We start from the raw sequence: 532413 nt of genomic DNA on the forward strand, positions 1-532413 counted from the left end.
TAATCCTTTGGGTATATACCCGGTAATGAGATTGCTGGGTTAAATGGTATTTCTGGATCTAGATCCGTGAGGAATCGCCACGCTGTCTTCCACAATGGTTGAACTAATTTACACTCCCACCAACAGTGTAAAAGTGTTCCTATTTCTCCACATCCTCTCCAGCATCTGTTGTTTCCTGACTTTTTAATGATCGCCATTCTAACTGGTGTGAGATGGTATCTCATTGTGGTTTTGATTTGCATTTCTCTAATGACCAGTGATGATGAGTTTTTTTTCATATGTTTGTTGGCCGCATAAATGTCTTCTTTTGAGAAGTGTCTGTTCATATCCTTCGCCTGCTTTTTGATAGGGTTGTTTTTTTTCTTGTAAATTTGCTTAAGTTCCTTGTAGGTTCTGGATATTAGCCCTTTGTCAGATGGGTAGATTGCAAAAATTTTCTCTCATTCTGTAGGTTGTCTGTTCACTCTGATGATAGTTTCTTTTGCTGTGCAGAAGCTCTTTAGTTTAATTAGATCCCATTTGTCAATTTTGGCTTTTGTTGCAATTGCTTTTGGTGTTTTAGTCATAAAGTCTTTGCCCATGCCTATGTCCTGAATGGTATTGCCTAGGTTTTCTTGTAGGGTTTTTATGGTTTTATGTCTTACATTTAAGTCTTTAATCCATCTTGAGTTAATTTTTATATAAGGTGTAAGGAAGGGGTCCAATTTCAGTTTTCTGCATATGGCTAACCAGTTTTTCCAACACCATTTATTAAATAGGGAATCGTTTCCCCATTTCTTCTTGTTGTCAGGTTTGTCAAAGATCAGATGGTTGTAGATGTGTGGTATTATTTCTGAGGCCTCTGTTCTGTTCCATTGGTCTATATATCTGTTTTGATGCCAGTACCATGCTGTTTTGTAGCCTTGTAGTATAGTTTGAAGTCAGGTAGCATGATGCCTCCAGCTTTGTTGTTTTTGCTTAGGATTGTCTTGGCTATACCAGCTCATTTTTGGTTTCATATGAAATTTAAAATAGTTTTTTTCTAATTCTGTGAAGAAAGTCAATGGTAGCTTGATGGGAATAGCACTGAATCTATAAATTACTTTGGGCGGTATGGCCATTTTCATCATATTGATTCTTCCTATCCATGAGCATGGAATGTTTTTTCATTTGTTTGTGTCCTCTTATTTCCTTGAGCAGTGGTTTGTAGTTCTCCTTGAAGAGGTCCTTCACATCCCTTGTAAGTTGTATTTTTAGGTATTTTATTCCCTTTGTAGCAATTGTGAATGGGAGTTCACTCATGATTTGGTTCTCTGTTTGTCTGTTATTGGTGTATAGGAATGCTTGTGATTTTTGCACATGGATTTTGTAACCGGAGACTTTACTGAAGTTGCTTATCAGCTTAAGGAGTTTTTGGGCTGAGATGATGGGATTTTCTAAATATACAATCATGTCATCTGCAAACAGAGACAATTTGACTTCCTCTCTTCCTATTCTAATACCTTTTATTTCTTTCTCTTGCCTGATTGCCCTGGCCAGAATTTCCAATAATATGTTGAATAGGAGTGGTGAGAGAAAGCATCCTTGTCTTGTGCCGGTTTTCAAAGGGAATGCTTCCGGCTTTTGCGCATTCAGTATGATATTGGCTGTGGGTTTGTCATAAATAGCTCTTACTATTTTGAGATACGGTCCATCAATACCTAGTTTATTGAGTGTTTTTAGCATGAAGGGGTGTTGAATTTTACGAAGGCCTTTTCTGCATATATTCAGATAATCATGTGGTTTTTGTCATTGGTTCAGTTTATGTGATGGATTACGTTTATTGATTTGCATATGTTGAACCAGTCTTGCATCCCAGGAATGAAGCCGTCTTGATTGTGGTGGATAAGCTTTAGAACATGCTGCTGGATTCGGTTTGCCAGTGTTTTTTTGAGGATTTTTGCATCTACGTTCATCAGGGATATTGGCTTGAAATTTTCTTTTTTTGTTGTGTCTCTGCCAGGTTTTGGTGTCAGGATGATGCTGGCTTCATAAAATGAGTTAGGGAGGAGTCCCTCTTTTTCTATTGCTTGAAATAGTTTTAGAAGAATTGGTACCAGCTCCTCTTTGTACCTGTGGTAGAATTTGGCTGTGAATCTGTCTGGTCCTGGGCTTTTTTTGGTTGGTAGGCTATTAATTACGCCTCAATTTCAGAACTTGTTATTGGTCTATTCAGGGATTTGACTTTTTCTTGGTTGAGTCTTGGGAGGGTGTATGTGTCCAGGAAATGTATCCATTACTTCTAGATTTTCTAGTTTATTTGCATAGAGGTGTTTATAGTATTCTCTGATGGTAGTTTGTATTTCTGTGGGATCAGTGGTGATATCCCCATTATCATTTTTTCTTGTGTCTATTTGATTCATCTCTCTTTTCTTCTTTATTAGCCTGGCTAGTGGTCCATCTGTTTTGTTAAAATTTTCAAAAAAACCAGCTCCTGGATTCATTGATTTTTTTGAAGCGTTTTTCATGTCTCTGTCTCCTTCAGTTCTGCTCTAATCTTAGTTATTTCTTGTCTTCTGCTAGCTTTTGAATTTGTTTGTTCTTGCTTCTCTAGTTCTTTTAATTGTGATGTTACGGTATCAATTTTAGATCTTTCCTGCTTTCTTCTGTGGGCATTTAGTGCTATAAATTTCCCTCTAAGCACTGCTTTAGCTGTGTCCCAGAGATTCTGGTACATTGTATCTTTGTTCTCATTGGTTTCAAAGAACTTATTTATTTTTGTCTTAATTTTGTTATTTACCCAATAATCATTCAGGAGCAGGTTGTTCAGTTTCCATGTAGTTGTATGGTTTTGAGTGAACTTCTCAATCCTGAGTTCTAATTTGATTGCACTGTGGTCTGAGAGACTGTTATGATTTCCATTCTTTTGCATTTGCTGAGGAGTGTTTTACTTCTAATTATGTGGTCAATTTTAGAATAAGTGCTATGCGGTGCAGAGAAGAATGTATATTCTGTTGATTTGGGGTGGAGAGTTCTGTAGATGTTTATTAGGTCTGCTTGGTCCAGAGCTGAGTTCAAGTCCTGAATATCCTTGTTAATTTTCTGTCTCGTTGATCTGTCTAATATTGACAGTGGGGTGTTAAAGTCTCCCACTATTATTGTTTGGGAGTCTAAGTCTCTTTGTAGGTCTCTAAGAACTTGCTTTATGAATCTGGGTTCTCCTATATTGGGTGCATATATATTTAGGATTGTTAGCTCTTCTTGTTGCATTGATCCCTTTACCATTATGTAATGCCCTTCTTTTTCTTTTTTGGTATTTGTTGGTTTAAAGTCTATTTTATGAGAGACTAGGATTGCAACCACTGCTTTTTTTTTTTTTGCTTTCCATTTGCTTGGTAAATCTTCCTCCATCCCTTTATTTTGAGCCTATGTGTGTCTTTGCACGTGAGATGGGTCTCCTGAATATAGCACACCGATGAGTCTTGACTCTTTATTCAATTTTCTAGTCTGTGTCTTTTAATTGGGGCATTTAGTCCATTTACATTTAAAGTTAATATTGTTATGTGTGAATTTGATCCTGTCATTATGATGCTAGCTGGTTATTTTGCATATTAGTTGATGCAGTTTCTTCATATTGTTGATGGTCTTTACATTTTGGTATGTTTTTGCAGTAGCTGGTACGAGTTTTTCCTTTCCATATTTAGTGTTTTCTTCAGGAACTCTTGTAAGGCAGGCCTGGTGGTGACAAAATCTCTCCGCATTTGCTTGTCTGTAAAGGATTTTATTTCTCCTTCTCTTATGAAGCTTAGTTTGGCTGGATATGAAATTCTGGGTTGAAAATTCTTTTCTTTAAAAATGTTGAATATGGGCCCCCACTCTCTTCTGGATTGTAGGGTTTCTGCAGAGAGATCCACTGTTAGTCTGATGGGCTTCCCTTTGTAGGTAACCTGACCTTTCTCTCTGGCTGCCCTTAACATTTTTTCCTTCATTTCAACCCTGGTGAATCTGAGGATTACGTGTCTTTTTTTTTTTTTTTTTTTTTTTTTAATATATGAGGAGTATCTTTGTGGTGTTCTCTGTATTTCCTGAATTTGAATGTTGACCTGTCTTGCTAGGTTGGGGAAGTTCTCCTGGATAATATCCTGAAGTGTGTTTTCCAGCTTGGTTCCATTCACCCTGTCACTTTCAGGTACACCAATCAAATGTAGGTTTGGTCTTTTCACATAGTCTCATATTTCTTGGGGGCTTTATTTGTTCCTTTTCATTCTTTTTTCTCTAATCTTGTCTTCATGCTTATTTCATTAAGTTCATCTTCAATGTCTGATATCCTTTCTTCTGCTTGATTGATTTGGCTATTGATACTTGTGTATGCTTCCGGAAGTTCTTGTGCTGTGTTTTTCAGCTCCATCAGGTCATTTAGGTTCTTTTCTAAACTGGTTATTCTAGTTAGCAGTTCCTGTAACCTTTTATCAAGGTTCTTAGTTTCCTTGCATTTAGTCAGAACATGCTCCTTTAGCTCAGAGGAGTTTGTTATTACCCACCTTCTGAAGCCTACTTCTGTCAATTCGTCAAACTCATTCCCCATCCAGCTTTGTTCCCTTGCTTGTGAGGAGTTTTGATCTTTTGGAGGAGAAGAGGCATTCTGGTTTTTGGAATTTTTCAGCCTTTTTGCTTCGGTTTTTCCTCATCTTCATGGCTTTATCTACCTTTGGCCTTTGATGTTGGTGACCTTTGGATGGAGTTTTTGCATGGGCGTCCTTTTTGTTGATGTTGATGCTATTGCTTTCTGTTTGTTAGCTTTCCTTCTAACAGGCCTCTCTTCTGCAGGTCTGCTGGAGTTTGCTGGAGGTCCACTCCAGATCCTGTTTGCCTGGGTATCACCAGTGGGGACTGCAGAACAGCAAAGATTGCTGCCTGCTTCTTCCTCTGGAAGCTTCGTCCCAGAGGGGCACCCGCCAGATGCCAGCTGGAGCTCTCCTGTATAAGGTGTCTGTCAACCCCTGCTGGGAGGTGTCTCCCCATCAGGAGGCACGGGGGTCAGGGATCCACTTGAGGAGGCAGTCTGTCCTTTAGCAGAGCTCAAGCGCTGTGCTGGGAGAACCACTGCTCTCTTCAGAGAGATTTCTCTGTGATTTCTTCACTTCAGAGCTGTGAATCTTCACTTCAGAGCTGGCAGGAAGGAACATTTAAGTCTGTTGAAGCTGTGCCCACAGTTGCCCCTTCTCCCAGGTGCTCTGTCCCAGGGAGATGGGAATTGTATCTATGAGCCCCTGACTGGGGCTGCTGCCTTTCTTTCAGAGATGCCCTGCCCAGAGAGGAGGAATCTAGAGAGGCAGTCTGCTACAGTGGCGTTGCCACACTGCAGTGGGTTCCACACCTAGTTTGAACTTCCCAGTGGCTTTGTTTACATTATGAGGAGAAAACAACCTACTCAAGCCTCCTTAATGGCGGACGCCCCTCCCCACACCAAGCTCGGCATCACAGGTCGACTTTAGACTGCTGTTCTGGCAGTGATAATTTCAAGACAGTGAATCTTAGCTTGCTGGACTCCATGGGGGGTGGGGTCCGCTTAGCACGATCACTTAGCTCCCTGTCTTCAGCCCCCTTTCCATGGGAGTGAACGGTTCTATCTCTCTGGCATTCCAGGCACTACTAGGTTACGAAAAAAAACTCCTGCAGCTAGCTCAGTGTCTGCCCAAATTGCCACCCATTTTTGTGCTTGAAACCCAGGGCCCTGGTGGTGTAGGCACCCGAGGGAATCTCCTGGTCTGTGGGTTGCGAAGACCATGGGAAAAGCATAGTATCTGGGCTGGATAGCACTGTCCCTCATGGCACAGTTCCTCACGACTTCCCTTGGCTAGGGGAGGGGGTTCCCTGACTCCTTGCGCTTCCCAGGTAAGGCGATGCCCCACCCTGCTTCTGCTTGCCATCTGTGGGCTGCACTCACTGTCTAACCAGGCCCAATGAGATGAAGTGGGTACCTCAGTTGGAAATGCAGAAGTCACCTGCCTTCTCAGTCTTGCTGGGAGTTGCAGATCAGAGCTGTTCCTGTTTGACCATCTTGCCAGCCCCACCCCCGTCCCCCAGCCATTTAGATTTAAACTCATTAAATGAAGCCAACCTAAAAATTGAGTTCTGCAGTCACACTTGCCACATTTTAAGTGCTCAGTGGCCACCTGGGACTAGTGACGATTGTATTGGACAGTGCAGGTACAGAAAATTTTCACCGATGCAGAATATTCTCTTAGACATGTTGGTCTAGTGGAGGTGGGGTGTGGAGAGTCCAGAAATAGTCATTAAGTGAACAAACAAATATGTAGCTGGGTGCGGTGGCTCATGCCTGTAATCCCAACATTTTGGAGGCCGAGGCAGGAAGATCCTTCGAGCCCAGGTCTTTGAGGCCAGCCTCAGCAATACAGTGAGACCACCACCATCTCTACAAAAAAATAAAAAAATTAGCTGGGCACCTGGTGTTTCAGGTCACACCTGGTGTTTCAGTACGATCTGTAGTCCCAGCTACTTGAGAGGCTGAAGTGGGAGGATTGCTTGAGCCCAGGAGGTCTAGGCTGCAGAAGGCTGTGGTCATGTTGCTTCACTGTAGCCTGGGTGACAGGGCACGACCCTGTCTCTAAAAAAACAGAAAAAATTACCCACCCCCCCAAAGTAGGTAAATAAGATAACTTCAAATGTGGTAGCCCTATGAAAAAAATGAAACAGGGAAATGTGCTGGAGTTGTCCTTTGGATAGGGTGGCCTGGGTGGGCCTGTCTGAGAAGGTGACGCAGGAGCCAAGACCCGAAAGGATCTGAATGAATAGCAAGTGCTGGGAGCACTGCAGAAATATAAGAAGGCAAGCATGGCCTGGAGTAGGGAGCAAGAGGGAGAGAAGCAAGAGATGGGCTTAGGAGCGAGGCGGATGCCCAATCCCATGGGCTCATGGGGAGGAGTGAGCATTCAACTGTAAGTGCGAGGAGGACATCGCGGGCTGCCGACAGGGAAGTGTTATGATCGGATTCATACGTGAAAATCTCACTCGGGTTCCAGGGTTGATCGCAAATAGGAGGGAGGCACGAGCAGAGACAGAGGGACCAGCAGGGAGCTCCTAAAGCTGTTCAGGTGGGAGAAGTCGAGGCCTTGGGATCACGGAGAAAGGGCAGTAGCTAACCCTAGAGGGAGGCAGTATTCATATTGTAGCTCAATTCTGCATCCAAAAATACAGGGGGCAATGATAGCATCCAGTATGTGGTGCCACTGATATGAGGACACAGAGAGCTAGTGTCTATAAAGTCGCCAGTATTTTCAGTATGATGGTACGTGGCATCATCTTGTCTAACCCATGTTTGTCTCTCAAAATATTTTCTAGCTCCTTGTCTTGCCTGTTCTAGTCTGGTTTCCACGCTGCCACTAGAATCACCTTCCTCAAAGGCCAATCTGATGTCAGTTCCCTTCAGGGCTCCTGCGGGAACCCAGATGAAACTCCGAGCTTGTTAATACAGCCTAGGAGGCTTCTCACGCTCCAGCCCATGTCTCTGTCCAGCATCACCTCTCCCACTCTCTGCCTGGCACTCTGCTCCAGCTATACCAATTGTCCCCTTGGCTCATGCAGTTCCCTTAGCTGGGAATACTTTCCCACCGCTACTTGGGTGGGCTCTCTCCAGCTGTCTGTCTTTCTAAGCTCAGCTTAGAAATTTTCGCTTCCAAGAAACTGCTTCTATGTTTCCAAGTGTAGGTCAAGTGCCCTTACATGAGATCCCATGGGACCCTGTACTTCTCTATCATGTTGAATTACAATTGCCTGTTTACCAGTCTCTTCCATTAAACTGAGGTCTTCACAACAGTAGGAACTATCTCTGTCCAGTTCATGATTGTGTGTATCTCAATGCCTAGACTATATCGAGTGCTTAAGATATATTTTGTTTAGGCCGAGTGTGGTGGCTCATGCCTATAATCCCAGCACTTTGGGAGACTGAGGCAGGTGGATCACAAGGTCAGGAGTTTGAGACCAGCCTGACCAAGATGGTGACACCCTGTCTCTACTAAAAATACAAAAATTAGCCAGGTGCGGTGGTGGGTGCCTGTAATCCCAGCTACTCGGGAGGCTGAGGCAGGAGAATCACTTGAACCTAGGAGGCAGAGGTTGCAGTTAGCCAAGATCGTGCTACTGTGCTCCTGCCTGGATGACAGAGTGAGACTGTCTCAAAAAAAAAAAAAAAAAAAAAAAAAAAAAAAAAAAAAAGAGCTATTTTGTTTAATGAGTGAGCAAATGAATTCATAAAAATCATCTATTTATAGCATTTGGTAGACCAGTCTCTTTTCCTACGCTCTTCTTTTGCACATTGTTATTATTATTTTTGTCAAACAACCATTATTTAGGCTTCCTAATCTGAGTGTGTTAGCTTAGGGTGCCATAAAGAAATACCACATACTTGGGGGCTTAAAAATCAGAAATGTATTTTCTCACAGTTCTGGAGGCTGGAAATCTGAGATTAGGGTGCCAGCATGGTCAGGTTCTGGAGCAGTCTCTTTTCCTGGCTTTCAGATGACCATCTTCTCAGTGTGTCCTCATAGGGCAGAGAGAAAGAGAGAGAGCTGGCTTTGGTGTCTTCCCTCAAAGGGCACTAATCCCATCATAAGGGCCCCACCCTCATGACCTCATTTAACCCTAATTACCTCCCACAAAGCCATTTCCAAATAGCATCACATCGAGAGTAAGAATTTCAACCCATGAATTTTAAGGGGACACAAGCATTCAATCTATTGCATACCCCATGCTTTAGAATTAAAAAAATATAAGGTGTAAATTCTTTTGTGTTGGGCTTTCATAGGGGCAATATATAACACCTTTCTTTCCCATTTAGGTTCTGAACTAACTGAGGAATAGATAAAGAAGGTAGACAGATGGAGATTTTAACAGACGCTTATGTGGCATTTACTGGGTGCCAGCTAACAACTTGCCCAAGGTCACACAGCTTATCAGTGGTGGAGCCAGGGTTTAAACTCAGCTCTAGAATCTATTCTTTTTATTCTGTTTCTTAAAGTGTAAGCTTTAAGCTAGATTGCAAGACATGGTAGGTATGTGTCCACCAGGCCAGTTAACTCTCCATCACCGACTTAGACTCTCCCAGGCAGTTGCAGAACCAGAGGTCTCCTCCACAGGGGCAGAATGCAGGCAGAGCTGAAAAGAGAAGATTAATGTGTGAACTTAGTCTCTCTCAAATTTACCAATCAGCTAAGTCACTTTTCCTCCCCTGGGGAGGAGTGGATGAGGGATGGGGAGTGAATGGCTGCAAATGTGCATCAGACTAAGGTCTCACCAGGGGAACAAGCATTCCCTCAAACCGGGTGGAAGCCATGCTGCAAATATCAGCTCTAGAATCTGTTCTTGTTACTCTGCTTCTCAAAGTGTAAGCTTTAAGCTAGATTGCAAGACATGGTTTAGGTGCATATCCACAGGGCCAGCTAACTCTCCATCAGGGACCTAGACTCTCCCAGGCAGTTGCAGAGCCAGAGGTCTCCTCCACAGTGGGAGATATTTAAAGCCTTTCCTGTCATCATTCGAAATGAGCAAACTTTGCTAGCAATGTAGTCAAGGGCTTGGGTGTTTGAAGTCTTTCCTTCTGTTCTTCCAGAATTAAGATCTGGGGCTCAGCTGTGAATTGCTGTCACTGAAGCTGTCCAGTCCTTGGACACACATGGGGACAGGCGGGCTGAGTAATGGGAATGTTCTTAGAAAGCCAGAGGACCTTTGCAGCATTGCCTAGCAGCTCAGTGACAGGTCCTGATGGCCGAGAGACTGATTTCCCATCCTTTCCTAAGGAAGCGGGGACTGGTGAGCAGAGCATGTGTGAGGCCTGTGAGGTTCTTGTGTGCATTGAAGGGTCTCTCGGTAGAGCCTGGTACCTGGGTGGATGGGAGAACAAACACCAGATGCAGGGTCAGGTGTCTTGATTTCTTGCCCCGCTCTCCCATTTGTTGTGAGCCATGGGATGCTGGGAAAGTCATTCAGCCTCCCTGTGCCTTCATTTGCTCATCTGTAAAATGGGAATAATATAACCTATCTCAAAGGACTGTGTGAGGATCATGATACTAAATGAGAAGATGCTTTGTAAGTATCAAAGCTGGATAATTTCAAGCTGTTATTACTCCGTCTTCCTTCTTTCCTGCATTGTTTTCGTTAGCAGACACACGTTGACTTTGCCCAGCTTCCTCTTTCTGGAATAGCACCCTGATCCTCCTTTGGGAGCTCCTGGGGCTCACCTCTTGGGGCCATGTGGATTGTTTGGGACTGACCCCATCCCAAAGTGCCAGGGCAAGCCCACTCTACAGGCCTGGCCAAGCAGAACACCCCTGGCTCCAGCGATTGGTTCAGGGATAGCCAGGGGCCCCAGCAGGGGCCAGCTGACCATTCCAAAACTTTTGCTGGAACTCCTGGGAGAGACTTTGCCTTCCTTGCCAGGATTGCAAACCTGTAAGAATGTAAGCTTGGGGGTTTTGGGGGCCATCTTTACCATCTTACAGGGAGAGCCTGCCACCATACAGAGGCAGAATGGAGAGCAGGAGGAAGACACAGTGTCCTGTGGGCATTGTTAGAGCCCGTGTTTCCAGTCGTGCCTGACTTATGTTCATTATGAGTGAGGTGGGCTAACATTTCATGTGTATTTCCCTTTCTGTGAGCTGCTGTTTATATCCTTAACTGACTTTTCTACTGGGTTGTTGGCATTATTCTCATAGATTTGCGGAAACTTTCTTTTCTTTTAGTAGTTATTTTTTGTTGAGGTCAAATTCACGTAACATAAAATTTACCATTTTAAAGTGTACAATTCAGTGGCATTTAGTCCATTCACAATGTTGTACAACTGTCACCTCTGTCTAGTTCCAAAATCTACCTTTTTTTCTTTCTTTTCCTTCCTTCCTTCCTCTTTTCTTTCTCTTTCTCTCTTTCTCTCTCTCTTTCTTTCTTTCTCTCTCTCTTTCTTTCTCTTTCTCCTTCCTTCCTTCCTTCCTTCCTTCCTTCCTTCCTTCCTTCCTTCCTCCCTTCCTTCCTTCCTCTTTCCCTCCCTCCCTCCCTTCCTTCTTTCCTTCCTTCCTTCCTCTCTCTCTCTCTTTTTCTTTCTTCCTTTTTTTCAGAGCCTTGCTCTGTTGCCCAGGCTGGAGTGCAGTGGTGCAATTGCAGTCGCAGCTCACTGCACCCTCCACCTCTTGGGCTCAAGTGATTCTCCCACCTCAACCTCCCAAGTAGCTGGGACCACAAGCATGGACCACCATGCCTGGCTAACTTTTGTTTATTTTTTGTAGAGAAGAGGTCTCTCTATGATGCCCAGACTGGTCTCGAACTCCTGAGCTCAAGTGATCCTCCTGCCTTTGCCCCACAAAGTACTGGGATTACAGGTGTCAGCCACTGCCCCCTGTCCCAAAACATTGTAATGATCACCAAAGAAAGTTGGTACTTCCTATTAAGCAGCTACTGCCTGTCCTCACTCTTTCTAGTTCCTGGCAACCACTCTTCTGTGACCATAGAGATGGAATTTTCTATGGATATACCTATTCTGGATATTTCATATAAATGGACTCATATAATCTGTGTATTTCTTTGACTTAGCATAATATTTTTAAGGTTCCTCCATACTGTAGCACGTATTGGTACTTCATTTCTCTTTATGGCTGAGTAATATTCCATCATATGGATATAACATGTTTTGTTTATCCATTTATTCAAACAACATTTGGGTTGTTTCTATTTTTTGGTTGTTGTGAACTGGGCTCCTATGAATATTCACATATGAGTATTTGTTTGAATTGATATTAGAAAAATTATTCTTTGGCCTATAATAGGTGTTGCAACTATTGTTTCTGAGCTTGCCATTGGTCTTTGACTTTGCTTTTGTCAAGCAGAATTTTGTAAGTATTGTTCTGTAGTTGAATTTGTCAGCTTTTCCAGCAAATGGGTTTTGTGACACAGTTAGAAAGGTCATCCTTACACTTGAGGTTATAAAACAACTGTACCATCAAAACCTCTGCTTATCCACGTATTTCCTTACCTATGAAACAGGTATTGAAAACAGCCCTACTTGCCATTCCGTCCCCTCCCAGGGTTATTGTGAGGACCACATACGACAAATGATATGAAAGAACCTTACAAAATATAAAGCAATATATACACATTAGGCATGTTGTCATCATCACTATTAATTCTATTAAAATCTGCCATCAACTATCTGAGTTCTGCTTGTTGCTTTCATTTTGCAGAGCAGGACTTGAAGGGCAGAATTATTCACTGAGCTGCCCAAGGATGTATTCGCTGGTAGCAACGTGGAGAACGTCACAAAATTAGTCATCTCGGCGAGGGGGAGGTGTTCATATTTGACCAGAAAAATAAAAGTACCTGAAACCAAAAACTACTCTGGCCACTTTTCCTTCAAATGAAGCTTTATTTCTTTCTACCAGGAAAAGAAACCGGTTCAGTGAATTTTGCATTGTTCAGCTGTTATTGTAATTTATGCCTCACTAGTGGTCACTTGTGACATGTTTACCTTATATTTTTAACCCCAAATTCCTTTTTTAAATGGAAAACTTTACGTTGAACTCTGTGTTGAAACAATGTAATTATAGGGAATGAAAAAATGGGTTATTACTTGATAGCAATTATTCCTATGCTGATTCCTCCGGGATAGAATCGTGCGCTGTTTAGGTCCTTGGGCTCTGCTATGAGTCAGACCTGGGTTTCAGTGCAATTAAGTTACTAGCTAGCTTTGTGATCTTGGGCAACTTGCTTCACTGCTCTTGGCCTCTGTTTACCCAACTTGAAAACAAGGATGATTTACAGCACTGGACTCATGGGGCTGTAGCAAAAAATCAGTGATAAAATCTACATAGAGTGCTTGGCCCTGTGCTTGTGTGCAGGGAGAACTTGGTAAATACTAGCTATCAGTATAATTTAGGAATATCTAAAAGAATTCAGGAGATGAGCCCCAAGGAAATGGAATAAACACTTCCAGGGGCTTTTCTGGTCCTTAGTGGGTGGCATAGATCAAATCACATGGTAGAGGCCCTCCCCTCACACCTACCACATTTATTTGGAGACAAATCTGGTTTCTGTTACTACCATGTGAAGGGTAAACATTGGGAATAGCAGTTGGTTCTCAGACAGCAAGGAAAAAGTGTACTCACAGAGGAGGAGTCACAGGAGGGCAGCGGGAGGGCTGGGGTGGGCTGTGGGGAGGACTGGAAGAGTGAGGACCTGGTGCTGGGGGCCTGCCCAGGTCACACCCACATCTTCTTGGGGATAGAAGATTCCAGATGATGTGAGTTCATTGTGTGTGGTGATGGATTTTTCAGGGGACACAGACCTTTTCCTCTTTTTTTTTCCTCTCTTCCTTTTCCCAATCTGGGTATCTGTGGAGCCCAAGCTCCAGTCCTAGGTCCAGCTTGGCTGGGCCCTGTATTAGTCCATTTTGCATTGCTGTAAAGGAATACCTAGGGCTGGGTAATTAAAGAAAAAAGTTTTATTTGGTTGGGTGTGGTGGCTCACTGTGCAATCCCAGTACTTCGGGAGGCTGAGGTGGGAGAATTGCTTGAGACCAGCCTGCCCAACATGGTGAGACCCCATCTTGAGAAAAAAAAAAGAGTTTTATTTGGCTTATGGTTTAGCAGGCTATACCAACACAACACCAGCATCTGCTTGGCTTCTGATGAGGCCTCAGGAAGCTTCCAATCATGGTGGAAGGTGCAGGCATATCACATGGTGAGTGAGGAAGCAAGGAAGAGGAGCGAGGTCCCAGACTCTTCATCAACTAGATCTCTCATGAACCCATTACCGTGGGGTGGACACCAACCCATTCCTGAGGGATCCATCCCCATGATCCAAACACTGCCCACCAGATCCCACCTCCAACGTTGAAGACCACATTTCCACAGCTCTAAAAAAGAAATTATGTCTGTGAGACTTCTGCTCTATGCCAGGCACTTTAAATCCATGATCGTGTTGGATCCTGTGCCATGGGTGGATCACTACCCTATGACAGATGAGGAAACCAAGACTCAGAGAAGGTGTATTCCTCCATGAGCCCCACACAGAGCTGGAGCACAGCAGAGCAAGAGGGTAAACCACCATCTGACTTACTCTAAAACCCAGCTTCTGCCAGGTGTCAGCTCAGAGCGCTATACCATCTTTGGCCTTGGTTTTGTATGGCTTTTTGTGACATTTCTGTGACATTTCCATGGCTCAGGACCTTACACATAGGTCTTCTAGAACTATTTGTGGATTTAAAATTTTTTTGTGTGTTTTTTTTGAGACGGAGTCTCGCTCTGTCACCCAGGCTGGAGTGCAGTGGCGCAATCTCGGCTCACTGCAAACTCCGCCTCCCAGGTTCACGCCATTCTCCTGCCTCAGCCTCCCGAATAGCTGGGACTACAGGCGCCTGCCACCACACCTGGCTAATTTTTGTATTTTTAGTAGAGACGGGGTTTCACTGTGTTAGTCAGGAAGGTCTCGATCTCCTGACCTTGTGATCCACCCTCCTCGGCCTCCCAAAGTGCTGGGATTACAGGTGTGAGCCACTGCGCCTGGCCGATTTAAAATTTTAATAATGGTGAAAATAGCTGACATTTACTGAGTTCCTGCCAGTGGGCAGACAAGCAGGTTGAGCCACTTGCTCAAGTTCTCATGAGCTCAAGGCTCGTGGCAGAGCCAGGAGAGAATCCACTCTGTCGTACTCCAAGGTGTATGGTTTTAACTCTCATTTTTCTTGAAGAATCTAGGCTTGCAGCAGGGATGTTAATCTCTGTGCCCATCTTTCTCAGGTAACATGGGGCTTTTGCGGGTTTGAACTAGTTAGAAGAGGACAGCAAAGGGCCTGAACATGTCCAGGGGAGGCATGAGGCAGTGGGGTGATGGCAAGGGCGGCGGGCCAGTGGCATCTATTTCTGAATTCGGTGACCTCCTGCCTCCGGGCACAAGGCTATAATAAGCCCCATGATTCACCAGTTGGACTTCTCCCTGTTGTTGCTCCAAGCAGGTCTTGTGCTTTGCCACCTGTGGGCCCCAGCTCACACCGGGTGCTCCAGGAGAACATCCTGCCCCGCCTCACTCCCCTTGCCATGCCTGCCTGGGGACACCCACTGCAGCTGCCGTGTCCTCTAGGAAGCCTTGATGGACTAACATGGATAACCTATTCATTTCTGAGTCCAAACAGAATCATTTATTATATACTCAGAAAAAGGCAAATGGAAGACTATACCTATTTTGAGAAATTTGGGAACATTTATCTCAAGGGACAGTCAAGGGCCAATACACATTAGTGACAATCTTAGCATATGAAATTCCAGTGATCAGCGACTCTTTAGTGCTTGATTCAATTTTTACAGAATGAATCTTATTCTACCTTAAGTCCACATGAAATGGGTTTGGTCTCCCTTGTAGAATGCAGGAGACTTTGAGCCTGGGTTGGAAGGCTGGTGACCTTGGGTAAGTCACTTCCCATATCTGAGCCTCTGCTCCTTTGTTTGTGAAAGAGTGGTGCTTATACCTATGTTGTTAGGTTGTTGGGGGATATAAAAGGGTAATAACAATTGCTACTGTTTATTGAGTGCTTACTATGTACCAGAGACTGTGCTAAGCTTAGCTTTGCATTCTTCTTTGATCTTTTCAAGAGCTCCTCTCATTCCTGATGTTCCTTACCCTGCAATATTTTTTTCCCATAGCACTTTACATTTTGTATGATATTATATAATATACTTACTGTGCTTATTTTTGGTCTTCCTCTCCTAGGGCCTCTTGCCTCGTACAACTCCAGGGGGCACCATTCACAATGCATTCTACTCCAGGGGTGCTTTTTACTAAGAATATTATCATGAATGGTGGAAACTCCTGGAGTTGTGTGATGTGGAGCCCCGGGAGCTTCAGAAGTTCAGGGATTTTTGTGTGTGCCAGTTCTGATCATTGCTGTATACCTGTACCCAGAACGGTGCTAGAGCTATAGTAAGCATTCAGTAAATATCTGTTGAAAGAATGAATAACAGAGCCTCCAAAGAGAGCTGATTTTACTGTCTAGGAAACTGAGGCTCAGTCTGACTTATGAATTTGCCCAGAGCCCCACAAGCCAATGACCCAGCTGTTCTGCCTCCAGTGTGCCTGCTCTGCATGGCTTTGCTAAGCTGCATGCCTTTAACTCCTTGCATTGTCTCTGCCACCAAGTAACTGCTCAACAAATATTGATGCTTTTCCCTACATGGGTCAGGCCCTCTGCTAGACTATCGCAGTAGAGTGACAAACCATCATATAGCTGTTGATTCCAGAAACTGAATTAAATTGCACAGTGCAAAAAAAGGGAGGATCTTAAGTTTTTGGAAGAAAAATCCCTAACCCAAGTGCTAATGTTTGGAGTTTGCAGAAGCCTCTCAAGACTTACCAACCCAATTATTTTTCCTGCTGCCTTCCCTTTTGTGAGCGTTTCTTTCCCTTTTTGCTTGCAGTGAGTTCTGCTCTCCTGTAGGCTACAATGTGTCAGTTGTTATAAAATCCGGGAGGCGGAGTCTAGTGACGTGAGCAGTGGGGGAGAGCTCAGCCAGCCCTGCAGGGCGAGCAGTCCAGCCTTGGGTTCACCGGAGCTTAAGCGTTGCAGCAGGAAAACTTCCATCTCGCTCTTCTGGCTTTGATCCTCACTGGACATCAGACCAGAGGCACCGAAGGGAGGGAGGATGCGAGATGACCGGCCCTTTGGCAACCTGACCATCGACTTAGCAGAGCCTTCAAAAGCAAGCCAGGGGCTGGCTGCACGACCAAAGAGGCGCCGCGCCTCTCGTGGATGTGCGTGTGTGAGTGATCCAGCGAGTGTGTGTGCATGTGAGGGTGTGTGTGTGTATGCCTGTGTGCACAGCACAACTGTGTGCGTGTCCTGGTGAGTGTGCCTGTGCACGCGTGAGTGTGTGTATGTGTGCATGTGTGTGTGAGTGCTCTTGGTTATTACTATTATTATTATTTTTGGAAGAAAAATCTTTGAAAATCTGGGGCAGGTTACTGTGCTCCTAGGGTGATTCTTCTTTTGCAAGAGGAGCTGACCAGAGCAAGCTACTAGAGCCATTTCTCGGCAAGTAAAGATATTTTTCCTCCCAGAAGGAGAAGGATTTTTCTCCCTGCTCTGCAGCCAAGTGAAAGAGATTAGTCCCTAAACCTGTGAAATCGACCAGAGCTGTGTGATTACCAGGGCTTGAGAGAGGACTCGAAAAGAAAAGGAGAAATAAATCAAACAGCCTGTCAGTTCCTTTGGCCACGTCGGAAGATGTCATCTCAAACTAAGTTCAAGAAAGACAAAGAGATCATTGCTGAATATGAAGCCCAAATAAAAGGTGAGATGCGGGCTGGGAGAGTTTTCCTTCTCCTCCCCTTTTGTTTTTCTCTTGTTCTGGTTCCCACCCCCCGCTGCCCCCCGTTTTCCTCTCTGCCATTATGAAATGTTATGCATCAATAATCTTTTTGTGAGGAGGAACAGTGGCAGCCGCACAAGTCCGGACTGGTTTCAACTGCAGATAGCGCTGGGGCTGGGAGTGTGGATTATGGAATGGGCAGCAGTCTCTGCATTGCAGGTGTGTGAGGAGGATCCTATGCCTGACTTTAGGAGTGTCGCCGATACTCCATCATCTTGGTGGTGACATGTCACTCTAAGGCCATTTTGATAGTCACTACCTCCACCCCTTCCCTGCCATGGTAAAAGCCCTTTAATATTGGGTATATTTTTTACCATCTGCTCTTTTTTCCTCCCCCTTTTTGGTTTCTGTTGGTGGTGGTTTTTGCCTCCGCCTCTTTCTCTGGGCTGGAATTCACATGCATGTGCACAGCGAGGCAGCATCCCTGGGCGGCACTTCTTTGTCGGTGTCTCTGGGCTGGCCTGGGTTGCCATGGATTAACTGTTATGGGGCATATTGATCCAGACTAATGCAGGCATTTAGGCATAAAGAGGGAGCTTGGTGCAGAAAATGTATTATCTCGCAGTGTGCAGTCCAATCACTCTGTGCCCTGGTGTTTAGGTTCATCAGCTTTCATTCAAAGCCAACACCTCAGCATGCCGTTTGGGCTGGTCGGCGCTGCCTGGCTTCCGGGGTTCCAGGAGAAGCCTGCCGGGAGGGCGAGATGACCTCTGGCTGCTGGTTGCAGCTTCTGTGCCACTGGGTGTATACTTCTTTCAGAAGCCACTCCCTAAATCCATGCTAGCCAGGCGAAATAGGAAAGAGAACACAATTGCATGGCTAAATGCAGGCTTGCTGCATCCTCATTCAGGCCAGACTGGGGCTTCTCCCACCCCTACACGTTCTAGGCTCAGCTTTGGCAAGGAAAATCTAAAAGCTCCATCCGGCATGCTCCTCCTTTCTCTGAGGATGTGCCCTGTGGGAAGCCTGGACTCGTGCCTCTTGGCGTCTGCTTTCTTTCTGGTCTCCTTGCTGCGACACAGGGTGTGATGTGGCCTCTCCTAGAAAGAGTAAAGACAAAATGCATCTTCAGTGGACCTTGAGGCCCATCTTTGAGGTTATGCATAGGCTGTTGAGCAAGTTGGGTATTTGGGGCTCAAGTGACCTGAGGTTGCCACACCTGCTTCTGGGCACTGCTGCAACTGAAGACCCATGACCCAGGGAGCTGGGTGGCCTCCTTAAAAGCAGTGGGAAGGCTGGGCACCACAGCTGCCATACACGCTTCAGATGCTTGGGAAACTTTGGGAGTGGAGCAGCCACGGCGGGCGGGATCTGTTTTTTTTCCAGTCTCACCAACAGACTTTTTGCCTTTTAGTCCTGGTCAAAAACCCAGTGTGCTCATCACCTCTGGGCAGATCCTAGGGCAAGAGGAGCAGAAAATCCTGCTCTTCCCTGGTCTCCTGTCTTTGGTTTTTCAGTTCAATGTGGAAAACAGTGACTTACGATGTCTCAGCCTTGCTGAAAATTTAGAAATAAGCCCTTTATTGGTCAGAGATGTGAATTCACCCAACTGCTCAATACAAAAGCCTAGTTTCAATCTTTGAACAGACTCTTTTCAGGGAGTTTATGTTTTATAAAATGAATTTGGCCAATTATTTTTATTTTATAAAAATTAAGGTTGCCATGAAAATGCCATGAGAGAGAAGGGGATGTTGAGTTTTGGACAGTTCAGGTTTTATAATCATTTTCTTGGTAGGAAATGTGCTTATCTCATTTTGGAAGGATTGCTACTACTGGGCCAGTGAACTTTTCTTCAGGGCCAGTTAGGCATTAATTGCCCTGGCTGATCCATTTGCTTTTTACCTTTCATCTTTTATTTTAACAACTAAGCAGCGAGTACCCTGAGTTTTATCAGAAATACACCAATTACCAGGCATTTCATCAGGAAATGTGTCCAAATGATCTTGTCTCTTCCAAATATTAAATTTCTTCGCATTCTGGCTAAAGGAGTTACATCTTATTCCTTTAGAATTGACACCCACAAGGTCAGGTCAGGATATGGCTGTACCTGAAACCCTCTGGAATCTTTTCTTTTAAAATTCTATGTGTTAATCACCATCATAATTATTGATGTGTGTCTAGGGCCCTGCATTTTATATGGCTAACTCCCACGCAATGCACAGTAGGGTTAGTGTGAGCTCAGTTTCAGAGACAAGGAAACTGAGGCCCAGTTAATGTTAAATGACTTGCCCAAGGTCACAAGGCCGATTTTCTCCCAGGCTTGTGTTCCCTGACACATTGTTTGCCCGAAGCTGCCCCTTGAAGGATTGATGTCAGCAGCAGATGGCAGTTTTGTGGGGGGACTGGCAGCCTCTTGATGGAGTTCCATTGTTTACCCTCTTACTTTCATCCCGTTGCCTTTGTTGCATGCCTCTGAAGAACATTTGACCAGTCACCAAAAACAGTGCCCGAGGCCAATTACCTTTCTCCCTGGGAATCATCTGGCCAGTGGGATGCAAAAAGTCCACCTAGTCAGACAGATTTTGTGCTTTGTGAATTTTGTGAAGGGAACTTTTGATTTTTAAAACCAGTGCTGAGTTCTTTGTTGACTTATTCCCTTTTATCTCTTTTTCAAGAATTTATAGACCTAACACAAAGAAATGTTTTAGAACAGTATTTTTTCTATTGTAAAATAGAAGGATTCATGCCTTCTCTTGCCTCATCAGATACTTGAAGCCCTTTGATTATGAAGCAGTAGTAAACCATATGCTTGCACATTTCTAGTGATGGGGAACTCACTACCTCCCAAGCCCACATAGTCTATCATCTTTGGACAGCTCTGGCTCTTGAAAGCATTTTTTCTTTTTTCTTTTGAGACAAAGTCTCGCTGTGTCGTCCAGGCTGGAGTGTAGTGATGTCATCTTGACTCACTGCAAGCTCCGCCTCTTGGGTTCAAGAGATTCTCCTCCCTCAGCCTCCCGAGTAGCTGGCATTACGGGCACGCACCACCACATGTGGCCAATTTTTGTATTTTTTGTAGAGATGGGGTTTCACCATGTTGGCCAGGCTGATCTCAAACTCCTAGCTTCAAGTGATCCACCTGCCTTGGCTTCCCAAAGTGCTAGGATCACAGGTGTGAGCTACCATGCCTGACCCTTGTAAGCATTTTTTCTTATGTTGCATTGAATATGTCTCTCATCTCCTTATTGGTTCTATAGTTCCTTAGCCTTTGGACTTCATAAAATAAGACAGATGTGTCTTCCCTTGGACTGCCCACTGGGTGTGTGGAGCCTGGGAATATAGCCCCTGACAATGATTATCCTCATATAATAGGATGGTTCGCTATCACTTACCATCTCCACTCTCCTTTGTCTCTCCTGCATCCTGGGTTGCAAACCTTAGTGCCATTCGGTGCTTGGCAGATAGAATAAATGGATAAAGTTGGCCACATGGAACAATTTGTGGCAGCTGGCCTACCACCTCAGTGCAGGCAGTAGAAGAGGGGGTGGTGATGATTATGACGGACTTCAGAGTACATGTTCTGTCTAAATGGGCAGTCACTACTTAGGTTCAACCAGTTATTGCTATTTAGGAATGTAGGCCCAGCCAGATTTTTCAATTTTTCAACAGATGCCAGAAATCTGGATGAGAGCTTTATGTTTTTAAAGAGGTTTTGCCAAAAGGACCTCCGAAAGATTATATTGTCAGTATCCTATTTCAAGAGTGGCACTGAGTTCTAAATGTGATTCTCTAGATGTGGCCAAAGACAGAAAACAACTATCACCTCCTTTCTGCTGTCTGCAATACTACTATTAATATAGCCCAAGGGTTGAATTAGCCTTTGGTGCTGCTTGCTCCCTCAGTGCACCATGTATTTTATGTCTGCTGTGTTTCTCCAATACACTAGCCTAGGAGCCTTGTCAGAGAGAAGAAAATGAAATGAATTTAACATGACTTGTTCTTGGTGACCCCATGCTGGTGCCAAATGGACATTACTTCCTGTCCTAGGTGCTCATAAGTGTCCTTAACAAATTTGTTTAAGAACCTTGCCAGGAGTGATATCATATTATCTAGTCTGGAACTGGCAAACCATAACATTTTTCCCCTTTTGCAAATCAGAACATTTGCCAGGCTCCAGCTTTTTGGCACCTATCCTTTTCTCTACAATTCCCTCAAAGATCACTGATAATATTTGGTGATCTTATTTGCAGGCTTTCTCAGTATCCTGGGGCTCTAATTCATCTTGCTGCCAGACATGATGATCAGTTCTGCATTTATTCGGAGTTCCTATTTCCATTGCAACCTGATAGAAAATTGAAATAGAAATGCAATGATTGACTTTGGTGCTTTTTTTTTTTTTTGTTACATATTCATCCATCTTCTTAGTAGCAAAAGTCTAGAGTTTTGAGGAAGAAGGGCAGGTACGGAGGATGACCACAGAGGGGCATGTATTTATTCATTCATTTCTGCATTAATTCAACAAAAGTTGATTATCTACATTGTACCTAGTCTTGTGCTGAGTGTTGTGAGAGACACAAAGTATATGATACATTCTTTGCTTTCTAAGAGTTTTCTTGGAATATGGTGATAAAAATGAGAGAAAGAAATAAAAAAATCCCAAACACAAAAACTTCGAGAGCCAGAACGAACTGAATCTTAGAGCGTATATCATACAGTGATTAGAAGACCACCTTAGGAATGGTCGCTGGTTTCAGCAGGATACAATGAAGAAAGCAGGCTGGGCTGGGCAAACAGGGGGGAGTAGTGGGGGCTGTGGCCAAGTGGGGAGTTCATCTAGAGAAGGCAGATGCTGCTCCAGCCTGCTCTTCCTAGGCAGGAATGTGAGCCCAGAAAGGTCAGTTCCTTCAGTGTTTCAAGAGAATCTGGATTTTTAAGCAAAATCTCTTGATTTTTAAATGGTGGCTTAAAAATTTAAAAACACTATGCTTCCTGAACAAACATGTTAGTAGAACAGTTTTAGCCTGTTGAGCCACCAGTTAGCAAAATCTGGTCTACAAGTTGAAGTCTGCACAAGGCCTTGTTGAGAGGCCTCAGCCAATTTTCCTATTTCATCTTCAGTCATTTTCTCTGTGATAGGCTTGTGCTCTTATAAACGCAAAAAACCAGTCACTTCTCTCTCTCTTTTTTTTTTTTTTTTAAGACAGAGTCTCTCTCTGTCACCCAGGCTGGAGTGCGGTGGCACGATCTCGGCTCCCTATAACCTCTGCCTCCCGAGTTCAAGCAGTTCTTGTTCCTCAGCCTCTCGAGTAGCTGAGATTACAGGCATGCGCCACTATGCCTGGCTAATTTTTGTATTTTTAGTAGAGACGGGGTTTCACCATGTTGGCCAGATTGGTCTTGAACTCCTGACCTCAAGTGATCCGCCTGCCTCGGCCTCCCAAAATGCTGGGATTACAGACGTGAGCCACCATGCCTGGCGACCATCCCTTTTCTCTAAATCCTCCATACCCTTCCCCTCCTCCAGATCTTTCCCATTTGTGCCTTTACTCTCCTTAACCCCTGCCTCCCACTCTTATTTGCCTCAAATACTTCTGATCGCCCTTCAATGTCTACTCAAATGATGCCTTCTTCCATGATGCCTTCCTAACTCTCCTAGGCAGAATTAGTGGTCCTCTCATATCTCCCCCTCTATTCCAAACCTTATAATCATTAATTGAAATTTTATGTTTAGGTCTTTGGCCATGAACTCTTGAGGGCAGAGAGGCTTATGGTCATCTTTGTTTCCCCAAAATGCTTGGCATGTGGTTGGTTGAAGGAGTGGCTGATAAGTTACTGAAATAAGTTTAGTCTGGGCTCAGTGGTTCACACCTGTAATCCCAGCACTTTGGGAGGCCAAGATGGGTGGATCACTTGAGCCCAGGAGTTTGAGACTAGCCTGGGCAACATGGCAAAATCCTGTCTCTACAAAAAATACAAAAATTAGCCAGGCGTGGTGATACATGCCTGTAATCCCAGCTACTCAGGAAGTTGAGGTGAGAGGATTGCTTGAGCCCAGGAGTTCAAGGCTGCAGTCAGCCATGGTCATACTACTGTACTCCGGCTTGGGTGACAGAATGAGGCTGTCTCAAAAAAAGAAAAAGTTTTAATCTTATAACTCATAGTTCAGTGTTTTTTTTTTTTTTTTTTTAGATGGAGTCTTGCTCTGTCTTCCAGCTGGAGTGCAGTGGTGTGATCTTGGCTCACTGCAACCTCCGCCTTCTGGGTTCAAGAAATTCTCCCGCCTCAGCCTCCTGAATAACTGGGACTACAGGCACTCGCCACCACGCCTAGCTAATTTTTGTATTTTCAGTAGAGACGGAGTTTCACCATGTTGCCCAGGCTGGTCTCGAACTCCTAACCTCAGGTGATCCACCTGCCTCGGCCTCCCAAAATGCTGGGATTTCAGGTGTGAGCCACTGTGCCTGGCCTCAGCTTTTTTCTTTGATATCCTTCTTAGTTGGCTTGGGCTGCTATAACAAAACACCATAGCCTGGGTGGCTTTTATTTACTTCTCAGAATTCTGGAGGCTGGGAAGTCCAAGATCAAGGTGTTGGCAAGTTCAGTTCCTGGTGAGGGCCTGCTTCCTGGCTTGTAGACAGCTGCCTTTTAGCCATATGCTCATCTGGCCTTTCCTTAGTGCATGCTTATGGAGAGAGAGAAGTCTCTCCCTTTTGCTCCTTCCTCTTTTTTTTTTTTTTTTTGAATTAGGGTGTCATTCTGTCACCCAAGCTGGAGTGCAGTGGTGTGATCTCAGCTCACTGTAACCTCCACCCCCTGGGCTCAAGTGATCCTCCCACCTCAGCCTCCGGAATAGCTGGGACTATAGGCACACACTACCATGCCTGGCTCTTTTTTTGTATTTTTGGTAGGGATGGGGTCTCACCATGTTACCCAGGCTTGTCTTGAACTCCTGAGCTCAAGCAATCCACCCGTCTTGGCCTCCCAAAGTGCATTATTACAGGAATGAGCCACTTTGCCTGGTTGGCTTTCTTTCTCTTCTTATAAGGGCACTAATACCATCAGGAGGGACCCATCTTCATGATCTTATGTAACCTTAATCACCTCCCCAAGGCTCCACCTGCAAATACCATCACATTGGGGGTTAGGGCTTCAACATATGCATTTTTGGGGGACATAAACATTCAACTCATAATAGCATCCGCATTTCCTATTCTATTGAAAGTAGAGGTTTCACTGGGAGAGGAAATATTCTTAGTGGTTTGCTTGATTTCCTTGCATTCCTTGGTAGAGGAGATTTTTTTAGTGGAGATTTGGTGAAGGCTGTTATGTTGACAGCCGTCTCAGTGGGGTGTGGTCTAGGGAGCACTTTCTTCCAGGCCCCTCCCAGTCTGGGGAAATTAATGGATCTGAGAGTTCATATTAGCCATTTCTGGAGTTTTTACTACTAGAGTTTGTATGTTGGAGATGACCTTTCCTTTCCAGAAACTCCTATTATTCATTCATTCAGTGACTTTGTAAGCCATGCTTCAGGCTATATAGCTTTATTTAGCAGTGGGAGGTAATTCGTTTTTTTTTTAGCTTCTATGTCTCAGTCATATATGGAGTATCTAATTTTGTGATCCCTGTAACTCTGTGAGGCAGTCATTATTATTTTCATTTTATAGATTAAAGTCTGAAGTTCAGAGAAATAAAACAAATTGCACTGGATTGCACAGTGAACAGTGGCAGAGCTAGGTTTAAATCAGCATCTTCCTCACTTTCCGGGGTGCACGAAAACAACATGCATGCCAAGGCAACAAGGGGTTCCTTCAGTGGGGGAAGTCTGGGGTGGGTCTTAACCTTTGACTTCCTTCTCTTCCTGACACTTCCACACTCCTGCTAATCCAGCTTCTCCTAGTTTGCACTTGATTCCACCACGTTGTGTCGGATCCCTTCAATCCCACCCCAGGAAGTCACCTTTGGGAAAGTGTCCACTGCAAAACTGCCCACACGGCTGTGATGCAGGCTGCCAGAGCTACCTCTCGTTAACCAGCCCACTCCACCACCAACCTGGAGATACGGAACCAGAAATTTTGGGTGTCTTCTAGTCCAACTCTATTTGTTTTTCAGATGTGGAAATTGATGATTGGAGAGGGGCTGTGGCTTTCAGATTACTTTTAGACTGTCTCTCCATGACGGTGGAAGGTTTATCTGCTTGGTTCATTGCTGTAGCGTAGTGCCCACCATCTAGTTGGTGATCAGTACATTTTACTGAGTTGAATTGTTCGGTGTGTGATGGTTGCCTGGGAAGGCAGAGTAGAGTATTACCTTGGAAAGAAAGATGAGGCAAGGGTGTCTAGCAGGGTAAGGATTGGTGAGGTCAGGAGGGGATGAGTTTAGGCTGCCTCCTGAAATTGAGTCCTTTCCTTCACAGCTATTAGGAAGGGGACGGGATTGACTTTTTAAAGGTGCTGAGCTTGAGAACTTCTGGCTTAATACAGGGTCCAGGAAGCTGTCTTGGGCTTGATTTCACTTGGAAAATATTCATTCCTGATGGCATGTTGGTGTTCATAAGACATCTTGGCTGGCCGGTAATGGCACTTTAACTCTATTCCCTCAGTTTGTTGAATCATTATGCTAGTTTATGTTTGGGATAATGTTTCCTAAGAGTATTCCATTAAATTGGATGTAAAGAGGTGTTGGGTGAAAAAAAAGTAATTGTGTGCTCTAATAGATTTTGGAAGTTCTAGAATAAACAGAGGGAAGTAGGCCTGCTTCCCCCAGGACTTCTGGGAATCTTGCTTGTGTTAAGTGTGAATTGCTGAGTAGGGGCCACAGAGTTTCCTCAAACTTACTTGATTGTGTAGATCTTTTTCATGGACCGGCTCACAAGACTCTGTTTTCTGAGTTACATTTTAGAATATGTCTGGCTGCACAATTTGTGGATTATCTGGGTGCTTTTTCTTTTTGCCTCTGGCTCAGTTCCCTAATGTTTTATACTTGTCTCAGAGAGTTTGAAGAGGGGAAGAAGTAAAACAAATGCACATCTAGTTGAGCTAAGTGATATCAATGTAGTGCTTTGAGTTCACCTAGAAAATGTGGATTTTGACATTTCCAATTACAGCGTGCTCAACCATTGATTTAAATGGTAATTTGGAAACAGTGCGGCCCTGATCATTATGCATTGCATGTGCCCATCTGTGCATGATGGTAATGGGGGTGCACGCTGCTGCAGCAGAGTGTTCCAGGTTCCTTGAATGGACCTGGCTCTGCCCCCTGGGATTGCATAGCCAATGCTAGGTGATAATGGCACAGATGAACACAGAGAAGCCCATGTCCCCTTGTGCCTCAGAGTGAACAAACCTCAGCTACAAACCCAGGCGCACAAGAAATATATTTTTTCTTTCTTTCTTGGTGACTCAGTCTCCATTTCATATCTCTATCTTTTTTTTTTTTTTTTTTGAGACAGAGTCTTGCTCTGTTGCCCAGGCTGGAATGCAGTGGTGCAACCTTGGCTCACTGCAACCTCTGCCTGTTGGGTTTAAGTGATTCTTCTGCCTCAGTCTCCCAAGTAGCTGGGATTACAGGTGCCAGCCAGCTAATTAAAGTAGTAATTAAATTACTACTTTAATTACCCAGTAAATTAAAGTAGCTGGGATTACAGGTGCTACGCCAAGCTAATTTTTGTATTTTTAGTAGAGACGGGGTATCACCATGTTGGCCAGGCTTATTTAGAACTCCTGACCTCAAGTGATCCTCCCACCTTGGCCTCCCAAAATGCTGGGATTATAGGTATGAGCCACTGCACCCGGCCTCACATCTTTATTCTGCTGGGGGTGACAGAAATAAGTATAAGTCAATTTGGGGTTTCCCTCCAGGGTTGTGCTCCAAGATCCAGGGGAACTTAGGCAGCACCAAGGCCCTTGTGGGGACATCTGTTGCAGCTTATCATCAATCTACTTTGGCAGCTACTGGGACATCCTCTTTCTTATTGAGTCTTTGGTGGTTGGTCTGTGTCAGCAATCCTTCTTTGTTCCGTCATGTGTCCCCCTCTCCTTGGTTCCTTCCATGCAATTTGCAGGCACCAGAGGCCATTCTGCTGCTCACATACCACACTGGGCCATGAGGGACCCTGGACATTTGCCTCAGGCCTGTCTTGGCCACAGTCAGCACTTGCTTCTCCCCTGGTGCCTCCCTAGGGCTCTGCCTGGGGAAGGGATCCGGCTTCTCTCCAAAACTAGATTCTGTGAATCTGTTTGGTGGTTGCCTCATCACCTCCCTCCCTGGGCTTGTTTGGGGTGAGTCGGGCAGGGTGCAGATTTTTTTTCTTATAGATCCCTGTACCTACATATACTTTGCTTTACTGCTTTACCCTCCACTTTGGTCTAGGAAATCTTTACCCATGTGCTCGTGTGTTGGGGTGGGGACCAAGGGTGGTATCCTGGCTTTGTCATCAGACATTCTGTCAAATCTGTTTTCCATAAATCTCAAAGTTCTTTCTCTCCTCCCTAAGGACTTTTGAAAACAAGCCAAGAATTGACTCTTTTTCTGTATTATCCCTGAGGCAATGAACACAGAATGCCCTCCCTGACTGAGGAGGGGCCAAGGGGGTCAAGAAAATTTGGAGAAAAGCGTTCAATATTTCAAAGTATTAACTACGGTGAATTTCCTTCCTTCTCCATCTCCTCCATCCTGGACTAGCCTGCCATTACCTCTTGCTGGGACCAGTGCAACCCACAGTTTCTCAGGGTCTCCTGACTCAGAGCTTCTCACCCACAGTTGGCATTTTGGGCTGGATCATTTGTGGTTGAAGGTGCTGTTCTGTATAACGTAGGATGTTTATCAGCATTCCTGACCTGTACCCACTAGATGCCAGTAGCATCCCTGCTCCCAGTTGTGACAATCAAAAATGTCTCCAGACATAGCCAAATGTCCTCTGGGGACAAAATCACTCCTAGTTGAGAACCACAGTTCTAAGCGGTCTCCCTGCTTCTTTTCTTGTCCCATAGTCTACTCTCCCCACAGCAGCCAGCAGTAATCTGTACACCATTTAAATCTGGCCGTGTCACTTCCCTGTTTAAAACCCTCCAGTAGCGTCTCATTGCATGAGACTAGAATCCAAGCCCCTCAACTGAACTTACAAAGCCACGCTCTGCTCACCTCTTTCCCTCCCCTGGTCACTCTCCCCTTGTTATTCTGTCCAGTCATGCTGGCCTATACTGGTTTCTGGACTTCTCCAAGCTTGTACTTGCTTTGGGCCTTTGCACTTAGATTTTCCCTCTTTCTAGAATGCTCTTGCCCTGGATTCCCACTTGGCTGGCTCCTTCTTGGTATTCTGCTTTGAGGTTGCATGCCACCTGCAGACTAACCCATCTTAAGTAGCCAAACCGCAACTCTCTATTGGATCAGCTGACCTGAATTCTTAGCAGAGCACTAAAAGCTATATGATGTTTTTCATGCTTTCTTTGTTTCTTCTCTTCACCAGGACTGAAACTCAATAAGAGCTTTGATTTCTCTTGTTCATTAATGTTTTTTGGCACCTAGAACACAATGTAGGATGTTTAGCAGCATTCCTGACCTGTACTCACTAGATGCCAGTAGCATCCCTGCTCCCAGTTGTGACAATCAAAAATGTCTCCAGACATAGCCAAATGTCCCCTGGGGGCAATGGGTGTTCTAGGTGCCAATGGGTGTTCTAGGTGCCAATGGTCACAATTTTTGTTGAATGAATGAATGATTATAGGTGTTCTTGTGATGGACTTTGCATACAAGAACACATAGATATTATGTTTTGGGGTGCATACTGAAGCAGATCCAGTCTTTCCCCAAACCCTGATTGAGAGGTAATGCAGGAAGATGAAAAATCCAGAGATGGGATAATTGTATCCATGCAGAGCCACCCAATGGATGACTTAGAAGGAAGTGAAGTGAACAGGTGGCTGATTGCAGGAATACTGCAGGGAATCTGGCATATATTCTATTAATTGAGTTCCTAGTATGTATCTGAGATGGGGACACAAAAATAGTTTCATAGTTTTATGAAACTTGAGTCTTATCAAAAATAAGAATGGGAACTATATTTCACCAATTTTTGTGTCCCCATCTCAGACACATAGTTTTATGAAAAGACAGTGGTAATCTCTTCTTTCACTGCTATAAAGAAATACCTGAGACTGGGTAATTTATAAAGAAAAGAGGTTTAATTGGCTCACAGTTCTGCAGGCTGTACAGGAAGCATGATGCTGACATCTACTTGGGTTCTGGGGAGACCTCAGGATACTTACAATCATGGCAGAAGGTGATGGGGAAGCAGGCACATCTTACATGGCAGGAGTAGGAAGAAAAGTTGGGGGGAAGTGCCACACACTTTTAAACAATCAGATCTCCTAAGAACTCACTCACCATTATGAGAGCAGCAGCAAAGGGATGGTGCTAAACCATTCATGAAGGATCCATCCCCCTGATCCAATCACCTCCCAGCAGCCCCCACCTCCAACACTGGGGATTACAATTTGACATGAGATTTGGGCGGGGACACAGAACCAAACTGTATCAGACAGTTATAAAAATAGTTTAATAAATTATGACACAGTGTAGTAAGTACTGGGACAGTGGTAGAACCAGGCACTGTGGAAACTTAGAATGAAGTTTCAACTTTACCAGGGAGAGGTGGAGAAATTCTTATAGAAGAAGGATCTTTTGAGCAGGATTTTGAAGCATGAATAGAAGCTCTCCAGGTGGTGAAAGGCATTACCTGAAGAGAAGACAGCATGTGCAAAGGTATGGGGGTCACAAAAGGGTCACGGTACTTGAGAAATGGTGAGGAGTTTGAGGTGGCTAAAATCCTGAGTAGGTGGGACGAAATGGTGGTGGGAGATGAGGCTGGAAAGGAGAAGAGCTTGAAGTTCCTATCTGATCATCAGATCCTGTAAGTCTTTGACCTTGAAGATGGTATGGATGAGAGTCTTATTTATTTGTTGTGGTAAAATACACAAACACGAAATTTACCATCTTACCCATTTTTAGTTGTGCAGCTCAGTGGTATTAAATGCATTCACATTAAATGCCACCCATCTTCATAACTTTTTTCATCTTGTGAAATGCAGCTCTGTACCCATTAAACAATAGCTCCTCGGCCGGGCGCGGTGGCTCACGCTTGTAATCCCAGCACTTTGGGAGGCTGAGGTGGGCGGATCACGGGGTCAGGAGATCGAGACCATCCTGGCTAACACGGTGAAACCCCGTCTCTACTAAAAATACAAAAAAATTGGCCGGGCACAGTGGCGGGTGCCTGTAGTCCCAGCTAGTCAGGAGGCTGAGGTAGGAGAATGGCATGAAACCGGCAGGTGGAGCTTGCAGTGAGCTGAGATCACACCACTGCACTCCAGCCTGGGTGACAGAGCGAGACTCCGTCTCAAAAAAAAAACAAAAAACAAAAAACAAAACAAACAAACAAAAAAACAAAGAAGAAAAAAATAGGTCTTCGTTTCCTTCTCGTTCCCAACCCCTGGCAGCCACCATGCTACTCTTTGTGTGAATTTGACTCCTCTAAGGAAAATATAAGAATCTAGAAGCCCTTACCTGAAATAACCACTATAAACATTCAATGTATTTCCTTCCAGACTTCACGTCTCCATCAATCACATTTGTTTTATATCTGTATATAATAAAAATGGGATCAGAGATCTTTAAGGCAGAGTTATAAAAATAAAGCTGATAGGAAAATAATCATAGGCCTATAGGCTGAGGGCTTGAAATAGAGTATGGCCTAAAAATAAACAGTTTGTCAAGTAAGAACATCAATATGCGTGACCTCCTACGTCCGTTTTGATGGTCCTTTAGGGAGGGGACACCACTCTCTTGTGGCGCCTGGCTTGTGTTGGCTACTTCTGTCTCAGGTCTTTGTGATTTGGGCAAAACTGGGGGTAACTGAGCTAACTCATCAAGAACTTCCCTCACTGCCACATTTGTCCCAGCCACTTTGAGCTAGAATTTCCCCCTTCCCATCCCTGACAGTCTTACTTCCCTGTTGGTCCTAGGCAGCAGTTTCTGTCTTTGGCAGCAAGTGCTAAAGGGAGAGGCTTGTTTAGGGCAAAGGATTCATCCTCAGCAGCTGGAGACCCTCCCTGCTGGTACCTGTTCCCCGGTCTACCTTTCCTTTCCTCGTTGTTGCTCTCTGCTGGATTTCCTGGCCATTGTGATACTTTTTGGATTCTGGATTGCTTGTCTGCTCCTGGCAGAGTAGCCTGCCATCCCCTTGCTTCTGATTGCTGGTGAGAGCATTTTCAAAATACAGTTAATGTAGATCAGTAAGTTTTCCAACCATTTGTCAAATAGAAAGGCCTGGATTTCTGTAGGCGGGTAGAGTTCTCGCTGAGAGATTCAAGCTTGGCAGGATGAGACAGTTCCTTAGAGGACCTTCTATAGCTTATAGTGCCTTAAGAGGGTCAGAGAAATGACATGAGAAGACTCTTACCAATGAAACATCTCAGCCACCTTCAGGGACATGAAAGAATGGATGTCATGTCTATGATTTAATTTGTACTAAAGAATGTGAACTGGCCAAGCAACATGGCTGTTCTCCAACTCAGGGTCTCGGTAGGACACTTCCAAGCAGAGTTGGCAGTCACAATGTCTTTACATTGATCAGTGGCCTCTCCAGACAGGATGTTTTGGGTCTCCCAAAGATCTATTACCTTGGGGAAACTGAGGCAGAAAAACAGTCACTCTGGCTTCCGACATCTTATAGTTGATTACTCCTTGACCTCTTGCTCTGATCATCTGGACCCTTGATCATTTGCCTGGTTGTGGTTGTTTGAATTTATTTGTCCCGTGACCCTCAGCTAATTTAGGGCTCCATCCTTGGCCTGATCCTCCAGGTTCAGGCCCCACCCTGAGCATCTCTGTCTTGCTGGATCTCGTACTTGGCATAATATCACCATTGAAACTGTGCTCCAAAAATGGCAGAGGCTCTACTGCAGTCTGCCAGAAACATAGAATTATGTTACTGGGAATTGTGTGAAAGAACTGCTGAGAATGTGGTGGGCCAGTTCACATAGATTTAGCTTAACAAATATTTATTGAGCTCCTACTATGTTCCCTGCCCACATAGACTTTATAATTCTGTGGGGAAGACAAATGATAATTTGTAATTACAAAAGTATTGAGTGTTACGGAAGGAGTGGTGCAGTGTGCATGGGGGAATCTATAGCAAATGGATCTAAAGGGCTGAAAATGCTGTGGGTGATTTTCTGATACTGATTTGTAAAGCTGAATTGTATTGGCTAAGCTTACCTCACTATCATTATTTCCTGAGCTCTTTAGGATCCAGACAGAACCATCTTTCCATTTAGAGAAGGGTCAGAAGTCATCAAAATATTTAAGCGGTCAGAAAGATCAGTGCTTCTGAGAGAAACGCACAACTCCAGGTGTAAAAGATAAAAGTGGTTCCAGAAAGGGGATTTTATAATAGCTCTATTCAGGATGGTAAATACCATCGTGGGATAAGTGCTTTTTAAGGTGAAATTAAAGCCAGGGATCAGCTGAAGAAATTTGAAACCCACATTCTCTGGATAGAATTAAGCTAAAATCACAGAGGTAGATGAGACAAGAAAGTGGAATGCAATGTGGAAGGAGGCAGCTGTGATGCCCTGGGTGGAGTCACCCAGACCTGGGTTCAGTCATGGCTCATGGTGAATCAGCTGAATGACCTTGGATGAAAGTCATTAACTTTTCTGAGTTCCAGTTTCCTCATGTGAAAAAGGGACATAATAACACTTCACTGTGTGTGTGGGTAATTAATTGAAATAACGTAAGTCAGAATTTCCAGCACAGTGCTTGGCACACAGTAGCATTAATTAAACACTAGAAGTGTCGGCCAAGCCAGTAAGTGGGGCACCAGCATTCAGAGTCCTGGACAGTGATTCTGAGCCAACAGGTGAAGCCATTGGTAAGTGCACCTGGTTGGGAAGGAGAGTAAGGTGGGGCAGTACTAAAAGACATCAGGAGACGTGGAGTTGCCAGCATGGGTAGCTGGGAAAAGAAAATACTAGTAAATTGTAGACAGGCATGATACTCTTTGCCTGTTATGTGTGTGTTTCTCCCAGTGTGGTTCCTGGACCACCTGCAGCAGAATCACCTTGGAAGAACTTGTAACAAATTCAAGGAACTTGAATTCTAGGAACCACCCCAGACCTACTGAATCCGAATCTCTGTTGGGGGGCGGTGGGTGGACCCTGGGAATCTGCATTTTACAAGTGCCCCAGATTTCATGAACTTAACATAATTGGCCCTGGTCTGTAGTAAACTCGCCAGTTTGGCTGTGTATCTTTTTTTTGAAAGCAAAAGAACATTTAATAATTAAGTAGACTATTGCTGAGTGAGGTGGGAAAAATAACACCCAAAGTGTGTGTGTGTGTGTGTATGTCTGTGTGTGTGTGTATTACAGTTTTAAAAATAAAAACCCTATGTCCTTATATATTTAGATAGGTATAAAAAGAGTCTTTGTTTTTTGACGATTGGTAATGAGGTTTACCCTTGGGGACGAGGGATGGAATAGGGTGGCAGTGTCAGGGGACAGGGGAAAGAAGACCTTTTAATCTTTATACTGTTCAATTTTGATTGGCTTCTGAAAAAAATGAGCATGTATTCCTTTTCTGATTTAAAATTCCACAAAGTTGACAATAAGTAAGGACTTTGTTGGCAAAATTCCTGCTAGAGAGGATGCTCAGACATCAGCTGAACTGTAAAAGAAAGAAAGTGACACCTGCAAGAGCTATTCAAATTATGCTGAACTTACTGTAGTGCTCATTATGTGGTGTAAGGATGATTGCTGAAATGAAATGTAATATTTTACTGAATTATTCCCCCACGTAGTAAGGAAGTTTTTCCATACTCTTTCAAAACTTTGAAATATGGGTAGAAGAGTGGAAAAGTTCAGTTTAACCTTTTAATTTACCGAGTTTCAGTCAGGAGCCATCGTGATGCTGTGGCCAGAGTCTGGGGTTTAGACTCATAAGACCCGATTTTCCATCTCTGGTCTGTCTTTTTAGCGAGTCACGTCTGCATTCTTCATTCTGCATCTTGCCTTCCTCATCTGTGAAATGAGGGCGTTATCAACCTTAAAGGGTGTTTGCTGTGAGGATCAAATGAGGTGGTGTGTGAGAAAGTAAACTCTCAAGTGCTGCAGAAATGTTCATTATTTCTATTTTTTGTCCCACTCCTACCCTGGGCATGCTGCTATTACAGTGGGGTTGTTTATGTGTCTGTTTCTCTGTGAGCTCATTGAGTGCAGAAGCCTTGTTTTATTCATTCCCGAATTCTTGTACTTAGGGCCTGCCACACAGGAGGCATTCAAAGCAACTTCTGGAATAGCTATCAAGGAGAGAAAAATACACACACAGTTCGGTGTAGGCCTATAAAAATATTAAGATAGTCTTCCAGAAAACATTATCTTCCATTTCTATTTAAAGGAATTAAAAAAAATTTATCCAAATTCACAACAGAAATAATATTGCTAGGAGAAAATAAAGAACTTCATTAAAGAAAATTTAATTGCCCAGTTTTCTAAAGAGACAGAACCGCATCCCTCCATCCTCATTACTGCCAAATGGGTGACGGCCATTTCCAAGGGGGGCAAGATGAATGACAAGGGATTGTGAGAAGGCAAATCCTGATACTCCAGGAGAAAAGTCTCCCAAGAAACAGGAATGCCCCCCCGGATCACCAGTTACACTATTGTTTGTCAGAGCTGTGGAAGAAGCCTTCTCTGAGCTCCTTGGACAAAAGCCCTTTTTGGCTTCCACCCCAGACCTTGGCCGATAAACCACAAAGTCCCTATTTCCCCTGGAAGTGGGAAAACTTCCAGTGGCTTGACAAAACTGGAAGGATTATCTGAGATTCAATTTGGGGGCTGTGGTACCTCCAAGACCCTGATAATTATCATCTGAATGGGCAGGAGGAAAATTGAAGCCAAATCTAGTAACAGAGCCCTGGGGTAGACTTGCAGTTAGAAGACAGGGGACCGATCTCAGCTTTGGCCCCTTTTCATGTCCTGCCTCAAATCTGCAATTTTTCTTTTCTTTTCTTTCTTTCTTTCTTTTTTTTTTTTTTTTTTTGAGATACGGTCTCACTCAGGCTGGAATGCAGTGGCGCCATCATAACTCACTGCAGCCTTGAACTGCTTAAGCAGTCCTGCCTCAGACTCCTGCGTAGCTGGGACTATAAGTGCATGCCACCATGCCTGGCTAATTTTAAAAAAAATTTTTGTAGAGACAACGTCTCGCTATTTTGCCCAGGCTATCTTAAACTCCTAGGCACAAGCGATCCTCCCGCCTTATCCTTCCAAAGTGCTGTGATTACAGGCATGAGCCACTGCGCCTGCCCAAATCCACACTTTCTTTTTCCCTCTCCCCACCAGTTCCCAAGCACAGACCAGCCAGATAGCACCATTAGATGTGTTCATAACTGTTTGAAGATGTGTTGATTCTGGCATGGGGGTACCATTGTCACCCTAGGTGAAGTCTCCAGTGGCATGCCAAAAGGTTCTCTCCTGTTCAGTGTTTTAATTACCTGGATGAGGATGTGAGCATGCCCATCCAGTTTGAGAATGTCAGGCAACCAAGGAAGGCAAGCTTAGTAATTGGGAACACAGTTGTTGGTATTGAACTGACCAGGGTTTGCAACCTTTTAGCCACTTTCTAGCCGTGTGACTTTGGGCAAGTGTTTTCATCTCTTCGAGCCTCACTGTCATCATCTGTAATAATAATAATCCAACCTCAAACAGTTATTGAGCCAGTTAAATGAGATAATGTGTGTAAAACCCTTAGCACAGTGCCTGGCACTCAGTCAACGTCACCTATTGTTATTAATAAATCACAACTGTAAGAGCTGCACTGCAGGCCCCGGAGTCTGGGTTTAAATTCTAGTGCCGCAAGTGAATGAGTTGCTTAACTTCTCTGAGGATCAGCTTCTTCCTCTGTAAAATAAAGACAATAATACTTACCTTGGGCGTTGCTGTAAATAAAGCATTCAGGCCAGAATAGACACATAGCAGATACTCAATAAACTGAGGTTACCATTCAGAGAAAGAGCAAATCCTGTGGCAGAGAGAACTAGGAAGCAGAGCGCTTAGCAGGAGGGGATGAGGGATTGACTCTAAAAATGCAAAGTTTAATAGTATCTTTAAGAGAAAAACTACCCACTCATTGAAAGAAGCTAAATTTTTTTGGATCTTGAGCCCTGAGATGAATTTCTCCTATAAATAGATAGAAATATGAATGGGGTAGGGACCAATTGGCATTTGGTTAGGATGCCAGACCTCAGGCCCTGACCCCATCCTATCCCTTGTCCAGTGGCTTTTGGCCCCTCCCCAAGAGATTCTAGCGAGATATGTGTGACAGAGGCCGCTGGCTAGGAAATGAAATCTTATCTCAAAGCTGTGGCTGAACACAGAATTCTGGTGAGCTGTTCTCCACGTGGAGAACGCCTTTGGCCTAGAGAGGTTGCCATGCAGGCCTCTGTCTGGGCCCATACCTGAATCTCAGCTCTATTGCTCCAGGGTAGAGGAAGCTGATCTGGAGTGGGTCAGCCTTGGGGGACAGCTGGAGTATCTGACCCCTTTCCTATAGGGACCAGCTAGACAACTGCTCCTGCTTCTCTCCCAGATGTGACCAGGCCTACCCAGCCACAGAAAGAAGAATGTCAAATGTCTGGACCCACCCAGACTGAAACTTTGAGCTTCTTAGAAGTACAATGTCTGGGAATTTTGGTCCGTGACTGTATCTTAGAACCTAGCTAGTCCATAATATCACCTTTCCTTCCAGTGGGTGGACTACTATGCCCTTAATAATAACCCTGATTTGGGGAGGAGTAAGTAGAGTTGACTTTTAGCTTGCTAGGTATCAACATCACCCTCCCTCTTCAACCTTGTTGATCTTTCTTCTGTTACCCCCAAGAACTTAACAGCCAAACCTATGATCGACTTAAGGTGTGGCTGTTAGCTGTCTCCTACTGCAGAAGAAATCAATGAAGTCCAGGCTGCATCCCCAGCACCCCTCCATAGGGTGCCTGCCATGCAACCAGGAGCTGGCTAGTGTAACCCCCAAGGATTTAGGAAGGCCTCTTTGGCTTCTCTCCTCTTCTCTGGATGTTTGAAGCAGTTCAGGACTCAATAGGAGAAAAATTCAACTTATTTTTTTTCTAGACCAACCCTGAGCACTAGGCAAGAAGTGGTCTGGCTATGCATTTGCTAGCATTGGCCAGTGGTGCATTTAGTTGAGATGCACAACAAAATTGGGCAACTTCATTTAAATATCTGCATTTCTGACTTTTTAAAAGCAAATTGGATCATCTGGCGGCACTGGGTGCCTATTCCCATGTGGTAACCAATCAGCCAGAGCTGACTGGCGGCTGCCTTTTTTAGACGAGGTGTGTGCTCTTGAGCCCCTACCCCTCCCTGTCCCAGAAGCTCTTGGGTCCCCACAGCACCCTTCTCTTACACCCACTGCTGCTGTCATTGGCCTAACCTGCCTGGTTTCTACATGTGTTTGAGTTTGTCACCTTTGGATTAGGCCAAGAAGTTATGCTTTATTTTCTGTCTCAAACTATGATAATCGGATTGGGTTGTACAATGAGAATTGCATGACAGCATAACAAACCATTCAATGTCTGTGATGGAAAACTGCCCCCAACTTACCATCATCCTTTCAAACTTCACCATGGAGACTCCCTGTCATTACTTCCAGTAAAACCTTTGTCATCTCCTTAAGGATGAGTTTGAAGTTCTACTCAAGGGCAGGATGCTCTCCCCTAACAAGAAGTGCTGCTATATTTGTCTCTGACTGCCCCCCAACCCCTGAGGGGAATGAGGGAGGGGCATTCAGGTGCTAGAGGCCACTGAAGACCCAGTGATGCCTTAGATGGTGTCCTTAGTCATTCCTATTGTAGCCACCATAATGCGTTTTTAGCAGTTAAAAACACCTCAATGAATTTGATCATTTTAACACCAAAGCACAATTCACAAGAAGCAATTCTGCCCAAACAGTGTGGCCCAAGGACTCTGCATTGGACTGGGAAGCCAGACAGATCTAGGACTGAATCCCAACATTGTCACTTACTAATTGCTTGACCTCGGGCAAGGCATCTCCCCTCTCTATGCCTCAGTTTCTTCCTCTTTCAAATGGGCACCACATTGGACTCTTGCAAGGATTAAATGACATAACCCATGCTTACCCAATGTCTGGAATGTGGGCGACACTCAATAAGTGCTCTCTGTTATTACTCGTACCCAGATTTTGAGGGGTTGATTCAATCCAAGAGTGAAATTTAGAACATTCATGGCAGAACGGATGACTTGCAGGCAAAATTAGACCCACTAGCATGTTTTGTTTGGCCTTTGCAGCATTTACAAAAATGAATTCATCATTTCCAACATTTAAAAAATCAAGAGAGTTAAAAAAAATCAGGGGAGTTCATATAAAAATCCAGACTCCTGGCAGTTCTTAGAAAATGGGAAGATCTAGGAACACTGGGCCCTCGTTCTCAGAGGCAAAAATTGGCTGTTCCCTTCCAATGGGACAGGGCTCGGACTTGTGTCAGTGCCCACCTGGCCCACTTCACTCATTTCTGTTGCCTGCTTGGCTCCTGTGGGCATGTGAGTTTTTTGATCTGGAGGAATGGATCAACCTTGAGCCAATCCTCCATAAATATCATTTCCTGCAGACGGGGTTTGGAGAAGGTGAAAAGCAGGTTGCATTTCCTGGCAGGTGCCCATGGTGCCATCTGTGTTATCGATGAAATGAAGAGCCATCAGCTCCAACAATTTGAGGGGCAGAGATGGGGTCATGGTCCTCTGAAAAGAATCTGAGAAATTAACAGATTTGTAGCTGTGAATGGATGGCCATCTCATCACCCCATGTAGGTGGGCTGAAATTTAATGAGGAAAAAGTGTAAAGTCTTGCCCTTATGTCTGAAAACCAGGCTGGCCAAGTACAGACTGGGGAGAGATGTGCTTAGCAGCAGCACTTGTGAAAAAGACTTAAGGTTCTCGTTGACAGTGAGTTTTGCTGTGAGTCACTGTGAGGCAGTTGCCAAAAAACCTAATCTGATTCTGGGCTGCGTTTATAGAAGTCTAGTGTCTGGAAGACCTTTCTAACAATTAGAGCTGTCTTGAAGGAACAGGCAGGCAGTCTCCTAAGCCTTGATCTCCCAGGCGTAGGAGGTGCTCGAGGCTGGATGATGAATCCCTGGAAGAGATTGTCAGAGTGGGGATTTAGGCATCAGAGGGAGATTTGTTTTAGGTGACTTAGAAGGTCTCTGCCAATCTGAGATTTTCTGCTTTCTGCAGCTCAGTAGAGGAAAATAATTTCCATAATAAAAGTAAAACTCTTTCTGATAGAGGAAAGCAGGACTCCCTGAAGAGGCTCAAAATGGAAATGTAAACTTCCAGTTCTTACCAAGTAATGTGGGCAAAAGATATCACTGCCTCTACCCCACCCCTGACCCCCTGCCTTATTTCTCAGAGATGGGGGGCGGAGGGGGGGTGCAGGGCAGGATCTGCTCTGAACATTACTGGTAATTTTTTTTTAAAGCTGAACTTTTATGCAGAGCTTGCCGACTGACAGCACATGGGCCAGATCCAGCCTCAGGTGTGTTTTATTTGGCCTGTACTGTGTCTTTTAAAAATGTGAGTTAGATGCCAACTTGTAAAAATGAGGAGATTTTGTATAAAATGTGGACTTCCCAGCAGCTTTTAGAAAAGTCAGAAGGTCTGGCAGCACTGGGCTTGTGTTCTGGGGATGAGCACCGATTGCCCTTCTGTGGCAGGTCTTGAGCTCTCCCTTGGTCATGGTCCTAAACTCCCTACCTGGCCTGTGTCACCTGTTTACCTGGCCTGCCTGGCCCCAATAGGTGTTGGAGTTTGCCATCCCTGGTGTCATGGCTTGTTTTAAAGGCCCTGCACTGTTGTGACCCTTAAGGTTCCATTGTGGACTCTGCTTGGTCATCCCCTAGCAGAAGGGCAGGCAGCTGGGAGTTTGCCAGGGGATGGGGTTGGGGTAGAGGGAGTGGGAGCAGAAATGCTTTTATAGCTGCTTTTAAAAAGTATCTGTGGCTCACACACAGTCAGCCTCCAATTCTTTCATCTCAATAAACACCCCCAGCTGTTCTATTGCATGGCTCCAAGGCCCCCAGTGGTTTTCCTTATAATGACCCAAGTCTTTAACCTGGTAACTTCCACACTGTGGGCCTGTTCTGGAGCTGTGCAGGACAGTGGCTTCCTCTTCCTCAGCAAAGCCTGCTAGATATTTGCAGACAGTAGTCTCCTCTCTCCTGGAAGCTGCTGACCATCCTTGCCCTGAGAAGATGGTGTTGGGTGCAGAGAGACCAGATGGATTTCCTGGAAGTGGTTGAGACAGAGCTGCTTTCAGGTGGGTCCCGAGCTGGGCAGTTTCTGCTTGGAAGCCCTGAGTGTCACATGAAGCACTGTCCCCTCCAAAGGCCCCTCACTCCAGGCTCAGAACCTCTCTGTCATCTGCTGGTGAGAGACAGATAACTGAATCTTTTTATGAAGTTTGGGGATTTGGTGGTAGAAACTGCAGGCACTTTACCCAGAAGCAGGAATCTTCAAGGACTGTTAGCTCTAATCTGTTGGCTGCTACGAGTTGAGGGGAGTGAGGCCTGCCTGTAGACCTCTTGATTGCCCTGCTCTGCAATAGAATTTGCTAGACTTCCACGCTGTTTGAGTCTGTCTCTCTGCTTTTTTGTTCTCAGGCTGAAATTGTCCATCCTGGACCTTCACAACCTATAGGACACCCTCCAACACCACTTCCCTGCACAGCCAGCCCCTCCCTGCGTGGTTCTGCAGGCTTCTCACTTAGGATATGCCCTGCTGTTCTGAGTTATTTCTAGTGTAGACACAGGGGCCATCCATGGTACAGCCATCTGGTGGCAGTTTCGTGTTTTCACTGTGGTTGCCTCAGTGTATTCTTTTATTGAGTCATCCTTTGAGTTTCCCCTTTACTTTTCCCTTATCACTCTTTTTAAGGACTCGCCCTTTCTTGGGGCCTTTCTCCCACAGATATGAAGGTATTTGTGAATTGTGGCAATTTCGGGAAGGTGGTATTTCTTGGGAATGGCAGGGTGCTCCACGATTACTCGACATTTGGAAGATGCTGGAGTCTGCATGGGGGGAGAAGATGGGCAGGCACCCTCTGACCTTTCTGAACAAGGTTAAGTGTGCAGAGTGGAGGAGGGGTGTGTGGTGTTCCCACACGTCCATCTCCCTTCACACTTTCCTCCCTCTATCCCCTTTTCCACACCAGTTGTAAATGACATGACATTTCAACATGAATGTCATGGCTGCTGCCTAGTTTGGGGTCCTGACCGGCTCAGCCTTCCCTGGGGGCTTCCAGAGGTCTGAGTCAGAAACAGCCAAGTCTCATGTCTAAATGAGTTGTTCTATTAACTTGGCTTGGGTAGCACTCGGTGACGAAACCTGACTGTTGCTGTAGGTATCATGTGGAAGGGCTGCGGGCGTGGTGTATGCATGTGTCTGTTGCAGGTATTAGTGGAGAGGAGGGTCAGGCTTTCTCTTCTGCAGGGGCATCTGTTCTCCTTCAGAGCCCCGTGGCTTGTGAAATGGCGTTGCACAAGGAAACGATCTATCTGGAGCCGATTTCACTCCTGTGTAGTGTGGGGAGCTAATCAAAACTTCGAGAGGAGAAGTGCCTGTCTTCCATCCAGAATCAAGATTAATTGATGTTCTTTAATGGAAACAAATCGAATCTCACAGCAACCCTTCCCATTAACCTTACAGTCATGCACTTTTCTATGGAGGCTGGAATGGTTCTTCAGAATCAGCAGGTTCTTGGAAACAGTTGACGCCTTGAAGCCGTTTGTGTCTGTCCTCATAATGGCTGGTGGGAAACGGGGAGAAAATGCCTTTAGAACATCTGATGAGTGGCTGGGATGAAGGGGTGATTCTTGTTTGCCTTGTGGCTTGCATGGCACATTCATGTTGCATTGTATTTGATCTTCCTAGCAACCCCGTGATGCAGGTGGAGTTGGACTGAGTATCTTTAATGTATCATGAGGAACTCCTCCTGACTTGGGAGCACCAGTCCCTCAAGATGTCTGCTGAGTAAAGGGCTCTGTGTTCAAATAAGTGTAGAAAACATTCTACTGCATCCCCTTCCTAAAGATTCATAGCTCACTTCTATGTATTAAAGACTCTGATAAGTCCTGTAGAAAAATCTATTTATTATTTCCTGAACTTATTAACCTAGGTACTCTTTTTCTTTACAGTGTAATTATTGGCATCTTTTAGACCTACTGACATGTCCTATAAAAACCAGATAATAAACATTTTAGGCTTTGTGGGCCATATGGTCTTTGTTGTAACCAATCAGCCCTCCCTTTGTAGTGCAAAAACATCCACAGACAATAGAGAAATAAGTGGATGTGGCTATGTTCCAATAACACTTTATTTCCAAACATAGGCTGTGGGCCAGATTTGACTCATGGGCTGTAGTTTGCTGACCTCTGTTCTGGAAAAGCATCCTGTGGTATATCTTTTTGGGAGATGGTTCTTTAAGTGTCCAGTGAGTCCCACACAAGGACTGCACTCTCAGCCCCTAGCACAGGTGGCATGGTGGCAATGTCTTGCGGAGTGTGGCTCAGAGGCTGAATATCTTGCTCAGGGTATGTGACTGCTAAGTGCTGTCACAGAGATGTCACCCAGGCTGTTGACTACAAAATTGATTTATTTTTCATTATTCTCTTCTCTTTTGGAGTACAAGAAGGGGAAGGGGCAAAATGCTCCTGGGAAGGGGGCAAAATGCTCTGAGTGTCTGCTATGTAGAATCACAGTGATATGCATGCTAGGTGCATGTGGGCATTTGTGTACAAGTTGGTATCAGTGCAACCATGATATTTGTGTTAGGAAACACAAATGTGGTTGATGGATAAGTTATCCAGTTAGAGGCCTTTGTTTCAAAGCGCTTAACAGAAGATGCTAAAAAGAAGATTCAAAGTGCAATTTGAATTGAGATCTGTGGTGATAAATCATTAATAGATTCAGCAATGTGCAAGAGTTTACTAAACACCTAACATCTTCCCTTGCTTTAATCAGAACTTTGAATTGTAAGCAACAGAAATCACCTAAAGCTGGTGGTAGTAGAAATACATGGATTTTGTTATAAAGATGCAGGGTGTCTTGTGGAATCCAGGTGGGGAAGTGCAGTTGGCCCCAGGCTGGCCTGGCACCAGGAAGGAGGGCCAGGGAGCCCTGGTTTGTTCTAGGAATCAGTAGTACACTTCCTCTCATTTTGTCTTCTCGCTGCACATCTGCTTCATCCTTCCTTCTCAGGAAGCCAGTCATTTCTGGTACTTCAACTACATGACAGGTACACAGCGGTTGCCCATTGCTCCCAACTGTGTGTTTCAGGTGGAGGTAAACACATGGAAAGACTATTGACTGTCTCTCTCACTCATATTCTCTCTCTCATTTGTCTGTGATGTCTCCTCCCTAACTCTGAAGGGATCAGCCTAGGCCATTCCTGAACCAGTCACTGTGGCCAGTGGGATGGGATTGACAAGCGATCTAGGTCAGCCAGACCCTACTCCTGTGGATGGGGCAGGCGGTTTCCAAAGGAGAGGGGCTACTGCAGTCCTGCCCTGGCCAGGCACTGAGCAGGCACAAAGTTAAGAATCCTTTGATCCCCTGACATTTATAAATGAGTTGGGAAATAAAACCAATACATAGTAGTAATGACAATGTCACATGTGCTAAGTTGTTTCATTAGACAGTGGAGAAGATACTAAATAAGGTGCTAGTTTGGCTGCATAGACGTTGAGCACCAAAAGATGGAGTCAGGAGAGGGTGTGTGGACTGACCTTGTCAGGAAGGGCTGGCTTTCTGCAGCACATAGACATTCTCTGAGGGTGAGTGGGAAGCAGAGTTCTGACTGGGAGATCAGTATGGACAGAGCCAGAATTGTAATGTAAATGCAATCTGGGTGGGAGCGTTAAACTGGGAGGCTCTTTACCAAGAGCAGGGAAATAACTTTATTTAAAAATTTTTTTCATATTAAAATTTCTTCCTTAAAAGATAGGGTCTCGCTCTGTTGCCCAGGCTGGAGTATGGTGGTGCCCTCATAGCTCACTGCAGCCTTGAGCTCCAAGGTTCAAGCATTCCTCCTGTCTCAGCCTCCTGAGTAGCTGAGACTACAGGCATGCACCACCACCAGGCCTGGCTAACTTTTAAAAATGTTTTTGTAGAGACAGGGTCTTGCTCTGCTGCCCAGGTTGGTCTCAAATACCTGGCCTCAAGTGATCCTCCTGCCTCAGCCTCCTGAAGGGCTGGAATGACAAGCATGAACATGCCTGGCCGGAGATAACTTTAGAAAGCAGTGGGAAATATGTTGAGGGAAAGCAGGAAGCTTTATTGAAGACCCAGTCCCCAGTGGTCTCTTAATTGTACCAGGAAGGGCTGGAAGCTGGAACTGCTGTTCCTGGGGGAAGGGGCAGTGCTGGGGAAAGACCCTCAGCTCTACACAGGCAAGAGGAAGTCCAGGCTGGCAGATGCATGTCCTGGCCATGGGGCTGGGATACTCAGGAATAAGACTCAGGCGCTGGGAACTAAGGCAGACGCTGTCACCAGCGGGGTGGGACAGAGGTGGGACCTGAGAGGATGGGAGGTGGGATCTGCCCTGGGCTGTGAGGCAGCAGCAGGACTAGCAATGGGGATGGAGTTGCTTTGCCTTTCCTCAAGGCATCCTCTTCCCTGTCCTCTCATTAAAACTTTCCTGTGTGTGTCCCATTTTGCTTGGGACCTCAAGGCCAGTGATGAGCTAATCATCTAGGGAGCCAGTGATCAATGTGGCTTTAGGTGCTACCCAATTTTAGTGACATTTGCATTGGGACAGATGCCTTAAATGCTTTGATCCAAAAGAATGACAGTGCCTGAGATTTTGGGACAAAGACACTAAGCCCAATGTCAAGGATCCCATCTGTGCCCCTTTGTGCAGAGTACTCTTGTTTGGGGATATAATGATCAAACAAGATGCCTGCTGTCTAGCAGCATGGGAGTTGAGCCCTGTGCCTGAAACTTTTGGAGCAGCAGCTGTTGGGCCATTGCATGATAATCTGGGCAGCATTTTTAGGGAGGAAAGAGCAGGCAGCAGAGGCACATCTGAGGACCCAGGAGCTGCAGAGGAGGCTTCATCTTGATGTTTGCAGCCTCTCCTGGAGGTGGGTGGACTACATGTAGGACTTCGAATGATCTGGATATGAATTCTTTTTTAAAAAATTGCTTTAATTGATGCATAATTACACATATTTATGGGGTACATGTGGTATTCTGTTACATGCATACAATATGGAGTGATCAAATCAGGATGTTTAGGATTCCTATCACATCAAACTTTTATAATTTCTTTGTGCTGGGAACATTTGAAATCTTCTCTCCTAGCTACTATGAAATAGCCAGTGTCTTATTTTGAGCCATAGTCACCCTATTGTGCTTTTGAATACTAGAACTTACTTCTTCTATCTAAATATATGTTTGTACCCATTAACCAACCTCTCTTCCTCCCCGCCCCACCCTACCCTTCCCAGCCTCTGGTAACGATCAATCTACCTTCTACCTCCATGAGATCAACATTTTTAGCTCCCACATATGAGTGAGAACGTGTAATATTTATCTTTTTGTGCCTGGCTTATTTCACTTAACATAATGACCTCCACTTCTATCCATGTTGCTGCAAATGACAGGATTTCATTTTTTTTTTTTTTTTTTTTGAGATGGAGTCTCACTCTGTTGCCCAGGCTGGAGTGCTGTGGCGCGATCTTGGCTCACTGCAAGCTCTACCACGCGGGTTCACACCATTCTCCTTCCTCAGCCTCACGAGTAGCCAGGACTACAGACGCCCACCACCATGCCCGGCTAATTTTTTTTTTGTTTTTAATAGAGACAGGGTTTCACCGTGTTAGCCAGGATGCTCTTGATCTCCTGACCTTGTGATCCGCCCGCCTCGGCCTCCCAAAGTGCTGGGATTACAGGCGTGAGCCACTGCCCCTGGCCAGGATTTCATTCTTTTTAAATGGTTGGATGGTATTCCATTCTGTAGATATGAATTCTTGATCTTCTGCTTCCTCATTGAGTGAAGTTACTCAAGCCCCCTCATCTGTAAATAGAGGTGATAACCTGTGTGCCTGTTCCTGCCACATATTATGGCTTAGTACGTACCTGATTACACTGAACCTCAAGAATCACAAAATACGTCCTAACTCTCACCTGATGCAGGAGTCCTCACAACCATGAGGCTTCTGATTGGAACTTCCTGTAGTAAGGGGCTGCCCATCTCAGAAATGAGACTATTTGCATTGTTGGAAAGGCTTGCTAGGAAAGTCTTTCTTGAGTGGAACTGCAAGATGCCACTCTCCTTTAGAACAGTACAGACTAAAATCTAAGCTGGCTGCCTCATGGTAACACTTTCATCATTTTAAGACAGCTTTTGGCCAGGCATGATGGTTCACACCTGTGATCCTAGCACTTTGGGAGGCCTAGGTGGGAGAACCACTTGAGGCCAGGAATTCGAGACCAGCCTGGGGAACATAGTGAGACCCTGTCTTTATTTAAATAAAATAAAATAAAAATAAAATAAAATAAGATAAAATAGGCTGGGTGTGGTGGCTCACGCCTGTAATCCCAGCATTTTGGGAGGCTGATGTGGGTGGATAACCTGAGGTCAGGAGTTTGAGACCAGCCTGGCCAACATGGTGAAACCCCATCTCTACTAAAAATACAAAAATTAGCCAGATATGGTGGTTCACACCTGTATTCCCAGCTACTAGGGAGGCTGAGGTGGGAGAATCACTTGAATCCCGGAGGTTGAGGTTGCAGTGAGCCAAGCAGAGATTACAACACTACACTCCAGCCTCGGCAACAGAGTGAGACGCCATCTCAAAAAAAAAAAAAATAAATAAATATAATAAAATAAATAATAAAAAGTAAAATTAAAAGATAAAAAATTCAATAAAATGAAATAAAATAAAGACAGCTTTTATGTACTCCTAAATCAGCGGTGGGAGATAGTTTCTACCTGATGTGCCAACTGTGCTGGATTGCAGTGACAGCTGGTGGGCTGTGTTGAGAAGTATTCTGAGGCTGTGTCAGGGTCAGCAGGAGAGTATTAGATCTGCCCTGGGCTTGGGGCTGGGCATGGTGTGTATGAACAGTGTATTTATTTTCTCTGCTAAGCACTCATGCTTAGATTCTGCCATCATGCTTTAGGTGACTTATTCCCTCACTCTCTGGTCTCTTTTTCTGGCCACACTTCAGCTTATCAACATTTAAAAAGCCATCTGGCTGCCATCTCTTCTCCCTAATTCATTTCTAGGGTAGATTTGACCAATCTGGCTGGCCCAGCTGTGGTCTCTCCTAGAGCATTGTTTCCTGCAATGTCTTCCCAAATAGAGGAGGACCATTTTTGGATCTGTAGTCTGCTAATAAACCTTACAAACTATTAACGGGTCTCTTAAGATCTGGAGCCCAAGCTAAGCACTGTCTTTCAGAAGTACTGTCAATGATTCGGAGGCTAGCAGGACTAATAATACATCCCTTGATCCTGTTAATGTGGCTTAAAGGTTGTGTTAGCTTTTTCCCTGTGTTTGTAAAGCCGAAGCTGTAGTGTACCCCCTGCTGCGGATGGCGAGGGCAGGAGAGCCAGATGCAGTGCGGGCAAGATCTCCTCCTGTACCCTCCCTGCCTCTGTGACTCTTGGTGGCTTGGGAGGCCTGGGGTTTGCAGGGCTGACATGTGGCCCCACCGAGGTCCAAAGGCCACAGGTCTCATTCTGACACAATGAAGTTGTCTGCCCTAAAGGTTCCTGGATCACTGTCAGTCTTGACACTAGAGCAACCTGAAAAAAATAAGGACAATGTAGACATTTTCTCGTAAACATAATGACACATAATTCAAGATCTGCTCTTTATTATACAAATTATGGTCTTCATTTCCTGTGTGTGGTGTGGTGTGGTGTGTGTGTATGTGTGTGTCAGAAATTATCCTTTCTTAAACAATTGAGGTAGTTCTTCTCCCTGCCCCAAGTACCCTTTGAAAACTTGGCCACCCTCTGCAGACCCCCTTCCTTTTGGGGGGAGGAGGGAGTCTTATCAGGCTGTGAAAGCTGGTCTAAAAACCACAGCCTTGTCCACGGTGAGGCCCATCAGAACTCGACATGCCCCCTTGGAAGGTCTTGAAGAAGCAATCTGGCATCTCAACGAGGCCCCTGTGGCACAGGATTGGGCCATTAGTAGTCAAAGTAGTTAAATTTCTCACAGCCCAATTTATTGGAAAGGTAGCAATGTTTTCATTTAGACCCTAGGGCTGGGGTATAATTTAAGGAGAGTGGATTTTGATTTAGGAACTCGGTTAACGAGTGCCAGCCTTGTTAATTTTTTTTTTTATTGTGTCGAAAAGCACATCACATAAAATTCACTATCTTACCATTTTAAATGCACAGTTCAGTGATGTTAAATACATTCATAATGTTGTGCAACCATCACCATCATCCATCTCCAGAACACTTTTCATCTTGTAGGACTGGAACTGCACCCAATGAACAGGAACTCCCTGTTCTTCCCCCATTCCCTGGCAATCACCAGTCTACTTTCTGTCTCTGTGATTTTGGCTCCTTTAGGCGTCTCATGTGAGCGGACTCATACAATATTTGTCCTCTGTGTCTGGTATACTTTAGTTAGCGTAATGCTTCGGGTTCATCCGTGTTGTGGTGTGTGTCAGAACTCCCTTCCTTTTTAAGGTGGAATGATATTCCATTGTATGCGCATAGGCCGCGTCATGTTCATCCACTCCTCTGGGGATGGACACTTGGGTGGCTTCCGTAGTTTGGCTCATGTGCTGTGGTCTTGTCAATTTTTAGCCATGGCTCGGGAAAGTGACTTAGCCCCTCAGTACCTCAGTTTCCTCGTCCATTACATCGGAGCCTGTCCTCTACGTGGGACTGAAGTAAGAATCATTGTTTGTGACAGTGCGTAACTGCAACGGTCCATCGAGTTGAAGTTATTTCTGAGAGCATTGGGCTAGCATTTCTCAGGGTATCTGCTCTGTGGCCATTCGGCTTTGCCAGTCTGAAGTGTAGGAGGAAGGTGGGAGAGGGTTCAGAGAAGCGATACGGAGATGACTGGGCTGTGGCTGCTCCACAGGGTGTTTCGGGTGGGGCAGTTCTTCACTGTGGGGACTGTCCCTTATATTGCAGGTGCTTAGTACCCTGACCCCTGCCCGTTAAATGCTGGTAGTACTCTCCAGTCATTGTGTTGACTTAAAACATATGCCCATATTTTTGTATTCCCCTTGTGGGGGATGGTCCTGCCTCCAGGTGAGAGGCAGGGCCTGAGTGTTTTAGAAGGGTCTGTGGAAGTAAGAAGATGAAGCATAGAAGAGGGAAAGCATAAGAGAATGACCTGGTGGGCTGATACATCTGCAGTGTGCATATTAACAGTTGGTGCTCAGGCCCTCTGAGTGTTTGTATTAGTCAGGGGCCTCTAGATAGAACCAACTGGAGAGTATATATACATATATATATATGTATACGTGTGTGTGTGTATGTATGTATATGCCTATCTGTGTGTCTATCTATCTGAGGGGATTTATTAGGGGGATTGGCTGACATCATAATGGAGGTTGGGAAGTCCCATACTAGGCCATCTACAAGCTGGAGATCCAGGGAATCCAGGAGCGTTGGCCAATCTAAGTCTGAAAGTCTCAGAACCAGAGAAGCCAATGGTGCAGCTTTCAGTCTGAGGCCAAAGGCCTGAAAACTGAGGGGAGGCCACTGGTTCAAGTCCTAGAGTCCAAAGGCTGGGGGACCTGGGTTCTGATGTCTAAGGGCAGGAGAAGGATGCCCCAGCTCCAGGAAAGAGAGAGAAGCAGTGTGCCTTTCCTCTGCTTTTGTGTTCTATTCAGGGCCTCAGCTGATTGGCTGGTGCCAACCCATATTAGTGATCTTCCTTATTCGGTCCACTGGTTCACATGCCAATGCCTTCCAGAAGCACCCTCACAGACAGACCTAGAAATAATGCTTTACCAGAGATCTGGGTGTCCCTGATTCCAGTCAAGTTGATACCTAAAATGAAGCATCAGCATTGAGCAGAGAGGAGCTTGGGTCACAGAAGGACCACAGCTCTGGGAGGGAGGCAGGGGTCTGTGTTCAAACGCCAAGCTTCCTCCTAACTAGTGAGGGAGCCTTGAGAAAATCTTCTCCCACCTCTGGGCCCCATCTGTAAAGTGAAGGCTTTGGAAAAGGTGGTCTTTTTCAACTCTGTGGCTCCAGGATTTGAAGGCCAAACAGCGTAGATTTCAGTGAGCCGAAAGTAAGGGCTGTTCACCTTTGGGATTGGGTGGAAAAAGGTAAAATCTAACAAGGAGGCTGGAGTGGGAAGAGCTGACCTGCTGAAATTGCTTCCTAGACCTTCTCATTCTCTTTCTTTTGATTGTTTGTTGAAATACAGTTCATTTTTGAATATGTAAAATAGACACACAGTATCATATTCAAAACATAAAAGATATTATAAGCAGAGTAAAAAGTAAATTTCCCCCTCCAGCACTTAGTTCTCCTTCCTCAAAGGCCACCTCACTTTATCCTCCCAGGAATACTGGACTCTCATTTTCTTTGAACCAGGACTCAGAAGATTGTTTGAAATGCAGCTTGGTTGTTGTGCCTTTAACTTTCTGGTCTGAAGGGTGAGAAATTTGATCCTCCTGTAGCGTGTGGTTAGTTTCCTACAATGAATTTTCGTTATTAGTCATAGTTTCTTTTTGCAACTCTTGGATAGAGATACAGCCTTTTTCATCACTCTTTTTATTCCTCTTACCTCCAAATTCCTGGTCCTTCATCTGAATCAAAGGATGCCATAAGCACAGATCAAAACTGAGATAGGACATCTGGATGCCTTCCAGCTTCTCCATCCGTGGATTTCAGAGGGGCTTATTTTACATAATTGTCTATTTCGATGATTTCTAAAATGGTTTCATAGCTTCATGTGTTCTTTTGTCTTGGAGTTTAACTTAGTGCTGCAAGTAACTGCTTTGCTCTTTATCTGGTGTTTAAAAGTTTTTGTTCAGTGACTGGGAAGCACTGTTGGATGTTAACAGTAAACTGAGGGAGGAACCCTGGACTCAGAGGCAGAAAGCCTGGGTTTGTGCAAAGCAGGCGTCTTTATTACTGTGTGACCTTCAGCAAGCTCCTTGGGCTTTCTGAATCTCTGCTTCCTCATCTGTAAATAAGGGTTATGCTACCTGCCCCATATGACTGTTTCTATTGTTAAATAAGGCAATGAATATGAGTATTCTTTTCAAACTGTTAAGGGTCTTGCAATTATAATTATTGTAATTCCTTCAGAAAATATTTATTAAGCTTCTGTTGTGTTCTGGTTACCAGTGATCTTGTGGGAAATGAGCTTATATTCTTGTGTGTGTGTGTGTGTGTGTGTGTGTGTGTTGGAGGTGGGTAGGGGCGATAGAAGACAGGGAGACTGTCAATAAAAGGGTTAAGTAACAAATAGGACCGATTCAGATAATGGTAACCATTACAAAGAAAATAAAACAGAGCAATGAAATAGAGAATGAGTGGAGGGGAATGGTTCCTGATAAGAAATCAGGAAACATCTGTAAGCTGACATTGAAATGTCATGTGAAAAGCAGGTAAAGAGAATCCAGGCCTGGGAAGCAGCAAGTGCAAAGGTCCTGGGGTGGGAACAACAAGCTTAGGGAATCGGAAAAGAGAAAGGGCAGAGGAAACTACAAGAAAGTGTGTGCATCAGGAATGAACTGAGAACGAGGCAGAGAATGTCACAAGAAGTGGGAGAGGTTGGCCAGATCCTGGTCATGGAGGGCCTTGTGGGCCCTGTAAAGAGTTCGTATTTTATTCTATGTGCAATTGGAGATTTTAACAGGGAGGTGATGGGACCAATTTTCTGGTTTAGAAATATCTCTCCTCCTAGAGTGTGGAGAACAGCTTATTAGGCAAGGGGAAGTGTGAAACCAGTTGGGGGCTATTGCAGTAGCCTAGGCAAGGGAAGATGCCTGCACACCAGAAACAGCACGGATGAAACCACTCTTAGGGTATGTGGTGTGAAGCTCAGGGAGCTGCTTTTGTATGAAAAGGGCAGTCTTCTGGTGTAAAGGAGGATGCCTTGTGTTTCCTCTTTGCTCTTCTGGTTTCTTGCTCTGAGGAGTATGGAGGGAGTTGAGGAAGTGGGCAGGGGCAAATGTTACATTTTTTTTTTTCAGATGATGCAGGTTTTGGACTGCAGATGCCTATGATGAATCAACAAGCATTTATTGACTGGAGAAAGGTTTTTATAGGCCTTTGGTTTCCACTTCAGACCAGTCTTTTCTGTGGACAAACTGGGCATCCTTCCAGAAGCCCAACAGGGAATAGACTCCATTATTTGTATCTCCAGTGTGCACAGGAGCAGCAGTGATCCCAGAGAGGGCCACCCGTATGGCTATGTAGGTTGTCCCCTACACAAGGGCACCAGGTTGAGAAGTGGGGCCCCAAATCCAGGTGAAGTTTTTCTCACCAAGCAATTTGCCCCGGCATGGAGCTGCATTAGCAGAGGGAAATGGGAGTCTTTTCCAATGGGCTCCAAGACACCATCTGGGCTGGCAGTAACCCTTCCTAGGCCCTGGAGACTTCTGCTTTGTGGCCTGGTTTCCTGGGAGGCTCTGTCTTCACCTACTTTATTCCAGTCCGTCAACATTTATTTTAGCAAATATTTATTGAGTAGCTACTGTATGCCAAGCAGTGGATTTACATTGATGAACAGGAAGACACACATCCTGCCCTCATGAACTTATAGTCTAGCAGAAGTCATTCCAGCTTGCTTTCTTTCTTTTTTTGAGACGGAGTCTCTCTCTGTCACCAGGCGGGAGTGCAGTGGCTCGATCTTGGCTCACTGCAACCTCCGACTCCTCGGTTCAAGTGATTCTCCTGCCTTAGCCTCCCGAGTAGCTGGGATTACAGGCACACGCCACCACACCCAGCTAATTTTGGTATTTTTAGTAGAGGTTTCACCATGTTGGCCAGGATGGTCTCGATCTCCTGACCTCGTGATCCGCCTCCCTCAGCCTCTCAAAGTGCTGGGATTACAGGCATGAGCCACTGTGCCTGGCCCCAGCTTGCTTTCTTCATGGCAACTGGAGAGAGATGTCTTTCTAGGGAAGCCTGAGCTGATCTCAGCCCCTGTTCTTTGAGACATTAGCTATTACCACCTGACTTGTGAGCACCTCTTGGGGTTGGGAAACAATGACCACCATCCACTATGCACACATATACCTTTGTCTAGAGTTTAGGGGAGCTGGGACCAGCGTGGTTTATGGACTGTTATTAGCTTAACTCCTTCATCCTCTACTTGGGAGCAGCATAAACTCACACGCAAAGTGACACTGAGGTTTCCATTGGAAAAGGGGAAAATTAATTATTGAGCCTTGAATCTTCATAAAAACGCTCCTTTAACTAGGTATACTTTTCTGTATTGCACTTCAACAAAAAGTTAAGAAAACACCACTTAAGTTTGTCAACCTGCCAGGGTCTGAGCTCAGAGAAATTAAGACAGGGCTGAGGCCGGGAGTGGTGGCTCACACCTATAATCTCAGCACTTGGGGAGGCTGAGGTGGGAAAATCACTTGAGGCCAGGAGTTTGAGACCAGCCAGGGCAACATAGTGAGACCTTATCTCTACAAAGAATAAAAAAATTAGCTGGGCATGTTGATGAGCACCTGTAGTCCCAGCTACGCAGGATGCTGATGTGAGAGGATGGCTTAAGCCCAGGAGGTTGAGGCTATGAGGCTGCAGTGAGTCGTGATTGTGCCACTGCACTCTAGCCTGGGTGACAGAGCAAGAATTTGTCTCAAAAAAAAAAAAAAAAAAAAAAGAAAGATGGGTCAGGCACTTCCATCAGGTCTTCCTGTTGTCTCTGTATCTTGATGGGATCCTCAGGTCCTTGGCCTATTTTTCAGCTTAACCGAGTAATCAGATTATTTTATCAGACTTTGAGGAATCCATAAGAAATTGCATTATAAACTGTGGTGTCCTTAGATACAACAAACACTTTGGTTAACACTGGGGGATACCCCTCTCTAGGGCCCTCTTTCTCCCCAGCTTCAAGGTGGTTGGGGAATAGAATTAGTCATAGCTTGCTTGGGAAGCTTGGAATGAGAGAAAGAAAGACAGAACTGGGTGGTTTTCAGATGTTTTTTTTCCAGGCTGCGGTGGAGCTGGGAGAATGAGAGATTCCATACATCTTGTGACCAGATGTGGTATCTTCAGCTGGGACTAGGCTGTATCAACAAAACAGAGTCAATTTTCAACCTTCCCTCTTTATTTACCTTTTTATTTTACTATTTACATTGTGTGTGTGTATCTTTAATTATAAAAATAATGCCCACTTCTCCCCTGTCAACATCTTTTTTTTTTTTTTTTTTTTTTTTTTTTGAGACGGAGTCTCGCTCTTTCACCCAGGCTGGAGTGCAGTGGCGCGATCTCGGCTCACTGCAGGCTCCGCCCCCCAGGGTTCACGCCATTCTCCTGCCTCAGCCTCCCGCGTAGCTGGGACTACAGGCGCCTGCCACCTCGCCCGGCTAATTTTTTGTATTTTTAGTAGAGACGGGGTTTCACCGTATTAGCCAGGATGGTCTCGATCTCCTGACCTCGTGATCCGCCCGCCTCGGCCTCCCAAAGTGCTGGGATTACAGGCGTGAGCCACTGCGCCCGGCCCCCTGTCAACATCTTACAAGAAAATGTTCAAATGTGTAGCAAAAATACCTAATTAAGAAAATGAGACCTACTGGAAGGGAACCACAAAGAAAGTGAAAGTTTCTGATAACCCTGTCTTCTGGAGAGAACATTGTCATTACTTGTTTGTTATATAATCCTCCAGATTTTTTTGTTTTTAGTACGTACTAATGTATACTATTATGATTGCTTTAACAATCAGATATTATTTATCTATTTTGCCTCTTTAAAAAAATTTAACAATTTATCCTGGACACCTTTGCATGTGAGAATTTGTTTATTATTATTTTTTTGAGACAGAGTCTTGCTCTGTGACCCAGGCTGGAGTGCAGTGGCTCCATCTCCGCTCACTGCAACCTCCACCTCTTGTGTTCAAGAGATTCTCCTGGCTCTGCTTCCCAAGTAGTTGGGACTATAGGCATGTGCCACCACCCCGGCTAATTTTTTTTTGTATTTTTAGAAGAGATGGGGTTTCACCATGTTGGCCAGGATGGTCTCCAGCTCCTGACCTCATGTGATCTGCCCGCCTCGGCCTCCCAAAGTGCTGGGATTATAGGTATGAGCCATTATGCCCAGCCCATCATGTGAGAATTTATTGATCTACATTATTCTATTATTAATTTTATTTTTAGAGACAGAGTCTCACTGTGTCACCTAGGCTGGAGTGCAGTGGTGCGATTATAGCTCACTGCAGCCTCAAATTCCTGGGCTCAAGCGATACTCCAGCCTTGGCCTTCCAAATGCTGGGATTATCGGCATGAGCCACCACACCTGGCTATTCTATTTTTAAAAGTTGTTCTACTGAAATGTGAATTATGTACCACAAAATTCATCCATTTTAAGTGTACAGTTCATTGACTTTGGTAAATATTCAGAATTGTGCAGCTAACACCATAGTCCAATTTTAGAACATCTCCATCACCCTAAAAGATTCCTTCTGCTCATTTGCAGTCACTCCCTGTTCTCATCCTTATCTCTAGGCAACCACAGTCTATTTTCTGCCTCTATAGATTTGCCTTTTATGGGCATTGCATATAAATGGAATCACACAACGTCTGTTTTTTGTGTGTGTGTGTGTGTCTAGCTTCTTTTAATGAGCATAATGTTTTTGAAGTTCATCTATGTTGTAACATAGATCCATACTTTGTTCCTTTTCATTGCTGACTAATATTCCATTTTAGGATACAGCACGTTTGGTTTATCGCACATTTGTCAGTTGGTAGACATTTGGATTGTTCCCAGTTTTTGGCTATTGTGAATAATGCTGCTGTGGACATTTATGTGCAAATCTCTGTGTGTACACAGGCTTCATTCTTTTTGAGTGCCTAGCTAGAGTATGGCTCTACCATTATGCATTTAGCCAAACTCCATTGGTGGCAATTTACTTGGTTTTCAATTTTTTGGGATGATATAAATAATGCTTTATCAGACATCTTTGTACATACATCTTTGTATATATGAGGGACTGTTTTTGAAGGATATATATTTAGAAGGGAAAGTTCTGCATCAATGGCTATAAACCTTTGAAATTTCAATAGCTAGTGTCAAAGTGGTCTTCTAAGAGAAATTGCCCTTAATTTATACCGCCACTGTTCTCACACACTTGTCGATATGGGCCGGAATTAATAGTCTAATCTCCTAAGTGAAAAGTCTCTCATAGTCATTTGAATGGGAATGTCTCTCATTATTAGAAAGGTTATTGACCATTTGTAAGTCTTTCTTAATTTTTTTTTTGAGGCGGAGTCTCACTCTGTCGCCCGGGCTGGAGTGCAGTGGCGCTATTTTGGCTCACTGCAAGCTCTGCCTCCCGGGTTCACGCCGTTCTCCTGCCTCAGCCTCCCGAGTAGCTGGGACTACAGGCACCCGCCACTGCCCCCGGCTAATTTTTTTTGTATTTTTAGTAGAGACAGGGTTTCACCGTGTTAGCCAGGATGGTCTCGATCTCCTGACCTCGTGATCCACCTGCCTTGGCCTCCCAAAGTGCTGGGATTACAGGCGTGAGCCACCGTGCCCGGCCTGTCTTTTTCTTAATTTTGTATTGGGTTATTGATCTTTTCCTATGGCTTTGAAATAACTATATTTTAGGAAATTGGCTCTTTGCTTATAAGATGTACTGTGAATTTTTTTTATTTGTCAGTTTATCTTTTATTCCCCCAAAACTGTGTTCATGGCTGTTGTGCTGTACAGATGTCTTACATTTTTAAGTAATTATAATGTGTTAGGAGAAAAACTCCTGTGAACATTTTACAGTATCACTTAGCTATTTATAATATCCCCAGAAGGAGGTGAGGAAGGTAAAATATTGGTGGGGAGAAACCTGAGGAATGTTTTATGTGCTCCATCTACCAAACATCTGGATGATTAGGAGACATTTTTTAACCTCTTATTTAGTTATTTTTGTGTCCTGTAAGCCCAGCCTCCATCCATTAGTGTGAAATCTGAGAACTGAATCTGGATTTTTTGGGGCCTTCTGGCCCCTTGCTGGTATAATACTGACAGACATTATTAATTGAGTGCATGCTGTAGGCCATTTGTTCCAGTTAATCCTTGCAATAACACTGGAGATAGGCAGTTATTTCCCCATGGAAAATGACACTGGAATTTGACAACAACTTGCTCAAAATCATACAGCAAATGCTGGAGATGGGATTCAAACTCATATTAGCCTGACACCCGAGCCCTGTGCTGAACTAGGACTTCCTTCATCCTCCCTTCCCGAAGCATTGGATGAGTTGGCCTAGCACTGATCAATAAGGGGATATTTCAACAGGGCTTTAGAAAAGGATAAGATCCCCAAGAAGGTACATGTATGGTGAGAAGGCCACTGACTTGAGCATGGCTGGCAAGGTCTGTGGGTCCTAGTCTTACCCGCTGTCCAAACTCTTTTCTTGTAGTGAGAGACAAGGCATGCGATTGCAACAGAGTCCAGGGAGTGAGAGCAGGAAAAGTGGATGGGTTCCTAAGACCTTTGTGGGTTTTCTGTTTGGTACGTGGCAGGAATTAGCTGACTCTTGGCAGTTGGATCTCGGTCTGGTGGAGAGACATCTGGGGCAGTGGGAGAAGAGAGGGGTTTCAGGCTCCAGCTCCAAAGTCAAAGTGGTTTCTAGATTCATATTGCTCTGCCTGTGATATTTTGACACCGGGAGATGCTGTAGGGGGGTTGGCTAGACTGACTAGGACTGGAGATATGGAAGGCCTAGAAAGGATATGGTCAAAACCCATAAACATCTCGGGGGTCTGGGAAAGGGTGGACATACTCTTGCTCATTCGCTGCTTCCTCAGGAAGGCTACAGTGCCCAGTGCAACTGTGGGAAGGGGCCACACAAAGATGAATCATTTGCGGGCCCTGCACTCAAAGGACTCACTGTCTGGATAGGGAGATGGGATCTGTTCAGACGTTGCTGGAAGTAAGATCGAAATGATAACACAAGAGGTGCAGGTAACAGAGCAGAAGGAGCTCAGACTCTGCAGTGAGACAGGCCTGGCCTTGAATTATGTTCCATAAGAGCAACAACAACAATATCCCTCATGTGTTGCATGGTGTGGTGGACGCAGAGTTCCCTCGTCAGGATTGAAGGACATATCCCCAGGTCCGGGAATTTACTGTGAGATGGTAGCTCTCAGCTGCCTGCCCTCTTGGAGAACTGCTTTGGCTGAAGAGAGCTGCCTCACCCAAGATCACATCCCCTTCCCAAAGGCCCACCTACCTCACCGCAACCTGGGACAACTACAAAGGGCCAACCTCAGCTTCAGTGCTTCCCTGTGGAGTCTGCTGAGGCCTTCACTGGTCTTGGGGTGTGGCCTGGTTTCTTGCTAGGCTCAATCCTTCTTCCTTCTCCCTCCTGCGAGTTTTGAAACTAATAGCACACCGTAACACACTTCCTGTATGGTAGTCTACATCTCTGAGTTTGCTTCCCAGGGGGCCCAATCTATAATACATAGATGATCATAGTAGACCTCTGAGTTGGGATTACTTGCTTCATTTTACAGCTAAAGCACTTGAGATTTAGGACTCAGTGGCTTGCCCAGAGTCAGCAGATAGCCCATCTCAGGTTCAACCCAAATCTACTTATTCCCAAAGCACTCTCTTTCTTTATTGCCACTGTCTAGGTGTGTGACTCTAAACAGTAGAAACCATGGGGTTATAAAACCGGCTTGCAGGAACAGAACTCAAAGTTCATTTGGTCACAGCTCCTGTTCTTTAATCTCTGGATCTGAGTTTCCTCCTTTGTAAAATAGGGACAATGGTACTTAAAGCAAAGTGTTATAAGGATGGGGTGCCCAACTCATCCTGATTTGCCTGGGACTTTCCTAATTTCCCCACTGAAAACCTTATATCCTAGGAATCCCCTCCATCCCTGAGTCTTGATGGTTGGTCACCCTATGTGAAGATCAACTGAAGTTGATCCAGTGAGTCATTCATTCAGCAAATCTTTATTGAGCATCTACTATGTGCCAGGTGCCGTTTTAGGGTCTAGGGATACTGCATGAACAAAGCAAAGTCCCTGCCTTCCTGGAGTTACCTCAGGAGCAGGAGGCAGACTGTCATGAAATAGACAAATGAGGACATACTATGATGTTGAGCACTGATAGGTGTGATGAAGGAGACTGAAGAGACTAGGGGGATGCGGTGTGCTGGGCTGGATGCTGGAGAGAATGTCCTGTTTTAGGGAGAGGGGACAAAGGAGGCCTCTGGGGTGAGGGGATCTTTGTGCTAAGACCTGAATGAAGGGTGAGTTGGCCATGCAGATCTCAGTGGAAGTGCTTTGCAGGTGGGAGAAACAGCATGTGCCATGGCCCTGGGCATTTTTAGCAGGTTTAAGAAAGATTCAGGAGGCTGCTGTGGCAGGAGCACCATCAGCCAAGGGAGAGAAATAGAAGATGAGGTCACAGAGGCATCAAGGGGCCATAATCATGCAGGACAGTGGCACAGTCAGGGGGATTTGTGACTGTTATGCTGAGAATAGATGATGAGTCTATTTGAGGATCAGAGAAGTTTCATACGGGAAGCCATATTGAAAACATGGGCTCGGGAATCAGACTCCCTGAGCTTCCGCACCCGTCAGCTGTGGAACCATGAATTATTTGCTTACTGTGTTTAAGCCTTGGCTTCCTCAGTAGTAACGCAGGGATAATACAGTACCTGTTTTATGGAGTAGGTTTGTTGTGAGGGTTAAATGCAAAAATGCACATAGAGGTTAGCACAGAGCCTGCTTTTTTTTTTTCAGCTTTTCTTTTTGTTGTGATAAAATTTGCTTCATTTTTAATATTTATTTACAATATACTGAAGATAAAATGTACAGTTTTCACCATTTTTAAGTGTACGTTCAGTGGGATTGAGTTCATTCACATTGTCTTGCAACCGTCACCACTATTCATCTCAGAACTTTTTCATCTTCCCCAAATGAAACTCTGCACCCATTAAATACTAGCTCCCCTTCTCCCCCCCAACCCCCTAGCAACTCCTATTCTACTTCTGTCTCTATGAATCTGACTACTCTAGGTACCCCGTATGAGTAGAATCGTACACTGTTTGACCTTTTGTGACTGGCTTATTTCACTTGCATAATGTCCTCGAGGTTCATCCACATTACAGAATGTGTCAGAATTTCCTTTCTTTTTAAGGCTGAATAATATCCTATTGTATGGATAGACCACATTTGTTTATCTATTTATCTATGATGGGCATTTGGGCTGCTTCCATCTCTTGGCTGTCTGTTGAATAATGCACCTGCATTCGGTAAGCGCTGGACTTACCTTTGCCATAGTTTTTGTCCTGGTTTGCTTGAGCACAGGGAAATGATAGGCACATAGGACCAGGAGGCAGGAGATGTAGGTTCTCGATTTGGGTGGGGCTGACTTGTTTATTGAGTCTCAGCTCTGTCCTCTGTGAAATGGTGATGCAAATGCTTACTTCAGGAGGCTTGTTTTAAAGACCAATTAGATATATTCTGTAAACGTGATAGTTGTACCATCCAACATGATAGCCACCAAGCCACATGTGGCTATTGAGTATTTGAAATGTGGTTAGTCCCATGTGAGACGTGCTGCAAGGGCAAAATCCACGACGGATTCTGAGAACTTAATACAAATAAAAAGAATAGAAAATATCTTGTTAATAATTTTTTATATTGATTACACGTTAAAGTAATACTATTTTGGATATATTGTATTAAAGAAAATATATCTTAACATTAATTTTACCCCTTTTTAATTTTTTAATGTAGCTACTAGGAAATTTAAAGTTACACTTGTGACTTTGTGTTTTGATTGGACAGCGCTGGTGTAGCGTTCACTGCGCATTTTCCAATCATAATCAGCAACTTTCTGGGTGCCACTCCCTGGGTCTGGGATCTGAAGGGAAATTCTCTCTCCCAGAGCTCCAGGCTGACAAGTGATTTACATCACCAAGGTGCTGTAGTCTAAATGGTGATCAATGTTTATGGCCCATGGAAGCTTAAACAAGCCAAGAGTAGAATAGGCCTGGGCATTGCTGCCAGTAACGTCCAGCCTTTAACGTGCAGTTCTTGGCTACCTCACAAAGGGCGGTTTTCAGCGTCACCACTCTGCTGGGATTTGTGATTTAGCTCCGTGCTCCCCAGTGACAATAGATTTCTTCATTTCAAAGCCTAACTCCTACGAAGGCTGGGGCTGGGGGTGGGGAGGGCCTGTGATCGCCCGACTTATGCCTTCTGTGTATCACTAATTGTATTACCACAGTTTCTTTAGGGAAAAATCATGCATTCACTTAGGACTTAAAAAAAAAAAAAGATCTTCGGGAGAGTTGGTACCTCGTTTGGATGTAGAATGTTTTCCCCCTCTGGGGCAGAGGAGAAAAGAATTTCTATTTTGTAGCTGGGAGAAAGCTGTTGTGTACACACCCTCCCTCTTCCATTTTATCTCCCAACGGATAAGATCTGCAGGGAGCTGAGACAGCCAGTGTTTGTCACAGAAACAGAGATCAGTTCAGAGCCCAAGGCCGTGGGGGCAAAGGCATGTCTAGCCCAGGCCCAGGAGTGAGCGGGGTGGTAGTCAGGGAGGCCTGGGGAGTGGCCTGGTGACCTCTCAACTCTCTCCGTGCTCTGTCAACACCACGGCTTCCTGGCTAAGGCTCTGTCCAGGGCTGTGTGTCCAGGCCTTGAGGCTGTCACTTCTGTGGCCTTTCTGGCAGGCCCTCTGCCTTCTCCAGCTTTTCTGAGGGTCACACAGCTCCCTACTCCCTTGGAATTTTGTCACAAGAAATATTCTAACTTGGGGTCTAAGTAGTTTCCAAGATGAGTTCCTGGTGTTTGATGGTTTCATTCATTCACTGCTGAGGTGTTGGTCCCTGAGTAATGGAAGCCACAGGGCTGGGGGTGGTGGTGGTGGAGACAAGTGCTTCCCAGGGTGTTAAACTGTAGCAGTGAGATCTACATCCTCCTCTCATGTTTTGGTGGGGTGTGGGGGAATGCCCCAGAGATGCTGGCTTAGCAGGCCAGAGACCAGGCCCCGTCAGTGAGTGAACCACTTAGGGCAGGGAAAATGGTTCCTGCCCTGCCTGCTCTACAAGGTTGTTATGAGGATTAAATGAAATCCTAGGTATGAAAGCCATTTGCACATTGTAAAGGGCTATGTGAACACAGTATTACCTTTGCTTTTTCTGTAGCACCTAGCTTTATTTCTTAATTAGTTCATTCCCAAATATTTTTGAACCTTTACCACGTTCCAGGCTCTGAGATGGGCACAGGGACATACAATATTGAATAAACACATTCCATCCCCTTATGGCTCATGGACCAATATAAGGGAAAGACAAAAAGCAGGCAATTACAATTTAGAGGGTAGCAGCTGCAGTAAGGGTGTGGGCAGAGGATGCAGGAGCACAGAAGAGTTCTCGATCTTGCCTTTGAGGGCTGTGGAGGGCTTCCTGGAGGAAGTGACATCTAGGCTAGGGTCTGAGGGATGGAAACAAACATGTGGTCGGTTCTCAGTTAATGTTTGATAAATGAACAAGATAGTTTTAAATTGCTGTGAACTGTCAGGATAACTGCCCCAGTGTTTAGTTATCAATTTACAGATAGGAAATTGATTCAGAGAGGTTAAGTGGTTTCCCAGGGTGCCTAGCACCTAAGTGGCAGAGTTGGCACTAGAATCCAAGTTCAAGGCTCAGGGTGATTCTCCTGAGCTTGGGAGAGGGGGTGATTGTTTTGGTTATAGTGACAAGCTGCAGCTGCAGGGACATAGCTGGTGGGGGCATGGGATATGGTGCCCTCCAGTTTGAAGAGGACAAAAATGTCTTTATGAGACTGGGTTCCTGAGAAACAGACTGGGAGTCAGAGACTTCTGTGCAATAAGTTCGCTGAGGATTGCTCTCAGGATTAGTGTCCATGGAGGAGGGCAGAGGAAAAGCTGAACTGGGCTGCTGTCACTTTGAAAGCCTCAGCTGATCCCACAAGGGTTGCTGAAGCTGGGGTGACCTTTGGAGTTGGCCCAACTTGGGGAGAAGTGGTTGAATTTTATGCCCTCCCATCAACCAGTCACTGCAGTTGGTTTTCCCACAAAAGAAAAGGAAGGAGGCTTACTTGAGCCTAGAGCATGTTCTGGAGAGGGGCTCTGCTGGGAGCTGTCAGCCACCCACACTGTGGGCAGCTGGGGGAATGGTCCTGCCCTCCTGGCATGGGGCATAGACGCCAGCAGGGACAACACTAGAAGCCTCGGCCGTGAGACACAGAATCCCAGGCCTGTGGGAGATTCAGGCCCAGCATCAGCTTGGGAGTTCCCACAGAGTGGACAGAGGGTTTCCAGGGGGTGAGTAGAGATGGGGCAGGAATCCAGGAGGGGGCTCGAGGGTGGGGCAGGCAGGCAGTTTCCATGTGGAGGTCTGTGCCTCGGCAGGGAAACCTCTGCTCCGGAAAAAAGTTCGCTTTAGAGTGCAGGTCTTTGCTGGAGCAGGGCAGGCCAGTGAACATCAGAGTGGTATCCTGTGCAGGAGCTGCCCCAGGAGGGTTTTCAGCTCCCTGGAGTTGGGGCTCAGAGAGTAATGAAGGCTTAGCTTCGTGGAAAGCTTGGTGTCTGGATAGGCTGTGTCTTGGGAGGGGGCTGAGCTTTCAGCTGGTCCAGCTATGGGGACAGAAGAGGCCAAGGCTGGCAGATAACATGGGCACTGATACCACTCTTCCTTCATCAAGGAAGAGTCTCCAGGGTCCCCAGTCCAACTGCCTCAAGGGCGAGCTAATTTGGCTGCTGCTCCCGCCATAGCTGTTTCCATGGATACATTTCAAGCCTCAGTCTGGTCATCTTCAAAAGCATCAAAGGCAGCAAACCCCATCCATGCATAATCTTTTGTTATAGCCCCACAAATAGCTTTTGTTATAACCCATTCCCCGCCTCCCTCCCCCCCATCCTCCAAACCAAAGAAACCGGCTTCACTGTGGCACAGTCCTCTAGCAAAAGAAGCATTCGACTTTTTTCTGGAAGTTGGAAGACCTGAGTTTGAAACCCATCCTTGCCATTTGTAAAATGCAAATAGTAACACCCAAGGCACGGAGTTGTTGTAAGGATTCAATGAGATACATGGATCTGGATCTGAAAATGCACAGCACATTGCCTGGCCTATGGTAGGTCTTCATGAAATGTTGGTGTCTTTCCTTTCTCTTTATCAGTTAGGCAATTTAAGAATTACATCCCTCCAGTAGCACTCAAGTCTCTGTAACGTGTCTCCTTGAGTGTTACATGCACTTGATACAGAATAAGCTCTCCTTGATGTCAGTGTACTCTCCCTGATGACAAATGCCAAGTCATTGGTGATTGGAGCCTCAGAGGGTGTCTCTTGACTGTTCTTTCTGCTGACTCCCTAGTTAGGAAGGAACCAGTTATAGGGTCCTGAAGGCAAGTGGGCTGGTCTTTTTCTCCCTTGTCAAGGCCAGGCCTTTGCTGGGAGCAGGCAGAGGCACACAGGGCGGGGACGTACCTTGCCTCTGGAGAGTCTGTTCCAGCAGATGGCTCTGCTGCAGTTCTGCTTAGGAGGTTAATGGACACCAGATGTCTCAGCAGGCAAGTTTTCATTTTCTCCTGGAACCACTTAATTTGGCTGAACATCTGCCTTGGCTTCCAGGCTTTTCTATCACCTGAGCTTCAACACTGGGTCAGTGGCCAGTGGATGTCGGAGGAGCTTACAGTCCCTTTTCCTCACCTGGGGTCTTGGGGGCTGGGGGTGCCAGCCTGATTTGTGGGTTAAAGGTGGTGGTTGAAAGGGCAGGCATGGGGCATGGTTGGCTTCCATCACTGTCCTTCATGTCTGGTCTGTTGTCACCAAGCCTTCCTATTGGAAAACCAATATTAAGCCAACAAAATGGTGTGTGCCTGAATGGGGAATATATCCATCTGGACCAGGATTGGCTGATTGTCAAGAGCAGAGGGAGGCCTCTGGAATTGGCTTGAGGGAGGTGCCAACATGCTGACCCTCCTCTGCTCCAGGGCCTCCCTCCGTGCGTTTCCAAACCACTGGCAGCTGATCATCTCTGGGTAGTTGTGACTTGAGTTTTGTTTGGAAAGTGCCATTCTGTTACTGGTACCGCTGGTTTTTAAATGACAGTGTGTGTCAGCCTGGCCTAAGGACCTTAGTAAGCTGTAGATTGCTGGGCCCCACCATGGGATTCAATATGTCTATGGTAGAGCCCGGGAATCTGCATTTGAAGCAAGCACCCCAGGTAATATTGATGTACGTGGTCTTTGGACTGTGCAGAACAATACTGCTTGGAACCCTGTCTTTTTGGGATCTGGAAATTTCTTCTGCTTTCTATCCCAGGGAGGCACACATGCATTCATGGTCTTCCTTCTTTGCCTGGGAAACTACTCATCCAGTAAGACCCAGTGGCTTCAGCTATGAGACCTTTTCAGCCCTCGCCTTTTTGGGGGCAGAATTACTTGCTTTCTCCTTATTGCTTCTATAACATTTTGCAGGTACTTTTATAGGATGGCACTACTCACATTTACTATGGTCTTTTGTGTGTTCCTTTTTGGCTGGGAGCTTGTCTTTTTCATCTTTCTATTTGTGCTGGAACATAGCAAAATAGCATGTCATAGGCACCAATAAATACATATTGAGTGAATGAAAGAATCCTTGTCCAACCCCCTAAATATTAATAACATATTCTTATAGTATATAGGATCTTTCTAAAGTTTATTCAAATGAAACAATTTTAGTTTTGATAATATAGCTTATTTATCTTAAAAAAATATATTGGTGACATATAAAGGACACATACTTTTTCATTTTACAGCTCATGGTACTAGTCCTCATGGGACACAGTTTACCTTCTTGGCTGTAGCTATGCTCCCCTCCAAGCACACAAGCGGTGCCTTGCATACAGCCACCATATTGTCAGCCTCTCCTTTAATCAACTTGCATTTAAATGCCATTTTCCTGGTTACTAGCCAACCTATAGCCTGATAATGTGACCTGCAATTCATAAGTCCTTTCTGAAGGCTTGAATTTTTCTTAAGCATTTATACTGGTTTTTCATTTCTTTTTTGTCATTGTTCCTTTATTTAAGAGCTCAATGGTGTCTGTCTCAATGGCACATATCCAGGGGACAGAGACCAAGTGTTTGTAAATCTTTTTGGATGGGGCTTGGCATGTCAAGAAAGAATGAATAATTGTAGAGTGCTCATATAGTTTATAAAGCACTTTCCCATCAGCCATTCTTTGAGTTAGAGAATACGATTGCTTCCCCTTTAGGGACTCAATAACTAGGAAGAGATACAGCCAAAAATTGAATGCAGTTCTTTAAATCCCATGCTCTCGAAAATGATCATTGCAGCACTATTTATAATAAAAAACAAACAAAAGCAGAACCTATATAATAATGTTACAACTCTTTGATGGAATATTATACAGCGATTAGAAAAGAGGCCTCTAGAGGTGATGGATCCACATGGAAAATATTGTCACAGCAGTCATATAAAGTGAACAAAGAAAAAAACAAAGGACCTTGGAAACCATTTGATTGGTGGTGGGAGGTAAAATGCCATGGCTTAAAAAAAAATCTCAATCAGCAGTGCTAGCACATTGGTGTGATTGAAACACAGGAACACAAAACCGAACCCTCCACCCCCACTTCTGCCAGTACACATTTGCATTTATGAATGCTTCTGAGGTGCTGATGAAGTGAGAACAACTTTCAGCTGGAGCAGAGAGGTAGCGCGTGTGAGTGAGTCGCAGGAGTGTGGTCTGATGCAGATGATTAAGCCCATTGCAAATGCAGAATTAAGTAACTCTGATAACGGAGCCCTTGAGCATCTTTCTTGGAGATTAAACCTTTCAGGCTTTTAGCAGCTGAGAGGTGCTGGGGATTGGAGATAGCTGGCTTAAAAAGGATGGGAAGGGGGGCAGATATTGGATGGGGACAGGAAGGAAAATGCACCACATTCAGGTCAGGATTCTGTTCTGAAATTGGCTGTTGCTGTGAGAAGTGCTGGAAAATGTCCCATTATCTGGAGAGAGAGGACAGTGTGTCTGCTTGCTGCCTGTCTTTTCTTGCTTGTCTTTCTACAGGCTGAGGTTTTAATTTTCTGTACTGGCTGATTCTTCCAGTTTGTGTATGAGTTTTCATTCTTGTTTGGTGCCTGGGCCTGTTTTACATGTGAATGCCCTTTCGAAGAAAGGACAGTCATAGCCCCGTTTGCTGGGGAGAGAAAGGATGAGGCCTCGGCCCTGCAACCTCTTCCTTGCACCTGTTGACCTATTCAACCCGTGCATACATAGTGTGCACCTTTCCTGTGCTAGACACAGTGCCAGGTGCTGGGAGTAGACAGACATGGTCTTTGCCTTCATGGAGCTTACGATTAAACAGTGGTTGCTCAGGACTGGATACATAATTTGCAGGGCCCTGTACAAATGAAAAGGTAAAGCCCCTTTTCAAAAATTAAGAGTTTCAAGACAGTGCTAGCAGAGCACCAAACCAAGCACTGGCTACTGAATGCTAGTAGGTAGATTGCTGGTAGGTAGAATGCTAGGTAGATTGTAAGCCCAGGAAGCTGGCCCCATGGTTTCTTCAGGGAACCTTGTATAAGGATAGGGAGTTATTCCTTCCTTATTACCCCAATCTTCCTCATCACTGCATGTGGGGATTGAACAGCCTCTGAAGAAGAAGGTGTCTTCCTTGACTCAGTGGGCCTATGTAGAGAAATAATAAAACACAGATAAAAGGCAAGACAAACATTAAGTAAATACTGGTTGCCCGAGACATGTAGCTAAGGCCATGTAGACATATAAAGAATGTTCAACTTTTTTGGAAACATCTGAACATAAATCAGATGTAATGACAGAAAGCCTTGTCATCCAATGTTCCGTGGAGCAAATACACTGTGACCAGTCTAATTATTACAGACTTGAAAGACAGTCTCTATAGAAAGGCTTGTGCCCTGTATGATAACACAATTTACCAGTTTCTTTTTTTTTTTTTTGAGACGGAGTCTCTCTCTGTCACCCAGGCTGGAGTGCAGTGGCGCAATCTCGGCCCACTGCAAGCTCCGCCTCCCGGGTTCACGCCATTCTCCTGCCTCAGCCTCTCCGAGTAGCTGGGACTACAGGCGCCCGCCACCACGCCCGGCTAATTTTTTGTATTTTTAGTAGAGACGGGGTTTCACCGTGGTCTCGATCTCCTGACCTCATGATCCGCCCGCCTCGGCCTCCCAAAGTGCTGGGATTACAAGCGTGAGCCACCGCGCCCGGCCACAATTTACCAGTTTCTATAAAGCAACAGACAACCTACCTGGAAGTCATAATAAAATGAAGAATAACTACAATAGAATAGTTTTTGTATTTCCCAAATATTCTCTGGAATATTATTTTTAAGAAAGAGATTCTAACTAACTTGGGTAATTTGACAAATAAGTTTTGGAAAGGCTCATATTCTATTCCCTCTTGGAGATACATAATTCATATTAAAGTCCCATGGCTGTGAGGGAAGCCCTTTAAACTTTTAACACAATGTTATCTGATTATGATGCCTCTTTTAGAAAGTAATAACTAATAACAATGTAGTTAGAGAACAGGGATTCTGAAGCATATGCTTTGGAAAATGCTGGTGATGTACTTCTAAACTTCTGAGATGCATGATCTGGGATCACAGGATCTGGATTTCAGAGCCACTCATAACTATGGACAGGTTACATGGTCTTCTGGAGTCTGTCACCCAATCTGTTAAATAAAAATACCCACATGACACAGTTGTGTGGTTTAAATGAGACAGTACAAAATGAGAAGGAACATTTTGCAAACTGTGAAGTTGTCAAGCATTTAGTGATTATTGAATTGATACTGAAATAGGAACTATTATCTCTGTTTGAAAGTGGGTAAACTGAGACCTGGAGCGATTAAGGAGGCTGGAGTTCCATAGCCATTTCGTGGCAGAGCCAATCTCCCAATTCACAGTTCTCAGCAGGATGACTTTAAAACCAACTTTGCTTGTAGATTTTAGTTTGGAAAACAGGCCACCTTTTTGACAGGCATGTCCTGTGGAACAGCTAGAGGGAGAGGCTGGCATCAAAATGCCAACTTTTCTTTCCTTTCTAGCATTGACGTCTGATGTTAGCAGAATGATGAATTCAGGGGTGACAGATTTCTAGAGGATTTGTGTCCTCTTTAGGCCAGTACACCCTGTCATCTATACGAATCCCTTTTCTACCCTGAAAACCATCACTGAGGCTGATTTAAAAGGGAAGGTGGCTTTTCTTGTCATGAGTGAAAAAGAACCTGGTATGTTCTCTGTTGTGCATCTTTGAATGGGGAGGACGAAAACTTTGGAGAGGTGTGTTTTAGAAAAGAATATGTTGTTTTTCTTCCTTCTTTAAAATGGAAATCATGCCAGAGTGGAAAATGTAGAAACGGGAATTAGAAGACCTGGGTTTTAATCCTGTTTCTGCACCTAACTGACTGCCTGACCTTTGGCTGTTCCCTTACTTTATCTGGGTGCAAGTTTGCTATCTTAAAATAAGAGTATTGGACTAGTTTGCAAAATTTAGGGTTTTTGTGTCTTTGCATTTTTCCATGTTTATGTCACCTTTATTATTTTCTGCATATTTTTCTTTAAACTGATCCATCTATTCTGTACAAATTGTTTCGGAGGGAAATGTTATAAACTTCTGCAAATAAAAAGTCACCACTGATGCTGTATATTGGAGGTAACTCTAAGACAAAAGATAGGCTAGTTCAGGGGGCACTTTTTTGTTATGTATATTTTGTCTCAGTTAAAAAATTAAAAACAAAGAAAAAGCAAAAATAAGAGCAAAGAAAACATAAAATGCAACTATTAAAATAAATATACTGTATTTACTCTTTTACAACTCAAAGCTTTCATCCATCAGTGGCAGTAGATGATCCAAAGACGACCTTCTGGCTCCAAAGGTTTTGGTACAGATGATGTTTCTAGTGCAAACTAGGACACCATACTGCCCTTGCCAGAGAGCCACACATCTTTCTTAATCACACCGTAGCCATGGAAACACCCCCTCCTCCAACTTTGGCTGTCCTTAATGGGTGGTCCCCAGGGCTTGTCTCTAGGAAAACCCTGCCCCGCCTGGCAGACGGACTTGTCAAATGCATGGTTGTTGGTTTCACCTGGATTAAACTGCTCTCTCCATCTGGAGGGTTCCTGGCTTTCATTTCCAAATCAAAATCCTACTCACTCTTTGGATCCCACCTCCTGCATAAAGCTTCCTGGGATTCCTCCTAAGCCACAATGATCTTTTCTAAATTTTCTCCCTAAATTTTCACTCTGTACAAGTATTTTCGATTGGGTTGTTTTCTTTTTTGTTGTTTATTTTGGAGACAGGGTCTTGCTCTGTCACCCAGGTTGGAGTGCAGTGGTGTGATCATGGCTCACTGTAGCCTCAAACTCTTGGGCCCAAGTGATCCTCCTGCCTCAGCCTCATGATTAGCAAGGACTGCAGGTGCACACCAGCACTCCTGGCTGACTTTTTTATTTTTTGTAGAGATGGGGTCTTGCTGTGTTGCTCAGGCTGGTCTTGAACTCCTGGGCTCAAGTGATCCTCCCACCTTGACCTTCCAAAGTGCTGGGATTATAGGTGTGAGCTAGTGTGCATGGCTTAGGTTGAGTTTTTTAGAAATAGAGCCTGAGACGGGGCCTTGGGTGCATGCTGTTTATTGGCGTGCCTTTCTGGAAATACCTGTAAGGAGGTGGCAACAGAAGGATGGGGAGGGGGAGGAGCTGAGGGAGGAAGTGGCTTCAGGTGAGCCTAGTCTGAGCCTCATCCATGGGAGCTCTGGTATTAATCACACCACAAGTTGTTCCTCACCCCTAGATGAGATGAACAGTCAGCTTTTTGTATCCTCATGTCATCAGTCACTGGCCTCAGGCTGGCAGGGAGGGAGTGGGGGTAAACCAGTGTTGTGCTGGACCTGGCCCTTACGAGCTTGTGGTGGTCACGTTTTTAGGAATGTTGTGAGCCACTATCTTGCTGTGTGACTTTGGGAGAAGGTTGTTTTACATCTCTGTTTTCTCACCCATGAAAATAGGGGATCAGATGACCTCTCAGGAGGCTTTCAGCCCTGCACAGCCTCAGACTATGTGATCCTCCCAGCTGTTGCCACCTAAGTTAGGAGCATGAGTACAGAAACCATGTCTCATTGTATTACCTGCAGAACCCAGCACGTGAAACTTTCCTCCTTAGTCTCCAGACTTAGAGACCCAATCGTAAAAATAGATAACATTTATTGAGCACCTACTGAATAGAATACATTTTAGATCTTAGCTCATCTAATCTGTATATCAACGTTATGACATAGGTTTTTTTTTTTTCTATTTTACAGATGAGAAAATCGAGGCTCAGAAATATGAAATTACTTGTCCAGTCACACAGCTAGTAAATGGCCCATTTGGGATTCCAGCCCCAGTTGGCTTGTGCTTTCATGCATTTTCCATATTACCCTATTGGAAAAGGATTTAGAATAGGCTCTTGCTACATCAGGGTCCCATTTGGGATCTAGAGATTGCTTGGTTTCATCTCCCCTTCCACCTATTCTCTGTCTTGCTCAGTCTCAGTTCTCTTTCTTCTGGGTGGAATGGGTTGTAAGCCCATTTGCAACTCAGGCCCCTTTGTAACTGTTGAATAGGCAAATGAAGGAGGAAGGCTCCGAGGATGGAAGCCAGCTGTGCACTTGGCTGATGGTCTGGGATGCACAGAGGTGGGATGGGGTGGGTGAGCAATGGGAGGCTGCTAATGAGTGTTTCCCAGTGATGCCTCCGAGGGTAGCTGCAGCCTCTGCCCTGCTGTTTGGGGTTGTTGGAGCCATCACAGCACAGCCAGGATTTGCCCTTAGGCTTAGTGACAGGTTGGATCACCTTCGCTCAGAAGGCCTGGCCACTCTTTGCGATGTCTGGTCTGTGGTGTGGGTGATGGCAGCTGATGTGGACTCCTCGCCACCTGGAAATGCATAAAGTGCAGCTTAGCCCCAGGCCATGGGGAGACGTTCTGTGCAGCCCCCAGAGCCTTTGTTTCTCATGATTTCATTCAACCCTGTCCCCAACCCCCACCCAGTGTCACAGGGATCTTAGTCCCACCTCCCCAGGGTCTGGCCCAGGACCCCCATCTCCCACCAGCACTTGGTGTTTGAAACCTCCTCACATAGCTGTGGTTTATTTAGGCCCCTGCCACCCACCTGGGCACCTCCTCTGCATGGCTCCCCATTTCACAGAAGGTGCTGATGCCTTTCTTGTGATTCTGCCAGCAGAGAAATTGAGGTCAGGGAGATCGGCCAAGCACACTTTTTGGTGGCTTTTAAGGAGGAACGATCAGTTAGTGATCACTGTGGGCAGAGGGCTAAGGGGATGGCTTCAAGGAGAGAAAAAAGAGCAATCGGGTGGTTCCTGAATTGTAGAAATGAACACAGTGAAAGTACCAGGCTGGGCTTGGGGGTCAGAACCTCCCTCAAGCCCCTGAACATCAGCTTCACCACTCAGGATTTCTCACTTCAGTGACTGGCTTCATCATTCCTCCAATTGCCCAGGCCAGAAATCTGGGAGTCATCCTTGACTTGTCTCCCTCACCCCACAGTCTAATTGGCTGGCAAATCTTGTTGTATCTATTTTCTGTCTCCTGAGTTGAGTCCTTTGCTGTGGCCACTGCCCACTACCAAGGGCCCACCGGCTCTTACCTGGACTGGTTCAGCCATCTCTTTCCAGGCCTTGGTCTTTCTGCTTCAGCTCTCCTCCCTCAGCTCCCTCATCCATTCCCCTCTGCAGTCAGAAGTGTCTTCTAGAGGTGTACATTTGGCCTTATCATGTCAGCTCCAGGTTAGAGCCTGGAGTTACTGTAATGATTACCTCCAGGGCGAAGTTCAGACTCATTAGCCTTCCAGGAAAAGCAGCTCTTCTTGCCCTGCTCCTGTTTGACTCTCTGTGATGGGTGTCCCAAAACTACCTTAGGTTTGAGGATTCACTTGAGGGACTCACAAAAATTAGAAAAGCTGTTATACTCATGGTTATGGTTCATTGCAGCAAAAGGAGACAGATTAAAATCATCCAAGGAAAAAGGTGCATAGGTTGGAGTCCAGGGAGACACCAGGCATAAATTTCCAGTTGTCCTCTCCCAGGGGAGTCACTTGGATAGCGCTGAACTCTCCCAGCAATGATGTGTGAAAAACATAGCAGGGAAACCCAACTGCCCCTTGGTGTCCAGGGTTTTTGTTAGGAGAAGGGAGTCAGTCACGGAGGTATGAGTCACCCATGTGACTGACCTTGGCTACTCAGTCTCTATGCAACCCCTGCACGCCTGGAATCAAACCGATATAGCATGGGCTAGGACTCCAGGTAAACAAAAACAGGCCTTTATCATGAATGACACTGTTAGCATAAACTATGTGGGGTGGCCCAAAGCCCCAGTAATACAAATATACTCTGTTCCATCAGGCACAATATTCCAAGGGCTCAGAGTTTATTTCCTGGGGACTGGTCAAGGGCCAGTTCTTTCTTTGGAAGGTGCAGAGTTTGAGGACCCCAAGCCAGTGGAGTTAACCCTTTATTGCATACCTCACATCCACGATTCTCTCCAGTATTAGGCCATTCTTGCATTGCTATAAAGGAATACCTGAGACTGGGTGATTTATAAAGGAAAGACATTTAATTGGCTCATGGTTCTGCAGGCTTTACAGGAAACAAGGTGCCAACATCTTCTGGGGAGGCCTCAGGAAACTTACAATCATGGTGGAACCTGAAAGGGGAGTAGGCATATCACATGGCAAAAACAGGAGTGAGAGAAAGTGAGGGGGGAGATGCTATACACTTTTAAATAACCAGAACTCACCAGAACTCACTATCATGAGGACAGTACCAAGGGGGATTGTGCTAAACCATTCACGAGAAATCCACCTCCATGATCCAATCACCTTTTACCAGGGCTCACCTCCAACACTGTGGATTATAGTTCAATGCAAGATTTGAACGGGGACACACATCCAAATGATATAATCTCCCATATTTCCCACATTCCAGCCATATTATTTAGCTTGCACTTTCATGACTCTGCCTTTGCACATATTGTTCCTTCTGCCTTGAATTCCCTTCTGCCTCATCTTCCCTAGTCTAACTGGAGAGCTCTCACTCATCCTGTCCTGTGTGGAGGCTTCCCTGATGCCCCAGGCAGGCTGAGTTTCCTCCTTCCTGTGTACACATGCACTGTCAATGCCTGCCATAATTTGTGGATTCTTCAGCATCCTGTGGATGGGTTCAGGTCTATTTTCCACACAATAGGAAACACTATTAGCTCCTTTAGCATGAGAAATGTGCAGTCCATTAAAATGTTTATTTTATGTTTTTCCAATGATAAAAGGAATACTTGCTCATGGTAGAGAAATTTGGGCAGCATATTCCTTTTCAGCTTTTTCTCTCCAATGTTTTCCGTGTGTGAATCATTATAATCCGGGAGACCATAGTGCCTGGGCCTGGGTTTGCCTCCACAGGGCTGCTAATGTTGTTCCAATCTCTCTGAAGTGGTGAATGAGGGCGACTCCACACCTATGCTCTCCCAGCCTCCAGAGACTTGTGGGAACTGAGGACAGAGTGTGGAGGAGGAGGAAGAGAAACTCCTTTTTTTCTTTTGTAGGAAGAAGAGGTGGGGTAGTGATGGAGTAAGGGAAGACTTCCCAAAGAAGTTGACATTTGGGCCAGAACTTGAAGGAACTTTAGGATTTTGCTCAGGGATGGGAGGGAAGAACTTTCCAGGCCAAGGTCATGGAACAAAGGGGTGACTGGCTGAGCTCAAGGCAGTGGGGCTCCCCCACCAAGGGTCCCCAGCCCTGGGATGTAACATATCACTTGACTTTCCTTTGATCCTACACAGGAGTTGTTTCCAGGGGGCCACCCTTACTGAGCTGCTGACCCCAAGTTCTGTTTTAGTCATGGGGCTTCTTTGTTTGTTTTGTCATTTGGCTCTGGATGTGTGTGAAATCCTAATTCAGGTCCCAAATAGCTGACTGACTAAAACCTAATGAAACAAAAAGATGGAGGAAATGTGCACTAAAACAGTTGTTGAGTAACCCCAGGTAGCTTCAGTGCATGCCAGCTTTAAGCCTATAAATACATTGATGGGCACCTCTTTCTCTTCTGAAACAGCAAGCCCTGAGGATTGGAGCCAGCCGGTGATATTCCATTATACTACATTTTCAGTTTTAGGGAATCTTTTGAGCAAAATGGGACCTTTTGGGGCCAACCTGTCATACTCAAGACCATGGCGAAACCTATCTGTTCATGCCAAGAGCTCAGCGTCCTACCTGAGTCCTGCTGAATTGCCTGTTCTCATCTCCTGCCTTCTAAATCACTCACTGGTGCTTCCTGTCATGGTAACTAGCACTTTCCACTCCTTATTCTGCAGCCTTTGACATCACCAGGGCTGAAAAGATCACTGGGCCTTCATGGGGTATTTTTCCAATGCGAATTGACTTTGTATGTGTTGGTGAAATTACCAGAATCTTCCACCGATTGTGTGAGGATGTTTCTAGACCCAGTTCTGTTCTTTTCTTGCCGTGTGTTAGTCTCTACTTTGTCACTTACTGGTCCTGGGATATTGGATGGGTTACTTGACCACTCTTGTGTGTTAATTTCACCTGTTAAGTGGGGATGATTATTTCTCAGTGTTCTGGCAGGATTAAATGTGAATATACATGAAAAGCACTTAGAATAGTACTTGGCACATAGTAAGCATTTAGAAATGGTTATAGTATTGTGACTGTACTCTTAGATCCATCTCCTGTTTTAAACTCTGGATTGTAGGAAAATAAGAGATTCAAGGAGAGCTGGGTTCATTTTATCAATTTACTCTGTGATGCTCGGTGTCAATTCTTCCTCTAAGGCCTTAATTTGGCCACAGTGAAAATGACAGGGGTGGATTCAATCAGGAATGACAGAGACATGAAGGACATGAAAGTTCTGGATTTTCTCACCCATTTCCTGCTGGTCCCAGACATGCTCTCAGACTATTCTGAATATAGCCCTCCTGGCAGCCATTGTAAATGGATTAGAAGGCACTGGAGCTGAAATCTGTTTTCTGTCCCTGGATTACAGGAAGTGTAGGGAATGTGGGGTGCATGGGAGATGATATAGTTTGGATGTGTGTTCCTGCCCAAATCTTGTATTGATCTAATAATCTATGATCTTAAAGGGATTGGAGGAGTCCAATTTTCAGGCTCCACAGATACTTCATCCCCTTCCCATACAGCTCTGCCCATTAAATATGACAGTAGATAAAAACTGACTTCCAGAAGGCACTCGGGACAAACGATTTGATGGAGAATGAGCAGGGGCTTGCCTTACCAGCTGAAACATTTCCGAAACCTCAGTTTGTCCAGTTCTCTCTGCATGATATTCAAGACAGTTTTACTGAAGGTCTGAACACATGTTATCTCTGGCTTTGGATTTGTTTTTAATTTGGTTTAGCCAAGGAGCAGAAAAGAGACAAAATTGACTGGAGCTCAAGGTTTGTAGGATAAAATCCTGAGTGGACAGGACCAAATTATGGTGGCTCCTTCTTGACTGTGATGATATGTCCTCCTCTGAATGGCGGAAATCTAGACAAGTGTTTTGTCTTCAGTGGAACCTACAAAAAAAGGACAAAGACCCTGTAGCAGTCACTGGTCTGATTCTTTTAGCTTCTGTTCTTTCTTTCTACCATCCTTCAATGAATCCAGTACTCTGCTTAGGAATACCACCCTTTCTCAAGTTTACTCAAATTCTTTCTTTAATAATGTAAGGAGAATTCCCAATGTGAAGAGAATGGGCAGGGGAGCAGGGAGCAGTAGTTCTTAGGCCAATTTTGCATCTTTCCCTATTTGCCTTTATTATCATGCACTAATTATTCACAGAGAGCCTTGCCCTTTGTGGGTTCGCATTAATTTAGATTGCTTTTGAAAAGCAATCAAGGAAGGAATGAAGTGATCACGTATCAAAGGGAAAAAGATATGGCATCAAAGAGAGGCAGTATGCTTTGCACAACTGGCCATGTCAGGTTGCTCTGAGCTTTCTCCAGCCCAAGAAATATCAGAAAGTCCATCTGAGCTCTCCTAGCCCTGGTGTGGCCCCATTCATCTTTCTTCATGTCCGTTCTCTCAGTGGATAAGAAGGTGGAGAAGGCATATGTGGCAGATGATTGCTGGGTAGAGACAGGACTCTTCCTCACTCAGCCTCAGTTGCCTCATCTAGAAAATGAAAAGGTGGATTAGATTATCTTTCATGCCCTTCTCTCTAGGTCTACAACTCTCTGCCAAAGTTGTTTTGAAGATCTATAATTGTGTAACATAACAAATGGACACACTAATTGCCTGCTCCTAATCCATAAGGTTCTCCTTGCTCAGTCTTCCCTTGGGTATTATTAGGAACAGAAAGGTGAACTAATATTTCTATATCTCTCTCCTGCTTCAATTATCCGTGCTATTAATTTTGGTCATGGATTTTTCAGTTGTCAGCCTTTTGTTTTATTTGGGTTCTTACGAAAAACTGTGTTATTGAAGTATAATGTACACATAGAAAAATGCACATTTGGTAAGGGTACAGCTAGATCCTTGCTTTTTATGATCACTGTCTTGTATTTTTTCTCCCCTCACCCCCTCATCCTACTTCCTTCTAATTTGGGATAGGCACAGAAAGGGTCTAGGACCAGAGTCCCATTCCAAATCTATTGTTCCCATAGGCTTCTGGCAGAGGGTTGTTTGCTAAATGAGTTTGGGGGATTTGTTGTGAACCTGGTTTCTGTTTCTGTAGTCACTGTCAAGGGTGAATATGAAGAATTGCAGGTGTTCTGAGGGCGTCTCTGATGGGTATAAGTCACGTCGTACACGGCCTTGTATGGGACATCCAGTGAGTGAGCGTTCGGTGAAATGAAATCGAGGCTGAGGGTAGGACCCTGGTGGATTGAAGAGGTTGGCAGGGAAAAAGGAGGCAGGGCAGGAGAGTGAGGCAGAGCACGCCCTGTCAGCAAGAAGCAACACTGATGAAGCTGTGGCAGGGTCCTGATTTATATAAGACAAGGGGGCTGGTGGTGTACACAGAGGGGGCAGCCAATAAGAGACAGTGGCTGACTTCTTAAGCTATTCTTCCCAGCGGAAGGGGCCCAGGGCTGGGAAGGGCTGCTGGATTTGTGATTAGGAGGTTGGCAAAGACTGTGCTTCCTTGAAGAGGTGAAAGGTGCTGTGTGGAGAGAGAAAGGATGTGGAGCACTCAGCACAGTATCTGCGCGTGGGCTGGTACAGTTCTCCCCTACTTGCCCTCAATCACTGGACAGCAGTGATGAAATACCACCCTGCCCCTTCCTCAGTTAGTCCACTGACTGTGCCCCCTCTCTGCAACTTTTCACCTTGGAGGCACATTGCCTTTTAGAAAGATCACCATTAAAACTTTTTGCTGAAGGACAAACTAACACAAGAACAGAAAACCAAACACTGCATGTTCTCACTCATAAGAGGGAGTTGAACAATGAGAACACATGGACACAGGGAGGGGAACATCACACACCAGGGCCTGTCGGGGGGTGGGGGCTGAGGGAGGGATAGCATTAGGAGAAATACCTAATGTAGACGACGGGTTGACAGGTGCAGCAACGCATCATGGCACGTGTATAACTATGTAACAAACCTGCACGTTCTGCACATGTATCCCAGAATTTAAAGTATAATAAAAAAAATTAAAAAAGAAAACCAAAAAACTTTTTGCTGAAGGAAAAGTAAGAACGTGGGGAGACTTCAGTGCCCACTGGCTATAGAAAGGGCTAATTAACCTTGCTTTGGTGCTGCCGAAATGACAAGCTGTTCCTCTGTAGAACAGCAGATGCCCCCGATGTTTATTCAAGAGCAGCTTATCGATTGGTGGACTCAAATTGGGTAGATTTCAATAACTGGAAATAAACATCCACCTTAGACCGCCTAAGGACACAGCATGATTATTCCTGGGGTCAGTCGTACATGGCAGGGTTTGGGGAGGGCAGGAGTTGACCTGCTCAAGCTGGTTCATTCCTTCATCTCACAGTTAGCTGAGGTTCTCTGAAGGTCAGGTTCCCTATCTACAAGATGGGCTAAGTAATACTTCCCTGGTGAGTTACATGAGGATTAAACAAGTTTCTGTTTCTCAGGTACTTATGGTAGTCCTTAGCATGTGGTAGGCATTTCATAAAAGGTGATATTGATAATACTACCAGCAAGCATTTATTGAGCGTCCCAGGTGCTGTTATAGAATGAATAATACAGAACCCCTATTCTTAAGGAGCCGACAATGTAACAATAAAGATTTATATTACTCAGGAAGTAGTCACAAGGCAGTGTGATAAATATTGTAATAGAGAGACACTCAGGGTACTGTGAGAACATAGAACGTCAGATTCTCTTTGGGAGAGAAGGACAAGGCTTCCCTGGAGGTTAAGTTAGATCTTGAAGGCAGAAGGGCAGAGAAAAGCCTTCCAGGCCCAGAAGACTCCAAGTTCAAAGGCGACAAGGTTTGAGACAATGTGGTGATCTTTAAGCTAGCGTAACTAGTGTGATGTAGCATGAGCAAAAAGGGCTTTAGCAAGTATTTTTAACAGTTTGTGGGTTTGAAGGGGTGACACAGTTGGAGAATGCTGAGTTGCTGGGTTTGGTTGGAAAGTGGAACTTTCCCAACACTTAGCAAGGTTATCCTTGCTAACCCTGTGTGCCTGCCCACTCCTGGCCTCTCCACTGAATCCTCCTGGGAGCATTTGGGGAACAATCAATCTTGGCATCCAAAGCTCATTACAGTCTGTTTCTAATCTTTCTTTCCTCTAATCTCTTACATCAAGACATCTCAATCAGGCGCAGTGGCTCATGCCTGTAATCACAGCACTTTGGGAAGCCGAAGTGGGAGGATCACTTATGCCCAGGAGTTTGAGACCAGCCTGAGCAACATAGTAAGACCTTGTCTCAAAAAAAAAAAAAAAAGTTAGTCAGTCATTAGTCCTACTTGAGTGACACACACCTATAGTCTCAGCTACTTAGGGAGCTGAAGAAGGAGGATTGATTGAGTCTGGGAGACTGAGGCTGCCATGTGCTATAATCTTGCCACTGCACTCCAGCCTGGGTGACAGAGTGAGACCTTGTCTCTAAAAAAAAAGAAAGAAGGAAAGAAAAAACGGCTTCTCAACATTTATCCAGTGCAGTGCCGCCCCCCCCCCCACAAAGGGGTGCCATTGATACGCTTCCCTTCCACAGTCAGCCCAGTTCACAGATGGCTCCTTCTTCCTCTGAAACCCCTCTTTGACCACTCCAGTCATGATCCTCCCTGCCCCTTCTTGGAGCTCAGGGTAGCTAGTGTGAGGGGCTGGAATCTGGCCTCGGCCAGGTAGGTAAGGGATAGAGAGGCTCAATGTGGAAAAGGCCTTGCATGGTGTCCAAGGGCATGCAGCCCGTCCATGGGAGGCTGGAATCCAGGCAGGCAAAGAGGTCAGTAGTGATTGTGAAACCACAGATGCCCCAGTCAGTGGATGGAATACTGCCAAGGGGACTGTGGGGCCTGTGACCCTTGGGAATCATGTGGGAAGACCGAAGACCCTAATCATGTGGGAAGACCCTAATTTTTTACAGTTTTAGAGATGGGGTTTCACCATGTTGGCCAGGCTGGTCTTGAACTAGTCTGGGGAGGGAGGATGGGAAGAACAAGGTATACTAGGGAGGCGACCAATACAACAGCCAGCCCAGGGCTTGGGAACAAGGTGGGATCCTGGCTGTTGCACTGAGGTTTACATTGTGGAAGCCACAGGGTGGGGTCCAAGCTGATTTATACCTTCTGAGCTGATTTGTACCTGGAAGGGGTGGTTCTGGAGCTGGGGGAGGGAGGCTCTTGGGAGGAGGGGTGCAAGGATAAGGAGCGAGGCTGGACTGGATAACCTCCCTCTTCTCATCTCTCCTGTAAAGTACCTAATTCGTTCTTTACCATTTGTTTGACTCTTAGCCTCCGAATGCCTTTTACATTGTGGCCATGTCCTCATGGAACTTCTGAGTGGCTCTGCCTAATTCCCATTCTAGGCTATAAATACCTTGAAGGCAGGATCTGTGTCTGCATTTCTAATAATAATAATGACATTAACAACACCCATTTACTAAGCATTTCCTTTGGATGCTAAGAGATTACATGGATAGTTGATTCCATCCTCCTGTTAAAACCCTGAGGTCTCCTTATCCCTGTTTTAAAGCCTTGAGGTCTACTTATCCCTGTTTGACAGATGAAGAAACTGAGGCTCAAAAGACCTTAACACCTGGTGTTGAAGGTCCCACAGCTAGTAGCTGTGGCAGTTCAGATTCAAATTAGTCTGAAGCAAAGTCTTTATGTCTAATCCCCTTGCTATGCTGTGAAACAAAATCATTCTAACTCATTGAAGCAGGTTTTGTTAAAGGTCATGACTGTGCCGGGCAGCACCATGCTCCTTCCTTGCCATGGCCTCTGGCTTCACCTTGCCCAATATTAATTAATTGATTGAAATGGGAGGAAGTCGAGGGTGTGGGCAATGCAGAGACACCTGGCTTGGTGCCCTTTGCTTCCTTAAGCCCCTTTTCAGAGGGGACTCCTGAGAGCAGATGGAAATGTCTGCAGGGAGTATTTTTTTCAAAGGGCCCCCAAAAGCATTCTGCCTAGCAACAAAGAGCCTTTCAGAATGCAGCTCCAAGAGGAGGCGAGGAGCTTGCAAGCTGAGAACCGGGAAGGGCTGGAGTCGCTGCTACATCTGGCTCCACAAAAGAGGCAAGCCGCAAAGGATTGAGTTTCATCTCAGGGTACAGCTGTGGGGGCTGAGGGGCCGGGGCTGGGGGTTAAGGCTAGGGAGACTGAGAAGGTCTTTAGGTGAACATTACAGTGTGTGTGTGTGTGTGTGTGTGTGTGTGTGTTAGCACATTTGTGTTTTAGTACTATATATAACACAACCATGTGGAAGGACATGTTCAACTAGTTTCCTAGGGAGCTATGTGTTCTTAATTAAGAATAGTTTTAATTATAAAAGCAATGCATGCTTGTTATAAAATTAAAATATTCTAGAGGTGTATAAAGTAAAAATTGAAAGCCTTTGCCATCTATCCCAAGGAAGCACTGTTAACATTGTGCTGTGTATTCTCCCAGACTCGTGTGTGTGTGTACAATGTTTTATACATACATAATTAAACATCTGTATAATAGATATGCAATTATAATGACTAGGTTTTCTTGAATGCTTACTATATGCCAGGCTCTCTGGTAAGTAAGTGGCAGGTATTCCATGTTTTCATGACCTCATTTAATTCTTGCAACCTTGTGAAGTTAGATATTGTATACATTTATAATCTGCTTTCAAGGGAGAGGGATGTGAGACTCAGTAAGGCGCAAAGAGGTAGAAGCAGGGTTTGACCCAGGCACTGTGGCTGCACTGTACACACTCTTCCCTGCCAGCACTGTGCCTGCTATTTAAAACAATGCGGCATCAGTTCAGCTGTTTTTGCAACTTGGCCATTTTCTTGGTCCCTTCCTGGGCATCCTCCTCGCTCAGATTCCCAGTCGATGGCTCTTCCCTCTGTTCAATGGGTCTGAGTGCCAAAGCGTCGGGGACTGATAGTCACTGGGTGAGTTTGGGTGATAGAAGAATGTTTCCCCAGAGATCCTGTGAACCTGTGAATGTTATTTCACACAACAAAAAGGACTTTGCAGATATAATTAAAATCTTTGGGCTGGGCATGGTGGCTCTCGCCTGTACTCCCAGCACTTTGGGAGACTGAGGTGGGAGGATCACTTGAGGCCAGGAGTTCAAGACCAGCCTGGGCAACACAGTGAGACCTGCATCTCTATAAAATTTTTTAAAAACATTAACCAGGCATGGTGGCACATGGCTGTAGTCCCAGCTACTTGGGAGGCTGAGGCAGGAGCATCACTTGAGCCCAAGAGTTCAAGGTTGCAGTGAGCTGTGATTGTGCCACTGTACTCCAGCCTGGGTGATAGAGCAAGATCCTGTCTCTATAAAACAAACAAATAAATAAAAATTTAAAAAATTTAAAAATAAATATTTGTATTAGTGTCCCAGGAGTGCTGTAACAGCATCAAAAACTGGGTGGCTTAACACCCACAAAAATGTATTGTCTCATGGTTTTGGAGGGTGGATGTCTGAAATCACTGTATCAGGAAGGCCTTGCTCTCCCTGTTGGCTCTGGGGGAGAATCCTTCCTGGTCTTTTCTGGCTTCTGGTGTGCCTTGGCTTGTAGATGCCTCGCTTTTTTTCCATGGCTATTTCCCCATTGTGTATCTTCCCGTCACCTTCTCTCTGTGCCTCTGTCCAAATTTCCCCTTTTTACAAGGATATCAGTCATATTGGATCAGGACATGCCCTAATGACCTCATCTTAACTCTATGACCTCTATAAGACCCTTTTCATTTTTTATTTTATTTAATTAATTTATGCCCCCAAATTAGTAGATGCTTTTTTTTTTTTTTTTTTTTTGAGACAGAGTCTTGCTCTGTCGTCCAGGCTGGAGTACAATGGCACGATCTTGGCTCACTGCAAGCTCTGCCTCCTGGGTTCAAGTGATTCTTGTGCCTCAGCCTCCCGAGTAGATGGGACTAGAGGCATGTGCCACTACATGCAGCTAATTTTTTCTATTTTTAGTAGAGACAGGATTTCACCATGTTGGTCAGGCTGGTCTTGAACTCCTGGCCTCAAGTAATCCACTCACCTTGGCTTCCCAAAATGTTGGGATTACAGGCGTGAGCCACCATCCCCAGCCCATGTAAGACCCTTTTTAAAATTAAGGTCACATTTCGAGTTATTGGGATGAGGACTCCAGTCCACCTCGTTGGAGAGTTAGAGTTCAACCTGTAACAATTTTAAAAGATGGAGATTATCCTGGATTATCTAGTGGGCCCTATCTAATCACGTGGGCCCTTAAAAAATGATAACTTTCTCGGCTGGAGCCAGAAGAGTGGGGGCACCAGAAGGGAAAATCAGAAGGTTATGACGCGTTGTACCCTCCCTGGCTCTGAGATGTTTGGGCCTAGGCACAGGGACCGGAGAGACCTGAGGAGCAGAGGGCACCCCCTGCTGGCAGCTAGCCAGGAAACCTCAGTCCTACAACTGCAAAGAATTTGATTCTGCCACAGCCACCATTCATGAAGAAGCAGATTTTTCCTAGAATCTTCCAATAAGAGCTCAGCCTGATAAGACTCTAAGCAAAAACCCCCCTGAGTCAATCTGGACTTCTGAGCCACAGAACGGTGAGATAATAAACTTATGTTGTGTTAAGTAGCTAAGTTTGTGGAAATTTGTTTCACCAGCAAGAGAAAACGATTACCATTACCTTCCCATCTGGCTGGCCCTTCAATGCCTTAAACCAAAGAAATGGCCTATGCTAGGAATTTCTTGGGGTCTCAAGTTTACCTTCTTGAGTCTTTGAATAATGTCACCCACCTGTGCAGCACGTGACACTTCCCACTGCATTTCACACATAATTTCATTCGATTCTCTCAGCAGACCTGAGAAGTATAGGTATATTATGCTTCTTATTTTACAAAGGAGGAAACTGAAATTTAAAGAAGTGATTTTGCTTGAGGCTTCACAGAACTGGGGTTGCAAGCCAGGTTTCCTGCTTCCAAATCACATGCGCTTTTTTGCCACTGCCCCCGGCTGCCTCCGTGTCTCCAGACATCTGTTGTCTGAACAGTTTCTGCTATCCAGTAGGCTGGGCTTTCTGGTAAGATTGTGAGCTTCCTGTTGCTGAGAAATGACTGAGTGAAGCTGGCGGATGGTGTACTTGGGATGCTGAGGAGAGACTCGCTGGCATTTGCAGGAGGTGCTGGCAGGTGCCTCCTGATGCCATGTTCAACTCAGGATCTACAGTGGAAACTGGGATCTGCTCTTGGGGCTGCATTCAGACAGGGTAAAGCTCTCTGGGAATTGCCCTGGCCAGGAGACAGATGCACGGAGGAGATGAGGTCTGAGTGAGGGTTTGAAGAACACGTAGGACTTAGAGAGGATGCTTGTGTTTGGGTTTCTTGTGTGATTGCAGGGTATGGCTTTTGCCCACGCCTTCCACTCCAGTTGCTTTGGTGAAACTTGCCTGTAGGAACTGGACCAGACTTGAAGTCAGCCTCTGGGCCTGCCCTCCCCACCCTGCTCCCCGAGTTCATCTTGGTGGTTGAGGGTACACGATGTGGTCGCCTGCTTCTGCAGCCAAAAGAAAAGTGATGGGAGAAGAGGGGGTAAGGGGAATACACAGGCTGAGAATAACTTCCTCCCAGCCTCACTTCCTGTGGCTTCCCGCTCACCCTGCTGTAACTCTTATTAACTCTCTGTGTCTTTCTGTGGGTGGGAACCAAACAGCCTGTCTTGAGGGCAGCTGTCTGCCTACTAAAAGTTCCCTAGCAATGGCCACTTGTCCTTCCTGAGCCTTGGGTGTTCCCTCCTCAATCTTGTTCCCTGCACTGCCAAGGTGACTTTGTGTCCTCCCCAGGCCACACCTCTCTTGGCAGCTGTGAAAGGTGGTAGAAGCCATTCTGTCCCTCCCTTTCTCTTGAATGTCTTGGAGTGCTGTTCAATTCAGGAGTTCCTTCTAACACATCATGTGTCCCTGCACTGTGCTGAGTGCAATGGGGATGGCCCAGAAGTGTTGGCCTTGCAGGCTGTAGCCTGGAAGGCAGTGTGGCTCTGTAGAGAAAGATAACTTGAGTATTGACCGGGCACCTGGCCCTGTGCTGGACCTCAGGGACACAGCACTGAACAGGACAGCCCAAAGTGGGCGTGCAAGCCTTGATTCTCCCACTTGGTAGCTGTGTGGCCCTGGGCTAGTTGCTTGACCTCCATGTCTTCACAGTCAGGTCTTACGAAGGCCAACATGGTGCTTTGGAAGTGTGTTGCAAACTAACACTCTGTGGAAATGACATTGTTAGGTATTATGCCCTCGGTTGATTCTCTCAGTCTCCTTGTGAGAGAGGCCCGGAAGAGCTGTTATACCCATTGTACAGATGAGAAAGCAAAGCCTTCAGGAGAGTGAAGAGCAGGAGCAGGAATGAGAACTAAATAGTCGACTTCTTGTTGTGACCTTACTCTATTTTATCATGTGGCTATAGCCACCAGGCATCCATTGGTGATGGCATCTGAAGACATTTTCAACATCAGCAGCATCAATAACTAACATTTGCCAGATGCTTACTAAGTGCCAAGAACTAAGTTAAACTCTTTGATGCTTATTATTACCTCTACTTTCCAGATGAAAAAAATGGAGACTCAGCAAGGATAAGTAACTTGCCCAAGGTTGCTTTTCTAGGAAGAGGCAGAGCCAGGCTTCAAACTCAGGTATGCCTGATTCCAGAGCCTAGACTGGTAGCCTTAGTGGTACCTGCGCATCTCATCGAGTTGTGCATCTCAACCTAACATACTTGAAACAACTAGAAATTACACAAGACAGTAAGAAGAAGATACGCTGGCAGGAGTCAGTCCTCCTCCCAACCCCCAGAGGAGTGATCCAGGCAGCTGGGACTGTGTGCATCAAGAAGAGATGGTGTCCTGAAGCCTTGGTGTATGGTGTCCTGAAGTTACTGGGTGGATGGATCTTGTTCGATGGGCAGGATTGGAAACTCAGAAGGACAGAGGCTGGTATGAACAGGGGACATGGGGGAGAAAGGGGTCAGGTAAGATGGGCAGGGCCTCAGAGGGCTGTCAGTACAACAAGGGAGGTGGAGTTGGTTTGGGCAACCATTGCAGCTGTGGCCTGAGGGTTAGCTGAGCTGCCCACGTCCTGGCCACAGAAGGAAATTAGTACCCAGAGACATCTCCGGGTCTGGGGTGGAACAAAGATCCTGCCCTATTTGTTTTTCTTTCTGGGGCCTTGAGGTTAGAAGAGGGGCACAGCTGCTTCTCCCTAGGGCCAGGGAGGAGGAGGAAGGAGAAGGGAGGGGTCCAGGCCATGGGAGGCATTGGGAGCATCCGTCATGCTGTCAGCCTGCTGCAGGAGCACTGGCCTGGGAGTCTACAGGCCCAGGTGCTGTGCTACTGTCTGGCTTTGTGAAGTTGGATGATTGATTCCTCTCTGGATCTCAGTTTTTTAAACTGTGACTGGAGAGATCTATCAGTAAAAACTGTTGGTTGCAAGTGTCAAAAACACAATTCAGACTGGCTGGAATCAGGCATTTATTGGCTCATGTGATTGGAAAATCCAGGGAGAGTTGTGATTATAGGAAGGCCTAGGTCCAGAGGTTCACACGGTATCAGGGGTCTGTCTTTTTCCATTTCTCAGTGCCAGTTTCCTCAGTGATGCCTTCTGTCACAGGTAGCCTCAGTCTTTGAGATCTCAAGGTGACTGCCAGCTGCCCCAGGCTTACCTTCATTTATTTTTATTTTTATTTTTTTTGAGACGGGGTCTGGCTCTGTTGCCCAGGCTGGAGTGCAGTGGCATGATCTCAGCTCACTGCAACCTCTGCCTCCCAGGCTCAAGCGATCCTCCCACCTCATCCTCCCTAGTAGCTGAGACTACAGGCGTGCGCCACCATGCCCTGCTTATTTTTGCATTTTTAGTAGAGACAGGTTTTCACCATGTTTCCCAGGCTGATCTCGAACTCCTGGGCTCAAGTAATCTGCCCATCTCGGCCTCCCAAAGTGCTAGGATTACAGGTGTGAGCCACCACGCCCAGCCCCAGGCTTACCTTCTTCAGGCCTATCAACCTGCAGAAGGAAAGCAGCTCCTAGTAGTTCCTGCAGAAGTCCTGGGGCAGATGCTTGCTGGTCCTGCTTGGTTGTGTGTCCATCTCAGGGTCTATCCCTATGACCAGGAGATGCCCTTCTCCTCTTGGCCAGACCGGGGTCCCATGGTCTTCCCTAGAGTAGGAGTTAAAGTTAATTCCACAGAAGCCACAAGGAGTAAGAATGGGAGGTGGTGATTTCCCCTAAAGAAACACTCGAGTGTTGATGCCAGAAAAGAGAGAGTAAATATTGGACAGACAAAAACCACAGATGCTGTCCTCGGCACCCAATGGCTGGTCTGACTGTCTTCAAATGAAGCCAGGGACCTGGGCCCCTGACAGTGGGGCTCCTCTGAACTGTATTAAGATCATGGAGACCTTTGAGTATACATGAAAGCCACGGACCTCCTTCCTAGGAAGGCACACGGGTCAGACTCTGTGGCATGGTCTCTGAGGGGCTGCACCATCTCTCCTGCCTCCTCCAGGTCCCCAGCCAGTTCCACCAGCCTCCTCGTTGCTCCTTGTACTCACCATGCTTCCTCCCTCCAAAGAGCCTTGAACTTGCTGCTCCCTGTGACCTAGTTAATGCCTCCTTTACGTATGGTCTAATTGTACCATAAACCTCTTCATCGCTATTTCAACTGAAGTTGTAAATTTCTTATAGGATTATTTGGTTAGTATCTGTCTCTCTCACCAGAATGGAGACTCTGTAACAGGAGGGACCTGGCTTTGCTTCCTTTTGTGTCCCCATCACCCCAGTAGAGTGTCTGGCACATAGCTGGTGCCCAGTAGTTGGTGAGTGAATGTGTGCCCTTGAACACATGATTTTCCCTGAAGTTTTAGTTGCATACACTTCCCTAGAGCCAGTCTCTGAACTTCAGGTTAAGAACCTCAGGATAAAAAAAATAGGAAAATCAAGGCATTAGCAGCAAGGCCATTAGCTCCCCGGCCAGCTCTCCTGATAATCTCGCTGCTATTGACTTATGTTTATGTCTTTTAAATGGAGTTGATACAGTTTGGATATTTGTCCCTGCCCAAATCTCATGTTGAAATGTGATCCCCACTGTTGGGGTAGGGCCTGGTGGGAGGAGTTTGGGTCGGGGTGGAGGAGGAATCCCTCATGAATGGCTTAGCCCATCTCCTTGGTGATGAGTGAGTGAGTTCTTGAGAGATACAGTTGTTGAAAAGTGTGTGGCTCCTCCCTGCCCCTCACTTGCTCCTGCTTTTGCAGTGTGATGCACCTGCTCCTACTTTGACTTCCACCATGATTGGAAGCCTCCTGAGGCTTCCCCAGAAGCAGGTGCCACCATGCTTCCTGTACAGCCTGCAGAATCATGTGCCAATTAAACCTCTTTTCTTATATATTACCCAACCTCAGGCATTTCTTTATAGCAGTGCAATAACGGACTAACACAAGAGTCCCATGGACGATTACTTGTGGGTAAAATCTGTGGTCAAATAAATCTGAGGAACACTGTCTAATCTGTGCTCCTTTTGGAGAGTCACACCATATACTAATAACAGTAATATGTATTTCTTATGATCATTAGTGTAACTGCCATTTATGAAGGGCTTCCTACATGGTAGGTACCCTATGAGGCCCTTCATATGCATTTTCATGCCATCTCATCATGGCCTTGTGTGACAGATGCCATCATCACCCTGTGTTACAGAAGAGAAATGAACATGTAGTGGCACGTGCCTGTAGTCCTAGCTACTCTGGAGGCTGAGGTGGGAGATTCGCTTGAACCCAGGAGGCAGAGTTTGCAGTGAGCCGTGACCACGCCATTGCACTCCAGCCTGGGTGACAGAGTGAGACTCCATATCAAAAAAAAAAAAAAGAAGAATCCCAAGCTACCTTCTAGGAAACAGAAGATTTGGTGCTCAACCGCTGCCAATCTGATATGTGTCTATGCACTCTAATCTCTCAAGAGGTGGGAAATCACCTTTGCTGATAACAGAGCCCTTTTTCTCTCTAAACATGTAGAAGCATCCCAAGGACCACACCTGGTTTGGGACATGCTGGTGAAGTGCTGATTTCCGTTGACTGGGTCTAGAACAGAAAGAATGTAGACCTGGCACAGGCTCAACTCCACAAATATTTCCTGTACCAGGCGTGGTGCTAGGAGTGCCAGGAACGCGGCACAAAGCTGCATCCTCATTGCCTGGGGGTACCCAGAGTCCCAGCTTTTCCCCATAGCAGACCAGCCTTGCCCTGAGCTGCCCCACCTTGAGGGCTCCCCGTGCTAGGTCCTCCTGGGACCATCCAGCTGTGTCTTCCCTCAGGGGAATAGGGCTGTGTGTCATGTTCATGATGAGTTTACAGCAAAATGCACATTCATTCTGTAAATGTTTATCCAGGACTTTCTGTGGCCCTGGCTTGTGCTAGGAATTGGGGATACAGAGGCAAACAAAATGCTGTCTCTTTTCCTAGGACACCCATCGTCTAGTAGGGGAGACAGAGCAGTGCAGAAGAAACCATAAGAAATCAAAGTATACGACAGATGAAGTGCCCTGTTAGAGATAGAAACCAGCCTGCTGTGGGAGTTCTGAGATATGGATGAGATCTTTCTTTCTTTTTTTAATTAACAGAATTATTTTGGCTTGGGATTTAAGCTCATGCTTAAATGATGTTGGAACATCTGGCTGACAGGCAAGCCATTGTCAGCCTCCTAGGTGTTTGGCTGACAGGGCCTGTGTTCCTAAGCATCCCGGGGAGTTTCGGGTGTAGGGGGACTGTGGGAATGAGGCCCAGCAGTGCCTGCATGCACTGAGTGCCATCACCCCCACTCCTGCACACAGTCCTCCCAGTCCATGGAAGGATGCCTTCCTGGTGTCTACCTTTGCCGAGCCGCTCCCATTTCTCACATGAGCCTCAGTCACTCGCATGAGCCTCAGGAACAAGCCTACACTTGCTTTCTGCTGCCCTCAGTTTCCTCCTCTGTTAGCTGCGAGTACTGATTCCTCCTCTGGAGGATCAAATGAGATGAAAAACATGGGGAGAGCTTTGCAAATGGGAGTCCCCCTGGAGGAGAAGTAGCAGATTCCAGCCCCCTCACTCCCGTCTGGGTGCGACTTCCCTCTGGTGAGAACGGGCAAGGTCAGGTGAGGCTGGAATTCTTTCATGGGTCCTGAAACCTTAGGTGAACTCCCGCCTGTGCGTCTTTGCTGGTACATTCAGTGAGATGATCAATATGAAGCCTTCAGTGCAGTACCTGCCACGAAGTCGGTGCTTACTAAGTAGTGGTGGTGGTGGTCTTTCTCCCTTCGTTCTGCCCACAGTCCCCTCCTCTCCTTCCCTACTCCCTCCACCTTGCTTCCTCCCTCCCTGTTTCCTTTCTTCCTTCCTCCCATCTTCACTTCCTCATTTACTCATTTGTTAAACACTTCCCCCCTTTAAAAATTATTTTAATTGTGATAAAAAACACATAGCAGAAAATGTACCATCTTAACCATTTTACAACGTACAGTTCAGTGGCATTAAATATATCACATTGCTGTGCAGCCATCACCACCGTCTGTCTCCAGAACTCTTTTCAACCTGAAAAACTGAAACTGTGCAAACTAAACAGTAACTCCTCATTCCCTCCTTCCCCTAGTCCCTGTCTATGAATCTGACTCCTCTGGGTACCTCATATAAGTGGATTCTTACAGGATTTGTCCTTTTGTGACTGGCTTATTTCACTTAGCATACTATCCCCAAGGTCCATCCATTCTCTTCCTTTTGAAGGCTGAGTTGTGCCCCACTGTGTGCCTAGACTGCATCTGGTTGACCCATCCATCCGTAGATGGACACATTGTGAATGGTGCTGCTGTGAACACTGTGTACCGATAAGTGCTTTTTGAGCATGACCACATGCCTGGCATTGTGCTGGGCTGCAGTGGGGAATGAACTTGGTTCCCATGCTCTGGGGGTAATGTTAAGAAGCAAACACCAGTAGATGTTTACTAAGAGACTGCAATATGTCCTGTGATGGGAAAGAGCAGTGTTTGGGGAGAGAATTATGGCAGGGGTGGAGGTGGGTGGCTGGGACAATGATCAGGTCTCAGGAAGTGGCCTGAAGAATGGGGAGGAGAGGTGGGCAGGGGTGGGGAGGGTCCAGGCAGAAGTAACAACATGTGTGAAGCCACTGGATTGTGACAGAGTTGGCCGGTTGGAGGGATTGGTGCTTAGATTGCCGCTTCAGTGTCTCCTTCTCCCGCAAGCATCCTACCAGCCTCCAGGCCCAGCTCTTCCCGTCACCTTCTCCTCTCTGCTCTTATTCTAGTTCATTCAAACTGCCTCTTTGCTCAGCTATTTCTCCCACTGACCAGTAAGCGGCTTGAGTGCAGGAACTGTTGTATTTTATGTTTGCACCTTCCTTTCATATCTTAGTAGGTGTCAGCAACTCTCAAACAGATACTCTCCTGAAGGAGGGCAGTGCTTTCACTGGCAATGCCCCAAGACCATCATCTGGGGCCTGCCAGAGTCAGGCACAGCCCTGGCATTAGAACTTTGGGCTGTAAGCCTGTCCTGTGTGCTTATGTGAGTGGTGCACAAAGCACTTGCAAACATCTGTGTGCAGTGCTGTTCCGTTCAGGCTGCTGAAGCTTTCCTGCCCTGTTGCCTCCGAAGCAGGGAGTGTGGGAAGCGCCCAGCTCAGAGCTGGGCCAGATGTGGCCAAACCTCCCAGCAGTGGAAGCAGCATCACTGCGCCAGGCCAGCTGACTCGGCTGGCCCTGGTGCACAGTGCTTAGGGGCTTGTGGCTGTGAGCCATGCCCCACCACCTCTCCTGTTTGCCTTGGTAGCTTCCCAGCTTCCTCTCACATGACTGTTTCTGTTTACTTCTCCCTCTGGCCTCCTTGCCTGCGGCGTCCCTGTGCCACCTAGAGTCTCATCTGCCACACTAGACACAGCCTCTGCAATGGCCCTGCACCAGGGCCTCCTTCCAGGGCATATCCTGTCTCTGTCTCACCCTTCTAGTCTGCACTTGCCCCTCTCACCCCCCAGCTCTCTCTATCACTGTGAGTGGAGGGTCTGTGCACTTTGTCATTTTGATCCTGTGACATTGTATCTGTGGCTCTTCCATCAAGTGCCCAGGAGAGGGCTAGCTCCTGGGGCCAGAAAGGGTTAGTCTTGAAGTCTTGGGTTGGACATTTCACCGTGACCAGCTCAGAGCTCAGCCGGAAACAGATGAGAGACAACATGTGAGGAGGCAGACAGGGGCTGGGGATCCAGGCTCTGAGCTCCTGAGAGGTTTGGGGGAAGGTATTGGTAATGGATTGGATTGTGTCTCCCAACAAAAGATTTTCAAGTCCTAACCCTGGTACAGGTGAATGTGACCTTATTTGGAAATAGCATCTTTACAGAGGTAATCAAGTTAAAATGAAGTCATTTGGGCAGGTACAGTGGTTCACTCCTGTAATCTCAGCACTTTAGGAGGCTGAGGGGGGTGGATCACTTGAGTCCAGGAGTTCAAGACCAGCCCGGGCAACATGGTAAGACCCTGTCTTCACAAAAAATACAAAAATTAGCCATTAGCTGGGCATGGTGGCATGTGCCTGTAGTCCCAGTTACTCAGGAGGCTGAAGTGGGAGGATTGCTTGAGCCCAGGAGGCAGAGGTTGCAGTGAGTGGAGATTGTACCACTGCATTCCAGCCTAGGCAACAGAGTGAGACCCTGTCTCCAAAAAAAAAAAAAAAAAAAAACACAAGAAAAGACAAGAAAAGAAAAAAGTCATTTGGATAGGCTCTGATCTACTCTAACGAATAAAAAGGGAGAATTGGGACATAGGGACAGACATACACAAGGAGAAGGCCATAGGAGCATGAATCCAGAGATGCAGCAGGAGATGAGAAATGCCACAGATTGCAGGCAGCCCCCAGAAGCCAGGACAGAGGCATAGAACAGATTCACCCTCACAGCCTTGGAAGGAACCATCCCCACCAACAAGCACCTTGACCTCTTCTGGCCTCCAGAACCGAGGCAATACATTTTGGCTGCTTAAGTCACTCAGTCCGAGATGCTATTGGGGCAGCCCCCGGAAATGAATGCAGTATTTGGATCCCATCAGAGCCTCTCACCTCTGAGTATGGGTCGGTGTACTTTAGCTATCTGGTTCCTTCACATCATATTTAGTTTGGACACACAGGGGCTATTTTGAAGCATCCAGGCAAAGATTTTAATAATAATAAACTTTTAATAAGACTTTCATAAGAATTTTAATAAGGTTCTGATGAGAAACTCTTAGATGTCCTTCCAAGTCATGTAGAACCATGCAAGGGATAATAAGACTCATAATCCCACTTACTTTTATAGGGCTTTCCAGTTCACAAAAAAAGTCCTTCTCATTTATTATCCCACTTGACCCTCAGGGCAATCCTGTGTGTTAGCACCGTGGGCATTCCTATTTTGGAGAGGAGAGAACTGAGGCACACAGATGTTCCAGAATTGTCTTAAGTGGCAGAGCAAGGATTTAAACACAGGCCTCTGACCCAGCCTCACTCTCTTCCCATGCGCTGGAGGCTGCCTCTGAACTTGGAGCAGGTTGGATGTTTCGAGGGCAGCTTGGCCTCTGCCTGGGGCCCAAGGAGTAACATGTTCTTTTAATTCTTTTCCAGTAGTGAGGGAGAGGGGATATCAGGTTTCCAGGACTTTTTTGGGTTCTCATGGGGCTCTGTGGAGACTGCTGGGGCCTCAGGGGTTCTTGAGTTTATCTTCCACAATATTCTGTTGTGGGACCCAGGCCCTGAAGGGTCAGGTCATCTATAGCAGCAGGGCACAGCTGGTGGAAGCTGACTGCCCAAGGCCAGGATCAGCACTCCTCAGATGTGTGCGGTGTCCTGCTGCTAAGGGACAGAGCAGGCCTGAATCCCATGGCCTTGCTCCACCAGCAGGCTGGAGCGTGAGGGCACTGTGTGGCCCAGGCCTCTTCATGGCTCCCCCAGTGCCAAGACAGTGCTCATTACACACCAGCAAGTGAAGGGCTTGGGGGAGAGGAGCAGTGCTGAGCTGTGGCGTCTGAGGCCTGAGGGCAGGCATCTGTGGTGTGTGACCCTGGGCATGTGCCCTCACCTCCTTGGGCCTCAGACCCACGCCTGTGAAGTAGCTCCATAAGAGCATCTGCCTCGCTGGGCGAAGGTGCAGAGGAAAGGATATGCTGGGAGCATTTTGCAATGGTTGATCTCAGCATCATTCACAATCAGAACCACCGGGAATATCCATGAGTCTTCAGGGACTGTATGCTAAAACCTTCTCCCCATTTGGAGCCATGAAGACCATTTGAGTGCGACTTCCTAAAAAGCAGCCCACCTCTGCTCAGGTCGCCTCTCTTCTGTTGTGTGAGAGTGTGAGTCACATTCTTTTGCTGTTGGAGAGTTTCTTTCCCCTGAAACCCTCTCACCCCCACCCCGCTGCTCCCCACACTACCACTCCGAGGCTGTCATGTGAGTGTTTTCCACGTAAAAAAACACAGAAAGTTCATTCAAGCCAAATACAAAGACAATATTACCAAGTCTCAAGTGTACGGAGTTCATTGCACTGACCTGATGTAGGGCTTCGGCAGGCTCAAAGACTTTCCAAGTGTCAAAGAGTTTTGGTTTGTAGATTTGAGAGGTGTGAGACTGGGGGCTGTTTCTTCTACAGACATTCACCCACACATCCCACACACCAGCACTGTCTAAACGGCAGTGATCAAATCTTCTATCATTTCTTCTGTGCTTCCTATGGGGCGGTGTCAGGTGCTTTACATAGATTATGTCCTCATTTTGTCCTCTTAACAAATGTCAACACAGGCCTGTCTGACTTTAAAGTCCAGGCTCTAAGCAGTTAGGTGTACTGTCTCCCAGTTTGAAGAAACTCCAGCCCAGCCCCCTTCATTTTACAGGAGAGGAAACTGAGGCTCAGGAAAGGGGACCATGACTTGCCTAGAAAGTGGGGCAGGAACCCAGGAACCCTGACTTCCAAGGTTTTTCCCCCTAACCCATCCTCCCCTTCAGAAAGCACTGATCTCCTTCCTTCTGTACCAGAGGGAACTCCAATTTAGTGATTCTCTAGCAAGCAGTAACATTCCAGGTCCCAGAGTAACCTGAGAAATGTGATATTGGTTAATTCGAAGCTATTGTCAACTTCACAAGGTGTTGGCCTAGTTGATGCCAAGTATGGCTACTTTGAGTTTCCCAAGTGTTGAAACTCATAAGTTTGGCACTGGAGGGAATTATTTACTCACTTATCGTGCACTTCAGCTTAGCAGAAATTCATAATTAGTAGTTAATAGTGTGGGAACTTCTCACTGTTCCTGGAACGTGCAACGACATGTAACTCCTCTACCTTTGTACATACTGTTCTCAAAGCCTAGCCTTGAATAGTCTTCCTCCCATGCCCACCTTTTCTTTGCTGCTTGAATTCCTACTCACCCATCAAGAGCAGTTTTCTTACTCATGTCCTACTACCCCTACCTCCAACCCTGGGCATAAACAGATACAATGTTTTTACAATCTGCCTCTCCCACCAGACTGTCAACTCCACAAGGGCAGGGGCTATGTCTCATATATAATGATTATAATCGTACTTACAAAGTGCTTCTTTGCAGTCAGGTTCTGTGCTAAGCACTTCCTATGCATTATTTTATTTCGTCCTCCCCAATATTATAAGATAGATACTATTACTCTCCTCATTTCCTAGATGAACAGATAGATCCACAGAGAGGCTCAGAAACTTGCCCAGGGTTACACAATAGCTGAACGAGCCAGGATTGAAATCAGTGCTACCATGTACAGTTGTGCTGGCCATGCACTGCACAAGGGTCCACAAGGGTGGAAGGACCAGTTGAGTATGAAATCTTGCTCTCACCTGGGTGCAGATCTGTGACTGTTGGGAGGAAGGGACATCTTTCTCTAACTCCTGGAGAGGCACCACAGGGTCTGGCTCCAGGGTTCATGCTCCTAACCACTGTAACATATCAGAATATAAATATGCATATTCATATTGCCACTCTGTGCCAGTCTGGCTGAGTAGGGGCCCAAAAAATGAACGAATGAGAGATTATGAATCAATAGGTTTTTCCTTCTTCTCCCTTCTCTCTTTCCTCATATCTGCAGGACCGGTTTGTTACTTAACAGCTTACTTGGTTTAAGAAACACATCTTTTAGTTGGCTTGCCTCCAAGCACGTACGAAGAGATGTCTGAAAACCCAGAAAGAGGTCTCCATTTGGAATGTCTTTTTTTCTAAGTAATTTCATTCTGCCACCTTTGGGCCTTTGAAAGTTGTTAAGCGGATGTTAAAAAGCACAGGTGAATGGAAACAAAGGATTCATTCTGAAACCAGCTGCAGGAACTGCACATCCTGCTCATGCGTGATGTGCTGGGCCTTGGTTTCAGTGAGGGAGGGCACACACACTAGATTCTCCTGCAGGGCCTCAGCTCCGGTCCTGAGAGGGGTGGGTTTGCTTCTGACCAATCAGGTGACTTCTGAGCACACCTGGAGCAGTTGCTAACAGCAGAGCCGATGGTTGGTCTCCTGCCACTGGCAAAAATGGGGCTTTAGGACGAAATGTCTGAGTTTGTCCAGATCCAAGCAAAGGACTGGAGAAGGCCTGGGGCCAGGCTGTCTTTGATGGGCTATTGGGCTAAGTCAAGACTGCATTTTAGACCTCACTTCTGACTTCGTTGCACTCCTGTTGACAAAGACATGCTGCCACTTGCTAGTTATACCCTTGGATGTGTCTCTTAACCTCTCCGGGTTTCCTTTTACTGCCCTACAGAAGTGGGGAGAGTGTCACCTACTGCATAGACTTGTGGTGGGGAGTCAAGGAGCTAATGTCTATGAAAAAAGCACTTTGTGAATTGGAAATGGCTGTACAAATGCTATAACTACCATTACTTGTCATTAGGTGGATTTACTTATTGTTCCCTGGAGGTATTTTCTGCTTCTGCATGCACCCTGGAGTGCGCTTGGAGGCAGTATTGAGGGAGGAGTAGGGTGGGAAAAAAACAGCGAGGCATGCTGAGGACTGAAAGATATCTAGGCTGGGCTCTTGTGTAGAAGTAGAGAAAATAATTTTTGCTTTCAATCTGAAGTGAGATGAGTTGATGGCCGTCAGCAGATGCTGCAGAGTAGAGTTTAGGAGCTGGATTCTCCTCCTTCCTGAAGTTGCATCCTGGACATCTGGGGATGTTTCTTAAAACCAGCACATCTCAAGGACAGAGCTGGCCAAAAGCTAGGGGCTTGGGAAAGGAATGCAGGTCCCAACTTCCTGCTCCCTGCTCTAGGCATTGACAGCAGGGAATTCAGCCCCCAGAACTTAGGAGCAAGGTCAGTGGATGGGCCATGGATGTGGGCATGTCAGCATGTGTGCAAAGTGAGGCACAGGCCTGGGGAGGGTCGCTGCAGGGGAACATAGGTAGAGAAGAGGAAGAGAAATGACTCCTGGGAAGCAGCAAATGTCAAATGTGTAAGTACAGAAGGGAACTAGCAATGGAGAATGAGAGAGAGAGAGTGAAGAGGCAGTGAGGGGAAACCAGCAGGATGAGTCAGGGCCTCTGTGTCTTGATCCAAATTGGAATTGTGCGGAGAGTGAGCAGTCAAGGCAAGGCTATAGTGAGGGCAGGTAGGATGGAGGCTGAAAAAGCCACTGCAGGACCACCCTCTGCCCTGGAGGATCAATCCTCCCCTTTTCTCCTGCCCAGGAGAATCGCTGTCACAGGTGAGCTTCTGCTGATGGTGGGAGAGCATCATGTCTCTCAAGGCTGCTGGTTTGCAGAAGGATTAAGAGCCGGAGGACTAGGGGTCTCCAGGAGGCTGAAGAACAGGGATAGTTGAGTCAGGTAGAAACAGAGGAATGAGAAGTTGTAGCTAGACAGAGGGGTCTTCTAGTTGAGGATTTCAGAGGTAGGGCAGTTCCTGGGAGTTGACAAGGTCAGGGTGGGGCCATATGAGTAAGTTCTAAGAAGGGATGGAATGGAAGACAGTTTGATTAGTGAGGATGAAGAAATGAAGTCAGGGTGATAACTGGTCATCAGCATGGATACTTCTGTGGCCCTGGATGACTGCAAGAGTGGAAATCATGAGGAAGGCTGTGTGCTGGCAGCCAAGTTTACATTTGCTGTGGCTTGGAGGTCTGTAAATAACGAGGTGTTAGTTAGAATAGAGACACCCCGAAGTACTATGCTTGAATAGGATAGAAGTTGATTTCTCTCTGGCTTAAGCTGTCATGGAGGCTCTGCTCCATGAGGTCATTCAGGGACCTGGTTCTTTCTACATTGTTGCTCTGCCATTTTCTAGGATGTTTCATTCATCTACATGTTGAGGCTGGGTCACCATCACATCCACTCACATTCCACTGGAAAACTCTTAGTCACATGGGCACCCTTAGTTGCAAGGGAAGCTGGGAAACTTTTTTCCTGGGGGCAGTGGTGAGCCCAGCTAAAATTCTATCTTTGTGAACAAAGAGGATAACCAAATTTGTGGGACCATCTAGCAATGTGGCCCAGATAGCTTTAAAGATGAAAAGTCATTCATTCAACAAACATTCATAGAACACTTCTGTGTTAGGTACTGGGGTTACAGAGGTGAAGGAAACGGGAATGATGCCTGCCTTCCTGGAGCTCAGACCTAGTGGGGAAGGTTTAACTGAAGGGTGTGGTCTTCCGAGGAGGAAGAAGGGTTATAGACTGAACACATGAGAGCAGGCAGATGGAGATTCTTCACAGGCAAAGGCTGTGATGGGAATGGTGGTGTCAGGGAAGGCTTGGGTTTGGGGAGTAGGGTAGAAGATTCATTAATTCACTACTCACTCACTCATTATTGTGTATTCAACAAGTGTTGATTGATGGTGATACAGTGATAAGTGAAAACAGCTACAGTGCCCCCTCTCATGGGGTTTTCTTCCTCATTAATCAGATAATCACATGTATAAGATGTATGATTACAACCTGAGATAAGGCTCTGAAGGAGCAGAATTCAGATCTGTGAAAGCATTTCACAAGGCATCTGACCTAGCTGAGGGTTCAAGGAAGGACAAATGGTGATAGGAAGCTGAATGGGTGTTAGCCAGGTTAAAGGAGCACTGCAGACCAAGGCAACTGTGCATGCAAAGGCTCTGGGGATGGAAAGACAAGAACGCAGGTGTGGCTGAGCAGGGTGGAGGTGGCAAGGAGGAGGAGCATTGGGAGGTAATCAGGACAAGCATGCAGGCCTTGTGGGTTCTGCTGAGGATTTTGGCATTTATCCTAAGAACTAAGAGAAGTCACAGATGGATTTTAAGCAGGAGGAGTGACGTGATCAGAACCCTGGAAAGTGCCAAGCCTGCGAGGCAGTATCTTTGCAGTAGAGCAGAAGAAACAGAAAGATCAGAAAGGAATCAGAAAGGCTGAGAGAACCGGGAGGAAGGAATGACACCTTGGTGGGGTTTGTGGCTCACAGGGATGATGAAGGAGGGGGGTTAGGAGCAGAGAAGAGGAACAGGGAAGGGACTCATGCACTTCAGGTTTCTCTCCAGACCTGGACATGAAGCTTGTGCTGGGGCCTTCCCTGGGAAGGGCCCCATGGCTGCCTGACTTGCTGGCCAACATGGTGGGCACCTCACTCCAGCATGGCTCTTTCCCAGACCCAGGTAGCATGACCCTCCCTTCCTGGCAGGAGAAGATGGCAGGAAGATAGGCCTCCACTGGGGAGACCCCTTTTTTCCTCTGAATGTGGTGCTGGAGACTGCCAGCAGACCCAGGCCCTGGGGCATCCTCCTGGCTCAAAGGCCTGACCTTCAACCCTAGCTAAGCCCAGCTTGCCTCTGCATCCCCCAAGGGGAACCACAGGGCAGGTGCTGGCTCCAAAATGTATGGGATCATGGGACTCCACTCACCTGGAGATCCAGAGACGGGGCAGGGAAACAGGCTGGGCTGGCACTGGGTTGGTAGCCACAGGAACCTTCCTACTGGCTTATTTACCAAGCATGACTTTACCTGTTTTCTTATCTGTAAAAGGAGGATTTCTCTGTGGATCAAAGGGAAGATCACCTAACCTCAAGGTGTGGTATGAACACTGTGGACGCCGACAATAGTAGAGGCTATCTGAAGTACTGAGTGGCCATGATATTTACCTGAAATACTTATATTATTTGGCAAGGAAGATGCAACCAGCAAGGAGATACTTAGCATGTGATATCAGATGCCTCTGAGCTGTTTTTCAGAATAACTGTGTGCATCTGTGAGTGTGTGTAAATTTTGTAAAATAGTCTGGGTGGGGCTGGGTGCGGTGGCTCACACCTATAATCCCAGCACTTTGGGAGGCTGAGGTGAGTGGATCACTTGAGGTCAGGAGTTCGAGACCAGCCTGGCCAACATGGTGAAACCCTGTCTCTCCTAAAAATACAAAAATTAGCGGGACATGGTGGTACATGCCTGTAGTCCCAGCTACTCTGGAGGCCGAGGCACAAGAATCGCTTTAACCCAGGAGGCGGAGTTGCAGTGAGCTGAGATCACACCATTGCACTCCTGCCTGGGGAGTGGAGTGAGACTCCATCTCAAAATAAATAAATAAATAAATAAATAAACAAACAAACAAACAAACAAATAAAGAAAATAGTCTGGGTGTCAGGAGATTTGGGGTCCAAGCTCAGCATCAGCAGTAGTTGCTGAGTGACATTGAGCCATTAGGTCCCCCGGTTTATTATGTGATTGACTGCAGTGTTTAAATGCATGAGGTCCTAAAAATGATCAGCCTTGTTTCATATCTGGCCATGCCACTTGCCAGCTGTGTGAGTTGTAATAACAGAAAGAATAGTAGTTGCGGCCGGGTGTGGTGGCTCACGCCTGTAATCCCAGCACTTTGGGAGGCCGAGGTGGGTGGATCACCTGAGGTTGGGAGTTCGAGACCAGCCTGACCAACATGGAGAAACCCCGTCTCTACTGAAAATACAAAATTAGCCAGGTGTGGTGGCACATGCCTGTAATCCCAGCTACTTGGGAGGCCGAGGCAGGATAATTGCTTGAACCTGGGAGGCGGAGGTTGCAGTGAGCCGAAATTGTGCCATTGCACTCCAGCCTGGGCAACAAGAGTGAAACTCTGTCTCAAAAAAAAAAAAAAAAAAAAAAGAATAGTAGTTGCTGGGAACATTAAAGGAGATGCTACATCTGAGGAGCTTCATACGGTGCCTGGAATAGTGGGTGCGCATTCAATGGAAACAATGGCTACTAAGTCCCAACTTCCTTATCTGCAAGGAGTTGAGCTGAGTCTACCCCAGTGGTGACGATGACAAGGGTTTCCACTGGGAGTGTCAGTGTTTCCTATAGGGATGTTTCCCACCAGTGGGATCCCAGTGTCTCTGACTCACCCCAGCCCTGACTGGTGCATAGGCCTTATTTCTACAACCTGTTGCAGCTAGGAGTATGGAGCAGAGATCCTTGCAGTGGTTCAGGTCAGGCCGATCCCAACATCTGGAAGCCCTTTGGGGTCTGCCACCTTTTTACTGTGTACCCCACCTCCCCTGCCCCCTCTGCTTTGACAGCGGCAGCCTTCTAGCTGGGCCTGAGCGGCCACATGGCTTAAATTTAGCCCCACTTCAGTGATGAGCCACAGGCCAAGACCTAGGGGAAGGCCAAGGGGCAGCCACATTCAAAACGCCTTCGGTCAATACCAAAAGCCGAGCAAATGTCAGGCCAGTGAAGGGACCCACACCCTGCTTGTTTTTGAGGGAAGACTGGAAAACAATCTTATTTCCTTCTCTTCTGCTTCCTTCGCTGGTTGAACCACCCTGGAGAAGGCCCCAGGCCCTGCCACCTTAGCTTGGAGCCGCAGGTTGGAAGTGATCTCTCCCACGAGAGTGGGCGCTGATGCCTGTGTTGGGTTTGGCCCAGAAAGACTGGCTCCTGTCATGTGGCTCCATCCCTCTTGATCTCAGCCAGGGCTGCTGCTATAGGCAGCCTGGACAGACTGAGGCCTGGGCCAGATGATGCTAACAGTAATTGTTCATGTTTATTGAACACTGACTGTGTCCCAGGAATTGTTCTACCTGTATCAGCCCACATAGTCTTCATAATCACCTAAGAAGCAGGTACAATGACCTCCCTCTTTTTATGGATGCAGAAAGTGAAGCACAGACAGGGTAAATAACTTTCTCAAAATCACACAGCTGATAAGTGGCAGAGCTGAGACTGAAATTCAGCCTGCCTCCAAATCCCGACCTTCATCCACTGCCAGACACTGCCTCTGCTGTACTGGCTTGCCCCTTTTGGAGTCATTTACACTATATCAGCTAAACCTCAAAACACCCTACAAGGTAAGTACTCCCATTATTGTTCCCATTTCACAGATGTGGAAGCTGAGACTCAGTGAGGTTAATCACTTGCCCAGGGTCCAGCCATGCTGCTGGGCTCTAGAGCTCATGTTCCTTAGCCTTGCCCACCCTTGGTGCTTCACCCATGGCCAGCTCACTGTGTGCGCCTCCACCTGCCAGGTCATCCTTTTCCCTGTGTTGGAGGTGTTGCCCTCACTGTGGTTTATCTTGTGGGGCTTAATCCCAGGGGCCTGCAAGTGGAACAGAAGGAGCAGGGATCACTCAGGATTCAAAATTGTTGGCAGCAAGTTCCACAGGCAGATGTTGCTCCCAGAGCCCCAAATATTAGGAGTGAAATCGGCCATGTACTCCTCAGGGAGGGGGATTCTTTGCAGTTATCTTGCGGGGAGGTGTGTAAAGGGGGCATCTTAATATCCCATTCCCTATTTTTGCTTCATCTTTGCATATACCGAGGTTATTTTTATTTACTGAATTGTGGCAAAATAGACATAACATAAAATTTGGCATTTTAACAATTTTTAAGTGTGTAGTTCAGTGGCATTAAGTACATTCAAATTCTCGTGCAACTGCCACCTACATCCATCTCCAGAACTTTTTTTTCTTCCCCAACTGAAACCCACTCCCCATTTCTCTCAGTCCCTGGCACCCAGCACTCCTGTCTCTGTTTCTATGAACTTGACAACTCTAGGTCTCTCATGTAAGTAGAGTCATACAGTATTTGTCTTTTGTGACTGACTTAGCATGTCTTCAAGTTCATTCATGTTGTGGCATATGACAGGATTTCCTGTCTCTGAAGGATGAAGACTATTCCACTATATGGATATAGCACACCGTGTTCATCCAGTCCATCTACCCATGGACACTTGGATTGCTTCTACCTTTCGGCTGTTGTCACTGATGCTACTACATTGAGGTTTTGACAAAGGTTTGCTTGAAAAAAAATTTGGCTGCTGAAAGATGTTTGAAAACCACTGGCCTGGTCTAAAGTTGGGGCAGATGGAGACCCAGTCAGCATGAGTGAGGTCCCTGTGCATGAGGAGCAAAGCTGAAACTGCAACCTTTGGATACGACATCTAGCACTTTTCTCCCTCCTATTGCTGGTACTGATATTTATCAAAGGAAAGGAGAATGCAGCTCTGTCCTGGGCAACTACCCTGTTTCCCAGAAACCTCCTGGAGCTGCAGAAAGGACTCAATTCAGCATTTATTGAGTGCCCAAGGGAGTCAGTCCAATGTGGAGATAGAGCAGGGTTTATATCCTATCTCTGCCTCTTCCAGCCCACGTGACCTTGGGCAAGTTGTTTCACTTCTCAGAGCTTAGAGGCAATGTGAAGATCCAATGAGATGACACGTGTCTTGTGCTTTTTGGTGCAGTGTCTGGCACACAGCACCCAGGAACCAGGAGCTGCTGCTGCATATGAACCACTGTTGGGGATAAAGCAATGAGCAAGAGAGGCTCTGGCCCATGGGAGTTCTTTTCAGTGCAGCATATCAGCAGTCATGTGATGCTGATTTGTCCCATTACTGGTGATACTGACATTTGTCAGTTGATTAAGGTGGTATCTGCCAGGTTTCTCCGTTGCAAAGTTAATTAACAAGTATTTTGTTCTCATTAATTAATTAGTATTTAATAAGCATTTTGTAGGCACTCCTTTGAGACTGCATAAATATTCAATTCCTCATCAAACATTCACCCTTTAGTTTTAGCATTATGTTTTGTCAAATGGTGATTTTTATAATTCCATCATTCCTTCTACCTTTATATTTGGAATTCTGCTGCAACATAGAGCTTTTACCTCTCCTTTATGTGTTTGTTTATTCTTTCATTTATTCATTTATATCAGCATGGACTCATTATTTTCTATTTTATTCAATGGTTTATATCCATTACAATCCTTATTTATTTTGGTGCTCAAGTTGTATTTTTCTAAATTTTAAAATGTGTGATAAACTTGGGGAACAGTACAGAGCCTAGTATTATTATTATAAAATAATATTAAGCACTTTGTGTAAGCCAGAAACTGTTCCAAGTCTCTATTAACCCTTTACATATATCAATTCTTCACATATGTAATATTTATTGCTGTGAAATAAATTATTCCAAAATGTACCAGTTTAAAACAACAAACACTTCTCATATGACATAGTTTCCATGGTCAAGAATCAGGAATGGCTTAGTTGGATGGTTCTGGCTCAGGGTTTCTCATGAGCTTACAGTCAAGATCTTGCTAGGGCTGCAGTCAGCTAAAGGCTTAACTGGGACTGGAGGATCAGCTTCCACAATGGCCGACTACATGGCTGTTGGCTGGAGGCCTGAGTTCCTCGCCACGTGGACCTCTCTATAGGGCTGCTTGAGCATCCTTAGCATGGCACCTGGCTTCCAGATTGAGTGCTCCCTCAGAGAAAGAATAAGGAGGAGTCCTTATGTCCAATGCCTTGTATTCTTCCAATGCCTTGTATGACCTAGGCTTGGAAGTCATACACCATCACCTCTGCCATATTCTATTCATTTGGAAGCACGTCACTAAATACGTCCCACACTTAGAGGGAGGTGAAGGATGCTCTTAGGTCTCTTTTAAAGAGAGAAGGTCAAATAATTTATGGTAGTATTATAAAACCACCACAACATATATTAACTCTTATTCACTCTTTAATCTGCACCATAACCCTGTGAGGTAGGTATTACTCTGAGCAATTAAATGACTTGCCCAAGGCCACAGGTAGCCAGTGGTAACACTGGGATTTGAACCCAGGCAGCCTGGCTCCAGAGCTTACATTCTCATCCACTACCTGATCTGACAGGGCCTTGAATAGTTTTTTGGAAAGCATCCTGAGGCAGTCTGGATGATGATGGGAGAGATGAGTGTCCATTCCTTCTCAGGTGGGCCTTACAGGCAGACTCCCTTCTTCCTTCTTCCACCTTCTGCTTTCCATATTGTCATTTTGCAGTGTATATCATCATTTTAAAAAGTAATGGGCAGGGTGACAGTACTGGCCTCTTCTGGCAAGCACTGGGGAAAGGCTGCATGTGGAGCACTTATAGTTGGGGGAGGCAAAGTGGGACAAGTGTGAGATGTGGTTCTTACTCTCAGGGGCATATTGTCGACTTGGAAGGCAAGAATATAAACACAACATTATTATGATTTTAACTTTTATTTTAGGTTCAGGGGTATATGTGCAGGTTTGTTATATGGGTAAACTGTGTGTCATGGGGTAAACACAAAATTGTTTAAGACCCAGGTTATGTGTCTTTAACTGTTGAGTGGTTATTTAGCCCAGGATCGTGTCTTTGTTGCTCTTATCTCTCACTGATGTGGTGGCAGGGGGCCTTGTCATGCTTACTGATTATTTGTTAAGTGAAAGACAAATAGATCCAATGATGGTGTCCTACAGTGGCCCAGGTGGTAGACATAAGAAGGAGGTGGGTGGTGAGGCCGGGCGAGCTGGCCGGGGGAGGTAAGTGATTTGAAGCATTGGTCCTAGAAGGCAGGTCCTGTCAGGACAGTCAGCAGATGTGAAAAGCGAGAGGACATATCATCAGGGATCTACACAGACTGACGAGCACCAAGAAATGGGCCGAGGCTGGGAATATACCAACAGGAGTCTGGTGGGCTGGTGGGTGGTGGGGAGGGTTCTTGGGATAGGCAGGTGTTAGTACCTCAGATCTAGGTGGGCAGGCAAAGAGAGTGATGGCCCGAGGACCCCAGTACAGAACATGAGTTGGAACCTGGAGCAGAGGCCCTTTGGCCTTTGGTGCCCTTTGACCTTGTTTGGGCCAGAACTGGTATCAGAGGAGCTCCATCTCTGGCATGTGAGCAGAGCAGAGACTAGGGTGAGTTGGGGAGACTCTTCCTTCTCCAGCTGCCGATGGGCTCTGTCAGAGAGGCTTGGAGAGTGGGAGGGCATTTCATTTGGGTCAGCCCATGGCTATGTTTCCTGCAGGCAGCTGAGGCCTTCCCATGCCTGAGTTGTGGGTCATGGTGCAGGTTAGAGTGAGAGCTTACCTGTTGTCAAAGGATTTGTAGTGTTGAATCCCACAGGAGAGACTCAGACCTACGCTGCAAATGGGATCTGAGGAACGGAACAACTGCGTTAGTCTGTCTGAGATTCTGTGCTTTCCCTGCTGTGCAAAGAGAGAGAATAGCTTCTTAAATTTCTCTGCAGAGGTGGTTTAAGTGAGTGATTTGAGCCCCAGCTTTGCCACTTTCTGCCTGTGGGACCTGCAGGTGATACGGGATAATTTCCCACCTGGAACATGGGGATAATGAATGAATACCCGGGGTATTTTTGAGAATCAGTTCAATCACACAATCGAACATGATTGTTCAAACAGCAAAGTGCTATGTGAACCTCAGGGAATATGACTGTGAAATAAACTCCACTGGTGACAGCTGAAAGGCCTTAATATTGACAGTGGACCTATATGTCTAGTCACATTAACAGGGGGCTGCATGTGAACGAGCAACCGCCCTTCTCTGGCTTTTGAGCAAAACCTTAAGGAGAACCTGGCTAATAAGACCTCCAATCTGGCCGGGCGCGGTGGCTCACGCTTGTAATCCCAGCACTTTGGGAGGCCGAGGCGGGCGGATCACGAGGTCAGGAGATCGAGACCACGGTGAAACCCCGTCTCTACTAAAAATACAAAAAAATTAGCCGGGCGTGGTGGCGGGCGCCTGTAGTCCCAGCTACTCGGAGAGGCTGAGGCAGGAGAATGGCGTGAACCCGGGAGGCGGAGCTTGCAGTGAGCCGAGATTGCACCACTGCACTCCAGCCTGGGTGACAGAGGGAGACTCCGTCTCAAAAAAAAAAAAAAGACCTCCAATCTGACTAGAATCCCTCCCTACCCCACCTCCTTGTAAAGGACCAGCTTCTGTAATAGTATCCTGCAGAACCCTCCCAGGTTTGAGTGGACAGAAGAGCCAGAGAGAATCCCTGATTTGGTCACATGGTCTTACCTCAGTAGGAAGCAGCTTTGCTCTTGTACAATTTGTTAGAGGCCCGAGCAGGCCCTTGGAGCACAGCCTTAGGGTTGTCATGACAGTACAGCAGGGGCAGTACTGCTTGATAATACCTGAAAGGGTTATTTTAGGTGGACTTTCAGAGACTACAAAAAGGATTAGGTGAAAATAACAACAGCTGTTATTCACTGAGTAGTAAAAGAGAAACTTCTGAGTCTGAGTCTCCCGTTGAAGAATCTTCCCTCGAGCTGAAAACTATTCCTCTAGGATTGCTTCCTGTGTCACATCATTAGTTGTGCCCCTGACTGTAGCAGTTTGTATTTTAACAGTGTGGCATCTACATATGTGTGGGATATAGATGTATAAGTTGTCCTCAACTGTTTAGCCTGGGTTTCATTTTCCTCTTAGGGTTCTCTTTAATTCCTGGTATCCCCCAGCATAATTTAGAGAAGGCCAGTGGTATAGTGGCCAAGAGTAGGGACTCTGGGGACAGACTCTATCATTACTCTGCCATTACCAACTGTGGGCCTTGGGCAAACTACCATTTCCTTTCCATAAAATAAGGACAACAGCATCCTGTTTTAAGGCTAAAAGTTGCTAATGTGTGTAAAGTGCTTAGACAGTACCTAGTGTATAGTGAACACTCAACAAATACGTGTTATTATTATTATCTTTAAGTTGCACTTATGGTATTTAATATGATTTGGCTCTGTGTCCCCACCCTAATCTCATGTGGAATTGTAATTCCCAGTGTTGGAAGGGGACCTGGTGGGAGGTGATTGGATCATGGGGGTGGAGTTCCCCCTTGCTGTTCCTGTGATAGTGAGTTCTCATGAGATCTGGGTTGTTTGGAAGTGTGTAGCACTTCCCCCTTTACTCTTTCTCTGCTGCCACCATGTGAAGACGTGCTTGCTTCCCCTTCGCCCTTCTCCCATGATGGTAAGTTTCTGGAGGCCTCCCAGTCACGCCTCCTGTATAGCCTGTGCAACTGCGAGTCAATTATAAATTTTCTTTATAAATTATCCAGTCTCAGGTTGTTCTTTATAGCAGTGTGAGAACAGACTAATACAGTATTCATTGCCCTCAAGAAACATACCCCACCACTAATAGAAACATCTTGAAAGGTTCAGATCAACCCATGGATCCATACTTGGAATATTAAAGAAAACTAGGGTGCTTAGGGGCACAGAGTAGGGTCTTAATAAATATTTTTACTTATTTGGGAATGAAGGGTACAGGGGATGCCCCTTTGAGGTCTAGGCCCTGCTCTGCTTGGCTGCGTCCTGTCTGTTGAAATGCATACCCAGGCTTTTCCTCACTGCTGTCACCCTCCCAGAACTAGTCCAAGTCCCTTGGGAAATATGTTACTAGATCTTGCTTCCCTGCCAGTGCAGTTCTTCCCTACTCCTGGGCCAAAGCCTCAATGCTTTAGTGACAAGACCAAATGATAGCTTCCCTGGAATACATTAAGGGAAAGCAAAGGGGTCTTAAAGTGCCCCTTGACAGGCAGAGTCCCAAACCAGGCTTATTACTTGAAACTTGGGGTGGAACTTGGGTTCCCTGACCTGGGAAAGGAGGTTAGAAAAAAAGCTTCTCTGGATTGATGTCTAAGGCTATGGCAAAGTAATATACCAACACATCCTTATAGACAGTATCTGGCTAAGCCACCCAGCAGCTCATTGGCAAGACCAGCAATGTCCCCAATATCACCATGGGATTTAAGCCTGGAGCTGCCACAGGGTCTGGTTCTGCACTGGGAACTCTGCTCGGCCAAGACAAGCCAATTGCAAAATGGCAGAGAGCAAGAGAGCGAGAGAGTGAGAGAGTGAGATTGAGAGAGAATGCAACAAACACAAAACAAACCTCCCATTCAACAGAGCAAGACCCTGTCTCAAAACAAACAAAACACACACAAAAAGCCTCCTAACACCCTCCCAAACTCACTTCTGATGATAAGAAATAAGCAGAAGCTAATAATGACTTCAAAGCCTGTATACTGAGGATCCTGCAGGGGCTGAAGAAAGGAATAGCATTGGCCGGGCGCGGTGGCTCACGCCTGTAATCCCAGCACTTTGGGAGGCCGAGGTGGGCGGATCACGAGATCAGGAGATGGAGACCATCCTGGCTAACACAGTGAAACCCTATCTCTACTAAAAATACAAAAAATTAGCCAGGCGTGGTGGCAGGTGCCTGTAGTCCCAGCTACTCGGGAGGCTGAGGCAGGAGAATGGTGTGAACCCGGGAGGTGGAGCTTGCAGTGAGCCAAGATCACACCACTGCACTCCAGCCTGGGCGACAGAGCCAGACTCTGCCTCAAAAAAAAAAAAAAAAAAAAAAAAAAGGAATAGCATCTATAAAAAAGAATAAGAAATAATAAAATAAAAAGCAGGCAGAAACCAAACAAGAACACCGGATATAAAAATAATCAATTAGAAATCAGGAAATATAGAATATAATTTTAGATTTATTACTAAAACCTCAATAGATGACATTGACTTGATACTGGACATAATTGAAGAATTAGTGAATTAAAAGCCAGTGCTGAGGAATTCATGAGAGACCCAACCCAGGGCAATGAATAAAAATTATGAAAGATTAGTTAAGAGACACAGAAAATAGATGGAAAGATTCCAGTATATGCCAAGCAGAGTTCCAGAAGAAGAGAATGGAGGGAATGAAGGAGGAGCAATATTTGCTAAGATATTGAATGCAGATTTTCCCATAATTGAAGAAAGACATGAGTTCTGGGATTGAAAAATCACCATGAGTGACAAAAATAAATCCACACCCAGACAGATTGTAGTGCAACTTCAAAATGCAAACCTCCAAAGACAGACTCTCAAAGGCTCCAGAGAAAAAAGACAAATTACCTACAAAGGGACAACGACTAGCCTGACAACATTCCCATCAGCAACAGCCAGCTGCCAAAAGGCCATTAGGAAGAATCCTGAAAATGCTGAGGGAGTCTAACTGTCAGCCAGAACTCCATGCTCAGCTAAACTAGCACTCGGGAGTGAGGATGCTATAAAGTCACTTTCAAATATACAAAAAGAAGACACTTTAATACACACCGAGGCCTGCTGAAAGAAATACTAAAGGATCAACTTCATCTAGAAGAAAAGTGAATATTGAGATCAAAAAACAAGATGCAAAAAAAAAACCAAAAAAAAAAACCACCTCTGAGCCTGGAGATTGATGAAATATGTTGGTTGCAAATTTATATAACCATTGATTATAAAGAGAACAAAGGAAAAAAGCAAAGCTAAACCTTTGTGCAAAAAAAAAAAAAAGTTCTAGAGAGGGCAATTTCTACTCCCTTTCATTGTTGCAATGTAGGAAGGAAGTTTGGTGTTTCTAGATCACTGGTTTTTTTCAAGATAATCCAGAAAGCCAGAGTTTTATGTGGAATGTCCTGACTTTTGAGAGCTTGCAACAAAAAATTTTAGCACCCTGAGCTCTGCAACACTTGATATGTTAAATAAAACTTCAGTTGGCCGCTCAGCCTGCAGTTGGTGATACTTCATGTTCCTTGGGCTCTCTGGTTTCTATCACATGAACAGGAAAGTCTTCACGGAGGAGTTGGTGCTTGTACTGGGAATTGAAGGAAGGATGGAATTTAAGTAACTGGAGAGGAGTGGGGTGGGGCCTTGAGACGAAGAGGTAGGAATGAAGCTGCAGTGTCTTGGGAAATGGTGAACTTGATGGGGGTGGGGCTGAGCAGGGGGAGGCGAGGTGGACCGGGGCTGAGATATTTGAGTCTCGTCCTGTATCCTCAGGCCCTCTCTCCTGTAAGAGCTGGAAGCCAGTCTATTTTGAGTTACGTTGTTTAGCGTCTTACCTCATTCCCCAGGGGCGGCGGTGGTGAAGAAATGAACACTGTTTGGTGATGAGGGTGAGAATGCCAATGAAAAAGGCAAGGAGGAGAAACCCAGGGACATCTGGGAGAGTGTGTGGTGTGATGGGATGCTTCCCAAGGAGCTACGTCATGTGTCAGCCAGGGCTTTAATTAGAAACAGTGATCTGGAAAGCGGGGCTGCAGTGGGGTAATTCACGTGGATTTCTCAAGAGCTTGGGTCTTAGCTCTTGAATTTTCTTAAATGGCAGTGCTTCAGTGCTCAAAGCTGGCTTGGTTTTGTTGAACTCAAACCAGATAAACAAGTGGAAGGGACGCGGGTGGGAGTGGTGGAGGGAAGCTGGATCGTGAGTCAGGAGCCCCGGACTGCTGCCCTGTTCTTGCTGTCAGCTCCTTCAGAGGCAGATCCCATCTTACAGGGGTTTCAATTCCAAAGTCAGCCTGTCGGGCCACAGTCCCTAAAATTGCCCTTAGAATATAATGCACATGATTTAGTGCATACAACACTATACGATAACATATGTATATGTATAATGTATACAATAATATGCCATAATTAGAGTACATATAGCAAGACGTATTATTTAAAAGATCTTTTTGTCCCTCTCTTTCCCTCCATGTGTATATTTTGATTATGTTTGTGTTAAATGTTCCTACGTTACCACTGCATTGCATGACTTTGAACATTAAATTAAAAAATCATCCCTTTGGGTCTTAAAATAAAATGACTAACCTAGATAAATACAGGCCCCCATCCAGCTCAAAATCATTGACTCTTTCTTTGGCATTGTAGTTGAGTGTCCTTATTGCAGGTGGCGGGGCAGAATGTGGGTAAGGACATGTTGAGTGGATTGGGTTTTCATAATTGTGTGACTCTGAGAAGGTATGCCTCAGGTTTTTTTCTTTATAAATCTGTAAAATGGAGATAATAGTATTTGCCTCTCAAGGATGCTGTGAGGATTAAATGATCCTTGTAAAATGCTAGGCAAATGCCTAGCACATAGTATTTGCTCAGTAAATGTTACCTATTTTTATTATTGTTATTATTTGTGAAGCACTGTCGTAAGTGCTCTTGGGAAATACAAAAGAAGGAGTCATTGCAATTAAAATGGATGTTGCAAAAACTGTACCATCAGTCCAATCAAGACTCACTCATACTGGGTGAGATAACAAGAGTTTATTGTAAGGATATAAAACGCAACATTACAGCTGTCGCAGGTGGGGTTCCGTGCTCCCTGGAAGGTGCTAAGATAGAAATTAGCATGTGGGGCATTTAATGGAGAGTTTGATTGGGATCCACGACTGTGGAAGCCAGGCAAAGGCAGCAGGACTGGGCAGAGGGAGAAGCTGAGCTCTGTTGTAGTCCTAATGAAGGCCTCAGCTGACTCCACGGGGCACTGTGGAACTTGGAGAGGCCCTTCAGAGTTGTCCCAAGTTATACAAGTTATACCCTCATGTTGATCAAATGTGGATGTGGGCTGCCTCTGGAAGGCAATCTTTATAGAAGGCTGACAGCCAAGGACAGTCTTCTAGTACCTGTCCCAGCAACTGAGGAATAAAGCCTTCCTTCCTGAAGGGGAATCTGGTGGCCCATCACAGAGACCACCACAATGTCCAGGGACTGAGAACAAAGTTCAGCCTGTCCTCCTGGTGATGGAACTGGAAGCTTGGGAATGGAAGCCACACTGCTTGTCTCTCAGGGGCTATGCCGGGTTTGTCTCTGCTTCTGTCTGCTCCACTCTCCAGCCTCTGTCTCTGCAGGCTGGCTTCCTCCCCCTGTTCACTTTGCACTTGGCCTAAGGTGGCCGTCAGCTGGGCCTGCATGGCTTTAGGGCTCATACCTATCACAACTGCCCTCAACTCTTGTGTCTTGGTTCAAATGTTAGAGAGACAGAGACAGAGAGAGCGAGAGAGAGAGAGAGAGAGAGATTGGCTGGCTGAGGCCAGCCTGTGAGTGGACACCCTTTCCCATCTCCACCTTGGATCACCATCCATTCCTGGTCCAGTCGCTGGAGGGAGAGGGCTGGATCATGTTATGCCAACATGGCTGGCTACCCATACTTCCCTTTTCTAGAGGTTGTGGCCAAGTCAGGCACATGTGGATGGGACATTTAACAAGGATTTATTGAGCACCTATGATGTGCCAGGCAATGTTCTAGGTACAGGGGATACAACAGTGAATCAAACAGACAATGATCCCTGCCCTCTTGGAGAGTACATTCTACTCAGGGAGGCCCAGCTGTGCAGAAATAAATAAGACACCATTAAGGCAGAGGTTGGGGATCTAGAACAGCATTTCCACAGGACACATGGATGATGTGGGGAGGAGCAGGAGAGGCTCTGCCCAGGAACCCGGTTCTATCCTTGTCTCCTCTCTCCCTTGCAGCTTCGACAGTTCCTTTCCAACTAGATTCCTGTTGCCTGCTTCTGCTTATCTCTGACCCTGTCCTGGGCTCTCTGGGCTTTCAAAGGCAGCAATACCTTTCCTTACTTTGGCTGTCCCTTGAGCTCCTAGACAATTCAACCCTACCATGTCTGACAGCCACTTCCCTCCAACCTGCTGACCCTGTTGCCGGGAACTTCAAGTCCTTGCAGACTTGAAATGTTGGGATGCCCCTTGGCTCTGCTGTTTCCGTCCAGCCAGTTATCCAGTTGTTTAGAGTGTGTTCCTCACATCTGTCTCTTCTTCTCTGACCAGTTCTGGCAGGTCTTCTTAATTGCTCCTCTTGGCTTCATTCTCTCCTTTCCAACCCGTCTCATTAGTCAGCCAGATTAATATTCCTGAAATGCATCCCTGATGTCACATCCTCTGACTCATCATTGTCTTCAGGACAAAGTTCAACCTCTTCTCTTGGCATCTCGGAACTTTCTTGATCTGGCTCCAGCCTGCCTCTCCAGCTGCCCTTCCACATTCTCCACATTGTTGATGGCTGCATGCCAAACATCCAGAATGAGCCTCCAGTAAGTTCTGGGCTCCCCACCTCCATGCCCTTGGGCTGCTTCCTTCCCCCATATGCTCTTCCCCCATTCTCCTCAGTCCTTGACTCATCTTTCTAGAAGCCTTGCCTGATGCGCTCAGCCAGATATGGCCCATCTTGCCTTCTTCTGGACCCCCTGGACTCCATTTGAATCTCTCTGCCACCCCACCACTAGCTGACTGTACTGCATGGCATTCTGTACCCTCCCCTCCCCAAGCCATCCCAGGTAAAGACATAATCTAAGTGAAAATAGAGTCTCATTCTTCTCAACCAGCCTCAAGACAATTTCCCTAGTGTCTGCTTCCAAAAGATTGCCACCTCTAAGCTCTGCTTATGTAGAAAGTCTGGAGTTGACCCAGTTTCTTCTAGACTGGAAAGTCTTTGAGGAAAGGACTGAGGTTCAGCCGTCATTCAGTCCTCCATAGCATGTGATCTGGGGCTTGCAAAATGTGGTCCGTTAGGGAGTTCTTGGCTGAATGAATGAATGGATAAATGAATGAATGCCACAACACACAGCCTCCGTTGAGACGTTCTTTTTCTCTTTTTTTTCCTTCATAGAGGTGGAGCATGCTTTTGTTTGCCTCTGATGGGCTGCTGTAGCCCAGGGCTGTAGATTTTAGTAGTAAACCTTCAATTCCTGTCTCAGTCCCTGTATGAGAAACAGCAGAGAACCTGCAGCTTTAGGTGGGTGGCAAATGTTCCTTACAGTGCGGCCCACTGTCTAGGGCTTCTCTTGCTGCCCTCAGAGGCTGTCCTGGGCCCTGCCCTTCTGAGTGTACACTGAAAGTGTTCTGTGGCCTTTGCCTTCCTTTCTCCATCTGTGCATGGAAAAAGTTTCTATGATCTCTTCTGGGTTTAACTTGGCCTTGAAAATAAACATGGAATTGCCGGGCGTGGTGGCTCACGCCTGTAATCCCAGCACTTTGGGAGGCTGAGGTGGGCGGATCACAAGGTCAGGAGATCGAGACCATCCTGGCTAACCTGGTGAAACCCCATCTCTACTAAAAATACAAAAAATTAGCCGGGCGCGGTGGCGGGTGCCTGTAGTCCCAGCTACTCGGGAGGCTGAGGCAGGAGAATGGCGTGAACCCGGGAGGCGGAGCTTGCAGTGAGCTGAGATCGCGCCACTGCACTCTGGCCTGGGCAAAAGAGCAAGACTCCGTCTCAAAAAAAACAAAGAAAATAAACATGGAAAAAGTACCTGGGATGAAGACTGGGTCTTCTCAGTGCTGGCCTCTCCAGGCTCCCTTTTCCTCTCCCACCTTCTTACTTCTGGGCTCCAGCCAGATGGTCACTTGCCTCCTCCAGCCTTTGCCCAGGGTGTCTTCTGCTGGGGACATTCTCTCTGACCCTCCTCTCCTCACCCCATGGCTCCTTCCCTGGCCCGTTCCTCTTCAGCCTTTAGATTTCAGCTGAGATGCCATTACTTTCGGGACCCCCTCCTGATCCCCTGGCGCCCCCTCATCTCATTAGGCTCACCTCCCTGTGCCCACCCTGTACCCTGCACTTGCCCTATCCCAGTGTTCATCTCACTGGATTACAGTTGCTTGTCAGTCCTCCTTCGTGGTCTGTCTACTCCATGAAGAAAGAGGCAGGTGTGTTCTTTGCCCACTACTGTTTCCCCAGCACCTGCACAGTATTGGACACATGGGTGGCACTCAACAAACCCATGGTGAATGAATGGATGGAGCCATGGCTGGCTGGATGAGTGCATGAATAGATGGGGGAAACAGGTGCTAGGTGGTTTGAGCCTGTTAGCTACTGCCATAGAATTGTGCAAGACAACCATATCACCTCAGTGACATCAGTAACAGGTATTTATTGCTCACGTGTCTGGAGTTATCTGGAGGTCAGCTAGGCAGTTCTGTTGAACTTGGCTGGGCTTACTTGCATGTCTGAGGTTGGCTGTTTGGCTAAGGTGACTAGGGCAATGCAGCGCCACTGCTTTTTCCCTTACCCTCCTGTAGTCCAGCCCAGGCATGTGCTGCTGGTGATGGCAGGAGTGCAAGAGCAAACAGAGACACTCAAGGCATCTCCAGCCCAAATGGAACTGGAGTAGCACATTCTACTGGGCAAAGCAAGTCACAGGGCAGCTCTGTTTCAAGGAGTAGGGAACTAGATTTTGCCCCTTTAGTGAGAAAGGAATTGTAGACATATAGCAACGATTGTGGGTACAAGGAGAGACTGAAGAAGTGGGGCTATTAATGCAACTAACCTGCCTCATGGGGCATCAAAAGTCCTGGGTCATAGCTTAGGATTAGGAAACTGAGGTGCGGTTAATGAACTCGGCCAGCTCCCAACTAACTGGGACCTAGGGGAAGACACATGTGCCAGATGGGCTCTCTAGCTTCAGGTTTCTTTCTTTCTTTCTTTTTTTTTTTTGTGATGGAGTCTTGCACTGTTGCCTGGGCTGGAGTGCAGTGGCGCGATCTCGGCTCACTGCAACCCCCGCCTCCCAGGTTCAAGCAATTCTCCTGCCTCAGCCTCCTGAGTAGCTGGGATTACAGGCGCCTGCCACCACGCTCGGCTAATTTTTTGTATTTTAGTAGAGACAGGGTTTCACTATTTTGGCCAGGCTCGTCTCAGACTCCTGACCTTGTGATCTGCCTGCCTTGGCCTCCCAAAGTGCTGGGATTACAGGCGTGAGCCACTGTGCCCAGTCTCCAGTTTCATTCCCTAGAAATAAGGGAATAATGTCGATGCTGTTCAACTCACATAATTCCAAGGAATCCATTCTTTCATCAGCCCACTCTCAGATTTGGGGAAGGATTATAAACTGTAAAGTGCTGTGTCATGGGAAGCACAATTGCTCTTCCAGAAGCACTTGGCCCCCAGAACTGGGGAAGAGCATGGGGTAGTGGAGAAAGGATGGACTGTGAGATGAGGAACCTGTCTGTAGGCCCTATGTCCCAGGCCGCACGTCCCAGGCCGCACGTCCCAGGCCGCATGTCCCAGGCCGCACGTCCCAGGCCCCACGTCCCAGGCCGCACGTCCCAGGCCGCACGTCCCAGGCCGCATGTCCCAGGCCCCACATCCCAGGCTTCTGATATCTCAGGTTCTCCATTGTAAATTGGAGGCCCCGTGGAGTCAAATAAATAATGGATGCAAATGGATTTCAAAAAACATCAAGCACTCTGTGGTTGTAAGGTATTATTAGAAATGGGGGTTTCAAATAATTGCCAAAGTATCTATTTGACAAGTCTGGCTTCACCCCATGGCACTTTCTCTGTCTCCTCAGATGAGATGGTTGGGAGTAAACTGTTCTGAAAAGATGCTTCCAGAGTCCAAGAAAATGACAAACAAGACTTCCTAGATGTTTGTTTCCTGCGTGACACCATGAGGCACTGCCCCCAAAATTGCTGGTGCTTGTAGCACACATTCCTCTGCTTGTTTTCTGCCCAGCACAGAGAAATGCTGGGGTTGGTGGTTTTTCTAGGGCGTTTTCTTCTTCCAGTCCTGCTCAATCAGCCCCTGAAATAAAAGCTGGTGTTTCTGGAGGAGAAGCAGTCATCTCCGCCCTCATCCCTTTATCCTCCTCCTCCTCCTGCTCCTCCTTCTCCTTCCCTGAAGTTGATGCCCTTGGTGATTAGCGTTGTCCTCCCTGAGATGCTGATGGAGGTTCTCTTGGACACTTAAGCTAAACTGGATCCATGGGTATTTCTCTCACTGGCTTTGGAGGAAGAAAACCAAAAAAACAGCCCCTCCCTGGCTCTGGAGACAATCTCAGGGGTGGGAGGTGAGGCTTAATGCCTTTCATTCCCAAACTTTGCAGAGGGGCTTCTGAAAGATGGGAGGGAGAGACCAGAGTGTGGTGACACCATCTGAAGGTCTGGGCCTCATCACAGCCCTGGTGGACCCTGGCCTGCCCATGTCATCTGTTTTAGTGGCTCTGGCACAGGCTGCATTCCTTTCTCCTGTAGGCTTCACCTCTCTCCAGAGGCCACCACTCTGGACAGCTGTGTGGAAACACCTGGGCCAGAATGCATCCAATTCCCGCAGAGCAAAAGGAAGCGCTTGGATGCTTCTTGCTGCGAGCACATTGTTATTTTTCTTTCCTCTCTCATGAATCATTCTGCCTGGAATCTTCCCTGGAAGGGCTCATCTGGCTAATGATTCTGTGCCCAGAATCAGGGATTTTGACGCACTGATGAGCGACAAGCTGAGGTGGCTGAGATTTAGGGGCAGGGAGCCTTCAGTCTGGGCTCACCTAGTCCGGAGCTCAGGTTGTGGCTACAGCACCTGACAGCTGAGTTCATTAACTCAACCTCCGTTTCCCAATCCTAGGCTCCTGTAGGTTTGTGGTCAGTGTTAAATGAGATCAGGTGTGTGAAACTGGCTCGCACAAATGGGTTTTGAATCTGAATGTAGTATGATCAACCCTTGAGCCTACTGACCCCTTACCCGACTTCTCTGGTGGCTGCCACGACCCCATATTCTTGTCCTCTACAGTAGAAGAAATCAAGGTGGGGACCTGGCAGGCTCTGACTTCCAGAAAGCATTCCTCCTGTTTTGTGTTTACTTTTGCAAAAGTAAGGAGTAAAAATGGGGGTGTGTCCTTGGGCAAGTTATTTAATCTCCCTGAACTTCAGCCTCCTCATCTTGACAGTGGGAATGGTATTGTCTGTGTTGTGGGGAAAGTTTTAGAAGTAACAGATGTAGAGTTGGGTATAGATTCAGTACTTGGTAAGTGCTAGCTGGATTAATTTCACATCCCACACATCTCTGGTCTTACCAAACTGCGGGTGTGTGTGGAGGGGGTCCATTTCTGCCACTCATAGCCCACATTGCATCACAGCAGGCTGCCACCACTGGACGTCAGGTCTCCAGAGGCATCTCACGTGTGCCATGAACAATTCTGCTCATGCTGTGGTTGACCTCTGCTTCCTGCCAAGCACCCAAGAGGGACGCATCATCCTCGCGCCCTGCAGGGTGTGCCTTGTGGGGTTCCCGCTCCTCTTCTAGCACCTGGTCCTAGTGCTCTCTGGCTGCATACCTTCAGATGCCCCTGTGTTCCCATCAGTCTGTGTTGCTCTAGAACCATCCCTGTGCTAAGCCAAGGTGTGGAAGAAGCCCTTCCCTTAACTCTGCCAAGCTTTGTCATAACATCTCATGATCTCCCATGAGACATCTGGATTGGGCCTTGAAGTATGAGTAGGAGTTCACCAGGTGAGGGGTAAATGTAAAGTTATATTTCACTTAGAGGCCACTTCTTCTCCCAGACTGACTTCGTTTTCGTTAATTTTTGAAATCAGTTATAGAAATTGATGCTGGGGTTACCTGTCTGCACCTCTGGTTTCACTTGGGGCTATAAAGTCCCTGCTATTATAGCAGCAGCTTCACATCACTGCCACTCTCATCACCAACTACAGGTGGAGCAGGACTCTAAACTGGACAGTCTAAGGGAAATGCTGTGTGTGAACTCTACTACAAGAACCTTTGCATTTGAGATGGGCCCTGTGGCACTCCACGCATGGGGCTCTTGTACAAGTTAGCAAACCAGGATTTGTCAGTCAACACGTGGAATGCCTGCTTGATGGAAGGAGCTCGATTGATAAGTCTTAGTTGAGTCTCCCTGTCCCTAACTGTAGTATGGCAATAGCTTTCTAACTAGTCTCTTCTACCGATTCACTTGCCTCTATGCTGCCACCAGGTTTTCTGTAACATTGACTGTGGGGTAAGGTCTAAGCCCCTGAACATAGCCTTCAAGGCTATTCACCATGTGGCTACAAGGAGCCCTTTCTGCCTGAGCTTCTTCCATGCCCTGCTAAACTTCTTAACTTTTAGCCTTGTTGAACCCCTCGCCAGTCCCTGAACAGGCCACATACTTCCAGACCGCAGGGCCTTTGCCCACGGTCACCATATTCCTCATGCCTTCTCTTCTCTCCCCTCACCTGGTGAACTCTTATCCAACCTTTGAGGCCAGGCATGTGTGCCCAGTGAAACCTCCCTGGCCCTTTTGGTTCCTACCATCTCCCCTACTTCCTGAGTTCCTTTCCTTCTTGATGTTCTTCTTTTATGTGTACCCGTTTTAGCTTATTGTAATGTTGTGATTTTTTGTATTTGTTAGTGTCTGCCGAATTCCTCAAGGGAAGCTCCTGAGTCTCTCCCAGGGTTGTACATTCTTTTCCTAGCACAGAGCCTGGCAGATGCTAATAAATGTTGTATGAATCTGTAAATGAATGATTGAGTATGGGAATAGGGAGTTCAATATGAACTAGGTTAGCCATGTCTTAGGAGGAAAGGGGATTTTGAGTATTTGAGTCAAACATAAAAACTTACATAAAACAGAGAGAAAGGAAAGAGGAAGAAAAAACCAGGCGCAGTGGCTCATGCCTATAATCCCAGCACTTTGGGAGGCCGAGGTAAGTGGATCACCTGAGGTCAGGAGTTCGAGAACAGCCTGGCCAACATGGCGAAACTCCGTCTCTACCAAAACTACAGAAATTAGCTGGGCATGATGGCATGCGCCTGTAATCCCAGCTACTTGGGAGGCTGAGGTAGGAGAATCACTTGAACCTGGGAGGTGGAGGTTGCAGTGAGCCAAGATCACGTCACTGTACTCCATCCTGGATGACGGAGTGAGACCTTGTCTGAAAATAAATAAATAAATAAATAAATAAACAAACAAACAACAGAGAGAAAGGAAAGTATCCCTGAGATTTTACTTGCTAGAGTAGAAGATAAAGTTATTAACTTAGAGAAAAGAGAGAGAAAGATTATATGGGCATGAATAACAATGAATTTTCAGATTTAAACATTTATAATGCACATGTAACCTTCATTGGATACTCAGGCACTGTGCCAAGCACTTTACATGCATAATCTCATTTAATGCTCTTAGCAAAACCATAGGGTAGTTACTCAATTTCCCCAAATGAGAGTTTACCACAATTGAGATAAATAGGAGTTAGATAGGTGTATTAATCTGTTTTCACGCTGCTGAAAAGACATACCTGAGACTGAGAAGAAAAAGATGTTTAATTGAACTTACAGTTCCACATGGCTGGGGAGGCCTCAGAATCATGGTGGGAGGTGAAAGGCACTTCTTACATGGTGGCGGCAAGAGAAAATGAGGAATAAGCAAAAAGCAGAAAACCCTGATAAACCCATCAGATCTCATGAGACTCACCTACCATTACGAGAACAGCATGGGAAAGATAGGCCCCCATGATTCAACTACCTCCTCCTGGGTCCCTCCCACAACATGTGGGAATTCTGAGAGATACAATCTAAGTTGAGATTTGGGTGGAGACACAGCCAAACCATATCAATAAGAGAGGGGCTGAGGTGGAGAGGAGAAGGGCATTCCAGGCAGAGGAATCTGCCTCAGTACAAAGGCCCTGAGGCAGAAAAGAACTTGGGTATGTTGAAGGGGAAGAGAGAAGGCCAGGGGACTGAAAGTTAGGGCACAAATAGCAAATGGGACAAGATGGAGCCATGGAGAGAGGTGGAGACCACACCACGTAGGTCTTACAGGCCACATTAAGGACTTGGTCTGTTATCCTAAAAGCACATTAAGGTTTTGTTCTTTATCCTAAAAGCAACCATGATCAATTGAAGAGGTTTAGGCTAGAGGTAGAGAGGGAGGAGAATAGGAACTTGCTAGTGGTAGCATGAATTTGATTTTTGCGTTCTAAAGAAAAATTGATCTGAAAATATTGGAAGGGGGGAAAGTGATGTGGGGGCTAGTTTAGGAGGAAGCTGTTGTGGTTGTTCAAATCAGAGAAAATGGGGATTTTTAACTAGGATGGTGGCAGTGGAGATGGAGAGGAATTTGTGAATTTAGAAGAAGTGTTGGGCTGGTAGAATGGATAGGACACAGTGATGGGGTGGGATGGAGCATGGGGGAAGGCAAGGTCAGGGTGATGGCCAGTTTCTAGCTTGAATAGCGGGAAAATCAAGGTGTTGTCTCCTCAGGGAATACTGGGGCAGTGGTGGAGTTTCATGGTGGGAATGGGGGTAACTCATGGGGACAGGGCTCCGTGGAAGCCTGCCATCATGTACCCTTCCTATGGGGGAGGGTGCTGTGGGCTCACACCTTATCATGATCATGGTTTTGACAGTGCACCCCAACCTTTCAAACACAGACAATGAAAGGAATCAGCATCGCTGGCATTTGTGCCTCTCTTATATTCCTTGTTGATATTTTTATGTATTCTATTATGGAGTACTTTCAGGATCCAAAAGGCTTGGTCCTGGAAACTGCAATGCAAAATTCAGTGGCATTTTATCCATTCATTTCCCTGATAAGCCAATCTACATTAGCCTCCTTCATTCAGAAGGGAGAACATAAGAGAGTCAAAGCGAAGGGAACAGGCAGTGCAGTGGAAGTTAGAATCTGTTAAGTTGTGTTCTTGCCAGAGCAGACTGCATTAGGCAACCCACTTTGGTGCTGGGGAGAAATGTCTGGAGGTTGAGGGAAGAGGAATGGGGAAGGCCTGAGGGCTGGAGTTCATCTCCCTGTGATCTGGACAGGTAGTGGGCACCTTGGCCCAGAGGTGATTCCTATGGGACTGTTGAGCATATAACCTGATTTTTGGCAAAAACAGGGAACAGAGGTGTGTTAGATTAAGATAGTGAGGCTAAGCATGGTGGCTCATGCCTGTAATCCCAGCAGTTTGGGAGACTGAGGCAGGAGGATCGCTTGAGCCCGGGAGTTCTCAACCAGCCTGGGCCACATAGTGAGACTGCATCTCTACCAAAAAATGAACAAAATTAGCCGGGTGTGGTGGTGCATGCCTATAGTCCCAGCTACTTGAAAGGCTGAAGTGGGATGATCACTTGAGCCTGGAAGGTCAAGGCTGCAGTGAGCCAAGATCACGCCACTACACTCCAGGCTGGGTGACAGAGAGAGACTCTGTCTTATAAAAAAAAAAAAAAAGGTAATTGCCCACCAACTTGGTTGACATGCAATAGGCTCTTAGTGCTGGAATGGACCTCGATCCAACTACCTTGCTTTCTGCAGAATTTAAGTCCCAGGGCTTGGCTCATAGTGGGACCACAAAGGCAATCCACTGACCGACTGACCTAGAGTAGTGAAGAGACTTGCCCCACGTCTCACAAAGAATTATTGCCTGAGCAGGGAACAGAAAGAACCCACTACATTATGCTGCCAAGTGACAAGCTAATAAACACGAGGTGTTTTTCCTCTTTGGTAATAGGACCCAAGACATGAAATATGAGCTTGGCAGAGAGTTTCACATTGCATTAAAAGGACAAATAGATTTATATAGGGGTAGTAAGTGCTTACTCTGAGCCCAAGTGTGAATGATTGGATTCCAGCCTGACTATTGAAATTTGCTATGACATTGGGAGATGTGTCTACAAAGGGAGCTATAAGCTTTTTCATGTTTGGTTGATCTTGTGTGAATATTACAGTTAGTGAATGTGTGAGCAAGGTTTTTTGCTAATTCTCAGGCAGTAGAGTCTTATAAAGTAATAATAATCATACCAAGAAAAAGAATCATGCCCATTTGTGTAACTTTTTACTGCTTACAGAACTCTTTCATATGTATGTATTAATATTACTTAACTTGAATTTACCACAATTCTTAGGTAGGTTCCATTAATCCCAGTTTACGAATGAGGAAACAGATGAGGTTAATGCCTTGAGGCAGGGCTGGAACTAACCCAGAACTCGTTTTTTCAAGTTGGAATTTGAGTATGAAATAGCCTTACTGGATCGAGGGTATGTGCATATTCCAACATTATCTGCTTTCAGATTGCAATCCATTATTAAGCCATTAGGCAATGATAATGATTTTGTATTTTTTTCTGAGGCTTTTCCTAAAAGTTTGCTGGACTCAGCATTTGAGAAGGTACTTTGCTGGAGCCCTTTTCTTATGTCTTGCCAGCCTCCATCTATCCTCAAAGGCAGAGAGGGTCTCCTGAAGAGTTTATTTGGAAACTTGACCAACTGACAACAGGAATTGATAGTGATGACCGAAAGGGGTTGCTTGATGTGCACCATAAAAATGAAACTCATTCAAACAACCAGACCCTGCTCGCTGACCTCCTGGAAAATCTAATCTCAGTCCCTGTTGTGGAATGGATTGAAATTTGCTTTGAAAATCTTTGCAGAGTCTTACAAGATTAAAAAGAAAAGAACACACACACACACACACACATACACCCCTCCACACACACACACACACACACACACACACACACACACCTGAAGTCAGATCCTTCTTGTTTCTTTCTCTCTTTTCCAAAAATCAATTGGCAAGAATTTGCAAAGTTGCCAGGATGAGGTCATGGGTAATAACTTACGTGGTTTTCAGAAACATAAATCACTCAGCTTGATGTAGTGGCTTTCTATCCCATGGCAAGCCTTAGTAAGCAGTAGCTGCAATGTGCATAAAGTATTTGGATGGCATGGTGGCCTTAGATATTCTTCTATGTGGCATTCTCATCAGAAGGTCAAGGGAATTCATCCTGCATCCTATTAATGTCAGGTGAATGCACACATGGCCAGAGGCGCCCTCTCAATGAAGATTAGCGGCTCTGTTGCTGGCTGGTCATTTCAGTGTGAGTTAATGGGGTCAAAGTGGAGACAGCTGTGGCAGAGTAGGGGCTGGCCTGCTCTGGGTTTGAATCCAGCAGGGCCAGCAGTAACTAAAGTGAGATTTGCTGGGAAGGTTTCCAGAGTCATAAGCTGGAGGTGATATGGTTATTGTTTAGTATTAACATGAAAAAATGAATCTGGATATATTTTGTCAGATCTTATGTGCTTCATATTGTTTTACACTGGGTCTCTAATCACATTTTTGCAACCTTCCTATGCCTGCCTAACCCCTGGGGAGAAATGGGATTGCCACAACTAGAGGACATCTCACTGTAGTATGATCCAATAATTACTTTCCCAGGGCCAATAGATATTGAGTGTTTTTTAAAAATTTACTGCCTCTCCCCTTATTAGAGGAGTAATGCCTATTATGTAGAGTATTTGGAAAATATAGAAAAACACAGTGATTACCTAGTAGAGGAATTGGCAACCTATGGTCCACAGGCCAACATAGCCCATTCCTGTTTTTGTAAATAAAGTTTTATTGGAACAGTTGTGTGCATTCATCTCTATATGTATTCTATGACTATTCTTGTTGGATAACAATAGGGTTGAGTTGTAATAGAGATGATATGGCCTGCAAATGCTAAAATATTTACTACGTGGCCCCTTATGGAAAAAGTCTGCTAAGCCTTGGCTTAGCACATAGGTGTTCAGTGGATATTTACTGATGAAATTAATTTATCTATAATCCTACCACCTCAAAATAACCATGATTAACATTTTGATGTATATTCTTCTATCTTTTCTCTGTGTATAGGTAGTTATAATTACATTTTAGGAGGAGTAAACCCTACATCCTATTTTTGTAACCTACTTTTGTCATTTAACAATATATTATGGGCATTTTCCAAGGCTATTTGTATGCAACATGAATCTTACACCAGATAGGAGTTTATTGCGTGAATGTGCCAAAATTATTTAACCACTCCTCTGCTGCGCCATAGTTATGCTGTATCCAAGTTTTCACTTCTATAGACAATGCTGTGATAAGTCTCCCTGCACATACATTTGTGTATATGTGTGTGTGCCTCTGAGCCTAGAAGGAGAATTATTCCATTTCATACTGCTAATTATTTTTTCACTGAAGCATGCCGTACCATTGCGCTACATTGGGATTTCCTTGAAGGCAAGTATGCTGTTGCATATGTATTTCTATCAGCTCCTGCTGCCCTCTAACACATAGTAGGTGATCATTAAATGCTTGTGGTGGTGGTGTATGATAGAATGCCCCTCTCCTTCTCTCTGCTGGTCTAGATCATGCAAGTCTTGCTTCATGAGGCCTCAGCTGACTCCTCTACAACACATTGTCCTTCTTCTGGTCATCTTATGTTCAATACCATTCCCCTTTTAGACTATACTCTATATTCTTCAGAGCTTTAGACTGTACTGTGTAATTCTTCAGAGCTTTCAGAATGGCGCAATGTACATTATATTAGTTTCCGATGGCTGCTGTAGCAAATTGCCACACACTTGCTGACTTAAAACAACACACATTTATTCTCTCACAGTTCTGGAAGAAGGAGTCTGCAATCAGCTTCGCCAGTACAAAATCAAGGTGTGGCCAGAGCCACACTCCCTTCAGCGGCTCTAGGGGAGAACCTGTCCCTTGTCTCTTTCAGTTTCTGGTGGCTACCAGCATTCCTTGGCTTGTGGTTGCATCGCTGCAATCTCTGCCTCCATGGTCACACTGCCTCCTCCTCTTCTGTGACAAATCTCCTTTGTTTTCTGTCTCTGTCCTGTAAGGACACTTGTAATTGCATTAGGGTCCACCCGGATGATCCAGGATAATCTCCTCATGATCCTTAATTTTAATCACATCTGCAAGGTCCTTTTTTGCCATTGAAGGTAACATTCACAGGTTCCAGGGATTAGGAGCTGGATATCTTTTGGGGGTCATTATTCAGCCCACCACATACAACATTTCATTTATTCATTTAAAAAGATTTGTGAGGAACCAACTTGGTGGCAGGCACTGGTGCTGTGCTAGCTGCCTTTTGTAACAACAGGGCAGAAAGGATTTGCAAATGAAGAACTATGGACAAAAGCTTTGAGCACTGGCCAAGCAGCTGGGAGACACAGGTGCTGGTACAGCTTTGGGGTGTGGCTCTCTGTTCCTCAGTTTCTCCTCTTGTGAATTAAGAGGTTGGGCCAATCACTGTTTCTTGAAGTTGAAGCATGAGCACTACTTATGGTACAGGTTGAGTATTCCTTATCTGAAATGCTTGGGACCAGGAGTGTTTCAAATTTTGGAGTGTACAGGTTGAGTATTCCTTATCTGAAATGCTTGGGACCAGAAGTGTTTCAAATTTTGAAGTTTTTGGATTTTGTAATATTTGCCTATTCATAATAAGAGATCTTGAAGATGGGTCCCAAATCTAAACATGAAATTCATTTGTTTCATATACACCTTTTACACATAGCCTGAAGGTAATTTCATACAATCTTTTAAATAAACTATGTGTTGTGTATCTAAGTTTTGACTGTGACCTGTCCTATGAGGTCAAGTGTGGGATTTTCCACTTGTGGCATCATGTGAGTGCTCAAAAAGTTTGGATTTTGGATTTCAGATTTTTGGATCAGGGATGTTCAATCTGTATATATAAGGATGATTGTAGGTGGTCCGCAGAGACAGAACTAAGTAACATAACTCATGACAACAGATAGTTATTTTCTTTTTAGTCCTCCTTCAACCCTTCTTGCCTTCAACCTTTTTGATTACCTCAATGAGAAAGTTGCTCTTAGGTGCTAGCATGTCTTCAACCCTTGCTGGAATACTTGCTAAACTCCTTTTATATTAAAAACTCAGGTCTCAGACTACAAGTCTAGGTAGAATTCAATAACATTATTTTGTGTTCATTGTGTTTATTTTTATAGTTACATTCCATTAGTGGCACATTTTTTGTAGGGGGGGTTCCATTTATGGTGGTACCATAAAGCATCCCAGGTAAAAAGTAAGATGATTTAAAGAAATATATTAGACAAATATACAGCAGGTAGTTTTTAGAAGGGGCACATTGTAAAGATGGCTGTGAAGTTTGGGAAAGATTTAGATGTTTCCAGCAGGCCCCCAGTTCTCTGACTTCTATTTTAGCTCTGGGAGGAAAGTATGATTAAAAACATAAAGAGAAACATCATCAGTCAGAGGACACAGCTGGAAATTCGGTATTAATGAATCCTGATCTTTTCTCATTTAAATGGATCTGATCCTTCAGGGACCATTGGGCAGCAAAACCGTGAATATTAATCTCGTGTTGAAATTGATCACACCCAGCCAGCTTTAACTCAGAGCCTCTGGTATGAGGAGGCGTGGCCTCCCTCTGGCTGTTCTTTGCATTTCACTGAACATCTGGAAGGTGTGGAGGCAGCTTCTGTCTGACTTCTTCATGGGAAGGAATGGCTATTATTTAGACAAAGCACAGATGCTATGGGGAAACCCTCTCTCCCTCCCATTCTGCTTTCTGCTGCCTCCTTCCTATTCAGGGGCACCGGTTTAGCACTCTGGGTAGGGGTGGTTAGGGGGCTGCAGAGCTGGATTTCTGCTTTCAGACCACTGTGGGAAGTGGGACTCCTTTCTTTAATTTCTTCAGCCATGCATGTATATCCAATGCTAATTCCCTAGTGTGTTGGGGACGTTATCATTTCCTCTTACATAGAAGAAAATTTTCCTGGTTGATAGCATCATCATTATTAAATAACTCTTATTTTTTTCAAAATACTAGCCAATATACTGTGCTTCCGTGTTGGAGGAGCTGGTGGTGGTGAGAATCAGTGTGGGAGATGCCAGTCATTTCACCCAGCACTGCCTTCCCAGCATATGTGTTGCCCTATCCCCTAGAAAGCTGCAAGCAGATAAAATTTGCTTCAGGGAAGCCTTCGGAGTTGATATGCTTTGATTCTCTGTTCTAAGCCTGGCCTTTACTACCCTGAATAATCGTGAGGTGGCGAAAGACAGCGTAAAAACCTGGCTCACTTGGTATAGTACATATGGCAGGCACTCATCTCTCTGGCAACGTGGTATAAGATTTGGGGCCAAAAGATTTCTTAATATTTACATGAAATTAGGCATGTCATTTCACCTCTCTGTGGCTCAGTCTCCTCCTCTGCAAAACGGGATAATAGTAGTAACTTCCTCCTAACGCTGTAGCATAGGTTCAAGGAGACAATTCGGGGAAGCACACAGCTCCAAAATGTCTGCTCTTACTTCCTCCATCCTGCAGATGGGAAAACCAAGGCCCAGAGAGGTTAACTGACTTGCTGAAGGTCACACAGCTAGCCAGCGTCAAGGTCAGGCTCTGAACTCAGCCAAGTCTGATCCCAGATCCAGCTCTTGGCACTGCAGCACCCAAAAGGCCTGTTGATCAGAGGCAGACTCCGCAGGAACCGTGGGGATCAGGGATAGACCCAGGAAGCGCCTGGCAGAGTCTCCGGTGGACTCTGGCGTCAGGCAGGCCCAGGTTCCAATCCTGTGATTCAGGCAGCCCCTTTCCCTTCTCTTGGGCCTCAATTTCCTCATCTGTACAAGGGCGTGACACCCACTGCCTCCTCTAACGTGGTATTATTTAATAATTGAGGATGGCCGCTGACCGGCCTGGCTTGATAAAGGTTAATAAAGAATGGCCTGATGTCGGTCGTTGGCCGAATACAGGAAGGGGAGAGGGAGAGAATACAGGGTGCCAGGAGCTTGCTCGCGTCTGCGAAGAAGGAATCCGAAGAGATGGCTTAGGAGCCCGCTCTCAGCCACCGGGCGGCTGCACGTGGCGCGCGGGGCGGGGCGGGGCGGGGCGGGGCGCTCGGGGTCCCAGCGACGGTTGCCGCGGCAACGGCGCGCGGCCGGCTGACTCCGGCCCCGCATCTGCTGCCCCCACCCCCGGCGCTGGGCACACGGATCCCGGGGGCCCTCAGGGCCGTCCCGGAAGCCGCCTCTCCGTGTACAGGAGGCAAGGAGAAGGGCGGCAATGGGGAGCCCGTGCCCGGGCCGCGCACGAGTCTTTTGTGCAGGGCATAGAGAGGGAGCGAAACGCGGGCCAGGCCTGCGGGGAGGGCTGGCGGGGAAGGGGAACCAGCACAGAGAGGCTGCAAGAAGGTGGCTGGTGACACAGCCCTCCTTGTGGGACTGTGGACGCGGGGCGTGAGTTGGCGCCTGGGAAACACTTAGCTTGGTGCCCAGCGTGCCCGGTGCTCACGGTCCATGACTACAGCAGCCCCCATGGCTCATTTCTTGCGTCCCTGCAGTGCCCCAGGCACCACGCACATACCACCCGTCACCCTTTTAACAATCCCGGGGGGGAAGGTATTATTCCCTATTTTACAGATGAGAAAACAGAGACCAGGCTGAAGCCACTTCCCCAAAGTGGAGAAAACCAGATTTGGAGCCTAGGCTGGCTGACCTCAGAGCTTGTGAGCTTGTGAGCGCATGCCCTTCCGCTGCGCCATGCCACCTGTGTATAGATGCTGTTTGCCGAGGGTCCACCAGGTGCCTGGCACACCATGTGCATTATTTCCAGTCTGATCCTGGCAACAACCCTGCAAGATAAGAATAGTTACTTGCCTTTTACAAATCCGAAGACAGCTCAGAGAAGATACTGAGTTGACTGCCCAAGGCTTCACAATGCGGATCCGGCAGAGACAAAAATCAACCCTGTGAGAGTGGCTCCAGAGTCCAGGCTCTGCTGGGTCTATCCACCGGGCCACATCATCTCTGCTAGGGCTGGAGTTGGAGGGCAAGGCACCCCACCAGGATGCTGGGTTTTGGGCTGGGAGCAAGGAGAGTGAGTCTCCATCATCATGTTTTCTTGAGGGGAGGGTTTGGAAGACTCCATTACACTGCTCTTGTTGGAGAGGTCGTGCACAAATTCGGAGTAATAAAACATGGTGCCATCCTTGCCTTTCAGGACCATACTTTCCATTTAAGGAGATGAGAAATGGCCACAGAAAGAAGTTATAATAAATGATAATCATAGCTTAACTTTATAAAGCCTCTGACGCAGTGCTGTCCAATGGAAGTTTCTGCAATGATGGAAATATTCTGCACTGTCCAGGATGGTTTAACACTTGAAATGTGGCAAGTGCAACAGAGGAATGAGTTTTTTATTTTAACTAAATGCAAATAGCCACATGTGGCTAGTGGCTACTGTGTTGGACAATACAGTGCTAATATATGGAAAGCACTATGCCAGAAACTTCCTTTGCATTAACACATATCATTCTCACAACAATATGAGGTAGAGATTATTATCATCCCCATTTGACAGAGGAAACCGAGTCTCAGGTTGCCCACCTGAGCATGTGGCAGGGCCAGGATTTGAACCACCAGGCAGGTGAACCCAGAGCCTGCTACATTGTGCTATGAAGCTGAGATTTCTCTCCTCAGAGGAGGGCCTGAGGTCAGGGTCAGGATGCACTGGGATGCATATAATGACAGCCAGGCTGGTGCTCTGTGTGGATGGCACAAAGATGACCATTGAGAGTGGAGACAGGACGTAGAACAGGACATGATCCTTGAAAGAGGAGGCAGCAGGACTGCCAGAGAAAGTACCCTGACCTGGGCATTGAGTGATGTTAGTTCCTGTCTGCCCTTTACTCTCGGTTTTAGCCCTGGCTTTGCCACTTTCTTGGTGGTCTTGGGCAAGCCATTTCCCCTCCCTGAATCTCAATTGCTTCATCCATAGAATAGGAGTGGCAATACTACCAACCTCATAGGATGTCATGATAATCAGATGTGATTGTGCATAGATGTGATGAGATGTTGTTGGCTGTAACATACCAGGTGGTTCATCTTTATCGGCTCCTAAAAATTTACACTGGGAAGGTACCAGCTGCCCCTGTGGAGCAGAGGGGGCAAGTGCTCCCTTGATCTTGGTTTTCAGGCTGTATGCAGACTGTAGGTGGTGCCTCTCCATCCCAGGAGGTGCCAGAACAGTTACTGTGTTTTCAGGACAGGGTCCAAAGATTAGAATTGGGTGGGGTCTGGGAAGCTACATTTAAAATTGCTCTTTGCTGTCATACTTTGGCCCCTCTTACTAACCCAGGAAAGCCATCTGCAGGCAAGGGGCAGAGGCCTCCAAGGGCAAGTTGCTGGCATTCCTAACAGGTCAGACCTGTTAACCAGAGGTGCAGGATTTGCATTGGCTTCATCTGCTTTTTCTCTCTTTTTGATGATAAAAAATTTCAAACATTCCAAAAGAAGAGAGAATAGTATAATAAGCCCCTTCCTGATATCTAGCACTAAACTAAACTTATTAGATTAACTCAAGGCCAGTCTTATTTTACTTAAAACCCTACCACTCTCCATCTCCAAACCTAAGGCTATTTTGGAGCAAATCCCAGCATGTCTGCTTGTAAATAGTTCCTACTTTGTCCTAAAGTTTTTATCGTAGTATAAACTGGTAAAATTTCATGAGAGGGCAGTTTAGCAATCTTGATATCCTTATGTGATTTTGCTTTAAGAACTTCTTATATAGATGATATTCCTGCACATGTGCAGAATGAAGCCTGTGTATGATTATTCATTCCAGCATTGTTGATGATAGTAAAAGATTATAAACAACCTAAATATTCAGCCAAAGAGACTGGCTAAAAAAAATTTACAGTGGAATTCTAGCGTGCTGTAAAAGAAATGAGGAAGTTCTTTATATAATGATTTGGACTGATCTCCATGATGTATTACTATTATTTTTTTTTTAGATAGAGTCTTGCTCTGTTGCCCAGGCTGGAGTGTAGTGGCACAATCTCAGCTCACTGCAACCTCTACCTCCCAGATTCAAGCAATTCTCCCGATTCAGCCTAAGAATTAGCTGGGATTACAGGTGTGTGCCACCATGCCCAGATAAGTTTTTGTATTTTTAGTAGAGACAGGGTATTGCTATGTTGGCCAGGCTGGTCTCAAACTCCTGACCTCAAGTGATCCGCCTGCTTCGGCCTCCCAAAGTGTTGGAATTACAGGCGTGAGCCACTGTGCCTGGCCTCCAGGATGTATTATTAAAAGAAAAAGATAAGGTACAGAGCACTGTGAATGATATGCTCTAACATGTATAAAAACAGAGGAAAAATATATTTAACATTCTATATATGTAAATTCTATATATAGATATTCTCTCATATATAGATATATATATCATATAATATAAATAATTAGCTATATAATATATCATATAATATAAATAATATGATATATATAACATATATAATATGTTTTATATATATGCCATTATTTCTGGAATGATGCACACGATCATGGTAGTTTGGTTGTTTTGCGAGAGGGGAACTAGGTGGTTGATAGACAGAGGTGGGAGTAAAACTTTATATACCCTTTCTACCTTTTCAGTTTTGTATGTAATATTGAAAAATCTCTATGTTTCCTATTTAAAAATGTAATTCCTTTTTTTAGTAGGCCTAAAACTGCTATAAAAATAAAGTCTATTGATTTCAAAAAGGGTATTTACCCAAATGAGTTGAAAACATGTCCACACAAAAACCTGCATACAGATGTTCATAACAGCTTTATTCATAATTAGCAACCAACGTGTCTTTCAATAGGGGAATGAATAAACAATCTGTTAACATTATTCCATAGCACAGAATATTATTTGGTGATAAAAAGGAGCTACAAAGCCACAAAAAGACATGGAAGAACCCTACATGCATATTGCTAGGTGAAAGAAGCCACTTTATGATTCCAGCTGTATAACATGCTGGGAAAGGCAAAACAATAGGGACAGTAAAAAGATCAGGGTTTGCCAAGGGTTGGGGTAAGTGAGGGGGAAGAATAAGGGGAGAAATAGGTGGAGCACGAGGATTTTTAGGGTGGCAAAACGATTCTGTATGATACTGTAATGGTGGACACATGACATTAGATGTTTGTCAAAACCCAGAGAATTTACAACACAAAGGGTGAGCCGTAATGTAAGTGACGGACTTTGGTGTATCAGTATTGGCTCTTCAATGGTAATAAATGCACTATGGAATGCAAGATGTTAATAATCGGAGAAACTGTGCAGGGGAGAGGGAATATATGGGAACTTTCTGTACTTTCTGGTCAATTTTTTGGTAAACCTAAAACGGCTCTAAAAATAGCCCATTAATTAAAAAAAAAGACTTTGACCTGAAGAATCTTCCTACTATTGCTGGTGAGGTTGTGGTCGTGAGGGGCAATGGGGAGTATGAGGAATCTTGCTCTCCGTACGGTGGGTCACACAGGCTGTTTGCCATAGGTGGCAGCCTGGGTGCATGCAAAGTGATCTTTAGTGAGACTGTTGCTTGGAGAGTGAGCAGGAGTGTTATGGGGATGGGTAGGCAGGCTGTGCATTCTTGGACTTTGAACGTTAGAGGAGTTTGGCTTTGATCGTATAAGCAATGGGGAACCATGGAGAATTTTATCAGGAGGGTGACACAGGGAGATTGGTGCTTTAGGAGACCTGGATTGAAGAATTAGTTCTTATGGCCGGGTGCAGTGGCTTATGCCTGTAATCCCAGCACTTTGGGAGGCTGAGGTGGGTGGATTACTTGAGGTCAGGTGTTCAAGACCATCCTGGCCAACATGGTGAAACCCCGTTTCTACTAAAAATACCAAAACATTAGCTGGGCGTGGTGGTGTGCACCTGTAGTCCCCAGCTACTTGGGAGGCTGAGGTGGGAGAATCACTTGAACTGGGAAGGCAGAGGTTGCAGTGGGCTGAGATTGCACCACTGCACTCCAGCCTGGGTGACAGAGTGAGACTCCGTCTCAAAAAAAAAAAAAAAAAAAAAGAATTAGATCTTCTCCTTCTCTGGGCCTCATGCCCCTGTCTATAAAACCAAGAGACTGCACCGCGCAGTGAGGTCATCTTCAGCTTTCAGGTGTTAAGTTCAAAGCCTGTCCCACTTTCCAACCCCTTTCCCTCCTTGCCACATCCCCCTTTTAATTTTTCTCCCACTCAGCGCTGTGTTATGGCTGGAATTGTCCCCCGGGGGGGAAATGTCTGCTGAATGAAGTCTGTGCCTTGGGAACAATTCTGTTTTATTTTATTTTATTTTCCTTTCTTTGAAATCTTCAAGGAGAAAACCCAAATCTGTGCCAGCTTGTAGGCTCCTAGCAGCAACTTGGATGGCAACTGGAAATAACGAGATGGGTAATCAAATGCCCTCAGGGTTCCAGATCAGGGCAGGCGGAGGATGCTCTGCCAGGGCCATTTCCTGCAAGAAGGACTTGATTCTGAGCCCGGCAAACTGCTGGAGGGTTCCATGCACAGCCCAGCCTGGGAGGCTCCAGCTGGTTGTGTGAACTGGGGGAGGTTGCTCTGCTCCTTCCAAATCGTCTGTTGTCATCACGATGTGATTTATGAGCTTTTCCTCTAAAATATGAGAATGTCGTCTCCTGATAATGCTCTGTAATGACGAAGGCTGTGGCTGCAGCTTTTCTAATAAATAATATCTTTTTAGATCACCATCTTGTTACAAAAAGAATGCAAGAGGTTGAATACAGAGGGATTAAAAGTGTCTTTTGTGTTTGTTTTGTTTTAATATGGAAAACAAGGATAATTCATGGAATGCAGACCAAGAAGTTCCTATAGGGGTCTCAGTCTAGCATCATGTCAAGGGCATTATGGTAAGCTTCTGAGGGACCTGGGTTTGATTGCTGGCTCTGCTCTGAACCAGCTGTTAGGAGCACAGGCTAGCGACTTCTTCCTGAGCTGCCACTTCCTTGTCTATGGGGAAAAAGTGGAGAAACACTAGTAGCACTCACTGCATAGTTATATTTTTATGACTGTGTGTTGATATGACAAGGTTTGGTCTTGTGGGAGTGAGGGCACCTCAATACAGTTCAGTTCAACAGGTAGACCATCTAAGAGGGGACCTGTGTACTTTGTTAGAGTTCAGAGAATGACGTGTGAGCTTGGATGAGTCCCTGATCTTGGTTTACATAAAGCCTTGGTTTCTTCATTATTATACATCCACGCTGAATGTATGTATGTGTGTGGGGTGAGTGGTGGTGTGTGTGGTATGTGTTGTGTGTTTTGTATGTATGTGTGGTGTGAATGTGTGTGCCATGTTTGTTTGTGTGTGTGTGTGTGTGTGTGTGTGTGTGTTAGCTGAGGCTTCCATAATCACAACACTTAATGTACTTGGTAAAAAGCGCTTGCTAAAGGGAAATAGTAGGCTGGGCGTGGTGGCTCATGGTTGTAATCCCAGCACTTTGGGAGACCGAGGTGGGCAGATCACCTGAGGTTGGGAGTTCGACACCATCCTGGCTAACATGGTAAAACCCTGTCTCTACTAAAAATACAAAAATTAGTCAGGTGTGGTGGCCGGTGCCTGTAATCCCAGCTACTTGGGAGGCTGAAGAAGGAGAATCCCTTGAACCTGGGAGATGGAGGTTGCAGTGAGTTGAGATGGCGCCACTGCACTCCAGCCTGGGCGACAGGGATAGTAATTTCATATACGGATATTGATATCCTGATGACCTATTATGTGCTGGGAGAATCTACCCTCAGAGCTTAAATTTCATTTGAGGAGATAAGGCGGAGATGGCATGCATACATGAAAGAATGAAAACTAACAAACAAAAAAACCCAAACAGCACTAGGCAATCTGAGATTTACTGTACGTGCCACGGGAGTTCAAAAGAGGGTCACCAGGCTGGCAGCCCAGGCCTTCCTGGGAGGAGCAGTGCTTTATGTGGGCTCTGAAGCAGTGGTTTTCAACTTTTTTTTTTTTGCTTACCTACCCTCTACATGAACTTTGGGAAGAAAAATATCTCTTCTGCTTCACACATTTTAAGTTGGCATCTAAAATATCTCATTCTTTAATTTGTGCTAAATAAAATAAAATATTTTATCCTAAGTTTGATTAGTTACAAAGGATATAATTTTGGCCATGTTTTAAATGTTCACATTTTAGAGTAACATTATACCATGCCACTCTCTTAAAACTGTATCAAAATGTTGTGGGGAGGGATGGGCGGGGTGGCTTACCTCTTTAGTCTCAGCTACTTAGAAGGCCAAGGCAGGAGGATTGCTTGAGCCCAAGAGTTGAAGACCAGCCTGGATAACACAGAGACCCCTGTCTCTACAAAAAATTTTAAAAAATGTATCAAATAGAATCTAACATAGCAATTTTTAATTTTGTCTTTTTATTGAAGCCTCACTTTCATGTAGTAGAATGCACAGATCTTAAGTGAGCAGCTCAATTAATTTTTGTCAGTGTCCCTACCACCCACACCAAGGTGTACAACATCTCCAGTATTCAGAAGGCATGCTTGTTCCCTCTCTCCGTCAATACCCGTCAAACGTGACCACTTTTCCGACCTCTATCACCATAAACTAGTTTTGCGCAACCTCATTTGTTCTGGCTTCTTTCAATAAACACAAGGTCTGTGGATTTCAAACATGTTGCTGTGGGGAGCAGTAGCATTCCTTTTTCATTATTGTATATTATTCCACTCAATGAACATCTCACATTCAAAAAATCCATTCTATTCTTACTAGACATTTTGGGTTATTTCTAATATTTGGCTATAAAGATACTATAAGTATTCTTGTATATATTTTTTGGTGATCATAAGTACTGATTTCTTTTGTGTATGTATCCATGAGTGAAATTGCCTGGTCATAGGATAAATACCATAATACATTGGTTTCTACAATCATCCATCAGAGTTACCTGAACAAGTCAAATGTTTTATACTGCTTCTTTCTTTACCTTCTTGAACTCCTAATTCCCTTTCACTTGCTTCATAAAATTTAATCTTAACATATTTTATGCTTGAAAGTTTTAAGATTATCATCTTTTTTAAAACTCTACTTATGTAAGCTGAAATGGACATTTTAATTTTTTCCTTTGAACTCTAAGGATCTTCCTTTTATATTGATTTATGTATCATTACAGCGATCAGTAATACACAATTTATCAAAATAACATTATTTTACACATTTGATAAATCATTAAACATAAAGCATAACTTTGTATGGGAAATGCTTCTCATAATGAGATGGGTGGGATGGTTGATGGCAGTGCTTATCAAAGTTTAAGGTGTACAAGGGCCACCTGGGAGATCTTGATAAAATGCAGATTCTGATTTGGATGGTATCGGCTGGGGCCTGAGACTTTATTCTGAACTTTTTTTTAGCTTTATTAAGGTATAATTGAAATGCCCCAAAAATGAGCACATTTAATTTATGCATCTTGATGAGTTTGGATGATTCTGTATTTCTTCTCCCTCCCCTCCCCTCCCCTCCCCTCCTCACCTGTTCTTGTCATTTCTTTTCTCTCCTCTCCTCTCCTCTCCTCTCCTCTCCTCTCCTCTCCTCTCCTCTTCTCTTCTATTACAGGAGTTCCCCGTAAGCATCATGGTATGGTCAAGGCTCACTGAAGCTTTGAACTCCTGGGCTAAAGCAATCCTCCCACCTCAGCCTCCCAAGTAGCTGGGACTAGAGGCATGTGCCACCACGCCCAGCTAATTATTTTTAAAATTTTTACTAGGCCGGGTGCGGTGGCTCACACCGGTAATCCCAGCACTTTGGGAGGCCAAGGCGGGTGGATCACAAGGTCAAGAGATCAAGACCATCCTGGCCAACATAGTGAAACCTTGTCTCTACTAAAAATACAAAAAACTAACTGGGTGTGGTGTGCACGCCTGTACTCCCAGCTACTCTAGAGACTGAGGCAGGAGGATCGCTTGAACCCGGGAGGCGGAGGTTGCAGTGAGTGGAGATCGGGCCGCTGCACTCCAGCCTGGTGACAGAGCGAGACTCCGTCTCAAAACACAAAACAAACAAAAAAATTTTACTAGGCATGAGGTTTTGTTATATTGCCTAGGCTTCTGTATTTCTAACAAGCCCATTGGCAGTGCTGATGCCGCTGGTCCATGGACCACATTTTAATTTTTTTGAGACAGAGTCTTGCTTTGTCATATAGGCTGGAGTGCAGTGGCACAATCATGGCTCACTGCAGCCTGGACCTCCTGGGCTCAAGCAATACTTCTGCCTCAGCCTCCTGAGTAGCTGGGAACACAAGCCCATGCCACCGCACCTGGCTAATTTAAAACATTTTTTTTTTTTGAGTTTTTGTAGAGACGAGGTCTCCCTATGTTTCCCAGGCTGGTCTTGAGCTCCTGGCCTCAAGTGATTCTCCTGCCTCAGCCTCTCAAAGTGCTGTGATGACAGGCGTGAGTCTCATGGACCACACTTTGAGTAGCAAGGGTTTATGATCCCTTGATTAAAGGAAGATTTCCAAATATCAACTTTTTAAAAACACTTTTTATTATTTGAAGAGAATATAACTTCGTACATTTATTTATGTATAAATTTATGAAGTACAAGTGTAATTTTGTTACATGCATAGATTGTGTGGTGGTGAAGCCAGGGCTTTTTGGGTACCCATGACACAAATAATGTCCATTACACCCATTAAGTAATTTCTCATTATCCACCTCCCTCCCACCCCCTCACCCTTCTGAGTCTCTGTTCTCTACCATTCCACACTCTACATCCATGTGCACACATTATTTAGGTCCCACTTATAACTGAGAACATGTGTAATGTGAACATTTTACATTATTTATTTATTTATTTAGTTAGTTAGTTTTTGAGACAGGGTCTTGCTCTGTCACCCAGGCTGGAATGCAGTGGCGTGCAACCTCTGCCTCCTGGGTTCAAGTGATTCTCCTGCCCCAGCCTCCCGAGTAGCTGGGACTACCGGCGCCCACCACCATGCCTGGCTAATTTTTTGTATTTTTAGCAGAGACGGGGTTTCACTGTGTTAGCCAGGATGGTCTCCACCTCCTGACCTCGTGATCCACCTGCCTCGGCCTCCGAAAGTGCTGGGATTAAAGGCATGAGCCACCATGCCTGGCCAACATGAACATTTTAAATGGTCTATTTTTCCTTTTGGCATCCAGATGTCTCGACATTTTGGGACACTGTATCGTGGATTCTGGATGAGTGAGCAGTTGCTCTTTTTCCTGTAAAGAGAGAACAGGACCATTGTGAAGAGGGGAGGTGGGAAAGGAGAGGGGCTGTGCATCTAGACTGAGGCACGTTGTCAGGCAGTGGGAATGGATGTGGAGGATCTCAGGTTGATTCCCTTCTACCTCAGCTTGCATACCCTGTGGGGTGTCTTTGTGTACCCCAGAGTAGTTCTGCCCCAGTTTGAAGTCCACTTCACTGAAGGATGCTGAAATGACGCTGGCCACCATTTCAGACGGGGCACACATTTAGGCAGGTGAGATCCGATATTCCAAGGTCTGGCTTGAATGGTTTGGAGAGCCCATTGGGGTAAAGTCCTGAGAAATGAAATTTGGGACTGCGTGGTGGATGGTCTTGAATTCCATGCTGAGGAGTTGGACTTAATACTCAGGCAGAGGGAGCTGTGGGGTATTTTTGAGCAGGTTGCTGGTGTGAGCAGAGTGCTTTGGAGGCTGATCTGTTGAGCAGCTCTTGGGATGGCCTGGAAAGAATCCATGCCTGGGGCCAGTGTGGGGGACAACCCTACAGGCTTAAAGACAAGAATGGATGTGGTTATTGGCGTTCAGCTGTGATTTTTAACTCCAGCTTCCAGCTTTTGAATTGTTGCCCTGGTTGCATAGACCTGGTTTGAGCAATCAGTATTTTCTGAAGTGTGATATCTGAGAGGTTCATACATGGAATTCAAGGTGATTTAAAGCAGGACACAGATGTGGCCTTAAATAACACTGAAACCCAAGAGGGAAAAACATGCCCTTCTCAGCCTTCTCTCAGTCCTGACTACACATGGAGAAAGTCACACTGCCGTTTTCTTTTGGTTGATAAAGAGCCAGCAGCTTAGGCTTAGAGCCTTTGGTAAACAATCGTCTCTAGATAGAATTTTACAATACTTTTGTTTTCACTGAATTATTTCCTATGTCCCAGGCTGCAAGGGGTCCTAGTGTTTCACTTTACTGTATTGATAGAAACCTTTGCATTTTAAGCAAGATCATCTCCGTAAGAAAGGTGAGTCAATTTACTAGATCATGTGGAAGAAATAAGAATGCTTGGGGCATGTGAATATGGCAGAAATCGTGGTGGTGACATGTAGTGAGTGATTCAAGTTTTGGAAACATTTGGTTAGATCAATGGCAAAAACGAGCAAGAGAGAAATCTTTGTGCCAATGCTCTGCCAAGCAAGGTCTGAGCTCTGGCTGGGCTCAGAGAGGCTCTGGGTGGTGTTAGGAGGGAGCTGCCTGAATTGCAGGGCCCAGGCCAGCAGCAGAGCGGGCCCCAGTGCTCCCATCCCCACCACCAGTCTCATGCTCCCACCCTTGTGTGCCCGCAGAGATCCGCACGCAGCTGGTGGAGCAGTTCAAATGTCTGGAGCAGCAATCAGAGTCACGACTACAGCTGCTTCAAGACCTCCAGGAGTTTTTCCGCCGGAAAGCTGAGATTGAGCTCGAGTACTCCCGCAGCCTGGAGAAGCTGGCTGAGCGCTTCTCCTCCAAAATCCGCAGCTCCCGGGAGCACCAGTTCAAGTAAGAAGTTGGATATGGGTGTGCAGAGATGGGAGGCAGCACTGGGGTGGGCGGACAGTTGGTGGCAAAGCAGAAAGAAGGCCAGCCAGCCTCGTTGGAGGCAGAGGGCGTGCCTTCAGGGCCCTGGGTCTGCAGGTTACTTACACCTCCAAGCCTCAGTCTTCCTCATGTGTAAAGGGAAGCTAGAAAGAGTTCCTCTGTAGAAGTTTCCTGAAGGGAATAAATGAACAACCCAAGAAGAGTGTTTGTCACAGACAATAGTTGCTCGATCAATTGTTGCTGTTATTATTATTATCCTACCAAGCACTGGCACTGAGCTAGCCTCTATTTGTGCCCTGATGAGACCCCTACCTCCCTTCAGGACATCCTGTCCCGATCCAGTTGTCCTTTATTTGGGTGTCAGCCAGCCTTCTTCTGAATTTTGTTAGCACAGTGAATTTCTTCTCCATGGAATTGATGCTCAAACATTCCTCTTCCTTGCTCCCCTGGAGGACCTCAGTGCCTCGGCTCTTTCTCTGCCTTATTTACTTATTTTCGATGCACAAACTGTCGTGTGTCCTGATTTCTCATACCCCAAGCTCTGAGATCATGGAGGTTCCATCTGCTTGGGCACTGACTTGGCAGGCCCTGAATCCTCCAGCTACAAAACCTTCTGTGCTTAGAACTCCCTGGCTTCAGCTCATTAAATACAGGCAGGCAGGAAGCAGCAAATCTCACTTGGACTGTGTCAACCATGCAGGGCTCCACTTGGCAGGTCCCCCCGCCAGCACTGTCTCTCCTTCAGCCATGCTTCCTGGACTCTCCCTTCTCCTTGGGTCCTCTCTCCAGCTGGTGGCCCTCAACACCAGGAGATCAGCGACTTGCTTCATCTCACCTGACCTGATTCTGATCTCCCTTCCCCTGGGTCCTGTCCTGTTTCTCTCTCTCTCTCTCTGTGGGTGTGTGTATATATACATACACACACACACATATATATATACACACACATACACACACACACACACATATATATATGTATATTTTTTTTTTGGAGACAGAGTCTCACTCTGTCACCTAGGTTGGAGTGCAGTGGCATGATCTCAGCTCACTGCAATCTCCACCTCCTGAGTTCAACAGATTCTCCTGCCTCAGCTTCCTGAGTAGCTGAGATTCCACGTGTACCACCACGCCCAACTAATCTTTGTATTTTTAGTAGAGATGGGGTTTCATCATGTTGGCCAGGCTGGTCTTGAACTCCTGACATCAAGTGATCCACCTGCTTCAGCCTCCCAAAGTGCTGGGATTATAGATGTGAGCCACCATACCTGGCCTCTCCATGTATATATGTATATTTTAATGGTGACAAAGCACACATAATATAAAATTTACCATTTTCATCATTTTTAAATGAACAGTTCAGTGACACTAAGCACATTCACGTTGTTGTGCAACCATCACCACCATCCAACTCCAGTGCTTTTTACATCTTCCTCCACTGAAATTCTATCCCCATTAAACACTAACTCCCCATTCCCTGCCACACCTTCCAGCTGCTGGCAACCACCATTCTACTTTATGTCTTTATGAATTTGACTGCTGTAGATATGTCATATAAGTGCAATTATACAATATTTGTCTCTTTGTGACTGGCTAGTTTCACTTAGCATAATGTCTCTAAGTTCGTCCCTGTGGTATGATGTGTCAGAATGTTCTTCCTTTTTAAGGCTGAATAATATGGTGCAGACAGACCACATTTTGCTTGTTTGGTCATCTGTTGGTGGACACTTGGGTTGCGTCCACCTTCCTGTCCACATTTTTTGCATTCCACTCTGGCCAGGGAGCTCTCTTCCTTTAAACTCCCCTAAACACCTCCTTGAGTCCGTGCCATAGCATTTGAACACTCACTTATGTGCCTTCTCTTGGCATTTGGGGATAAGAAATTGGTGCATTGTACGTTTGCAAATACCGTGCTTCTTTTTCTACCTGATGTTCTCTCTCTTTTTTTTTTTTTTGAGATGGAGTCTTGCTCTGCCACCCAGGCTGGAATGCAGTGGTGCGATCTCAGCTTACTACAAGCTCCACCTCCTGGGTTCAAGCAATTCTCCTGCCTCAGCCTCCCAAGTAGCTGGGACTACAGGTGCCCGCCACCATGCCCAGCTAATTTTTTGTATTTTTAGTAGAGACGGGGTTTCACCGTGTTAGCCAGGATGGTCTCCATCTCCTGACCTCATGATCCGCCTGCCTTGGCCTCCCAAAGTGCTGGTATTAAAGGCGCGAGCCACTGTGCCCAGCCACCCAGTCTCTTCTATTCAAACTTTTTCTGCAGTAGGAAGCCTCTATTAATAACATTCACCCAGGCACATTCTAGACCCTTTCACACATATAATCTCTTTTTTTTTGGATATATTTTTTGGAGAAAAATTGTGTTTTTTCAAACAACAAAGGTAAAATGCTCATTGTATACAATTTAGAAAGTACAGAAAAGAGAAAAACATCATTCATAGTCCCACCACTCACAACCACTGTGCACATTTTGGAATCATTTCTCCCTTGTCTTTTAAGAACAAAAACAAAGATAATGTATCGAACTGAGCACTTACTTTGGTACCAGGTGGGTATTACTACCCCATCCTAAAGATAAGGATGGTGAAGCTCTGAGAAAGCAGCTTGTCCAAACATGTCCGTGAACCCACAATTGGAAAGAGACAGAATTGAACCTTCATCTCTTGTTCTGCCTCCTTGGCCTGGGATAAGAAAGGGCCTAGGTGCAGCTTAAGAGTAGCCATGGCATCTGGACCCTCCCTGGAACCACAGGCACAGCAGACATAGGCTCAGAACCCCACAACTCTGGCTGAACGGCCACTGAAGCCACCAAGTCTCGGGCTCTCCCTAGCTGCAGACAGGGCCGTGTGGTAGGGCTGGAGCGTCTCTCCTGTCCGCTCCTTCCCCTTGATTAGGAATCAGCTCTCTTCCCATTCTCAGTGTGCACATAGGAAGAGGAGAAAGGCAGGGATTGCGGATATGGCGGGGGGCACCTATTCCCTTGTATCACCTATAATGAGCTCGGCCAGCCCCTCATGGGTTCATTAACTGAGGCTACCAGACAGAACGGGAGCCCCAGCTGGCAGCCGGGCCATGCAGGCTGCCTGACACACTATGAAAGTCTAATTAGGGTGCCGGCCCAGGCCAGTGCAGCTGGAGGGGGCCCTCTGCACGATGCTAATGTGATGGCAGACTTCTGGAAGTGGAGTCTCTAGGGGCAGGCTGGACTCACCCTTTGACCCCAGGGCACTGACTGGTCTCGGGCTGCCTATTCCTTGGATCCCAGCACACCGGGCCTGTGCTGCTGTCTGCTCCCTTCATCTGGGCTGTTCCGAGAAGCCTTGTCTCACTGTCGTAAAGATTCTTGGTTTAATAATGTCCGTCTACTTGCCAAGTAGCCCCTCAGTGCCTTAAGGGCAGAGCCCAGGACTTGTCATTTTATTCCCACTGCAGTGGGTCAGGTGCTTGGCAGAGCTGGGGTGCGTGTGCATGGGTGGGAGGGAGGAAGGAGGGAAGAAGACAGGAAGGAAGGAAGGGAGAGGATTGACTTGGTCTATCCAGTCCACTTTGGCTGAGAGATTTGCCTCAGAGATAGAACTGATTTGCCCAAGATTTTACAGCAAATTAGGAGCAGAACCGGGATGGGGACTCAGGTCTCTTGGCTCCAAGTCTATTGCTCCTCCTTGTGCTCCATGGGCCGTGTCTCCCTAAGGCCCCAGCCATTCCCTCCCTACCTGGGCAATTGAAAAATGTGCTGCTGCCCAGGAACACGCACTGTGCTGTGTTCAGGGCTAGACTCACCTGGGCTGAGTTCCATGTGACACGTGATCCAAAGAAAGGCCCACATGATGGCTCTGAAGGTTTCCCTGGGACAGGTTAACATTTAGAGAAAAATATCATCATATTTCTTTTCTACAACACATATTCCAATTCTAACAAACCTCTTTTAAAGCACTCTGACATCCTTGCTCTCTTATAAACCTGATGACAACCCAGGGAAGTAGAGAGGGAATCAATGGTTTTATGTCAAGCAAACTGAGCAACAGAAAAGCTGAGCTGCTTATTTTAACAAGGACGCAATGAGCTGTCGAGCATGAAAACCCAGGGTTCTTGACTTCCAACTCAGGCTTCTCTCTCCAAGAAGCCATGTGGGACTTCATTTGTTTGAAATGTGTGCATTGAAGACCTCATATTTTCCTGGACTGTGCTTAGTGCTGAAGACGCAAAGATAAATGAGGTGCGATTTCTGCTGCCAGATACTGAGAGACAAGAACATGGTTTGGGGAGGCCTGGTAGTTGGTGTGGCTGAGGAGGCCCCAATCCCATGGCTGTGCCCTTTGAGCCCTGCACCTGCGTGCCATCAGCCTGCAGCACTGAGATGTCACTTCCGTTGAAAAGCTTCCTTGATCCCCACCTGGTGCCTCCCTGTGTGTGCCCATCATATTCTGATGTACTTATTTGCTTATTCCACCAATATTTATTGAGCACCTACCATGTGCCAGACCCTGGGTTTACAGTGGTGAACAAGATAGACTTGGTTCCTGCTGTGGTGAAATTTACCATGAAGAATAAAACATTAAAAAGCAGCTAAAAGAAAGACCAGCTATAATCCAATGATTGCTATGATGGAAATAAATACACTATGGAGTATTCTGGTTATCTCTCCTGTATAACTGCAATGCCCACAAAGTTAATGTACCTTGTGATTTAGTGGATCAAAGATTTGGATAGGGCTCAGCTGGGTGATTTTTCTGCTGTATGTGGCGTTGATGGCTCAGTGATATTCAGCTAGCAGAGGGCCTGGTCTGGACGGTCCCAGAGAGCTTTACTCGCATGCCTGGTTCCTCCATGGGGATGGCTAGTAGGCTGGGCCCTGCTGGGCTGTCTCCCTCTCCATGTAGTGTCAGGGCCTCCTGCTTCAGCTGGGCATCAGACTTCTGACAGTAGCTCGGGGCTTCCAGAGAGCAGGACGGCAGCTGCAGTCCTCTTAACCGCTAGGCCTGGAGCTGGAATAGTGTCACTCCCCACCCAGATGCTATTTGCCCTAGCTCAGCTTCAGGAAAGGGGAAATAAAGCCCTCCTATTATTGGAGGAGTGTCAAAGGGTTGGCAGCCCACACCAAGTTAGGACCATGATCAGGAAGGTGTCTGGAGGAAGCGTGGTTTAAGCTGAGGCCTGAGAGATGAGAAGGAGCAGCGTGTGGCAGTGGAAGGGGACGGAAGCCAAGTGGCTGGAACTGGTGAGTGTGGGAGTGGGAAGAAGGGAGTTGCATGATGTGATTCATATGTTTAAAAGACCACCTGGGTTGGAGGGTGGAGCCGAGGAGCCCACTCATGGGCGTGCGGGGATAGCTCTCCAGGAAGGGGTAGTGATGGCCTGGGTGGGAACAGAGCAGATGAGAGAAGCCATCAGATGCCAGGAAACCTCTCAGAGAGGAATGGAGGAAAAGAGAGGAAACAAGGATGTCTCCTGTTTCTGCCTTGAGATGGGAAGGACTTGGGGAAGAGGGTGAGGCAAGAGCTACAGCCCTATATTGTTATCATCCGTTTACTTGTCTGTCCTCCTTTGGACAACCACTGGGCTGCAAGCTCCGAGATGGCAGAGAGGGTGACTCTTGACCCGGAGTCCCTAGCACCTCTCACAGGGCTGGCACCTGGTTGTTACTGAATGTCTTTGATTAATGAACTAATGAATGAAAGTCAGGTGGTAATTAGATTTGCATAGGGAGGACAGGGAAAGGGGGCGTGTTTGTCTTCTGGCTGCCTTAGGAGCTCAGTGAGGCCATCTGGGTGAAGTGTCACTTGCTCATGTGCCTGTCACGGGTCCTATATTGCTGAAAGGACAGAGTGTGGACTGTGCCATAGTCGCCCTGTTTGGGGAATGGGACCAGCAGCATTGGCATCACATGGGGACCTGCTAGAAATGCAAGATCTGGGGTCTTTCCTGAGACCTGCTGTATCAGAACTTCTGGGGGTGGGGCCTGGCAATCTGCATTTAACAAGCCCCCTGGGGGAATCTGTTGGCAATTCACTTTGAAGAGCCAGTCTGATGTTTTTCTGGGTAATAAATGGTTTTCAACTCACTTTTGGGCTGTGCTGGGCTTCCCTCCTCTTCACCAGCATCAAATCCATAATCCACTGCCCTTTCCAAGCTAGGCCTAACCTGAGCTTGGCTTTTCCTTTGGAAGGCCTGGAGCTGAGCCTTTCCTGAGCAGGACTCTGGTGTAGCGGGCAGCACATATGGGGCCCCCAAACCTGCCTCTCGGGGTAGGTGGATGGTCTTGTCCAAATGAATCTGGCGGCTCCACGGACACAGACATTTCCTGGGAACAAGACTTTTTCTTCCTCCAGGAAAATGTTCTCTAAAACACCAATACTTGGAGATGTTTGAATGGGAGAGAGAGAGAGGAAGAGGAGGAGGAGAAGGAGGATATGAAAGACTGATTTTTGTAATAATTAAGCCTGTTGACTTCTTTCTGAAAGCTATTCGACCACAGAATTCCCTCTCCCTATTTATGTATTTATTTACCTATTTACTTATTTTTGAGACAGAGTCTCGCCCTGTCGCCCAAGCTGGAATGTAGTGGTGCAATCACAGCTCATTGCAGTCTCAAACTCCTGGGCTCAAGTGATCCTCCTGCCTCAGCCTCTCAAGTAACTGGGACTACAGGTACATGCCACCACATCTGAAATTTAAAAAAAAAATTATTTTTTTTTTTGTAGAGGCAGGGATCTTGCTGTGTTGTCCAGGCTGGATTTAAACTTCTGGACTCAAGCAATCCTCTTGCCTTAGCCACCCAAAACACTGCGATTATAGGCAGAACCACCGCACCTGGCTCTCCCCATGGTATTTATTAGTATTTCACAAACTAGCACTTCTTGAGACCTAATTTGAAAATCTCTGTTCTAGACAAATGCTGGGGTTACCCTCTGTAGTAGTGACACTCCATGCAAGTAGTGCCCTGTGTTTGGGGTGACAGAGTCCCCTTCTAGCTTTCTCAGTTTTTGATACCCCTCACCTTCCAGGAGCTGTACCTGATAAAAATGCTCCATGCAGAGGGTTAAGTGCTGGTTGCTGCTAGTTTAACTGCTGTGAAAAAAAGCAGCAGGGAGTTCTATTTAAATATGATTTAAACATTTGGGAAAAGCCAGAATTTGGGAAGTGCTGGGAGGCACTTGGCTAGTTACGGAATAATATTCTATGCAGATATCCTGTGCAAAGGAGGTTTGGAGCATCTTTCAGCTTCACAGAGCAGTTGGGAGAGAGGATTCCTGTGAACAACTAACTTCATTTCCAAGAAAACACTTCTTAGTGGGGATAAAGCATCACAGGATTTTTTTCACAGATGTAGCATTTCTCTAAAGAGATGCTATAATTTAGACTTAGCCTTCCAGGCTATTCCTAAACAGAGAATCACTTTTGTAGCATATAAATTGAGCATATAAATGTGAAAAGGAGTCAGAATTAAAATGTTTGCTTAGAATGAGGTGGAGATGGAGAAAGCCCTCCAGTAGGGCTTGTGTCTCCATTCACAGCTATTACTATTACTGCAGTTGGTATCAAGCTAGTAATGGCTTTCCAGGGTCATACTTTCCAGACCTGCTGTTCTCTCAGCACCGTGTGCCAGCCGGATCTTTCCTGATTGTTTGGTGCCTGTGCTTGCAGGTTGTTTACTCTTCCAAGCACCCCACACATCCACATCACCATGGATCAAGTGCTGTACTGGATGTCTGATAGGCATCATCTCATTGCACCTTCATGGGAAATGTGGTCCACGAAGAAGGGGCTATCTTTTTTTTTCTAGGTGAAGATACTGAGTTTTCGAGAAATTAAGTGATTTTCCTAGAGGGACGTAGCTAGCACAGGTAAGTGGCAGAGCTAGGATTCCAATGTTTGTTTACCTGACTCCAAAATGCAAAACTGCATCTAGCTGCTGACTTTGTTCCCTCATCTTTCTGGGCTGGCTTTGAGCTTCTTGAGAATTACCCATCCATGTCAACCATATCCTCCTTGGATGAGCATCAGGGGTTTGCTATTATCCTCCTGGTCAACTCCTACACAGAGGCCAGCTTAGGGCTTGCCTTCTTGGTGAAGCCCCTGCTGTTGGTTGATCCCAAGTCTACAGTCAGCTGCTCCTCTCACCTCCCATGTGAGTTGTGTGGGGCTTGCATCAGATTATCAAGGAGTGATCCAGTTCCTATATCTGGTTCTCTCACTTCGGTCTGCCAGCTGCCTGAAGGCAAGGGACCATTTCTAGTCTCCCTCTCTCTGATATATAATTGATGCTTTATCAAAGTTTTTTCAATGAATGGCTGAATTAACCAAGATACTACCAAATGCTTTCTTTAAATATATTTAACAAATAGACTTATTTTGTGTGGCTGCGGAAGGAGATAAATGGTGTCTGAGGATAGCATTTTCAGAGAAGCAAACTTCAATTCAACCTTAAGGACGTTCCAGTAGCCACAGCTGTCCACCAGTGAAAGGGCTGCCTGGAGAGGTAGTGAGTTCCCAATGCACAGAGGTATACACACAAAGGCCGGGTATTTTAAGGGTGTCACTTCTGTAATATGGATGATCAAAATGAAAGGGGATTCTTGATAACACAGGAACCATAAATATTGAATTATCTTTTCAATTCTCTTTCAAGGTTTCTGGTAGCCTGGAGGAGAAAGTCTCAGTTTGGTACTAGTGTGTTGTTAATGTCCTTCAATCTCCTTTTTAGCAAATAGAGAACAGACCTCAAGATTGAATATACTGTTTGGTTTTTGTTGAATTTACTTTTTTGGTTACCTTCTATTTATAACAAACGATCCTGTTTTTTTTCAAAGCTGAAACTAGGGAAGTTCTTTGTAAATAAATTTAAGTTAAAAAAAGACATCAACAGGGAGATATTAAGTGTGGTGGTGTGCAGGAATGGCAAAAATCCTGAAGCCAGCATCGAATCACTCTAAGTCCCATTCCAGTTCCTCCTGCAAAGTGAGAGTCTTTCATCTTTACCTTCTTTATCCTCCACAATTTTTTTTTTTTTTTAAATCAGGGGAAGGGATTTTAACATAGGAGGCTCAGCCTGAAGAGTGGATTTTGCAGTGGCTCTAGCTCCTTTATCTCTTTCCAATTTTTCCATCTGGCTCTTTCCCAGGTCCCACACCAAATTCCCTGGAATCCTCAGAGACTCTAATCAGCAACTACCAAAGCATTAACTAGGACGTGCTTTCTTTACGCATATTGTTATACATATATACATTTCTATCATTTAATTTTTATACTAAAAATGAAAAACAGATGTACAAATTAGATTTTCACAAACAGTAATATGTACAGGTTTAGTTTTGACGCTATTCTATTAGGCAAATAGGATAATAATAACCTTCAAAGACTATATAGCACCTTACACTTTGCAAACTCCTTCCTCAGCCCTTAGCTGCTTAAATCCTCCCAAGAACCCTGGTGAGAGTTGAAGGAGTCAAGGAAGGTGTTGTCGTCCCCAACTGATAGGCAAGGGACCTGAAGGCAAGGCAGGGTGAGCCCTAACTTCAGACCCACAGCTGACCCGTGAAAGAACTGACCCAGTTTTGCATTTTGGAGTCAAGTAAACCCAGATTGGAATGCCAGTCTGCCACTTACCTGTGCTAGCCTTGTCCATCTGGCAAATGACTTAATTTCTTGAAAACTCAGTGTCTTCACCTAGAAAGATAAAGATAGCGCCTTCTTCGCAGACCACATTTCCCATGAAGGTGCAATGAGATGATGCCTATCAGACATCCAGCAGAGCACTTGGTTCACGGTGATGTGGATGTGTAGGGTGCTTAGAAGATTAAACGACCTGCACAGCACAGGCACCAAATAATCAGGAAGCCATGGATCAGGGTCTTTTCCTCTGCCTAGTGCTGCACATGCCACATGGTGCCACCCATTCTGTGGGCAGATAAACCAAGGCAAAGGGGCTTGCAAGGAAAGAGATGAGGTTGACCAGGCATTGCCTAGTGAGGCAGAATTTTTTGCTCTGTTACCAAGAATCCATCCAGAAAGTCAAAGGGGAGCTCAGAGGTGCTGCTGGACACCAGACACCAACGTGTACCCTCATGCTGCAATGTGAGGAATGGGATCCCAGAGGAAGCAGTGAGCCTGTGAGTCATTCTGCCCTGGGATGAAGGGGGAGTCACAGGGACATTTGCGCTGAGCATTGAAGTTCACATAAGAGTCTGCAGAAGGAGAAAGTAGTAATGGAGGAGAAAAACCAATAGTTTTAGTACACTTATCATAGCCTGTTTGTCTATGTACATCAGTCCTTAGATCTTCCCAACAACTTATTGAGGTGCTAGTGGTAATAATGGTAATGACAATAAAAATTACTATTATGTGCAGGGTTTGACACCAAGAGAATTGCATGGGTTGTGTCATTTAGTCCTCCAGGCACCACTATGAGGTAGTCGTCACTTGGTTTCACAGATAAGGAAAGAGAAGGTTTAACTATAATAACTTTCCAAGTTCACTTTGTTAGTGAGGGACAGAATTGGCATTTGAACCCCAGCCTCTTGACTCGATAGCACCCCAACTGATAAGCAAAGCCTGCTTTGGCCAGGGGACTCAATGGATGGAATTAGTCCCCTTCAGGATGACTCTGTCTCAGGGCTGCCAAATAGTGCCAGAGCCAGGCCCTGAACTATGCTCTCTGGCTCCCAGCGTGGCAGCCTCACACTCCTCGGGGGACTCCTGGTGGGTGGGGATAATAAAGTAAATATTTATAAAGTAATTTATAAAGAAAAGGGGTTTAATGGACTCACAGTTTCGCATGGCTGGGGAGGCCTCTGGAAACTTACAATCATGATGGGAAGCACCTCTTCACATGGCAGCAGGGGAAAGAAAGAGTGCCCAGTGAAGGGGGAACCCCCTTATAAAACCATCAGATCTTTTTTTTTTTTTTTTTTTTTTGAGACGGAGTCTTGCTCTGTCGCCCAGGCTGGAGTGCAGTGGCGCAGTCTCGGCTCACTGCAAGCTCCGCCTCCCGGGTTCACGCCATTCTCCTGCCTCAGCCTCTCCGAGTAGCTGGGACTACAGACGCCTGCCACCACGCCCGGCTAATTTTTTGTATTTTTAGTAGAGACGGGGTTTCACCGTGGTCTCGATCTCCTGACCTCGTGATCTGCCCGCCTCGGCCTCCCAAAGTGCTGGGATTACAAATTACAAGTGTGAGCCACTGTGCCCGGCCAAAACCATCAGATCTTGTGAGAACTCATTCACTATCATGAGAACAGCATGGGGGAAACCGCCCCCTATTATTCAATTATCTCCACTTGGTCCCACCCATGACACGTGGGGATTGTACTACAATTCAAGATGAGATTTGGGTGGGGACACAGCCAAACCGTATCAGGGTGGAACTGTCTCCCCTCAAAATTCCTATGCTGACGTCCTAAACTCCAGTACCTCAAAATGTGACCTTATTTGGAAACAGGGTCTTTATTAGAAGTAATCAGATAAAAATGAGGTCATTGGGAAGAGCCCTAATCCGACATGACTGGTGTGTATCTTTTTTTTTTTTTTTTTTTTGAGACAGAGTCTCGCTCTGTCACCCAGGCTGGAGTGCAGTGGTGCGATCTCTGCTCACTGCAAGCTCCGCCTCCCGGGTTCACGCCATTCTCCTGCCTCAGCCTCTCCGAGTAGCTGGGACTACAGGCGCCCGCCACCACGCCCGGCTAATTTTTTGTATTTTTAGTAGAGACGGGGTTTCACCGTGTTAGCCAGGATGGTCTTGATCTCCTGACCTCGTGATCCGCCCGCCTCGGCCTCCCAAAGTGCTGGGATTACAAGCGTGAGCCACCGCGCCCGGCCGACTGGTGTGTATCTTTACAAAAAAAGGAACTTTGGGCACAGAGACCAACACACAGGGAGAATGCCTTGGAAAGGTGAAGGCAGAGATTGGGGTGCTGTGTCTACACTAAGGACACCAAAGATCTCCAGCAACCCACCAGGAACCAGGAGAGAGGCCTGGGACAGATCCTCCTTCACAGCCCTTGGAAGGAACCAACCCTGCCGACACCTTGATCTCAGACTTCCAGCCTCCAGGACTGTGAGACAACACATACCTGTTGTCTGAGCCACTCTATGGTCCTGTGTGACAGCACCTAGAAAACTAGTACGCAGCCCCATGCACGTCTTGTCCTTCAGGGCCCTGGCTGTGCTACATGTTCAGTCTTGTCTGCCCCTCATCCAGTCCCTCTCTGCCCTCTGGCCACGCTCACTTTCTGTCAGTTCTAGATGATGCCTGTGCCCGTGAGGGCTTCACGCTTATTTCTGGGAATGCTCTTCTTTATCGCCGTGCTGTGTTAAAACCTACCCATCCTTCTAGTCTGAGCTCAGGGGGCACTTTTCACCTACTCACAAATATTTTCTGAGAGTGCCTGTGTGCCCAGGTTGGCCTGGGCACCAGAGAAACACTGGTGAGTAGGACAGACATAAGCTACAGAGGGGACAAAGACCAGAAGCAGAAAGGAAAAGAACACGACAAACATCAGGTGTGGAGTGCTGTAATGACAATGACTTAGTGTGACATAGGGTGTGTGGGTGGCCAGGGAGGCATCCAGGAGGAGAAATAGCTCAGCTCAGGTCTCAGTGATGAGAAGGACCCCAGGGTCCCCTGATGCTCCCTCCCCTCCGCCTTCCCCCGGTGGGGGCAGCCCCCTGTTAAAGACTCTCCAGGCTCCATGCATTTCTCCTTCAGAGCCCTTCTTCCCGCTGCCATTTTCTATTGATTTTTGTGATTATCTGATTGTTATCTGAGACCCCCACTAGATTGTAAGCTCCACGAAGCGGGAAGTGTGGCTCATTTTGCTTACCATTGCCTGGCACAGAACAGACACACGCTTACTATTGGCTGAATTAATGATTCATGCTACAAGCAAGTGCAATGGATCCCGAATCCTGCTTGGGGCAGCTTAGGTAGCAGGAGGTTAAATGCACCTTTCTGGCCACAGAACTGATTGAGGTAGCATTTCTCAGAGGCAAGCCCAGTGTGAGGCCTGAGAAGGTCCTGGAACAGGGCAGGAAGCCTAAGCAGGAGCTTGCCTTCCTCCCAGAGGGACCCTGGTCCCAGGGCAGCGGCTTTGGATTCATCTGGAACATGGGACTCTGCAAGCTTGGAAATGGGTTTTGTTTGCTAAGCGGAATTTTCCGGCCCTCAGCCGAGAAGCTGGAGAAACTGGCTCACTGCTAATTTCATTTTCCCAACTCACTGGCTTGGCAAGGCCTGGCTTCCCTAGCTGCAGTCTCCTGGAACCTCATATCCAGATCCCCTAGCCAAAGAAAGAAAGCTGTGACTCACCAGAAATGTTCATTGCTATTTTCTGGCCATAAAAAAAGAAAATATATACATACATATGCAAAATTTCTAACGTGATTTCTTAGTTCAGCAGCTTCTGCTTGCTGGGTCGACGCTTGCATGAAAGATTGGAGAAGAAGAAGGGTCGCTCTGAGTGCCTTGGCCGAGAGCACTGGCCCTCATTCATTCTGACGTCTTCCAAAAATGAGGCTGCAGAAGACAAAAGTGGCTGCTGGCACAGAGAGCTGGATCTCAGGTCAAAGGGGTTCCACTTTCAAAAGGGGCAAACAACCCCGGGAACAGGGAAGGCAGAGGCTCAAGTTTTCTGCAGCCTGGTGTCTGGCTCTGCGGTCCACGGCCTTCGTGCTTCCTCCCTCCTGCAGTCCCAGTGTGAGCCAGATGGGGACAGGATGGAGTGCGTGAGACCCTGCAGGCCCCTCCAGCCTCACTCTGCACCCTCTTCCTCCTCTGCCTTCCCTCCCACTCCAGCCAGGCTGTTCTTTACTTAGTTCCTTAAATGCACCAAGCTCTCCACTCTGAGGCGCCTTTGCCCATTCTGTTCCCTCTGCCTGGAGCCTTCTCCCACCAGCCCACCTGCCCAGCCCCTTTCACTAGCACCCTCCAACTCTTCCTTTGGAGCCCAGCTTAATGACCCCTTCCTTGGGGATACTTTAGTGACCCAAAAATCAGGCCAGCCCCCTTATTACAGGCACTCATGGCACAGGCTCCCCTCTGTTCCAGCACATTCTGCACTTCTAACTCTACCCACATTTGTGGGCTCGTGGTGGGTGTCTGTCTTTTCACCAGACTGTCTGCTCCATGAAGGCAGGAACTGTGTCTGTTGGGCTCAAGATTGTGTCCCTGGGGTCTGATCTATACGAAATATTCAACAAAAATGTATGGAGTGCATGAACTGCTGAAGAATGACTGCAGAGCTCTCTTCTGGCATTTAAGCCCAGAGTGACTCCATGGTGTGAGTGGCCAGGCTACAGGGGATAGGTGGCCTGCCCAGAGTCCACAGCTAGCAAGGCAGACACCGGTGAACACCCATGCCCACGTCAGGTGGCTTTCTGTTCTCTACTGCTGTGCTGAGTCCCACCTGTGGGCCTTCTTTCTTCTTTCAGACATGGTGAGAGCCTGCCTAGTACCATTGTGGCCAAGGCCACACATGCTAGCTTTCTACAGAGCAGCTCTTGACCCTGGCTGTGGCTGTGGACAGTTCACCCTAGCCTTTTAGACGACAAATGACCTGCCCCACAGGAGGGAGCCAGGGCTGGGAGAAGGTGGGGGTGCAGAACCAGCAGTTTCCCATGCTGGGATGGGCGTAGAGAATGGGCCGCTGATCGGACAGCAGGCCTAGGACAGCATCTCAGAGAAGGCCGGGCTGCACATTGTCCTATCTTGCCCTCTTTCAGGGAAGCAGGAGGGGAGGCGCCGCCATGGCTTGGCCCTGCCCCAGCCCTCCGGCCACAGCCTTGCCAGGCTTCCCGGGGATTGACCTCTTCTGCTATGTGGCCACGGCATTTGTAAAGCCTTCCTTGTTGTTCTGTGGTTTTAAATAGCATCCAACTCCTTGCTGGTGGCTTCCATGTTTGTCTCTCCAGCGCAGATAGCTCCCTCTGGATGCCCCACAGCCTTTTAGACTCGTCCTGTTCAACTCGAATTCATCGTCCTCCCTCCCACCCCACCCTTGACCTGCTCCTCTTCATCTCCACAGAGGCTCCTTCTACTCTCCTAGGTGCCCAAACCAAAAACTGGGGAGTCATCCTGGACATCTTTTGCTCTCTCCCAACTTCCAGCCCCAACTCCATCTCGTCAATCTCCTCGTCCAGTCAATTTCCTACCTAAGCCTTTCTTGAATCCCTCAGTTTCTTTCCCAGCCCCCTGCCTCTGCACAGCAGCCAGAGTGAGAGTTTGAAAGTTGCGGTTCTACCCTTCCACTCCCCTCCTCTAAAATCCCTTCAAGGGCTGCCTGCTGACCTCAGGACGGAGCTCAAACTCTAATGAGAGTTAAAGGCCCTTTTCCAAGTGGCCCCACCTCAGTCTCCATGTTCACCTGCTGTCCTCACTCTCCTACCCCAGAACACCATGCTTGGGCCCCCTCCCTACCTGTTTCTCCCTCTCCTGCTCCTCCCTGGGCCCTTGCTCATCACATTTCTCCCTTTTGAAGGCTCCTCCCTGTGAAACTCCAGTCCAGCCTTTAGTTCTCAGTCTAGAAAGCGTTTCCTACAGGAAGCCATCCATGACCACCTCACCACCAGATCTGGGGAAGGAGGCTCCCCTCTGTTCCATAGCCTCCTTCCCATGACTGCATTAATGAGGCTGCCTCATCACTTTCTGTTCCTTGTGAATCTCCTTACTCAAGTGGAAGACTTGCGGGGCAGGGTCTTGCAGCCTTGGTTGCTCCTGCACTCGCAGCACCCAGTCCTGCCCAGCACAGACACACAAACGCAAGGAGTGAACGAGGGCTGGAAGGAATCTTCGCAGCAACTGCTCACTTCAGCTTGAGTCTTCGGCTGCTTTCCGGTAACATCCTTCTCCTTGCCTTGGCTCACTCTGCCTCCTGCAATTCTGTCTTACACCGCACTGCCTCCTGGCTTGCAGCTTCTGATAAGGATAGCGCTGTCCTCTCTGCCCTTTCTCTCATCTCATCTCTCTGGCTAGATGACCTAGTTAATGGTCCCCAAACTGTCCCAGCAGTTCCCCATCAGTTCCAGATCACTTGTCTTTTTCTTTCCCTCTGAAACTCACCTTCTGGCTGTGGCTTCCATAATTTTGCACATTTAATTCCCTGGTGCTGTTCACTTCTTGCCTCCCAGGTTCAGCTAAGCCCCTGAAGTAATTTAAGTAACAGCTCAATTATCTCATCTCTCCTTTAATCTTTCCATTTCCATCACCACCTAGGAAGCAGTGAAAATGAGATAAGCAATGCATTTTCTGTCCAAACCTACTGCTCCCCTTGCAGTTCTTATCTCAGTTCATGTCATCAGCATCTACCCAGTCGCCTAAGATCTCAGCCTCGGAATCACCGTCTGCTTCTTCCTCCTCTCTCCGCTGTTTCCAGGAAGTTTCCAAGAGGATCTGCTCTCCTATTGAGAAATCTCTCAAGTCCATCCTTCTCTGGCCACAAGGCCACACCCAGGCCTCACCATCTCTCTTTTGAACCAAGATTACCTCTTGCCTGGTCCTCTTACCAAAAGCCCCATATCCCTGCTCATCCACCCACCCACCTACCCATCCATCCCTTCATCCTCCAATCTGCCTTCCATGATCACGCCAAAACACATGTTGGTTATATCCTACCTCTGCTGAAATAACTTCCGTGACTCCCCACTGCCCATAGCAGACATTCTTATTTATTTTAGAAACTGGGTCTTGCCTATTACTCAGGCTGGAGTGCAGTGGCATGATCATAGCTCACTGCAGCTTCCACCTCCCGGGCTCCAGTGATCCTCCCACCTCAGTCTCCCAAGTAACTAGGACTATGGGTGTGTGCCACTATGCCTGGCTAATTTTTAAATTTTTTGTAGAGATGGAGTCTTGCTATGTTGCCCAGGCTGGTCTTGAACTCCTAGACTCAAGTGATCCTCCTACCTTAGCTTCCCAAAGCCTTGGGACTCAGGCGTGAGCCACTGCACCTGGCCTAAAGCAGGCATTCTTAACGTGGCTGCACATTAGAATCTTCTAGAGAGTATAAAAATATGAGTACCACGCGCTACCCCCAGAGATTCTGATTTTGTCTTGAATGGGGCCTGGGTCTTGGTGTTTTTTTAAAAGCTCCCCAGGTGATTCTAGTGTACAGAACAGGTTGAGAACTATGTGGTCTAGAAGATAAGGGGTCCCACCCCCTTAGCCTGGCAGTGTCCCCCACAATTGGGTCTTTAGTCTGTATCCCCAGTCTCATGTCCTACAGTCCTTCATGAACACACTCAGAATTCCAGCTCTTCTGAGCTACTTCACTATATTTGTACCCACTGTTCCTTCTACCCACAATTCCATCCTCTCTCTGACGTCTGACCATTTGGAAAACTCCTACCCATCCTTCAAGACCCAGCACAAATGCAACCTTTTTTCATGGGTCTCTCTTCCATAGCATCTGCTACATGGCAGGCACGTTGCTGGGTGCTGGACGTGATGACAATAGAAATGATCCCTGCTCTCAAAGAGCTCACAGTAGGGTGAGGGGGAGGGATGGAAACTCCTTAAGGTAGAAGTTCTCTAACTTGAGTATGCATCCAAATCACCTTGAGGGCTTGTTAAAACACAGATTCTGTGCCCAGCCCTAGGGCTTCTGAGCACACGTGGTCTGGGGCTGCCCTGAGAACTTGTATTTTCGAATTCCTAAGTGATGCTGCTGCTGCTGGTTCAGGGGCCACACTGAGAACCACTGCCTTAGCATGTGGTCAAGGGAGTGTTCTCTAGGGAGGTATCATATAAGCTGAACCTACAGTAATAGAAACAGGCATTCATAAGAAGAGCAGGGACCGTGGTATTCCAGGCAGAGGGAAAAGCGTCAAGGCCCCAGTGGGAATAGAAGAGGCCACGTGCCTGGTACCCATAACGCACTACAGGAGAACGATGCCTTCTGCAGCTTCTCCAGCAGAAGTGATGCTCTGTGTATGTCTCTGTTATAGACTGGAACCACCTTCCTCTCTAATTCTTTTTTTCTGATGCAGCCACTCAGCAGTGAGCCCCTCCAAGGCAGAGTGTGCATCACGGCCACCTTTGGGTGCCCAGAACCCACCCAAGACCTGACACAGTAGATGCTGAGGGATTCTAGTTGGGGTCTAATTGTAGTGTCCTGGCTTTTTCTCTAGGCTATAAGCCAAGGAGAAATCTGTTTGTTTCACAGCAGTGTTGTAAATGCTTCATCATCCTCCCTTGTCCTTAGATAGTTCCCATCCTTTATCTAAATCTAATTTTCTTCTCTCAAATTTCTGCTGCCTAGATAGATTTTTAGCACATTTGGTGAGAAAAAGAAAAATTCCTTGACGTCAAGGTAGCTCTGCCCCACCTACCTTCCCAAGCCCCAGGAGATAGGGAGAGGTGGGGTGGTGGGGGTGGGGTGGGGACAGCAGTTCAGAGGTCCTTCTGCTTGGCTTTGGGGAGGTGGATGTGGTCATAGTGGGAGTCAGCAGAATTGCTGTATTAGTCCATTTTCACACTGCTGATAAAGACATACCCAAGAGTGGGAAGAAAAGTTTAATTAGACTCACAGTCCCACATGGCTGGGGAAGCCTCAGAATCATGGTGGGAGGTGAAAGGCACTTCTTATGTGGTGGTGGCAAGAGAAAATGAGGAGGAAGCAAAAGCAGAAACCCCTGATAAACCCATCAGATCTCATGAAACGTATTCACTGTTATGAGAATAGCACGGGAAAGACTGGCCCCCAAGACCATTCCCACAACATGTGGGAATTCTGGGAGATACAATTCAAGTTGAGATTTGGATGGGGACACAACCAAACTATATCAATTGCCTTCCTCAAAAAACGCTAATAGTGGAAGGCTGTGTTTTCTGAGAACAGAACCTTAGCCAGCTCTTGGAGGTGGTCCACACTCAGGACAGGGGTGGGACAAGGCAGGCCTGGGGGAACCCTGGAGCTGCCACCTCAGGTGGTGGAAGGGCCTCTCCCCTCACATCCTGCCTTTCCAACATCTCTCTCCACACTGGAAAGGAGTCAGGGAAATAATCTGGGTCAGAGGACAAGAGCTTTAGCGCAGGTGCCCTGCGTGGCAGGAAAGGGTTATTGGTTTGCTTTTGCTTTTGAATTGACCTTTCTCTTCCTTCCTCGATAACAGGGTGTATCCACTCTTTCCTGAGGCTCACAGAGGGGTCTTTGGCAAATACAGATGATTCTTAATTTAACCATGGGTTGACTTCTAATTTTGAGAATTTATAGTGTTGTGAAAGTGATACACGTTCAGTATAAACCATATTTCAAGTACACATAAAACCATTCTGTTTTTCATTTTCAGGATAGCATTCAACTAATTACATAAGATATTCAACAGTTTATTAGAAAATAGGCTTTGTGTGCAATGATTTTGCCCATCTGTAGGCTAATGTGTTCTGAGCACGTTTAAGGTAGGGTAGGCTAAACTGTGATGTTCCATAGTTTGGGCTTACTAAATGCATTTTCAACTTAGGATATCTTCAACTTGTGATGGGTTTATTGGGATGTAGCCCCATAGTAAGTTGAGGAACATCTGCAGAGCCAAGAGACAGGTTTTTTCTGGTCTCATTAGCATCCTGAGCTTTGGGAAACAATAGTATAAGGATCTGTGGTTCTCAGACTTGAGTGAGTATCCGAATCCCCTGGAGGGCTTGTTAAAGCCCAGATTGCGGGGCCCACTCCCAGAGTGTGTGACTCAGCAGGTCTGGAGTGGGACTGGAGAGTCTGCATTTCTAACCAGTCCCCAGGTCATGCTCTTGCTGCTGGTCTGGGAGCACACTTTGACAACCCCTGCTTTAGCATCACACCCAGCTAGAGAGTGCTAATAACCTATCAGTCATTGCAGGACAAAGGGTTATTTGTCTTGTAGGTACTTGCATTTTCCTTAACCCTTCACCCTGAACAGAGAATCTGAACCCTCCTAGCCCCTTTCTCAACAGCTACATGGAGGGGCAAAGGCATGTGTTTCTAAGAGGCCAAGAGACAGAAGCCAATCTATGGGGAAGAACAAAGAAGTTAAGAGCCCAAGAAAATTACAGGGGTTGAGGAAGGCAGAATGGGGGAGTGGAAGTATCTACTTTTTGTTCTTTCTATTGCATAGTTCCAGAAATCATACAAGTATAATATTTAAAACACAATTGGTTTAGTATTTCTTAGCCCCAGGGGAGGTAGCTTTTTCCCAGAAGGTAGAGGTACCTGGAGCAAGCACCACATTCAGTGGGAGAGTAGAACCGTATAGGCGTCAAAGACCTGGGTTCTGGCCCCAGTGCTGGTCTGTGACCTTAGAGGATCCACTCAGCTGTTGTAGCCTGTTTCCCCAGCTGTATAAGGTGTAACAACAAGACTGACCTTGAAGGGGCACCGTGGAGGTTAAAAGAGCTGAAGTGGGTGACAGCATAAGCCACTGTTGGATGACAGTTCCAGTGTAGCCAACCTGAGCTTTCTTGGTTTCCACAGGAAGGACCAGTACCTCCTCTCGCCTGTGAACTGTTGGTATCTGGTTCTGCATCAGACCCGGCGGGAGAGCCGAGACCATGCCACCCTCAATGACATCTTCATGAACAATGTCATCGTCCGCCTCTCCCAGATCAGTGAGGATGTCATCAGACTCTTCAAAAAGGTAGGCAAGTGGGCTGCTCTACGTGTCCCAGGTCTTTGCCCCAAGCTGGCCCATGGTAACACTATACCAGCCAGGGGGGGATGTGGTTTGGAGACAAGGGACCAGGAGGGACAGGTGCATTGAAGGATGCAAGTGGCTGAGGGCTGGACTTGGGACCCCAGCCCATTTGAACCCTGGATGTGCCTTTTAAAGAGTGTGTGGTCTTAGCCACTTTAGCAACCACTGCCACAAAAATAAAAACCTTTGCATGGCTAGGTAAGTAGTACATGTTCATTGTAGAAAATTTTAAAAAATGGAGATGAGCACACACACAAAAATTAAAACCACCTGAAATGGCATTGTTTGGAGATAATCACTTTGATATCCTAGGAATTTCTCTATGTATACAAACGCAAATACGTTTTCTGAGAGTGCTTAAATTTGTATATTTTCTAGTGTACATATGCATTTTTTCCAAATCAGATCATAATGCATGTATGATTTTACTACCCGCTTATGTCACTTAACAAATTACATAACACTCTATTACATTTTCCCACATCAATAAGTATATTTCTATAACATTTTGAATGATTACATAGTATTTCATTATAGAGATGTACTCTAATTTATTTAATCTCTTATTGTTGAGCACTTAGTTTATTTCTGTTATTTTACTCTTATAAATAACACTGCCGTGAGCTTCTTTGTCACATTCGCTGTTACTTTCTTAGGATCAGTTTCTGCAGTGGGAATTTTAGAGTCGAAAGTATGCTCATTTTTAATGCTTTTGACAATGTACCTTATTGCCTTCAGAAAGGTTTTACCCATATAAACATCTAGAAGCTGAGTGTGGAAGGAGCACTGAGGTCTCTGTATCCCACGTTCCTTGCACAGTTCCTGGCATGTACAAGGTGCTGTGCAAATGTTTGTAGAACTAAACTCACTTTTGTGAATTTCAGTTTCCTTGTCTGTAAAATGAGTAAGTTATTTAGCCTCTGTGAAACTCATCCTCTTTGTCTATCCTGCAGGGTTAAGATCAGCTACTTCCCAGGAGGGTGAGGGTTAAACAAATGGTGTGCGGGGAGAGTGGCATTATTGCAAAGTGGTTTGGGATGTGGCCTCTGGGTCCAGAATTCTTAAATTCTTGGGTTCATAATCCTGGTTCCATCATTTATTAGCTGTGTATCTTTGGGCTTGTTACTTCAATGCTCTGTGCCTCAGTTTCCTCATTTGTGAAATGGGGATGGAGATAAATACCCATGGGCAGATGGAAGGATTAACAGGCTTGTTGTTCCTGTGTACAGCGTGGAGAGCATCACCTGGCACTTAGTAAGTGCTCATGAAAGCTGACTATTATTATGCGAATTTAAGAGACTATTATTACCAAAAGAATCTAGCTCATCTCTTCTTGCCAGGTGCCAGTTTCAGGGGTTTGGTGATCTGAGATTGCTAGAAGCACAAAGAAGGGGACAAGTTGATTGAAAATATAATCATCTCTCCATGGTCTGTGTTTGGATTGTCCACTTTGAGGATTACTTCTATAGCAAAATTGTAATCGCAGGCTAATTTTCTCCTGCCACACAATATGCTTCTGGTCTCCTTCTGGGGTCGTGTTTATGAAATGTGGGCTAAGTTTCATATTGCATAAGCAAACATAATTAGGAAGGTAAATACAGTGCAAAGAAAAAAATTACACAGTGCTTTGCAAAGCCAGACTGAAGTGATCCAGACGTCTGCAAGTTTGGACTGTTGGTCCCATTCCCAGCCCCTGCCTGCTGCTGCTGTCACATCTTTTTTCCTTGGTGGGAGTGACTCACAGAGAAAGGGTCATCGAGGCCTTTAGGAAATGAAGGGTCTTTTTCCTGAGCTGAGCCCTGGGACAAGTGAGATAAATCTTTTCAGTTCTCATTTAGGCTGACAGCAGCCTGACTTGTGATGGAGGTTAACAGGGTGGAAAATAATGAAAAAAATGTCTACAGCTGAGCTCCTGGCTGCCTTGTTACCAGGCCTGTGCCTGTGGAACAAAGGAAACAACCCAGCCCACAGGGGCTTTGGAGAGAGGCGCGGACTGAGCCTGGCTGGCTGACTTTGCACAGCACGGCCCCTTTGTGTTGCATCAGTTATACCTAATTTCGGAACGGAGGCCGGCACTCTTTACATAATAATAGTTCCCGCAGGCCTCAAAGCAACTGTGGAGGCTACTGTCTGGTCAGACTGAGGATTTTCACTCACCTCATTTTACAGGTGAGGAAGTAAAGCGTTGGGAGGCTGCAAGGAGAACCCAGACTTGGTTGCTTTGGGCCTCTTGTCATTACTAGCAGGAGGCAGAGTGGCTGGGCTTTTGGAGTTTGTCTCAGAACTGCCTATCACTGCACCCTGGGCAAGTCTCTCTGAGTCTCAGTTTTGTCATCTGGGAAATGGAGATGGTAATAATGCCAACTTCACAGGGGGCCGCTTTAATATGTAGAGGTGAGCCAAGTGTCCAGCCCAGGCCTGGTATCCAGTAGGTGCTTGTTAAATGGTAGCTTGCCAGTGATCCCTAAGAATAGAAACCACTCCTCATGTCTGAGCTGGGGTCCTAGGGCTCTACCAAGCCACAGTCTGGCAGTGAGGCTGCGGGAGATGGGAGCGGCTTGTAGGCCAGGTGTCTGTCCTGTGCCTATCTTCTGGCCTGGGCCTGGGCAGCTGCCCTGCCTGCCAGCTTCTGACTGATGCGGGAGGTGGTTTGACTTAATAGCTTACCTTTTCATGATTCTCCATTTCCCCTTTTGCAGTGAAGTCTGTTCTTATGACTAGAGGCAGCACTTCAAATTCCAGAAGCCCATGCACGTGGCGCTTGCTTTAAGTGTGAGATGTGGATCAGCCATAGCAAAATTAAACTGAATGAGATCCAAGAGGCCATCTTTAGTGATCAGGACTCTTGTGGTGGCAGACAGCAGAAATGCAGCTTGCCCCGCTTTAAGAGAAAAAGGGACCTTACTAGTTATAAGCCTGGCTTCCGGCATGGGTGGGCTTCAGGGGAACAAAGAATGTTACTAGAACTCTGTCTTTCTGCAACTCTTTCTGCAATTCTGCTCCAGTTTTCTCTGTTTCCCTTTTTTTGGGGGGAGGCTAGGGGCTCTTTTATAGTCAGCCCCATTCGCTGGCCATGTGATAACCAGAGGGCCCCTGGCATCTCCAGGCTTACATCCTCTCTGCTTCAAGTCCCATTTCCCAGAATGGGATTTTTTGGTCTGTGATTGGTCCAGCACGGGTCACGTGAGCACACCGGGGGCTGCATCTGTGGCTGGGGCGCTGCGGGGCGCTGCAGGGCTCTGCCTCACCAGGCCGGGAAACATACCCATCCCTGAAGCCAGATGCACACTCAGTTCCACCTGACCCATGGGACTGAGAATGGGTGAGGGGTGGTTCCCCAGGAAAAGTAGGGGTGCCTTTACAAGAAGAAGGGAGAAATAAAACAGGAGATGGCCACTGGACTCTCTTTTCCAGCCCTTTTATCATCCTCTACAGCAGCTGTACGCCTCTGCTAGATGTCCCTCAATAAAGAATGCTCCTTACCTCTCACGATAGCTCATTCCATGTGGGGACATCCGTGATCAATAGAAAATTCTCCTGAATGCCGAAATGGAATCTTGTAGTGTTTTCACTCACAGGTCCTGATCATCCCTAGAGGGCCAAACAGATCAAACCCACATGGAAACCTGTCAGTTGCTTGAAGGCAGAAATCATGACCATCCACTGGTCCTTCCTGCCTGTAGGCAGATGTCCCAGGTTCCTTCCATCGTCCTCCTGGAATTTGGCTTTGTGTTTCTGTCCCCATATCAGTCGCCCTCCCTGGGTCATACTTCAGGTCTCCTCTGACCTACAGAAGTTACTATTCAGAACCAGTCGGAATACTCTAGGAAGGTCTGAGCAGCTCAGGGCAGAGCAGGGCTGTCCAGACACTTTATTTGTCATAATAAGACCCATGAAGGTGTTTACCTCTTTGATGATTGTTTTACCACATGATTGACACAGTGAACTCTCAGTCAGCAAAAAGTCCCAGGTATTTTTGTACCAATTGTTTTTTAATCCAGCCTTTGACTTCTGCTTTTGTGTTTCTTCATATTTACCCTTCTAAAACTTCATTTTGTTAGATTCTGGTCAAATGGGATCAGTGTTCTTATTTCAGTGATTTTTCAAGCAGCAGGAGGGTAACTGCCAAGAAGTCCTAATTCCTCCTCTGTGGGAAAAGGCTGTTGTGTAACTTCTCCATGTCTTCCTCCTCGGTGTCACCTTCTGTGTGTCAATTCTTTGGCCTCTTGTTTGATTCTTCTCTGTCTTCTTAGTGAGAGGTGGAAAGTGGGGCAAAGAGTTGAGAATAAATTCACAGTGGAAGTGCCCCTGGAGTTGGGTGTTAACAGATGAATAAGAGCCTGCTGAATGGGGAAAGGAGGTTGGGAGTTGAGGGTCTGGAGAAAGGTAAGAACCAGTGGGTAGAGTTTATTGTGATGGAGGTCGAAGGGAAAAACTCAGAACAGAGGCTGAAAAATGGCAGTGCACAACTGAGTTTGGCTCTGACGTATAATCTTCTTGGCCCTTACTATGTTAAGAAAGATTAAGTTGACATTTAAACATTTAAAGATTTCTCTAAAATCACGATTTTGTGTTTCTCTTGCAAAATCAGAAGCTCTGACTATATCAGCCCCACATGGACTCACACTTGGCATCAGCTAGCGGTGGCTGAGTGGCTGCCAGCCCCGTCAGCCTAGGCACGCTGTCTCTGCCACTCCACTGACCCTGCTGGCGTATTTTACCTTACTTGGCTCCTTGATTTTGCCTCTCTGGCCCTTTGTGCATTTGAGTATTTGGCCTTGTCTTTAAACATTACCTAACTGCGGTTCTTAAAATCTAGCGTGCATCAGGATCACCTGGAGGCTTTATTAAATGCAGACTTCTGGGCCCCAGTCCCACAGTTTCTGATTCAGTAGGTTTAAGGTGGGGCCTGAGAACCTGCATTTCTAGCATATTCCCAGGTGATACTGATGCTTCTGGTCTGGGGACCATACATAAAGAACGATTCCTAGTCCAACCTCCTCGTTTCACAGATGAGGAAACTGAGGTTCATGTTTGGCAAATGCAGAGTCTGGCTCCAAACTCAGGTTTTCACCTCCAGCTCTAGGACTAAAGCCACTACCCCATGTGCTGCACCAGGTGGGAGGGTCAGTCCACATCCCACTTGCTCTCCTGCTCCCCACTAACCGTTTCTGAAACTGGGTATTGAAGCCCATTCCATTTCCAGCCTCATTCTGTTTTCTTCAGCTTCCTTAACAATAGCCATCCATTATTCTATGCTCTGATGCCTGCGGAATTTAATTACTTGCCCCGGCCGTGATGTGAATTTGATGGTTGGAAGCTGTGGTGTTGGGAGGAAGCGCTAATGAGGAAAGCCTCTTTGCAGAGAAGCGAGGCCATGTGGGGGGCTTGTGTTTGAAAGCAGCCATTCACTGTGTGGCAACAAGGACTTGGTCTTGAGTGAGTTTTCTCGTTCCCGCCTCGAAGATGTCCATCGCATTTCATAAATAAATCAGGGCTTTTTGTGTTCAATAATTGCCTTGCTTCGTAACCGAGATCAAAAGCACCCAGTGGCCTTGGATTCAAAGCCAAGTTTATTTTTTATGTTTTGGTTGCATGAGAGAGTAGAGTGAGGGTTTGCATGCTGGAGGGTCCAGCTATGAGGCCTGCATGGGGAAGGAGGAGGGAGAGAGCAGAGTGGGCACCCTGCCAAGGGATGAGGTGCCTTCAGCCAATCTCCACCGTCTCCCAGGGAGATGAAGTCGTGAACGGTCACTCTGCCAGTAGAGCCTGCTAAGCCGGTCATCATCAGGCACTCCCAACTCATTTAATAAACATATATTAGCACTAGCATGACAGTAGGTAAACAATAATTATAGATAACAAACAGTGAGCAAATGCCTGCAGTGTGCCAGGCTCTGGGCTAAGCATTCTATACACATTTAACTCTTCAAACCTAAGATGAAGATGCTGCTATTATCCCATTTGACAGATGAGGAAACCGATGCCAAGAAAGGTGAGGTTAGGGTTTGAATCCAGATGTGTCCAATCCCAGAGCCCATACTCAGTGGTAAAGGCAGGTGCCAAAGAAGATAGAGCCAGGTGCAGTGGCTCACACCTGTGATCCCAGCACTTCAGGAGGTTGAGGGGGAGGATCGCTTGAGCTCAGGTGTTTGAGACCAGCCTGGAAAACAGGGACACTCTGTCTCTACAAAAAGTAAATTATCCAGGCATGGTGGCATTTGCCTGTGGTCCCAGCTACTTGGGAGGTTGAGGCAGGAGGATCATTTGAGCCCAGGAAGTTGAAGCTGCTGTGAGCTGTGATCACTGCATTGCACTGGGTGACAGAGTGAGACTATGTCTCAAAAAAATTAATTAAAAAAAAGTAAAGTAGTCAGATAAATGACTCAGACACAATGCCCTCCTCTCCCTCAAGGAGCTTCCAGTGCAGTCTGAAATCAGAGACAGGTGTGAAGCGGTAACTCCTTCAGATACAGCAGAGAGGGATGGTTATCACCACAGAAGTTGGTTCAGAGGGAGAACTTCTAACCTGGGATGGGGAGTTTTGGGGAAGGTTAGAGGTGGGGGAAGCAGCATTTGAAGTGAGCCTCAAATAATTAGGATCTATCACCAGGACTCCCTGGGAAGCCAGCTCTGAGACTGTATTTCCGTGCAGGGGTGTATCAGGGAGGATGCTTGGGATTCCCTCCTGCAGAAAAAAAGGGAGGAAAGTAGGAGTTAGCAAACAGAGAAGTCAGACTGTGGTGCAGTCTTAAGGATGCTGGGGAGCTGGGATGGCCCTTCAGAGTTTTCCTGAGCTACAGCAAGGAGGCTGAGCCTTTAAACCCTCCTGTTGGGTAGTCATTGGATGTGGGCTCCCTCTAAAAGAGGTTGTGGGCTTGAGCAGATGATGCCTGTGCAGCCAAGGCAGTTCCAAAGCGGCTGACACCTGAGGGTGTCCATTGGCAGCACTTTCCTGCAGCTGGGGGAATACGTTCCCCAGGCCCGAAGGGGATCTGAGTGGTGCATCACAGCGTCCACAACAGATGTGCAGAGATTTTGGGAAAGTGGGAGACAGAATCCACACCAAAGCAGAGGCCAGAGGGAGGAAAGTCTGGGTCCTGGATCACGAAGAGGTGGGTAGTCTAGTGCAGTGGCCAAGGCTGGGGCCGGACTCTGATTTCATCTCTGTTTCCCACTTTCCTGCTGTGTGAGCTCCACCTGATCCCTTAAACTCTCTCAGTTTTGTCATTTTCAAAGTGGAGCTAATAATAGCCTCCATCAAAAGGTTGTTGTAAGGACTAAAAAATGATATAAAATGTCTACCTGGTACACAATAAACAATCTATAGATAATATTATAGCAATTAGGCCAGGCATGGTGGCTCACATCTGTAACCCCAGAGCTTTGGGAGGCCGAGGTGGGAGGATTACTTGAGGCCAGGAGCTTGAGACCAGCTTGGGCAGCATAGCAATACCACATCTCTACAGAAAAATTAAAAATTAGCCAGGTGTGGTGGTTCATGCCTGTAGTCCAAGCTACTTGCAAGGCTGAGGCTGGAGGATTGCTTAAGCCTGGGAGTTTGGGGCTGCGGTGCACCAAGATTGTACCACTGTACTGGAGTACAGTGTACTACCTGGACAATAGAGAGAGACCCTGTCACATATATATATATATGTATATATACAAAATAATGTAAAAAATATATAATATATAATTAGCTATTATATATTAGCTATTATTAGGATGATTATTTGGACTTTGAGAAGAAATTTAATGAGAACGAGATTGGAGATGGGATGAAGGAAGATTTTTTCAGGGCATACAGGTTAAACAAAGGATCAGAAATAAGAAAATATGCTCAGGAACCACTCACTGATTAGTTCTAAATGATGGTGGTCTTGTCTCTTCTTTTATGACCTCTAATTTCTTTTTCTTGCCTTATTTTCTTGGCTAGGACCTTCATCCAGTGCCGTGTGGAGGGAAGTGACACCCTTGACTCTTAAAAGGCATGCTTCTGATTTTTCATCATTTAAGACAAAAACTCTTAGCAAATTAGGAATAAATAGGAACTCCGCCTGATAAAAGGTATTATCAAAGCCAACAGCAAGTCACACTTGCTGCTGAAGAGAGTTCAGCAAGATGGCTGCTTAAAGATTAATATACAAAAGTTAATAATGCTTCTGTGTGCCAGCCACATCCAATTAGAAAATGTCATTGAAATGCATACATTAGAAAACAAGAATAATTGAAAATTGATGCCATTGAGGCTACAAATTAGCCGCATCCCAGAAGTTTTGATAAGTGATGCTGTCATTGTCATTCACGTATAAATATTTCATAATTTTCATTATAATTTCTTTGACTACGAATTATTCAGAATTAGGTTTGGGTTTTTAAAAAAATAATTTCAAAGGTTTTTTTTTAAAGCCTTCTTATTTTTAGTTTCTAAATTTATTGCATCATAATAAGAAAATTAAGACAATAAAGATTTATTTTTGTTTTTTGTGTTTTGTTTTGTTTGTTTGTTTGAGATGGGTTTCACTCTGTTGCCCAGGCTGGAGTGCAGTAGTGTGATCATAGCTCACTGCAGCCTCGAACTCCTGGGCTCAAGAATTCCTCTTGCCTTAGCCTCCTGAGTAGCTGGGACTACAGGAGTATGCCACCACACCCTGCGATTTTTTTTTTTTTTTTTTTTTAGTTTTTGTACAGACAGGGTCTCACTTTTTTGCCCAGGCTGGTTTTGAACTCCTGGCCTCAAGCAATCCTCCCATCTCAGCCTCCCAAAGTGCTGGAATTATAGGCATAAGCCACTGCACCTCGCAAGGTTATACATTTTTTGGTATTTGTTGGAGGATTGGCCTTATCAGATATGAAGGCTTCCTCTGGAGTAATAGTCAGACATTACTAGAGCAGGGTTAGACAAACTGATTAATTAGACAGAAGAGAGCCCAGAAGCAGAGCCCTCCATAAATGGAAACTTGGTAAACGACAGTGGTGCATTACAGATCAGAGGGAAAAGGATGACTACTTAGTAAATGGGGCTGATTCAACTGTTTGTCCTTTTCTTATTATTTGTAGGAGCTGATTTTATACATACATATACATACACTTTCCTCATATGGAAAAATATAAGGCCTTTACCTTAGTTTACAGAAATATATTCTGGAAAGCTTAAGGTGCTAAAGGTAAAAAGCAACACTTCAAGACTTTTGAAAGACAATGTAGATTACATTTAATATTTAAAGCCTTGGTCTAGGAAAAGGCTGCTTAAAGAAAACATTAGAAAGCACAAACCATAAAAGAAAATATTGATTAGTTTCATTATATAAAAATAAAAAAATCTTCCATACAACAATAAATAAATAGAAAATATGGCCAAGACAAGGAGAAGATATTTGGCATACACAGAATCAATAAAAGGTTAATACCCAGAATATAAAATCAGCTCTTACAAATTAATAAGAAAAGGAAAAACAACCCAGTAGAAACATAGGTAAGCGATAAAAATTGATAAGCCACGGAAAGTGAAATTTAGGCCGGATATGGTCTGGGATTACAGGTGCGGCTAACACCTGTAATCTCAGCACTTCAGGAGGCTGAGGTGGGAGGATTGCTTGAGGCCAGGAGTTGAAGACAAGCCTGGGCAATATAGGGAGACCCCGACTCTACAGATAGTAATTTTTTACAAATTAGCCAGGTATGGTGGTGTGTGCTTGTGGTCTCAGCTACTCAGGAGGCTGAGGTGGGAAGATCTCCTGATCCCAGGAAGTTGAGGCTGCAGTCAGCTATGATTACACTACTGCACTCCAGCCTGGGCAACCGAGAAAGACCCTGCCTAAAAAAAAATTAAAAAGTGAAACTTGGCCGGGCACGGTGGCTCACACTTGTAATCCCAGCACTTTGGGAGGCCGAGGCGGGTGGATCACGAGGTCAGGAGATCGAGACCACAGTGAAACCCCGTCTCTACTAAAAATACAAAAAAATTAGCCGGGCGTGGTGGCGGGCGCCTGTAGTCCCAGCTACTCGGAGAGGCTGAGGCAGGAGAATGGCGTGAACCCGGGAGGCGGAGCTTGCAGTGAGCCGAGATTGCGCCACTGCACTCCAGCCTGGGCGACAGAGCGAGACTCCGTCTCAAAAAAAAAGCAAAAGTGAAACTTAAATGGTCAGTGATATAAGAAAAGATGCTCATAATTACTGATAATCAGGAAAAGGTAAAATAAAACAAAATGAGATACAATCTGACTCCCAGTTGGTAGGTAAAACAATCCTAAGTGCTGGCAAGAATGTGGAGCCTCAGGACCCTCATGCATTCCCAGGAAACATGTAAATAAGTCCAGCTCCTTGAGAGAACAATCAGGCAGTATCTAGTAACAGTGCAGGAAGGGGTACGGACCTTTTGACCCAACAATTTTACTCCTAAATATAACCCAAAGATATTCTAGCATATCTGCACACACACAAAACTGTATGAGAATGTTTGCTGCAGTGGTGTTTCTAATAGAGAAACAGAGAAATAACCTAAATGTCCATCATTAGGGAAATGGTTAAATAGGTTGTGGGTAGTTGCACCATGGAATCTTATACAATAGTGGAGAGGAGCTAGATCTACAAGTATCAATGTGAATAAAACTTAATGTTGGGTGAAAAAAGTAAGGTACAGTATGATATTTTTATAAAACTTGGAACACAGATGAATAGTTTATATGGTTCATATGGTTAGACACCTGGCTGAAATAAAGCTATGCAAATGTAGAATGTGTAAGAATACGCAGCAATCTTAGAGTTGTAATTGAGGAAAGAGGGAGGAAGGAAGGAGACCAAGAACATTTCTAGTGTATCTGTAACATTTTGCTTCCTAAAAATAATTTTGAAGCAAAGATAGCAAAATTTTGTTACCTAATTTGAGTGGTGTGTTCCTGGGTGTTTGTTATTGTTCTCTGTCCTTTTCTACATGTTTTAGATGTTGGAAAATTGAAATTAAAGGTAAAAATAAGGAAAGTCAGGTTGGAGACAGGTCAAGGAAGCCTTTGGGTGTCAGAGTGAGAAGCTGGGATTTATTTTCTAGACATTAGAAATCCATTGAAGGTTCTTGAATGGGGGAGTGAAATGATCAGAGACAAGTTGAAGGATGATTAATATGATACGGTATGTTTAATGGCTTTGAAAAGAGATTTTGGATGGACAGTGCATATTATTATACATATACACTTGTATACATATTAGTGGTGAAAGATAATGGGGCCTGGATCAGGGAGATTGATACAGCAATGGGAAGGAAGGAAGGAAAGGAAAGATGGATGAATGGATGAGTTGGTTGATGGGTATATGGATGAATGGATGAGTGGGTTGATGGGTATATGGATGGATGAATGAATGGATGGATGAGTGGATGAGTGGGTTGATGGGTAGATGGATGGATGAAAGAAAGGATGGATGAATGCATGGGTAGGTTGATGGATAGATGGGTGGATGGATAAATGGATGGGTGGGTGAGTATATGGGTGGATGGGCAAATGGGTGGAGAGGTGGATAGATGGGTGAATACATAGGTAGAGACATTTTTGAAATGCCAGTGCATTCCTCATTTACATCCTGTCCACAAATAATTCAAGTGAAACAGAAGATCAGGTTATAAAATGACAAGTAGGTTAAAGTGATGTCTCAAGTCAGTGATTCAGCAGTAATAAGTGATCAATAATGCTTTGAAACCAACAAATAAGCCTAACAACATCCATAGTCATCTTGAAGATAATGTAGAGAGGGAGAAAGCAGCTCAAAACTGAGCAGCTTCAGGTTTTCATAGATATTGGCTTTTCAGGAAGACATCCCTGTCACTTCCCATGACATGCACGCAGGCTCTCATCTTACCCTCAACCATAGCTCCTGATCTGTGAGTGACTCTTGGAGAGATATATATAGATATAGATATAGATATATATAGTATGTAAAACATCGACATCAGGGACACAATCAAGAAAGATTACTCCTGAGTATGTGAGTACGTTCTGGGCCCACAGAGATTCAGCCCAACTTTCCGCACCATCCCCATCTACCTCGGCTTGGAAGCCAGGGTGGGGCAGGATTGAGTAACAGATGACAGGAGACTCTGCAAAATGGCATGGGGCACTGTATGTTATCTGACATTTATGATGATCTAAAGCAGAGCCTTGTAAATATCAATATGCTTTCTATACTAAGGCAGAAGAGTATTCACGTTTTAGAATTATTTTTAGATGTTTAGGGAAAGAAGACCTTAAAGGTGCTTAGAGTGCTAACTTTCCCAGTGGAGGCAACTCTGCTGAGAATATCACATTCACTAGCTCTATGGCCTTGGGGAAATTACTCACCTTCCTGAGCCTCTGTGTTTTAATCTTCAAAATAGGTTCAACAATAGTGCCTCGCATAAAGGGCTGATCTTAGGCTTACATGAGGTATTGTCTCATAAAGCAGTTAGCATTGTGCCTGGCACATGCTAAGAGATCAAGAAACAATAACTACTATTGTTATTATCCACAATGGTATGTATTATAAGCACATAGTATTATTAGTAGTAATTATACTAAGAATTATTATTAATAAGTATTACCATTATTAATAATATTTAGTATTACCAGTAGAGATCCAGAAACTACTACCCTGACCATGTCAGGTCACTTTTCATAACCATTCCAAGGTATCTTTGGACTTCCTCAGGCTTGTTATGTAAAGCAGTTCTGAAAGTGAAGCTTTCAGCATAAACAGGGTCCCAAAGCAAGACTGGGAGTAATTGCAGGGAAAGGAAATGATGGCCACGGTGCTAGACTCACTGCCTCTGTGCATGCCTGGGCTCCCGGGTGTGCATGAGTGGGGCTCACCACTGCCAAGAACGTCCAAGTGGTTCCAGGGCCTTCCTGCTTCTTTACAGTCTGATATACTAGCCCTGGCAACAGTAGGAAGAGCTAAGGACTTGAATCTGCATTCTTGAAAAATGAGTAGATGACAACATTTGGAGTTCAGCAACAGGAGGCATAAATTAGTGTGGGAAGGGAAGGAGAATAGGGAGGAGTCCAGGAGCAGGGAAAGGAAGAAAATGGGAGGCAGGGGGAAGAGTAACAAGGATCAGGATAGAGGGTAGGCAGGAACCCAGCTAAGGAGAATGTTTGAAAGCAGAGGCTGGCACCGGGTTGGAGAGCCGATCTAGCCCGGTTATTGGCAACCAAAGTCCTGGCTAGGAATGGGAGTGAGCCGTTAGCTGTTGGAGCTGCTGTGTTCAGGGGTACGCGGACCTTCCAGCACAGGCTGGAGAAGCCTGATCCTCTGAGACATGCCTTTTAAGCCTTTGTTTTGGAAATAAAAACACAATCACTTTGGGAGATGGCCTGTGCTTACATACATCATGTATTTAAATAGGGAACATCTGTGGGTCTCAGGTTTTGTGATTTGATGAGAAAACAAGCCAGAGTGTGGAGAAGCAGTGGGTAGGATCTGTCGGCATTTAGGACTAAAAGAGACAAAGGATTTTGTTGTTGTTGTTGTTGTTGTTGAGTTGTATTTGTTTCCTGTTGTTGTTTTTGAATCCCAGAATTAGGAAAATCATGAAATGTCCCTAGGAGTAACCCAACATGAGAACATCTACTCAAGCAAAGAGTGAGAAAAGAGAGACAAGGGGCTGGCTGGCTGAAGTAGGGTTTGATGAGACAGGAGAAGAGAGGCCTAGCACGGATAACTGAGAGTTAACAAAGGCCACCTGTCTTACTCCTGCATTACAATTTTCTAAAAGATTGTTTAGGATGGTCTCATTGGGAGAAATGAAAGGGGATTTGTGTGTGTGTATGTGTGTGTGTGAGGTCTTGTTCTTAAAACTCAACATCTTAAGATGGTATTTTTTTCTTAGACATAGAGAGTGACATTAGCTCTGGAAGTGACCCATCTTTGAGTTACTTTGAGGGAGATAGACACACACCCTTTAAAAACAGAGCTTTTCAGGCCGGGCGTGGTGGCTCATGCCTATAATCCCAGCACTTTGGGAGGCCAAGGCGGGTGGATCACCTGAGCTCAGGAGTTCAAGACCAGCCTGGTCAACATGGTGAAAACCTGTCTCTACTAAAAATACAAAAATTAGCTGGGTGTGGTGGTGCATGCCGGTAATCCCAGCTACTTGGGAGGCTGAGGCAGGAGAATCCCTTGAACCCGAGAGATGGAGGTTGCAGTGAGCTGAGATTGCACCACTGCACTCCAGCCTGGGTGACAAAGCAAGACACCATCTCAAAACAACAACAAAAGAAATAGAGCTTTTTGAATGTAACTCGTAAAGTCTTAGGACCTACTGTGAGGTTTTTGAGAGTTTTCCCTAAAAAGCATGATGATCCCTGCACTGAAAACAAAATCGAATCATACAGGGCAAGATTTTCATGGCAAAGGAATTGATTTAATTCAGAGCTGTGTATGTCAAGAACTTTGTCAGCTGATTTCATCTTGACATGAATTAATGTTTGCTTGATTTTTTTTTTTTTTTTTTGCAAAGAAATAAGGGTCAGAGGTGACCATCCTTTACTCCTCTCTAGTTTCCTACTGCTCCTGCACAATGCTGAGCTCATCCACAGGCATTTACAGAGCTCCTTTTGTATGCAGGCCTTCGTAATTGGCAATTGTGGGAAACTCTAAAGCCAGGGATCTGGTCTTTAGGGAGCGTGTGCTCTAATTGTTGGGACATTAGTCCTTTTGCAGGAACTCTTTGAAAGCTGATGCTTGGTGGAGAGTTTTCAGAAGGCCGTCTTATTCAGTGGTCATTTTGGTGTCTACAGACTGACATAAGCATGGATTATGTTAGTATTCTTTCAACTAAGCCAAAAATGAAAATGTATGGGATCCTGTAAACTGATGAAGTCCAGAGGTGAATCTTGTTTAGGTACCACTAGATCTAGGGACTGAAAGGCTCTGGCTGTCTGCCATAGTGGGCCTGATGCTGCAGGCAGTGCAAGACTCGTGATGACCCCTTTAGCAACCCCAGAGGAGAGATGATCTGAGAGTGTGGTTATGAGAAAGCTCTCAGAGAAGATTCTTCATTGGCTTAGCCTGGAACATGTGTTTGTCTCTGATCTGATCACTGAAGGCAAGGAGCTGGAGCCTGTTCATACCCTGCCCCTGCCTGATGATCTTGTGTGGCCAGGCAAACAGGAGCCTGTTCCACCTATATCTCATCTTCTGTTAGTAGAAGGAGGAAGGGAGAAGCAAGACATGGCCATCATGGCTGGTTTATTCCTAGCAAAGCAGGTGGGCAAAAGAGGATGAGATCTGCTTGTAAGTTGGGGCAAGGCCTAGAGATGCAGATTTCGGCACAGGTGATAAGAAAGTGCATTGGACAGGTAGGTGGTGTCTGGAGGGCAGGGCCTCCTTTGTACTTTCCTTGTGGTCTGGACTCATCTCCATTACAGCATTGTGATGACTTTTTTTCACTGTGTGTCTGCATCTTGAACTAGGTCCTAAGGAAGCAGATTATAGTAAGTTGCTATGAGTGCCAACTTTGGAGTCAGACCAATCAAAAAGTTGTATCTTGGCTCTGCCACTTCCTAGCTGTGCAACCTTGGGGAAGTTGCTCAGCCCTTCTGAGCCTCCAGCCCCCCAACCCCACTTATCTGTCAAGTGGGAATAATTATAGCAGTTCCTGTAAATATTTAAATTAGATAATGCATGGGAGTGACTTTGGATAGTATTCAACAAATGGGGACAGGCGCCGTGGCTCATACCTGTAATCCCAGCACTTTGGGAGGCTTGAGAGCAGGGACCGTGTCTCATTCAGCTTTGTGTCGTCAGTGCCTAGTTTAGGTTTTTATATACTGGGTAGTCAATAAACACCCGTGTAAATGGAATCAAAGCTAGTGAAACATGGACCACAGAGGGATAAGAGGCCACCCTTTTCCTGAGAGACCCCACCAGTGTCTGGTCATAAACTAAAATACCTCTGTGGGCTGTGTGGGACATGGCTGGGTGGAGGGAGAAGCTGGGCACTGTGGTCACCTGGACCAGCAGTAGCACAAGCCCAGACCGAAGGGGCCACCATACTTGAAACAGGGGCTCGACATTGCTGGATCTTCTAAAATTACCAGAGATGCTGAAAATCAGGACTTGTGCAGGAAATTTCCTGAGTTTTCAACACTGGGAAAGCATCCAGATGTTCTGAAAGCACTGAATGGCCAAACAAAACACGTCTGCAGGCCAGAGAAGCTGCCACTTGGAAGCCTTGATCTAAGGCACGATTTCTCAATCAGGCAGGAGACGGGGAGTTTTATCCCCCAGGGAACATTTGGCAATGTCTGGAGGTAATTTTGGTCGTCACACTGGGGGTTGGGGGTAGGGAATGCTACTGGCATCTCACGGGTGGAGGCCAGGGATGCTCCTAAACATCCTCCCATACACAGGACAGAGAATGCCTGGCCCTAAGGGAGCTGAACTGGCTTTAGCTACAGGCAAAGAGGCAAAGGAACCAGGCAGGGCTGGGGTTCCCTGCACTCATGGTGGCTGGCCCTTGAGGTTGGTCAGCCTCATTTTACTGGCTTATTTGAGCGTGAAAGACAGGGCTGTGCTCCGTCAATCTGGAGAAGTCACAGCTGCCATGGCTGAGCCCTCCTTGGCCCCATGTCACCGTTTTCTACTGTCCACACACTCCCTGTGCATGAAGGAAGCATCCTGCCACCCTGATCCCTGCAGGCATGAAAGTAATGTGAAAAATGTGGGCAGTGAGAGGGAATACATTATCACTTAGGTTCCTAAGGGCTGGGTGTGGTGTCTGCTGGAGATCACAGGGTTTGGGCTTCCTGTTCCTGGTGAAAAGTTTGGTTTGAGTTCCTCATTCAGTAGTTTCTGGAACCATAGTTGAGAATATTTCCCTTCCCAACGAACCCTAGCCAAAAATAGAAAGAATGCCTTTGAGTCCTGTGCAACTGAGTATTTGCTGAGCATTTATTCTGTGGCCGGCCCAGGGCTTGATGCTGGGGAGTTGGTGAGCAGAGAGGCCTGGGCAGGTTCCCTCTGGCGGCTTACAGTCCAGGGGAAGAGATACAAGAACCCGATCTCCAGCTCCTCCCATTCATCCCACCCTCCATTCACTGGTATCTTCACCTTCTTGAAGCATAGCCCTGGTCATCTTAAATTTCTGCTCAACAACCCTCAGTGGCTCCCAGTCCTGCTCTGAAGGAAGCCTGTACTCTATCCGCCTCTGTGATCTGACCCAACCTCTGTCTCAGGCTTATCTCCTGCTCACCTGTTGCTGAGCTTCTTTCTTCATGAACCAGTCTTTTCACCATCCCCAGTCTCCATGCCTCCTGCCTAGAAGGCTGTCTCTAGCCATTTGTGCAAGCTAAGAAGGCCCTGGAAGTATCCCCTCAATCCTCTTCATCACTTTATCTCATATCACATCATCCTTTACTCTTGTATGGCCCTTTCCGCCTCCTGCCTTAGAATTGTGTTCCTGACTCTACCCCAGCAAACTGGGAGATTCTTAAGGGAACGGTTACTAAAAAAATTCGATTTTATATTCCCTTCTCTGGGCAACTTCCTAGCCTTGTCCATAATATACATATATGTATATTATGTATACATATGTAATATACATATATGTATATGTATATTATATGTATACGTAATACATATATACATATAAAAACATTATATGTATATGTGTAGATGTGTGTATATATGTATATATATGTAATGTACACATACATATAATATGTATTTCATATATGTATATGTATATGTGGGTGTATATGTGTGTATATTTATGTACACACATATATACATAAATATACACACATATACACCCACATATATACACACACACGTATATATGGGTTTTTTTTTTGAAACAGAGTCTCATTCTGTCACCCAGGCTGGAATACAGTGGCATGATCTCAGCTCACTGCAACCCCTACCTACCAGGCTTAAACAATCTTCCCACCTCAGCCTCCCTAGTAACGGACTACAGGTGTGTGCCACCACATTTGGCTAATTTTTTGTATGTTTTGTAGAGACAGGGTTTCACCATGTTGCCCAGGCTGGTCTCGAATCCTGGGCTCAGGTCATCTGCCTGCCTCAGTCTCTCAAAGTGCTGGGATTACAAGTGTGAGCCACCATGCCTGGCCAAGCAAACATATTTAATGAGCTTGTACTATGTGGCAGACTCTGTTGCATTGCAGAAATGCAGGAATAGGGGAATAAGATATTGCAGATTGGGTCCCCTAGGAAGCAGACCCTGGGATATCTGAATTTAGCTTCTAGGAGAATGATGAAGGAGTGTTCTCTGGATCAGCCACTTGGGAAGGCAGGTGAGGCAGCAGGGTGAGGTCGAGCTGTGATGCAGGCTGCCTTACTAGAAGTCCTAGCCAGCCTGGTGGGGAGCTTTTTTAAAACTTTTATTTTCAGCTCAGAGGTACATGTACAGGATGTACAGGTTTGTTACATAGGTAAACGTGTGTCATCAGAGTTTGTTATACCAATTATTTTATCATCTAGGTTTTTAGCCTAGTATGCATTAGTTATATTTCCTGATCCTCTCCCTCCTCCTACCATCCATCCTCCGATAGGCCCCAGTGTGTGTTGTTCCCTTCTATGTATCAATGTGTTCTCATTATTTAGCTCCCACTTATAAGTAAGAATATGTGGTATTTGGTTTTCTGTTACTGTGTTAGTTTGCTAAGGATAATGGCTTCCAGCTTCATCCATATCTGGAAAGGACATGATCTCATTCTTTTTTATGGCTGCATAGTGTTCCATGGTATATATGTACCATATTTTCTTTTTCTAATCTATCATTGATCAGTATTTGGGTTGATTCCAAGTCTTTGCTATTGTGAATAGCAAAGATGCAATGAACATACACATGCATGTGTCTTTATAATAGAACAATTTATATTCCTGTGGATATATACCCAGTAATGGGATTGCTGGGTCAAATGGTATTTCTCACTTTAGGTCTTTGAGGAATTGCTGCACTGTCTTCCACAATGGTTGAACTAATTTACACTCCCACCAACAGTGTAGAAGCAGGGAGTTCTGAAGATGGAATGACTCCTCAGAGCTGTCTGAGTTGAGACAGGAAGAGGCTGACCTCTCTGCCCCACAATGATCAGTCTTTGGGTAAGGGCCACACTGAGAAGGAGGTGTATACTGGTGTCATTTTGTCCTCTGAGGCCATCCCTGTAGGGTGCTCTCAGCTGATGGCTGTCTGCTTGAGCATTCATTGCCAGAGAGAAAGTCTCTTTGCCCTTATGGGGCTGACATTGAAGCAAGGGAAATAAATGATAAATGAATGAACAAATAAACAAGATCATTTACAAGTGCACAGAAGACATAACAAGGTGCTCATTTTGCAGTCAGGAAAGCTAAGATGCCAATAGGTTGAATGACTGAAAACCCTGCCTCCAAACCAGGTCTCTGTGGCCCCCAAAGTCATCCCCTCTGCTGCCCAACAGGCCTGTGCTAGTCGTGTAGAGTTAGCTTGGCTCAAAATTCAAGCTAAGGAACTGGGGCTTGATTCTGTAGACAATGAGGAGGCTTTGGAGGAATAGGATAAGTCCATTTCCAGGAAATTTCACTGGCACAGGCCTGCAGAATGGACTGTAAACTCAAAGAGACAAGAACTAAGGATTTTGGTAAGAGGTGCCTCTTAACGAAGTGATCTGGGTCTACAGTGATGATGTGCCTGCTACGGGAACTGGTAGTGGAAAATAGGACTGAATCCCTTAGGATGCTTTTGGCTGCAAGTAACAGAAAACCCCAGCTGAAAGTGACTTGATCAATAAAGCTACAGAAGTGGAAGTTCACTGGGTTTTCAGTCCAATCAATTGTCCAGAAGGTCATTAATCCTAAGTCTGCTTCCTCTTTTGGTTCTAAGATGCCTGCTGGTAGCAACTGGGCTACATGCATTTCTTTCTTTTTTCTTTTTTTTTTTTGCCAGCACTCAGTAGAAAAGCTAAAACTTTCTATTTGACCATAGAAGTCTTTCTCTTCCATCCAGTTAAGTCACATACTCACCTCCGGACTAATAACACATACCAGAATCCACCATCTTGAGTTGGGATGGCCTCCAGCTTCCCTTGAAGAACTCTCCTGGAGGAATGAATTCCTGGGCAAATTCATGGCTCTTAGGAAGTAGGAAGGGCAAGAATGGATACTGGGAGGTGGGGGAGGCCAGCTTGCCTGCTACTCAGAACAAATAATTGGGCAGTTTGCAGACAGGACCCAGTAACAGATTGGATTGAGAAAGAGGGATTAAACAAAGTATCAAATAGAACTCCTAGGTATCCAGTTGACAAGCCCAGGAAGATACTATCGCATTGACCAAAATTGAAGGGATGGGAGAACAGTTCACCTTTGGATAATTTGAGTTTGGGGGGATGAGGGGACGTCTAGACCATACTGTTTTGCAGCAGCTAAGGATACAGGTCTTTGAGCTTGGGCTGAAGGTCTCCTGGGCAGGACAGAGCCCAGGAGAGAGGCCTGGGAGATGATGACATGGCTTCTGGTCACCAAGAAGTGGGAGCTGAAGTCAGGAGCATGTGAGGGAGCCAGCTGCAGCAGGGACCAAGAAGGGAAGGCTGGAGAGAATTCTGAAGACAGGACTCTTCCCAGCAGAACTGCCTCTAGGATGGGGTCCCTGCCCATATGCACAGTGACAGCACACAAGGATGTTCACTGCATCAGTGTTTGAGATAATAAGATACTGGAGGCAATGTAAATATCCATCCTTAAGGAGCTGGCTAAATTAATTTTGATGTCTCTGGTATATGGAATCCCAAGCAGCTGTGCAAAAAAGAGGATATAAAAGTTACATGAGGGAAAAATCTCTCAGAGGTATCATTAAGTGAAAAGATGCAAAGGTGTGTATGATATGCTCCCATTTGTGTTAAGAGAGAACATATGATATGCAAATGTATGCTTGTTTATTCATAGATTATTTCTGGAAAGTATCGGAAGAAATTTTTTGTAGCAGTTGCCTCTGGACAAGGAGGAACCTTGGGAGACTTATTCTTTCCATTTTAGCTGCTGGCTGTTAGAATTTCTTTAACCATGTGCCTTTATTACCTATGTAAAAAGATCATAAAAATAAACACATAAGAAATAGGGTCTTGGGTATCAAAGGTGTTGGGGAGTTTGAGGACCAAGAGGAGGCCACTGGAGAGTGCCAGAGAATCTGGAGTCAGCAGTGATGGGGAAACATCAGGGGGAGGGGCCACAGGGGAAACTGAGGCACTGATTGTTCACTTGAGAGAATAATGAAGAATAGGAAATGGGGATAGCTAATTGGGTTCATAGAGCACCAGTACATAAATCACAGGACACTGTTGAAGGTCCCCAGTGAGCTCTGCACAGAAGGTTCTGCACACCCTCTCGAAGCTGGAGGGAGGTCTAAACAGGTCTCTGGAATTGCCTCCGAGGTTTCTGCTGTCTATTAAGGGGTCTGGTACAAGCAGAGACCATCTTCAGAGGGGTGATTCTTAGCAAGCCAGGCCCGGAAGCTGAGAGAAAGGGCTGTGGGGGATGAGGAGAAGGAGCGTGAGAAGGCATCATTCTGATACTAAGCCTTCATGAGCTACCACTGGGTTCAGAGGCTTCTCACCTCTGCAAGGGTGGGAGGAAGGCTGGTCTTTGCCCATTAGCAGCTGGTCCAGCTATGAGGCTGAAGGAGCTGGGAGGAAGAGCAGGAGGCTGCAGCTGCTCAAGGAGCCAAGATCATGGCTTCCATTTTTGATACAGAAACTCAACATGATGGTCTTGACAAACAGGGAGAATGTCTTGGTCCTTTTAGGTGTCTATAACAAAATACCACAGACTGGGTGACTTATAAACAGCAGAAATGTGTTTCTCACAGTTCTAGAGGCTGGGAAGTCTAAGAGCAAGACATTGACAGATTTGATGTCTGGTGAGAGCTTGCTTCCTGGTTCATAGAAGGCAACCTCTTGCTGTGTCTTCACATGGTGGAAGGGGCAAGGTAGCTCTCTTGGGTCTCTTTAAGGGCATTGTATTAGTCTGTTCTTACATTGCTGTAAAGGAATACCTGAGGCTGGGTAGTTTGTACAGAAAAGAGGTTTAATTGGCTCACAGTTCTGCAGGCTGTACAGGAAGCATAGCGCAGGCATCTGCTCCTGGTGAGATCTCAGGAAGCTTCCAATCATGTTAGAAGGTGAGGGTGGAGCAGGCATTTCACATGGCAGGAGTGGGAGCAACAGAGAGAGAGTCGGAGGTGCAGGTGCCACACACTTCAGAATACATCAAGGGGATGGCACTGAGCCGTTCGCCCCCATGATCCAAACATCTCCCACCAGGCTCTGCCTCCAATGCTGGGAATTCCATTTCAACATGAGATTTGGCAGGAACAGAGGTTCAAACCATATCAGGCACTAATCCCATTCCCGAGGGCTCCACCCTTATGACCTAATCACCTCCCAAAGATGTCACTTCCTAATACCATCACATTGGGGGTTCGGATTTCAAAATAGGAATTTTGAGGGAGACACAAACATTCAGATTATAGCAGAGAATATTTACCAAAATCATAATCACAATCATAAATAAAATAACAAAGAATTCTAGACTCTTCAAGCTGCATGGAACCTGAGATAATTTTCTCATTGTTTTCTGAATTGTGTCCTTAAATATCATGAAAGCCACTTCGTGGAAACAGGACTGTGGCCAATGAAACTACACACTACACTTCCTTCTTAGAAAGTCTTCATGCATGGAAGGGCATTAAAGGCACTGAGAAGTCCTGCATTAAGAAAACTTGTCTACCTTTGTTCAACTAGCTTTTTCCCAAATGTATGTAGTCTTAGAAGCCCCTGCTCCCCCTTTTTAGCATAGCGTCTAGCGGTGATCTTCAGACCATGCTTTGGAAAGTATTGTTTTGGTTTAAGCTTTTTATTTGATAGGTGAGGTAGCTAAGGCTCAAAGGGGGAAGTGATTCTCCAAGGCCACACAGCCAGTTGGTAAAACAGTGGAAATAAGAAGCTAGATCTTTTGCCTTTTGCCCCAGAGGCCTTTCTGCCAACCTGTACTGCTCCTGTCCCTCATTGGAAGAGACACCTTGACAGTGTGGACCTGCCACTGTGTCAGGATCCAGGCAGTGGTAAGATGAGATTAGGCAGACCCAGGGGACCAGCACTGGGGAGGGCTGAGCTGAGATTTGGAGTCAAACTAAGGTTAGGGCATCTGTTGTAACCAGTCCTTGAAAGCTAGGAAGGCTATGTCCAAGTGGGTGCCAGCTGCTGATTCTCAGTCAAGGAAGACAAGCCTTCAGGAAACATCTTCTGGAGCAGTGGTCCCCAACCTTTTTTGCACCAGGGACCAGTTTTGTAGAAGAATTTTTCCATGGACCAGGGTGGGGCGATGGTTTCGGGATGATTGAAGCACATTATATTTATTGTGTATTTCATTTCTATATTATTGCATTGTAATATATAATGAAATAATTATGCAACTCACTGTAATGTAGAATCAGTTTGAGCCCTGAGCCCTGAGCTTGTTTTCCTGCAACTACACGGTTTCATCTGGGGGTGATGGGAGACAGTGACAGATCATCCTGCGTTAGATTTTCATAAGGAGCGTGCAACCCAGATCCCCCACATGTGCAGTTCACACCAGGGTTTGAGGACCTATGAGAATCTAATGCCACCACTGATCTGACAGGAGCTCAGATGGTAATGCCCGCTCACCCACCGCTCACCTCCTGCTGTGTGGCCTGGTTCTTAATGGGCCATGGACTGATCTGTGGCCTGGAGGCTGGGGACTCATGTTCTGGAGGACCTGAGATGTTTCCTGGAGGACTTGAGAATTATCATTTACTCTTAAGAGGAATTGGGATGCCAAATCATTGTTTCTCAAAGTGTATTCTATGGAACCCCACTCTCTAGCCATTCATGAGGATTGTGCAAGGAGCTCAGACCCTTGTCATAGCAGCTTAGGACATAGAATTAAAGAAAAATTCTGTGGGGCTTCCCCACATCTTTAATATGCTACTGTCACTGTGAGTCACTGTGGTAGGGAAGTGATGTGTAGGGTTCTCCAACTCATATGACCAGGGAATCCCATCTGCAAGGAACCTCTCTCTGTGAGTTTGTTTCATGGACATAAGTTGAGGAATTTATGTTGTTGTAGATCAGTGAAATTTATGCTGATTTCTGTACCCCTTCCAACCCCACTCGAAACATTCCTGACCTTTCCCTTTTGAAAAGAGATTGGTAGATGTAGCCAGCAAACTTCTCCCCTGCTGACATTTGTTCTTCCATATTCCAGAGCAAGGAGATTGGCCTGCAGATGCATGAGGAGCTCCTGAAGGTGACCAACGAGCTCTACACAGTAAGTACTGCCCAGGCTCACTGCTGTTTTGGGATTGGGTCTCCTGTCTTCATCACCAGAGCTGGAGGGAAGCAAAACAGAGGTCTGGAATGACCCCAGGCCTTTTTTGCTGCGTTTTATGCTGAGTGACAGTGGGTCATCATGTCAGGATGTAATGACTCACAGCCCCAGCTTCTGATTCTGTACATGTGGGGCAGGGCCTGGGCTTGTCTAGTCTGTCAAAATTCACGAGAGATTCAAACGACCTGCAGCTGTGGGACGTGTTACCTGCAAGAAGAGGGCACAAAGTCAAGGCCAGGGGAGTGTGAGTGTGAAGGCTCCTGAAGGCAGGGATGTGAGTTTTGGAGTGAGGCAGCACAGGCTCCAGCGGAGGCCCCTCCTTACTGACTGTGGGACCATAGGCAGGTGGGCAGTTTGTCTGGGTCTCAGTCTCTGCATCTGCAAAATGGAGCACGGTTCCGAGGATCACGGGAGGTAATGGGGTGAGCCTGCATTGCCATCTCCAAGGCATAATTTTAGAACATCACAGTGTGGTCCACAGCTGACTTTGTTACCTGCTTGGAGTCAACATCTAACTGTGCTTGAGATGAGTTTTAGAATCCAAGAAGGTGAGCAAATGGGGACACAAACACGTGAGGCGATGATGCAGGAACTTTCGGACTGTCCTTTGGGGAGCCTACGGCTTCCTCAAGAGGAATGTGGGGATCCCATGGAGAGATATGGGGAGTGGGGTGGGTAGACCCAGCAGGTAGAGCTCCAGGCCCCTCAGTCCTACCCAATCAGAACAGAGGAGAATGGTTATGTTTTAAATAGATAGGTGTCCTATATAGCATTTCATGAAAAGTGTGTTTGTGTGTTGGGGAGAATCTGCTGCTAAAATTGTATTTGAAAATCCCTGGTATGAGGGGAAAGAACAGCAGTCTGTGAGATGCCCCTTCTGTTTGGTTTTATTATCTTTCTATGTTTATATCCTGTGTGGCCAGCAGGTGGTAAATTCCTCAGAAGCACTGAGAGCCTTTGTGGGAGGGTCTGGACCTCAAGTCAGAAAGCCTGCCTCAGATCCTAGCAAGCTACGGAACTCTAGGCAAGGCATTTTTTTCATGGGCCTCAGTCTCCCAATCAGTAAAACGGGGTTGCGAGTTCTTAGATAAAAGTTGAAACTTTTAATTCTGTGATTCCAAATTAAGGAGCAAAACTTGAGTTGTGGGTAGTTTTTAGTTGAGTCATTCTTAGCAGAAAGGAAGAAATGCTGCTTGAGAATGCATATTGCTTTGCATCAGCTGGTCACTGGGGGGCAGAGCAGCCTGCTGTGTTAAAGCACAGATTTTGAAGCCAGAGATCTGGGTTCAAATCCAGGTGTTAAGTAGAAATACTAGTACCTGCTTAGTGCACATCCTTGTGAGAATTCGAGGAGATCCTATATGCAATGGATGCTTAGAACAAAGAGAAAAAAAGAGCATTCTGTACCAGAAGTTCTGAGTGTCACTATCATCATCATCACCATCATTGGTTCCTCCTTGATGGGTGTGAAGTAGGCTGTTGTTGTACATACTCACGGTGGGGGGAAGGGTGGTGACAAATAATGCAAGCCTGGTAAACCGAATGGGATTGTCCTGCTCAGAATTCTGCAGCGAGTTTGGCTAGACCAGGTGCTCCCCAGTCTAGGTCCTTTTTATGTTCCTCAGGCTCCACTTTGAATGGGTCACTTTCCTCCACAGTGTCAAAACAACTTAGCCCCAATGTCCTGGGACCCCCCAGTCATCCCCACCTAGGTCTCTAACTTTTGCTGTGACCTCCAGCGGGGCTCCTCTTCTTGGTGCCCTCTATTTACACCAAATACCTTCCCCCTCTGCTGCTTTTCCCCTGCAATCCCTGCTGTCTGTACCTACCTGTTAGTGTCATGCTCATTTTTCAAACTCAGACCAAACCCCACCACCTTCAGAATGTTATTACCTCTCGGCTTCAAGTTCCTATGGCAGATGTACCAAAATCTCTTGTGTCTTTATTGTCTATATCCCGTCTCCCAACATATTGGAGTGTAAACTCCCTGGGAGTCAGGTCTTGGCTGAGAAACACTGCATGAAAGGCCCAAAGGCTCCATTTGAACCCAGCTGTGTGGCCTTGGGCAAGTCCCTTCACTTGTCAGTTTCACCTGTGACAAACAGGGATGGTCATCTTTCTGTGGTTTGTAGACTAGACAAGGCCAGGTGATGGTCAGAGATCAGGAGGACAGTGGCATCTCTCTGTGTCCTTCAAGGTCCCAGTGTCCAGCAAAGTGGCCTGAATCCAGCAGGTGCTCCATGCACACCTCCCTGTGCTGGCTGCAGGGCAGGATGGCTGGACAGAAATGCCGCTGGTATTGGAGACGCAGGCCAGGCATGGTGGCTGAGGCCCCAGCAGGACGAGCCGTGCCTTGCCATGTCCACAGCAGCCTGGTGAGGGTCACCAGAAGCTAGTGGAGGAGGAAGGGTCCTAGCTCTCTCCTTTGGAAGAGTGGGATCCTCATGGTGCCAGCACACCCCCTGTGAAGATCATTTGTTGACTACACACTGAGTCTTTAGTAGTTACTCAGAAACTCAGTTAAATTAAAGCATTTGGAGCCACGTGCTGTGGGCCCAGAGCTGCAGTAGGGCACAGTGGGGCATCATGAACATTCAGAGTCTGTCTCTGTCAGAGTCTTGTACATCCTTGGTACTTCCAGGGTGCTTGTTGAAGCAAAGGAGGGAGGAGGGAGGGATGAATACATGAAAGAAACTGGTCTTACTTCTAAGGAGTTTGGAATCTGGGCAGAGAGATAAGAGTAGTGTGTGAACCACCGGGGCTTGGCAGGGGGTGGAGGACTGGGGGAGGGATAGCATTAGGAGAAATACCTAATGTAAATGACGAGTTGATAGGTGCAGCAAACCAACATGGCACATGTATACCTATGTAACAAACCTGCACGTTGTGCATATGTACCCTAGAATTTAAAGTATAATAATAATAATAATAAAAAGAGTAGTGTGTGAACTGTTGATACAACACAAGTCAGAGCCTAGTATGTGCTGGACATGTGGGCTCGCAGGGGAGGTGCCTCTGGGCTTGGCTGTGTAACTTGCCTGTGAGCTCTGTGGGGCTGGACCTTGTTCCTCACAGTGTGCCCAGAGCCCCTGGCGAGCCATGCACACGCATAGGAGGAGATGGGTGTGTATTAGTTGAGGGAGATGCACGTGTGTGAGAGATGGGTTGAGAGGAGGAGGGAGGGAGAACAAGAAGGAAAAAGATTCAGAAAAGTGGGCTACTGTGTTCCAGGGTGAGCTTTGAGCTTGGTGCCTTTAGATGGGTAGGAATTAAAGAAGCAGAGGGAATGAGAGGAAGAGAGAGGGAGTTCTCAACAGGGAAGGCAATGCAGAATCACAGAAGTGCACACTGATCACAGACAGATCTGGGTTTGAATTCCTGCTGCACCACTTACCAGCTTGGCCAAGTCAATTAACCTCGTTGGCTCTCCTTCTCTTTGTTGCCAAACAGGGATGATCCTAACATCTGTAGCCACTTCATGAGTGCTTATGATGCATCTCACTCTGTATTAGGTATTTTATGTATATTATTTAATTAACACTCTTACATTTTTACAGATAAAGAAATGGAGGCACAGAGAAGTGACTTATTTAAAGCCTTTGTATCAGCTATCAGTTGCTGCGTAACAAACTACCTCGAAACTCTGTGACTTAGAACAACCACCATTTTCTGTGCTCGTGATTCTGTGGGTCAGAAATTTGGGCAGGGTTCAATTGGGGCCACTCATGTGGCTGCAATTTTCTGGTCAATTAATAAAAGAAAAAAGAGCCCAAAGTGAGCAAACCCCAGTGTGCAAGCACTTTTCAAGCTTCTGCTTGTGTCATATTTGCTAATATCCCATTGGCCAAAGCAAGTTACACAGCCAAGCCCGGAGTCCTGGGTTAGAAAAGCAAGGCCCCCTCCCCTTGCAGAGTCACAATGCAAAGGGCCATGCCTGCAGCCATGCCAGTCATGATCACAGTCCTCTTTGCAAACAGTTCACTCCAGCCACCCAGCTGCTGGCGGCACTATGTGCCCCAAATTCATGCTTCATTGCTAGGGATTTCTTTTGAGCACTTTCTAGTTACCATGCCTGGTTATACAAGTCTACCGTCCCCCTCCTCCCTCAGCCCTAGGGTCATTACCACAGTCACTGAGGAACAAATAATGCAGAGAAAGGATTTTCCAGTAAGCTCCACTTTTTTTCTTCTTAAAGTTCTGTAAGGGAGGTGGTGGTGGTCTGTTCAGGGGGTCCTACAGGGTGTAATGATAGTGGAGATAAATGCTAAAGGCCCCCCATCACTTGCTTTAGAGAAAAGGCTCGTCTCTATCTGAGGCTAGGAAGGATGCAGAGGAGACTGCAAGGCCAGGCATTTTGTTCATTCATGTATTCATTCACTCACTCAATAAGCCTAGTCCTTATCACCCAGTCCTTATCTGCTCAGTCTTTAGCACCTTGAGGCACCTCCTCCCTAAAGCATGCTAGCATGGGTGTTTATGCACATGCGTGCACACACACACACATATTATGCATACATGCATGTGCAGTTTGACATGCACCACACACTAGCACATATGCACATTCACATGCTTGCATGTAAATACACATATATGCAAGCATTCACACATATATATCCCACTCCACTTCTTTTCCCTCGAACTCCCATCAGCGCAACACAATATAGTTCTTGTTCATGTATTGGCCTGGGAGAAAAAAAGGGCAGAGGTAAAGAATGTGGACCAGTATGGCAATCCTTCTAGAAGAGGCAAATCAAAACAAAACAACTCACAAACTATAAGCCCCACTGTGTTTTCACTGTTCGGCTAAAAATGTGTTCAGATTTTCAATATATCTCTATATTATGAAATGCATGTGTGTCAGTAACTAGTGAACGTCCAGCGTCCCCCCACCTATCTCTTCCTCTGTGTTCAGCAGCTCTGCTCCAAACTGTGGGCTGGCCTTCCAAGCCCAGGGCTGCAGGAGAGGCCCAGTGACTATGTTATTTGCCATGTGGGGAGGGCCTGAGGAGTGTCCATTCATACCTGGCAGCAGCTGGTCACAGGTAGACCCTAACTGGAGCCATGAATCACTCTACCTTTTACATGTTCAAGCCTTGATTGATTGTGTATGGGCTCAGGGATATGACATCAACTCTGGGCCAACAGGCAGACCTTGGCAAAGGTGTCTCCCTCCTCATGACTGCCCTCAGAGATGGGGGTGGTGGAGACAGCTGAGACTGGGAGCCCAGGAGCCTGAGTTCTGGTCCCAGCTCCACCCTGGGCTCACTGTGTGTCTTTCTAGGATGACATTCAGGTACAGCCCCACAGCTTCATCCTATCTTTGGGCCCTCTGTCGTTTACTGAATATTTTTCTTTAAGTTGACCTCCCCTCCCTTTTTAAGCTCCCCCAGTGTTAGTTAATTAGTGGAAAGCAGCCCCGCATGCTGGAAGAGCACAGGTTTTAGAGTCAGGGGGGCCTAACTTGAAGGCCCTGCCACAGAAGCCCTCTGAGCCCAGTCCCTCCCTGGAACATGGGGCTGCTGCCAGTTCATTTGTCTGGTTTATTCTGGGGAGAGTGATTGTCATAGAGTATAGCCCAGTGCCTGGCAAACCTGAGTCCTGAGTCATTGTGTCTTTTATGAAAGAACAAGGCATAAATATTTTTCCTACATAGTTTGGAATCTTTCTTCTCCATTCCCCATCTCCACTGGGCCAGCCAGAGCCCTAAGAATGTTTTGCTGGAAAACGTGCAGCCACCTCCTCCTTCATTTCCCATCCTCCAGGCGTGCTCTCTGTGATGCTGGCTTCATACTTGAGCTGGATGACTTTCCTTTGAAAAAATTGTTTAATATTTAAATTTAGAAATAGAAGATACATACACTTGGTTAAAAAAAAAGACAGTAATTAAACAATAAAAGAAGGTACACAGGAAGAAGCATGTCTCCTGACTCTTTCTCCATCCCTGTATAACCTCAGTTACTAGGTTACTAGTGTCCAGTTAGCCATGTCTCCTTCCAGAGATCTTTTATCCATCAGTCAGCACACACGTTTGGGCATATCCCACACATTCCTGTTTTATGCAAGTGGTGACAACTGTACTTACTATTCTGCATCTTGCTTTGTGTTTGTAGGTATATTTTGGAGATTGTTTCATCTCAAGAATAACTAGAGCCTCCAATCATGTACAGTGCTTATTGAAGGCCAGGGGCTGGTCTAAATGCTTTACTTGTATTGATCCATTTCATCCTCATCATAACCCTTTGAGGTAGGTGGCATTATGACCACACCCATCTTAGGGATGAGAAATCTGAGGCACAGAGAGCCCAGGTGGCCAGCTCAGGGTTGCCCAGAGGGGAAACAGCAGAACCTGCTCCAGACTCCAAGTGCTTAAGCACTCCCCTACACTAGTGATATAAATACATTAAACTATTTATATGGCTATATAGAAACTACTTATCTGGGCTGGGCTTGGCTCACGCCTGTAATCCTATCACTTTGGGAGGCCAAGTCAGGCAGATTGCTTGAGCCTAGGAGTTCGAGACCAGCCTGGGCAACATGGCAAAACCCTGTCTCTACAAAAAAGTGAAGACTGCAGTGAGCTGTGATTGCACCACTGCACTCCAGCCTGGGGGACAGAGTAAGACCCCATCTTAAAAAAAATTTAAAATTTGAAGTTAAAAAATAGACTACGAACCTGCATTTATTGTGGAAGGAAATGATACTTCACATTAGCAGATGAAACACAGTTTGGTATAAATAGAAACGTTCTGTTAGTTAAGTGAAAATCAAGCAATGTTGTGCATTCAAGCTTGCGCCTGGCAGAGCGGCAGGCGAGAAGCTTTGAAGATGTGTGGGCACCGACTGGTTTTTCCTCCTGATGTAATCAGAAGGATCCTCAGAGAGCTGAAAGGGGTTAATAACAGTACATTAAACAATGCAAGAAGGTACACAGAGAGAAGCATATCTCCTGACTCTTCCTCCATCCCCATATCACCTCGGTTGCTTTGTTACTAGTGTCCAGTTTGGCAGTGTTTCCTTCCCATGACACCGAAAGTCACCTTGCTAACACAAGTGGAAACACTGACCCAGTGCCAGATAGTGGGGCTCTGGCACTCAGTTTCCCCTGTCTGTGGAATGAAGGTGTGGAGTTTGAGGAATGCTGAGGCTCCTGCCAGGCATTGATCTTCATGCCACTGTGCCCTGGAAGGGAGACCAGGGTCCTGGCTCAGACTCAGGGCAGGGCAGCTCTGTGGGGCTGTCACAGCCTGCCAGCCAGGGTGTGTGCACAGTGTCATCCAGGGATGGAACTGGTCCTAAGCAGAACGGAAGAGGTTTCTCTCTAGGTAACTTTCCCTTCTCTTTTTGCTGTCCTGCCCAGACACCCATTCACTAAGAATACATGTGTTGATCATCAGCATATCCAGACCATGAGATGTGGCTGCACACTATGACAGGTGTCTTAGTGGGGATACGACAGTGTGAGGGAACATGGAAGAGGGGGTGTTGAAATCTACTGAGCATCAGGAAGGTGCCAGAGAAGAGATGGTGTCTGATTGACAGTGGACAGTTCCTGGGTGCGGAGAGGGGCAGAAGGAGCAGCACTTAGAGCGGTGGGAAGCAGCACCCGGGATGTGGGAGGGAGCCTCTGCCCAGTCAGCACTGCTCCTGAGTCACTGCACTGAGCCTGGCCGGTTGGGATCAGGACTGATATGGGTAGTTGGGGAGGCTGAAAGGGAAGGAAGTCTGCCTTTTGGGATTCATTTAGTGGCAAGGGACTGGAATCCAATGCAAACTGGCTTAGATGAAAATGATACTCTCTTGAATCACATGAACATGTAGCTCAGGTCTAGCTGGATCCAGGGGCTCACACACTGATTTGTCTGTCTCACCAGTACGGCATGTACTCTGTGAGGCCAGAGACCCCATCTGTCTTCTATACTGTATTTTGACTGTACTGCATTCGGTATAGTACCTGACACATAAATAAATATTTGATAATTGAAGGTGTAGCTGTTCTCCCCACCAATATACTCACTAGATCAAAGGCAGTAGAACTATGCCTCCCCGATTTTACCCTTTTCCCTCCTTCCTTCTCTTCCTACCTTCCTTCCCCACTCTTTCCAATCCATCCATCCATCCATCCATCCATCCATCCATCCATCCATCCATCCATTTATCCACCTTTGGGAATCAGTCTCTCTCCCACTTCTGGTTTGTTTTCCTCTGTGTGGGCTTCATGATCTGGCAGGCTTCTCCCATGTGGTGACAAAAATGGTCCCTAGCACTGCAAATTCTCCTCCGATTAGCCTCTCCCCATCCTCCAGTGGAAAGAAAACACTCCCTTCCCAGTGTTTCCAGTGAAGCCCCAGGGTAGCATCTAATTGGCCTAGCTGAGCTTCCTGTGGCCAGATGAACATAAGTTTATGGATTGGCCAGGCTGGGGTCTCGTGCCCACCCCAGGATTGCGGGGTGATGTCAAGTTCCCATGAACCACATGTACTGAGAATAGTGGAGGGGAATTTGGGGGATTTCCTCAAAATAAAATTAGGGGGCTGTTCCCAAAGAAAGAAGACTGGATGAGTCTGGGCAGAGAAAAACAACAGATGTCCACCGAGGGGGAGTCCCTGGGGAAGAATGAGGAAGTGGTTCCATTGGCTGGTGCTCCTGATGTTCACACCTGACATGTCTGATGTTCCTCCACCTGTCAGCTGCTCCTCAGTCCTGTTTGCCTCCTGCTCCCCTGGGCTAATGCTCACTCTGCTCCCTTTGTCTGGGACACTCCACCCCCACCCCAAGCCCTGCTCACCCAGCTAACAGCTACTCTTCCTGCAATGTTCAGTTTAGATGTCACTTCCTCCAGGAAGCCTTCCTATAGTTCCTAGTACTCCCTTCATCATTGTACTTATCACACCATGTGATCATCACTTGTATAATTGCCTGTATCTCTACTACAGTGTGGATCCTATGAGGGCCGTGATCTGCATGTCTTCCACACTGTAGTATTGCCTAGCATAGTACCTGGCACATAATGAACTGCCCAATAAATATTTAATGATTGGTGGTACAGCGATCTCCCTACTTCCAAGTATGCTCAGCAGAACAAAGGCAATAGAACTGTACCTCCCTCATTTTACCCTCCCTCCCTGCCTTCTTCTCTTCCTTTCTCCCTTTCATCCACTCTCCCATCTATCTACCCGTCCCTGCATTTATCCACCCACCCACCCATCTGTTCATCTGTCCATCCATCCATCTTCCCATCCATTCAGCCATATTCATTGATCCACTGATCTTTTGATCTGTTGATCCAGTCAGCCCAGCCAAACAGTCATTCATTCATGCAAATATGTATTGATACTTGCTGGGTACCAGGCTCTGCTCTGGTACAGAGAATACTATCATGAACAAGATCCTGGCCTCAGGACTTTGCTTCTCTTTTCCTTCAAGGAGGTCTTAGTCATGCACTGGCCTAGGGTTTCACCCATACACAAATGCTGGAAGCAGAGAGCCACTGTGCCCAGGGACAGCCCTGTCTGCAGGGTGGAGGAAACACACAGGGACTGCATCATTGAGAAGCTGTTTTCTAACAACTGATCCTTATCCTGCTTCAGGTGTCCTTTATGGATGCTGTCGACTTCCAGATTCTGTTTGCCTTCTTTTGCATTTAAATGAGGGGCTGAAAGATGGTGCAGATAACACTTTGCTGTTTTCAGAATCTGAGGATCAGGGAAGAGGCAAAAGGCAATGTGTGAAAGCAAAAGGCAGTGTGATTATCAGAAGAGGCAATGCTTAGCGGTCAGCAGACCTGGCCTGCAGTCCCAGCTCTGCCTGGCTTTTCGTGTGACAGCACTCTTGCGATTTCTTTTCTTTTCTTTTCTTTTTTTTTTTTTGAGATGGAGTCTCGCTCTGTCGCCCAGGCTGGAGTGCAGTGGCACAATCTCGGCTCACTGCAACCTCTGCCTCCCAGGTTCAAGCTATTCTCCTGCCTTAGCCTCCTGAGTAGCTAGAAGTACAGGGGCCCACCACCACACCTGGCTAATTTTTGTATTTTTAGTAGAGACAGGGTTTCACTATGTTGGCCAGGCTGGTCTCAAACTCCTGACCTCGTGATCTGCCCGCCTTGGCCTTCCAAAGTGCTGGGATTACAGGCGTGAGCCACTGCGCCCAGCCCACTCTTGCTATTTTTGAGCCTCCATTTCCTTAAGTGGGGGGCTAGGACACAAGATTTATGGAGGACCTTTTATTCTGAGGACACATGCAACTGAACTTGGTCCAAGAACAGTGGTCTTAACTGACACATCCCTATGAGGTCCTTCCCTAGACTCCCTGAATAGGGTCTGGAGGGCTGGAAAGTGAATCCCTTACCTGGCATCAAGCGGATGGGTACCTCTGAGGGGCCCTTCAGACATCCCCAGTTCAGGAACTTGGCCTCAGCTGAGCTCCTGCATCCACCTCTGCCCCTTCCCAGCCCTGGGCACACTGCTGCTGGCAGTTGGTCACTTGATAATTTGCAGTTGACAGCACTTTCCCCATCTACCCCCTTCTGATCTTCACCAGGCGGGCACGGAGAGGACACACCTCTCCAAAGCCACCCAGCAAGTAGTGGGAGGGCTGAGTCTCAAAACCAAGTCTCCCAAATTCCAGTGGGCTGGAGGAGCCCTTCACCCCTGTTTTACCGTTGAGAAAGGGGTACAGGGAAAGCAAAACAACCATGTGTTCAGTAGGCCCAGGCTCTGGGGTCAGCCACCTTGGCTTTGAACCCTGACTCCACTTACCAGCTTTTCACCTAGAGAAACTTGCTGACCTATTCTGGGCCATGGTTTTCTCATCTGTAAAGCAGGGATCATAGGATGCATATCTCATAGGGTTTTTGTGAGAAATAAATGAGTTAATATAGGTAAAGTGCATAAAGCAAGGCCTGGCAGGTAGTAAGTGCTCAATAGATGCTAGCTGCTATCATTGTTGTTACTGTCATCACACTGCCTCCCAGGATTGGGGAAAGGACTCATTGAAATGCTCCTTTACTAGAAGGGCTCCTATAAAGAGGTTTGCAAACTTTGAAGTAATAGATAAGGTTAAATATTGTTTAATGCATCCTGGACTAGCAATATTGAGCTAACTGTTCTAGTCTATTGAGCTAAGGACCATTCATGCTGAAGCCCATGTATCAGGTAATTAAATAAAAGAAACATCTAGAGGATTCTGGGTACAAATAGAATCATTTTGGAGAAACCTCCAGGTGAACTCTTTGGTGGCAGCTGTCTGTCATAAGTCACCCTGGGCAGTGGAGTTCACTGTTATTCTTGGAATCAGGAATCGAGTAGATCACAGGGAGTTTGGCCCCAGGGTACTTGGGTTGTCTTCTCCAAGCGTGGGATTTTGGGAATGAAATTTAGAGGCTGTCCTGGGAAGTTTGGCCTGTCAGAGGGCAGGAAGAGTACTCTGTGGCTCAAGAAGTGTAGAAAATGATGTAAAGGGAGAGAAAATAAAAAAAGAAAACTAGGCAAAGGATATGTGGGAATTGAGAACACCCAGCTGGGCTGCTGACCTTGAGTGAGTGGATAGATGCATGGTGATTGGACAGGAAGATCTAGCTGTAAATAGAAAGGCTCTCTTTTCCCCTGAACCACCCAGCACAGATGACAGATTCGTGGCGAGGCAAGCAGACTCAGAAGCCAAAATAGAAAAAGGAGATGTAGCAGGAATCATTGAACGCAGACAGGGATGGGATCCAGACATGAAAAACACCAGCAATATGGTGGTGAGGCAAAGAACCCAGGGTTGTCTATGGATGTGGAGGGACATGTCAAGAAGGGGGAAGGTGGGGTCCTGGAGACAGCCACAGCAGGCATTCTTACACTTTAGCCACATCTATTTTATTTTATTTCTTCTTTGCATTCCACCCATTTTTGCTCATTTGTAATCTCCCTAAAACTCCTAGAAACCCCCTTCTTGCTGATTTCATCCTCTCTGTATGCCAGTTCCACCAAGACCATATCCAAATAACTCAATGGACTCATTTATTTTATTTTTATTTTAAGTTCCAGGATACATGTGCAGGACACACAGGTTTGTTACATAGGTAAACGTGTGCCATCATGGTTTGCTGCACCTATCGGCCCATCACCTAGGTATTAAGCCCCACAAGCATTAGCTATTTATCCTGATGCTCTCCCTCCTGCTGCCTCGGCTGAGAGGCCCCAGTGTCCTTTTAACCAAGGCATGAAGATCATCAAAATAGGCACTTGCTTTGATTATCTGCAAGTCTGCAGTCACCCCTTTTGGCCACTAGATGTCGAGAACACCTCAATATGGCACATTTTCTGGTCCTTTGAGTTATTTGGATGTGATCTTGGTGGAACTGGCATACAGAGAGGATGAAATCAGCAAGAAGGGGGTTTTTTGGAGTCTTAGGGAGATTGCAAATGAGCAAAAATGGATGGAATGCAGAGAAGCAATCTTTCCACCAAGAACCATGAAGAAAAGTTGACTGCATTTTAAATCCATGTATTGTTTTACAAGTTTGGGAGATTTTTAGGATGAAGGAAGAAGGGAGAAACATGGCATAAAAATATGTATTTTTTACATTAGTTAATGTTCTCCAGAGCTTGTAAGCATTTCCAGGTGAGCATGTTTAAGGTTCTTAAACCCTGAGCCCAAATCAGGGATAATAATGATGATGATGGTGGTGGTAGCATCTGATAGATACCTCCATGGCTCTTGCTATGTGGAAGGTATTGTTCTCAGCACTTTACAGAAATTAACTCATTTAGTGCTCACAACAAGCCTAGAAAGTAAATGCTATTATTATCTCTGTTTTACAGATGAGGAAGCAGAGGTCAGAGAGGTTGTGTGACTTGTCCAAGGTCACATAGCTGAGGAGTGGGAGCATCAGGATTCAGCCCAGACACTTGTCCATATTCTTACCTTCCATGATCTACAATATATGTTGCCACATTGACTCCTGGCCAGTGGCAAAGGGAACTTTCTGAACAACGAATCAATGCTGTGATTTAATGATAAAAGTCACAGAGCCTGGGTGCGGTGGCTCACACCTGTAATCTTAGTACTTTGGGAGGTCAAGGTGGGAGGATCACCTGAGGTCAGGAGATCAAGACCAGATTGACCAACATGGTGAAACCCCATCTCTACTAAAATATAAAAATTAGCCGGAGGCCGGGCACGGTGGCTCACGCCTGTAATCCTAGCACTTTGGGAGGCCGAGGCAGGCGGATCACAAGGTCAGGAGATCGAGACCATCCTGGCTAACATGGTGAAACTCCGTCCCTACTAAAAATACAAAAAATTAGCCGGGCGAGGTGGCGGGCGCCTGTAGTCCCAGCTACTCTGGAGGCTGAGGCAGGAGAATGGTGTGAACCCCGGGGGGTGAAGCCTGCAGTTAGCCGAGATCGCGCCGCTGCACTCCAGTCTGGGTGACAGCGAGACTCCGTCTCAAAAAAAAAAATTAGCCGGGCATTGTGGTGGGTGCCTGTAATCTCAGCTACTCAGGAGGCTGAGGCAGGAGAATCGCTTGAACCCAGGAGGAGGAGGTTGCAGTGAGCCGAGATCATGCTACTGCACTCCAGCCTGGGCAACAAGAGTGAAACTCCGTCTCAAAAAGAAAAAAAAAAGTCACAGAATTCCTCATTCTAATAAACTCACTTCACAACACTTCAAATGACAAGGAATAAGATTTTAGGGTTGGCCAGGAATTCATTCTGAGTTCTCCGACTTACAGGGCTTGGTTAGATAGGAGCACATTTCATTCCCGGGGGAAGCCTTTGCTCTGTTAGCTGTTATAGTAATCCAAGCCACAGAAGAGAATGAACAAGGCCCAGGAGCCATGGATTCCAGAAGTTTCTTTGTTTCTTAGCATAGAAAGATGATCATATACTTGGCATTGCAAAAAAAAAGTACGTTTCTAGTTGGGGACCGGTAAAAATGCTGTTGGTATGGAGCAGCCCAGCCAGTGTTCAGGCTACTAAAAGTATTTATGCCTGCTCAGAAAATGGTAATGAATTAAAAAAAATTCATTAAGGGCTGGGTGTGGTGGTTCACACCTGTAATACCAGCACTTTGGGAGGCTGAGGTGAGAGGATCACTTGAGCCCCGGAGTTCGAGACCAGCTTGGAAAACATGGCAAAACCCCATCTCTATTTATGAAAAAATGATACAGACAATCTAAGATGATCTGGTAGAAAAAGTGGTGGATTAAAAGTGAAAGACCAGATTTCCAATATGATTAAATATATATTTACCACATGACCCTCCATCCCACCTCTGGATATTTACCTAAGGAAAATGAAAATACATGTCCACATAAAGAAATGTACATAAGCATTCATAGCAGTTTTATTCAAAATAGCTAAAAACTATAAACACCTCAAGTAGCTATGGACATATGACTAAGTAAACAGATTGTGGCATAGCCATACAATGGAATCCTTAGCCATAAAAAAGAAGTTCTGATATGTACGGCATCATCAGTGAATCTCAGAAAAGTTATGCTGAATGAAAAGAGGGCTGACCCAAAGGAGTTTATATTGTATGATTCCATGGAACTGGATTCTAGAACACACAAAACCAATCTACAGTGACAGAAGGCAAATCTATGATTGGGGCTGGGGTGGGGTCAGGGATTGGCTGCAAAGGGGCATGAGGGATCTTTCTGGTGCAGTGGAAGTTCTATATTTTGCTTGTGGTCCTGGATACATGGATGTAAAGTCTGGCATCTCTGCACTGATACTTTGCACCTCCAAGCCTCAGTTTCCCTGTTTGTCAAACTAGAAGGTCGTTGGATTAGATGATGTCTGGAATTTCTTCTGGCTCAGAAAATTTCCCCTGTAATAACAATATCCATTTTTTATTATGGAAGTAGAGTAGCAAAGTGCAATTTGCTTTATAGGAATTGTTTTTATAGGCAAGGATGAGTTTATTCCAGAGAGCATAGAATATCTATTGGGTTACTTAATATTACTCATTTTGGGTACAGAGCCATTTGCAGTCCATTGTACTTCAGGAAACAGCTGAGAAAATGATTTGTGTGTAAGAAGGATGTTTCCCATTCAATTCCCATGTGTATGGGAGGAGGGGCTTTCCCCGCAGCACTGGGAGGAGAGGGAGGGATGCCACAGTCACTGCTGGCAGGGCTAGAGAGGACAGCTGAGCAAGGGCCAGGCTTGCCTTGTCACCTCTGACAGTCCCCAGATGCTTGGAGCTATGGTTACCCTTTTAAATTTCCTCCTTATTTATTTATTATTATTTTTAAATTTCCTCTTTACTAGCCCATGCCTGGCTCTTAGTTAGAGCTTAATGATGTTGTTGATGATGATGGTGATGATAATGACCATCATCATCATATCCAGTCCTCAGAAAGTCTGTGCAAAAGTAAAGGAAGGCAGGTGCCCAGAGCGTGTTTTGGGACCAGGGCAGTGGCCAACTAGAGCGTAGAACTTGGTATGGAGCCAGGAGTAACAGGGAGGGCCGTGCTGGGCCATAGCTGGCTGCTGATTTCCCCTACTTATGCACCCCCAGGTCATGAAAACCTACCACATGTACCATGCAGAGAGCATCAGTGCAGAAAGCAAGCTGAAGGAGGCTGAGAAGCAGGAAGAGAAGCAGTTCAATAAGTCAGGAGACCTCAGCATGAACCTGCTCCGGCACGAGGACCGGCCCCAGCGCCGCAGCTCTGTGAAGAAGATTGAGAAGATGAAAGAGAAGGCGAGTGGGGGCCCTGGGCTGGGAGCGACTGGGGACAGGGCACAAAGGGGAGGGCCATGCTCTTGGTGGAGAGCCTTAGCCTTCCCCCTTATTCCCCTGCATCCCAGTTGGGGGGTGGTGGCTAGGGGGGATGGGACAGTGTAGCCAGCATCTCCTCTTTTGGAGATCAGTGTTCTAGTGGAAGCAGGGCCGGACATGCCCGTGCTAGCACTGGTTAGGCCTGGCTTAGTGCTAAGGTCAGCAGGCAGACAAGGTGCTCAACTCACAAGGAAGCTGAAATGTGACGAGATTCACACCCAGCAAGCACCTTCTCAGATGAGCTGGAATCACAAGGCATTAGCGGGAGCAGGGGCTTGTTCCAGAGGCCAATTTGATGGCCAAGGGTAGGGGCTGGGGGTGAGGTGGGAACTAATTACTGAATGTGTCTCAACAAGAGGGACCACCACCTGGAAACCTGGTGAAGGGCTCGTTCCAAAATTGCCATTGCCAATTCAAAGATGAGAGAGTTAGAATCCCTGTGTATTGATTCTGGAAAAGTCCTTTAGTAGGGTGTGGTGGAAGGAATTCTAGCTTTGGAGTCAAATGGGCTGGGTTTTGAAAATGTCACGTTTACAACACCTCTCTGAGCTGCAGTTTTCAAATCTGACAGGAGTGGCAAATTCGTCTCATTTCTCATGTCAACTCTGATCAATTGCCCAGGGCACTGGGCTGAGAATTGTGAAACCCTATCCAGATTTAGTTAAAAACAGTGCTGTAGGGCTGGCCACGGTGGCTTATGCCTGTATTATCAGCACTTTGGGAGGCCAAGGTGGGAGGATTGTTTGAGCCCAGGAGTTCGAGACCAGCCTGGGTAAAATGGCAAAATTCCATCTCTATTTATGAAAAAAAAAAAAAAAGGCAAAGAATTTGAATAGATGTTGCTCTTAAAAAAACATGTATGAGTGGCCAATAAGTACATAAAAAGATTGTCTGGGCCAGGCATGGTGGTCCACACCTGTAATCCTAACACTTTGGGAGGCCGAGGTGGACAGATAGTTTGAGCCCAGGAGTTCGAGACCAGGTTGGGCAACATGACAGAACCCCATCTCTACAAAAAAATAGAAAAATTAGGCAGGTGTGGTGGCATGTGCCTGTAGTCCCAGCCACTTGGGAGGCTGAGGTAGGAGGATTACCTGAAGGAGGTCGAGGCCGCAGTGAGCCATGATCGCATCACTGCACTCCAGCCTGGACAACAGAGTAAGACCCTGTCTCAAAAAAAAAAAAAAGATTGTCTTTATTATTAGTGATTAAAGAAATGCAAATCAAACTCAATGAACTATCACTTCACACCCACCATGATAGCTAGAATTAAAAAGGCAGACTATATGATGTATTGGTGAGAATGTGGAGAAATTGGAATCTTCACATACTACTAAAGGGAATGTACAGCGATTCTATCACTTTGGAAAGCAATCTAAATGTTAAACGTAGACTAAGTTACCATGTGACTCAACAATTTTATTCCTAGGTATCCACCCAAGAAAAATAAAAACATATGTGCATTCAAAGACTTGTACATGAATAGCAGCATTATTCTAAATAGCCAAAAGATGGAAATGACTCAGATGTTCATCTGCTGATGGATGGTTGAATAAAATGTGGTATATCCATGTGATGGAATATTATTCATCCATGAAAAGGAATGAAGTACTGACACATGCTGCAACATAGATGAACCTTGAAAACATTATGCTAAATGAAAGAAGTCAGTCACAAAAGACCACATATTGTACAATTACATTTATGAAATGTCCAGCATAGACAAATCTATAGAAATAGAAAATAGATGATTGGTTTCCAGGGGCTAAGGAAGAGGAAAATGGGGAGTAAGTGTGAATGGGTGCAGGGTTTCTTTCTGGGGTGATGAAAATATTCTAAAGTTAGATAATGATGATGGTTGTATGACTCTGTGAATATAGTAAAAATAAATAAAAATAAAATAAAATAACCAAGCAGGGAATGATAGGACTACAACATAGGGAGAAATAGAGAGGTAGAATGAGTGCTGACTGGAAGTCCAGAGGCTGATTTTTAGTTCAGAGTTGTATTTTTAGTTTGATTAGCTACTTGGCTCTTGGGCAAGCCACTTCTCTCCAGTTCTCATTTCCTCATCTACAAAATAGATGAGTTTAACGAAAATACCTTTAACATCCTTTCTAGACTTATAACATTTTATAAGTCTATGAAGGGCTAAAAATGGTCTCAGGGTCATGGTCATAGCTGGCCACTGGAAATAGGCCAAGAATATCAAAACTCTCTGTGGGGGTCAGGTGCATGGCTGGTGTAGGATGTAACTGCCAGGACCCTGGGGAAAAGTTAGAGATCTCTGAAGAGAATTAAAAGGATGAGAACTCATTGTGGAATAGGAAGGTGTAAGAATGTCTAGGCGAAGGAGAAAAACCATTTATTTACAGAGACCTGACTTTTTACGCAGCAATGGGACCCATCAGTCTGAAAGGAGCAGGGGACAGCTCTCCAGCCCGTTTACTCTTTCCTGCTCCATTCCCAGGCTGGCCCAGACAGGAGCAGCTCCCTGGGAGGCAGCTGGGTCCCAGCTGAGATGGGCCGCTCTGGCTGCCTCACCCTGCCTCTCCCCACCACTTCCATCCAGTCATCCTCCCTCCCTCCTGTCCTCCAGTCACTGAAAATGACTGAAAATGACCTTGTGCAGGGACAGTTCTGGGTGCTCCAGACCTAGCAATGAACAAAGCAGATCAAGTCCCTAACCCCACTTATTTTCTAATGGGAGATCACTGACAATCAACAAGTAAATAAAAGGGTAGAAAAAAATACAATTTCAGGTGGTGGAAGTGCTTATAAAGAAAAGAGCCGGGCAGGGGTGGGCAGAGGGAGTGGGAAAGGTAGACGAGCTTGTCATCAGAGGCCAATCTGGCCTTGAGACCTTGGGCCAAGGCTGAGGGAACCATGAGTCTGAGGGCCTTGAGACAGGAATGAACTTGGCCTCTTAAAGGATGGACCAAGGAGGCTGAGCAAATGAGGGGGAGCATGGGAGAAGGTGGAGCTTGAGAAGTGGATGGGACCAGGCCATGGAGGGCTTCTCAGGCACGAGCAGAAGTTTGGGACGTCACTGGAGGGTACTGGGTAGGGGTCTTATTGATTGATTGATTGATTGATTGAGATGGAGTCTCCCTCTGTCACCTAGACCTGGAGTGCAGTGGTGCAATCTCCACTTACTGCAACCTCTGCCTCCTGGGTTCAAATGATTCTCCCACCTCAGCCTCCCAAGTAGCTGGGACTACAAGTGCATGCCACCACACCCAGCTGATTTTTGTATTTTTAGTAGAGATGAGGTTTTTCCCTGTTGGCCAGGCTGGTCTTGATCTCCTGACCTCAGGTAATATGCCTGCCTCAGCCTCCCAAAGTGTTGGGATTATAGGCCAACACTCCTGGCCAGGGATCTTATTTACACCCCACCCTAGCAAGGACCGTCAGAGGCTGCTGCTTGTGTAGTGTCCTCATCAGCTGTGCAGGTGCAAGGTGCAGGTGTAAGGGGAGCTGCCTGAGTCCAGGTCCAACCCTTACTCATCTAGCAGATGGAGGTCTTCCATAGGTGTGGCTGTGCAGGTCTTGGGTGGCAGGCGGTTACTATAAAGAAAAAAAATCACTGGGCTGGGCATGGTGGCTCATGCCTATAATCCCAACACTTGGGAGGCTGAGGTGGGAGGATGGCTTGAGGCCAGGAGTTCCAGATCAGCCTGGCCAACATAGTGAGACCCCACCATCTCTAAAAAACTTGAAAAACAAAAACAAAAACTAGCCAGGTGTGATGGCATGCATCTATAGTCCCAGCTACTCGGGAGGCTGAGGTGGGAGGGTTGCTTGAGTCCAGGAGTTAAGGCTGAAGTGAGCTATGATCACACCACTGCACTCTCACCTGGGTGTCAGAGCAACACCCTGTCTCAAAAAAAAAAAAAAAAAAAAAAAAAAGAAAAGAAAATCACAAACCCTGTCCTCTTAAACGGCTTGCTCTTACATCTACTCTTTTCTTCTTCCAGAGGCAGGCCAAGTACTCTGAGAACAAGCTGAAATGCACAAAGGCCCGGAATGACTACTTGCTCAATCTGGCAGCCACCAACGCAGCTATAAGCAAATACTACATCCATGATGTCTCCGATCTGATTGATGTGAGCTCCCTGGGGAGCCTGGGACTGAGTAGGGCCCACACCTGGGCTGGCGCACGTCACTGGCTGAAGGAGGGGCTGGTCTTTGTCTTTAGCTGACATTCTCGGGTAGCCAGGGGTCTTTTGAGCCCTGCTGGAGGGGAAGGGCAGTGAGTTTGGGAGCTGGAAAATGAGTGTTACCTCATGGTGTCTATTTTCACCAGTGGGACATGGGTCTCTGGTGGCCCCAGTGCAGTTGGCTTGGGCAGTTGTATATCCAATGCCAACTTCCCACGTACCCTCCTGGACGCCAGGTCCTTTGCTGGGTTTGAGGGGTTCAGGGATGAACCACACACAGTTCATGCCTTGGGGGATTTCCCAGTGTGGTAAAGGAGATGTTATTAGTAATATGTTTAGCACCCCTAGGGCCACTCAGCCAGACACACATACATGGGAAAGAAAGTAGTGAATGAGACAGACTTAATTATGCAGATCAGCTTTGTGTGGGGAGGTTATCTTGGGAGAAATCGGGCAGCTTAAGCAAATGGAGAACGGAACACTGACTCCCAAGTACCAGCTGTGCAGGACACGCCACAGGGACAGGCAGACTGGGAGAAAGAACACTGTGAGCAGTGGCGCTGGGGAGGGCTTCTGTGTCATCTAAGTAGGAGCCAGGACTGTTTCTCTCGTGTCCCCCTTCCTGCACAGATGGGGGAGCTGGCCCCGTCCATGTTTAGTAAAGGCTCAGTACTGGTTGATGGACTCTTTTCCTGGTGTATTCTGTTGGGAAGTCAGGGGGCTCTTGCTTTTCCATGGCTCCAGAGGGGAACCCATTCTCAGCATCGCAAGGAGAGGGAGCTCCCAAATGGCTCAAGGCCAGACCTTCCTCTTTCCTACTTTTCAACTTTCCTTTTTGCCCTTTCAGCCCTTTTATTCATTCATTTACCATATATTAATTGAGCACCTGCTGTTGTCTGGAACTTGAGGTGCAGGAGCAGTGGATTGGCCCTTGGGGAGCTTACCTCACCAAGGACATGTTGATAGGTGATTTTAATACTAAGTGGCAGGGGATAGTTTTTAATACTAAGTCACAGTGAGAGAGGTAGAGGGAAATGTGGACCCCTGGAGGAGGATCACCTGACCAACTCTGAGTGGGGAGAACATCAAGGAAGCCTTCCTGGAGGAAGTGACCTCTAAACTGAATTCCGAAAGAAGAGTATTCCAGGCAGAGGGGATGCATGCACAGCACCCTAAAGAAGAGAAAAATGGGCTCACGCTTGTAATCCCAGCACTTTGGGAGGCCGAGGCAGGTGGATCACAAGGTCAGGAGTTCGAGACCAGCCTGGCCAACACAGTAAAACCAAGTCTCTATTAAAAATACAAAAATTAGCTGGGTGTGGTGGTGGGCGCCTGTAATCCCAGCTACTCGGGAGGCTGAGGCAGGAGAATCGATTGAACCCGGGAGGCGGAGGTTGCAGTGAGCTGAGATCGTGCCACTGCACTCCAGCCTGGGTGACAGAGCTAGACTCTGTCTCAAAAAAAAAAAAAAAAAGAGAGAAAGATGGTGAATATAGGGAACCTAGTTCTGCTGTTGCCCAAATCTCAACCACAACTCCCCCTGAGGGGCGCCATGAGGTTTGTGCAGTAGAATTCCAAAGTGCCTTGGGGCCTCTGGGATGGAAGATTCGGCTGTGGAAAGGGAGGTAATTGTAAGTCACTATGGTGGCCGGTGACCACCCCTCCACATCCTGGCTGTCACCCATAACCTTCCTTTGTTGCCTCTCCCCAAGTGCTGTGATTTGGGCTTCCATGCCAGCCTGGCCCGCACCTTCCGGACCTATCTCTCAGCTGAATACAACCTGGAGACTTCTCGCCACGAGGGGCTGGATGTCATCGAGAATGCAGTGGACAACCTGGATTCCCGAAGTGACAAGCACACAGTCATGGACATGTGCAATCAAGTCTTCTGCCCTCCACTCAAGTTCGAGTTCCAGCCCCACATGGGGGATGAGGTAGGCTTCCTCCTGTAGCCTGGGCTTGGGGCTGCTTCCCTCTGTTCCCCCATGTGCTCCAGTACATCATCCCTGGTTGCACATACAGGAAGTTTCTATCCGAGGCCTGGGGTCAAGCTCCTGGTTCATGGGCTTCCCCAGCTGAGGAGTTTACCACTAATACCCTAATCTTGCTGTCTCAAGTGCCCCCCATGCAGAATTACGGGACCTTGGCTTCCCTTATAACCCCTCCCAGCTATGTCCAGAAGACTCCAAGGGAGCCCCAGTCTGCACACAGGCTCATGTTCTTCCCCCAGATGCGCAGGTGAGGTCCACAGGAAGCCTGAGCCTCACTGTAGCCTCACCACAGTCATTCAGGCTGGTGCATTCCACCAGGGTGCTCCCTTCCTCCAACACTGCAAGCCTTTTATACACCAGACAATTGAGTTTCCTTCAGTGCTTGTGCTGCTCAGATCCTTGTTACATTCTGAAAAAAACAAACGAAAAACAAATGGAAAGAAGGCCCTTGTCACTGGCCCCAGCACAGCCCTACTCGTTACCCAAGGCTTACAAAATCCCTTATGCAAATAGTTCCCTGAGCTTGTCTATGTCACTGCTCCCTCTGGGCATTGGGGGAACCCACTCCAACAGTGTCCCAGACCCAACCAGCCTCTGGGTCCCAATGAGGCTCAGCTGGGCCACCCGTGGCACCTGCTGGGAGGGGAGGGGCAAGGAGGCATCTGAGAAGATGGCATTTGCTAGACCCTCTGCATGGCTCTGTCCACTTACTTCTGCAGGGCTGCACTGCTGTGCCTGCCCCATTCCTCTCAGCTCTCCCGACCCATCACCTGGACCTGAAAATGCTGGCCTCATGGTGACCACTGGTGACCATAAACTTTGGGTTGTGCAGTTAGTAGCAAATAACTAGTACTGTCCACAGAGCCCTACCGTCCCTTGTGATCCTAGCTGTGTTCCTGGAAGGGGTGAGGTGCACATGCCTGCCAGCAGCCCAGCCCACAGGTAATACTAGAGGCCCACATGAAAGGTGGAGGGCGGTGGCTCACGTCTGTAATCCCAGCACTTGGGAGACCAAGATGAGTGGATCACTTGAGGTCAGGAGTTCAAGACCAGCCTGGCCAACATGGTGAAACCCTGTCTCTGTTAAAAAAAAAAAAAAAAAAAATTAGCTGGGCATGGTGGCAGGTGCCTGTAGTCCCAGCTACTCAGGAGGCTGAGGCAGGAGAATTGCTTGAACCTGGGAGGTGGAGGTTGCAGTGAGCCGTGATGGCACCACTGCATTCCAGCCTGGGTGACAGAGTGAGACCCTGTCTCAAAAAAAAAAAAAAGGCAGAGAGAGAACAGCATTTTTCTGGGTGCTTCCCCTCCTCCAGCCCTCGGTCCAGTCAATTGCTGGGGGACGAAGAGCTATGAGCTGTGAAAGCGCATTATCTCACAGCTGCCCTGCTGCAGCATCATTCTGTGGCACAGTGGGAGTGTGCCCCTGATCGTTTCCCATTCAGGTTTTTTCCCATTGGCTTCTCTTAGGTGGTTGCTTTCTTGCCACAACTTCTTGCCTTGAAATTAACCAGTTAGTTTTGCTTAATAAGATTATGTTAAGGCTCTTCATAAACCTTCACATGCTTCCCAAACGTAGATCATGACTGAAAGGCCACACCTGGCAATGGCAAGAGTGCAGACTTTGAGTAGGAAGACCCTGGTTCTCATCTGGCATTGGTTGCCACGGCCACTTATGAGCTCTGTGACCTTGAGCAGGTCACTCAACCTTTCTGAGCTCCTGTTTCCTGGACTGTGATTGGGATGTTAATGGTAGCCCCTGCCCTAGCTCCACACAGGTGAGGAGGGCACAGGGCAACCACAGATGGTGGCTGTTATTCCTGCAGGTCTGCCAGGTCAGTGCTCAGCAGCCCGTCCAGACAGAACTGCTCATGCGGTATCATCAGCTGCAGTCCAGACTGGCCACCCTCAAGATAGAGAATGAGGAGGTGAGTGAGCCCCTCTGCCCTATAAGGGATTTTCTTTGGAAGGCCTGGCTTGTCCCAGGGAGTCCACTTGTGCCACGGAATGCATAAGAAATAATAGTTCCACTTATAAGATGGAATAGTACACAATCATTAAAACCACACACACCAAGAATTGTTAATAGCCTGGGGGAACGCTTATAAGATGTTAAATTGAAGAAAAACAAAAGGTGGGAGGCTGAGGTAAGAGAATTGCTTGAACCTGGGAGGCAGAGGTTGCAGTGAGCTGAGATGACGCCACTGCACTCCAGCCTGGATGACAGAGTGAGGTTCCATCTCAAAACAAACAAACAAACAAACAAAACACAAAAGGAAATAGGACTCTGTGTTCCATATTGCCATAACTGGAGTAAACTAAAGCATATGTATATTCCTAGGCATAGAAAAAAGACTGGAGGGAAATGCTTAAGTGTTAGTTGCTATGTTTGGGTTGTGGGGTGATAGGTGCTTTCTGTTTACTTCTTTGTGCTTTCTTCTATTTTCTGCAATGAATTTCTGTTTTATCATTAGAAATAACAGTAGGTATTTTAAATTACACAATGATAAACAACCCAGGGCACACTAAATGTGTCATGGATTCTGAGCTCCAAGGAGCAGGTCAGCCTTACCAGGCCCAGCCTCCCTCCCCTGCAGCTGTGGGGCATAGCATTCTCAGCAAGTGGGTACAGATGGAAATACCAGTGCAGTGGCTCTATTCTGATGTGGACTGAAGAGGCCAGATGGGAAACATCCTATTCTAACCTGGACTCCTCCTCCAAGGAGGATGTCAACCAACTGGAGGCCCCTGGAGAAAAGACACCAGGATGGAGGGAGTGACACTTGAGGTCATGGGCAGGTTTATTCTTGAAAGTGCAGTCATGGAGGGAGGTGCGAAGACACAGTCTTGATCTTCAAATGTCTAGAGTGCTATCCTGGGCAGAGACAGCAACTTTGCTTTTCATCTCCACAAAGGACAGACCTAGGACAAATGTGAGACAGATTGGAGCTCAGGATGATAGCAAATCAGTGCAGTCCCCAGGGGGAGGTTGTATGGAGACAAATTACATATTTGTTTTTCAAACCTGGAAAGAGACAGGAGATGAACAGAGTGTTTTCTTTATTTATTTATGCCCTACATCTTCCCCCAAAGGATTTTAAATTATTTACACGGAATAGTATATGGATCATAATGTTAATGGAATTTAAATTGGAAATCAGGGCCAAAGAAAGGAGAATGAAGCCAATGTTCTTCTGTATGAGTTGCTAACGGGCTTGAATATGCAATTTTGTACCTGAGCTTCCTGTCATGCTGCGTTAGAAAGAAGAATTGATTTGTGTATTCATTCAACAATATTTATAGAGCACACACTGTGTGCCAAACATTGTTCTAGATATAGAATAAAGTGACTGAACACAAAAAAACATAGCACCTCCTCTCCATGAGGGAATATTCTAGTGAGAAAAGACAGATAATACGTAAAACTGTTGACAAAGAGAGTCAAACTCTGTAAAATACTTGAAGAGATTTATTCTGAGCCAAATATGAGTGACCAGTGGCCTGTAACATAGCCCTCAGGAGATCCTGAAAACATGAACCCAAGGTGGTTGGGCCACAACTTGGTTTTATACATTTTAGGGAGATGTAAGGCATCAGTCAGTACATGTAAGATATACTTGGTTTGGTCTGGAAAGGTGGGACAACTGGAAGCAGGGGCTTTCAGGTCATAGGCAGATTCAAAGATTTTCTGATTGGCAATTGACTGAAAGAGTTGAGTTACTGTCTAAAGAAAGGAATGTCTGGATTAAGATAAGGGGTTGTGCAGACCAAGGTTTTATCATAGAGATGAAGCCTCCAGGTCATAGGCTTCAGAGGATAGACTATAAATGTTTATATCAGACTTAGAGTGTTCTAACAGTAATTCCAAAAAGGAGGAGGGTATAATGAAGTAGGTTTGCCACCCCTTTCCCATCATGGCCTGAACTAGTTTTTCAGGTTAACTTTGGAATGCCCCTGACCGAGAGGAGAGATCCATTCAGATGGTTGGGGTCTTACAATTTTATTTTTCATTTATGAAATACAAAAACAAGCCAAGAAATGAATGATCTTGGAAAATATTAGACAGTAATAGGCACTGAGTGAAGGTATCAGGGGGGCCTGATGTCACCAGGAGGTGACATTTAAGCTGAGATCTGAGTGACAAGAAACAGACTTTGAGTGACAATAATTTTATAACAAACATTGGAGGCAGTTTTTCCAGGGACTGTTTTTGGAACCAGCCTCCAAAGCAAACAAGCTGCCCTTGAGGCACAGTTCAGCAAAGGCGTGTTGTAAGGTCAGGGCCCATGGGCCCTGCTCATGCAGTCTTCTGGTGGTCCCAAGAAATTCCAGGAGAAAAAACTGGAGTCCTAACTGAACAATGTGTGCCTCAGCAACTGTCTTCCTGGAGTTTTTATTTTCTCAGCTGGGCTTTTGATAGGAGTCCAGTAACAGATACCTGGAGAGTTTGTTGCACGAAGGATGGCTGCCCACCGTTGTCAACTTTGTCTCTATCCTTCTCTGAATGAAGAGAAGTAGAGCATGTCTAATGTTGTCCCTATTCAACTGACCACCTTGCATTGGAGGAGCTAGTTTGGAGTTACATAATTAGGCTAAGAGAAACAAACCTAGAAACCTGAGTTCCTCATTTGTTGCAACATTCCTCAAGGTTCTCTCTGGCGGAAGCCATACAATAAAATGTCTTTAAATTGGGCAACCTGGCTTCTCATCCCAGCCAGCTGTGTGATTTCGGGCTGGTGACTAATTTGTGTTTTCCACATTAATACAGTGAGAAGGGTTATTTTTGTTCTGCCTATATCCTAGGGACTTTATATGGAAGAAGTAAAGTGGCAGTTGGGAAAGGGACTTTAGGTGTCAATGGCAGTATGAGAATACAGGATTTTTGTCAATCTGCTGTGTTTCCCCAGGTTAGGAAAACCCTGGATGCCACCATGCAGACATTACAGGACATGCTGACTGTGGAGGACTTTGATGTCTCTGATGCCTTCCAACACAGTCGATCGACAGAGTCCGTCAAGTCAGCTGCCTCTGAGACCTACATGAGCAAGATCAACATTGCCAAGAGGAGAGCCAACCAGCAGGAAACAGAAATGTTTTATTTTACAGTAAGTGGCATCCTGGGCCCAGAACCACACTGTCAGCCAAGCCACTGGCAGTGACTTTTCAGGAGCAACCCAAGCTACTGAGAACCAGAGAAACCACATGGGTCAATTGGATCTAAGACTCCATCACCATGCTTTTAAAATTAAGTTGCCTGGCTTGGTTTTCTGAAATGCAGAAAGGGAATTCCCAATGAGTAGCATTGGCATTGATCTTGGGTGATGATTATTGAAATTTTCTTGCTCTAGAAAAAAACCAGAGACAGTTTTATTCAGTGGGGTGATAAGAAAATGGCTAACAGAGTCAGGTACAAGTCCCAAGGAACAACCCTGAAATTATGTATATAGATTATCATGTTGAATTGTCTTAAATTTAGGTGTGAGCTTTGGAAAAAATGCCCTCAAAAATCCAAGCAAATTGCTCTTGAGTTGCTAGCCCTTCATGTAAAATCCCATGTTAATTATCTTCCATTTGGACAGGGACTGGGAGGAGCAAGGAGACAGGGACTGGGAGGAGCAAGGAGGCGGGGACTGGGGCTTTAGTTCAACATGTGTTTATTGAACATAGAATATTAGGTTTGTAAGGGACCTTAAATCTTCCATGGGATGCTTGAGTCTGTTCAGCCACATCCCTGCCCAGGGGCCATCCTGACTCTGCCTGATTGCTCCCAAGATTAAAAGCTCCCTTTTCCCCCAAACAGCCCTTTCGTTTGCATTGTGCCTGGCTTTTGGTATTATCATGTTTTCCTTTATCTTTGCTATCTTCAAAAACCTACCTCACTAGGATTTCTTGGTTCTGTTCTCTGGGGCCACCCAGAGTGGAGGCTAATTCTACATGACAGTGTTTCACATGGTTGCAGGGAGCTGGGATTTCATTTCTCTAGGCTAAATGTATCTGATTCTTTCAGTCTTGCCTTATAAGCTTTTGTTTTGAGTAGCCTCAGTATCCTAGTGACTCTCTCCTGAACATGTTCCATGTGCTGATGCCTCTTCTAAGGTGAGACTCTGAGCAGTGGTATGCCCAACACAGAATTGAGCAAAATTGGCTGGGTGCGGTGGCTCACACCTGTAATCCCAGCACTTTGGGAGGCCAAGGCAGGCAGATTGCCTGAGCTTAGGAGTTCTAGACCAGCCTGGGCAACAAGGTGAAAAGCCATCTCTACTAAAATACAAAAAATTAGCTGGGTGCGGTGGCGTGCACCTGTAGTCCCAGCTACTTGGGAGGCTGAGGCAGGAGAATTGCTTGAACCTGGGAAGCGGAGGTTGCAGTGAGCCAAGATTGTGCCACTGCTTCCAGCCTGGGCTACAGAGCAAGACTCCGTCTCAAAAAAAACAAAAAAAGAATTGAGCAAAATTTTCACCCCTTCTATACTGGGTACTATGCTCCTATTCATATGTTCTAAGATCGTATTTTTTTATTATTATTTTAAGGCTAAGTTATTGTCAGTTATAGCTCTTTTCCCTACATGCTGCCATTAACCAGGCCTCACTCTTCCTAAGGCTTTGTAGGGGATATCTTGGGCAGGTCTTCTGTTGATCACCAGTTTTCCTCTTTTTTTTTTTTTTTTTTTTGAGACGGAGTCTCGCTCATTCACCCAGGCTGGAGTGCAGTGTCGCGATCTTGGCTCACTGCAGGCTCTGCCCCCCGGGGTTCCGCCATTCTCCTGCCTCAGCCTCCCGCGTAGCTGGGACTACAGGCGCCTGCCACCTCGCCCGGCTAATTTTTTGTATTTTTAGTAGAGACGGGGTTTCACCGTGTTAGCCAGGATGGTCTCGATCTCCTGACCTCGTGATCCGCCCTCCTCGGCCTCCCAAAGTGCTGGGATTACAGGCGTGAGCCACCGCGCCTGGCCAGTTTTCCTCTTAATGAATTCAATTCATGGGTTTTTTCAACATCCTGATCCAGTTACTCAGCATACATGCTGTCTCCTCAAACCTGTGTCACCTGCAGATTCAGTGAGCGTGGCTTCCAAACTTTAATCAATTTAAAGACTAATGGGTATACCAAGGCCAAGGCCAAAGACAGAGTTGTTAAAAATATGCAACTAGGGCCAGGTGCCATGGCTCATGCCTAAAACCCTAGCACTTTGGGAGGCCGAGGTAGGAGGATCCCTTTAGCCCAGGAGTTTGAGACCAGCTTGGGCAACATAGGACGACTCCATTTCTACAAAGAAAAAAAAAGTGCATGTGGTCCCAGCTATTCAGGAGGGTGAGGTGGAAGGATTGCTTGAGCCTGGGAGGTTGAGACTGCAGTGAACTGTGATTGTACCGCTGCACTCCAGGCTGGGTGACAGAGTGAGACTGTCTCAAAAAACAAAAACCAAACAAACAAAAAAATCAATGAGGCTAATATTGATTGGGTTGTAGTCATTTAACCCATCACAAACCCACCCAATTCTAACTTCTAGCTCCATTCTTATAACTGGCTTTGTCAAATCCCTTGTCGAAAACCAGTAGTCGATACACACTGCATTTTTTCCAACGCTCTTTGACCCTGTCAAGGAAGAAAACGAAGCGGAGCTTAGCAAAGCAGCCCACGCTGATTGCTGGCATTCACCACTTCCATGGGGCCTACTGTGTTCACAAAGAGAATTATAGTTACAACAAGCATGTGAATATTAATTCACTTTGGCAGAAGAAGCAAAGAATTCTGGGTAACATAATTCAAGAAGGGGGTTTGGCCTATTCGAAGTTAGGAGAATTCTCCAGTATCTATGACTAATGGTCATCAGATGTTATAGTTTATTCTTAATACTTAGTTTGCTAACCTGGTTTCCTAGTATACCTTCTCATGACTCATTATTTTAGGTCTTTTTAAGGACATCATAGTCCTTTCAATGCAAACATCAATGCAATTTGATGGCATTCTTTATTTTGTGGACATTCGTTATTCTTCAGATTGTTGAAGCTTAAATGAGGCGGACAGAGATGAGCTACAGAGCCCCAGGCTGTAATTTGCGCCAACCAGTGGATGACCTGCCAAGGCATGAGTTACACATTTGGGATTAGATCTTCAGCTTCTTGGGGCAGTGAGACACGGTGGACAGAATATCAGCTTACCCCTCAGCTCTGCTTTTTTGGGGAATTCTTGGACAGGAGATAAAATGAGAGGACATTATTGCTGGAAGCATCTATAGAGAGCCTCTAGGACAGTAGTTACCAAACTGAAGTGTGCATTTGAACCATCTGGGAAGCTTGTTAAAAATGCAGGTTCTCAGCCAGGCGCGGTGGCTCATGCCTGTAATCCCAACACTTTGGGAACCGAGGTGGGCAGATTGCTTGAGCTCGTGAGTTCGCGACCAGCGTGGGCAGCATGGCAAAACCCCATCTCTACAAGAAATACAAAAATTAGCTGGCCATGGTGGTGTGTGGCTGTAGTCCCAGCTACTTGGGAGGCTGAGGTCCCAGCTACTTGGCTGGTGTGTGCCTGTAGTCCCAGCTGCTTGGGAGCATGGCTTGAGTCTGGGAGGCAGAGGTTGCAGTGAGCCAAGATCATGCCACTGCACTCCAGCCTGGGCAATAGAGCCAGACCTTATCTAAAAAAAAAAAAAAAAAAAAGTAGGTTCTCAGACCACCACTCTCCCAAGATGGGCACCTGGAATTGTGAACACTTCTGGGCCTCACTGGTTCCTCCTCCAGTGTCAAATGAAGGGTTAGACTCAATGTATTCTAGAACAGGAATTTGCATGTTGACAGTCTCCCTAGCAGGTTACAAGACCCTGGCCCTCTACGCCACACTCAGAGAAACACTGAGTCTACTCTGAGTTTACACTGGGGAGGACATGGAGGCTCAGAAATGCTCAGTAATCTGCCCAAGGTCACCCAGTGAGTGACCACAGTTCTGAGCTTCTCTTTCCTTCTGGGTAGAACGGGCCTGATGATGCTTTCCCCATTTGCTGTCCAAGATTGTGATGAGGCTTAAACGTACGTGTGTGAAAACTATCAAGTGCTCTGTGGATACAAAGTCGAGTGACTCTTAATGGCCCATAGGCCAGGTCCTGGGAGCCTCGGACCATGGAAAAGGAGAGAGGACACCACAACCTCCCACCAGCCCAGTCATTCCAGAAACCCATCAAGGTGGGCCAGTGTAAGGTGACCCCAGTCTTATTTGTGTATATGTCAGCCCCCATCCCAATGGGTCTTTCTCCCATAGCTGTCAATGGGAAGGTGGTGATGTTAGATGCCCTCCTCCATAGTTGACTTGGGGGGTGTCTGAGCCTCTGCAACTCACTTTTCTCTGCTCCCTTTTTAGTGTGCTGGCTGGGACAATAGAGTGGGTTTCTCTTCGAGAAACTAGCAGGTGGATTTGGGGCAGTCACATCTACCTCCTTGACTTTATTCTCAGAGCTTTTGCAATTACCGTGCCCCTTGCTTGTAAAGCTCCTTCCCACAGGTCCCCATGTGGTCCCCTTTCCACATCCTTCAGGCCTTGGCTCAAATGTCCACTTTGCAATGAGGTCTTCTAGACTTACAGTCCACTGTTCCCACTTTATTTTTTTTTATTTTTTTGTGGAGATAGGGTCTCACTGTATTGCTTAGGATGGAATGCAGTGGCATGAACATAGCTCACTACCACCTCAACCTTCTGGGTTCAAGTGATTCTCTCACCTTGGCCTCCTGAGTAGCTGGCACTACAGCACACACCCTCAGGCCTAGCTAGTTTTTTAAACTTATTTTTTTAGAGGCTTGGTCTTGCTATGTTGCCCAGGCTTGTCTTGAACTTCTGGACTTCAGCAATCCTCTCACCTCAGCCTCCTGAGTGGCTGGAATTATAGGTGTGAGTCACCATGCTCAGCTCTGCTTTCTTTTTATCCATAGCATTCACCACCACCTGACCGAGTGGTATTTTACTTACCTTTTTTGTTCGTTTATTGTCTCCCTCCCCACCCCACCACGTAAGCTTCAAGAGGGAGGAATCCAGTGAAATTTCTCAGCACCTACTCTAAGCCAGTCACAGCTTTAGGCACTGGGGAGTTGGAGATGAGCTTGGCTTGGAGCCCACCCTCCAGCAGCTGGCCATGCAGCAGAGGCATGCCCAGTGGGGCTCTGTGACTGTGCAGGTGGGGGAAGCTGGTATCTGTGTATAGGTGGCTAAGGCCCACCGAGTTCTGGGCAGGTAGATGTATTTCTGTCCTGGCCTGTTCGCTGTCCCTCAGTACCACTCTAAGGTGCACTGCACTGGGCCAGGGCCCTGAACTAGGAAGCAGGCTGAGGCTAGGCCTGGCCCATGGCTGACTTTCCGTGGGACTTTGGACAAATCACTTCCTGGTGCAAGCTTCATTTTTCTCATCTGTACAAAGAGGAAAATCTTATCACCCCCTGCAATTTGGGTTATTTTAATGGGAAAGCCTCTCAGGGGCCTGCAAGCCCTTCCTCCTTCAAAGCAGGGCCAGATGAAAGGAAGACTTGTTCCGAGGCTCCTCTCTGACAGATCCGATAAAGCTCTCTGGCTTCGGCTGCGTGGCCTCTGGGACGGCTCCCATTTTTATTGCTCTTGGCACAGAAGCACAGTGGAGCTTTGATGACTAAAGAGGCCCTTTGCTTTGTCTCCCCGTGGCCCTTACCTGACAAAGGCAGCTTTCACGGCTCCCATTCTCCCCTGATTTGCTTTGTGTTCCTAACCCCTGACCTGAAAGGCCTGGAGCCCTCCAAGGGCCTGGCTGCCGCATGTCAGCGCTGGGGATCTAGATGGAGGAAAGCAAAGACGCAGACACAGAGGCCTCTCTGTTCCCTGCACCGGGGTCTCTGCAGGTGACGTGATCTCTCTTTGGCTTCCGTGTCCCAGAGGTCAGTTGCAGAGGCAGAGATCCCATTACTCGGCCTTGCAATCTATGACTTCCTTGTGCCTTGTGTCTTACAGAAATTTAAAGAATATGTGAATGGCAGTAACCTCATCACCAAGCTGCAGGCCAAGCACGATTTACTCAAGCAGACCCTGGGCGAAGGTGAGTGAGGTGGTGGAGGCCCTCTGGGAGGTGCTCTGTTCCCCACTGGGTTTCACTGTGGCCCCCTGACGTGTTGAGCTGTTTAAGCTTGAGACAGCGGGCACCTGGCAGAATGAACCTGGACTTACCAGGACTGGGCAGGCTGGGAAAATCACCTTGGTACAGATGCCTTGGGGGGTCCAATCTGGCTTTAGAAAATAGAGGGCGTGAGTTGCTTTTTGATTAATAGAAAGAAAAAAATAAAATAAAATAAAAAAAGAAAATAGAGGCTGGACGCGGTGACTCACGCCTGTAATCCCAGCACTTTGGGATGCTGAGGTGGGCAGATCATGAGGTCAGGAGATCGAGACCATCCTGGCTAATATGGTGAAACCCTGTCTCTACTAAAAAAAATACAAAAAATTAGCTGGGCGTGGTGGTGGGCGCCTGTAGTCTCAGCTACTCGGGAGGCTGGAGGCTGAGGCAGGAGAATGGCGTGAACCCAGGAGGTGGAGCTTGCAGTGAGCTGAGATCGTGCCACTGCACTCCAGCCTGGGCGACAGCGAGACTCCATCTCAAAAAAAAAAAAAAAGAAAAGAAAAGAAAAAGAAAATAGAGGGCAACCACAAGTCTTAGTTTAGGTTGGCAGGGACAGTCCAAGACAAAGTGATAGAGGGGCACCCATCAGGTAGGGAGTGGGAATCTGGGGCCTCAGAGGCTGGCACTGACATTTTTCAGCAGACACTATTTGCAAGGAATACTAATGGAGTGTCTGGCTAGGGTTCTAGGTCCAGAGAAGGAAAATCCATACATGTAAGTCAGGGTTTGGCCCTTGAGGGACCTGACGACTAGGCTTAAAGCCAGTCAATGCCTTCCAGTGGCAGTTGGAATAAAATCCTAGCTGCTCTCATGGCACATGAGGCCTTATAGCACTTAGCTTCTGCCGCTTCACCTGACCTCATCGTTCATTCTCCCTTTCCTTACTGTGCTGCAGCCACGCTGAGCAAATTTCTGCACTTCAGGACTCACCAAGCTTATTCCTGCCCCAGGGCCTTTGCAGCTGCATGGGTAACCACCACCCAAATCAGGGGATAGAGCATTTCAATCACCCTCAAAAATTCCCTTGTGCTCCTTTGCAGTCAGCGCCCCACGCTCTACTCTGATCTGATTTCTGTCACTGCAGATTAGTTTTGTGTGTTCTAGGTAGTAAGGGCTGGGGAACTTTGGGGGCTGATGGAAATAAAAGTTCCATATCCTGATTTGAGTGGTGGTTATACTTGGGGGTAGACATTTGTTAAAACTCATTGACTAGGGGATAGGAGGGGGGAAGACTTAGTTGCAGTGAGCTTTTTCTTCATTCTTTCCCTCTAAATTTTACCCATCCTGACATTTCAGTATTGGGCCAGGGGGTAAAGGGGATGTGGAGGAGTTTGGGTAGCAAAGACGGAAGAAAAACAGTGAGAATGGAGGAGAAAGGGAGAAAGTCCAAGAGTGGAGCTCAGAGTGTGGGTGCCATGGGGGCAGCTTCTAAGACTAGCATTAAAGAGGAGGGTTGGTATTCATAGGCACAGGGCAGGGGGCTGTTCCTCATGAGCCAGGTAACAAAAGGTAGGACCATATGAGTTGGTGGCTACTTGCATTTTTGAAATTAGATGCTGAATTTGGAAAACTAGATCTTCTTTTAAAAAGTAAAATCCTGGGCCTGGTGCAGTGGACTGCCCACGCCTTCTTGGTGCAGAAGCACAGTGGAGCTTTAATGAATAAAGAGGCCCTTTGCTTTGTCTTCCCACGGCCCTTACCTGACAAAGGCAGCTTTCATTGTCTCCATTCTCCAGGGGGCTTGCTTTGTGTTACCAACTCAATGATGATGATGATGATGATGATGCTGGTCATCATCATCATCATCACCAACATCATCATTATCACCATACTTAGTTTTGGTTGGCATAACTCCTGGTCCATTTGGTCCTCCAAGCTTATTTAGCCTTCAACTATGCCTTGCTCTAAGATTGCTCTACCAGTCTCTCTTCTGAGTTTTGAGCTGATTAGCAAAAAAAAAAAAAAAAAAAAAAAAAAAACTCCCGGAAAATGCATTTTCAGAAGTAGAGGGGCAGCTAAGAAAAAGCCATCTGGAAGAATCTCCGTAATCCTGTGTTTCAGTAAGCTGGCCGTAGAAAGGCTCATGTGCTTCCTTTGACAACTGGATGGTTCTTGATAGACTGGTCAGTTCTATAGAAATTTTTTTTTTTTTTTAAGGACACTTTCTATTTTAAAGTAGTTGTAGAGCTACAGAAAAATTGGGAAGGTAGTATAAAGTTTTCATATACTCCACATCTAATTTGCCTTATTATTAACATTTTACATTAGTATGCTATATTTGTCAGCATTAATGAATACTGGTACATTGTTATTAACTGAAGTTAATAAATTACTGAATGACTGAAAAAGATGGAACCTGAATAAATTGAGACCAGATCTCCAGTCATGTTTATATAGCCACTACACAATAAAGATACATGTAGATTCTTAGGGCACTGGGTGAAAAGGGAGAATTTCCACTGACCTAATTGATAAATTGGAAATTGCCCATTGGGTGAAGGAAGAAGGGAAAAAATTCAGCAGGCCAAAGAGAGCTCAGAATCTTAGCAAATTCATCCTTCTGAGTGTCAACTGGTGATTCACCTTTTCCTGAGCATTTTCGTTCTTCTATTCAGTAGGATTCTTTTCTAAGAGTAGGGTAGGGTTACAGCTGCATCAGTGGCCTTTTTATGCCATGTGAGGGCTATTTTGTAGTATCATGTCTAGTGCCTCAGTTTCTCTAAAGTACAGTAGGCCTCCTTTATTTGTAGTTTCACTTTCCATGGTTTCAGTTTCTTGTGGTTAACTGTGGCCTGAAAATATGAAATGGAAAATTCCCAAAATAAACAATTCATAAGTTTTAAATTTCTCACTGTTCTGAGTAGCATGATGAGCACACTGAGCAAATTTCTTTGCTGAGCAAAAATCTTATGCCGTCACGCTCCATCTCTGCCAGGATGTGACTCCTCCCTTTGTCCTGCATATCCACTCTGGATACGGTACCCGCCCACTGGCCACTTAGTTATCAGATTGAAAAAACAGAGGACATGTAGGATTTGGTACTATCCACAGTTTTAGGCATCCACTGGGGGTCTTGGAACATATTCCCCACAGATAAGCGGGGACTGCTGTACTCTTTTGACAGGATGGCTCAAGGAAACTACAAGTTGGATGAAACCCAAGGTCTTTTGGGTCAGCTTTACTTAGAAGTGGATTTGGAGAACATGATTGACTCCAAACATACAAATCAAAAAGCTTCCAGGCACTTGGCAAATGGCATTCCCTGTTACAAAGGATGTCACTGGTGCTTCTTGGGAGCAAGGGCACACACCTTGGCTGTTGCTATGCTATTTTATTGGCCAGAGAATTCTCAGTTTATCATCATCTCTGAGTCTTAGACTTATGACCTTTTTATTGCTCTGGGGTGCGGGTATTCTGTAAGCTCCAGGGTTTACACTCAAGATGCGGTTGGTTTTTCAATTTCTGAAAGCCCCTCAAGCGTGAATGAACAGTGCGCTGCCTATAAAAGGGAAGGAGCATAACCTTTTCAGGCCAAGATTTAATTGCCCATCACAGAGTAAAATGGCCACCAGGACCAGGCCATCTGACTTTCTAGAAAATGACCGAACCACCAATTATAAAATATATTTTTAAAATCCCAACAGATCTCAGAAGGTAAAGGATAGGCATTTTTTGATTTCCCATATTTGTGAGACACCCTATTTCTAAAGATGTTGGTGGTGGGATTCTGGAGAGCTGAATGTGAGTCTGAAGCTGATAGACAACATATTAGATTCCGTGTCAGAGAAAAGTCTGCCTTCAGTGTGTTCTGACATTCCACTCCACATCCTAAAACCTTTGATTTCTACCTGCCCCCATCTGTTCACCCATCGATCCAAGAGCACAGGCATTTTGTTTGGCCAGGCCTGGGGAGATAGTAGTACATGAGAAAAGTAAGGTCCCTGCCCTCATGGAAAAGAGAGACCTCAAATGGTAAACAAACTACTAAGTAAAGAATGATAATTGAGCCGGGTATGGTGGTGGCCCTGTAATCCCAGCTACTCAGGAGGCTGAGGCAGGAGAATCACTTGAGGCCAGGCAGTGGAGGCTGCAGTGAGCCAAGATCACGCCACTGCATTCCAGCCTGGGCGACAGAGCAAGTCTCTGTCTCTTAAAAAAAAGCTAGGGGTGGGGGGGTGGGGATTATAATTGTGTTAAGTGCCATGAATGAAAACTTTGGGCTGAGATAGAGAACAATGGTATGTGTGTCAGGGAGAGATGGGGGGGACCTGCTAGAGATAGGGTGATCAGAGAGGCTTCCTAGGGGAGTTGCTGTTTCAGCTGAAACTAAAGGATGAGAAGACATCAGCCAAGTGAAAAACCAGGGAAAGAGTTTCTGGGGAAGAGGGGACAACATTTGCAAATGCGGGAAACGATGTGGTGAGTCAGAAGAATTGAGAGAAGGGTATTGTAACTTGTTGAGTACATAGAAGAGTGGACAGTTTGGGAACCCAGAGGAGGGGGAACAGGAAATCAACACTCCTTGTTCACTACAAACCCAGACCATTGCCTGACCACTTTCATGGGCTGCCATCGGCTCTAACAGGAGGGCTTGGGTCTACCTGAAAATTTTATCCAAACTGGTGTCTGGTAGGAATTTGCCCTTGACTCCAGACACACAGTCAAATCAAGCAGGACAAATTTGCCTGTTTTACCAAACTTTTCTCCTTTCCTGCTTTGGTCTTTGGTTCCAGTTCCACCAACTGCAGCCACCCATGTAACTGCTTGTGGGTTTGCTCAGGAATTAAGGAGTTGCCTATTGATTTGCCCCAAGTTCTATTTTCAGACCCAGATTACTCTCTTCCTCTCCTTATTTCCCTCCCTGGCCCCATTCTGTCTTTTTTTTTTTTTTCTGTAAATAAAATGCTCGATTCTTTTCTCCTAAAAGTCTCCTAATGTTAGTGCTAGGTGGGATTCCAGAGTTGAGAGCTATGCTGTCCAGTATGGTGGCCACTAGCCACATGTGCCTGATGAACACTTGAAACATGGCTAGTCTGAATTGGGATGTGCAAAATGAACACCAGATTTTGAAGAGTTAGTACACACATATGCACAAAATAGAAAATATCTTATTAATTTTCTATATTGATACGTATCGAAATTATAATCTTTTTGATATTAGGTCAAATGTAATATGTCATGAAAATTAATCTCACCTGTTTCTCTCTCTCTCTCTCTCTTTTTGAGATGGAGTCTAGCTCTGTGGCCCAGGCTGGAGCGCAGTGGCACGATCTCAGCTCACCGCAACCTTCAGGTCCTGGGTTCAAGCGATTCTTGTGTCTCAGCCTCCCGAGTAGCTGGGATTACAGGTGCCCATCACCACGCCCAGCTAATTTTTGTGTTTTTAGTAGAGATGGGGTTTCACCATGTTGGCCAGGCTAGTCTCAAACTCCTGACCTCAAGTGATTCACCCACATCGGCCTCCCAAAGTGCTGGGATTACAGGCATGAGTCACCACTCCCAGCCTCACCTGTTTCTCTTAACGTTTTGTAATGTGGCTACCAGAAATTGTGGCTTGTATAAAGTTCTACTAGACAGCACTGGTTTCAGAGATTCTGAACTGGAAGCCGTTCTTGAGAATATTAGGAAATGGAGAGCATTTTGGAGCAATGACTGGGGACAGTACTGCTGGTATTTGGTGAGTGAGATCTAGGGATGTCAGCATCTGCAAAGTACTAGACAGGCAATGAAGAATTTAAACTGAGGATATGGAGGCCCAAAGAAAGGAAGTGGCTTGTCCAAGCTCATGCAGTTAGTTGATAAGAGTTAAACATTAGGACTCAGACCTCTGTTTTCAGTACAGTTTTGGTAGGAGAAGGAAAAGATATTATTTAATCTCTTCATTTTGAGTGCCACACCCCTGCCAAGGCAGCTGTCCTCTAATGTGTGGCATCCCTGAAGAGGGGATATTATAAGAAGCCAAACGCCGCCTTCAGGGAGTCCCTGGGTTGGAGGCATATTCTGCTGGGGACATCTGTTCTCCCTTACCTTGTGTTTGTGGAGGTGGAACCAGCTTCCCTGGGTAAGCTTTGATTTGAAGTTAGGCAACCTGGATTGGAATCCAGACTCTACACTTAGCAGGGACTTGGGAAAGTCACTCCATTTCTCCAAGTCCATTTGCTCATCTGTTGTGACAGGAATGACACCCTGTGTACAATTGTGCTGTGGCACTTATTACACTATTGTGTGATCTACTTATTGAGTCATTTGGTACTAAGCTTCTTGCAGATAGAGCACTTGTTCATTCATTTACTCATTCTACAAATATTTATTGAGCATATACTTTGTGCCAAACACTGCCCAAGACCTTGGTGTCAGTGCAGTTTTAAGAACTGACAAGATTCTTTCTCTCATAGAACACAGTATTTTCCAATGGAGATAGACTGGCAGTGGACAAGTAAATAATAAGCAAGAAAAATATTAATGATAAGCTACATGTATTGATAATTTAAATAGAGAAACGTGGTATAAAGAGACAGTGTGTGCTTTAGATAGAGGAAAAAGCCCGGGCAACATGGTAAGACCTCATCTCTACTAGAAAAAAATAGCTGGGCATGGTGGTATGCGCCTGTGGTTCCAGCTACTCAAGAGGCTGAGGCAGGAGGATTGCTTAAGCCCAGGAGATTGAGGTTGCAGTGAGCTGTGATTGCACCACTGCACTCCAGCCTGAGTGGACAACAGAGTCTCAAAATAAAATAAAATAAAATAAATAGATAGAGGAAGCTTGTCTCTGGACACAGCTTTTAAGTTGAGACCCAAAAGACAAGGCGAAATGAGCCACGCAAGTGTTGGGAGCAAGAGAATTCCAGGCAGCAAATGCAAATGCCTACTTGAGGACCACACATAGGCCTCTGCATCTGTAGCAGGGCACACAAAGGAGAAAGCAGCCTGAGGAGATGGAGTAGCATTTTGAAGGGTCTACTCTGACCTCAAAGTGTTTATAAAACAGAGTAAGAGGTCTGGATTTTGTCCCTTGTGCAGTGAGAAGTTATTGGAGGGTTCTAAGCAAGGGAAGGACATGATCTGATTTACAGTTTAAAGAGATTGCTTGGCTGCTGAGGCAAGAATAGATGGCAGTGGAATAGGAGACCCAGTTAAAAAGAAAGTCGTCCAGGTAAGAGACGAGCATGGCATGGACTAAGAAGGTAGTGTTAAGAGGAGAGAAGTGGACAGATTTAATTTATGAAGGAGAGACAGTTTTTAAGGAGAGCACCTGTTAGACTTCTGGCTTAAAGAAGAGGGGAGGTGGATATCCACTTATTGAGATATTGAAGACTTGGGTGAAAGTAGGTTTGGAGCATAGAAGGAAAGAGTGCTTTGGGGAACATTTAAGGTTTGAGATAAAAGAAGGCAATTTGTGTTGAGTGGATAAAGAAAATGTGGTCTATCCATATGATGGAATATTACAAAGTCATATAAAGAAATGAATTACTAAACCATACTATATGGATAGACCGCAAAAGCTTTATGCTAAGTGAAAGAAGCCAGATGCAGAAGACCACATCTTGTGTAATTCCATCTATATAAAATGTCTCGACTATGCAAATCTGTAGAGACAGAGAGTAGATTAGGGTTGCCAGGGGCCGGAGGCAGGAACAGGGAGTGACTATTAGTGGGCATGAAGGATCTTTTTCTGGTGATGGAAATGTTTTCAAATTGAATTCTGGTGAGGGTTGCATAACTTTGAATAGTCACTAAAAATCACTGAATTATACACTCCAAATGGGTAAATTTTATGATATATAAATTATACCTCAATTATGCTATTTTTATAAAAGATTGCAGTGCATCTGAGTTTGGAATTCTAGGGAAGCGTAAGATCTGGACATAGAGTGGGGAGTCCTTGGTAAGCACTTGCGGTCACTTAGAGAGGATGTGTAGAAAAGGAAAGCAGCCCTGAGTCTGTGTCCTGATGGCACTCCAACATTTTGAGGTTTGAGGTTGGGCAGAATAAGGAGGAGACAGAAAAAGAAACTGAGGAACCTGTAGGGCAGGAAGAACACCTGGAAAGTGTGGAGTCATGAAAGTGAAGAGGAGAGAGCTTTGTAAGAAGAGAGTCGTGAACTGAGTAGAACGGTGCGGAGAGGTCAGGTATGATAAGGGCAGAGAAGACCATTGGATTCAGCCTCAAGGAGATCCCTGTTGACCTTAAGTGTTGACCTTGACAAGAGCAGTCTCAGCCCAGGGATGAGGACAGAAGCCTAGCTGCAAAGGGGTGAGGAGGGAATAGGAGGGGAGGAAGCAGTAGTGCTTCCAGACAGCTCCTTCAGGGAATTTTACTGTAAAGAAGAGCAGATAAATTAGGATGTAGCTGGAAGGAGAAATGGGGTCGACAGAAGGGTTAAAAGCTAGGTCATGCATATCCAGAACATGTTGATATGCTGTTGGAAATGGTCCAGAAGAGAGGAGATTGGTGATGCTAGGGAGAGGGGAGATACCTGCAGAAACTAAGGCCCCCAGAAGGACAGAGGGGATGGAACCAGGGCATAAGGAGAAGATCTGGCTTTGTCTGGCAAGTAGGTGGGAGGGCCTCGTGGAGGCATGCAAATGGAGAACCCATAGTACTTGATTTTCTTTTCCAGTGAAGAAAATGAGAAGATCTTCAGCTGGGAAGGAAGGCAGAGGCAGGGCAGCAGGGTGGAGGAGCACCAGCCTTATGGCTGGTATCCTTCAGTGCCAGGCATATGACAGGGGCTCAATCTTTGTTGCCATTAAACATTGCAGGAGTTTTTGAACTTTGGGAGGCATAGAAGTGATCACCAAGGGTGGTTGTTAAAATGCAGATTTCTGGGTTTTTATCTCAGAGATTCTGATTCAGAAGACCCAAGAGACAGCCAAGAAATCTGCATCTTTAACAAGACCCCCAGATGTTTCTGATGCAAGTGGCCAGCAGGCTGTAGTTTGAGAATCACTGAAAATATGTCTGTGAACAATAACGTGTGTGTGAACAATAACGTGTGTGTGAACACAGCCCTACAAATAGGAGGCTTTTAATAAAGAATAAGACACAGTTCTTTTCAATAGACCGTACCTTAGGCATAATTAGATTTCATATTTCATAAATAATTAAGACTCATTGTGTTTCATTTTTAGAAAAAGATGAATGGTCTTTGGATTAAAAAGAAAAGGCAATTAAACATTAATGTATACTTTTCTTTGCAGGGGAAAGAGCAGAATGCGGCACCACCAGGTGAGAGTGGGAGAGTTGTGTTTTCTTTCATCCGCTGCCCAAGGTGGGAGTGGGATGGGGCTGGGGAGGCACTGCTGGGAGCTGGAGAAGCAGAGATGGCTTCTTCACCAATGTCCCCATGGGCTGGTGTGGGTATGCCCAGGTGAGGGACAGTTGCTGCTTTGCTTGTTCTAGCATTAGACTGACAAAGCCACGCCCCTCCAGGCTGGCGATGGAAGGGGCGCTTTTGGGGCTGCTATGTGGCAGTGGGGCACCCTCCCTTTGCGCTGGCCATCGGGTGAGACAGTATTGTCTACTCAGAGTGGCTGAGGGCAGCCCGTAGGGGCCAGAGGCTGTGGGGTGGCTGTTGACCTCTCTTCCCACCTGCTACACCATGCTAAGCAAACTGCCCAGCCATGCTGAAAGGCCCAGCCTGGGTTCCCCATGTACCAAAGCTTTGGGCCAGGCTCAGATTGCGTGCAGCTGGGCACATGCATGCGCATAGGCGTGCACAGACTCCCCCACTGTCCACACCCTAGCTTGGACCTCACGGGCACTTGGATGAGCTGACGGAAAGTAACACACGGGCAACTTCTGCTTTCTCTTCAGCTTGTTCAAAATTCCCTTTTGCACTTTTTCCTGAGCAGACCAGAGCCAGTGAACAGTTTCCACTCAGCAGCTGATAGCCCAGGGGCTGACTTTACTTCCCTTTCAGAGAGCTTAGATCCATAAGTGGCTCTGTCACTGGCCAGGTTGTTTGCTTAGAGCCTATTTCATTTCTGTGTTCCTAGTAAGAGATACTGCACTGCCTAGCTGGAATTCAGTCAGTGGCCCAGAGGCCTGCACTTTTCCATCACATGGCAGTAGAGCGCTACTTTTTGCCTCACTTTCTGGGCCCAGGGACCTGAGGGCATTCTTTTTTTTCCCACAAATGCTTCCCAGTGGCCCCAAATCCTGGGAAACCATCATGTTTGGCAAGAGCAAAGATGAACTACCAACTCTCTCCTGCTCCTTGGAAAGGGAATGGGGCAAAGTCTTGGAAAACTCTGGGGTTTTCAGTTTCCTGGGCTCAGGATGGGGAGACAGAAGGCTCGGCAGAAGTTCAGCCCGTACAGCTGTTCCTCTGGGCTCCGGCAGTTTGGAAACATCAGGATGATTCACACCAGGCGAGGCCCTTCCAGCACACGGGGTGGCAGATGTGCGGGGTCACTTTCGAAGAACCTTTTAGAAACGAACCCATTATAATTTTTTTTTTTTTCTGGCAAGAGAATGTTGTCATAGTCTCAAAACAACAGAAGCCGTATTTTACACCAAATTCTGCAAATAGTGAAACAGATGGGGGATGAATTGAGCTGTCCCTCACTTCCTCCTAATTCCTAGAACTCACGCAGAGAAGTTTGTTCCAGCAGAGTGTGGGAGAGGAGATCTGTAATCAAACACTTGGCCAGGTCTCAGGGTCCTCCCTCAGGGGAAAGTTGAGGGTTTGTGTGTTTTTTGTTTGTTTGTTTGTTTTTGTGTTTTAAATAAAGCCCTCTGAAGTGTTGTCTTCCACACCCTCCTTGACCTAGGGCCTGGGAAATCCAAGCTGAGTTTATCAGACCTCCCACTTAGACACCCTGCAGTCAACTGCAGCTACCCTGCATTCAATTGCAGACATAGCCATGTGTACTCTGGTTCCTGGTCAAGGTCAAAGACAACTTTGTTAGTAAACTAAAAGTCTCCCCTTACCTCCAAAATCATTATTTAACTTGTGGAAATTGTTGCTAACAATATTTCTGTCCTATGGCTCTCTCTGTATCTTCCATGGACTCCCACACGAAGTGGATATCATTTTTGGATGGTTATTTGAGCAGGATCCCCTCAGCCAAGTTGCTGTTGACCTTGTATAGAGGAACTGGTTTTGCATATGGGCTGCAGCATGTTATATTTTTCTCACACTTCAGAACCTTATCTTAGAATAGACCAAATTCATAATAATCCTGTAATTCAGGATGGCCAGATGTGATAATGCACTTAAATCTAAAAGTGTATTGTAAATGTCAAAGCAAGATGCAAATATAAGCCTTGATTATTGTGATTCAAATGAATGTCTGGCTCCCCTTACCCAGGTTGACATGCCCTCGTGGTCTGGATTAGAGGTGAAATCACTTGAGATCTTGTTCAAGCAGATGCAACGCAGTACACAGCCCATGAATAGCCTCCAAGGGCCCGACTGGCATTGCACTACAGCATTGCCACCATTTGGGATGTTGACCTCCAAGTCTATTAGGTTATCTAGGGGAATTTTTCATCACATCCCTTTAGTTGCAGGATAATTTTGAGGCTATTTCCTGTGTTGCCAACGCGTGTTAATTTTCATCTTGATTAAAAGGCAGAAAGGGGACATTGGTCTCTGGTTTCTCTTTCTTCCTCTCTGTGGCTTTCTCTATTCCTGTTTTCCCTGCCTCTCTTTCGTTCTTTCTTTCTTTCCTTTTTGCTCTGCATCTGAGCAGCAGAGGAGATGGAAGGCTTAGGCTGCCCCACTTTCCTTGGCCGAGCTGCCCCCCTGCTCCCCACTTTGTGCCCCACCCAGCACTTCAGTAAGTCGATATAGATTTGATATTGTGCAAAGTTGGGATAGCTACGTTTCCTTGTCAGAGATTCCAGACAGTGCACAGAGCACCACACAAAGAAAGAAATCCTCCTGTGATTCACACAGTCCTTTGCTTTCTGGATTGGGCAGGAAAAATGGGAAAACGTATCCTATTTCCCCTTTATTCCACTTTGTAGAATTTAAGAAAAAACAAAAAACACTTAGGACTTTCTTTTAAGGAAACCCTCCAGTTGGGCACCGTAGGTTTTTTGATATTGAGTGTCCAACAACTGCTTTAAGAATCTCCACTCTTCCTGGCCATGAGAATTTAATGTTACTTCTGGATGTTCTGTGATAAAATCACTCTCATACTCACACTAGAGCCTTGAGAGTAGGAAGAGCTGAATGTTACCACCAGCCTCAATCACATTTTATTTGTGTGACCTTAGGCAAGTTTCTTCATCTTTTGTGGGCTCACTGGCCTTGTGTGTAAAGTGAATTGAATATTCTTTCCCAGCCTCACAGGGTTGTGAAGTTATCATGCAATGTGATAAGGAAATGATCTGGGAGTGTTCAAAAACAAGCCAAACACTATGAAAACAGGGTGACAACGTTGCTATCATCAAGTTATTTCTAATCCCCAAACTTAAAACCTTTGGCCTTGTGTAACATTTTTAACACTCTCTTTTGCCTTTGGTATTTGAAAATTTAAGAGCAGATCTTGTAAGAAATCCCACCCCCACATACATACATCCTCAAAAAAATAAGTAATTTTTGAAAAATAAATGACATGGACTTAGCTAACCAAATTGACATAGATCCAAGATGGGCTTGAAATAATCTTGCCTGTTGTTTCTTTTCAAAATTTTGATCTGTGCTGTTATTTTGTTTCCATTGTGTGGGTGGCATGATATTTGGATTCACCTGGTTTTTGCCCATGCATGTACTGTAGCTAGCAGCATTTGCTCAATACTCAAACACCTAGGAGAAGTTGGTTAGAGGTCCCTGGGGATGGCTGGCCTACTGAAGGAGACAGGTACAACAAGACCAGTCAGCAGAGGCAGCATGAATCTCATTTATCCTGATTGGCTGCATAGTCTGGAAGATTTCTTGCCCACTCACAGAAATCAATCAAGACTTGGGGGACCAGGTCTTTGCTTGTCATGTGTGGACATTATCTGTGCCTGGCTGAGTCCCCACTTGTTGCTACCCAAATTTTGAACTAAGCCATTTGAAAATGAACTGCCTCTCTTGATTAGGGGCCCTCTTCCTAACCTTAAAAAGGCCTTTGCCCCAGAAGGCTGGCACCACTGAGTCAGGCCAACTTGTGTGCTGAAATGAGCAAATAAGCCAACACAGGTATATGCATGGTGAGCAATTCTGGAAACGGGTCCAGTGTTTGTGGCTGTTTCTCTGGTGAACTGTGGTGTGGTTACCTCTCCCTGTGGCCAAGAGTGGAGCATACTTTAGGAATGGAAATCCTAAAGTAAAGCAAGACACTTTCAACCTGATCCCATGGCAAAGGTTACTCGGGTAGATGAGTCCTTGGCTGGGAATAAAAAAGTGCCCTAAGGCTCCATTATGGTGGCCCGGTAGGAAAAACCCTGAACTTGGAGCCAAAGAGTCCTGGGTTTGGGGTCCAGCTCTGTCAGTTCTCCTTCACAGGAGGCTTCAGTTTCTGCCTCTGTAAAATGGGGCCACACGTACAGGGTTGAGGTGGTATTAAGTATAATAATGGATTTGAAAGTGCTTTAATTGAAAATGTACTTGAGGTTGGGTATGGAGGCTCACGCCTGTAATCCCAGCACTTTGGGAGGCCAAGGCGGGCAGATCACGAGGTCAGGAGTTCAAGACCAGCTTGGCCAACATGGTGAAACCCTGTCTGTACTAAAGATACAAAAAATTAGCTGGGCGTGGTGGTACATGCCTGTAATCCCAGCTACTCGGGAGGCTGAGGCAGGAGAATCGCTTGAACCTGAGAGGCAGAGGTTGCGGTGAGCTGAGATCATGCCATTGCACCCCAGCCTGGGCGACAGGGCAAGACTCCGTCTCAAAGAAAAAGAAAAAAAAAAAAGAAAAGAAAGTGTACTTGACTAAAGAACAGGATATTACCATCATCCTGGGGTCACTCAGAGACCCCAAAGAAGTTGCAGCCTCCTTCATGGCATCAGTTTCTTCATCTCTGAAATGAGAATAGTAATTGCCTGGCTCTTAGATCAATGAAATAAAGATTAGTCGAGTGCATTTGAAATGCCAAGAGGCATTAGGAAGATCAGTGCCCTGGTACATTGGGAGTTGAGACTTGGTGATAAATTTAAACCAAAATAATGAAAATTAACCCTCACAATCATTTTTGAAAGTCTCTTGCTTTCTTGGGCTACAGATTACATCTCTCTCCCCTGATTCCCCCTCCATCTGGTCAGCTTTGCAGGATGACAGCCTCTGATTGGAGTTTCAATGGTTTCTTGCACATGTACTATTTTCCCCCTAAGATGTAGAATGCATTTGCGTTACATAAGAGTTGCTCCTGCTTGGCATTGTGGGTAAATTAAGATCCCCTAAAACATCCAAAGGCCTTCAGATGGAACATTGGAAACCAATGTCTTGGCGGGGGGTCAGGGGCTTGCATTTACATTTTGTGTTCCCCTTTAGTCGTGGGTTTTAAGAGCATCTTTCCCAGTTGTATGTTTATGTTGGTTGCTTTCTTGATTTCTTTTGTTCCATTTTCCCCTAGGCCCCCCTGTCTTCCCCCTAAACCACAGAAAATGAGGAGACCTAGGCCTCTTTCAGTGTATAGCCATAAACTCTTTAACGGCAGTATGGAAGCATTCATTAAGGTACTTGCTGGGGAGCCGTGGAGTCCGCGAATGCACCCAATGTAATGGCAGCCTCTGTCCGCCCGCCTCCCCACCAGCAGACAGCCCTGTCCTTGGCCAGGCCCTGTGGAGCTAGTTCCTCGCTGCAGCCTGCTCTTAGCTTCAGCAAGGACTTTTCACGGGAGCTGCTGTGGCCTCTAACCATTTGCTCCTAAGTGCCCTGCGCAATTCTCAGCCCTGGGGGTAGGGATCAGATCATGAAAGAACTCAGGGAAGTCCAAGTGTGGCTGAAATACCAGCATGGCAGGCCCAGCCAGCCACACTTCATTGCTTCAGCAACTGCAGTCCTAACACCTGAGGGACAGTCAGAGAAACCCCATTCCCTCACTTCATACCTACATCTCCCAAGAGGAGCTGGACTGAAAGCTGCACAGAGGAAATCCCTGTGGGTATCAGTGTGTTTTTATACACATGAATTTTTTTTTAGTTGCATATATACCAGCAAAGGAAACACATACAATTTTTATAAGAGAAAATCCTCCCACCTAGTTTTGCTTCCTGTTAGGTGGTCTGGGAGAAGGGAGAGAAGTTGAGGTTGTCCCTTTTGAATTCTAGGTTAACCCTTTGTACCTTAAACTAAAAGTAGTTTAGCTAGGCGAGTTTCTCTTTTCTTTTCTCTTTGGTGTAAAGGGTATGAGATTAAGCCATATCAGATATAATGGCTCAAGGGAAATTAAGAAGATGGAGAAGCGAAGAGCAGCAGCTGGGGAGATACTTGAGGAAGGGGAGAAGCACTCTTAACGTTACTTAGAGGAAGCAGGGAAGTCCCTGCAACTGATTTGAGAGCCCACTACCTTCTAATGAAGACAGTCTCTTCAGAGAAGATGGTAGATATCAATCAGGAGAAAAAACAAAGGCTCTTGGGCTTTGCCAATGATTTGGGGGTTATGGAGGCTGCCCATGCTCCACCTCTCTACTTGTGATCCTCAGACAGGGTCCAGCGCAAGACTTGCAGGACAGCAAGAGACTGGATATGGGTTTGGCCTTAGGCAGGGGAGGGGGTAAGCAGGACCAGCCTGGGTCCCAGGACTGTCTCTGCCTGTGGGCTGAGTTCTGGGGAAAGGAGAGTGGGGAAAAGGGAAAGTGGAAGACCAGGGCCCAAGTTGGGACTGCCCAGGGTCAAGGGATGTCAAGGGCTGCTGTAGGATGCCTAAGAAGACCAAAGCATAGAGGATTCCCAAAAGGGGGGGACCATGGATGCATCAGGAAGGAAGATCAGGAGGTGACCCAGAGGGAGTGGTTTATTGGGTCATGGAAGGGCAGGGCTGTGCCAAAGAAATCCTCTGTCTCCATCCTCCCTCCTCTCTCCTCCAAGACTTTCTTCTTTCACCCTTGCCCATAAAAGAGCCATGGTCCATGGTCAAGAGGGGGCTAGTTACTCTCCCTTCCCTCAAGGAGTCAGTAGTGGAGCTTGGGAGATTTTAAACACAAAAGGCAGAAAGTGGAAGGTAATTTAGTATGAGCACCTGGTGAGTTATCCCCACAGAAACAAGTTTAGGATAGGCACAGTGGCTCACACTTGTAATCCTAGAACTTTGGGAGGCTGAGGTAGGAGGATGGCTTGAGCCTGGGAGGTCAAGGCTGCAGTGATCTACAGTCATGCCACTCCAGCCTTGGTGACAGAGCAAGATCCTGTCTCAAAAATAAACAACAACAAAAAAAGAAGTTCAGAGCAAGAAGAGCTATGAGCTCAAGCCCAGTAGGCTTCTGGAGGCGCTTTGAAAGAAAGGTGGGAATACAGAGGAGAATAAAAGGACAGAAGGAATGATTGAAAGGAGGAACAGAAGGAATGAAGGCTCAGAGACAGAGACATCCTCAGTTTGCTTAGGTCTTTGGAAATGGGTGATCAGTCAGGATACTTGGAAGGAATCAACTCTTATCTGACAGTACTTGACAAGTAGATATTCTGTGAAGTATTTTCATAATAGAGAGGTCCTATACATAAGATGTGACTATAAAGTAATCTGACTTTATTCCTTCTGACCAACACATCATAACCTAGTCAACCACATGAGTGTTTGCCCCTTTGAGACAGTCACCTTGGGAAGCCACCTTACCTGAATGTTTCAGCATTGCTGCAGCTGCTTTGGTCAACCTTCTTTAGAGCCTGGAGCGTGGCCTTTACCAGTGGGGCCAAGACTATGTATTTGAATGGACACCTTGTCTTTGGAATAGAAAGCTCCATTTGAAGCTGAGCTTTGCGATGCCATTGGAGGTGGAAAATGGCAAGAGGAATATGCTACATTGGGGCTGTTCCACTGGCTCTGAAAAGAGCACCCCAGCAGCAACAGCCCAGAGCACTTGAGCAGTGGCAGCGCTGTTGGAATAAGTGCATCACCTCCTAAGGGGAAAAGTTGGAGGAATAATACTCATTTGACTGGGAGAAAAGGTGTGTTTGTTAAATACTATTTCATTCATTCATTCATTCATTCATTCATTCATTCATTTATTGAGGCAGTCTTGCTGTGTGCCCCAGGCTGGAGTACAGTAGCACAATCACGGCTCACTGCAGCCTCGAACTCTTGGGCTCAAGTGATCCTCCCACCTCAGCCTCCCAAGTAGGCGGGGCTACACGCATGCACCACCATGCTTGGCTAATTAAAAAAAATTTTTTTTTTTTTGTAGAGACAGGATCTTACCATGTTGCCCAGTCTGGTCTTGAACTCCTGGGCCCAAGGGATCCTTCCCAAGGGCCTCCCAAAGTCCTGGGATTACAGGCATGCGCCACTGCACCTGGCCTTACTATTGCATTGCTTTATAGTCACACTGTACTCATCACGTACCATCAATGCAGTTCAACAGACTCATGCTGTGCACCTACTATGAGCTAAGTGGTCAATGTTTTACAGCACAGTTTTACTGTGAAAGATTATTAACTTTCAGAGAATGAAAAGGCAGTATAATGTATTCAATCCTTCAACTATTGAGAATGGAATTTAATTTTCTATTATAATTCACATGCCTTCTGAAAGAACCTTGAACTAAGAGTCCCCAGCTTTGAAAAACCACACCTGTGAAAAGTTTTTTTAATAAAATAACATCACTGGGACATCACAATTATGATGGTTTAGAGGGACAAGGAAGCATCCCCCGGGTTAATAATCATAAGTAAATGTTGCTGGAGTTTGTTTTATACATTTCTTGGACCCTACCTGAATAAACAAACCCCTTTCAAAATCCTCGATGTTTTTTCCTCCTCCTCTCAGACAAAAGGAGAACTCATTTTTATAAGAGCCAATTTTGAAGCCCAGGAGGTTCACCTCTGGGACAAGAGGAGAATCCTCATCTTGTTTCTGTAAAATAAGCATGATAATTACCTACTTCATGAGTTTGTGAGGAGGATTAAATGAGCCAATATATGTTATGTTTCTAGAGCACGGGATAGCACATAGTAAGCACTATGTATTACCTATGATTATTAGCATTAATTTTAGCATATTGCTCATAGAGCCTGTTTGACCAGGCTGTTTGCTCAGTTCTGGGATTCTGGTAGATTTAGCATGTCAGGTAGCAGACAATTCCTGTTGTCGAGATGCTGAGAACTGGACAGATGACTCTAGCTAGAAGGCACACATCCTCCAGGAGCCTGGATGGGACAAGTGCTCACCCCAGAGGTGGACCTGCTGCACAGGGGGAAAGAACCGATGGCGCTCCCCTGAAAATGGGCATCACCAGTGGCTTTTAGTGAAAGTAAAGGCCCTAGTTCTGCCTCCAAGCTCATGAAGGCATTCTGACTCAACTTCCCTTTCTCCTCCAGGCCTTTCTCAGCTTTTGTATTCCTTAATGCCAGTGTAAGGCTCAAGAGGGGAGGAAGGAGAGCAAAGCCAAGTGGATACCCAAGAAAAGCAACTTAGGGTGTATGGCAGGGAAACATGGGAAGCTGTTTGGAATTTGGCGTCAGGTGGAAACCTATGGACATCTATCCAGAGGGTACCTTGTAGACATGATCTGTTAGAACTGAACTTTTTACCAAGAATGATGTTTCTTGAGCTGAATTCCAGACATTGTTCCAGTGGACATAAAGGTGTATTTCTCTCCTTTTTGTGGGCAGCTGGGCATACCTTATGGGGTCGTAGGTAGGCTTTTGTCCATGGGTGCATAAACAGTCTCTTTTGTTGAAGAGAAGCTAGGTACAGGGATGGGAATGAGTCCAGTCCACAAAGTTGCTGCTCTTTCACAAGGACTGAAAGAGGCCCCCATGTCAACTGGTGTCTGGGAGGGCAGCTAAGGCAGCCACATGGGAAGGCTGGCTGGGTGGCTTCCAGAAGTCCCATGAAGCTTCCAGGCTTGAGGGTGGCTCTACCCACAGGCTGGCTGTTTGGCAGGCTCCCCAGGACCTTGGCTGGCTGCCATTGCATTTCGGCGTTCACGGACTCTGAAGGATCTGCTTACTCTAACTGATCTTATTCCTGCATAATCTTTTCTTTTTCTCCTGCTCTGCTGCCTGTTTATTTTTTGTTATCAGAGGAAGAAGAAATGCTCGAACCAGGAACCAGGTATTTACTAGAAAGGCCCGTTAGCCCCATTCACCGCGATGGAAACTGTCTTTAGTGCTGACTTCCAGAACAGAGCCCACCTTGCCTGTTGCTGATGGGTCCATATTCTTGTCCTGTCCCTGGGCACAGTCAATCAAGGAAAGAATTCACAGGTGGGGTGTGGAGGAGCCAAGAACATATCCAAATCCATGCTGTCTTCACAAGAGCATATTACTCGTGCCTCATCGTTTACTCACCTTGTGAGGAGGGTAGGCCTTTGATTTGGCCCCTTTTAAAGAAAGTTTAAAAGAATTTGATGCTCTTTAAGTGACCCGGAATAACAGAGAGGTCAACCAATAATGGAATCCAAAAGAAAATGTCTCCCCTCCGCCATAATCATTTGTGGCTGTAGGCCAGTCTAGGAAGATGTCATTGAAAATACATTCACATCCCAGGTGCCTGTGTTGAGAATTGCATCTTTTTCAGCCTTTTAGAGTAAGGTTGGCCCCTGGATGGCCAATGGCTGACATTGGCTGCCTCTAGAGCTTTTCCCTGTGACATGTTTACTGTTAAATGCAGTATGCATCTGGGTGTTTAGTTGTGACTTCATGAGTAGAACTGGTCTTCTCTTCTTAGAGCTCAAAATTTCCACCGGGGGCCAGCCTTCCTTCTCTCTGGTGTGCCCTTAATTCTGACATTAGGTACTGCAGTAATAGGATGAGGACTTGATCCTTGAGCACTGAGAAAATAGTGTTGAGTTGGGACAAAATGGAGGGGGAGGCAGAGAACTCTTCAAGGCCAGACTCCAGCACCCTCCCTGAGGTGGTTCCCTCTCCACTGCCCAAGTGGGCCTGCCAGGCCTCCTGAGCCCAGGTTCCTTTCCAGTTGGGTAAGAAGACAGAGCATTTCTTTAAAACGATCATAGCTATGCCTTTTTGTGCGCACAGCTAAAGACTCTCTATTGTAACTGTCCGTGGAGACTTTAGGATTAGCAGTTCCTTGCTTGTTTTCCTACTAATCTGATGGTACTAATATTCTGGCTTGAGTCTGTAATCAGTGTTTGCAGTCTTTTTCCTGTGGTGGTTGTCAAGCCCCATAAAACTCACAATTTTTCTTTTCTCAAGGATTCAGGACAAGCTATACCGCTTGTAGTCGAGAGCTGCATCCGTTACATCAATTTATATGGTAAGCTGGATCTTGGGCCAGTGTTTTCAGCAATCTGCAGAACAGGTGCTAGGCTGTTCTGATAGGAAATGAGATTCTAATTTGTCCTGGAAGACTTCCCGTCACAGCTCTGCTTTTGAGGGGGAAAGTACTGCACACAGCAGCTGCTCTTCTGAGTGCTACTTTTGAGCCTGTGTGTTGGGTCATGGAGATCATGGTGAGAGGATCCAAGACCTAGGAAAACTGGAGAGTAGAAAGGGCATGGACAAGAGAACTCAACCCTACAGCTCTGTGCTTTGAGCACTGAATGGAGTTTGCCAGTAAATCAGCTAATACTACTAGATTGTAAGCTCCATGAAGGTATTAGGTTGATGCCAAAGTAATTGCGGCTTTTGCCATTACTTTTGAATGGCAAACACAACTACTTTTGCGCCAACCTAATAATGGTGTCTGGGATTTGTTAACCATGGTGTCACTAGAATGTAACTGGTGCTTATCCACTCATTCATTCCTCCAAAACTATATTTATTGAGTGCATAATAGGCACTGCTTTGGACAATGGGAATACAGACATGAACAAGACAGGTGCAATGCCTGCCCTGCATAGCTTACATTGCCAATGAAAAGGGCAAGGAAATTATCAAGTGGAAAAATAAATAATATCATTTGAGATAGTGCAAATGCCGTGAAACTAATTTAAAGGGGATAGAGAATGGCTGGAAAGGAGAGGAGGTGCTTTGGCTAAGGTGGTGAGGAGAGATTTCTCCGAGGGGGTGATGTTTGAACTAAGTAATACCTGAGCAGAAGCAGCCAGCTGTGCAGTCCAGGTGGAGAGAATGGAGGATGGCGAGTGGAAAGGCCTAGCATGGAGAGGAAGGTCAGTGTGGCTGGGTGGTAAGGAGCCAGGAAGATGGGATCAGAGACTTGGGTGGCAGAAGTTCAATATTGTTTAATTAAAGAGAGGAACAAGCATTTATTGAGCACATACTATGTACAAACCAAACTTTGACCAAAGCCTGCCTTTTGAGAGAAAATATTTCCTAAATTATAACGTGGAAAATTGTTTTATATAGAAAAACAGAGATAGGGAAAGGATCACAGGCTCCCCCATTAATTCCCATTAAGATGAAACAGACCTTTTAATTCCTTCAGTCGTACAGGCTGCTGTTATGTCCTTACTGTCGTGTCATGTATAAGGGTCTGCTCTTTGTTAAGGCCTTGTAGAAACATGTAAAAAAAGGGATAGTTTTACTTTAATAATTTAACCTCTCCCAAGTCCCAGCCAGAATGTACTCTGGAGTCTAGCTCTTCTTGAAGGCAGAACATGTCTGTGTACAGAGAAGGAAAGGTATTGATACAAACTTCTTGAGGCCTTTTCCTTTAAGCTCAAACAGAAGATCACAAGTGTAAGAAGCAGATGTGTCCAAGGATTTTGGCCAGCTGTACTTTACCGTGAAGGCCATTTCTGAAGACATTCATAGGGAATGACTCTGTTATAAAGGATCAGGGGGAGAAAGGGACAAGCAATGGGGAGAGTCACTGATATTCCCGGTAGTCTAATGAACTCAAGGTCTCGTGGATTTACTATTTCTTTTTCTGTATGTTTCTTTTTTAGGACTCCAGCAGCAGGGGATCTTCAGAGTGCCAGGATCTCAGGTGGAAGTCAATGACATCAAAAATTCCTTTGAGAGAGGTGGGTGCAGAGCAACCATCTTAAGCCTGTGGCCAGGGGAAGCCAGGGTGAATGTTCACATGTGTCTCAGAGCCAGTGGTGTGCAGAAGCCGGCCTGCAGTGGTTTGCAGGAGCTGATTGTGCACATCTCTTCCCAACTTCACATGCAGTGCCTTTGTCCTGGTACTTGGAATAAGCCATGGCTGGAGTGTTTATACCACAGAAATTGGCAAACACTAAGTTCTAATTGTTTCCTGCCAAAGAGTTAACTGTTTAACATTTACCTACCACCAGCACCAGCACCAGCACCAGCACCAGCACCAGCACCAGCACCACCACCACCACCACCACTACCACTACTACTGCTATTACTACTATTACTGCTTATGGGTGCTTTCTCCAGTGGACTGCACAGTGGTTGCTGGGAGAGGGCGCCTTGTAAAAAGCTCTGGATTATTTATGTGAATCTGTAAAGAATGCTACATTTTAGAATTGGAAGAACATAGAAAACACTGAGTGGCTTTTAGAATCTCCTAATTTTTAATTTTTTATGCAGTGTTTTTGGCAAGCCACACATTGGGGGAAAGAGATTATACACTCCCTCCACCCCTGGAGAGGTGACCTAGTTCCCATTTTGATTGAAACAAGGATATGAAAGCCTATTAGAAATGAGGTGGACCACTAGACCAGGACACATGTGATATATTTGGTGTAGCCTCTCTGGGGCTCAGAATCCCTGATAGGAACAGATGGCCAGTGACAGTGTCCAAGCCAAGTAAGGACTCACTGGGTCAGGAAACGCTCAATTCTTCTTACACCTCTGCCTTTGAATACTCAGTGCTTATCTCACTGCTGCACTGAAATGGGAAATCCATGCATTTTCATTCGAGGAAATATTTTCAATCCTGCTCCCTGATTCTAGAACAAAACCTAGCATTAGCAAGTCCATAACCTCATCCCAGGGGAGGAAAGAAGAGTTGGAATATCAGTATCCCAAATAATATCTCTGCCTGCAGTTTTCCTATTTGAAAAGGTCATGTCTCCATAGTCCACCCCTTCACAACTCTGATTTACTGCCTTCTTCTCTGAGTGGTTCTGGTACTGAAGACCCCAACCCCATACCCCTTTACTTGCAGTACATCACATCCCAAAAGGTATGGTTTACCCCTGTTGGCTGTGCTCTGAGCAGGCCTCTCTGTGTGTTTCCACCCATAGGATTCTTCCTACTTATTACGTAGCTCCCCTCCCACCCCAAAGGAGCTGCCTCTTGAGCAAATTCTCTGCGTCTCAGTCATCTCCATTCCATCCTGCGGTGGAGGAAGCATTCTGCAGCCCCAAGCAGTACTGCCGCGGCCCCCAGGCACAGACCCTCTGTGGATGTAGGTGCTCTGGCTTGGAACCATCTGTAGACAATGAGATTTGGCTGCATGTCATGCTCAGTGGCCTCCTGGAGTCTAGGGGAGCTTCGTTTCTGGAGCCTACTTGAGGATCTCGGGTGCTTAGAACCAGGGAGCCCCAGGACCTCCTTGCTCCAAGCTCCTACTCAGTCATCTATTCATTCACTAAACAAGCATGCACTGAGCCCTATACCATACAAGGTAATGAACAAGGGCCTGGAAATGCAATATGAACAAAACACAGTCACTACTAGTAGGGGAGCCAGTTTAGGCAACAGCCAGTATAATCCGTGCAATGATGGAATAGGCAATGGGGAGCATAGGAGGCCCTAGCCCAGCCTGGATGGAGTGGGGAGGAATAGCAAAGCCAGGGAAGGCTTCCTTGGGAAAAAATGCCTAAGCTGAGGCTTGAAGAGTAAGAGCCAGGGGAAGCAGGGGCAAAGAAAGGGCATTCCAAGCCAAGAGAACAGCATGTGCAAAGGTCAGAAAGCAAGAGGTCTCTCCCATCTGCGTCCATGATGCAAGTATCATTTGTCATTGCTCTTAGCCTCTCTTGGCAGCACTGGACAGTCCAATCCATAATGTTGTTTCTTCGTTTTCCCCAACTCCTTACACCCCTGCTGCCCTGTGTTCATTTACAATGAGCAGAACCATAGTCTGGAACCTTTGCTGGTTCCCTCCTCCTGGGCTCATCTCATTATACAGAATGCCTTGTCACCCTGCATTGAATCTCATGGGCAAACTCACTGCATGGTGCCTCTAGCCTGGCAACCACTTTGCCTGGCATTTCCCTGCCTCTCCATATTCTATATGTAACCTTGTTGCCACAGGCAACCCAACCCTTTCCCTACTCCGGTAGCACTGCTTTTTACCTTCTTGAATGTGATTTTCTAAGGTCAGCACCTCCTGTCACTTGCTTTGGTGCTTTGCAGGGGTGATGTGCAATTTAAAAGCATTCTTTGCTCCTAACAAGCCTTGGATCGCCTCAGGCAGAGCCCAGCTGGGCAGAGAACATCTGAACTAAATCTCAGCTGCAAAAAATATTTTTTCCTTTTTCTTTTCCTCATGGATGCAGTTGGCCTCACTCCCTCTCCCCATCGTTCCAAAACGAATCTCATTCTCTCGCCAGCCTGGTCCTTCTGCTCCACCTGAGTCGACAATGAAGCATGCATTCTTCTAAAAGAATCGTTCTAGTATGTCTCTTTTATAAAAATCCTTTCCTGGATTTTCTGGGTTGGCTGCTGCCAGATTTCTCACTTATTCTTTTCTGTTCCCTGATATTCACCAAGCATATGCCCTGGGTTTGGCTCCTAACCTGGCTTTCACTCAGGGCTGCCTCTTCCCACCCCTCCCCAGACTAGGGTCTTCCCTCTTCCTGGCCCTCAGCCTGCTTATCTCTGTGTTTCCCTGGCGACGGGTGGCCCAAACCTGGGCCCAGCTCAATATTTCTCTTCTCGCCCACTCTTCACATCCCACATGGTTTAACTCGTGACTAAATTTCCTCTCCAAACCAGTATGCCATGTTTTTCCTTTCTTCCTGTATTTTATTTATTTATTTATTTATTTATTTATTTATTTATTTAGTTGAGATAGAGTCTCGCTCTGCCACCAGGTTGGAGTGCAGTGGCGGAATCTCGGCTCACTGCAACCTCTGCCTCCCAGGTTCAAGTGATTCTCCTGCCTCAGCCTCCTGAGTAGCTGGGACTACAGATGCGTGCCACCTTGCCCGGCTAATTTTTTGTATTTTTGGTAGAGACAGGGTTTCACCATGTTGGCCAGGATGGTCTCCATCTCCTGACCTCATGATCCGCCCGCCTCAGACTCCCAAAGTGCTGGGATTATAGGCATGAGCCACTGCACCTGGCCAGTTTATTTAGTTTCTGAGACAGGGTCTCTGCCTCCCCCGGTTCAGGTGATCCTCCCACTTCAGCACCCTTCCATCCACCAAGTAGCTGGGATTACAGGTGTGTGCCATCATGCTTGGCTAATTTTTATATTTTTTGTAGAGATGGGCTTTCACCATTGAACTCCTGGGCTCAAAGCGATGCACCCGCCTCAACCTCCAGAATTGCTGGGATTCCAGGCGTGAGCCACTGCCGCCAGCCTTTTCCTTTGATTTTTAAAATTTAAATCCTCTAATCCCTGCAGGGTGCCCATTCTTCACCAGTTGTTAAAAGGGATTTGGGTCTTGTTCTTCCTTGGCTCTGTTTTTCCCTTCTTCTGAGTAGAGGTCTTCCCAGAGTTCCTTGCTTAAGGCTGTTGAAAGGAGCATGGTTTTCTTTTCCTTAAGCTCCTGAAAAGGGATAACATGTTGGAAATCCACTCCTGGCTTATTATTCCTAAATCTACTTTTTTTTTTCCTTCTCATATGAGTCAACCAGAGTTTTAGTTGGAATTCTTTTTGTTGTTGTCGTCAGTAAATCTTAAACTCACTGCTCAAGTTTTGAGCTCTCCCTATAAATCTTCCGGCAAAATGAAGGAGAGAGAGAGAAAAAAAAAAAAACACATCATGAAAAGGCAAGAATTAGCTGCTGAGCTGTGGAGTGAGCTGTGGTTTGCTCTTGTCTCCCAGAGGGTCCCCCACAAACCTCTGTAGGTGCCCTCTTTGTATGCACAGATGGGAGTGCTGAGGTCTCTCCTTATGGGAGGGCGTGCCTTGCCAAGGAGGCAATGGCTGTCTCCCCCTGTACAGATCTACGCAGGGTTTGGATGTGAGGCTAAAGTCATGCCATGCCTTGTAGGCTCTAGCACACTCTTGACTCTGGATCTGCCCCTTCTGAGATCTGTGTCCTGCCTTGAGAAGAGGGATGGAACCAGAAGATGCTGGGCGGGATTGTCATGTCGAGGGGCTTGAGGACCTGTGGCCAGACAGAACTGCCCTCATGAGAAAGACTGACTCAAAGCTTCCAGCAGCAGGTCTGACAGAGCCTTTAAGCACACACTGTGTGCTCAGTCTCTGCCCTGGGCACAGACCTGTCTTAAAGCCTTTGGCAACGCCCAGGTGATCTGGGTAAAAGTAAGCTCCAGGCAGGGCAATTTGGTAACAATGCCACCTCCCCAGGACATTAGCTAGCCAAGTGTGAACATGTCTTTCCTTCAGATTTGCCTGGAATGTTAGCTTTAATTCTCCTCCTGGAGAAAGCCATCATTCACAGGAACCATCCAGCTCATCTCCGGCTCTGGGATTCCATTCTCAGAGCCAAAACTGACTAGCTTGCAGAGAGCCAAAGGCCTGGGCTAATTGAAAAGAATGTTTGGGCAGTTCAGTTTATGGACTGAGAGCCTTGCAGGAGGAATGGCAAGAACTAATGGCGTGTGTATGTGTATGTGTGCGTATGTAAAGTCAATATGCTGATCATGCTTAACAATGGGAACTAGTACTAGGCAGCATGGAGGAAAATATCCATGTGTTTTTGAATTATGAGACCACAGGAATGATGTGTGGAGCTAATAGGGAAACAGCTTAATATGGTACAGTTTTTGAATTCCTTAGGCTGCTACAGGGATAGGAGGGAGGCTGAGGAGATAAGGCTTGGACATCCCCCACCCCAGTTCAACTAAGACAGCCTTGTTCTATAAGTTGGGATTTCATAGGAACTTTTTTACTGAGAAAAAAAGAAGGTTGAGATGTAAAGGATGAAAGGAAGGAAGGAAGGAAAGTAGGTCAAGATATACCTACCTACATAAGCAGGCATAGATGCAGACAGACAGATCCAAAAATCACAGGTAGAAGAAAGTGTTATCTCTCAGGGATTATGAGACCTTGGAGCTGCCAGTATCTGTTGTTGACTTTGTGATTGTGGGCATATTGCTTCATCTGCCAGGGCCTCAGCTCTCCTACAGGAGAGAACGGTGGTATTGGAACCATGTCTCCCTAGTGACATGCAATGCTGTTGTAAGGGTTAGAGTTCATCTGTACAAATGTGCTTCTCACTTGAGAAGTGCTGTGTGAATACAGGTGATTTTTTTGGTGTGTTTATTTTCTCTCTTCCTTCCCCACAAAGAAGTCTTATGGAGGCAGCATTCTCACCTCCTCCAGTGGGAACATTTGAGAGATTGACCTATCCAATACCAGTATCTGGGCCACCATGCATGATTGTTCACGCTGGGCACTGCACAAGGCTGCTCAGCCAAGAGAACAGATGGGAACTGAACTCTGGCTCATGCTCTGTACACTGCAAGCCCTGGTGCAGGAAGGCAGGGGGACCATTCTCTAATTCATACTGAAGCATGTTGGGGCTAGGGAGGCTGTGGCAGTGACATGTATTCACTTCCCACAGAAGCAGAGTAGAGAGATCCAAGGATGAGTTTCCAGTTCTGCTTTTCATTGCTTGCCAGCCCTAGAGGTGCTCTTAGCTGTTCAGGAGGAGGAGCAGCCCATTGTGCAGATGTATCTGAACATCTCAGGAAAGCAGCAGAAGGCTCCCTGCTGCCTTTCACCTCCCCCATGGAAATTCACAGTGGTGAACCTGCCCAGCAGCTCTGATTAAATTGAAAAGTGCTACTCCCCTGAGATACCATTTTCCCTTGTCCAACTGGCAAAAATTCAAAACACTGATGATATGCCAGGGGCAGGGCTGTGGAAAACAACATTCTTGAGATGGTGTTGATGGTAGGAATATAAAATGGCATAGCCCCAGTGAAGAATTCGACTCTGTCTGAAAAAACTGCATATATGTCTACCCTATGACCCAGCCATCCCTCTTCTGGGAACTGATCACAGAGATCTACCTCTATGCATAGAAAAACACAAGAATATTCACTGTGGCAATACTTAAAATAACAAAATAGTGGAAAGAACTCAAATGTTAACCCGTAAGAGATTGATTGTATAAATTATGATCTATCCATAAAGTAGAGTACTTTGCAGCCTTTAAAAAAATAATAAATAGAGGAAGATCTCTGTGAACTAATGTGGAGGGATTTCCAGGATTTCTTGTTAAGTGAAGAAAGAAGTTTATTTAGAAGTATACTACATTCTGTGTAAGAAATAAGAAGATATTAAAAATAGGCCTATGTATTTGCTCACACAGCAAGACAAACCAGAAATGAATGAAAATGGTTAAATATAAGGTGTGGAGGAGAGAAGGGTAAGAATAGGGCTTTTCTGAGTACAACTTTTGACTTTTGGACCCTATAAATGCTTTGTGCATTCAAAACTGTAAATTTTTAAAAAAGTATTTCTAAAAAAATTAATACCTAAAATACAAAGAAAACCAAGTATGCCACTTACCAAATTGATAACTACAGAGAGTAACTTTTGAACATGTACTCCGATCATACATTTTTAACAGCTTTATTGAATTGCATACCATAAGGTTCACCCATTTTTTAAAGTATACATACCATGCAGATCAAAACCACAAATATCATGTCACCCCAGTTAGAATGGCTATTATTAAAAAGGCAGACAATAACAGATGCTGACGAGGATGCAGAGAAAAGGGAACTCTTATATACTGTGGGTGGGAATGTAAATTAATACAACCACTATGGAAAACAGCATGGAGATTTCTCAAAAAACTAAAACTAGAACTACCATACCATTCAGCAATCCCACTACTGGGTATTTAACTAGAGGAGAATAAATTAATGTATCAAAGGATACCTGCACTCCCACATTTACCGCAGCACTATTCACAATAGCAAAGATACGGAAGCAACCTACATGTCCACCAATACATGAATGGAAAAAGAAAATGTAGTGTATAATATATAGTGGAATACTATCCAGCCATAAAGAAGAATGAAATCATGTCATTTGCAGCAACATGTATGGAACTGGAGGACATTATGTTAAGTGAAATAAGCCAGCCTCAGAAAGAAGATTACTGCATGTTCTTACTCCTGTGTGGGAGCTAGAACACTATCTCATGGACACAGAGGATAGAATGATAGGTGCCAGAAGGAAGGGTGAGTGGGAGTGGAGAATGAAGAGAGGTTGGTTAGTGGGTACAGACATACAATTAGATAGAATAAATAAGTTCTAGGGTTTGATAGTAGAATAGGGTGACGATACTTAGCAACACTATTTTGTGTATTTCAAAGTAACTAGAAGAGAGGACTTCAAATGATACCAGCACGTAGAAATGACAGATATTCAAGGTGATGGATACCTCAAATACCCTGACTTGATCATTATGTATTCTATGCATCTAACAGTTACATGTACACCTTAAATATTTAAAATGTTATATATCAGTAATAGAAAAAAATACATTTCAATGGTTTCTATTATATTTACAGAGTTAGGCAATCATCATCATGACGTTACTTCAGAACTTTTTCATCCTCCCCAAAAGGAATCTTGTACCCATTTGCAAGTCCCTCCCAATATCCTCCATACCCTGGCCACCAGCCCTAGGCAACCACTGATCTACTTTCTGTCTTCTGACCATATATATCTTTAGTGGGATACATTTTGAAGATAAAAATACTAAACAATAACATAAACAAAAGCCCTAGAAAGAAATCTCAAGTTGTGTGTAGCAGGTTTATTGTCAGTGGTAATATTGCTATTAAAACTGTTACACCATTGATTGTGTATTATAGGATAAAGCAGATGAATATAATTATTACTAATATTATTCAGAACCAGGATTTTTATGGTAAGAAAAAAATGTACAAATACAAAATAAGTGAAGGTAATGAAAACCTTATTGTATGAATAAGAAACATCAGTATGAACTCATGAAAAAAAAATTCTAGTTCTATCCACTGAAAGGATCTAGAAGGTCTTTATGACTCTTCTGTAGCAATGAGCACACCTAATACCTAGATCTTGGTGTCTCAATATGAGACACCATATTTGTTTCCTACAAAAAGCAAACAGAGCCCGCTGGAGAAATGTTTGATTCAAGATCTGGATCAAAGAAAGTAAAAAGTAGTTGGGGATTTTTTTTGGTCCAGAAAACAAGGAAGTGCTCATTGGAGGTCACATTAAAAGGACACAAGAAAGTATGCTCCATGGCTGAATTTGGGACAATTTAAGTATTCTAAAAAATATTGATGGTAATGGGTAATCACAATTCAGTTAAAAATTACAAAAACAAGTTCGTATAAATGTTAATAAAGGTGAGGGTGGGGGACAGGAAGACAGCTCCTCTTTACAAAAGAATGCCTGCTGATACACGGAGAAGAAATGACATAATTAGAAAATCACCATTTTGCAACCCCAGTGGAACAATTACTTTGGGCAAAAATCGTCACTGGATGCTAAAACCATTGGGTGAAACATGTTGGGCACTACATGCACATGGTCATCTCAAAGTATCATCTTGACACTTTGAGTACCATTTCACAGATCATACTTTATTACAAAGTGGGGGAAAATACCTTTATAATGTAGAGATCTGGAGGCCAACACCTTGACCCAGTGATCAAGGTTGGCATCACCAGCAGCAGGACAGCCTGACGTACGTGCCTTCTAATGGGATGCATTAAGGTGTCCATAACATCACCCATGTAGTGTTCTTGCCAAAAATATTTAATTGGAGTCTAATCATGAGAAAACAGACAAATCCAGAGTGTGAGGCATTCTACAAGACAACTGGCCAGGGCTCTTCAGAAAGAGCCGATATTGTAAAAAACAAACTAGCAAACAAAAATATCGGAGTGTATTTTACATTTAAAGGACCCAAGAAAAATAACCACCAAATGAATTGTGTGAATGTTGATTAGATCTTGGCTTTTGAAAAAAAGTCTGTAAAAGACACCATGAGACAACTGGGGATGTCTGAATGTGGGTTGTATATGAGATGTTCTTTTTGAATGGTTAATTTTCTTAGGTGTAATGATGTTGTGGTTACGTAGGAGAATATCCTTATTCTTAGGAGAAGTGTGTTGAAGTAGTTAGCAGTGGTGTGTTTTGATGTCTACAAAATAATCTCAAATAGTGGAGCAACAATAAATATAAATACAGAAAGAACGAGAAATCAAATGTGGCAAGATGAGTGTAAGCGAAGTGTGATGGGCATTCATTATTTTATTTTTACAACTTTTCTATAGATTTAAACATTTTCAAATAAGTTGCAGGGAGAACTTTAAACTTGCTGAAATAGGGGGCCTCATATGTGGGGGAGACTTCTCCCATCTGCCTTTCCTGTGGTTCAGGCTGGACCAGGTCATCTCTTCTGCCATCTGCACGTTCTCTGACTCCTTCCCAAGCTGAAACATCATCTCGTCTCTTGTTTCCACTCAGGTGAAGACCCCCTTGTGGACGATCAAAATGAACGAGATATCAATTCAGTCGCTGGTGTTTTAAAACTGTATTTCCGAGGACTGGAAAACCCACTCTTTCCTAAGGAAAGGTTTCAAGATTTTATATCTACTATTAGTAAGTATTTCCCAGGTGAAATGATCAGTTCTTTGACAAATCATTGTTGGAGTTGAGCTACAGGCTTATTGCTGTGCTAGGCATAGAGGAGGAATATTATGAAAGGCGAAGTGTGACGTGCATCCTCGTAGAATTGAAAGAGGAAATAACAAGATGGTTTATAATGAAAGGGCTAATGGGCATGTCACACCCCCTGGGTAGAGAAGGAGCTCAGAGGAGAACCAGAGGAAGACTTGATTTCGCAGATCAGAGCCAAGAGAGAGTGCTGGGAGCAGAGTGTTCCAGGAGGAATGAGCACGGGGGATCCTGGGAAGGGCTAGGGACATAGACCCAGTGGGACCAGCCAAGAGGGTGTCCCAGCCTGTGCATGGTGCAAGAGGTTGGAAGGGGAAAATGGAGCAAAAGGGTGAAGACCTTGAATGCCTTGCAGACATTCCAGAGCTTTTCCCCTTGGGTGATGGGGAGACGTGGAAGGTCTAGAGGTCAGGTCAGCAGCATGACCAACAAGGGAAATGCTGAAAGTAAGTTGTCTGGGGATTTTCTCTGACATTGCTAGTTAGTTGTGAGAAACTATTATGTTTCTGTGGATAAAATCAGGAGGAACCCAGTCTAGGGGGCTGATGTCATGGCACCTTGACTCTGAGATACCCAAATCCAAGATAACCTTTTGGAAATTTTTTTAAAAAATAAGCTTTCAACTTTAGAATATTGGAATTTTAGTCGTTTAGAATAAACTTTTAAATTTGATTCACAGAAAAGTTGCCCCATACCCAGTTTCATTTGGGATGTTTCTCACAGTACTCTGAGAGATATTTGCAGCCAGGAAAGTGTCCCAGGAGATGGCAAGAGAAGAGGGAGATTTGAGCTCTCTTTTATTGTGTGTGTAAAAGACCTTTCTGTTCCTCTCTTCTCTCCACACTATTCCCTGCTTATCTTTCCAGACCTCCATACTACAAGCTGTATTCTAGACTGCAGAGGTCTGACCCTGTCTGAGCCCTGTATCAGTTACTCAGCCAGTGTTTCCAGAACCCCAAAAATCCTGTTCCTGTACAGGACGCTGAGCAAATTTCAGCTCTAGAATGACCTGGAAACAGGGGTCAGAGATGAGATCCCAAGCATCTGCCAGACTTTGGCTGATAGCTACCTTGAGAAGTGGTGATTTATTTGATGTTCATTTCCTGAGCAACTACTATGTGTCAGGCCTGTGCTGCAGCTGGTGTTTGTAAAGAGTTTAATAAAACATGGTCCCTGCCTGTGTCTGTCAGGACTCATAGGTGACAGAAACCCAGCTTAAACCTGCTTACTTCATAAAAGGGAAGGCACTGTTCGGGAACCTGGACAACTTAGGTCCAGCTGGACTCAGACCTTCACACGGCATCAGCAGATATATGCCCCCTCTGTCTCTATGCCAGCTTCACTGTTAGGTGGGATCCTCCTCTCAGGGGCCTCCACTGTGCTCCAGGCTTCCCTCTACCCAGGTCCAAGAGGGCACCTCCCTGTGGGTTTCTCACAACCAAAGTCCCAAGAGTTGACTCTGATTGGTTCTTGATTAGGCCACACCTCCATCCCCTCCCTGTAGCTAGGGAGATGGATGCTCTGATTGGCCAGGCCAGGATCACCTATGATCCCCAGAATCAAGAATAGAGCTGGCTCCCCCATCCACGTGGGTTGATATAGGAGATGTGGCAAGCGAACGTTTGTTGCTTTGCTCTCTGAGGATGAAAGGCATGCTCAAAGGCCCCTTTATGTTACAGAACTGGAGAACCCAGCCGAGAGGGTGCACCAGATCCAACAAATCCTCGTCACCCTACCCCGCGTGGTCATTGTGGTCATGAGATACCTCTTCGCTTTCCTCAACCAGTGAGTGTCTGGCCAAGGGGCCCCTTTTTGACTCGGGCCTGGCCTCTTTTGGGAGGGGGTGTCTTGAGGCTTTTGCAGATGCTGTTTTTAAAGGAGAACATGGAACCCTCCTGGATTTGTATAGAGTCCCTCAAAAGAAAAAAAACACAGTGGGAGGACTTGCCTTTCCCAGATGATTTGTGGGTAACTCCTCTCTCCTAGCCTCTCCCAGTATAGCGACGAGAACATGATGGATCCCTACAACCTGGCCATCTGCTTTGGGCCTACCCTCATGCACATTCCTGATGGGCAGGACCCTGTGTCCTGCCAGGCACACATCAATGAAGTGATCAAAACCATCATCATCCATCATGAAGCCATCTTCCCCAGCCCCCGGGAGCTAGAGGGACCTGTGTATGAAAAATGCATGGCTGGAGGGGAAGAATATTGGTAAGATGCCATTCCTCTTAATATTATTATTATTATTATCATCATCATTGTTATTGCCATTGAACAGGAACAATAAGAAACCCTTCAGTTTTCTTACTGCTTGATAGTCGGTACTTTCATATACATTTTCTCATCTGAGCTTCACAGCAGCTTCACATGAGAGATAGGTACATCAGTTAGGATTCTCTTGGTTATAAGGGACAGACATACAACTCAAATTGCCTTTAGCCAAATGGGGCTTCATTGATTTACTTAAGTAAAAAGTCTGGGGATATCTTCAGGTATAGCTTGATCCAGGGGCTCAACTATTACCACAAGGACTTGGTCCTGCAGTCTCCATTCCTTGGCCCTGCTTGATTCTGTGTTGGCTTCATTCCTGGACAGCTATTTCCTTGGTGGTTGCAAGAAAGCAACCAGCAACTCAAGATCTATAACTCACTCTCTTATCATCTTCAATAGAAAAAGACCCTTTCCTTCCCAAATGTTCCAACACAAGCTCAAGAATTGTGTTTCATTGCTGAGGTTTGGGCCTGGTGAAGTAATCACCTTGGTAAGGAGATGCAATGCTTTAACTGGCCATGTGAGTCACAAGCCCATCTCAGGAAGCAGGGGAGTGAATAGTCCTCACTTCAACTTTATGAACTGAGTGTGACACTTCCTACCCTTGTCTCCTCTCACCTAGGAGTTCTCTTTTCCAGACAAAGTGAGCTCAGTTTCTTGGCGTGTCCAACATCATGTCAACAATCACTAGTTTGGGACCTCTGTGTGCCTGGTATACCTGGTACTACACTAGGTCTTAGGAGAAATATTTTAGAACCTTTTCAAAGTCAGGGCTTTAAAAGCTTCCCCAGGCTAAGACCTTAAAATGTGAAGACAGGAAAAAAATGTTTAAATGTGGTGAAGACAGGAAATTCAGGACACTAAATGACAGAGACCAAAGCGTTTCTACTATTTCTTTATTTCCAATTCAGGAGAGCACACAGCTATATATTTAGGTATTACCCACACTGCCTTCAGCCAGGTGCCTACAGGGCAGTTTGTTTTTTGATTGTCAAAGCATTCCTGGACTTTTGAATTGCCTTATTACTGTGAGCATATTTGGGCAGCTGCTTCAAAGAAGGAAGGTGTTCCAGCCTTTGTGTTTCCTTCCCACATGCCTCCCTGCATAGAAATACTGGGTCATAGTGGTGTCTAATCACAGCTCTTAATCTCGTTTGAGGCACTAGGGAGCAAGTCCATCCCTGTTCTGTAACAGAAACATTAAACAGCTGGCAAGCATAATTTCTGGACAAAGAGAATTTTCACACAGTTTTTGCAACCATTACCAGTTCTCTTTTCTTGCTACAATGTATGTAATTAGTGTTCTGGGAAGGGACCCACAGATCTTCATGTACTTATCAAAGAACAATGTACAATAACCACACTTTTCTTAATCCTATTTGTTTCCCACGAGACTGTAAAACTATTAATTACATGGTAATTTTGGAGCTTCCAAAACCAAAAGGGAGACTTGGCTGAGGGTCTCAGCACAGTAGACAACATTAATTCATTCAACAAATCTTACCAAGCATCTGTTGTGGGCTGGATTCTGTGCTGGGAGTCAGAGATGTAACAAAACAGGATTGACCCCTGGTGCAGGAGCTCTGATGGAATAGGAAACAAATGGCTCCAGAAGTGGGGCTTCCTGAGCCAATCTAGGGAAATCAGGAAGGGCTTCCTGGGGGAAGTACAGACTGAGCTGAGACTGCAGAATGAACAGGAGCCAACCCAGTGAGGAGTGGGAAGACCTGGAGCATTCAGTAGAATGAAAAGTAGTTCAGTGTGGCCAGAGCATAGCATGTGTGACAGGGGAATGGTGAAAGGATGAGGCTCCACAGGTTGGATAGAGCCAGCTATGAAAAATCTTGGAAGCCATTGAGTTTGGTCCTGATTCAGGTGGCAGTGGAGAATTTTTCATAATAAAATGCATATTCCTTTAAATGGCATTGCAAATGTCAACTCCTTTGAGAAGCCTTCTCTGTCCACTCTTTATAGGTCCCCTCTGCTGTTCTTGTCTCTGCCCATTTATTTCCTGTATAACACTACATAACATAACTTACAACTGTCTTATTTAATGGCCTATTTACTTCGTTTTTTTTCTTGACCCTCTCCTTACAATGTAAGCAACATGAGGCCAGGAACCTTGTCCACCTTAATCTATCATTGCATCCCTCCTGCCAGCACACTGCCTGGCATATTAGGACTCACTCAATGGCCAGCACACTGCCTGGCATATTAGGACTCACTCAATGGCTCTATAAAAAAAAAAACAAAACTGGCTGATTATGTGAATTAACCCTTGCCTCAAGAAGCTTATAATCTAGTGAGGGGGTAGTACCTGGTGAAATTATACCAGCACAGTAACAACTAAATCTGATGGACTGGATTACTCAGCCACCATGCCCATCATGGTTGCCAGTCTACTCTCACTGCCTGCATCAGTCGGGGCTTTTGCATGCAGAAAGACAGGGCAGCCCTTGTTAGCTTCATCTTACCTCCTGGGATATGTCACCTCAGCTATAAGACAAGAGAGTCAGGCCAGATGAAATAACTCATGGTACTTCAAAGGGTTGTTTTTGTTCTGGCCTGTGGTCCTTAACGATTATAAATGCTGGGGTTTTACTACTGCCCTCTGGATCTTACAGAACATGTAAGCATTGACAGTCTTCACCAAGAAGACAGCTCAGCAAATTCCAGGGCTAGGAGGGCACTGGGGGAGATATTTGGGAAGCTTCTCAAGGAGGAGGCTGGGAGTAGTTTTCTGATTAGGAAGATCCCTGGAGTGGTCACATGGAAAAGATAGGATGGTATAGGCCTGCATCTGAGCTGCGGGAGGGCCCAGAGGCCAACTGGACTGGCATGAGAGGCTGAAGATGCTGTGAGGGTAGATAACCGCCCCCCGCCCCCCCCAGTGAGTCCCCTTCCTGTGTTTCCTTGCAGTGACAGCCCACACAGTGAGCCAGGGACCATCGATGAAGTTGACCATGACAATGGCACTGAGCCTCATACCAGCGATGAAGGTGAGTGAGGGGGATCCTGGGGACAAGGGATTCTTCATTCTCACACTGACTTATGTCAGCCCAACCACAGGGCTGGCCCACGTAGACCTCTTCAGCTTTCCAAGTCAGCCATCTGTCCTTCAGAATAGATGAAGACCCAGAAAAACCTTCATGGCATGCCCCAAGTCCTGGCATGGGCCTGACACAGAGCAGATCCTCATAGGCTCATACTGTGTTCACCACACCCCACACCTAGCCCACTTCATTCCTTAATGTGTCCTGCCTGGCCCAGGTACAAATCCTAAGTGACATGAGTTCCCTAAGTAGAAAGCAAGCTCTGTTCCTCCATCCTTCCCCAGTGAGGGTCTGCCCTGTGCCAAGCCTGTGCTGGGACTTGGGCACAGGGATGAACAAGATGTCAGTCCTCAAGGAACTCCCAGTCTGTCACCAGATCTTGACAGGTTGGAAGTAGCTTCTCATGGTGCAAAGCGATAATGCCAGATTACAGGTTTGTCTGGTGCATTGGGCACCCTGGAGATGAAATCAAAGGGTGATGATCCTGGGAAGTGTGTGGTGAGAGAGAGAGAGAGAAAGGCCAGTCAAGACCTTTCTCCAGATTCCTCCACCTCTTGCAGACAAGGAGAGGAGAGTCGGACTAGTCTCTAGGGAAACTGGACTGCATAGACAAGCAATCGGAACCATATGCCAACTTATCCATCAGGCAGAGTAGGCATAGTGCCAAGGGCCCATAGTACTTGTAGAGGTCCACTAAAATGTTTTAATTTGTTTTAAAATAAGAAAAAAAATGAACACAATATCCAGGCTGGATTATATTTGTCTTTATATTAATGCAGTTGTAAAATATAATTTTTAACTTTTTTTTTTGAATGGAGGAAGGGACCCATGCAGGCAAAAGTGTCTAGGACCCTTGAAAGTTAGAACACAGCCCGGGATGCACCCAGCACCTGGGATAGTTTTCCTTTTTAAACATCATGGCTTAGCAGTTCTCTTACTTGTCCTTTGTGTTTCTCTTGTGGGACCGGGTCATGTTGGCCACCACATTTGTCAGGAGAGCAGGGCAGGCATTCAGGTGACAGTTCTGGGAACTGGTAAAAGAGACAAGACATAGATGGGTTTTCACATTCTAGTAGGACTATTTCAGTTGCTAATGACAGAACCCCCAACTCAAATCAACTTAAGCTTAAAAGGGAGTAAGTTCCTATACCTGAAAAGTCCCAGGGTTGGCACGGCTTCAGGCACAGCTGGATCCAGGAGCAAGGGTGATTTTTGTCAGCACTTTGTCTCTGTCTTCTTGTTCTGCTTCCCTCTGTGCTGGTTTCATTCTCATGTAGGATCTTCCTGTGCAGTGGTCTCTGGCAATTCCAGGCTTTCACCATCACCTTACCCAAAGTCTCAATGGAAAAGGGCTTCCTTTCTATAATGGTTCCAAGAGAGGTCCTGGGGTGGAGTCTCATTGGACTGCCTTGAGTCATGCACCCAGGCATGGTCCAGTCCCCATGTCCTGAGAGGGAGCTAATGGGTCAGACCCGGGTCACAGGTACAGAAAAGCAAATCCAGATATCACGTTCAGCTTGATCAGACTCCTGAGAGGCTAAAGTCATCCTGAACTGAGGAATGTGTCCTGCAGAGGCTTTGTTTGGAGATGTGAAGGCTGCCACCTTCTGCTTATTCCTGGTGATTTGCTTTTCTCTTTCTTCCTTTTTATCTTCTGCCGACCACCTCCAGTTCTCCCCCTCCCTCTATCCCTTTTAACAGCCCCCACCCCGTCCTCTCCATCTGTTGCTCTTCTTATTTCTGGATCTCTTTCTGTCTGTCTCTTTATCTCTCCCTCTAGCTTGCTCTGTCTCTCCCTCTCTCCTACTCCTGACATTTCCTCTCCTTTGTCTTGACCAAAGCACCTGCCTTCCTGGGGCTGAGGTCCCTGTCAGTCCCTTTGCTGGTTTTTCCACAGCTCCTCGGGCTGATGGGCAGAAGGCTGCTCTGGACACCAGGACTGAAGATGAGGAGGGACAGAGAGAATAGGGCTTGCTGGGTCAGCGAAGAAGCAGCCATGGTACTCACCCAGCGGTGCTTCATCCCCATAAGAACCACCCCCTAGAAAGTGCTACCTCCCCCTTCCTAGGTTAAAGATTCACAGTGGCCCCCAGAATGCATGAGTCAGAGCTTTGGGTCCCTGTCCCAGATGATCCTTCTTCTTTTTGTTCTTTGTAAGGCTGCTGGTTTCTGGGAATGACAAAGGCAGGGAAAATCATCCTGGAAGGGAAGCAGCCACAGGCTGGGAGAGCCAGTTTCATGTTCCCTGAAGGCTCTCAAAGTATCCTGTGTGTATTAGTGGGGGGTATTGAATCAGGGGCACTCTTTGGTGGAAAATAAATTGCATTTTCTAAATGTTACATTCATGCCATCCCTGGCCAAACAGTGGCAGAATAGTGAGCTGCAGAGACAGTTAAGGGGTCACCGTGCTCAGAAAAAAGAGACCTGGAATTGAAGCCCAGAGGGAGTCCTTATGGTCATGTAATCTGAGGCAAGCCACATCACCTCTGGCTTATATTTCCTTATCTATAAAATGGGAATGACAGCACCAAGCAAATTATGGCACGGGTTAAAATGAGGTGACATATGTGAAGGAGCCTAGCACAGTGCCTGGGACAGGGAGGTGGATAAGAAACATCAGTGGACTCTGTATCAAACAGACATCCTTCCTAATCCTGATAGAGAAACTGAGTCCTGGAGAATTTTCTTGACCCAACTGGCATTGGCAATTATTGGTAATTGGCAGCCAAAACCTCCTGATTTGTTTACCTGTTTCCTCTTAAACATTTCATTTAGGGGATCATCAACGTCTATCTTCTTTTCTCTTGACAGCACCCGGTATGAATGGAACCCAGCAGGCCTCAAAGGTCAAATCAGGCAGAGAACCATGAGTCCAGGTCTTTGTCATACATGAATCAGCCAATGAATGCCAAATTGGAGGAACAATTTAGTTGTTTGTGTATCTGTTGCCTTTCTTGTCTCAAAGATTCTGTACCAGCTGGGTGTGGTGGCTCACACCTGTAACCCCAACACTTTGGGAAGCTGAGGTGGGCAGATCACTTGAGCCCAGGAATTCGAGACCAGCCTTGGCAACATGGTGAAACTCCGTATCTACAAAAAAAACCAAAATACAAAAATTAGCCAGGCATCGTGGCATATGCCTGTGGTCCCAGCAACTCAGGAGGCTGAAGTGGGAGAATTACTTAAGCCCAGGGAGGCTGAGGCTGCAGTGAGCCATGATTGTGCCACTGCACTCCAGCCTGGGTGACAGAACAAGGCCCTGTCTCAAAAAAAAAAAAAAAAAAAAAAAAAAGATTCTATACCTAACTGATGCCTAGTCTCCTGTCTTGAGTCTGATAAGTCTGGAAATTCCATAGTGCTTGCTCTTTGGTCTCCAAGATTTATATAAAGAAACCATGGTTAGGCCAAGGATCCTTGACTAAATGAAAAAATGAAGGCAGCCTGTCACTAACAACCTTATTAATTGGAAGCTAAATGAGAAACAAGATTATGAGATTATAAAACCACTAAAATCAGTGACAGGGGCATGTTCATATGGGTGATATGTCCATTTTCAATTATTATTGTGCCACCATTCTCTTACTGATATTTTCCTGAAATTTTTGAGGTTACCTTTGTCTCCTCCCCGTGTTGTTCCGTTTACAATTTCATATAAATGGTGTTGTACAGAATACAGTTGTTTGGCTCTGTCCTCTTTCACTCTGCATAATATTCTGAGATTAATCCATGTCCTGTGTGTTAAGGTGAGGTTTTTGATGGTATTAAAATGACATTAGTCCATTTATGCACAAACACCCCAGTTCTGGAATCATAGCCACCTCTTTTCTTTTCTTTTCTTTTCTTTTCTTTTTTTTGAGACAGAGTCTCGCTCTGTCACCAGGCTGTAGTAAAGTGGTGCAATCTCGGCTCACTGCAGCCTCCGACTCCCTGGTTCAAGCGATTCTCCTGCCTCAGCCTCCTGAGTAGCTGGGATTAGAGGCACGTGCCACCACGCCCAGCTAATTTTTGTATTTTTTAGTAGAGACGGGGTTTCACCATGTTGGCCAGGCTGGTCTCAATCTCCTGACCTCGTGATATGCTTGCCTCAGCCTCCCAAAGTGCTGGGATTACAGGCATGAGCCACCACACCTGGCTCACTCCTTTTCATAAGAAATTAAGAACAATAGAAAAAAAGAACAGCGTCCAATTTCTATATGTTCCTAATCCCTAGTAATAAACATGGTAAACTGGCTTTCGGCATTTGGCTCAGGCCTTATACCTAAGAAGGACCCTGCCTTCTTTTTAAAACCACTTTATTGAGTTATAGATCACACACCACACAATTTACCCTTTTAAAGTATACAGCTGAGTGATTTTTTTGTATATTCACAGATAGGTGCAACCATCACCATGGTCAATTTGAGAACATTTTCATCATCTTGAAAAGAAGCCCTGTACGCTTTAGCTATCACTCCTTACACCCTCCCCTCCCTAACCCCCACATTTCTCCCAGCCCTAGTCAGTGCAACTGTAAATCTACCCACTGTCTCTATGGATTTGTCTATTCTGGACATTTTATATAAATGGAATTATATAATATGTGGCCTTTCTCTTAGCACACAGTTTTCTAGGTTCAACCATGCTGTAGCGTGAATCAGTACTTAATTTTTGATGGCTGAATAATACTTCACCCCATGAAAATGCTACTTTGTTTATCCATTTGTCAATTGATGGACATTTGGGTTGTTTCTACTTTTCAGCTATTATGAATAATACTGCTGTAAACGTGTGTGCAAGTTTTTGTATAGGCAGAAGTTTTCATTTCTCTTGAGTATATACCCAAGAGTGGAATTGCTAGGTCATATGCTAACTCTATGTCAGTCATTTTAGGAACTGCCAGCCTGTTTTCCAAAATGACCACACCATTTTGCAATATCATCAGCAGTGTATGAGGATTCCAATTTATCCATATCCTTGCCAGCACTTGTTATTATCTGACTTTTTGATTCTTGTCATCCTAGTGGATGTGAAGTGGTATCTTACTGAGGTTTGGATTTGAATTTCTCTGATGACTGATAATGTTCATCATCTTTTCATGTGCTTTTTGGTCACTTGCATATTTTTCTTCAGATCCTTTGCCCATTTTTACATTTGGTTATTTGCCTTTTTATTATTGAGTTGTAACAGCTCTTTATATATTCTAGATCTAAGTCCCTTATCAGATACACAATTTCCAAATATTTTCTCCCATTCTATGGCTTGCCTTTTTATTGGTGATACCCTTTGAAGCATGAAAGTATTTCATTTTGATTGAGTTCCATTCATATATTTTTTCTTTTGTTGCACATGCATTTGGTGTTATATCTAAGAGGCCTTTGCCAAATCCAAGTTCATGAAGATGTATTCATGTATTTTCTTTTAAGAGTTTTAGAGTTTAGAGTTTTAGAGTTTAGATCTTTGATCTATTTTGAGTTAATTTTGGTATAAGGTAATGGTCAAACTTTATTCTTTTGTATGTGGCTCTCCAGTTGTCCCAGCACTATTAGTTGAAAAAAATTATTCTTTTCCACATTGAATGGTCTTAGCACCCTTATGAAAAAAGTCCTTTGACTATAGGTGTATGGATTTATTTTTGGACTTGCAATGCTATTCCACTGACCTATATGTCTATCTCTGTGTCGGTACCATACTGTCTTCATTACTGTTGCTTTGTAGTAAGCTTTGAAGTTGGGATGTTTAAGTCCTCCAACCTTGTCCTTCGTTTTCAAGATAGTTTTGGCTATTCTGGGTTTCTTGTGATTACATATGAATTTTAGAATCAGCTTGTCAGTTTCCACAAAGAAGTTAGCCAGGATTCTGATAGGGATTGCATTAAATCTGTAGGTCAGTTGGGAATATCACCCTCTTAGTAGTGTTAAGTCTTCTGATCCATAAACACAGGATATTTTGCCAATTATTTAGATCTTTAATTTTTTTCAACAATGATTTGTAGTTGCCAGAGTGGCAACTACAGAGTGCCTTTTATCCTTTTATCTTGAAAGGATATTAGATTTTGTCAGTGCTTTATTCCTCTGTATTTTATTTTTTATGCTGATGTAAGTGAAATTGTTTTCTTAATTTCTCTTTTGAATTGTTCATTATGATTGTATGGAAATATGATTGATTTTAATATATTGTTCTTGTATCCTGCAATCTTGCTGAACTTATTCATCCAGTCAAATATTTTTAGTGATTTCCTTATGTTTTTTTATATATAAGATTATATTGTCTATGAATAGATATATTTTTACTTCTTTTCCAGTTTGGATACCTTTTATTTCTTTTTCTTGGCCAGTTGGCCCAGCTAGACTCTCCAGTACCACACTGAAGTGATGAGAGTGGACATCCTTGGCTAACTCCTGATCTTATGGGGAAAGCATCCAGTATTTCACCATTAAGTATGATGTTAACTGTGGGTTTTTCATAGATGCCATTTGTCAGGTTGAGGAAGTTCCCTTCTATTCCTAATTTGTTGAGTGTTTTATCTTGAAAGGATATTAGATTTTGTCAGTGCTTTTTCTTCATCTATTAAGATGATTGTATGATTTTTGTTTTTTTATTTTACTGATAAGATGCATTATATTAATTAATTATTTTTAGATGTTAAAACAATCTGGCAGTCTTGGGATAAATTCCACTTGTGTATGGAGCATAGTTCTTTTTATGCTACTGCATTTGGCTTGCTAGTGATTTTTTCTTTTCTTTTTTTTTTTTTTTTTTTTGAGATGGAATCTCACTCTGTCATCTAGGCTGTAGTGCAGTGGCACAATCTTGGCTCACTGCAACCTCTGCCTTCTGGGTTCAAGTGATTCTCCTGCCTCAGCCTCCAAAGTAACTGGGATTACAGGTGCCTGATACCACACGAGGCTAATTTTTTGTATTTTCGGTAGAGACAGGATTTTGCCATATTGCAGGCTGATCTCAAACTCCTGACCTCAAGTTATCTGCCCAGCTCTGCCTCCCAAAGTGCTGCGATTACAGGCATGAGCCACCGTGCCTGGCCGGGTTTGCTAGCATTTTGTAGAAGATATTTGCATCCATATTCGTAAGAAATACTGGTCTGTAGTTTTCTTGTGATATCTTTGTCTGCTTTTGGTATCAGGGTAATACTTGCCTGGTGAAATTAGTTGAGCAGTGTTCCCTTCTCTTCTAGTTTTTGGAAGACTTTATAAGGAATTATTGTTAATTCTTTTTTAAATGTTTGGTAGAATCCATCTGGGCCTGGGATTTATTTGTGGATAGTTTTTTGATGATTGATTCAATCTCTTGTTATAAGTATATTCATATTTTTTATTTCTTCTTAAGTCAGTTTCAATAGTTTGTTTCTTTCTAGGAATTTATTAATTTCATCTAAGATATCCAACTTGTTGGCATATAATTATTCATAGTACTTCTTTATGATCCCTTTTCTCCTATAAAATAATGGTAGTAACGTCCCCTCTTTCATATCTGATTCCAATAATTTGAGTCCTTTCTCTTGTTTTCTTGGTTTATTTAGCTAATGGCTTGCCAATTTCATTGATCTTTTCAAAGAACCAGCTTTTGGTTTTATGATTTTCTCTATTGTTTTTCTATTCTCTATTTTATTAATTTCTGCTTTAATCTTTATTATTTCCTTCCTTCTGCTAGCCTTAGGTTTAGTTTGCACTTTTTTTTTCCAGTGTCTTAAGGTGGAAGTTTAGGTTATTGATTTGAGGTTTGGTTTTTGTTCCCCTAATATAGGCATTTACAGCCATACATTTCCTTCTAAGCACTGCTTTAGCTGCATCCCATAAGTTTTGATATGTTGTATCTTCATTTTCATTCATCTCAAAGATTTCTCTTTTGATTTTTTTCTTCAACCATTAATTATTTAGCAGTATGCTGTATAATTTTTGCCTATTTGTCAGTTTCCCAGTTTTTTTCCTGCTATTGATTCCTACTTTAGAAGACACTTCTTCTATAGAAGAAATCGATAATTTTATATTACTGTGGTAGAAGACCACATTTTGTATTATTTGTATCATTTTGAATTATTGAGGTTTGTTTTATGGACTAGCATAGGGCATACCCAAGAGAATGTTCCATGTGCAGTTAAAAAGAATGTATAGTCTCTTGCTGAGTGGTGTGTTCTATAGATGCCTGTTAGGTCTAGTTGGTTTATAGTGTTGTTTGAGTCTTCTATTTCCTCTTTGATCTTCTGTCTAGTTGTTCTTTCCGTTATTGAGAATGGGGTATTGAAGTCCCTAACAATTATTTTTGAATTTTCTATTTCTTTCTTTGTTTTTATCCATTTTTGCTTCATGTATTTTGCCGCTCTTTTATTAGGTACATTTTGTTTATAATTGTTTATATCTTGATAGATCAAAATTTTTGTCATTATGAAATGCTGCTGTTTATCTCTAGCAATATTTTTAGTTTTAAAGTCTATTTTATCTATATTAGTATAGTCATTCTAGCTTTCCTGTGGTTCCAGTTTGCATAATATATTTTTCCATCCTTTCACTTTCACTCTAATTGTATCTTTGAATCTAAAGTGTGTCTTTTAAATTATGTTATTTTATCCAGTCTGATAATCTCTGCATTTTAATGGGATTGTTTAATCCATTCACATTTAATATTATCACATATAATTGGATTTATGTCTGCCATTTTACTTTTTGTTTTCTATGTGTCTCATATCTTTTTTGTTCCTCTATTCCTTCTTTACCGATTTCTTTTGCATATTTTCTAATATAGCATTTAGTGAATATTTTCTAATATAGCATTTAAACTTCTTTAACGATGTTTTCACTATATTTTTGAGTTATTTTTATAAGTTTTATTTAATTTTTGATGGACAGATAATTGGACATATTTATTGGATGCAATATGATATTGCAATACACGCGTACATTGTGTAATGATTAAATTCAGGTAGGCAGTATATTCATCATGTTATAAATATATTGTTTCTTTGTGGTGTGAACATTCAAAATCTCCTCTATTCCAGCTATTATGAAACATACAATACATTATTGTTAACTATAGTCAGCCTACTGTAAAATAGAACACCAGAACTTATTTATCCTATCTAACTCTAACATTGTACCTGTTGAGCAATCACTCCCCATATCCCCTCCCCTTCCTTCCTAGCCTCTGACAACCAGTATTCTGCTCTTACTATTTTTGAGTTATTTTTTAGTAGTTTCTCTAAGGTTTACCATATACATCTTATTTGAATGAGCTTCTATTTATACTAGCTTAATTTCAGTGACATATGGAAATATTACTCTGTGGGATGACAGTGGTGTTGGTAGGATTCTCCTTCCCTGAGATGACAGTGGTTTTGGTAGAAGTCTCTTTCCCTGATCCTTTCCAGCTATTAATCTCTACTAATTGCTGGATGATTGCTATTCTTTCAACAGTGCCCTTGGTCCTAGATTGCCCTACAAATTAATGCAGTCAAATTCTGTCCCCATTATAGGGGTAGTTTCTGAAGTCAGTGTTTGATATTTGTTCCGATCCCAGGAGTACTTCTCCTGGCTGTCTTATTCCCTGGTTCTTGTCTGCTAACTATCTGGCTTATAGTCTAGCTTCTATATTCATTAAATTCATGAACCATCACTGGATTGACCTTCAACACAACCTCCACTGTTCTTGAGAGTCCCCTTTGACTTGAACTTTTCCAAGCTCTGTTGCAACTGAAGTTAATTCCTTTGGAATAAGATTAGGAGCTGTCTGTTTTATGGGATGCTTCTCCTGCATGGGAAAATCTCTGAGCCAAGACTCTGAGACTGGGGATAGAGACAATGGCATTTTCCGAGTGATGTCCCCACTGAGTGCTTTGTGGAGGGGCAGCCAGAGATCCTCTTAACTTACCTCTCCTGCCATGCAACCACCACCTCACAAGCTGGGGCAAGGTTGATAGGACCCCCACATTTTCAGTGGTGCCATACCCAAAGTACAGCCACCATTCCATGAGTAGGGGTTGTGTGGAAGAATGAAGCCTTGGTCTCTCCACTCCACTCACCTGGGACTTAGCCTCAGCAACAGATAGTGGGAGCAGGATGAGAATCACTGAGCTCCTGCTCCTTCCAGGAAGAAAGCCCTGTGACTACAAGGTGGTAAAGGGAGAGGAAGCCCTATGTTCTTGACTGCACTCATCTGGATTGGAGCCTCCATCTCCCCAAGCTTGGAGCAGGAGTAAAGGGAGGGAGCAGTCTTGGTTCAAATAACAGATATTTTTACCTTTCTCACTGAATTTTTATAGATTTTCTTGAATAGATGTTTCTTCATTTGCTTTTTGCCCTTAGGACCATTTCCAGGGGCTTGAAATATTTTTTTTCTTTTTCTTTTTATATTTTTTCTTGAGTTTCCCTGGGGAGCTCTTCATGCTGTCATCCCAGAAGTCGGTCTCACTCCTTTCCTTTTAAATTAAGTCTAAATCTCAATATCAGCTGGTGCCACCACCGAATGCAAAGAAAGAACCCAAGGTCACGAGTGAGAAGGGGAGAAAAGAGGGACCCTGTAAACAGGCCCTGGCTTCTGTCATTACTCTCATCACAGGGAGGATGAGGGAGAAGAGAAGGCACACCCACATTCTCAGCCTTTGATACAGTGACTTGGCCTCTAGTAAACTGGTTGCATGAGATTAGTGTTCTCACTTCTGGGGATGAAGTAGGGGGTGGGGTGGGCAGAGGGACATGAAGTAGTATTGAGAGGAATGGAGCCATCCCCTCTTTCATGCAGGCAGGACTCATGACCTATAACAGAGTTCTCAGGAATGGCATGGCTAGAGGGAGGAATTTGATAGGTAGAGAAGGATAAATGTCCAACCTTCAGATTCTGAAATAAAAGCACAGCTTCAACATGTCTTTTCATCTCCGGAAAAGCCCATGTCTAGCCCATGCTAGTTCAGAGGCTGGACCAGTGTAGCAGCCTCTGAACCACTGCTGCCTCCAGCCTCTCCCCTCCAATCCTTCCACTGCTCTGCTTTGCCACTGGAGTGATTTTCCTAAAATGTGACTCCAGCCAGGCCCCTACTGAGACAGTCTCAACCTCTCCTCTAGCTCAGGGGCTGGGCTGTTTATCTCTTCCCTCACCATGGAGCCCACAGGGTTTTTACCTGGTACAATTAGCCTCTCAATGCACAGGAGTTGAATTGCATCAAACATAGAGCATTGTATATCTATATAGTCACATTCACACTGTACGGATGCAAAAACCTTGTGGCAGGAATAAGCTTAGCACAATTCAAAAACATCTAGAAGCCTCTATTAATGATGTCTGGGGCCTGAGCTCAGATGTTAGCTCATCACTGTATCTACTGGTGTGACCCAACCCTAGGCCCATCATTCAACCCAGCTTCAGTTTCCTCATCTATGAAATGAGGGTAGTGCCTCAAATGTTGTTTTGGGATTAAATGTGATAATGTAAGTAGAACACCTGGTACCAGTAAAAGCTTAATTTGTTCATGCAAGCAATAAATATGTAGTGAGTGCCTGTTTGTCCCAGGGTCTGTTCTAGGAGTCAGAATATAGTAGGAAAGAAAAGAAAATCTCTGTCCTAATGGTACCCACACTTTAGTAGGAAAGATGGATAGTAAAGTTTCAAAATTATATGTGTGTATACACATATGTTTATGTGTATATATGTGTATATATACATATATATACACACACACACACACCACAAACACATAAATACACACATCATACACATACACATAAATTTCAGGTTGTGATAAGTGCCATGAAGAGAAATAAAGCAAGAGAAGGTGTTAGAAAGTGATTTGGAAGTTGGGGCTCTTGTAGCTGGGAGTGGCTGGGAAAGGCCTTGATAAGGTAATGACATTTGAGTACAGACCTGAATGAAATTAGCAAATGGCACATGGCATTAATACATATTTGTTGAGTGTGGATGAATGCAAAGATCTGGGAGAAAGGCATCCCAGGGAGAAGCAATAGGAAGTACAAAGGCCCTGTAATGGGAAGACACTTGTCATGTTTTAAAAGCATCAAGAAGGCTCTGTAGCTGGGGGTGGCGGCTCACGCCTGTAATCCCAGCACTTTGGGAGGCCAAGGCAGGAGGATCGCTCGAGTCCAGAAGTTTGAGACCAGCCTGGGCAACATAGTGAGACCCCCGTTGCTACAAAAACTTAAAAAATTAGCTGGGCATGGCGGCATGTGCCTGTGGTCCCAGCTACTCAGGAGGCTGAGGTGGAAGAATCGCTTGATCTCAGGAGGTTCAGGCTGCAGTGAGTCGTGATTGTACCACTGCACTCCAGCCTGGGTGACAGAGTGAGACCCTGTCTCAAAAAAAGAAAAAAAAAACCCTCTATGAATATTTATGCTGAAATGTTTAGAGATAAAGTATACTGATGTTTATAACTTAATTTAAAAATCATTAAAAAGTAAGATGGATAGATAGAGGGGTGGATAGATATATGATAAATCTAGCATTGTAAAATGTGCATAGCGGAATTTAGTTGTGTTCCATGCATGTTCACTGTGAAATTCTTTCAATTTTACTTTGTGTTTAAAAAATGTCATACTAGGATGTTGGAGGAAAAACATCAAGAAGGTTAGTGAGGCAAGAGCAGATTGAGCTAGTGAAGGAGAGAGAGAGACAGAGAAGATGAGGTCTCAGAGGGCTCTGCGATCGAGATCCTGGAAGGCCTTATGAGCAGTGGGAAGACACTGGGGTTTTGTTCCAGGATCCATGGGAAGCCTTCTGAGGATTTTGAACAGGGGAGTTTCATGATCTGATTGTATGATTGTAAAGGACCCTGTAGGCTGCTGTGGGGAGAAGTGGCTCTACCTAAGCAAGTGTGGAAGTGAAGAGGGTGGCATGGGAGGTGGTGAGCCATGGTCAGATCCAGGGGACACTCTGAAGGAGTCGCTAATGGATGAGGTGTGCAGAGCCATGCCAGGGCATTGGCCTGGGTGAGCAGGTAGCAGCAGTTCTGTTTCCTGAGATGGGGAAGATGAGGGAATGAAGTAAGTTTGGGTAACAGAGTGTGGGAGAGTGATGAGGGGGAGGAACATATTCTGTTTCAGGCACGAGAAGCCCAAATAACAGACTTAGTAATCAATGGGAGCTGTTATTACTGTTTCCACCACACACACTTATGTAACGACGTCTGCAAACACATGTGCGTTCTGTGAGCTGGAGGTTCAGCCCTGTTCCTCCTGTTTTCTTTCCCTCACATTTTTTGCTCCCCCTGCTGCCCCACTCTTTCAACTTCAGGCTGCTGTCCAGTGACTGCTGGAGGCTCTGGTGATGGTAAAGGCAGAAACGAGGAACTGGAGGCAGCCCCTCTATGCCCCTTTGCATATCAGAAAACTTCTGCTTAGGTCAGCGCCTTTCTTAGTTTGGGGAATCTGGGTCAGAGGAGGTCCCTGGGCGAACCCAAGAGCACGCAGCTGTCTGGGCTCAGCTCCTGCCCTTGCAAACCCTCCGGCCTTTCTGACTCTTGTAACGAGGCAGGCAGATGGGCTAGCAGGCAGTTCCAGCACACGGCTGGATGGGAGATTCAAAGATGCTGCAGAGAGAAGGACCAAGATCTCTGTCTGTTTTACTGAGAATGTGACTCTGAGTCAAGATCTGTTAATTTGACCCATTTAGTGGTGCTGTCATTTCCCCACCTCCTTCCCTCCTTCCTTCTCTCCCATCATCCAGGTTAGAATAGCATTTAAAGACATTTGTCAGGTAGCCAGCTGGGGACGCTGACTTGACAGTTTGAGGCCTGCTCCCTGCAGAAGGCTGCCTCAGTCACTAAGAGCTAAATACATCCCAAAGCCACTGCATCTCATGGGGACACAAGCACGGTCTTCTTGAGCCAATTGCTTCCAGAGGGGAGCCCTGGTGCATGTGTGTGGTAGGGAGTGATGGGGAGTGAACAAAGGAGTTTCCTCCTCCTGCTCTTTGATTTTCCATGCCATCCGTGGCCCTTAGAAGTGCACCAGCCTCTGGTAACAACATGTGTGTAACTCTTAGAGAGTACTATGTGCCAGACATTGTTGCAAGCACTTCATGTATATTAACTCACTTAATCCTGTAAGATAGGTTCTATTTATTACCATTTCCATTTAACAGATGAGGAAACTGAGGTATAGGAAGAAAAACTAAGTATCCCAAGGTCACACAACTAAAAAGTGATAAAGCCAAATGTTCTGAGCTTAATTATGTGATGGATAGATGGATGAATAGATCGATGAAGACAAGATTGTCCACAGTGAATGAAGCAGATAGAGAGCCCCAAGAAAGCTCAGCATGGGGAAGCTATCTGCAGGCTAGAGAGAGAGCAGGGGTTGCTTTTGTTACTCTTTTGTTCTATTAAAATAAAAAAAAGTAAGAATTATAATGTTAAACCTCTTTGTGCTTACTTTAAAATACTAAAACATTAATACCTATACAAAATCAGTTTTCCACCGCATATGGACACTTCTTAGGGTAGAAACTGTAAAACAGGTGGAATAAACTGTAGGCACAATCCCCTGCTCCCCAAAAAGTCTCTTCCCCAAATATCACTAGTTGTATGGTCCTTAAACCATGCAGTTTAAACCACTTAAACTCTCTGCAGTTTAACATCTCTTCTCTGGACCCATCCCATAGGCCAAATCCATTAATAATTATAATCACAATCATGACAGCTGCTGTCAACCGAATACCTGATGAATATCGGTACTAAGCTATGGACTTTTGTACAAGAACTTTTGTTTGTTTGTTTTGAGACAGGGTCTTGCTCTGTCACCCAAGCTGGAGTACAGTGGCATGATCATGGCTCACTGCAGCCTCAACCTCCCAGGCTCAAGTGATCTTCCTGCCTCGGGCCCTAGAGTAGCTGGCACCACAGGCACATGCTACCATGCCCAGCTAATTAAAAAAAAAATTTTTTTTTTGGAAATGCGGTCTCACTATATTGCCCAGGCTGGTCTAAAACTCCTGGACTCAAGCGATCCTCCTGCCTCAGCCTCCCGAAGTGTTGGGCTTATAGGCATAAACTACCATGCCCAGCCTCTCTTCCTCTTATAAAGACACCAGCCCTAGGATTATGACCCCACCATTATGACCTCATTTAACTTTAATCACCTCATTTACATTAATTAAAGCCTCTATCTTAAATACAGTCACATTGGGGGTGAGGGCTTCAACATATAGATTTGAGGGAGACACAATTCAGTCCTTAACAATGAGCTTTGAAGAGTCTGGGTACCCTTAAAATCCTGTATCGGATTTTGCAGATTAGAGTCTGCATACATGATGTGGCCTCTCAAAAGATTAAAAATTCCTAAAAGTATTATAAATGACAAAGAGGAAAAGGGCGCATAGAAAAATAGAAATATTAATAGAACTTGTGTTAAGGGGTAGAAGAAAAAGAAAATTCTACAATATTGTCTTAATGAGCATTAAAAAGTAGAGAACAAGAAGGGCAGTGGAAAAGGAGCATGTATCAGCTCCCTCTTTACATTTTGAGGGTTTGATGGTTTGCCTGAGGTTGCAGGGTGGAGAGTGGATCTGAGTCTAGGACCCCAGGGTCCTGAGCCCCAGCCCACCAGGCATTCTGTCCATGTTCTCACCAGCTGTATGGTCTGTCCTTTCCCAGAGAAGCCAGGGCCATCTGAGTGAGGCTCCTGAGCTGCTGCTCTGCTGACCTCAGAGACGCTTTTTCCCTTGATTTCCTTTCAGAAGTGGAGCAGATCGAGGCTATCGCCAAGTTTGACTACATGGGGCGGTCCCCGCGTGAGCTATCCTTCAAGAAGGGGGCCTCGCTGCTCCTATACCACCGCGCCTCAGAGGACTGGTGGGAGGGCCGGCACAACGGCGTGGATGGACTCATCCCCCATCAGTACATAGTTGTACAGGACATGTGAGTGGAGTCGAGACTTCTGTGAAGAATGCCGAAATAGATTAGTGATGTCTGGAATGGGCACCGTAGGGGAGTGCTAGCTTGTATGCCAGTGATTTGCTCTCCTTGATATCATATGCTTGGTCTTCTGTAACAGTGGGCAATATCTAACTGCCCTTTAAGTGGTGATCCACTTAACAGATATCCAAATTCCTCCTTCTGAGCATACAGAAACAGTGTTGGGTGCCTCTGGCCTACATCCTGATGCAGCTGACAGCCCCCAGGGCATCCCATCACCCACCAGGGCTCTCAGTATCCAGGGAATCCTGCAATGTGCCTCCACCTCCTAGGCCTCCCCTGCCTACCGTTCTACACTCCAGAGGTAGCTGTCTTAGGGGATGGGCAGAAACATGCCCTTGTTTCTGATTAATAGGGTGCTATTTTTTAAAAAATAATTTCAGGGGTTAATGAAAAAGAGCCCTGCATCCCAAATGCCTAGTCCTACCACAAAAAGTCTACACTTTCCATTCCTTTGAAAGCCATGGAAGCTTCTAGTGCACACATTCCTTGGGAACTCTGGTCAGGCTCGGCAGAACAGATTTACCATAGATGCAGCCACCAAGCTGAGCCTTAAGGGAAGGGGATCAAAAGCCCACATTGTGATGGGAGAGAGGAGGTCTCAGCCAGAGAAAAGGCCAGGGCCAAGCAGACTGCCAGAGGAATGCCATAGTGGAGGGCCCTTGGCAGCCTCCCGAAGTCCCCAGACTTCTGAGATCAGGGACAAGTCACCACAGCAGAGGGCCATGGAAGGAGGCCGGCAGGGCACCCCAACAAGCTTGTGAGCCACCTCACAGTGGCCCAAGCCCTGGGTGGGGAGGTGAGGGACAGAGGTAGCTTCTTCCTCCGTTGCTTAGCCAGAAGCCATTTATCATGGAGTCACACAGAGACGCAGCACTCAGCCCTCGGTGCTCAGCCTGCGGACTCCATCCCCCCCATTTGTCCAACACACCCTGCAGCATTTAGCTTGTCCTGGCCTGGAGCTGCCTGGGAATGAACAAGCTAGAAGAGAAAAAAGGAGGAGGTAGGTGTGGAACAGAAGAGGGTCCCAGCTGCAGAAACTGACCAGTAGTGTTGCAATGGGCATGCGTGGTGGGAAGGCACCCAGTGGGCAGTGGCCTAGCAAGCGCTGTGGGCACAAGGTAACCGTAAGTTGTGTTAATTCAGCCCCTCAGACTCGTATCAGGGAGCCCTGTATATGCTGGGTTCTCTGGGGGAAGGTGTCTCCAATTCATGTCTGTCTTCTCTGCAGGGATGATGCCTTCTCCGACAGCCTGAGCCAGAAGGCTGACAGCGAGGCCAGCAGTGGGCCATTGCTGGATGACAAGGCCTCTTCCAAAAACGACCTCCAGTCCCCCACGGAACACATCTCGGATTACGGCTTTGGGGGGGTGATGGGCCGGTAGGATATGCGGATTCATTTTTTCCCTGCTAATGTCAATCTTGTTCATGTCTGATTTGGGAGAAGAACAAGGGCAGAGAGGAGAGAAGGAGCCTATTGCAGCCTCCTGTTCCCCACAAGATGCAGTGGGCACACTGGGCAGGCTGGCTGGCATTGGCCCAAGAAGGCCAGGTATAAAACCATCCAGCCTGTGTTGCAGGGAAGAGGGGGAGGAAAGACAGGTGTTGGGAACTCAGTGCTTTTTTATTTAAAATAATAATAATGTGTGAGAGAGATACAAATTGGCAAGTATTTTTCCTACCTCTCTCCAGTTCCTGCACCTCCTTCCAGCTTTCTGTTGTAGAACTGAGTTGTTATATTTAAAAATGTAAAGCTCACATATTCCCTGAAATGCACTACATAAACAGAAAACTCACACCTACTCATGTGTTGAAGGAAATTGACACTCAACTCCACCCACTTATTTGGAGGGAGCAGTATTACCAATTTCTTCGCTCCCTATGTGTGGGCCAGGCTGTGTCACACGACCTTTCTACCAGGCAAGGAGCTGTGCTTGTCGTTCTGAGAACAGGTATAATCCAAAGTATGTGGTTATTTTTTTAAAAATTAGTGAGGAAATAAGAAGAAAAGAAAAGCTGACAGTTTCTCACTGCCTTTTTAGTCACACTCTCAAAATGTCATATTCTATGTTTTTTCCAGTGGAGGGGTCATGTGATCAACCCACACATGTGGGTATTTGCAGATAGACCCCAAAAAAATCAGTCGCAGTGGGAACACACAATTTATGAATTTATTTCAGCAAAAATCCTGATGCCTCTTTTCTGCAAATTCCATTCAGTTCAGCAGATAGCTCAGGGCACTATGGTAGAATTGAGAAGGGCAGGGAAGGGAAGGCTGTCGTAGGTAGACAAAGAAGTTATGGTCCCCTGACTTCTAGGAGGACCATATCTTCTGCCTCTCTTTTCCTCTCCCTCGTCCCCCCCCCCCCCACCTCCTTCATTCTTGTTCTTTCTTTCTAAGTACTGCTTCCTTTCCAATACCTATGCTTTGGTCCTGCTGGCTCACCCACAAGCACTGCTTAGCTTGGCTGGTGGCACTAGGATCAGAATCACTGGTAGTCCCTAGTGATAATCCATTCCCAACACACGGTCCCTCTCCCTCTCCCCTCACCACTTCTAGCCTTTCAGACTCTTGGTGACCTCTGTAGGATGCAGAAAAATCTCCTTTGTATAGAACCTCTTATCTTCAAAGTGCTTTCAAACCCACTTGAAGCAAAGGTAAAGGGTGGGCAAAGGATCTTACTTAGACCCACTTAACAGATTAACAAAGTGGGCTTGAGAGAGGACACAGGAAAGCATGCGGCAGACACAGAAAGACAACCTAATCCCCTTTTCGCTGAACCAGAGCCTCTCTGAAGTGGGAAAGGTATCCAAATGCACAAAAGGGCTGTCCAGCCATGCAGTGTTTACTCTTGAATGACTAGTTTTCCAAGATCCAAAAAAGCCTCATAGAAGGAGCCCTCTTCTGGGGAGATTGGGGGTTGGGTGGCAACGTTAGAGTGTCTTCAGTTCCCAGGGGATCCCTCCTGTGCTTGCAGGGTGCTGGTAACTTTGGTACAGTCAAGCCTCAAAGCTTCAGACCAATTAGAAGACCCTCAGAATCATGGAAATGTCTGAACTGCTTCAGAGGGTATCATGAGCCCAACTAACCATCACCAAAGCGTTTCCAGGGTTGGAATCCTGTAGGCCTTGACTTAGTATGTAGACCAGATGCATTTTGCGGTTGGCAGCACAGTTGTCTGTGACCTGGAAGCACCATGCTCCAAATGCTTTCATGTTTGCAGATTAGACCTCCCCCTGCTGCTGAGCTGTGTGCTGAGCCAGGTCTTTCATTGTGGAATTGTGGGGTTTGGCTGAATGAGGCTTTACTGTACCCGCTCCTTAGACTAGCGTGTAGTGTGTGGCATGGGGTTGACTCACCCATTCTGAGACTTGCCAGGCTTGACCTCTGCCCCATGCCCCTCGCCCCCTGGCTCCTTTGCAGAGTGCGGTTACGATCTGATGGAGCAGCCATCCCCAGACGCCGAAGCGGGGGCGACACACACAGCCCGCCCCGGGGCCTGGGCCCCAGCATAGACACGCCACCCCGGGCCGCTGCCTGCCCCAGCAGCCCCCACAAAATCCCCCTCACCCGGGGGAGGATCGAGAGCCCTGAGAAGCGGAGGATGGCGACGTTCGGGAGCGCTGGCAGCATCAACTACCCTGACAAGAAGGCGCTCTCCGAAGGGCACTCGATGAGGTCGACCTGCGGTTCCACCAGGCACAGCAGCCTAGGGGACCACAAGTCCCTGGAGGCTGAGGCCCTGGCAGAAGTAAGGGCCAGCGGGAAGGCAGGCTGGGCAGCCAAACGCCCCAGAGGGCAGCGGGTGGGAATCCGTGGAGCGGGGAGCCACCTTGGCCTTTATGCCAGGCTCATGGCTAAGCCAGAGAACAGGAGAATGAGTGGCCTCCCTGTCCCTTGCTGGGCTTCCCGTGGGAGTGGAGACTGGTTGGGAGCAGCCACTGCTAGGGTTCCTATAGGGGCTGAACACCCCCAGTGTCCAGGGCTGGAGAGGGCATTGGCCAGATTATGGGGCTGGGGTAATGGCAGGTCACTACACAAAATGATACGATTCAGTTTTTCACTCATTCATTCACTCATTCATTCATTTCTCTCTTCATTCATCTATTCATTCATTGGCAAATATTGATTGAGCATCTATCATGTGGCCGTCACCATGCTAGCCACCAACAGTAAAATGAAGATCTAAAATGGACTCAGGCCCTGCCTACATGGAGCTTACAGTTTAGAGAAGAAAGAGACATCAACAAATACACACACACAGTTGTGAAATAGTTGTTTGATTGGGTGCCTTTAAGGAGTGGTCCAAAGTATTTTGAGAGCCTAAAATGTGAGGATTGCACCTAGGCAGGGAGAGATTTCTCTGGGGAGGACTTGACCTGAGACCTAAAGGGTGGGCAGAGCTAAATAGCTGAAGCTTCAAGAGAAGAATGTTCCAGGTTCTTCTCAAGTGCTTAGAGGGTTGGCTTTTGTTTGTTTGTTTTGTATTTGGATGAAAAATCTATATGATTTTTACATTTGCCAAATGAATAGAACTATGATTTGTTTAACAATTTGCATAGCCAGTTTCATGGGTTTTTTGACAGTTCTATCATATTTTGAGAAGTTTCCATTTTTTTGTCTCTGGAATTTGGTGTCGAGGCCCATTATGTACCCTCTCCCTAGTGTTCTCTCCCACATAAGGTAACAGAGATAATCAGAACCTTCTGGTCTGTGAGAATTTTACTGTGGAGAGTAGCCTTTGAATTCTTGTTCAAAAGGAGAAGGAGGAAGGGCGGGGAGCCATGAGCTGTGTTCTAGAGGAGGCCAGGCAGGGTTCCCAGGGAATATGCAACACAGAAACAGCTCACCTAGCAATGAGTACTCCTGTTCACACCAGCAGGCTCTTGTTTGGCCCCATGCCCATTCCCAGGGGTCCCTGAAGATCAGTGCCTTCCGAGGAGGCATACCAGCTGCTGGTTCCCCCCATACTTGAGGAAACATCACCCTAGCACCCACCATCATCTGGAAACTCTACCAGTCTAGAAGGTTTTACCAGTTATGATAGAGGATGGCCTGAGGCCTGCCCCAGGGCCCTTTACATTTATAAAGAATCAAATGCAGTCTAGAAAACTGTTTCTAAAAGTAGCTCTCACAGCAGAGTAGTTCCACAGGATGCTAGGGAGTGGGTAGGGAATACATGTTCTGTGGTCAGCAAGGTTTGGGGCATGCTGCTCTGACAAAGTTGGGTGGCTTGTCTATAAGACTTCTTATAAAACCTTTAAAGCAGGCACCCCCAGCCCGGGGGCCATGGATGGATCTGTGGCCTGTTAGGAACCAGGCTGCACAGCAGGAGGTGAGCAGCGGGAGCCAGCATTATTGCGTGAGCTCTGCCTCCTGTCAGATCAGCGAGGGCATTAGATCCTCATAGGCCGTGAACCCTGTTGTGAACTGCGCATGTGAGGGATTTAGGTAGTGCTCTCCTCAGGAGAATCTAATGCCTGATCTGAAGTGGAGCAGTTTCATCCGAAACCATCCTCCTGACCCCCATCTGTGGAAAAATTGTCTTCCACGTAAACGGTCCCTGGTGCCAAAAAGGCTGGGAACCGCTGCTTTAAAAGATGTGCATCGTGAATCTCCAAGAAAGAAAATAGGGCATGCCCCATATCCCAGACTTCTTTGACCTTTATTCATGGAGCATTTTGCAAGACCTGCCCCTAGAATGCACTTGGGGACTGCTGCATGTGTTCTCAGTTTGTAGACGGATCTGCACCCTCTCTAGTTTGACAGCTGCCATCCAAGACCCCCATTCACTAACAGAGGTCAAATAGGGAATTGTGGTAAATGATATGTAAATAACCCACTGCCACTGGAGAGTTTCCAGCCTCAGCATTAGCTCTGATGAGCCCTTGACTTTGCAGGCTGCAAAGGGGTGTGGCAGCTGAATAACCCCAAGTAGTAGGCCAAGTGACCCAAATTTCTTTGGTCTCAAAATGTCCCTTAGGATTTAGATGTGAACCCACTTAAAGAGGCTGTTTGGGGAACTTGCAACATGATTATCCAAAGTGGAAAGACTGAATTGGGGAGGAGATGAAAAGCAATCGTGGTCCCCACTCTGTCCCCCAGGGCCTCTCTGCCGCTCAGCTCTGGAGACTCACAGCACCACCTCTCGGACTAATGCAAGGATGCAGCCTAAACAACTCAGCTGATCTTTCTCTGAGCTTTCTGTCTTTCCGCTTACTCTGCTGGGGTAGAGTGGTGGAGGGGTGGGGATGGTGGTAGAGAGGCAATAATTACATTTTATTTATTAAAGTTTCACCATGCAGCTCATGCTGGACTAGAGCAAATAGAGAGTAGTCAATAGGGGGCTTCCTTCAAGCAGAGTGGTTGATGATAGGGTGGCTCAGCTCCAGGAAAGCGGGCTGTGTCACTGCAGGGCTGGCACATAGCAGAGATGGGGAGAGGTCTGCCTTCCCTCCCTTCCTGCAGAAAATTGCCCCCACAGCGCCTCCTTTTGGATAAGGCACAAAAGACCCTTTCTTAAAGTTGCTGGTGTTCTGGGGCAAGGGATGAAACATCCTGGAGAAGCATACAAGCTAATATTAGCCATTAGCCAGACATCCATAGCCCCCTAACAAAACTGATAGGCTGTGACAATGAGGGGAGCAAGAGCTCGGGATCCTGACCCCAGCCAGATTGAAGCCTGCCATGGGGCCTAGGGCAGGCAGGAAGCCACCCGCAGACAGGGGAAGGAGAGAATGTAAAAGACCAGGGTGGAGAAAGGGGCCGGCCCCAGCATCTCCAGGCTCCAACCCCACCATCTGTTTCACCAGACTCATACATTTAATTTTATGGTTTTAGGATTTGCAATAAAGCAAGCCTGTCTTAATAGTCATCATTCCTCCATGAGGTTATGCACAGCACCTACCAGTGGTGGCTTAGGCAGTATCCCTCACGGTGCCCTGGATGGCCAAGCCAGCTGGGCTGTGGCCCAGTTGAGCCCGAGCAGGTCCTCTCATGTCTGTCGGATGCGGAGGCATCCCAGTCAACAGTCATGGGAACCCGTGGGGCTCTTGGGCTAGAAGGATTTTGAAAACCACCATCTGGCAGTTTACAAAGCTTCATCACATCCATTATCTCACCCCATATTCACAGTAAATGTCTGGAATTGTAATAGATGAACAAAATTTGGTGCAGAGTGATCGAGATTTGCTCAGGGTCACATGGCCAGCAAATGGCCACAGAGTCTTTTTACTCAAAAGTCCAGGGCCTTATGGCCTGCCCAAGGGCTCTTGGGTTAAATGCTGCCTTCCAGCTACAGCACCACCTTGGGCCTGAGGGGACGGGAGCTAAGGGAAGCTGCCCTGTGGCATGGTGAGCCCAGGCTGCCCTGGATGGCAGGGGGCTCTCTCTCTCTGAGTCCTTCAGAGTGCTCTCCTGATGAGCTCTCAGATATTATAATATCCTCAGGAATTATGTAGGCAGAAGATTTTTCTAGCCTGTTAAAATTTCCACTTTTTAAAAAACAAAATTTGCTGATTATAATACAGAGAAGAGAGTAGCAGTACCTCTATTCTGGGATGCACACTGTGAACATTCTGATATATAATCTCCGAGAAATTTTTCTGTGAGCAAAGATTCTTAAAAAAATACTGAACTGACTGGGTTCAGACTTGGGCTATGCTGCTAATTAGCTGTGTGACCTTGGGCAAGTTACTTAACCAGTCTGAGCTTCAGTGTCCTCATGTGTGACATGAGCATAAAGGTAGTTCCTACCTTAGAAGTGTGAGGATTAAATGAATTATTAGTGGACAGGGTTTGGATTGGTGCCCAGTGTTAGCTATTATTGTTATTGTCATTAGTATTTTTGAGTGCTTACTCTGTGCCAGGGGTCAGGCCAGGCTCTTCACAGGGACTGTATCATTTAATGCACTCATCAACTCCCTGAGGTCCATATTATAGTTATCTGCCATTTACAGTTGAGGATTCTGGAGGCTCAGAGGGGTGAGGGAACTTGCATAAGGTCACATAGCAAGAAAGTGGCAGAGCCAGGATTTGAATCCGTGTCTGACTCCAGAGCCTGCCCTCTTTATCAGTAGTCTGACCTGCCCTTATTAAATCTATTTTCTGTGCAAGGCAGCATGCAGGGGCTATCCACATTGGTTCTCCCATGTGGTTATAAGACATCCTGAGGACTTAATCTCCATCCCTGCCGCGAGGCTTCTGGGGAACCTCCCTAAGAAGGGAAGCCGCTTAGCAGACAGGAAGGACCTGACTCCAGGTCTCCAGACTCTGCTGACCCCAGCTCTCTCTGTCCCCAGGACATCGAGAAGACCATGAGCACGGCTCTGCACGAGTTGCGGGAACTCGAGAGGCAGAACACGGTCAAGCAGGCGCCAGATGTGGTGCTGGACACCCTGGAGCCCCTGAAGAACCCGCCAGGCCCCATCAGCTCGGAGCCTGCCAGTCCGCTTCACACCATCGTCATCCGCGACCCCGATGCCGCCATGCGCCGCAGCAGCAGCTCCTCCACCGAGATGATGACCACCTTCAAGCCAGCCCTGTCCGCCCGCCTGGCTGGTGCCCAGCTCCGCCCGCCCCCCATGCGGCCTGTGCGGCCGGTGGTCCAGCACCGGTCCAGCAGCAGCAGCAGCTCGGGCGTGGGCAGCCCGGCCGTGACGCCCACCGAGAAGATGTTCCCCAACAGCTCAGCGGACAAGTCGGGCACCATGTGACCTGCAGGATGGGCCGCACCGCCATGGCCCACTGTGGCTCACCGCAGCCCAGGGTGGCTTTGGTGGCTTCCACGTGCTTCCCAGTGACACTGGCCTTGGAGGGCAGAGGTCAGTCTGGGAGGGTGTGTCTGTGCAGAGCTGAGGCCCAGGCGCTGGCTGCAGCTCACGTCCAGCCTTGGGAATCCCATGGACCTCTCGCGTGTCAACAGACGACCAGAGGAGTGCTGGAGCTCGAGCAGCCCCAACCACAGCATTTCCTAACATGGAGGCAAAATACCACATGGCTTCTCCCGCATATCGTCACTGGAAACTTCCTCTCTCGACATTCTCTCTACATACGTATATGTGTGTGTATATCGATGTGTGCATATATACACATGTATATGTATGTATGTGTCTGTAGGTGTGTGTATATATATATATTTATGCATCTATATACATATACTAGATCTGGACACACACATACTAAGTGTATATAGTATCTCCTTTTTCTTTTTATGAAACTTAGATTTACCTCAGACCCATGCCACCAAACATCTCCCACCGAGTTATTTGGTGGAATTTGCAGGGACTTTTCTGGGAGAACTTAAAGGCCCATAGTAACTGCGAATGAAGCAATATATCACTAACCTGCAGAAAAACACAAACAAAAACAGACTCCCACTGTCTCCAGAAGTCGTGGCCTTCCAGAACAGTCTGCCCCTCAAGGAAGGGTGGGGCAGGCAGTACCCCCAAGCAGGCTGCTCCCAGAGGTGGGGAACCCTTCATAGGAAATCCCCACCCCCGTCCACCCCAAAGACCCTGCCCTTCCACCCGGAGGCCAAAGGCCAACTGTACTCCCGAAGGCACGGGAGAAAGTTGGCGAGAAGACCCCTGACTACCACATCCTTGTGTTTGTGTGTAGAGACAGGGGATAGTGAGAACCTAAGCCCCATCGTAGCACAGTATTACATGTGGTTGGGAAAAAGGGAAAAATAAAAATACAGTGGTATGGAATACTTCAAAACCTAGAAACGCTGTAGGAATAAATCTGTGGTAACTATAGAGGTTTAACTTATATCATTTTCAAACTAATTTTTTCTTTTCCTGGTTCTACTAATTATACTGTGTCAGATTTGGAACTAAACAGGCAAGGAGGCTTTGAGTCACATCGTTTTCATTTTAAATCAGGCTGTGATGCACTGTGGCTGGTGCCGTCTTGCATGAAACGCATGAGCTGTGAGCGCCCAGTTCAGACTGGGGCCAGGGATGGGCAGTCCTTGGCACTTTCTGTCCTAGAGGACACTGTCAGTTGAGTTAATACAAATAACATAGCTTCCCTTCCCTCCCCCTTCACCCACTCCCTCCAGAACATTTAGTGTAGATGAAAATGTGGTGATAGAAATGGGTGCATGATCTTCATGTGTAACAGCAAGGCCTTTGCCTCTTGGCCGAGTAAAGCCCTTCCGGGTCGCTCTCCTTTGATTCCATTTTACCTCCTCTTCTGATCACTTCCAGAGATGAGCTGTTTCTGGATAATGGCACACAGGCAAATCTGTGTGCCCTGTGGACCACTGTTACTTACCCTCTCCTGCGAGACCCAGGGGCTTTTCCCTACTGTTCCCACGCTTCCTCTCTCTCGAGGCCACTGAAGTTTGGAGTCAAAAGACCCAGAGTCTGAGTCTCAGCCCCGAGCACTTAGGAGCCTTCTGACTTAGGGTTTGTCACTCCACCTCATTGAGTCTGACTTTTCTGCTCCATAAAATAGAGTAATAAAGGTCAAACATCAGTGAGCAAGCTGTGTACACTGGAAAACATTGAATCAATACAATGCTCTTGTGATTATCATTAGTAAGGTAAGTCTTAGAACCCTCCAGCCCTTCTTTTTGAAACCTCCCAATGGCATTTCAGAAGTGAGCAGTGGAATTTTCCTCCCATCTTAATAAGAGCCCTGGATTCCATCATTAACATTTCAGCCCACTGGATGAAGTGGTGCCCTCTCCTCTGGTCCCCCACAAAAAGGTAAATACACCCAAAGGGAGGGACCTAGTTAAGTCACTGGCATCTAGATGAGTTAGGAGGGTAAAGCCACTACCTTGTCTGAAGGACTGGACTTGACACCCCACAGTGGAAGGGAGCATCAGGAAAGAAACAAAAAAAGGATCTCAGGGAGAGGCCAGTGTCCAACTTGACCTCCCTTGTTTGGCCTAGAATGAACCCTTCTCTTTAACTCCTGGATATGAAAGGCCATCTGCCTTGGAGCACAGAAAGATATTGCCATTTTACAGCTTAAGAGAGTAAGGCCTTGGGCTGTGCTGTGACCTGCCCAAGATTTGACACTGGCTAAGAGCAGAGGCTGCGTCAGGCTCTTAAAGTCATGTGTTTGCATGCTGGACCCTATACTGTCCAGCCAGGACACAAGACTTCTGATTTCTACCCTCAAGATACTCCCAGATCCTAAATCCAGTAGCCTCCCAGGCAAAATATAGCAATCTGCCACAACTGCCAGATGAAAAGCAACAATCAGGGTAGAAAAATCTGTTGCCTGATACACATAACACCAATCAGACCATGTGGATTTTTCTCCGAATTGATTGATTTTGTTTTTTTCTTACTGAAAATGGACCTGCCTTTCACTGAATTTTCTGAGGGCGGAGTCTTAGCTGTTTTCTTTAAGCATCTACTTTTTTTTTTCCATTGGGAAATGGCTGATGAGTTCACATTTAGGGATGTACACACACAGATGGCAGACGTCTCCCCACTCATCCAGCCCCAAATCTGAGCCTTGACGCAGGCCAAGTGGAAAAATACTTTCCCGCCCCCCTCCCCTGTTCCCACTTCCTCATCTGGCACTATGCATGTCTCACCCTCCACAGCACTCAGTCCCATCAACGTTCACTGAACATTGGCTTTCCCTTTCTGACTCCTGCCTGTTTTAGTCCACTATATATTGCTGTATTTGCTTAAATGCTGGAAAGTAACTGTTAAAATGTGAAATTGTAATTTTTAAAAAGGCTACAATTAAATTTTAGCCAATGCCACTCACCAAATCTTTGCACCTAGTAGATAGATCAATGTAAAAACAAATACCTAACTGTACAGTGAGTGTGGGGGAAATGTAGTAACCTAGTTAGTAGTCTTCAATATAACCAATTGTACAAGGGGAACTGGTGTTTACCTACTTGTTCATCACCATTATTGAAAGCCGTACTGATCAGTTAGTTGACAACGGGCATTTTTTTTTTCTTTGCTTCATGGAATGATTTCTTTTCTTAACCTTTGACTTATCCTGATGTCAAGCCTTTTGTCTTTATGTATAACCGATGTTCAGTCTATTTTAGGAATGAACCAGCAAGTTGTTCATTTAAAACTGACCAAAGACAATTAATTCCTGGTCTAGTTTCCTGGGCCTTGTGGCCCAGCTGCCGCTAAAGAGCTTTTTGGATAAAATTGAGAACAAGCTGTGCTTCCTACCCCACTCTCCCCTTCCCCTTTTATTCCCTTTTCCTCTTAAAGAGCTGCTCTGAGCTGTGGGATTCTATGAAAAATTCTTGCCTTTCCTTGTTTCAGTGCTAACGATTTCTCACCTTGAAGCGCCTTTTGAACCCCGGACAGAGTGCACAATTGGAGGGAATTGCGAGCTTGGGAATTAGACTTTGGAGTCTTTTCTCTGAAGTCACCAGGCCAGGGGTCAGGAGAGAGATGGATTCCCAAGGGATGAAAGGTTTCTATTCAATGAAGAAATCGGAGTGGGAAGAGACACAGGGAAATTGAGCCATATTTTGGCTATCAGCTGGAACCAGCAGTTCAGAGATCTGCCTTATAAACACTTAAAATTGGTTTTTGGTACACAGAGGGGAGCCAGTGTGGGAAGGGGCCTTTATGTGGGGCTTTCTTCTCTGTTGGAGTCCCTTGGAGTGCCTTGTTGGGTATATTTCTTTGTCATTCAGGAGGCACGAATGTGGAGGACTTCTCGTGACCTGGTCGTGATGTGGCACTCAGTGCATGTACACAGCTAATGGAAAAACACGAGGACTCGGGTAATGGTTCTTCCTCTCAGTCTTTCTATTCTTAACTTTTCACACATCCAGATGGTTCCACACTAGTGCAAATGCCTCATTCTCCTGAGAAACCCAGAAAGAAGAGTGGCTGGCTCACAACCATGGGGTTAGCCCCTGCTAGGCTGGGAGTGGGGGTGGCGGCCAGGAGGAAAGGCAGAAAGGGGTGAGCCGAGGTGTTGCCTAGCTGATTTTCTGCTGTGCAGAGCTAATGCTGACATTTCATGTCAACTTCCCCGGTTCTCTGGGGTCTCCTCTCCTCTGAGCAGCCACATAGAACATTCCCCACATATCCAAAGCTGCCCAGGGGAGCCGAGAGAAGGGACTTTGCTGTCAGGTCCAAGCCCTCCTGACCTCCCTGAGATTGATCTACCGGTGTCCTGCTGTCCCTCTGGGACTGGCCACATGGCCATCGCTGCCCCTTGTTGACACCTCCTTTCTGTGTGAACTGTCTCCGGCAAATAACAAAGCGGTTCCTTGAACCAGAACAACCAGAGTGCACTTTTCCTTCCTTAGACGGAAGTAGATCCTGGCTAGGGTTTCTGCCCAGACCCTTGTTCCCGGCAGTGTGACTGTTTACATGGTTTGGCAATAGGTTTGATTCTGATTGCTTCAGAGTGGCTGGTCTATTTTGTTTCCTTTGGTTTCCTTCCTCCCCAAATTGTGACAGGAAAAACAAACCAAAACCACCCTAGGAAATTGCTGGTTGCCTGTCCCCACGTGATGATAAATGTTGCCCTCTTCTGGATATCGTTTCTCTACCTTATGACCAAACGCCCGTCCTATAGAGTGTCTGATTGGATCCTCTTTCGCGTATTCTGATGGCGCCTGCTGGTTTGATGTGGAGCTATCCTGTGAAATAAAACAGCTTAACTTTTCTCAAACATGCTCCAGTGGCTTTTGAAAGGGCGAGGTGGCACATCAGGGGTGCAGAGGTCCTGGGGGGAGTCCCCATCCTCCAGTCCACACTGTCTGCCTGCTTCCCCCAGGAACCACCTTTGAAATGTCCATTAGCTCAGATCCAACAAGATGAAGGTAAGGTTACAAGGAGGACCACTTCCATTGTAGAGCTAACTGAAGAAGGTAACTAACTGTAGGATGACTGCTGGGGAAAGAGGGTTTGGAAATGTCAAAGCAAAGGCAAGTTGGGAGTAGTAGCTGTCATCTGCAGAAAGTGTCTTCAAAAGTTTAAGATAAATTATCAGAGGCCACTGGGTACTGATACCTCAAGGCACATGCAACATTTTGATGTTCATTGTCTACAAACATCATACAACCTCTTGGACTTTTGTTTTTACCTGTGTGTGTTTGTGAACTGTTTATTGACCACTTATTTCTGTCCCAGCCACTAGATTAAACCCTTTACCTATATTTTCTCATTTAATTCTCAATACACCATTGAAGGTAAGTATCATTATTATACTCTGTCCTGCAGATGAGGAAACTGAGGCTCTGAGAGGCTAAACACCTTGCCCAAGGTTAGGCTAGGAAGTAGAGAAGCCAGAATTTGAATTCAGTCTGCCTAACTCCAAACCCATGCTCTTTATAAGTTTGTCATACTGCCTCTCATTTGAGCATTGTACTCATTACAGCAGGATTAGGGGCAGGATTTCATGATGAAGGTAGCCTGCTGCTTGCTGCAGTCAAAAAATACTCCAGGGCCTTTATATCCCACCAAGACTTTGCATCAGGGAAGAATACAAGTTGCCCAAAGGAGATTGTGGGGTTGCCCATGAAAAATAATAAATGGTGATGGTTTTCAGTCTCTCTTTCTGATTAAACCTCTGCTGGATCTTCATGGAAGGGCCTCTTTGCAGCCTCAGTGACTCATTCCCACCAAAAACGCTCATCACTCAATGATGGTCTCTTTTTAATTCCAGACTCCTCTGCTATGAAAATGTCTTAGTCTATTTTCTGTTGCTGTAACAGAATAGAACAGACTGGGTAATTCATAAAGAAAAACAGCTTATTTGGCTCATGGTTCTGGAGGCAGGAAAGTCCAAGAACATGACACTAGCATCTGGCTAGGGTCATTTCATGGTGGAAGGCAGAAGGGCAAAAGAGACAGTGTGAGGGGCAGACTCTTTTATAACCTTCTCTCACGATAACAATCCCACACCCATGGCAATGACATTAATTGATTCATGAAGGTGGAGCCCTCATGAACCAGTCACCTCTTATTAGGTGCCCTCTCCCAAGATTATTGCATTGGGTATTAAATTTCCAACACATAAATTTGGGGGACACATTCAAACTACTAACCTTCTAAGAGGCTAAACTTTGTATGTGTTCCATAATCTGTTTACTTGCTCATAGCAACAGTACACATTTGAAAGCTTCAAATCAGGAGCCTCTCATTCATTCAACAAGCATGTATGAAGCAACTTTTTATGCAACTTGCCTCAAGTTAGCTGCTGGGGACACAGAATGATGAGCCCCAGTTCCTTTCCTCAAGTTGCATACAGTCTAATTGCACAAAATGATCACTCTAGAATTCTAAGATTGACTTTGACTCAATGATAAATAGAACAGTGTCTCTAACCCACAGAGGCACAAAGGGCAGATTTTAGCTACTTGACTATTTTGTCAGCCACAAAGCATAGACCATTGCGGGATTGTCCATTGCACATCTGTTTAGAAATTTTTTGTTTGCAAATGACGAACTATTCAACCCAAACAGCCCTAAGCAAAAGAGAATTTATTGGCCCACATGGGTGGAAACTCCAGGCTAGAAATGGCTTCAAACCCAGGATGATGTGAGGATGTGAGTGTTGTCTCTGGGGTGCAGTTCTCTTCTTTCAGCTTGTCTCTGCTCAGCTCTCTGGGTTGACTTTATGCTCAGACAGCTTGTCTGCTATTTTGTGTTTGCCCAGTGGCTGCTGAAGCTTCCACTACCTGTACCTCCTCAGCTTCAGTAGTCTTGGGTCTGATTCTCACTGACCAGAATTAAGCCACAGGTTTATCCCGAAAGCAGACCAAGGGGATGGAATAGACAAATGGCCTAAGCAACCTGTATTTTCAAGGGTGGTGTCAACCCCACCAAGACTTTGCATCAGGGAAGAATACAAGTTGCCCAAAGCAGATTGTGGGGCTGCCCATGAAAAATAATAAAATGGTGATGGTTTTCAGTCTCTCAGTCTTAGGGTAGTTAGCTATGCAGCAATAGCTAACTGATACACTAGAAAAATGCTCACGCAAATATGTAGAATTTTGTCCTTGTCCATGGACTCTACATTAACTTCACAATAATGAAGTTAACATCCATCAATTGCGTTCTGTATGTTGACACATTACCAAGCACTTCACATGCCTTGCCTCATTGAATTCTTACAAACAACTTGTGGGGGTAGATTCTGCTAGCACCCCCAGTTAATAAATGAGAAGACTGACCCTCAGGGAGTTTAAAATGCAGGGACTTAAAGCACTTTCAGGCCAGCAAGAATTCCGTGGCCCCCAAATGCCTAGCTGCAGGGAGGTCTGCTTGCCTTGACAACCACCTTAGCAGTAAGGTCTATCCCAGCTTCTCTCAGGAACCTATGATAGCTCTGTTACTCATCCATTTCTTTTAAGCCCTAACATTGAGAATACTTATTATCAATTCCTTGCATTAGTGCCACATGTGTCTTTACTGTTGTTGAGAACATTTTCTATTTTCCCATTTTTCTACTCCACCTCTCCCAAGAACATAGAGATTATATTAGGTGGGATGTTCATTTTACAGATGAGGAAACTGAGGAACAGAGGAGATCCAGAGCTTGTCCCAAGTCCCAGGATCACATTGAGGGAGAGAAAGGGTCTCTGGCTTTCCTGGACCCTGGCCCGTGCTCCCTAGACCCCAGCCACTCTCCCTCCACCCACCCCAAGCATCTCCCACTCCCATGCTTCACACTGGCTGGGTGATTTGGACGAGCTTCAGTCATGGGTGTAAGTGCAAAGGCTCTGGATTCAGACAGATCTGAGTGTGGATCCCAACACTGGCTTGTATCAGCTGGTTGACCTTAGCAAGTGACAAAACCTCCGGAGCCTCCATTTCCTCAGGAACACAGGGCTAAGAAGGCTCTGCTCGACAGGGTTGTTTGTGATCTGGAGTGGATGATCTACGTAACATCCCTGGACCATCCAGGCAATCAGCAAAGACTGCTGTGTTCATCCATGGTTGCTTCTGCTCCTTAAAGAGTTTCTGCTTCATCTCCATGCTCTGCAGACAGAAAGAGCAGGTTGTTGGGCATCTGATGAGTGACTGAACCGAACGAGCGCTAAGGAAAAAGCTTCAATAGGATTCTGCCATTCATTGGCTACCAGATTTGGGGAATGTCTCTTCACCTGTCTGGGCCTCAGTGTCCTCATCTGTAAAACAAGGGGGTTGGGGAAGCTGATCTTGATTATTTCCTCCAGCTCTGAGGGCTCACTCAGTGCGTTGGCTGAAGGCTGCAGAAGCACACATAGGGGAGGGCCACCAGCCCCACCACATCCCCTCTGCTTTCTAAAGGGAGCTCCCTTAATGGCCATGTTTGGTATTGTGCTACCCCACCCCCTGACTCCATTGGATTGAGCCAAGGATGGCAGCTGATGCAACAGCAGTTGATGGTAGATTCGTTAGTCACCATGGCCCTTGGCAAAGCTGGACCGGCAGACAACCTTTCTTGGGAAGCTTGACCCGGAAGTAACAAAATGACAGGCCCTGTAAGCAGGAGGAGCAGAAGATGAGAGGCCACAATGACAAGGAGGTCGGAGGCAGAGAGGTGGCCCGTCTGCACCGTAGGGAGGCTGAAGTCACTAGGGATGAGACTCTGGGAGCACAATGACAAAACCAACCGGGCAAAGCCAATAGCGGAGATCACAGGCTTCGAGAGCAAAGCCATCCAGTCCCCAGAGAGAGCCGGAACCCCCAGCTGAGTACCTGCCCCAGTGCCTATTCCTCACTGGGAGACCTTACATTCAAGCCCTCCTTACTTGGTGTAACTTGAGTGGGATTTCTGCTTCTTACAATTAAAACAAAAAAGGGGCTCACGCCTGTAATCCCAGCACTTTGGGAGGCTGAGGCAGGGGGATTGTTTGAGGTCAGGAGTTCGAGACCAGCCTGGCCAACATGGAGAAACCCCATCTCTACAAAAAATAGAAAGCTAGGTGTGGTGGTGCATGCCTGTAGTCCCAGCTACTCAGGAGATTGAGGCAGGAGAATCACTTGAACCCAGTGGGTGGAGGTTGCAGTGAGCTGAGATTGCGCCACTGCACTCCAGCCTGGGTGACAGAGCAAGACTCTGTCTCAAAAAAAAAAAAAAAAGGAAAAAGTAGACAGAATGATAATAGCCAACCTGTTTGAGCACTTACTGTGTTCTAAGCCCCTTCACATATAAAGGCCAACTCATTAGTCCTCTCAACCACCTTTTAAAGCAGGTACTAATGTTACTCCAGCTTAACCTATGAGGAAATAGTACAGACAGGCTAAGTAACTTGCCGTGGGACACACTACTTAGGCATCATGGAGCTGGGGTTCAGAACTAGGCAGTCTCACTCTGGAGCTGGGTCTTCATTCTCTCTCTTAGGCCTGAGGATGAGGCAGGACACTGGATGTGATCTGAAACAGAGAGCTTCACCGAACTGGGACTGTTTGACCCAAGACACCTCACCCAGAGGGAGTTTGTGCCCCCTTGGCATGGGGGGTGCTATAGTGGGGTGGGTGGTCATCGGCTTTTCACACAGCCCCTAAATAAGGAGCAAGGATGGATACAGGGTTTCACCAGGCCATCCTGCCCCAGGCTGCAGTCAAGGGTCAGATCCTGCTTCTAACACGAGGGAGCATTTTATCTTGGGAAATTCCCTAGAGAAAGAGGTGTGCGGGGTTTGGGGAAAGGCCTCCTAGGAACAGCCTGCCAGACAATTGTCTCCATCCCTAAGCAGGGAAGTCTAGAAAGGACCCTGCTGCTGACTCAGTGCAAGCAGCAAGGCATGGCCTTGGAGTAGCCTGAAGAGGAGCTTCAGCAGTGGAGAGTTGTGGAGAAGGATGGGGGTGAGGCAGGAGTAAGAGAGCCCCCCCAGGAACCCCCAACCCCCAACACCTCACATCCTCCTCAACACGCCCCCACTGCTGCCCCTGGAAGCGGCAGAAGTGGCACTTTTCTTTTGAGCAGTGAGTGGATGTTTGTGTTTAAATAAAGGGATGCTAAGAAGAGGCAGAGAGAGGACAAGAACTTCCCAGGCCTTTTCAGCCACCCCAGAAAGCAGGTCAGTCTCACACTAGAGGCCCAGGGCCGGCTCCATACTGGACCCCAGGCTGGGATTTGTGGGGTGGCTAAAAAGGCCTGGGACCTTCCTCTGATACCAAGAGATCCTAGTATCAGGTCTCCCAACCACTCCTCACTGCCTCAGAGACATCTCCTCTGACCTCCTTGCTTAACGCAGTCACCATCAGGTTAATATGTTTTATTTTCTTCATTGCCCTTATCATCATTGGAATTGATTTGTTTCCTTATGTGTAGTCTGTCTCCCCCAATCCAGAATGTAAGCTCCAGAAAATCTGGGGTTTTGTCTATCTTGTCCATACTATCTCGAGATGGTAGTAGGGTGTCTAGCACATACTAGGTACTCAATAATTATTTATGGATGAAATGAATATTCAACCACAACTAGGGGGAAAGTGCCATTTCTGAGTGAGGTGGGTTTGGTAGCTAAACAAAGTCACATCTTTGGCGATCACTCCCTCATTTAACAAACAGTTCTTGAAAGCTACTGTGTGCCAAGTGTTGTTCTGGGTACTGGGGATGTAGCCTTGAACCAAGCAGACCAAGATCCCAGTGGAGTTTATGGCCAAATGCTGGCAACAGATAATGACAACCACAAAGCCAGAAACACCCAGGGCATGGGGAGGAAGAATACTGGAATCTGCTTTAGACTGAGAGGTTGGGACGGCCTCTCTGAGGAGGGGAGTTTAAACTGGGAAAAGCCTGAGAAGGAGACCACCATGCCAAGGGGTGACCAGGCAGGCACAGGAAGAGAAAGAGATTGGCACAGGAGAAGAATGGAGAAGGCCATGCGGCTGGAGCTGAGGGGGTGAGAGATGTGAGAACAGCTGTCTAGAAGGGCACAGGCAGGGCCTTTCGAGCCATGGTGACCATTTTGAAGTTATTCTAAGAACAATGAGAAGCCCTTGGAAGGTTGCAATAGGGGCATTACTTGATTCTACTTATTATTGTTAAAAAATTAATGGCTGGGTGTGGTGGCTCATGCCTGTAATCCCAGTACTTTGGGAGACCAAGTTGGGAGGATCTCTTGAGGTCAGGAGTTTGAGACCAGCCTGGTCAACAGAATGAGATCTTATCTCTACTAAAAAAATAAAAATAAAAAACTAGCTAGGTGTGGTAGTGCACGCCTGTAGTCCCAGCTACTTAGGAGGCAGAGGCAAGAAGATCATTCGAGCCCAGGAATTTTAGGCTGCAGTGAGCCAGTATTGTGCCACTGCCCTCTAGCCTGGGTGACAGAATGAGACCTTGTCTAAAAATAATAATAATAATAATAATAATTCACCATCTGTGGCTCTGGACTATAGCCACTTTTTAACAATGGAGGGCTTGGGTGATAATTGAGGATTAAAGTGCTGCAGGGGGCCACGACACTATGTCATGAATCCCAGATTACAGTGAACCTGCTTCTCTTTATCTGAGGGCTGATGCAAGAGGAAGAGTATTAATATTACTATCATTATTATTATTTTTTGAGACGAAGTCTTGCTTTGTTACCCAGGCTAGAGTGCAGTGGCGCAGTCTCAGCTCACTGCAACCTCTGCCTCCTGGGCTCAAACAATTCTTCTGTCCCAGCCTCCCAAGTAGCTGGGATTATAGGCAACCATCCCCACACCCAGCTAATTGTATTTTTAATACAGACGAGTTTTCACCATGTTGGCCAGGCTGGTCTCAAACTCCTGACCTCAAGTGATCTGCCCACCTCGGCCTCCCAAAGTGCTGGGATTACAGGCGTGAGCCACCGGGCCCGGCCAGGAGGAAGTATTATTATTAGTGTTTCTGAGCCTTGAGTGCCCCCATTCAGCGTTGTTTCCGGACTTCCAGCTCTGCTTCCCTTCTCCATCCAGACATCCACGCACAGTCCATCTGATCCGCTGAGAGATTGATTCAAATTCCTCCCAATATGGAGATCAATGGCCCCTGCACGCCACAGAGCTGCAGACTTCCCTTCCCAGGCAACTAAGAGTCCTGTCATCCGTGGAACAAGATTTTCCTTTTTCATTTGCCAGTTATTGTAACTGAACTAGTGCTTAGAGGTCTTTAATCTTTTGCATAGCATGGCCCCTTTTGCTTTATACCATGCTGTCGAGAAATGTATTAAGGACTTGGTTGGTTACCAGTGACAACAACTCAACTTAGCCTGGTTTGTATCACAAGGCATGCTTTTGGCCCTATCTGTATGAAAAGTCCAGAGATAAAAACGGATTCAGGCAGTCTGGGCCCAAGTATTCCAAAGATGTCAACAGGATTGGGTCTCTCCACTTCTCAGCCCTGCATTCGTTCACACTGCACTCTCAGGCTGACTCTTCTTAAGTGATGGCAAAGATGGCCCAAAGCAGTTCTAGGCTTGCGTCCTAGCATTTAGCTACCCAAGTAGAAAAAGCTGTACCTCTTTCCCAGTGAATGAGTCAGAGTCCCAGGATTGCCTCTGATTGGCGTAGCTTGAGTCACATGCTTACCATGAACCAATCACTGAGTGGAGGGTGGGTCTTACTGTCATTGACCAGATCTGGTTACTTACCCAGTCTTGAGCCAGATTTGGGATCAGGCTTGCCTGACCACATGGTTGAGAGTAGGATAAGGGCTGTTTCCCAAAAGGAATAGATGAGTTATATTATTGGAAGGATGATGCTGGGGCCAGGTGTGGTGGCTCACTTCTGTAATCCCAGCACTTTGGGAGGCAGGGAGGGAGGTTCACTTGAGGGTAGGAGTTTGAGACCAACCTGGGTAACATAGTGAGACTCTGTCACTACACACACACACACACACACACACACACACACACACACACACACACACGCAACGAGGCAGGCATGGTGGCATGAGCCTGTAATTCCTGCTACTTGGGAGGCTGAGGTAGGAGGATCTCACTTGAGCCCAGGAGTTTGAGGCTGCAGTGAGCCGTGATCACACCACTGCCCTCTAGTCTGGGCAACAGAGTGAGATCCTGCCTCAAGAAAGAAAGAAAGAAAGAAAGAAAGAAAGAAAGAAAGAAAGAAAGAAAGAAAGAAAGAAAGAAGAAAGAAAAGAAAGAAAGAAAGAAAGGAAGAAAGAAAGAAGAAAGAAAGAAAGAACAAAGATGCTGAGTAGGCAAAGCCCAGAGAGCTTATCAAGAGCTCCAGTCTCCAGAGGACACTCTTGAGAAACATATTCATAGCATGGTGTTGGACATTCTCGCATCCCTTTTCCAGGTCCACAGGCCCCTGTCGACTGCAGGATCACACGCCTGTCTCCAGGTAAATGCTTTGTCTTTCCACAGCACCCATCCCCAAAAAGGAGTACAGCCACCCTGGTGGATATGAATGAGGACTCCAAGGCCAGGCTGCCTGGGTTTAAATCCCAGCTTCCCTCCTTTCTTGCTGAAAGACCTCAGGAAAATTAACACTTCAGTTCTCATTTCAAAAGTAGGGACAGTAACAGCCCTGCCTTGTAGGCTTGCTGTTGGGACAGCATCTGACACAGAGAAACCCCCAATAAATGCAGCTGCTATAGTTGTGATCTTGCCTTTTGGAGAGTCTTGATTCCAGTGCCCCAGTCCCAAAGCTGCATTCACCATTTTCTCCATATAGACAGGTAAATATGTTCATGTTGAGCACTTACTGTGTGCTAGGCACTGTTTTAAGCAATTTTTCATAGATGGTCTCATTCTCTTGCAACAGACAGCTATAAGATATAAACTATTATTAGTCCTGTGAGGTTCGGAGAGGTAAAGTAATTTTCCCAAGATCACAGTAGCTAAGTGGTAAACCCCAATGCATGCAGATCAACTCACACAACATGAGTGGCCAGCAACCTCCATTCCCCACATTAATTTCTTTGTTTCCAACATGCCTGGCCAAGGTCTCCATTTCCAGTGATGCCAAACACAGAGATACCTGTGTTTCTGGTAGACCCGGCAGGACAGAAGTTCCTGGTCACCATCCCTTCCTTGGCCTCCAGATACAGACATAATATATGTGGCTGCAGGATCCCAGATCGGGTGAATTCGACATTTTGTCCCCTATAGGCCCAGAAGAGGCCCCTGCACATAGTGCTTACTAAGTGATGGGTTAGAAGAAAAGATGAGAAGTAAATAAATTATGCATGAGTGGGGTGATTGCCTATCTGCATTTCCCTCTCAAAGCGTGAGCCCACATCCAGCCTGATACTCTGCTGCCCTCATATGGTCATTTGTAAGATGGCAGGCAGGGTAAGCAGCCTCTAATTTTTATTATGAAAAATTTCAAATTTACAGAATGCAGAGAATAGCATAGTTAACCCATTATGTCTATCATCTAGTTTTAAAAATTATTCACATTTTTATGAGTTGGCTTTACCTCTTTTTTTGAATTTCAAAAAAATCGCTAACACCATGACATTTTACCCTGAAACATATCAGTATGTATCTCTAAAAATGACATTTTCCTGCATAATGATGACAATCTCATGATCACACCAAATAAAACTAATGACAATTTCTCAATAAAATGTTATCTAATCCATATTCCATTTTCCTTGATTATTCCAAAAATGTCTTTTAAAAGTTGCTTTGTTCAAACCAGCATCCCATCTAATGAGTATTGTCTCTTAATTTTTCTAGAGTATGCCCCATCATGACTGGCTGAGCTTGTTTTCTGGTGAAATGCCCCACAACCAGCATTTGCCTGACTGCTTCCTTGAGTTGTCAGTTCACTGGTTGCTGTCCTCCCCTGTATGTTTTCTTATTTTATTCTATTTATTTTTTTGAGATAGGGTGTCATTTCATCGCCCAGGCTGGAGTGCAGTGGTGCAATCACGGCTCAATGCAACCTTGCCTTTCCGGACTTAGATGATTTTCCCACCTCAGCCTCCTGAGTAGCCAGGACTACAGGTGTGCACCACCATCACTGATTAATTTTTTGTATTTTTTTTTTTTTTTGGTAGAGACTGGGGTGGGGGCTGAATCTCACTATGTTGCCCAGGCTGGTCTCAAACTCCTGGGATCAAATTTGGCCTCCCAAAGTGCTGAGATTACAGGCATGAGCCACCATGCCTGATCCTATTCTGTATGTCTTTTAAACAGCAAGTTGGATCTAAACCTTTGATTAGATTCAGTTTCACCATTTTTGGAGAGTACACTTCGTAAGTGACATGCACTTCATATTACATCACATCAGGAGGTACCCACTGCTTGGTGCCCACTTTTAGGAGCAAAACACTTGATGAATAAGTTCAGGTGGGTTCATCCCCATCTTTCTCTGTGAGTAACAAGTGAACTTGTTGGCCTGATAATTTGGGGACCTGATACATATCCAGTTCCCCAAGAACCACTCTCAGAATTGTTTTATCACCCATTTGTGATCATTGCTTGAAACAATAATATTTCATTAGAATCTGAAAAATGGTGTTTCTAATTTTATCATTCCTTCTTTATGTTTTAGCTACTAATAGAATACTTATCCACAAGAGCTAGTATTTCTCTAAACATACCTCATTCTGAAAAGGAGGAATAAATGCTTAATTCTTTTCTATTATTTATCAACTTTCAGAGTAAGAAGCTGATACAATGACAACCCCCAATGGCAGTAAATGAAGGCTTTCCTTTGTTTTGCTGAGATTAATTATAACTTTCTGGATGTAAAAATATCCAGTGCATTTCAATCCATTGCAATTGATGTTCTTTTTATTGCTTAAGTGCATAGAAGCAAGTTCAAGCTGCCTCTTACATCCACTAGTTTTCAACTTCTTTATTGGGGGCACAATAAGATATTCTAGGCTCATCTTGTACCTGCCCTGCCCCAGATATAAAACCAAACATTTCTCCAAGAAACACTGATTGATTTTAGTGGGGATGGTATTTAGAGACACACTCCACACACGGCAGGTGGGAGAGCTGAGATTTGGACCCAGGCAGTCTGACTTCAGAGTTGGTGCTCTTAACCTTTGTACCCTCTGGTCAACATATTTATTAGTGATGATAACAGTAATAATTACAACTATAACTCCCACTGCCATACGCAGCTGTTCACCATGTGACAGGTGCCCTGCTAGGTGATTTCCAGCCTTTTTAAAAGACCTAGTTCTTATAACAGCCCTCTAAGTCATTATTATTTCAATCTTACAGAAGAGGAAAATAAGGCTTAGAGAAATTAGCGTCTTATCCGAGACCAGATGGTAAGTGACAGATCATGGATTCAGATTTCTGTCTGTGTGACTCTACATCATGTTCCCTTCATTGCTGTAAACTATATCAATTGGTGACAATGCTGTCTCCTTTCAACGGTTCTTTGCTTGGCTCCCTGAGCCCTGGCACTCCTATGTCCCAGGGCCCCAGGCTCAGGCCTGTGTTTGGTGTCTTTCTGGGTAACTCACCCAGAAAACATTTGTTGGGTCCCCGCTACATTCGTGGTGTCTATCCAGGTCACTCGCAGCTGTGCTAGGGCACAGAGGAGTTGGGAAGAGGAAGGCTGGTTCTGTCTCCTCCAGGAACCCATGATTTAGTGAGGGAGACTAAACAGTTACCATTAGTGTGTTTGTGCTATAACATAAGAGGTGTAACCTGCTTTCACTCCCCCAGAGGAACAGTCGGCTCTCCTCTGGGGCTCTGGGAAACCAAATAAGCTTTAACAACCAAAAAAGTAGAGCGTCCAGATGCCATGACAGTTGGTGGGAGAGATTTTCTGGCACAGGACTCAGCCACACACCTTTCAAATGGTTGCAGGTTGGTGGCTGCCTCTTTGTAAGGAAGAATGGCTAGGAGCTTATGGAGGCAGGAGGAGCTGCACGGGCCAGCCCCTGGCACCCGCAATCGGAATTACGCACCAGAATGGAAGCAGAGCAGAGACAGGCACCGGGGTCTAACAGAGCAGGAGAGGATGCTGGGAGTTGGCTATGGGAAAGATGAGGGACCAGCAGGACTGGGGCTCCAGCCACTCTGTATCTGGGGGCTCCTGAGCCAGGCTCCGGGCAAGTGGAAGACTCCTGTACAGGGTCACCGTGGTTTTTAATCATTGCATCAGTAAACCATTGCTGTGGAACAACCCATGCCCACAGTTAGAGGCTTAAGAGAATAAACATTTATTATTTGCCATGATCCCGTGGGTGTGTTGAGCAGTTTTCTGGTCAGAGCTGGCTGAGCTGATCTCTGCGGTGAGCAGGTGCTTTGGCTGGGGCTGGATAGTCTAGGATGACCTCACTTATGTATTGTAGGTGGTTTGATGCTGGCTGGGGTGACAAGGATAACTTGGCTCTCTGTCTCTGATCACCCAGGAGGATCACAAGCTGGGGCTTATTCACGTGGTGGCTATTAGTGCACAAGCCTCTGCTTGGGTCACCTTTGTTAATGTCCTGTTGGCCAAAGCAAATCACAAGATCAACCCCAGATTCAAGGAGTGGAGCCACAGACCCACCTGTTGCTGGAAGGATTCCCATGGAAACAAAGTGTGGATAGGCAGGGGAAGAATTTATAAGCATTTTTGCAACCTGCTTACTTGCAGACACCCATTCCCTCTTTTTCTGTATGTCACACCCTGTTGTTCATTTGGGGCATCACTCCCACTCCCAAACTCATACTTAGATAATCCGAGGCACAGCGATTGGTTCAAGGATGGGCATGTGACCCAATTCTGGCCAGTGAGACTTGGTCCTGGTACTTTTGCTGAGAACTGTTGGGAATGAGGTCCGTCCTTTCTGCCGAGGCAGCTGTGCTAATAGAATGTAGGCCTGGAGCTTCTGGAGCCATGTTTGCCTCTCATGGCGGGAGCCTGCATGAGCGTGAAGTCTACAGTGAGGGAAGAAGATATAAGACATTAAGAAAGAGTGATTGTGGCCAGGCGCAGTGGCTCATGCCTGTAATCCCAGCACTTTGGAAGGCTGAGGCTGGGAGTTCACGAGGTCAGGAGTTCAAGACCAGCCTGACCAATATGGTGAAACCCCGTCTCTACTAAAAATACATAAGAATTAGCTGGGCATGGTGGCACACGCCTGTAGTCCCAGCTACTAGGGAGGCTGAGGCAGGATAATCGCTTGAACCCAGGAGACAGAGGTTGCAGTGAGCTGAGATTACATCACTGCACTCCAGCATGGGGGACACAGTGAGACTCCGTCTCAAAAAAAAAAAAAAAAAAAAAAAAGAAGAAGAAAGAGTGATTGAGAGGGAAGAAGAGAGACCACCTGGATCAAGCCATACCTGAATACCTACCTCAGGTCTTTTCAGTTACATGAGCTAACACATTGCCTTTCTTGCTTAGGCCATTTTGAATTGGCTTTCTAATTCAGCACTTTGAACCAAAAAGTCCTAATACAGTTCCCTCCCTTAAAAGTTCTTCCTGTCTGATCTCAAAGCTCTTCCCATCTGCAGACCTTGACTTGGACTGGGCATTCCTCTGTCTAGTGTACTTGTCACCTCTGCTTGGGCATATAGTAGGTGCTCAGCGAACACTTGTTTGAAGGATCAATAGGAGGGGTTGGGACTCCTCCTAAGAAGAGGCTTTGGTGACAGACAGGTAGCTGGCCTCAGCGAGAAGCTCCCAGAGGTGATAGTGGTCTAACAGGCAGGTGGAGGGGGTAATGGGCACAGTCTGTAAGTGTAAACAAGACCTAGCTGTCCCAGGGCTGGGAGGGAGAGAATAAGGCAGGGTCCATGTCTGGGAGGAATCAAGATAGGCGCCTGGTCACAGGGACACAGCAGGGCCTGCTTCCTAGAACTGGGGTCCACAGTAAGCATGAGGTCCACAGCACTTTTACCTCCTCCGGACTGTGCCACCCAGGTTCAGTCCCTGTCACCTTCTTCTACTGTACACTTTCCACTTCAATCCTTTCTTCACCCGGCAGCTGGAATGACCTTTGGAAAATGTAAATTACACCCCTGCCTAAAGCCTCTAAGGGCTTCCCCCCTGTGCTGATAGCAACATAATATTAATGACAGCTGACACTCACACAGGGCTTAGTAGTTGCCAGGCACCCTTCTAGGCATTATACCTACAATAACTCCTTTAATTATCCCTACAAGGCAGATACTAATACTATCCCCATTTTGCAGATGAGAAAATTGAGGCACAGAGAGGTCAACAACTTACCCAAGTTAACATGGATTAAAATCTGAACTTTTTACCAAGGCATGGAACTCTCCACTTCCGGGGTCTTTGGGTCTTTGCATGGCTGCCTCTCTCTATCAGTTGGGTCTCTGCACATATGTCACGTCCTCAGAGGGAGCCTCCCGGATCATACAATTTACAGTGTCCCCTCCTCTGTCCATTTCATCACTCCTTTTTATTGTTTTCACATCATTTACTGTTTTATGCAATTATATTACTCATTTTTTTACAAACTCTCTTTTTTTTTGTCCTGGCTCCATGCTTACCCCCAGGCTGCCAGCTCCTGGAGAACAGAGACCATATGTGTCTTATTCACCTCTGTATTCTAGCACCTGACACAAGTGGAGAGTGGCTCAATAAACATTTGTTAAAATGAATGGAGGAAGGGAGAGATGGAGGCAGGGAGGAAGGAAGAAAAAAAATAAGGAAGGAAGGAAGGAAAGAAGGAACGAAGGAAGGGAGGAAGGAAGGAAGGAAAGGGAGGGAGGGAGCTCCTTTAATATCCCCTCTCCCATAACTAGAATGAGGAAGATGGGGCCTAGAGGAAGAGAGAGTGCTGGGCAGAGAGGAACAGGATGAAGAGAACCTGGAAAGTAGCGCAGGGGCCACAGGACATCCCCAGGTTAACCCAGGGCAGGCCCCACACTCAGTTGGGAGAATGCTTCTCTAATTAGGGTTGTCAGATTTGGCAAATAAAAATACAGGATGCCCAGTTAAATATTTGAATTTCAGGTAAACAACAAATAATTGATTAATATGTTGTGTGCAATATTTGGGACAGATTTACACTAAAATGTTGTGTGTGGTTCATCTGAAATTCAAATTTACTGGGCAGCTTGTATTTTATCTGGCCATCCTATTCTGGCTCCTCACTGTGTGGTATGTGCCACAGAAGATTCCACTCAACACTAGCCTGCTTTTATTTTACATGGAACATTTTGTTTTTAGTCCTGAATGAGGAAGTACAATCTCTTTATTGATCTAACAGAAGGAGAAAGTCCGTACAAACAGCAGCTTGTTAAGAGGAGAATGGCTCCCAGGGTTAGATAAACACCCAAGACAAATGCCTTTTCCTGAGCTCAAAGTGCGCTTGTGTTCTTGAACTTTCCTTCCTGGGCCCAGAGGTGGGCTTGATGGGATCTATCTCCCTGGTGCTGCTGAAGATGGCAGGAGGAGAAATGCTCAGCCTGGGAGGAAAAGATTTATGGGAATGTGGGCTTAGTCGGTGATTCATCCATTCATTCAGCCTCACCCAGCAGCTATTGGCAGACACTCAGAGATGAATGGCACCAGGTCCTGTCCTGGAGGCTCTCCATAGATAGGGAAATGAATTTTGGCCCCAGGACCAAGTACTGCCTGCTTCCAAATCTATCTCCATGGTTGAATGCAAAAAGTACATTTCTGTCCCTGTCTTTTCTCTCTCTCCCTTTCTCCTTACCCATTCTTTCTCTTTTTTCTCGTCTCCTCTCTCTTCCTCTCTCACCTTCCCAGCCATTTGTCACCTTAAACCTAATTACCTTGTGCAACTAGTACTGTGAAAAAAGCAATTACTGGTTCACTCAGGCCACAGACCTGGTATTAAATGCTTTTCCTTTGTCCCTCCAAGACCTCACTTCCTCCGCATCCAGAACTATCCAACATCTTCCAGCTCGGCCTGGCATTCATTTGCATTCATTTGCATGCTGTTCTATGATTGGCTGATACAAAGGAGGGGGCGGGGGTGGGCACCGTAAACCTCCATTCCTCATGCATTTAATATAATATGTATGAGAAAAATCTATGTTTGTACCTTAAGAAAAAAATTGTTCAATGATACTTGTTAAAGCACAATAAGGAAGACTTAATCAGGACAATTCAAGTAGGTATAGGACCACTGCAACTGTGTCTTGCAATTGGTGAAAACTGGGCTCAACTCTGAATACAACATGGGCAAATGGAAATTTATAGCCAGGAAGCAGGGTGGGGAGCAGTGCATGAAAAACTACTAAGAGGAAACATCAGAGGTAACAGTAGATTCTTGCTGAAGAGGCCAGGGTGATCAGACATCAACTGGGGGATGGTGGAGGATGAGGAACACATCAGATATCAAGAGTGATCACATATCAAAGTTGGGGATTCTTGGTAACTTGATTTAGCAGGGTTTTTTGCTAAAACTGGATTTTTCCAGGAAGTACACAGATTGGCCTAGGAGAAGGTTCAGGAGCCTGACTAAAGTTTGCTCAAGCAAAGAATCTTTGTCAATCTGCATAGGAAATATCTAGAAGGCTATATGCCAAAGTTAATGGTGCTTCTCTCCGAAGAAAAAGAAAAACTGTACATTAAAATTTTAACATGAATAAAAGCAAGAGCTCCTATTAAAAAACCCAGAGGTCCTGTTTGGAATCTGACTCGAAACTCTATGCACTCTTCGGGACGTAGGCTTCCTCTTGTATAAACGGACAATGATAACATCTATCTCCCAGCGTTGTAATACGAAAGAGCTAAAGTAACGGATATGAAAACTTTTGTTCAGAGCAAGGACGGATCGTCATTGCGATTAGGGTGGGCGACCCTAAGGGGGTCATGAGCCTAGACCTTGACAGATCTGGCGAGGTCTGGATTTGGTTTGATTCCTGGCTACCTTTTCTTAATATTCAACTGGCTCTAGACTTTTTAACCATTCACTTTCTTCAAGGTAAGTGCGGCAGAAGCCCGGCGCATGCGCAGTACAAGCCCGTAAGCGGCGCCCCGCCCACATACTACTACAACTTCCGGCAGGCTCCGCGCCCGCCTCAGGCGCGTCGCGGGATGCTGACGTAATGCGGTAGCGCGCGGAATTTCGAGTGGTATTGGAGCGCCGGAGGCTAGTGGGTGGCGGACCCCCAGCATCTTCGGGAGCGACCATGGACTCCCTGGCCGAGCCTCGGTGGCCTCCGGGCCTGGCAGTCATGAAGGTGAGTGCTTCGGGGAGGTTGGGAGCTCCCGGTTGTCTGCGGGGGAGGTCCCTCCCTTTGAGGAGGATGTCCTCGCCTTAAGGAGAAAGAATGAGGCGCGAGCGTCGCGCTGGGCCAGGGTACCCGGCTCTGCCCTGCCACGAGCCGACCGCGTGGCTCTGGGTCTCAGTTTACTCCTCCGATAAGTGACAAGGACAGGCCTGGTGAGCTGAGGTTGGCAGTCTTACTGAACCAGATATTCCGCTATCTAATCCCAACGATAACATGTAGAAAAACAGTTATTCCAAACAATGACATCGACAGCTATTCTTTACTGAAAGCTTACTTTGTGTCAAGCACTAAACAGTGACACCGGACATGATTTTGGGTGGACACTTTATCAGGTAACATGTATGTAATCACGTAGCCAAGCAGGTAGTCTCCTTTACAGGCTCTTTCATTTCTTCTGATTATTCTCAGTAAACCTAGTGCTGGTTTGTTCTGACATACTGCCCCAACTCCTCTCTAACACACCTTCACTCTTCTCTAACAATTGCTCATGTATCTGCCTTTTAAACAGAGATCAGGACTCAGGCTCAGCGCTGATCTTGCATTGCATCTAATTATTTCACTTAAATAATATTTATTTTTGTGGCCACTTTCTGTTTTGGCAAGGCATACCAGTTTCCATTTACAGTAGTGGTGGGCCCTGGATTTGCTCAAGAGCAGATGCACTTTGCTGTGCTGGCTAAAAATCAGTTGCTTGGTGTTTCTTCTTGCTCTGTGATTATTTCCGTTTCTGACAGTGGCTAAGATAGCCTTCTTCTCTTCCTCAGTTTTGTAGACTTGGGGATTATAGTATCTGTCCCACTGACTCATAAATTTGACTTTAGAATTAAGTGAAGGCTAAAGTAAGTAGAAGGCCTCGTTTTCCTGCTGTCATCAGTGACATCTAGAGTGCTTGGGGACTTGAGATACCTGCATGATGAGAAGCTGACATTGTGAAATGATCCAGGAAAGCTGTAGTTTTGAAGTTATGGTGGGCTTGGCACCAGGATGCAGTGGAGAAGAGCACAGATTTGAGTTCCAGTGGTCCTGGGTGAAATCTCCTCTCTGCCTCTTAACTGTGTGACCTTCAGTTAGTAACTTAACCTCTCTGAGCCTGAATTTCTTCGACTATAAATTAGAGACAAAAATAACAGTTCATAGGATTGATTAAATAAATTAGTTGATGTATGTGGGCATAGATTCTGCCGTGTATTCACTGTGCTTACTGCAGTGCCTGACACCAAGTGGGTGCTTAAATATTATTTGCTGCTTGATTGAAAGTATCTGGAATGTAGTAAGCATTCAATGAATATATTTTATTATTATTATTATTATTATTATTAGCACTGTGTTAAGTGCTTCTTTCCCCTTTTAATTTGTTGTCATGAAGCTTGACTTGGATAAGGAAAGTGAAAGAGCTCTGTAACCTGTAAAGCTCCTGCTTTGTAGATTTAAGCACACTTTACATATTCCCACAATTTCAGTGTTCTTTAGAGGCGGGTTCCGTGTCTTCTCTGACTTTGGCATCTCACCACAGCACTGAATGTAGAGTTTGGCACCACAGAGTGTTCAGTGAATGTTCAACCAGAGAGTTGATTGAGCCCATATTTTTTGCTCACATTGGAATCATGGACTCTTAAGGTTAGAAAACCAGCCCCTTTCAGTGTTTTAATCTCCTTTGTAACACATCTGCCAATTTCTCACCTAATTTTTGCTTGAACTCTTCCAGGCACAAAGAACTATCAGATCCCAGAAGCAGATCTGACTGAGGTTACTTCTTTTATTGAATAGAAGTTTGACTCAGAATCCATGGTTGCTAACTTAGGATCCACAGAAAGACTTTGGAGTCTTAAGTTATTTGTAAAATTTTTGTATGTATGTTTTTCTGAGAAGAGAGTCCATAGTTTTCATCCATTTTTCAAAGGGATCTGTAACCCCAAAAACTTGAGTATTTTTGTAATTATTATGTTTTTCCACCCATTTTCTACTTCTCCCTTTCACTTTCTCTCTCTCTAAACTAAAGAAATTTTGGGGAGTCTGCTGACCACTCTCTATTCAGGCATCATTTTTTGTTTGGTTGGTTGAGGCACATGTGATATGCATGTTACTGTCTTGGAGTGACATGACAAGAAATTTGAACCAGAAATAGCTCATCTGATGTAGTGTCAACTTCCACAATTGTGCTCTGCAGATCTTTCAGAATCATTCCTCCACCAGAAGAGGATGGCATAGATAAGAAAGTGTGATCTAATAGACTGGTTCTGGCTTCTGGGCCTGCCTTTGCTCTTAATTGATCTTGAACATAACCCTTTAGATTTTTGTGTCTGTGACAGCTTACCATCCACAATAATGGAAGATTTTGGCATTTTATTATTTCCCTGGTTTTACTTTAACAAAAATTTACTGTTTTTGGCATACTGTAAATGTAACATGTATACACAGTAGAAAAAAAAATTAAAATTCAGAATAAGATAAAGGAGAAAAATAAAACCATCCATAATTCTACCACCCAGAGAACCAGTGCTTAACATTTTACCTTATTTTCCTTTGGTTTTTGTGCATTTAAAATTTGGGATCACTGTGGAGTCAACTTCTTGGGTTTGATCCAGCCAACTTAGGAACTCTGTAGACTTTATTTTTAAAATTGGGATACTGACTCTGTGGACTTCATAAGAGTGCTATGAAGATTCAACTACAGAGTTGTTATTATTATGTATTATTGGCATAGATTTATTTTCTGATTTTTATTTTCCTAGGGCATTAATTATTCTTTGAAAGCATGTTTTGTAATAGCTGCATAATATTTCATCATATGGACCATTAGCGACATTAGTCCTTTTTTGTTTACATTTTTAAAATTCAGGTAATAGGTTCACATGGTTCAAAATACACATAAAATAAAAAGTAAAAGTCTCCTTCTTACCATGTTCCTGGCCCTGATCATTATTTGACTTCTTGTTTATCTTCTCATTATTTATATTTACGATGAAAATAGAATGCATTCTTTTTTCTTTTTTTCTTTTTTGAGGTAGGGTCTCACTGTCGCCCAGACTGGAGTGCAGTGGCAATCACGGCTCACTGCAGCCTTGAACTCCTGGGCTAAAGCAATCCTTCCGCCTCAGCCTCCTGAGTAGAGGGGACTACAGGCATGCACCACTATGCTCAACGAGTTTTTAAATTTTTTATAGACATGGATTTTTGTTATTTTGCCTAGGCTGGTCTCAAACTCCTGGACTCAAGCAATTCTCCTGCCTTGGCCTCCCAAAGTGCCAGGATTACAGGCGAGAGCCACCATGCTAGGCCTATTAGAATACATTCTTATTCACCTCTTCCTTTTAAACAAACGGTAGCATAGTATATGTACTGTCTATACCTTATTTCCTTTTTTCACTTATCTTGGCAATCTTTTCATATCAGTGTGAAGGAGAGCTTCCTTTTTTTTTTTTTTTTTTTTTTGAGACAGAGTTTCACTGGGTCATGCAGGCTGGAGTTAGTGGTGCGATGTGGGCTCACTGCAACCTACGCCTCCTGGACTCAAGCGATCCTCCCGTCGAGAGCTTCCTCCTTTTAAAAAATATTTCTATTGAATGGAATAATATCTTATTTTAAACAATTTGAAAGATTTTAGGTTGCCAGAGTAGTTCCTTTCCTGTTTGGATTGCATTCCAGGTTGGCACACATCTCTCTTTCCAAGTTGTTCACTTTCCCTTCCTCTGCTTTCACTGCCCCAGCTCTTTCCAGGCTTCCTCATTTGGCTCCATTGTGTAGTACCATGCAGAAAGCACTGGACCGCCAGAAGGGAGACAGGAATTTTGGTCTTGGCTTGACTAATGCCTACTACTGTGTGCCTGCTTTTGATACCAGTTTCCTCTTTTGACTAGACAGTTTCCGGTGTTTGGCTTTAACATTCTTTGATTTGATTCTTAACCTGTGTGGTGGCAATGGCCACCTTTCACCCAATAGTGACTATAGGCTAGGTGTTGGAGTCTGAAGAGGAGGAGGCTTGGAGTAAGAGCTGGAAGCGCATTAGAAGTGGAACAGAAGTACAGTAGCCCTTCCTTATGTGAAGGGATGACAATATGGCACAAGAATCGGTGTGCCATCATCTTTAGCTGTCTAAAGCAATTTGGGCAACCTGAGACTGAATGTATAGGAGTCATATGAGAGAAGTTTTTATTTATTTGTCAGGATCCCTTGCAGTTTATCTGGAGTTAGCTTTTGAATTTGTGTATTTGACAAAGAATTTGAATTTTTTTTAGGGGATGGAGAAAAAACTTTGTGACAGGGCTTCCAATTTTGACGTCTTTCTGATATGTATATATGCATATTTGCATTTCAGACAATAGATGATTTGCTGAGGTGTGGAATTTGCTTCGAGTATTTCAACATTGCAATGATAATACCTCAGTGTTCACATAACTGTAAGTATGTTTTGTTCCTGTGAGTTAGTAAATTGCGATTTTTACATGAGGTAGTGTTAATTTAACACCAAAGATACATGCACATATTTATGTTTCACCTTTGGCTCTTCTATCTTGTAGTTTTTCAGAAGGTCTTTTTCACTGCCTTCCTCTTGAATATTGAAGGTTTTTACAAGGCTTCTATATTTTCTACCTTGTTCCTCTTTGATATTTTTATGATTTTTATAGCATTTATGGCAATAAAATTTTTGGTCACAATAAGTGGTTCTTTATTTGCCAAGTGCTTTTTGATGTTAGGTTTCAGAATTGTTGTTTTTAACAGGATAACAGATAGGTGGTTCCACCAAGTAGTACCTGATATAGAATTTCAAAGTTTAAAAATCTGTAACAATAAGAATATTTCCCCAGTGGGAGAATTCTACCACTGACTTTATTACAGACAGTTTTATAACTTAACTGCTATGTGATGCTGGAAAGACTCATGTTGGAATTTGTTTGTACTTCTCTTTATAAGTCTAGTATATAAACATTTAAAAATATTGTATCTTGAGATATTTAGTGCTTAGGGGTTACCCTATCATTGTTGAGGAGCTAGACATACAGTTTATGGGTTTTTCAGGTTCATGATCTTTCTTTTCCTCTATTTTCAAGTTGATTTATCTTGGAAAGTTAAAAACAGTCAAATTAGGCCTAAGAAATTGGTTTTAGTTGGTAGTAGCTTTGGTGAAAAAGTTTCTGTAGAGAAGACATAATAAGAGGATAGCAGTGATGGCAACACGGGCATTACAGATATCCTTGGGCTTGACTCTTGAAAATCTGGTGAGTATTTACTACTTTAGAAAATGTTTGTGAGAACTAAACGTGCAGAACTCACTGTCTGGCACATTATGAGTCCTTAATAATGTTAGTTTTCTTCCAGACAAGATTCACATTAAAAACCAAGACAAGTTTTGGAGATTGTTTTAAAATATATTTTAACATCATCTTTATTTGGGTATAATTCACATACAATAAAGTACATCCATTTTAAGTGCACATTAAGGTATGAAAGTGTTAATGAATTTTGACAAATGTGTATGCTGTGTAACTACTGCAATTAAGATACTGAACATTTTCATTATCTGATAAATTTCTCCCCATCTCAGTCAGTGTGACCGCAGCTAGCCATCTGTAGTCTATTTCTGGACTCTTCTATTCCATTGATCTTAGAAACTTAGTAGTTTTTCACCAAAACTACTGCCCACTAAAACCAATTGTTTAGGCCTAAGTTTAGTGTTTTTTTTTAGCTTTCCAAGATAAATCAACTTGAAAATAGAGAACAAGAAAGAGCATGAACCTAAATAATCTGTAAACTGTTTGTCTAACTCCTGAACAATGATAGGATAACCCCTATTGCAGTAAATACCTCAAGGTACAATATTTTAAAATGCTTATATGCTAGACTCATATATGTCTATCCTTGTGCCAGTACTACACTATCTTGATTACTGTGGCTTTGTAGTAAGTCTTGAAGTCAGGCATTGTAAGTCCTCCAACTTTTTTTTCTTTGTTTTTTTTTAGGATCGTTGCATTTTAAATGCATTTCCATATATAACTTAAAATCAGGTTGTCAATTTCTACCAAAAGCCTGCTGGGATGTTCACTAGAATTGTATTGAATCTAGAGATCAATTTGGGAGAATTGACATCTTAACAATGCCAAGTCTTCAATGTGTGGATATGATATACTTCTCTATCTTTATTTCTCTTAACAGTGTTGTTTGATTTTCATTGCACAGAACTTGCACAAAGAAATATAACTTATATTGACCTTTCATCTTCTGACTGCACTAAATTCACTTAATTCCAGCATCTTTTTTGTTAATTCCTTAGAAATTTTTGCATACACAATCGTGTCATTTGTGGATAAAGACAGTTTTACTTCTTCCTTTCTGATCTATATGCCTTTATGTTTTTGTTACACAGGCTGGTACCTCAAGTACAGTGTTAAAAGTGGTGTTGGACATCCTGTCCTTACTCTTAATTTTATGGGGAAAGCGTTCAGTCTTTTACCATTAAGTATGATGTTAGCTGTAAGTTTTTTTTATATTCTCAATATATTTTCATAAACCTACCAAGTTGAGGCACTTCTCTACTCCTGGTTAGGCGAGAGGATTTTTTTTTTTTTTAAATCATGAATGGGTGTTGAATTTTGTCAAGTATTTTCTGCATCTGTGGAGATGCTCATATGATTTTCTTCCTTTTTTTTTTTAACATAGCTAATAACATTGTTTTTGTTGTTTGTTTTTGTTTTGTTTTGTTTGGGTGACAGGGCCTCACTCCCTCACAGTGGCTTTGTTACAGACTGGCTTTGTACTGTAGTCCCTCCTTATCTGTGGTTTCAGTTACCTGTGGTCAACTGCATTCTGAAAATACTAAATGGGAAATTCTGGAAATAAATAATTCATAAGTTTTAAATTGCATGCTGTTCTAAGTAAAGCACTGATGAAATCTTGTGCCGTCCTGCCCAGGATGGGAATCATCCCTTTGTCAAGTGTATTGATGTTACATATGCTATCTACCATTAATCGTTTAGTGACCATCCTGGTTATCAGATTGACTGTTGCAGTATCACAGTAATTGTAACTGTGTTGCAGAACACAAGTAATTGTGTTATCAGATTGACTGTTGCAGTATCGCAGTAATTGTAACTGTGTTGCAGAACACAGTAATTGTGTTCAAGTAGCCCTTATTTTACTTAATAGTAGCCCCAAAGCACAAGAGTAGTGATGCTGGCAATTTGGATATGACAAAGAGAAATCATAAAATGCTTCCTTTAAGTGAAAAGGTGAAAGTTCTTAACAAGGAAAGGAAAGAAAATTGTATGCTGAGGTTGCTAAGATCTACAGTACAATCTACAGTACAGCACAAGATACTTTGAAAGACCACGTTTACATAACTTTTGTCATAGTATATTGTTTTAATTCTATGTTATCGTTCCTAACCTTTTACTGTGTCTTATTAATAAATTAAACTTTCTCATAGGTAAGTATGTATAGGAAAAAACATAGTATAAATAGGATTCAGTAATATCTGTGGTTTTAGGCATCCACTGCGCTTTATGGAATGTCTCTTCTGTGTATAAGGGGGCACTACCATATAGAGAAAGACCTTTACTAGTCAGCTTGACTGCAGATTCTAGGGGCTTCTTAAGCCTTTTCTGTGGATGTGTCTTCCCTGGACTTGTGATTATAAATTTCCAAGTAGAGAGATTTGGTCAGTGTTTTCATTAGCTGCTATTTTTCTCTCTCATGTGTCTGTCCATGGTATTGCAGGTTCTCCAGAGTTGCTGTAAGCCATCAACCTCTTTTTTTGTTTTCAGCTGCCCTCAAGCGTCTAAAGTATGCCGATCTAAAGCACCCCAAGTTGAGTGAGACAGAAACCATTCCATTAGGCAGTCCTTTGAAAAGTTCAAATGTTGGTCACACACTCCACTATTCTCTCCCAGCCTCCCCTCCCAAGATAAGCCACAGAGCTGTATCAGCCTCTGTCTGCTGTACTATGGGTCCTCTGGATCAGTAGCAAGCGACCCAGCTCTTTTTTGTTCTTAGCAGTCCCCAGTAACCTAGAACATGCAGGGTTCATGCTTAGTGGGGCGAGACAGAAGCCAGTCCTCTGGCCAGCTCTTGGAAAAGCTAGAACATTGGACCGTGTTTCCCTTCTTTCTTTCCCCAGGCAGAAAGTTGGGGGTTTCTCTTCCTTGCTGAGCCTAGGGGAGGCACGGTGGCCAATGAGTGTGGTACTAGTCCAGACCTTTGCTTTTGTTCTCAGTGGCCCTCAACCTGGTTCCCTTTTCTGTCAGTGTATAGATTCAGGCAGCTCAGAAACCAGTTTCTCAAGTAGCCCCCACAATGTAAGTGCTACTCTTCTGTTTCCCTTCCTAGGGATATATGTTGTTTGCTCACTTCTTCACGACTTATAGCTGTCACTTATGCCATTCTTTAAGAGGAAGTCAGTGGAGGGAAGTTTCAGTAATGATGATTTTTTGTTTTATGAGCACTTTTTTTTCACTTGTGAAGTCTCAATATTCAGTAGGCCTCTTCTACTAAACACCAGTTGTCACAAGTCCCGTCATGTCTAAAATTTGCTCTGGGTCTTTGGTGTTTTAATGACACAAAGCCCCCAGGGCTTTAGTAGAAGCCAGGTCTGTCATGTTCTGTTATCATCTTGGATTGACTAGAATTGGTGATCCAGAATCCCAGGTATTTATTGTTGCTTCTTAGATTTTTCATGATTTATCATTTTTAAATCACTTTATTTTGTTTTGTTCTGTTTAGGTTTTTGGATATGAGTAATAAACACTACATTTGTAGTTCTGCAGGTACAAAGGTGTGAGTGGGGTGCCTTGGCAGAATGCAGGTCAATTAAATTGATCCAAATTTGTGCTATTAAAGAGTATTTTGGGGGCAAGAGGGAGCAGACTTACTCCAACCCATAAAACACCATTAAGTGAGAAATGGTCTTGCTAATAGACTGATATGCTTAAGTGCCAATTTTCTTTGCACTTGTATAATTTTTCTCACTTGATAATGGAAGATGATCAAAATATTTAGCAGTCAGCTGGCTTTCAAACATCAAAAGAGTCTAGCATCTTAATAGTAAAAAGGAAATTTCTAAAACTCAAACCAATCCTTGTCATGTGAAATCTTAAGGACTTTATGAAAAAAGGAACTTTTTAGAAAGAAACATCTAAAGTGTCCAGTTAAAAGCAAAAACCAGTGTGAAAAGAATAGGAGGTCCAAGAAAGCTGAGAAGGTTGGCATCTGCCTCCAGTTCTAATGTTAATGGACAGTTAGTTGGTAAGAGAATAACATCCCTCCAACTAAAGACTAGCATTTCAGAATTTCCAGAAGTGCAGCTCTGCATAATTGTATCTCCCTTTTGTATGTGTAGCTATTTCTCTTCTCCTCTGTCTTGTTTCACAGTGCTGCTTCATGAGAATATAAAAGAAGATAAACACGTTTATTATTTGCCTAATAGAATCTTATGTCTCTTGAATTAGCAAAGGTTTCGTAAGTGGAACATTTCATATTTCAAAAATGAAATAAAATTGCTTTTTACTCCTACACAAGCTTTGATTAATTTTTTTGAGTCAAAATCCACAAAAGGAAAAAAAAAAAAAAAAGATTGCTGGCCAAGCCTTAAAATAGTGGTAATTTATCAGTGTCCACAAGCCAATTATTTCATCTAGGATCTTGCTTGGGATTAGAGATGCCCCCTCTCCCAAGGCTTGGATATTTCTGTGAAACTACTCTTTAATTCATTGTTGTTATTGTACCTTCTTCCACTCTGCCCACACATCTTTTTTGGGCTCTCTTGAATGGAAAGACAGAATTCATAGGTGATTTAAATGAAGCCCTCTGGGAATACATGAATTCAAAACTCTTCAGCTGTTCTCCTTTGAATGGAAGGGTTGTCATAGTTGCCCACTAGAAAATAAATTATGCTGGTCTGCAGCTTATCAGTACATATTTGGTAGTAGTCTAGTAGATGGAAATTAAGCCTAGGGCTTGATCTACTTAGGACTTCATATCTGGTTCTCTGCATTTCAAAAGAAAAGAAAAGGAAATATATACAAGATTATGCAGAAGAGAAAGCAGTAGCCTTATTATAAATACTAATTTAAAAGGTACATGTGACCTTATTGTTATTTATTGATGTATATATAATATATATAATGTATACTTATATAGGTACGATAGTAACATATAATAATATATACACAATATATTGTATAAGTATACATTATATAACTATACATAGTACATATTTATATAAGTATACATTATTTATAGTATAAATTTACAGTATATATTTATTATAAACAAATATTTATAGATATAGTCAGTCCCTGACTTACCATGATTTGACTTAGGATTTTTCAACTTTACGATGGTGTGAAAGCAATACACATTCAGTAGAAACCATACTTTGAATTTTGAATTTTCATCTTTTCCCAGGCTAGAGATAGGTATAGGTATATTAAATACATTTTGGCTTATGATATTTTCAATTTATGATGGGTTTATCGGGATGTAATCCCATGTTAAGTCAAGGAGCATCTGTAATTTTTAATAATGAATATATTAAGAGTATGGACTCTGGTGCTTGCCTTTGCCACATACTAGTTCCATTATCTTTGGCAAGTTGGCTGTGCCCTGTGCTTCATTTTTCTTCTTGTCAAATGTGACTAATATTGGTACCAACCTCAGGGTTGCTGTAAGGATCAAAAGAGTTAATACATGAATACATGTAGAGTGCTTAGAACAGAGCACATACTAAGTGCAGTGTTTGTTCGAACCACATGAAATTGCCAATATTTGTCCATTTTTGACTTAACCAAAATGTCAGTTTCATATAATTCAACTTAATAGTAACTTATTAATTTTTTAAAAATTATTGCTGTTGTTGAATCAATATCACATATTAAGTATGTGATTTGCTGACCAAAATCCATTGAATCACTATGACTGGGGGTAGAGCCTGGGAAACTAAGTTAAAACCAACATAAATCTCCCTAGGTGACTGAGCTGAGCAGCTAGGTTTTAGGATTTCTTGACTTACAGTATTGCTCAGGAGACTTCTTATAGTATAAAGAGAATAGCATTGATAATTAAGAGAATGAGTCTGGACAGGAATTTTTGCCTCAGGATGATTCATACCTTGAATCTCATCCATATCTGATTTAGGTGATATTTAGATGAGACTTTAGATTTTAGACTTTAGAGTTGGTACTGGAATAAGTTAAGACTTTTGGGGCTGTTGAGATGGGATGGATGTATTTTGCATTTGAGAAGAACATGAATTTGGGAGGTTAAAGGTGGAATGCCATGGAGTGAATTTTATCCCCCCTAAAGTCCTATGTCGAAGCCCTAACCCCAGTGTGTTGGTGTTTGAAGATGAGGCCTTTGGGAGATAATTAGGTTTAAATTAGGTCATGACAGTGGAGCCCTAGTGATGGGATTAGTGTCCGTATGAGAAGAGATACCAGAGCTTATGGTCTCTCCCCACCCCCTCATGGGAGGACGAAGTGAGAAGGTGGTTGTCTATAGGCCAGAAAGAGAGCTTTCAGCATAAACTTACCATATTGGCACCTTGATCTTGGACTTTTAGCCTCCAGAACCATGAGAAAACAATTTTTGTTGTTGAACCTGCCCAGTCTGTGGTATTTTGTTATGGCAGCTCGAGCTAAGAAATGCTTTCCTATAGTCTTTTGTACCATTGCTGTCATTCATTTCACTTATGCATAAGCATTCATAAGCATGCATTTTTATACGTAATAAGCATCCGTAATTGAATACTTCGTTATTATTTTTGTACAAACTGTTATCTGTTAAATTAACAAGAAAAAGTTTTTATTACAGTTTCACATATTCCTTCTCCTTTATGTAGTACTAAGCATTTCTTGCAAGGGAGGTCTACTGAAAATGGATTTCTTCAATTTGTATTTGTCTGAGAAAGACCTTATTTCTCTTTCACTTTTGAGGGATAATTTCTCAGGATATAGTTTTAGGTTGGTGATGTTTTTCTCTCAACACTAAATATTTCAGTGCATTCTCCGTGTGGTTTGTGAGAAGTCAGGTGTCATTCTTTGCTCCTCTGTAGGTAAGGCCCCCACTACAGCTTCTTTCAAGATTTTTTCTTTATCTTTGATTTTATGTAGTTTCAGTGTGATTGGCTGAGGTGTCTGTTTTGTTTTTGCATTTATCCTGCTTAGTGTTCTCCGATCTTCCAGGATAAGTAGTTTAGTGTTTAACATTAATTTGGAGAAATTCTTAGCCATTATTGTTTCTTCTGTTCCTTTCATTCTTCTTTCTGGTATTCCCATTATGTGTATGTTACATCTTTTGTAGTCATCCTGCAGTTCTTAGATATTCTATTCCATTTTTCCTGTCTTTTTTTTCTCTTTGCTTTTCAGTTTTGGAGGTTTCCATTGACATGTCCTAAAGCTCCGAGATTCTTTCCTCAGCCGTGTTCAATCTATTAATGAACCTATCAAAGGCATTGTTATAGCGGTTCTTTTTATCACTAGCATTCCTTTTTGATTCTTCCTTAGAATTTCCACCTCTCTGCTTACGTTCCCATCTGTTCTTGCATATTGTCTACTTTTTCCATTAGTGCCCTTAGCATATAATTTTTAAAAATTGCTGGTCCAATAATTTCAACATTTCTGGTATATCTGACTTTGGTTCTGATGCTCGCTCAGTTTCTTCAAACTGTGTGTTTTTCCTTGTGGTTTTTTTCGTAATAACTGGAAATGATGTACTGGGTAAAAGGAACTGCAGTAAATAGGTCTTTAGGTATGGGCAGAGGGGACACATTCTATAGTCCTATGATTAGGTCTTTTAGTGAACTTTGCCCCTGGACTGTGAATGTCACTAGTGCTCCTCAGTTTTCCTCTCCTTAGGTGGCACAGGATGGCTAGAGGGCTGGAGTTGTGTATTTCCTTTTTTCCAGAGTCAGCTGGGCTCTGATAAAACTCCAGTAGATTAGGCTCTGGTAAAATAGTTTCTCCTGAGGGAGGGCTTTGTTAAGAACAGACTACTCTGGACCAGTGCAGTGGCTCACACCTGTAATCCCAGCCCTTTGGGAGGCCGAGGTGGGCGATCACCTGAGGTCAAGAGTTTGAGACCAGCCTGGCCAATATGGTGAAACCCCATCTCTACTAAAAATACAAAAATTAGCTGGGTGTGGTGGCGCACACCTGTAATCCTGCTACTTGGGAGGTTGAGGCGGGAGAATCACTTGAACCCAGGAGGCGGAGGTTGCATTGAGCCGAGATTGCGCCACTGTACTCCAGCCTGGGTGACAGAATTAGACTGCATCTCGAAGGGGAAAAAAACAAAAGCAAAAACAAAAAAAACAGACTACTCTGGCTTATTTAGAAATGGTTACTTTTACCCTCCTACTCCTGGAAGGACTAGGGGGTTTTTCTCCAATATTCACTGTGAGAACTTTGAAGAACTCCTGGAACTAAAACTTACAGAAGTGTGAGGACATCCTCCCCATGCCTGCAATGACAGGGTTCCCTGGAGTTTTTAACTCTCAGACTTGCCCATACTGAGCTGCCAGCAATTCGTCCATTACAGCTCAGATTCTCCCACCCCAGCACTGGTTCCAGCACAAGTTTCTTCTCTGGTTCCCATGGAGGTTTCTTTTTGTGGGTTTCTGTTCCAGTAAGTTGTGATTGTCTGTATTACCCCTCTCTCTCTCCAGTTCGGGGGGAGCAGTTTGCACTGTGACCCTGCTTTTCTGCTGGATCTACGAAAAGTTGTTGATTTTTCAGTTTGTTCAGCTTTTTACTTGTTAGGACAGAGTGGTGACTTCCAAGCCCCTTACATGCTGAATCGGTCCCCTGTATTCATCTTTGCTTCCTAAAAGAACTCAACCTGTTGTCTGTTTTATCCTTTTCATAATGTGTTTCTTTGTTTTTCCTCCTGGGGTGCTTTTACTTAGGCTGGCAAGACTTGCTTATCTCCTGGATATCCGTACCATTGAAATTATGCTGTCTCCTCCTCAACTAAACAGAATCCTGAATTTATACAGTATACTGAAATTATACTGTCTCCTCCTCAACTAAACAGAATCCTGAATTTATACAGTATACTGAAATTATACTGTCTCCTCCTCAACTAAACAGAATCCTGAATTTATACAGTATACTGAAATTATACTGTCTCCTCCTCAACTAAACAGAATCCTGAATTTATGCAGTATACTGAAATTATACTGTCTCCTCCTCAACTAAACAGAATCCCGCTGAATTTGGGCTACTAGTAAATTAGCTTAGGTAATTAGTAAAGTACCATTCTGTTAGTCACATCTGCTTTTTCTTTGACCGGGTGAACATTTTACACTGCCTCGAGTGTGGTGAATTTAGTTTATGCCCATTTCCTGCTTAAATTGTTAGGATATATTATGCTGAATTATGCTGTAATTGCTTCACTATTTTATTAGCTCATTGAGGTCAAGAACCTTCCTTTATATATATTGTTCTTAGTGCCTGCCACAAAAGTGCTTGTAAAATGTGGGACAGAGGACATTATTTACAGAATTAAGATGTAGAAGTCCCTAATGTGATAACCTGGGTATATATTTTTTCTTAATATGTATATATATTATTTCAAAATTTGTATTTTCAAATGATAAGTAGTAGAGCTATCTGGCAGGTTTATACAGTACCCAGCCCAAGTGTATGTTTCCTGTGTTTTGCAGATGGAGGACACAGAGTGATGTATGTTGCTTGTGCAGTTGTGGTATCCTAAGGACTTACACTGCTTATGTTTTCCTTTCCTTAAAATGCTGTTTAATCACATGTGTAAGTGTGCATAGAGTAGAGGTACTAGAAATTTAAGCTTATGATGATATACCTTAGATGATGGAAATAGTCTAGGGCTTAAGATTTTGTTAGAAGTCATATTCCTGTATTATTAATATAGCTTAATTAACATTATGTTGCACTTTGTGTTTTGCAGACTGCTCTCTCTGTATAAGAAAATTTCTGTCCTATAAAACTCAGTGTCCAACTTGCTGTGTGGTGAGTTTTTGTTTCCTTTATTTTAAAACTTACTGACTGCTGCAAGTATTTCTGCTTTGTGTATGCATAAAAGCCTGTGTATATATAGGGTGATGTGTAGTTACTGAATTAAGCTATATGAAAGACATTTTCAGAAAGGACCTCTAAAGTACATGTAAGAAGAGCTGGGCTTTGGTCAGTTTTTTTGTTAAGATTTCTGAAAATCTAAATGTATTTTAGGAAGTAAAAACTAATTTTAAGTTCAGGATGTAGCACTCTTTAATTCTTATGACCCATGTTTTTATGGCTTCTAATTTTTAATAATTTCTCACTTTGGTAGAAACTCTGATGGTAGGATTATTCATTTGCAAGGAACTGTCTAAATATTTGTGCAGAAGGTAAATATGCATGGCTGTTGGGCTTAATCCGGCCTACCTGTTCCCTTACATCTTTCCCCTACCAGAGCTTCAGGGAAAACACTAGGAAGTTTGTTATTGTTTCTGAAACTTTTCAAGTAGTGGGAACAGGTGGAAAAGTAGACTAAAAGGGTAATTAAACACAAGTGGGAATAAAGACAGAAGAGACAAGTGAGATCTGACAGAGCCGACACTAGGACTAGGTAAGGAGTTTGGTTAGTTTTGCCTCTCTGGTAGGTATGTGGTGTCAGGGTGTCACTGAACCTTTCGAACTATTTCTGTATGTAAGAGCTTTTGTGATTTGGCTCTTAAGTCTAAGATCTTTACAATGTGTTACACTGCTTTTGACAAGATGGTCTCATCACTGAGATAAACTGTATACCATTCATGCCAAATAAGTACTGAGTTTGTCACTTTTCTCTTGCATTCCTGAAAACCAGTCTTACTTTAAAATTCTCTTTGAACACTTAGTGCCTCTCCCAGTGTTAGAACTTAAAAGAACATTTCTCTTCTGTTTTTCTGGAGAAATTTTTGAGAAAGCTGAGTGCTGGCATTTTGAAGAAAGATTCTTGCTTATATTAGGTTTGATTGTAGTCAGTACAGAGTATATATGATTATAAGAGAAGCTTTGGAGAGCTTTTATCAGACTTCCAGTCAGCAGATACTGATTCACTATTTTAAAATTTCATGTTAGCATGAGATAAATGAACTTTATTTTGAGGCTGCCTTAGAAGACTTAGTGGGATGGAGAACCTCAGGAGGATGGGTCAGACATTTTCAAAAACAAGATTATGACAAGTTGATTATTGTTTTTGACCTTTTTCCATCTGTTGTTTGTTTTTTCTAGACTGTCACAGAGCCGGATCTGAAAAATAACCGCATATTAGATGAACTGGTAAAAAGCTTGAATTTTGCACGGTATGATTTAATTTTGTGACTAACCTCTAACTACTTTTGCCTTTTATATGTGTTCTCTGTTTACTTTGTGCACCTTTGGATTAGGGAATGCAGGGTTGCATATTTTATAGTCAAAGAAGGGAAGTAACAGTAGTCATTATTCACACATGGAAAATTTACTAGAGTAAGATTTTCTTGCTTTACTTAACAGAAATTCTCCTGTAGTATAGAATAATTAAGAGTTAAAATGCAGATTTGAGGACTTCCTTACTTTTGAGTGCTCTAAAGATACTCCTTTTCCTGCCCAAGCCCTAGAATCAGCCATTTCTCCAAGGAGCTCCTCTTCTTGGAGAATAGTATTTAGAGACCAGGATCTGGTGCTGGGTATGCTTGTTGCTACTGGGGTGTCATTGCTTCTAGGCCCTCTCAATGGACAGAGCTAAGTAATATATGTATGTTATATATATGTATGTATTAACTCGTGTATACACATATCTATAATTGATTCTGTCTGCTATATATTAATCTATTCTTAATCTGATTTATTCAGCATGTATTCAATGGTATGGCATTTGAAATATGTAATTGCTTGTACTTTATAAAGCTCAGATATGCAACTTCCTGTCAAATGCATGAATGTGTGAAAGTGAGTTTGGTCACCCAAAGGGATATGAAAAGGCATGTTTCAATATCTTGGATTACTTTTAGTTTTAATCATGCAAGTCAAGCAAGAATTTTTATGAAGGACGTATTGTGTTTAGATAGTGGTCAGGTGCCCCTGTAGTTAAGTGTAATCATGTGTTGCTTAACAGGGATATGTTCTGAGAAATGTGCCATTAGGCAATTTGGTTGCTGTGTGAACATCATACGGTGTACTTACACAAACCAACAATGGTATAGCCTACTACACTCCTAGTCTATATGGCAGGGCCTATTGCTTCTAGGTAACAAAACCTGTACAGCATGTTACTATAGCTAATACGGTAGGCAGTTGCAACACAATGGTACCTATTAGTGTATCTAAACATAGAAAAAGTACAGGGAAAATATGGTATAAAAGACAAAAAATGGTACATCTTTATAGGGCATTTACTATGAATGGAGCTTTCAGGACTGGAAGTTACTCTAGATGAGTCAATGAGTGAGTGATAAGTGAATGTGAAGGCCTAGGCCATTACCATACACTACTGTAGACTTTATAAACACTGTACACTTAGACTACACACTAAATTTATGAAAAATTTCTTCAATAATTAACCGTACTGTAACTTTTACACTTTGTAAACTTTTACTTTTTTTTGACTTTTTGACTCTTTTGTAATAACACTTAGCTTAAAACACAAACACATCGTATAGCTGTACAAGCATCTTTCTTTATATCCTTATTCTGTGAAGCTTTTTCTATTTTTAAAAATTGTTATTATTTTCTCCTTTTTAAACTTTTTCTTAAAAATGAAGATGGAGGCCAGGCTCAGTGGCTGACGCCTGTAATCCCAGCACTTTGGGAGGCCGAGGTGGGTGGATCACGAGGTCAGGAGATTGAGAACATCCTGGCCAACATGGTGAAACCCTGTCTCTACTAAAAATACAAAAATTAGCTGGGCATGGTGGCACATGCCTGTAATCCCAGCTACTTGGGAGGCTGAGGCAGGAAAATCGCTTGAACCAGGGAGTTGGAGGTTGCAGTGAGCCGAGATCACGCCACTGCACTCCAGCCTGGCAACAGAGCAAGACTCCGTCTCAAAAAAAAAAGGAAGATGGAAACACACACACTAGCCTAGGCCCACACAGGGTTAGGATTATCAAGATGTCACTTAGCAATGGGAATTTTTCAACTCCATTATCATCTAATGAAACCACCACCGTGTATTTGGTCTCTTGTTGAACAAAGCATCATTATACGGCATGTGACTGGATGGGACTTCTAGGCTTGTTGGAACATTCTTGGAGGTACCTTATGTTGCTTTTAAAAATATAAACAGATTTCTTTCAATAGAATTGCACATTTCTTTATTGGTTTGCATTCTAAAAATGATCAAATTTAGTACAATTGTCTCTCAGTAAAGGGGATTGGTCCCAGGACCCCTGAGAATACCAAAATCTGTGGATGCTGAAGTCCCTGACATAAAATGGCATAGTATTTGCATATGCACATCCTCCCTTATACTTTAAATCACCTCTGGATTACTTATAGTCCTAATGCAATGCGATATAAATCGTTGTCATACTGTGTTTTTAAAATTTATATTATTTTTCATTGTTGTATTGTTACTTTTATTATTTTTTGAACATTTTTACTCTGTGATTAGTTGAATCCACAGATGCAGAGCTGGCGGATGTGAAGGGCCGACTGTACTCTGAGCTAACTTCATGCACATCCTAGAAATTGCCTGGTTAGCTATTTCCTTAAGGAAAAAAAGATGGTATAGTTTAAAAAAGATGGCATACTTTCCTAGATTAAGAAACTTTAAAATTCTCTGATTTTCCCAATTAAAGCTACTGTTTTTCTTAACATTTTTCACCAGTTAGTTTTTGAAATCTATGAGAGGACGGGGCCATGCCTTTAAAAGGGAATTTATTGCCTGTTTTTCTCAAGGTTTATTTTTTTCCTCAGCTAGTACTGAAAGCATAACAACTTCCCTGCTAGGATAAAGGAAGCCTTGCAAATAACAGCATCTGTTTGTTGAAGAGAAGTGGTCAGGGTCTTTGGATTCACACACCTTTTGGTGTAACTTAAAGGGAGGTCATGGAATGGTTGAGCCCTCCTCTATCCCCTCTCCTTCCCGAAAGGAATAGGTGATTTAATTATTCATTATATTGGGTGTGGTAGGGTGGGAAGCATTATTTGTAGATTTGGGATGGTTTATATCGTTTGTTCCTCTCTCTCTTTGCCTTCTTGGAATTCCTGCTTTTCCTAGCATCATCCTTGTGGTGAACTTTTGTCATGTGTAAAGTGTTGTGGTACATCATTTGCAAACTTAGGAGGGATGAAATTCAAGCTAATCAATTTCATTACTTGTTTGAACTGTGGTTTAAGATTTATGAGGGAGGAAGTTTAATCCTATGACCAAAATGTAAGGTATTTATATTGTCTGTCAATTTCATTTCTTCTTGGCATTCTCATTTGTCATTGTCATTTTATGTGCCATTATGATTTTTAAATATTTAATATTCCAAATTTAATAATATAAAAGGGATATTGGAAATAATTTTAGAGGTTTTCAGATACAAGGCTGATATACAGCTCTTATATTTTCATCTGACCTTTTATTTTTATTTTCAAAGAACACATGATTTTTTCCTTGACTTACTTTTATTTAAAACAATGTTCTTAACCTGTTGTTGAACATTTATTAGAATATTTTTGTCTAAGTGTGGCATCATTCTTGACTTAAGTGAATATTGTTTCTCTGTTTTTGTAGCCAATGTCCATCTCTATCATTATTTTTACGAATTGAGAGTAGAGAGCATCACTTACTGCTTTTGTTTGTCCACCATTAAGGGATAAGTTTTTCTGCAAATACTCCAAGTTTAAGAATTTAAACATTTTAGATGACAATTGAAGTAAAATTCCCTCAGCAGCTCACAAAAAGGAAGTAGAATATAATTTCACCTTTTTTATTGTACAGTTTAAAGCATTGTGATGTTGAATTCAGGCAGAACTGGGCATTGGTGTAGGCCCTACTGATTCTAATATGATTGTGATCAAGATATTTAACCTCTTTGGCTCCTGTTTCCTCATCTAAAAAATGAGAATAACACTGTCGATACCTTGAGGATTAGAAATGAAGAGCTATAGTAAAAGATATCCAGCATAATACCTAGAACAAAGGAACCTAAAAATATTCCTATTATTATTATTATATATTGCCTATATTTTCAACAGTGTTGATGCCCTGAGGTGCTATAAAAAGAATTTGTGTTTGGGTGGGCCTCTGCTTGTTTAGCCGAATGGTTCTAGACTGCTGTTTACATGTTTCTGATCAGAACAAGCATTGCAGGACTTTAGTTACAGAAGTCCATGGAATTGATTGCATAGATTTAATGGCTGCCCATGTCTACCCAAAGGCCTATTTTGACTCTTGATTCTTAGCCCCATTCTGAAGAGGTAAGGTTATTGTATAGTTAACAGATGGACAAGACTTTTCCTTCCTTCCTTCCTTCCTTCCTTCCTCTCTCCGTCCCTCTCTCCTTTCCTTTCTTCCTCCCTCCTTTCCTTTCTCCCTCCCCCCTCCTTTCTCCTTCCCCTCTCTATTCTTCCCTCCCCCCTCTATTCCTTCCTTCCCTTCCTCCCTTTCCTCTCTTCTTCTTGCTCTGTTGCCCAGACTGCAGTGCAGTGGCATGATAATGGTTCACTGTAACCTCGAACTCTTGGGCTCAAGGGATTCTCCTGCCTCTGCCTACCAATTAGCTAGGACTATGGGTATGTGCCACCATGTCCACACTGAAGAAATATAAACAAAGCTTCCTTAAATATGTGGTAGAATTTACCAGTGAAGCCATCTGGGCTTGGAGTTTTCTTTGTGGAAAAGTTTTAAATTATAGCTTCTGTTTCTTTAATAGATAGTAAGGGCTCTTCAGGTTTTCTGTTTCTTTGTCAGTTTTGATGAATAGTGCTTTTCAAAGAATTTGTCCATTTTATCTAAAATTTAAAATTTGTTGTTTTAAAGTGTTCATAATATCCTCTAATTATCTTTATAGGATTTGTAATGAGGTCTTCTTTTAATTGTTTTGGTAATTTGTATTTTCTCTCATTTATTTCTTGTTCAGTCTTAGTAGGGATTAATAATTTTGTTAATTTTTTCAAAGAACCAACGTTTGGCTTTGCTTGTTTTCTCTTGCTATCTCTTCTATTTCACTAGTATCTGTTATTACTTCCTCTCTTCTTTGGGTTTAGTTTGCTGTTCATTTCCTAACCTTTTAAGTTGGAAGCTTAGAGTAGTGGTTTTTACTTTTTCTATTTTCAATAATTTTCCCTCCAGGGACAGTTTTGGCAACCCTTCATGCTATCGTTCAGTTTAGAATATTTTCTAGTTTTCATTGTGATTTGACATGTGGGGTTATTTAGAAGTGTGGTGCTTTATTTCTTAACATTTGGAGATTTTCTAGTTATCTTTCTGTTGTTGAGTTTCATGTAAATTCGGTAGTGGTGGAATCTATGGGTTGATTTCTTTTTTTTCTATCAGATTTGAAAATTCTCAGCCATTGGTTTTTCTAGGATTACTGATTTTCTACTCTTTCTGTTCTTTCTGGGCTTCTAATTATGCCCAATATCTTATACTTTTTTGTGTTTGTCTTTTTCATTAATTTTTCTCTCTGTGCTTGGTTTGGATATTTTCTATTGACCTGCCTTCAAGTTTGTATTGTGTGTTGTTATACTCATCCAGTTTAGATATGGTATTTTGCAGTTGTAGAATGTTCATTTTATTCTTATGGATTTTATTTCTCATAATACACTATCTTTTTATCCCTTTTCTTTTTTTTTCTTTAACATGCTTATCATAGTTTGAAGTCCTTACCTAGAGATGCTATTCTTTGGATTACCTCTGGGTCTGCTTCTATTGAATATTTTATCTCTTGATTAGTGGCTACTTTTTCTTGCTTCTTTGCATGTTCAGTAATTTTAAAATGTGTGCTGAACATTGTGGTTGAAATGTTGTAGAAGCTGTGAATTGTCTTCTTTTGAAAGATGTCACATTTTGTTCTAACAGGCAGTTAAATTACCAGCTCTTCATCTTTGTTCTGTCACGGCCTGGTATAATATTTTCTTAGGTTAGGTCTATTTGAGCTTTGTTTATATTTCTTCAGTGTGGTCCATTTTTCTAAGGTGTGGCCTTTGTGGGGTGTCACTTGAATGTCCATGATCTTACCAAGATTTCTCAGCTTTGGCTGGGCTCCAATGTGAACAACTAACTTTCCAGCACTGACGTTTGGGATTTTAATTTACCAGTATCAGCTTCCCAGTGGGTCTCCTGTGTTTTTGTCTAATCATGTGCAGCCCTGGAAATGAGCAGGAATGGACGTGAATTTCTAAGCAGACTTCTGGGGTTCCCTTTCAGTAGCTACCACGTGTCAAAGCACTCTGACCCCTCAATCCTGGCCAGTTTTGTTCAGAACTCTGATCTTTTATTTTCTCTAACAAGTAAGATCAATGTTTCCTGTTTAGACTTCACTTTAGTACCCATTCCTAGAAAATGCTTCCAGGGTAAAGTCTTGGGGGAAATGTTGGATTACTTCATGTTTTCTTCTTTTTCAGGGATTGCAGCCTTGCGTTGATTTCAGTCCATTGCCTACAAAGAGTTGTTTTTTTATGCGTGTTAGGCCATTCTTACATTACTATAAAGTAAACTTGAGGCTGGGTAATTTACAAAGAAAAGAGGTTTAATTGGCTCATGGTTCTGCAGCTGTACAAGCCATCTGCTCGGTTTCTAGTGAGGTCTTGGGCTGCTTACAGTCACAGTGGAAAACAAAAGACAGGGGCAGCATGTCGTGTGGTGAGAGTGGGAGCAAGAGAGACAGGGGGAGGTGCCACACACTTTTAAAACAGATCTCATGAGAACTCACTCACTATTACAAGGACAGCACTAAGGGAATGGTTCTAAACCATTCATGAGGAATTCGCCCTCATGATCCAGTCACCTTCCACCAGGTCCCACCTCCAACATTGGGAATCACGTTTCAACGTGAGATTTGGTGGAGACAATATCCAGACTATATCAGTATATTTTGTTCAGATTTTAAAGTTACTTATGGTTGGAGATTAGGTCTCATATAAGCTATTCTCTGTGGCCTAAAACTGATTTCCTTTCATTTTGTTTTATTGACACATTAACTGCCTTTTAAGTTAGATTTATTGCTTTGAGTTATACTAGAAGAAACTTTGGTTTGGTTGTCATTATAGTATAGGTCCTGTATTTCAGAAAACAAGGTTAATTGGGAAAACAGCTTATGTCAGTTAATTTATTATATAAAATTGGATATCTTAATTGTCTGTTGTGTTTTTTGTGCTTCAAGGAATCATCTGTTGCAGTTTGCTTTAGAGTCACCACCCAAATCTCCTGCTTCTTCCTCTTCAAAGAATCTTGCTGTCAAAGTATATACACCTGTAGCCTCCAGACAGTCTTTAAAGCAGGGGAGCAGGTTAATGGATAATTTCTTGATCAGAGAAATGAGTGGTTCTACATCAGAGTTGTTGATAAAAGAAAATAAAAGCAAATTCAGCCCTCAAAAAAAGGCAAGCCCTGCTGCAAAGACCAAAGAGACACGTCCTGTAGAAGAGATCGCTCCAGATCCCTCAGAGGCTAAGCGTCCTGAGACACCCTCGACATCCACTTTGAAACAAGTTACTAAAGGTAGGAAGTTATTTTCATATGTGGACATATGGAAATCTTTTCATCCACATGAGATAAGAATAAAGAGGCAGCATCTTTGAGGGGGAAGGAATGGTAAAGGAAAAACCAGATTTTACCATATCACAAACCTCAGACATTGTTGTAGATATGTTTGTTCTGTTTCTCTCTCAGAAATATGAATTCAGGCTGACTGCTACAAAAAGGAAACAATTTTAATTACTTCAGGCTTCAAGTATGGCAGTAGCTTTCTGTTTTCAGCTTTTAATCCTTCTTCCCCCCGTTCAACATATCAGTTCCCATTTAATCTTGAAAAGCTCTTTTTATCTTATTTTACCACCACTTGAATGCCTCCTCACTGTTTTGCCTGCCATGTAAAGCCTTTGACAATTTGAGGCCTAACCTAGTCATCCTGCCTTATTGCTCACCTCTCTCAGAAGTCCTGCTCTAGCCTCCCCACTGTTCCTCCAGTACACTGAGGAATTGGCAAACTACAACTGGCAGATCTAATCTGGCTTGCCACCTGTTTTTGTAAGTAAAAGTTCCCATACCCACCCTATTCTCTGTGACTGCTTTCATGCTACAGTGGCAGAGTTGCATGGTTGTGACAGAGGCCATAGGATCTATAGGATCCACGTAAATTCTACCTGGCTCTTCACTACCTGGCCCTTCACTAAGAATGTTTGCCGGCCCCTATTCTATACCTTTCCAGACTCTATCCAGATCCTCACTATTCATTTGTTATGTTAGAAAACACTGTCTCACATCACAAAAGTGCTATAGCACTTGTTTTCTGGACTGTTTTGTATCCCATTTGCTTAACTGTTTGATGAATATGTCAGCTTGTTTAACTTTTTGTTTCTGTGTCTTCTTTCCAGTGAAGTTTAGAGCACCTTTTAGGCAGAAACTCTTAGACATCTTTGGTATATCCATACCACACACAGTGCAGAGATGTGAGTGTTTATTAAACTTAGATTGAAATTAGTTTATTAGTTCTTAACGTGTTTACATCTTTTAAAGATATATAAATTATATTTTCTACTGTCTATCCTTAGTCTTTTTACCAATTGACAGTTCTTATTGTAGTATTTTTTAGCTTGATGGTTAACTGTTTTTCCCCTAGCAGAACCTTTTTTCCCAAATGAAATTTTACGATAAACCATAACATATAAAATAGATAAAACAGATTGTTCTGTTCCGCCTGACCTCCTTCTGCCTATTATCCATGGTGGTCTGTAGGCCCCGAGATACCCCCACAGATCCCTGCAACTTTATGAAATAGTTTGAGAATGATTGTGTTCCTTAATTTTAACATTACATATAGAATTATAAGTGAGAGCTAAATTAACAAATTTGTAACCATTGACAAAATTGAACTCAATAAATTATTAAACTACCTTTCCTTCACTCAGCCCCTGGGCCAGTGTGTCTTACTTAAGTCATTACTATTGCTTCTGTGCTAAACATGGATAGCTCCTAAGGCTTGGGAAAATTTAAGATTAGTTCTATAGTTTGGTCATACCTTGGTAGAAAAGATTTAACCGAAGCATTTTTAATAAACAAACTTTCAAGCTTATTTGCAGTCTCTTTCTCTGGGACCAGGACTTCAATTGTGTGACTTCCCACAATTTAGCCATTACCCAGTAACCAGTCTGTCCCACCCCTGTTGTCCCGATGGGCCATTCTTTTTCTTTTCTGCTTTTCTAAGTGCGTGTTAAGTTGGGATTCTTTTTTACTTTACTTGCTGAAAAGATGCCAGTTTACATACTTTTGCCCCTTCTACAATTAATAAAGTCTCTCTTTTTCTTTTTAAAAAATACAGTGGATTGTCCTGTTTGCGGGGTCAACATTCCAGAAAGTCACGTTAATAAGCATTTAGACAGCTGTTTATCACGCGAAGAGAAGAAGGAAAGCCTCAGAAGGTAAGGAAGTTGAGCAGAACCATTGAGCTACTTTAGCTGGGTGCCTCTTGTGCTTTATAAACTTGGGGGAAAATTACAGTATTCATTTTATCCTGGTGACCGTATTTCCTGCTCTTACTTGCTTTCTTCTTTACTTCTGTTGGCCACTTCTTCCAATCCCTCTCCTCTCTTCTTTCTTCAATTCCCACTTTGCCAAATATGATTAGCTATATTGAATATTTGAACTGCTACTAAATTTTGACTTAATAAGAAATTAGTGACTTTGAATTCAATTATTTTTAAACTTGTTTTTTTCTCTTAGATTTTTAAAACTACCAAAAAGCCTCTTGGCCAAAGAAAGCAAGATTAGACTCTGAATATAAAATATAAAAAATCTTTCTCTGATCTTTAGGATGCTCAGAAGTTTTAAAATTTAAAATAGAATTTTTCAAAAATTTTTGACTAGGAAATTATATAAATATATATGATATAAAAGGGTACAGAAATGCATATATGAAATGTAATGTCATACCCCACCCCACCCCCACACCATCCAGGTATTGTAACTAATAAATTGTCAGCTCAGTATTTGCATCTAAACAACTGTGCTATTCTACCTCCCTTGTACATGAAAATAACTGTAATTTCTTATACTAGTCCACTATTGTTACACATATAAGTTGTTCAGGAATGAAATACTAGGCAAACTTAAATTGCAAGGCATTAAGGAATCAGTGGATAATAAGCAGAAGACACAATTTAGATGAGTCTGGTGATGAAGGGAGAAAGATGAGATGGTAGTTTTGGAGAAGCAGTAAGTGGCATAAAGATCAAGGGATGTTATTTTTAAAAATAGGAGTTTAAGCCTTCAGTCTCTTTCCTTCCGCTATTTCCAGGGAAAGAGCAGAGGATAAATGGAAGAAAGTGAGGAGCACAAGAGCCCAGTAATGAGGTTATCTTTGACATGCAGAAAGGACCCTTCTGAAACAGGAGGCAAGGGGAAGATAATAGGTGATAATTCAGAGAGATTTGGAAAAGAAGAGGAGGGAAGCTGAAGAAATTAGTGGTATCTGGGAAGTGGGGATGAAAGAATGATTTGCTTCTATGTTCAGTCTGTTTTGAAGGACTTTGAAGAGTATTTTCCAAAAACCATGTTAATAAGACAGAGCCATAGTATTATTTTTTGTGATTAAAGAAAATACATCACTTAATTTTTGTGAGTAAATTTGGAGTGAATGCAGATTTCGAGGGTCAGATTCATACTTTTACAACTTACAAAAGCTAACATATAAGACACAATGGTGCTTTATTAAGGTAGACATACTTGAGTCCAAACCTAGGGCAATTTTGCATGCACAGTACTCCCACCTAGTGGGTAAGTTTGTTAATGAGAATAAAATTTAGATTTTTAGGTTGCTTAGTGGTGATTTGGAGTAAATGAATAGTCCTAAGGATTATTTCCCATAAGCCACGAGAGTTTGATGACCTGCTTTTCTCTTTAGTAATGTGTGAGTTGGGAATATAGAAGCTGAGTATATTCTTTTGGAAGAGCAAGGAATCTGCACTGATTATCTTGCTTGGACTCCCCTTTTTCTAGATCCATCCATCAGTTCGAATACATTTCTGATACATCATTTCTGATGCTGTCAGTTTATTTAAAGACATACTCGTCCATTTGCAATTAAGTTCTAATAGTGGTTTAAATTCCTGCTTCAAAGAATACTATAGTCCTGCCAGTGCTCTGTAGTGAACTTACAAGCACTACCTCCTGGATCCCCCTCTTAGTGTGTTAAAGGCTTTGAGAAATCCTACGTTAAGGGTAACTGTTAGGTTTTGTTTAATTCAGTAATTCCTAAATTTATTTGACTGCCAAGCCTTTCTGTCCTCATCACTTCCATCTTACAAAACTGGTGTTTGTGGAGATTCTGAAGACAACACTGGGCCATGTCTTTCTTTAATTGTATCCTGGCCCCAGAGTCAGGTCATAGAGAAGAGGCCCTGCGAGTTTTCCTGTCTCCTCCACAATATTCTGACAGGCCATCTGCTGAATGTGAGTGGCAGCCCTTAACCCTTGTATATAAAACCATGTCAGAACTGCCTCAGATTCTGAGGCCTCTTAAATGTATTACTCAGTTCCACTAAATCATGGAAGAAAAATCAATGTCATTTTCGTGTTTGGGGTAACATTTACCAGGTTTCATGTTTTAAAATTCTTGATAGAAATTGTTGATCTCTGGTGGTGTTTTTTATTGTAAATGCCAGTGAACAGTACAGTTCTTCACTGGAATTTCACAGTCACAGTTTAATCATCTATCCTTGATAAAACAAATATTTTAGATACAGACTTAATGAATCATCTCTCCCTGTGTGCTGTGCTTCTGTAAACACAAAATGATTCAGCTGTTGCTACCTACTGAGATTTCATTTTGCCATAATTTTATCAATCTTGTAGAGTCTGATGTGTTGTCATTGTAAGAAGAGCAATTTTCAGAAAAATATAATCTATCAAGAGTTTGCAGGTCTTTTCACAGTTAATTCGTTATTTCTGGCTTTTAGACCTTATTAATACAGCATAAAAGACATAATTTATTTGGGGGATGGCTCTGTTGGTTAATAGAGAAATTTTTGATTCTTTTCAGTCTATACCTGACTGTAATATTTCTCTGTTTGATTATTGGACCGTTTATATCAAATTTACTCTGGAGAACCTTGTTGAAAATAGAGATTTTAGAGCTCCACTTCAGACCTGAACCCCAATTGGTGGATGGTGTGGAGAAGGGGATGGAGAATCTGCATTTTAAATAAATTCTTTAGGTGCTTCTTAGGTACACTAACGTTTGGGACAGCCTTGTGTGAGCTGGTTATATGCAAATCCTTTGTAAAAACTTGTTTTTTGGATAAACCTATTATTTCAAGTTTCTGTTAATTTTCACCTGAATCTTTGCTATTCTTATTTTGAAATGATAGCAAGTGTAATGACTTCCTTGAGCACATTTTTGTTAAGCATCTAATTGCCATAAAGCTGAGCCAGGTAGAGAACCTGCTATAATCGGATAAAATGAATTAAAACTCACTAAGAAGTTCCTGTTTATGGAATTGTCTCAAGTCCTTGGTACTTTTATGTAGCTTGAATTTTAGCCCACTAGAATTTCTAGCATGCTTTAAAGAGGTGGAAAATTGAATAGGTCTATGTAAGTGTGATTCTAAGTGAAGTCCTCATAGCATATTCCACAAGCATTACATATATGTCTTCTAAGTGTGCCTCTTTAGGTCTGACCTCTTTTTGAGACCCAAGTCTCTCACTTCTGGTGCCACCTAGGCGCCTGTGTCTGAATGTCTCACCAGCACCTCAGATACATCATGTCAGACACTCAACTTTATCCGCAAACTTGATTTTTCTCTCCCCTTTTTAATCTAATGGTTCTACTATTTTCCCAGTCACCCATGTGTTGAATCAGAATTTATTTGCCATTTTACATGAAAAGCATTTGATAATTCACAATAATCATCAGGGATCTTCCCCCCTTTTCAGTTCTGTTCACAAAAGGAAGCCGCTGCCCAAAACTGTATATAATTTGCTCTCTGATCGTGATTTAAAGAAAAAGCTAAAAGAGCATGGATTATCTATTCAAGGAAATAAACAACAGCTCATTAAAAGGCATCAAGAATTTGTACACATGTACAATGCCCAATGCGATGCTTTGCATCCTAAATCAGGTAAAGTAATAAAACAGTGAGTTATGCTTACCTTTTGGATAAAGCAGTTTTGTGTAGCTCAGAAATTATAAACCATAGAAAAATATTGTAAATAAATACATTTTTGATAATAGATAAGACATGCAAATATATTCCTTCAAAAGGTACCTAGAGTATGCTATGACAAGCCAGCCTTCCTTTCAGCCTGCCTTCCAATCCCCAGATCCCTTCTCAGAGGCACCCCATTGCCAGTTTCTCATGTGCCTATCTAGGAGAGTGTGGTGGAGAAGAGTGGATCTGGAGAGCCTGGGTTACAGTGCCCGTTTTTCAGCTTTGTGGCTTGGTGACTGTGGGCACGTTACTTGATATCTGTATCTGAGTTTTCTCCTTCATAAAATAAGGGTTATAATAACTACCTACTTCATAATGTTGAGTGGAATAAATGATAAAAGGCATGAAAAGTGCCTAGCACAGTACCTTAGCAAGTAGTTAGCTTTCAGTAAATGTTGCCATTATGATTATTGTACACAAACATATATCCTTTTCATTACTGTTTTTACAAAATGATAGTATTCTGTGTAGTGCACTATTTAATGGTTGGTTCTTTTCATTAAACCACACACATATATGGGAGTTCTTTCTATTAACATATAGAATTGCCTGATTTTTAAAAACTTGGAGAATAACATGCAAACATTAAAACACAAATTATAAGTGTATTGTTTGGTGAATTATCACAAAGTAAATTTCATAAAGTGAAATGTCATTGTAGCCACTACTGAGATCACTACCAGCATCCCAAAAGCCCTGTCTTCCCCCTCCCATTCACTACTTCATTCTCACATTTGACCACTATCTTGACTTCTAACCCCATATGTTCATTTTGCCTATGTTTGATCTTTAAGTAAAGGGCCAATAGCTTACGTATTCTTTTGTGCCTGCCCTCATTTGTGCAACATTATAAGATTCATTCATGTATTTTTATATGGTCATGATTTTTTTCATTTTTGTTGCTATATGGTATTCCATTGTATAAACGTATCATCTTATCCATTCAGTGTTTAATAAACATTTCATTTTGTTCCCACTTTTCCTCTATTAATAATGCTGCTACAAATAATCTTTTATATATCTTGTGGTGCACATAGGTGCATGTTGCTGTTGGATATATGTATACAGGAATGGAATTGGTGTTATATATTTGCAGATATTCAACTTTCATGGACACAGCCCCAAATTCAGTAGTCATGTACACTTTCATCAGGAGGGTATGGGTATGAGGGTGTCAGTTGTTCTGCACCCTTGACAACATCACCATTGTTAACTCTCCATTTTACCATTCTAGTGGGTCCATGGTAGTACCTTGTTATTTTAATTTGCATTTCCTTAATGACTTATAAATTTTATATGCTTGTTGGCCATCTGGATGTCCTCTTTGGTGAAATACCTGTTTAAATCTATGTCCAATTCTTCTGTGGGTCTATTTTTATTCTTATTTGTGGGAGTAATTGAAATTTCCTGGATAAAAATCTTTTGCTGGATGTATGTACATTTCTAATTTCACCTTTTCACTCTCTTAATGGCACCATTGAAGAGTAGACATTCCTAAAATAGTCCAATTCATTACATTTTTCCTTTTGATCAGTGCTTTGCCTTAGCCTACTTCAAGATCATGTGGATCTTCTCTTGTTTTCTTTTAAAACTTTATTGTCTTGCTCCTAAATTTTGATGTACAGTTTATCTGGAATTGATTTTAGCATATGTTGTGAGGTGGAGGACAAGATTGTCTTGTTTTTCTTTCCATATGAATAACCAATTGATGGAGCACCCCTTATTGAAATGCCATCCCTTCTCCCACTGAATTGCCAGAAGTCTTGGCTGAGAATCAGCAAATTGTACATGTGTAGTCCTGGACATTGTTTTGTTCCATTGGGCTATTATTTACCATTGAGCAGGATAAATAATGTGTGTCTTAAGTACTTTATGAGTAATTTGTAATAGGTCTTGCTGTCTGGTAATATAGTTCTTCCAGTTTTGTTTATTGAGGTTGACTTGTTTTTTCTAGGCCTTTTGTATTTCCATATAAGTTTTTAAATTGGGATTACATTGAATTTATAGATCAATTTTGGGATAGTTGATATATGTACAGTATTTGAGTCTTCCAATTCATGAATATGGTTTATCCCTTTTTTCGTCTTTGATTTTTGTCAGTAATGTTTTGCATTTTTCAGTGTGAAGGTCTCACACATCTTTTTAAAGAGTTATTCTTTGATATTTTTGATGCAGTGGTACACGATGTTTTATTCTAAAATGTCAATTTTTATTAGTTGCTTGTACAGAAAAATACAACTGGTTTTCGTATAGTTTCCTTATATCCAATGGCTTGTCACTTTTTGTGTGTGCCCTTTTTATTGATGTATAATTTACTTACATATAATACATCCTTTAAAAGTGTATAGTTAGATGAATTTAGGCAAATGTATATTGTCATTTAGCCATTGCTCTAACTGAAATGTAGAACATTTCCTTCATCAGCAAAAGTTCCAGTGCCCCTTTGCTGTATATTCCCTCTCCTTTACTCTAAGACCTCAGGAAACACTGATCTCTTTTTTTGTCCCTATAATTTTACCTTTTCTAGACTGTCACATAAATGGAATTACACAAATTGTATAGTATGTAGCGTTTTACATATGGCATCTGTCACTTAGCGTAATACTTTTGAGATTTTTCCATGTTGTTGCTTTTACCAGTAGTGCATTTATTTTTTATTTTATTTATTTATTTATTTATTTATTTTGAGACAGCCTGTCGGCCAGGCTGGAGTGCAATGGCATGATCTCAGCTCACTGTAACCTCCGCCTCCCAGGTTCAAGCGATGCTCCTGCCTCAGCCTCCTGAGTAGCTGGGACTACAGGCACCCGCCACCATGCCCAGCTAATTTTTGTATTTTTAGTAGAGATGGGGTTTCACCATATTGGCCAGGCTAGTCTTGAATTCTTTTTTTTTTTTTTTTTTCAGACGGAGTCTCACTCTGTCGCCCAGGCTGGAGTTCAGTGGCACAATCTCGGCTCACTGCAAGCTCTGCCTCCTGGGTTCCTGACCTTGTGATCTGCCCGCCTCTGCCTCCCAAAGTGCTGGGATTACAGGCATGAACCACCGTGCCCGGCCAGTAAATTTATTTTTTATTGCCAAGCAGTGTTCTGCTTTATGGCCATGCCACAATTTGTATATCCCTTCGCCTGTGAATCGACAACTGGACTGTGTCCAGTTTTTTTATTATCAGTAAAGCTGTTATGAACATGGGTTCACAGATCTTTGTGTAACCACATGTTTTCATTTCTCTTGGGTGGAGTGGAATTGCTGGTCATATGGTAAATGTAACTATAAGAACCTGCCATACAGTTTTTCAAATGACTGAACCATTTTGCACTGTGAGAGAATCCCACTTTTGCCACACCCTTGCTAACACTTGGTATTTTCATTCTTCTTAATTTTAGCCATTCTAGTCAATGTGTAGTAGTAGTGTCTCATGATGGTTTTATTTTGCATTTTCCTGTGACTAGTGGTGTCTCCCATCTTTTGATATTTTTATTTGCTATTTGTAAATTTTCTTTGATAAAGGCTCCGTTGAAATATTCTGCCCCTTAACTCTTTTTATTGATTTGTAAGTTATTTATATATTCTGGATACTGAATTTGTTAAATATATGTGTTGTGAATATTTTATCTTAGTATGTGGCTTACCTTGTCATTTTCTTAATGATGTCTTTGAAGAGCAGAGAGTTTTAATTTTGATGAAATTTAATTTACTTTTTTTATGATTTATGCTTCTTGTGTATCATTTCATGATTTTTTATGTATACAATTGTGTTGCATGTCAACAAAATATTTGCTTCTCCTAAGATCACAAAAATTTTCTCCTGTGTTATTTTCTAGGAGTTTTATAACTTTAGCTTTTATATTTAAATCTATGATCCATTTTCATTTAGTTTTTCTGTATGGTGGAAGGTAAATGTCAAGGTTTATTTAAAAAATATGTATATCTAGTTTTTCAGCACCATTTGTTAAAAAGACTATCCTTTCCCCATTGAATTACTTTGCCTCCATTGTCAAAAACCTATCGGCCACGTATATAGCATGTGAATCTATCTAGAATCTATTCTGTTCCACTAATTTATGTATCTGTCCCTTCACTCATGACACACTCTTGATTTCTGTAACTTTATAGTAAGTCTTAAAATTATCAGGTAGTATAAGTCCTTCAACTGTGTCCTCAAAATTGTTCTAGGTCCTTTGCAATTCCATATAAATGTTAGACTCAGTTTTGTTGTTGTTGTTCCCCTAAGAAATGTCAGGCTATTATCCATTCTTGTTGTTCACTGTTTTCTGAACACTGAGTGTAGAAATAGCCACTTTCACTTTGCCCCGATGTTACAGGCACAGCAGAACATCTGCATCTATGCAGCTGGCAGGTCCAGGACAGCATCTGCAGGGCAGTCAGTTTATTAGTATGTACCTTTTGGGATTTTGAGTGAGATTACATAGATCAGCTGAGAATTGATATCTTAACAATGTCTCTATAGAGTTGTCTATTCTGGATGTTCCATTTAAGTGGAACCATATAGCACGTGGCCTTTTATAAACTAACTTCTTTCACTTAGTATAATGTTTTCAAGGTTTATCTGTGGTCAATACTCATTTATTTTTCATTGCCAAATAATATTCCACTGTCTGAATATGTCACATCTTTATGTCTGTTCATTAGTTCAAATCTGACATTTTTCCACTTTTTGGCTATTATAAATAATGCTGTTATGAACATTTATATACAAATTTTTATGTGGACATATGTTTTCATTTCTATTGTGTCTTTACCTAAGAGTAGAATTGCTGAGTCGTATGGTAATTCTATTTTAACATTTTGAGGAATTGCTAGACTGTTGTCCAAAGTGGCTACACCATTTTACATCCTACTAGCAATGTATAAGAGTTCCAGCTGTGCCGGGTGCAGTGGCTTATGCCTGTAATCCCAGCACTTTGTTTGGGAGGCCGAGGCAGGTGGATCACCTGAGGTCAGGAGTTGGAGACCAGCCTGGCCAACAGGGTGAAACCCCATCTCTACTTAAAATACAAAAAATTAGCTGGGCGTGGTGGCAGGTGCCTGTAATCCCAGCTACTCAGGAGGCTGAGACAGGAGAATTGGGTGAACCCAGGAGGCGGAGGTTGCAGTGAGCTGAGATAGCGCCATTGCACTCCAGTCTGGGCAACAGAGTGAGACTCCATCTAAAAAAAAAAAAAAATTAATTCCAGTTGCTCCATGTCCTTGCCAACACCTGTTAGTCTGTCTTTTTCCTAGTGGGTGTGGTATTGATTTACATTACACTGATTAATTTTTGAATATTAAACTAACCATTCATCTTTAGCAAGGAATGTGTTCATTTCATCTAAGTTGTTGAATCTATAGCCAGAAGGTTCTTTTTGTTTTTGTTTTTTTAAGTAACATTTTCTTGTTAACCTTTTAATATCTATGGGATTTGTGGTAATTTACTGTCTTTCATTTTCTATACTGAAAATGTGTCTTCTTTTTTCCTGATGGTTCTACCTATAAGTTATTAATTTTTCTCATTTTTCTAAAGAATCATCCTTCAGCTTCATTTTCCTCAAATTGCTTTTTCTCAGTTTTTGTCTGTTTTTTTATCTCATTGAATTCCAGTCTTTTACGATTTCCTTCTTTCTACTTACTTTAGGTTTAATTTGCTCTTCTTTTTTTAGCTTATTATGGTGGAAGTTTAGATAATTAATTTCAGATTGTTCTCGATGTATTTAAAATACAGATTTTTGTCTAAGTACTATTTTACCTGCATTCACAGGCATTGATAGGTTGTATTTACCTTTTCATTCAGTTAAAATATTTTCTAGTTTTTGTTGTGTATTCTTCTTTGACTCGTGTTAAATAGAAGTATTGTTTAATTTTTAAAGATTTGGTTGTTTCTTAGATATCTTTTTATTATTCATTTCTAATTTAATTCAATGTTGGCCAAAGAAACTGTTCTGTATGATTTCAGACCTTTCACATTTACCGAGACGTGCTTCATAACTTAGGTGTTAGGTCTTCCTGGTGAATATTGCATAAATACTTGAAAAGTTTGCTTTTTTGTGCAGTGATCTGTAAATGCTATGTAAATTTGCTTGATAGTGTATTCAAGTCTTCAGCATCCTTGCTGATATTCTGTTTACTGATTCTATCAATTACTGAGAAGCTTTTTGAAATATCCAACTATATTTATAGATTTTTCATTTTCCCTGTCAATATTTTCAGTTTTGTTATATTTTGAATCTCTTAGTATTATTATGTATCTTCTTGATTAGTTAGCCTGTTTATTATTATGGCATATATGTCTTTGTCTCTGGTAATATTCCTTGTCTCAAAATTCTATCTGATATGAGTATAGCAACTACTTTATTTCATTTTTCTTTAAACCTATTGTATCATTATGTTTAAGCTGTGTTTTATTATAAGCCGTATATGGTTTGGATTTTCTTTTTTAATTTAATTTGACAAGCTCTATCATTAAATTGTAGGGTTTAAACTATTTTAATTTCATTTATTCTATTTGGTTGGGTTTATATCTGCCATCTTGCTTGTTTGCTATTCTATCATTCTTTTGTTTTTTTCATTTCCTGCTTTCTTTTGGATTAACTGAGTATTTTTTAGTTTTTTATGTTATCTTCATTTTATGAGCTGTACTTCTTTTTGGTTTTTTGTAGGGGTGATTGTTCTAGTTTACTATATGCATTTTTAACTTAGTCTACCTTCAATGAATAGTATACTACTTCATGTATAATGGAAGGACCTTATGACTTTTATTCTTTTTTAAATTTATTTATTATACTTTAAGTTTTAGGGTACATGTGCACAACGTGCAGGTTTGTTACATATGTATACATGTGCCATGTTGGTGTGTTGCACCCATTAACTCGTCATTTACATTAGGTATATCTCCTAATGCTATCCCTCCCCCCCACCCCAAAACAGGCCCCAGTGTGTGATGTCGCCCTTCCTGTGTCCATGTGTTCTCATTGTTCAATTCCCACCTATGAGTGAGAACATGCGGTGTTTGGTTTTCTGTCCTTGCGATAGTTTGCTGAGAATGATGATTTCCAGCTTCTTCCATGTCCCTACAAAGGACACGAACTCATCATTTTTTGTGGCTGCATAGTATTCCATGGTGTATATGTGCCACATTTTTTTAACCCAGTCTATCATTGTTGGACATTTGGGTTGGTTCCTAGTCTTTGCCATTGTGAATAGTGCCACAGTAAACATACGTGTGCATATGTCTTTATAGCAGCATGGTTTATAATCCTTTGGGTATACACCCAGTAATGGGATGGCTGGGTCAAATGGTATTTCTAGTTCTAGATCCCTGAGGAATCGCCACACTGACTTCCACAATGGTTGAACTAGTTTACAGTCCCACCAACAGTGTAAAAGTGTTCCTATTTCTCCACATCCTCTCCAGCACCTGTTGTTTCCTGACTTTTTAATGATCGCCATTCTAACTGGTGTGAGATGGCATCTCATTGTGGTTTTGATTTGCATTTCTCTGATGACCATTGATGATGAGCATTTTTTCATGTGTCTTTTGGCTGCATAAATGTCTTCTTTTGAGAAGTGTCTGTTCATATCCTTTGCCCACTTTTTGATGGGGTTGTTTGTTTTTTTCTTGTGAATTTGTTTGAGTTCATTTTAGATTCTGGATATTAGCCCTTTGTCAGATGAGTAGATTGCAAAAATTTTCTCCCATTCTGTAGGTTGCCTGTTCACTCTGATGGTAGTTTCTTTCGCTGTGCAGAAGCTCTTTAGTTTAATTAGATCCCATTTGTCAATTTTGGCTTTTGCTGCCATTGCTTTTGGTGTTTTAGACATGAAGTCCTTGCCCGTGCCTATGTCCTGAATGGTATTGCCTAGGTTTTCTTCTAGGGTTTTTATGGTTTTAGGTCTAACATGTAAGTCTTTAATCCATCTTGAATTAATTTTTGTGTAAGGTGTAAGGAAGGGATCCAGTTTCAGCTTTCTACATATGGCTAGCCAGTTTTCCCAGCACCATTTGTTAAATAGGAAATTCTTTCCCCATTTCTTGTTTTTGTCAGGTTTGTCAAAGATCAGATAGTCGTAGATATGCAGCAATTTCTGAGGGCTCTGTTCTGTTCCATTGGTCTATATCTCTGTTTTGGTACCAGTACTATGCTGTTTTGGTTACTGTAGCCTTGTAGTATAGTTTGAAGTCAAGTAGCGTGATGCCTCCAGCTTTGTTCTTTTGGCTTAGGATTGACTTGGCAATGTGGGCTCTTTTTTGATTCCATATGAACTTTAAAGTAGTTTTTTCCAATTCTGTGAAGAAAGTCATTGGTAGCTTGATGGGGATGGCATTGAATCTGTAAATTACCTTGGGCAGTATGGCCATTTTCACGATATTGATTCTTCCTACCCATGAGCATGGAATGTTCTTCCATTTGTTTGTATCCTCTTTTATTTCATTGAGCAGTGGTTTGTAGTTCTCCTTGAAGAGGTCCTTCACATCCCTTGTAAGTTGGATTCCTAGGTATGTTATTCTCTTTGAAGCAACTGAATGGGAGTTCACTCATGATTTGGCTCTCTGTTTGTCTATGTTTGGTGTATAAGAATGCTTCTGATTTTTGCACATTGATTTTGTATCCTGAGACTTTGCTGAAGTTGCTTATCAGCTTAAGGAGATTTTGGGCTGAGACAGTGGGGTTTTCTAGATATACAATCATGTCATCTGCAAATAGGGACAATTTGACTTCCTCTTTTCCTAATTGAATACCCTTTATTTCCTTCTCCTGTCCGATTGCCCTGGCCAGAACTTCCAACACTATGTTGAATAGGGGTGGTGAGAGAGGGCATCCCTGTGTTGTGCCAGTTTTCAAATGGAATGCTTCCAGTTTTTGCCCATTCAGTATGATATTGGCTGTGGGTTTGTCATAAATAGCTCTTATTATTTTGAGATATGTCCCATCAATACCTAATTTATTGAGAGTTTTTAGCATGAAGGGCTGTTGAATTTTGTCAAAGGCCTTTTCTGCATCTATTGAGATAATCATGTGGTTTTTGTCATTGGTTCTGTTTATATGCTGGATTACGTTTATTGATTTGCGTATGTTGAACCAGCCTTGCATCCCAGCAATGAAGCCCACTTGATCATGGTGGATAAGCTTATTGATGTGTTGCTGGCTTTGGTTTGCCAGTATTTTATTGAGTATTTTTGCATCGTTGTTCATCAGGGATATTGGTCTAAAATTCTCTTTTTTGGTTGTGTCTCTGCCAGGCTTTGGTATCAGGATGATGCTGGCCTCATAAAATGAGTTAGGGAAGATTTCCTTTTTTTCTGTCGATTGGAATAGTTTCAGAAGGAACAGTACCAGCTCCTCCTTATACCTCTGGTAGAATTCGGCTGTGAATCTCTCTGGTCCTGGACGTTTTTTGGTTGGTAGGCTATTAATTATTGCCTCAATTTCAGAGCCTGTTATTGGTCTATTCAGAGATTCAACTTCTTCCTGGTTTAGTCTTGGGAGGGTGTATGTGTTGAGGAATTTATCCGTTTCTTCTAGATTTTCTAGTTTATTTGTGTAGAGGTGTTTATAGTATTCTCTGATGGTAGTTTGTATTTCTGTGGGATCAGTGGTGATATCCCCTTTATCATTTTTTATTGCTTCTGTTTGATTCTTCTCTCTTTTCTTCTTTATTAGTCTTGCTAGCAGTCTATTAATTTTGTTGATTTTTTCAAAAAACCAGCTCTTGGCTTCATTGATTTTTTTGAAGGGTTTTTTGTGTCTCTATCTCCTTCAGTTCTGCTCTGATCTTAGTTATTTCTTGCCTTCTGCTAGCTTGTGAGTGTGTTTGCTCTTGCTTCTCAAGTTCTTTTAATTGTGATGTTAGGATGTCAATTTTAGATCTTTCCTGCTTTCTCTTGTGGGCATTTAGTGCTATAAATTTCCCCCTACACACTGCTTTAAATGTGTCCCAGAGATTCTGTTATGTTGTGTCTTTGTTCTTGTTGGTTTCAAAGAACATCTTTATTTCTGCCTTCATTTCATTATGTACCCAGTAGTCATTCAGGAACAGGTTGTTCAGTTTGCACGTAGTTGAGCGGTTGTGAGTGAGTTTCTTAATCCTGAGTTCTAGTTTGATTACACTGTGCTCTGAGAGACAGTTTGTTATAATTTCTGTTCTTTTACATTTGCTGAGGAGTGCTTTACTTCCAACTATGTGGTCAATTTTGGAATAAGTGCGGTGCGGTGCTGAGAAGAATGTATATTCTGTTGATTTGGGGTGGAGAGTTCTGTAGATGTCTATTAGGTCTGCTTGGTTCAGAGCTGAGTTCAATTCCTGGATATCCTTGTTAACTTTCTGTCTCGTTGATTTGTCTAATGTTGACAGTGGGGTGTTAAAATCTCCCATTATTATTGTGTGGGATTCTAAGTCTCCTTGTAGGTCTCTAAGGACTTGCTTTATGAATCTGGGTGCTCCTGTATTGGGTGCATACATATTTAGGATAGTTAGCTCTTCTTGTTGAATTGATCCCTTTACCATTATGTAATGGCCTTCTTTGTCTCTTTTGATCTTTGTTGGTTTAAAGTCTGTTTTATCAGAGACTAGGATTGCAACCACTGCCTTTTTTTGTTTTCCATTTGCTTGGTAGATCTTCCTCCATCCCTTTATTTTGAGCCTATGTGTGTCTCTGCACGTGAGATGAGTTTCCTGAATACAGCGCACTGATGGGTCTTGACTCTTTATCCAATTTGCCAGTCTGTGTCTTTTAATTGGAGCATTTAGCCCATTTACATTTAAAGTTAATATTATGTGTGAATTTCATCCTGTCATTATGATGTTAGCTGGTTATTTTGCTCATTAGTTGATGCAGTTTCTTCCTAGCCTCGATGGTCTTTACAATTTGGCATGTTTTTGCAGTGGCTGGTACTGGTTGTTCCTTTCCATGTTTAGTGCTTCCTTCAGAGCTCTTTTAGGGCAGGCCTGGTGGTGACAAAATCTCTCAGCATTTGCTTGTCTGTAAAGGATTTTATTTCTCCTTCACTTATGAAGCTTAGTTTGGCTGGATATGAAATTCTGGGTTGAAAATTGTTTTCTTTAAGAATGCTGAATATTGGCCCCCACTCTCTTCTGGCTTGTAGAGTTTCTGCCGAGAGATCAGCTGTTAGTCTGATGGGCTTCCCTTTGTGGGTAATCTGACCTTTCTCTCTGGCTGCCCTTAACATTTTTTCCTTCATTTCAACTTTGGTGAATCTGACAATTATGTGTCTTGGAGTTGCTCTTCTCGAGGAGTATCTTTGTGGTGTTCTCTGTATTTCCTGAATGTGAATGTTGGCCTGCCTTGCTAGATTGGGGAAGTTCTCCTGGATAATATCCTGCAGAGTGTTTTCCAACTTGGTTGCATTCTCCCCGTCACTTTCAGGTACACCAATCAGACATAGATTTGGTATTTTCGCATAGTCCCATATTTTTTGTAGGCTTTGTTCGTTTCTTTTTATTCTTTTTTCTCTAAACTTCTCTTCTTGCTTCATTTCATTCATTTGATCTTCCATCGCTGATACCCTTTCTTCCAATTGATCGAATTGGCTACCGAAGCTTGTGCATTCGTCATGTAGTTCTTGTGCCATGTTTTTCAGCTCCATCAGGTCCTTTAAGGACTTCTCTTCATTGGTTATTCTAGTTAGCCATTCGTCTAATCTTTTTTCAAGGTTTTTAACTTCTTTGCCATGGGTTCGAACCTCCTCCTTTAGCTCAGAGAAGTTTGGTCATCTGAAGCCTTCTTCTCTCAACTCGTCAAAGTCATTCTCCGTCCGGCTTTGTTCTGTTGCTGGTGAGGAGCTGCGTTCCTTTGGAGGAGGAGAGGCGCTCTGAATTTTAGAATTTTCAGCTTTTCTGCTCTGTTTTTTCCCCATCTTTGTGGTTTTATCTACCTTTGGTCTTTGATGATGGTGATGTACAGATGGGGTTTTGTTGTGGGTGACCTTTCTGTTTGTTAGTTTTCCTTCTAACAGTCAGGACCCTCAGCTGCAGGTCTGTTGGAGTTTGCCAGAGGTCCACTCCAGACCCTGTTTGCCTGGGTATCACCAGCGGAGGCTGCAGAACAGTGAATATTGGTGAACAGCAAATGTTGCTGCCTGATCATTCCTCTGGAAGTTTTGTTTCAGACGGGTACCTGGCCGTGTGAGGTGTCATTCTGCCCCTACTGGGGGGTGCCTCCCAGTTAGGCTACTCGGGGGTCAGGGACCCACTTGAGGAGGCAGTCTGTCCGTTCTCAGATCTAAAGCTGTGTGCTGGGAGAACCACTACTTTCTTCCAAGCTGTCAGACAGGGACATTTAAGCCTGCAGAGGTTTCTGCTGCCATTTGTTTGGCTATGCCTTGCCCCCAGAGGGGGAGTCTATAGAGGCAGGCAGGCCTCCTTGAGCTGCAGTGGGCTCCACCCAGTTCGAGCTTCCCAGCTGCCAGCAATGGCAGGCGCCCCTCCCCCAGCCTCGCTGCTGCCTTGCAGTTTGATCTCAGACTGCTGTGCTAGCAATGAGTGAGGCTCTGTGGGCGTAGGACCCTCCAAGCCAGGCACGGGATATAATCTCCTGGTGTGCTGTTTGCTAAGACCGTCGGAAAAGTGCAGTAGTAGGGTGAGAGTGACCCGATTTTCCAGGTGCCGTCTGTCATCCCTTTCTTTGGCTGCACCCACTGTCCTGCACCCACTGTCTGAAAATCCCCAGTGAGATGAACCTGGTACCTTAGTTGGAAATGCAGAAATCATCCATCTTCTGCGTCGCTCATGCTGAGAGCTGTAGACTGGAGCTGTTCCTATTTGGCCATCTTGGAACCGCCCCAGACTTTCATTCTTTGTACTATTCTTGTCATAGATTTTTCTTCTACGTATTTTAAACACCGTAATTCCTTGTTACTATTTTTGCTTTAAACTAAATAAAAATGGAAAAGATAAATAAAAAATGGAAAAGAAGGTCTGTGTTTACCTACACATTTACCATTTTCAGCATTCTTTGTTTCTTTGTATAGATCTGGGTTTTCATCTGGTGTCATTTTCTTTTGCCTGAAAAGAATCTTTTTTTCCTTGATTTCCACAGTGTTTGGACATTTCCTGAAAAACTTTATTTGCTCATTCTTTCTTGTTTTTTTTTTTTTTTTTTTTTTTAAAGATGGTGTCTTGCTCTGTCACCCAGGCTGTAGTGCAGTGGTGCAGTGATAGTTCACTGCAGCCTCGGACTCCAGGAATCCTCCCGTTTCAGCCTGTCGGGTAGCTAGGACTATAAGCGCATGCCACCATGCCCAGCTAATTTTTGTTTGTTTGTTTTGTAGAGACAGGGTCTCACTATGTTGCCCAGGCTGATCTTAAACTCCTAGCCTCAAGAGATTCCCCTGCTTTAGCCCCACGAAGTGCAGGGATTACAGGCATGAACCATTGTGCCTGGATTATTCAATATTTATGGTAGTGCAGATATGCTGTTGAGACAAATTCCCTCAGCTTCTGTTTGTCTGAAAAAGTCTTAATTTTGCATTCTTTTAAAAAACTTTTTATTTGGAAATTTATAGGAAAGTTGAGAGACTATGATAATGAATGCATAGACTGTACCCTTTGTACAGATCCACCTATTGTTAGCATTTTGCCTCATTTGCTTTATGAATTACTTTGTTCCTCTGTCTCTCTTTTTCTGTGAATGTGTGTATGTGTCCATATAATTACACACATATTTTTTTCTTTAACTGTCTGAAAATAAGTTATATAGTGTTTACCTTTTACCCCTAAATATGTCCTTGTATTATTTCTTAAGAAAAAAAGATTCTCTTTTATTGCCATTGTAGTTAGTACTTATAGTAGATTTAACTTTGTTGTAATACTTTTATTAATCTATCCAGTTTTGTCAGTGGACCCAATAATAACCTTTGTAGACTTTTTTTTCTGCAGTACATGATCCAGTTTTGGATCGCATATTGCATTTAGTGGTAATATCTTTTCAATCTCTTTCAATTTAGAATAATTCCTCAGCCTTTCTTTGTCTTTTATGACACTGGCCTTTTAAAAGAATACAGTCTTTGTTGTGTGTGTGTGTTTTTCAAGTAAAATGTTCTCATTCTGGTTGAAAATTCAGATTATGCATTCCTGGCCAGAATACTATATAAGTGATGTTTTGTCTTCAGAATATTACATCTAGAGCCATTTGACATCTGTGTACCCCTCGTTTGTGATATCAGGCTTGATCACCTGGCCAGTTTCTCTCTTGTTTATACTTTACATCCGCCAGTTTCTCTCCGGTTTATACTTCACATCCACTGCCTTGCTACTAATAAGAAGTCTGCAGAGACACTTCAACACTATGTAGCTATTCTATACCTCATTAAGATTTCACTCCTATATTTAGCATCCTTTGGTAACTTTTCTCTAAACTAATCTTTTCTGTGATAGTTGCAAAATGATGATTTTTCAACTTCAGCATTCCTTTCACAGTTGCTAATTGATACTTGGCATGCTTCTGAAAACAAGAGCCCTTCCCTCTGCCTTATTATTTTCTTTCTTTCTTTCTTTTTTTTTTTTTTTTGAGACGGAGTCTTGCTCTGTCATCCACGCTGGAGTGCAGTGGCACGATCTCGGCTCATTGCAAACTCCGCCTGCCAGGTTCACACCATTCTCCTGCCTCAGCCTCACGAGTAGCTGGGACTACAGGTGCATGCCACCATGCCCAGCTAATTTTTTGTATTTTTAGTAAAGATGGGGTTTCACCGTGTTAGCCAGGAAGGTCTCAATCTCCTGAACTCGTGATCTGCCTGCCTTGGCCTCCCAAAGTGCTGTTATTGTCATGAATTCCTTTTACGTGTACTATTAAACCATTACATTGCTATTGTTTGTCCATTAAACAGTTATCTTTTAGAGTAGTTAAAAGTGAGAAAAAAGTATATTTTATACTTATCTTCATGTTTACCATTTTCACCAGTTTTCATTTCTTCTTAGGTAAGTTTCTCTCTGGTTCTTCTACTTGAAGAACTTGTTTTAATACTTTTTGTAATGGGGGGCTTCTAATAATACTTTCTTTCAGCTTATGATTTCCTCAGAAAGTTTTTGTCTTTCACTTTTGAAAGATATTTTTATTAGAATTCTGGATTGGCAGGCTTTTTTCTAATGCTTTAAAGATGTCACTCTATTGTTATCTGGCTTGAATAATTTCTGATGAGAAGTGTAATTCTTGATTTTTCTTTATATAATGTATCTTTTTCCTCCGATGGCCACATGATTTTCTCTTTGTGTCTATATGCATGTTGTTGTCATTTTGGTTTTTTTTTAATATCTGTGTTGCTTGTTCTTTGAGATTCTTGCATTTGTGGTTTGGTGTCTTTCTTATATTTGGCAAATTCTAGAAATTAATTCTTCAACGATTTCTTCTCCTCCCTTTTTTCTTCTTCTGTGATTTCTATTATGTGTATATTTCTTGATATTGTCCCATAGCTCTTAGAGGCTCTGTTCTGTTACAGGTTTTTTTCTTTTTCCTTTTTTTCTCGCTCTGTGTTTTAGATTGGATAATACCAATCCAAGTTTAGGTTTACTGATTCTTTCCTTAGCTGAGTCAAGTTATCTGTTACTGTGTTGGTTTTATGTGTCTATATCTATATATCTAACATTTCTGTTTTATTTCTAAAAAAAAAGTATTTCTATTGAAGTAATTTCTACAGAAATGCCCCATCTGTTCATGTATGTTGTTCATCTTTTCTACTAGATCCTTTATCATCTTAATCATAATTTGCTGCTTTTTCATGTTTAAGTTTTGATTGAAAGCCAGACAGTGTAGGTAAGAGTCTGAGGTGCCAGACTTTTTTTAAAAATGTACCTATATATCACTCACAACTTAGGTTTTCCCTATGAGCCTGTGCCTCAGAGAGGATCTCTCTCCATGTTCATTTCTCTCCTAGAAGTAGTTTGCTGTTACGTATCACTTGGATCATGCTAGGTGTGTGGCAGGGAGAAAAGGAGGATTCTCTGTTACTCTGATTTAACTTCAGTCTTAGGCAGGTCTTTCAATCCTGCATCTCAGAGGTGGGGCTCTTTCAGCGATCCTGCCCCTCTCTCACTGCCAGTGGCAGGGGTCCTCTACGGGTCAGGGCCCAGAATGGTTTCCTGATCCTCCTGAGGAGTAGAGGGGGTTTTTGTTTGTTTTTGTTTACTTCCCTCAGCAACCTATGCTCTGGGTATAACATTTTTGCTGACCTTTCGTCAGTGGCTTAATGCTTTTTTTCTTCAGGGATAAAGATGTGATTGGGGCTTCATGTCCATCCTGCAATGGGGGTGGTTCTCTTTTGCCAGGATTGGATCTGGAGGAAGATCTTTTCTAATTTCCTGCCGTTCCTCAGTGAGCTAGAGAGAGATTGAGGACTCTCGTGAGTGCCCACTGAGGTCTGTAGAAAATAGCCTGCAAGGCCAGGCGCGGTGGCTCATGCCTGTAATCCCAGCACTTTGGGAGGCCGAGGCGGGTGGATCACGAGGTCAGGAGATTGAGACCATCCTGGCTAACATGGTGAAACCCTTCTCTACTAAGAATACAAAAAATTGGCCAGGCGTGGTGGCAGGCACCTGTAGTCCCAGCTACTCGGGAGGCTGAGGCAGGAGAATGGCGTGAACCCGGAAGGCAGAGCTTGCAGTGAGCCGAGATTGCACCACTGCACTCCAGCCTGGGTGACAGAGCGAGACTCTGTCTCAAAAAAAAAAAAAAGAAAAAGAAAAAAAAAGGAAAATAGCTTGTAAATGGATGTGATGCCCCCTGTGTCCAAGCCACCCAGGGTTTTTATATTTTCATGGTAGCTCACCCTTGGTCTTTTGCAGCTTATCAAAAAGTTTAGCTGAGATCTTACCCAGACATACGGTGGTACCAATTTTTCTGCTGTGTACTGTCCTATGTCAACCAGTGCTCATGATCCCTCTCTCTTCTAAGGCACTCATCTTTCTTTAGGTTTCAGGCTAGTTGATTGCCCTCTTACTTTAGCTCTGATGGATTCAAGAAAACTTAAGAGTTTTATAAATTATCAAGCTTTTTCTCATCATTAGGGTGAGAGTGACATTATTTATAGCTCTCTACAACCTAAACAGAATCAGAAATCTCCCTGAAGAAGATTTAAGCCACTAAATTCTACCCAATCCTAATATAGTTTTCTTTTTTTTTTTGAGACGGAGTCTCGCTTTGTCGCCCAGGCTGGCGTGCAGTGGTGCCATCTCAGCCCACTGCAAGCTCCGCCTCCCGGGTTCACGCCATTCTCCTGCCTCAGCCTCCCGGGTAGCTGGGACTATAAGCTTCCACCACCACACCCGGCTAATTTATTTTTTTATTTTTTTATTTTTAGTAGAGATGGAGTTTCACTGTGTTAGCCAGGATGGTCTCGATCTCCTGACCTCGTGATCCACCCGCTTCGGCCTCCCAAAGTGCTGGGATTACAGGCGTAAGCCACCGTGCCTGGCCTAGTTTTCTTAATATCTTAGAAGAGAACATGCCAGATGTTCTCTATCTTTAGTGATACTTGTATTAATGGATTGGATAGAATGCAGATGGTCCCTGTGTTTTTCATGTTATTCCATGGCTCAGTTTGGAAAGGAGAGAACCACTAGCTGGTCGTGTTCACAGAGAGATTGTTTACATTGTTTCTACTGATTTTACAATATCAGGGAGGCAAAAGGTACCTCTCAGTGCTCAGAAAACAAAACTTTGTATTGAGACAGTTGCATTCTTAAATGATCCTCATAAGGTCTGTGGTTTAAAAAAAAAAAAACTTTAATGGGGATTATTTCAAACATATACAGAAATAGAGAAAAGAGTTCACTGATTTCCCCATATGCCTACTACCCAGCTTAAACAATTATCACACTATCTTAATGTTGTTTTATCTACCATTTACACCCCTTTTTCTTCATGGATTATTTTGAAGCAAATTCCAGATACAATTTTTAAGTCTAAATGAGTGTTAGGGATTGTAGATTTTTATTTCATACCATATGCGTTTCAGTTTTAATGTATTGACTTTGGATGCAGAAAGATAGCATTTGCAAATTATGTGCTGTTTGCATTCAAAGGCATTTAATGTTTGACAGGGTGTATTCCAGATCTCTTTTACGTATGTAATTGGGAACATACCTACAGACAAAGGTTCTGGAGGCAAGGACATTTTTCCTGGTATTTGTAGACCTTTTTCTCTCCTTGAACAGTAGCCTGTTGTACTGAATTTAGTACATTGGAATTTGAGCAGACATCCCCTAGTAATTGATCTCACACTAAAAAATTAATTTTCATATTTCATTGAGACTCCTGTTTAGACCTACATATTCAAAGGAGAAAGCAAAATGACTTGACTTTACTCTTCTGGTTATACGTTGAACAGCATGTGCATGTGTAACAGTTCAGTGTTTTAACTCCATGTTATTTTTTAACCTTTTGTTTTGAAATGGTAATTGATTCACAGAAAAATTGTAAAAATAGATCAGGGAGTTCACATATACCCATCACCCATCTTCTTCTAATGTTAACAACTTAAATAATTATTGTACAGTGATTAAAAAAAACATGTAATTAACCTAGTGGTTATTTTCTTATTTTAACAGCTGCTGAAATAGTTCAAGAAATCGAAAATATGGAGAAGACTAGGATGCGTCTTGAAGCTAGTAAACTCAATGAAAGTGTATGTTAATGGGCTATTTCAGTATCTGGATAGAAATGAAGAAAGAAAGTTTAATACCCTACAGAAATTAAAGCAAGCCATTATTAAATTTGTTCATTTACTAACACACTTCCACTTACTGTATGATGATTTACTTGCAACTCATTTTAGGACAATATTTGATTGTACTTAGCAGTCTTCTAGCACAAAATGCAATCCAAAGTAGTTTGTTCATGAGCTAGAGTTCTATAGAAAATGCCTGTGCCTGTTCATCAGGCAGCTTTGATATTGGTCCTTTCTCTGCTGGTTGTGTTTGACAAGCTACCTCTAAGGACCTCTAAGCTACCGCTAGGGACCTCTATGATCCCTTTTTAGCTCTGGCATTCTGCAATTCTATGATTATACTTATGGAAATGTTAAGTAATTATAAGAGGATAAATTAAGTAATTTGAGGATAGAGTATTCTCTTGAGCTTTGGAGAGAATCAGAGACCTAAAATTCTTCACTGTTGCCTTCCACTAGCTTGATGCCTCAAACTTGAAGACAGGATACCAGTGAAGAAAATAGTCATTGTGTCCTGTGACACTGGAGGAAGTGTTTTGGTCTCTTCCAAGTAGACTTTTTTTTTCTAGGCCATTTGTAGTGTGTTTGTAAGGAGAAAGCAATGGTTACCTTAAGAAAGTAAGTTTGTAACCAAATAAGTAGGAAAAAAATGGGATTTACATTGACCCTGTTATTACCTGTGTGCTAACTGTAAGATGGGAACTGTAGTGAATCATGGAAGTAGATTTCTGATCTTTTAAGTCTGAGGTTTAAAAAGTGGACCTAGAAATTTAACTTATTGTGTTTTGTATTGTTGCATTTTCTATACATACTACTTTTCTATAATGACTTGGAGAAGTTAGATTGGAAAGGAGAAAAGGCAGACAAGAAGATCAGCCTTACTGATAGTCAGCTAAGTGTCGTTAGTCTTCTGGTTTCAAATATTGCCTGTTGTATTAATGAATGTGGAATATTAAATATTGAAAATAGAAAATTTATTATTATATAATTGAATCATGTTGCATTTTCTACTGATGAGAAAAAATAATGAGTAAAATGTATACCGTTTCTGGTATTTAAGGGAAATACATAGGAATGATTCTTCCTAGGTCTATATAAAACAAATGAGAGATCATTTTCCTCTATTTTAAACACTCACATTTGAGATTTGAAAGTTTGTAATATTTCCCTCTTTGTCATTTTGGGGAGATTTTTATTAAGATCTTTTTTTTGATTATTTTAGGTAATGGTTTTTACAAAGGTCCAAACAGAAAAGGAAATAGATGAAATCCACAGTAAATATCGTAAGTTGTGCGACTTTTTTTTAATTTGTAAAGAGCTTCGGTTGCTGTTTTTCATCTTAAGTAATTTTTTCAGAATAATGTTTTATATTAAGGTTGAATTCAAACTTTTGTTAACATTACTTAAGAGATTGAATTTTAATTGGGTGTCTACTTAGTGACTTTTTTTTGTATTTTATGTGCCTGCTTTTTGATTTTTATGACTAGCATTCTACTTTGAGCTTATCACTAAGCACTTGGCAAATATTAATTAGCTGCTCTCAAAGCGTGTCTGTGAAAAGAAGCTGGGATTAAAATGGAAACATTCGGGACTCTATCCTGTCCTCAGGCCACTCAGTAACAATACTTCTGTGTAGGATTTCAACGCTTCTATAGCTTGCAAATTTGTGCCAAAAAGAGTTTTCATTTTATTGCTTGTTAGCAACCTCCCAACTTTATCACTTCATTTTCCTTAAATGGTCTTCGTGTATATCTTTCCCAGGGCTAACACATTACCGTTTTGTCAGATAGCTGTTATTCTTTGTGTGGTGGTTGGATTTTAGTTTAAATTTAAGTGCCTGACGAACAGTAGATAGTTAATAGATGTTCATTGAATCAGTATTCCCAGGCATGGTATATTTTAATTGAGGTAAGATAATTTTTTTCTCTCTTCATTTCTTAAACTCTGAAGGGCCAGGTTCTGTAGTGATGTATTGTGGGAGGGAGGATGAAGCACACCTGCGCTGGATGTAGGTATGATTGCCTGTGCCTTGCTAGAGTAGGAAAAGGACCCTAGAGGAGTCTTGGATTATGGACTGAACAACAAAAGTCACCATTATTCTGTTGCTAGACAGATAACTATGATGTGAACCTCTTTGATCAACTTGTAGGATGTCAGAGTGATTTTTCTTTAGAAAGGAGAACAAAAGAGAATATCAAATGATCACTGAATTGGCCTGGAAAAATAAGGATCACTAAGGCCTGTGAAAACAAGGAAACCAGAAAACTTGCATTGGGAGAAAGTAATTTAAATAACTGAAAGGGTGGTATCTAATAATTCTCCCATATTAAGAAAAATTTGGACTATATTCAGTCAAGAAAATATTCATTGCCCACCATTTAGATATCTAAAAAGTGTAACTTTACTAAATAGGTGGTATTAAATTATTTAGCCTTAAAATAAACCTCAAAAGTCAAGTGCTTCACAAAGCTTAGATGCTTAGCCTTTTAGTTTATTCATACATTTTGATTTAGTGTCAGGTTCTAACTATACTATTGATATATCTTCATCTTTAAACATTTTATTAATGTTTTACATGTAGTTTTTTTTAAATCATTTACTTTTTATGAGGCTCATCATATAAAAGAGCAGTCTCTTGCTTCCTCCAACAACCTGCCTCTATTCCCATTCCCTAGAGGTAACAACTATCAAGCCATTTGGTGCTACTTTTGGTAATTACCTTACAATTTATAAAAAAGTATTTTTTCTGCTACTTCTTGAAGTTTTTCAATTTCACATTAACTATTGATGTGCTAATACGAAAGATGGAGATTTAGCTCATTTATATATCCTGAGCCCTACCTTTGCTTCCCTTCCATCCTTTAAATATTATGTCATAAGTTTTTGTAAGATCAGTATTTAGTTAGATACGTTGTTTATGGCTCAAGCCAGACAATTTGCATAAGATGGTTATAATTCCTTTCATCAAAACATCAAAACATTCTGTTGTTCTTTTTTTTTTTTTTTTTTGAGATAGAGTCTCACTCTGTCACCCAGGCTGGAGTGCAGTGGCGCTGTCTTGGCTTACTGCAAGCTCTGCCTCCTGGGTTCACGCCATTCTCCTGCCTCAGCCTTCTGAGTAGCTGGGACTACAGGCGCCTGCCACCACGCCTGGCTAATTTTTTGTATTTTTAGTAGAGACGGGGTTTCACCGTGTTAGCCAGGATGGTCTCGATCTCCTGACCTCATGATCCGCCTGCCTCAGCCTCCCAAAGTGCTGGGATTACAGGCGTGAGCCACTGCGCCCGGCCTTGTTTTTCTTACAACTAATAATTCTCTTTTAACTATTTATCTAGTACTAATATATCTCTAAACCTTCCAACAGAAGTGTAAATCACCTTCTAATACATTTACACACATTGATTATAACTCATTTTTTTCTCAAGAACTTCTCCCCTAGGGCCACCCCTAGCCTCTGTTGTCCTGTTCCAGTCTACTGTGCTTGTCCTTTTTGCCTTCTGTTAATACATGGCTACTCTTCGGGAATTTCTTGTCACCAACTTTCTGGGAATTCTGCTCTCCTCCTTCCTGTGTTGGTTCACTTCTTCCAAGTTCCAAGTCTCCCTCTTCTCTTGCCTTGTTTTGGTAGAATACATTTTCCAGGAAACTTCCTGAGAAAGGGTATATGCAAGCTTGTCCAAACTGCGGCCCATGGAGCCGCATGTGGCTCAGGATGGCCTTTGAATGCAGCCCAAAACAAATTTGTAAACTTTATTAAACATTATGATAATTTTTTTTCTCTCATCAGCTATTGTTAGTGTTAGTGTATTTTATGTGTGGCCCAAGACAATTCTTCTTCCAGTGTGGCCCAGGGAAGCCAAAAGATTGGACACCCCTGGTATAGAGGAATTTCTTGAGATATATAACATTCTATACATAACAGGAAATAACACCTTTATTATTGATTGATAATTTGGCTGTTTGTAGAACTTGAAGTTAAAAAGATACTTTTCTCCGAATTTTCAAAGGTATCTTCCGCTGTTTTCTACTTTCCAGCACTGTTGCTAATAACTAGCTTGCCATTCTGATTCTTTATCTTTCATTTGTTACTTTTTTTTTTGATCTGCCCATGTTCAGTTCACCATCAAGTTCTGTTAGTCTCTATCTTCTAAATATCCCCCGAGTCTATACACTTCTTATGTATCACTTTGCTTTCTAGTCATCCCCCATCTACTCTTGCCCCTTCCTAATACTCAGAAGCCAAAACTGTCTTCCAAAACTGCTGAGTCTTCACATCATGCCATTACTGCCTTGCTGCCCTCCTGCCATTGTAAAGAACTCTTCAGTGGGCTTTCGATTTCTCTTGGGCTACAGTTTGTAAAGTCTGTTATTTCCTGTATCTGGACCTGCCTTCCTCTCTAGCCTTGCCTCTTCTCCTCCCCTTACTCCTTGTATTCCAATCACTCTGGTTATCTTTTACCTACTTTACCAAGTCCTTCACTGTTTTAGGGCATTTGTTACCCTCTTCTCTCTTTGTCTGGAACTCTTTTTCTAATTGCCTCTGACCCCCCTATCTATACTCCCTACTCTCAACCAGCTCAATTGTAGTTTCCCTGGGAAACCCTTTGTGATCTCTCAGACAAGGTAAGATTTTCTTTCTATGTGCACTTACATTATCTTGTGTTTTTTCATAGTACTATTCCATTCATTCAGCCATCACAAGTTTGTCAAGTAGTTAGCATGTGCCAGACACTGTGCTCGGAGCTGGGGATGTAGGAGTGAACAAGACAGATGAAAAGCCTACTCTGTTGGAGTTTATATCTTTCTAGTGTTTTAGGAAGTGATAAGTGAAAAAATCAAGGAAGAGTATAAGAAAAGTTTAACTTTTTGATAAAATGGTCATAATCATTATTTATTGTGCAATTAATTAGTTTCTTATTTCTAATTAATTTCTAATTATGCATTTTTATTAGTGTGCTAGGGCTGCCAAAACAAAATACTACATGCAGACTGCATGGCTTAAATAACAAATTTATTGTCTTGTGGTTCTGGAAGCTAGAAGTCCAAGATCAAGGTGTCAGCAGGGTTCTAGAGGCTAGAAGTCTAAGATCAAGGTGTCCTGAGCTTCTCAGGGCCATGCAGGAAGGATCTGTTCTAGGCATCTCTTCTTGGCTGTAGATGGCCATCTTCTCCCTATGTCTCTTGACATCATCTTCCCTCTATGTTGTCTATGTGTCCAAATTTCCCCCTTTTATAAACATATCAGTCATATTGGATTAGGGCTCATCCTAATGACCTCAGGGGTGGCTCCTCTGTCATTTCCCTATTATAAGCAGAGTCCTGAGGTAGGAAAAAAACTCTCTCGCTTAGAAAAGAAAAAAAAAGCTTAACGTGAATAGTGGGGGGTTGGGGGCTTGGGGGAAGAGCCTCTTGCTCTCTGGAAATGGGTTCCTTTAATCACTCTATCTCTACCTCAGTTCAGACCAGCTAGACCTCCATGAAGGGAAACAGAACCAACATTCTTTAACCCAAAGGAAAGAGAGAGGTGGCAGGGAATCCGTCTCTTGGAAAAGAGACGGATCCAACAATTCCACATTTTAACTCACCCTTTGTCATATCCTGGATGAGCCCCCATATTATGGGATAGTTCCCTGGACCTTGACCCCCTTTGTGGGTGGGAACTGGAATAGATCCTTTCACTGAGAGCACTGCTGGCCACTCCTTGCAAGAGGGAACAAATGCTGGAACCAGCCGGATGCTCCTCTCTGGTGGGAGCAGGCTCTGTGCAGGCCCCGTAGCAGTGTCCTAGCCCCTGCCCTTTCAGCATGCGGGTTCTTGTCCAGCGTCTTAGAAAAATGAGGTTGCACAAACGGATTAGCAGGTAGTGTATGTGGAGAATTTTATTGGGTGATGGCTGGCAGCAGATGGGAGTTGGAAAGGGGATGATGCGGGAAGAAGGTGATCTTTCCCTGAAGCTGCACCATCTGAAGTTAGCTGCATCTGTCCGTAGTCTCCGATGCTCAGCTGCTTGTATCCCCGACGCTCAGCAGCTTGCATCTCTGACGACTTGCATCAGCCGCTTGTGTTGCTCTGCCAGCTGAAGTGTTTTTATGGGCAAAGGATAGGGTCATGGCAGACCAAAAAGGCAATATTTGGGCAGTGAGATGGGGTCAGCTGTTTTCACTTAGGGCCAAGGTCCCAGGTTGAGGGTGGAGTTTAGCCAGGAGCCCAGCTATTCTGTATCTCAAGGACACCAAAGAGCCTTTGTTTATGTGGGTCATATCTATTGATATGTATCACATTATCAATTAGAACTTAGAGGATGTCTGTTTCCAGCCATGGAATAATTTCATTTACTCTCCTACCTGAAACAAGCAAAGTGAATGTACAAAACATATGAAATAGCAATTTTCAAGATACTGGCCATTGGGCACCAAAGGACAGGGATCCTTGAGAGGTAAGCAAAAAATGTGATGAGCCTTATAATAAAGTTTTCTGGCTGTAGTATGGGCAAGTGGGTATTCCAGGCAAAGCCTGGAGACTCTAAGTTAAGGAGAAAGAGCTGAGAGATCAGAGGAACCAAAGGAGTTAGAGTTTGCAGGACAGAGTACTGGAAGGAGAAACCCAGTGATCTGCAGAGTTCACCTTGAGTATTCATTTTGCATGCAAAATACGTTCTCTGACCACAGTGAGATTAAATTAGAAATCAGTAATAAAGCCCTTGGGGAAGTCGCCAAATATTTGGAAATTAAATAATCCATTTCGAAATAACCCATAGGTCAAAGAAGAAATTAAAACCAAGAAATTTCAAAAATATTAACAATAAACCCATTACATGTTAGCATAAATAACGTATTTTGATTAAAAAAAAAACTGTTTCCCCCTCTCCAAAAAATGGAAATAGAGATTTCTATTAGCCCAGATGGAATAACAGAGACTATATTTACTCTCCTCCATGAAAAAAAAAATCTAGAAAACCAGGTGAATGTTGAATGGTTTTTCAGATAATGGGAAACAGGTAGCACAGGACTGTGATCTCTGAGATAGAGAGAAAACAAATCATGACTTAGGCCAAAAGTTGCTGTGAACAGACAACATTACATTTCACAGAGATAGAGGGAAGAGGGGTTTCACAGCTTGGAAGCAGCAAACCTTGAAGATCAGCCTTATTAGGGAGGTCAGAAGTGTTTAGAGTTGATTGTGACCAAATTGGAGGTGAGGAAATGAGACCATTAAGGTAGACAACTTTTTGGGGGAGGTTTTACTGTGTTAAGGAGAGCAGAAAAATAGGGTCATAGCTGGAGGAGGGTGTTGGGTCAAGGGAGGGTTTTGTTTGCTTGTTTTTTTAAATTTGTTATTTAAATTGGGAGATATTTAACTCAGTGGCTTTCTGACCTTTTTGACTACAACCCACAGTGAGAGATACATTTTATATTACTACTGACTATATACATACACGTGACTGAAACAAAAGCTTCACAAAATGGTATTTACCTTTTCCATTTTTAATGCATTCTGATACTTTCTATTCTCTTTATTATTTCATTAAGAAAAAAATGCTGGTCTGGATTTACTGAGTTGTTTTCATAATTCACACTCTAGGTTCAAAGGCACAGTCTCTCTGTTCACAGCTTCATGATGGAATCCCGAGCATAAGTTAGAGGTTAGCCTTTAATTATAGCAAGGACAGTTGTTTCATGGTAAGAACAAGGGAAATAGATCATAAGTGCACAGACAAGATATACTGGTGCTTGGAAGATGACTGAGTTTCTGTTAGAATGATTCTATATTTTTCAAAGTAGTGCGAGGCCAACTAAGAGGGGCCACATGGGGAGTGTCGAATATTTGAATGAAGAGAAGAAAGTGTGAGATAGTTATTTTGGAGAATAGTAGAGCAAACTTTACTAGAGAAAGATGCAAGAGTTTTATGGCAGTATCGAATGCCCATTTGAGAATTATGATTATGAAATTAAAGTGTCACTAGTCAGTTCAGGGCTAGATGAATAAGCCTGTAGTGAACATTAGCCATAACTGTTAAACTCTGTTCTTCATCCACATTTAGCTGGTTGGCTATCATAGGTGATATGATGGTGAAAGAAATATATGGGATTTTACTTTGGAAAACACTGACTCCAAACTCATTTCTTGATTTAAAGTAGAAGTATCTCAGTGGCATCACTGTGGAAGGGTATGAGTCTTTTCTACTCTTGAGAGAGCCTGTTTTTAGTCTTTTGTACCACTGGGTTCTGGGTTCTTGGGCAGACCCAGAGACACTCTGACTGTAAGGGCTGGTCTAAAGAAGAGTAGTTAAAGTGATCAGGGAGTAAAGGGCTTGACTTCGTACTAAAAAAGATTACATTTAAACTTGGAGAGGCACAAAGGGTGGTATGATTCAAGTATTCAAAATCTGGAAGAAAAGGAGTTGATTGAATGTGTACTTAGTCATGGACACTCCCACGACTAGCTGAGCCACTTTAAACTTTTAAGAGGTAAATTCAGGACACATGGCCACCAGAACTGAGATTTTAAACTCTACAGTACTCCTTGCCAAATGGCAGATCTTCTAAAATGAAGTAAAGAAGTAAGTGGGAACAATGTTACTAGTCTTGATCTGTTGACATTTTTCATTTTCTGAATAGGGGTTATTGGAATTCTCTGGCTAAAGCCAGAGTAGTGGCTGCCATTTACTTTTGGTTTCCAGCCTAGCTGTGGGGTAATTAGATTTAAATCTGGGATTTTATTACTTCAGAAGATAATAAGTCATGAAGTCTCCTTACCTGTTAATGTGATTACTTTAGCAAATTTCTATACTAATTCTTAAATCTCCAGTCTTTATGTGTACAGTGGAGTGGCCTTAGTAGGAAAATAGCTTAGACCTGGTCTAACTAAATTATGTAGATCCCATAGTACAGTGTTACCCTTACCTAATAGAAACTACATAATGATGGTGGTAGTGTTAGCCCATTGATTCCAAGCAGCCAGAGAAATACAAGATAATCATCCTCAAGTGCGTAGAGTGAAATAGGACTTCAAAGAAATCACCTAGCTTGTATCCTAGATAGGATCTCACTTGTTTCTAAAGAGTTAGTTTTTTCCAGTGATCTTTACGGCCAGCGTATATTTCTTTTGCTGACATTTTAACTGGTCTCTTATTTAAAATGTACCGTACATTTTATAGCCCAACATTAGTTTCACTAGAAGTTTTCATACATGTACCATACACATAAAAATACTGTAATTAGGAGCATTCTTTCCTGAGTGTCTTTGCTGTGCCTGTCAATATTCACATATAGGAATCCAACTATTTTCTTCCTTGTGCGTCACAATTTAGTGTTTTCTTGTGTTAAAAGATAATTTTCAAAAATAAGTAACATCATTCTCATGTGGATGTAAAATGAACATGTGTTTTTATTAAAGATTTAAACTCATTAGTAGAGAGAGGACTGATATTATGAGGTGATCGAAGAAGGAGCCAAAGAATCATCGCATTTACAGATGAGGAACATTGAAATGAATGTATAATGGGCAAAAAACTGGCTTCTTCCACATTGGAGGAGGGAAGTCAATTGAACCTCCACCCAACAGGATTTTGCATACCTATAGACAAGAATTATTTTCCATTGCTCTCAGTTATCTACAGCATACAGAGTTATACCATAGCTCAAAGGCAGTGAATGGCTGGAATCCTGGGAGAGTAGATTTAGACAATGCCGTAGTTCAACTGAAGCACAATTTTTTCCCTACACCCACTAAATTCCCTATGCCTATGCTAAGGAAAATGGAAGAAACCAAGTGATAAAAAGTACATTGTTGATTTTTGTATGAAAACAGTGTCAAAATTTTGTTTTAACCATTTGTAGTATGGTTCTCTCTAAAAATTTTACAGGATTTATGACATTACTTTGGACTGTGGCCTAAGTATTTAATGTCGCTAGATAAGTAAACTGCAACCTCAGCTGCATGGTTCAGAATCACAAATACATGCCCTAAAGTCCCTGCAGTAATGATGACTGGCTGCTCTTTATTGAACAAATTGGTACATTAATAATGATGATCTTGAGGTCAGGGTTAATTATATTCAAAGGTGTTAAAATGGTAGTAAATAAAGATTAGAGTTAGTATAGTATCCTAAGATAAGGTAGAATTGGTTGGAAGAGATCTTAGAATCTTAAAGGGGCTCTACTAGGAAACCGGCCGGAAATGTGAAGAAAAAAAGGAGAGCTGGAGTAGACGGACATCCTTTGTTATTATGATTCAACTTTCCTAGAGGCTTCTATTTTAGATTCAGCGAATACTCTTAGTACTCTGTATCTTGAAAGATAGAATGGTATCATTTGTATATATTTAAGAAAGCGGGCTCTGTATCTTGAAAGATAGAATGGTATCATTTGTATATATTTAAGAAAGCGGGCATCTTTCATGCTCTTATGATTATGTAAAAGCCTCTCTAGAGAATGGAGTTTGGGAAGAAACCTAGAGTAGCAAACTGGGAATATCATGTTTCCATATTTGTATTTGAGGAAGGGAGAAGATAAAAAGAAGGTTCCATGACACTCCAGCCCTTTGTATTCTTATGCTTGGCAGCTTTTAAATTTATTGCAAGTGATTCCTAAGGATGCTGTTCTTGAGCAAGCTTGTACACCTCTGTTTTTTTTTTTTTTTGTTTGTTTTGTTTTGTTTTTGAGACAGAGTCTCGCCCTGTTGCCCAGGCTGGAGTGCAGTGGTGCAATCTCGGGTCACTGAAACCTCTGCCTCCCAGGTTCAAGTGACTCTTGTGCCTCAGCCTCCTAAGTAGCTGGGATTATAGGCACGCAATACCAGGCCTGGCTAATTTTTTTGTACTTTTAGTGGAGATGGGGTTTCACCATGTTGGCCAGGCTGGTCTTGAACTCCTGACAAATGGTCCACCTACTTCGGCCTCCCAAAGTGCTGGGATTACAGGCATGTGATACCACACCCGGCTAATTTTTTTTGTATTTTTAGAAGAGATGGGGTTTCACCATGTTGGCCACGCTGGTCTCGAGCTCCTGACAAGTGTTCATGCGATTGTTAAAGGATATTTCTAGAAACTAGTTTAGCACTTGAGAAAATCTGACTGACTATTTCCCATTAAGAAAACTTTTTTTTCTTAGTTGAACCTCTCTTGAATATCATTGATGGCTTGTATGTATTTATGAACATCAATATTACTCTTTCTGGGGTTCAAAGGTGATTGCTGCTTTTAGATTGCTGTGCATGAGGAAGGCTCCTGAAGTGCTGGGATTACAGGCATAAGCCACCACGCCCATCCCTTGTACACCTCTTGATATTCAGTTTGTCAGTTGTAGATGGTTAACTTTCATAGTCCTAGCTTTACTGAGAAGATCTTTTGAATTTCAGGTAAAAAACATAAGAGTGAATTTCAGCTTCTAGTGGATCAGGCTAGAAGAGGATACAAGAAAATTGCTGGAATGTCACAAAAAACAGTAACAATAACAGAAGATGAATCTACAGAAAAGCTATCTTCTGCGTGCATGGGTAAGAGACTATAATTAAAAACAGACATATGTCGAATTTCATTATTTACTTTTAATATGAAAAGAAAATTAAACCAAAGAAATTTACTTTGGAGTTTCTAGTTCTTTGAAATGAGAAAAAGTATTTTTAGACAAACTTCATGTAGCAGTTTGTAAACTAGATTTATTACTATGGAGAAAATGGTTGGAAGAATGTCCTGCAGAAACAATCTCTTTTTGTCTATCGTCCTTTCAGTTAATGACAAATCATAAATTTCTTTGTTATTTAAGCTTGAGGATGTTTTCTAGGTATAGAATTAATTGGTGGAGATCCTGTAAAGAGAGTGAATTATTTTTGTGATAGAACACTGGTGTTTACTTTGGATGAAATGCTCTGCCAAACAGTCTAAAGCTAACATACCTGGTAGGCTAATACAGAGCACATTCCTTAACTTTGATCCATTTTAAAATTTGAAATTAATATTTTAATTCTATTGCTTGGGCTTTGGACCAGTGAACAAAAAAGAATCATAATAGGGGAAAGTGCGCAAGAAAATTCCTTATTATGTTTTTCTATATTGTGGTAAAATATACATAACACAATGTTTATCTTTTTAACCCTTCATAAATGTACAAGTCATTGGCATTAAGTACATTCACAATATTGTGTAACTATCACCACTGTCTATATCCAAAACATTTTCATCATTCCCAGCACAAACTTTGCACTCAAGAAATAGCAACTCTTCCGTCCCCTCTGCCTCATAGCCCTGGTAATAATAATTCCACTTTCTGTGTCTATGAGTTTGCCCATTCCAGGTACCTCATATAAATGGAATTGTCTTTGTGTGTTGGCTTCTTTCTCTAAGCATAATGTTTTCAGAGTCCTTCAATGTTGTAGCATATTTTAAAATTTCTTACTATGATTATACAGTATTCCATAGTATGTATATGCCATGTTTTGTTTATCCATTTATCTGCTATGGTTATTTCCACCTTTTGGTTATTATAAATAACGCTGCTATGAGCATTGGTGCTCAGATATTTAAGTTTCAGCTTAGAGTGCGATTTCTGATTCATATGCTGGTTCTATGTTTAGAACCTTTTGAGGAATTATTAAGCTTTTCCATAGTGGCTGCATTATCTTACATTCCCACCAGCAAAGCATGAGGGTTCCAATTTCTTCACATCCTCATCAACACTTGTTATTTTCTGATTTTTTAATTTTTTTTTTTTTTTTTTTTTGAGACAGAGTCTCACTGTCGCCCAGGCTGGAGTGCAGTGGCACGATCTTGGCTCACTGCAGGCTCTGCCCCCCGGGGTTCACACCATTCTCCTGCCTCAGCCTCCCGAGTAGCTGGGACTACAGGCGCCCGCCACCTTGCCTGGCTAATTTTTTGTATTTTTTTTAGTAGAGACGGGGTTTCACTGTGTTAGCCAGGATGGTCTCGATCTCCTGACCTCATGATCTGCCCGCCTCGGCCTCCCAAAGTGCTGGGATTACAGGCGTGAGCCACCGTGCCCGGCCTGATTTTTAAATTTTTAAAAAATTGTATATATGAAGTGGTATGTCATTGTGGTTTTGATTTGCATTTCCCTAGTGACTAATAAACAATTTGTGCATAAAGTGCTGCCTCAGTATATAACTCATGGTCATTGAACAACTCGAACTTGTTCATGCAATTGTTAAAGGATAGTTCTAGAAACTAGTTTAGCACTTGAGAAAATCTGACTGAATATTTCCCATTAAGAAAACTTTTTTTTATTAGTTGAACCTCTCTTGAATATCATTGATGGCTTGTATGTATTTATGAACATCAATATTACTCTTTCTGGAGTTCAAAGGTGATTGCTGCTTTTAGATTGCTGTGCATGAATGAGATGTCTGAGAGGGTAAGGAATGTGAGAGAGAGATGAAGACAGACACAGAGTGACTGAAAAGATGGGTTTTGTATAGCATCATACAACCAATATAATTGTTGCTCTTTAGGACAAACATTGAAGTGCTCATGTAAGTGAACAAGTTGCATATTCTCTCAAGTGAAAACTTAGCCTGTTTTTGTTGTGTGTCTCTGGGGAGCTCTGATGTCTGAGCCTCACTCTTGGGGCTCTGTTTTGAAGTCCTGCATTCTGAGATCTAAGGGCAGGTAGGAAGGATAACTTATTTTTTATGCCCACGGATTATTGAATGCTGTTTGTCCCCAAGAGGGAATATATCTTCTAGAAGTGTATGTAAGAGTGCAAGAAGTAAGAAAAGAATACAATGTGCAAAAATAAAAGATTGTTTTAAGTTGAATTCTTGTTCCCTGGTTTGCCAGCTTGCTTGCATGCGCCTCACTAGTTGAGTAATGTAGTCCCTGGGTGAACCCAGTTGACTGGGGGATTGGCTCCTCTTAATGTGATCCTGGTATCTGTTTACAAGAGGAGTTCCTAGAGATTCAGGATGGTCATCTTGGCTAACTTCTATTTCCCTTTTCCAGATATACATTAGAGGGTGCTGTTTTGTTTTGCTAATGATAGTTTATTGATAGCCAGATGACATTAGGAGCATATTTTTAGGAATTATACTCTTGTGAAGTATGCTGTTCTCCTAGTGTAACAAAAACTTAGAACTATTTCTGAAAAAAATTTGACTATATGAACTTGGCAAGGTTTTTTGAAGAATTTGTTATGTTCTTTCCCCATAAATTCTCTCTGTATAACCAAACCTTGACAATTGTATTTTTGGTGTGCTTTGCTGAAGACTACTTGCCTCTACAAGTGCTTGATGAGTGATGTGTGAAAGCTCCGTTTCTCTGTGAGGAAACACATGAAAGGAGCTCTGTACTATTATTAGCACATGTAGCTTGCATGTGAAGTACCTCCTCAGTTCCTCAAAGTTAAGGACAGCACAGATGAAAATCCCAGCAGAGTTCATGATGAGTGGGAGAATCCTGGGCACTAAAGAATCTTTCACAGATATTCTTCCACTCATATTTGTAGAAAATTGGCCATACCCACATGCCACATTTTTGTAAACACTGCATCCTTCCAGCTTTTTGGGGTCTTTATTTTTATCTGCAATAAGAGACCTTGAAATCTGAGAATATGACAAAGAATGCATGGAAATGTGATGTGTATTGGATCAAATGGAAATATTCCTTATGTCTGATTAGTTGTCCTTTTCCATAGAGAATAATTAGATTTTATTTAACAGGTTTAGAAAAATGTCCAGATAGATTCACTATCATATAATAGTAACAAATATTGTGGTTGTCTTATTAGTTGAATCTGTAGTCTTTTTTTGGTTGTACTTCTTATGTTGGTTTGTCAGTGTTCTCTGATCTATGAAATATGCAAGAATTCCTTAGTGATGTGTTAATAGAGGCCTCGTTAGAATTACAAGATTCTTCCTGCTCCTGGTTTTAAAATAAATTTTATTTTTAAACTAATTAATCTTGGAAAAACATGAGCTGGACAGTATAATTAGATAGCACCATTGTAGTGTTAATTCTTGCTCTCTGGCTGTCACTAGAGTTCTGGAATCAATGTGATGTATACTTCAACTTTACTAAGTGCATATGGCAGTATTAAGTGTTGCGGAAGTAATAGGCGTACAGAAGTTGTAGATTTTAAGGTACTCTTAAATTTATTTTTTCCTAGGACAGGAAGATAATATGACCTCAGTAACAAACCACTTTTCTCAATCAAAGCTGGACTCCCCAGAGGAATTGGAACCTGACAGAGAAGAGGATTCTTCTAGCTGTATTGATATTCAAGAAGCTCTTTCTTCATCAGAATCAGGTTCATGCAATAGGTAAGAAACATGCAGTAGTTGATTATTTTAAATATCTACTTCATATGCACATGTAGATAGATAGGCAGAAATAATTAGAAAGTAGCTTTGAGGCATGGTATGGTGTGTCACTCTTACATTTCCGTCCCCTTTTACTGCTGGGTCATCTTCACAGTGATAACAAGGCAGGATTTGGGAAGGTAGTGCAGGGATTAGAGGATGAGTTTGGTCTCTACCGTATAGCCTTTATGTAGATATTTTTCCTACCGTTGGAAAAGAAAGCATGATAGACAGTGAAATTTTTGTCAAGATGATGAGTAAAGGAGATAAAAACAACTATATTGGAAAACAGAAATGATCAGAAAGACATGGTGCATAGGAGAGTCTAGAAATGAAAAATTTAAGTGAGTAAATAGAATAGATGGGGAAACTTTAAAAATGAGAAGTTTCATAATGAGTCATTTTGAAAAGATATTTTTAAAAATATATAGGGTTTATTTTACACACACACACGCACGCACACACACACATGCACGCACACACACATACCATTTTTTGTTCCGGTCTTTCACTTAATGTTATGTCATAAATGTTACGTTTCTATAGGTTGGCACAAAAGTAATTGAAACCACAGTTACTTTTGCACCAACATAATAGCTTATGTTTATAATTGATATTTTTTAATGAGTACAGTATTCTGTTATGTCTCTGTATTATAATTTACCAGACCCTTCAGTTTCTGTTAGAGCTCTACATTTTTCCCAGTGTTCTACTTATGTACCTGATGCTATGGTAAAGCTCTTCCTTTGTTTCTATTGAATACTTTTTTTTTTTTTTTTCATTTTTTTGAGACGGAGTCTCACTCTGTTGCCCAGCCTGGAGTGCAGTGGCGTGATCTCGGCTCACTGCAACCTCCACCTTCCAGGTTCAAGCATTTCTCCTACCTCAGCTTCCCAAGTGGCTGGGATTACAGGCCTGTGCCACCACGCCTGGCTAATTTTTTTTTGTATATTTAGTAGAGACAGGGTTTCACCATGTTGGCCAGGCTGGTCTTGAACTCCTGACCTCAAGTGATCCATCCACCTCGGCCTCCCAAAGTGCTGGAATTACAGGCATGAGCCACTGTACCTGGCCACTTTTCTTATCTTTATTATTCTGATAGGTAGGCATTGCCCTGTGAATGAATTGTACTGATTTAAAATGCCTACCTATCAGAATCATTGCTTAGTGCCAGTGTTATTTAATGACTCTGAAACTTAGTCAAGAGAGACACCCATTTGATTCGGGTAACATACCATAGAAATCAGGAAAAGATTCAAAGTTAGAAGGGACTGCCAGTCAAGACCAAATTCCTTTAGTAGAATCATAACATACTAGAGATATGTGGTATTTATTTATCTGGTCCAACTGGGTATTCTCAGGGTGGGGTTAATGAGTATATTACATAGATTTGGCCTTGCTATGCTGAAGACACGCCAGTCTCCTCACCAGCTTCATACTCAACCCCTCAGATTCTGTTATCAAGGACGCTTGTAATCAAATTGAAGCTTAAGTGGTAGAGGAAATTTTCATTTTGGGGATGTTCCTTGTCTTTCACTTCATTTTTCCTTGTGGGGTTCAGTGTTGTAAGTGATTTCTATTATCCCCTATATTTTATTATTTGATTTTTATTTGTATCAGTCATTTATACTGCTGACAGTTGAAAGAATAAAAACAATGAAGCATCCTTATTTTGTTTACCTGCCCGTTTAACTTCAGAGTTTGGTTTAGTGTCTAGTTGTAGCAGTGGATATTTTGCTAATTAAAAAAAAAAATTTCCTTTGCATTAGACTCTCAGAGAGGATAATCTTTTGTTTCTTAAGTTTGTAAGTTAAATGTAAGCACAAATGTTTAATTCTCTTTTGAACTTGAATCTTTGTAGACATCCACGAGAACTCCAATATTTGGAACTAACCTAATGTTCTTATTTTTTTTTTTCCTTAAAAAAATACAGCACTTTACTTTTTATAAGAATTTAAAGTGATTGACTTAAAAGGAATGTATTCTCTCTCTCTGTTTTTCTTCTGTCTTTAATACAATGTTTCCTAACCCTTTTCTTCAGCACACATAGCAAATGATAGTATTTCTGTGTCATGCCAGGATAAAGAGATGATGCTGCTGTGGGTTTCAGCCACTCTGTATCTCACTGTGGGCTAGGGATTAATGCCTAGTGTACAACTACCCTGTGGGTGGGGGAGAGAACACACCAATTAGGAAGCTTAGCTTTTATTATATGAATACACCATTGAACAGTTGAATAGGTGGGACATACATAGACAAATAGGCTCATGGTGCTCCTGTAGTAGAAAGGACAGCAAGAGCATTTGAAGCACCCCTGTTTTGGGGCAGGTAAGGCAATGATTGAGTCAGTTGAAAAAGAAATTAACTGACTTAATCTCATGATCCTAATGAATGGGAAAGCCAGTTTTCTGAATTCAGCTATAATGCTTGCTTCTGCTTGTTTTTGCTGTTCTCCAAATCTCAGAAGGCACTGAGGCCAGATTAAAAGTTAAATGAACAGGTGACATATTAAAGTTACAGGTTTATGAGTTTCCCCACTCCACTGTTATCATGTAACTCCAGAACCTTAGAGGATAATGGAAGACAAATTCAGTCCAATGCTATTTTTCAGAGTAGAGTCTATCGTGTTTTTAAAGTTAAAAATTATCAATGTACATATTAAATACAAGTTTTTCAGATTTAGAATTTGCTCTTCTGAAAAGAAGAGTCCTAAATGTCTCCTGGACAGAAAACTCTGGTTCTGGGGGTTTTAGGATCCAGAAGACAGCATTCCCAGATGGGCTTGGGTTAGTTCACTTGATTTGCACATGAAAGATGTGAGGATACAGGAACTGTGTGGGTTGGGGTGGTCAGAAAAGAGGGAACAGATTTGGCTATAGCAAGAGAGAACTTTTGCAGGTTGTTTTTTAGGACTAGATCTAAACATTTTAAAATCAGCATTTCAACTAGGATTCCTGGATAATGGGAAAGTCCAGTGTTTGGAACAGCATGTATAGCATGTGACCTCTTTTCTAAAAGGGGGAGGAATACTTATATTTGTTTGGTTTTGCATAAAGAAACACTAGAAGAATACACAACAAACTAATGAAAGTGATTGCATGTTGGAGACAAGAGAAAACAGGTTGGATGGGAACAAAGGAGGAAGTGGGCCAACTCAGTATACATCTTTTATGTCATTTGATTTTGAACCATGTAAATATATTAATCTACTTTAAACAAACAAAAAGAGAGCAACTACTGTTTAAACCTTACTCTTTATAAAGTTTTGGAAATCATCTCATCAGTGTTAATCATCATCATAAATTGGTTAATGAAGTTTGGTGGTGTAGACAGTAAGGAAGACAAATATATTAATGAAACTTTGTAATTTAGAGGGTATTGGAATTATTAGAAAAATTACTAAGTAAGTGTTTATGTTTCTCGTCAAATTGAGAGAAAAAACATCAAACTAGTGGAACAATATCCTAAGTTGGAAGTGAAGTATCTTACTGTAAGTCAATGATGGCTTTGTATTTTTTAAAATCTTCATAATTGCTATTGGAAAGTTGACATTATATTTCATTTTATAACTTAAATGTAACATTCGATGAATTTAATGTTGCCACAAAATCTTTTTCTACTAAACCTCATTACTGTGTGTATTTTATTACAGCCTGTTTTGTGGGAATATTTATGAACTTTAGAATACCCTGAAAGCTAAATGGTTCATTCTGTTTCAGATGGTGAGTTTTTTTTGTTGTTGGAAGTTTCTAGAGAAAATGTGAGAACGTGAAATAGTTCTTCAGTATCTTTTGCATTTTTGAAAGAGCTTCAGCCGGACGCAGTGGCTCACACCTGTAATCCCAGCACTTTGGGAGGCCAAGGCAGGTGGATCACCTGAAGTCAGGAAGACCAGCCTGGCCAACATGGTGAAACCTGGCCTTTACTCAAAATACAAAAATTAGCCAGGAACAGTAGCATGTGCCTGTAATCCCAGCTACTCGGGAGCCTGAGGCAGCAGAATTGCTTGAACCTGGGAGGCGGAGGTTGCTGTGAGCCGATATCGCGCCACTGCGCTCCAGCCTGGGCGACAGAGTGAGACCCCATCGCAAAAAAAAAAAGAAAAAAAAAAAAGCTTAAACTGGGTGTGGTGCATGAGGCAGACCATCTTTTGGATGAATGGAACATTTGTTTTAGGGGAATGTATCTTTGTCCAAGATACTGTGACATCAAGTCCTTGAAATGTGTATGACTCCTTGAGATCCATGTACCTAGCAGTCAGTCTTCTTTATTTCATTGTGGGAGGTTAGCTCAGCCATTGGCTTTATGACTCTGGAAAGGTGCCTGGCATGTGGAATTTTAAATTAGTCTCCCAGAGTTTCAGTTTCCTCACTGAAAAAATGGAATAATAGCTTTTTTTGTTTGTTTGTCTCTCTAACTTCCCTGGATGAGTCTACAAAGCAAATTAGATGATCATATATTGTGAATGCTTTGTAAATAGAACGTAAACTTATTGTTGCTTGGTTTCATCTCTTGTTAAGGATTTTGCATGTATTAAGAAGTTATTTTTATTATTTTCTCTTATCTGAAGCTCTCTTCGTTTTATCTTTTTTTAGTTCTAGTGGAGAGCAGTGAAACTCTTAGCTTTGTTTTTTCCAGAACTGTGTTGATGTTTGTGTGACAAAAACCTTATTGATAAATAGGCAGGAGAGGGTATTCTTAACTCTGGTAAAATCAATAGCATTTGATTTTTCTGCTACCACTACTGAAGCAGCACAATGTGGCAAAAGAAGATGAGTTTTGCATTCCCATTCCTGTTTTTCTATGTACCTTAATTTCTCTCAGCCTTTGTCAAATGGGGAGAAAACTTAGAGTGCTTCTGTGAATTAAAGCTAATGCGAAGGCTGGATGTGGTGGCTCACACCTATAATCCCAGCACTTTGAGAAGCCAAGCAAGGCGGGAGGATCACTTGAGCCTAGGAGTTTGAAACCAGCCTGGGTATCATAGGGAGATGCCATCTCTACAAAATATTTAAAAATTAGCCAGACATGGTGGTATGCACCTGTAACTACTCAGGAGACTGCGGTGGGAGGATTCCTTGAACACAGGAGGTTGAGGCTGCAGTGAGCTGTGATTGTACTACTGCACTCCAGCCTGAGTGACAGAACAACACCCCGTCTCAAAAAAAAATAAAAGCTCACGCTTGTAATCCCAGCACTCTGGGAGGCCGAGGCGGGCGGATCACGAGGTCAGGAGATCGAGACCATCCTGGCTAACACAGTGAAACCCCGTCTCTACTAAAAATACAAAAAAATTAGCCGGGCGTGGTGGCGGGCGCCTGTAGTCCCAGCTACTCGGAGAGGCTGAGGCAGGAGAATGGCGTGAACCCGGGAGGTGGAGCTTGCAGTGGGCAGAGATTGGGCCACTGCACTCCAGCCTGGGCGACAGAGCGAGACTCCGTCTCAAAAAAAAAAAAATAAAAAATAAAAAAAGCTAATGTGTACAAAGTAATTATCACTGTGGTTTGTAGAGGTAGTTGCTCAGAACATGATAATTTTTGTCATTGTCATAATTGAATGAGTTTTTTGGAACCTGGAACTTTACTATTCTAATACGTTAGCCAACTGCTAAAATATTTGGCATATAAACTATTGTTCATCTTACAGATTACTAAAAATAGGGGTTTGAGGAAAGATTCATGGTAGCTGACAGAATTTATTTAAGTACCATTGTCTGGTAGGCATGTCATCCTGCATTGATCCTCCAGTGATCTACCCTTGAAGAGTTATTGTTTTAAATTGGATATACTCAACCATGTTCAAATTAGTGCCACAATTAAGGGAAGAAATAGGGGCAGGTAACTACTAGATAATAGAAAAATTCCACTTGTAGGTAATCCTTAATCCTCAGGATTTTTATAGCAGATGTTTGCATTTTTTCCTACCCCACAGTACCCTGTGTACCTGCCATGCTGGTTCTGATGAATTTACACCCTGGTGTCATAGAAACAGTGGAAATCAATTAAAATAGAGCACATAATAATCAGGTTATCTCGGGCAAATTGGAGCATGGTGCTGAGGCAATTGTTCAGATAATTCAGACCCAAATCTGTTTTATGAAAATGGAACTGACATTTGTTGAACATTTACTGTGTACCAAGCTCTATGCTAAACATTTAATGTGTTATATTGAATAAGCTTTTAAAAAGCCCTAAGGAACACATGTATCATTATCCTGATTTTATATGTGAGGATATTGACACAGAGGAAAGTTAAGTAACTGGCCCAAAATTACACAGTAAGTAACAGAAATGGGACCTCAACTTAACTTTTTCTGACACTGAAATCTGTGGGTTTTTTCTCTAACTAACATTACCAGTCATACATTTGCCATAGGTATTTGACATCTTTCTTTTCAGCTTCAGTAGTAAATTCTTTACTAGTAGAATGAAATAAGATGCTACAAAAGGAATATGCGAAGATAGTGTTTTCATTTGCTGCAGAAGCTGTGCTACTTTCCGTCAGAGAATGACAAAAGTGAGATATTACAGAAAAATTCAGTAGTAAATTCTTTACTAGTAGAATGAAATAAGATGCTACAAAAGGAATATGCGAAGATAGTGTTTTCGTTTGCTGCAGAAGCTGTGATACTTTCCGTCAGAGAATGACAAAAGTGAGATATTACAGAAAAACCAGCTTGGCAAGGTGTGCATGTGTGTGTACCTGCACACACACAGCATTAGCTTACATTTCTGCAACTTTGACCTGAAAATAAGGCTAAAAGCTGACTAAAAGGTGTGAAAAATAAATTGCAGGTGTTCTAAATAAGGCTATTAACATCTTCCTGGACCAAGGTTGGGAATTCCATCGAATTCAAGATTCAATTTTGAATCTTTGCCAGTGAGTCTTTCTCACATGTAGTCTATATATTAATATCCACTGTAGCCTGGACCAGTAGGGACATCAGAGAGGGCCATTTGAATGCCCTTCCATAGGGGAACTGTAACATTCATGTACCAAACCTTAACATTCATCCAACTTCTTGAAGCTTTGTCTTCCAGAATGTTTCAAGACCAGATAGTAGACAAGCTGAAAAAGTTCGTTGTTCTAGACTTTAAAGCTGTAGTTGCGTAGGCTTGTATATGCTCTGACCCCAGAAATATCAGAATGAGTAATTTCTCCTTTGGAGGATTTTTTAAATGTCTTGAAAGAATATTAAAGGAATTTTTGATCTTCAAGGCATATTAAAATGACTAAGACTTCAAAAATATTAATTGCTTTTATCCACAGGGAAGCGATCTGAGAGTGATAATTTTAGTAACACTGACTGCTATACCTAAGTGTCTTTTTGTAAAATCCTATTTGTGAAACTATGTTTAATTTTAGGAATGTAGTTTTTGAGCAGATATAGTAATAAGTACATTACTTTAAAAAGGAATGAGCAGTTCTGTCTGGTATTTTAATTGTATTAGCATCAACTGTGTTTTTCAGTGGTGACTAGAATTGGAACAGCAGATACAGCAGATAATCCTGAAACTTCATTCTAGATAAAATTCTGAACCTCCCAAATTTCGTATCAGTCCATTTAGTGATTTGGTTCTCATTCAGGTGAGTGCCTGAGGTGGGGCAGAAGGAAAGATAATGGGAATTGAAGACACCAGGGAGCTGTGCAGCCTGGCTGGGCAGTGACATTGAAGTCACAGAGGAAGAAGAGATTGCAGGCAACTTCTGAGATGTGTTTTTTGTTAACCACATCTAACATCTGTTTTCACTGAGGTAGCATAGCAAAAAATCTCTTACGTTTATGTCATTAGCGTACTGCAAATATTTTCCTTTAATAAATCAGTGATTTGTGCTGGTGATTTGAAAGCCCCTAGGTAAATTGATCACAGACTCTACTAGGTTAGTTGACAGGCTTGGCCATCCTCCTTTCTTAGCTAGAATAGTAGAGATCCTTCGTGACCTTCCTGTTTAAAAAAAAAAAACTGTGTGTGTCGTGGAGCACGGTGGGGTGTTGGCAAGAAGTTTACTTTACTCTTTCTCCAACTCTGTGTGACCCCTGCCAGGCCCCAGAACTACATGATCCTTCGCAGCTCCTATTTCCCTAGCTCATAAGTTTTCAGTAGGAGCAGTATCACCCCCAAAGGGTGGAATTTTGTTTTTTGCGGGGGTGGGGAGTGGGTAAAAAGGTTACTGTGTATATGCATAAAACACAGATATATATATATATATATATGCTTTATACGTGTGTGTATGTGTATGTATACACATACACACAACACATGAACAGATAGACATCATATTTGTGGTATTAAAATTTCATGAGATTCGGGGAAAAGTGTAAAAAGGCTGCTGAGGAAGATGATCATTTTAAAAGCTTGAGAAACAGTACCTTAAGCACATCAGGTAAAGAAGAATGGATGACACTGGAGTAGAGAGAAGGGAGTGAAAAGGTTGGGTTAAAACAGCTTCAGCTTTGTTTAAATTGGAGTAGTTCTCTCTGAGGTAAGGAGTAGCAGGAACTGGGGTCTTGTGAATAGAAGGGTTTAGAACAACTTCTGTTGAAGTAGGGGTGGCAGGGAATCTCAGCCTCCCTGGCTACTGGAAAATACTAAAGATGGTAAAATCTGCCTCAGTGTTCTTCAGCGCCTTTGGCCTTTGCTCCTCCTCTCCTAATGGAAACTACATTTGGCTCTCTCTTTCCTTGCCCACCCCCGCTCTCCCTCCTTCCTCTTATGGGTAACCACTGGTTTGCTTTCTGTCACTAGACTCATTTGTTTTTTTCTAGAATTTTATATAAATGGGATGATACAGTCTTCTTATTGTCTGTCAATACTGATGTACATATCCTTTTAGTTCCAGTTCAGACATCATAAGAGATCTTTTAGAAGAAGAGGAAGCCTGGGAAGCATCACATAAGTGAGTTCTCATAATCATGAAATAAGCATGCACTTTGACCTGAGAAATTATACTTCTATACAGCTGATTTTCAAACAAAATGATATTTGTGCTTTCTGGTTTAAAGAAGTAGTAATCCTCATGCAAGGTAAAGATTTTCAGTTTACTACTTGTTTCTATATGTTTCTGCTAAGAAATGGAATCCTATGTAGTAACTGTAATTATGTATCAGATGTTATTTCTGTATGGATAAATTGTTCTTATGGGCAATTAATACAGTCATGCATCACTTAACAATGGGGATATGTCCTGAGAAATGTGATTTCATTGTTGTGGGAACATCAGAGTATACTTACCTAGATGGTATAGCCCACCACACAGCTGGGCTTTAGGGTATAGCATATTGCTGCTAGGCTACAAACCTGTACAGCATGTTACAGTTAGCACTTGTAATACAATGGTACCTGTTAGTGTATCTAAACCTAGAAAAGGTACAGTAAAAACATGGTATTATAATCTTATGTAATTGCCATAATGCAGCTAGAGCGATCTTTTCAAAATGCAAATCTGATCACTGTTACTCATCCCTCTGCTCTAAAAATCTTGAATGGCTTCTTGTTCCTTTTAGGTTCAAGAAGGGACTCTTTAATATGCCTAAAAGGTCCTAAATGATTGGATCTCTTTCTTCAGACTCATCTCTTATTATTTACTTCGTATTTATATTCTCTCTGCTTCATCATATAGACGTCTTAGGTCCTCCTGCATGAAAAGCTCTCTTCCACCACAGAGCCTTTGAACTTGTCCCTCTACCCAGAATGTTCTTTATTTTTTCATCTAGTTTACACCCCTACTCAGCAGCTCAAGTTCTTCCTGATTCCAGTCCTCCTACTGTAGGTGCTTACAGCACTGTGTCCATCTCTTTCCAGCACATTTTTATGATTATTTGTTTGTCCATCACTCCTACTGGTTTATAAGTTAGGCATTTTAACCCCACTGTCAACATGAGCCTAACTCATAGTAAATACATGTGTGATCTCATTTAAATATAACACTATGATGTACTGTTATCCCTGTTTTACAGTGAGGAAACTGAGGCTCAAAGGGGTAAGTATCCAGCCCAAGGTCATATAGCAATAAGTAATAAGTGATGGAGATGAGATTCTAACCTAATTGTCAAAAGTCAGCACCCTCAACCATTAAACTCTACTGTCTTTCCAAAGGAGGAGAGGCTTGCTGTGCAGTTGACATTTTGTAGTTTCATAGCTGAATCACTGGGAGAGTGGAAAAGTGTGGTGTATCCAGGGCATACATGGTTTTATTATGAGATATTTGGTGGTTCAAGCAGTAGCATTTTATGTAAGTTTGAGATTTTGGCTGCATTACTGTCTCTCACCTAAGCATTATTTAACTTTAAGTTCTGGAAGAGGAGGAGACTCCGTAGCTAACTACTTTCCTCTTGTACCTCTTCATACTGAACTAACCCTGACACCAGTGACTATGAGCCCAAGCCTGTTCTTGATAATGATAACTTCTTAAAGTCATTACTACCAGAAAGCACTTAGAAAATGAATCCTATCATTTCAGTTTTTAAAGCGAGAAAGATACAAGAGCTCATCTAGCCCAACCCATTTGTTTTATAGAGAAGGAAGCTCGGCTCCAGAGAGGTAAACTGACCCTTGGTCAAGGTCCAAGGACTAGTTAGTGATACCGCCAGGATCAGAATCCAGGCCTCCTGATTTCAGCAGAATATAGACTAGTTTAAACAGCCTCAGTTCCTTCTAAGGAAGAACTTATGCTGTGATGTAGTTTTAAAAGCAGGATCAGGAAAAGCCTCCAGAGCTTTACTTTTCAACAAAATGTTGCAGTTCTACAAATACCCATCTTAAGCTTACAGGCATTTTTTTGTAGTACCACAGTGGCATATTTGAGATATTAGTCTTAGAACATACCATATCGGTTCCAACACATTCTCTTAATTCCACAAATGATTTAGAGGTTTCGTTAGCAACACATGGCTCCATATAAAGCAGTGTTTTTGTAAGCAGTAGGAAACTTATTTTCTACAGACTGGTCTTGGGGTCTTATATCTACATTTTGTATTCTTCTATGAGATGATTAGTCAGGTGTGGCCACGAGACACAGGAGAGGCTCAGGAAAACAAGTTTCGTTATACTCACAGGTCCTAGAGACAGGACATGGCACACCATGCAGGTCCACAAGGGAAAGACACTAGCGTGGTCAGGAGGCAGAAGACAGGAACGAGGGAAGTGCTTTAGGCTAGAACCCTGATTGGGGTTTCTCAGGAAAGGCAAGGCAGGGTGGGGTGAACAGTGCAGGACTGGCTAGTTTGAATAATTTCAGTGGCTCCAAGCTATAGGAGTGGTCCCTAGTTACCTAGAACCTGGCCCTGGCATGATTAAGGCAGAGGGCTATTGCCTCTTAGGGTGTTGGGGCCAGATAGAGGAGGTATGACTCTGGATTGGTTAGTTTGCATGTCACAGGCATACTCCTGGCTGGGACCGTTGCTGTCTCTGAGAATTGACCAGCCTCTCCTTATGCCAGCAGGGGCAATCTCTCCCCAGCTAGAAAGGCTATATATTATGATGTCAAAGCATCATAATATATAGGAAACACACACACACAATTTTTACTTAGCCTGTCTGATGGTTCCCTGAAGACTCTACTTGCAAGACTGTCTTTACTTGACTTGGAGCTTGCTCAATTCAAAAAGACTTTTCTCTAAGGGTATTTGTTGAAAGCAATGAGAGGCATTTGACTAGCTTTGCAGCTGTCTGAGCTGGCAGATAACAGTTGGAGCAAATGATATGCTAACCAAAAAGCAACAACAAGCTACAAGATATATTTACATTGAACAGAATGAAAATAGAAAATGGTCCTGGTGTTACTTCACATTTTGGGGTCTCAGTTTCTTTACACATAAATGTGAGTAAAATATATATGCTTCAGTGAGTCTAAGCCCTTTGCTCCAGATCTGCTCCTCCTCCAGTGTCCCCTCTTCTCAGTGAATGGTAGGATCATAGTCCTCCCCACTGTTCAAGCCAGAACCTAGCAATTATTTTAAACTTCTCACTCTCCCTTATCACTCACCTGCAGTCATTTGCAAAGTCCTATAGATAAGTGGGTCACAGACTTAAAATTAAAATCACTGGGAGGACTTGTTAGACTACAGATTAGTGAACTCCACCCCTAGAGATTCTGATTCGGTAGCTTTAGGAAGGGGCTTAATGATTGGCATTTTAACAAGCTCCTAGGTGTAGCTGGAGCAGCTTCTGTACTGTCTCAAGCCCTTTGTGCCACTGCTTACTCCTGCAGGCCCTTTACTTTCCAGCTTGCAGCAACCACTGTCCAGCTGTCTCTCTGCCTTGGTCTATTACCAGTTCATTTTGCCAGTGAAATGTAACATACAGGTATTTTCCCCCTTAGACTTTAAAGTGGCTCTCCACCATCCAAGGCTTTTCATATTCTGGCCCCAGCCTACCTGGCTGGCTCATGGAATTTTATTCCCTCACTTCCCCACCCCACAACCGTGGCTTTGGCCAAGCTGCCAAGCTGAACCACTCACAGTTGCCTCATGAGTTACACCACCTTGCCTCTGGCCTTTGCACACGCCGCTGCTTCTGTCCAAATTGCCCTTTCCCCTTTATTCGTCTAGATAGCAGTTGATATTCCTTTCTTCACACTCTGTTCAGAAGCCCCTGATTTTGCTCCAGCAGCACTCTCACCCTTTGTAGTGAGTAAGTACACTAGATTTTAAATCCCTAGCACCTAGCACCGTGCCTGGGCAGCCCAGCATAGGCACTCAATAAATATGTGAATGAATGAATGTGTCTGTCAGTCAGTCAGTCAGTGTTTATGGGATCTGAATGTATTCACTAGTAGATTCTATGTTCTTACTTGGCTTCAAGAACATGTGAATAAGTATCACCACTGTAAACTAAAAACAAAATTTTAAGCCATCAGCTGACTGAACAGACTCCCCTGTTGGCCAAGGGGACCCATAGAAACCTAAAAACAGTCCCTGGCCATGACAGCACAGGAGGTCAGACATGCCTCATTATACCTCCTCCCTTTTGCAGTGTAGACATAACAACTGGCCAACATTAATGTTAGAATAGAGATCATAGGACTGACAGAACAGATTTTTTTGTGGCAATAAAATACCAAATTATAGACAAGACCTAAGGCCATGCCAGGCAAGGGTTAAGTAAATCACCCCACACTTAAAAAGTAATTATGTTCTAATTGCCACAAGGTTTTTCTTTTTCTCTAGCAGCTAAACAAGCACTGGCCTTGAGATAAACAATGTTAAAACAATTGTAGCACATCTACACAACTGCCAGATGCTGACTAACTGACCCCCTGTTCCACAAGCTATAACTACAGCATTGGTTTGACAAGAAACTGATTTCAATAACTTTCTCCTTATAAGAGACCACTGACCATGGACTGGTTCTGGCCAGTTTTATAGTGGCTGAGCAGTTGGGTGCCTTTATGTCCTAAAAAGACCTTTTGACATATAAGACCTAATTGTAATGTATTTAAATGTTAAGTCTCCACCCCAGAATGAACATGGGTTTTGTGTAACATGCATGCATGCATTAGAACCCCCCCTTTATGAATAATCATAGCTCCTCCTGTAACCTGTTGAATATGTATGTTTGGTCCACACATTCACCGTAAATCCCTTTTCTCTCTTCCCTCTCTTACAGTGCCTGTCTTTTGGGCTCTGCCAGAGTTAACACTTCTCAGCCTTGTCAGAGTGGTCACCTTTCTGGCTGTAATTGTTTGTAAGAAATAAAGGCTCCTTTCCAAATTTGTAAATTTGATTTTTAAGCTAACACCACTTAAAAGTCTTGCTAACTCTTTGTCTCTATCTCATAGTGCCTTTAAAAGAAAATTTTAGAAAATAACTTTCTCTAATCTTATAAAATCGGAAAAGGAAGAATCATTTTCTCTATTAATAGTCTACATTTCATCTTAAACCCATAAGAAGTTGTTTGCATGCACTTATGAGCGTGTCATGTTTATTAAATGATACAATTACTGTAATTGAAAGTACTTGCAGCAAGAAAACAGTGAATCCGTCTTTAAAAAAATGAATAAAAGGAAACTCAGGCCTGTTTACAGTGGTCCTTGATCTGATCACTCTCTGTAATCAACATGAGGCAAGGAGAGCCACACACCATGAGATTCTTTCTATGGGCCTACCAAGAAGGAAAGTAGGTCATCCTGGAAATAATGTGTATTGGAATCAGGCTGATGATGAATGGCCAGATCTCCTAAGGCATGTTTTTGCATTCAGTAGATTCAACACTTTAACAGTAGATAGATGCCTCACTGTGGCCCTCCCCAGGAATATCCTCCCATCTGGCTTACATGCTATTGTCAAATTTTACTAAAAGAAATTCATTAGTAATACCTGCTGGAGACCAAGAATTTAAAAACCTGCTGCACCTGTGAGATCTTATTAAGTGTTATTCCAGTAAGTCAATGTGTTACATGCATGGAAAAAAATATGGGTTGGGTTATTCTATTAGGATTCTTGCATCTTAGGGGATGAGGTGTTTTAGAGAATTGTTCTGGGAGAACCACTGAGATCCTTGCCAGGAACTCCCCTCCTAAGGAAGTGGAAGAAGTATAGATGACTTCTTCCACTACCTCAATAGCTGTGTCTGTTGCCAGCTATCATAAAGGCAAATCAAAGAGGGGAAACATGGAAAGAAAATATTACTGAAAAATGTTAAAGGATTATTAAAAACAAGGTATGAGAATAAAGAGCAATAAAATAGAAGTTAAAAGTAAGGAGGAACATCTCACTAAAACTTAAAACTTAGAAAGAGTCAGAAGTCAAATAAGTAAAGATAATAAAACGTTAAGATAAAAAATTTGACATGGTGCAAGTTGAGAGATTTTAAGAACATAAACTAAAACATGAAAAAAAGTAAAAATGATGAGTGATAGCAAAAATGGTGGAAATTCTCTGCTCCATAAAAGCAATAACAAAACTGCAAAAATTGTCAGAATCAACTTTTAGGAAAACTCTGAAAATTAACCAAAGGCAGCAGCAATTTAGGTAGGGATCATTTATTCAAGAAAAATGTCTGAATCTCAGTGAGAACAGTGAGCTTTGTGGTGATTCGACTGGCTTTGTTCTCATCCTTCTCTCTCCAGTTCCTCTGTGGCCTTGGGAGCCAACAGTCTGCAGTCATGGTGAGGACCAGCAGGCTGACAGCCCCCAGAGAAGGCAGAGTGGGGTTGGAGCCCCTTTAAAGCCACATTCCCAGAGAATTTTTACTTAGTCTGTCTAATGGTTCCCTGGAAGACTCTACTTGCAAGACTGTCTTTACTTTATCTGACTTGGAACTTGCTCAATTCAAAAAGCCTTTTCTCTAAGGGTGTTTGTTGAAAGCAATTAGAGGCATTTGACTAGCTTTGCAGCTGTCTGAGGTGGTAGATAACAGTTGATATGGTAAATGATATGCTAACCAAAAAGCCTAATGGTAAAAGCTGAAGAATAAGATTTCCATGGGGGTTTTGAACAGCTATAAAATATTCCTGGGAATCTAGAGGGTCACTCTCATTCATAGAGCTTCTGTGCATGCTTAGGAAAGACCTAAGGAAGCACTAAACTTTCACCTTTGGTTAACCATGAGGCTGTGTGCAAGCAGGAAGTAGAGGCTAAGGCAGAGTTGCCCACTGAGTGTTGAGTGAATGTTGATTGCATGCCCCAGCACACACACACAGAACCCCTCAGCAAAGACTGGTTTTGTTGAGTTTCTGTATGATATTGGTTCCAGATGTCTAAGGAACTGTTCACATTAGTGGACTACAAAGCTAATCAAGCAGACACTTTTAGTTGCCATATACAACAAAGAATACATATTTATAGGATTGGTTTAGAAAAGTCACTAAATAATAATAGCAAACAGCAACAACAACAAATCCTGGAGAGATCTTGTTTGTTGGTTGTTTATTTTTGGTATTTATCATAATTGGGGTTCTTTGACCAACTTTGATCTTGATTTGATGTGTTTCAACATTTTTAGAAAATCCACAGCCATATATATTTACATATTTATTTTCCATAGTTCTTTCTCTCCTTTCTTCCAGGTATTAAAGTTATACACATGTTATGCCATTTTTATTGTCCCACAGCTCTTGGCTCCTCTATTCTATGTGCACCCCCTCACATACTCCTTTTTTTCTTTGTGTCTTAATCTGGATGGTTTTTATTGACATATCTTCAAGTTCACTAAGTCTTTTTATCAACTTTATGTATTGCACTTAAAGCCTATTGAAGGAATTTCCATCTCGAACTGGGTTTTTCCCTTGCTTCATTGCGTATCATACTTTTTGAATGTTGGCCATGCAGTGAAGAACCATAGGGACTGAGGTCGATAGTGTTTGTGCCTAGAAATGCACATCCTTCTATTGGGTCATTAGTGTTGGGAGTTGAGCTGGGTAATTCAGAGTTGACCTGGATTGGAGTTTCCTAGTGACTAATGTGACCTTCAGTGCATCCACTTCAAGTTACTCTAGCAGGTGGCTGCTTTGACTTCTGCTTACTGTTGGGGCTGGATTGCCGGAGGGTTTTTCTCACTGATTTTGCTCCCGTTTTCCTTTCAGCCATGCTTGCTTTCCTGCACCAAATAGGGGCATATCTTCACCATATCCCTGTCTCTCCCTCAGCCATTTCCTTCTCCTGCTTATTGCTTTTTGCTAGGCTCATGGTGGGAAACAGCAAGGGTTCACTGTTATCTCAGTCCAGCCTGAGTCTTAGGTAGGCCCTGTGTGCCTGAGTCTCAGGGGTGGGCCTTTCTTAGCACTTCCGCCTCCTCCCATGGTATCAGGCTACTTGACCAAACCTTTTTTTTTTTTTTTTTTGAGACGGAGTCTTGCTCTGTCGCCCAGGCTGGAGTGCAGTGGCGCAGTCTCGGCTCACTGCAAGCTCCGCCTCCCGGGGTTCACGCCATTCTCCTGCCTCAGCCTCTCCGAGTGGCTGGGACTACAGGCGCCCGCCACCACGCCCGGCTAATTTTTTTTTGTATTTTTAGTAGAGACGGGGTTTCACCGTGGTCTCGATCTCCTGACCTCATGATCCGCCTGCCTCGGCCTCCCAAAGTGCTGGGATTACAAGCGTGAGCCACCGCGCCCGGCCACTTGACCAAACCTTTGCTTGGTGTCAGTGTAAGATCATCAGCTGGAGATGATTTACTGCCCCTCCCGTAAGGTAGAGGTTTTAGTTTCTACCATTTCCCCTGCAGCAGTGAATCTTTGCCTGCGTTCCTCCAAATGAGGTCATATGCCTCCCCTTGAGGCAGACTGATTTCACCTCTGTTCCTTCCCCAGAGGCCATGGGTCTTTGCCAGAGCCCCAGGGGGAGTTTCCTGTGTTTCCCTCAGCAATTGAAAAGCTTATGCTTCATGGGAGAGAAGCATTCAGGAAAGCAAGCAGGACTTCTTCCTGTCCCCAGTAGCCACTGAAGTGGCCCCTCTCCATTCTGCTGCCCTGCTCCCAGTCTTTCTTGTGAGCACCTGACGGTGGCTCGTGGAAAAGAGCTGGCAAGTGTGTGCAGACTCTCCTTGTGTCAGGGGCCTGCAGTACTAGCCTGTACTTAAGAAATTAGGAAAATCTTAGCTGATTCTTCTTACCTGTTTGTATGGCAGCCACCTCGTTCTCCAACACTCTGCCAAAAGTGAGAGAAGTGTGGCCCATCTTTGGAGGGGCATATTTTTCTTTGGAATTTTGCTTTCTTAGTTCCTTTATAACCTCAGGTCTCTGAAGGATCAGAGTTAAGATTTTGTTAGACTGCCTGGCTTTTTCTTGTTAGGATGGGAGCAGCTTTTTGTTTGCCTTTTTTCCCCAGCCCTCTACATGCTAAACAGAAGCATAAAACTCCTAAATTTTAATTCAGAAAAAGGGGTTCAGAACTCATTTACTATCTGTGATCTTTGCTAACTCACTAATTCATAAAGTGGAAATACTAGTAATAACAATTATGAATTCATCAACAGAATAGAGGGTTATTTCGAGGTTTTAATGAAATAATATGTGTGAAAACACTTGTAAACTAGAAACTGCTGTACAATAATCATTACTTTCTAAGATGTCATTTCTTTTTTCTGTCTTCAGAAACAATCTTCAAGACACAGAAATAAGTCCAAGACAGAATCGCCGCACAAGAGCCGCTGAAAGTGCTGAGATTGAACCAAGAAACAAGCGTAATAGGAATTAATGTGGGCTTTTGCTGACTTTTCAAATGCATTGATTAGAATATGGTACTTTTGGTTGCCACAGATAGATTTTCTTTTTATAAATGCCCAAGGAAAGATGCTAAATTCTAAATGTTACAGTTAGCTATGTTCATTCTTTTCTGCTTTTCCAGAGGGGAAAAATGTTACAAAATATCCTTACTTGGTCAGTTCCCTCCTGCCTCTAAAACATCTCTCTCTAGAAATACTGACATTTCACACAGGCACCAGCTTTGCAGAGGAGGTAGACTCTTTGGCACAGGGATTTGGTTTGATTTGGTTTGGTTTGATATCTAAATTTCAGAATGTCCTTAGGCCATTCTCCTTCTCTTCCATGGAGAATCCAACCTCACAAAAGGATTCTTTCAACTTCTTTATTACAAGAAACAGTTGAGTGAAATGTTTATGTTTTTGGAAAGGCAGGATGTCAGTTCACATCCTTGGTGTGTCTAAGTACCGATGCAGGCCACCACCATGCCTGTGTTACAGCAGCTCCATGATGGTTGTTGCCCGAGGTTAATGTAGTTTGTTAGACCTGTGTCTTACACATTTCTCAGAGTAGGATATTAGTATTATAATTTAAAGCCACGACAGTCACAAAGTCACAATAACTTAGAAACATTGCGCATATTCTTCTGAAATAGCACTTAAAAATGATTAGTGTCAGTATTTTTTCACTTGGGTCAATCAAATCTGTAACACTGAATCCAAGCTATTAAACAAAAGGTATGCAATGGATGAATTTTGTAAATGAATAGAGTGTATCAGTTTTCAATAATGTTCTTAAAACAGTATCCTCTGGATAGCTGAGTATGGGTTAGAAATCATTGAAATGGATTGGTGAGAAATTGCTATTTGTGTAAAATGTCTACCAGTAGCCAGATGCTTCCAGAGTTCATAATGCCTCTCTGGCCTTTCAGAGCCAGCATCCCCCAACTCCCACCCCTCTGCCACCACCCAACCCAAACACATCAGCTTTCAAATGAGATGACAGCAAATGCAGCAATATTAAGGCAAGAAATTTATGATTTGCCAGATTCAACATTTATGACCTCCTCTTCCAAAGACTGTCTCCGTTGACCTTGGCTTTTTGGTATGGTCTGGGGTTTCTGATAATGTGTGGAGTCTCATTATGGCTGAGAGTTTAGTGCTTTCACAGTGAAGTGCAGACATTTGATTTCTTTATGAGTTCCCTGTGTTAGAAATGGCTATAGAAAAATTTGTCATAATAATTTCATTTGCTTGAAATCCTGAGGGGTGCATTAAGGAAACGAAAAGCACCACTTACGAAATCTATCAGCAGAACTGATGTGAGGTAAGTGAGTATGTCAAACAAAATAGGAGCTCACATGGATATATTTATGTCACTGAGTTGTCAGAAATTATGTCAAAATGAAAACTGCTTGTTTCATGACAAATTATATAGTCTATAAATTAAACTGGAAGTAATTATTACTTTAATTGCAGCAAAAGGAGTTTGTGAAGAAGCGGTGAGACCCAAGATTGGGAAAGCAGGCACATGAGTTCATTCAGCAAATATTTGGTTATCTATATCTGTCACTGTGCTGACACTGGGAATACAAAGGTGGCTGAAGATCATCTAGAACAATGGTTTCCAGTGGGGTGGGCAGAAAGATTTTGCCCCCCAGGAGACAGCTGGCAATGTGTGGAGACACTTTTGGAGGTAGAAGGTGGTGAGGGGTACTACCAGTATCAATGGGTGGAGGCCAGGGATGATGCTAAACATCCTACCCTCATGTATTAGTTTGCCAGGGCTGCCATCACAAAATACTACAGACTGGGAAGCTTAAACAACAGAAATGTGTATTCTCAGAATTCTGGAGGCTGGAAGTCCAAGATCAGTAGAGTTTCTTCTTCGGCCTCTCTCCTTGGCTTCCAGACAGTGGCCTTCTCATGGTGTCCTTGCATGGTCTTTTCTCTCTGTGTGCACATGACTGTGCAGGACTGGTGTCCTGATTTCTTATAGGGACAGTAGTCATTGGATCAGGGCCCATGCGTATGGCCTCATTTTACTTTAGTTACCCCTTTTTTAGATAGAGGACCCTGTCTCTAAATACCGTCACATTCTGAGATACTGGCAGTTAAGACTTCCAACATATTTAGTGGCAGGGGTTAAGGGGCACACTTTAGCCTCCAACACTCCACAATAAAGAATTATCCAGTCTAACATGTCAGTTGTGCCAAGATTGAGAAACCTGTAATGTAAAGGAACTCCCAAGTCTACCTGAAAAATAAGGTCTAAAGAGCATTTATTGAGCACGATCTGTTAGCACTTAGCATATGTTTAATATTCATACATTGAAAGAAATGTATGTTCATATCCATCTGACAAAGATTAAGGAACTTAGAGTAAGTGATAGATCCAAAATTGAAACTGATACACTTCTGGTTTTAAAATTCACTTTGTAGTGAAAATACAGTTCTCACCAAACTTACAGTAATTCAGAGTTATTAACTCTTTCTACCTCCTCACTCCCCTCAAAGTTATAACATCTCCCATCAACATCAGCTCAGAATGGCAGTGATGCTTATGGTTTGTGGGGGTGCAGGTGAGCTGCTGGATGCACTTTAGATGGCCTAGTATGCCAGGCTATCCTTTCATCCTCTACTCTCGTCTTTCTTTTTCGACCTCATGTTGAGGATTACTGGTCTAGTTGAAAAAAGAATTCATACATATAAGACCATGTATATAATATAGGGAGGTATGCCTTTAAAAACAAAATTGTATTGTAAAGACTGATGTGTCAACAGGGATAGACAAAATAGAGAAGGCTAGAACTGGGGGAAAAAAAACAGAAACAATGGATTTCAAACTTCTTCACATCTGATAAAAGAAAGTAGCAATTATTCAAATGAGAAACACTTCTGTCTGTTATGTACATATTATAAAAGTATGAACATAGGAGAGAAAACCACAACCATTACATTTTTTACCATTTCAATAATTTTTTTTTGGTTTTTAGTCTGTTTTTTAGACATCCTTAAGAACAACTATCTGAGGCTGTAAACAAGTATTTACATTTACACCCATGATACTGACTTTATACTCCCTACCTGCACTGAGACCTTAAAGGGGGCATTTCTCCATTCCTTCTGTGTATTTCTGGGTATCCCCAGGTTCAGATATTCAGAATACAGACACAAGTCCATGCTTGCCTATGTTGCTGCTCCCCTCGACAGACTTCTACCAGCATCTGCCCTCCTCACCGCTGCTGTGTCACGTGCACTGTGGCTGGCCCTGCTGGAAAGTCCTACCTTGCCTAGGATGCCATCCCCAATATAGCCCCAAGATGCAAACCTGCCAAGTGCTAAGGCAGCCCTGCCTTCCTGTCCATTTCAGTCTCTTGGCCTTGCTGTGTTCCAAGTGGAAGTGGGAGTGTCCTTTCCTGGTTTGCTAGTGTACTGTCACCCGGACCACAGCGTCCTGTGCAAAAATTTGCTTCCTCTCTCTTCCCCTTTCACTTTTTCTCTTTTCTCTTCCCCACCCCCCCCCCTTTTTTTTCCTCTTTCCCCTTACCTTTCCTTTCCTCTCTTCCTCTCCTTCCTTCCTTCAACTATTAGGACTATATGTCAAGTAATATGCAAAACAAAGACAGTTCCTGCCCTGTTGGAGCTTGTAGATCAGAAGGGAAGATGAGCATTAAGTAATTATATAGATTATATAAATTAATGTACAACTGTGATGAGTGCAACAAAAGAGAGGTTCATGGCACATGAACATGCAATGGACGGATTTTGTTTTTGCCTATAAACTCTTGCCATAGAAAGCTTGAAAATCAGTCCAGGGGGACAGCATTAATCACCATGTTCTTTCCTTATCCCTGTCTCCCCCAAAATTCATGTGTTGAAACTTAACAAGAGGTGGGAACTTTAGGATGTGATTAAGTCATGAGGGCAAAGCCCTTATAGATGGGGTCACGGTCCTTCTAAAAGGGCTTGAGGGAGTGGTTTTGTTTCCTTCCATCCCTTCCGCCACATGAGGACACAGTCTTCGTTCCCTCTGGAGGACTCAGCAACAACACACCATCTTGGAAGTAGAGAGCAGTCCTCACCAGACATGGAATCTGCCAGTGCCTTGATCTTGGACTTACCAGCCTCCATACCTGTGAGAAATAAATTTCTATTGTCTATAAATGGCCCAGTCTGTGGTATTTTCTTCTGGCAGCACAAATGGACACCCAGGAACTGATGCATGCATCTTCTGACTCCTTTGGTTCCAAAATACAAGTCAGCTCATGCTAGTAAGTGCCTGTGTGACTGCCAACTTCCCAATAGTATCAAGAGAAGCTGGACAAGTCAGAATTTCATATCACCTATCCAGGATCACCTCCATAAACACACACACACACACACACACACACACACACACACACACACAGTGCTTTCATTTGTCACAGAAAGATTCCACAGTGCATTATCAATACTATTTAATGATTGTATAACAATCCATCTGGATCGTGTGCCATTTTGCACAGACATTCTATGCTTGGACATTTATGTTACTTCCAGCTTTTTCCAATTACAAATAATTTAGAAGGCATCATGGTGCATATAGTTTTTTCCATATATATGATTACTTCCTTAGATTACATTCTCGGAAGTGGAATTATTGGGACCTTAGCTTTTAATAAAATATATGGCCAGGTTTTCAAAACGGGATACCAAAGTATTCTAAAGGAATTTTTTTTCTCTGGGTCTTAATGGGTTTTAAGAATCACATTGGAGTTCATCAGTGTCAATGTCACAGCAAATGCAAGGCTTTCATTTCTGTTAACTATCAAAGCTGAGAGTCCAAAATTGAAAGGGACTAAAACAAAACTATTCTATGGAATTATAAGCAAACAAAGACCAACAATACTTTTCATGTTCTAATGTAATAGAAAGTTAGATAGGTTCTAATTATCCCTAGTTTCAAATTAGAGATATACAATAGGTTGCATATCCTTAATTTGAAAATCTGAAATCAGAAATGCTCTGAGATTGGAAACTTTTTGAGTGCTGATATGACACTCAAACCCTCACTGGAGCATTTTGGATTTCAGATTTTCTGGATTAGGGATGCTTAACTGGTAAGTATGATGCAAATATTCCAAAATGCAAAATCTGAAACACTTCTGGTCCCAAGCATTTTAGATAAGGGATACTCAACTTGTATTTAAGATCTCTGAGGGGAATAGGTAAGAAATACTTTTATAGTGTTTCACACCCAGTCTTTGGATAGCAGCTGGATACATTTCCTGGCAAGATTCTAGAGCTGCTCTTACTCTAATGCTCTCCAAAGAAGCCAGCTGGTTTGGTGTCAAATGAATAGACAGCAAGGCTGACATTCTATTGTAAATGTCTTTTCTTGAATGGGGGTCAGCTAGGCAGCATGCAGGGAATTTTTTTTGGTCCCCATAATATAACTTCGGAATTACAAGCACACAATTGAAACCCCAGGATTCCACATGACGTTTATTTCCATTTGGGTCACGTAAGAACTGCATCACAGTCTTAAAAGAATTGTATCATATCTTTTATGTAGTAGCTGATTTTGAGCAGCCCTGACTTTCTCATGCCTAATAAGTCTTCACTGCAAAATGCACTTTCTAGGGAACATTATTGAATGAGCTATTTTAATATAACTATTTGAATTTTAAAGAGTATCTACTGAAAACATTTTGGCAACATAAATATTGAATTTATGAAAGCATGACATCTACATAGAATCATTTGTTTCCTATTTGCAATACATGGTATTGTGTTACTTAGGTTAAAAACCTAAAGAAGGGGGTGGGTCTAAGAGAACCTATGGTAGCATAATGTAAGGCCCAAATCTGATTGTCAAGAGACTGTCTTTACCCACTTTGTCACAGTTTTGTAGAAATACAGGCTTCATAGAAGCATATTTGTCTAAATGTATTTTGGGACCATTGCTGATTTCTGTCCAGAAAGGGAAAATAGTTGAATAAATGCTAAAAGTCATAACCTGGTCAGGGGCTGGTTTTTGGTTTTTTTTCTAGCAAAGTAAAAGAATATCGTAGTGATGAACTGTGGGATAGTTCTGTTTTAAACCAGCTAATCTTGTCCTTCATGCAAGATATAGTCAGAGATCCAGACTTCTGTTTGTTAAGTTGTGATGGGCAAAAGTACTTACCAAAGGGTGCTCTTTAGTAAGAATGGAATGGAACCCAGAAGAAAGGAGTGGTATACAAAAAGCAGTGGTGAGCAAATATGTTGGTAAACACATTGGCAAGTTTTAAGTAAATATAGATTTGGGGGTGAGGAGTGGAGAGTGGTTAAAACAAGGTGGAAATAAAATAGTAGATAATCATGTGGGACATGGGAGATCAGAATATCAAGGCATTCTGAAGCTCTTGGTATTAGTATTGTTTGGGAGGCATCGACCTACTTTGAACTCTTAAGAATCCATTTTAAGGTTTTAAAGGCAAATTTTAGTGAACACCTGTTTCCAGAAAATGGGTTTCAGGAAAACTTGATAAAGCCACTGAGGCAGAAAAGATTAGAAAAACAAGGAAAAGCATGGTGAATAGAAAATACGAAATAAGATGGTCCAATAACCCCAAATATATCAATAATCACTATCCCTATAAATGATTAAACTGAACTCTTAAGAGTAGCTAGTGTTTATTAAGTGTGTAGTACGTGCCAGGGCTAAGGGCTTTGCCAGTGTTAACTCAGTCATTGCAACAACCCTGTTTTATAGATAAGGAAACCAGGACAAAGGTTAAGACGTGTTCCCACAATAATATGTGACAGTTTCTTAGGTTGGATTTTTAGGAAACAATCTAGCTTTATGCAGTTTACAAGAAACAATCACACAGAAAGCAAAAAGGTAGGAAAAGATACCAGACAAAACTAATTAAGTGTAGCAATGGTTGTAACAAATTCACCATGTGTATATTTTTTTTATTTTGTTCTGGATTCATGGAAACTTGTTATGAGAAATTGGGACTTGGATTAGCTTTTAAGAAGAGATGCAGTTTGCATTAGCAGAAGGGAGTACAGAGAATGCCGGAGATATAAAATGACGGTCAGGGTGAGGTGAGGAACAGTCATTGCTGGAGGGCACTAAGGGCTGCCCGTACAGGAATGTGTGCTGCCACCTTCCCCTTCTTGGTGAAAACAGGCAGGCCAAGCCTCTCTCTCCTACATCAATGAGCTGGGGCCTCTGAGTTCTTTATCTGCTCTCCAGGAGATTCAGGTACACATCAAAGTTGGAGAACCACTGGGTAAGAGAATGACAGCAGGGAGTACAAGGATCACTGGCCAGAGGCAGCTCACTAATCTGTGACCTCTTGGGCTTAGAGCCAGGAAGGAAAATAAGTATTCCTATATAGGTTTCACTGTTGTGAAACCCTACATCCTACATTACTGCATTGGAACATAATGCCTTGTAAGGTATTATTGCTCCCATTTTATAGATGAGAAAACTGAGGTATAAAGATAGAAAGCAACTTGCCTAAGGCCACATGGGATTCAAACTCTGATGTGCCTGACTTCAGATCCTGGGGAGACTGAGTTCTGGTTTCTTTTCTGTGACCTGGAATCTGTTACAAGGAGCACTAGAGAGTTCTGTTGTCTCTTAGCTCAGGTGATGCTCTCATTGTCCTTTAGAAGTGCCGCCAGAAGTTCATGTTCGGAGACTATTTTGTGTTCACAGGAAACTACTCTTTCATTCATGCCCCTTTTGTTCTCCTGAGTCAGGGATCTCAGCTCCCTCTTTTCTCCTGGAACCCTGCAATTAACCTAATTGTAAATCAAATGAGTAGATTTTTCAGTGACATAATGCAGTTTGGAACTATATACCTCTTATGGGCTGCATCTATTTTCCCTTTCCAGTACCTCTGCAACTACAAAAATCTTATGTTGACAATAGAGATCATGTAATGTTTCCTTTGGTTTGAAATTCTGTATGACCTAAGTACTTTAGGCAATTATCTATGAACATCTAAACTAAGAAATGGGGCAAAAGAGTGGAAGATTGTTCCCATTCCCATTAAAGAAGACATTCTCTTCTGTGTTTAACATGGGCAAAATAAAAGTCTGTTTATTAGACTTCAAACACGTATTTTCACAACACATTTATTGTGTGCAGCAAAGTTCAACTCTATTTTGTGCCTGTACATATAAGTATCAAAGGAAGAGCCTTCATTCCTAGTTGCTGACAAATATGAAATTGCTTTCAAGAAAACACATGCAAAAGCAATTACGATTATGAATGGCTTTGGCAGCCACCATCTTACATTATTAATTTTGTAATACAGTCCACCTCCTCTTCATTCATATTTGATAGGAAGCCTGTGTGGTCAAGAAGGAAGCCCAGTGCAGGATTTATGAAGTTATTTGTAAGGTTTCAAGACCGTGGTGGTGCTTGTTCTGCATTCAGGGTTGTGCTTTTCCTGCCCTCCGTGACCCGGCTCGCCTTTGAGATAGCAACTGCTCTTTTGGAATTCATCAACAGGTATGATCAGCAACCGGCAGGGTGTTATCTAAAGGAAACAAAATAAGCTTTGAGCATCATTTGGAATTGGCCACATTTCCTCTGCGGTGGCAAGGTGCTGGGAATACAGAGTGTTTGTGGGAGAGGGTCTCTCCAATAACCTCTGATGAGAAGGAAACACATTAGCCGCAATATCCAGCATTTATATCACGCTCAAGCTCAAGCTTGATACCATTCACAAGGTGTTTCCAAACCTGTAGTCCATTTGAATGCATGATAATCCTTAAGGTGGACAGGATAGCTATGATTAGATACCTTTTCCCAATGGAGAAAAGAACCTCAGGTTAAATGATATTTAGTTTTTTCTAGCCTCGTCTACACAATAATCCCTTCACTCCCTCGCCCCCTGCTTACTCCCACAAGCAGCCCTTCTCCTGCCCTGTTCCCCAGGTCCCTACCCCATATTGCATTTTTAAAGGCCCTTGCATTTTGCCTGCTGCTGGCTGGCACCTACCAATGCATAACTTTGCAGTTCCTAGCTATGCTGAGGTGCCCAGGGTGCTGTTGTGAACTCACAGGAGTCCGGCGAGGTATTTTAAATTTTTGAGGGAAGCAAAGCAATGCCTGACATCCATCCAACCCCACATGAAAGGGGTAAACAGATCACGCTACATTCCTTCAGATAATGTCATATCTTTGCAAAGCTGGGTTTTCAGTGATTGCAAGGATGGAAAAAAGTACTACTGAAAATCAACGTGGGACAGGAGTTGAGGGTAGCAGTGTCCAATCTGATTGCAGGGCTTGAGAGTTCTGCAGTGCCCAACAGAGACACATGTTTTGTTAGGAAGTAATTGTGTCTCTTTAAGAGAGAAATAAAATAATATTTTTCTTTTAATTTATGTATATTATTTTTTGTTAATAAGGACACATTTATTAAGTTGCTTATACATAACTACTTGATAAATGGAATTGTTGGGTATTTCTTTTGGCCTAAGGGCATTGTAAAAAAAAAAAAAACAAAAAATTCCTGAGATACCAAGAACACCATGAACCTAGCTTCTGGTGTAATGAAAATCCCTAAAGGTGTTGCTTTTCTTCTTTTTTTTTTTTCAGAGGACTTTACATTTGAAAGGCTTTTAAACCCCAAGACTGAACAACTGCCAGAGGGATTTTGCTGCTGTGACCAGAGAGCTGGAGAGACACTTTCAGGTGGGGGTTTTCCTAGCTCTTCTGAGCCACAGTTGGTTGTCCATGACCAGATTTGTCCCTGAATGCACACAGATTGCCCTGAAACAATAGGACAATGAGTCACCCAAGAGTGGATAGTGAGTCAATCGGGTGTCCGTTATATCCAGGCATCCAGGGGACAAAGTGACAACCCATGTAGTCCATCTGTCTCCGACAGAGAAGACAAAGCACCAACCTCTGTTCAGTCTTTTTACTCAAAAATATTTCTTCAGTGTCCCTCTACACACCTTGCCTCCAAGAAAAAATATGGGCAGCCTGGAATAGTGGGTGGGGCCTAGAATCTGTGTCAAATGTTGGCTGAGCTCCTCAATGACCCAAACTCAGCTCCTTCCCGTTTCCTGGTGCCGCCTCACTCCAGAGATGCTCTGGCGTCCCTCATTACTGGTTACCATACTGAGACGCTGGGGATCATGGGTGCTGACCAATGTTAAAGACAGGTATGAGGTAAAAAGCACTCAGGGGAGTCTAAAGTGCCTGCCATTTCCACATTTCCATCTAAGGAAGCAACCCCAGGGCGATCCCTTGGCATTGCTTGCCAGGCTGTGAGTGTTGGCTGATCCTGGTGCCCTGGCCACAGCTGGGGGACTAGCTGGGGGACTCGTGATTAGCCAGTTACTCCCTGCGAATGTTGGGTGGGACTAGAACCAACCACTTGCACTGACATTGAGATTTAGAATCAGATATTCCTGGTTCAAATCCTGCCTCTACCTTGTACTAGCTGTGTGACTTTGGGAAGTTCTTTTAGCCTATCTAATATTTGTTTTCCTCACTTGTAAAATGGAAATAATAATAAGCCACATGTGACAATTCATTGGAAGTACTTGGCGTGGTGTCTAAACTAAGCCTTCCTTATATGGTAGCAATTGATCACCATTGTCATCACCATCTTAGTGGAAACAACCAACATGTGAAGTGGGATGAAGAGAGGTTCATCCTAATCCCCATTCTGTAGATGTGGAAACTGAGGCTGGGAGAGGTTAAATCTGACTTGCTTTGGGTTACATACACAAGTACAGCTGGGACTTTAAACCTGGGTGTTCCTTAACCTGGCACCCCGTTGATTGCATCCTGTTGATCCCCACTTCGTGGGCCTCTCCTTCCTATCTCCTGGCCCACTCTGACTGTGGAGGTCGTAGGTAACCCTTACTAAGTTTATGTGTATGTCCTGCTGCTCTTGCCTCCTGGATCCTGCACAGCAGACAGCCAAGTGTAGGCTGGGACAGCTCCAAGCAGGAAAAGGGATGTTGGGGGGGATGTGGTGGCTCATGCCTATAATCCTAGCACTCTGAGATGCCAAGGCAGAGGATTGCCTAAGTCCAGGAGTTCAAGACCAGCCTGGGACAACATAGTGAGACCCTGTCTCTACAAAAAATAGAAAATAAGCCACAGGCCTGTAGTCCCAGCTACTTGGAAGGCTGAGGTGGGAGGATCACTTGAGCCCAGGAGGTCAAGGCTACATACAGTGAGCCATGATCACATCACTGCACTCCAGTCTGTGTGACAGAGCAAGAACCTGTCTAAAAAAGAAAAAGAAAGAAAGAAAGAAAAGAAAAATGAAAGAGAAAGAAAATGGGAAAGGCTTCTTGGCTTGGGTGTGTCTCCTGAGCCCATACATACTTGCCTACCTGTTTTTGTGACTCTTGGCCCTCCTGGAAAAATTGGTTTTGTTTCAGCAACTCAGCAGCCAGGATCCTGAGGAGTGAGACACATTTGTCCCTGTGTAACCCCATTGCCATTGTCATCACCATGCATAGCATCAGCCAGTAGTAATGAGCAGCTATTTTGAGGTGGGGGGACAGTTGTTTCCCCTAAGCTTTCAGAGGGCTGGGATTCTGCATGCAGAGACTTCTCTCCCCATCTGTCTGTCATTTGATAGAATAGGCTGTGACTTGGTAATACCTTTTCCCCACCCCAAAATTGTCCTACTTTCACCCCTCACTCCACCAGGAGGGAGATGGAACATGCCTGGGACCAGTCAGAGGCCAGTTTTGGGTCATCTTCTGCATCCATCCTTGCTGTGTAACAGACCACTCCCAAACTCAGTGGCTTGAAACATCAGTGATTTATTTCTCACCATTCTACAGGTTGGTTGGATGGTGTTTCTGGTCCTCACTGGTTTGGCGGGGACTGGATGGTCTGGAGTCCCTCACTCACATGTCTGAGTCCTCAGCTGGGACACTGTATTTATCATGCCTTTTTATTTTCTGTATTTTTGATGATTTGATATCTTGGGGTCTTCCTGACCCTGGAGAGACTGGTCCTTCTAGGGTTAGCCAATTCCTACAGATGGTAAATGACTCCCCCTTCCATATGCACACTGAACAAGACAGAGCCCATAGCCCCAGCCACTCTGTTACAGAGCTCTGACAACCTGTGCCATTATTTTCCTACCCCAATCACCTTACGGCCAAGTACCAGACAACTAGAGACAGGCCTTATACCTCAGAGCCCACTAAAATTATCCAAGCTAGCCCATCTGAAACCTGCTTACCCTTCCTCACCTGTTCTTTCCCAGGAAACCAAAATAGAGTTTCTTGCCCCATTTTCCTCTCACTCCCTCTGCCCCTGGATGGACCCTGGTGCTTCTCCATGTGGTCCCCTGCAATGTGGGATGCCCTGTCTTTTGGGATCTGTGAGTAACAAGCCACTTTTTTCCAATGGCAGTCATCTCCTGATCTGATACCCTCACCATCCCTGAGTAATAATACAGCCAACACTTAAAACAGACAGCAGCTGGGATGGCTGCATCTTTCTCTCCACGTGGCCTCTCATGCTCCAGGGAGCTAACCTGGGCTTCTCCCTATGTGATCTCCATGTTCCCAGCTCAAGAGAGGGCAAACTTCAATGTGTCAGCACTTTCAAAACTTCTGCCAGAGTCACACTTGTTGATGTCCTATGGGGCAGAGTATATCACATGGCTGAGCCCAGATTCAAAGAATGGAAAGCTATAGACTCCTCATCTTAATGACAGGAATGGCAAAGTCCCATCAAAGGGATGTGCATATAGATGGGAAGAATTTGTTGTCATTTCATAAAGTCTACCATATGCTCTGCTCACTGTGCCTTTGGGCAAGCGGCTTCCTATTCCTTAACCTCATTTTCAGCAGCTTCATAACGGAAAGATAATTCCTGATCCTCTCAGGGCTGCTGAGAGGGTCAAAACACCAAAACATCACAGTCCAGAGAGTGCCATGGTAATGTAAAGGTTTGCTGTTATCTGACATTCATACCATAGATGTCACATTTTGAGTTAAGAAAGATCCAGGTGTTTGGATCTTAAGAAATGATTTTTCCAGCCTGGGCAACATGGCAAAACCTCCTCTCTACAAAAAATACAAAAATTAGCAGGGCATGGTGGCACATGCCAGCTACTCAGGAGGCTGAGGCAAGCGGATTGATTGAGCCCGGGAGGTCGAGGCTGCAGTGAGCTGTGATCGTGCTGTGGCACTCCAGCCTGGGAGACAGAAAGAGATCCTGTTAGAAAAAAAGAAGAAGAAAAATATTTTTATTATCAAAATCATATAGCTTAGTTTCCTAAAATTTAGGTTGGAGAGATCCTGACAAGTGCTTGACAAGATGTCACCCATCTTTGTAAGAATGTGTTCTAGGTAAGAACACATATACTTATGGTATTAGTTGAGGTTCTTGATCCCATCAGTGTCCCACTTCTAGATCCTGGGAAAGAAAATCTGGATGGCCAAGTTTGAAGCAAGTGGATAAACCTGGTCAAACCATGCCTATCAAAGGGGCATGCCATGGGTACCAAATATTGTTTTAAGCTGCATTGACTCTACTCCTTTAAGCCAGCTGGACACGCTCATAATCATGCAACCAACGGACCATAAAAGCAAGTGGTCAATACCCACTCACAGTCTTCTTGCCCCAGACCTTTCTTGCCGCGTCCTGACTTGCTCTGACTTCCCTCCAGGTCCTGTCTAATTCCTGACTCCTGGCTCTCTTGCATTTGTTACCTTGCCCTTGTACCCTGCCACTTGGTGTTTTTCCTCTGGAATTTCCAGAAGGTTTTTTGCTCACAGACACCTTCCAGCTCTTCTGGATTTGCTTGAGATTCAGAAAGGCTCCTTGGGACTTCACCTGCAGCCTTTGTCCTCCCACTCCACTATGAGATGCAGGGAGTTAGACCATCTATGTGTCTGTTTCTCTGATTAGACTAAAATCCCCTTGAGAGCAGGAACCATCTCTCTAAATAACCAGATATTACTTGTCACTTTGTTCCTTCATACAGAACTAAGGGAATCAAGTGAAACATAGAACCAAGATATTCTAGATTTGTGCTGGAATTTGTAATAGATGTATGTTGTTTTGTGGCTCCCAGCTTTCCAAACTCCTGTTTTTCAGGAATCCTTTATTGGCGACAGGCACAGTCCTGTCTCCCTCTTCAGAGTGCTAAGGGGGCCAGACATTCCCTTTTCTCAGCCCCTGGCCTCTTGGCCATGTGCGACTTATGCTTGGCCAACCAGATGCTCCCACCTTGAACTTTGAATCTTAAGAGGTGTTACAGAGACAAGGGCCAGATCAGAAATTCAGTGGTCGTATGTGATTCATGCAGGAGCAGTGGGTAAGCAGAAGGCTCAGCACAGGTCTCTAGCAGCAGCTGTGCCAGCATAAGTGATCTAACCCAGCTATTTCAGTGGCCCCATCTGGGGTGTGTTTTGCCACCTGGCCTCCTAGTTTCCTGACTACTTTTTGAGCGTGGTTCTCCATTTTTCTGATAGATTCAGAGACCAGTGCAATATCCTATTAATAAATGCCATCTTTTGGTGTAGGAAATCAGAGTAAATTTCTGTTTTTTGTCTTTGTTTTTTTTTTGCAGCCGAGAACCTGATTGATGCAGGCCACAAATAATAATAAACACTAGCTTCCACTCACCACGGACATATCACATGCCACATGGGGCACTGAGTACTTTGTATTGATGATGTTTAATCCTCACCACAATCCTGGGTGGGAATTATTACTCTTCTCAGTTTGCAAATTAGACTCAGAGAGGCTTTTATGAATAATGTTGCTGTGAGTATTCTTGCATATGTCTTCCTGGCATTCATGTGAATGCATTTCTGTTGGGCGTATATTTAGGAATGGAACTCCCGAGTCATAAAGTACTGATATGTTTATCTTCATTAGCTAATGTTCAACTGTTTTCTAAAGTTTTTATTCCCAGAAGCACTTGTGTGAGATTCTGGTTTCAGTAGATGAATGGATCTTGGCCAATTTGATATTTTCTTTTTAATATTATTCCCCATGGCAGGCATTTAGTGTTATTTCTTTATAACTTAATTTGTATTTCCATCATGCCCAATGAGGTTGAACATCTTTAAAAATTTATTTAGGCTGGGCTTAGTGGCTCATGCTTGTAATCCCAGAACTTTGGGAGGCTGAGACGGGTGGATCACCTGAGATCAAGAGTTCGAGACCAGCCTGGCCAACATGACGAAACCCCGTCTCTACTAAAAATACAAAAATTATCTGGGCGTGGTGGCTCACACCTGTAATCCCAGTTACTCAGGAAGCTGAGGCAGGAACCCAGGAGGCAGATGTTGTAGTGATCACACCACTGCACTCCAGCCTGGGTAACAGAGCGAGACTCTGTCTCAAAAAAAAAAATTATTAAAAAAATATTTAACACATAGTACAGAGAATTCCCATATACCCTTTCCCTCACACAACACAGTTTTTCCTATAACTAACATCTTGCATTGGTGTGGTACATTTGTTATAACTAATGAACCAATACTGATACATTACTATTAACTAAAGTTCACTATGTATATTAAGGTTCACTCTTTGTGAACCTTAATTTGTATAATTCTATGGGTTTTACCAATGCATAATGTCATGTATTCACCATTATAACATCATGCAGAATAGTTTTACCATTCTAAAAATCTGTGCATAACCTATCTATACCTTTTCACATCCCCCAAATCTTTGGGAACCACTGATCTTTTTACAGTCTATAGTTTTGCCTTCTTGGGAATGTCATATAGTTGGACTCATACAGTAAGTAGACTTTTCAGATTGGCTTCTTTCACTTAGTAATATGCACTTAAGTTTCCTCCATGTTTTTTTTTGGGTGTGACTTGATAGTTAACTTGTTTTTATCACTTTTTAAATCATTTTTTAATAGTCTATCATTTGGGTTAATATTCCACAGTTTGTTTATCCATTCACATATTGAAGAACATCTTGTTTGCTTCCACTTTTTGGCAATTATGGGTAAGCTGCTATAAACATTCATGTGCAGGTTTTTGTGTGGATGTAAGTTCTCATCTCATTTGGGTAAATACCCGGAAGGGTCATTGTGGAGTCATATGGTAAGAACATGAACAGTTTTTTGAGAAACTGCCAAGTTGTCTTCCAAAGTGGCTGTACCATTTTTCATTCCTATCAGCAATGAATGAGACTTCCTGGTACTGTCAATTTGGGGATTTTAGCCATTCTAACATGTGGTAGTGTATCTCATTGCTTTCATTTGAAGTTCTCCAAGAACATAAAAATTTGAGCATCTTTTTATATGCTTATTTGCCATCTGTATGTCTTCACTGATGAATTGTTTGTTTAGATCTTTCTCTACTTTAAAATTGGGTTGTTTTCTTATTGTTGAGTTCAAGAGTTCTTTCTATATTTTGAATAAAAGTCTTTTATCTGATATATCTTTTGCAATTCTTTTATTTCCCCAGTCTGTGGCTTGTCTTTTCATTCTCTTAACAGCAGCTTTTATAAAGCAGAAGTTTTTAATTTTAATGAAGTCCTACTTACAGATTTTTCTCCATAGATCTTACTTTTGATGTTGTATCTAAAACCCCATCATGAAGCTTAGATTTTCTCCTATGTTATCTTTTAGAAATTGTATAGTTTTACATTTTATGTTTAGGTTTATGATTCATTTTCGGTTAAATTTTGTGCAAGGCGTAGGTCTGCATTTAGATTTATTTATGTTTTATATTTGCATAGGGATGTCCAGTTGTTCCAGCACTGTTTGCTGAAACATTATCCTTTCTTCGTTAGAATTGCCTTTGCTCCTTTGTCAAAGATCAGTTGACTCTGTTTGTATGGGTCTATTCCTTGCCTCTCCATTCTGTTGCATTGATCTATTTTTCTATTTTTTTCACCAAATACTACACTTTTTCTTTTCTTTTCTTTTTCTTTCTTTCTTCCTTCCTTTCTTTCTTTCTTTCTTTCTTTCTTTCTCTCTCTCTCTTTCTTTTTTTTTTTTTTTTTTTTTTTTTTTACAAGGTCTGTCTCTGTCACCCAGGCTGAATGCAGTGGCATAATCTCAGCTCACTGCAATCTCTACCTCCCAGACGTAAACCATCCTCCCACCTCAGCCTCCCAAGTAGCTGGGACTACAGGCATGCACCACCACACCTGGCTAATTTTTGTAGAGATGGAGTTTCACCATATTGCCCAGGCTGTTCTCAAACTCAAGCAATCTGCCAGCTTCTGCCTCCCAAATTGCTGGGATTATAGGCATGAGTCACTGCACCCAGCCACACTGTCTTGATTACTGTATCTCTATACTAAATCTTGAAGCCAGGCCGTGTCAGTCCTCTCCTTCTCCTTCAATGTTGTGTTGGCTATTTTGGGTCTTGAGCTTTTCCATATAAACTTTAGAATCCAGTTTGTCAGTACCCACAATATATCTTGCCAAGATTTTGATCGGGAATGCATTGAATCTATAGATTAATTTGGAAGAATTGGCATTTTGCTGAGCACTTTTTGATTTATTTGCCATTTGGATGTTCTTTTTTTGGGGTGCTGTGGCATGCCTATTCCAACCTCTTGACTATTTTTATTTTTCTTATTGATTTGTATACATTCTTTATATATTCTACAAAAGAGTCATTTGTTCTTATATATGTTAAAAATATCTTCTTTCATTCTGTGGCTTGCCTTTTCAGTCTTCTGAATAATGTCTTTTGAAAAATAGAAGTTCTTAATTTAAGCTTTGTTCAATTCATCTTCCCGATTATATTTCATGACCTGGTCAAGATCCCAAGATTACAAATAAATTCTCCCTGTTATCTTCTAGAGTAGAGGTCTGCAAACTTTCACTGAAAAGGGTAAGATAGTAAATATTTTAGGCTTTGTGGGTCGTATGATCTCTCTCACAACTACTCAACTCTGCCATTGTAGTGTAAAAGTAGCCATAGACAACATGTAAATGAATGGGTATGCCTGTATTCCAATAAAACTTTATTTATCAAAACATCCAGTGGGCCATAGCTTGCTGAACCCTGTTTTGGATTGCTGCTCTCTAATATAACTTTCTGTGATGATGGAAAGGTTCTGTATGTGTGGTAGCTAAGAGCCACATGTGGCTATTGTGTACTTGAAATGTCGCTAGTGCAACTGAGAAACTGCGCAACTTTTAACTGAGAAACTTTTAATTGTATTTAGTTTTGATTAATCTAAAAACTTAAATAGCTACATATGACTAGTGGCTACTATATAGGATAGTGCAGTCCTAGAAGCTTGTTGCTTTATCTTTTCTTTAGAGCTTTCATCCACTTGGAATTGATTTTCATGTATGGTGGGAAGTAGGGAATAGGTGGCTATCCAGTTTACCCAAAACCATTTATTTTAAACACTGTCTTTTCTCCATAGCTCATCGGTGCCACCTTTGTCCCATATTAAGTATCTTACGTGACTCATTATCTATGTGTATTTATCTATCCTTGCACCAATATTATAGTGTCTTAAATACTGAAGCTCAATCATGAGGAAGACTGGATGTCTGGTAGATTTAATCCTCCATTGTTTTTTTCTTCTTCAAGAATATCTTAGCATTTTAAAATTGTTTTCATTTACATATAAATTTTATAATTAGCTTGTCAGTTTCCACACACACACACACGCACACACACCCCTACTTGAATTTTTATTGGAATTACATTGAGCTTATACATCAAATTGAAGAAATTAAATGCCATAGAAAAATGCCATAGATATTGGATATATCTATAGCAGTTAATTTTCTAATCCATGTACTTGATATAACAAATCTCCTTTAATTAATTAATTAATTGCTTTTTGACACAGGGTCTTGCTCTGTTGTAGTGCAGAGTCATGTTCACAGCTCACTGCAGCCTTGACCTCCTGGGCTCAAGCGATCCTCCCACCTCAGCCTCCAGAGTAGTTGGGACTACAGGCATGTGCCACCATGCCGTGTGAATTTTTAATTTTTTTTTTTTGTAGAGATAATGTCTCACTATGTTGCCCAGGCTGGTCTCAAACTCCTGGGCTCAAAGATTCTCCTGCCTTGGCCTCCTAAACTGCTGGGATTATGGGTGTAAGCCACTGCATCGGGCCAGTCTTCTTTAATTTCTATCAATAACATTTTATAGTTTTTAGTGCAGACATCTTCTGTATCTTTCTATAGATTTATTCTTAGGTATTAAATACGTTTTGATGCTATTGTAAGTGATAGCTTTAAAAAATATTTTCTAATTGTTTGTGGCTGCTATATAAATATACACTTGATTTTTGACTGTTGACCCGTGTCCAAACCTTGCTCAATTGACTATTAATGGTAATCATAATAGTTTATCCATAGATTCTTTTGGATTGTCTGTGCATAAAAACATATAATTTTTATACGTTTTTTCTTTTCTTTCTTTTTTTTTTTTTGGAAACAGGGTCTCATTCTGTTGTCTAGGCTGGAGTGCAGTGGTGCCATCTTAGCTCACTGCAACCTCTGCCTCCCAGGTTCCAGCGATTCTTGTGCCTCAGCCTCCTGAGTAGCTGGGACTACAGGCACGTGCCACCATGCCTGTCTAATTTTTTGTGTGTGTGTATTTTTAGTAGAGATGGGGTCTCGCCGTGTTGCCCAGGCTGGTCTCAAACTCCTGAGCTCAGGCAATCCACCTGCCTTGGCCTCCCAAAGTGCTAGGATTACAGTCATGAGCTACTGCACCTGGCCCATTGATATTTCTTTTATCCTGTTTTTTTCCTTCTCTGTATTTCCTTTTGTTGCATTGGCAAGAACCCCCAGCAAATGTTGAACAGAAGTGGTGATAGATAGCAGAGCCGACACTCTTATTTCACGTTCAGTCTCAGAGGGGAAACTTTCATCATGTTTGTTCCATGTTACCCTCTATCAGTACATTTTAACTTACTGCTTTTCTAGCATTAACCAAACTTGCATTGCTGTAGCACCCAACTTGATTGTGTAGCATTTTTCCTGATTCTTACTATTCTCACTGGATTAATTTTGCTAATACTTTGACTGTGATTTTGCATCTATATTAATAAACAAGATTGGTCTGTGATTTTCCTTTCTCATATCTTTGTTGATTTTGGACTCAGAGTGATGCGGGTCCCATAAAACTAGCTAGGAAGAATTTCTTCTTTTCCTATTTTCTGGTAGAGTTCTTGTAATATCTGGTATTATTTCTTTCTTTAATATTTGGCATAATTTACTCATAATTTTAGGATTCTTCAGAATTTCTACTTCATCTGGAGTCAGCTTTTATAAGTTATATTTTTCTGTACTGTGTCCATTTTATCTGTTTTCAAATTTATTGTTATAAAGTTATTAATACTATCTTTATGATTCTCAAGTGTCTCATGAATCTGTAGTGATGATCACTTTCATGTTCTCTAAATTATCTATTTATGCATTCTCTCTTTTTCTTAATTAGTTTCTCTGGGTTTTTCTTCAAAGAACCAACTTTGGCCTGGTGATTTTCTATATCGTGCGTTTGTTTTCTAATTTATTAAATTCTTCTCTTATTTTCTTCCTTCTACTTTGCATTTAATTTTTTACTTATATATTGAAGTGTAATATACCATAAAGATAAAAATGCACAAATAGTAAGTATACAATTAATGCATTTTCAGAAAATGAACATATCTACTTAAGAAATAGAACTTAACAATACAAGCCCCCCATTGTTCTCTGCAGTCATTGACCCCTTTCTGTCTGGAAGATAACCACTATCCTGCCTTCTAATACTATAGATTAGCTTTACCTATTTCTGAAACTTATACAAACGCAATCATGTAGGTACTCATTTGTGTCTTGCTTATTTCCCTGAACATTATGTTTATGAGATTAGCCCATTTCGTTGTACATAGCTAATATTTATTTTAATTCTGCAAAGAATGCCATTGTGTAAATATAACATAATTGGTTTGCGCCTTCTATTATTGATGGACATTTAGGTTGATTCCAGTTTGAGAATATTATGCATAATGCTGCTATGAACATTGTTGTACACACTTTTTGAGTGCACAAATGTACACAGTACTATTGGGTACATAGCTAGGAGTAGAATTGCTGGATCCTAGGGTATACATGTGTTCACTGCCAAATGGTTTTCCAGAATGGGTGTAAGAACCTTTCCTTAGTAGCAGTATATGAGTGTTCATTTCTCCATGTCCTTGGCCAATACTTGGTATTGTCAATCTTTAATTTTAACCATTCTGGTGGGAGAATAATGGTACCTCATTATAGTTTTAGTTAGCTTTATTTTAATGACTAATGAGATACAGCATCCTTTCATATGTTTATCGGACATTTGGATGTCTTCTTTTGTGAAGTTCAAGTCCATTGCCTATTTTTTCCCCCATGGGTTGTCTGTTTCTTGTGATTTGTATAGGTTCTTTATACACTTTAGATAAGAGTCTCCTAATTTTTATATGAGTTGGAAATATCTTCTGCTCTTGCTCTTCCCTTTTTGGTGATTTTTGAACAGAAAATTGTAATTTTAATATAGTTTACTCGATGAATTTTTTTTCATTGTTGATGCTTTTGGTGTCCTTTTTCATCAATCTTTACCTTTCCCGAGGTCAAACATACATTTCCTGTGTTATCGTCTAAAAGCCTTTTTGCTTTACGTTTCCCATTTAGATCTACAGATGACCTTCAACTTAGGATGGGGCTACATCTTGATAAACCCATCCTAAGTTGAAAATATCATAAGTAAAAAGTGCATTTAATACATCTAACTTACTGGACATCATAGCCTAGCCTAGCCTACCTTAAATGTGCTCAGAACACTTACATTAGCCCACAGTTGGGAAAAAATCATTTAACACAAAGCCTATTTTATGTTGAGTATCTATTTGTTTTGTTGAATATCTCATGTCATTTATTAAACACTGTACTGAAAGTGAAAAACAGAGTGGTTGCATGGGTACTCAAAGTATACAATTTCTACTGAATGTGTGCCACTCTCACACCATTGTAAAGTCAGAAAATCCTAACCCAAACCAGACCCACATCAGGGACCATCTGCACTATGGATGTTCCAATGATGGAGCTGATTAGCATAGGGTTTCTCAGTCTCTGCACTATGGACATTTTTGAGTGAGTAATTCTTTGTTGTGGGGGCTGTCCTGTGTATTGTTGGATATTTAGTGGCATCCCTAGCTTCTGCCTGCTAGATACCAGTTGTGGCAATAAAATTGTCTCTAGAATTGCCAGATGTTCCCTTATGGGGGTTGGGGAGGGGTTGCAAAATTCCTTTCAGTTGAGAATCAGTGGTTTAACATATAGTGTAGAGGTCAAGTTTCATTTGTTTTCTCATATGTTGCTCAATTGAATTTTTTTTTTTTTTTGAGATGGCATTCCTCCATGTTGGCCAGCCTGGTCTCAAACTCCTGACCTCAGCTGATCCACCCACCTTGGCTTCCCAAAGTTCTGGGATTACAGGCATGAGCCACCATGCCTGGCCTGCTCAACTGATTTTATTTCTTCCTTTATCCTCTTTATACCTTTTATTTATTTTTCTTTATTGCACTGGCTTGAACCTCTAGTACAATGTTGAACAGAAATGATGATTGGGGAAAACTCCATCTTTCATCATAAATTTAATTTTTTTTTACAGTGGGCTTGCTGAAAATATCCATTATCTCATTCAGAAAATTATCTTGTATTCCTTATTTGTTAGGAGTTTTTTTTTAAAACTAACTGTTGATTTTTTAAAAAATGCTTTTCTATATCTATGCAGATAATCACATGAATTCCCCTTAATTAAGTTAATGTTGTATTGAAAAAATATGTTATATTAATTGATTTTCCAACATAAACCCAATAACTAAGGTCTTGGATTATATTATCTTCTTCCTCCAGGGAAGTCCACCTCACTCACAAAAGTGTCAAGAGCACTGTTTGGACTCTCAGACTCTGAGCCTCCTCTTCTAGAATTAACAAATTACCTCGGGGGAAAGTAGCCCCAAATGCTTGGATTATATCTTCTTTTAAAGCATGACCTGGTCATCCTTTCTGCTTTATTAGTCCTCTGAAGGCTTCAAACATTTTCTTTATTAAAATATTTATCAAAAAATAATTATTATTGTTGTCATTATTATTGTGTTCAGCTTTTGTAGCTGTTGTCAGTGGAGAGGTTGGTCTCAATGATCTGATCAGTCATTACTAGAAATAGAAGTTTATTTTCTTAGAGAAATAAATATCAAGTATACAAAGTACACAAAGAAAAAGAAAACATATATATATATATATCCATCTGTACTATAATTTTTTATTATGTATTACAATCAAATAACCTATGCATCACCATATAGGTTAAGAATAAAACATTTAATGGCATGAACCCAGGAGGCGGAACTTGCAGTGAGCCGAGATCGCGCCACTGCACTCCAGCCTGGGCGACAGAGTGAGACTCTGTCTCAAAAAAAAAAAAAAAAAAAAAAAAAAAAAGAATAAAACATTTAAAATTTTTTAATTATCATTTCAAAATTCTTTTTATTTAAGAAAGAAGAAAATTATCACTTCTTCTAAGAAGAAACCTCTATGTGTCCCACTCTGATTACATTTTTCTCTCTCTGCCATCACTAACTTTTAGCTCCATTTTTGTGTTCAGCTTTCCTTGCTCTTCTTTACAGTTTTAGAACCTGTACTTTATTCCCAATTATATTGTTTAGTTTTGTCTGGTTTTGAGCAGTACGTAAATGACATCTTCTAAGTGTATGCTTTCGTGTCTCCATTTTTTTTGCTCAAGGTTATGTTTTTTAAGTTTATCCAAGATGACGTTTATTTTCCCTGCTCCGTAGTTTTCCACTGATATTCAGTGTATTTTTCCATTCTACTGTAGATGGACATTTGTATTGTTTCTGGTTTTCATGTATTATAAACTATAGATATATATAATATAAACAATATAGTAGTGAATGTTCTACACCTTTCTTGGTGTGCAAGAAAGGTTATAGGATATACATATCTTCAATTTTACTTAGTCATACAAACTCTTTTCCCAAGTGATTGTACCAATTTACAATCTCAAAGCAGTGTGTGACTTTCTATTGTGCTATAATATCGCTATCACTTGGTATTGACTTTGCCAATATGGTGAGCATGAAATAATTTATGTTGTGTATATCTCTGATGTCTGTTGAGGGTTGAGGTTGCATATTTCTTCATATGGGACCAAAAGCCTTTACTTTTCTCTGAAATACCTGTTCTTTTATCTTGCTCATTTTTTTTTTTTGACCGGGCTATGTATTAGTCAGGGTTCTCCCGAGAAACAGAACAAATAGGAGATACATAGGGAGAGACTTATTGTGAGGAATTGGCTCACATGTTTACAGAGACTGAAATGTCCCATGATCTGCTGTCCACAAGCTGGAGACCCAGGAAAGCTGGTGGTGTAATTCTATTCTGAGTCCAAAGGACTGAGCACTAGGAGAGCTGATAGTTTTATACTAGTCTATGGGCAGGAGAAGGCAGTTGTCTCAGCTCAGTCAGGCAGACATTAAGCAAAAATTCCTCCTTCCTCTGCCTTTTTTGTTTATTTAAGCCCTCAGTGGGTTGAATGATGCCCACCAACATTGAGGAGGCAATCTACTTTACTGGGTCCACTGATTCAAATACTAATCTTATCTTGGAAAACCCTCACAGACACACTCAGAAGCAATGTTTGGTCTGGGCACCCCATGGTGCAGTCAAGTTGATACATAAAATTAAGCATTGTGGGCTTTTTGCTCTTTTTCTTAGTGATTTCTAGGAGCTGTTCTATATTTTAGATAAGGACTTCTAAACAGAACTTTTTGTGATGATAGAAATGTTCTCTGTCTGCACTGTCCAATATGGTAACCACTAGCCACATGCTACTGAGCACTTGAAACTAGTGCAGCAGAGGAACTAAATTTTCAATATTATTTTTAGTGTATTTATTTATTTATGTATGTATTTTGAGATGGAGTTTTGCTCTTGTTGCCCAGGCTGGAGTGCAGTGGTGCGATCTTGGCTCACTGCAACTTCCGTCTCTCAGGTTCAAGTGATTCACCTGCCTCAGCCTCCCAAGGAGCTGGGATTACAGAGGTATGCACTACCACGCCCAGCTAATTTTTGTATTTTTGATAAATATGGGGTTTCACCATGTTGGTGAGGCTGGTCTCAAAATCCTGACCTCAGGTGATCCACCCACCTTGGCCTCCCAAAGTGCTGGGATTACAGGCATGAGCCACTGTGCCCAGTCTATTTTTAGTTTTAATAGCCATATATCTAATAGCTGCCATCTTGGACAGCACAGGTCTAAGTAACAATTATTTGTTGGCTTTAAGTTTTGCAAATGTCTTCTCCAAGTTTGTGAACTGTCTTTTCACTCCTTTCAAGTTGCTTTTGATGAACAGAAGTCCTTAATTTTAATGTATTGAATATTATTAACCTGTTCCTTTACAGTTTGTGTATTTATAGATCTTGTTTATAAAATCCTTTCTTTTACTTTCTCATCTTAGTATATTTTCTTATACTGAGATCCGAGGAACTGATTTTTGTGTTTATAATTTTCTTCCCTCATGAGTCATCAGTTTTCCTAGCACAGTTTACTGAATGGGCCTTCTTTTCCTCACCAATCTGCAGGACTGGCTGTATCAATCAGGGTACTGGCAAGAAACAGAAGTCACACTCAAACATTAACATTAAAGAGAGTTTAATAAAGGCAGTATTTACAAAGGAGAGGCTGAGGTAAGGGAAACTAATAGGTGATGAAGCAACTTGGGGCTGGCAAGAGCTGAAACTCTTACCACTTCTAACCGTGAGAGTCAAGGAAAGGCAGGAGTTACTGGACCCAGAGGGAGGAGTGGAGGAAGGCCTCCAAATAGAAGGGGAGACTTCCACAGAGAAACATACCAGACACCTTGACCCAGGAGAGACAGAGTTGCCCAGAGGACTAAACACCTGTCTGCTCAACCTCATGCTGTCCCTCCTGTAGATTTGGTGCTAAATCCACCATAACCCAGCTGGAAACCAGAGGGCAGGGAACCCACCAATGCAGGCCACAGAGGTCTGCTCTGGGGTACAGAACTGAGTGGAGCAGGTTGGAGACTGCATCTGAGTGAACAAATAAACCATCAAGCACACCTGCATAGTTATAAATCTATTTTCTATAAATGCATGGGTAGGTACAGGATCTCTCTCCATACTGTGCCACTGATCTATTTGTCTGCAGCACTCCATGCTGCTTTAAGTACTAAAGCTTTAAATATATTTTCATATTTGAGAGGGCAAGAATCATCACCTTGTTTTTCCTCTTCAGGAATGTCTTGGCCATTCCCTGCCTTTTGTTCTTCCATTTATATTTCAGAATCAGCTTGCCAATATTCATGAAGAACTCTATTGGAATTGTGATGGGAGTTGCAATGAGTCTGTAGATCAATTGGAAGAGAGCTGACATATTTACAAGTCCTTCCAAGGATAGGGTTTATGTCTCCACATACTTAGGTCTTATTTAATTTCTTAATAAGATTTTATCATACTCTCTATAAAGAAATTCCTTTTTTTGTTAATTTTTTTCTAGGTACATATTTTTGTTGCTATGGTAAATATCTTTTTTTAAAAAAATAAAAAAGTCCTTTTTGCCTGATGCTTGTATATAAAAATGAAATTATTTTTGTCTATTTTGGACTGAGCAACCTTACTAAATTATCTTAGTAATTCTAATGATTTACCTGGGAGTTCTTTGGCATTTTCTTTGCAGACAGACATATTATCTGCAAATAATGATAGTGTTGTTTCTTCCTTTACAATCCATATATCTTTACTTTTTAATCTTCTGTACCATTTAGGACTTCTAGTTAAGTGTAGAATAGAAGTTGATATTAGCAGACATCCTTAACTTTCAGGCTGCTGATTTTCAGAGGAATGCTTTCAATATTTCAACATTAATTATAATGCCCTTTGTAACTTCTTGTAGAAGCACTTTATCACATTAATCAAATGCCCCCTACTATTTCTAGGTTAAGTGTTTTTGTTTGTAACATGAAAGTAAGTCAAATTTTATTAAATGCTCCTACTGCATTAATTGGGGTTATCATAGGAGTTTTCTTCCAACTGCATTTGGAATAATCCAATTTCTAATTGCTAAATTCCTACCCAGTTTTCAAGGGTCCCCAAAGACCTCCCTGATCATTCCCCACTCCCTATCACTTTTCCTCTCCCTTTATTTCATAGTCCCTTTGTAGATGGAAATCGTATATTCACGTATGCATCCCCCAATGCCCAGCACACAAGCACATAGTAAATGCTAACAAAATGTTGGTTGAATTATGGAGCGAGTCATTCTTATGGCACTTTATAGCTTTGATTTTATAGTTTCATATCCACGTTTCTTTTCTCCCCTCTGGACTGGAAGCTTTTGAGGGCAGAGTCCACATCTGATTATTCTAGTTATTCTTCTAGGACCCAATCCAGGGCCTGATTCAGAGCCTTGTTCACCAGTGGATGATTCCTTGCTTTCCTTGGTAAACTCCATCCTCAAAACCATCCAACCAGTCTTCCAGGAGTAGCCAATCTCTCTTCATGGTCCCCTCTGCAGAGAGAGAGGTTTGTTTCACTCTCACCCTCAGGGAACCAGGCCAGTTCTGATGACTAAGGGCAAAATAATTTGCTCCTTTGCTGAGATTAATTTCTAAAAAATGATTTTGCAATAGCCTGGGCTTGACTGGCCGGGGGTGAAGGAAGGAGAAAGAAGCTATAAAGAGCATTTCTTCCCCCTAATGAAACTGAACCAAGGACAGGGCAATAAGCCAGGGAGTCAGCCACTGATGGGTCTTTACTCAGCCCTTACTTTGTGCCCGGCCCTGTTGCTAGGCATTGTAGAAGTGGGAGAGACATGCTGGCCTCTTTCCTGAATGCTTAGAATTTATTTTTCACCTTGGAAACAGAAATTTCACATTTGACAAGTTAAACAATACGACAAGGACATCTGTTTACTCTTTCATCCATTTATTCTTCCATTCATTTATTCATATAGTATTTCAAAGCCTCTGCCACGTGGTGGGTATTGTGCTAAGCACTGGGGAATTCAGGATTGAAGAGATGCCACCCCTGGCCTTAGGCTGAATAAGGGAGTTGGTTAATTAAACAGCTGTAGTACAGTGTGATATATGTGGTGGTCAAGGTATGTTTTCAAGTGCTGAGTTGGGGAACAACAGGATACAGGGACTCTCAGAGGGAGTAATGAATGGATTATCAGAGGACATGAATTTGGTGTAGAAGTTTATTATCAGGATAAGAGAGAAGGATATATGGAAAGTTGTGGCGACATGGAGAGCACAGGAAGTTTGGAAGATGATGACTGGCATGACTGGAGTTCAGGGACAGGATGGAGGATGAGAAGGAAGAAGGCCAGGAAGGCAGGCAGGGACCAGGCCCTTAACTCACAGTGAGAAGTATTGGGAGCCTTCACCTCAGGGCATCAGAAGTCATTTAAACATTTCAGCAGGGAGTAATGTGATCTGATTCGTGTTTTAGGTTCCAAAAGGTCAGAGCAGAGAGAATGGATAGGGAGAGTGGAAACTGGAATGAGGAAGGCAAATGAAGAAAAGTGTTTGAGCTGAGCCTTGAAGGACGGGCAGGATTGACTGAGTAAGGATGAGAGGGTGTGGCGTCCCAGGCAAAGGGGATGGCGAAACTTCCAGTATAGAAATTGGGAAGCAGTGGGAGATCAAGGGACCAGTGAAGAGATCAGACTGATTGGAATCCAAGGAAGGTCATAAAGTTTGGAAGTGGGTGGCACAAATTAGGGGGACATCTGGGGGCTCAGAAGCCTGTAGAACCAAGTGAAAAGGGGTCCAGCAAAGACTCCAAAATCTTAGAAATTGGAGATATAGCAGAGGGTAGTGGGAAGAGATTAGCTGGAGATGAAAAAACCTAGATTCTAGACTCAGCTCTGCCACTAACTTGCTACATGAGTTTGAGCAAATTATTTCTTCTCTCTAGGTCTCAGTTTTCTCACTTATAAAATGAAAGTGCTGGCCTAGATCTCTTCTAGCACTGGCAATTTAGGATGCCAAGCACTAGCCTCTATCCTTCCATTCCCAAGTGTGTTTGCATTTGCCCCAGGCCATCCCAGATCATGCTCACTGCCTCACTGCAGCCTGCCAAGCTGCATCTCAGCCAGAGGAAGCAGAATTAGTGGATGAGACAAAACAAGACAAAAATACGCATAATATAAACCCTCAAAGAAGGAAGGAAGGCTATTAAAGCATGAAGCAGGGAGAAGCAGTGATGAAGATAATTAGGAAAACCTAATTATTGGAATAACAGACTCAACATATAGGTTGCACAACAGAAAGGAAAAGCTGAAGAATAATGTATCTGTTAGGTTTTGCTGTGTAACAGGCCACTGCTAAACTTAGTGGCCATTTATTACTGCTCATTGTTCACATGTCACTTAAGCACTGCTGTTGAGCTGGGTCAGACACAGTTGATTTCAGCCTTGCTCATGCATTTGTGGCTAGCTGGAAGGTCTGCTGGGGGCTAGCTGGTTTGGGATCATCTCATTCACATGTCTGACAATTGTCTGGATGTCAGCTGGGACAAAGGAGCTGACTGGGTCACATGTCTTTTAAGATTATTCAGTATGCACACCAGGGCTTGTCTACATGGTGCTGTGTTTGAATGTGTCCCCTCCAAAATTCATGTTGAAATTTGATCCCCATTGTGGTGGTCTTATGAGGTGAGGCCTTTGGAAGTTGATTAGACCATTAAGGCCCCACTCTCATGAATGAGTTAATGACCTTAGGAAAGAAGGTTTTAGAGAGTTTGCCTTCCACCAGATGAGGACAAACAAAAAGGTACTATCTTGAAAGCAGAGAGCAGCTGTCATCAGATACCAATGGGAGCACCTTGATCTTGGACTTCCAGCTTCCTGAACTGTGAGACATAAATTTCTATTGTTTCTAAACTACTGAGTCTGTGGTATTTTATTATAGCAGCTTGAGCAACTAAGACATGTGGTGGTATCAGGATTCTAAGAGAGAGACTGGAAGTGTACAAATGGTCAGAATATGTCACAAGGCCAGCCAAGAGTCAAGGATGGGGAAATAGATTCCACTGGTGATGCAGAGTAACACTACAAAATGGCATAGACAGAGGAAGGAATGAGGGATTGTGGAAATTTTTTTCCCAATTTATTAAATTGAATTCTCTGGCCAGAGTTATTCACATTCTTCCCAAATGCAAATATACTTACTCCCATTCCAGTACCCCACAAAATTTCTCACTGAACTATGATGTCAAACTTGGAGTCAAGCTTGGATCTCATGATCTCTCTCAGTTTCCAATGAGACTTTTCAAATGTGGCTCCTCTTCACTTGAAGACCCCTGAATGAAGAAGATAAGTTACTTGACCCACACCTCACTAAAACACATTGGTGAGACAGGTAAAGTGTAGATGTAATGAAAACTTTTATTCAGAAGGGGGAAATAAGAAGCAAATAGCACTCACTGGTCTATAGCACTACTGAAATCCAGCTGGGCTAATATTAACAGGTCTTCCTACCGAAGAGGAGGAAATATTCCTTGATTAGACCTAAACTCTGCTCTGTGGGAGTGACTTCTCAGTCTGTTTTTTATCTCTGTCTTTCGAGGCCACTTTTTGGGATTACCAAGACTGGCCTCATTTGCAGCTGGGTGGCTTTCTCAATTTGATTCCTCTCTGTAGAAAGTTGGGGACCAGAAGCCCTCTTATATTTGAACCACCTTAGATTTCAGTCCACATCTTAATGCAGGCTGGTAGCACTTTTACATGTTCAGCTCCATTAAAAACCGTGTGGGTTTCCTATAAATCTGATTCAAGTCCAACCTATTTGACAAAAGTCATGCCAATTGTCTTTGAGATATGACCCTCTCTTTAGACTTATTCACAGCTACTTTGGGTTTGTCCGGACAGCTATAAGATGATGTCCTTAAAGTTCCTAGAATTGTTTTTTTGTCTAGAATAAAGGGTCTACTTAAGATGCAGTAACTTAATTCTGTTGATTTTAACAAAGGATGTCTGTAGGGAAAATTGCACAAAGCTTCCCCTGGCTTGAAAACTACCTGCCTGGATCATGACAGTTCCTTTGGTCATTACTAAGGAGCCATGGTGTTCAAAGTAGGCTCTTCCTATGGACAGGCAGTATAAGTATTGCCTATGAAGTGTGCTAAGAGAGGAACCAGGAAGATTCCACTTCAGACTCAAAAATCTTTTTTATTTCTCCCATTCCTTAAGTTCCTTCAATGTAGACTGATTGCTTTTGGTCAACTGCATCAATTGCATTAATCTGTCACAGAGGATCTACCATGCATGGCCATTGTCATGGATAAAGTACGTTAATTACTTTGCTCAGTGCCTTGCCCTTAGTAAGTGCTCAGGATATCTTAGTTCCCTCCTTCCAGTTCATTCCTACTTTTCCTGAGGCTTCTCTCTTGCAATTTACGTTACACCAGAGGAGGGAATAGAGTAAGGGTCTGTCACTTCCATGTAAGTGAGTTTGTTGGTTGGTTCCTTGAACAAATACTTATGAAGTGCCTACCCTGTGCCAGGCGCTGGGACTATGTTCCTGAATGAAGTCCCTGACTTTATGGAGCTTACAACAAAGTAGGGGGCAGATAGACAGAAAATAAGTCAATAACCCATAAAATAATCACAGACTGTGATAACACTAGGATGGAAACAAGGTGAGGGGGCTGAACTGGGCAGCTGGGGAACTCTGTATGACTGATGATAGCTGAGAATGAGGAGGAGGGAAGGGAAGGCTGGAGAGGAATGAGAAAAGGAGGCTGAGGACAAACAGGCTTCCTGTGCCTCCTCCACGATTTTGCCCCATGACTGCAGAAAGGACACTTTAGTTCAAATAAACAAATAAATCTAGAGCAATATGATCTGTCATAGCAAATGCAACACATTTAGTCAGGATTCCCTCAAGGATTGGAGCAATAGACTTGGGTGTCAGGAGCCCTCAGTTTTAATGCTAGCATAGCCTCCTACTCCCTGTGTGCCTTTGAGAGAGTCCTCTCCCTTCTCTGGACTCCTGGATCCTGGAGTCTATACTGATTGGGTGGGACTCAGTGCTGTCTGACCACCTATGGCTTGATGAAATGACCAGCACCTTCCATGGAAGTTTTAGCATAGCTCCAGAAGGCTTATGGCTCTGTCATTGCTGCCCATAGCTGTTAGAATTCCTCCTTCTCTGCCCAGTTGTGCAATTCTCTGCCTCACTTCACTGGGTTCCAGCTCTAGGCCATCTTTTCTTTTAAGTGTTTAGTCAGAGCTCAGACAGTTGGCAATTCACAGTGCCCCTGGTGCAATGATGATTTGGCCTGGATGCTGTTCCAGAAAGTCATTGATAACTCTTAGTTCAATCAGAATGCTTGAGGAGTACCACGTTCTGTGCATTTAAAACATTCTTCTCCAAGAATAAGAACAAGCAGTCACAATACACATCAAAACAAAAGCCACCATTTATTTAGTGCCTACTATGTGTCAATGAGCTAAGATCAGTGCATTTCATCCTTACATCAGTCACAGGAAATTGCCACAATTTCACAGATTAGGAACTTAAGCTCAGAGACTTTAAGCCAGCCAGGGGTGGAGGCATGATCCTGATCCATGAACATCTAACTCTGGAAGTCCAGTCTCTACCATCATGCTGTTTTACAATTCTTTTTACCAGCTGCATGGAAGAACAGCAGGAAGGCCAGGTAAGGGTGGGATCTGCCTCTGCCTGACTCTCCTTGTCTGAATCTTCCCTTTTTGCTGGCCTCCACCAGCAAAGGAGTGTTGCTATTTTGAGGTGACTTTTCTCAAGCTCACCTAGCAAGCACTCCTGGGAAAGTATTACTCAACCGTATCTGTGGTCACAACCTTGAAGCTGATATCTCCTTTCCACTTTCCTAAAACCATTGAGTAAAGTAGAGACCCTGCTCTTCACATAACTTCCTATAAGTTGGTGACATAATTCATCTGAACTTCAAATACAGACCCTTAGATGGCACCATGGCCATGGGATGCAAGAAGTGGGAACTACCACTACAGGTGTGATTGTGCCAGGTCCCTTTAGGAATAAACCTCCCAAGAGCAGGGACGTTCAGCCATCAGCTGTCAGCCATCTGAATGATATATAATTCAAGCAACACTGTTATATTCATCTCTGCATCTAGACCTTCAATCAATCATATGTGTGTGTCCTGGGGACAGGGCTCCCCAAGATATAGCCCTTTCAGCTGATAAGAATTGGATGTTGGGATATTTCAGTGACACAGAACTGCACTAGAGGAAGTTGAGGGGCAGGACAGGGCTTGGGATTTGCTCTTCTAACAGCAGAACAATGTCTTCCAGCTCCGGAATCATTCCACCTCTCCATTCTCTTAGCCCAGTGTCAGCTCCATCCAAGGCTGGTTCTGCTCTCGGTCAAAGGACAGCGGCCAATGGCAGCAGGGGCTGTACTCTTAGAAGAGAGACTTTGTTTTTCAAGGTTTTATATTAAGAGACTTTCTCAGAAATCCCCCAGGAAGCTTTTCCTTGGACTTCATTGACCAGAAGATTAATAGACTCTCCGTCGTGGTTTACAGCAATCAGAGCCCACACATCTTCCCTGAGTCACTCATGAGTGAAGTTGAGAGGTTAAGACCTGAACACATTCAGGCTTCGGTAAGGATGGAGTAAGATGGCTGCCAAGAGGTGGCCAACAGCGTCCACAGTTCAATTCCATGCTGGTCTAGTTATAGAAACTCCAAATTCCTGAACTTAGATTCTTTGGACCTGCACATGAACTTATTAATTAACCTGTGACTCTGTGGTGTGCAGTAGCTTGTTCTGAAATTTGGGTACAGGGTGTGAGGGTCAGTTCACCATAGCCCAGGCAGATAGAGAGGAAATGACGTGGTGAGCTGGGGCTTGGGACAATATCTGGAAGGGCAGGACAGGCACTTGGACACATTTTTCTCAAAGCTTAGGCCTTACTTCATCTGAATTAGAATCACATGACTGTGGAGGGGGGGAGTGAGATGGGGTGGGACAGACCTTACAACATAGATTCATAGACCTTTTGTTCAGACTCTCTGGGGCGAGGGTCCAGGAAGTTGCATGATTGACAAGCTCTCTGGGGGATTCTTAAGCACCCTGGACCAGAGCTTATGCTGAGCTGTAGAGACTGACTCTGGAAATATAACTAAGAGGGTGAGTCCAGGGCAGGAGTCTTCATCACAATTCATCACATAGTTGGTATTTGGGGTTCAAGGTGAGGGAATTGATCCCAATATAGTGACAAAGAATCTAAGCTAGGTTGAATTGTCCTGGGCCAGGCCAGGCAGTGAGCGATGATATTTATTCATTGCATTTTTCAACCAACATTTATTCAAGCCCCTTACATGATAATCCCTGAAGATACAGCTCAAAAAGTCCCTGTTTCAAAGAGTCCCAGTGCAGTGTGTTGGGGAGATGCAGACACGTGGACAGATATTCACATTACATGACAAGGGTCATGGTGACACACAGGGGCTCTGGAAGCACTCAGGAGAGGCCTAGTCCAGTCTAGTGGGGTGGATTAACTTCCTAGGCCTGCAAATTAACAAATTATTACATACCTGGTGGCATAAAATCACAGAAATTTATTCTTACACGTTTGGAGCCCAGAATCTGAAATCAGTTTCACTGGGTCAAAATCAAGGTGTCAGGCCTCCCTCCAGAGGCCCCAGGGGAGGATTTATTCCTTGGTCTTCCAGCTTCTGGCGGCGACCGGCACTCCTTGGCTTATGGCTGCCTCTGCCTCTATGGTCACATTGCCCCCTCCTCTTCTGCGTCTACTCTTTTCCACCTTCCTCTTATGTGAATACATGTAATTGCATTTAGGGCCCAAGTGGGTAACCCAGGATAATCTCCCCGTCACAAGATCCTTAATCACATCTGTAAAGCTATTTTTGCCCTTTAAGGTGACATTTACAGGTTCATAGATCAGGAACTAGATATTTTTGGGGGGTGTTATTTAGTCTACCACTGGGGGCAAGGGGAAAGGAGGCTCTTGACATGAGTCAATAAGGAGAAATAAGAGGTAGCCCGATGCAGTAGATAGGAAAGAACATTCTAGAAAGAGCTAGAGCATGCACATAAACACCCAGATCTGGGAACTGCAAATCGGTTTTATGAATGGAGGCTCACAGCACAGAGGAAGTGCTGAGGTGCGAGAAGAGGTGGAGGAGGTGGGCTAGGGTCAAAGGATGGAGCTCCTGGGGCATGGGCTATGGTCCACAGCTCATGGGGAGTCATCAAAGGTGTGTGAGCACATGAGTGACAGCAGCAGAGTTGCATTCTGCTGTGCTGTGGAGAATGGATTCCAGGGGGACCATTCAGTAGGATATTGCAGTGGTGCTGGGTGGAATATAGTTAGACCTGAACAAAGCAGGTGAATCCAGACAATTGGAGGGATCTGACTGGTGGGGAAAGTGAGAACAAGGGGAGAGTCAACACAAGACTCCCAGGTGTCTGACATCCATGGATAAAAAGGGGCCCCTGAGGGAGCATCTGGGAGAGGAGGGGACGGATGAAGCCTTGCCCAATGGACATGTTGATTTGAGGTGGTCATTATGGGTCACCAGGTGTCTGGGAAGCAGAGGAATGTATGGGCCTGGAAACAAGGAGAGGAATCTGGGCTGGAGACTTGGATTTGGATGCCCACACATGTAGGTCGTAGGTAAAGCTGTGGCTGTGAATGTCGTCATCTCAGAAGACAAGGAGTAAGCGGATGGATTGACTAAAAAGGCCTTCACAAGGGAGACTGGAAAGATACAGCTGTGGAGGCCGGAGAAGTCTCAGGACTTAGGGCTCAATACAGCGTGCATGGCTGGGATCTTTGCATTTTAAAGAGAGATTGGGGAAAGGATAGTGCTAACACCAATAGTGCTAGGTTTGTAATGGTGAAATTTGGGGGCTCTGTGGGAGGAATATAGGGTAACTGCCTATACACATGACTTAAATCGTGTATACAGGCAGTTACTCTGTCTGTTTGCTGGCCCAGCCAGTTGTCAGCTTGTTGGAAGCCTCTGTGATACCTGAGTGCCTGTTTGGGACTCAGGGAGGCCCCAGTAGCATCAGGAAGCCAGCTGCATTTGTTGTTGACTCTTAGCACGCATTATACACCAACAGCATGGCTGAAGTAGAATCCAGGGTTGCGGGATGGGCAAAGAGACAGCCATCTATGCTTCTCAAATATCTTGTGGCTATTGGACCTGTGAAGTAAGCCTTTTCCCAGAGTCCTTTCCTGTTTCTGCTCCTCCTTATCTCACAGGAATGTTGAGGAATTCAGAGATTCAGATTGCTAAAGCAGGTACTTAGGTGAGCAATCTGAGATCCAGAGGGTGGAAATTCTTTCTTTCAGAGGAGCTGGTACTGATTATGTGACAGCCTTGAGTCCCCCCCTCAGAGCCCACTGCTGTCTTCTTCAGGATCTGGTCTCTGGTACTGAGATGATGATCACAATTATTAGTAATAACATACTTTCTTTCTTTCTTTTTTTTTTTGATGGAGTCTCACTCTGTCGCCCAGGCTGGAGTGCGGTGGCGCGATCTCAGCTCACTGCAAGGTCTGCCTCCCAGGTTCACGCCATTCTCCTGCCTCAACCTCCTGAGTAGCTGGGACTACAGGAGCCCACCACCATGCCCAGCTAATTTTTTGTATTTTTTAGTAGAGACGGGGTTTCACCGTGTTAGCCAGGATGGTCTCGATCTCCTGACCTTGTGATCTGCCCGCCTCGGCCTCCCAAAGTGCTGGCATTACAGGCGTTAGCCACCTTGCCGGGCCAACAATAACATACTTTCTTACCATCTTGGTAGGGTCTTTATACCTTCATATTTGCTCAATCTCCAAACCCATCTGATAAGTATGAAAAATGCTGTTTATAGCTAAAGAATCAGGCTCAGGATCAGGGATTTGTCTAAGACCCAGGCCCAGAACCCAGGTGCTCTTGACTCTAAATCCCACGATCCTCCCCATCCCTGTGCAGCTCTACCACAGGGTTGCAGAGCTCTGGGTTGCAAGGCCCAGTGCTGATGACACCTGGATGGCTTGCTGGAGACTCCAGGACCATGCTACAGGCTGTTGAGAACTGCTGGGCACTTGCCAGATGGCTCTATCAGAAAGGGGGGAAAGCCCCACAGAAAGGCAGGGAGAGGCCACAAACACAGATGACTTCCCAGCTTTGTTTTGGACCAACTCTGGGCTATCTGACAGAGCTGAATGCTTTGCTGCAGCTGAGAACATGTTTCTCGGCCTTAAGAAACAAGCTCTCAAGCTTTCAGCTTTTAAAAATATAAAGCAAGTAATGCATTCAACAGATATCACCCCATCACTGAGGTCTTCCCTGTCACCCATCCCTAAGTCTCAAACCATCTGTCTTTGAGCCTCCATGGAGCCTGACTATTGCTTGCCCAAATCCGGAGCCTCAGCCTGGCACATACATAAACCCTTCCCTTACCCCTACCCAAAGATTAAGGCTCACTCTTCTTGTACCTTGCCCATTCTTCACCGCAGACCTGATCTCTCCCTACCAATTCTTGAGCCTCATCCCAGCCTTGACAGTAACTGCATCCCTTACCCAAATACTAAACCTCAGTCCATATCAGACCCCATCTCATCCCTCACCCCATACCCAAATCTACCACCATCCCTAACACCAACAATCCATCCCTTACCCAAACCCAAAGACCTAACTGTACCCCCATTACACCTTAATTTCATTCTTGAGCCTCGGTGCTAGGGGTGAAGGGGGTTATTGCACACATCACCAGGAAATTTCATAAATGCCCAAAGGTTAATCATTTCTTTTTGAGGCTCTCTAAGTGTGGCTGTCACTTTGTCCAAGAGTCAAAGTGGCTGCATCAAAACAACACTGCCCAAAACTGAGGCCAAGGTGTGTGAAGACACTGTGCAATCTCCCTCTGCAGTCCTGTTGTTCTCAGATCAGAAGGAGAGAGTTGTTTTGCATTCAGTAAATTGAGTCATCACGTGAGTACTACAAATGGAGCCTGAGACAAGTGCAGTCATTACTCTGTGTAGTGACATGGTGTTGGAGCCAGCTCTGAGAAGGAAAATGCAGGCACAAACCATCCATCTTTTCAAGCGAACGAGAAAGTTTCATTTTTCAGATCTGCTAATGTTCCTTAGGAACCTGGTATTTTCTATCCTTCCAATTGCTCATTGGATTGTCTTCCCTATGCCTTTCTAAATGATTGACTTTCCAAAGTGCTTTGGCTCCCTGAAAAATGAAAGGGGTCTGGAAATATCAGGTGTGTTATAATTACCTCTGGCAGCACCATTGGGTAGGCCAGGCGACCCTCATCTCAACGTGTCTGCGTTAACTCTAGCCATCTTTCTTTGGAAAAATGTCAGCGTGATTAGAAATGGCTCCACACTGAATTGGAGGAAAAAAAATCACCAGTCATTATATTTTTTAAATGAATTTTTCTTTTTTTTGTATCAGCCCCAAGTTAGAATTTTAATTTGCAGAAACTCCCAAGAAATTTCAGTCAGTGTTGTACTTAGACCAAAGCTTGATTTAGGTTGGCACATTAAATACTCACTCCTGCTTTTAAAGTGCTGTACACTTTCCAGAATAATGATGCTATCCATCCCTCACAATATCCCTGTATGGAAGGCACTGTTACCTGCTTTTCACAGATGAGGGAATGGAGGCTCAGGGGCTTCAGCGACTTGTCCAGATAGGGGAGGTTTTCTGGTGCCCCATCTCCTGAGCGTGGACCTGCACTCTTGCCAGCATGGTGCTGACTGCCCTGGGGAGGGCAGCTAAAGCCCAGGAAGGCCTGGGTGACATGTCAGGTATGACTGACCTGGAAGAGGTAGTGTAGATATCAGCCAGGACATGATGACAAACTTAGAAATTCAGTTCACTTTGCTATTACCAAATATCTAGAGGCTTCATATGATGCCAACTGAATATCCAGATTTTTGACCCACTTGTTTTTTGTCTGGGTCATTGTTAATATGTGATCTTTTGTAACAGAAAGAGCCCCATGCTCGATCTACATGATCTTTTTTAATTCTTGCAATAACGCTTTGAGAGATAGATACAATTATCCTCATTTTACTAATAAGAAGTTAAATAACTTGCCTGAGATTGCACAACTTCGGGGCAGAGTCAAGATTTGAACCAAGATCTGGATTACTCTTACCCACTGCAGTAAACCTATTCTCTGTAAGTCAGAAGAAAATGGAATTCTAGTTTGAGTTTTTCTTTTTAGTTCTGTGTCCTCAGATGAGTTAACAAATCCATTGAATATTTATTGAGTGTATATATATATATATATATATTTTTTTTTTTTTGAAACAGGGTCTCACTCTGTTGCTCAGGCTGGAGTGCAATGGCACGATCTCAGTTCACTGCAGTCTCCACCTCCTGGGTTCAAGCGATCTCATGTCTCAGCCTCCTAAGGGCTGGGACTAGAGGCGCAAGCCACCATGCCTGGCTAATTTTTGTATTTTTTGGTAGAGACAGGGTTTCACTATGTTGGCCAGGCTAGTCTTGAACCCCTGACCTCAAATGAGTCCGCCTTGACCTCCCAAAGTGCTGGGACTACAGGTGTGAGCCACTATGTCTGGCTGATAATACATTTTTAAACAACTGACGAGCAAGCAACTTAGTTTTAATGACTGACAAAACAAGTAAATTCCTTCATCTCGTGGATGAGAATCCATCCATAAACAAGCGAGTTGGGCAAGTTTTTCTCAAAGGTTCTTTCTAGAGCTCATATAGTATGAGTCTGTGATGTTGACAGGTTAGATTTGCAACAGAGTCGTGCCCAAATCTCTCAGATGTGCATCTCGGTTTTCACAATGTCAAAGGTGATCTCTCCCACGCTTCAGAGAGATTCCCTGAATTCACCACCTGTGAGAAGTTATTTATCTCCTCTATGTACTATTTTTATACAACTACCTGATTTAATCCCTAACACCAAAAACTTAAGCTGTTTTATTATCATCTTAAAAATGAGAAATGGAGACTCGGTGATTATAGCCACTTGCACAATGTCATAGAACTAATACAAGATAAAGCTGGGTCTTGACATTAGAAGAATCAACACAACAGCTGCTGCAACCTAGCATGCACCGTGGGAGTAACTCAGGCCCCAGAAGAAGCTGGCTTAGCCTGAGAGTGCATCAAGCTCATTCACCCAAGCTTCTAAAAATACCATTCAGAGACGTTTGGTGGGGTCACAGGTCACCTGCCTCCCCACAGACCGTCTGACATTTGTCACACTAGATCTTTTTTATTCTCCTTGCGACCTTGTCTGTGAGTCAGCCCTTGTCATATGGTAAGACAGACTAGCATGAAATGGAGCTGTCCAGGTGATCTTTTGGAACCTCTGAGATTCCTGTTGCATGACACAGGGATACTCAGTCTCCCTGAAGCCCACCTGTCTCGGGCCAAGAAATGAGTGCAGCCTTCAGGAAACAAATGTCTCCAGTACTTGAATGATGTCACTTGTATTTCCTGAAGTGTGACAGCCTCTCGCTCCTGACAGGTGGTCATTATACCTCATCCTGGGCTACATCACTGTCGTTGTAAATAAATGAGGTTGAAGCAAGTTTCTTCATTTCCACAGCTAAAGAGCTTCCAGATAATATCTCTGCCGTGACTAAAACCATGCAGGGGAACAAAATAAGAGTTGATTTATCAAACATTCAGTAACTGAAAAAACAGAGTTGGAGAATCTATCAAATGACTATGTGGTAACCAATTTTAGCTGGTAGTTTAGATTAAGGTGGTTTTGTTTTCTGTTTGTAGCTAGAGGCCCAGAGGGAGGACCCCGAGCTCAGGAAGTGAGGATGCTGGTAACATAGCATCACACAGAAAAGAATGGAAAGGCCGGGCATTATTATTACGACTAACCCCTTTCATTCTTTCTTTTACTTTCCACTTCTTTCTGCCTGATTCCCCAGGAAAGCCTTTCCATTTTCCTTCACTGTGAATCAAGAAGCAATTGTAATCATGGTCAGCACATACTATAGTCATCAGGGTACAGACACTTATCAAGACAAGTGACGTGGCCATTTCAAAGTGAAATCAGGTAATTCCTGAAAGTTCCCAGACTTTCCTCTTAGAAATATTGCAACAAAAACTTCCTACTCATCCTGCTTTAGTTACACACAACACAGTTCTTCACTGAGTGGCAATATTCATAAGTAGAAAATGAAGTCTTTTTCAACATTATCATGTTTCCAATGGATTTAGTTTCTACTGTGGTAAGAGCATTACTCTGCAAACATATTTGAACAAAATCCTATAGTATTTTGATGACCTTCTTCCTTCTAGCTTTTGTGGGCTAGCCTGGGCATCTAATGGACATTTAGGACATTACTTCCTGTGGACACTGGGTTCTGCATTCAACCAGCCAATTTACAAATGATTCTTTGGAATATAGCTTATCTGCTGTTGTGTGTAGCAAAATAAAATTATCATCTCAGTTTCTCAGATGTGGAAATTAAGAAATAAAATCTGGAGTGTTGGAGCTCTTGTGCCAATGCAGTGGCAGCTATTCCTTTTCCCTTCTTTCTCTGGACACCAACAGGGAGAAGCCACCTGCCCATCTTTGCTGGTCTTCTTGTCCAGTTCTTGTGTGTTCACTGAGAAGGAGCTGTGACTGGAGGCAGAGGCCAGGCCCATTCACTGTTTTTAAATGTAAATATAACTTACATACAGCAAATCATATACAACTGAAATGTACAGCTCAATGAAAATTTGCAAATTTATACAGCTACGTAACACCATCTACATCAAGATGTAGAATAACACAGCATGGCAGCAGGTTTCCTCCTCAATCCCCTGCCAGTCAATACCCTCTGCCCCAGTGGTAGCCCACTATTCTGACTTCTTTTAACATAGATTAGTTTTTGGTCCACTTACTTAGAAAACTTTCTTAGGTTGAGGTATAATTGAGAAACAATAAATTGTACAGATCTTAACTGTTAACTTTAATGAGTTGTGACAACATATACCTGTGTAACCACTGCTCAGAACAAAATGTAGAACATCTCCATCACCATAGGCAATTCCAAATGCCCCTTCCAATAAATCCTCTTCCCTTTTTGTTTTGACAGGGTCTCACTCTGTCACCCAGGCTGGAGTGCAGTGGCACAATCTCGGCTCACTGCAACCTCCACTTCCTGGGTTCAAGTGATTCTTATGCCTTAGCCTCCTGAGTAGCTGGGATTATAGGCACCCACCACCACACCTGGCTCTTTTTTTTTTTTGTATTTTTTGTTTTCTTAGTAGAGACGGGGTTTCACTATGTTGGCCAGGCTGGTCTCGAACTCCTGACCTCAAATGATCCACCCACCTCGGGCCTCCCAAAGTGCTGGAATTACAGGCGTGAGCTCTTCCTTTTCTTAGCAACTACTTCCTGATTTCAAACACTGTACAGTAGTTGGGCTTGTTCTCCGATTTCATATAAATGGAATCATCCAGCGTGTGCTCTTTAGGGTCTGGCTTCATTCACTTGACATATAGACATATGTATTTTTAGCTTCACCTACAGTGTTGCACGTTATCAGTAGTTAGTTCTTTTGTTCCCACTAAAGAAAGTTTTATTGGCTCCATTTCTTAGATTCAGAAGCTAATACCACAGTAACAAAAATTTCAAATACATATAATTTGACCCCAGTTGTTTAAAAAAAGCTCAAATATACACATATACCACTGAGACAGGAAAAGATAAATACTGTGTACTAAAAAGTGCTCTTGGTAAACTCTAGACAGTGAGAGATTACGGATGATTGCTTTTCTTCTTTTTATTTTCTGAGTATTTCAGTTTCTACATTAGCATTTTTTGCATTTTTAATTGTGGTAAAATACACATTTCAAGAATGTAATGTATAGTGCCTATTTCCGGACTTGCTAGTCTTTTCTATTGATTTATTCACCTATCCTTACACCAACATCACCCTATCTTGATTATTGAAGTTTTATAATGAGTCTTAAAATCAGGTAGTCAAAAGGCTTCCAACTTCGTTCTTCATTTTCAAAATTGTTTTGGCTATTTTAGATGACTTGCATGTCCACATACATTTTAGAACTAGTTTGTCTATTTCTTCAGAAGAGATTGCTTATATGTGATACATATTATGTTAAACCTATACATTAATTTAGGGAGGACGGAAATCTTAAACAATATTGAGTTTCCAATTTATGGACATGCTATATCTCTCCACTTAGGAATATTTTAATTTTGCAAAGCAATATTTTATAATTTTCAGTTTATAGATCTCACATACCTTTCATTAGATTTATTCCTGGGTATTTTATTTTGGCTAGTGTTTTGATGCTATTGTCAATGGTATTTGTTTGGGAATATAATTTTCCAATTCTTACTAGAATATTGAAATGTAATTTATTTTTGTACATTGACGTTATATCCTGAAACCTTGCTAAATTCACTTATTCTAGTAATTGTTTAGTAGACTCTATATGATTTCTAAAACAGCTTGATTGAGACATAGTTGACATACCATTTAATTCACCCATTTAAAGTGTGTTCTTATTATATGCCAAGAGCTGTGTGACTATCTCCACAATCCAGTTTTAGAACATTTTCATCACCCCCAAAAGAAGCCCGGTGTGATGAGGAGCAGTTACGTCTCATCCTCCTCTCATCTCCATCTCACGGCCCTAGACAATCACCAATCTATTCTTTGTCTCTGTGGATTTCTCTGTTCTGAACATTTCATATAAGTGCAATGATACAACATGTAGTCTTTTGGGGCATAATGTTTTCAAGGTTCCTACATGTTGTAGCATGTATCATTCATTTTTATGGCAGAATAACATTTTATTATGTATACATCAGTTGAGGAGGAGTTGGGTTGTTTCCACTTTTGGGGTATTATGAATACTGTTGATATGAACATGCATGTACAAGTTTTTCTGTGGACATGTTTTTGCTTTCCTCATTTGTATCCTTTGAGGAACTGCCAGACTATTTTTCAAAGCAGCCATACTGTTTTGCATTCTCATTAGCAGTGTTTGAGGTTCCAAATTTCTCCACATTCTTGCCAACACTTGTTATTAACTGTCTTTTTTTACTATAGCTCTACTAGTGGGTGTGAAGAGGCTTTCACTGTGCTTTTGAATTACATTTCCTTGGTAGGTAATGACGTTGAGGATCCTCTCATGTACTTTTTGGTCATTTGTATATTTTTTGTAGAAATGTCTACTCATATGTTTTGCTCATTTTTAAACTAGGTTATTTGCCTACTTATTATTGAGTTGTAAAAATTTTATTTTTTAAGAAGTATTCTGAAAGTTCCTTATCAGATATATGACTTGCAAATATAGTCTGTGGGTTGCCTTTTTACTTCCTCGATGATGCTCTTTGAAGCACAAAACTTTTAAATTTTGATAAAGTTCAATTTATCTATTTTTCTTGTTTTTGCTTTTGGTGTCATGCCTCAGAACCAAAGAGTTTTATTCATAAACAATCTTGTTGTCTATGAATAAGGCAGTTTTACTTATTTTCCCAATACTTATACCTTTTATTTATTTTTCTTGTTCACTTTCACTGGCTAGGACCTTTACTACAATGTAGAATAAAATCAATGAGAGCATATTCTTGCCTTATTACCAATCTTAGGGGAAAATACTTCAATATTTTATTATTAAGTCTGATGCTAGCTGTGTGTCCTCTATCACATTGAGGAAGTTCCCTTCTAGTCTGGCTTGCTGAATTTTCTTTTCTTTTTAAATAGACTTTATCTTTTTAAAGAAGTTTTAGTTTCACAGCAAAATTAAGAGAAATTTACACGATTTCCCATATGTTCTTGCCTCGACACATGCATAGTTGCCCCCATTGTCAACATCCCCCACCAGAGTGGTGCATTTGCTACAACTAATGACTCTATATTGACACATCATGATCATATCCAAAGACTGTAGTTGGCATTAGGATTCACTCTTGGAGTTGTACATTTTATGGATTTGTATAAATGAAAAATAACATGTGTCCACTATTACAGTATCATTGAGGGTAGTTTTTCTGCCCTAAATCCTCTATGATCTACCTCTTTGTCCCTTCCTCCCTCTAACCTCTGGCAACTACTGATCTTTTTACTGTCTCCATAGTCTTGACTTTTCCAGAATGTCATACTCGAATCTTACAGAATATAGCTTGGAGCTTCATTCATGTGGTAATATGCATCTAAGCTTCCTCTATTTTTTTTATTCCTTTTTAGTGCTAAATAATATTTCACTATCTGGATATATCACATTTTATTTACCCATTCACTTACTGAAGAACATCTTGGTTGCTTTCAAGTTTTTGCAATTATGAATAAGGTGCTATAAACACCTATGTGCAGGTTTTTGTGAGGACATCTTTTCAACTTCTTAAAGTAAATACCATGGAGCATGATTGCTGGATCATATGGTTAGAGTGTGTTTAGTTTTGTAAGAACCTGCCAAACTGTCTTACAAACTGGTTGTACCATTTTGCTTTCCCACCAGCAATGGATGAGACTTTCTTTTGCTCCACATCCTCACCAGCATTTGGTGTTTTCAGTGTTTTGGATTTTGGCCATTCTAATAGGTGTGTAATGACATGTCATTATTTTAATTTGCATTTAATTTGCATCGATGATATATGATGTTGAGTATCTTTTCAAATGCTTATTTGCCATCTGTATATCTTCTTTGGTGAGGTGTCTGCTAAGGTCTTTGGTCCATTTTTTAATTGAGTTGTTTGTTTTTTTATTGTTCACTTTTAAGAATTCTTTGTATATTCTGGACAACAGTTTTTATCAGTTATGTCTTTTGCAAATATTTTCTCTCAGTCTGTGGATTGCCTTTTTATTCTCTTGATAGTATCTTTTGCAGAGCAGAAATATTAAATTTTAATAAAGTCTAGCTTATCAATTATTTCTTTCATGGATTATACTTTTGGTGTTATATCTAAAAAATCATTGCCAAACCCAGGATCAACTAGATTATCTCCTATGTTATCTTCTGGGGTTTTATAGTTTTGCATTTATATATTTTGAGTTAATTTTTGTGAAGGATATAAGGTCTGCATTTAGATTCTTTTTTTCTTTTTTTTTTTTTTGCTTGTGGATATCCAGTTGTTCCAGCACCATTTGTTGAACAACTATCTTTTCTCCATTCTCTTGCCTTTTCTCTTTTGCCAAAGATTAGTTGGCTATATTTGTGTGGGTCTATTTCTGGGCATTCTGTTCTGTTCTACTGATCTATTTGTCTGTTTTTTCATAATACCATGCTGTCTTGATTGCTGTAGCTTTATAATAAGTCTTGAAATTGAGTAATATAATCCTATAGATGTATTCTTTTGAGTTTTCTTTTTAAACCAGAATGGTGTTGAGTTGTGTCAAATGTTATTTTGCATCTATTAAGATGATATTGATATTTTGGGCTGCATAACTCTTTGATGAAAGGGGGCTGTCCTGTGCATTATAGAATGCTTAGTTTCATGCTTGACCTCTATCACTAGATGCCAGTAGTAATCCAATTGTGACAATCAAAAATATTCTGACATTGCTAAATTCCCCTGAAGGGCAAAATCACCCCTGGTTGAGAATCATTGATTTAATATATCACTATGAAGTTTAAAAAGCATGTTTACAATTTATTTTATACTCCTGCTTCATTAGTTGGAGCTTAATTGCTCTGTCTTGAGTGCGGACTGGGCTTAGTAACTACCTCTAGTTGGTAGAGTGTGGTGGAAGTAACTGTGTGACACTTCCAAGACTAAATTATAAAGGGCATTATGGTTTTCTCTTAGCCATCACTCTGGGGGAAGCCAGGTGCCATCTTGTGAGTACACTCAAGTTGTCCTAAGGACAGATCCACATGGTGAGAAATGAAGGCCTGCTGCCAGTAACTAGCACTGACCTGCCAGGTATGTGAGTGAGCCACCCTGGAAGCAGATCTTCCAAGCACAGTCAAGCATTAAGATAACTACAGCCCCTGACATTATCTTGACTGCAACCTCATGAGAAATGCTGAGCCAGAATCACCCAGTTAAGCTACTCCTAAATCCTGACCCATAGAAACTGTGTGAGATGATAAATATTTATTGTTGTAAGCCACGAAAGGTTTGGAGTAATATGTTGTGCAGCAATAGACAGCTAATACACTTACACTGACTGATTGTCAAATATTAAACCAACTTTCCATTACTGGGACAAACCCCACTCAGTCATGGTGGGAATTTTAATCCTTTTATACAAAAAGGATTAAATATATGTGTATATATATGTATATGTATATTATAATATATGTATGATATATTGTTGATTTTAAGTCTCCTATATTGGTATTTATTTTCTTTTTACCTCATTTATTCTGTTTTCCTCTATTTTTTCCCTTCTTTCCTTTGGGTAAATTGTGTGTGTGTGTGTGTGTGTGTGTGTGTGTGTGTGTGTGTGTGTCTTGTATTTGATTTTGTCTCCTATATTGACATTTTAGCTGTACCTGTTTATGTTCTTTTTAATGGCTGTTCTAGAGATTATAATGCTTATCTTTAAGTTAGCACAGGTTACTTGCAAACAGTGATGTAGAAAATTACAACAGTATAATTTTATTTATGCCCCTCCTGCTATACATGCTCATATTATCTTATGTTTTACTTTCATACATGGCTCAAATCCCATAATATATTGTTATTATTTTTGCTTTAAAATGATATCCTTTTAAGGAAAAAAATATAATATAAACAAGTCTTTTATACTTATCCAGATATTGACCCCTTCTAGTGATCTTTTATTCCTGCCAATCTAGTTCAATCTTGTATCATATTCTTTCAGTGTAAAGACCTTCTTTTGGCATTTGCGGCTTTGAATGTATTTGCTGGGGATGAAGTCTCTCAGTTTTTGACTACTAAGAAGTCTTTATTTTCCCTTGCTATTTGATGTATATTTTCACTGGATATGAAATTATAGGTCAATGGCTTTTCAACCTGTTGTTCTTTTGTTTAAAGATCTCATTCCATCATCTTCTGGCCTCCATTTCCTGCTAGGTCAGCCATTATTGGATTGTTGCTCCTCTGTATGTAATGTGTCTTTCTGCTCTGCATATTTTAAAGATTTGCCTTTTATCTTTGGTTTTCAGCAATTTGAATATGATGTACCTAGAGGTGATTTTATTTGTATTTGTACTGCTTGGGTTTTACCAAGCTTTTTGGCTTTGTGGGATTGATGCCTTCATCAGTTTTGGAAAGTTCATGGCCATTATCTCTTCAAATATTTATTCTGCTTTTTTTTTTTCTCCTCTCCTCCTGGACTCCAATGATATGCATTTTAGACATTTTATATTCTCCTTTGGACTCCATTGGCTTTATTCTGTCTTTTTATTTCACTCTTTTTCTCTTTGTGTTTCAGCTTTTATACTTTCTACTGCCCCATCTTCAAGTTCATGATAATTTCTTGTGCTGTGTTCAATCCATTGTTAGTTTCATCTAATGAATTACTTATTTCTAATCTTATGGGTTTCATTTCTAGCACATGCATTTGATTCTTCTTTGGTTTTTTTTCAAGAGTCTGCTAAAATTTCCCATTTATTCTCATGTGCTACCCATCTTTTCCACTACATCTTTTAGCATCGTTTTCACAGCTATTTTAATGTCCCCATTTGATCATTTAATCATCTGGGTCATCTTTAGTTCTGCTTCTATTGACCATTTCCCCTCTTGATCATAAGTCACTTTTATTGCTTTTTCATATGTCTTGTTATCTTCAGTTGTATGAAAAGCATTTTGCATTAAAGAACTTAGAGATAAAAATAATATTTCTGTTAGGCTGCTAGTGTGGGGGATGACTTAATTGGATTTGAAATTAAGCAGGGTTTGGGCTCTGTTATAGCCTTCCCTTGATTTAGTTCACTATTGGCTTCAAATTATTTGAGGGCAAAATCATTAATTTCCTTTCAGCATAGGTTAAATCACTGGCCATGTGCTTGAATTCAATCTCCAGCCCTCATCCTTCTCCAGAGGTCAGGCTGGCCCAAAGTTCTGACCCTCTAATCCCATGGTTGCTCTTTGTGGTGACCAGCCAATAACTTGAAGCTATCTAGGAGCCTACCAGGAGTCCATTCAGTAGCATTCCAAAGACAGCTCTGTCACTGAGAAATAGTTAGGGTTTTTGAAACTCTGCCAAGAAGCCAGGCCAAAGACCAGATATATTCTCCACTGCACTACAAATTTTCTTTCAGCTTTCCTGCTCATACCTAGGGGAGCGATCCCAGCCTCATGTACCTTATTATGGACCCCTCTCTGCTCTTCTCTTGCCTCATTCACTGTTTTGGGTGTGTTACCACCCACACTTGTTGAAGACTCACAGAGTAGGAGATAGTGAATGAGTATAAATTCACTCTGTAAGTAGTGCTTTTCAGGATTCTAATCAGTCATGCCAGTCCAAACACCGGTGTTAGAAGTTTGTTAAAAGTTCAGCTGATTTCTCCTTACTTATTTCTATGGAAGATTACTCTTTCCTTCACAGTTCCACCAACTATGGAGGAATTCTGTGTTTTTTCTCTCCTGTGAAGGGCTCATCACTTTCCAGAGTTTAGTTGATTTACATTTCTTTGTGTTCATGCTCTCTGATGAGGTTTTTAAAACTAAGATATTTTAGCTTTTATTATATATACACACAGTTGCTGTATATATGTATATATGTGTTACACACACACACACGCACACACACACACACAGGCTCGGGGAAGTTTGTTAGTAATGGTCTTTTGATAACTTTCCACATCTGAACACAGCCTATTCACTTTTACAAGGAATAAACTAGGAGCAGTTAAATTTTTTTTTTTTTTTGAGACAGAGTCTCGCTCTGTCGCCCAGGCTGGAGTGCAGTGGCGCCATCTTGGCTCCCTGCAAGCTCTGCCTCCCAGGTTCATGCCATTCTCCTGCCTCAGCCTCCCTAGTAGCTGGGACTACAGGCGCCCACTACACCTGGCTAATTTTCTGTATTTTTAGTAGAGACGGGGTTTCACTGTGTTAGCCAGGATGGTCTCAATCTCCTGATCTCATGATCCACCCGTCTTTGGCCTCCCAAAGTGCTGGGATTACAGGCATGAGCCATCGCGCCCAGCCAAAAATTTTTTAAGTGGAAATTGCATCTATTTTAACTTTATTTTATTCAATACATGATAAGTCCTCTTTTGAGTAGCTCTTAACTCTTTAGAGACCCCTTTAATGGCTCCCTTCTTTGGGTCTCTATTTGCACCATTCATTTTGTCTCAGCAATAGCAAACATCAGGCACGCAATTTGCATTCTGGCACTGTATACTACTGCTATCCCCTGACACACACACACACACAGCGGCCAGGGCAGAAATTGCTAATCCATCTGTAAGCATTTTTTTTTGTTGAGACTGGATGAGTCCTCCCTATCCTCAACACAATGTACCAGGCAATAAATTTGATTTGGTCCATAGGAGTAAATGTATTTGCCACCCTGGTTTCAACTCAAAGATTGTTTTCTCCCCAGTTGAGTACTTGAGTCTGCTCCAAGAAAAGGTTTGTAATGTGGGGCATCCATAGGTTGTAGGTTACTTTCACAACTAGACATTTCAAAGAGGATCAGTGGATATGGAGTTCAAAACAAAATGAAAATGAATTTGTAGACACTAGGGTTAAATGATCTGAGAGGAGTTTGTGCTAGTATCATGAAATGCACATTGAGAGCTGGAGAATATGAGCCTAATCTTGGCCTTTCCAGGTTGTGGTATTCTCATCTGCACAGTTAGTGGGTGGGAATGGGAGCAGCAAGACCTCCTATGCTACATATCTCTAGGTCCTTCCTGGCACTTGCATCACATAACGGAGAACATTGTAATAAGATGACATTGCTAAGCTTCATTTTATTCCACTCTGTTAACCCCTATTCTCCCCATCACCATTCAAGCAGCAGCGAAGGTTTTGCATATATACTTCTCTATGAGACAAAGAAAATAGAGTCAAATTCTTGTAAATCTTCACTTATTAGCTGGAATGCTTCTATAAAGAAAAACTTTCTCTCACCTACTATCTGGTCAGAGCTAGAGCTCTTATGGAAAAGACAGGATAAAAATGCTGAATATTTTACTTCTATTTAAAATGCTTGATTCTTTCTATTTGCCAGTTTTCAAAGTAACAAGTTAATTGCATCTCTAGCATCTTCCTACAGTTGTTACTTTTTTTAAAGCTTCATTATGAACTTCTGGATTTTAATGGATTCAATTTTTATATGTGGATATAAAAATATAGATGTAGCCAGGTGCAGTGGCTCAGTCCTGTAATCCAGCACTTTGAGAGGCTGAGGTGGGCAGATTGCAAGGTCAGGAGTTCCAGACCAGCCTGGCCAATATGGTGAAACCCCCTCTCTACTAGAAATACAAAAATTAGCCAGGCATGGTGGCGAGTGCCTGTAGTCCCAGCTACTCAGGAGGCTGAGGCAGGAGAATTGCTTGAACCTGGGAGACAGAGGTTGTAGTGAGCCAAGATTGTGCCACTGCACTCCAGCCTGGGTGACAGAGTGAGACTCTGTCAAAAAAACAAAAAAAGGATGTACTTGATATTTCTATGGGTTCTTAGATCTCAAATACTAAGTGTCAAGTAAAAACTCTCAATGCAAATTGATTTTTCTCTACTATCTAACACTGATAATAGCTACTGTTTACTGAATATTTTCTGTGGGTCAGGACTTATATAAAGAACTTTTTATGCATCATGTTATTTCATCTTTATAAAAATCCTATGAGCTACTAATATTACTACTATTACTACCACTTGTTTTAAAGAGGAAGAAATGAAGGTCGAAGAGGATAAATCTCCTGCCCAAGATCACAAGGAAATTGAAGTTGAACTGGAATTTTTAACTCTAAAACCAGATGTCTTAATCATGATTTAAGTTTCCAAGTCACTTGGTTGATGGTGAATTAGGGAATGATGGAGTTTGGAGGAGAAATGTACCATTTGCCATATTAAGCTGACCATGGTGAGAAGGATACCTGGGAGCCAAGATGGAAAGAGGTAGGGGCTCAGCAGGGTTAGGCAGAGATGAGGATGAGGAGGACAGGCCTGGTGCCAGTTCCAGGAGGTGAAGAAGGCTTGAGGCTGGGAATGAGCTCATGGCTCTGAGAAGAGAGCACGATGGGGCCGTTCCAATGAGACCTGGCAGTCCCGGCTCCAGTCCTGTCTGTCTGTCATGTACCTGCTGCCTGGGCTCCGGCAAATCTCCTGCATCTTTGAGCTTGTATCTTAAAAAGTATTTTTTATTTCCATAGGGTTTTGGGGAAGAGGTGGTATTTCGTTACATGAGTAAGTTATTTGGTGGTGATTTGTGAGATTTTGGTGCACCCATCACTCAAGCAGTATACGCTGAACCCAATTTGTAGTCTTTTATCCCTCATCCCTTCCTCATCCTTTCCCCCTGAATCTCAAAGTAATTGTATCTTTCTTATGCCTTTAAATCCTCATAGCTTAGCTTCCACTTATGAGTGAGAACATACGATGTTTGGTTTTCCATTCTTGAGTCACTTCACTTAGAATAATGGTCTCTAATCTCATCCAGGTTGCTGCAAATGCCATTAATTCATTCCTTTTTATGGCTGAGTAGTATTCCTTTGTGTGATATATATATATATATATATATATATATATATCTCACAGTTTCTTTATCCACTCATTGATTCATGGGCATTTGGGCTGGCTCCATATTTTTGCAGTTGTGAATTGTGCTGCTAAAATGTGTGTGAAAGTATCTTTTTCATATGCCTTATTTTCTCAGGTAGATACCCAGTGGTGGCATTGCTGGATCAATTGGTAGTTCTACCTTTAGTTCTTTAAGGAATCTCCACACTGAGCTTGTATCTTTATCCCTGCTTTACCTTCCCTGAAGTTGTTATGAGGGAGAAATGAGGAATTGATGTGGCCAGGACCCACAACTCAATCATTTACTTGTGGGAATTTATTACGTGAAGATAAGAGAAGGGGAGAAGCTACGTGCTGATCAATTTGGTCTCTCACCCACAGAGAGCTTTCTTCATATCACTTTATGTCTCCTACTCTCACCTCAAGCCTCCCTCACACATCCCCCTCCATGCTGGCTACTGGCTAGCGGATGACCTCACCTTGTTCTTCACTGAGAAAATAGAGCTGACCCAGACAGAAACTGTCCCCTCCCCCATCCAATCCACCTGCATCTGTGCCTGTGCTCTGTGCCTGCCCGCCTGGTCTTGCTCCTATCAGAGGCTACCCCTTGCCTGAGTTCTGGGTCCTGTTCCCTTCTTCCTCAAGGCCTTCTCTCCTGCAGTTACCCTACTCTGCTGGAGCACCCTAAGAATATTCAAACATGCTCTAGAACCTTCCATTTTGAGAAAGAGCCACAAAGGAGACTCGACCGACTGCTCTCTCTGTCCCCATGGAAAGCATTCTCCTCCCACGCTCTCACACTACCTCATTCTGCTGGTTTTTTTCCCACCTGGCTGCCTGCATCTATGCACTCTTCTTGGCTCCCTCTCTGCTACCTGCCTCCTAGATGATGGGGTGCCAGGGCCCTGGCCTGAACCTCCCTCTCTACCAACCTTCTCTCCATGGATGTAAGTGTCCTCTTTCTGCTCCTAACATCTTGAGTCCACACCTTCCCTGGAGTTTCAGACCATTCACCTGATGAACTCTATGGAATCTCTCCTCAGATGTTTAATAGGCCTCTGAAAATACACATGTCAAAAATAAGACCCTCTGTTTTTCTGCCTTCCTGCCATGAGTCAAACCTGCACTTCCTCATCTCAGTGAGTGGCATTGGGCAATCACTATCCATAGGGTTGCTCAGGCCAGAGCCTTGGAAATAATCTCTGATTCCTCCCATGTGCTCCTCCACCACATCCCATCAATTGGCAAGTTGTATTGGTTCAACTTCAAAGACATCTGCAGTGTGTCCATTCCTGCCACGCCCCCTCCACCCATCACCATCCAAGTCACCACCATCTCTTGCCAGCACCCTGCTCCCAGCCTTGTCCTTTTTACCATCCTTTTCCTACCCAGCAGCCAGAGACATCTGTTAAAAATATAAGCCGGCTCCTGTAAGCTGGCTGCTGTGGAAGGCAGCTTGGGTGAGAGCACTGAATGATGAGAGGCCACAAGCAGGGGCACCAAAGTGCATTCCCCCAATGAAAAGCTGACACCGACACCCCAGACCTGTGACTGAGTCCACTGTGGATCCCGCACTCCTGTCGACCCTCCCCAGCTGACGACTGGTGGAGCTGAGATGAGCTGTCCCACTGGGATCTGCTTGGATCCCTGACCCATGGAGTCATGAGCAACAAAATGGCTGCTGCTTCAGGCCACAGAGAAAAGTGCACAACAGATCCTGACCCTTTGCTAGTTATCCCTCATGAGTGACTTCCTGATGCACTTGTGTTAAAATCCTAATTCCTTGCCATGACTTATAGGCTTTTGATAGTTCCTGCCTGCTGCTTTCCTCTTGTGCTCTATGCTGTGGTCGTATAGCTGCTTTCTGTTCCTTGGTCCTGCCACATGTGTACCTGTCTCAGGGCCTTTGCACCTCCCCTTCTCTCAGCCTTTCCTGGAGCTTTTGGCATGTCTGGATTCTTTTTGTTCTTCAAGACCCCTCAGAGGCCATCTCTTCAGAGAGGCTTTCTCTGATCACCCTTATCACTCAGAAACATCACCCTGTCTATTTTCTTCATAACACTTCCTACAGTGTGGAGCAATCTTATTCGTAGAATGCATGTGTTATCTGTCTCTCCCCTGCTCTCTTTGAGAGCAGGATTTGGTCTGTCTTGCACCTGCATCTTTGGTGGTCAACAGCTTGACATAACATAGACCTCTAACAAACTGCAATAAACGTGTTATTTGGAAACAACTTAATAGGCAAATGATTATGTGTATTAGGGCAGTGCTTAAACTTCGGTAAGAATGTAGATTACCTGACAACCTCATTAAAATACATTCTGATTCTGTAATTCTGGGAGCTCTAGGGTGGGCCTGAGACTCTGCATTGCTCACAAGCACCCAAGTATTGCCAGTGCAGCTGGCCCATGGAGTAGCAAGGCAAGGCTTTGGGCAGCAAGGCAAGGCGTTCGACATTTGTATACCCATGGTGCTATTTAACAATTGCACAAACGTATTTGTTTCAGCAGGAAGGGAAAAAAACCACACAGAATCCTTATCCTTTGTTCAAGTATCATTTCCAGGTATTTGCAATTGGTACCTTCATGACATCCACGGACATCTTTGGGGCCACCTGTTTTTTTTATTTTTTATTTGTGTTTGTTTATTTATTTATTTATTTGAGATTGAGTCTCACTCTGTCGCCCAGGCTGGAGTGTGGTAGCACGATCTCGGCTCACTGCAAGCTCCACCTCCCAGGTTCACGCCATTCTCCTGCCTCAGCCTCCTGAGTAGCTGGGACTACAGGCGCCCACCACTACGCCCGGCTAATTTTTTTGTAGTAGAGATGGGGTTTCACCGTGTTAGCCAGGATGGTTTTGATTTCCTGACTTCGTGATCCGCCTGCCTCGGCTTCCCAAAGTGCTGGGATTACAGGCGTGAGCCACCACGCCCAGCCGGGGCCACCTGTTTTTTAAGTGTGTTGCATCTGTCTTTAAAAGCTAAGGCTGCTTATCTGAATTCAATCTCTGACTGCTTTCCGTGCCTTCAGGGATGGCTGCAGCTGCCCACTGAGTGGCCTGGGGCTTAACGTGACACAGGGAAGGGACCGTGCCTGCCTGAGGATCTGACTGATGTCCAGGCTTGATGTTAGCCTGGCGTGGGGGATCCCAGTCACTGATGGCCTGCAGTCACGTTCGCGATTAGCTAATGTCTCTAAGACTTTGAGTCACCACTCCTGGTGATTCAGAGTCCATTGTGTCCATCGGGTTTCCTCAAGCAGCGTTGCCATCTGGCCTCTGTCTGGGGATAATTTCTCTGTCCCTTGGTGCCAGAATTAGCCTGTCTCTTTCCTATAGGCAAGCAGAGTGATGCCCAGTGCATCCCAGGCATCGTGCCTTCCTTTGCCTCCTGGGTTGGGCACCGTGACTTTGGCCGTCTCTCTGCCTCTAGCCTTAGAGTTCATGCATGCTCACTGGAACTGGAGGGGTTGGCTGGCTCCCCAAATGAGGCCTCAGAAACAGGAGCTCAGGGGCATAGAAACACTGAGAAGGCTGTCTTTGCTAGGGGCATGTTCTAGGGCTTGTTATCCCCAAATGCAACTCTGACACTCCCTGTATCAACCAGGTCTTGAGCTGGAAAATTTCTCATCAATTGTCTCCCCACATCCTTCCAACGGTGATGGCAAGATGGCCTTCCTGACACAAGAAGGTGGGTAGCCAAGAGAGGTGGGTGGCTTGCTGAGGGCCCTGCAGCTGGTGAGTGGCTGAGCCAGGACTGCGGGGCATTGTCTGACCCACACTGCAGTCCAAAGCTGCTGTGGCTGCTTTATGGCAGATATCATCACAGAGGGTCCCTTAGGGAAGAAGGAACTGAGGCTCTTCTGCCGATCCTGGGCTTACTCAGGGGTTGGGGGAGATGGAGAGAGAAAGGCCAGCAGGATCAGGGAGGAGGCTTCTTTCTGGGGGAAGCACAGGATGCATTCTGTTGTGAGAGTTGTTCCTGCCCAGGTCAGCATGGGTTTTCTTGGAGTGCTCTGTGGCCAGCCTCCCTGGACATTCTCCCATGGCATAGTCTTATATAGAGGTTCTGATTCCCACACTAGGAAATCCCACCTTTTCCCCAGTCTCTCTCCAAATTCACCTCAATGCTCCTTTCTGTTGGGTAAGCAGTTTCTGCACCTGTAGGTCTTGCTCACTTGAAATTATATGTAGATGTTAAATTTATAGCATCTCTACACGAATGCCTCGATCAGACCATTTCTGAGAGGCTGCTTTGGTCACTGTGGAAGGTGGAAGGTGAAGAAGGAAGGATGTTGTTCCTGAGTTGTCATTCCCCTAAGGGCAAGGCTGGTGAAGGCAGAAGAAAAGGGGCAATGTTCAGAGAAAATCAGGAGGTTGGCAGCTGGGCAAGGGCCCAACCCATGCCTCAAACAGAACGAGGAGCAAAGTAAAGTGAACATTTATAGAGTTCTTACCACTTGCCCAGCACCATGCTGAACACCTAGAATTTATTATTTCATCAGTTTCTCAAAATGGTACAGTGCAGAGGCTCAGAGAAGCTGGGAGACTTGGTCTCACAGCCAGTAAGTCTCAGAGTTGTGGTTCCATCTACTCAAAGCCCCACTGCCTCCATGGGAAGGAAGCCAAGTGGCAGAGTGAGGGAGGCCCAGTGATGAGAATAGGGCCTGAGGAACCAATTCTGGAGCTTTGGGTATAGATCTCAACTTTTGTTAGTGCCTGGCCCTCATGCTTTGCTGAATGGTAGACAGACTCTTTCTTTCTTCCTTCCTTCCTTCCTTCCTTCCTTTCCTTCATTCATTCAACTAACATATTGCCTACATGTTTACCAGTCCAGACAGTGCTGAAATGTATAAAGCAAAACGCTGTAGTTCCCTCACCTAACACCAATCTAGCTGTTGGAGGTAACTCACCACTGTTAACAATGTGATATCTTCTCTATGATCATATAAGTAAATACCATTCAAAAACATTTTTGTTTTTTTAAAATTTAATTTAATTTAATTTTTTTGAGATGGAATCTTGCTCTGTCACCCAGGCTGGAGTGCAATGGTATAATCTCGGCTCACTGCAACCTCTGCCTCCCAGGTTCAAGAAATTCTCCTGCCTCAGCCTCCTGAGAAGGCAGGACTAGAGGCGCACGCCACCACGCCTGGCTAACTTTTGTATTTTTAGTAGAGACGGGGTTTCACCATGTTGGCCAGGCGGGTCTCGAACTCCTGACTCAGGTGATCCACCTGCTTTGGCCTCCCATAGTGTTGGGATTACCAGTGTGAGCCACCATGCCCAGCCTATTTTCTGTTTTTGGAAAAAAAAAAAAAAAAAGCCATACCATACTCTCTATGCCATTTTTCAATGTGCTTTTCCCCATCACTATGGAGCATTTCCCTTTCAGCCATAAGAATCCCTAAGGGGTAAACTCCTAAGGGTCAAGGCACAGCTGGATTGTCTGAGAGTCCTGGGAAAATGTGGAGAAAATATCAAGGAAGCAAGGTTGGGGGCACCAGGACTAGTTTCTATCCACCCAGGAGGGTGCCAGGACATCCTTGCATTTGGCAGTATCCCTGCCAGGCAAGTGCTGGTGGAGAGTCACCCTGTAGTCTCACCTTGGGGTTCTTCTTCCCCAGTTGTCACACCCAATTCCCTTCCTCTTCACCATTAGTCCAAAGCGTCATTCTCTCTCTAGCTGTGGTAGCTCTTAGCTGGTTACTCTGCTTACACTCTTGACCTGTGTGTAGATTGCAAATTATCCTAATTTTTTTTTTTTTTACTATTGCCTGTCTTCTCATCCTTTCCAAGCATTTTTCAGCTCTCACTAAAAGAATGGAATATATATCCCTACCTTTCAAGGGGTCTGTGAGGTCAAAATTATTTTTAAGCAATATAAATACATATAGTTCTTTTTCATAATGTTGACAAATACACTGATATTTAAAAAGCAATTGTGTACTGGATAAAAAAGATCCAACTACATGTTGTTTTCAAGAGACACACTTTAGATTCAAAGATAAAAGGTTGAAGGGAAAATGATGTAAAAAATATATCATGAAAATAGCAACCATGAGAAAGCCAGAGTGGCTATATTAATATCGGACAAATATATATTTTTTTCAGAGATAAGATTTACTTCTGTCATCCAGGCTGGAGTACAGTGGCATGATCATAGCTTACTGCAGCCTCTAACTCCTGGGCTCAAGCATTCCTCCACTTCAGTCTCCCATAGCTGGGACTATGGGTATGTGACACCATGCCTGGCTAATTTTTTCATTTTTAAAGAAATGGGGCCTTACTGTGTTGCCCTGGATGGTCTTGAATGCCTGGCCTAAAGAGATCCTTTTGCCTCAGCCTCCTGAGTTGCTAGGATTATAGGTGTAAGCCACTGTTCCTGGCTCACACAAATAGATTCTAAAACAAAAAATGATTAGAGATAATGAGAGACATTTATAATGACAAAAACTTAAATTCATCAGGAAAATATAATGATTATAAACATATATGCATCTAATAACAAAGCCCCGAAATAAATGAAACAAATTGAAGAGACAAATAGACAATTCAACAATTATAGTTGATGACTTTAATATCCTAGTTTGAACAGCTAGGCAGAAGATCAATAAAGAGACAGAAGACTTGAACAACATTATAAACAAACCAGACCTAATAGATATCTATAGAACACTACCCACCAACAGAAGAATACACATTCTTCTCAAATGCACATGGAACATTCTCCAAGATAGATCGTATGTTAGGTCATAAAACAAGTCTCAATAACTTTAAAAGGATGGAAATGACACAAAGTTTGTTCTATGGACATAAGACAGTAAAATTAGCAATCAATAGAGAAGAAAATTTGGAAAATTCATAAATATGTGGAAACTTAAGAATATACTCCTAAATAGCCAATGGACCAAATAAAGAAATCCTAAAGATGAATAAAAAATACTTTGAAATGAATGAAAATGAAGACAAAAACATATCATAATTTATGGGATGCAGACAAAGCAATACTTAGAGGAAAATTTATAGTTGTAAATATGTATATTACAAAGAAAGACTTCAAATCAATAACATGTACTTCCACCTTAAGATATTAGAAAAAGAAGAGTAAACTAAAACCAAGCAAGCTAAATAAAGAGAATAATAAAGATTAGAGTAGAAATTTATAAAATAGGGAATAAAATTCATAGAGAAAATAAACAGAACCAAAAGTTAGGTTACTTGAAAAGATCAACAAAATTGACAAAACTTTAATTCGATTGACCAAGTTAAAAAGAAAGAGAAGTCTCAAATTATTAGAATCAGGAATAAAAGACCTCACAGACCTGCTGACAGAAATTAAAAGGATCGTAATGGAATATGATGAACAGCTGTATGACAATTAAGTTCAAAAAGTTAGATGAAATGAAAAAATTTCTAGAAGGACAAAAACTACCAAAACTGACCAAGAAGAAATAGAACATCTGAATAGACCTATAACAAATGAAGATATTAAATTAGCAAAAAAATTATAATCAAAACTACTCACAAGGAGATCAGACCCAGAAGGCTTAACTGGTGAACTGTACCAAACATTTAAAGAATAATTAATATCGATTCTCCACAAACTTTTCCAAAAATAGAAGAGGAAAGAATACTTCCCAACAAATTCTATGAGGCCAACATTACTCTGATACTCAAACCAGACAAAGGTATCATATGAGAAGAAAATTACAGACCAATACCTCTCATAGGCAAAAATTCCTCCAGAAAATACTAACAAACTGAATCCACAAACATATAAAAAGCATTACATACCATGTTAAGTGGGATTTATTCCAGGAATGCAGGGTTTGTTTAACATGAGAAAATTAAACATTATAACATACCAACCCTATCAAGACATTTGACAAATTCAAAATCCTTTTATGATAAATATTCAACAAACTAGGAATATAGGGAACTTTCTTAATCTGATTAAGGGCATCTATAAAACACACACACACCACACAAGCCACAGCTAACCTCATATTAATGGTGAATGATTGAATGCTTTCTTTCCTAAGATTGGAAACAAGATAAGGATATCTGCTCTCACCACTTATATTCAATATTGTACTGGAAATTCTAGTCAGGGCAATTAGGCAATAAAAAAATAAAGGGCATCAGACTGGAAAAAAAATAAAACTGTCTCTATTTGAATGTGACATTATCTTGATATAGAAAATCCTAAGAAATTTACTAAAAAAACTATTAGAATAAAAAAGTTAGTAAAGGTTACAGAATATAAGATCAATACATTAAATCAATTATATTTCTATATACTTGCAATGAATAATCAGAAAATAAAAATAAGAAAACAATTCTTTTTCCATTAGCATCAAAAGAATGAAATACATAGGATTAATTTTTCCAAAAGAAGTGCAAAACTTATATTCTGAAACATGTATAACATTGTTGAAATAAACTAAAGACCTAAATAATGAAAATACATCCATTTTGATAGATCGGAAGACTAACTATTGCTGCGATGGGAATACTTCCCAAATTGATCTACAGATTTAGTGCAATCTCTATCAAAATTCCAGCTGGCTTATTTTTCTGAAATTGACAAGCTGATTCTAAACTTCACATAAAAATGTAAAGCACTCAGGATAGCCAAAACAGTCTTAAACAAAGTTGGAGGGCTCACACTTTCCATCTTCAAAACTAACTACAAAGCTACAGTAATCAAGACAATGTGATACTGGCATAAGAACAGACACATAGATCAGTGAAATAGAATTGAGAGCTCAGAAATAAACCATCATAATTATGGTCAGTTGATTTTCTGCAAGGGTTTCAAGACCGTTCAATGGAAAAAGAAGAATCTTTTCAACAAATGATGCTGGGAAAACTGTATATCCACATGCCAAAGAATGAGTTTAAATCCCTACCTCATACCATACACAAAAAATTAACTGAAAATGCACCAAAAATCTGATTGTAAAAACAAAAACTGTAAAACTCTTAAAAGAAATATGGTCATAAATCCTTGTTGCTTTGGATCTGGCAATAGTTTTTTAGGTATGACACCAAAGGCACAAGCAACCAAAGGAAAAATAAATTAATTGAACTTTATTAAAATTAAAAACTTTTGTGCTTTAAAGAATACCATCAGTAAAGTGAAAGATAACCCACAAAATGGAAGAAAATATTAACAAGTCATATATCTGAAAGGGGCTTGTATACAGAACATATGAAGAACTTTTACAATCCAATAATAAAAAGACAGACAACCCAATTAAAAAATGGGCAAAGGATGAATAGACATTTATTCAGAGAAGATATACAACTGGCCAATAAACACATAAAAGATGCTCAAGATCATGAGCCATCAGGAAAATAAAAATCAAAACCACAATGAGATATCACTTCACGTCCACTAAGATGGCTATAATCAAAAAAAGACAAGCGTTCACAAGGAGGTCGAGAAACTGAAACCCTTATACACTGTTAGGAGAAATGTAAAATGGTGCAGCCACTTTGCCAGTTCCTCAAAAGGTAAGACATAGAATTATCATATGACCCAATAGTACCACTCTTAGGTATACACTCAATAAAAATAAAAGTATATGTCCATCTACATAATGTATAAAATATATGCCCATATACATATTTTATGAAAGCTTGTTCATGAATGTTCATAGCAGCAGTATTCATTATAGCCAAAAAGTGGAAATAGCCCAAATATCCACCAACTGATGAATGGATAAATAAAATATTATATATCCATGCAGTTGGATAGTGTTTGGCAATAAAAAGAAATGGAATCCTGATATATGGTACAACATGGATGAACTTTGAAAGCCTTATGCTTATGAAAAAGGCAGACACAAAAGGCCACATATTGTCTGATCCCATTTATATGAAATGCCCAGAATAGGCAAATCCATAGAGACAGAAAGTAGATTAGTAGTTGCCTAGAGCTGAGAGGTTTGGAGAGAAACGGGGAGTGGTTGCTAATGGATATGAGGTTTCACCACGAAGTGATAAAAATGTTCTAAAGTTGATCAACACAATGTTGATTGTGTTGATGATTAGTGTATTAGTTTCACACATGTGATGGCTTGAAATAACATAAATTTATTGTCTTATAGTTCTGAAATTGGAAATGGGTCTCACTGGGCTAAAATCAAGGTTTTGACAGAACTGCTTCCTTTTAGAGGCTCTGGGGGAAAATTTGTTTCCTTTCAGTTTCTAGGACTGTGCATTTCTTGGCTTGTGACTTGGCTTCCTCCATCTTCAAAGCCCGCAGTGTAGTACCTTCAGATCTCTCTGACTCCGACACTGACTCCACTCCCACCCCCCTTTCAATTATAAGGATCCTTGTGATTACATGGGTCCCACCCATATAATCCAGGAAAATCTCTACCTGAGGTCAGGTCACCACGCCTGGCTAATTTTTTGTATTTTTTTTTTTAGTAGAGATGGGGTTTCACCATGTTGGCCAGGCTGATCTTGAACTCCTGACCTCAGGTAATCCACCCACCTCAGCCGCCCAAAGTGCTAGTATTATAGGTGTAAGTCACCGCCCCCAGCTTGCTCTGGTATTTTCTAGCTGTGTAAACTGAAACAAATTATTTAACTTTCCCCAGCCTCTAACTTCTTATCTATAGAATGAGGATAATAATAAAATTTATTTCCCAGAATTTAAGTGAGATAGTTCATGCAAAGCTCTCTGCACACAGTGAGCACTCAGTAATGATTGCCATGCTGCTGCTGTTGGTAATTATTCCCTGAGTCTCAGTTTCCTTTCCTCAAGAATGGGGATAATAATTCCTGCCTGTGGACTTCATGGGGTTGTTTTTGAAGCTCCAAGAAGCTAATAGACTGGAATGTGCTCTGAGGAGGAACAACAGCAGGACAAATGCAGGAGGTGGTTATGATTTGGCCTTCTTTTTAAAAGGATGTTTGGCTTCCTGCAGACTCTGAATTATGCAGGCTCAAAGGAGCTTGGCACTGACTGTCAGTTCCCTGCTGCCTGGGACCTCATTTGGATGTTAGTGATGTCCATCCCTTCTCTAGACACACTGGGCAGCTGTTTGTGGGGACTACACAATGCCCAGCTGCCTTTAGGCCAGAGAGGCCCCTGACACTGCAAACCCAGCCTGAGAGGGCGAGTGAAAAGTAAGGCTGGACAGGAAGGTCAGCAGCAGTCTTTGTGCTGCTTTCTGTCCCTGTGGAAGGCCTGGCAGGGAGAGGCCATGCTGCTTCTGTTTCAGTTGGCCAGGCCACTTAATCTTTTAATTGAGTCTGAACTTGTTTTTCAGGAGCAAGGGAGCTGGGCAATGTCTGTGGCAGCTCTGTGCATATGGGCAAGGTGGGTGTCTACCCACTTCTCTTGATGCTAACAGTTAGTTAATTTAGATTAAAATCAAAATTCGGGATAAACCTAATTTAGGTTAAAATTAGTTCATTTATGTTAAGCATTCTCCCCGAAAGGCAATCTGGCATAGAAGAATGTCCTGGGTTTGGAACTAGCTGCACCTGGTTTTGAACCACCCCCTCTCCTACCTGCCTGGCCTAGGAATATTTTGCAGCCCAAGGTAGTCCCAGAGGTCCCTCTATCATTTCCCTCAGGAAAGAGAAATGCATTAAATCTTTAATAAGACAGTAGAAATAAATTAAGAATTTCTTTCCAGAATCCTAGATTCCAGGACAAGGGATGGGAAGAGAGAAGGGCTCCCTTGATTTCCCCCTATCACAGACTTCCCAGTGTCCCTTCAGAAACATCTAATAGACATTTATTGAACATCTCTCTAGTGCGAAGTGCTTTTTATACACAATCTCAGTTAATCTTCACAACATCTGTTCAAGGAACATAGTCTCATCATCTTGTTGCAGTTGATGGGATGGCTGGACATGTTGTCAGTCCTGGGATTTTTGAGTATGTGGCAGGCATTGGTTCATTAGCTAACTCATTCACCATATGAATGGTGCACACACAATGTGCTCGGCATGGAGAATATGGTGAATACAATTAGACACAGCTTCTGCCCTTGGTGGCAGGCATTAATCAAAACTCCACACAAACATATATAAAATCACACATTTGGAAGGTGCTAAGGAGAGGTCTGTAGTATTACAAGAGACCCTAAAGGAGCTTGGAGGATGTGGTAGATTTGCTGGGATATGAGATATGATCAAGTTGTAACTTGCCCACGGTTGTGTGGGCAGTGGCTGAAGCTTGGAGAACTTGAAGTGTGGTGTAAATAAAGGTTGACCTGATCATCTGGGACTGGCCCATGGACCATGTTAAAGCATTTGACCTTTACCCCCAGGGCAGGGAGAGGACATTAAACTATTTCCAACAGAAGGTGATGTTATCACATGTGCCATTTTCAAAGGTAACTGGCTGCTGTGTGGAGAGAAGGAGGGAGGAGACCAGAAGGGTTGCAGCTGTCCAGGGAGTGTATGTGGGTGGCAGCTTAGACTGCAGCAGTGACATGGAGGTGGAGGGAGCAGATGGCTTCAAGCAACATCTAGGATGTGAAATGGATAGTTCTTGAGGTGGGATAGATGGTGAGAAGAAAGCTCCTGGGCAGGCTGGCTTCATGTAACCTGTGCATAGCATGGAGGCCACACTCAGAGGTCCCATGCTTGGTTTAATGCTCTTCTTCCCCTCTAGCTTTATTGAGATATAATTTATAATTTATTGAGATATATTTGACAAAAAATTGTATATATTTAAGTTGTACAATGTGATGATTTGATGTGCATATATAATGAAATGATTATCACAATCAAGTTAATAACAAATCAATGACCTCACATAGTTACCATTTTTTTGCATGTGGTAAGAATACTCAAGATCTATTCGTAGCAAATATCAAGTATGCAATACAGTATTATTAACTATAGTCACTATGCTATACGTTAGATCTCCAGAACTCATTTGTCTTACAACTGAAAATGTACACTTTGACCAACCTCTCTCTATTGTCTCCCAGTCTCACTCCCATGCCCTGGTAATCACCATTCTACTGTCTGCTTCTATGAGTTTGACCTTCAATTTCACATATAAGAGGGTTCATACAGTATTTCTCTCTCTGTGCCTGGCTTATTTCACTTAGCGTAATGTCTCCAGGTTCATCCGTATTGTTGCAGGTGGCAGCATTTCCTTATTTTTTTATGGCTGAATAATATTTATTGTATAAATACACACCACATTTTCTTTATCCATTTACCCATTGATGGACACTTAGATTGCTTCCATATCTTGGTTATTGTGAATAATATAGTAATAAACATGGGAGTGCAGATACCAAGATGCTGATTACCCAGAAGTGGGATTGCTGGATCATATAGCAGTTCTATTTTTAATTTTTTTGGGAACCTCTGTAATGTTTTTCATAAGAGTTGTACCAACTTACATTTCCACCAACAGTGTACAAGGGTTCTCTCTTCTCTACATCCTTGCCAATACTTGTTATTGCTTGTCTTTTTGATAATAGCCATCCTAACAGGTGTGAGGTGGTATCTCATTGTGGTTTTAATTTGCATTTTCCTGATGATTAGTGATGTTGAGAACCTTTTCATACACCTGTTGGTTATATGTATGTCTTTTTTTGGAACAATGTCTATTCATGCCCTTTCCTCATTTTTAAATTGTGTGTGTGTGTGTGTGTGTGTGTGTGTTTGCTATTGGGTTGTAGGAGTTCCTTATATATTTAGGATGTTAACCCCTTATTATATATATGGTTTGGAAATATTTTCTCCTATGATGTAGGTTGCCTTTTCACTTTGTTGATTTTCTTTGCTGTGTGGAAGCTTTTTTAATCTGACGTAGTCCCATTTGTTTAGTTTTGCTTTTGTTGCCTGTGCTTTTGATGTCATATCCAAAAAAATCATTGTCCTGGTCAATATCAAGGAGCTTTTCTCCTATGATTTCTTCTGGCAATATATAGTTTCAAGTCTTTCATTTAAATCTTTAATCCATTTTGAGTTAATTTTTGTGCACAGTTATAAGGGTCAAATTTCATACTTTTGCATGTGGATATCCAGTTTTCCCAACACCATTTATTGGAAAGATTGTTTTTTCCACATTGTGTATTCTTGGTATCTTTATCAAAGATTAATTGAACATATATGTGTGAGCTCATTTCTGGGCTCTCTATTCTGTTCCATTGGTCTATGTATTTTTTTATGCAAGTACCATGTTTTTATGCCTATTTTAATTACTAAAGCTTTGTGATATAATTTGAAGTCATGAAGTGCAAAGCCTCTAGCTTCGTCTTTACTCAAGATTGTTTTGGCCATTTGGAGTCTTTTCTGACCTCATATGAATTTCAGAATTGTTTTTTCTGTTTCTGTTAAAATGCCTTTAGAATTTTGATAACGATTGCTTTGAATCTGTAGATCACTTTAGGTAATATAGGCATTTTAACAATATTAATTCGGATCTTTAATCTCCTTGGTTAAAGTATTTTATTATTTTCAATGCTATTGTAAATGTTATTGTTTTCTTAATTTCTTTTTCTGATGGCTTGTTTTTAGTATATAGAAATGCAACTGATTTTTTGTATGTCGATTTTGTGTCTGGCAACTTGACTGAATTCATTTGTTAGTTCTAAAGGTTTTTTTTGGTGGTGCATTTGGGGTTTTCTATATATAAGATCGTGTCATATATAAAGAGACGATTTCACCCCTTCCTTTCTTACTTGGATGCCTTTTATTATTTTGTCTTGCCTAGTTGCTCTGGCAAGATCTTTTCTCTTCATGTAGGCATATATATATATATATATACACACACAAACTAACTATATATATTATTATATATGTATCTGTGCATTTATATATACACACAAAGTATATATATATCATTATATATGTATATCTCATTATATATGTGTAAGCATATATTATAAACTATACATGTATATCTCATTATGTATATATAAGTATATATGTATACAAACTATATGTATATATAGTTTGCTTGTTTTTTGCGATTAACTTTCCTCTGAGAGTTGCTTTTCTTGCGCTTCATAAGTTTTGGTATATTGTGTTTCTATTTTCATTTGTTCATTTGTCTCAAGATTTTTAAATATCTTTTTTGATTTATTATTTGACTCTTTGGTTGTTTAGAAGTATGGTATTAGTTTCCATATATTTGCGAATTTTCCAATTTTCCTCCTGTTATTATTTCTAGTTTTGTAGCATTATGGTCATAAAAGATGCTTGATGTAATTTCAACCTTCTTAAATTTGTTAAGACTTGTTTTGTGGACTAGTACATGGAGAATGTTTTTTGTGTGCTTGAGAAAAGTGTGTATTCTGCTGCTGTTGGATGGAATGCTCTGATGGTCCCAATATGTCTATTAGGTCTGTTTGATCTATAGTTTTATTCAACTATGCTATTTCCTTATTAATTGTCTCTCTGCATGATATATCCATGAATAAAACCAGGATATTGAAATTCTCTCCTATCATTATATTGCTATTTTTCCCTTCACAGTTCTGTTAATATTTTCTCTATATATTTAGGTGCTCCAAGATTGAGTGCATATATATTTACAATTGCTATATTCTCTTGATGAACTGATCCCTTTGAATTATATAGTTACTTTGTTTGTCTCTTGTGACAGATTTTGACTGAAAATCGATTTTTTTTAATGTAAGTATAGCCAGCCCTGCTCTCTTTTGGTTACCATTTTGGAATATCTTCTTCTGTCTCTTCACTTTTGACTTGTGTTTGTCCTTAAATCTGAAGTCAGCCTTTTGTAGGCAGTATATTGTCAGATCTTGTGTTTTTAAAATCCATTCAGCCACTCTATTTTTTGATTAGATAATTTAATACATTTACATAATAGTTGCATTTAAAGTAATTATTGATAGGTAAACACTTACTATTGCCATTTAGTTAATTGTTTTCTGTCTTGGGGATTTTTTGTTTCTTTTCCTCTCTTGTTGTCTTCCTTTGTGATTTGTTGAGTTTTTGTAGTGATATGCTTTGATTACTTTCTCTTTATCTTTTAGGTATCTATTAGAGGCTTTTTCTCTGTGGTTACCAAGAGGCTTACATAAAACATTTTATAGCTAGTCACAACTTAACTACAATTGCATACAGAAACTCTCCACTTTTACTCCTGTCCCCACATTTCATGCTATTGGTTACATTTTACATCTTTTCATATTGTATATCCATTAACAGATTATTATAGCTATAGCTGTTTTAATATTTATTTAATTAATATTAATTTAATATTTTGATTTATATACCAACATTACAGTATTAGAGTACAGTCATGCAATGCTTAATGACAGGGATATGTTCTGAGAGATTCATTGTTAGGCAATTTTGTTGTGCAAATGTCAGAGAGTGTACTTACACAAACTGAGATGGTATAGCTTCCTATGCATCTAGGCTATATGATATAACCTACTGCTGCTAGGCTACAAACCTGTACAGCATGTTACTGTACTGAATAGTATAGGTAATTGTAACACAATGATAAATATTTGTGCGTCTAGACATATCTAAAAAAAGACACAGTAAAAATATGGTATAAAAGCTCCATTATAATCTTATGGGAGCACCATTGTATATGCGGTTTGTTGTTAATCAAAACATTGTTATGTGGTACATGACTTCTGAATATGTCTATCTACTTACTTTTACCAGTGAGTTTTGTACTCTCATGTTTTCATATTGTTACTTAGCATCCTTTCATTTCAACTTGAAGAATTCCCTTTAACATTTTTTGTCAGGTAATGATGAACTCTGAGTTTTTGTTTGTCTGGGAATGTTTTTATCTCTCCTCTATTTATAAAGGATAACTTTCCCTGGTTTAGTATTCTTGGCTGGCATTTTCCGCCCAGCCTTTTTGAATACATTATCCTACTCCCTGTTTATTTGCAAGGTTTCTGCTGAGAAATCCACTGATAGACTTATTGAGGTTCCCATGTATGTAATGAGTTGCTTTTCTCTTGCTTTCAAAATTCTCTTTGTGTTTCACTTTTGACAATTTGATTTTAATGTGTCTCTGGGTAATCTTCTTTGGGTTGGTCTTGCTTGGGAAATTTTGAGCTTCATAAATCCGAATGATCATATTCATCCCCAAGTTTGAAAAAATTTCAGCTATTATTTCTTTAAATAAGCTTTCTGTCTTTGTCTCTCTTCTCCTTCTGAGACTTCCATGATGCATAAATTCATTTATCTGATGGTGTCACATGGGTCCTATATGCTTCCTTCACTCTTTTTAAATCTTTTTGTTGTTGGTGGTGGTGTTCCTCTAGCTGCCTAATTTCAAATGATCTATATTTGAGTTTGTTGATTCTTTCTTCTGCATGATTGAGTCTGCTGTTGGAGATATCTATTGAATTTTTTAGTTCTGCCATTGTATTCATCAGCTCAAGATTTCTGTTTGGCTCTTTTTTATGTTTTCTATTTCTGTATTAAACTTCTAATGTTCTTCATACATTGTTTTATTTATTTTGTTTAGTTGTCTATTTGTTCTCTTGCATCTCCCTAAGCTTTAAGATGATTGTGTTGAATAATCTAGCAGGTAATTCACAGATCTCCATTTCTTTGGGTTTGATTCCTGGAGCTTTATTAGTTTCCTTTGATGGTGTCATGTTTGTCTGATTCTTCATGAAATGTGTAACCTTATGTTGGTATCTGCACATTTCTCTTCCAGTCTTTAATGTCTGAAGCAAATATCTCTTCCAGTCTTTAATGTCTGGTTTCAGCCAACAATGACCTTCCTTTGTCAGGTCCCTGGGCTGAAAGTACTGCCTCTGCGATCACAGTTGACAGGGTTAGAGCCAAGTCACATGCCTGCTGCTGGGTCTACAGTGGGGTCTGTAGTTAGTGGGTCTGTTACCAGGGTCTTAGATGGGTGTTGATTTTGCCTGGTCCATGGCTGGATGGGACTGCTTCTAGGACCTTGGTTCATAGGGGTGGTTTCAGGGACAAGATTCTGTTTTGGGGTCTGCAGTTGAGTTCACAGATGTGGGCCTTTTACCAGGTGCTCAGACAGGTGTGGCCCTTACTAGGTCACTGAGTGGGTCAATAGACAGGCAGGACTGGCCATGGACTGCAGCTAAAAGGGGCTGGAACTGAATCACAGGGTTGCTTCAGTGTCTACAGCTATACTGAGGTCGGTGGGCCTGTTATTTACAGCATAGGGGGGTGTGGCTCCTCCAAGGTCCCTTGGTGGATGGTGCTAGTGACAGGACCAAGATTAAGTAGGGCTGTAACTTAGTCCACAGGGGAATGGGGCTGCTTCTAGATCTGTGGCTGGAATCATAGTTGGTGAGCCTGCCACCTGGGTGTGCACCTGCCTTTTCAAAATGGCTCTTCTTCATCCTGGGCTCCACTGGGATTTCAAAAACTTCCTACTTGGATCCCAAAGCTCCCACAAAAGCACTTTTGTCCTTGAATGGCTCCAAATTATTAATTTGTTGCTGTCCGAGGATACAAGTGAGTGAATTCCTAATCCTCCATCTTGCTTCAGCACAAAAATCAGTTTAATGTTCTTTTGTCATTGTCTTGAAATCCTCAATAATATTTAAATAAGGGGCTCCGTATTTGCACTTTGCACTGAGCCCTGCAAATTATGTAGCCAGCCCTACCCTCGGGGCTGGAACTAGGGATCTTAGTCCTTGCTGTAGTTCCAGGCTGTCTCTCAAATAACTCCTCTGGACAGGCAGCCCAGACCCAGCAACCGGGAGCTCATTGTCCAGGGCCATCAATCTGAGGACAGGGTGGGATTTCAGCCACTGGGGCCAGGCCCTCAAAGGAACGAGGGGAAACCAGGGCCAGCTATAATCCCTTTCTAGACCTCATTTTTATTCTCTGAGAAACAAAGGGATAATAAAATATGATTTCTGGAGTCCTTTTTGGCTCCAACATTTAACATCTTTATGATTCTCCTGCTGTCTTTGTTCTAGTTTTCAATAGCCCTCTCCTGTGCTGTGTTAGGCATTTAAGACTGCTGGGATGTGTAGATATCAGCTTGGAATGACTTAGGAAGGGAACTTCCTTGTCTTCCCTGTCATGGTGCCTGATTTTCCACTATTAGAGGGAAAAGCACCATGAGGTCCCCGGTCAAAATATAAATACATCTGGGAGAAGTGATATTTGTGACTATTTTCAGCTAAAATTTTAATGGCATGATCTTCCCTGGGAGAAGTGAGGAAAGGCTTGTTAAGAGAAGACAGGCCCCCAGTGATAGTCTGGCCAAGGACTATGCAGCCCAGGCCCCCTGGAGTGGGCCAAAAGCATCATGTACTGCCAGAGACTGTTTTTCGTGAGATATAAGACATCTGATCCTCTCTTTCTGGAAGCTGCATTGTGTTTCCACTGGCCCTGCATTTGCAGAAGTTTCTGTTCTCATTTCTAGGCTATTTGCTCAGTACTTTCTGTCTTGCTTAGGACAAACACCCTTGGCTCCTAATCTGGGACATTGGGTAATACTGTTGGGGTGTGATGGATGCGTGGGCTTAGGGGCACATGGGGAAAACTCTCACTACCATGGATTTCTAGTGCTCTTGTCATCGGCACCCTGGTTCACTCAAATTGGGGTGGCTATGAGTGGACCTCAAGCTTTTTTGCTTGGGGTATCGAGAACAGACTCCAGCTTGGTCTACTGGGCCTGGTCATTTGATTCTAACCTATGGCCCCCGTACTCTTAGGCATTCTTATAGGCAGCTACATAATAGCTAGTATTTGTATAGGTACCCACTATGTGCCAGGCATTACGCATTGAATCAACTCGAACGACTGAGTGACATGGTATAATCGTGTATTTTCCAAAATGGCACAACAATACTTTTGGTCTCAGACGCCTCTTTTTTTCTCCAAGAGGCAGGGTCTATTTCTCCTTTTCCTGAAACTGGTGGGTCTTTGTAACTGCTTTATTGAATAGAATATGGCAGAAGTAATGCAATATGACTTCTGAGGTTGTTACAAAAGGTGATATGGCTTTTTCTTGCCTCTTTCCTTCTCTCTATTTCTGTTTCTCTCTGTGTTTCCCTGTCTCTGGCTTTCTGTCTTGGACTCTATCTCTTTCTCTCTCTGCCTCTCTCTCTCTCAATGCTTGCTTTTGAAAACCAGCCACTGTTTCCTGAGGGAGCCTAGGAACCCATGCATAGGCATCTGACCCACAGCCCCAGCTAAGCTTCCAGCGACAGCCAGAATTGGCAGCTGACCCATTGCCCCAGCTAAGCTCCCAGTGACAGCCAGAGTTGACTGTGATCTATGTGGGATATCAGGCCTCACAATCTATAAGATGATTCGAGCCCTTGCCTTTCCATTGTTCCAGCTAATGTCTACTGGAGCACAGATGAGCTGTCCCTGCCAAGCCCTGCCCCAACTCACAGTTTCATGAGCAAAATAAGTTTGAAAACACTACACTTTGGGGCAACTTGCTATGTAGCCACAGTAATTGAAAACATGGGTTATTACACAGATGGGAAACTCATTTCCATTTGTGAGTCAGGTTAACTGAGGCACAGTGAGATTGGTGCTGTCACTCAAGGTAATACTGTTAGTATGTGGTGGCATCCAGATTTAAATCCAAGTCTGCACGACTTCCCCATACAACGTTGATTCCAGGGCCTGTACATTTACCTGTGGTGAGCCTGCAAGAGCCAATGCATCAACTCCTCCTCTGCTATCCTTGAACTTTAAGGGGTTCCACAAGGCAGGAATAAGGAGTCCCTAAGAAAAGCCAAGGCTTCAGGAATCTACCACTTTGAAGGAAGTACAGAGAATGTCCACTCTCTAGCACCTTATTCCAGAGTTCCAGAAAGCACTGTTCTCAGAAAAAAAGCAACAGGCTAGGAGGAAAGGCTAGGAGGGAGTCAGAGATCTGGCTGATCCCAGTTAGCCATGCAATCTTAGCAAATCATGAGCCTCAGTTTCTCCATATGTAAAGTGGGCAAGGTATGAAATTTGATAGTTAGGGGGACAAGCTGGGGTGGGGATATCATTCCTAGTAGGGGGAATGGGCTGAGTGTGGGTGTGGAGACTGTGTGCACAGAAGTCTTGGGGGACCTGCTTGGGGAGCCAAGCCTGGTACAGGAAGGAGATCAGCGTGGGTGGAAAGGAGGCAGATAGGGTGGGCCGGGGCACAGAAGCAACGGTGCAGTGGAATTGAGAAGAGTCTGCTAAGGACTGGGAGTATGGGTTTGTCCGGTATTGGAGAGGCAGCTCAGTCACTGGGAGCTGAGTCAGCACCCTGAGGCTGCATTCATCCCAGAATCGTCAAGTGTGAGATGAATCTTGTGTCTGTGTTCCTCGTGGTCCTAGTGTTTTAGCATGCTGGGGTCCCTGTCCTTCAGGTGGGGTGGCAAAGTGTGCCTCACTTTCTTGGGAATCCTGGGCCAGCTCTTGGATGTCAGGCACACAGGGAAGGTCTCCTCCACTTGTGACCATCCCAAGCACACCTGTTCTGGAGCCCTTGGCTGTTCTGTCCTTCTTTGCTGCATCTTTCCTGCAAGGAAATGTTGCTGGAGCTGGGCACCTTTAAGAAACTTTATGAAATGTCACAAACACCTTAAATGTGGAGAGAAAGTGCTGTGTACGAGGCAACCACAGGAAGAACTGGGGGTATGAAAGCAACAGTTCTCTTGGTGGCCTTCAGACGTGGCTGCTCTGCTCACACCAGCACCCCAAAGAGCCGGTCCATCCTTCACAGGTGGGAAGCCTCCTCCTGGCTGGCTGCACATCTCGATTATCAAAGCTGTTATTTGTAAACACTCCAGCCAGCTGGCTGAAAACTCTGACAACACTTGAAGGGAATGCTCCCACTTCTCCAGCACCCTGGGGTGGCGTTGGGAGGCACATGCTCCACAGCTAACAAAGAGCAAGAGGTGGAGGCTGGAGATACCCAGGTTGGTCTGTGGAGGCTTTCTGGAAACATAATCCTGCTATCTAGAGATAATTGCTGTTAATTTGTTTGTAACATCCTTTTGAGACCATTCTCTGTGGATGGATTTATAAATGGCATCATTCTATATACCCTGTTCTGTAGCTGCTTCCTCCTTCTTCTCTGTCTCTCTCTCACACACACAGACACACATACTTTCCTAGGTCAATTAGCAGAGATCTATCCTCTCATTTTTAATCTCTACCCAGTTTTTCACGGGATGCACATAATAAACACTCCTGTTCTGCTTGTTCTACAATGCTTAACAGCCATCTGTATACATACCTCTTTGCATTTTTGCCCAATCGTTTCCTCAAGTTACATCATTAGAAGTGTTAATTACTGTGTCAAAAGGCATGCACATTTTAAAGGCATTTTTATATATATTGTTAAATTTCTTCCTCTGAAGGAGGCTACTCCAAAATACATTCTTACCAGAAGTGTTCGAGAGCTCCAGATTCCTCCAGGGTATTCTCTTTTTCCATTTTCTCCAGTCTGTTAGGTGAAAAATGACATTTCAGTTGTTTAAAACTCACTCTTGGCAGAGTGCTTCTGCCTTTCCTGTACAGTGTATGCTCATTCTTTCTCTTCGTATTTATTGAGTACCTACGACGTGCTGTACTGTGGTCAGCACTGGGGATGCTTCATCAGATGGTCCTTTCTGCTCTTGCTGCTTTGCAGTGTGTGTTTTGCCTTCCAGACTTAGAGCATTATAGAAAGTTAGAGCTGTAAATGATCTTAGAGATTGTCTAATAACCTCATTTTAAGGACGAGAAACTGAGGCCCAGGGAGATGTGGGGATTTGCCCATGGTCACACAGTGCAGCACATTCATGGTGGAATTCTAACTCTGAAGGCAGGGATTTTGGGCTTTCTACTTGTTTTGATTTTCTCACCCAGCATGGGAGCACTTGTTGGTCAAATTCAACTCTGAGCTAATAGCACAGCCTCTCTGTGCTACAATTCAGGGGACATTCCAATGGGCACAGAGTAGGTGCCTTACAACTTATTTATTGAAAGAATGTTGGTGCATAACAGAACAGAAGAAATAGTACATTCTGTTAAATTGTGCTGAATATTCCAGGAAGAAAGGCAGGCTTCTGTGGGGTGCCCTTCTGGGAAGAAATGCCTTTTTTTTTTTTTAATGAAAAAGAAAAATGAGTGGGCTGTTGGAATTGGTGGAGGAGGAGACATGGGCTGCCTAAGGCTTGAGACAATGTGTTTGGAGCCGTCAGGTCACTGGAATTTCCCTTAGGTGTCTTTCTCCTACCAGAGATGGCCTGATAGAAACGGGGCAGGGGCTAACGGGAGAAGAGAGCTTTGTTTTCTCTGAGTGTTCCTATCTGAACCTGGCCTGAACTCTTGAATAATTCCCAGGGACTGTCTCACGCCATTGTTATTATTGTCTCTGCTCAGCTAGCTCCCTCTTTCCTTCTACTTCATCAAAAAGTCTTTCTAGCTTGTCTCTTGAGAACATTTTCAATGCTGCCCCGGCCTTTTATGACTCAGGAGGTGGCTGAGTCAATGGAAAGACCAGAGTTTGGTTCTGGCTTCACTTCTGATCACAGTGGGACCTTGGGCAAATCTCCTGTCTTTGCTATGTCGACCCTGGTACCACCCTATTCACACTTGCACCCCTCTCCCTGGGTGCCCACAACAGCTTTTTTTTTTTTTTTTTTTTTTTTTTTCAGATGGAGTCTTGCTCTGTTGCCCAGGCTGGAGGGCAGTGGCACAGTCTCGGCTCACTGCAACCTCTACTTCCTGGGTTCGAGAGATTCTCCTGCCTCAGCCTCCCAAGTAGCTGGGACTACAGGCACGCACCACCACGCCCAGCTAATTTTTGTATTTTTAGTAGATATGGGGTTTCACCATGTTGGCCAGGATGGTCTCGATCTCCTGACCTCATGATCTGCACACCTTAGCCTCCCAAAGTGCTAGGATTACAGGCATGAGCCACCACGCCGGCCCAACAGCCTTTTAATCCATCTCTTTGCAACTGCTTGCCTCCCTCCAATCTGTGCCCCTGCTAGTGCGAATGCATTATCACTCCTTCACTTAAAACCCCTCAAGTCTCCCAGCCCTCTTAGAAGAGATAGCAAAGTCCCTCACACTTCCACCAGATCTGTGTGGCCTGTCCCTGCTCCTCTTGTGCTTTGCTCCAGCCACACTGACCTCCTTTACCAGCTGTGTGGCCTTGGGCAAATGCCTTCCCCTCTCTGAACCTCAGTTTCCTCATCTGTAAAACAGGCATTGTAATAATCCCAATCATTCTGTTTGTTATGAAGCTAACAACCACTTTTAAATGACTCTCAACTCTTTCTACTTCTCCAAAAGAAGTTACATATTCCAAGGATCCTGCGTCTCAACAAACCCTTTCTTCTGCAAAAGAACAGCCTGCTTTTATTCCAAGCTCTGAGATTCCTAAAGGAAGCTGTTTCTCTCCAGTTATGCCGTGTCATGCCTTAACCTGGGCCAACAGTGTCTACACATGGAGAATGCAATGGTTTAGGCCAATTCATTAACAGGGATTGTATTGCCACATCCGTTGTTAATTGACAACATGTCTATGGAATTAGAAGCCTTGTGTTTATCTCTGTCATCGCTTTCTCTCGGGGAGAATGGCACACAGGGATCAACAACATCCCTTCTCACAAAGAGCCCTCCTTCAACTTGATTTTCATAAAAATACTATTCTAGGAAGCAGGGGTCTGACTCTGGTGACTCACTTGCTAAGGGATGTTCTTGGGTAATCCATCAGCCATTTTCTCAACACATTTTCATTTATAGGCATGCATGATAGGAAAATGAGGGGCAAATATATAAAGGACCGTGATATATGGAACTAATTCTAGGCACTTATAACTGGATTGGGAAGACTGAGCACATTCATACTATAAGTATAGTTTCTGGTCATGCTAGAGAGGTTCAGAAAATAATGAGTTCTCAGTGGGCTGAGGTGGTCAGGAAAGGCCTCCCTGAAAGGTAAAGAGTTAGTATCCCCATCTCACCAGTTAGGGTTCAAAGGAGTTACTTTCCTTGCCTGGCACAGTGACATTCCCCCCACCTGCCAAGATGCAGTTTGTCTGATTAAATTGAAAATATTATGAACTCCATCCAGAAAGACTAATAAGATGGAGGTTGATTGGATCAGACAATATTTTCATGGAGTGGTCCTGGGGTCAGGATTGTCAGCATGGGAATAAAGATTTGATTGTATAGTTCTCTGCTGTTTGCAAAGCACTCTTCATGTGCATTAAGTTTGGTTTATACACACAGCCTCATGTGATCAGCACCTGGGGAAACTGAGTCTCAGAGAAGTTCAGTACCTTAGCCACACCGACAAAATGTGCTAAAATCCAGATGCTAGCAAGCAGTTACTGCTGCAGATTCAGAGCTCTCTCCAATAGGAAAGCAAATTTTTCTCTCTTTCTCCACCCTCCATGGAACACAAGAACAAAAACAAAGGCTGGGAAGTCCAAAATCACACAGGCTAGAATGAATCCATGCAAGTTCTACCTATAAGCTGTGGCCTCCTGACACAGCATTCTGGCACGGCCTCAGGAGCTTCCCAGGTCAGCCCATGTGCCCTGATGTTCCTGCATCTGCACAAAGCTATAAATGAAGAAGGTCAAGTATGCCACCAGCAGGCTGATTGCTACAATGTGTTCTCAGCCTTTATGCCTGAGAGCATGTCACTGACCCCCCTCCTGGAGCTAGAAGCCCAAGCAGAGGCTGAGAAGTTATTTGGGGGCAGGCTGGGGAGGGGGGTGATATTAGGGAGGGAGTAGGTTGGATGTGTTTATAGCTCATTTCCACTCTGACTATAGAGCAAAGGCCACTTGGGCTTGGATCCATGTTGAAATAAATGTGCCAGGGCTGGAAAATTCCCAAGATGCTAAAACTCAGACCCAGTTCCCAAAGGTAGAAGTGGGTACAGGACAGGTCATTCTCTGGGCAGGATACCTTCCCCAGAGGGCCTGGTTCTGCCCATGGACATGTTTATTTCTCCCCTCCTTTCCCCCTTCCTTTTATCCTTCTGTATTTACAAATACCTGAAAGTTGCCTATTCTATAGTGATCTAGGCCTTTCAAAGTACAGGTATAGACAATATTGGCTCCACCTTTAAGATGCCTGGATACAAGAAAAAAACAACCCCATTAAAAAGTGGGCAAAGGACGTGAACAGACACTTCTCAAAAGAAGACATTTATGTGGCCAACAAACATATGAAAGAAAGGTCAACATCACTGATCATTAGAGAAATGCAAATAAAAACCACAATAAGATACTATCTCATGCCAGTCAGAATGGTGATTATTAAGAAGTCAAGAAACAACAGATGCTGTAAAGGATCTGGAGAAATAGGAACGTTTTTACACTATTGGTGGTAATGCAAATTAGTTCAACCATTGTGGAAGATGGAGTGGCAATTCCTCAAAGACCTAGAACCAGAAAGATCATTTTACCCAGCAATCTCTTTACTGGGTATATACCCAAAGGAATATAAATCATTATATTGTAAAGATACCTGCACTTGTATGTTCACTGCAGCACTATTCACAATAGCAAAGACATAAAATCAACCCAAATGCCCATCAATGATAGACTGGATAAAGAAAATGTGGTGTATATATATGCCATGGAATACTATGCAGCCATAAAAAGGAGCAAGATCATGTCCTTTGCAGGGACACGGATGGAGCTGGAAGCCATTATCCTCAGAAAACTAACACAGGAACAGAAAACCAAACACTGCATGTTCTGACATAAGTGGGAGCTGAATGATGAGAACACAGACACAGGGAGGGGAACATCACACACTGGGGCCTGTCATGGGGGCGGAGGGAGGGAGACCATCAGGAAAAATAGCTAATGTGTGCTGGGCTTAACACCTAGGTGATGGGTTGATAGGTGCAGCAAACCACCACGGCACACATTTACCTCTGTAACAAACCTGCACATCCTGCACATGAACTCCAGAACTTAAAATAAAAGAAAAAAAAAAAAAAGATGCCCGGATACTCAGACAGATGAGGACATTTGTAAATCAGGGATTGCTGAATCTCTGTCTGTGATGGTTCATTTTATGTGTCAACTTAGCTGGGCCATGGTGCCCAGATATTTGGTCAAATATTATTCTGGATGTTTCTGTGAGGGTATTTTTGGATGAGATTAACATCTGGAGTAAAGTAGATCACCCACCATAAAGTTGGTGGGCTTATGCAATCAGTTGAAGGTCTATATGGAACAAAAGACTGACCTCCTTGAGCAAGAAGGAATTCCGCAGCAGAGGACCTCTGGACTTGACCTGCAAAATCAGCTCTTCCCTGAGTCTCCAGCCTGTCAGCTCACTCTGAAGATTTTGGACTTGCCAGCCTCCATAACACATGAACCGATTCCTTAAATGAATCTCTTTCTCTACATATATACATCCCAATGGTTTTGTTTCTTTGGAAGACTGTAAGACACCCTCTAGTGTCATGTCTTTGGTCCATGCCTACAGCGTCTCTTGCCTGGATCTCCAAGGCCCTCATAATGCCAGTATCTCCTTTCCCATCTTCCCTGTTCCTACCAGCATTCTCTCACCAAGCACAAATCTGACTACATTGTTTTGCTTGCAGTCCTTCCAGGCGCCCCACCTTCCCCACCAATGCCTTCTAACCTCAGTCATCTTTGCACTAGCACCTTCATGATTTTTGTTATATCAGACTTTCTCTTTGCTGATGTCAAAAAGAAAGAAACAGAACTGAGAACTGAATTTTCTCCCTATGTTATTCAGTATCACTCAATATTAAATTCACATTTAACACTATCAGAAAGTATTCCATCCCACATTTTGGGGAATGTTGGGTTACAGAATAAAACCCATTCTCCTTTACATGGCCTTGAAGTTCCTTTAGCATCAATAAGTACAGTTATCTCTTGGTATCCATGGGGGATTGGTTCTGGGAGCCTTCAAGATACACAAATCCCTGATATAAAATGAAGCAGTATTTGCATATAACCCGTGCATATCCTCTCACATACTTTAAGTCATCTCAAGATTACTTGTAACACCTAATGCAATGTCACTCATCACTGCATTTGTGTGCATTCAGTATTGCAGGTGGCACATGACAAATTCAATTTTTGCTTTTTGGAACTTTGAGGATTTTTTTTCCTGAATATTTTCAATCCACGATTGTTTGAAGCCACTGAACTCACAGATACAGGGATATAGAGGGCCAACTGTATATATTAAATGTTGGCAATGTGCCAGGCACCAAGCAATTCATCTTTAGTCCTTCCTCTAAATCGCCCAAGTGATTCCCCTGCACCACTCTCTGAGAAGTACGCCTTTTTTCTTTGTTTCCTGGAGAACTCATTCTGGAGCTCTGAAATCCAGCTACCTCCTTGTAAAATGGTCTCCCAAGTATTACCTCAGCCCCCAGCAGTCCTCACTTCTGTAACATCATTTATTGTTGTCACACTGCAAATATTAGGTTGATGCAAAAGTAATTGCAGTTTTTGCCATTATTTTTAATAGCAAAAACCACAATTACTTTTGCACCAACCTAATATGTGTTTTTCTCCCTGGCTGAAGCTCAAAGGTGAAGGAGCATATCTTATTCATTGTTAGGAGTTTTCGAGGGGACCTTTCTATTTCCTGCCTGGTTTCTGCACACAATGAGAAATAAAACAAAAGACAGGAAATGGGGATCACACTATTACGTTTTGTTGTTGTTGTTGTTGCTGTTTTTTAGATTAAGACTAAATTAGAGAATTTACCTTTTGCATGAAACTAAATAGCCCTGTTAGGTGAATCCAGAATTAGGCTGTCTCACGGGCTATGCGAGGACTACACAGGTAGGCAGGCTTCCCTACAAAGGGTAGAAGAGCCTGTCCTTGGCGAAGTGGCTCAGTAAACTTGCTCCCTAGAAAGCAGCTGTCTTCCAGGAGAAAGAAGGGCAGGCTTGCTTCTACAGGCCAGTGTTTTCCTACCCACATTTACCAGTCAGGGGCTCACAGGGAAAAATCTGCCTTCGTCCAGCCATGGAGTGAGGCAAGGGTGTTTTACCTGCTAGGATTAAACTCTTGGATTGCACAGATTATACAATTTCAGAAAACCGGAGGGACAGGACCTCAGACATTAGCTATCTTGACCAGTGATCTCATTTTACATGTGAGGAGACTAAGGCCCAAAGAGAAGGTACTTGCCCAAGGTCACTTCATTCTCACCTGAGTGGTCTGTAACTTTAATATGTAATTTTCGAGGCAGATAGGTAGTACTGACTAATATTGATTAATATTGCCTGCCACCCGTTGGCAATGCTGTCAAGATTCCCAGCCGCATTCTGGAATGATTACTCAGCTAGAACCCTGGGATCCAGGTGCTGTAAGGTCTGCCCCTGGGATATCTTGGCATGGGGCTGTAATTGTGGATTAAAGAAACCCAGTCCTTGGCTAACTCAATTCTCTCCACATAATAAAAAGAGGAAGAAGTGAAATTTCAGGAGGAAATACACATTTAATGCATTTTAAAGAGCCTTGTTTATTTTTGAATCCTGGCCTTTTCTTCTGACTTAATTCTTGGCCACTGTAAATTACTTCAAAAAATGATTTTAGAATAGAGAAGGGGCAGGGAGGCTGAGAAGCTGTCTTTAACATTTTATCTTCCTTTGGCATCATTTATGATTTTAATTCTGAAGCACGACAAGGAGACAGAAACGGCTATTGGGCGCAGACAAGCAGAATCGCTTTAAATGAAGATAGAGTGTTGTGCTTCAGAATTTCCTCTAAAACTACCGAAAAAATAAAGCCTCTCCCAGCACTGCTTAGAATAGAGGCCATTTCTAATTCCTCATTAACGGGAATAGGAACAAAAGTATTCCAAAGCAAAGACTTACTTGAGTTCACTGCTAAAGCCACTACATCAAGCTGGAGGTGTAGGGGGAGAGAAAAGGCTGAAAATTGACATCATTTTTGGGAAGTAATCAGTTTAAATGCTTTTGTAACTTCATCACTATCTACCCGGGGAAAAACATTATTATTCAAGCCTCCTATGTGTCTCAGAGTCAAGAGCTTCTGAACCAAGAAAGGAAGAAACGGGCGGGTCATTTACGAGTTCCCTCCCTCTTGCAGTTTTAAACCACTGCAAAATAAACCCATTTGTTAAGGCTCTGGGACCAACACTGGGCGGACCAGCCCCGCTCCGCAGGGGTCTGCGCGGCTGGCCTCGCCCGCCCCCTAGTGGACGCGTGCGATAGTGCAGCCTCGGCCCCAGCGCACAGCGCCGCATCCAGACGCTGTCCGCGCGCGCAGCCTCGGAGGCGCTCCTCGCTAGCCTCCTGTACCCATCCAGCGACCAGCCAGGCTGCGGCGAGGGGATTCCCACCGAGGCTCCAGAGTCAGAGACCTCAGCCTAGCATCACATTAGGTGCAGCCGGCAGGCCATCCCAACTCCGGCCGGCAGCGCAAGCGTCACTGGGGCCGTCAGTTGCCGTGCAACTTCCCCGCGGGGGAGTCAACTTTAGGTTCACCTGCGGACTCGGTGCAGGTAGCTGGGTGCTAAGCAGGGGTGGACGGGATGGCTAGGGCCGGTGGAGCCATCGGGACCCGAGTGGAGGTGGTGGGGTGCCTCGCACTCCTTGTTCCTGGAGGAGGGCGGGGTGTTCCGAGAGATTGTAAAGTGACTTCTCGGGATTGAGACTCAGAGTCCTTGATTATCTGGGTCCAAAGCGCAAGTCGGGGGTTCCTGAACTTTCGCGGCTGCCGGGCTGGGGAGGAGCCCCGCGGGAGGTGTCTATGCCAGGGTCTGGGAATAGCGGTTGGGCATCCTGGGCTTTGATGTAGGGGTTCCCCCAGGAGGGACTGCAGAACTGGGTTTCCACCGAAGCAGGTGCTGTGGAAGTTCAGGGAGTGACGGCCGAGCGTCTTAGAAAAGGGGGTTAGACGGGGATGGCCCTGAGCTGGGGTTTCCCAGGCAAGTGGCTATTTGGGGATTTCCGGAGGAAGTACTAGAATTAACGTTTACTAGGAGAGGGGCTGGTTTGGGGGTCCTGCGGGAGGTGGATATGCTGAGGGTCGGAACGTGGGGCGAGTAGGTAGTTTGGAGATCCCTCGGGGAGGTGATTTGGTTTTAGATTCCCAGTCCTGGAAGAAAGTGGCTGATTTTGACCCTCCCTTCTCCCCGAGTGGAAGCCGCTGAACATCCCAAGGAACTGGCACGCTGGGGGCTCTGGGCTTGTGGCTGGTAGAGGATTCCCGCTCATTTGCAGTGGCTCAGAGGACGTACCTCCAAAGGGGATTTCTGGGGTGGCGGTTGTGCCCGGTCTTTCAGATGACTTGGGTTCCTGGGAATGGGACAAGCACGCCCTACGCGCGTCGGAAGAGAAACGCGGCGGTCTCCTCACGCCCCCCCCCCCCCCGGTTTGTTTCAGGGTGGACCCAGCAGATCCGTCCGTGAAGTTTCCAGGAGTGGAGCCCCAGGCACCCCTACAGCCTCCGACACGCCGGATCCGGCCCCGCCGCGCCAAGCCGTAAAGGGCTGGAAGGCCGGGGCGCACCGCGGCCGCCAGGGTCATGGAGGGCGCGCTAGCAGCCAACTGGAGCGCCGAGGCAGTCAACGCCAGCGCCGCGCCGCCAGGGGCTGAGGGCAACCGCACTGCCGGACCCCCGCGGCGCAACGAGGCCCTGGCGCGCGTGGAGGTGGCGGTGCTGTGTCTCATCCTGTTCCTGGCGTTGAGCGGGAATGCGTGTGTGCTGCTGGCACTGCGCACCACGCGCCACAAGCACTCGCGCCTCTTCTTCTTCATGAAGCACCTGAGCATCGCCGACCTGGTGGTGGCAGTGTTCCAGGTGCTGCCGCAGTTGCTGTGGGACATCACCTTCCGCTTCTACGGGCCCGACCTGCTGTGCCGCCTGGTCAAGTATTTGCAGGTGGTGGGCATGTTCGCTTCCACCTACCTGCTGCTGCTCATGTCGCTGGACCGCTGCCTGGCCATCTGCCAGCCGCTGCGCTCGCTGCGCCGCCGCACCGACCGCCTGGCAGTGCTCGCCACGTGGCTCGGCTGCCTGGTGGCCAGCGCGCCGCAGGTGCACATCTTCTCTCTGCGCGAGGTGGCTGACGGCGTCTTCGACTGCTGGGCGGTCTTCATCCAGCCCTGGGGACCCAAGGCCTACATCACGTGGATCACGCTAGCTGTCTACATCGTGCCGGTCATCGTGCTCGCTGCCTGCTACGGCCTTATCAGCTTCAAGATCTGGCAGAACTTGAGGCTCAAGACAGCTGCAGCGGCGGCGGCCGAGGCGCCAGAGGGCGCGGCGGCTGGCGATGGGGGGCGCGTGGCCCTGGCGCGTGTCAGCAGCGTCAAGCTCATCTCCAAGGCCAAGATCCGCACGGTCAAGATGACTTTCATCATCGTGCTGGCCTTCATCGTGTGCTGGACGCCTTTCTTCTTCGTGCAGATGTGGAGCGTCTGGGATGCCAACGCACCCAAGGAAGGTAGCCAGGGCTGGGAGACCCAGGAGGAGGGAACCTGGTGGCTGGGGGAGGCCCTTATCTTGCTGCCTCAGAATGTCCAGGGGTCTGTGGACTTCCTGGGGGGTAAGCAGGTTTGAAATCCCACAGAGTCACTGCTCCATCAGCCCTTGGCCAAGTGACTTAGGGCAATTAACCTCCCTGAGCCTCCACTTTCTCTTCTGTAAGGTGGCAATAAGGATAAAAGTACCAACTGTCACCAGGCATAGGGGAATGCCATGAGAAAATGCAGTTAAAGTCCTTAGCACAGTCCTTGGGTTGCATATGGGCTGTATGGTTTACTGTGGTGGTGGAAACAGGTTCAAGGAACTCCATCTGCTTTCCCACGTGGTTAGGAGGAGGTGGTGGAGGTAAGTTTGGAACCCCTGGCCAAGCTCAAGCTCCTTCAACTTTAAGTTCACGTTAAGATGAATTTCCACTTTAAGTTCAAGAAATCCACTTGAAGCCAAGAAGTCTGGTTTGGACAAGGACAGCCTTGCAGGGGTGGGCGATTTGTCCAACCAAGCACCTAGTAGTTGAAGGGGGTGTTGGGGGGCAGAATATTCCAAGGGAGAGGTGAAGACAAATCCTTGAACCCCTCATCCAGTGGAGGTGATGAGTCTCCATGCAGAGAGGTGAGTACTGCAAGGGGCGGTGGGCAGTCTTAGGGAGGAGAGCTCCCAGGACTGAGACTTCACTTCCACTTGGGGGAAAGAGAAGAAAGCCTTGAGGGGGACATTCAAGTTTGAGGGGGAGGCTGGGTGATTTCTGTAGGCGGGGAATGTGCCTTCCAGGTTGGAGGACTGCTGAGGACAAGGCTGAGGGTGGGACAATTGTCCATTCTTGGACTGTGCCAGAAAGCTAGGAGGAGGGCATAGAAGAGGGTGACCTAGGGAGAAAGCTTGGATGAACAGAGGCACCCTAGGGCTCTGGGGTTTGTGGCTGGTGCTGGGTGGCTGTCCCCAAGGCACAGAGCACCAGGCAGCTTCCTGTCACATTCTGCCCCCCAACCCCTTTCCAGTAGCTCATTTGGAAAGAGCAGAAGGGGTGATTGCTGGTGGTGAATGATTTATAAGTTTTTGTTTGAAGGTAATCCCGTATCGCATGCTGGTTGCTGGGGACTTCAAAGGTTCGTAAAGAAAGACCAAAAGATTTGCTTTCACCCTTTCTGCACTCCAGACACTGCAAATGTCCCATTTCTGTGTGCAGTTACTACTGCTCCCAATAGTCTCAAATACATGCATCCTGGGAAGCTGAAATCTCAGTGCCAGCTGCTTTCATTCAGTTTGGTAAATTTGCTTTGGTCCTTTCTGAAAATCACAGACTCCAGGCTTTATGGAACCCTCCCAGTTAGCTCAGTGTTTGCTTTAGTGGCCAAGACACTGGTTATTCGATATTTACTGAACGCCTGTGGCCCCTGGTAACACCTTACAGAGAGGGTTCTAGGGCCCAGAGAGGGGAAGGCACTTGCACCAGGTCACACAGCAAGTCAGAGGCAGAGCTGATGTTTCCTGTGCCAAGGTTCTTATGAAGGACATGTGATGAGGGAGCGGTGTTGGGCAAAAGCCAGTAGTGGAAGTCTCTAAGTAAGGCCTTAGGCCACACCTGTTTCCTGGGCAGATCTGAAGAATCTTGAGGAGCTCGAACACCAACTATCAAGGAAGTGAAACCAGCACCCCTTGGAGTAGATACTGGAGAGATGTGGGGTCTAGTCCTCCTCCAGCCCTTACTAGCTTTGGGATGTTAGATGAGAGACCCCTTTATTCCCCTTGAGCCTTAGTGTCTTGCTTTTAGAATGAGGACATTTCAGCATTCAGTTAATTCATTCAACAGACATTCCGCTCCTCTCTCCTTGGGGTCCTCTCGCCTCTGTCATTCATGTGTTGAGTTTCTGGTGATTTTTCTCCTTCCTCTCCTCCCAGCTCCCTCCTCTATGGCTTCCTGCTGTTCAGCCCCCTCACCTGCACTCCTCTTCTCACTGACGTGTTGACCACACACTCCCTAAAGAAGGAGAGTGTGTGGTCAACACGTCACATGTACCATGAAGCGAAGTTTAGATCTTTTCTACACTTTAAAAGCATGTCAACAATTGATTTCCTTGTCTTAGAAACAAAAGAGAGAGAAAAAAACAGAAGCACACAGATCCTGGCCAGAGTGGAGGTCATAGGCCTCTTGAGTGTTTGTGGTCCTCTGAGGATTTTCCTGGGGACCAGACCTTCAGTAGAGACGGGCTCCTGCTCAAGCCCAAGGGGCAGGGAAAGAAGAGGACTTTAAGAATTTCAGGTCCTACTTCCCTTTGCTTCTTTAGGAATTCACAGGGAAGGGTGGGTGTTGCATGAAAACCCAGGGCCTCTCTTGGTCCTCCTTGGCATTCTGTCTCGGGCGCTGAGAAGAATCCAAACACAGACCAGCAGGGATTCATGGCGCTGCTGCAGCCAGGGCCTCCCCGCTGCCCCAAGCACACAGCCAGGAGCAGGAGCCCAGTCCAGATGTGAGCACCTCATCAAACACGGAGGTGACGATGTGGACTCTGGCCACCACCAGCCTGGCCACATCATGCCTAGGCCTTGGGGATGCAGGGGTCAGAGTGGCTGCGAGCTCAGTTAGAACACCAGCTGTATGTCCACTTGGCCTTAATTTGGATAATTGCAAGTAGCAGGTGGAAATTGTGTCTGCATCACTTTGGAGATACCTCTCAATCCAGAGGCCACCAGCAAGTGTTAAGGAAGGAATAAAAGAGAACCACACTCGAGCTACCTCGAGAGATTGTTATGGGAAAAGTGGAATTAATACACAGCCCCACTTTCCTCTCCAAGAGGACAGAATTTAGATGCAGAAATATCTAGACCGGGGCCCCTTACTCCACTCATCAACTGAGGAGCCAGTACTGAAGCCTGTGGCTAACAGTGTGACGCCATCCAGGGATGCTTGCGGGTGGAGCAGGCTCACAGGGAGGCAGGAGACGTGGGGCACACATGGGTCTGTTCCTGCTTTATCATGAAAACCCCAGGGAGGTAGGGAAGCTTAGCCAATGGCCACCCATCAAGGGTGCCAGTGTGGGTGGAATGTCACGCATGTGGTGGCTGCAGATGTGGTGGCCCAGGGACCCAAAGTCCCTCTCTCCTTCAGCGTTTGCTCTCTCTTTTCCATCTCTCCCTTGAGCGACTTCATTCCCTCGTACGCCTTCACAAATACCAAGGGCTGCCTTTATGGGTTTAGAGCTCACCTTGTTCCAAAAGTAATGTGTGGTGGTGGACAAAAATTTAGGTAACACAACAAGATAAAATAGATCTGAGGCAACTGGGATAAAGCAGGGGGTAGGGAGAAGAAAAGGAAAATAAAAAACATTACAATAATCATAATAATACTATTATTAATAATAAAGTCTCTCTGTGTATAGACAAGCTCTACACATGGTTACTTTTTATAAGAACCAAGAGGAAAACTTTGAGTTTAAATATTTCCATGATTCAGAAGAAAGAGCCAGTGGGAGCATCTGAGTAATTTAATGAGATCCGTTCTTCAAAGCAGCCGGAATGCTGTTGGGTGCTGACTTGGTGAGGCTGGTGAGACTGGATGCCCCACGCAGGGTTTGACAAGCCCTTTATATATCTTTCAGAATTAAATTCCAAAGCCAAAAATTTGGCACCAGCCTTTTCCCTTGAACCCAGTGGCATTTGCTATGCTGCTGGTTGCAGAAGCTCTGACCCTGCGGCAGTTCTGAGGGATGAGATGAGGATGAGGAGGGAGTTTGGTAGAGTGGGGCTGTTTGCATTTCTAGGGTTGGTTGATGTTGGTTGGGTGCGGTGGACAGGATTTGGGGTCTCTGTCTCTAGTCTTCTCCTTCCAGCATCTCCCTGGTAAAACGCCCAGTCCAGTGTCCTCAAGCCAGTTGTTTTACCTGCTCTGAGCCTCCGCCTCCTCCTCCATGTAATAAGGATAGCACGGCTCACTGCGTGGGGTTGTGGTGAGGATTAAATGGTGTGACCTATGGCCCCTTCCTGATGGACAAGGTGGGGATTCTTGTCTTGAGCCTGGGTGGAGGGAATGGGAGTGGACAGCAGGCTGTGTGTCCAGGGAGGCTGGGAGGTGGGAGAGAAGCTTGTTAAGGCTGGAGAGGTGGACTGTGAGCCCTATCACAGCAGGGACGCTGCTTGTCCTGTTCCCTACTTGTTAAGGCCAAGTCCAATGTGTGGGCTGTTTTGTGGCACAACTCCAGGGGATGCCTTTTACTCCAGGGGATGCCTTTTACTCCAGGGGATGCCTGGCACAAGGCTGCACCGTCATTGATAGCTCAACCAGTGCTTGCCAAATATGTGGAAAATGGGAGCAGAGAGGTGAGTGAGGTGGGGCAGGGGTGGGCATGAAGAGCTGGACTCAGGAGAAATAGGGACTTTCTAAGTAGCCCCCCAGAACAGAACTGGCAACCTGGGAAAGAAAGGAGTGCCCCGTCACTGGGGCAACGAAACATCTGTCAGGAGCGTTGGACTGGGAGGAAGGCTGACAGGCGCAGGAGGCCTGGTTTGAACCATTTCCCCGTCTGTAGAATGAGCTTCCCAGCCCCTCCCTGTTTCTGTGGGACTGAGGACCCTCTGGCATGTCCCATACACCTTTCCTTTCCATGAATGCTGTGCCTGAGGTGTGAGGGACCAGGCCCCTTGAAGGGGCTTGTTCTTAGGTGACCCAGTGATGTGGAGAGCATGGTGGGCCGGCAGGAGAAGCTTGGACAGGATATTCACTCTGGGCCATGAAGAGTGCACAAGCTTGGCCCTTCTGGGTACGAATCACAATTAGATGGGCAGTTAACTTCAGACTCTTCTATGATTAAGTAATTGTGTGTTGTTTTATGTTCTTAGCTAATGTTAATGTTTTCCCTTAGGGTTTCTGCCCTGAGGTGATTTCACTTCTTTTCCCCCCAAAGGTTTGATAAATAACGGCTAAAAAGACAAAAAACAAAAACAGAAAAACTCAAAGAAAAACAAACCCCAAACCAGCCTCTTGGGTGAGGCCCTGCTACATCATTTTTCCATTTGATGGCTGTCTGTGTGGGTTTCGGGAGGGGTGAGGAGGGGAAGAGGGGCTGTGGAGGGCCTCGGATCAGGAGGAGATTAGCAGGTGCCCTGGCTGCATCATGCTGTCTGTGGAGCCTGGATCAGGTCTGTGGCCCGGGGCTGGCATGTCTGAGTGGGACTTGAGGCACTGGCCCACCTGCTGACCTTACCACCTTGCCCTGGCAACTTTTGGAAGCAAAGACAACCCCACAGGGCTCCCTCCCAGGGGCTGAAGCCAGACCCTATACACCAGACCCCACCTGCCAGAGCTCCCAACCCCAGGAGACAGTACTGGGAAGTAGCCAATCCCCTTCTGGGACCTGGTCTTGTTGCCATCTGTGTCATTTGGGGCAATGTCTCTTGATGGCCTCTGGACCTCTGCCATTCCCATCTGAGCAATGGGGATAACAGCTCATAATGGAACTCGACACCCTCTCTGGGCCCCAGCTTTGGTGAAGGGAGGAGTGGGATTAGTTGGTAACAGCAGCCACCACTGGCTGAGTGCCCACTGTGAGCAAGGCCTGTGCCCGGGCCATTTCTGCTCCTCATCCTAATGCAGCAAGGCAGGGGCCCATCATGGCTTTTCTACAGATGAAGAAACTGAGGGTTAGAGAGGTGTGACCTGCCCACGATCACCGCTGAGTAAGTGATGGAGCTGGGATTGGAACCCAGCCATCTCACACTAGAGACTGACATACTGCATGACTACCCCAACCCCATGCTGCCCTAGGCCAGCAGTTTTCCCGATGATCTACACCTTCCCCTTGGGGATCTTCTGGGCACTTGTTAGATCTCAGGACCGGCCTCAGATCCATGGAAGCCGAGCCCTCCCCCACTATCTGGCCCCAAGTCCTGACATCTTGGGCTCTTCCTGCAACACCTACACACACACCCACCTAGGTACACATCTGCTGATGGCACTGCCCTCCCAGCACTCTGAGTTCAGTGCCACGCCCCTCGCATCCTCCCTGTGTCCACCAATTCTATCATCTTAGCTGCACCACATGCCTCCTGTTGGCACTTTGCTTTCTCTTTCCATTATCACCTTCTTGGTTTAGAGCATGAGTTTTCAACTTTAGCACTATTGACATTTTCGGCTGGATAATCTTTGGCGTGTGTGTATGTATGTTGGGGAGGAGCTGTTCTGTGCATGGTAGGATATTTAGCAGCATTCCTGTCCTCTACGTGCTACGTGCCACTAGCAACCTCCCTGACAACTGTGGCCACCAAAACTGTCTCCAGACATTGCCAAAAGTTCACTAAGGGGCAAAGGCATCCCTGGTTAAGAACTGCTGGCTTAGACCCCCTGTTCTGCTTTTAAAACTAATACCCAACAAATGAGTACTCTCTTGTTAGCGCTGCCCTGGTCTCTGGCCAGCCTGCCTCGTGTACCCCCTGCCAGGCCTGCTGATTTGCCGCTTTCCACAAGTTCCTGTGGCCTTGCTGCCTTTGCACCTATGCCAATACTGTTCCTCCCATGGGAACACCCACCCCAGTTTCTTCCATGGATTCCCATCCTTTGAAGCCCAAGTCCAATGTGTGGGCTGCTTTGTGGCACAACTCCAGGGGATGCCTTTGACCTCATGGTCTATGAGCAGGGTGTTCCTCAGAGCTTTGCAGTGCACAGCCTGAACAGCTGAACATGGCAGCCTCATCCAGTGCCCCTTTTGGGAAACCATCCCTGTTTTCCCAGTTTGCAGGGCTTCTTCCTCTGAATGCTAACTCATTCACTCCAAAAAACAGTTACTGATGCCTCTGCAGGCTCCTGTCCACACAACCTCTGCTTTCATCTCTCAACCCCCAAGTGAAGAGAGTTGGGAAGAGGCCCTCCCAAGCCCTCGCCCTCCTGTGGCCATCTGCTGACATGCATAAATGTGGGACAGTCTGGTCAAGGTTGGTCACAGAGTTCTGGGTACACCCACAGACCTCTGGGAGGGACACCCCCAGTTTCTGCTGGGTTAGTGTCAGGTGGAGCGGCAGTGCTGACTTTGGGTGTGGGGCTGAGCCTGCCCACAACTCAGGTTTCTGGGGTTCAGAATCTCAGGTTTCTGAAGTTCAGAATAGGGCTTAGGTTGTATAGAGGGTGGAACATCCTGCTGGTGCAAGTCAGCATAGCTGATGGAGTGGGAGTCATTTTGGGCACAGGCCTAGCATTTTAGCAAAGGGGCTGCACTTTCAATTGGTGCATGGTGGCAAGTCCAAGGATGCTGGGAACAAGAGTATTGAAAGAGAAACAGCTGTCTCACCTGGAGGAGGCGGGAGGCCAGGTGGAAGGTTCTACCTCTGGTTTAGAGGTACCCTAGGCTGGGTCTCGTCTAAGGTCTAAGGTATGGGTGGGAGGGAGGTGTAACCAGGTGGTGTCCAGTGTCCCAGCCCCAAGGCCCAAATCCTTACTCCTGATTTCTGCACCGAGGGGCGGCCTCTGCCAGCATCTCCTTTTGTGCTTAGCTGGGAGCTAAGGCTTCCTGCCCTTTAGCCAGATGCTTCGAGACTGTGGGCTTCTGCCCTCCCGGCCCATATCTCCCACCCCAACAGCACTCTTGCGCATTCTGTTTCTCTCCCTTTCTCTCCACCTGACCATATCTGAGGGCAAACTTAATTTTCCCAAAGGGAATTGCATTTGAGTCCTGTCACCTTATTTGGGGGCCATATCCTGTGGCTGAGCAGGGAAATTATTTGTAGCCCTTCCAACATACTGGCAGTGGTGGCTGATTTATCAGGACCTCTCGCCTGCTGATTTCATGCTTCAGTTCAATTCAGCTCCTTATTGAACTCTTCTTATTTTCCAGTAGGTGTTAGCAGCCTAAGGACAGAGCCACCAATAAGACACAGTCCCCAGCCAAAAAGTATCAAAAAAAAAAAATGACAATATGATGGGGTGATGCTGTTATAGAGCTATTTACTTACCAAGTACTGCAAATGCCCTGAGAAGGCATTAGTTGATCTGTCTCCCTGGGAAGAAATCAGGAGGGTTTCAGAGGGGAAGTATCATTTGAAAAGGGTTTTTGAGGGATGAGTAGGAGCTTGCCGTGCAAAGAAGCAGATGCACATTCCACATCGAGATCAAGAACGGTGGACAGTTACTTCATTCATTTCTTCTTTCCTATCGATATGATTTGAGCCAGCTGGAAGGAAGCTCCTCAAACTTTAATGTGTATTTTGTTAAAATGCAGATTCTGATTTAGTAGGTCTGGAGTGGGGCCCCAAGAGTTTGCAGTTTTGATAAGGAAACAGGTGATGCCTATCAGAGGCTCTGTAGCCAGCCATTGGCTACACTTTGAGCAGCAAAGCTTTAATATATTATCTTTTACCAACACTCACTGTTTGCCTTTACACGTGTGGCCCAGATTGGATGGAGGGCCTTGTCATTCCCTGAAGGGTAGTGAAGGGCTGGTCGTTTGCAGGAAGGTCCTGGCTTGTCTTCTTCCAGAATGTGGTTATTCTCAGGCCCAGCCCAGTGAGTCCAGCACACCTACCAGATTGTAGCAGTGCTGTCGGAGAAACCCATTTTCAACTCTGCAGCCCGCCCATTTGGCTCTTCACCCAGACCTTGCACTACACAGGGTGATCACACATCTGTGATTTTTAGAAAAATCACAGCTGTAAAACAGTGGTCTTTTCTAGGAAGGCACCCTATAGTGTATATTGAGACTCCATCTTTCTATAAGCGTAAATTCAAAAGTCATTTTCTTAAGAAAGGGCCTTCCATAGTTTTGTTCCCAGATGCCTGCACAGTCCTGTAGGAACAAGGGACTTACATCTGAATTCCTGGTACTCTGGGGAGGCCTCGTGGCAAATGATTGGTTTCTCAAGTGCCGGCCTTTTTTAAAGTTGACGGGCTTTCTTTGACCCAGCCGATCTTGGCCATATGTCTTTGAGTCATGTGAAACGTGCCAGTAGCCTCAGGAACAGCACAGCCCAGAGAGGCCATGGCCAGCTGCCCGTCAGCTGTTCTGGGCTAATTTGGGGTTTCAGTGCTGGGGTGGAGAGAGTGCCGGGAAATCCTAACAGGGGAGTTCTTGGGAATTGAGGAAAGCCAGGCTGGGAAGGACGGAACGTGGACCTCTGCCTCCCACCCCTCCACGAATCATGGTGCCAAGCAGAAATGCAGAGTTGATTCTCCCAGGGGCAGAATTGCCCAGCAGGGGATGTTGGCGTTTAGTGTGTGGCTGTTTCTGCTCATGTCCCCCACTTGGCACGTAAGATACTGCACTTGAAAACCACCCCCAGTCCCCAGCCTTGTGCCCAGCAGCCCCTTCCCAAATGCTTTACCCCGTTTAATATTCTGCTGGTCTTGTAAGTCTCTCTTTCTCACCCTGAGTCTGGAAATCACTTGAGGGCAGGGACTCCACTTAGATCCCAGCACCTACTCAGTGCATGGCATGGAGTGGAGGCAGAATGAAAGGATGGATGTCTGACCTCTTCGTCCTCCAGAAATGCCGTAAGTGTGAGGCCAGCAGCCCCCAAGGAGTCCGGGTGGACAGCGTCTCCTCTTCATCCTCCCTTCCTGGCAAGGATGGGAGAGAGTAAGTTTGCAGTCTGGTACACACTCAGGACTCGATCGTGGGGCAAGATGTGATTTTTATGGCAGGCAAGTGGGAGAGACATTATTAGAACTCGTTCTTCCAGCGAAGACCCTAAGATCCTGCTCCTGCCCACAAGTTGCAGCAACCTTCCCTTTTGGATTTCTAGGTCGCTGGCAGAATAAGTTTTTCCAAAATGGACTGTCTAAAGTTCATTTCTTGTCAGGTAATTCAATCTGAGGACTCTGGGGTTTGATTTTTTTTTTTTTAACTTTTGAGAAGTGTTGGGAAAATGGGCTAAGGATAATTTCTTCAATTGTTCTGGGATTGGGAGTCTTCAAACTTGGATTTTAAAGAATTGCTATAGTTGATCATACCTCACATGCATTAATACTAATATTAATAATAATTACTTGAATAAACACTTTGCCAGTCACAAAGCCCTTTTGCACTATCTTTAATTTTTTTTTTTTTTCATTTTCCCGATAGCCTTATGAGTGCCGCCTCCATGCTACAGATAAGGAAACGGAGGCTCAGGCAGTATTTCACTCAGATGTAGTTCAGAGAGTGATTAGGTGGGAGGGGGATCCAGGCCCCAGGGCTTTGCGTCTGGATCCTGAGTTCCTGGGTTCTCCTCCCTGCCTCTCAGCCAGTGTTTCTGTGGGCCAGGGGGCTCCCACTGTGAACAGCTTCCTTTCCTGAGGGACCCGGAGAAGGTGCTTGCTGCATAGCAGACCTTTCCAGGTCAGGCCCATGAGGACTTGTAGGTCCTCCTCTCTGTGCTGACATCATTGTGGCTGCATTGTGTGGAAATGAGGAGGGAGGCCAGTCTCACCGGGAGCTTGGGAACGGCCATGGCCCTTCAGAGAAGCCCCGATGAAGGCATGGGGCCTGGCCTTTGCACATTTGCACTAAGCAGTCATTGGGTGTGGCAGCTTTTTTTGGCTAAAGGCAATGCCCAGAGAGGAGCTCAGCTGTGAGCATTTGGCAGGCAGCTCTTGGGCAGCTAGAGGAATGGGTGCCCAGGGGGCACCACAGCATCCACAGCATCAAAAATGGGGAATGGGCAGTGCCTACTCTCAGTGGTGGACCACATTTGTTTTGGGAACAGGGAAGTTGCTCTCTGTCCCTCAAATCATAACATTAGGCAAACTGCCTAACCAGCTTCTGTCTTGGCTTTGGGACTGACAGGATTCACTAATTGGAACCAACCTGACCTGTGAGGATGCTAACCTGTTTTTAAAAGGAATCAGTCTTCATTACTTTTATGTATGAACACAGAGTGACTTGCTGTGTGCCCTTGGGGAAGTGACTCTCCTTCTCTGAGTTTCACTTTCCTCATCTATAAAATGAGGGTAAGGCTACTTTGAAAACTGTACTCTTCTGGGCAGGCTCGAGCAGTGATTATGATGTTCAACACTGTCACATCCTCACATGGAAATAACATTGTGAAATATAAGGACAATATTTTCCATGCTTTGTTCTGTTCCAAGTCCTCTGTAATCCTGTGAAGGCTTTCTAGCCATCAGAAAGGGGAATGGTATGGCCTATACAAGATACAATAAGTGCAGAAAACAGGTTGAAGTGGAATCCGTAGTCGCTCACCTGCTCAGTAACCATCAATGGCTCCCTATTGCCCATACAGTAAAGTGGGCAGACTCTGCCTGGATTTAAGATCCTCCTGTCTGGTTCCAAACCATCTTTCCAACCTCTTCTCTTGTGAAACTCCCCTTTTCCCTTCTTGCCTCCCAGGAAGTCCCTGAATGATCTTGGCCATTCTCAACCATGGGCCTTTATTCCTTCTGCCTCCGCCATTTGAAATATGCTATGTAGTCCCTGCTTTGTGTTCCCAAATAGATCTCCCCCTGGTGGTAGAGCTTTGAAGTGCTGTTCCTGGAAACTACGACTTTGGATGACTAGGATATTGACAAATTAAGAACAGCCAAATGTGCCCTTAGTGTTGGTAACTTGACATGAGCAGGTTCAGCTTAGAGAGGGCCCTTCATCCCCTGAGGACCCACTTCATGTCACTCGTGTCTGTGGTCGCCAGGTGGGATCAGAGGTGCTGGCCAGACTTCTCCTACCCAGACAGGCCTCTTGCAGGCGGAAGGATTGGTGGCTACTTAGGAATTCATTAACTATTTTCTTCTTTGTTGTTGGTGTTTCTGTAGTTTTTTTAAAAATAGGATAAAAAAGTTGAAAGATCCAAAGAGTAAAGAGTGAGACCTATAGCTTAAATGAACAGATAAGATTGTGCCAAATAACTGTGTCCAACTAGGCAAAACTCAGTGTCTTTCTGTGAACTTCATCCCTGATGTTTCCTTCTACCTCATTGCAAAGCTTTATACACCTAGGTCCTTCCCTTTGTGGCTGGTAGTTTGTAAATGTTGACTTTTGCATGTTGATTTTTGCCTCTTTCATTATTTCTAAGACATTCCGTTTTTAGTCTTGTGGGTGAATTTCAATTTTGTTGGTGAAATATTCCATCAGAGTTTCTAAACTTAAATTCATCTTCTTATCCATCCAAATCAAAGCAAACTTCTTAACAAAATATTTTTTGTTAAAACCAGTGAATTTAGTAATATTGATCGTTTTTCTTTCACTTTTCCTCTTTTCTATTCTTTATTATTTTAGTACTAAGTTAAATTTCCATTCTTTGCTTTCTAAAAACTCTCTTTTGCAAGAATTTTGTTTTCTGTCTGTCGTAGCTTGCTCTTGTTCCAACAGGTGCACCAATTAATTAGACCAGTGGTTCTTAACCTTGAGGGTGCATTAGAATTACAACATTCCTGAGCCCTACCTCCAGAGGGTAATTCTGAGGTGGTGCCTGAGAATGTGCATTTCCAGCAAGTTCCTATCTGATGTGTTGCTCTGGGGGAGGCCCACTTTGAGAGCCACTCATGTAGACTTACCAACAACCAACTGCCTTTCTTCCCTTGGTGCTTGCAGACTTCGCTGACAAACATCTCTGTTCTCTTCATCAGCGGCCACTTCTAGATTTTGCACCTCTCGAGCATCCCCAGTGAAGAGTCCTTGCCTGGATTTAGCTCTGAACTCTAGAGTTATTTGTCGAAAAATTTTGCAGAGCAGACGGAAAGAAGACTAGTGGATTTTCCCAGGCTTCTTGCAGTTGCCTTCACACACAAGGAAGTGGCTGAAGAGAATTCTTAGTTGTTTTCCTTGTGGGTTTCTGGAGATGTTGCCTGGCCTTGTCTGTCATCAGGAGATGTCTGGTTGTTCAGACTTAAGGCCATTGAAAGAAGCCAGATTTTTATCCCCGTGCTTGGAAGTACCTAGAATTAGGATTTTTTTCTTCCCCCTTGAAGTTTCAGTTTGTGACAGGCAATGTCTCGAAGCTGATTTTTAATCATTAATTTTGCCTGCAACTCCATGAGTCCTCAGTATAATAGCCTTTACAGAGTACTTCAGATAATTTCCATGTCACTTTCTTTTTCCTTCATGAGTCTTATTGTCATGCTGAAGCAGTGCTCTTAGGCATAGCTTCATGGAGATGCTTTCAGTTGATCAGCCATGAAGATGTCATACACTTTCTTGCTGCCACGCCTTTGCTGGTGCCATTCCTTCTGCCTGGAGCACATTTCTTCCCTGCTCTGCCTGAAAAAACCATAGGCGTCTTTGGGAATCAGCTCACATGCCCCGTTTGTGGGGCCAGCCATGACTCTCAGAGTGGCACCCCCTTCCTGTGCCTACCTAACCCACAAGATGTGTGCATCGTGGTGTTTCTCATTTTATTTGATTGATTTGCCCGGCACATGCTCGTGATAGCAGCCATCATTTATTGGGCACCCACTGTGTACCAGGCACTCTTTAATCCTTGCAGCAGTCCCCAGAGGTTTGGGCACTCTCCCTATGCCCATTTAAAGATTAGGAAACCAAAGCTTCTTAGGGACTTCAAGTAACTAGGCGCTGGTGAGGCTAGCATGCAAACTAGGTGTGGCAGCTTCTGGATACTGTGTTTGTAGACAGTCGAAGCTGTAGGCACTCAACACTCGTTGGGTGAGTGATGCATTAAAAGGTGGCTGTGATGGATTCAGCTTCTGCTGAGGGAGGTAGGCAATGGGAAAGCTGCTGGTGAGAGAAAGGCAGAGACAGTTACAAGCCTGGGCTAAGCCTGGTGGGGAGGGTTTGGAGGACAGCCTGCGGGCATGTCCAGCACAAGGAGGAAGAAGGAAGACAAACTTTGCCTCTTTAGTACCTCATCTTGTGATTCAGGATGTAGTACTTGGACAAGGCTGTCACTTAGGAAATGGTGTTTAAGTCAGATAGGTCTGGAAGTGGCTCCAGTGTTAATTAATGCCCTTTTCTCCTTTCTCCTGCCCCCACCCCCTCAGCCTCAGCCTTCATCATCGTCATGCTCCTGGCCAGCCTCAACAGCTGCTGCAACCCCTGGATCTACATGCTGTTCACGGGTCACCTCTTCCACGAACTCGTGCAGCGCTTCCTGTGCTGCTCCGCCAGCTACCTGAAGGGCAACCGCCTGGGAGAGACGAGTGCCAGCAAAAAGAGCAACTCGTCCTCCTTTGTCCTGAGCCATCGCAGCTCCAGCCAGAGGAGCTGCTCCCAGCCATCCACGGCGTGACCCACCAGCCAGGGCCAGGGCTGCCACCTGAGGCTCGGGCTGTGCTGGCGTAAGTGGTCTGCCCCTAGGTGACGGCGTATGTTTGTGTATAAGGTACCTATCAGTTTGTATCCCTCCACTCCTTGGGGTGGCTTCAGTGGGGTAGAGAGTGGCCTCCGTGATGGAAGATGAGAGGGGACTCAGCCATCAGACAACCCCCTGGCCTCCTACACGTACTTCTACCACCCTGAACCCGCTGCCACCCTGGGCAGTGAGTGGCTTGTTTTTTCTCCTGGATTTTTAATTTCTCTCCAGTATCTTTTTACTTCTTTATTCTGGGCTATTGTGAAAAGCGGTACATATAGGATCGGTGACCAGTTGGGTCAGGAAGTCCAGTGTTCTGGACTTGGGGTGAGGAGTGGGGTTGGGACCTCAGATGGGGAGGGTGGTGCTAAGATCCTCCTGACCTCAAAGTGTATTTGCCTTTAAGTGAACAAATGCTGGGGTCCTTGGGGACCAGCTTGTCAGAGGGTAGCCCTAAGAGAAGGGGATTACCTTGTAAGACCATCTGGCACAGCGGACCTATTAGAACTTGGGTTAAAAATGTTTAAGAAGCTAATGTTTAAGAAGCATTTGGGAAAGAAAAAGAAATAAATGCATCCAGATTGGAAAAGAAGAAGTAAAACTATTTGCAGATGACACCGTTTTGTATATAGAAAATCCTAAGGAATTCACACACACACACACACACACACACACACGCACACACACAGCTATTAGAACTAATAAGCAAGTTCCGCAAGGTTTCAAGATACAAGATCAATATACAAAAATGAATTGTATTTCTTTATACTAGCAACAAACAATATGAAAAAGAAGTTAAATAATTCCATTTATAATACCATCAGAAGGAATAAAATAGGAATCAACTTAACAAAACAAGTGCAAGACTGAAAACTACAAGAAATTAAAGAAGGCTTAAATAAATGGAAAGACATCCTGTGTTCAGGGATCAGACCTAGTAATTTTAAGATGGCAATACTATCCTAACTGACATACAGATTCAGTGCAATCCTTATGAAAATCACAGCTGGTTTCTTTGCAGAAATTGATAAGCTAGTCCCAAAATTCATAAAGAAATGCAAGGGACCCAGAATAGCCAAATGAGCCTTGAAAAAGAACAAAGTTGGTGGATTCACACTTCCTGATTTCATAATTTACGATAAAGGTAGAGTAATCAGCTCTGTGTGTTACTGGTTTAAGGATAGACATACGGAGTAGAAAAAGAGTACAGACATGAACACTTATACTTATGGTCAATTGATTTTTGACAAGGTTCCCAAGACAATTCAATAGAGAAAGAAGAGTGTTTTCAACAAATGGCACTGAGACAATGATATGCATGTGCAAAAGAATGAGGTTGGACCTTTACTCACACCATGTGCAAAAATCAACTCAAAACACATCCAAGATCCAAATATAAGAGCTGAAACTATAAAATCTTAGAAAGAAACATAGGCATAGATCTTTGTAACCTTGAATTAGGCAGTGGTTTCTTAGATATGATACCAAAGGCACAAGTAACCAATGGAAAAATAGGTAAATTGGACTTAATCAAGATTTGAAGCTTTTGTGATTCAAAAGACCCCATCAAGAAAGTGAAAAGATAACCTGCAGAATGGGAGAAAATATTTGCAAGTCATATATATGATAAGGGACTTGTATCTGGAATATATAAATAACTCTTATAACACAACAATAAGGAGAAAAATAAATCAATTTAAAAAATGGGCTGACGGTTTGAATAGACATTTCTCCAAACAAGATATGCAAATGGCTAATAGGCACATGAAAAAATACTCAACATTATTATTCATTAGGGAAATGCAAGTCAAAACCACAATGAGATTCCAGTTTACGATCGCTAGGATGGCTAAAATAAAAAGATGGACAACAACAAGTGTCGGTGAGGATGTAGAGAAACTGGTAGAAATTTAAATTGTTGGTGGGAATGTAAATGGTGCACCTGCTTTGGAAAACAGCTTGGCAGTACCTCAAAAAGTTAAACGTACGGTGACCATATGACCCAGGAATGCCACTCCTAGGTATTTACCGAAGAGAAATGAAAACGTACATACACACAAAAACTTGTACACCAATGTTCATAGCAACATTATTTGTAATAGCCAAAAAGTGGAAACAACCCAAATGTCTATCAACTGATAAATGGGAAATAAAATGTGGTCTGTCCACACAATGGAACATTATTAGACTCTAAAAAGAAATGAAGTACTGATACATGCCACAACATGGATGAACCTTGAAAACATGCTAAGTGAAAGAAGCCAGGTGCAAAAGACCACATATTGTCTGATTGCATTGAAATGCAATGTCTAAAATGGACGAATCTATATAGAGTGAATATAGATTAGTGTTTGCCAGGGCCTGGAGGCTGTGGGAGATGAGGCGTGACTACTAAGGGTTTGGGGTTTCTTTTTTGGGTGATGAAAATGTTCTGAAATTAGTGGTGATTGTGCACGATTTTGAGAATGTACTAAAAACCAATGAACTTTAAAAAATAAAAATAAACAAAAAAAATTCAACAGATGAATTCAGAGAAGGCCAGCTTGATGGATGAATTCCTTGGAATCTCTTGCCTCTCAGAGCTTTTGTTTCTCTATGTGGCTCACTGCTTGAGAGGGATCTCATGATTTTCTTACTTGGTTTTACTGCAAGAGATGATGTCTCTATTTGGCAAAAAGTAACAGCAGTGAAAATATATCCTTACTTTGTAAAGGCACAAATGATGCCTTGTAGCTGCAGGTTGTTATGTTTTATTTAAAATAGAAATTCACTAGGGTGCCAGAAGTTTTTCTTACCTACTGAACATGTTCTCAAATGTCCTCTCAGCCTTGAGGTTAGGACATGACCATGTCTAAGAAATACCTTTAGTCACTAAATACAGGACACTATTGATCAGAGGTTTACTGTCAGGGACTGGCCAGCTCAGTGCATGGTGGGGCACCTTTTAAGTTTCCAGACACATTTTTGTACCTACTGAGATACAGCAGGACCACTCTTAAAGGCCACAGATCCACTCTCTCTCTTTATAACACACTTTCTTCTTCCTCCATGCTGCAGTAGCCACATAGCCACACGCACACACGCGCATACACACACAATAGAATGAGCTAGCATTGTCTAGAGGTTCTGGGAGAAGAGAGGCTTGCACTGAAATGTCCATGTTCAAAGTCTAAGGATTTAGCACAAGGTCTTCAGTATTACCCGGAGACTGAAGATAGTATCATCTTTGGACTGCAAGGCATTCTCAGTGTTGCTGGGACATGCATGAAGAGGGTCAACACCAGCCAGTCCTTGCTCTTTGGGAAGCTAACAGGATGCTGTTCTGGGGCCTCTGTGCACGTGTACTGGAACACTGGTGTGCTCTGGGTGCAAATGCAGCAGTAGTGGGGTCTGTTAGCATTCATGCCTCGCTGCCCACCAGCCAGAGATGCCCCAGGTCTCTGCTGTTCCCAGGGAAGTTGCCATCCTAGGAGCCAACAGAGGCCACTAGGGATCAAAGGGACAGCAACTTGCAGTAGATTTTCTGACCAGGAGCACAGCCTTCCTGGGAACCCTGACGTTATAAGATTCTTGGGCATCAGAACCAAGTGGGATGCTTTGTCACTCTCTTCATATGAAAGCTCTGGCGAGTACGTTAGGTCTTATTATGGCACAGGAGTCTGTTTTATGGCAAATAAGTGACATTCAATTTCAATAGCCCCACTGGATATACACCCCTACCCCCACCCATCTCCTTGAGAGCATTATCACCATTTCTTAGTCTTTCCCCCAACTAAAGCCTAGAAGAATGAGCGCAGGGGTTCAGAACGCTACCTCGGGCTCACTTGTTTCTGGCCTCCTCCCCAGACCCCATGCCTGAGGTCTGCCAACCACCTTTCCCTACAGTTTCAGACTTGTTTACAACCATATGCATGGCCGGGGTTGCCAGGAAGTGGGAGCTGCAGATTGTCTTCTGCAATGTTTCATGGCTCTGATCATCAAAAGTGAACGTGGAAACTCTGAGCCTTATTTCTTTAAGCACTGAAAAAAAATCTGACACACACTTTGGTCTCCTTTTGGGTTGAGTCTATGTGTTGCCACTTCAGGAAATGTAAGGGGACAATGCAGGCTGTCTTTTAAGAAAATCCTGGTTTCAAAGTGTTTAACCCTTTTTGTATTCAATAGCAATGAAACGCCACTTAAGGCAAAATGTGAACACCTTGATTTTGTTCTACTGTGGTGACCTGCTCTGGCACCCCTCTGTAACTGTGCCAGTTGGTGAATGGCATGGCTGATTATAAGGTGTCAGCTTCATTAGCTGCTTGATAGAGAGGGTACTAGATAAACATTTGTCTCCATACATTGCTTTGCCCCCGTTCTTCCTCCCAAGAACGGTGACTGGAACTGGTGGCTTGTAGACCCCAGATCCCTGCAGGGCTTCAGCGCTATTGGCCGGATTATGGCACAGGTGCATGGTCTGTGGCAGAGTGTGGAAGGGGGCCCTGGTCCCATTCTCTGGAATCACAGGTGCACTCACTTATCAGAGTTCTGTGGGAAGATGTTCTAAGACTTAGGAACAAACATTATGTATGATGTCCCCGAACCTGCTCTGAACCACAGTTGATCTCTGGGGATGATAGGATTCTAGACTGTTACCTTGAAAGAACCCTAAGAGATATTTCTTAAAAGTGGATTTGGGAGCCATCTGCAGCATCACAAATGAGTTTATGTTAAAATGCAGATTCCTGGGCCCCACTACTGAATCAAACTCTGGAGCTAGAGCCTTGAAACCTGCATTTCAAACAGGAGTCCCTGGTGGTCCCTATGTATCTTATAAGGGGGAACGGAACTCCATCCTCCTGCCTCAGGCCCATTCTCATCATACCCCCAATGTGATTTTCTGCCTGATACTTCTCAAGGGGATTCCTGGAGGGAGAAGAAGTCCTTGGAAACCCATGCATCTCAGATGTGTGTCCTGTCTCCAGTTCTGTGAACTTTGTGGGTAATTAAGCACCGACCATAGTCTGCCCTTAGAGAAAGAGAGTGAGCTTGAAAAATTGGAGTCATCGTCAAATCCAGTTATAGCAAATACCAAGATGGCAAATTCTCTACATAACCCAAGATTCCAAGTCTGAAACAGATGGTCTCGTGATTTCAAGAGACGTTTGAAAGGGCAGGCCCTTTGAGGAGGACATAAGTAACATCAGCCTTAATCCTTTTCAGCGGGGAGGAGCCTGGGCCTGCTGAGCCCCCTGACGATGTGGAAGAGCCCCAAGGGAGAGCACAGGCGGCGGGCTGGAGTCACAGTGATAATGCTAGCTAGGTGGGCACCTTTTGGCAAGGTTGCTGACTTCTCTGGACTGTAACTTTCTCATCTGCAGAAACGAGGGATGAATGATGAAGTGTTTAGGGGTAAAATGTACTGATCTCTACAACGTATTTAAACATGCATAAAGATGAGATTGGTAGGATGGATAGAGGGGTGGATAGATCGATAGGGATGTAAGAAAGCTGGGATAGAAAAATGTTAATGGTAGACCCAAGATGGGTATGTAGCTGTTCAGCTTTTCTCTGTGTTTGAAATTTACATAAAATGTTAGGAGAAAACCAAAATTGGGTAAAATTTTGGAGCCAAATTGCACATTAGAGATCAATTAGAGAGTGTGTGTGTTTGAGGAGGGAGGAAGTGATACATGCTCTTTCTATTGTATTTTATTCCCATAGTGAGTCCACACATGCACAAATTAGACCTTGTTCCTTCGTCGTATCTCTTGAGGCCAAGGCTACCCTCATGTCAAATGGCAGTGCTGGGCATTTCAGGGGCTCGGTTAGCCAAAGGGGAGGTTCAGGGAGGCTTGAACCCAGGCCCTGACCTCAGTGGTACCCTGGGAGGGTCACTGCCCCTGCCAGCCCAAGGGTCATTTTCTTCCATTGGTGCCCATTATTGGGCTCGGGCAACAGGAGTCACTTAAATATGATCTCCCAAGGAACATGTACAATTCCAGAAAACAATAGAATCCAAAGAAGAAAAAGACTCTGTTCTTCACTTGAATTTGGCCAGGTGAAGAGACAACCAACTTTCCCTGTGTCTGTTTTTCAGGGCAGTGAAGTATATTTTTGGAGCTGGTCAGGACAGAAACCAATCTTACAGGCACGAATAAAATGCAGCATTCCCCAAATGCAGCCAAAACCCTTTATTGGAGCCACCCTCCTAACGCCAATGGTCATTGGTCACTTTCCTGAGTGCACGTGGACAGGTTGGCCCCGGGTGGGAACCGCGTGCTGGTTTATGTTGTTACAGTACAAGTGAACGCAAAGACTTGCAGTAGCTGCCTCTTAGCAAATGATCTTCCCTCACGCCCAGGCATGGGGGCATCGTGGTGGGGCTGGGGGAGAGCGAAGGGCCACTGTGCTTCCGTGGCTGGGCTGTCTTTTCTTTCTGGCTTCCCTACACTGTGTGCTCCATCATGGGGTATGGAGCAGTCCCTGAAGAGAAAGAGCTCGCCAGCAGCCCCTGTGAAGAAGTCCCCCGGGGACCAGCCTGGCCCAACGCCTCCTGCCCTGCCACCCCCATTGCCCCACCTGGCTTTAGACCTCCTTCCGCAGCACCACCTTGATGCTGCTGCAGACCTGCCCCAGGGCCGCGAAGAGTGGGTTGCAGAAGGTGCGGATGCAGAGTGAGTAGATGTGGCTGATGCACTGGATCTCGATCAGGTAGCTCTTAATGCACGGCACCACCGCCCAGATGTGGCAGAAGGAGATGCAGGCAAACAGGAAGCCCCAGAGCAGGGCCAGTGGGACGCCCAGCAGCGTGGACAACAGGCGGTAGCACCAGTACTTGGAGACGGTGAAGGTGGTGTAGCTCACCTTCCACACGCCATCAAAGCTGTAGGTGCCCACGGGCTCTGCAATCACATCTTCGAAATCCACCTGCAGGGGCGGCAAGAGGAAGCCTCAACTCACAGAGGCCACCCGATTTTTCAAGCTTTTGGGTGCGTGCGTGCATGTGTCAGAATCCCCTAGAGGTCAGGTTAACCTTGGCAGCTGAACCCTACCTGCACTAGGCTATTCTTGCATTGCTCTAAAGACATACCTGAGGCTGGGTAATTGATAAAGAAAGAAGGTTTAATTGGCCCATGGGTCTGTGATCTGTGCAGGAAGCATGGTGCTGGCATCTGCTTGGCTTCTGGTGAGGCCTCAGGGAGCTTTCAATCATGGCAAGAGAAGGGAGAGCAGGCGTCTCCCATAGTGAGAGTGGGAGCAAGAGAGAGAGCTGGGCAGGGGGTGGAGTGCCACATTTTACAACAACCAGATCTTATGAGAACTCCCTCACTATTGTGAGGATAGCACTAAGCCACGAGGGATCTGCCTCTGTGATCCAATCACCTCCCACCCGGCCCCACCTCCAATATTGGAGTTTATGTTTCAACATGAGGTTTAGAGGGGACACAGATCCAGATCATATCATCACCCCAGGGATTCTGACTCCCCAAATCTGGAGTGGGGCCTAAGGCTCTGTATTTCTTTTTTTTTTTTTTTTTTTTTTTTTTGAGACGGTGTCTCGCTGTCACCCAGGCTGGAGTGCAGTGGCGCGATCTCGGCTCACTGCAAGCTCCGCCTCCCAGGTTCACGCCATTCTCCTGCCTCAGCCTCCTGAGTAGTTGGGACTACAGGCGCCCACCACCACGCCCAGCTAATTTTTTTTTTTTGTATTTTTAGTAGAGACGGGGTTTCACCGTGTTAGCCAGGATGGTCTCGATCTCCTGACCTCGTGATCCGCCCGCCTCGGCCTCCCAAAGTGCTGGGATTACAGGCGTGAGCCACCGCGCCCGGCCTCTGTTGAGCCCAAGCTGCTGTTGTTCCTCGGCACCGCTGACCAACGCTACATGCTCGTTCAACACCCTCAAGGTGAGCAACTTGCTTAAAGCCAACAGTGACTTAGTGGCAGTGCTACAGCCACAGCTCTTGAATTCTATTGTTTTATGATCTGAAGGGTGTTGGATGGTCGTATGCATCCTACAGGGATTTACTGAGCACCTGTAGATTGGATGGTGAACAGACAGAGGTTCCTCACATCACTTACCTAACCTCTCTCGAGCCCTGCTATGCGTGAAGCACCTTCCTAGCTGCCTACACATGGGTGATGTCACTTGGCATCACTAATCCTCAGCTGTTTTGTCTGTAAGATGGAGTCAATGACCGTCTTCCAGTGGTATGAGGATGAAAGGATGGGAGGCTGTAAAATCCACTGGTCCACGGTGAAACCCCATCTCTAGTAAAAATACAAAAAAAAAAAAAAAAAAAAAAAAATTAGCCGGGTATGGCAGCAGGTTCCTGTAGTCCCAGCTACTCGGGAGGCTGAGGAAGGAGAATGGCATAAACCCAGGAGGCGGAGCTTGCAGTGAGCCGAGACTGTGCCACTGCACTCCAGCCTGGGTGACAGAGCGAGACTTTGTCTTAAAAAAAAAAAAAAAAAAAAAAAATCCACTGGTCAATTAAACAGCAGTGAACCAAATTAGCTGTTTCATGACTGGTCTCCCCATGGTTGTTACCAGTACAGCCTGCCAAGTGGGAGTTTGCAGAGCTGTTTGCTAATGCCTGAAACTGTTCTGAGACATTTTTTTCCTAGCAGTGCTCCTGGGCCATTCAAATAAAAAGGGGGTGAATGGAGGTACAGACTAATCAGATCAACAGGAGGGGCCTGTGTGGCGGCCTGCAGGGCCGAGGCTCCAACTTCAATCTTCCTGGTTAGTTAGTCCCTTTCCCACTTTGGTTATGGGGAGGGGATCCTCTCCTCTATTGCATCGCCAATATTAAAATTATTTTCATTATAAAAAAACATGGCCATATCACAGAGAATTAACAGAATAGAAAAAAGAAGAGTCTTGGGTTTGTATTTCTCTAATACTAAAGATATGATTGTTTTGGTGTATTTCTTTCCAGTACAATATTTTCTGTGGAAAGAAGTGACTAGAATCATGTTGCTCAGACAGTGTTGGGCCCTCTTTTCTCATGTGACTTTAGCTTCTGAGCTCCTGCACCCCACCTCAGGTCCCTGATGCCCCTGTGCTCTGAGGCTGGGGATCCCTGAGGATGAGGCCTCACTCAGGATAGTGTGTTAGCAGGCAGCACACTTTACAGGGTGAGACTCTGGGCTTCAGGAGATATGGAAAAGCTGACAGCTGACCTCCCAGGACCTTCGTTGTATAATCTCGGCCCCCAGCTTTCTCTGCTGTAGGTTTCGTCAGAGATGACTTAATCTCTTATGCAACCCTGTGGATGGGAGGAGAGGAAGAAAATGGGCCTCATCTTCTCAGGAAGGATGTCACTTCTTCTTGGAGGGCTTCCAGGAGGTGGTGGCTGGCTAGGAATTTGGGGGACTTCGGGATTGGAACAGGGATGGAAAAGTCATATTCACTCCCCATGTTTGTGGAGGTTCTAGTCAAACCCCCAGGGCCTGGATCCTGCCGACTGAGATCATTTTTCTTCCATGTATTCATCCATACATCCACGCCCCACTGAGATGGTTTGGATGTTTGTCCCCTCCAAATCTCATGTTGAAATGTGATCCCCAGTGTTGAAGGTGGGGCCTGGTGGGAGGTGTTTGGGTCATGGGGGCGGACCCTTCACCATGGCTTGGTGCCCTCCCTGTGGTCATGAGTGAGTTCTTGCTCCATTAGTTCACATGAGACCTGGTTGTTTAAAAGAGCCCCACATCTCTCTTGCTCCCTCTCTCGCCATGTGATATGCCAGCTCCCCCTTTGCCTTCTGCTATGATTGGAAGCTTCCTTAGGCCTCACCAGATGCAAATGCCTGCACCGTGCTTCTTATACAGCCTGCAGAACCATGAACCAAAATAAATCTCTTTTCTTTATAAATTACCCAGTCTCAGGTATTCCTTTATAGCAATGAAAAACAGACTGACACCCACCATCTATCCATCCACTCATCCATCTATCCACCTATCTGCCTGCTCATCTATCATCCATCTATCCATCCATCCATTCATCCATCCATCCACCCACCCACCCACACACCCAAATAAATACTGATTGATTACCACTTTGCCCAGGCACACTACCTCTTGAGCAATGCTTAGCACAATACCTGGCTATTGTGATGGTAATATTGCTCAATGATGGTAATTATTCCTTCAGGTGCTCTGAAGATTCCTCGAAAATACATCTCAGAAATTCTTTTGATATCCCGGATTATTCTCCAGCCTACCTAGTTATAAATGAATCTGCGTGTGTCTCAGTCTGTGCTGATAAGACGGATGGAGTCCTCCTTTCCTTACAGTAGTAATTACAATACTTACAGTAATAATCCTACCGCCAATGGCTTCTGCACGTGTCTTTTAATTATCTTTCTTCTTCTTCTTTTTATTTTTTTATTTTTATTTTTTGGTGTTTGCAGAAGCCATTGGTGCTAACATTTGAATTATTTCCAGGGATTGCCTTTGGGTGCTGTGTGTGGGGCAAGTGCTCTATTTTCTGTGAGTCTCAGAAAACACGCTCTCAGAGGGCTAGGCTGGGCTTGGAGGAGGCAGCTGTTCCCCTAGCTCAGATTTGAGCATTGAGAGAGCTTTGGCCACAGCATGCTAGTTTGGGGAGATATTTATAAGGCCCGGCTCAGGCAGCTCTAGGCAGCTGTACCATTGTAGCACAAGCACACAGTGACTTCATTTCTTAATTCCTTTCCAGAAGAGAGGAGGTGGCTTTTTCTTGGAGGGTGGTGGGCTGAAAGCCTGCATCTGCCGGCTGAGGCTCAGGACAGTGTGTGCAATTGGAGAGAGGGGCTGGAGGGTGAGGAAGGGGGAACGATGGTGCACATTCTGTCGGTGTCCCCTTCTCTGGCATATTTATTTTTGGAACAGCAAGAGACCCAGTTGATTAATTGAAACCAGCCAGTGCAGTCCCCGAAGTCTCTGAGAGGGCGGGGAAGGTGCAGGATAGCAGGGCGGGGGATTGCTTGGGGATGCGGGGGGAGGACAGCAGTCACCCACGGTCAAAAATACCTCCCCCAGAGTCCTGCATGACTCAGTCCGTAGGCATCCAGGGCCTTGGACAATTCAAATGGGTATCTGTGGGTGGGGAAATAGCTCTTAGCAGGGGCGTAGGTATATGGTCCCAGTATCCACTGGCCATTGAGTTACTGTAGGATTTGGGGCATGGTACTTTCCCTCTCTGAGATCCTAGGTTTTTTGTTTGTTTTCTTTTTTCAACTCTACACAGAGACGATTGGGCCAAGATCTGTAATGACATGGAGTTAGCTTCAGAGTCAGCAAACCCAAGTGAGAGGCTTAGCTTTTGCCGGATCCCAGCTTCCTCCCCTATTACCTTGCTACTTAAAAGGCAGTTCATGATCAGTGTGTCCTGTCTCCCAACAAGGTAATTATAGAAGTTGAGAGTGCTTAGAAATATTCATAGAAATTTGATGCAGTAATTTTGTGTTTATTGAATCTAACAGTAAAAATTGGTGCTTATAACTGCATGGTTGTTTTCATTTCATTTTTCCAGTGATTAATTTTTGCTGTATTTTGCAAAAGTATAGCTGTACAATGGATTAGAATAATAATATTAAAACTGGTCCTTCACTCAGTTTTAGAGGCACTGGCCTATAAAATAGGAAGTAAAATGAGGTGATAGATGCAAAAACTGTAAAAATGACAAAGCTCTGCATCTTTTCTTATAAATGGTAGCAACAAAATAATAGAATTCTGTACAATCTGGGATAACCATGGTAACACCCACAATGTATTTGGCCCTTTATACATGTCAGTTTGGAGCCATGTATCTTACATGTGTTATTTCACATGGCACGTAAGGGACTGGCAGAGTGATGCTCAGGTCAGCCTGACAGCAGGGTGATTGAAGGGGCCAGATACCCCAGCAGGGCCTGAGGCCAGAACACCGCATAGGTTGGCTCTGATGGGAGGAGGAGGTGGCCAGGCATCATCTGGAGCTTGGAGTCGAGAACATCTCTGACTCATCCTTCAAGAAGGTGCTCTTGGAGTTGACAGCATCCTAGGTAGGACCACATACCTACCCCCATCCTAGTGCCCTCCAGCCTCTCTTTTCAGCTCCAGGTCTACCTTAAGGGACCTAGGGCACCTGGGCTGGGGCATAACAGGACTTGGTTTTATGTAAAGGAGCTGGGAAGAGACTGAGATAACAGAGGGCTGCAAGGAGAGAGAGAGGGAGAGAAGAACCTGCCAGAAGAAGCTCCTCAGCAATCCACTAAGCCCTGATCTTTGCCTCACTGCCTGTCCCTTCCCATCCACTCTTCTGCTCTCTCAGTCTCTGCCTTCAAGAAATTTGGTGCATATTGGAATAGGGAGCAATAGAAGTACCCTGGGTGGAGCTCTAGGCTTGGCTGTGCATGAGCTTTCAGTGGATAGTTTGCTGGTCTCCAAAGATGACCCTCCATTAGTCATGCTTCTCAGTGTTTGTCCTCAGATAGTCTCATCCCATCTTGAGTCTGGGCTTGCCCTGTGACTCACTTTAACCACAAGAATGTGGCAGAAAGGATGTTGTGCCAGTTCTAGGACTAAGCCTTCAGAAAGCCTAGTAGCTTCTGCTTTTAGGAGCATTGAGCCCCCATGTTAGAAGTCCACTTTTACACTCTGCTCTGGAGACTGGCAGAATTAGAAATGCACTGCTGAATGCTGCTCGAGAGACTAATGGAGAGGCCATGTGAATAAGGAGGCCTGAAACTACACAGAGATAGAGGGCCAGCCACCCCAGCACCACAGCTGAGCTGTGCCTCCCAGCCATCTCTGCCAGTACTCCAGGGCTATGAGTGAACCATCTTGGATGTTCTAGCTCAGTGGAGCCCCCAGGTGATTGCAGCCTCAGCCACCATCTGACTGTAGCTGCATGAGAGGCCCCCAGTGAGACCAGCAGGGCTGCCAAACTGAGCCCTGCCTACCCACAGAACTGTGAGAAATCAAAAAATGGTTGTTTCCTTAAGCCATTAAGTTTTGGAATGACTTGTTACTCAGCAATTGATGACTGATAGTCTGTCTTTAGGGAAAACAAGGGATAACTCTGGGCTCCAGGTGTCTTCTATAGGATGAATGGGACTTGGTTGCTGACAAGCTGACAAGTTTGAGCATGAAACTCTTTTTTTTTTTTTTTTTGAGAAGGAGTTTTGCTCTTGTTATCCAGGCTGGAATGCAGTGGTGCGATCTCGGCTCATGGCAACCTCTGCCTCCTGGGTTCAAGCAATTCTCCTGCCTCAGCCTCCTGAGTAGCTGGGATTACAGGCACCCACCACTACACCTGGCTTTTTTTTTTTTTTGTAATTTTAGTAGAGACAGGTTTTCATCATGTTGGCCAGGTCAGGGTTTGAACTCCTGACCTCAGGTGATTCACCTGCCTTGGCCTCCTAAAGTGCTGGGATTACAGGCTTCAGCCACCGTGCCTGGCTGAGCATGAAACTTTTATGCTCAAACATTAAAGTATAAACACTCACCAGCTCAGCTGAATAAGAACTTCTGGGGGCAAGGCCAAGGAATCTGCAGTTTAGTAAGTGCCCCCACCACTGGACCCTGGGAAAGTGGACTGCATTTTGAAAAACTCTAGATCAGTTGATACCCAGGAGTCCTCATAACACTAAGCTGTAATACCTCAGTGTGAATTAGTCTGATGCAGCCCTTCTTAGAGGTCATTGACAGAGGGCAAGACATTTCCAAAAGGAAGGAATTGCCAATATGGAATGACAGGTGGATTGGATGACCCTCCATTATTTAGTTTCAACCTGCCCTTCCTGCCTTCTCTCCCACAAATTCCCTTTCAGATCCTCTGTCCTAATCCTCTTCGATAGTTCATTATTCTCCTGCAGACAGAGCAGCAGAGAAATGTTATCTGTTGTACCCACTATGACTAGCTGATGGTGCATGGCTTCCATGGAGCAGTGCTGTGATCCATTAGTCATGGAGCAGTGCTGTGATCCATTAGTCATGTCTGCCATGAACACTGGAAAGGGCAGTGGTAATGACAGCCTCTTACATTTGCCAACTCTGCCCAACATTCTTCCCAGTGTTGGGAAAGCCTTTGCTTATTCCATTTCTTCTTGGAAAGCTTTGTTCCTCCATTTTACATTTTTAATTTTTCTCGTTTTTATAATGCACCATGGATACCACCTCTCCATAAAGCTGGCTTCTGATTTTTCCAGATGAAAGTAATTCTTCCTCTCCTAACCTCCCATGACACCAAACCTGGCACTTATTTATGGTGTTCAGCTCCTTCTCCTGTATGCTCTCATTGTTCTCGTCTCATCGTCTCCCCAGGACTGGATTCCCTTCCAGGGGAGGTACCAGGTCAGTTCCATCTTTGTGCAACAGGGTGTCCCTGATGAGCACAAACCTGGAACAAGTGTTTGTAGGGCTGGTGGGCATCTGGTTCCTCTGGGTGTTGTGTAGCCTGAGCCGAGGGGCAAATGGGTGTTTGTTTTTCTGAAGAAGGCAGGAGTTCTGTGGCAGATGTGGGTGGAGGGGGTTGGGGAGTAGTATCATGGAGGGGCTGCGATCCTATCTATCTCCTTCCCCTGCTTGAAGGGCAACTTGGGAGAAGCTCAAGAGGGAGGAGTTGACTGCAGAAGCTGGGGGACCTGCATAACTCTCAGGTTCAAGCATCACTGCTTTAGGGCCCTGGGGGCCTATGTGTGAGTCAAGAAAGGGAGATAGAGAGAAGAGAGAGAGAGGAGAGAAAGAGAGAGAGAGAAGAGAGAGGAGAGAGAGAGAGCACGCTGTCAGTGAGGTGGCCCCAAGCCCTCTCGGAAATAACTTGGAGGCACCTTGGGGTGGCTCTGAGGTGCTGAGGTATACCTGTAGTGGGGCTAGGACCTTTCCAACCTGGGTCTGAAGGTTGAGGCATCCTTGAGTGTACCTGCTGGTAAGCTGAGAGCCCTGGGGACCTTTGGCAGACATTCCCACCCCTGCAGCCTGGAGGGTTTGCATGCAGTGAGCCTGCCCTGCTCATCACTATGTCCTCTGGGACAGCACAGTGCCTGTGCTGAACACGCATTCAGTTGCGACTTGTGGAATCAGTGTTGGTGAGGAGGGCAAGTGGCAACAGGAATGGGGGTGTGCTCCCCCCAGTTCCTCTGCTCCAATGTCCATGACCTTCTACACTGCCCTGGGCCCAGTCTTGAGCCTTGGAGACTACAGTTGGAGTCTGTTGGAGTATACAGGGCTCTTCCTCTGTTCTTGGCTGCCTGGGTTTAAGGGCAGGGCCTAAAAGGGGTGCCTCCCCTCTACTGGGGGTCAAATCCATGGATGTAGTATGTCTATCTCCTACTCTTCATCCTTGGCTTTTTTTAAATGTGAAACGGCAGTGGCTGGTGGCACCAGCGACTTGGGCCCAGAGAGGGCAAAGGATTTCCTCAGAGTCACACAGCAAGTTACTGTCAGGTCTTGGGCCAGAACTTGAATCTGTAGCCAGGTCCTATTCCAGCATTCTTTCCGTGTCACTCATCCTAGCCCGTGAGAAACCTGCTACCACCTGTGAGGCCACCCTGCCACCTGCCACCTGGGGCACTGCCAGGGCCTCCTGCACCTTCCTCTCAGCCTCTGTCCAGTTTCTCCATCCCTCTCTGTCTCCCTCATTCCCTTTTCCATCTCTCTTTTCCTCTATCGATGGCAAAACCCAGGCGATTGAGAGGCTGAAGAGTCTGGCTTCATCCCTCCTAGCCACAGTCCCCTCTCTCCTTCTTTCTTTTCGTTATTTTTTAACAGACTGTAACGGAGACCTGAAATCTACCTAAACCTGTATGTGATATATATCTGAGTCTGCTTTATGATCCTTGTTCTGCAGTAAACTTTTTTCATTTCTCACTCACTAAAAATAAAAGAAAGAAAAAGCCAAATAAATCCCTAAAGCAGAGAATGTCCAAAACGTAACAAATAACCACCTCCTCTGGACAAAATTATTTGCGGCACCTTTTCTTAGCCTTTGCTATTTTTTCTAGGGCTCAGGGCCTCCAGGAGAGGACAGCTCTCAGCCCCAGGAGGGCTGCGTAAAGCCGCTGCACCTGTGCCGCCACCCCCGCTGCTCCCTCTGTGTCATAATCCAGGCCTGCGGCTTGGAGCTGGCTCCCTCCTGGCTCAGAGGGATCCAAGGGCTCCCTCTGTACTTACCACCCATGGTGGGTGTCCTTTAGAAACCATGTTCTCCCGTGGGATCCTCTTTCCCATCCCCCTGCAGCCCACCAGGGTGTACCAGATGGTTACCTGGGCATGACCCAGGCTCCTGGCTTAGCTCTCTTGCCCTCTAGACTGCAAGCTCTTTGAGACCCTTCTTTGACTCACACTGTCACATCCTTGTTGGGTGCCAGGGACCGTGATAGACACTTTCAAACCCTTCATCTCATTCAATCCTCATGTTATATTTCTAACGCACAGTGCTGCTTTCAGATTCATTTACCTGGTGGAGGTAAATTGGGAAATGATATTATTCCCACTTTACAGGGGAAACTGAGTCTCGGAAAACCTAGCTGGCTTGTCCAGTGTTATCATTTTTAGGTGAAACGGACTGGATTTGAAATCAAGTCTATTAAAGTCAAGTCCAAGACTATTCCTGCTAGATGACACTGATGGAAACCATAACTAATAATATTTTACATGTACAATTTTATTTACATGTATATAGTGCTTTACCGTTTGTGAAATTTGTTTCCTAATTTTCCTCATTGCAGCTTTCACACTGTGCTATACTATATACTCTATCTCCATCACTAATGATGTATAGAAATATAATAGCCAGTATAATAAGAGCTGTTGTGGAGGAATGCCCTGAATGAAGCAGGGGGACAGAAGTGGGAGCAACTAATTGCCTGGAGGAGTCAGGGAAGGCTTCCCGGAGGAGGTTGCATTTGAGTTGGGCCTCGAAGGCTGAGTGAGGCATTCACCACCTGGAGAAGAGGGGACATGCACTTATGGCAATGGCACAGGAATGTACTCTGGTGGGTGGGCTGGCAGGTGGGAGCAAACCAGGCAGAAGAAGCAGGTTGGGGCCAGATTGTGTTGGGTTTGGACAGCCACGTGGAGAGGCTAGGCTTCTCCAGCATGGGAGGTGCCCCACTGAAAGACTGCAATACAGGCCTGTGCTTTAGAACAAGTCCTCAGCCACACAGTCTGATCCAGTGGCCAGGAGCTTTGAGCGCTTGAAATGTGGCTAGTGAAACTGAAGAATTCTAGATTTTGTTTAACTTTAATTAAAATGTAAACCCTGATTTCATTATTGAAAAATTTTTACAGAATATTTGAAACAGTACAGGCATGTGAATCAATTTTCACAAGTACATTTTATGAAATCTAAATGCAGAACAAACATTTTGGATGAAGATGTGGAGTCTGAACTGAAATATACTGTGGGTATAGGAAGCACCCTGGATTTCAAACTTGAAGACTGTAGAATAGTTCATTGATAATTGTTTTATATTGCTTATATGTTAAAATAATACTATTTTAGATATATAGGGTTAAGTAAGAAATATCATGAACGTTAATTTCACCTGTTTGCTTTTGCATTTTAAAATGTCACTGCTAGAAAATTTAAAATTCCCTGTGGTAGCAGTATCCCTATTGGACAGCACCGGCCTGAGATTCCAGTACTTTCAGTAGGATCTCAGAGGCCCCAGACACTGGCCCTCTTAACAGCCCCTCCGGTGACTCTGATGCTGGTGGCTGGGGACCCTTCTTGGAGGAATTCTGCTTTAGAAAGGTCCCTCTGAGCCAGTTGCGGAGGCTTGCACCTGTAATCCCAGCACTTTGGGAGGCAGGAGGATCACTTGAGCCCAAGAGTTTGATACCAGCTTGGTCAACATAATGAAACCCCGTCTCTACTAAAAATATAAAAATTAACTGGGCATGGTGGCACTCGCCTGTGGTCCCAGCTAATCAGGAGGCTGAGGAGGGAGAATCGCTTGAGCCTGGGAGGTTGAGGCTTCAGTGAGCCATGAGTGCACGACCATCTCAAAAAGAAAAAAGAAAGATCCCTCTGAGTGCTGGGTGGAAGTTGGATTGAAGATGTGGGCCTGGAGGCAGCAGGGCTGCTAGTGTCACCATGAGGCAAGGAAAGAGGCCTAACTTCAGACGTTGAGAGACTCCCTGAGGGCTGGACAACCCCGAACATTCTCTTCCAGGGTCCCGGGTGCCCTCTGCCCTGTCCTGGCCACTAGACCTGGGGTGAGGGGGGAGCTGGGGGAGGGCTGGGCATGGCCTCCAGCCTTGGGGACAGATATTGGGTAGTGTTCTGGGGCAGTGAGTATACCTCGAGGGGCTGCCGGCCCTGCTGGACTCTGCCCTCTGGGGATTAACCCTGCACCCACTGGAGAGACCGCAGAAATGCCCCCTGGCACGGAAAGGAGCCCAACTTGGCCGCCTGTTCGTTTCCTCCCAGGACGAGGGCCAGGAGTGAGTGGCAGGAGCGTCACAGTAGTAAGGAGGGATTTTCTTTGTGACTCGCTTCTCCCGCCCTGATTAGCACTTGGGTCATGGAGATGAGGCTAATTTTTTGCTCTTGATTTTACTAAAGGTCCTTCAGTGATTTACAAGCCTTTTTTGGGGGGTGGGTTTGGGTTTGGGGGTGATTCAGAGACAACAGAGCAACAAGTCTCTTTTCAGGGAAGCTGTGTCTGCAGCAGTTACCCTCCCCTGCCAAGCGCCCACCTCTCGCAAACCTGACACCCACCGCCCGCCGAGGCAGGCCCGCAGAGCCTACCTTGACTATGTCCTCGTTAATGTTCTTGGGGTCTCGGTTCACCAGGTCAATCTCCTTGCAGTGGATATCCTTGACGATCTGGGCCTCGAGGTCTGTGTGCTCTTCTGCCATCATCGCGGAGCTTGGGGGATCCACAGGAGGAGATCTGAGCCCTGTGGCCGGCTGGGGCTGAAAATACTTGGGGCAGAGAGACCAATTCAGTGTCCCCAGACTTACGTCCCTGCCAGCTAAATAGGCCCCACCCAGCATGCCGGCTGACAGCTGTCCCACATAACTTCAGCCTGCGTCTCGCTAAAGCCTCCTGTGGCATGCCTCCAAGCTAAAATTAAGACTGGAGCTCTTCTGGAAGGCTGATCACTCCTTAAAGGGGGCTGCCTTAGGGCACTGGACCTCGGGAAGGGTGCAGAGGGCCTGGCATTTCCTATGTGTCGTGTGGCTGGGCCCCCTGGAATTTGCCCCACTGCTGTCAGCATTTGGGTTCCTTTGGGGTACACTGCCCATGGAGGGAAGTGGGGTTAGTCCCTCCTCTACTTCTGGCTGGCTGTGTGACCTTTGGCACACTTCACCTCTCTGGGCCACTCTGTCCCCATCTGTAAAATGGGGACAAGATAATAACAATCAGGGCTCTTCCCACAGGGAAGGCTTCCTGTGGGAGGTGGCTTTGCAGATAGGTATTGAATGGCAAGCAGGAGCTCACCACCTAGAACACTTCAAGTTACAGGATTATGGATATTGAGGAGTGGTATAGACAGGAATGTTGAAAAGTGTGGAGTGGCTGGAGCGCAGGGTGACTGGGATTGAGGCAGGACATATAGCTCAGCTCAGGCCTGGGGGGTGCAGTATCCCAAATGCCATACTAAAGAATGTGGATTTTGTCTAGGGGTGCTGGAAAACCACTGAAGTCTTCAAAGCAGGGCAGAGTCGGTATCAGATTCGTGTGTGAGGAAGCTCCCTGGTGGCCAGGTGGAGGGTGGATTGGAGCTGGGTGAAGTTTGAGGTAGGAGGGGGAAAACCAGAGGTGATTAAGGCTTTATCAATAATTACACCTGGCTACTAATACAAAGGATACAAAAGTAATAGTGGCTTGAATAAGGTAGGAACTTTTTTCTCTCACTTAACACAAATAGTTGAGAAATATTATAGTGGCTCCATGATGTCATCAGACATCTGGACTCCCATCCTTCTGTTCTGCTAACCTTAAGGCCACCTCATAGGCACAAGATGGCTACTGCTCCTCCAACCATCATCTCTGAGTCTGGATAAGAAGAAAGAGGAAGGGGCAGGGACAAGAAACGACATCTGCGAACTGAGTCGGCTCTGTTAGAAAGCTTTGTTAGAAGTCCAACCCAACTACTTCTGTTTAGATCTCATTGGTCACTCCTGTCTTGGCAAACAATGATGGAACTGTAGATTTTTAGCTGAGCACATTTTCAGCCCCCACAGTGTTACTAGGAATAAAATGGTGGGCAACCAGAAAACTGTCCCTAAATCTCTTAGGATTAAAAGGTAACTTTTTTTGTTGCTTTTCCATTCCCTTGCCTGGGTCCCCAGGTCCCCCTGGTCCCAGGTATGTGAATATTCTGCAAAGAGATTGTAACAAAAAAAGAACATTGCTGCTTGTATTCATGAGGGATGTGGCAGGGATCTAAGCCTGAGCTTAAGCTTTGTGCACTGTAGAACCAGATATGTCTGGTGAAAGGTGGGCCAGCTAATGGCAGTCTTGTTGCAAGGGATGGAAGAGCCACCTGGAAGGACTCATCATCCTAAAGGGGAAGTAATAATAACGACATAGTAATAATGATTATGGAAGGCTGTCTTTTCCAAAGATGAGATTGACACTCCTTCCACCAAGAGAGAAGGTCTGTGTTCCCTCCCTGGCTGGCTTCCTGGCTCTCTCCTCTCGGGATTCTTGCCCTTGGACCTCAGTCACCATGCTGGGAGGAAGCCCACACCAGCCTATGTGAGGAAACCACATAGAGAGGAGCTGAGGCTCCAGCTGTCAACCAACACCAGCCTCAGGCATGAGGGTGAACAAAGTTTTAGATGCTCCCAGTCCCCAGTCTTCAAGTCATCCCCAACCTTCCTGTCTTCCAGCCGAAGCCTCCGACACCATGAAACAGAGAAACTGTCTTCTCTGTGTCCTGTTTGAATATCTAAACCACAGAGTTCATGAGCATAATCTTTTTTCATGTCACTGGATTTTGGGGGAGCTTGTTTCACAGCCATAGTCACTGGATCAATGAGCGCTAATGGCAATAGCAACTACTGTTTGTTGAGATTCATTATGTGCTTGGCTTCCTTCTAAGGCACCCTTGGTGTGTGTAAGGAGGCTCATTTGTTATCTGAAAGGGTCACTGCCCCTAGCTGGTGATTAGTGCTGAGGGCCAAGGGAGTGGAGCAACTAATACACATTGTGGATTTCACAGGAAGGAAGTATACTTCAGCTGGGCCAGAAGAACGAGTGGACTCAGAGAGGCAGAGAGGAAAGGGCCAGATGCCAGAGGCAGAGAAAGAGTCATCTCTCACTTTCTTATGACAATTGTATTTCCAAAAACCTCGCTGGTGAAAAGAGCACTGAAGCCGGGAACCATTAGTTGTTTCTTGGCCCTATCATGAAGCAACTCTGAGCCCCCTCTCTGAGGCTTGGGGTCCTTACTTGTCAAGTTTGGATGGTAAAACCTGCCTGTATTCCCCACGCATGAGTCTGTGCTCCTGCACTCAGTGGGAAAACCTAATGGGGCACCAGAGGGGCTGTGTACTCACAGAAAAAAATGTTACAAAGAGAACGTACTGACAGATGAAACTTTCAAGTCAACCCTGGGGTGATGCAGCTAACAAGAGAAAGCAATTAAGGAGAGAGAGTGGCTTTCTGGAGCCCATTTTGTGTCTGGGGTTTTATAGAGGACGCTGCGTTCTTATTTTAAAGGATTTTTTGTTGTTGTTGTTGTTGTTATTTGGCTTGCCAGGGAAAAGAGAGAGAAAATAATTTTGAAAATGGGATGTGCAGGAAGACAAATTTGTGGAGTATGAAAAGGGGAAGTAATGGGAAAGGGAAAGATTACATGAACTGACTCACTAAGAAAGTGATGGTACCATGGACTGAAAACTCAGTGAGCTAACAAGTCCAGGGCTACTGTTAACAAGCAAGATTGATCACTCATGCAAATGTTTCCAAGGCTGGTAAGTCTAGAATGATCATCAGGAAAGGAAGCGATTTTTTTGTTTGTTTTTTCCTACAAGTTTTAGATCTGGGCTGAGAGCTTCTATTATCTTCATGACTTGGCTTTTGGGGTCTGCATTTAGAAAATAAATCACAGTATGCTTGAGCTGGAAGAGACCCAGCTTTTCCATTTTACAGATGAAGAAACCAAGGGCCCAAAATCTCAGTTGGTGGACGAGAGAGCTTGGGATTTGGAGACAGAAGAACTGCTATATGCCCATGAGCAGGCCACTCCTTTCCAAACTTCAGTTTACTCACCTATATAATGAGCATAACAGACCATCTTTTCCTACCATCAGGGATCTGGGAGATTTTTGGAATGGGTTCCAAAATAGACAGAGTGATCTCAGGATGCATCAATAGAGATAAACAATCTAGAATAATGGAGGTGACTGTCCTACCCAACTGTGCACTGGCCAGACTACACTTGGAGGTCTATTGGGCCTCCATGCTTGAAGAGGGGTGTTGGGAAACTAGATCATATCTATAGAGGAAGGAAGCTCCTTTAAGAAAGAGCTTGAAACATGTCTTGTGAGAAACAACAATTTTGGGTTCTAAAGAGAAGACTCAGAGAGAGGGATGGAAGAACTTTCCTCAAATCTCTGAAGGCGTAAGGGATGAGATTTATTCTGGGAGGTCCCAAGGACTGGTGAGTAAGTGGCAGACTTTGGCTTGACTCAACCTAGGGTCTGGGTCACAGTTGGCCCCACTGATAATGATAGCTGATGTAGTTCTCGGTAAGGGTACCAGGAAGGACTGCCTCAAAGTTTCCCAGAGATGTAATAGACTGCTTCAGAAAGGGGCTGGCTTCCTGGGTCCAGAAACATTAAGGTAGAGGAGTGAAAGGGAATCAAGGACTAAAAAAGGAGAGGAACAGGGCAAACTGTAGGACCATATAGTAAATCTTTCAGGCAGGACTGGCTACATAAGTTGAGGGGTCCAGAGAAAAACAAAAATTCAGCTCTTGTTAAAAAAATGATTAAAAATTTCAACATGGTGAAATCAAGCTGTGGCGTCTCCCAAGCATGGGGCCCTATGGGTTGCACCACCCTGGTTTCAGATTCCCTGGGTCATATGGTCTCTGTCGCGACTACTCACTTCTGCCCTTGTAGCTCAAAAGCTGCCATAGAAAATGCGTAAACGAAGGGGCTATGGTTGTGTCTCGGTAAAACTTTATTTACAAAAATAAGTGGCAGCCAGATCATAAAAACACGATTTTGGCTCATGGGCTGTATGTAGTTTGCAGACCCTGTTTAGAGTCCTGGGTCATCACAGCCATCTTGGGCTGGTGCTGTCCCGAGCCGTGTCTGGACGACCTTGGTTTCACATTTGAGCCAGTACAGACTCGCTCTCCTTACCTACTTCCCCCACCTGGGGGAAAATAGCTCTGACTTGAGTCCCACGTCTGACTGGGATTCCTTCCACCCTGACCTTGATTTTCCATCAGAGATTGAGAATGAGTAAGTGAACCCCAAGTTGCCATACTCCCCGCCAAGAGCAGATGCCAGGACAGGGGAGACTGGCCCTTGCCATACTCAGGTAGAACCTGCTTTGCTTCCCAGGTGAAAGAAAAGAGATGGAAAATTTTCCAGCCTCCAGGACCAACAGTGAAAACTCCCTGTTCAGAGACCATGCTGGAGCAGGCTCCAGAGAAGGGGCATGTGTTCTTGTGGGTGGGAATAGCGTTTGCTGTTTTCTTTCAGCAAGGCCCAGGGTGGGCCTCAGTCTCTGAGAATATCAGGTGCTTTGGCATTCAAAACGTCTTTATGAATTCACAGAGTCCTGACACTCGGGCGGGGCTCTCTGGGCTGGGGTTTCTGCATGTCTCTTTGAGCTCTGTGATGTATACCCCAGACCCAATGGATGTTCCAGAGACTGGGTGCCCTGAAGATGAGCCCGTGGTTCTGTCTGCAACCTCATTCTGCAGAATTCATGAGGGGTGAGGATGAGAGAGAAGTCATCACTCCTCCTTGTCTCTGTCTACTTAGCCTCCCAGAGGATCTTGGTTTCTGAGTCAAAAAGAGCTGGCTTCAATTTCATCTGGCCTAAGCCTCAGATGTGAGCCACACACGCTGCCCTAGAGATTCAGGGCATGCCCCACGTCATACACCACACTGCCTTTTTTGCAAACAGGTTGAACTCAACTCTTCTGCATTGAGGGAAGCTTTCCTGGGGCCATATTTTCATTGAACACATAGTGATTTCACGCTGGTGTTTTTCCTAGGCTCGGTGGATGGGAAACAAAGATGAATAATGCATAGTTTCAACAAACGCTTACTGGGTGTGCATCATGTAGCAGATGCTGAGGATAAAACAGTGAAGAAGACCTGAACCCTGACCTGGTAGATTGCACGGTTCTGCTGGGAAGGCAGACAAGAAAAAACAATGATGAACAGAGGGCCTGGCACGCTGCCTGCTGGGGTAGGCAGGTGGCAAACACTGGGAGGAAGCCCTAGGATCACGGACGGACATGGCTCCTGCCTGGGAGGATTTCCCAGTCTTGTAGGGAATGAGGGAGGCCCTTGAGCACCCCCAGATCCCTGCAGCTTTGGAGGCTGGACATCCATGCTGAGGTGCGTGCTGAAGTTCCAGTGAGTCGGTGGGGGAGGTGAACACTGCCCCAGAGCACTGGGTGTTGGCCTCTGGGGAACAGAGAGAGGGAGCTTGGGGAACAGACAGAGGAAGTGGGAGGGTCATTTTCTTGCAGGGAAATAATTATTGCCCTCCTCCCCTGCAATTTGTAGAGGAGGGCGACTTTTAGGAATAATGATGTGTTAGGAGTTGAACTGTATTCCCTCAAAAGATGTAGAAGTCCTGACCTCCAGTACCTGTGAATAGGACCTTATTTGGAAATAGGATCTCTGCAGATGATGAGAGTTAAGATGAAGCTATTAATTCATTGAGGTGGGCTGGAATCCAATATGACTGGTAATATTAGATTCCAGCCTATATAATATTCTTATAAAATGGGGAAATTTGAATATATAGACACACACACACACACAAAACACAATGTGAAGATTGGAGTTCTGCTGCCACAAGCCAGGGAACTACCAGCAGCTCAGAGAGAGGCCTAGAACCGAGCCTACCCTGGCGCCTTCAGAGGCAGCATGACTGCCCACCTTGATCTCGGATGTCCAGCCTCCAAAACTGTGGGGTAATACATTTCTGCTACGTAAGCCCCCAGTCGTTGGTCATGGCAACCCTAGCAAACTAATACATGCTAGAAGGACCCAAACTTCTAACTGTATTCGTTTCCTATTGCGCCTGTAATAACCATAAACGTGTCTTAAAATAACACAGATCTATTATCTTGCAGTTCCACAGGTCACGAGTCCTCAAATCAAGGCATCAGCAGGGCTGCATTCCTTCTGGAGGTTCTAGGGGAGAATCTATGGCCTTACCTTTTCTAGCTTTCAGAGGTCACCTGTGTTCCTTCTTCCATCTCCAAAGGGCATCCTTTCAACCTCTGCTCCAAATCAGGAGCTGTGATCCAGGTTCTCACCTCCTCTCTGCCTTTCCTGTTCCCCCTCAATCCCACACTTTTGGTCAACCAGGGGTTCCTGTGCTTCTTGCCTGTTGGCTCTGAGTTCCTCGATTCCTCTCCAGCCCACAGCCACCGGCTCCGTGGAAATCCTGGGGCCCCATCTCTAGGGCTGTCCATCCAGATAGTGAAGACACTGCTGGTCCCCCGCTGAGCAGAACCTGCTGGTCAGCCAACATGCACCTGGCGCCCAAACTCACTTTCCCTCCCTCTCTTTCTATGTGTGTGTCATGTTTGCAGCTCAAAAGCAGATTGGGGGCTTTATTTAAGGAGGGATTTCCAACTGCCAGTGCTCTCTGGGAATAGTGCAGGGTAGGGTCCTAGGGTAGCTCACTTGAAGAAGGCAGGATCCTGTAGATCTTAAGAACTTGGGCTTTTGAATCAATTGACCTGAGGGAATCTGCTAGTTATAAGCTGTATGACCTTGAGCCTCAGTTTACTTGCCTGTAAAATAGGAATGATAATAATAGGATGATGTGAGGACCATGTTAGGGTCACAAACTGAAATGCCCTCAAGGTAAGTGAATGAAGCAGGCCAGGCAGAAGACACCCACAGCCTCATTGATCATCTCTTTTTTGATAGACATGGGGATGAGAAACACACCTCTTTCTTTAGAGCTATAGGAAAACTGACAGGGCAATCATTACCATAAGAATCAGGAGCTGGGCACAGTGGCTCATGCCTGTAATCCTAGCACTTTGGGAGGCAGAGGCAGGCGCATCACCTGAGATCAGGAGTTCAAGGCCAGCCTGGCCAATATGGTGAAACCCTATCTCTACTAAAAATACAAAAATTAGCCGGGCGTGGTGGCGCATGCCTGTAGTCCCAGCTATTCGGGAGGCTGAGGCAGGAGAATCGCTTGAACCTGGGAGACGGAGGTTGCAGTTAGCTGAGATTGTGCCACTGGACTCCAGCCTGGGTGACAGAGTGAGACTCCGTCTCAAAAAAAAAAAAAAATTCAGGGATGCCCAGCCTCAGTGTGGGGAGACAACAAGGAGAAGTGGGGACTGTGGAAAATTGGAGATCACATGCCCAGCTCACTCCAAGAGCAGTGGGGGTTGCAAACCCAGGGATGGGGCAGAATGGCCCAGCCTGAGAGGGGACCTGCAATCTGGGGCTCTGACCTCATGGGCTTTAAAGAATTTCAGTGCCCAGGCCACACCCCAGACCAGTGATAGCAGAAGGTCTGGGTTAGAACCCGGGCACCTGTAATTTTTAAAGCTCCCCTCCAGTGATTTCCTAGTTTTAGAACCACTGTCTGGCAGTGGGGAGGCGGCGGTCAGACCATGGGGCTCCCAGGTGGTTGGGCCAGGGAGACAGACTGAGGGAGAGAAGGAGTTGGTGGTGAGATTTGGGGGTGGAGCACCATCCATCTGCCCTGCAGTGCGACTCCTCACCATCTTCATAAAAGCTTCACAAGTTCAACGTGCCTGTTGTCATTGGATTCTGGAAATGGGGCTGAGTTTAGCATTAAATGATGGGGGAGGGAGGCTGGAACAGCTACTGTGAATAAGAAGAGCGGCTGCTTCAGGCGGAGGAGAAGGCTGATATTCTTGTGGCATTGCCTAGTTGTGGTGGGTCTTTCATGGGGAAAAACACAACCTTTTTCAAAATCCAGGCAAGAAAATTTACAGAATGTGCATCTACACAGTGTGGGGCTTGCAATGCCACACTGAATCCTGATGGATTGGAAATTAGAAAGACAGAGCCTTTGGGAGTTACAGAGTAAGCAACTGACATTAGGAGCAAATGTGCAGGGTTAGCTGCCCAGGACCCGAAATGAAATAAAATGCCTCAACCACCTCCAGCTTGGTCGACTCTAGCTTAAAGTTCAACCCTGCCTCAAAGGAGATGAAGATAATGGCACGTGTAGAAAACGACTGTCAGAAGTTTAATAGAATGTTTAAACAAATGGGATCTTGGTCACCTCAAGGAAAAGCTGTGAGACATTCAATCGGATCGTTAAACAGAGGCAATGAAGGAGAATGACTCATTAGGTAGCATGTATCTGATGAACTTGGCACCTCTGCCAGGTAAATAAAAATTACTCTCATGGAAATAAAACTTTTGTGGTTTGCTATTGGTCTTTATTTTGTTTTGCTCAGATATGTGAGGCTCTCCCTGTAATATTTCATTTCAACATCCTGTAGGGCTGGTGTGGGGTTTAAGAGAAGTTTTAATTTTTGTCAGCTTGCATATTTACCTCCATTGTTTATTTGTGTGTGGTAATGTAGGAGGCATTCATTTTATTAGGGAAAATGCGACGTAATTTTTTTTTTTTGAGACAGGGTCTTGCTCTGTCACCCAGGCTGGAGTGCAGTGGTGCAATCATGGCTCACTGTAGCCTTGACCTCCTGGGCTTGAATGATCCTCCCACCCCAGCCTCCCAAGTAGTTGGGACCATGGGCGCATACCACCATGCTCAGCTAATGTCTTTTTTTTTCCTTAATCTTTTTGTAGAGAGGAGGTCTTGCCATGTTGCCCAGGTTGGTCTTGAACCCCTGGGCTCAAGTGATATTCCTGCCTTGGCCTACCAATGTGCTGAGATTACAGATGGGAGCCACTGTGCCTGGCTGCAATGTCATTTTAATAGACCTTAATTTTATCTTTGTTTAGTGGACCAGGTAGAGTGGTCCTGCTATATGGTTTCCTGCAGCCAAGGGGGCTGGGGAAGGAGGTGGTAGGGTTGGGGAAAAGAAGCAGGAATTAAGCGTCTGGCTCTGCAGAGGTGCGGAGGAGAAAGTGGCTCTGCGGTTGATGCATGGAGACCAATGCAAATGGAAGAAAGCTTGCAAACTGAGCGAGGAGGGTAGAGCCAGAATAAAGGAAGCAATATGGAGGGAGAAGCAGAGCCTCATAACCCGCCCCAGGCAGGCTTGCTGGAGTGCCATGGATTTAGCCAATGGGTTGGGACAGGACAATCTTTTCTTTAATAGAGCTAGGTTAACTGAGAATAATTGAGCCCATGGAATTTTCAAGGTTTCTGACCATGTGTTCTGAGGATTTCACTGTACCAACCCCTGCAGAGACCAGAAGGAACTTCTGGAAGACACTGGTTCCTAGGAAATGAATAAGAACTAGGAAGTTGTTGTTGTAAATTTAGCTTTTGGAACAGGGCCTGGCACCCGGTAGAGACTCTATAGATACTTGTTGAATGGCTACATGAAGGTAAGGTCACACTGATTCATATATGGAGTGAATAAGTGAAGATAATTTCATACTGATTCATATCTGGAAAGAAAATTAGAGCAGCAGTGCTCAACCGAGAAATTCTGTGAATGAAGAATGTTGGAAAAAATTGTGCCTTGTTGTATGTGTTCATGCGAGCTATTCAGGTTTGAACCCCTGGCATCTCTGCATTTGTTTCCCATGGAGAGAAGAAGACAAGGATTGTGAATGTGGGTCTGGCTCCAATCAAGGTGAATGTCTGCTCTAAGAGCAGGGAGGTGGCTGACAGCCAATCTGCTTTGCATGTGCTGCCTCTTGGTTCTCCCAAAGCTGTTAGGGGTGGCTATTTCTATGCATATGTAATGACTCATGTCACAGGTGAGTCAAGAAGTCCCAGCAGCTTTCAGCTAGATTCTCAGTACCTTTGAATTGATATTTAAGGCCATCATATTTACATTAAACACAGAAAATCTTGAGATTTGTGTTTTTGAAAAGACGAGGTATATATTGGGTCATATAAATTTGGATTCCTCCTAGCTTTTACTTACTCAGTGTGACTTCAGGCAAGTTACTTAATCTCACCATGTGTCAGTTTCCTCCTCTGTAAATGGGGTGATTATGTTTTCCAAGTCACAGGATTAAGGGAGTGACCCCATGAGTTAATGAATGTAAAGTACTTATAACAGTGGCGAGGAGTCCAGGTATTAGTTACTATTGGTATTAGTTGGTTCTTGCACTGCTATAAAGAAATACCTGAGATTGGATAATTTATAAAGAAAAGAGGTTTAAATGGCCTATGATTCTGCAGGCTGTACAGGAAGCATAGCAGCAGCAGTAGCTTCTGGGGAGGCCTCAGGGAACTTACAATAATGGTGGTAAGCAAAGGGGGAGCAGATGTCTTATATTGCAGGAGCAGAAGGAAGAGAGGGAAGAAGAGGAGGTGCTGCACACTTTTAAACAAGCAGATACCACGAGAACTCACTCACTATCTTGACGCAGCACCAAGGGGAAAATCTGCCCCCCATGATCCAGTCACCTCCCACCAGGCCCTACCCCCAACATTGCAATGGGATTACATTTCCATGTGAGATTTGGGGACACAGATTCAAACATACCAGTATAGTTGTTCTGTTTTTTTTTTTTTTTTTTTTTTTTTTTTGAGACAGAGTCTCACTCTGTTGCCCAGGCTGGAATACAGTAGCATGATTTTGACTCACTGCAGCCTCTACCTCCTGGGTTGAAGCAATACTCCCACTTCAACCCCTCCTAAGTAGGCGTGCACCAACATGCCTGTCTAATTAAATTTTTTTTTTTTTTTTTTGGTAGAAACAGGGTCTCACTGTTTTGCCCACTGACACTGGTCTTGAACTCCTGGCTCAAGCAGTCTTCTCGCCTCGGTCTCCCAAAGTGCTGGGATCACAGATGAGAGCTACCGACCCCAGCTACCATTGTTCTTAATCAATGGTAGCAATGTTTTTTTAAATGGAGGGAGAGGTAAAATTTGTCAGTTATATGTTTGTTTGTTGAATGCACGGGCTCTGAGGATTAGACACCAGGCACTGTGCTAAACACATTGTATCCGCTGTCACTGGATCTCCACCATGACTCTCAGAAGAAGGTGGGTGCTACTGAGGTTCAGAGAGGTGCAGTAATGTGCCTGCTGGAACACAGCTGCTAAGCAGTGGTGCTGGGATTTGTCTGCAGTGAGGCCAAGGCTTTTCCTTAGGCCTCAGGGTGGTTCTGAAAGGGATCAGGATGACCTGTGGTTTACAACTGAGACGACCTTTGGGTTGGGAGTGGGGATCAGCCTGTGGGAGTGGGGATCCATGTGCTGGATTCCTCTTGGTTGGAGGGTCCTCACTTGGAGTGTGAGATTGGGGCTCATGGCTCTAATTGGGCAAGCAGTCTCTAGACTGTCACCTTGGTGAGTCAGTTCCTCCTGGTGGAGAGGGGGAAGCCCTTGGAGCTGCAGCCAGGAGGAAAGTTGCTTGGGTGAGGGCCAGGTGGGCAGAGCTGAAACCAATGTGGTCAGGAGCCCAGGAGGCAGAGCATCAAAGGAGCCCAGGGCATCAAAGCTGCCATGTGTGAGACTAGGGCCGGCAAGAGGGCACAGTGGTGGAAGCAGCAGCAGTGACCACCAGTGTCTGGGGTCAAATTTAAAACAATCACAAAAAACACCAACCCCCGAAGCCCTCAGGTGTTGGTTGATGGTAAGATATTTTTGAACCCAGGTGAGATTCCCTCGGGTGAGTCCTGGAAATTGGGATGCAGGTCGGGTTTGAGGGAGGGCTGGCATTCAGCAAAACCAGGCAGTAGCAGAGAAACTTGGTAGTTATCTTTTTCCCATTTCACAGATCAAGAAATAAAGGCCTGGAGAATTGTAGCAACCTGCTCAAGGTTGATCTGGTAGAAAGTGGAAGAACTTGCTCATTAATTCAAGCACCACATGTTTTCCATTTTTTGAATTGGCCATTAATCCATTCAGCAGGATTGTAGGCTCAGAGTAATACGAGGATCTAAGCAGGATAGAGGGGCAGGGTAGAGACACGAATGTAGATGCAGGATTAAAATGCAAAATGCTGTTGTGATCTGAATTGCTTCTTCAGGAAGGCACCCTGGGCCTTCAACAGGGTTAGGGAACTGGAATCTGCAGCCAGGAGGCTGTGGGTCTGTGTCTTCCACCCTCCCTTTCCAAAGGTGGGCGAGGATAGGAGTGGATGTGGCTCCCTCTCAGAGAGGTGTGGGTTCGATGTTGCGCAGCGCTTCTCTGGGAAGACTGAGAAGTTCAGTAACAGTGCCTGGGACTGAAGGTGGGCTGAGGGAGGGGAGCATCTTGGGGGGATCGCAGGAACTGTGGGTGCCTTGCCCCATCCCCTGTCCGGGTGACCCGATGGCCTGATTCCCTGTGCCTGACACTCAATGTTTCCCTGCCGAGGGCTTTCCTTGGGCCCTGGATCCTGCTTTGGGGAATTGCTGCCCTGTGGGAGAAGCCAGCAACCACTGACTGTTGGGAATTGGTGTATTATAAATATATACACCCAAACTCCCTCACCCTTGGAAGCCTGGGGAGATGAGTCTGAGGCATGTGCTTGACACTCCGCCTAGAGGTCCCCAGCAGGATCACAGGCCAGTCACCCCCAGGGGCCGTTATCTTGATCAGCCTTTATCGACACCTTCCTTTTCCTGTATCAGTTCCCTACCCCCTGTCAGTCTTCCTTGCCCCTTTCATATAAGCTACTTGTTCTGGAACCCGTGTCTGAAGGTCTCCTCCTGGGATACCCAAATTAAGAAACTCTCTATTCTAAGACCTGGCCACTGATTCCCCTTTAAATGCTCCGTTGGTACTTTTGTCCCCTCTTTGTGACAGTAGACCTGTTGGAATATATCCTCACTGTTGACCTGGGAACTTGGATTATTTCTTCCTGGGCAACCCTGCCACCAGGCCATCCCAGTTCCCTCTGGCAGCCCAGCACACAGGGCATTGGCCATGCATTTAGAACAGTGGATCTCAACCAGGAGCAATCTGGGGACATTTGGCAAAGGCTGGAGACACTTGATTGTCATAGAGGTGCTCCTAATATCTGGTAAATAGAGGCTGGGATGCTGCTGGACATCCTATTCTGCACAAGACAGCCCCCCACAACAAAGGATTATCCAGCCCCACAGTCAGTGGTGCAGAAATGGAGAAACCCTGTTTTAGATGATGGAAGCCAGTAGCCCTGGCCTGATTCTTGGGAGTCCCATGCTCCAGGACAGACCATCAACAACAGAAGCAGCCCTGGAGACTCACCCAATGGCACCCAGCAAGGTAGCTGGGGACGGAGGAGACCCATTTCTTGCTGAGAATGTGCCAGCATCTTTGAGGTGCTAAGGAATCAGCTGGGAGGAATCTCAGAGAAGTAGCACCACAACCAGATAAGTCTTAGCTGCCTGATTGTACAGGTGTGAGTGGCAAACTCAAGATATTACAAGTTATGTAAAGGAAATAGCGCATTTTCATCCGCAATGGAAAAATGGAAGCTGCTTGACGGAGCAGCTGTGGCTGTAGCAGCCACCACCAGCCCCAGGCTTGGCTACTGTGGGAGGTGCCACTATTTGCATTTTTATGAATCTGGAGTTAAAGTGGCTGTGAAGATCAACCTGGACAACAGGCCAGAAGGGAGGGGGTACAGTGAAAGCCTGTAGAGCTAGAGAGGAGAGACAGTGGTTTCTGCAGGAGCTGGGCTCTGATTTGGCTTTGTTTTCTCTCCCACCACTGCTTCAAGCTCCTCTCCACCCCTTGTAGACCTTCTGGGCTGAGCCTCCAGCCTTCGGTTCTCTTTGGGGAATTGGAACGACTCAATTTCAGGCTTAATTAAGAAAACCCACTGTAGGGCATCCAGCATGAAGGGCCCCCAGGAGCCGCCTGGGGAGGTGGAGGTATGGTAAATATCTGGGTGCCGGCTGCTTGGGTGTGTCCGTGTGTGGGCATTTCTGCAGCTGTTCATGTATTACACCAGCACTTCCCAAACGTTTGTGGGCTTGTGACTCACCAGAGGTTCTTGTTAAAATGCAGACGGTAGGGCCTGAGACTACGTTTCTGCCAGGCTCTCCGGCGATTCTCCATTTTGGATCACGCTTTGGACAGCAAAGTGTCACACTTCAATTAAAAAAAAAAGGAAAGAAAGCCCAGCCCATTACAACTTTAATTTAATTTCATTTTCAGCACCAAGCATGTCTCCTCTCCTCAGGTGAGGCTGCCCCTGCTGGGGACTGGAGCGGGGAGGGCTGTGGTCTCATCATTCAAGTTGCAGCTTTTTTTTTTTTTTTAACTGCCACTGCATCCTGGAAGAGGCTGAAAGGCCTTTTCACACAGCTAGTGCTGTCTGGGACTGCTCTTTCTGGGTGGACAAATGGCTGACACCCCAACCCAAGCTCCCCCTGGAGAACGCTATACAGGGACCTCTCTCCAACCCTCCCCAAATGCACTCTTGGTCTGATCGTTGGTCCTGGCCCAGGCTACATACCCCTGGGACTCCCAGAGTCTGGCAGGCCACCCTCCACAGAGTACTGGTGCTTGGGAATAGGCACATACCCTGAGTGTCTTAGTCTGCTTGGGCTGCGATAACAAAATACCCTAGACTGCATGGGCTTAAACAACAGAAATTCTATTTCTCACTGTGCTGGAGGCTGGAGGGCCAAGATTATCCAGGAGCTGGCCAGGTGGTTTAAGGTGAGGACTCCATTCTTGGCTTGCAAACAGCCACCTTCTCATTGTATCCTCAGGTGGCAGGGAGAGCAAGCGAGCTCTCAGGTGCCTCTTATAAAGACACGAATTCTATTGGATCAGATTCCCAATTTTGTGGCCTTAATTCAAACACAGTCACATGGAGAGTTAGGGCTTCAACATAAGAATTTGAGGGAGATGCAATTTAGCCCCTAGCATTGGGCCTGCCACACTAGCAGGCTGCTCTCCTGGCTCTGCCATTGTAGGTGGCTCCTGCCAGCCACCAGCCTTAGGCTTACCTTGCATGACCCTGCGCCCCACCCCCTGCCCCCCCAATTCCTGGACGCTCATATTAGGCACCATCAAGAACTCCATGAACTTTGTTGACACTTAGGGTGGCCTTTGTGAATCTGCAGCTCAGTAGAAATCCAGCAAGGGAGAGGACGGCTACGTCCTCATCCTGCAAGCCCTCCCCACCAGCCTACCCAAATAGTTCTCCTGGGCTTCCCCTCACTTGGCTTGGGAGGCAGAGGAATGACCCCCTCTTCTCACACCCATAGCAAAATGCTGCGGTACTTGCTACCGGAGCAAATTCCCTCCAAAAATCTCTAGCCTTCCCTTACAGAGGTAATGGCAGGTGATGGGTTTGACAGTTAAGTATCCCATTTGACTATCTTTTAAATAAATAAGCACTTACATAGCACTTGCTAAATGCCAAAAGTTGTTCTAGGTGCTTTATATCTTATTTAATCCTCATAGTACTCCTGTCTGATAGCTATGATTATTAACCTTACTTTACAGATGAGGAAACTGAGGCTCAGAGAGGTTAGGTAACTTGCAAAAGTCACACAGCTTGCACATGGCAGAGTGAGGATCTGAATCCCAGCAGTCAGGCCTCCAATCACTGCTCTCTATAGCCTCTCAGAGGCTGGGATGTAGGTGTTAGCATCTCTCTCACAAGAGAGGAAAATGAGGCTTAAGAGGGGAAATAATTTTGCTGAGTTTACATACCTCCTAAGTGGCAGAGGCCAAATTCTAACTTGGGCTGATGGCTCAAAATCCACTGCTCTTCTCCCCAGGGTTATATGTTAAACATCTCTTTCTCACCTACTTCCCCCACCATTTGGACTTTTGAAAACTTTCAAGCACAATCAGACGTAGAGAACAGAACTACTTCCAAACAGACTGTAATGTGCTTTCCTTAGGATGGAGGTCTCTGGGGATCTGGGAATGAATTCCTTGGATAGGTTTCCAGAGGAGCTCTCCCTTTAGAGTCCTAGAACAAGGATGAGCAGGGATTTGTCCTGCACACACTTCTCTGGAGGTCTTGTCAGAGTGAGCATTTTCAGAAGCCTGGAGCACCCAGGCCACCCACGCCCCCATCTTTCCTGTGCCCTCTACTGCCTAGCCCCCTATTCTCACACCCCTGATACTCACACCCTCCATCCTTAGACTTGACTGTTGACAAAAGGACTCTGGCTTTCCAGAGTCTGAGATCCTACAGACAACTCTGAACCATGCTGTCCTCTGTGACAAGCCCTCCTAACAGTAATAACAACACCAGCTGCTAACAAATAGCATTAAAGTCCCAGCTCACCAGATCTGTGATTCAGCTCCCTGCTTCTTTACTCTGTTGATCATTCTAAATTAAAATGAGACAGGCTGTTTGCCAATTTAAACCCTGTAAAGCATTAGCTGATGACCATCTGAAGGTGTGACATCCCCTGGCCCCTGGTAGAGGCTCTGTAAATATTTGTGGAACTAATGAGTAAACGGACTTACGAAGGACATTTGAACAGAGGATCCTGAAAGACGCCAAAGCCTTCCCTAGAATTCATCTCCGGTGGTGGCATGACAGCCACTGTGGTTCAGGGAGCTGGCGGAAGTTCAGCAACCTCACCTCCCCGCCCCAGGCCCCTCTCCCACCTTGCAGGCTGAGGCAGCTTTTGAATGATATAATAAGTAGAAGTGCTTAGCTTTATGCTGGGCCATGACAGCTGTCACAGATGGCCACCTGCTTCCTTGGTTCCTGGGCCTCCCTGCCCACAGGAGGTGCATGACATGTCCTCAGTCCCCTGACACCATAGCCAACACATCCAAAGCCCTTCTGCTAATTTCTGGCTGAAATCCAGATGACCAGCCCACTCATCTGGCCATTGTGGGCTGTGTGTCCCAGCCTATTCCCACATGACACCCAATCCGTCACCTCAGTTTCCACACTACCAACCCACTAGCACTGAGTACTCATCACCCTAATTACTGTCATGGAAGTTGTTGGTGGAGTCGCTGAAGGGGTTACTTCGCCAAACCCATGCCTTCCTCCCATCTGCTCGATCCTCTTTTCTCATTTTACTTCCCTTTGGGGAGCAGAAGGATGCATTTCCTCCTTGGTTTCCATGTGGAATCATTTCTTCCCTTCTGCCGCAAGTACAACTTTAACGTCAAGCATTTATCAAGACTTTCCAACCAGGCCTTCTCAACGTGTGGTCCCCAGACCAGCAGCATGAGCATCTCCTGGAAGCCAGTCAGACATGCAAGTTCTCAGGCCTCACCCCAGACCTACTGACTTGGGAGCTCTGCAGTGGGGCCCGGCATCTGTTTTAATGTCCTGCAGGGGATTCTGACTGATGCTCAAGCTTGAGAAGCTTTGGTCTAAACAGCAAGTATGCTTTCCCTTGGGAGATTTCTGGGTAATCAAAACGTCTTCTTGTTAAGAAAGTTTCAAGGGGAGTTGGGCTTTGTGGGAGGCAGCTCAGCTTCTTCCTATTCAGCCAACAGAGCATGGGCTTCAGAGTCATCCTGCCTGGGTTTTGGTCTTGCTGTCTGCCTCTTATAGCCTGTTCAGCACTGGGGAGGGTGGTTTACCTCTCGGGGTCTAATTTTCTTTCTCAAATGAGTCTTCATTTTACCTTTTCCCAGGACTCGTGAGTCTCAGGGGAGATTGAAGACATGGAGGTCCTTTATAAACCATAAACCTGGGGGTCGGGGTAGGGGTTACCGCATGACCGTTAGGCACTTCCCAAGGTGGGGGCTCCAGCGGTGTCTCTCTCTCTCTTCCTCTGCACAATCTCTGGATGCTGAAAGCCTGGGTCTTCTGTTGATGAAAAAAGGAGTTGGGTGTGGGGTGCAGGGCCTGTTGGGAAACTGGATTTGAAGACAGTGAGAGGCATGCTGGGCATGGGCCAGAAGGCTCCCTCCACACCTGACCTCAGGCTCCTTGGGCAGCTGCCCTGACCCTGCAGGTCGCACCCTCTAGGAACCCTGAGCTGAAGGGAGAAGCAAAGAAAAGCGTAACGTGGCACTGTGCAGCATTCTTTCCATATATTATCTCATTCATAACCCAGATTGCAGGAAAAGGAGAGAGGGGAGAAAGGAGAGGGGAGAGGGGAGGGAGGAGAGGGATAACACACTGCTTCAGATTGCTTGATGCAGAAACTGAGGCTGAAAATCACCCACACTCCATTAGCCTAGCAAAGTACAGCACTTTTCCTTATCCTGAGCTCTTTTTATTGTTGCACTCCTGCGTATATAAATTTTCCATAATTACAATCCCAACCTCTATAGGCTTTTCTTTTTTGCACTAAGCATATTAAAAACATTCTTTAAGATGCTACATAATCTTCAAAATTACCATTTTAGATGGCTCCCAAATATTTCATTAGGTGGACATATTATAATTTGTTGAACTGTTTTCATACTGTGGACATTTAGATTGTTTTTGTAACTTTTTTTGGTGCCGTCAAATTATGTTGCAGTGCCAATGTCTTTGGGCATTTAGCTTTTAAAGTCTTTTAGAAGAAATACTTTGGAGTTTGATCATTGTTGGGTTATAGGGTATCAGTCATTTTATGGTTCAAGAAACTTACTTTCCAAAATACCCTGCCACTAGCATTATTTGAACTTAACAGCTTTGCTGCAACCTTGCCAGCATTGGGCATTATTGTTATTCATTCTTTTTGCTAATTTAATAGCTATTATGTGTCACATCGCTTGCATTTCTTTAGTACTTAGTGATGCCAAACATTTTTTTCTGTTATTTTCTTATTTTTATTCCCTCCTGGGGAAATTTTCACCTCCTGTCTTTTGCATATTGTCTTAACATTATGATTGTTTGGATAAGCTCTTTATATAGATATTAGCTCTTTGATGGGTTTGTTTGCATATTTGTGGTAGTATTCTTCCCTCAGCTCAACCTAGTTTTTAAACCAAGAGCTGTAATCACATAACTCTGTGTACCTCTAACTTATGATGCTTGATAAACTCACGGCATTGCCAGAGGCTGAGTACTTGGAGTACTGGAAGTTTAATTTGCAATGAAAAGAATTGGCAGTCTGGACAGGGGTGCATTTCTGAGAGTCTGTTGTCTTAAGTGCAGTGCCAACTGTGCAGTTTGGCATTCTCCTCTCCTATGCCCTGAGTTTCCCTTTTCTTCTCCTTTCTTCTAACTCTAGCTGGGGATGAATCCAAACAGGCATCCCGCAAATAAATAGCAAGCTCTGTTGCTGCCATAGGTCACCGCAAAAGAAATGACTGTTGGGATCTAACTTCCTTTACCACCTTTTGGGACACCCCCCTACACCCCTGGGTATCTTTTGGGTTCCCTGGGACCCAAGTAAAGCTGACTCTCTCTACTCATGACTGCCTATTTGGTCAAGGAGTCCACTGAGTCAGACAGTTTCAGGGAGGCTAAGAAAGGCAATCTGAACGGGAGTGTTAGTGCAAGCTTCCACCCCACATTTTACGTGATGACTTTGATGTCAGTATTCCCAGAGCAACTCACAGAACCCATCCATTGTAGTCATTGATTACTGGCAACTTTATAACTCCTATACCTTCAGTTTGCATCAGAAGCAAGGGACTTTGTGAGCTCATATGCCCAGGAATGGATGGGGAATAGCTTGCAGGAACCAGAGCCCCAGAGACCAGAGCAGGGGTTTGGTGGTACCAGGATGCTCTCTGTTTCACTCCCCATCTCCCTAGTTTTCTGCTAATCTCCAAAGGGCTCTATTTCCTCCTGCTGCCAACAGGCTATCTCTATGCAGCAGGAAAAATGGCCTGTCAGGTCTTAGCTTCCGGTTCTTCTGACACCAAGGCAAGGCTCCGGTCCCAGATCACCACAAACATCATCTCAATACGCACTCAGGGACTCCTCCCAGAAACTTCCAGCAGCCCAGAGAGGACCCACCTGGAACATCACTGGGTGACTAAAACCCTGAACCATAGGTTTAATCTATGCTAGAGTATTACAGCTTTTTTCTCAAAGAAGTTTTAAAAAGGTTCCTCGTGAAGAGGATGAAATGTCCAGCCTCCTCAAACGGACAGTGTCAATTAAAATGCCCAAGTCTTCAGCCCTGGCCTCCCTGCTCTGACCCTTCTTTCCCTCCTTAGAGTCACCATCACACCCACAAATTCTCTGAAGTAAAGAAGGTTTGGTCTAAATCTAATCTTTGCCATTCGGTTGCCTTGGTTAGACAGTTCCATACCCGCTTCGGACCTCAGTTTTCTCATCCAACCAGTCTTCAGATGATGCACTGAAACAGAGATGGGGCGACATTCACGAGTGACCTCTGTTAGGATCAAAGTAAAACTCACCCCAACGGGTCACACTGGATTTAACATGAACCAAGTGAAAATCGCACCCAGTGTTTACAAGGACTACGTCTCTCTGAAAAATAAAATCAAAACTGTAAAACGAATATATCATATTGTAAAAATTGCTCAGCAAAAAATATAACTGCAGACTCTCTATTGTGATAGAGTAACCTGCCAGTGTCTGTTTTGTAGCCAAGTTTTCCTTTTGCTCTGTTTTAGAACAAAAGCTGCTCCAGCATCGATTTTTCACTGAGCAATCTTCCTGGATAGTCCCGCGGGCGGGCTCAATGATTACGTGCAATATGGAGCATTGTCTTGTTTTTGTGAGCCAGCGAGTCTAGTCTTTTCCCCTCTGTTGTGCTCAACTGTCCACACAACAATAACAGTTTCTAAAACTCCCTGACATTTAACAAATTTAACCATTGAGACTGCCCATGAGGCAGGTAGGATAGGGACTCTAATCCTTACTTGGTGGCTGAGTAGACTGGGGTTTAGGGGGTTAAGAAGCTCATCCAAATCAGGATGCAGGTAGAGTCCAAGACTGGCTGAGGAGCTGGAGTCCATATTGCCCAGTCACTCCTGTCTGAGCTCCAGGCCACAGGGGTGTCCGGTTGGTCAGCTTGAGTTCCCACGCGCCCCTCCCTCTGATTGGTCAACTCGAGCTCCCAGACGCTCCTCTGGGACTGCCCCAGGCCTTTGGCACCTCTGAACTTATGAAGCAGAGGAGGTGGGGAAAGGATCAGTGGCTGGGGACTTAGACATGTGTTCCTCATCCTGCCTCTATGCTACTTTGTTGTGTGATCTCAGGGGCAGGTCATCTCACCCCTCAGAGGCTTGGGCAGTCGAGATCCGGCTCAGTCTTGAGCTAGATGAAGTTGTGCAGAGGATCGCTTGTGGCCCTCAACCATTTCGTCATTTCTGCCTTGTCCTCTTGAAGATGATGCCTCTGTTAGAACTGGCCTCAGCTTGCTGTGGTTTAGAATCTTTTAGATGCTTCATGTAGCGTTTCCATTTCTTTTCTCATTGTTAACCACCACTTCTTGTTACTATCATCTGCCTCCAAAATTTCTGTCCCCTCTTAATTCATTATATCTAATCTGCTGTGATTTGGAATATCAGATAACTAACTTTGTTAAAATTTTGTCTCAAATGTGAGTTATGGCTATGAATGAAGGCTTTGGTGATTGTGCTGGGTGATGACAATAACTTTGACTTTTTCAAAGCCTTTTTTTGGCTTTTTTCTACATGTTGAGTAATGAAGGATGAAATCCCCGCATCAGTTTTGACATTTGACCATAGGAGGGGAAGTGTGAAAAGCATGGCTCTGAGGGTGGAAGTAATGGTAGATGAGATGGGTCACTGCAGGTTGCCCTGTGTTCAGGGGCAGTGTGATGGGCAGGAGATGCATGTACCTGAAGGCTGATCCACTCTCTTCCATGCATCACCAGGCCCAGGTGATTTCTCCTTTCATGTTTGCAAACAGCTAAAAACCTTGACCCCATGGAGTCTCACTTCAAGCCTTGGACTTAGACAGCTGGCACTTGGTGTTAGATTACTAAGAAGTAATAGCCACTGTAGCTGAAGTCATAGATCATGAGTTGAATTGAAAGGGGACCAATGTGATTAACTCTAGGGCCAGGGACTTTAAAAGAGAGATCTTCCAATCATCTAAGGCTCACATGTACTAAAAAAAATCCAAATTTAAATTATCTAAAAAAGATCATCATAGTTATTTATAATGGCAAAAAATCAGAAATTAATTAAGGTGCAAATACATCTGTAATACAATGCCAAACAATAATCATACTATTTTAAAATAATTTCGAATAGGAAACAGCTGATGATATAAAGTCAAGTGAAAATTGTTAATATAAGATGATGTCACATGTGAAAAGTTATTTGTATAGACAAAGGACAGGAAAGATATACTCAGTCATTATAACCCCTTTGATGACTATAGGAGCCAGTGGTTAGTGACTTGGACCAGTTGCAATACAATAGGGAATGGTGGAGACTGAGACAAATTGGAGAGAACATACCCTCTGAAAAAAAGACTCCTGGCCAACTTTTGCTGCATATCGCTAGCTCTTCAAGCTTCTTAATGGAGGCTAGAAATCCTGATATTTATGTGAAATTCCCTAAATATTGGTAATAGTTTACACTTTTAAAAGCACTGTATTGGCCAAATAAAAATTATGTGGTTTGGCTTTGGCCTTTGGTCTACCAATCTACTGCCTTTGAAATACACAAAGATGTTGACCCTAGCTGCCTCTGGGAAGTGTGCTTACTGGAAAATCTAATTTTTCTTTATCATAGCTTTAACAATTTTCTAGTTTTATAGGATAATATATAGTATTTGTACAATTGAAGAAAAAAATGAATGACCCTAACCTCAGGTGTTTGGGATGTGTGTGTGCGTGGTGTGTGGTGGGCATGTGAGTGCTGAGGGAAAGGTATCTAAGAATTCTGAGCACCTCCCAGAACTTTCTGGAGCCTCAGTTTCCTCATTTGTAAAGTGCAGAGAGCAATTTCTACTCTGCTTACCATACAAGATTGAGAAGCAAAGGAGATGGCTAACTTGAGAGGACTTTGCAAATAATGAGGTGCACTGGGGATGAACATGAAGTAGGTGCCCAAAAAATATTTATCAGGTAAATGTGGGGACAGAGGAATGAGGAAGACTGGTCTCTGCAGTACTGAGAAGCACATGGCATTGGGTGCCCGATGCGTGTGCTCAAAACACCCTGGCTCTGCCCCCGACTAGCTGTGACACCTTGGTGAGTAATCCTAAGTATAATTACAACACGTTGCACGGTCACTGTGTGCTAACACTTGGTTAAGCACTTTGTATGCATTATACCTTTCTGAGTTGAACTCTGCGGAAAATCACAGTACAGGTATTTATTTCAAAGTGTTGCTTTGAGGATTCATTCAGACAATCCAAATACCGTGCTTGTGATGGAACTCGATAAACAGCCCTTCCCTTTCAATTCTGGGCCTGGTTTCATCATTGGTCGAACCTCGTTAATTTCACCTGCTCCCACTAATTCCATGAAAGTAAACGGCCCGTAGGTATGAGTGCAATAGATTACTTATTCAAAATATGTGATTTCCCCTTTCCAACACTTATTCAAAATATATAATTTTTTCCCCCTTTATTGGTTTCTTAAAGAAGGGATGCTCATTCCACCCACTGAGATGGCTTTCAAATGGAAAGTAGAATCCAGCACATATTCTGTCTTTGGAAAATTGCTCCAGATGTATCCTCAGAACAATCCAGCCCTATCGTCACTTTCCACAGCCACTGCTTGGCACCTGTGGTAGCTCTGAGAGGCTCCGTTATGCGTGTGGCATCAACTTTTTTTTCTAGCAGCCTTGGGTGAGTAAGCACTTTCATATAAATGACCTTGTTAGATTTTATATATATATATATATATTTCAATAAACAGCTAGTGTAATTTATTTCTGTAGGGTGGAGGGTATTTTAAATGCTGAACTCTGATTTAGGCACTTTGTGTACATTAGCTCTTTAACTCTCACAGCAACCATGTAAGATGGGTACTGACTTTTGTGAAACTGAGTTTAATTGTTCTTGTGGTTGCTATGACCAAGTATCAAAAGCAATTATCTTGAGGACATCTTTTTGATCTCTCCTATGAGTGCCCAACACTGCCTCCTAGAGGGCCCCAGCAGGATCACACGCCAGTCATCCACAATGGCAGCTGGTTTGATCAGCCTTTATTGGCACCTTCTTTTTCCTGTACCAATTCCTAACCCCTGCCAATTTTCTTCGCACTTTTCATATAAGGTACTTGTTCTTGAATCTTTGCCAAAGAGAAATCAGAATAAGGGCGCCCAGGTCTGCCTTTAGATTCCCTTGAGCTGTGGGAGACATCAGATCATACGCTGACACTGCCTGTGTCTAGGGAGATAAACAGGAGTTGTGATTCATTGGTCCTAAGAATGACTGGATTCTGGGGACTACTGCCTCCAAGGCCATCAGTGACACTGTTCATCACCCTGAGAGCGCAATTTGACCTCTCGTCACTGCTGTGGACTCCCTTCTTCTCTTGGGATGCTGTTTGCTGACTATGGCAGCAAATATCCCCTTCCCTTAGGTCTCCAAGGTTCACATCAATTTTGGACCCATGTTTATTGCAAAGAATGGGATATAATTTCTCTGGGATGGGTTATGTCTAAAAATGCTGAGCAATGCCACCACACAGCCCTCTTGACTTGAAAGAAAGTTGAGTCAAATAAAGTGTGGCAAGAACAAAGATACCGGCATATTCCCAGCTTCCCTGACACCTTGAAGGATCCTTTGTTACTTTCTTTGGACTCTGATGGTGAAGCTCTTGCTACAGCGTGGACTGGGGCATTTGCAGGAGCTGAGAAGGTTTAAGGCTAGGGAAGCAGTCACAGATGAATGGAATAAACAGAGTACTTAGAGTGCTGGGGGTGTGTTCTGATGAATAAACCGGGAAGAAAATCCCTGCGAGGTAAGGGATATTGTGGAGATATAGAGGAGAGGGTCTTCAGCAGAGACTTTGAGAGCCTCAGAAATCAGGGGTGAAGAGGGTTCCAGCATGTTTCTGTGGGCATCCTCCAATCCTTCTCTATAGGATCCTGGAATCCCCTTTTAGAGCTTTTTAAAGAGACTTCTCTAAAGGCTTAATCAGTAAGTATTTACCTTTGCTTTTCATGACGACCCATTTTTTAAAACAATCAAGTAAACAAAAACCAAAGTGAAGAACCCAATCAATGTGTATATATAAAAACATGTGCCAGGCCGGGCGCGGTGTGGCTCATGCCTGTAATCCCAGCACTTTGAGGGGCCGAGGCAGGCGGATCACCTGAGGTCAGGAGTTCGAGACGAGCTTGGCCAACATGGCGAAACCCTGTATCTACTAAAAATACAAAAACTAGCCAGACATGGTGGTGCATGCCTGTAATCCCAGCTACTCAGGAGGCTGAGGCAGGAGAATCGCTTGAACCTGGGAGGTGGAGGTTGCAGTGAGCTGAGATCATGCCTTTGCACTCCAGCCTGGGCAACAAGAGTGAAACTCCATCTAAATTAAAAAAAAAAAAAAGTGTTCTTCTAGCATCTTTACAAGGAAAAAGAACCCTAAGGTTAACAACAACTGGTCACTTCAAGGGATGGGCCTGGAGTGGGGAAGAGAGAGTGAAGTTTTTCATACCTCCTGTAGGCTTTGAGCTTTGACTTGTTACAAAAGGATATATTACTTTCTAAATTTTGGCATAATTGTAGACTTACAGGTGAGTTGCACAGAGACTTCTCATAAGCCTTACAGTCAATTTCCAGTGTTAACATGATGCACTTGGATCTCTGGTGCCATCTCCTGCAATGGATCTTCTGATCTTGGGTGGAACAGAACTTCAGGAGTTGATTTACCTGGGTGGGTGGAGAGGGATCCTTCCTTAGCTATCTGTCCCTTTGCTACTAGTATTGCTGCTGCCTGCCCACTTAGCCACTGTGGGGGGTCTAGCACCAGCTGTCACCAAGTGTCTATGTATGGGAACTGCTCTAGGTATCCTTTACCAGTTACCTTGTGCCACACCTTAGAAAGAAGGGACCTGTCCAGGCTTCCTTCTGATGGCCAACCCATTTCTAATGGTAGGCAACCTATTTCCCACAGGCCTGTAAGTGCCTCTGGTGGTCTAGTGGTTAGGATTCAGCGCTCTCACCGTCGCTGTCTGCTGTTCGATTCCCTGTCAGGGAACTCAGAAGTGGAGCAGGATGAGCCGTTGACAAAATCTCTCAGACAGCGGATTAAAGAGGGGAGAGGATTTTTCATTCGGCCTGGAGCGTCGGCGAATCTCGTTTCAAGAGCCCAGCTCCCCGAAGGAAGACAGTTCCTGGCCCCTTTAAGGGCTTACGACTCTAAGGAGTTCCACGTGAAAGGGTCGTGATGGATTGAGTAATGTTACCGTCTACCCCTGGCTATCAGGAAGAACATCACAGGGAGGTGTACATTTTCTGCCATATTGCAAGGAATGGCGCAATATTACTCATCGCAATTAATAATATCAATTATTAATTGATACTAATAATTATCAATATCCATAACTGATAATATAATTTTAAAAATCAATATCAAAAATAATGATAATTAATATTAAATAGTTACACTAATGATAACAATTAATGATTAATATTAATGATTAATAACACCTGATATTAATAACTCATACTGATCTTATAATTAGAAAACAGTAATATTAGCTCCTAATAATTAATATTAATATTAATAATCTAAAAATTTTATTAGCAATTATTTCTTAATATTAATATTGGTAATTCATATTCATGTTAATAATAAATGAGTAATAATACTAATACTACGTCTAATACCTCAGTGGGTGTACACCCCCCTGTGATATTGTTCCTAATGTCCAGGGAGGGAGAGAGCATGATATTACGTTCAATATCGCAGTAGGTGTACACCCAAGCGGTGATATTGATCCGAATATAACATCCAGGGGGTGGAGTATGACGTTATACGCAATATAGCAGTGGGTGTACATCCACCCGGTGATATTGCTCCTAATATTCACGGAAGAAGACAATGCTATTACTCCCAGTATCACAGGAAGTGTACACCCCTTCTGTGATATCGTTCCTAATATCTGGAGGGAGAGAGGGTGATATTACTCCCAATATCGCAGGCTGTGTACACCCACCCTGTGATATTGTTCCTAATAGCCAGGAAGGGAGATGACGATATGACTCCCCATAGAGCAGGAGGTGTACACCCACCCTGGGATATTATTCCTAATGTCCATGGAGAGGAGAGGCTGATATTACTCCCAATATCGCAGGTGGTGTACAACCATTCTGTGATATTGTTCTTAATATTCAAAGGCGGAGAGGTTGGTATTACTCCCAATATCACAGAAAGTGTACAAACCCGTGTGATATTGTCGCTACTGTCCAGAAGAAGAGAAGCTGATATTACCCCCCATGTCGCAGGAGCTGTACACCCACTCTGTGATATTTTTCCTAATAAGCAGGGCGGGAGAGAATAATATTCTTCTTAATAGCGCCGGGTGTGTGGAGTCCCCCTGTGATATTGTCCTTAATATTCCAAGGCGGAGAGGATGATATTACTCCCAATACCGCAGAAAGTGTACACCACCTCAGTCACATTGTTCCCATGATCCAGGAGAGAAGCGGATGATGTTACTTTCAATATGGCATGGGGTGGACACGCCCCCAGTGATATTGTTCCTAATTTCAACCTGGGAGAGGATGATACTCCACCCAATGCCGCTGGGGGTAGAAACACTCCTGTAATATTGTTCTTAATATCCACTGGAAGAGGATGCTATTACTGAAAATAGTGCAGAGGATGTACACCCGACTGTGATATACATGGTAATTTCCAGAGGCAGAGAAGGTATTACTGACAATAAGGTTAACACCCTGTGTGACCACAGTGGATCCTAATATCCAGGAGGGAGAGGGGTGGGGATATTACTCCCCGCAACGCGAGGGGCGCCCGCCCGCCTGCTTTATGGATCTTAATATCCAGTGGGGGAGAGAGGTGGGGATATTACTCCCCGCATCGCGGGGGGCGCCCGCCCCCCTGCTATGTGGATCGTAATATCCAGGGGGAGAGAGGGGTGGGGATATTACCCCTCGCATCGCGGGAGGCCCCAGCCCCTCTCCCCCCCTGGCTCTTAGGACCCCCATCGCAGGGGGGTGAGGCCCCCCCGCCATACGGGGAGTAAGAGCCAGCCCCTC

The 532413-nt window shown here is 44.1% G+C and overlaps 4 protein-coding genes, 3 long non-coding RNA genes and 1 other non-coding gene across 17 annotated transcripts; 4 read left to right on the top strand and 4 right to left on the bottom strand.

Moving 5' to 3' along the window:
- Positions 1-8330: 8330 nt before the first annotated feature.
- Positions 8331-16447, bottom strand: LOC129471087 (uncharacterized). Its single transcript, XR_008653484.2, has 3 exons — positions 16364-16447; positions 8891-9132; positions 8331-8518 (listed from the first exon to the last, which is right to left on the bottom strand). It is a non-coding gene; the product is annotated as an uncharacterized lncRNA (long non-coding RNA).
- SRGAP3 (SLIT-ROBO Rho GTPase activating protein 3) lies at positions 16433-287125 on the top strand. Of its 5 annotated transcripts, XM_063630456.1 has the most exons (23): positions 16433-17300; positions 142179-142371; positions 162846-163008; positions 187315-187377; positions 202948-203133; positions 207189-207317; positions 209084-209305; positions 211186-211287; positions 214267-214464; positions 220319-220403; positions 229683-229710; positions 232182-232268; positions 239603-239633; positions 240737-240797; positions 242392-242469; positions 252046-252180; positions 253935-254040; positions 254242-254469; positions 257449-257528; positions 273252-273432; positions 274721-274870; positions 276914-277241; positions 281791-287125. In XM_063630456.1, the coding sequence occupies exons 1-23, from the start codon at positions 17234-17236 to the stop codon at positions 282202-282204; spliced, it is 3315 nt and encodes a 1104-aa protein (XP_063486526.1). In that variant the 5' UTR covers positions 16433-17233; the 3' UTR covers positions 282205-287125. The 5 variants fall into 5 exon arrangements, with proteins under 5 accessions (XP_063486526.1, XP_055115323.1, XP_055115324.1 ...); XM_055259348.2 differs by lacking the exons at positions 232182-232268; positions 239603-239633 and adding an exon at positions 234996-235098; XM_055259349.2 differs by lacking the exon at positions 232182-232268.
- Positions 193034-194022, bottom strand: LOC129471086 (uncharacterized). The gene is made up of 2 exons (XR_008653483.2): positions 193520-194022; positions 193034-193246 (listed from the first exon to the last, which is right to left on the bottom strand). It is a non-coding gene; the product is annotated as an uncharacterized lncRNA (long non-coding RNA).
- LOC134735434 (uncharacterized) lies at positions 203146-207130 on the top strand. Its single transcript, XR_010118553.1, has 2 exons — positions 203146-203247; positions 203370-207130. It is a non-coding gene; the product is annotated as an uncharacterized lncRNA (long non-coding RNA).
- Positions 287126-304268: 17143 nt separating the features above from the next.
- Positions 304269-387434, top strand: RAD18 (RAD18 E3 ubiquitin protein ligase). Its single transcript, XM_055259246.2, has 13 exons — positions 304269-304466; positions 308833-308914; positions 319428-319489; positions 320732-320802; positions 327796-328133; positions 329953-330052; positions 333564-333748; positions 352397-352473; positions 353738-353798; positions 363874-364011; positions 367632-367785; positions 376660-376722; positions 385855-387434. The coding sequence occupies exons 1-13, from the start codon at positions 304416-304418 to the stop codon at positions 385955-385957; spliced, it is 1485 nt and encodes a 494-aa protein (XP_055115221.2). The 5' UTR covers positions 304269-304415; the 3' UTR covers positions 385958-387434.
- On the bottom strand, positions 338073-338210 carry LOC129471755 (small nucleolar RNA SNORA43). Its single transcript, XR_008653716.1, has one exon. It is a non-coding gene; the product is annotated as a small nucleolar RNA SNORA43 (small nucleolar RNA).
- Positions 387435-389459: 2025 nt separating the features above from the next.
- Positions 389460-487746, top strand: OXTR (oxytocin receptor). 5 transcript variants are annotated; one of them, XM_063630470.1, is made up of 5 exons: positions 389460-390099; positions 394291-394458; positions 395551-395646; positions 469898-470961; positions 484903-487746. In XM_063630470.1, the coding sequence occupies exons 4-5, from the start codon at positions 470040-470042 to the stop codon at positions 485148-485150; spliced, it is 1170 nt and encodes a 389-aa protein (XP_063486540.1). In that variant the 5' UTR covers positions 389460-390099; positions 394291-394458; positions 395551-395646; positions 469898-470039; the 3' UTR covers positions 485151-487746. The 5 variants fall into 5 exon arrangements, with proteins under 5 accessions (XP_063486540.1, XP_055115222.1, XP_055115223.1 ...); XM_055259247.2 differs by lacking the exon at positions 389460-390099 and having other exon boundaries at positions 390128-394458; XM_055259248.2 differs by lacking the exons at positions 389460-390099; positions 394291-394458; positions 395551-395646 and adding an exon at positions 468629-469014.
- A 3143-nt stretch (positions 487747-490889) lies between these two features.
- CAV3 (caveolin 3) lies at positions 490890-504106 on the bottom strand. 2 transcript variants are annotated; one of them, XM_055259934.2, is made up of 3 exons: positions 503918-504106; positions 491775-492122; positions 490890-491678 (listed from the first exon to the last, which is right to left on the bottom strand). In XM_055259934.2, exons 1-2 carry the CDS (start codon positions 504029-504031, stop codon positions 491781-491783), a joined length of 456 nt encoding a protein of 151 aa, XP_055115909.1. In that variant the 5' UTR covers positions 504032-504106; the 3' UTR covers positions 490890-491678; positions 491775-491780. The 2 variants fall into 2 exon arrangements, with proteins under 2 accessions (XP_055115909.1, XP_063486549.1); XM_063630479.1 differs by having other exon boundaries at positions 490890-492122.
- Between the last annotated feature and the right edge of the window lie 28307 nt (positions 504107-532413).

This window comes from Symphalangus syndactylus, chromosome 21 (genome assembly GCF_028878055.3).
Source record: "Symphalangus syndactylus isolate Jambi chromosome 21, NHGRI_mSymSyn1-v2.1_pri, whole genome shotgun sequence".
NCBI lineage: Eukaryota > Metazoa > Chordata > Mammalia > Primates > Hylobatidae > Symphalangus > Symphalangus syndactylus.

Excerpts from the sequence above, each read along its gene's own strand:
- SRGAP3 (XM_063630456.1), top strand. The coding sequence starts at position 17,234 with ATGTCATCTCAAACTAAGTTCAAGAAAGACAAAGAGATCATTGCTGAA. Across the intron at positions 254,470-257,448 it reads GCTGGAGGGGAAGAATATTG|TGACAGCCCACACAGTGAGC; the intron begins GTAAGATGCCAT and ends GTTTCCTTGCAG. Across the intron at positions 273,433-274,720 it reads TACATAGTTGTACAGGACAT|GGATGATGCCTTCTCCGACA; the intron begins GTGAGTGGAGTC and ends TCTTCTCTGCAG.
- RAD18 (XM_055259246.2), top strand. The coding sequence starts at position 304,416 with ATGGACTCCCTGGCCGAGCCTCGGTGGCCTCCGGGCCTGGCAGTCATG. Across the intron at positions 308,915-319,427 it reads ACCTCAGTGTTCACATAACT|ACTGCTCTCTCTGTATAAGA; the intron begins GTAAGTATGTTT and ends TGTGTTTTGCAG. Across the intron at positions 367,786-376,659 it reads GAATCAGGTTCATGCAATAG|TTCCAGTTCAGACATCATAA; the intron begins GTAAGAAACATG and ends ATATCCTTTTAG.
- OXTR (XM_063630470.1), top strand. The coding sequence starts at position 470,040 with ATGGAGGGCGCGCTAGCAGCCAACTGGAGCGCCGAGGCAGTCAACGCC. Across the intron at positions 470,962-484,902 it reads TGCCAACGCACCCAAGGAAG|CCTCAGCCTTCATCATCGTC; the intron begins GTAGCCAGGGCT and ends CCACCCCCTCAG.
- CAV3 (XM_055259934.2), bottom strand. The coding sequence starts at position 504,031 with ATGATGGCAGAAGAGCACACAGACCTCGAGGCCCAGATCGTCAAGGAT. Across the intron at positions 492,123-503,917 it reads TTAACGAGGACATAGTCAAG|GTGGATTTCGAAGATGTGAT; the intron begins GTAGGCTCTGCG and ends CCGCCCCTGCAG.